Source organism: Lissotriton vulgaris, chromosome 6 (genome assembly GCF_964263255.1).
Source record: "Lissotriton vulgaris chromosome 6, aLisVul1.2, whole genome shotgun sequence".
Lineage (NCBI taxonomy): Eukaryota > Metazoa > Chordata > Amphibia > Caudata > Salamandridae > Lissotriton > Lissotriton vulgaris.
The window spans coordinates 1,378,940,893-1,379,517,608 of NC_141694.1; positions in this window are offsets into that span (position 1 = coordinate 1,378,940,893).

Genomic DNA, 576,716 nt, shown 5'->3' on the forward strand with positions numbered 1-576,716 from the left:
GTGCTTTATGTGCAATGCGCAGAGCCTTAAACTGGACTCTCTACTGGTTTGGGAGCCAGTGCAGAGATGCCAGAGCAGGTTTGGCTGAAAGACGTTTAGGGATATTCGAGAGCAGACGAGCTGCGCAGTTCTGCACAGTCTGTAATAATTTGGTCGTAGAATATGGTAGGTATAAAACATTGGCATAATCGAGCCGTGACAGAATCAGCGCTTGAACTAACAACCTTCTGGCTGTGAAAGGCAACAGGGGAGGATCTTCCAGATTATCCTCATCCAGAAGAGGATGGTTCGAAAGGTTACAGCTTCCTGCCACCAATGAAAGGTAGAGGATAGTTTATTTACAGAATAAACCCACAGTGAACCGAAATTTCAGATTTCTCCCACCATCAAAGGCAGAGGATAGTTTTAGGATTCATATCAAATAGAAGCTACAATTTCTAACCACCATTAAGGGCAGAAGGATGGTTCATTCTCTTAACAGCATTCAGAAGGTTTTAAAACAAAGGGCAAAATTATCAAGTTTAAAATCCTCCAGGGGTGAGTCTGTAGGCTTGAGCTAAAGAAGGAAGGCAAATTTGGTTGCTCACCAGAGAGTCCAAGAAAGTTTAGCGTACAAAGTCATTGGCAAAGACAACAACATGGGACACAGAAAAACCAGGCTTGTTTGCCAAAGAAGAATTTAAATCAATCTGTCAAAAGGTAGTAGCATCTGCAAATTAATTCAAAAGCAAAAGGATGATTCTTTAAAGCATATGTCTCCTTACATAGTTGAAATATCGAGCATGTGTTGTTGCACCTCCTTTGCAGTCTCTCCTTTCATAAGCCTTGAGACTCACCATATGTCAGTCATCACACCTTAATGGTCAGATCATCATGTGATTGGTCCTTTAGTCATAAGGTACAAGATTTTGATACTCCAACATGGTTTCCCATACATGTCATGAGATAAAATTCCTCCTTCCATCCTCACAGGTTAGACCGGGACAAAGAAAAGATTACATTGTTGCTGGCCATGAGGTCTGCATAAAGTTTACATTCTCAGCAATTCACTATTCAGTGAATACTAGAAGAATGTTCTCAGCTGTACTAAATGTTGCATATGTAGACCCGATAAAACAACATTCGAAGAAACGTGAAAGGAATGTCCTTCATATTAGCCTGTGAAATAATGCAGTTCTAAAACATGGAAAAAAAACATTTATACTAACAGTTCATTTGCAATAAAATAAACTCTTAATTAGAATCAAACATAATGACATCTATCGAACAATTCATGTGAAAAAGTAATAGCAAAATTGTCAGTATATCATCACATGAAGATGACTAAGGTTAACTATGGCCCATTGCCACAAAAAGGTCAACAATCATATATGTAAATTATTCTCACAATTAATTTTACTTTAATTGTTTTAGCTTTTATATCATCTTTATAATGTCTATAATCACTACTGAAAATATTAATGATGTAGCTAGTTCTACTAACTTTTTGCACTACATTCTTTTTATGATGCATTACAATGAAAGGCAATGGAAATGCTAAGTCACATCATTAGAATTGCATTATTTTGTCAGCAAAGGCATTATAAACCATTTATTTTTATAAGTAAGCTATTATTACACCTTATTAGTAAACATTACTATATTGATCAAGCATCATGTATTGACCATGCTTCACTTGTTTACTTAACAGCGATGTGATTCCAAAACTTTGACTACAATTAGCAAGCTGTATAAAAGCACCTTAATGTATTGATTTTGGTATACAGGAACACATATGCTCATACACATGCATCTGCCACCTATAGTTGGTGCCCATAGAGTTTTTCATGTGACCTAGTTGCAGCTAAGATTAAAGAATTTTTTTGTTTATGATCGCATGGACTTAATTATAACTGCAAACCTTTTCAGTCCAGTTTGTCCCAATGTTTACTGTCACTGAGCTTCTGGAAATTCACTCTTATGTTTCTCTTGCTGCAAAGATGTCTCAGTGCAATTCAAAGAAAAGTAGCAGGAACTTGACGGTAAGGCTTGCATACATGTCACAATGTCCTCTATCTTGCAGACCTCCATCTGAAATGCTTAGTCTTGAAATTAAGCCAAAGGGAGTTCATTAGTGCATGTTTAGGCCTTTTGTTAGTGACCACATTCTGTTCTGACCATAAGTATACTGGTGATGCTCTGTCAATCTTTTATGCTTTGTACAACATTTACATTAATTTGCACCACATGCATTTATATATAAAGAGTGAGTTCCACATTAAACTTGAACATAGCTAATGTAGGCCTCAGTTTGTATGATTTATTCTTACATGAAATGCTCTTTTGGCTGCTGTGCACCTTTTTCTCTTTCCCTCATTTCAGGAGCCATGTTGAAATTGCTAACTTTTATCTAAACGTATGTTCATGTTTAAAGTTTTTGTATGAATGCTTATCTGTAGCCGTTAAATGTAGAGTTGAATAGTGAACCTTTGCACTTGCAATGAGAACATTCCCACCGCAATGTATCATCCGGCTACAAAATATCTCTAGAAGGTCATGCAGCAAAGACGTCCAATGTGTGATGGCTGGGAATAAGGCTGAAACCACTTTATCATGGAATGTTCAATCCAGATTAGTTCTTTTCATGGAAATCATAGGAGAGTTGCTCAACACCCTGAAGATTTGCATGGTTTAATTGTACATTGCTGTGTTGGTTAGACTCAGATGCCCTCTCAACTCTCTTCAGTTTAGATGCTCCTTTTGGTCCTGCTAAAAAGAAGTTACACTCCTGGGCAAGCTCTTACTCATGTACCTGACTGAATTGTCATTTGATGCTGCCTTTTAGAGGCTTAATTTGCTGACAACTTCAGCTTGTCATCTCCCCAATTTAAATGGCTTTTTAGTATAGCAAATTAGGGAACTTTCCTTCATGAGAAGCTAAGCCTTCTCAATTTGCTTTATGCCAACTTTAAGCATTTCGTTTTTTTATTTGCTATAATGCATCGAGTTGAATTTAACCAATTAATATTTGTGTATTGAATACGGAATCTTGACAATATTGAATGATACGAGTTGTAGCTTTGCTAATCAGCTAATAAATCTTCATGGTTTTCAAATCCACTACACTCTGTCATCATTGTGGGGCTTAAAGTGCTTCACTGTCATTTGATGTAGTATTGATTTGTTAATGGCACACCTCAGTCCGGCACTTAAGGTCCAGCTGCTCGAGTGCAGCTTGAACTTGAGTTTGCACCAAAGAACTGCACTGTGCAAATCCCATCCACACTGCAACAAGACCAATAGTTGTTCAATGAGATTATATGTGGTTTTGAGGGGCCAACCTGCCAAGAGTTGCAGGTTCATGGCAAAGAGACAAAACAGATGGTCAGCCTTTCCACAATGAATTTTCCAGCCGGCTATGTGACACAGGTACCCAACAACACAGAAGCTGTTGAATCAGTCTGCCAAACACTTTTGTCTGGATGAAACCACATGTGCTCTCTGGGCCAAGAAAGATGGCGCGGTTTGTGCACCACACATCTGTTTTGCCTACAGTTTTGCCTACAGGCTATCGAAGACCTGGAGGCATATGCTTACTAAGGCACTTCCTGGTGTCATCCCTTACCTTTGGGTCATTGAACAAAGGAGGAAGGTCCACTGAGAATAGAAATGTGGGCTCTTCTTTGAAAGAATAACAGATAAACACAATGTATTCTTATTTTAATGTAAACATTGGATACCGTGATATTAGCTGGTGAGAGAATCCCAATTCCCCTCCCAATTAAACTTGAGGAGCTTAATGCTTTCTACTGTAACTCTCTTGGGTAATCCCTGCACCCCAAGGCAGGCACTGCATGGTGCCTGCCATACACTGCAGGGATGCCCCCAACCGGTGCCCACAGGGTGAAGGGGGCCCTGCTAGGGGCCCCCAGTGTCACTTTCCGCAAGGCTTTCATTGTCGGTAATGCTGACCTAGAAAGCCTGTCGGGAACTGACAGCGTAATCCCTACAGCGGAAACACCGTCCATACGGATTACAGCCAGGACTCCAACTGGCTGACTGGCTCCTTGAGCCCCTCGGAATCCAGCCAGAATGACCTGCTGGTTTGACTTTTGACCACCTGCATCGAAATGTGGCGGTCAAAACTGAAACTTGCGATGAGACTCAGAAAGCCTCTGACCGCAGGTCGAAGGCTTTCCGAGTCTCATCATAATTAGGACCTGTATGTCTGCTCAACCAATAGCATGTGCATCTCAACCCCATCAGACAACCAGAAAGCTATGTTCATATGTCTGCACCCACCAATATATGTACATACCTCACATTAAATGCCCATACAGTCAATTCATAAGCCATTACTCATGTACATGCAGAGCATCATAATCTCCCACACCCATCATCATACGTCAACACACTGATAATCATACACTCACAAAACTACAATTTCCCAATACTCTCCTCTATCACTCTAAAACTTTAGTCACACTACCATGCATCCTTCCGCAAACATATGAACTGAATCAATGATTATATTGAACACATCTCAATTTAAGCTTGTGAGGAGGGCACTATGTCATTGGCTGGTGACCTACAGTGTCAGTCCCGTGGTCTGCCATTCCCCAGTACATGCGACTTGAACCAAGGGGAAAGGAAAGGGTTAACATTAACCAACACATCCCCCTCACAGGGAGAAGGAAATTCTCCGAGCAGGATGACGAATGGGTGGCAACCACAAGGGTAAACTGAGAGAAGGCCCGGAGGCCATCAGAGAAAACCCAGAAGATACTGAGTGTTTGAAGAGCCCAGTGGTGAAAGAGAGCAAGAACGTAAAGCCGGCAGAAGAGGAGAGCTTAGTTGATGCCAGGAGAGAGGACGGAGACGACGACGAGGACGCAACCTTCGATGACTGGTGCAAGGAGTGGTGGATGCCTCCAGAGATCGCTTTCAAGCTGCCGCAACTCTGGAAAGTTGGGGCAGTTGTGGTAGGTGACTTGGGCAGGGAGTGGACCGGAGGGTCAATTCCACCCTAGCCAAAACAGGGGAGGAGGAGAAGGGTCATCGAGGACCACAAACCTGATACCGGGAACCACAGTAAACTCCCCTGAAGAATACTTATAAAACCACAGAGAGGGTGGCTGATACATGCGTGGAGCGAAGGCGGGCTGTAATCACTTACTTAAACCTCATATTTGGTTGGTTCTTTCATTTGGCATGGCACATGACCTATCCACTGGGATTAGGTGATAGGCAGAAGTGGGCAGAGAGGGAGAAAGGAGAAAAGTGGTACAATATTTTCTCTCCAACACACTCCCAGCCCTTTTTCACTACTATATCCCAGCACTCTTGGATGTGGTGACGGAACCTTTATTAGAAGCCCAACCATAAGACCATCTTACTTACTGTCACATTCTTCTTTTTCCAGAGACTCCGGGGTAAGTCGGCTTGACAGCCTGATAGAAGATACCTGGAGAAGAGAGAGAAAGAGAAGAGTGACATTTGTGAACCTCAAGGGATGTTCTGGAGTATTGTTTTTATGTGAGTACAATAAAACTCTGACAAGATTAATCAGCACATCAAGCCTCCAAGATTCTGTTCCCGCCTGTCCTCCAAGACAGGGGTAGTGGTTAAGGCTGACTTAGGGCCTTATTATGAGTTTGGTGGTCCGTGGACCACCGACACTGTGGTGGCAGTTCCACAGCACTGAGCCATCCACCGTATTATGAGTTGGGCAGATTGGCTTTGCAAAGACTGTGACTGGACTGCCAGCAAAACCAGCACACTGCCAACCGCTGCGGTTGTGGCCGGGAGGAAGGCAGACTCCATTGGGCAGTATAAGACACAACACCACCGTTCGTATTAAGAGTTGCCTTCCCGACGAGCGGACACCGGTAGTCGGACCGCCACCTTAAGGTCTGCGGAGAGCAAGGGTTTGGGGTACCTACCCCTCTCAACTCTTCCCAACACATTTTGATGTAGAACCCTTTCTCCAGGTCCTCCCAAACAATGGAGCATCTTCGCCCTGAGAAATACGACGCCTTCTTTGGCAAACTACAGGTAAGTTCTTTGGTAGCATGTACCCGTTACTGGGACTGCCCACATATGAGTCGAACTCCGGCAATGGGTAGGTGGTATTTTTCCACATATATCATGCACATGTGTGTATTGGACACATATGCAGGTGGAATGTTTACACTGGCATCGATATATATGAAAGTACATTGCCCACCACCACAACACCACCTCTGGCCCCTCTGGAAACTTGGAATACAACTGTCAGAAGGCCACAGGTGCACCGGTCTCCTAGCGGTAGTGGACAAATTCCCTAATTTAATTTAAATTCAAGCTCAGTTGTGTACCAAATTCAGTATTATGGTGGAGATGGGACTTTCTTACATTTTTATTATGAAGCACCTTTACACATATTTGTCTATTTTACCTCCCTTTCTATTGTAATTTTTCAAAAAGAGAGAGAGAGAGAGAGACAGACAGGGAAAGAGGATACATAATAGTGAACCATGTAATATATTGTCAATGAAGTGTACCACTGACATAATAACCCCCAAAGCCAAAGGTCAAATGATTGTAAATACTGCTGAGATGGCAATACAGAACCACAAGTTATCTGATATGTGTTTTTCGTATTTCATATTAATTTTGGGACAGGGACACAGCTTAAAAAGGTGATTTTTATACAGGGAAATCTTCACTGAAAACCTATGCAAAATACTGGAATACCCTATAGGCTCGTCTGTAGAAGAAAATGAGAAAAAATCCTAATTATTTACTTACAAATGTGAAATTTTAAAATAACCACCATTTGCTTAGTTAAAACGAATTCTGTCTGCAAAAGGGAGAGACTGCTAAAGCTGTCCTCTGCAAGGTGCAGCTAACAAAGTGTCTTGATTGAAATTAGAATGTTCCAGCAAATGTAAAGCTGTCTATTGGTTTAAGCCCGTGTTTGTGATAAAGAAACTCATACTTCACAGGCAATTCTGAAATATTTTAGAGATTTCGCAGGGTCCTCTGAAGGTTTTTCTTTTTTTTATGGGTCCCTAAATTACATGGTTTTTTCATGCAAATAAGTGGGGTGCAATAAACGCACCCAATCTTGTAATTTATAGATGTATGTTCTTAACATATATATGAACTCCTAATCGAATGTCTCCTTAAGAGACCTGCTAGACGGAAAAAGAAATAGCTGCAACACTAAGCCAGGTGTTTCTTTATGTCTGTAACATTAATGCAAACACGTCCAGTTTGCAGAAACGTAGCAACTTATCTTTCATGTGAAAATGCCTTATTTACATTTGGCTCAGCCAACAATCAAAGGATAACGTATTTTCTGTTCCAAAACATAAATCCACAGCAAATGGACGTCCATTATAATGAATCTTGACGGAGGGACACAACATCCTCGGTCACTGTCTTGGGCCACTCAGGCCTCGCTGCCGCTGCTGCTGCTGAGCAGGGAAGCTCGCTGGCACAATATTGCAAAGTGACACTGCTGGGGTTGGATGACTTCCAATCAGCGATGAACCACAGCCAAGAAACGCCAATATGGATAATGCAAACAAGAGAGAATTGGGGCACATTTCGATTTAACCATCTGATTTAATTGACAGAATAAATGCACCTGTCATTGGGCAATATTGCTGTGATTAGTTCTGGCCGCAAGGATGAGCTGGTGCTGAAGGAAAAGCAGAACAGCTTGTTCTGGGAGTTTTTTAAGCAGGACTGGAGAAGGTCAGTGCTATTCTACAGTACAAAAACACAGTCTTTTTCAACAAGGGCAGGGCGATTGAAAACAGTAAATATTGGCCTGATGGCGCCCTACCTGATTTTACCTTATTCCACACAGAGGTAGTACAGACATGAACACTAACATGTTCTAACTAGTAAGAATCGGTTGCCTTCAAAATGAAACCTGGGGGCATAGCTACTATTAGTTCATACAATGCAGGGCGGCAGGCAAAGTTCCAGCTCTGCGTAAATGGTGGAGAGCGGAACAGTGCTGTAGGAAAGGCATCCTTTTTGGCATAATCACCCACCATTTTTGGATGGATGCTGGTAGTTACTGACTCTGAATATGCTCTGGGATCTGTTAATAAAGGCCAGCGCTCTATCCTCTAAAGTTATATGCTGATTGGTATAATTTAAATGGATAAGGATAGCCTGCATGTACGTCCCTAATATATGGCAGGGAATGTAGGTCTAGAGACCCTAGTAGCCTTAATCCACTTATTAGTGCACTGTTGTGGTGTATGATGTTATTTTAAAGTCAAGTCTGCCTTTAAGGCTGCTTTTAGAATAAAACTCTGTCCAATTTCGACTTTTGACATTAAAGCACTTTGAAAGTCCAAAACTACAGTTTTATTTCTTAGAAGTCGCCCATAACGTCTGCCCTGGGTACGTACCCCAATGGTAAAGTGCATAGTTATAATAAGCAGAGACAATGTAAAAGATGTCTTGTGTGCCCTGGTATAGAAAAACAGTCAAAATAATTTTTCCCTACAGTAGTACTGCTAGCCCCATAGGCTACATGGGGAGGATTTTTTAAAATTATTTGAAGTCTAACTTTGGGTTGGAGCTAGCTAGAAATATAATTCATAGTGTCAAACTAATAGTTGTGTTAAATCCACCAATTGGCCAAGGTCAGATTTAATATAACTATTACAGGAAAGTAGTTTTAGAACTCACTATCCTGAATTTACCTAAAGCAGCCCTGTAGCATCCTCTTCTGATTTTTCAGACTTTGACAACCTGACAAAGCTGCTGTTTGAGTAGGTGTGAAGAGGCGTGGGGATGCAACAATACAGCCATTTGGAGGGAGGAGATCTACTTCCTGGATAAGATGTTTAGAGAATGCAGGATGGGTAAATAAGCTGGAATTGAAAGACAGACACCTCTACAGAAAACAGATGTCACAAGACCCAGGCCACCACCACCCCACTTCCTTGATCTCTAGCCAAATGGGAGCCCCCTAATTAGATTTAGAGATCGGCTTGAAGGGGAGTGTTGTCAGTTGTTAGCCAGACCTCTAGGTTGGGTTACACAGACACACACCAAGGAGAGAATCTCCTTATTTTGAATTTTGGGAAAATGTTGCATTCTGGGCTAGAACTTAGCTAATCTTCACAGAAAGTGGTCATACCAGAGGGAAATATCTTAATTCCTATTGGTTGGGGTGCCTCTTTCCCTCAAGTTCAGAAATGAAGGATAAAAAAGGCAGCTCTGAGGACCTCACCAGAGGACTGCCCTACTGGACCCCTGGACTGCCTCAAAGAGAGGATTACACTCTGAAAGACTGCACTGTTGCACTCACAAATCTCCAAAAAGAAAGGATTGTTCCTGACTCCAAAAGGTGAGGAGTGGACTTCCTGACAGCTGGTCACCTGCAAAACCAAAGAAAGGACACCCCAGCTGACCAGTTGTAACTGGATTTGTCCTGGAATGCACAAGTGCATTGCGAGAGATTGTGTCCTAGCCTCCAAGTGCCATCTCAGAGCCTCTGAACTATTGGATAATGCTAGAAGACACTTATCTCCCCAAAGGATCAAAGAAACAGCAAGATCTGGAAGCTTAAAAACTTTCTGCAAAGTTTTGCAGAGAAGCCCCATAAGAAGACCGGCTCAACGTTGAGAGTGAAGCTACCGATGAAGACTCTTCAATTGGATTGACCCCGGAGGTTTGTCCTACTATAAAGCTCCAGTGGACCAAAAAAGTTTCTAAGTCCGAAGGTAAAGGAGAAGACTGGGACCTACCTGGAGACGCAAGCCACCATAGAGAATGCCTTTCCAGGCTGCTACTGCTGACTTCCCCTACTTTGTAGTTCTCCTCACAGTTGACGTCAAGGACCCGATTTCCACCTTTCCACTGAGCCACCAAGCTGCAACAGGCTGCTGTAATTGATTTAAACTTTTGATCCAACCAGTCCACGGAGCCACTTTCCTACAAGCACCTTATCTGCTAAGACACGGCGCTTTTCAGCTCTCTAACTGTGCTGGTGCAATCGAGTATGCCTAGCACCAACACTTGCACCCTTGCGCCCTGCTGCTAATGTAACAATTGTGCCCTCCCCATGCAATGCTAATTATCTCAGATATGACATCACTCACAAAATCTTCTATGGAATCATTGAGAAAATCACTGCACCATCTGAAATTACTTAATTGATGACAACACTGTTCATAGCAGGAGCTTGAGGTATAGTTACTTTAGTGCACAAGATATACTTGAGATAACTGTAACAGTTGAATCTCAGTGGTGTTATTGATTTGAAAAGGCATGTTTTAAATGAAATTTTCACCGAGTTATAACATCACTTTACCCCTTGTTTTTTTTATTAGAATTTCTAAGGTTTTTTTAAATGTAAATTAGGATATTATTACAATTTCACATTATGATGTCATTTCAAACATTGAGAAAAGTGCATGCAAATCCTTAGGAAGGTGTGTACATTGGGCAGGCTTACTGTTCTCACTCCTATCTAACAAACATTTGGAAAAGTGCAGACATTGGAGGAGTGTGATTTACTTTTGAGAACATGCCTACATGGAAGGGGGGACATTTACTATTTTAACTGCAAACTAATAAACATTGGGAAAGGTGCAATCAATGGGGATGGGGTAATATCCTATCTCCAATTCAATAAAGGTTGAGGAAAGTGCATATATTGGGCGATTCAGACTTACAATTCTAACTACTGTCTAATAAACATCTGAGGAAAGGGCATACATGGGAGGGGACAGGTGTACTATTTTAAATCCAAGGTAGCTATTGTTGGGGAAAGTGCAACATGGGGGAAAGGTGGCAGATGTATTATTTTAACTCCAGTCTAACACATGCTTGGAAATGTGCATACATGGTGAGAAGGCAGAATCACTATTCTAACTTCCTTCTAACAAATATTGTGGAAAGTGTATCCATGAAGCAGGCCAGCTTTACTATTCTAACTCCAAAATATCAAACATTCAGGAAAGTGTATAAATTGTGGAGGTCAGATTTACTAATCTAGACCTCCAGTCTAAAAATTGCTGTTGAAAGTGCATGTAAGGGTATTATTCTAATTCCAGTATAACAAATGCTGGAAAAAGTATATACACGAGGAGCAGATTTACCAGTGTACTTGCAATGTAATTAGATTATGAGGGAGTGCATACATTGGAGAGTTCAGATTTACTATTCCAACTCTAGTCTAACAACAGTGTGGGAAAGTATATACATCCAGGGATGGACAGATCTACAATTCGAACTCCAACCTAACAAACATCAGGTAAAGTGCATTCATTGGGGTGGACAGATTTTCAATTCTAATCAATTCTAACTTTAATCTAGCAACCATTGGGGAAAGTGCATTCATGGTGAGTCGACGGGTCAAATAAACTATTCTAATTCCAAAATACCAAACATTGGGGGAAAGTGCATACATTGGGTATGTCAAATTTACTTTTCTAACTGCAGTCTAACAGTGGTGTAATAAACGACCTTCTTTTGTTTTTGTAAAAAGTGCAAAACATGGTAAAGTGCATTGTGTTCTAGGCTGACTAATTGTAGGGACTACATTAGCAAGAGGTAAAACCTTAACAGCTATCATGAAAAAACTGCTGAAAGATTAGGTGGGCTGTTCGAGCTGAGATGTATCTTAGACCACTTAGTTCAGCTTTTGCAAAAATCCATGAACAAGCAAACTCTACTGAGCATAACATCTATAAAAGACAGCTACCACCTCTGATGCTGCATACCTAACTTTTAACCAAGCTTGTTTGAATAGAGACAGTTAAGAAGAAAACATCACTTAAACAAAGTATGGGTGAACAAAATAACAAGAGGGAAGTACCCAGCTCGGGCTGCCATATAACCCCCACGTCTGATTAATCACAACTGGATCTGAGCCTAACTGCAGACTTTAAAAAAACTAAGAACATGAAAAACTGTATTGCCTGTAAGTATTCATAAAAAGATAAAGGCGGGATGCACTTGCCTAAAATTTGGGATTGGGAGGATAAAAGTCTTCCTGGGTAAGCCATAAAAACTACTGAACATTAAAAAATGTAGCATGTCCTGTGGAGACTTACCATCGCAGCCCCAGGGCAACAGCCTATGGCCCTTGCTCTGCCCCCTTAGTTGAGCGAGAATGAGATAAAAGAGGGCAAACCATAACCTGGTCAATAGAAAGCCATCATAGGAGCTTGAAAGCCCTAATAAATAGGCTTAAAGTTAGATGAGTGGTTCTTAGCATAATAAAACTACGTACGCTGGGCTTCATTAGTTCCTGGTCTTCCCTGGCTGCTGCCCGCTGTCTGAAAAAGGCCTTCTCTATCCAACCCAGATTCTTCTGGCTACTCGATTCTGGGTTAAAAAAAAGGTCAGCCTTACCCAGACTCAAAACCACTTCTTGAAACATTTGAGCTGCGGTGTCCGGGAGTCATGATCAAGGGCCATACAGTCCTTTAAAATCAGCCACCCTCTATTCAGAGCTTCACTGCTCTCTAGAAAGGACTGTGCTTTTTTAGCAACCCTCACATTTGCACAAAGGTTCTAGTATGTTTTTTCTCAGTATTACTTGTTTTATGCGGTCTCGTTATTTTCAATATTCAAGAACCAGTAGTACATATCTTTGGGGTTCTGAAATTTTCATTGGGATTTTACTACAGTTTGTATACAGAAGTTGAATCAAGGACATTTATGAATTTGCTACTCAAAAAGGCAGGAAGGATAGATGTATTCTGAGTACAGCAATATCTGTCAAAGCCATTTATAAAACAAAAGGTCTCTTTTGTGATTTGTATGAAAAAATAGAGAGAGTGGCCCAACTATCCAAGGGACAGGGTACCAAAACAGTCAGAGTAAAAAAAAAATTCCCTTGGAATCAGTACTCGTCAAATCACAATCATCAACAAAATACACTCCTTACACACTTAGTACCAAAGAGGAGGAACCAAACATAGTTATAAATACAAACACATTAACATCATCAACAGACCCAAACGATTTATCAGCTGCATGAATTTATTATCAATTAATATATGAAATTAAAAACACAACATTAAAAAAAATTCAATAAAAGATTTTTACATATACATGTAATAAAACAATTTGTTAGAATCTATTTACAATTGGGTCAGAATCACATCTGTAAATACTGACTAAATAGTTCCTCGAATTTAACTAAAGCAGTAGAATCGATGTGTTTCGGTGTGCTGCCAAATATGCACCACCTTTATCAAGACTAATGTAGATGCTTGTCTCTTTCACAAAAAGTAATTTCATATGTATCTAAATGAAAAACACAAATATAATACATTGTTCTTCAGTCACACCCTTTTTCATCCTTTTTCCTGTACCTTGCTTAGCTAATTCTTCAATCTTAGGCCCTCCGGGATGAGTCACTGTATGGCAATTCTGTGTTTGGCCAGAGTGAGGGCAACACCATTGCATTTTTCTAATTTCTAGGTCTTGACTACAGGAGACCTAATATTTCCTATACTTTCAATTTACTGAGAGTGAAGTTTAGGTCAATCCCTTGTGATGATTGAATGGCTTTTTTCTCTGTCTCTGCTCTTGATTCGATGTCTTTCCTCTATATTCTTGTATTTGTCTCACTCAGGAGAATTTTGGTGTCACAGTATTTTATTAGGTGAGTTGAATCTTTCCACTGCTGACTTTTGGAGGACTGTTTTTTCTCTCCTTTTCAACACTCGTCGAGTGCCTATGTTTCTTTGGATTAATCTATTTTGACTTATTTTGCATTTATATCATGATGTGAACCATTATATTTCTGCTCCCCCATGCTTTGCCTATCCACTCTTGAACCCGTGAGTGCCTTGCAGGACTCGTGCTGCAGATCGCTCTTCTTTGCTGGCTCTTAATGCAGTTCCCACTGATTCTTCTTCCAGTGCAGACACAAAATGCACCTCCGCTGCTTCTCCCACTGCTGCTGTCACATCATGCAGACCACATACGCACTTACCCTCTCTCCTCACCATACTGCCCCAACACTCACAAGCACCACAAATCCCTGTCTGCTGTCTGATTGGCTTGGCACAAACCATGCCACACTCTAAACGTGGCCCTTAGAACCACTCAACTCGCACACCCACAGCAAGCCCTGACATATTCTCTCCACTGACAACATTGTTTCCTGAACACAAAGTTAAAAATACCAGCTCAAAAATCCTACATAACAAATTTAAAGTGTCTCATGTCAGAACCTACATATATTGTTGGAATGAAAGTACAGCTGTCTGCAGTGTTTCTCTTTTTTCCTCCGTTATTACTGGTGTGCACCTTTTACTGTTAATTGTATAATGTGCCATATTGCCTTTTCACTTGAAAACAAACATTTAACTTTTTACAATGCAATGGATAGAAGGAGGGCTAGTACAGCTGCACCAACATCCTCATTAGCTGTCGGGGTGCAGGAAGAGCAGCGCATGGCACTGTCTCAATACTGAGTAGGAATCCATAATGATTGACATGGATAGAGAAATAAGTTCTTTAAAATGCATGTATGTATATGTGTGCATAATAATTTGAGGAGTATGAACCTAGCTTGAGAGCAACAGAGTACTGACTAAGGATAGGGATCCTAAGGTTATGATTCAGAATCTTTTATAATAAGCAGGATGTTCGATGATGCTAAATCCTTCTATGTAGAGACTTTGTGATCTCTGAAGAGATGAACCATCAATTCCTTTCTGAATTGCAGAAGGTTGGGATATGTTGATTTGTGTCCTTGGAGCATATATGGAGAAGGCTGGTCTTTTAGTTTCAAATTTTTTGGAGTTTTTTGTTTGCTTCTCCGGTGTTGTCCTGGTGTCTGGTGTTTTACTGTTCACCCGAGACAGTTAATTTCTCTGCTAAATATTAACAGATGCGGGTTCTGATAGCCTTTTATGTGATGTATTTTATCTTGAAGATGATGTAGGATTGGAGGTGGAAGCCACTGTAGTTCCAACACATGTGAAGTGATTCACTCAAACATTGGTGACATATGCTGCTGTGGATATAGGAAGCCTTTCAGGGAAGCCACTGTGGTGCCAAGTGCTGCCTCCTTCTTGGTCCAAGAGCAGTATGGCATGAATTGTTCTGAAGTCAGTTTCCAGGACGGTTTTACTTTCCTCAGGATGTATAGATGGTACCAGGCTGTTTTGATTTTCTTGGCAATGTCATCTTTGAAGGAGAAGTCAGTGTTGGGGTGAAACCAAGTGTGATTTTGTGCCTGGCATCAACTGGAGGTTGAACCTGCCCAAGATCGTTTCAGAAAGCAAGGCTTGAATGTCTATTTTGCTTGAACAGGAGGAATTCTTTCTTGGTCTGGATGAGGTATATTGAGGCCCTGTAACTCCAATTGTAAATGAAATAAAGGCAGATTTTAAGTCAATAAAGGTCTAGAGTGGTGGAAATTTTCAGGTAAAAGATATGTCATCCACATATTGACCGATCTTGATGTTGCTCTCACTACTTACTGATCCAATGGGTTCAATGTTGAGGTTGCAGGACCATTTCAGATAAGCTTATACATGTTGGCGGTGTGTGGATTAAATCTTGGTGGACGACTGTTGAAAGCTGCAGAGAGCTTATGTAAAATCAAAAGGCAGGCTTAATTTTTGTAAGCGATCAGCTGAATGTTGTTAACTATATAAAGGGTGGCAGTGTCTGTGCTGTAGCAAGGCCTGAAGCGAAATTGCTAGCACGGTCAAAGGTTATTATTCCACCCAGTCTTATAATTAAATGAAGACTCCCTTCTTGATGATTTTGTTCTATAAAAGATAGGTGGGTGATTGGTAGGGTCTGGTTAGAGCATTTGTGTCCAGGATAGACATTTTCGGCAAAGGAAGAATTTCTTCTATTATGACCTGAGAAGGTTCCTTCACTGAGAGATTTTTTTAATGATAATGAGGAGGCGTAAGAAAGTGAATTATTATTTGGGGTGGAGGGTAGTCCACCACAAATAATAAAATCTCTAGTGTTTTAGGCTCAGACAATGGTTACAATAATTTAAACCTGAGCTCAACCCCTGCTAGCTGTTACACAAAGCAGACAGACTTAACTTAGAGAAATTGTGAAAATCATTTACAAGTACCAAAACTGTTAAAAAGTCCAAAACACAATAAAAATCCAATTCCAATTCTAAAAATAGAGACAAATGTAATAAGCAAAATGATTCCAAAATGACAAACTTCCAATATGGAGAACCAGAGATATACATTTTAAAAGATGTAAGAGAAAAAGTTGCATGTAAAAGTAACACTACAAATTTCAGGCTGACTATAATGGAGCACAGACTGGATATGTTAAGTAGGTTTTTCTCAGTCAAAGGTTTTACCTTCTGAATTAAACTCTGAAATGGAACAAACTCAAAATTTTCCAGTGAGGCAAGCTTGCAAACTGTATTTGAAGAAATGCTCTTGAAGCCAAATTGTTTTTGGACAAGGTACTGCGAAAGCATGGGTTTTGTCAGGAAAATCTACAAATAGGCAAAGTTCAAATTTTGCACCCAGAGAAGTCCTCTCATCAGCTCGATGCTTTTCGCACCTTACCTTGGTCAAAATTTCTTCATTCTGGCTAAGGGCCTGATTACGACTTTGACGATGGAAGGCCAGGTCTGCCCTACTGCCACACTACCAAAGCTGTGGTCACATTAGGAGTTTCTTCCTGTCTGGTGGGCTTTTTGTTAGCATTCCAATGGTGGTGCATCTAAAAATAGATCACCGCAATGGGAACGCCAAAAACAGTTCCTGCTATGCATAGACTGAAAAGTCCCTGTTGTGCAGGAAATGGGTGCCTGCACACAGGGGGGCACATGTTGTGGCCCACTGCATGCATCCTAGGGTGCAGAGGTACAAGGGGGCCCTGGAGCCCCCTTTTGTTTTCTCTCTGCCAGTGTTTTCATGGAGCAGGAACCGCGGCTGTCCTGCAAAGCATATTTATGCCTCCTGACCGCCACAATAAGGCCAGGGAAGGGTGGTTCCCTGCTGACTGCGGTGTGCCAGTGGTGGTCTGACCACCTTAATTGTAATGTGGCTTTTGGGAGACCGCCACCTTGCGCCCACGATTCTGGCAGTCTGTGGACCTCCAGACATGTGTTAGAGCCCTTAGTCTCTTTTTTGGAGCTCATAGTCAGCCAGTAGGGCACGGCTGCACCCTCTGTTAGGTAAAGTCGCACTGAGGTTGGATAATAAACACCCTTCCGCTCATACTCAGACAGACAGCATCGCTTCCCATGTTCATAAGAGACCTTAAGACCTGGCTTTTCGACCAACCACCCCTGTGATGGACTGGAGCCTGCAACCCTCCACCCCCAGCTCCTTGAGACCCTTACGGGTGAGTAGTCATGCTTAATAAACTCCTGATTCTCCAAATTCTCCTTCCTCCGAACCGCACCCCGCCCACCGAACACAGCAACGACAACAACATCCACCTCAAGTGCATCCTCCTCAACACCCGCTCCGTCCACAAACACGCCGTCAAACTCTGGGAACTCCTTCATACAACAGCACCAGACGTCGCCTTCCTCACGGAAACCTGGATGAACACCTCCTCGGCCCCCGACATTGCCATAGCCATCCCGGACGGCTACAAAATCACCCGGAAGGACCGCACCAGCAAAACTGGAGGAGGAATCACCATCATCTATAGGAGCACCATCATCGTCACGACCAACGCCGAAGACACGCTCACCGCCGCAGAACGCCTACACTTCCAGATCCACACCGACCCCCAGACCACCCTCAGAGGAACGCTCATCTACAGACCCCCGGGCCCACGGACACAATTCAGCGAAACCATCGCCGACTTCATCCGCCCACATGCCCTAGCCTCATCAGGGTACATCCTCCTAGGGGACCTGAACTTCCACCTGGAGAAAAACAGCAACAACAACACCACCACCCTGCTCGACAACCTGGCCAACCTCGGACTCAAGCAACTGGTGGACACGCCCACCCACCTCGCTGGCCACACGCTCGACCCCATATTCTCCGCCAGCAACCACGTCTCCTTCAGCCACTCAACCGGACTACACTGGACCGACCATAGCTGCATCCACTTCACCTTCAAGAAAACCACATCCCACCACCACACGCTACAGATCCCCCGTAGATGCTGGAGCAAAGTCACCACAGACCAGCTGACCACATCGCTGAGCCAGAACCCACCTGGCGACACCCCTGGCACCAACGACACAGCACACAATCTCGCACAGTGCATTACCAACTGCGCCCACGACCTCGCTCCACTGAAGAAACCCCCAGGCAAAACCAGCAACAGAAAAACCTCATGGTTCACAGACGCCCTCAAATTCGCAAAGAAATCATGCCGAACCCTCGAAAAAGCTTGGCGCCACAAACGGACATCAGAAAACATGACAGCCCTCAAGAACGCCACCGCGAATACCACCAGATGATCCGCACCACCAAAAGGACATCGTTCAAAGAGCGGCTGGACAACAACACCCACAACAGCAAGGAACTCTTCAGCATCGTCAAAGAGCTCTCCAACCCCAGCGCCAGCAACAATGACTTCACACCATTGCAAGACCTCTGCAACTCCCTCGCCACGTTCTACCACCGCAAGATCACAGATATACACGACAGCTTCGGATCCCAGACTCCGCCCCCAGACACCAAACCAACGACCCCCACCACCAACCTCAGCACATGGACCCCCATCAGCACTGAAGACACCACCCACGTCATGAACACCATCCACTTAGGCTCCCCCTCTGACCCATGCCCTCATCATATCTTCAACAAAGCCGACACCATCATCGCACCCCACCTCCGGAACGTCATCAACAGCTCCTTCACCTCAGCCACCTTCCCTGAAAGCTGGAAACACGCAGAAATCAACGCCCTTCTGAAGAAACCAACAGCGGACCCTAAAGACCTTAATGAACTTCCGCCCCATCTCTCTTCTCCCCTTCCCGGCTAAAGTCATCGAGAAGATCGTCAATAAACAGCTGACTGCATTCCTCAAAGCAAACAACTCGCTTGACCCATCCCAGTCCTGATTTCGAGCCAACCACAGCACCGAGACCGCCCTCATCGCAGCCACCGATTACATCAGGACCCTGATGGACAACAGAGAGACAGCCGCTCTAATCCTCCTGGAACTCTCGGCAGCCTTCGACACCATTTGCCACTGCACCCTAATAACCCGCCTCTACAACACTGGGATCCAAGGAAAGGCCCTGGATTGGATCACATTGTTCCTCTCCGACAGAACCCAGAGAGTCCGCCTCCCTCCCTTCCGCTCTGAGGCCACCAAGATCATCTGCGGCATACCCCAAGGCTCCTCACTCAGCCCAACCCTCTTCAAAATCTGCATGAGCCCCCTCGCCACCATCGCACGAAAACACAACATCAACATCATCTCCTACGCCGGCGACACTCAACTGGTACTCTCCCTCACCAAAGACCCACTCACTGCCAAAACCAACTTCCAGGACGGAATGAAAGACGTCGCAGAATGGATGAAGCACAGCCATCTGAAGCTCAACTCGGACAAGACGGAGGTCCTCATCCTCGGACAATCCCCATCCGCCTGGGACGACTCCTGGTGGCCCACGACGCTGGGCACCGCCCGACACCCACGGATAACGCAGGCAACCTGGGATTCATCCTGGATTCCTCCCTTACGATGACCACACAAGTCAACGCAGTCTCGTCTTCATGCTTCAACACCCTGCGCATGATCCGAAAGATCTTCCGATGGATCTCCACCGAAACCAGAAAGACGGTCACCCAGGCCCTCGTCACCAGCGGACTGGACTACGGGAACGCCCTGTACGCAGCAAGAGGATCACGTTCAGGCTGCTCACCCACGCACACAAAGTGCTCCACAACATGGGCCCCGAATACCTCAACAACCGCCTTTTGTTCTACACCCCCACCCGCCAGCTCCGCTCCACCAGCCTCGCCCTCGCCACCGTCCCACGGATTCGCAGAACCACCACCGGAGGAAGATCGTTCTCCTACCTGGCAGCCAAGACACGGAACTCCCTCCCCAAACACCTATGACTGACCCAGAACCATCTCACCTTCAGGAAACACCTCAAGACCTGGCTCTTCGAGCAGTAGCGCCCCCCCTCAGCGCCTTGAGACCCTCTCGGGTGAGTAGCGCGCTCTACAAATGTATTGATTGATTGATTGATTGATTGATTGATTGAACCCCGTAAGACTATTGTGCCAACGGGCTTGACTTCTTCCTTTCTTGTTTTGTTTTCCCTTCCTTCCCACTTTCACCTATTTGGCTATGACTGTGTTGGGCTGATTTGGTGGGTGAGGGAAGTTGGGATACGGCCCTGTTCATCCACCTCTCCTCTGTGGTAACACCAGGTGAGCGCCACATCAGCGCCACATCCTCAGGTCCAGAAAGTGTTCAGACGGATTGGTGGTGGGGTCTACTTTTGTGAAGTTGAGTAGCCTGTGGGTGGGGTTGCTCCTGGACAGCTCCCTAACAAATGAGAGAAAGATCAGTTCAGCAGATGAAGAGAAAGAAGCTCCTGGTCACAGGAACAGCACGGGTATTGCGCTCGTGAAAGTCAAGGATGCAAAGCCTATCCAGCATCACAGCTGATTTTCCACTGTAGATTTGGGAAGAAGGCACACCTGTCCAGCCTCGACGATGCTCACGATTGTTTTTGGGCTAATGAATGAGTCACTGAATTTGAGCATCAACTAGTTCGAGCGACCATGTGTGTGTTATTACTATGCAATCGCCCTGAAGGGCGCAGGGGTCCCTTGTGTGAGCCTACTCAAGCACTTAGATAAAATAAAGCAGCACCTGCTTCGTTTTATCTACTGGTTCCTGTGCAAGCTAACTTTGTAACTATTTTACAACGGCGCTGGCAGCTTGCTGGCGCCATTGTAAAATAGTTGCATGAGTGTGGGTTCAACTTTTGAACCCGTTACGTTCGCGGATTTTTTTTTGCGGATTTTGCGGGAAATCCGCAAAATTCGCGGATTGCGGATTTCCCAAAAATCCGCAAAATCCGCGAGCGTAACGTATTTCCCGCTCACCCCTAGTCTTCAGGAGTGTTAGACAGGGAAACGTTAACTTTCTAAAAGGTACTTTTCCTAAATATTCATTAAAAATTCAACCTCTAGGTTACATTAGATTTTTAATAAATATGGAAAATAGTGGTTGAACCATTTCTCTAGTTTCCCCACAATGGAGATAGCAAAATTAATATATTAATTTGCATTCTAAATTTCCTCATAGGACAGCCAAAACCGTCAATAGTGTAAATAGGTTTTGTGGGCTTGTCACTGTAGAATTTATGGGGTGTGCGTGAGGAGCACTCCAATTCTTATGATACTTAAACTTCTAATCCAACGGTGCTGTGAATGATAAGGGATGTCACTCCTTGGCTAAACTTGGGTTAAGACTAGCCTGTGGGTTAGTCCAGTCGATATTTGGATCACTTTTTACAGCAATTTGTGCAGGGATGGATTTCGTACATCAAGGATACGACTGATTTTTTAAATAAACTCTCAAACTTGAATCAAGATTTCCAAGAGCATTGGATTTTATGCACAATAGATGTGGTAGCACTGTATATCTCTATTCCCCACACAGCTGGCATAGAATCGGTTGAATGGGCACTACTACAAATGGATGACTTACAAGCGAACAAGATTTTGATATTGCAACTGTTAAAGTTCTGTTTACAAAACAGTTATTTCGAATGGAACAACCAACACTATGCTCAACTAAAGGGTACCTCCATGGGTTTTTCGGGGGCACCTGCATATGCAAACATCTTTATGGCTCAATTTGAAGCAGAGAATCTGATGACCACAGACCGATGGACCAAAATTAGGATGTATTGTCGATTCATCGACAATATATTTTTAATTTGGCAAGCATCCATGGAAGAGTTGGAACAAATGATTGAGGAATTAAACGAAGTAAATCCAAGGATACAATTTACACACAAAATTGACAATCGTACAATGGATTTCTTGGATGTAAGTATTATCAAAACCCAGATGGGCTTCCAAACTGAACTGTATTCTAAATCTACAGATCGGAACAATGCACTGGCCTACACAAGTTTCCACCCGAAGAGTTTAATTAGAAATTTACCATTCTCACAATTGATACGAATAAAACGCATTTGTTCAGAGCCACAAACATGTTTGATCAAGATGGAGGAACATTTGACTAAATATAAGGACAGAGGATATCCACGAGAGGTGTTGAATCAAAGCAAGGATAGAGTTCTCAGCATCAACAGACAGGAGCTTCTACAAACAAAAGTTCGGACAACTAGCAACATGATGGTATTTGTGTCGAAATACACAACACAGTCCAAAGCAATCAAAAGAATAATTAATCAAAGATGGGAGTTGTTATCTACTGAACCGCATTTTAAAGGTCTATTCCAGGAGCAACCACTACATGCATACACTAGAGGCAGGAATTTAAAAGAACTATTGAAACAGCCCAATACTGGAAGCGATGAGATCACACATAAAGGTACTGTTCGATGTCAAAATTGCATACATTGCAATAATGTTATTACCGGTAACACGTTTAATCACCCTACAACAGGAAGCTTAGTCAAATTGAGACACACAAGTGATTGTAATACACAGAATGTGATCTACGGCATCAAATGTCCATGCGGCATGATGTACGTGGGAAAAACGGAACGTAAATTGAAAATTAGAGTTACTGAGCATAAAAGCAAAATCAGGAACCAGTCATTGGCATCCCCATTGGCGGTACATTGGAAAGACTTTAAACATTCAATTTCTCAGTTACGCTTTTTCATAATAGAGAAGGTCACACCAAGGCAGGGTGTTGATACTCGACAGAAACTACTCCAACGAGAACTTTATTGGATCAAAAATTTGAAAACAATGTCTCCCCAGGGCTCAATGACAGATATGATTTATCATGTTATTTGTAAATAAGTTCAGGATAATAACCACAGCCAGGAGAATGTGATCCACACAATGTTTCAGAAATGAAAAGTTTTATATGAATATTGTAATATAATTGTGTTTTGTATCCAAATATAACATGATAATCAAGGAAATATTTGGTACCGTCCAAATAACACACAACCACACTAGGTACACCAAGGACCATTTAACATATACACCTCAGTAACACCCATTTTCATGTTGCCATTCTATACCTCTATATATTACATACATACAAAGTACTCTAAGGACAATTTAACATATACATCAGCAACAGTTATTTTCAATACCTCTACATATTACATACTGGATCCTAGTTGGTTTATAATGTATAGATGCATTCAATAACAGGCAGCATCACTTTCCAGTTATAGCCGACTGCGCAATATTATCGTTATGACTTACTATTACAGTGAACGGAATCGTGCCGTACCGAAGTTCACTAAATACAACATCATTATTGGGATAGTCGATTTCCCGGTGAATATTGAACATTAATATCATCCTCCGACCTTCGTTGCTATAGCTTTTTAATGTGGATTGCAACTCATTTATCTTTTTAAATATCATCTTAAGATGGCGACCGCGTTGTTGCCTCTAACACTTGAATCTGGAGAGTAGTCCGTTTTCCATACGAGCAGCGTAATAGACGTATATACACAACCAGCTACAATGGCGGCAAACGGTAACGGTTTGAAGCGTTTCGAGATCGGAGGGAGACGTATAGAAAGCACAATCAGGTACGGAGCTAAATAGTCAGAACCTCAACGATTTTAACGTGCTCTTGGAGCATTGTATTATATATTCTTAACGCGTTTTTGCATTCTTTGCAGACTTGCGAACATAGTACACAACAGGTATGCACCCGTATTTTACGATCAGGTAGAGTAGCATTTAACTATTACGAGACGAAAACTTATTTAAGGCATCTATTGTCTCTCATTGATTTTCAGGTTGAAAGCTTACCTTCCATGTTTATCTATACTACTATTATAAAGAGAGAACTTGCACCTTTTGGCCAGGTAAACTCGGGAACCACAGCGCCAATCTACACACCCGATACATCTATGAAAATGTCAGGGTGTGTAGATGGACATAGTCTATATAAATAAAAAAAATAAGGTAAATTAAAAAAAATTAAGTTTGTAAACAAAGTAGTCCCCTGAAAGTAACGCCGGCCGGGACCTAGCGCTGGCCGTGACGCGACGTGCGTGATGACGACGTGTTGGAGCGGCAGACATGGAGCTGCGGTGAAGTGCGGGCGCGTCATGGCGAAGAGGAGCGGAGCGGCTGCTGAGGTAAGTAAACCTTGAAATCAGGGCGGGAGGGAGTCGGAGCGGGAGGGGAGCAAGTTTGTACAGAGGGGCAGGCGGGAGGAGTGGGGGCAGGAGGGAGTCGGGACGGGAGGGGGGCGGGACGGGAAGGGGTCGGGCGGGAGCGTAAAACATGTAGCAGAATTCTCAATGGTTGCCTTGCATGTGTAGAGGAGCGGAGCGGCAGCTGACGTAAGAAAACCTTGAAATCAGGGCGGGAGGGGCTCAGAGAGGGAGGGAGTCGGGCCGGGAGGGGAGCGGGTGCTTACAGAGGGGCAGGCGGGAGGAGTGGGGGCGGGAGGGAGTTGGGACGGGAGGGGGTCGGGGCGGGAGCGGGTGTACTGCCCCCAGCCCCTTTCTGCCCCAGGCAACGCTGGGGCGGGCTGCTAGTCAGATATGAAATTAGATATCCCGAGAGAGATAATGTTTTATATTATCTGTTTGTGTGGCTATTTGCTTTAAGGCACATAAACAATAGACTACTCTTGTGTATTCTCAATTACAGCACACAGAGCTGAAACTTTCAAGGTTACACCGGTGAGGTACTTTCGATATTATATAAAAAAGTCATCGCATGGTATAACAAGCAAGGATTATAGCGATAAGTCTGATTGAGATGTCTCTTTATTGCAGACAATATTCTTCAACCACACCAAAGTATGATTACACACACTACATTCAGAATAATTTATAGCATCCATGGGCGTACACAACATTTATTATGCTCTCATTTTCTCTTTTAGAGTGCCCCCTGAGGAAGGTACCGCTTGGGTACCGAAATGCATCGGGCTCGTGATTAAGTTGTGATATGTGTTAACATTGATTGGATTTTTTGAAAAAGAATTATGAATTATTGACCTCATGTAAACACTGTGTTCCAAAATGATTTATGATTGATTTATAACATGTGATTGAAAACATGAACTATGATGCAAGTAAGAGAAATTAAATGAATGAAAAGTGTTTGTTATATTTATTGATTTAGTTTGAGAAAAGCAGAAGGTGTGAGATAACACCACATGAACAGTGCATGACTGGACTAACCCACAGGCTAGTCTTAACCCGTGTCACTGTAGAGACATAGTAACATTATATTTCTGAGTGTCCCACTCTTAAATACCATGCACCTTACCTTGTAGGCTACTAGGTCTACACATGGGTAATATTTGAAAGGGAGGGGTTTTCCTGCCAAAAAAGGTTATTTTAACAGGAAAAATGGCATATTTAAACTGCAACACTCAGCTAGACCCGAAGCTGTGTTTTCCAGTATCACACTATTCAATGGCACAATAAGTACTGCAATCCACAGATAACAATTAACTTCCTTGCTTGTATTTTAGCACCATATACTATGACCTTATAGGAAAATTATATGTGCCAATTAGCAGTTAGTCAATTTGACTATGTTTTAGGGGTTGGATTGCCTACACTGGGCGCCTGTTTAGCACTCTTGCAGTGCACAAAGTAAAAAAGCCAGCAGCATCGATCCAAAAAAATGGGATTGATCACGCTAAAAAGGGCACTTTCCACAGGAGGGCTGTAAGGGCGTTTAGAAAGAGGGAATTCATGATGGTTGATGGTAGAATGTTGTCTCCAAAGATGATGGCCTTAAGATAGTTGAGGATGCTGGTGTGCGAGAGGAGGTCGTTCAGTTGGGGATAAAACAGTGGAGAATTAAAATGAATAGGGTTGTCTGTCTGATTTGGCCAAAGTGGCTTTTTATTGAATTTATATTAGCAGTAAAAAGTGATTAATAGAATCCCAGTGGTTGAGTTATTGCCGGATAGGTGCATCTGGAAGAAGGGTATTTCAGCATTATACTGACTTGGAGAGTGCTTTACTTCTAATACGTGCCTTACCAATGGTGGTTTTAGCTGTGGTGATGTGGCATCTATTTGCAGACCAGAGTGTTTTAAGTTGTGTAAGGTCTTTAAGGTTTGTGGCCCATCTCCATTTATTTTCTCTCCTTAGGGTGGATCATTTATTCTCTGAGCGGACTTATGGGTACCATAGTGCTGAGGCTTCTGTTTGAAGAATTGTGATTTCAGTAATGCATTGGGCTCATTGGGTGCTGCATTCAGCTTTGTTTGTTTTTCCATGACAGTTTGCAAAAGTTGAGAAGTGTCTTGACATCTGAAGTAGGATAAAGACAAAGGAAGAGCCGGATGAGTTAATACTGGACAGAATTCATGGGGAAATACTTAACAGAATGGTTTGTTTTCTCTCCTTGCTTGACCATGTTGGGTTGGTGCTGTATGATGAATGGGGATAACGATAGGGAACTGAGTCATACAGTACAGAGTTATTGGTCACATGCATTGGCTATAGGGCGAGCAGCTATGAAAAAGCTGAGTGCATTATCTTTGAAGTGTGTACTCTTGGTGATTTGAAGTTTAAAGTCCAGGGTTTGGATGATATTATAAAGCAATTATTTTATTGTCTTGGTGGTTCAATCTATAGTTAGGTGAAGTTCTTGAGGAATGTAAGATGGCAGTGTTGCATGATCACAGCTTTCTTAAGAGAAGGTATTCTTTGGTCCCAGGGATCTGGAGATCAGGCTGCATGTTTGCTTGAATCCTGCTGGTTTTCTAGGAGTGCATCACCAGGTAGACATGTGAATACACTGCTAGTACTCCTCATTTTTTGTGTGTGGGGTGGATTAGTATGTAGGATGTTGTAGCATGAGTGGATGAGAATGTCTAAGATGTATGTGGATGTTGGAAAGAGCCATGTTTCTGTAATGAAGGGGCGATGCAGATGAAATGTTAGGATGCTCAATGTGTTGTGGGTGTGTGGAGAACTGCAGAGTATGCATTAATGAGTAGGAGGGTCTGATTTGATGGACCAGGTATGCTGGTGACAGGAATTTGGCTGATGTTCTTGTTGACAGCCATGTAAGTATGATGTGAGTATGTGTTTAGCCTAAGTCGAGCTATTGGGTTGAGTTGTGGTGCCTGGTATTTGAGGCACATGATGTGAGTGGACTACCTGAATGCAGTAATTCTGGCCCAACGCCATTTCCTGGCCCTAAAATGACCACCAAACAGAAGATGCCCCTTTCTGTACCTGCCCTTCACTGGGTACACCTTGCCAGTGATATGCCCTAAGGAGATAACTGAAGTAGAAGAGAAGGCAAGAAGTTTCAGGCTAGAAATCATAGATGTCACTTTCAGAAAATGTCATCCTGCAATTATGACATATTTTTCTATGAATGCCCTAAAGGACACATGAAACAGAATATAAGTGTCCTGCATTTGTTGGTTCTAGTGTAGTTTTGTGGGTTATGGTACTTTTATTTAGAGCAAATAAATATTTAAAGTGTGTTATTGTTAAATGTGCAGATGGAAGAAATATGTAGGATGTTTCTGTACTGAATTTTGATGTTGCGCAGAGATCAAGGATGCAGGGTGTTCTTTTCATGTCAGTGCCTAATTCTCATTATTTCTTTTACTGAAAGTGGAGAAGTGATAAATTGTGTTTGGGTGGGGGTCTGTTGTGATATATTAGCTTTTCTTATGGGAAATATGTTTTGGAAATGTAGACATATTTTGAACATTTTCTAAGTGAATTTTATGAAAAATTGTTTGCATTAATTATTTTTAAAAAAGCTTGTTGAAATGTCATTATTAATCTTCCCTAGAGTAAACAATCTTGATACAATGCAAAACTAAAGCCTTTGAAGTAGCCTAGTGTTTGTAAAAAAATAAAAATAAATCCATAGCGTTTTGGTTACCTGGATTCTGATGTCATGGCTAACAAGAAATAATGTTTAAACATAATTTTAAAAACATAATTGAAGTACTTTATTGTAAGATATTGATAATAGAAATGTTGATTTGGTGTGACATACCTGATGTGAAAATATGTAACCCTTAAATCCGATAACTAGATAACACCAAGAGATAGTTGAGGGACTTTTATCAAGGTTTTAAAATACCCATTGATTTAGCTCCTACAGTATGGAATTACATTTTCTCCCAACTTGCAAACTAAGGTAAAAGGTGTCTTAGGAACGTAAGATCGAACATTTCTGCTGCAACATTTTGGACCAAATGTGTTTCTGGTTGTAAAAAGCAGTTGCAATTTGTGACTCTACTTTTTGTGACCAGAAACTTATTTTGCAAAGTGACCGATGTACTAATATATCGCAAAAAAAGGAATTCAATCGGGTTTCAGTCTGACTAAAGTAATAATTATTCAGTGGGGTGAAAATTGCTACTCACTCCAGTTGGTCGAAATCACAGGGATGCAGGGATCAGCATACCACAATGCCTGTGATTTCAGTTAAATAAATATATATTTTTTAAAGCAGCCTGATTTCATTAAAATTGACATTAAAAGTTAGCTTCCTTTTTCAAATGTTTTCCCCTCACCTGTAGACTTCTGGGACACCGAGCAAAATTCTGCAATGCCATCCTCAACCTCATTACCCCCCTAGCAATCAACTCTCACCACTCCGTCCTACTCGGAGACCTCAACTGCCACATCGATGACCCCAATAATGCCAACTCTGTTGTCCTCCTGGAGAACCTGAACAACATTGGCCTCACCCAACTGGTCACCGACCACACACAAAGCCAGGCACACACTCGACCCTATTTTCACCTCCAGCAACAGAATCAAATTCACACATACCACAAAACTCACCTGGTCTGACCACACCATTGTACACTTCACCATCACTAACACCCAGGACACCATCACCAGGCATCAGATCCCCCACCACAGCTGGAGCAAGGTCACCAAAACCCAGTGGTCACAGGTCCTCACCACCTCCCAACCGAAGGCCTCAACAGACCTAGATGAGGTTGTCCAGAACTTTGCCACCGACTGTCCCCCCACTGAAACCTAGAAAATCCAACAAAACCTTCAAACATGCAGCTTGTGTACCCCAGGACTCAGGACGACAAAGTGCAACTGCCACCAACTGAATGAATCGTGGCTCACCAATAGGTAACCCCCGACAGAGCAACTCACAAAACAGCCCTCAGCAAATATCACCTGCACATCAAGGAAGCCAAGAAAGCAGCCATTACAATGCTCATCAACTCCGCAGCCAAACACACAAAGAAACTCTTGAAAATAGTCAAAGAATTCTCCAACCGAACAGCCATAAAGAACACCATCCAACTCTCCCAGGAACTCTGTCACACCCTCTCAGACTACTTCCACAGCAAGATCACCACCATCTACAACAATTTCACCCTCCAACTCGCCATCCTCAACCCCAACGACCTCAACCAACCAGCGAACATCAGCCAAACCATTACCACCTGGTCTCCACTCATCGCCCTGACCACCTCAGCCATCATGTCTTCCATCCACTTCAGGGTGCCCACCGACCCTTGCGCCCACTAACCTCTGACCTCACCACCTCTACAACCTCGCAAAGAACCCAATCATCACACAACTCTCCAGCATCTTCAACACCTTCATCTCCACAGCAATCTACCTGGAAGAAAGCCTCTTTCGACCCCAGAGATCTCAACAATTATCATGCGATTTCCCTGCTCCTCTACCTGGCCAAAGTACTCAAGAAAGCCATCAACCAACAGCTCACCAAATTCCGGGAACAAAACCACCTACTGGACATCTCACAATCAGGATTCGGTGCCAACCACAGCACTGAGACCGTGCTGATTTCTGCCTCTGACGACATCAGAACACTCCTCCACCATGGAGAATCTGTGGACCTGCTCCTCCTCAACCTCTCCCCGGCGTTCGACACTGTTTCCCACAATACCCTCATCAACAGACTCTACAACATAGGGATAAAGCAAGACACCCTCAAGTGGATCTCCTCCTTCCTTATAGGATGCACAGAGAGCATCCAACTGCCTCACTTCATCTCTACCACAAAAGACATCATATACGGCGTACCACAAGGAACCCTCAGCCCCACCCATTTCAACATCTACATGACCCCCTTCGCAGACGTCATCAGATCCCACGGACTCAATATAATCTTCTACGAAAACAACACTGGACTGATTCTCTCTCTCCTCGAGGACCCCTCCATTGTCAAAACCAACTTTTGCAACGCCATGACCAATGTAGCCAAATGGATTAGAGACAACTGCCACCAATTCAACTCCAACAAAACTGAAGTACTGATCTTAGGGAAGAACACCTCCCCATGGGACTATAGAGGGAGGCCTGTAGAACTCAAACCTGCAACAAAACCGACCAATCATGTGCGCAACCTAGGCATCATCCTTCGACAGCCAATTGACTATGAAACAAAAGATCAAAGTAGTCCCCACCTCCTGCTTCCAAACACTTCACATGCTCTGTAGGATGTTCAGATGGATCCCAACCAACACCAGAAAGACCATCACCCAGGCCCTCATCACCAGCCACCTTGACTACAGCAACATCCTCTATGCCAGTATCTCAGCTCCTCAGAAGACTCCAGACCATACAGAACGCTGCAGCCAGATACTCAGACATGTTTACAAAGCCCTCCATTGCCTAGGACCTGCCTACATCAACCTTCGAATGAACTTCCACCAACTGTCTAGACACCTGCGCTCCTCCTCACTCGCACTCACACACCCCCCCACACATCCATTGCAGCTGCACAGGTGGCCGCTCCTTCTCCTACATCACTGCCAATACCTGGAGCGACGTTCCCCTCCAGCTCCGCACAGCCCCCTCCCTTGCAGACTTCAAATTTAAATAAGAACAGTTGGTTCTGTCGGATGTGAGTCAATTTCTTTGCTATATTGTGAATATAATACTTCTTTATATACTTCATTCAGTCCACATTTGCGGTATGATGTGTAAGGACACACACAACAATTTTCAATTTTGAAAAGTTCTTATTATTATCGAAACTTTACACGCATAAATCAATTTGTGAACAGTGGCTGTCAGGGACAATAAAAGCAAACACTCACATACAGAGTGAAATATTTAGTGACTAATAGTGACAGGTGATAACCGTGCTATACATGAATAAGTGAAGATGACGTATTTACAGATATAGGAAAACATAGAATTTCATCAGTCCATATTTGAAAACATTTTTATTCACAACAATCATATATTTTTTTTTTTCGTGTTGTGGTTTAAGATGGACGGATTGACAAAATTTAACGTCTCGGTGCGGCAATGAATGGCCATTCATTGCCGCACCGAGACGGATTCAGACGTCCCAGCAGAGCTCTCATAAGTGATCGCCCAGGCGGCACATACCTCAAATTTCTTCACCGGCCGGTGAAGAAAACCTGTATTAATTACATAAGAATCCTCCAAGTCAGGATATCTCACAATAGGGTGTCGGCTGACACCGCTACCTCTAACGGCTACTGAAGAATCCACTAGCTGTCCATGCCCTCAGGTTGTCGCTCTTTTTCTGTCCTGATGAAGACCCGCTCCAGATGCAAATAATTCTGCACTAACGTCTAGGGTCAAAACGTCGACGTCTGAATCCGTCTCGTTGCGGCAATGAATGGCCATTCATTGCCGCACCGAGATGTTAAATTTTGTCAATCCGTCCATCTTAAGCCACAACACGAAAAAAGAAAATATTATGATTGTTGTGATAAAAACATTTTTCAAATATAGACTGATGAAATTCTATGTTTTCCTATATCTGTAAATACGTCATCTTCACTTATTTATGTATAGCACGGTTATCACCTGTCACTATTAGTCACTAAATATTTCACTCTGTATGTGAGTGTTTGCTTTTATTGTCCCTGACAACCACTGTTCACAAATTGATTTATACGTGTACAGTTTCGATAATAAGAACTTTTCAAAATTGAAAATTGTTGTGTGTGTCCTTACACATCATACCGCAAATGTGGACTGAGTGAAGTATATAAAGAAGTATTATAATCACAATATAGCAAAGAAATTGACTCACATCCGACAGAACCAACTGTTCTTATTTAACTTTGATACCCAGGTTCTGAGGGTCACTGGGATGCCCCATTATCTCTAATGGCCCCTTGCAGACTTCAGCAAGAGTCTCAAGACCTGGCTCTTCGATGGAGACACAGGACCCAGATACCCCTAGTGGCGACAGTGTTGCGCTTTACAAATGCTCTTGAGTGATTGACTGAATGAGAGTTGGCACCACTACCCATTGCACCTGAACCTTTCAGCTCAATCGCAAATGGTCCACATAAAACCCCTTCCCACATCTTGGGATTCAGCAACTTTTCAATGGTTTGAGGCCACACTTATGGTGATAAGGCTTTGATACACAAGGATAGGAATTGCAATTTGGAAGAAATGCCCACAACACGCCTCTTCCAAATTTTGATTCATAATACATTTCTAAACCCATTTTAGGTGTCAGTAAACATTTTGTGAAAAGCAGAGTATGTGTCTGTTAAAATGTTTAGCTCATTTGGCCTCACATGCTTTAAAATGACAGTCATATCAAATTAAAATGTATATATTGAGCATGTTTTTTATCTTGTGTATTTTTGTAATAGTCTGTAAGCGAGTCTCAAATTTCACATGCATCATTACCTCTCATCGTTTTCATTATTTCTACAATTTTTTATTTTGTATTGCTCGTTACGTGCATGATTTTCAATCAGTTTACAATTCTTTACCTATTTTTCTGTTGATTTTGAAGGCAGTTAAACTCCAAGTCAGCAAAACAGACTCAAGTGGAGAATGAGGAACCCACTTCATGCCCGAAAAACATTATATTGTTTGATTTTCCTACATTAAGTTGTGAAAAAGTACAAAAAAAGAAAGCTTATTTCACACATGCGACCCTTTCTAACCTCCGGGCCATATCCATCCTTGCACAAAGCTCCTGGTTCATTGACATAGATTTAAATAATTATGGCACCTAATCATTCTTTCTAATTAGCAGCAGGAAACTAGTACAGTCACAGAAGGATATCCACCAAAACCGACACATTCAGGAACTGAATCTTTTATGTCTCTCATGCAGTACCTACCGAGACTACAGCTTTCCTAAATATATTCATTATCTTTTGATTCGAGCTATTTAGGACAGACACCTCTGCCCACTTTCCCAGGGCATCAGGATTTAAATCCACCAAAGGAAAAAGTTTAATGAAGCAATCATTTACTTTTATATAGCAACTGCAGGACTAGATATTCCAGTTATACATTCAAGTTTTTATTAGACCCTATTGTTTCTTGGGAACAGCGTGATCATATATTCACTGCAATCAATCAATGCCAGTCACCGATTGATCTAACATTTCCCTACTATACAAGATAAGGGGGCATATTTACAATGAAATGTAAGAGTGCAGAGCTGTGCCAAAATTGGCAGCGCTGCGTTCCGACGTTTCCAAAATGCAGATATACACTGTATTTACAACAATACATCGCACTCCTGAGCTTTTTAGCCTCATCATCATCATCATTTAATGATGTTTCCAAAATGCAGATATACACTGTATTTACAACAATACATCGCACTCTGAGCTTTTTAGCCTCATCATCATCATCATTTAATGATTGTTTATGTGCAGGAAGGGATACCTTCCTGCACATGATTAATCATTAATGGTGTTTTGCTGTTTCTATGTGTGCTGCAGCATACAGTACGCATAGATAAAGAAGAAACGAGGATAAATAAAAGTATTTCTCCTCCTCTCGCCATTCACACCTGCTCTTGCATGGCATTAGTCTTTAGCACTGCCTCAGAATTAAACATCCTTGCAAATTTGGGGCAGCGGCAAAAAGCAATTGGGGTTGCAGTGGAATGCCCACAGCAGCACCCACTGTATGCCCCTTTCACGCTTAGTGATGTGTGCATAGGGGCCGTATTTACACCCCTTGTAAATATAACCCGAAGTTTATCAAATGTGTAGGTCAACTTTACAATGCAAATTAGCAAATGACGACCTTATCACTAAACCTATAGTGAGGAACAATTACTTGCGCAAATTGCAGAATGTTTGAACAAGAAAGCATGTAACTGTTGGAGGAGAAAGGGATATGCCACTGACCAGAGGTCATCGTTGACTAAGATTCAGGAAACAACAGAAAACAGTTTTTGGCAAAGGCAATTGGCCTAGTCTTTAAAAGACTAAACTATTGGTATGTCCATGCTTGTTTACATTGGTATTAGCTAACAGCTCTGGGTTTAATGGTTTAATGGGTCTGGGTTTACTATCAAAGCTTTAGAACATTAAAGACAGAAACATACAGACTGGAGGCAGGATGTGTGGAAAGTGGTAGAGGAGAGGATGGGGAGAGTTAGAAAAAAAAGCAGGTAAAATGATAGGTGGGTTTGGGTAGTGACCCCATTTGTGTGTTTGCCTCATATATTTCCTGTCTGGTTTCACTGGTTGTAGGACACTGTTTGCCTTGTCACCGCTGAACAGTAATAGAGTGCCTTGACTTATGCTCTAAAATATGTACTTAGGTTGGGCTGCAGTTTAAATGCATTATGGTGACACATGTCAAGGAAAAATGCATTGGCCATAAAGGAAAAGTCTGTTTTTATTAAGTCACCTTTAAAGTGTGCCTTGTAAGCCCAAAGGGGAGAGTGCTAATATTGCAAATATGGCACACTACACCACGGCATGCTCACACAGTGAAATAAAACACAAAAACTATTTCACTGTGCAGGCCTTGCTATATTTGGGTGGAAGAATATTTCTAATTAGTGGCTGGTGCACAGGAGGAAGCTGACTCATCATCCACCACCTCCTCAGCATATTCCTGGACCTGGGATAAATGCATCTGCCAGAAGAAGACTCCTGACTCTTTCTGGAAGAGGAGGACTTACTCAAGACACAAGGACTCCTGGATTCTGATGGCACTCACTGACTGGGATGGCTCTCTGAGGGTCAAGATGTTGGCATCCTGTTTACTTTCTTCAGAGATCCAAATTCGGAAGAAAGTAATTCTGGCTCCAGGAGGAACTACCTGACCACAGAGTACCGATTCCTGCAGGAGACCTGGCTGGAGAGAAACAAGGTGCTCTGAACTCCGCCTTCTGGAGATAGAGGCTGCATGACTGGCCAGAAGGAACGTTCCCAGCAGTTAGAGACTAACGGCCAGATTTAGGTAACTGCCATTTACTGATTCCTTAATAGCGATTATTACTGAATCACTATTAAGGAATCAGTAAATGCAATGTAGGTAGGAATCGCTAAAATATTAGCGATTCCTTAACATTCCTTAATAACGAATCGGTATTACCATTTCGTTATTAAGGTATACCTAGCCATTCATTCCTATGGGCCAGGAGGCCCATAGGAATGACTCGGAAGACATTCACTATTAGCGATTCGTATTACCGAATAGCGGGAGGTATTTCAAGGGTTATCTTAAAACAAGGCGGGGGGGCTCTTTGATCCAAAGGAAATGGAGCACCCAGACACCGTAAAGTAAAAGAAAAAGTTTTCCCTTTAGTCTTGTTTTATGTAGAAACCAATGACGCCTCACATCTCTACTCGCATCCAACACACTTCTCATACCATTGTCACACTATAATGCACTTACAAAGAAGATCACAGTTATATTTGAGCATGTCACAGAATTTATTTATCAGTAAAAACAATACCCCTAGTATAAAGTTTCATTAAAAATGCTTACACAGATAATTAAAAACATTTGCATGAATTGAAAACCATATCATAAACTAACAGGAGAAAACATAGACAGTTAGCTTTGTCTTGCAAAAGTTATTTTAGATTATTTTGGTACAACAGAGGGCAAGAGCCTTAATTCCTTGTCACCACAATGCTGTTGAACCTTCCAAATTTAAAACAAAATAGGGCGTTGGCATTTCAGTGGTGTTTTTTCGATAAGACCACCTTCATCAGGACAAAATTAATATATTTCTCCTTTTTACTGGTGTCACCTAATTAAAAATAAAAACATAAACATTCTTTTACTTTAAAAATACAATCATTGTCTACACAATTCTCACAGGGTTCATGTAGCTACTTCAGTGTAATCTAAACATATCTCAAAAAAACGTTCACTGTGCATGCGGTAAACCTATATATTGAGCACCACATAATCAATGTTGACAAATGATCAAAAAACAGATTTATACCACAATGCATATTACTTCACGGCCATGTCTTCATGGCCGCTACTAGTTATCTGTTGTTCTTTGTAGGTGCTCCACCATTCATTTAGGGTACAAACGAAACAGTCATTCATCCTTTCAAACCACTAGTCCTCAAACATCATTATTGTAACTCACCCGTACAACCGCACATGTGTGAGAGTCCTCCCCGATTTTTTAAGGGTATTATGATATCACAGTTAAAAATCTGTGGAGTATAGCAGATATACTGTTAATGATCCATCTATAATAATAATGGACAATTCTTTCTATTATACTCCTATAACATGATTTATATACAAAAGGAAATACCTTTTAAATAGATATATGTTCTTTACTGTGGTTCCCTTGGTTACAAGATGAAAGGATCAACTTTGGAGCCAACCCTGTGGTTAAAAAATGAATTGATCCACTTTGGAGACAACTTTGTGGGTCAACACATGAAAGGACCTAAGTGTCATACTACAATGCATTTCTTTTGACTTAAACTACAGTTCCTTCTATTACCTTTGTCGTTGTTCCATGGCACTTATATATTTACCATCGGGTGAGCTATCTCTTCCCAAGTTATTCCCAATTAGGCCACATTTAAAGAAAAATGACCTCTATTTTAATTTTTGATCCCTATTTAAGGGACAAATAAGTTCAGAGACATAAAGTTGTCACACAATGCCTCACCTTACTTCAGTGCCCGAACCCTGTGTGTAATTATTATTCTGGTTCTTGGGGACGGGGTGTCTTTAATCGTGGTTGCATCCATCATAACATGTATATGAACAAATCAGGAGACGGATAATTACTCTCTATTTAAACTCATTACTCATTCTAGACTATATTGTTTTGACCATCACAGTTCATCCGTTATTATTAAATCGCTGTGGGGTCCTTCCCGGGTACTCATATCTCTCTAAGTTAGACCCAGAGGACATTCAAAACATTACGGGTGCTGACAATAGTATACAGCTACTCAGAAATTAGGTGCCATTTAATGCCTCCTGTTGCCTACTGCACCAGGCTCGACCCAGAACGAGCCCACTGACTTTGCACACCTCTTATCATGTTTATCAAAGTCGGGCTACCATTATGTTAACTGCAATTCACTGAAAATACTCCCATTTACTTTAAACCATTTGCTGTGCCCCGTTGGTTATGTTAAAGGTGTCCCGCTCACCTTTTAATTCCAAGGACCAGCTTTCCCTGTAGTCGACTTTTCTCGTGCTCTGTGTCCCGAATAAACAAAAGAGTGAGCGCCCGACATGAATGTCTCTTTTTAACTACGTGCTAACACGATGTGCTCGGTGTCAGCGCATCTCGACACGTCTGATAAGATCTTGCAAGCAACTTTATTGATCCTCGCTATATAGCAAGAACAACGATGTTATAATTCATTATACCCCCGCAGTCAGCTCAAATCCCAATCACTATAAGATGTTCAGCCCCGACACCTCCGACACCTCAGAATCTAGTAGTGAAGAGGAGGGCCCTTCCAATAGTGAGACTATGTTTTCTCCTGTTAGTTTATGATATGGTTTTCAATTCATGCAATTGATTTTGTAATTTGTAATTTGTAATTGGCATTTATATAGCGCATTATCACCAACGGTCTTTAAGCGCTGAGAGAGAAGAACCTGCTCTGGATTACTGGTAGGGAGACAGTACTTTACTGTGTGACCCAGGCTTCCTTGAAGAGAATGGTTTTGAGTGATCTCCTAAAGAGAAGCAGGGAGTATTCCTTTCGGAGGTTGTCAGGGAGTTTGTTCCAGATCTGTGGGATGATGTCAGAGAAAGCTCTGCCTCCAAGGGATACCAGACGAGAGCGGGGGCAGACTAACATCCTAGCTTCCGAAGAGCGAAGTGCTCTCATGGGGGCATAGTTGGTTAAGCCCTTTTTGATGTATTCTGGAGCCTTGCCATACACAGCTTTATGAGCAATGCAGAGGCCCTTGAATTTGATCCTTTGCCTGATGGGAAGCCAGTGAAGTTGGCGCAGGAGGGGGAGGCATGAGTACGTCGCGGAACCTTAAAAACTAGGCGGCCACGTAGTTCATGATGATCTGGAGTCTAGGCAATTGGTAGTCTGGGAGTCTGAGGTAGAGCGAGTTTCCATAATCCAATCTGGATAAGATCAGTGCAACTACCACTCGTTTAAGGGTCTTGAAAGAGAGGAGAAGGGCCAGTTTCCTGGAACTGCCTTAGAATGCTTGAGCAGACCCCTACTGTTGTAGAAACCTGTAGGGCCATAGTTAGTTTGTTATCGATCTTGATGCCCAGGCTTTTAACTGCCGGGGCAGGCTCGGGGTATTTGCCCAACTCTGGTGGCCAAAAGAGGCAATTACAAGGGCTGGTAACAGTGGTGATGGCCAGTATCTCAGTCTTGTCTGGATTGATTTTGAGGCTGTTGGCCGACATCCAGTTAATTATGAGTTTAAAGATATTCTGTGCTCTATAGTGGGCGGATGTGGAGTTGTCGATTTGTATGATGATCTGGGTGTCATCTGCATAGTTGTATATTTGGCACTCTAGCTGGTTGAGTGCGGCTATCAGGGGTTGAAGGTAAGCATTGAACATGAGGGGGGACAATGCTGATCCCTGTGGGACTCCACATGGAAGAGTGCCCGGCCTAGACACCGCATCACCCAGCTGCACTCTCTGAGAGCGATCTTTCAGAAATGATGTAAGCCATGTCAAGGCTGTGCCCTGCACCCCGAAATTAGACAGCCGCAACAGGAGCAGTTTATGGTGTACGGTGTCAAACGCCGCGGACAAGTCTAAAAGGATCAGGGCGCAGGGATCCTTAGCATCGGCCCGCAATCTCAGTCCATCTAGTACTGCCAGCATCACTAGTTCTGTACTGTGGTGCGCCCGGAAACCTGCCTGATTGAATTGTAGGAGGTGGTTGGCCTCTAGATGGTGTGCAAGTGAGGCTAGTACGTGCTGTTCCAGTACCTTGGAAAGGAAGGGGAGCTGGGATATTGGCCTAAAGTACTTCAGGTTTTTAATATCGGCCCGGGTTTTTTCAAGAGGTGGATCACACGCGCCTCCTTGAAGTCTCTCGGGACCACTCCCGCTTTGAGGGAAGAATTCAAGAGTGATAAAATCTCGTCTTCAATCCCAGGGAGGGCCATCCTATAGGTCCCAGGTGGACAGGGGTCTGCTGGAGAGCAAGACTTCACGCGCCCTAGAAGTGGAGTCAGGGCTTCGTGCGAGAGCGGGGGGAATTAGGTTAGGGCTTGCTCCACAGAAGGATAGATTGGTAGTGGATTTAATGGACATGGAAGCCTAGGGGTGTTCTCAATTGTGGACAGGAGGTCCTCCACTTTAGTGGTGAAGAAAGTTTGGAACTTGTCGCAGTCATTTATGCCAAAAGAGGGCTTCTGCTCTTTGACCTGTCTGAGTTCTTTCAGGACTTTGAATGTCTCTTTTTGCGTATTAGGAGCAGATGAGATTTTATTTTCGTAGAAAACTGCTTTCTCAGTTTGAATGGCGTTTTTATAAATAGCAAAGGCTTCCAGGTAATTTGAGAGGGCAGTTGGATCGTAAGTTTTTCGCCAGGCTCTTTCACCTTGGCGAAGCTGTTGTTTTAGACACCGCAGGTTTTCAATAAACCAAGGGGCCCCTTCCCCTTGTCTCTGATCTTTTCCCTGCGAGCGGGTGCAAGCGTGTCAATAGCACTGTTTAATCTATTCGTTAGGGCGCTACATTGTGCATCAGTGTCCCCAGTTGGGTGGTCAGGCGGACGGGATTTTCTGAGGATAGACACGAGGTCGTCCGCCCTAATTTTGTTCCAGCTTCTGATTGTTCTCCAGCTGGGGGGTAGTGGGGGTCCCGGCTTGGGGGGTTGGATGGTGCCATAAATGATTAGGTGATCGGACCAAGAGCATGGTCTGATAGCTGGGGGGCCGGTGAGGGGCAGTGAGGACCACACTAGGTCCAGTGTATGACCTTTGGCATGAGTTGGGCCAGTGACATGTTGACACAGTCCCAAGGCGGACAAAGCCTCCTCTAACTGGTTGGCTTGGCTCTCCTTGGGGGATACTTCCCAATGGAAGTTAAAGTCTCCCAGTATAAGGAGGCATTGATAACGTGTGCAGAGATCGTGTGCCACTTCCGTCAACCACTTGATGAATTTGGGTGGAGTTTTTGGGGGACGGTACACGACCAAGATGATGACACACGCTGAGGAGGAGTGGAGTTTAGCCCCTAGTACATCCGCCCCTTCAATGCTTTCAGTAAATAAGGTCTCAGCCTTCAGGGAGTTTTTTGCAGGATGGCCACCCCTCCTCCTCGTGTGCTGCCTGGCCTATTATGATAGAGGGCCGCGTAATTAGGGGGAATAGATGCTACAAGGTCGGGGGTAGATGAGTCCTCGAGCCAGGTCTCAGTAATGCCTATCATATCGATTATTTCATCTTGCAATAATGTAAATACCTCCAGATGGTGTTTCTGAAGTGAGCGGGTGTTTAGCGACGCAAAGGTGAAGGTCAGGGGCTTACGGGGGCCGGCGGTTCTCCGTGGGTTGACAGCCGCCCTCCGAATCAAAGCCCTCAATAACCCTTCAGATTTAAGACAAGACGCTACCCTGTTATCCAGTGTGATTGATGGGTTTTTCAGGAGGTGAAGATCTGCCCAGGAGTATGTTAAGCCTTGGGCAGGGGTTCTGGCCCCTGGGCCCGGAAGGGTGCGGACGGGCGCAGACGGGCTTGCCTTTGGCGTGCCTGCTGCGTGCTTGTTCCAGCTTGAAAGAAATAGGCAGAGTCACCACCCACCCGCCAATCAGCCCTGCTGAGCAGCGGCTGTTACTTCCCAGCACTAGACCGGTAACCGACCGGAAGTGCATCTACCAGGAAGCGTTGTGAAGTGGGGGGTAAGATCTAGCAGAGCACGGTGAAGTGTAACATTTTAAAACTAGTACATCAGTTAAAAATCGTTCATACACTGTGCAAATAAGCAAAGAATAGCAGCAATTAAAATTTTAAAAAGGCAGCGAGTGAGGCAGCGTTTCAGTCAGCCCACCACACCTGAGCATGGCTCTCTCATCAGAGCGCTAGTTCCCACTTGGTTAAAATAGGCAGAGTCACCACCCACCCGCCAATCAGCCCTGCTGAGCAGCGGCTGTCACTTTCCAGCACTAGACCGGTAACCGACCGGAAGTGCATCTACCAGGAAGCGTTGTGAAGTGGGGGGTAAGATCTAGCAGAGCACGGTGAAGTGTAACATTTTAAAACTAGTTCATCAGTTAAAAATCGTTCATACACTGTGCAAAAAAGCAAAGAATAGCAGCAATTCAAATTTAAAAAAAGGCAGCGACTGAGGCAGCATTTCAGTCAGCCCACCATACCTGAGCAGGGCTCTCTCCTTTAATTATCTGTGTGAGAAATTTTAATTAAACTTTGTACTAGGGGTATTGTTTTTAATGATAAATAAATTCTGTGACATACTCAAATATAACTGTGATCTTCTTTGTAAGTGCTTTATACTGTGACAATGGTATGAGAAGTGTGTTGGATGCGAGTAGAGATGTGAGGCGTCATTGGCTTCTACATAAAACGAGACTAAAGGGAATACTTTTTCTTTCACTTTACGGCATTTCAACGGTGCCAGGGTGTCCAAAGGACACCCTGTTGCACCCCTGAAATGTGCATGTGTGCACATGTGGCGCACAAACATGCCCTAAGGGCATGGATGTGAGCCACATGGCATATAAATAAAGCAAAAAAAGTGCTTTTTGTAAGGAAATCGCTATTTATCACCAACTTGGAGTTGGTGGTAAATAGCGATTCCCTATGGCTGAGGTCCACTGGTTTTGGTGCTACATACATTGCATTTAAGGAATCGGTATTACGGATTCTTTAAATGCAAGAGAAATAATAAATAATTATTAAGAAATTGGTATTTACCGATTCCTTATTCACTGATTCCTTACCTATATCGCACATGGCTAAATACCGGTCGGCAACGCTGAAATTTACCGAATTTCGGCGTTACTGACCAGTATTTAGCCTCCTACATCTGGCCCTAAGGGCATTATTTAAAGTTTGAAGATAAGGTATTCCTTTACAAACATGATAGAGCAACCTGTCCGCCAACCTGTTTATTCACCTGTTCTATTTAGATTTGGGTCGACCATCATGTTTCTGCTCACAGTGCCCCTGCTGGCTCCACTATTGCAAATCTTACACTGCTGACCAGATGCACTTGTAGCTGTTAGTGTTAGTATCACAACCCATCCACTCCTTTTAGAGCAGATCTGCTGAGGTATTTGTTTTCTGATCTGCCCCCCCACCCCCATAACCTTGAAGAAAACTCCAAAGCTGTCAGGGTCATTATTTTTGTGTTTTGCAAAGACAAACTCCTCCTTTGGTGATATGTTTTTGTAAAACAGCTTGCTGAGTGGCCACATGAAACATAGTGCCTTAAGAGGATCTACTATGGTGTCATACCTCTCTGGGGATTTCCTGTTGCTTTTGCCATTGCTGCTAGGAATTGACCAAATATTTACTCAGAACTGTGTTTTGACCTAACCAGAGTGGGTTATTGAGTTAGCAGAGGCACTATCCCATTCTTAACATTGATTTCTGTGGTTTGGAAAGGACTTTGTGCAGCAGTTACCATTCAATTTTAAAGAAAACGAATAACAAATTACATCACAGATTTACAGACAAAAATGTGCTTTCTATTTATTGGCAAGAAGATTTTTAACACATGAGTTGATTTTTTTCCATTTTTGCACCTTGATATGTTTTTGTGAACATGGAGGTGGAGCTTTCTACCCTAGCTGGCCTTATTTTGGTGGAGATTCAGAAAAGGGGGTGGTGATGAACAGAGTGTCTGAATTTAGCAGACCACTCTTACCCAGTCCAAAGATCAGGGCTTGATCCATCACCGTTTTTTAGCTCACTGCACCATCCCAGCTCAGAACCTGGCTACATGCAAATTAGTCTGTTCCTGTCCCAGTGCATGATGGGAACAGGGCAAACCAAACTACCAAGCCAATTCTTATACTGGGAAGGAAACAAGCTTCCGGGGACCGGTTTCTGGCATTTCAGCCGTCGTCGGCCCGGCTTGCTTGAATCCTGATGGTGCAATGAGCAAGGGACTCACATCTGAGTATACCCTTCCACGCTTATTTTGGTGGAGATAATGGCCTTGTGAAACGAAAGTAAGCTGAAGCAGTGACAGAGAGCCATGAAGGAAGATTATGAGAAGGATCTTAGGATGTGGTAAGAGGCCTGCAGAGTACAGATCAACTCAGAGGAGAATGAGTATAATGGTAAGGACGAGCCAGTGAAAGAGGAGGACTTTCCCAAGAGAACAACATTGCATGTGTTGTCTAGTACGGGGTGCAGTGTGTGTTCTCTGTGTGTTCCTTCAGAGTTGTAGCCTCGCAAGCTGGAGCTGGGGGACACAAAGACTTAGATGGATGTGAAATCTTAATTGCCATGGCAGAGAAAATGCTGCTCTTGCTGCTGAGAAGAAAAAACTGCATTGGATACTGAGGGTAAAATGTTGGCCCTGCTGCTGAGGAGAGAGAGACATCTGCAGCCTTGGCTCCTCCCAATGAGAAGCAAGAAGCAGCAGCCCTTAGTATGGGAAAAGCTAGCCTTGGAGGAGTGGAAGGTCATGCTGGACCAGGAGAGCAGCCAGTGCAAGACAAACCTAAGGTGAGGTTCAGGAGGGCATCAAAGCCCAGTAATGATGGAGGTACCGATACTGAGGTACCCAGGAGAGGTAATTCCACAGTACACATTCCTAAAACTCTTGTGATAGCTTTGTGGTTTGGGGAGAAATGGATAACTGATTTTATGCTTATGAGAAAGCCTTGCAAATGCAGAAAGTTGATCAGAGGATTTGGGGGTAGCCTGATGAAATATATGCCAAATCAGGGGACGGATAGCCACTGGAAGCATCAGAGCAGGTTCAGTAGCAACACACAAAGGCTGCCCTCAATAACCCGTTTTGTTTCAATTGAGGGTGTGAAAAATTCACATAATTTCCTTTTGCGTAATTATATGAATTTTGGACAAATTAGGTAAAATTATGCACAATTAAGCAAAATGAAAAGTTTATTATTTAGCACTATATTGAAATACTAGCAGCCCGTCCCGACGTTGTCCGGGAGCAATTAGGCTTCAGGGCCCCCGCTCGCCCCGACGTTGTCCGTGGGTTCCTCCATATATTGCAGTATTATACCTCTATGTTTACTTTGTACGCTTTTGTAACCTGCACACGTAACTTTTTCCTCCTGTAATGCACCTTTTGGCTCACTTTTGTAATGCTCTGTTTGCTTCCTCTTGCTACCTGCACACGTCACTTTTTCCTCCTATACCTCTATGTTTACTTTCTACGCTTTCGTAACCTGCCCACGTAACTTATTCCTCCTGTAATGCACCGTTTGGCTCATTTTTTTAATGCTCCGTTTGCTTCATCTTGCTACCTGCACACGTCACTTTTTCCTCTTATACCTCTATGTTTACTTTCTACGCTTTTGTAACCTGAACACGTAACTTTTTCCTCCTGTAATGCACTGTTTGGCTCACTTTTGTAATGCTCCGTTTGCTTCCTCTTGCCACGATGTACGCTTTTGTAACCTGCATACGTAACTTTTTCCTCCTGTAATGCACCGTTTAGCTCACTTTTGTAATGCTCCGTTTGCTTCCTCTTGCTCATGATTTTCATTTTTGCTTCATTATTCCGCCGCTCACCGCTCCTAAATAAATAAATAAATAACCTACCTCATCCGCCGCTCACCGCTCCTCCCCGCCTGTCCGCCGCTCCTCACCGCCTGTCCGCCGCTCCTCACTGCCTGTCCCCCGCTCCTCACCGCTCCTCCCGCGCCATGTCCGCCGGTCCTCCTTGCGCTCCTGGACGCCGCTCCTCCCCGCGCTCCTCAAGTCGGGAACGCACGTCTCGGGAACGCACGTCTCGTCTCGTCTCGCTTCTTCCAAGGGACTACTTTTTTTCGGTAAATTTTTTAAATAACGTATATTTATTACGTTTATATAGCCTATGTCCATCTGCACACCCTGACGATTACAACAATGTATCGGGTGTGTGGATTGGCGCTGTGGTTCCCGAGTTTACCCGCCTCAAAGGTTCAAAGTTCTTCCTTTATAATAGTAGTACAGATATAGATGAAAGTGTCTTTGGATCAATGTTTGACACATTTTTAGCTTATAAAATAGCAGAAAAAACACATTTGCTGCGAACAACAGCCGCTCAGGTTATGGTTGTTTGCGTTGTTCTTCTGCTGTTGTGCTGCAATTTTGTCGCAAATGGACTGTAGTTATGTGTTGTGATATCCTGGGATAAATGTAATAATTCTGCATAAGAAGTGTAATGCAAACTTTCTGAAAATTACATCAATTACAGCAGCGCCATTTTAACTTTTCAACTGGGCCTAGTCTCAATTCTAAAAACTATCTCCTGAAATGTAGAGACACTGAAAAGCAGTCAAAGTAATCATGTAATCATGACAAGATTTTGTAGATTTGTCGATTAAATCATTGGATGGTTGGGTGAAGGGAAGCCAGGTAACCGGCAAGGACGAGCTGTTTAATTTTATTACGTGTGGTTACTGGTCCTCTGAATGTAGCTATTAGCCCTTCCATACCTGTTGCTTGGCTGCTAGGTAATGTCCTTGAGCATACCATTTGGAAAGAAGTGCATCTCAAGGCCTGTGCTGAAAAGTTAGGACTGACTGAGTGGGCGATGCTGACCAGAGCAGCCTGCCAGAGGTGTCGGAGTGACTTGGAACCTGAAAGAGTGGACTAGGTATAAGTCAAGAATAGAAGGGGAAATGAGTATGGGAAACAATCCCCCAAAGTTCTGACTGTCACAATTTTTCTCTTTGCGTTGTTGTGCCCAACACTAGAGGACCTACCTTCTGGGCTTTCCTGTGTTGATGTAAGCTTCCAGACTTTCTTCTACAGCCATATAATGTGTTCCAGCCCAAACTGTTATGAAATTCCCATTAATTCAAGATCCATGCGAGGTTTTGTGGATACAAGACTGCTTTTCTTGCTAAAGACACTAATACAGATAATTTCCTGCTCACTGCTTTGTCTCCATCCCCTAGGCCAAAGATGGGTGGAGGAATTCAGCACACAAGTAGCTGGCAGAAAATAGCCTTCTCACATTCGAGGCATGTGATCATAGTGAGTCTTGATTTCGTTCACTCCAGCACTGGCCATTGTAGAAGTGTTACTGCTTCACTGACCCTTTATTTCCAGAAGATTCCTGATTCCTCAGCCGTAGCTTAATCCTTATACCTTGAACTTGCAGAGCTTCATTGTTAATTTGGTTTCAGAGCTAGCACTATTGTAGTGCATCCTTTTTTTATAATGTCTTCTATTTTCAGTAGTCATCCTTTTATCAGTCCTTGCCTTCCTTAGCTCCAGTTCCCAGTGTACATTTGAATTTCTACCGCCTTAGCCCCCAATTTCCACTTGTGGTTTGTTTACTTGCTTTCTGCATTGGGATCCCTTTGTTTTCCTTTCTCTTCTGCTAAGCATTGTTCCTTTCTCCTTGTCTGTCGAGGCTATACATTTCAGTTCTCCGCCCTTGCTGTTAGCACTTTGCATGTTCCAGTGTGACCACCAGAATTCTTAAATAAAAATATATAATATATAATATATAATAAATGTAATTTATATTGAAGAATAAAACACCACATTAACATAAAAAGATTACTATTTAAAAATAAATGTAACTTTTTCTATCTTATAAATGTAAATAATATTAAAAACTAAAACACACCATATAATTAACATAATATATAAAATATTTGAAAATATATAATTGAAATGCTGTCCTGCGAGAAGCCAGACTCCATGGTCCCTTGAAATGTCAGAACAGCACCGTAATGATCTTTTCAAACTACACAAGGGATGTTCAGGCCCAATGTCGTACTTACGCAGAAGTTAAGCAGAAACTCCGCAACTTGGGCTTGCATTATGGACTCCTCTTCCCTGCTCGCCTCAGAGTCATTTTTCAGGATAAGGCAATCTTTTTCGACACACCTCAGGCAGCCCTGACTTTGCTCATGGAGGAGTGGCTTCTGCGAGCCCATCCTGATCTCCCCCGCCTATGTCGGGCCCCTCCCGACCACCTCCTTCTAGCGGAGGCACAAACGCTCCTGTAGGAGGGGAGAACGACGAGGAGAACACTTACGATTGCCTGGGAACTGCCTGTAACAGTTGCTTTCCACTGCGGTCCCTTCGACCCTAGGCGACCATAGCTGAGCCAGCTCCCTGCACAGACTAGCACAAGACTGAGATGCCACCTCAACACTGCGCCCAGCTCTCTCCGACTCAGACCTATCTCAAAGCCCGGCACTCCGGGAGTCCCGAGATGATGCTGGGCTCTGCCTGGGAGGTCCCTTGGCAGCAACATTGACTTGCAACTCATAGAGCTTGTGGCAATGATAATTTGATTGCTGACAATGTTTTATCCAACTAAATGGAGGGGTCCACCGCCATCGACACAAGTTGCCCTGCTAGCCGTTTTAGGATTGCTTCTTGTTTGTAATTTGGGCGACAGATGTTTCAGGTTTCGAAGTATAGGGTGGGGGTGTTGGGGGGCTTCAAGGGTCGAGGTGTTGGTGGGGTTCAAGGGGGGGGGGGCTTTGCCCTCCTTCTTTTGTTCAGTTTGTTTTTGTTTGAGTTATTGTATGCAGCCTTTTCTTCTTGGCTGTTTTCAACCTTTCACGACAGTCCACTTCACACTTACACCGCCTTCTTCGGCAGGAGCTACACAACTAGGCTTCAGCCCTGTCCTCTTCTCATGGCCATTCCGTGCCCTACTACTTGGGGCCTAGATCCCCTCTGGCCCTTTTCACCTCCCACCAGCCACTCCCCAGATGAATTTGCACGGTAGGTCCCTCCAGGTCCATTCCTGGAATGTCAATGGGTTGTGAGACCGTATTAAATGCACTGCTGTCCCCCAACGTCCTCCTCCTGCAAGAGACACACCTCCTGGTAACCCAGTGCTCCTTCCTTGCCCGATACAGGTTTGACAGGGTTTGGCATTCGGGCTTCGCGTGGGGCTCTCGAGGGGTGGCTATATTGCTCCGGTGCGGGCTCCACTTCACACCTCTCCATGTCTCGACTGATTCGCAGGAAAGCTACATATCCCTCTCCGGCAAGCTTGAGGGAAAGGTCTTTAATTTCCTCTCAGTCTACATTCCGCCTGCCACGCTTTCCTCCACCCCGCTACCTAACGGAGGTGATCACAGCCCTGTCCCATGGTCATACCATAATCGGCGGGGACTTTAACACGGTACTGAAGCCAGCCCTAGATGCCACAGGGGTCCCCTCCTCCTCACGATTCACCGGTTCAAAACAATTCTCGGACTGGTCATCTACACTCAGGCTCTACAATGCCTGGTGGCTGTGGCTAACCCGGGAGACATAGTACACTCATACCTCTGCAGCTCACCATACCCACTCTCGTATTGATTTGCTTCTTCTCCCCTCCACCGACTGCCAACTGATCTCCAAAGTCTCTATCCTTCCACGAGGAATTTCAGACCCCTCCGCTATTTCTCTCTGCTTTGGTACCTCCTCCGGGGGGGCAGGCTCGGTCTGGCGGTTTAATAGCTGGTTTCTACAGAATGCAGAGACTAAGGACGCACTCAAGCTAGAGTTGAGAAATTATTTCTTAGAGAATATAGGTTTGTTCCCTTCCATTGGTACACTGTGGAAGGCCGGTAAGGCCATCATACGTGGGATGGCAAGAGGTAAAGTCCATTCCAAGTGGGCGGAGCAGCCCGCCGCCTGACTCAGCTCGAAGCACAGGCCGCGCAACTGGAGGCAACATCTGGCGCTGAGACGGACGCCCACTCGGACAGACAACTCACACTGCTTCACAAGGAGATCCGCCAAATCTCCCTCGACTCGGCCAACATGCTGTGGCACTCTTCTGTGGCCCGTGTCTATGGGTAGGGAGACAAAAACAGTAAACTGCTTCATAACTTGGTCTCCTTTCCTAGAGCTAACAGGATTGTCCCCGAAGTCTGGGATACCGCTGGTACCCACCACTGTACCTCTGCAGCCATAGCCCAGGGGTATTATTCCCAGCGCTACACGACTTGACCCCTATGACAACTTTGGCCGCGGTACTGGATCGTGCGGATGTCTGACTTCCCTACCTTTCCTGTCTGATTAGGCAGACCTGGACCGTCCCTTCACTCCGGAGGAGATCCAAGGTGCTATTTCCTTAGTACAATCCGGGAAGACGCCAGGGCCAGATGGTTTTCACCAAGAATACTATGTGGCATGTCGAGACCTACTGGTTCCCCATCTCACTGAACTCTTCCAACATGTGGTCAAGGTGGGATCCTTCCCTCCCGAGACTGATATGTCCACCATCATGGTCATTCCAAAGACTCAACCACCCTCCCTCTCTTGTACGGATTACCGCCCAATCTCCCTTATTAACATAGAAATTAAACTTTTCGCTACAGTCCTAGCCCAACGTCGTCACCCCTTGTTACACAACTTGATTCACCCCAATCAGTGCGGCTTCATGCCTGCACGCGGCACCCGACATTGCATACGCCACCTCCATTTGGCCCTAGCCCATCGCCACCGCCTCACCCTGTACTTAGCCCTGCTGCTAAGAGACTTTGAGAAGGCCTTCGATACAGTAGACTAGTCCTATTCAGCGGATGTTCTGACTGAGATGGGCTTTCACAGCTGACATGGGTGGGGGAGAGGCAGGATGGGCTCTCAGAGGCCGCTCCTCCATGAGCCATGTCCAGGCTGCCTGAGGTGTGTCAAAGAAGATTGCCTTATCCTGAAAATTGACTTTGAGGCGAGCGGGGAAGAGGTGCCCATAACTCAAGCCCAAGTTGTGGAGTTTCTGCTTATCTTCTGAGTAAGTACGACATTGGGCCTGAACGTCCCTTGTGTAGTTTGAAAAGATCATTATGGTGCTGTTGTGATATTTCAAGGGACCATGGAGTCTCGATTCTCGCAGGACAGCATCGCTGTCACAGAAATTGAGGATCAGGATGATAATAGGATGAGGGGGAGCCCCGGTAGGAGGTTAAGCTGTCAGAGAGCAGCTTTATACTCAAACCCTCAGGGAAGGGCCTGGTTAATGGTTTCCTTTCTGAGGCGTTCCCCATCCGAAGAGGCACCCACCAAGGCTGCCCCCTATCACCACTTTTATTTGCACTGGGGATGGACCCGTTGGCATGCCTCATACACACTGATCCCCAGAATCAAGGGTGGTCTTGGGGTTCCCATCAGACCAACAAAATTGCATTGTATGCGGATGAAATTCTGCTTTTCTTGACCGATCCGGAGAACTCCGTCCCGCGCTGTCTAGAGGTGCTCCGGTCCTTCAAAGATGTCTCGGGCCTGCGACTCAACCCTGCTAAATCCACTTTGGTCCCCTTTCACCCCTCACGATCTGCTTTGATTGGCAGTCCACAATACCTCTGCAGAGACAGTCATTTAAATACTTGGGGATCTAGATAACCCTGCTCCCTGAACTGGAATGGGCTTTCAATCTTACCCCCCTGGTTACAAAAGCAAAATCTGATCTCAAACGTTGGCAGTCCCTCCCGCTTAACCCTCTTGGTAGAGGAGCACTTTTTAAAATGATGATCCTTCCCCATTTTTTATACATTCTACAGAACATAACTTTTCATCTCCCAGGTAGTTGGTTTCTTGAGTTCGATGGGGTGATTACAAAGTTCCTGTGGGGGACTGGCAGACCACATATGGCCCTGGCCCGCTGTCGGATACCTCCCTTTGATGGAGGTATGAGAATGACCAATCTCCACCTCTACTACCTTGCTACCCGGCTTATTGTCATTCAAGATTGGTTTGCCTGGGGTTGGTCCAACCCAGCTTACCGGATCGAGTTTGGGACCATGAACTTCCCTCAACTGCAGGCCCACCTATACAGCTCCCCTGTCCCACAGACTATTCCACTCATCAACAGCATGTCGCTCGGTCCTACGCTACACACACTGGGACAAGAAACTCACCCAACATACCCCCCCTGTGGCACTGGACCTGGCTGTTGGAGGATCCACCCTTCGTGGATTTTGCCAATGGGACCGGATTGGGATTACACTTCTTGGGGACGTCTGGGTTGGGGACCTCATCTGAGCCTTCTCCCATCTGCAGCAACAACACTCCCTCTACCCGACACAGTTTTACAAATACTTGTAACTCCGCCACACCCTCCTTGCACAGGTTTCCCCCGGTACCTCACTTCCCGAATTCAACCCGCTCGAGGTACAGGTCATTATGGGTAACTCGGGGAAAGGTGGAGTGTCACAGATCTATTGTTTGCTGGTGAATAACAGCTCAGTCACCTTGGATGCACTGTGAACACGTTGAGAGGGATGGGTGGCCCCCTAGAAGATTAGCAGATTGGTGAGACACCCTCATGGCACCCAAAAATCTGACTACCTCCTCCAAACTGTGCCTTATCCAACTTTATTATCTCCACACAGCATATCTGACTCCGTACGCCTACATAGGGAGGGCTTGTGAACCCTACCTTACTGTAGCAAGTGTGGCCATGTCCCGGCCGATTTCTATCACATGGTCTGGCAATGTCCCAGCCTTATCTTCTTCTAGGCAGGGGTAGAATCTTAACTTACACAAACACTGGGTTGGTTGGTCCCCCACGACCCCCTACGCCACCTCCTAGGAGTCTTTGATGGATTGGATGGCTCTTGAGCTGACAAACGATTCTTGGGTACGGTGGTGGTGGTTGCCAAGCGTGATATCGCCGCTGTCTGGTCCCAAGCTAAGCCTCCTACTGTTCGTAAAAGGCGTAGAGAGGTGGTTTGGTGCGCGGCCCAGGAAAAACCCCTCTTTGAGGCCAGGAGGTGCCATGAAAAGTTTGAGAAGATATGGGGAAAATGGTTAAATCTACTGTTTTGAAGTATGTGTCAGCTTCTCCTTCCTACGATATCCTTTTCCCTCCACAGGACAAGTTGTGCTTATGGACGATTTACTTGGCTTGTGCCTCCTGTGCCTGAAGGTGATGAGTTTTGCTGCATTGTGTATTCCATCGCTGCCCTTTTTTGTTCAAAGTATTGAAAATGTCAATAACATTGATTATCAAATAAAAAATAAAGCATTCTTTTTTTAATGCTTCCTGTATTCCTTAAAGGAAAACAGGAAGCATTATTTAAAAATAAAAATGAATCTTTTAGGAGTATTCCATAGAACCACTGCCTGCTCTTAAAAATATTTTGTTTAACATTCTCAAAGGGGAAGGGGTGTCATGAAATGGGTTGCCACACATTTTGAATTGGTAGTAAAGTAGTATTGTTTGCAACCAGAATTCAGGTTACAAAACATTAATACACACCATTGAAATTCGGTATTTGGAAGTGACATCCTAACATGCTCTTTCCAAATATAGAATCTCCCCAGACGCAAATCTGGGATCGGTATTGAGTTACCAAACCACAGTTTGGTGTTTAAGTGTAACTTTTTTGCTTTTGCAAACGACCCAATTCTATGAATTGGAAAGCTTGTGGCCACAATAAATGTTTGTACATCTGGCCCCTATCACCTACCCACCTCAAATGCCATCCAAAGTCTGCATTCCTCTTTCTTTACATTTGACCACAGCATAATACAAAAGAGTGTATCTAACTCCCTTGAAGTAGTAAGGCTAAGTCGTTCTGAATTTTACATTACCTCAATGCCTTGTTCATTACGAAGAAGTCATCAAACATAATGATAATTTACATTGAAAATGCTTTGTAACTCAGTATAGTGCCTCCCTTCTTTAGGGTTCACTATAAGCTATACATGAGAAACAGACAAACTCACAATGAATAGACTGATAGAATACACTCATAGACATAAATGGCTGCATTTGTATTGAGCAGTGGCTTTCTATACACTCTATTACCCCCACAAATAGGAGAGGTTCCATTCTTGACATCTTAATTTGTAGTGTAGATGCAACAAAGGCAGATCCTCAAACTACAGTTAAGCGGATGTTTCACTTCTTCGCTCCGCTAACCTCTAAAAAAAACAACATTCAGGGACACAACATATTGTGTTAAATTACACATACTCCAAAGGGCATCTTGGCGCTGAGTAACAGATGTTTATTGTTACCCAACCGTACTCATTTTATCTACCTCAGAAAGGTGAAAGGCTGAGTGAACTTGCCAGGATTTGAACCTATGACTATTAAATCTAACACTGGCATTAGTCCACTAAGCCATCCGACTCAGCTAGAGAAAGCAGGGAGTGTCTTGAATGGTGGATCAATACACATAGATTTGAACTATGATCAAGCAGGAGTTTGTTTTCAATACCGAAAACAACACAAATTCAAGTGCTCTACACAATGGTACTTAAAAATGAATTAACTAGGATAGAGATTCCTCAGAACAGTGAAATGAATATGGTGTGTAATACTTGTTGGAGGTATCTAGAAAAAAGTGGACTGACAGAAAAAAACTACAAAAAAATATTTTTGAGCCTAGCGAATATTTTATTCATGAAGAGTTATACCATGCTGGAAATATTCCTAAAAACGTTTTGATTAGGTCAGTCAATAACTCCACTACACACCTACATGCCTAATAACTAAACTGAAAACTGAAAATGTCACCATTTTCTTCCAAGAGTTAATGGACAGTTTTGAACTCTCCTAGTCCTAGACTCCCAATACACATATAAACATGGAACCAGTTCAGATCACTAAGCCCACATATACTAAATTCACAGAACTATTTCCTGTAGTACTGTGCAAAGCCATTGCTAACCCAAAACTCTGCTCCACCATCATAAATCCCATACATGCATGCCTCGTCAAAGAAATCCATGCTATAAACTCCCATTATATGGTCGTCTTCATAACTGTATAAGTAATGTAACATGCTATAACAGATTGGCTACAATCAGCCAAGCCAGCTGATGGAGAAGATAAGAGCAACTACAGATCGATGTCAAACCACCCCTTCCTGGACAAATATCTGGAAAGATCTGGAAATCTGCTTTGAGAAACAGCTCAAACTGTTTATTGCACAATCTGGAAATCTATTTTGAGAAACAGCTCAAACAATTTATTGCACAAACAACTTATATATATGATAATAGCTTTATCCAATCATCAAAAGATCATAAAGACACATAAATTCCATAAAAACAAAATAGCTGATAAAAACTGACAAAATTGTCACAAAACAACTTGCTTCAGGCTTCAGACCATGTTTCTGCACCTAAACTGCAGTGAACAGAATGTTGATGATTCACTCTTTCTCACCAATAAGGATAATATATAAAGATCTAGAACTATGCTTCAATGCCTCCTTTCTCCAAAATTGAGCTCCTGTGTACTCAACACTTAAATTGACCCACTTCATTTTATAGAATCAATCAATCAATCAGAGTACTTGTAAAGCGTGCTACTCACCCGTGAGGGTCTCAAGGCGCTGAGGGGAGAGGGGTGCCGCTACTGCTTGAAGAGCCAGATCTTGAGGAGTCTTCTGGAGGCGAGTAGGGGTCTGCCATAAGTGGGTAGGGAGGGTGTTCCAGGTCTTGGCAGCGAGGTAGGAGAAGGATCTGCTGCCGTAGGTCGTTCGTTGGATGCGGGGGACAGCGGCGAGGGCGGGGCTGGCGGGTGGGGGTGTAGAAGCTGAGTCTGTTGTTCAGGTAGGGTGGTCCTGCGTTGTGGAGTGCTTTGTGTGCATGGGTGAGGAGCTTGAAGGTGATCCTCTTTTCGACGGGGTGCCAGTGTAGCGATCTCAGGTAGGGGGTGATGTGGCTGCGGCGGGGGACGTTGACGATCAGTCGGGCGGAGGCATTTTGGATGCGTTGTAGTCGTCATAGGTGTTTGGCTGGGATTCCTGCATAGAGTGCCTTGCCGTAGTCCAGTCTGCTGCTGACGAGGGCCTGTGTCCTCATTCTTCTTGTTTCGGTCCACTTGTAGATCCTGCGGAGCATGCAGAGGATGTTGTAGCAGGAGGAGGAGACGGAGATGACCTGCTTAGACATGGAGAGGGAAGAGTCGAGGATGCATCCTAGGTTGCATGCATGGTCGGTGGGTGTCGGTGCTGTTCCCAGTGTGGTCGGCCACCAAGAGTCATCCCAGGCTGAGGGGGTGGGTCCGAGGATGAGGACCTCCGTCTTGTCCGAGTTCAGTTTCAGACGGCTGCTCCTCATCCAGTCGGCGACGGCCTTCATTCCCTCGTGGAGGTTTGTTTTGGTGGTGTGTGGGTCCTTGGTGAGTGAGAGGATGAGCTGGGTGTCGTCGGCTTAGGAGATGATGTTGAGGTTGTGATGGCGGGCCACTTGTGCAAGGGGGGCCATGTAGACGTTGAACAGCGTCGGGCCGAGGGATGAGCCCTGAGGGACGTCGCAGATGATGTCGGTGGCTTCTGATCAGAAGGGTGGGAGGCGGACGCTCTGGCTTCTGCCGGAGAGGAAGGACGTGGTCCAGTTAAGGGCCCTCTCTTGGATTCCGGCTTCTTGGAGGCGTGTCTTTAGAGTGCGATGGCAGACCGTGATGAAGGCGGCTGAAAGGTCCAGGAGGATGACGGCTGGTGTTTCGCCGTTGTCTATTTGGCGCCTGATGTTGTCTGTGGCGGAGATGAGGGCTGGCTCGGTGCTGTGGTTTCGTCTGAATGCGGACTGGGACGGATCCAATATATTGTTGTTTTCGAGGTGGCGGGCCAATTGCATGTTGACAATTTTCTCGATGACCTTCGCCGGGAACGGGAGCAGGGAGATGGGCCGGACGTTCTTGAGGTCCTTGGGGTCCGCCTTGGGCTTCTTGAGGAGGGCGTTGATTTCGGCATGCTTCCAGCTTTCTGGGAATGTCGCTGCTTCGAATGAGATGTTGAGGACCTTCCGTAGTTGGGATGTGATGGCTGCGTCTGCTTTGTTGAATACGTGGTGTGGGCACGGGTCTGACGGAGATCCTGAGTGGATGGAGTTCATGACCTCGCGTGTCTTGTCGTCGTTGATGTTGGACCAGGAGGTCAGGCGGTTGGTGCTGGTGGTATCCGCAGGGGAGGTGTAGTCTGGCGTAGTCGGGCGGTCGTGGTGTTGAAGCTGTTGTGGATGTCAGCCATATTGCGGTCGAAGAAGATGGCCAGTGAGTCGCACAGTTCTTGTGAAGGCGGGATGTCGTTGGCGTTGGTGCTGGGGTTAGAGTGTTCTTTTACGATGCTGAAGAGCTCTTTGCTGTTGTGTGCGTTGTTATCCAGGCGGTCTTTGAAGGAGGATCTCTTGGCTAATCTGATGAGGTGGTGAGTCCCTTTGCTCACTTCCCACAAAATCAGGCATCTACTACTACTTTTACTGCTGTATTTGAAAGTGAACTACCCAGAAGGTATTGCCTTCCTCACAGATTCCTGTAAAAATGAATTTCTGGATGAATTATCAACACCTCAAATTAAACCCTAGAAATTGGAATTTCTACTGATCTCTCCCCCTGTTTCTCAGCCCTGGTGCAGATGGAGCTAAACGTCACCTTTCTGTCCTTGATTTCACCATTTGAGTGTCACGCTGGACAAGAATCTTAACCTCCAACCCAACATATTCTCTATAGTAAAACAGGTATATTTTATTATTTTTTAATTATACTTTTGCGGGAAATTACACATTTCCGCTATGATGGTGAATTGTATGGAAGTGGTGCAATATTTACCCTTAAAATAGTGAGTGAATGTATTGGGGGAGATCAAACCATGATGTACAAAGTGCAAAGGGAAAATTGCTACCCTAGCACTCTATGGTGCTTATTGGAGTCTCAGCTTACTGCTTCATGTTGAGACGCATTGCATCAGGAGCCAGATTTTTTAAAACGTAAGTTTGATTTTAGGGAGTATGTGTCCACCTTTTGTCTCTTCACAATCCCACTCACCACAAGCAGTGGACTTATTGGAAGTAGCAAACTGCAATTCAAGGAGTGCAGAAGCACAACAAGTGCCAAAATAATTTTCTTAGGCTTTTATGGTGCGTTGAGTCTTTTTCTAAATTAAGAAAGCATTCAGTCTCAAGAGATAATATTACTTAATTTCACAGATCCTCATACAATCAGAATTTGAATGGGACCGAATGAGAATCCATACTGACATTTTAGCTGTGGTCAAAGTATGCCTTAGGAGGTTTAGGACGGCTCGGAAAGACTGTCGGAAACTGACATCGTAATCCTGATGACGGAAACACCGTCCTATGCGGATTACAGGCCAGTACCTGACTGGCTGACGGCCGTCTTGAGCCCTTTGAAAGCCAGCCGGAATGACCGGCCAGTTTCAGTTCTGACTACCTAGATTATAATTAGGCAGTTGGAATCGAAACTGTTGATGTCCGTCATGCTTTCCGACCAAAATCGTAATTGGCCCCATAGTCTTTTCTCTCCTTGGAATATCCCTGCTTGAGTTACACATGTCAATCAATTACAAGTAAATAAGTGTGATCAATAGTAAGCCCATTTAGTTTATATTGGTATGTTCTGGAATGTGATAATCCAGAATTATTTGAATATATTTGCGGTATTTATTCTAAGTGGTAAGATGGTGTGTCTTGCATTATTTTGTATTTGATTTCTGACATGTTTCTAGAAGGTTGATAACTACATGTCACGTTTATTGTTCCTCAAAAGGACAGCGTCTTGTTGAATGAAAGTAAGTGAAAGGGCATCACAGCACTCTCCACTAATTGCTGATTCTGGGAGTTTCAAAAGCATTGAAATATTGTTATGAAAGCGAATACAAAGAGAGAAGGGTTAGATAGATGACCTGTAATTGAGGCAACTTTGGGAAAGGCCCATGCTGAATCAGATCACCGATTCTAATTGAAGACTACTGGTGAGGAATCTAGCCCTGCCTCTATGCTGGTTGAACATATCAGTGCAGATGGCCTTGAGAGTTGATAATAGCAAGCCTTCTTTTTATATAGAACACAACACAAGATTACTCAAACTGGTATGTGGGTGTGAACCATCTTTGAAACATCAAAATAGGTTGTATTTTCTGCTGTGCTAGAATTAGCTTAGTGCTTGGAAGTAGCAGAATGAAGAGAGGGGAACTGCTATTAATGTTATGGGTAATGCAAGGGGTGCGCAACAGTGTGTTTAAGTGAAATATAGTCGGACCCAACTTTTACTGGGTTTCAGTGAAGTCAAAGTTTTTGTGTATGGGAATTTGTGCGAAAGCGAATTTGTGGTCCGCAAAATCTGCGTATTTGTGCGAACTTGCGGATTTTTAAAATTTTTGTGTGTTCGCTGTTTTTTTTTTCAGCGCGGCTACCGCGAAGTTACCCATGCGGTCGTACATGGGTGCGTCCAGCTTGTTTTCAGTGTCCGTGTTGCGTAATTCTGTTTCCAGGCGCTATTTGCATGCTCGCGTTGTGAATTTCCTACGTGCGGGTGCAATTGCGTGTTCGCGTCTGTTTTTGCGTGCTCGTGGGGGAAATATCGCGCAAACTTACCCACGTGGTCGCAATGGGCGCGGCCATCTTGTTTTTCATTCATTGCTATGGTTCTGGGCATGCTTTTTCAATCCTTCGTTAATATTTGTTATCCTTTGTTTATTTGAACTTTTAAAAAATATTTTTTACTCAATATCTATCTCTTTATTTTTCTATATCTATATTTTGTGTTTTTTTCTACTTTTGGTTACTTTAAAACTACTTTTTTAAACTCTCTTTTCTTTTACTTACTTTCTCTATTCTTTCCTATTTTATTTTTCTTTAACTGTCCAGGACTATGGCAAAGGGAGCAGGCAAAAACCTTAAGGGGAAGGGTCCTGCACCCCGTAGCTGGCTCCCTTGCGGGCGCTTAAGGGGGGAGGCAGTAACTGCCCGGGAGATCTTCAGCGTGGTGGAGGTGGCCGCACTGGTTTTCTTTGTCCAGCACCACCTCCCCAAGACCGTCGCAGCAGGCGGCAGGTCCGGTACCGGGTACGGGCTCCGGGAGTGTCACCAGCTATGGGGGAAGGTGTGCCGGGCCATGTATCGGGAGTCTGGGGTGATATTGCAAATATTTGTTTTTTCTGAAGAGCAAGAATGCTGCCGATTACATTGCAGGTAAATTATGTTTTAAAAGCTTCTGTGACTGCAGGTGCTCGCCTGCTCACTGGTGGTTCTACTATGCTTACTTGTTTACATGTTGTGCTCATTTGGCCTGGGTGATTATGTATGAGTGTGCTTTACATAAGTGCGTAATGCTAGACACTAGAGATTACATTGCAGGTAAATTATGTTTCAAAAGCTTCTGTGATTGCAGGTGCTCGCCTGCTCACTGGCGGTGCTACTATGCTTACTTGTTTTCAATTTTGTGCTCATTTGATCTGGGGGATTATGTATGAGTGTACTTTACAGAACTACGTAATGCTAGACACTAGAGACTCAAGTCCAGTCCTTCCTTTGTACTCCTGGCAATAAGAAGAGATAGTGGTGGTGGATTGATAGTTTGAATATATTATGACTGGTTATTTAGTAGGAAGCTTTTTAGTGGTATGCAATCATGACGGACTGTGTCTGTCACTTCGTGTGCTGCGTAGTGCTGCCTGCCAGTCCTAGTAGAACCTTTTTGTAGTTGGTTTAGTGAGTTACATAACTTTCCAAGTAGACGGTCCGCGAATCCAGCAATACTAATATCATAGTAGACCACATCAGATAAGTCAATAAATTTAGTGCAATTGTTGTCTATTTCCCAGAAATAATTTGTTATTGTTTTTTTTAAATGTTTGATTTGGTTGACAACAATCATCCATGTTTGGGTCTTTCTTTCATGATGTACATCAGCTCCCCCCAGGGACAAAAGGACAGAGGAGGAGGTAGCAGCGCCAGCGGAGCAGGAACAGGAAGGCCAGGATATGTCCGCCGAGGGCTCCTCTGCTGGCCCCAGTAAGTTTTCCTGTTAATATTATTAATTATACTTCCCTATCTTTTACAGCACCTATTTATTCCAAATGTTCCTCATAATTCTATTTTTTCCTAAATCGTCTTTGATCTTCTTGTAGACTGTTTCTAAATTCTTATCCTGCCTCTACTATGACTCTCTGTGCTACTACTAGATTATTATTAGTCTGTCTGTGTAGCTAGCTAAGCTTGCACAGTTGGCAAAGGGTGTTAAACAAAACTCCTATTTAGCAATAGCTCTATGCACTGAGTGCAGTCCTCTGGGTTGTCCATAATGTCTATTAAAGTCTTCTAAATGTTTATGCTTTGACAATTCCCAACAATAAAATGTCAATGGCCACTAAGAATAAGATACTAGTTTACTTTTTGATTGGATAGGAGGACATACTACTACTGTTGCAGGGACTATTTTGCACATACAGAACTATGGACAAGAAATAAGGCATTGGTGATAATAGGCACAGTTAGACTTTCCACATACCTCAGTCATAACAGAAGTTGGACCCCCAATCTCCTTACTGACTGGCTAGTGTGTCAGAGTCATTATTTAGCTCCCGAATGCAGCGATGATCCCCAATGATTATACAACCCAGAATATAAGACTACGGAGTCAAAGTCCCGACCTCTCAGAGTCACAGACTCATGCTTGCAAATTACAAACCCTTTCCCTCCCTGACTCATGACCAAAAACCACAGAGTCTATGTAAGTTTAAAGCTTTATTAAAAGTAAAACAACTAGCTCTGTGTGTACTCTGTATAAAATTGTGCATTAAAAACATTTAATAAAATTAACTTCATAGAAGATAAACGGTGAACTGAAAACTCAACAGTGGCTCATTTACACAGTAATTGTGGGAGACCCTTCTCCAGGTTGGAACTTAAAGTCTTGGTGGTGATGATGACGACTCCGGCTAACATTCATATGATCTTACTCTTGTTCGTTGAAGGGAAGGTTCTGTCTGTTATGAGAAAAATGGTGCGTGTTAAAAAGCAAGCATTCATCAGTTGTGCCAAAAAAGTGTGCATCACATGTTATGGCTAAGCATGAATAAAAAATACCCTTCCCTGAAGAAAGGGAATTTTTTAGTTTAGACAAGAGAGTCACAAATTATTAAATTTGTTTATGTAGTACTAGTAACATATTTTTTCTTTCCTAGACAAAATAGGGAGTGGTGTATATGGCATCAAAAAATATTAAATGTATTTTCTAGGCGTAACACCATTGGCACAGCCCACCACCAGTGCCGGGGCCAGCGCGGAGGTGGTCACTCCAGGGGCGGATGCGGTGCCACAGCCAGCAGGAACTGCTGTGGGGGATGCCACGGTAGTGGCGGGCAGTGGTAAGCTATTATATTGCTTACTTATTGAGATTGCAGAGTGGGCTCTCTGCAGGGGTGTATATGTTGTACAGTACACGTACACTTTACTGTTAACAAGACTTACAAATTTAGAACTACGTTTTTGTCAACCAGGTAGAAGACAGTCACCCTTGACTTTGCATTAGCAATAGCATTAGCGGCGGGAGTTGACGAGTAACCAATGGCCTCCTCTAAATTTGACTTCAACTCTGGACCCCATTAATATCGAAGGGTATGCATCTTACTGCCTTAGAGCAACTAAATCTAGCTCGGGTAGGGCTAAGGGGGGCCTTTTGTTGCTTTTATCCACCAAGCTGTGTGACTGTACGGTCAAATACAGTACGACTGTGGGGACTCATAGCCAAGTTATAAGGGCGGAGTGCAGGAAGAATATTGATTTAGTCATTGTAAATTTTTACAACAATATCTTTGATGCTACGAGAGGGGATATTTTACTGCCTCTAGAAAGGGAAATTGTCAAGGCCCTTGGTATCTCGAAAAGAAAGGCCGTGGTTGTCTGGGCAGGTGATTTTAACTTGCAGCCCTGCCATTTGTCTAACGGGAACATCTGCGGCTTTGGGGCAGCAACGAGTAGCCATTGGGGGGGCCTGGGGGCGAGGGAGGATTCTCCTCACTTCCAACATTGCAGTTATGGTTCCACATTAAATAATATGCTAGTCACGCTAGACATGACCCTGTTAAACTGCAACACTAACAACCAGGCAATAACATGCCCTACATTTACAGGCAGAGATGCAGGATCATTTATAGATCACATTTTGTTGTCTAGCAGTGGAGACTTTACTAATCTGTATGTAAACGAAGAAAGTCTCAGTGACCATAACAGCCTTCGTGTTACCCTCTTGGGGCATGGTACCTCATTAGTTTCAGGTGGAAAATGTTCAACCGACCTAGTACCCATTAGACCAAAGGGTCTAAGGATCAAATGGACTGGTTTAAATTCTAAAGTTAAGCAGAAGGAGGTTCTTACTCAATGCAAGAATCAAATTAGCTCCTGTTTGGATGATGATTGTGATTCTGGCTGCTTAATAGCTCACTTTGTTTCCATGAATAGTATTATTGATGGTATTTTTACTAAGGCCCCGTCAGCCAATAGTGGTCCGAAGCAGGGGTGGTTTGATAAGACCTGTATAGTCGCCCTCCGTGATCTAAAGAATGCTTTAGGCACTAAACCACGTGTCAAGACGGATATACAGTACTTTAGGGCTAGATATAAAATAGCAATTAACAAAAGGAAAAGGGTATTACAGACCGAGGCGTGGGATAAGCTGAAGGAGGCTGCTGAGACTAAAAATAGTAAACTGTATTGGGAAACAATTAATAGCCCGTTTCTCAATAAAGATAATGTTCCAGAATTAACCTCTTATGTGGCATGTAGCGATTGGGTTAGTCATTTTTCCAAGATATTCAATCCAGAAGGGTTATCTTCTGAGTCACCATCATTAGAGCCTACTCCATGGCTGCCCCTCTCGTTGGGAATAACATTAGAAGAAAGCCATGAAGCAATTTCTTTAAGTAAAGGAGGTAAGGCCCCTGGCCCCGATGGGGTCCCGCTGGATCTATACAAAGATGAAACGGCCTTATGGGCTCCCATCTTGGCGAGGATATTTAATTGTGCGGCAGAAACCAATTTTCCATCCACTTGGGGCCAATCGGTCATTATTCCTTTACATAAGAAAGGTGATAAATCAGAGGCCTCTAACTATCGTCCAATTTCATTATTGGACGCCTCTGTAAAGGTGATGAGTAGGATTTTGCTCAAGAGGCTGGAAGACTGGGCAACTGATTTTAACATCTTAACCAGAGTCCAATATGGCTTTCGGAAAGGCCTGGGCACATTGGACCAATGTGTAAATCTGGACCTTTTAATCAATAAATATACTGTGGCTAAAAATGGCAACCTCTTTTTATGTTTTGCTGATTTGAGCAGCGCTTTTGATTTGGTTAACCATAACATTCTTTGGGAGGTTTTGCTTGATGCAGGGGCCCCAAGGGAAATAGTTCATTTTTTGGCTAGACTCTACGAAAAACTCTCCTGTAAAGTCCGCTATGGCACCCTTGGTGAATGTACCCCGTTTTTTAAAGTGTCTCGGGGCATACGCCAGGGATGTGTTTTGGCCCCGCTTTTATTTTCCCTTTTTATTAATGATGTCGACCGTTCCTTGGTTGACATCCCAGCAGATGCCCCCCTGATTGGTGGTAAACCTGTCCCGCTGTTACTTTACGCGGATGACGCTGTTCTTTTATCCCGAACACAGATGGGCCTTCAGCGCCTAATCGATAGTTTTATGCAGTTTATTCAAGTTAGGCGGCTTCGTGTGAATAAAACCAAGACATATGTAATGTCATGCGGTCAGGCAGCTAAGCAGGTAAAGCATACTTTTTTTCTGGATAAGGAAAAGTTGACTTCCATCAAGTCCTTTTGTTATCTAGGAATTACATACAACAATAGTGGGTCCTGGACCGCGGAATTTGATTCTATCAGAATAAAAATGCTGCGGTCTACAAGCAGTATTTTCCGTTTTGCCTCTAAACTTGGCTCACGAAGCACTTTAGACATGATGAACATATACAATGTATGCTGTGTCTCCTCTGCTCTGTATGGGGCAGGGGTGTGGGGACATAGCGAGGGTATATCCCTGCAGAAGGAGGAAAACAAGTTTTTAAGGAGGTTGTTATGTGTTCCCCCTTCTGCCTCCATCCAGCTGATCCATGAAGAAGTCGGGATCGAGTTCATTTCTGACTTAGCAGCAGTCCGGCCACTCTTATTGTGGCGTTCTATTTGGGCTAAGACAGAGACTCGATTCACTCAGGATATTATTCTTGATTGTATAGGCTTGGACCACTCTTCACGTATATTGTGGTTAAGATACATTCACCGCTGGTATCTCCTTCTTTTTAATATTGATGTGTTCCGTGAGCCTGAAGAGGTTGTTTCTATTTCAAAAAAAGAAATTAAGACAACGTTCCTAAACTTCCGAAAGGCAGAGCGCGACAAAATCTCTGGCAATCTTGTCTCCGTGAAATTTTATAAAGATTTAAATTTAACTTCGGGACTCCAATCTTATCTTGTGTATGTGACTCGTCCCTCTCATCAGTATGTTTTAACACGTGTCAGATTGGGCATTGTTCACCACCTGGTTGCTTTTCCAAACACAAGAACCAGTTCAGACATACCCTGTCCGTGTGACAGTATCTCCCGGCAGAGTAGTTGCCATTTCTTACTTTTTTGTAAATTTTTTCATTTTTTCAGGTTAAAATACCTTAAGCCAATTTTTATTAAATACAATATTCGCACTACACAAACAGCATTAATATTTTTATCCTCATTAGAGAACGAGGAGATTTGCTTTTTTCTGGCTACTTTTATTTTGAAATGTACAGCTGCCAGGAAAAGTATTGTACCATAATAATATTTTTATACTTACCTGTCTGTACTTATGCTATACAGCTGCCAGGAAATGTTTTATGATGCTATTACCGTTAACACTCCTGTCTGTATATATACGCTTTTAAATTTTATATCAATTTCTGTAATTAAGGTATTATTCATATTTGTCCACAGTATATTATGATTACTTAAAAATTCTGATGTACAGCTGCCAGGAAAGGCCTATTGAGTAACCCCTACTGATCCTCAGTTTGCTCATTTAAGAATGTTTTGTATTTTATAACAATATGTTGACTTATAGAGACATGATCACTTACTAATTGCTGCACTCTAACTTTTTCACTTTGTCCTATTACCCTTTTCTAAGAGAGTTCATATGGTGATTTTAATATTTTAACTATGTACTTTTGCTTGTATGATTTGTATGCACAAATCGAATAAAAGCTTTTTGAAATTGAATTGACTTCAACTCAGCTGTGAAAGTTTTATCGAGAAGCCAAGTCAGATCAGAGATGAACTTGATGGATGGGATGAACGAAAAGGGAAAGAAGGGTGTAAGGAAGGACGAGCGAGTTAAAATTAATGACTGGCAAAGAATGATATGTGTTTTTGAATGCTGCCCGAGGTGTCTGGGAATCTGATGCATGGCAGGTTGAAGGCTGAAGCAAGGATGGGTGGAAGGAGAAAGAAAAGAGGACTGCCTGGGTGGGTGAAACAGAAACTGTATGTGTGCGCAATATATCCTTTGGGTCAAATTCAAATGCAAGTCCAGAACGGATGCATGGCTGGCGGTTTACAAAATAAAATAAAAAGGATGTTTTTCATTGAAAAAAAGTAAGGGTTGTCCAGTTGAGACATTAAGAAGAATGATTGACATTCACTTTGAATGGATGGATGCCTGGATGGTATCTTCCTCATAGATAGCATAGGTGTATGTAGACAGAGTAGACAGTCACTGGATGAGGAGTGTTACTTTGAAGAGCATGTAACACCACAAGTCTGTGCTAGAGTAGTAAAGCTGAGGAAAGAAGTTGTGATTTTTCTGAATACTACCATGACTATTAACAGTAGTTTGCAAGCACAGCATATATCCGGGGATTACGGGGACTACTCACTACCTCTGTTGATAATTTTTTTACAACTCTGTCATTCATGTTTGACCTATCATTGTTCACTCAATCAAAAACAAAGCACCTAAAGTCAACCCATATGTAAGCAATATCCTGAGAAGGGATAGATGATCATATTATTTATCTTCTTCATTTTCCTTTTGTAGTAGTCAGGGACAGGGCAGGGTGAAAGTTAAATTAATTAAGCAGTAGCCCTTGTAACAGAGTATGGCCAGTGCCACCCGTAATAGAAAAGTAAGAGCTTCACCACCTGCATGTACTGGACTTGTAACAGTCAGTAACGCAAGTCTGTGTCATCATGGCTTCCGTCTGTTTTTCTCGGGTGCAAGTTGACTGCGCTGGCATTATGCCGGCTTCCACAAGTTTATGTACCAATTTCGCTAAACAAGAGAGAAGAAGAAGACTGGTGTACGGTCTGAGTCTAATGTAGTGAGTCCATATAGTGCTAGTAGAATTTCTGAAACTCCCACTAATGTTAGAGCAGAGGCCGACGAAGTGGGAGGTTAGATAGATACATGCCACAAATGTTATGTACTGTGCTTGCAACAAGTTGCTAGTGCTACTGTGACACAACTTTCTGCGGAATTATTTTGTGTTAATCTTAAAGAGCATTGGTTACAGTATGTTTTTCTTTCTTCATATAGATACTCCTTCTATACTAACAAGGAAGGAGTTGGCTAGACGGGCCCAGCAATGGAAGATGGAGGCAATTGTCGACGAATATCGGCGGCTGGTGGCCCAGGAGGAGGAGGACACGCAGTCGTAGTCAACAACATCCACGACAGCTGCATCCTCCTCCGCTGACTCAGGGTCATACAGTCAGCGCAAACCTCCAGTGGTACGGAGCAGTGGTCCGGTAGCCTCCTGCCGCCGCCGAGCAGCAAAAACAACAGCTGCCCCCCACAGTACCTGCAAGTGCAAGGCCTTTGTGCACCGATTGACCTTGCGAGTGTCCAACCTTGAGCAGGAGGTGGCGAGGCTGAAAGCCCTGCTCAAGGATCTCCAGAGAGAGGAGCGTGACCACCTGGCCAAAGGACACCGCCGGCAGATGTAGAGAGACTGTCCCTTGCCCCTTTTTAAAAGATTTTTGGGGGGTGGGAATTGGTCGTTGGGGTTTTTGGACTTTTGGGGACTGATTTCATGGGCATTGGTTGGGGTTAGGGAGGGGGAGGGTCAGGTCTTCTTGTGGGATAGTTTATTTTTGTTAGGGCTCAAATAATTATTTATTTCAACCCAAAGATAGCATACGCTTTTTTTTACTGTTTTGTGGGGGAGGCAGGGGGGGTTAACTGTACGTTTGTTTTCCTGAAACTTAACTGGCTGGTTGATTCAAATTGTCTAATCGCCCACATTTGTACAAAAGTGCCACTGACAGAGTTAGTGAATTCAATTGTCCTACTAGTTTACTAGTACTACCGTCAGTCTCTCCTCTCCTCCTACTCCATTATTCTTCCTCCCCCAAAAAGCTTATCTTACCTGTGATTCATGTTTGAGAATAGGGCTAGGTACAGGGCTAGCTGCATGGCAAATGGCAATTAAGGTTGGCTCTGGAATCCTGGACAGATGAAATGTCATTGTTGTGGTGGTAGTAGTAGTGGTACACACTGGCAGTAGCAGCATATGAAAAAAAAAGGAAATGAAACATTGAGTGGCCTGAGCCGAGCATTAGAACAGTACGATACATAGTACAGTAACCAAGAACAGTGCCATGAAATATATCCTTCGCAATGCTAAAGTATTCAAAATATAACTACTAGTTGCGTGGAGTATGGCTACTACAAGAAATAGTACTGAAGTTGAAGGACACAGCAGCGTAACAATTTGTCACGTGTAGGAGGAGGATGTTGTTGATGATGAATCCCCTCAATGGCGCACATGACATTCTTATTTGATTTGCACATACTCATGGGTGTGTGTCAAGCAGAATAAGAATAAGAATATACCCTTGGATTCCTTCACCAGCCTTGAAATTGATTTTCTGTTGCTTTGTTCTTATCATCCCCAGCAAGTGTGTGGAGTTATTGTTGTCATTTAGTCTGTCACACCTCAATGCAAACCACACACCCCGGGGGAAGAGGGTTAGAAAATAGGATGGGAATGGGGGTTTTTGGGAAAGTTTTGTGGAGAGAGGAAAAAAAACGCAGCATGGACAAACAAATGAAGAAAAACAAAACTTTGGATACGAAGATATCCATAAATATTTTAAGGGACATAAAGGAAAAGCACTGCATGTCAGAGGGGAGACTCTACGATTTTCAGTCAGGAAAAACAAAGCTGAGAAGATACAGGTTCAAGAACTACAGGAGAAATTAGGGCTAGAAGAAACAAAGCTAATGCAGGCAATTAAAGCAGGAGAGATGGTGGATGAAATCCAACACGCAGTCGCTGTTATAAAAGCCGAGATCGCCTCAATTTTTGCTGAAAGAACGGCGTCCAAATGGGCAGCTACTAAAGGGAAACTGTATGAATGTGGGGAACATATTGGACATCAATTGGCACTAACAATTAGACAACAAACAACGTTAAACACAATAGCGGAAATTAAGACAGACACCTGGGGCAAACTAAGGATCCCACTGAAATACTTAAGGCTTTCAAAGACTATTATAGTAAACTATATACTGAGGAGGATGTCAGGCCCATAGGAGATTGAAACCTGAATGTTACAGGCTATTTAGATTCTTTAGATACACTCAAATTAAATCTAATCGAGCAAGAACAGCTAGAAATCCCCCCTCCTGGGAGGAGATACACAATGCCATTAAAGGTCTTCCAGATGGAAAGGCGGCCGGTCTTGACTCAATCCCTGCTGAATTCTATAAAATCTTTGAAAATCAGATAAAGGAAAATTCTCTTCAGTAGTAGGGGCAATATTTGGAGGCACTTCAACACCAGCCTCTTGGTCACTAGCAAAAATTATATTTTTTGCTAAAAGGGAAAAGTCACCTCTACAAATGGCATCTTATAGACCAAACACTCTAATTAACACTGACTCAAAAATATTCTCCAAACTATTAGCCAACAGGATCTCACAAAACATTCAGAAATTGGTCTCTAACTGGCAACGTGGGTTTATCCCAAACAAAGGAACCACAGAACATGTTAGGAGGGCAATTATGTTAATGGATGCAGCAAAGGTAACAGGGGACCTGATTGCTTTATTACTATTAGATGCTGAGAAAGCATTCGATCGGGTCTCCTGGTTATTCTTGTGGGAGATTCTAATACGATCAGGCTTTGGGCCAATTATGATACAGGCAATTCAGGCATTATACCAAAAACCCAGGGCCCAAATCATGATTAATGGAAATTTGACCAATGCAATTACCATCACACGGGGTACCCGGCAGGGATGCCCATGCTCCCCCCTGCTGTTTGCACTGTACATAAACCCCCTTATTACAAAAATTTTAGCAAACCCAGAGATTAGGCCGGATGTCAGACAAGGAGTAGAGACAAAAATCCTGGCATATGCTGACGATCTGGCAATAATTACACCAGATCCTGATAAGTCCATCAGAGCCCTGGAATTTGAGACACAGAAATTTGGAGAGATATTAGGTTATTTATTAAACAGAGCAAAAACCCAGGTAATTATAAATGAAAACATAAGCTGGTCCTGCCCCCTAGTAGTTACAAAAGCCAAGTATTTGGGGGTAAGCATCACTGCAAATCTAGAAGCAATAGTGGGTAACAACCTGAACCCACTTGCTAAGGATACTAAAAAAGCATTAAAAAGAATCGATAATTTACACCTAACGATAGTCGGCTGAAGCAACGTAGTAAAGATGACCTACTTCCCAAAATTACTATACTTTCTTAGAACTATCCCTCTGGAATTCAGTGATGCTATCCTCTATCTATTTGAGCAGATTTTTAGCCAGTTCATATGGTCTTACTCTAATATAAGAAGGTCTTACAAATGGTTATCTTTACCAAAAGAAAGAGGGGGGTGGGCGTTACCAAATCTTAAACTCTATTATTGGGCAGTGGCTTTGCAGAATAGTCCTTGGCTACTGGTCGATGATGACATACAGTCCGCCTCAGATCTTCCATCTCCCTACATTTCTTTAATTGGAGGGAATGCTCGAGGAATACTATGGAGACAACTCGAATTTGGTTATTTCAAGCGGGTGCGGTTTAAGTCTTTAATAAATATCTACCGAGTTTTTACTAAAGTACGAAAACTGGTAGGACTAGGCAGACTAAATTACTATACTTCAATCAAAAATAATGCAACACTTCCTGTAATTTTTAAAGGATCATATCTTTATAAATGGTGCAACGCGGGGGTTGTCAAATTGGGTGATCTGATTAATCAGGAAGGGGTTCGGACCTTTCAGGACATTAAAACATGGTTTCAGATAGACGAGAGCTAATCATTTCAATATTATGCGATTAAAAGCTTTCTGGAACACAAGACTGGTGGACCAGCTGGATTTAACAAAAATGTCATTATGGATAGATTGCGCTCAAGTAATCCGCCAAGGATAGGAACCATCTACTCCAGTTTTAATGATAAAATGCTGGATGATTTAGAAAGGATTGGACTAAAGTGGCAAACAAAACTGAATATCGAGCCAAACATTTTTACCAATGCTCATGATCTGTCCCAAAAAGTTTTACTTTCCACTAAACTGCAAGCACAGTTTTATAAAACGGCTTTTTTCTTATACATTACACCGGGCAGGATAGCTAATTGGGGGAACGGGGCGGGGACTGTATGCCCTAGATGTCAAGAATATGCAGCAGATTAGACGCATAGGTTTGCCACCTGTATTAAACTAAATCCACTCATTCAGCAAATTCAATTATTTGTAGGGACGGTTTTAGAGCAAAGGATACAATTTACCCCTGCTGAATTTCTGTTAGGGTGCGATGGCAACTCTAGACCTAGGAGACCATTTATCTTTGTAGCTATGACTATTTATAGAATCTGCATCGCAACATACTGGAAAGACCGTAACCCGCCCTCATTCACACAGTGGCAGGCCAAACTACTGGCGACTTATAAACTAGAAAAGGCAATTTATGCAAAAAACAGGGAAAAAGGCCAGGAAGAAGGGCTTCTTGCTCTGGGAACAGCTAGAGAAATGGGCTGAGGGTACACAAAGCTGAATTAAGCTGCATGCTAGTAAAATGCTCTTTTATTGTATTTCCTTTGGAAGTTATGTAGTAGTTTGGCATTAGGAAATGTTTGCTTCTCTACTTGCTTTTTCTTTTTTTTCTTTTTTTCTCTTTCCCTTTTGTATCTAATACCTTCAAACTTACTCCCGCTTATTGTTTGAAAATATAAGACTAAATGATTGTAAACAAATGTTGCGAGCTGGGGCCGGGGGGGGGGGGTCTTGCTAGAAGTGGAGCAAAAGTATAACCTGTATATTGTTTATTTTTTAAAGAAAATTAAAAAAAAAAAAGGAAAAGCACTGCATGCATGAAGTTGCTTGCTAAATGGATGGTTAGGTTACTGAAAAGTAGTAGTTGCTACAACTTACTAACTATGAATAAGCAATTTCACAGTACAGGGCTGCAGTAATTCCGCAATTTCACTTGCCTATCTGCCCTCAGAGAGAACACGTACTAGTACATTAAAAAATTAGTTTTAAAATAGCAAAGAAACACATCAAATAGCTGTAGGGATGAATTCAAAGCAAAGAGCAAACGCACAGAGTCGCACTCATAGACGTTCACAGCAATAACAATATTTCAAAGATAAGGAGAAGTGAAGAGGATACTGTAACTGTATGTTGTAGTTGTCCTGTTCAATTTGGGAAGTTGCATGCATCCAGCCATTCCATTTGTTCTCTGTACTCCTCCATTCCATGTGACGCTCCGTCGATCAAACTTGGTGACCAGACACACTGTCCACTGCCTGCCTGGCGGATGCAGAATTGCGGATTGCTATGGTAAGCCTGAGTTAATGTTTTTTTCTTTTTCCCATCGCACAGGGTAAAAGCCGGCCTGTAATTGTTGACGGAAAAAGAGGAAGGGATATTAAAACAACACGGAGAAAAAATATAGGGTATGGTGTGCAGTGCAAAAATAACACTTTCACTTTCAGCGGCGCCAGTATTACATACAAGCATCATTTCTAAAGTGCGCACTCTGAGTCTCCTGCTCAAGGACAGTAATTAGCACACAGCAGGCCAGGGCCATGCATACGGTCAAGGCAGGCACCACTGAGTGAACCAACCTCCATGTAGCATACCTCTTTGATACAGACAAACAAAGCAGATCTAATTTTATACAGCAAACCACATAGCCGCAATTTTACATCAACCGCTGTCTGGACTCATGCAATGGGCATAGTTCTTCCGTAAATCAACGATGATGATCCATCCATCCCAGTGAGTGACTGTAAAGATATTATGTAACTTTGGTCATCATGACTCATCATCATCATCATGGTGTTGGCAAACTCAATGTTGTTCATGCAGTCACAGTCTACACACAGTGAGTCCAAGGACATTTTCCATATTTAAAAATGCAACGTAGTGGCCCCTGCAGTAGAAGTACAATTTGTATTAAACAAAGTAAACAGAGTACACTTGAGTTACATTTAGTTTGTAAAAGATTAAATAATAATAACAGAACACATAGATAGGATTCACTTCAAGCACAACAAACAAACAACAATTGCTTTCATCAGAGCCCGCCAGTGTTGTCCACTGTATGTCATCTCATCTTTCATTACCTGTTTCACTTGTCAGCATCTTCTTCTTAAGTGATGGGCCACAGGGTAGCCTCTCGTGTCAATTTCAGAAGTAACAGTCAGCATAGTCAGTCATTCCAGTCCCACTTCTTTTGAGGGGACTCGTCTACGAAGGCACAGTTTCTTGATTATGCGTAATCCGGCCATCTGCCTTAAGGGAAATGGATAGGGGGAGTCTGGAGGAGGAGGATAGAGAAGCATGACTGAGTTGTGAACTTGTGAACTTCAGGAATGCAGACAGCGGCACCTTCAATATCAAAATAAGATGAAGACGATGCTGCTGATGTATTTGTTGTGATTAAAGTTTTGTTGTGCTAAAAGTTGCAAATCAAAGAAAGACAAACAGAAATAAAAGTCAATAAGGGCGAAAGAAAAGAAAATTAAGTATTTCAAGCCTAGTTGTCAGGGAAGTAGAGCTCGTCCTCAAACTCTGTGAATTGAACATGGAGTAGGTCAGCTAACAGAGAAGAACTTCCATCACCTAAGTCTGTGTCCTCTTCTTCCTGCGTGGATTCACGTATTTTGTAATCTGGTGGTATGAAGTGCTGATTCATCTTGATCATTGTTGACCTCTCCACATTTGTGGGCAAGAGGTGGGTCCTTTTTGAAGTGACAATGGCACCAGCAGCACTGAAAACATGTTCAGAAGACACGCTTGCGACAGGGCAAGCCAAATAATTTATAGCCAGCCTGGTGATCAGTGGCCATTGAGGCCTTTTCCCATACCAATACACCAATGGGTTATGACCAATGAAGACCTCTGTTGGGTCATCCAGATAGGCCTGCACCATCCGCTCAAGGTCCTCCAAGGGTGCTCCAGTTTGCGTACCATCTGGAACGAGCAAACCCTTGATGAGTTATCCAATCCGCTTTCGACAATATTATGGCTGGGCCTGGTGCAGGTGATGATCCGGTTGCTGGTGTCTTTAACGGCTCGGAGGGAAAGTGACTGCCTTCGGCCACAGAAGTGGACTTTGACGCCGGATGGCCTGCTGCTTCAGTAGTGCTTGTGGCGGTTCCTTCAATTTCCTGCCGCTCTTTTTCGAACCAAGTGGCTGACAGAGCTAGCCAATGTTTGTACTTTGAAACATCTTCTTCAGAAAAAGGAATGAATGCATTGCTGGCCAGTGCCTTTTTGTACTGTGGATCCAGAATAGTGGCATGTTAGACCTGTCTGCCCCTTTGGTGTTCCTCTCCCATCATTATTTATTTTTGTCCCTTTTGGCCTCCATATGTTTTATTCTCTTTTGTGTCCATCAGGAATTTCATTTTTTTTGGAGCTGTCATGGGGTTAGGTGTTCCCTGACACCACCCTTTCACCTCCTTATTGAGGCCTAGTCTTCTACCTGAAACTTGAGAGAGAATCAAGGAACCTAAAATGGTGGCCAGCAACTGCCATAACGGTCACCCCAGTGAGGCAGACCCATAGGACAGCATGAGGAAGGTTCTGGAACCCTCTAGCAGGTTCTAGTGGTCTGAGGCCAGGCTATAAAAGGCCAGTGACCAGGCAGCCAGAGTGTGCAGTCAAGGAGTGACCAGTGAGGAGGGAGGAAACTCGAGGAGGAGGATTTCACACTAGTGAGGGGGCACGATCGACCCTTGGGCCGGCTATATCCCTGCATGGAAGTGACCCCACCTGAGCTGACCAAACCCCACTGGCACCGATTTCCAGACAAGTGCCAAAAGACTCTGTAGTGAGGCCCGCAGTGGCTGGTGGCACTAGTGCGAGATCACCAAGTGAACCGATAAAAATAATATGCAAAAGCATCAGTATTGAGGCTGGTTCCTGATGCGTTGTTCCACTGCTGAAGGAAGAGCAGGGGACTTAGGAACAAGCTCCTGTGTCGGCGGAGAGTGAGCGAGTTATTTACTCACCGTATGTGGAAGCGGCAGAACCACCTGTCATCCTGTTGAGAGAGGAGCGCTCGACGCCGTGTGCGAGTCCGGACTGCAGAGCGGAGGAAGCAGGGCCCAGCTGATCGGTGACTTCAGGCCGGGTAGCGTGGGAGCTGACGTCATAAGAGGCAGGGTGACTGAGGTTGAAGGCCGGACGTGGGAGGAGCCCGCCGCTGCCGAGACGAACACCCTCGCCGAACCTGTGAAGGCTGACGCTTCCGAGGGAGCCCGCGGAGCCAGGCCATTTGGGAGAACAGCCGAGTGAACTTTCGGAGGTCTCCTAAACCCAAGTAAGCCGGGAGAGTACTCGGGAGGGGAGGAGAGAGTGAAGACCTGCCCCGACCCTCGTCGGATCAAACGGCACAGGGACTGTTCAAGTTCCGAACTCATCCTGACTGATATTTTCTGAGGGAAAGAACCCTCATGAGACAGTTCGCACTGGGGGGTAATCTGTGACATCGGGTGCCAAACCGCTCTGGGAGGAAAAGGTTCTGTAGCACTAACGTGGCATTTCGAACACCCAGAGGTGGGGGAGCGAGTTGAGGGCTAAGGTCACAGTTGAAGCCTGAGTTGCGGGAGGTTGTGGAGAATCGGTGGTATCACGAATAGACCCTGGTGAAAAATAGCTGGAAAAGTAAGATAAAACAGGGCAAGGGAACACTCTAACCTGGTCCCTCAGTTTACTAGGGTTGTGGCATGTGCTAGAATTGACTGGCAAGTTAGTGATTATTTACTTGTCTCCTTCAGTGCTCATCTAGACGCACAAGAGACCGTGGGAAGGTGTTGAAACTGTGAGAGGAAGCTGCATCAAAACAAAAGTAATGTAACCACTTAATTTTCAGTAAAGAAACCTGATTGTGCACCAAAGCAACTGTGAGAAAGTGTGGGGTTCCGCACATGTAAGTTGTAGGGGTTTTTCAATGTGATCTCTGCATCTGGGGGACAGAAGTATAAGAACTGTCATTTGGAATTTAAAGTGTACTAATCATGAAGGTGATGAAATGTACTGAGCTGAATGTACTGTACTGTTGAAAGAAAAGAAACCTAAGCTAAAGAATTTTATAAAAGGAAACAGTATTTTTCTATTTTGGTGTGGTGTCCTTATTTTTGGGGGTTCGTCGCTGGGTTACTGCGGGTGAGTTTGTAAGCATTACACACATGCCTTGGGGGGTTGAGCTCTACCCGCTCTGTGCCAGGCTACCCTATGTAGTCTAGAGAAATCTAGGTCTAACATAATTGGTGTTTCTACGGTGGGATACGAATTTATGCTTATAGCCACCTAGAAGTAACACGGTGCGTACCCCAGGCCTACACCTGGAGTTTTCTCCAAGCGGACTTCCTAATTAAATTTTTGGCTTTTCCAAATTTACTTCTGGCGGTGGGTGGAGGTTATCCTTGTATTACACCCTTCCTTGTTTTCTTCTGGACACCTGTTGGTTACTCCGTGACAAAATGGAATTTGATCTTGGGGAACTGGAGGCCTACACAGCGGCCCAGTTAAGAGATTTTTGTCAAAAGAAGGGGGTATTTTACAAAAGGGGTGCGAAGAAAAGTGAGCTTCAGACAAGTGTGAGGGCTTGGATGGAAGCTCACTTAGAGGAGGAACTAGAAAAGGAAGAGGTGGATAGAGACACTGTCATTGGGGCAGAGATGTTGTACCAAACAGAGAGGGGGAACCTTTTGACAGGTCCCAGGACACTCTCAAGGGAGGGCAGCAGTGTCTCTGTGAGGAGTCTTACCGAAGCTGAACTAGCGGACAGAAGGGAAGAAAGGAAGCTGAAGTGGGAGTTAGCTAGGTTGGATTGTACAAATACATGCCACCTGCTGGTAGGGATACATTGTTGGCCCTAGAGCAGGATAAACAAACCCACTACCCCACCATGAAAGTGGTGCTAATAAGTAAGTTTGGGCTGACTCCAGAGAAATACAGGCAGAAATTCAGGAGTAGTCACAAACTAGGCACACAGAACTGGGTGGATTTCCTCGATTACGCAAATAAGGCCTTGGAGGGTTGGGTGAAGGGCAACGAGGTAGGGGACTATGAGGGGTTGTATGACCTCATACTCAAGGAACACCTACTCGAGAAATGTTTTCCCGAGCTGCGACAGCACCTGGTGGACAGCAAGCTGACCAGCCCCAGGAAGCTTGCTGAGGAGGCGGACATCTGGGCTAGTACCCGGGTGTCCTTAAAGGGGACTGGAGGGATTCCCAGAGGTCCGGACAGGGCACCCCCCAGAAGAAGGAGGGGGGAGATAACATGAAGGAGTTCTCTAAAGGTCCCCAAAATAATTTTCAGGGAAAGGGAAGAGGATTCACCCCTAAAGCTAACCCACCCCGAAACCCTAATCCTGGCCAAAGCCAGCAGCCAAGGGTTGTCCATTGCTTTGAGTGTGGTGGTGTTGGACATTATAAAGGAGATGTGAAGTGCCCAAAGAGACCACCCCCTCCCACTGGAGGAAAGGCCCCGGGAGTAGCTAGTGTAGTGCTTGGGGAGGAGTTGCCCTTAGATAATGGAGGGGAGTGGGCGGGTGTCACCTTAGTGTCCCTGGGAGATCGGGAGATGGTTCCTAAGATCCAGTTGCCATCAAATACTACTAAGTATGAGCAATGGGTCACCATCAATGGCCAAAGAGGGGAGGCTCTGACAGACACAGGAGCCAGTATGACTATGGTAAGGAGTCATCTGGTGTCTCCAGAGCAGATACTTCCACATGTACTCCACCCCGCCACGATGGCTGACGGCAGAATGGGTCACTATCCAGTGGCCGAGGTTCCATTTGAGTGGGAAGGGGTTGCAGCTCTACTTCGAGTTGCCGTAAGCCCTGCCATGCCAGTTGATTGTCTGTTAGGGAATGACATGGAGCACAATGCTTGGAGGGAGGTGGAATACCAGACCTGCGGAGGTGGACCTGGAGTCCACAGAGGAGGATTTTGCTCCATAGGAGAACCTACCCATCCCTGCTGAATAGCATGTGGAGGGAGGTCCTACCAGGGAGGAATTCTGCAACGGCCAGAAGGAGTGTCCTACCCTTGAGGGACTGAGGCATCAGGCCAAAGCCCAGGCAGCAGGGAACGTTACAGGGAGCTACCATATTTACTGGGGGGATGGACTCTCTACAGTGAACCCAAGGCACCCGTGCACGGTTCATCACGGGCCCTGGTGGTCCCTCAACGTTATCGAGCCTTTCTTTTAGAACTGGCTCATGAGATACCCTTGGCAGGACACTTGGGTCAGGACAAGACCTTTGCCCGGCTTGTCCCCCACTTTTATTGGCCTCAGATGAAGGTGGCGTCCGACACCTACTGTCGGACATGTGTGTCTTGCCAGGCCAGTGGGAAAACAGGGGTGAAGCTGAAAGCTCCCCTGGAACCACTCCCTGTCGTTAGCACCCCCTTAGAAAGGGTGGGCATCGACATTGTGGGGCCATTGGATCCACCAACTTCAGCTGGTCACAGGTTTATCCTGGTTCTGGTGGATCATGACACACGGTACCCTAAGGCAATTCCTCTGAGGACCATTACTGCACCTGCAGTGGCAAGGGCCCTGATGGGGATATTTACCCGAGTGGGTTTCCCCAAGGAAGTTGTGTCCGACAGGGAAACCAACTTCATGTCAGCCTACATGCGGGCTATGTGGAAGGGGTGTGGAGTTACCTACCGGTTCACCACTCCTTATCACCCACAGACCAATGGTCTTGTGGAAAGGTTCAACAAGAAGTTAAAAGGCATGATCAGAAGTCTGCCTGAGAGCCTGCGGAGGAAGTGGGACGTCCTCCTACCCTGTCTGCTGTTTTCTTACAGAGAAGTGCCACAAAAGGGAGTGGGCTTCAGCCCCTTCGAGCTTTTGTATGGGCACCCTGTGCGTGGACCTCTCAGCCTGGTGAAATATGGATGGGAAAAGACTCCCAGGAAGCTTCCCCAGGATGTGGTGAGCTATATGCTGGCCTTCCGGAGCCAAATGGCTAAGTTGTGGAAGCAAGCCTCTGACAACTTGGAAGCCAGCCAAGCAGTGATGAAGTAGTGGTATGACCACAATGCTCACCCGGTGGAGTTGGAGCCTGGCCAGAAAGTGTGGGTGATGGAGCCTGGAGAGCTAAGTGCCCTCCAGGATCGCTGGACAGGCCCCTTTGAGGTGAAGGAGAAAAAGGGTAAGGCCACTTACTTAGTGGATCTTAAGACCCCCCGGCAGCCCCTACGGGTGCTACATGCCAATCGCCTCAAACCCCACCACGAGAGGCCCGAGGTCATCTTGATGATGGTCACTGATGGAGCAGAGGAAGAGGAAAGCGAGCCTCTCCCTGATCTTTTTTTGTCTCACGAAAAGGATGGGTCGGTAGAGGGAGTGATTCTCTCTCCATCCCTAACTCCTGAACAGCAGAGGGATTGCCGCCAGGTCCTGGAGCAATTTTCCTCGCTGTTCTCCCTTGTCCCGGGAAGAACCCACCTGTGTACCCATGATGTGGACACAGGAGACAGCCCACCTGTGAAGTCTAAAATCTACCGGCTGTCAGACAAGGTGAAGGCCAGCATCCACAGTGAAGTCGCTGGAGCTAGGAGTGATTGAACCTTCTAGTAGCCCCTGGTCCAGTCCGGTAGTTCTAGTACCAAAAGCTGCCCCGCCGGGCACCACTCCAGAACTGAGGTTCTGTGTGGATTACCGGGGACTAAATTCAGTAACAAAGACTGATGCTCATCCGATCCCAAGGGCGGATGAACTCATTGACCGGCTGGGAGCTGCCCAATACTTGAGTACCTTTGACCTTACTTCAGGGTACTGGCAGATCTCCCTTACAGATGGAGCAAAGGAAAGGTCAGCCTTCTCCACACCTGAGGGTCACTACCAGTTTTGTGTGATGCCCTTTGGGCTAAAGAACGCCCCTGCTACATTTCAGCAGCTGGTGAACGAGGTCCTCTCTGGAACTGAGGATTTCTCTGCTGCTTATTTGGATGACATTGCTGTCTTCAGTAGCAGTTGGGAGGATCATTTGTGTCACTTACAAGCTGTTCTCCAGGCCCTGAAACAGGCTGGCTTGACAATCAAGGCCAGCAAATGTCAGATTGGGCAGGGGTTGGTGGTGTACTTAGGCCACTTGGTGGGCAGGGGAACGGTGCAGACCCTCCAGGCGAAGATCGAGGCTATCATGGCCTGGGAGCCCCCCAAGACCCAAACTGAGGCCCAAGCCTTCCTGGGCCTCACAGGATACTACCGTCGCTTTGTGAAGGGGTATGGCACTATTGTGGCTCCCCTCACTGAACTTACATCCAAGAAACAACCCCGACGGGTAGTCTGGACAGAGGCTTGTCAGCGGGCCTTTGACACCTTAAAGCAAGCAATGTGTACTGCTCCAATTCTCAGGGCCCCGGATTTCTCAAGAGAATTCATTGTCCAAACAGATGCATCAGAGTATGGCATTGGGGCAGTGTTATCGCAACTCAACGAAGAGGGCTTGGATCAACCCGTGGTCTTCCTGTCCAGGAGACTGCTTCCCCGGGAACAGAGGAGGAGTGCAATTGAGAGGGAAGCCTTTGCGGTGGTATGGGCTCTGAGGAAGCTGCGGCCATACCTGTTTGGCTCGCACTTCCTGGTACAGACCGACCATCGGCCCCTTCGTTGGCTGATGCAAATGAAGAGGGAAAATCCCAAGTTGTTGAGATGGTCCATCTCCCTACAGGGAATGGACTTCCGGGTGGAACATCGGCCGGGAGTGGACCACGCCAATGCAGACGGTCTCTCTAGGTATTTCCGCCTTAGTGATGAGAACTCCCAAGGGGTTGGGTAGCTCTCCCCACTTTCAGCTGGGGGGGAAGCGTGTTAGACCTGTCTGCCCCTTTGGTGTTCCTCTCCCATCATTATTTATTTTTGTCCCTTTTGCCCTCCATATGTTTTATTCTCTTTTGTGTCCATCAGGAATTTATTTTTTTGGGAGCTGTCATGGGGTTAGGTGTTCCCTGACACCACCCTTTCACCTCCTTATTGAGGCGTAGTCTTCTACCTGAAACTTGAGAGAGAATCAAGGAACCTAAAATGGTGGCCAGCAACAGCCATAACGGACACCCCAGTGAGGCAGACCCATAGGACAGCATGAGGAAGGTTCTGGAACCCTCTAGCAGGTTCTAGTGGTCTGAGGCCAGGCTATAAAAGGCCAGTGACCAGCAGCCAGAGTGTGCAGTCAAGGAGTGACCAGTGAGGAGGGAGGAAACTCGAGGAGGAGGATTTCACACTAGTGAGGGGGCACGATCGACCCTTGGGCCGGCTATATCCCTGCATGGAAGTGACCCCACCTGAGCTGACCAAACCCCACTGGCACCGATTTCCAGACAAGTGCCAAAAGACTCTGTAGTGAGGCCCGCAGTGGCTGGAGGCACTAGTGCGAGATCACCAAGTGAACCAATAAAAATAATATGCAAAAGCATCAGTATTGAGGGTGGTTCCTGACCGTTGTTCCGCTAATGAAGGAAGAGCAGGGAACTTAGGAACAAGCTCCTGTGTCGGTGGAGAGTGAGCGAGTTATTTGCTCACCGTATGTAGAAGCGGCAGAACCACCTGTCATCCTGTTGAGAGAGGAGCGCTCGACGCGGTGTGCGAGTCCGGACTGCGGAGCGGAGGAAGCAGGGCCCAGCTGATCAGTGACTTCAGGCCAGGTAGCGTGGGAGCTGACGTGGGAAGAGGCGGGGTGACTGAGGTTGAAGGCCGGATGTGGGAGGAGCCCGCCGCTGCCAAGACGAACACCCTCGCCGAACCTGTGAAGGCTGACGCTTCCGAGGGAGCCTGCGGAGCCAGGCTATTCGGGAGAACAGCCGAGTGAACTTTCGGAGGTCTCCTAAACCCAAGTAAGCCGGGAGAGTATTCGGGAGGGGAGGAGAGAGTGAAGACCTGCCCAGACCCTCGTCGGATCAAACGGCACAGGGACTGTTCAAGTTCCGAACTCATCCTGACTGATATTTTCTGAGGAAAAGAACCCTCCTGAGACAGTTCGCACTGGGGGGTAATCTGTGACATCGGGTGCCAAACCGCTCTGGGAGGAAAAGGTTCTGTAGCACTAACGTGGCATTTCGAACACCCAGAAGTGGGGGAGCGAGTTGAGGGCTAAGGTCACAGTTGAAGCCTGAGTTGCGGGAGGTTGTGGAGAATCGGTGGTATCACGAATAGACCCTGGTGAAAAATAGCTGGAAAAGTAAGATAAAACAGGGCAAGGGAACACTCTAACCTGGTCCCTCAGTTTACTAGGGTTGTGGCATGTACTAGAATTGATTGGCAAGTTAGTGATTATTTACTTGTCTCCTTCAGTGCTCATCTAGACGCACAAGAGACCGTGGGAAGGTGTTGAAACTGTCAGAGGAAGCTGCATCAAAACAAAAGTAATGTAACAACTTAATTTACAATAAAGAAACCTGATTGTGCACCAAAGCAACTGTGAGAAAGTGTGGGGTTCCGCACATGTAAGTTGTAGGGGATTTTCAATGTGATCTCTGCATCTGGGGGACAGAAGTATAAGAACTGTCATTTGGAATTTAAAGTGTACTAATCATTGAAGGTGATAAAATGTACTGAGCTGAATGTACTGTACTGTTGAAAGAAAAGAAACCTAAGCTAAAGAATTTTATAAAAGGAAACAGTATTTTTCTATTTTGGTGTGGTGTCCTTATTTTTGGGGGTTCGTCGCTGGGTTACTGTGGGTGAGTTTGTAAGCATTACACACAAGACTTGGGGGGTTGAGCTCTACACGCTCTGTGCCAGGCTACCCTATGTAGAAAAATCTAGGTCGAACATGGCACACATGTAATGTTGTTGTGAATGTATGCCTTTAAGCCTTACATTGTGAACTAGGCGGCTTATTAAGCTCTCCGCCAACAGATATGCGCCTTGTTTTTCAGCATCAACTCGGAACGTTGAAGACACCGCCTTCAGTTGGTGGTCTAGCATTTGCAACAATGGGATAGGTTTGCCCAAACTACAGTCCTCCCTGCTGACTTCACGGGTGAAGACCTCAAAAGGACGAAGCATGTCTGTCAGGCTTTTAACTAGGTCCCATTCCTCCAACTCTAGCCTCATGTCTTTTATAGCAGCAGCCCGTGTGTTAAAGGCATACTCATTGATTACCAAGTACTGCTCAAACAGACGCTCAAGCATGTAAAAGCTTGAGTTCCAACGTGTTGCCACCTCCTGGATGAGTCCTCTGTCTGGCACTCTACGGTTACGTTGAATGATCCTCAGCTGCTTCCGGGCCTTAAAAGAATGGCTGAAATGTGTGCAGATTCTTTGCAGGTGGTCAGTAAGTTGCTGACTGTGTTTTCTTTTTTCAAGAAATTTTGAACAATAATGTTAATGCTGTGCGCCAAACACAGCACTCTGAAATAGCCACCATCATTCATGGCCTTAACTATATTACTGCCATTATCCGTGGAAACATAACCAATCATGCACATTCCTGGCAGCAGCCATTTAAAGACCTTACTGTTAAACTCCTCCAAAATGTTTACTGCAGTATGAGATTTCTCCATGGCAAACATGGCTACTGTTGCATGTTTCCGAGTAGCTTGAAAAATTGTGTCACTGTCAACACCTGCAGATATCTTATCTCTAACCCCTGCAAAAGAGACCCAGTGTGCAGTGATGCACATGTAATCAACGGCTTGGCAACTGGTCCACACGTCTGTTGTCAGGTGGATAGTGTGAACAGCACTCTTCTGCAGAGCTGCCCCAATCACTACCAGCACATCTTCATGTAGTGCTGGAACCGCAACTCTGGCAAAATAGGACCGGCTAGGAACCTTCCATTTAGGGCAGACTGTTGCCACAAATTCTAGAAAATCCCCCCATTCCACAAAAGAAAAAGGGGGAAGGTCCAGCGCTAGCATTTTAGCCAGCATTGCATTATACAGACTTGCCGTTGGGTGATTGCGCTCATATGGCGCCTCCGACCAAAACATGCTTTTAATGGTGGTCTAGACCGTTTTCATATGTGATGATGATGATCCAGACTTCTTCAAGCCAGTTAGGCTCATTGGTGTACTTTTTCGCATTGGTGTCTCTACTAGACTCTTACTATGCCTCATAGATGTTGCTGGGGTAGAGGTGTGGGTGCTACCACTGCCGTGCTGCTGCCAGGGGTACTGCGTCTACCAAAAAAAATATCTCTTGCTACTTCACCTCCCCCCTGCACGATCAGCTCCTCGTCATCAAACGAAATATCAAGGGCTACATTTGGATTTGTACTTTTGGCTTTCCGGATGTTTCTTAGGTGCACCTCACACTGGATGCTGTGGTGATTTTAGAGATGACCTCCCTGCCCTCCGTTACCATAGTTGGTACCAAGCTTACCCCGACTAACTACTTGTTTACAAATCGAACAAGCAACTAGGTTTTCCACCTTTTTGCTAATACTAAAGAAGTCCCAAACTGGGGAGTTGAGATTTCTGGTGGTGGTGGTGGAGGTGCTACTTTCAATGCCAGATGAAGTGGAGGATGGGCATGGCTGAATTTGACTCTGTAGTGCACTTACAGTTACAGCACCACTACTTGAGGTAACGGAGGTCAAGCTGGATGGAGGTCCCTGCCGGCCCTTCTGAAGAGAAAATATGGCAGCTGTAGGTCGTGTTGGTATAGTAGTTACCTGTGCTGGTGGTGGTACCAGTGCCACGCCACCCACATCCCGCTCAGCAGCATTTCGGGATACGGTAAAAATGTCTGTCTGCTGCATGCCCGCTGGGTTTGGAGTGATGACTGTGATGACTGGGTTGTCATTGTCAGACTCTTCATCAGCAGCAGAATACACCACTTCTACTGCTTCTTCGTCATCACCCATAAGTGGAAGCCTTGCGGGTACCTTTCTTTTACCTAGCTTTGTCGGCTCATGGCGTGCCTCCCTCTCTGAATGAATTGGTGGCTGCCAATCAAGATCTAGATCATCAGAAGGAAGGGGGCTTGAAGAAGAACTTGTACTAGCCCTCCTTTTCCTTGCTGGGGATCTGGAAGACAATGAATCATCAGGACTCAGGGTGGCTTGCTCGGCTGATACCTCCGCATGAATCTCGATTTCCTCATGTGCCGCTACTTCTGGAGGAACAAGCATTGTGGGCAGTTGTGCCTCTCCATGCGCCTCTCCATGCGCCTCTACATGCACCTCTACTTGCGCCTCTACTTGCGCCTCTACTTGCGCCGCTACTTGCGTCTCTACTTGCGCCTCTCCTTGCGCCTCTCCTTGTGCCTCTCCTTGTTGCACCTGTGGTTGTCAAATGCGGCTGTGGTTGAACACTCGTCAGATGAGTTACACCCTGCCTTAATTGGATGCTACTTTGCGATGAGTCAACGCCAACATCACTGGTCGATGGTGAAAGAGCAATTAAAGTGGCTGCGCCTCTGCGGCACTCATGGGCTTGGGCCTAACTTGGCGTGGTGTCACTGAGACCAATGAAGCGGAGGTGCTGCTCCCAGCTTGGTCCTCGGCGGACACCGCTGCTGCAGGCGTAGTTTTTTTTCCCCCAAAAATTGTCTGTTGGCACACCAGTCTCCGTGGTAAGTGGCGCCACTTGCTTCTTCTGCTCCTTCCTACTGGAAGTGGCACTGGCAACTTTCTTGGTAGAGGAGCTACGGCCACCTTTCTTTGGGCCCATCTTCTTCAGATGTCAGAACAGCAGGACGCAGTTGCACGAGTTGTAGAGTTGTCTGTGGCCACACGTGACATTGTGCACACACCGCAGTAGGACTTCTTCCTGGCACTACAACAAGTGATGATGATGACGATGATTCCTGGTTCTTCTCAGTCTTCGTGCACCTAAAAAGAAAGGAAGCCAGAGGAACATTAGTTAAATAAATGTTGCATATGTCATGCTTCAATCAATGTTTGCAACCAGGCTATTATTATTATTTACACAACACACCCAAAAACGGAAAGACCCAAAATAAAAATTGCAATTCTAATCCAAAATGGATGTTTAAATTATTAGAAGAGAGACCACACAGAGAGAGTTGTTTCATGCACCACTGAGTAGCCCTGGACATAATGGATGAAAGCAAGGCAGACTGGGTGCAGGCCTATGGCACAAAGCACACTGCCTGGCTTCAAAATGGCCCCTAGACCCCCACCCACATGGCCAGGCCCTGGACCAGGCCTCAAAATGGCTCCCACCCACATGCCCAGGCCCTGGACCAGGCCCCAACAACACCCAAAAAATCGAAATACACACAAACAATAACCCCAATCCAATGGCATCCATGCCCTAAATGATGTTTAAATTCAGGAGACCCCACAGAAAGACTTTGCCCATGCACCACTGACTACACCTAGGCATAATGGATGAAAGCAAGGCAGACTGGGTGCAGCCTATGGCAGAAAGCACACTGCCTGGCTTCAAAATGGCCCCTAGACCCCCACGCATATGGCCTGGCCCTGGACCAGGCTTCAAAATGGCCCCCGCCCATATGACCTGGCCCTGGAACAGGCCCCAACAAAACCCAAAAAATTGAAATACACACAAAAAATAACCCCAATCCAATGGCATCCATGCCCTAAATGTTGTTTAAATCATGAGACCTCACAGAAAGACTTGGCCCATGCACCACTGTCTACCCCTGGGCATAATGGATGAAAGCAAGGCAGACTGGGTGCAGCCTATGGCACAAAGCACACTGCCTGGCTTCAAAATGGCCCCTAGACCGCCACGCATATGGCCAGGCCCTGGACCAGGCCTCAAAATGGCCCCCGCCCATATGACCTGGCCCTGGAACAGGCCCCAACAACACCTAAAAAATCGAAATACACACAAAAAATCACCCCAATCCAATGGCATTCATGCCCTAAATGATGTTTAAAATCAAGAGAACACACAGAAAAACTTGGCCAATGCACCACTGACTACCCCTGGGCATAATGGATGAAAGCAAGGCAGACTGGGTGCAGGCCTATGGCACAAAGCACACTGCCTGCCTTCAAAATGGCCCCTAGACCCCCACCCACATGGTCAGGCCCTGGACCAGGCCTAAAAATGGCCCCCACCCACATGGCCAGGCCCTGGACCAGGCCCCAACACCCAACAAATCGAAATACACACATAAAATCACCCCAATCCAATGGCATCAATGCACTAAATGATGTTTAAAATCAAGAGACCCCACATAAAGACTTGGCCCATGCACCACTGACTTCCCCTGGGCATAATGGATGAAAGCAAGGCAGACTGGGTGCAGGCCTATGGCAAAAGCACATTGCCTGGCTTCAAAATTGCCCCTAGACCCCCACTCACATGGCCAGGCCCTGGACCAGGCCCCAACAATTCCCAAAAAATTGGAATACACACAAAAAATCACCCCAATCCAATGGCATCCATGCCCTAAATGTTGTTTAAATCATGAGACCCCACAGAAAGACTTGGCCCATGCACCACTGTCTACCCCTGGGCATAATGGATGAAAGCAAGGCAGACTGGGTGCAGGCCTATGGCACAAATTACACAGCCTGGCTTCAAAATAGCCCCTATACCCCCACCCACATGGCCAGGTCCTGGACCAGGCCTCAAAATGGCCCCCACCCACATGGCAAGGCCCTGGACCAGGCCCCAACAACATCCATAATATCGAAATACACACAAGAAAATCACCCCAATCCAATGGCATACGTGACCTAAATGATGTTTAAAGTTAAGAGACCCCACAGAAAGACTTGGTCCATGCACCACTGACTACCCCTGGGCATAATGGATGAAAGCAAGGCAGACTGGGTGCAGGTCTATTGCACAAAGCACACTGCCTGGCTTCAAAATGGCCCCTAGACCCCCACCCACATGGCCAGGCCCTGGACCAGGCATCAAAATGGCCCCCACCCACATGGCCAGGCCCTGGACCGGGCCCCAACAACACCCAAAAAATCGAAATACACACAACACATCACCCCAATCCAATGGCATCCATGCTCTAAATGATGTTTAAAATCAAGAGACCCCACATAAAGACGGTCCATGCACCACTGACTACCCCTGGGCATAATGGATGAAAGCAAGGCAGACTGGGTGCAGGCCTATGGCACAAAGCACACTGCCTGGCTTCAAAATGGTCCATAGACCCCCACCCACATGGCCAGGCCCTGGACCAGGCCTCAAAATGGCCCCCATCCACATGGCCAGGCCCTAGACCATGCCCCAACAACACCCAAAAAATCGAAATACACACATAAATCACCCCAATCCACTGCAATCCATGCCCTAAATGATGTTTAAATTCAAGAGACCCCACAGAAAGACTTGGCCCATACACCACTGACTACCCCTGGGCGTAATGGACGAAAGCAAGGCAGACTGGGTGCAGGCCTATGGCACAAAGCACACTGCCTAGCTTCAAAATGGACCCTAGGCCCTCACCCAACATGGCCCTCACTTACATGGCCAGGCCCTGGACCAGGCCCCAACACCCCAAAAATCGAAATTCACACAAAAAATCACCCCAATCCAATGGCATCCATGCCCTAAATGATGTTTAAAATCAAGAAAACACACAGAAAGACTTGGCCCATGCACCACTGACTACCCCTGGACCAACTGGCTAGTGTGGCTTTAACACGCACCCAAAAATTAAAAAAAACTTCCACATATAACAGTGAGCTGCTCAATAACATTCAATAAATGATATTTAAGTTCAACAAAACTCACAGAAACAGTTTTATAATGCACCCATGACCAATCCTGGGCCTACTGGATACTGTGGTTACCCACAATATATTATTTTTAAGTTGTGAACATTTTTATAAATTGTAGTTGCAGCAACTGAAATATCCAGCAGCAGCCACAAAGTGTAATCCTTTCAGCTCCAGATCCAAATGAAAAGTGACCAGGACATGGACAAAGCATTGGCAGGAGCCTGCTGGACAGAAACAGGAAGTTGGAGACTGTGGGGCATTTCCTTCCTCCCACCCCTCCCAAAAATGGACTCCTTGCACAAAAAAATGCAGCCAAATGTCAATCTGAGGAGTTTTTCTGATCCTGAGGTTTATGCTGTCAGCGATAGATTTCTTGTGCAGAATTGCAATTTGTGCAATTTCGGGAAAGCGAGCTGTTTAAACCTCCCACCGGATATCAGCTGCGCGTCGCATCTACGTCTTCGCAATGCGGTGCGTGATCACGGGCCCTTATGACGTATTCGCGTTCAGCAACTCTCGCAGTGCAAGATGGCGGGATGCTATGACCTAGTCGCGGTCGAAAAAGTCTTGCGCGATCACGCAGCAAGATCAAAAATGGCACAGCGCACGCAAACCGAGAGGTGAACAACTCGGCGAATTCAGAATCACGGTAAGTCAACGCCGCGCGCGCAAGATTGTATTTTTGAAGCGCGACCAAGCAAAAAAAATCCACCAACTCACGAATTGCGAATCCTTTGACAATTTCGCGCGATTTGGGGACCACAAAATTGACAAAAATTTGCAACTTCCGCGAGCGGAATGGATTTTCAGCCCATGCTTACTGTTCAGGTGAGGATGGATCTCCCTACTATACAGCACTTTAAGAAACAATCCAGGAACGCTGTGGGGAAGAACCTCTCGTCTGCTCAATCCAATGGTAGTGATTTGAGGGACAGTATGTAACATGTTCCTCACCGTACAATTCAGCACTTCAACCCACAATCTCAACCTTTTTGAAATCTAGAGAAGCTGGTGCAAGTGCCCTGTTGCACAGGCGAATACATTGGTTTTGACTGTAGGTGGCATGCTTGCATTACCCCATTACCTTCAGTTCAGAAGGCTTCTTTTAAAGAGCATTTTGCTTTAGATTTTCAGCTCGTAAAACTTGATTGGTATCTTTGTACTGGGGACATTTTGGAAGACTGATTATCAAATCTTTTGAGCAGTTGCAAGAGGACTACGAGCTCTCACACACACAACTCTATGAAAACAATCAACTCAGACATGCCCTGTGTGTTAAAGCTAGTGACTTAAATGACGTGATAAGTTGTCCAAATGAGAATGGGCATGCTTTCTTGGCTTGTAAGGGCACTCTGTTTGCGTGGCTGCACTACCAATGATTATAAGGATTATAGGTAGGGGAATTGCTGTGTACCATACAAGATTATATGGTTTACAGACCTCTGCACTTTGGAAGGCTCCCCCTCAAATAAAAGTTAATGGGCAAGAGAAACCATACATTGTCACGCATGGTCCAATGGCAGAAGACGTTCTCTGTAGAAGAAGGTACTCACTTTAACACCAGTAGCTTTTGGGATGGAGGAAAGCACTTTGGGCATTTACCTCACAACAATGTACATTGTGGGATGAAGTGCTGGATCAACACAAAAGACCCCTCATCTCTAGGCTTCTGCACTTCTGGAAAATTGTGATTTTACTGATTGTCAACATCAAGTCAATGTCTTACTCAACAATGCAGTCTGATACCAAACTCATCATTCCTAGGTAAGGGAAAGTATTTTTGTGCAGGTTGTGGAATTCTAGAATAGTTACTTTTTTGGAACAGGATGTCTACCCCCTAGTATGTTCTAGTTGAGTTGGGGCAAGGACTCCCCAAAAAAGTAAATAGAACATTGAAGTATATAAAAAGGTGATGGATGGAATGCTGTAGTAAATCTCAGACACTTGTAAGTAGTCAAAACCACATCCCAATCCATCATTATTTTGCACATTATGCCACCTCAGTTTGCCTATGGCCATTTGAAAAACAGTCTTGATCCTGCTCCAGTAGGAGCAGTCCGGCAGGAACTGCGAGGCAAAGTCCTCCTTGTACTGTAACACAAGGTATGTTATGTTAATAACATTTAAATAGTGCGCAAATACCACTGGATTATTGGAGTTTACCTTGAGTGCTCTCATTACATGATACTGCCAAACTTGTTTAAAGAGAAGAGTTTTCAGACTATTCCGAAAGGGAAGGTGGGTAGTCTCTTTCCTCAGACTCTTCGGCAATCCATTCCAATCTGAGGTATCAAGACTGAAAAAGCCTGACCGTCCATGGTTGCTTTACTAAAGCAAGGACAGGTAAGCAAATTCGCCTTGGAGGAACATAGGCAGCACCCGGGCATATAGTGCCTCAATATTTCCTTAGTGCAAACTAGCACAGTACTAAACAGAGTCTTGTGCACAATACACAAGTCCTTAAACTTTGACTGGCAATCAGTGAAGTTGTTGCAACAGCTCCGTGGCATGCGTCCATCTTGGTAGTTTAAGCAGCAATCTTGCTGCATCATTCATTGTCACCTTGAGCTTGCAAAACAGCTTACTGGGAAGGTCAATATAAAAAAAGCATTCCCATAGTCCAGTTGTGAAATATCATTGCCACCACCACTGTCTGCATAGTTAAAAATGAAGGAATTGAACCAGCTTCCAGAGCAGTCTCAAGAGACGTGTGCAATTCCCACATATTGACAGACTAATGTCCAGCTTAATGCCAAGGCTTTTTACTGCTGGTACAGTGCACAGGAGGAACCTAACTCCAGTGAACAAAAACTGTCTATCCAAGGGCTCCTTTTCATGGTGATTGCTAGCACTTCAGTCTTGCCTGGATTGACCTTCAGAGTGTTGGGCGTCTTCCAGGTCACAGTAAACCGCAAGATATTCTGCACGTTCAACTGTGTTTGCACAGAGCTCTCAATCAGTAAAACCAGTTGAATATCATCCGCATAGTTCAACAATTGACAGTCCAACTGTGGCTGTAATCAATGGCTATATATAGGTGTTAAGCAGCAATGGGGATATCGTGGATCCCGAGGGACCCCGCAGGCTAACCCCCATTGCCCTGGAGACATGACAGCCCAGCTGCACCCTCTGTGAGTGGTCGTTCAAGATCTACGAAAAGCACAGAAGGGCAGATCCTGTAATCCCACAAGCCAGTAACTGGTGCAATACCAATTGATGATCAACCATATCTAATGCTGCCGTAAGGAAGCCCAAGCAACCCAAGATCGGTTTCACCCTTATTAGGGCTTATCAGGCAGGTATACCTAGGTTCCAGTGGCACAGTGTGCATGGGCATACCTGTACCACTTAGGGCAATGCACTGAAGTATACAATAAAGTGGTGGATGGAAATCGCAAGAGGGGAGGGGAGAGGAGTTGGCCTAACGTCTAGGGCGGTCGACCTCGAATCTGGGGAACTGGGTTCGAGTCTCAGCAATGACTCTGAACATCCTGTGATTCCGGGCAAACAACTTAATCTCCCCGTGCCTTACAAAAATGAATGTGTTCTCATGTAATGCAACTGGTGCTATATAAAGCGCTCTGATACCTGATTCGGGTCAAGTTTGCGCTATTTTTCTGTAAAAAAATAAATTTAAAAACCTGGCATCCTGGGGAAAAAATGTGGTCCCCAAAAATAGCACTATCCATCCAAGCAGGAATATGTGTATAAGGTGGAAGCAGGGGCATTCACCAGAAGTGTCATGACATCTGTTGGATAGGGTTTGGGAACCTGTCAAAACCTTGTCAAGCCACTTAAGGGAAAACATTGGTCTGCTGACTTTTTTGCTTTGTTTGATAAGTACCAGTAGATGGTTCCTGGTATACTTGGTAGACTACATATGCTTTTCTTTGGTGACACCTCCCCTTTACCTCTCTATTCCTCACGTTGATATTTGGGCCCCGATTTACTATGATGTTGCACCACTTTTTTAGGTGTAGCCTATGTGTGAAATCATTTTTGGCATTTACTAAGTCACACAAAGCCACTTTTTGTGGTTTGGTAAATACAAATTAACATATCACAGGGCACACTGTTGACTTGCATTACTTCATGTTGGGTAAGCTTTCAGGCCTCACATATTACAGTTCCCATGCATCCACCCATGAATTTTGTCACCAACCCACATTTACAAAGACATGACAAAGACTCGTAAAGCTGGGTTTAGCGAAAATGGTGCACTGATCCTTACTGCGCTACACAGCGTATAATAATAAAAAACATGCATTTGTCTACCCAAGAGTAAGGTACTTTTGTGGAATTTATGCTAAGCATACCTGCTACTCTTCCTGGATAAGCTTGGAGGCAGCTTGAATACAGACAATTTTTCTAGGATATTATAATAGATTTTAGGAAATCAAAAGCGCTACTGTCCGTTTCAGTACACTTTTAAAGGGAAAATGCTTTTACATTACGAGCCGAGCTACGCGCGACGTTTCCCCCAGTGGAACCACTCTTGCCTTAACCACACATATGCTTTAACCACGCACATGCGCGGTAAAGCATGTGCGCGATCTAGATATCCGGATGGGCGGGCACGGGTAGAGGAAGGATCGAGAGTGGACTTGGTCTGGTAAGTGGGGCTGGGGCTGTGTTTTGGGGGTGAGGGGGTAGTTTCAAGAGGTGGGGTAGCTTTTAGGATACAGGGTGGGTTGATCATAGGGCAGGAGGCCAGGTTTTAGGACTCAGGGCAAGGGAGGTCAGGGTAGTTTTCAGGGGTGGGGTCAGTTTTTAGGGCTCAGTGTGAAGGGCTTTGGTGGGGGTAGTTTTTAAGACATAGGGGTCCGCTTTTAGGGCTCGGAGCGGGGCAGGGGGAAGCAACAGTTTTTAAGGCTGGGGCAGTTTTAGGGTTCCGGGTGGAAGGGACTGGGTCAGGGGCATTTTTAGGACTTAGGGGCAAGTTTTAGGGCTCAGGGTGGGGGGAAGGGAACGTTTGCTGGAGTAGTTTTAGGGCTCAAAGGTGGGTCTGGGGTTGGGGTCGTTTTAGTAAGTGGGGCCAGGTTTTAGGGCTCAGGGCAAGGGTGCTGCTGGGGTGTGATCTTTATCACGCATATCCCTTTACTAATCATGCCTTTACCACGAAAATGCGTGGTAAAGGCATGCACGGTAATGCCATTTTTTTGGTAAAGGAATGCGTTGTTAAGATGTATTCGTTGTTGGGGCAGAATGGTAGAGGCAAACATGGTTTAGCCAATGCATGCTTCTGTCATACAACTTTTTTAAAGGGATACTCCTCACAAAAAGCAGTTGAACTCATCTCCACGAATAGTTTCACACACAGCTTGTAACTTCTTCAAACAGACCTGCCTGCTGAATATTTAATGATGCTGCATAAATCCTGCTAGTAGGAGGCTGAAATGGGGAAGTACGGGGGAAGGGAAGTGGATAATAGTGAATGCCAAAATGATGGCGTAAGAGCAGTGGAATAAGAGAAAATGAAAGACATAAAGACTAAAGTTATGAGGTAGCTTGAGGGAGTATATAGTTGCTGTATTATCCTTTAAAAATGATGTATTTCTGCCAAATGTGGAATGCTATTTTAAATCTCTATTTGATCTTCCACTAAAGGAACCGACTGTTGATTTTAGTTGCAATTTTTCAGCAGCATGAAAGATCTGAAACAAATATCGTTCAGTGGAATATTTCATTTAACAATTCGTCTTACATTTATAGAGTGCCTGGAGAAGTGAAAACTCACTGGTGCATGTTTTCATGTTGAAATACAAAACTGATTACCGTGGATGTCGCTGGATTACGGTTAATAATTAATCCCACGAGAATAACATTTCCAGAACAGGGGGCATTCCAAATTGGGTCAGCAGATGTTAAAATATTCTTTATGAGTCCATCTGTTTTCATTAAACTTTGCGCTCCTCATGGATTGATCACTTGTTTGCATGCAATTATTTGTTAAATCGATAGCCAGCTGAAATGAGTTCGCTCAGACTATTGCTGCATAACACGAATTTGACTTAGATGCAGGATGAACAGTGACTCTGTATCCTTGGAACTGAAAGGACTCGGGGAGCAATCGTGCCTCCGCCGTGAGCAGTTAAGCTGCCAAGAACCGCCATCTTTTTTATTTATGGATTTGAATTAAGATCCGAGCTTTCTAATGTATTATGGAAAGCAGGAAGTTACTGAACAATGGCTGGCATACCTTTCGAAATTCGGAGCATACACTTTATTAGAGTGAAGAAAATGGTAAAAACCAGCGTAACACAATAAAAAAAGTTAAGAATCAACTTTATTAACATGTTTTTGGGCTCCTTAATGAAAAAGAATGTTAATATTCAATTAACATTTCAATATGCTGCTTGACTTGTAGAAATCCCTAAATTAATAATTTTTTAAATGGTACATCTATTAAAAGGGTATTCTTAAACAATGGGTGTCTTTTTCCCCTCTGTAAGACTTTACCATCATTTGAAGTCGCATTACTTAAAAGGCCTAAATGACCGCAGAGAGTTATTGGTGGGACTGTAGGCAGTACTGTACCACCCATTATGGTAGCAGAAGGACCCTGCTGTAATAATTCGACAATAGACATTGTCGCACTATGTTGGTCCCTTAATCTGGATATGTTCACTGTGAAAAACACTATTCAAGTTAGTCTTGCCTCACCCCCTGATACTGAACTTGTGTGCTTTACAAAACTTTGGAATATTACCTTGTCTTGATTGTTGTTAAGGCTTGTGCTGTTCGTTAAGGCCCTATGACCCCCTGTTAGGTTCTAAGTGCTCTTTCCTGTTATGGGATCCAAAGTGGGTTTGATTTGAAAACCCTATGTGGTGGCTCCCCAGAGCCCTGAACCTTGAAGGCACAGGGTTGGATAGTCTTCTAATGGGCGGTGCCAACAGCTATCATCAACAATGCCAGGGGTACTTACGAAAAACATTTGCACAGAATGATAATGTGTTGTACCGTCCACTCTGGCTTTGTGGTATAAAGGATTCCATTTTAAGACCTGACTTTTTTTGTTTTGTTTTGTGATGGTGAAAGGGCATTTACCAAAGACATGCTCCAGTGAGAAAAATGATGAGGCAGTCTTTGGAAAAAAACGTCATATTTTTAATTCTCCCCAGTCCACCACACACTTCTAAGTCAGCAGAGTTTTGTGGCTATACATCATATTAGTTATTAGTATTTTACTAGGTATATATTAAATATGCCTGGTTTTAAATATCTATTTTGTGAAATAGAAGTATTGCTCAATTCCAGCGGTGGACGGCACAGGTACGCGCAGCAGGGCGAGGCGCAGCAGGGGGGCAAGTCGATAGACAACAGAATATGTATTATTTATTTAATTAATCATGCCTATTCTGTTGTCTGTCAACTTCCTGTCCTCCCACCCCGCCCCTCTGCCCTACCGCGCTTACCTGTGCCGGCCGCCGCTGCTTTTCTCACTGATTGACTCAAGCTGGTGGAGTTGAATGCACACTTCCATACTATGATTGCCTGTAGCAAAATAACACATTCTTTGTAGTGTCATTGATATTTATCAGTGACTCACCCAAATGTGTGGTGGGTCACAAATATTTGGAGGTCAGGTTTTTGATCACTTGATATTTTGGAGTTGAGCAAACATCTGTTTTTTAAATTTCTTAGTCCACAGCGGAAGGCAGGTCACTGTAGCACAGAGCTACATCTTCTTCCAATTCCAGTCTCCTCTCACTCTCCACTACAAGTAACTGGAGCGCTGCTGCTGCACAACTGATATACATAACAGAATGACTATCTTTTGCAGTGTGGAAGACAGCTTTTGCTCTAAATAAATACTGTAATACTATCTTCTGTTCATAGTACTAAAGACATAGTACAACATGTATTAGATACACTTTCTATTATGTCTACAGGCTATAAACCAAAGGGAAGGTCTTTGGTGTTCTAGACAAAGTATCCATAATATTCTATGCCTTATGTCTGTCGTGCAATAACCATATTAGAATAATTATCTTTTGAATTTCAAACGATTGAATGAAATCTCAACTGCCTTTAGTGGCATGAATGGGGAAGTAAGGTGGAGGAGGAACAAGGAAGTATTATGTGCAATGTGCAGCCATGCCAGGTTTTTTGGGTGTGAATAAAATGCCCACCTCACCTCTCTCCACAAACCTGGCAAATGCAGGGTGAAGTTTCCAGAAAGCACATGGACCTGGATGACATAAAAATGCAACTTGTTTGGGTTTCTGTTTGAAATATTCTTCCAGGCCAAATGCATACATAAGGGAACTTTATTAAGTGTTCCTGGTGCCATATGACATACTTAACACTATATTTAGGAATATATTTAAACCATCTGCTTTGGATGGCTGTAGGCAAGTTGCATCCCATATTTCGTTTCGAGTTGGAGAACCATCACGTTATAAGATAAAAGTTGAAACAATTTGTCTTTTCACATCCCTGGGCAATTAGTACTGTTTCTTTTGCAGTGTGAGCTTCCAAACAGGACATTGTCAAAGACTTTGTAATAGGCCATGTTGCCAATGAAAGCTATACTGTTTTTTCTTGATCAGTCCTTTCTATTAGATGTCTGACACATTGTTGCCTGGATTCTTTTGCACACCGAGCATACTCCTTTAAAAGGTTCATTCACCTTGTATGTACTTTGTTAAAGGGCATCAACATGGTAGGACTTTTAATGGCTTGAGAAATAGAGAAAAGCATTCCCTTTAAAACATATAACAGTTATTATATTGCTCCATTGTACCTGGGGCACATCATTGCAGCAGTTGTCATGGCTTTATGCTTCTCATCAAAGAACACACTTGTGAAACACAATAAGTGACAATGAAGATCATCTTGTGTCACTTCTATTGACTACACATTTAAGCTTTTCATCCTCTGCTTATCTCACTTCAGACTGCGCCCTTAAGTCTTCCTGCAGCTTTTCTATATTGATTGTCACACACAAGGGCTCTCAAAGAATCCACTGATGTTGAAATGTGGCGATGGTGGCAATTGTTCTGCTAGCTATGAGTCCCTGTTCCTAATCATATTAGATTTGTATCAGGCCTCAAGCTTCACCTTTTTAACAAAACCCTGATCACTTTGCTTCAATGCTTTTGACCTTTAGATCTATTTTGCTGGTATTGTACAATGTAAGAGTTCATAAAAAAGTGACTGGTAGAAAATATGAGTTTGTAAACGGTTGCAGGTAATGCACAAGTTTGGTATGCTTTCCAAACAATTAAAAACAGAATTAGCAAAGCTTAAAAGTGTATGAGAGAAAGGAAATGACTGAATGAAAGGAAGCAAGAGAAGGAGAGTGAAAGAGGTTGAATTTAGTTCCTAACTGTATTGAGATAGACCCAAAAAATATATATGAGCTATATTTCTGTATCCCTTAGAGGCTGGACTCGCTCATCAGACCTGCCACCCTGTGATGCTAAGGCTCTACTAATGACACCCCTTTGTCTATCCTGTACACCTCTACCCGCAATACTGCGGAACTTTAACTTTGATCCATGGGCAAGTCAGCGTTCTATGGCAGAAGGACTGCGACTGACTTTTCTTTTGAGCATTGATGGTAGAACATAACAAATCGACAAATGTGATGATGGCTTGTTCTGGCATGATGGTCCTTCTCAATCTTCTGATCTAAGTTCAATAATCACTGAGTACTGTCTTTTCCCTGTACACATGAACCAAGTGGAAATGGCATGTGTGCTGGTAATATTTGGTACGACTGCAAGTGGATTCGATTATTAAAGCTTTTTTCCTTCCCATAGGCATTTTAATTTTGGTGGTAATTCCAAATTACAAATACCACAAGGTGTGGTGTTTACTGTTTGTGGTATTATTTCTCCACTCGTAACTGGTGATGATTTTGTAACCCAACACATTGAACTCCATTCCAAAATGCAAGATTCAGACAATCACATTTTGCTCTACATAAATTTGGGATGTTGTACCTGATGACATTTTGTAGGGAGGTAAAAGACTTGATACAAAAAATGCACACCAATCGTAGTCGTAATTCTAGAGCAAACGCCTATTTGCACTTGAGAAGGATTGCATCAATACACAGAACGATGACTTAAATGTGTCAACAAGGAAAGAGCATATTAATTTAGGGAATATGTAATGTGCTGCTTCCCAACTTATTGCCAGCACATAAGAGAGGCTTTTGTTTGAGGCTTACTATAATCTCTTTGTTCCTGAGAGCAAATCTCACTCCTTTTACAATCTGGTAGCCAATTTGTGGCTTCAGATTCCATTGTAATCCTTCCATTCAAAAGGCCATCCATATATTCTTCCTATTTTAATATCCAGCATGTATCTTGAAAGAATCAGAAAATACAAGTTTAGTGGGGTGAAATTGTAAGTGCTTGAAAGGGAAGTAGCCAAAGAGAAAACACACCTAATGGTGCATTTGGGGTCCAAGACAGTACCAAAACTAGATCATGGCAACAACTCTCTGATAAATGTAATGCTGTGCCTTCAACACAAGGTCTGTAGATGAGTGCGAACAATGCTTTCAAGATCACAAGTGTTGAGTTCGCAGCTTGCTTTTGAAGAAAAGGTGGAGCCCTGGCCAGTAGTTGGGTACCTGCTTGTGAACTGAAATTAGGGAAGAGGTGAGAGGAATATTTAGCTTTACCAGCATTGATGGAATTGAAGGGGGATAAGAACATGGATGTTATGAGGAGCCAAGTGAGTGTCATGTGCATCTATCAATGCAAAAAATAGTCCTAAAAGTCATTTTAAATTCTAAAGATTGATGTTTGTGTGCTGTTTTAAAATAATTATATAAGATATCTTTAATACCGAAATAGAATATTATGATTCAAAGACTACCTCCAGGTGGCATAACTCTGATGCAGCGCTTTGGGCCAACCCTCTTACTCTTCGACCTCTGGGAGTCAACATTACATAAAGCAATTTAATTTAACAGTGTAACCCATTTGGCTACACAATAAGGTCTAGAAATCAGTGACTATGGCAAAGAAAGTTTATTACAAGTTAGCAATCAAGTTAGGGTGCACGAATCTTAGCACCATGCTATAAAGAAACAGAATAACAACTGGCAAACGCAACATACTAAAGAAGTTTAGGCCTACCAGTATTAAACAAACAAGAAGTTCAGTCAAGGCAATACAAAGACCAGTAGTAAGATCTGGTGCTCAGAGAAGAGCTTCTGGGCCTCTCTTCTATACATGAGTTAAAGTCCAAACTAAGAGAATGGTTCTTTAGTCTAAGAAATCTCAAAATTCTGAAAAACACAGAAAAATTGAAAAAACATGAAATATAATGAACAGTGAGGGTGTCAGTATTGCAGAAGCTCGGCCAAGAGTCTTCTTGGGTCAGGGGAATTGTGAGTATTAGCTCAAGCCTCACTCAGCAAGAGACAAAGGGAATAAGTAAAGAGGTCTAAACTCTCAAAGTCAAAGGAAAGTGATTCTAGTATCAAACAGTGCAGGCTCCAGTTCTCTCAGGTACTACCCCTCTGTTCGCATCATCTTGGGTTCCATTGTCTTTTTCCCTTCTCAAGTTTTAAGCTGCAACATTCACGAAATGTCCCACACTGAACAGGAGAAAGACATCGCATTGACCTACCAATCCATGTTGTGAACTGGTTGATTTGGACTCTTCAGTTAATGGTCTGACTCTCCTTGTTCCTTTGTTAAAGTCCTCTTCACAGTGAAGGACTGGGCTCTTTTGGACCCAGCGGTGCCAGGGCACAACACCTGAAACCTTCGTGGGTAACCTGCTCCGGCGTACAAGTCACAGAGACACGGGACACTTCCTTCGGCGTCAAAGAGTCAAGGTTTATTTACTGCAGGGAACACAGAAGTCACAGGAAGTACATCGAGTGTAGTTCGGGGAGACTGCTTCAAATTGGTTTTGTGGATCGCTCCTTTTATACAGTTTTTACCCATAAGATAACATGAGACACAATAGTTTACAACCCGGTTCCCACATTTTGCTCTCAGAGGGGTCGCTTTGGTCACTTTGAAACACATAAGGTCCGGAACATAAGTACGGAAACATTTGGCGGTTCCCAACTGTAAAACCCATCTTCCCACCATTAGCAAATTCCAATCAGCAATAAAGTAGATCGAAATAGGAACGAAGACAGGTGCAGAGGAAGACGGAGACAGTGGGGAGATCGGAAAGGGTGTAAAAGGGGAGGTAACGAGAAGCACGAGATACAGGCATCAAAGGGACGTGCCTAATGAGATGCACGGCTGAGACAATAAGTCCGTGCGGCAAGATGAGCCTCGAGCGGCGCCATCTGCCTTACAGTAGCAACCCCCTCATCATAAAGACACTTTCAAAGAACATGTGTCTTCCGCAAATATCTTGGGAGTCCCAGGGTCGCGAAACGGACAGCGTCCGTTTGCTGACTACTTGAGGGCAAGAGACAAAATGGATGCCGTATCTAAGATGGAACCCGTGGGTACAGATGAAAAACCCACGTAACAAACGAACGGTTTAAGCTAGCACAGCGAAACTGCGCACACTTACTAAACTCGTCATTTGCGGTTCATAGATACTAGACTCGACCATATTCGTACGAGTCGAAAACACCACTTACAATTGTCACGGAACCTCAGACGCTCCTTTTGCCCTCATGTAGGCAAGCACTAGTCGGAATCATATTCGATATTCATCAGACCATCAAGATGTCGTTGTAGCATAGCTCTGTCCAACCGAGTCCCCTTGGTAACAGATGGTTGTCTCATACACGTTGTAGCACAGAGGCCACATAAGGCAGGACCACACTGCACACAAAGGCAACACGTGAACAGGAACACTACCACAACCCCGATGATCATCAGAATCTTCCAACCCCAAGTCGATACCAGGCCCCAAAACCATCCAAGTAGTGTCCAATCCCCTACATCCACGTGTATGGATTCGGAGATCTTATGCAACTTCGAGATGGCTTGATAGACAGTAGGAGCATTATCAGGTATGAAAATGCAACAGCTCGAATGGATCACTTTACATACCCCACCGCGATCTGCCAAGACGACATCTAAAACCATACGGTTTTGCAACGTCATAAGTCTCTCCGCCTGAAGTTCTGAGGTGATATTACCAAGGGCACTGGCAGTAATATTAGCTGTCGATTCTACCACTCGAGTCAAATGTCTCAGGTTCCTACTATTAACCATAGGTCCCCAAAACGGGAGGAAACCCTTGAAAAAGTCTCCTGCCTCTTGACCGGCAGTATCCTCTTCGCTAATTACGCCTCGTACAACTCTAGTCTTATGATAATCGGCATCTACAGTGAACGTCGGAGGCAACAGATTTGCAACGAAACATGAGCCCATGAAGTCTGTGGGCAACCATGCGTATGCACGATCATGACAGATAAAGTATGTACCCTTGGCAGCCAGAAACACAGGGGTCGGGGACATTGGCAGAAGGTAACTTTCAGTGCAAGCACTTGCTCCAAGTGAGGCTTGCGAACCACGACCCACAAGACAAAGATTACCAGTGTGGGGTACGACCCATATTGGAGACGAGCTTTTAAGCTGCTTTTCATTAGTGAACGTACTATATTCCCCTCTACTTAGGACCCTATAGGCTTGCACCTCTTCTTTAGGGATGAGAAAAGCATCATGGATCTCATCTTCCATATCCGCTATTGCCATCGATAGCACCCACTGATACGAGGTAGGACCAGGGTTGGGGGAACGTTGTTCTGGAGTGGGGTGGAAACCCAGTGCGCTTCGAAGCATTGTTTGAAATGCTCGAGCTGACCCTTGGGAACTATACGGTAACACCAGATATGGAATTCCCTTACCCGTAGTATGTGGCATCAACCCACACACCCAACAATTAGTAGTGTTAACCACTAACTGATGCTGATGGAGGAGCTGGATAAAGGAATTGTTGCGGAATTCTACACGTCTAGCCTGTTCGTGTTCCGGTAACATATGAAAGGAATGAGGAGAAGCAGTAGAAGTAAGATTAGGGTAAGGAGTAGGAGTAGGGGTAGGAAGTAAGAAGTAAGACATAGTGTAATACACCCCACCCGCCAAAAATGCAGAAGCAGTCAGAAACAATACAAACAATGGAAATACAAAACATTTAGTACGACTAAGTTTCTGCAGTCTGACTCTATACGCCTGAGCTCCTTCCAAATCATTCAGCTTCGAAAATGCCATTTCCCTACGACCGTCCGCAACGTTTCTTGACGCACTTCGTTCTGTGCAGCAATAGTCAATCCCCAGGAGTTCCTAGGAACCGACGGCCTTTAACCTAGCGTCAAGACCTACTGTCCAGAAGGAAGTACGCGCGCGGCCCTACGGCCCTCAATACACAATATGTATTTTATTTAGCACAATATTTCAGCTGTGGAAGGAAAAGATACAAGGAAGAAGCTTATTATATGTACAAAACAATTTTCAATGATACGAATTGTTCAAAGTTGATCAGGGGAAACGAGGATATTGCAGTTATCAATTCAGCAAAGCAAGAAAATTTTATTTGTCCTTAGTATGAGAACGCAGAGAATATCGATGTTTCCCGAGACGTGTCTGCTCGTCGAACAAAGGATCCGTTGAAGAGACAGCGTCCTGTTGATCAATTGGTTGATTTGATCTTGAGTCTTTTGCTGACAAATGTTCAACAGTGGCTTTCTGCTGCGCTGAGTGTTCACCAACAAGCTGTGCGTCGCTAAAAGGTACAAACGCCGGCAATGTTTCTGCTTCTGTTGACGCAATGCCTTTCCTCACCCACGGGTCTGCCGGCAAAGGAATAGGGACTCGCTTACAATGGGTAGCATGTACCCAATTCTTCCGCCCCTCAAGACGAACGGCAGTCCTCGTGGCCAGGAGCACCTGGTAAGGTCCGGTGAAACGGGGGTCCAGATTCTTCTTGCGTGAAAAATTACGGGTAACTACCCAATCTCCGGGCTGGAGCTGGTGGCCTGGACCCTCCGTCTGCGTCGGCAAGGCGTCGTAAACCTGTTGATGAATTAACCTCAGTTTAGCAGTCAAGTCATGTAAGTAATCAATCAACATCGGATACTCAAGATCAACGAATATACCTGGCCTAGGAACCCCCCACACATTCGCAGGACGGCCGAACACTATTTCATAGGGACTAAGCCCTATTCGGGAGTGTACAGTCGCCCTAGTTGACAGTAATGCTAGAGGCAAAGCGTCAGGCCACGAAAGTCCAGTCGTAGCCTGAATCTTCGCTAGCTTTAGTTTAAGGGTGCCATTGTACCCTTCAACCAATCCAGCTGACTGGGGATGATTGGCGCTATGGAATTTTTGATTAATTCCAAGGCCCTTACACACACTCTTCATCACACTTCCAACAAACTCACTTCCGTTATCTGACCACACGACTCTAGGCATTCCATACCGAGGAAAGTATTCCTTCAGTAGGATTTTCGCAGTAGACAAAGCAGTATTGTCTTTGAGGGGATAGGCCTCGATCCATCGGGAGAATGCGCAAACCACAACCAGAACGTATTTCAGGTTATTGCATCGCTCCATATGGATGAAGTCCAATTGGATCACCTCAAAGGGATACGAAGGAGGAGCAAAACTGCCAGGGGGAGTTGGGGTTCCTTTGCCAGGATTGTACATTATACACACCATACAATTCTTCACCAAGCGTTCAGCACACTTAGTAATTCCATCATTCTTCCACACAGCAGCCAACAACTTACAAATACCTTTCGCGCTAATATGTGCTAACCCGTGTGCCATTGTCACAACGGCCAGTACATACGCATCAGGCAACATCCATCTTTTCTGATCTGACAAATCAATCCAGCAACCATTCACATCCAACCTTCCCGTACTTTCTTTCCACTTCATCTTTTCAGTGTCGGTGGCCTCATTCTGTATTGCTTTCACACTCTCTATAGTATCCTCACACATACTCGATTCTGTAGGCCACCTAACCGAACTCGTCACATACATTCGAGTGCTAAGGTTCCGGGCAGTCTCCTTAGCAATCTCATCTGCAAACGCGTTACCACGACCAACATCATCCGTCACTTTACGATGCGCACTACACTTAACAATTGCAACTTGAGCAGGCAAAGTCAATGCATCCAAAAGATCGTTCACGAGCTGGCCATGCTGTATTTTCGTGCCATGTGACGTGAAGAAACCACGCTCTCGCCACAACCGTCCAAAGCTATGCGCTACACCGAAAGCGTACTGACTATCGGTGTACACATTCACACGTTTACCTTTTGCTAATGCACATGCTCTAGTAAGAGCAATCAGCTCTGCAGCTTGGGCAGAGTTCTGATTCAATCTCGCAGTCTCAACAACAGTATTCAACGTCACAACAGCATAAGCAGTAGTCACATCACCATTCGGCAATTTAAAACATGACCCATCCACATACAGAGTGCCCTCCGGGTCTTCCAATGGGGTGTTTTTAAGGTCCACTCGACCTTTTGTTTCCTCCTCTGTCCGCAAGTAACAGTCATGTTCTGCTACTTCATCTGACTCTGCACTAATTGGTAACAAAGTTGCCGGATTTAGGACATTACAACGTTTTATCTGAATATGGCTTGCCAAGAGCGTCAATTCGTACCCAGATAACCTCGCACTCGTCAAGTGCTGAGTTTTCGTTCGATTCAAAAGAGTATCGACTGCATGCGGAACCATCACCGTAAGCATATTATCCATGACCAATCCTGCTGATTGTCGGATGGAGACCGCAGCTGCCGCAGTTGCTCTCAAACAACTCGGCAATGCTCTAGCTACTGGGTCTAAGGTCGAGGAAAAATATGCACATGGACGTTGCTTACCACCAAAAGGTTGCGTTAAGACACTCAAAGCACAACCTTCCCTCTCGTGAACATATAACGTGAACGGCTTGCTGTAATCAGGGGTACCTAACACAGGAGCCGAACACAATGAGTCACGTAATTCAGAAAAACTTTTCTGACATTCCTCCGTCCATGGTAAAGGAGTAGAAACATCCTTGCACGTAAGAGCCACCAGCGGTTTCGCTAGCAATGAAAAATTAGGAATCCACTGCCTGCAGTACGACGTGATACCTAGAAAGGCACGCACATCTCTCTGGGTTTGTGGCACAGCCATTCGCGCAATCGCTGCAATTCTCTCTGGGGTCAATCTCCTTCCCTCCTTTGACAATAAGTGACCGAGGTAGGTGACTTCTTGACAACAATATTGGAGTTTAGAAGGTGACACCTTGTGATTTAACTCACAGAGATGTTGCAGCAACGATACCGTAGCAATTTTGCAAATGTCCTGAGTATCAGCAGCCACCAATAAGTCGTCGACATATTGGATTAAAGCCGCACCAACCGGCAACCTAAACGCATCCAGTTGACCCTTCAAAGCTTGACTGTAAATCGATGGACTTTCACAGTAGCCCTGAGGAGCGCGTTTGAACCGGAAGCTACGTCCACCAAGAGAGAAACCGAAAAGGTCCCTACTCTCTTCGGCAATCGGGATGCTGAAAAACGCATTTTTCAAATCAATCACCGAGAACCACGAAGCAGTAGCTGGAATCAGAGTCAGTAGCGCCGTGATGTCAGGCACAACAGGGAATTGAGGAACCACAATTTTATTTACCTCCCGTAAATCGATAACAAAACGATAAACAGGCGGTTTGGTAGGGTCAGTACGTTTAAGAATGGGCAGTACAGGGCTGTTGCACACGTTTCCCCGAGTCTCCTCAATAACATCTTTCTCGATCAAATCATAGATGATCGCTAACAAAGCTCGTTCACCATCAAGGGAGATACGGTATTGGGGAATACGTGGCAATCGCACATTCAATTTCAACTGAACAACATAAGGGGAGATATCAAGTAGGCCCACATCATTTGGACCCGTCGCCCACAAAGACGCAGGAAGAGAATCCAATTCCGGTGGAAGCTTATCGAGAGACAAATACATGGGAGAGACTACTCTCTCTCCAAACGTAAGCTGTACACCCGCAGGAGAACAATACAAAGTTGCATACAAACGTTTAAGCAAATCCAGACCCAAAAGATTTTCACCACAACCCGTGGTTAAAATCAACGGAGCTTCGAGCTCACGAGGCCCAATTTTAAGGGGCAAAGGGCATGAAACTGGATTGCTAACGGGGGCGCCAGAGAATCCAACGGAAACATTTGTTAAGCCAGACAAAGGTGCGCCAGGGAGTTTCGAATGCATGATAGAACTTTTCGCTGCACCAGTGTCCAACAGAAAAGGCTCAACGACGCCCGATGTAGCAACTGCGACGTAAGGCCCTCTCTGATCAACCGGAACTGATACCACTCCCTCTCCTTGTCTTTGGCTGTCCTAGTAATTACTATCGTCAGTTCCCTGATCGACGTAATAATCGTCTACAATGTACTGCGCAGATCGTCCTTGTGATGATCCACGTTGATCGAAACAGTTAGTAGAATTAGATGAATTGTCAGAACGGTCGTTCTGAGCACCACGACCTCTACCACGTGATGTATTCTGTGAACCACCACGGCCTCCTCTAGACGAATTACCACTATTACGGTCATTTAAAGCAGGACAATCAAATTTAATGTGTCCCTCCTGTCTACAATAAGCACATTGATTGTACCCTAACGAAGATCTTTGGAAAGAGGAATCATTACGCGGCTGCGATCGATTCGATTGCGACTGTGGTCTATTCTGTTGAGACGCATTCTGATTAGAACGCGGCGGATATGCTTGTTGCAACAACACTTTAGTTTTCAGCTCTTTCGTCTTTTTATCAGCACGGTCAGTTTCCTCTTTTTCTCTATTTTCGTAATATTGTGCCGTAGCCAATATCTGAGCTGAGGTAGAAACGGCCCACGCACTTTCTGAATTCTTCAGTTTAGTGCTCAAGTCGGGCAATAAGTTCGATACGAATTTATCCACAAACAACCGTTGTCCACCCTCAGTACCCATATCCTGTCCACTATGATCAACGAATGTTTCCTCAAACCTCGTAAAGAAGTCTGAAACACTCTCATCCTTCTTCTGCTTACAGGCTGACAACTTGTCCCAATTCACCCTCATAGCTGGCATGAGCGTTTTCATTAATGTAATGATTCGCTGGGGAAGAAGTTCAATCAACTGATCGGGTTTAGTAGCAGCCACTTGTCCAGCGTCTGCCGCTGTAATAGCAGCCCAATCACCACCTAATTCATTTGTGTGATCTTGGTGACGAATCTTGGCCCATACCGGTTGCGGTACGACATTGCCAAACAACATGTCGATATCGGCAAGATTCATTATCGTAGCGTCTACGAGCTGCGATAATTCCTTGTAATACCCTGCAGGATTTTTGCGAGGATCGGGCAAAGTTTGTTTCACCTGAAGCACTTCCGATCGTTTCCATGGGAGGTGTATCCACACTCTCTGGAAATGCGCCGGAACTGGCTGGGCAGCATTAGTATTATCAGCTGGTATCCAAACCGGCGGAACTTCACGCATAGGATATTGGCCAGACTCATCTCCTTTCTCAATGTCCTCAACGAACAATGCATGAGGAATAGGAGCGGGACGAAGAGATAACAACCGCTCAATAGCGCGTCGGACATTAGTGTCGACTATCAGTCCAGTTGCGAACTGAAGCCGAAGTTCAGACAGGGCGTACAGCACCTCGTCAGGCGCAAAGGCCACTATCTGATCATGTAAGAACTTGCACATTTCATCAAACACATATCTCTGAGTAGGTATGTTGAATTGATCAAACGTTTCGAGGACAACACGAGGTGGATTTCTAACAGGGTTTACTATCCAACCCATCGCCATATTGCATAGCGCAACACGTTCTCTATTAGCAGGAAGCTGGCTACGTCTCTGAGGACCATCAGAACCAGCAGACCCAAAAACAGGTCCAAGCGACTGAAAGAAGTTTGGCACACTAGGAGAATTACGGTTACGAGTAGAGGGACAAGAATAAGACACAGGACTAACAAGAGAAGGAGTAGAGACATTAGCAACAACAGGGGTTAACAACACAGGAGCAGTAGCGGGAACAGGAGTATGTGGAAGCGGAGGAGCAGTAGGAATAGAAATAGGCAAAGGAGCAGGAACAGGCGGAAGAGCGGGTGCAGGTTGAGGAACTGGCGGAGGAATAACAGGTGGAAGAACAGGTACGGCAGGGACCACAGGAGCTGCGATACCCTGTACGTACGGAGGTGGCGACTTCATAAGATAGGACATTAAAGAATCCTCAACGGCCTCTTCCTTCTTATCCGACTCCGTAGGCAAAGCAGGATAGCATTTATCTATAGACATACGCTGTAGCCTCTCAAACACTTCCTTATCCTTATCCTCCTTATCACGCTGAAACTGCTCAGCTTTCTTCACTATGGTAGCAACATTATCTCGCTCACTACGTTTATTCTGTCTGATCTCTTTCTGTCGGGCTTCTTTGCGCCAGAACCGAAAGGCATCAAACATGGCCGGCCTAGATTTGCGTTCGAACAACTTTATTTCCAAATTATCTAAGATCGACGCTTCGAAGCTACCGTGAGGTGGCCAACGAAGATCGCCGTCTTTCTTTGTATATTTTATCCAATAATCGTTAAAAGCAATCGGGCCTAGCCCATGTTTGCTATATAAGTCATAAGTAGGAGTTCCAACCGGAGGTATCGGACACGAGTCCTCCAGCAGGGAATCCGCACCACAAGGTCTAAAGCAACTGAACAAAGTACTGCGACCAGGCATCTTGCACACTAGCCGAGTTTCACAAACTTCAAGGGTTACGGGATTTACCAAGTCCCAGCAAAGAACTAAACCCTCGGTCTTTGGCGGCTGCAGTCGTCAAACAAATACAACAACAAAGTACGCTAGCAAAGTGTCACCGACAAAAACACTCACACAGCGTGCACAACAAAAACACTCGCTAAAGTGTTTACAACCAAGGACACCCGCTAAAGTGTCTACAACAAAAACACTCGCTAAAAGTGTTTACAACCAAGGACTCTGGGAGCGACCCACAAATACTTAACTCAGAGATCAATGGCGTCCTCAGGAAGGCCCGTCTATCGTCTCGCTATACCAAGGTCTACGCCAGGCGCCAAAACAGGTCTACAGTCAGGGCAGCAGTCCGTCGCAGCCGTTAGGAGGCGGGAATCTTCGCGGGAAAAGTCTTCGGGCCACTTATTTCGACAACAGGATCGATGAAGCGGGGTGCACCTTCCCTCGGAGATTTCACACGAAGTTCCTCACGATCGTCGGGCTTGGACCGGTACCACTGATGCAGCCCCACGTTGGGCGCCAACTGAAGGACTGGGCTCTTTTGGACCCAGCGGTGCCAGGGCACAACACCTGAAACCTTCGTGGGTAACCTGCTCCGGCGTACAAGTCACAGAGACACGGGACACTTCCTTCGGCGTCAAAGAGTCAAGGTTTATTTACTGCAGGGAACACAGAAGTCACAGGAAGTACATCGAGTGTAGTTCGGGGAGACTGCTTCAAATTGGTTTTGTGGATCGCTCCTTTTATACAGTTTTTACCCATAAGATAACATGAGACACAATAGTTTACAACCCGGTTCCCACATTTTGCTCTCAGAGGGGTCGCTTTGGTCACTTTGAAACACATAAGGTCCGGAACATAAGTACGGAAACATTTGGCGGTTCCCAACTGTAAAACCCATCTTCCCACCATTAGCAAATTCCAATCAGCAATAAAGTAGATCGAAATAGGAACGAAGACAGGTGCAGAGGAAGACGGAGACAGTGGGGAGATCGGAAAGGGTGTAAAAGGGGAGGTAACGAGAAGCACGAGATACAGGCATCAAAGGGACGTGCCTAATGAGATGCACGGCTGAGACAATAAGTCCGTGCGGCAAGATGAGCCTCGAGCGGCGCCATCTGCCTTACAGTAGCAACCCCCTCATCATAAAGACACTTTCAAAGAACATGTGTCTTCCGCAAATATCTTGGGAGTCCCAGGGTCGCGAAACGGACAGCGTCCGTTTGCTGACTACTTGAGGGCAAGAGACAAAATGGATGCCGTATCTAAGATGGAACCCGTGGGTACAGATGAAAAACCCACGTAACAAACGAACGGTTTAAGCTAGCACAGCGAAACTGCGCACACTTACTAAACTCGTCATTTGCGGTTCATAGATACTAGACTCGACCATATTCGTACGAGTCGAAAACACCACTTACAATTGTCACGGAACCTCAACAGGCTTTCGCGCTATCGGTAATATTTTGTTGTATCTATTCTCAAACGAACAATGTATGTAAACACACTTGCAAGAGAAAAGTCATGCAAGCAGAAATTGTTAAACAGTATTTTATGCAGAATGGAAAACAGGCCTAGTAAGGGCAATTATAGAGTATTAAATCAATTGTGCACCTTTAATATGCTTGTAAACTTTCAAACATAAATGAATATAGCTGTTTAGTAGATTTGATTCTTATTGCATGTGACATAGAGTAAATCTTTTAATAAGCATGTGTAAGTATGGCTAAGAACCACATTTTAAATTAAATGTACGTGAAACATTTGTGCACACATTACATAGGTACATTGTTGTTTCTACAGTGAACACATTCTAAATAGGTGAGAATGGTTTATTCATCACATCCCCAAAGATTATCTAATTTAATATAGCTACAGTGTTATTCATGATTACTCTAATTCTACAGTGAATGAACTTCAAAAATTATGTCAAGTACAACATCTTGCGTTAATGTCTTAGGCCAAACAGGAAACATGTGCTAAGTGCACTTTCATGTCATGTATTGGTGACGTGTAAAGATGGGGTCAAACTTACGTGGCTCCAGGTCAAATGAAATCATCTGGTCCTCAAACTCCAGATCAAATATTTGCAGGGACAATGACAATGGGCCTTTCTGGAGGGTTTCAGAGGCTGGGTCAGTGGACAGCATGACAGCCTGCCCTATTCTTAAATCCTGCAGCATTCTGGAGGGAGCAGGTAATGCACCTCCTGGACAATCAAACACCTGCCATGCACACTTGTCTAATTTCTCCCTGCCACCCTACACCTGTTCCCAGACAGATGCTTTCCAAACGTTCACAACTGGCTTAAAATATTAGCACTTCGTTCCCTGTAAAAAACGCATTGTATAAGGTTCCATACAGTTATACAACATTCCATAGAAAATTCCCATAATTTTTATTTTAGATTTTAGATATCAAGCCTGAATCCTAGATTTAGGAGCTCCATATACTCACACCAAAAACAGGAAAATTGGTAATCAGGTTTTAAATGTATATGTAATTTTTGTTTATTGAGATGGAATTTATGAAAATACTACAACATTGGGGCCGTACTCGCTATGCCACTGGATTCAAGCTAGCCTGGTTGATTAGGGGTGATACCCCAAAACCGGTTCCAGAATGCTTATTTCTGGTCCTGGCCTGGCAGTTTGGGCTGGACTGTTCCCATGGGGAGTAGGGTCTAGAATAATTTCCCTATGACTGGGTCCAAAATGGAATGGCGTGGTAAGCAAAGAAATGATGGATGAACCCTAGATCTGTGATTGGGGGTGAATGTTTGATTTGTTCAGCAGTCCATCCATCATCTGTTCTTTTTGCAATTGTTACCCTAAGTGGGAGGGGTTTGATCAGATGTGGGTCCCGTGCTTGCTAAGCCATCAGATTCAAGCTAGCCTGGCAGATGAGAAGTGATACCCTGAAACCGGTCACGGGATGCCTGTTTCCAGTCTGGGGAAGACCTGGCCTGTCAGTTCAGACTGGACTGTTCCCATGGGGAGTAGGGTCAAGACTGAATGGTTGGGTTCAAACTGGAATGGTGTGGCGAGCAAAATAAACAATGGATTAAACCCAGATCTGTGACGGTGTGAATGTTTGATTTGTTCAGCATTCTGTCCATCATCTGTTCTTTCTGAATGTTTCATATGTCTTTATCAGTATTATGGTGTATTCAATTTATATATATTATATATGGAAAGTGTTAACCATTTCGACCTTTTTTTAGTTTGAAACTTTATTTACCACCTGCCCAGGCAACCCCCTTTCATTCAGCTCAGAATAGAACACTGACATGTCCATGTGCAATTTTACCACACCGTGAATCCAATTATGTTCCTACATCCAAATGTTCTGCGTGTCCTTTTACCATCTTGTATTTCTGCGTGGAAAAAACTTTTAATCGGATGGTGTGAAATTAATGCATAAAACCAGTCCGTAATTATTCCCCGCCTGACATGCAATCAGGACATAGGTGGAATTCTAACTGTAGGCAAGTGAATTTCCATAAAATGAGTAACAGTTCAATCCTATTGGTAACTGTTGGAATAGGAACATCCCATTATGTGTAAACAGTCATTTACCAGTTTTTGTTTTTAATGAAATCATAGTGTGACCTTTTATCTCTGTGCCAGTGAGACTGGGGTATACTGACTCCTCTTGTCTTAAGTTCTGCTGTTATGTGAAACCCTGAACCTTGCACTGGCATTCCGTGTGTAAGGAGAGAGTTTGTGTTTACATTGTGTATGTAGCACATGTATGGTAATGGTTGTATGTCATTACAACACAGGATTTACCCTGCATGCCGTTACAACACAATGTTTTACCCCGACTTGCTGTCGGGGTAAAACATTGTGTGGGTGCGCTGGAGTTTGGAACAGTATAATTTACTATTCCAACTCCAGTCTGTTCAACTGTAGGTAAGGTGTTGGAGTTAAATACAACAAATTATACCACCTACATCAAGCCATTTTTGTTGTAATGGCATGCAGGGTAAACGCATGCGTTATAATGCATGCGTTGCAACGGTTGCTTCCCATGCTAATTGGACTCTGTGTAAGTGAGTTTGAGTGCCAGGCTAGTGGGATCCATTTTGGATGCCCTTGGTTAGCGTGGCACTAAATAATGGATGAGAACATCTTCCCCCGCACAGTGGCAGTGTACTGTCTACATTCCTGTGGCTGAAGGTTGGAGATGCAGACATTGAAGTGAGGAGGATGGAAACAGTTTGGCCTTTAGAAATTCAATGAGGATCTTGTTATCAAAGGACTGCTGATAAATTGTTTCTGTGTACTTCCATTTGGTATAGAACTGTCGTTTCTATTGAGTACGGTGGGGCAGTTTCTTGGCAGGGCCTGCCCTTTTGTTTGTCTCTGATTACTGCATTAAGAAGGAGTAACATAGCAGCCAGGTGCAGAGTGATCTCACTTCATATTGCTCCTTGTTTGGATTTTCCTGTTTGAATCTAGCCCCATTGCTATGGCTGTGAAACCTTAAACAGTGAATCCATATTCTCTGCCTCGAAAATAAATATAACAGTGGGATTCAAAACACACCACTTTCTACAAGTTCCAACTTCTTCATGACCAAGAATGGGAGTACTATGCAGAGTTCTCAAAGGATTGCTGTATGGCCAGGGCTGGTAGCTGGTATTGGCCAGACAGTCCACCTACCAGAGGTGAGGGGACATCACCTCAAGTCTGCATTTTCTCAAGAATGAACTGAGGGTCTGCCTAGTGCCTAGAAGCATGTCTGGCTGCTGTGAGAGGGAAGGAGAGTCTCTTGCTCTGCAAGAGGGGAGATTGTACAAGAGGCCAAGCCCAGCATCAAGAACCTCCAGGGAAAGCCGACTACCCAACCTGTGTTGCTAGGGTGTCTCCCAGCCTCTCTACGTGGTTCCTGTTTTGAAGTGACTTTACAATCACAAGTGAAATTGTGTCACCAGACAGCAGCTATTGGTCTGTGAACTATCACTGCTACTGTTGATGTAGCAGAAGAGAGTTGAATCGTCTATGAAGTGGAACCTAATTATCCTAGGAGGTCACAACGGCCAATAATACATCTCAATTAACAATTCTGCTCTGAGTCCACAACTGCCTTGAACTAGCCTAGAAGGGCCATGTTAGACTTGGTTTTTTCAGCAGGTTCACCCCCAGACTTTTTTTGGCCTCCTATTTTTGACCCTGTGTTTTATGGCTATAGGGCTCTGGGCACTTTACCACTGCTATTCAGTGCTAAAGTGCACATGCTCTTCATGTTATTACAATTGTTTCTATTTGATTGGCATATTTGATTTACTGATAAGTTCCTAGTAAAGTGCACTGAGTGATCCAGGGTCTGTAAATCAAATGCTGCTAGTGGGCCTGCAACACTGATTGTGCCACACATATGAGTAGACCTGAAAAGGGATTTAGAGATGCCACTGTAATGTTTGTGCGCAGCTTTAAACTGGCATGTGACCTGGCAAGTGCATCCACTTGCCAGGCCCTAACCTTCCCTTTTCTCACATATAAGGCACCCGTAAGGTAGGCCCAATGTACCCCCATGGGGAGGGTAGAGTGTATATAAAAGGTTGAACATGTGCTGGTGTGTGTGACCTGTCCTGATAGTGAAATACTGCCAATTTCGTTTTTCACTATTGAAAGGCTATTTGTTCCATAGGGTAGCATTGGAGATAATTTTTTAACATATTGCAAGTATAACTTCCTATTGAGAAAAGATAGAGGAATAACGTTTAGGCTCTCTGAACTCAGAATTATTGAGCAGAAAAATAGAGAGACATTCTTCATATCACAGAAAATACACAAAACAAAAAATCATACATAAATGACATAGGGATCAATAAATGATGGTGGTCAAATCTTCTCCGGCTTTTCAAAAAAGATGATTAAGTGCAGTGTGCCAACAGACCTTTTCAACCATGTTAAAACCGCAGAGGGTGACTTTGCGTTCTTTTTCATTTTCATCTTCACCAGAACCGACACCTCACCACCAAAACAACTGACTTCACCTGTCCTGGATTCGACACCTCGTCTCCTCGCGGACACGTCGCATTGCCTGCGCTGTGGCACCCAGGAAGCAGGCCTTGATCTTGGCATCGACACCTCACCTCCACGACGCCGTGCATAGACTACATTATCCAAAGGTACTGTTTGTTTGGGAGTTCGTGTGACTCCGTGCCCGATGCCGCGCACCTCGCAGTCGGCGCCGTACTTTGGATTTATTGCTGAAGCGACATTGCAATAGCCCGACGTGGAGCTATTTGTTTTCCACAAGCTTTATTCTTGACATTACTATTTTGAAGTGCTATTTTACTTCTTTATGTTGGATGTTAGATCTGGGGGTCTCTAGTTGGCAGAGGTAGGTACCAATGTCCAAATAGGGACCCTTGCTTCTAGTCAGGGTAAGGGGGACACACTCTTTGGATAACCCCTGCTCACCCCCTTGGTAGCTTGGCACGAGCAGACAGGCTTATCAAAAGCAATGTGTAAAGTATTTGTACCAACACTCACAGTAACCCAGGGAAAACACCACAAATGGACTCCACACCATTTTAGAAAAGTAAAGTATCTTTATCTAAACTACACAAGACAAAAATGACAAAAATCCAACATACACAGTTCAAGAATATGATTTTAAAAGAGTTCTAGGGTTTGCGTCAAAATAATCCAAAATTGCGTCAGTTTTAGTCCAAAGTACCTGTAGATGCGACAAAAGTTCCTAGCGGCAACTGCAGTGTCGGTTTAAACGAGCGATGCATCACTCCTGAGACCCTGGGGAGGTGATGCGACAAACCCGCTGCACGCACCTTGTATGGGTTCCGGGTTGCAGGTACTCCAGTAGAAGCATCTCGCACAGGCACAATGCGACGATCTTCGGGGCGGCGATGATCTTCTGTGCGGTGGCGATGCGCGACGCAGCGTTGATCTTCTTCTGTCGCGGCCCCTCGATGCGTTAACTCTGCGAAGATTTTCACAGCGACGGGATGCGGTCCGCAAGTTAGCGGTGTGACGGTTTTTCACAGTGGCGACAGGCTCTGTGAAGACACTCGCAGTAACAGGAATCCTCCTGCACCTGGGCGATGTGTTCCACAAGCGAACGATGCATCGGTTCTTGCAGCGGCAACAGGCGCTGTGACGATCTTCGCAACAACAGGAATTTCCTCGCACTGTCGATGATGCGCTCCACAGCGAGCGATGCCTGCAAATTGTAGATCTTCTTCTTTTCTTCTTGTCCAGCTCCCCGAACAGCAGGCAACAACCTTCAGAGGCCCCACAAATGGATCAAGCACTCTAGGCAGGTCAGAACGCACACAGCAGAGTTCAGGGGGGAAGCTGGGGGTGAAGTCCTTTTGTTCCTGGGATTTCTTAACATGAGGCCAGCTATTCTCAGGCCCATGGAGATCTCTTCAAGCAAGGGATACAGCAACAGCAAAGTCCTTCCCCTCTCCTTGGCAGAATAGCAACTGCTGTTCAGCCCACAAACACACAGCAGGACAGTCCTTCCTCTTCAGTCTTACAGCTTTTCTCCTTGGCAGAGGTTCCTTCTTGATTCCAGGATAATCTAATTTTCTGAAGTCTTTGTATCCCTTTTTATGCCAATGTTCTCTTTGTTCTCCGAGGGCAGAAAGGCCTTGGCCTAGTCCAAACCAGTTCTGGTCAGTCCTGGAGCACTTTGTTTACCTGACCCCTTCTTTCCTATGAGAGAGAGAGAGGGCAGGGTCGTCAGCCACCCAGCAGGAAGTGGAGCCAGCATTGTGGAAGGCAGGCACAGCCCTATTCAGGCTCAGGTGTTATCCCCTCCCACCACTCAAGATGCAGATGAAGCTATTCAGCCTAGGGCTGACTCACTCAGCCTCTGGGAGCCACCCCAGCCCCTGTCACTCACAAACCATACAATCAATTCACAAACAGACCAAGGCACACAAAAAGGTCAGCCAAGAAAACAGCCACTTTCTATAAGTGCTGTTTTGAAACACATGATTTCAAAACCATCCTTCCTAAAAGATGGGTTATTAAATTCTGAGTTAAGGGATACCAGACTTTAATTTTCTATCTTGCTCCTATGGGAAGATATGCAGGCAAACATTATACACAGCTTTCCCCATTATAGCCTTTCAATAGTGAAAAATGAAATAGCAGTATTTCACTATCAGAGCATGTCACCTACATTAGTACATGCTCTACCTTTCACATACACTGCACCCTGCCCAGGGGGGTACGTTGGGCCTTCTATAGTGGTGTCTAATGTGCACAGAAAGGGAAGGGTTAGGCCTGGCCAGTGGGGACACTGGTCAGGTCAGCATGGCAGTTAACAACTGCACACAGACACCACGGTGGCAGGCCTGAGACACCATTTTAGGGCTACACATGTGGGTGTCACAATTAGTGCTGCAGGCCAACTAGTAGCATTTAAATCACCAGCCATGGCACACTCAGTATACTTTACTAGAGACTTACTGTTCAAACAAATATGCCAATCAAGGATAACCAATTACAATACAATTTATACAGAGAGCATATGCACTTTAGCACTGATCAGCAGTGGTAAAGTGCCCAGAGTCCTATTGCCAACAACCACAGGTCAGGAAAAACAAGGGAGGAAGAAGCAAAAAGCTGAGGATAACCCTCCAAAAAGGCCATTTCCAACATTGAATATTTATCGTTTTGGTCTTGTTGAGTTTAGATAAAGATACTTTATTTTTCTAAACTGGTGTGGTGTCCATTTGTGGTGTTATATCGCTGTATTACTCTGTGTTCTGAGTACAAATACTTTACACATTGCCTTTGGGATAAGCCTGTCTACTCGTGCCAAGCTTCAAAGGGGGTGAGCAGTTGTTATCTAAAGTGTGTATCCCCCTTGCCCTGACTAGAAGCAAGGGTCCCAACTTGGACAAAGGTACCTACCTCTGCCAACTAGAGACACCAATTTCTAACAGGCCTCATCTTGCAAAGACATTGTTCCATTATTCAAAACCAGGCATGCTGATCTCAACCAGTGATTTATTTTCCTGAGGGAAGCTGTTGCTGATCTGCAACATCAGAAAACAGTTAACAGCAGTGCTAAGTATTTGAAAGGAATGAGGAACACAATTTGTAATGAGGAATCTAGAGCAAAGACTTGAGATGCTTTTCCTGAGTTAGTACTTGGGGTGAGAACTATTGAACTGAGTTGCACTTCTATTCAGCTGGGGTAAAAGTGAAGCATTCTGCCTCTGTGTGCTTAATTTGTGCCTCTATCCGCCGAATACCAGGGACTGCCAGATCAGGGTGAGAGTGTAGAACGCCTTATAACTCTGTCATTGATATTTCAATTGGACTGTAAAGCATTTAGTTCTGGTATGTTATGTTATGTTATAGTATTTATATTTGTAGCGCACACAGATACTCCGAAGAGTGTCCCTGTGTGAGCTTTGAGGAGTAAGGAGAGCCAGTTTAGATAAGGAGGAATGTTTTCAAGTTTTAAAAAAAAGAATGCAGTCCAGAATGCTACGGAAAGCAAGAGGCAGCAAGTTCCATGCTAGAGCAGCTTTCAAGGCAAGGGAACTGGCAGCCATCCTTTGCAGTTGGAAACGGGGAACATGAGCCAGGAGTTGTGCGGTAGAGCGCAGTTGTCTGGAAGGAGTATAGAAAGAAAAGCGCTTTTGTAAGTAGATTGGACCTGAGGCATGAAGGGCGCAGTGTGCTCTGACCAAAGCTTTGAATTTGATCCCTCCTGCCATGGGCATACAGGGAAGTGCACGCAGATGTTGTCTCACACTGCTTCTAACGGGGATGTTAAGGAGAAGCCTGGCCGCCGCATTCTGAACTACTTGCAGTTTATGAAGCAGATACCCAAGGATTCCGACATAGAGGGCATTGGCATAATCTATTCGAGATAAAATGAGGGCTCATGACCATTTCTTTAGCATCCCTAGGAAGAAGTGAAAGACATTTCTGGAGGGTTTTAAGTAACCCAAAACAGGTCCCGGCTAGCTTATTGATCTGGGTCGACAACGAAAGGTACTTAAACCAAACCCCACGATTCTTAGCGTGTTGCTTCGTTGAGGCTGGCATAGCAAAATCAGACAGCCAGAGTGTTTCTCTAACCTGAGGAGGAAACTTTCCATAAGGAAAATTTCAGATTTCTCCTCATTACATTTAAGTTGTGCGGAGGCCAGCCAATGAAAAACTGTGGTCAAACAATTTTTAGCGGAGGAGGTGGAGCACCCATTTTTTCCCCATGTGAACAGGAGCTGGGTGTTGTCAGCTTAGGCAATAATTTTAGCCACCAGATCTTCCACCAATTGGACCAAGGGGGTAACATAAATATTAAAAGGAGGATATTCAGGGAGGACCCCTAGGGTCCCCTTAGACACCCTCTGTGGTGACGAAGAAGACGGGGGAGCCATTCCTGTGTCGTCCTTCCCTCTAAAACAGATTTAAGCCAACCTCAAGCAGTGCCAGATATGCCAATCTCAGCACGTAGGGTGAGCAGCGACAAGTGGGGAATAGTGTTGAATGCAGCCGAGAGGTCAAGCAGAATCAGGGTTACATTCCCACCAGCACCACACAATTCCGGATGGCCTCGAAGACTTCCACCAGTGCTATAGGAGGCCCTGAACCCCGACTGGGCAAGATGTAAAAGGCACAAACTTTCAATGAACTCGGTAAGCTGTTTGGTAACCACTTTTTCGCACACATGTTTGCCACACTAGGCAAAAGGGAGATGGGAAGATAGCTCACTTGGCTCATAGGGTCAAGCAATGGCTTTTTTAATAAAGGTAAAATCTTGGCTTGCTTCAAGACTGCCGGGACGAGAGCCTCCTGAAGGGGCATATTAATAAGTCTGTTGACTTCCGGGTTACCTGTCTCCGCAATAGCGGCCAGAAGTCTGGCAGCACAACGGTCCGATGAGAGCCTGATTTCAGGCCCTTAAGGATTCTAAGTGAGCTAGGCAGGTCGATGGGATTGTAGGCAATCAAACATTGAGGGGGAGAAACAGGTAGAGCCCCTGAAAGCAAGAGCACAATGGTGTCCCTGCTGCAGGAAGTAAATGACGCCTGCATAGTGCAAATTTATCCATAAAAAAAACTGGAGAGATTTTCGCACCAGGTTTTCGAGGATGGGAGCGTACTCAATTGGGCGTTGGGTGCCAGGAAGCGCTGAACAATGGAAAACATTTCCTTGGTGTTATTCCTGGCTAGATCAATGCGGGCTGAATAGTTGAGGCTTTTAGCATGGGCTATGGCGGTGTAGTCTTTTTTTTGTTTTTTCCTAAGCATGAGCTTTGCCGAAGGGCTAAATTCCTTACATCAGCCTCGCTCCAGTTTCTTACACTCCTGCTTTAATTCCTTCAAACCGGGCATGAACCACGGTTTTGAGGGAGAATCCCTGGAATGCTTATGAAGTGTGGCAGGGGATAGGAGATCCATTGTTTTTGAGATCCAGCTTGTAAAGTAGGGAAGTCCCCCTTCAAGGTCATTGCTGGAATCTGGCCTGGAAGCCTCCAGGGCCTGGCTAAACACAAGCAGGTCAATTTTGGCAAAAGCAGGTTCGCGATTGGTCCGGGGTGGGTGATTAATGTCAGCTGCCACCCATGAAAAGTACGTCAAGAAGTGGTCAGACCAAGGTACCGGGAGGGGATCTTCGACCAAGATGGGAAAATTAGAGCAAATTGGGTCGAGGATATGACCCCCAAGATGCTTCAGGAGGCTGACCCATTGGGTGAGCTGAAATGGTTCAGTGTGTCTAGGAATTCTTGGGTATCCCCAGCAGCTGCCTGGTCAAGGTGTATATTCAAATCCCCAAGGACAATATAGGGGGAGAAACAAAGTGACCGGGGAACAATGACATCCCCCAGTGCTTTAAGAAAAGCCCCTGCCGGTGCTGGGGGCCTATAAATCAAAGAGCCTCCCAAGGTAAAATGTGCCGAGATGCCGATGCTGAAATCCAAAGCTTCACATTACCCCCACAGTATGGCCTCACCCTGATGGAGGACCCACTTGTCTCTATATATAATAGCCACCCCTCCCCCTCTGTGATTACAATTCTTTATTTTTATTTAAAAGATAAGAACCTACAAAAAATTAATGTGCCCTTAATTAATGTAACTGGTGCTCATGTAAAACACTCCAATAGCTTCTGGTCAAGTCTGCGCTATATAAAACAACCAAAAAATAAAACAAGTGCGCAGTTTGCACTTGTATTCAGTACCCAGTAAGCTGAACTCCTATGATGTCTGTGCCATATCTTTCCCCCGGAGATTTTATTCACTCTACAATTTCAATTAAAATCAAATTAGTTAGTCAGAGACAGGTACAGCAAGAAAGTCGCACTCCAATCTTTGTCACCAAGTCTGATGGCATCTGTAGTCTTGTATTTCTATACAGACTATAATTGCTCAGTGATTATCCCGTGAAAGTCACTTCATAATATCAATGACTATGGAGGAGAAATGAATAGTCAGTAAATCTCCTTGTTCAAAATGCCAACAAGGAACCTTGAACCCTGCAGTGCATAAATAACAGCAAGCAGAGAACACCTCGCCGCATTAATAAACACCGCTGCCTTGTTTGTCACGGAAATAGTACCTGCTTATTAGTCTATGTCTGCTTTTTTGGTGGGTGCATCACGTTCATTTAATGAGAAAAGGGATCATCAATAACCCTAATGACAACAAAAGTGTATGTGAAAACAGAAAAGAGATCGGGTTAAAGAACTCCGTGTCAAAACAGGTGCAGACTGTATTTCTTGCCGGTATTGCTGTTATCCAAGCGAGATTCACAAGCAAAGTAAGCAGTGCATTTTTCTAATTTTGTCTAAAAGGTAGAGATGTCAGTGGCAGCAAATCACTGTTTACAATCAGGACAACAATAAGACAATGTACATGCCTGAGCCGTTCCATAGCCTGACCTGTTTGCTGCAAGGTCACATCCGTACACAAGAGACAAGTTGTACCTCTCAAAGGCTATGAAATAAGAGAGCTCGGATCTGCTCTGCACTATTGTGAGAACACGTTTGAATAACTTATTTTTGTCATGTTTTGAGATAGGTATTAAACAATGGTTACCATAGCTTAAAGTTTTGGAAATGAAAAGTAGCCCAACATGCCTTGCTCAAACTAGCAAGTATTTAATCGGAAATATTAACATAGATTGAAAGTTTAGATTTTTCATTGTCTGGGGGTGATCTAGGGCAAGCTATAAGCCAGAAGAGGTTAAAGTTAAACTCACCAAGAGCACGTGTTACTCTCTTTTGCTTTCACTTTTTGCTCGCCACTGGCTGGTGCTGGCCTGAAGCTAGGGGTTGAGCCAATAGGGTGTTGAAGAGGCATTTTGCCCAATCGGAATCGAAGCTAATTGCTGCCTGACTTTGTGTCGCCTGGCTGCATCATTTGAACACTATTGACACTATTGAGATACATTGGAGCAGGCCTGTTAGATGTTTTTGTGGGTCCGGGTCAACATCAGGCCAGCATAGAGCACCATCTAATGTATTGCTGTGTTTAGCTGCTCCAACATTAGTAAACAGGCAGACGTGCCTCAAAATCTAAACATTAATGTTGCAGTAGGAGTTTTGTGCCCTAAAATTGTGGCGGGGTGCATAATTCCACCTGCCCCCTCCTCTTAATGACGCCCCTGTGTTGATTGAGTGTGTAATCTTGCTAATACATTATTGAACATTTTGGGACCATTCTGGGCAGAAGATGATGGTGGTGAATCTGGGTAGTGGGTACTGCCTGTACAAGGTCGGAGACTGGCATCAGAGTGAACGAGGACACGTGAGATTGGGATCTTTGGGTTTGGGTGGTAATTGTAGCAGATGTGGTGAGTGGGGAAGGGTATTACTGTTCCTTTGGCCTACAATGTGACTGGAGGCTCAAAATTGTTGGTGGCATAAACAGGGTCGAGAGAAAGTTGCCACTGTGTTCAAGGGCTGTCAGCAGAAAGCTCAATGAGGGCCCAAAATCAATTGCATCATACATGTATAGAGGGAGTTTTGAAACACCAGGCCAGCAAACATTCAAGTCCCCAATGTGCATAATTTACTATCTCAGAACAATCTTTTTAAGAGTCATAAAATAATTACTTAGTAAAGTACATAGAGATTTTCCAGATAAACACTCACTGCAAGATTGACAAATTAAGTATTGAAACTCGAGCTTAAAGTTAGCCCTACTGACAAAAAGATCTCACAAGGCAAGGTAAATAGAGGTAAAAGCTCTAAGGACATGTGAGCAATTGCCACTTATTTGTGACTGAGGCTGAAAGGCTTAGTATGAAGGAGTTTGGGTTTTAGAATGTGACTTCTCAAAGAAACTGTTTAGGTAAATGAAGTACTTATAATACAGCCTTTGGAAAGTACTAGTAGTATGAGTTCTAACTATAAAGGAAGGGTATACAATTCTTACTTTAACAAACCAGACCACCTATAACTTTAAAAACTGCAGTATACCAGTTAAGTAGCTAAACATATTCACAATAATTCACAATAAAGAAAACCAGACAGACAGAATTCTGTCTGGGGGTCTAACATTCTCAATGTCTATTATACAATAATTTCCTTGCCATACCTTAACAAGAATACATTCACATCTAATCACCTATAACCCCCAAGTGAAGTTAAGTCGACTTATCCTGAATCCCTTCTCCAGCTAAGGAAATAGTTCAAGGTAGTTTCTAACAGGATCTCACAATTGAGGTCACCGCCCACAGAATAGAGGATGCAGTTCGTTCAACTATTTTATTGAGGAAGTAAGAAACAAATTTAGCCGTCTTGAGAGAAATTAGGGACAATCTGAGTTGTCAGTCTGTAATCAAAATATTGGCCTAGCCATGAAGGTTAAATAGAAAGCTAAAAAAAATAACATCACTAAAGACCAGATTCAGCTGTGGGTAACAGTGTCTTAGAACTAATGAAACTGTTCAGCAAGCTTCCTCAAGACCATGCAAAGATAGAAAGTTTAACAAACACAAAAGCAAGCCAAACATCTTGGGAAGTTTTCCACAAATAAAAAAGAGTGTCTATAGAGATTCAAAAAGCATCCGTTCTAGGACAGTACTCAAATCTCTCATTCTTGCTAAAACTACACTGCTTCGTTTTGGCAAGGCTCACACAATACAAACACCACATAAATGTAAATATATGTATATGCACTTTAAGAAACCAAGGGCCAGATGTAAAAACATTAGGAATACCAATTTCCTAATAGTAATTATCTCCGAATCACATTTTCGCAATTATGAAATCAGTTTCCTAATGTATAAATGTCTCCTACTAAGTCGCAAATCAATCTACCTTATGAATAATAATGAGGTAGGTCGCAATTTGCGGCCCATTAGGATTCGCTGCCATCACAGTGATGGTGGCCTGTTGGGGTCAGCAGACTACCATGTCTGTGACTGCTTTTTAATAAACGATTCAGAAAAAGGGGTGGTGATGAACAGAGTGTCTGAATTAAGCAGACCACTCTTACCCAGTCCAAAGATCAGGGCTTGATCCATCACCGTTATTTATCTCACTGCACCATCCCAGCTCAGAACTTGGCTATATGCAAATCAGTCTGTCCCTGGCCCAGTGCATCATGGGAACAGGCCAGACTAAACTACCAAGCCAATTCTTCACCAGAAAGGAGACAAGCTACCGGGGACCGGTTTCTGGCATTTCAGCCGTCTTCGGCCCGGCTTGCTTGAATCCTGATGGTGCAGTGAGAAAGGGACTCATGTCTGAGTATACCCTGCCACACCTATAGTGGCCAAAAACGATTCAGAAAAAGGGGTGGTGATGAACAGAGTGTCTGAATTAAGCAGACCACTCTTACCCAGTCCAAAGATCAGGGCTTGATCCATCACCGTTATTTATCTCACTGCACCATCCCAGCTCAGAACTTGGCTATATGCAAATCAGTCTGTCCCTGGCCCAGTGCATCATGGGAACAGGCCAGACTAAACTACCAAGCCAATTCTTCACCTGAAAGGAGACAAGCTACCGGGGACCGGTTTCTGGCATTTCAGCTGTCTTCGGCCCGGCTTGCTTGAATCCTGATGGTGCAGTGAGAAAGGCACTCATGTCTGAGTATACCCTGCCACACCTATAGTGGCCAAAAACGATTCAGAAAAAGGGGTGGTGATGAACAGAGTGTCTGAATTAAGCAGACCACTCTTACCCAGTCCAAAGATCAGGGCTTGATCCATCACCGTTATTTATCTCACTGCACCATCCCAGCTCAGAACTTGGCTATATGCAAATCAGTCTGTCCCTGGCCCAGTGCATCATGGGAACAGGCCAGACTAAACTACCAAGCCAATTCTTCACCAGAAAGGAGACAAGCTACCGGGGACCGGTTTCTGGCATTTCAGCCGTCTTCGGCCCGGCTTGCTTGAATCCTGATGGTGCAGTGAGAAAGGGACTCATGTCTGAGTATACCCTGCCACACCTATAGTGGGCAAAAACGATTCAGAAAAAGGGGGTGGTGATGGATTCAAGCAAGCCGGGCCGACGACGGCTGAAATGCCAGAAACCGGTCCCCGGAAGCTTGTTTCCTTCCCAGTATAAGAATTGGCTTGGTAGTTTGGTTTGCCCTGTTCCCATCATGCACTGGGACAGGAACAGACTAATTTGCATGTAGCCAGGTTCTGAGCTGGGATGGTGCAGTGAGCTAAAAAACGGTGATGGATCAAGCCCTGATCTTTGGACTGGGTAAGAGTGGTCTGCTTAATTCAGACACTCTGTTCATCACCACCCCCTTTTCTGCATGCTTTTTAATAAAGCAATCTTTTTTTTTATGCAGCCTGTTTTCTTTGAAGGAAAACAGCATGCGCTTAGAAGAAGAAAATGAAACACTTAAGTTTCATATTTTTAGGAGCAGGAAGTGGTCCCTTGGACAACTGGCTGCTTCAAAAATCTTTTTCTTAACATTCTCAAATTGGAAGTGGTCCTGAGGGGACCTCTTGCCATTTGCAAGTGGATTACCACCACTTTTAAACTATTTTGCAACCGAATCCGGGCGCAAAACTGATTCAGTATTTTGAAAAAATGCCCTAAATATGCCCCTTCCAAATACCAAATGGCAAATGCAATCTGTGATTCAGTAACAACGTACTTTATTGCTTTTGCCTTTTGTACACTTAAAACAGCATTTTTGTGGTCACAAACAGCTCCATTCTGTGAATCTGGCCGTTTGCGACCACAAAAAGGCTTTATACATCTGACCCTAGACTTTCTGCTGTAGACCCAGGATAATGTTAAGCCAATTTCAGATATGCCAGTTGTGGTGAAAGGTAATAAAAGAGTGGTTCAAGTACCATTGCAAAATGTGTAATAATGTGTCCACCTAGATGTCATGGGTTCCATCTCTGGTATGAACTGGAGTCAGGCTTGGTCGTTATTAACCACATCAGTGCTAAGGGGTTTCCCCCCCTGCGCTGCATTACCCGATTTCCCATTGTTCATGACAAGGCCAGCTCGTCATAAACATAGCGCTGCCGTAAATCATGACGAGCTGGCCTTGTCATGAGCATGGAACAGGTTAAAGAAATTCTTGAGGTGAGAGACTGTGGGTAGTCACCATTTGTAATGTCATTGAAATTTACACTTTTGATAGCAGGTCCTCCTATAGTAAAGTCGAGATGGACCAACTCTTCTTGAAGCCTAGACCATTTGTCCACAGGGTTTGGGGTTCTTTGCACTCTACATGTGAAAGTTATAGGTTGCTTCTTAAATGGGTGGTCAGGGTGTACAGGCTGATGGTGAATCTGGAGGAGGACGGTAATGCTAGAAATATAAACAATTGTGTAGTTGGTGTTTACAGATGGATGTAGTAAAGCAAATTAACCCTTAATGGAGACATAACTGGGATAATAAAATTAGGGTTTTTCATGCCAAACCTTCAGTGACAAAATCAGTGTTTAAAAAATGTAGGGCTTCACTTTGATCAAAGGTTCACCAGTGGAGGCTCAAAGAAGAGGAAATGTGAAACTGTCAGTGGAAACTCTCAAGGAGTCCCCTACTTTTTTTTACCTGAGACAGTGAACCTTTTCAGGGCACTGATATTGGCAGATTGGACAATACTCAGGATTTACACATAGTTGACCCAGACAATTAAATAATTAGATTGGAAGAAGTACAGAGCAGAGTAGGCAGGTATCTTAAAACCTGAAAAGGAGCTAATATCTCACCAGCATTGAAAACAATATATAGGCTCCACATTAGATGGAGAATAAAGTTCAAGGAGCATTGCATTGCACATACAGCTGCTTTGAACAAATGCCCTGCATATATGCCCTGAGATCAAAGAAAAATGTCAGTTTCCCCACACCCATGTACAACTTATGGTTTTTTGAGGTTTAATAAGAAGACGTCAGAGAGATCTCCTGCAAAATATATTGCCTAGTCTGATCAGTAAAGGATTAGGCTAGCTGCAGTTCAAATTCAATAGATAACAACTTCTGTATGATGCTTTGGAGCTGCTATATGTCTAGATGGGCTAAAGAAATAGATTCTAATCAACATAACAAAATAATTGAAGGCACTATAAAATAAAAACCATCATTCAACACACCACACAACACAACACAATAGTTACACAAATATCTATTGTATTTGTAGTTTTAGAATGTATACTTATTTGACTGCAACCTATATAGGCTTGTTCAGGGCCAGACATATGTGGTTTGACCTGCTTTAGGTTGATGTGTCATTGGAACATTGGGCATGCCTCAGTGTATTTAATATTTTGACATGGTGCCTTTCATACATTAACTTGAATTGGCTGAGTCAACACTTGATGGTGGCAAGAATCAGCACAATCTTCTTATGAGTTGACAGAAGTCTGAGGATCCGTCGCAGTGTGCTAAAGTATTGAGAGGCCACTTTATCTTTGTTATCACATGCAGCATAAGAGAGATAGAGGGCAGCCTTTTGAATGACCCTGACCCACAAAATCGTGTAGTTTTACCTCCATTGATAGGTTCGAACATACGCTGATGTCAGTCAATAAGCATTGTTAGTGAAAGAGACAATTGTATCTGTTTGATGGTAACCAGCACTCGTGCTGGGGCAGAATAAAGCCACACACAAAGCTTCAAGAAGTAAAAACCATGTGTGGTTCCACTGAATGGCACAACGTGAGTCAGTCTGGTAACAAGTGAGAGGAGCAATGGGGTCCTCCACGACACTCCCATTTTCCCCAGTTATACTTTCTTGTCAATTTCCAAGAGAGCTTTTCACCAAGTCTAATCTACTTGTAACTTTTTTTGATTACTTAAAGTATGTGAATGCCTTTGTATCAAAGTGTGCGACTATTTTACTTTGGCTGTAGGTTCCCGAAGACATCTGAAAGGTCTGAATCAAAGGACCCACCTGCCTTTCTCTCATATAGCAATGATTTTGACCTCCTACTGGACATCCCAGTTTCCATGGATTCCTGAAGATGTTCTGAGGTTGAGTCAGTGGTTGAAGTACCTATCCATAGGAGAACTCGGCGATTATAGTTTCAAAGTCATATGGGCAGGGATGTGCTGAAAGCTCACAACATATCCTGCAGGTCTGCTAGTGAATGAATTTTAATGCTGTTTTGGGTGCAGAGAGCAGGATTTTACAGTGGCATTAATCCTCTGCTGCTGGTTCTCCAGATTATTGGACTTCACACAAATAGGTCTGCTCATAAAACTTGAAATATTTCATAGATAGTGTAAGTCCTAAAAGGTTAGTTATTGATATGAATAGAGTCAAAATGATGGTATTCAGACAATACAAGAAATTGATCCAATAGTATATAGGCAATGTATTGATTCAATATTTTACTTCCTTTAGATACCTCTGTCGTATTTACTAGAAATTTAGACTGGAAAGTGCATTTGGATATTGTAAAATCATGTGCATTACCAGCTTTTACAGGACTTCATAAATTTAGCAGTGATTACTGTGGCCCCGATCTGTTACCAGTCCTGTCAGTATTTAAAGCAATGGTTCAGCACATTGAAGACTGACTGCTATCCAATTTCCAGACTGACTTCTGTGTTGGGTGCAGTATGGAAACAGTCATACTTAATCTAATGGATGATATTCTCTCCATTCTAGACAAGGGGAACCATGTTTACTTTTTCTTCTTGCTCTTTCCTCAGCATTCGACAGAGTCAAACATAACATTATTCTCGACAACCTAAAGACATGCATGGGGATTGATGGCACAGTCCTGAACTGCTTTTCTTATATGTCAACAACGGTTGCCAAAATATCAAACTAAAAGACTTCCTAACAATCCCTGGCCTGGTGAGCCAAGGGGGTTCCTCGGCACTATATTCTTATCCCCATGGTCTTCCACCTCAATATAGAGTCCCTTACAATGATCCTTCAACAAGCCAATAGTGCATATCATCAGTATGCAGATGACATGCAGCTCTCCCTAAAAATCTCATGTCTAGATGGCATATTTCACCTAAATATAGAATCTAAAAATGTTCAATCATTACTAGTGGCCAAACGTTCAAAGCTAAAACCTCTGAAGACAGAATTCCTCTCCATTTCTCCTCTGCACAGTGTTCCCTAGATCAAAGACTGGTGTAGCCACCCTCAAGTGCAATCCCAAAATTATTGATACAACTACATCTCTTAGAATAACACTAGACAAAAACCTAAATATGCCTACCCATGTCAACTTCACACCAAAGCTCCCTATACTGTCCTCAGAGACCTCAACTTCCACCTGGACGACCCCACAGACAATAACTCTGCCAACCTCCTGGAAGGCATGGGCATCATTTGCCTCATCCAGCTGGTCACAACCCCACACACAGAGCAGGACACACTGGACCCTATTTTCACGGCCATCAACAAAGTCAAATACAGCCATGTCACAGAACTCACCTGGGCTGACTACTCCATCGTCAACTTCACCATCACAGGATCACCATGCACCACCGACAATCCCACCAATGCCCCCTTCCGCAGCTGGCACAAAGTGTCACAGACACAATGGATGGATGTCCTCAACACCACTCAGCCCGACTCTGCCACTAACTTGGAACAAGCAGTCTAGAACTTCACCACCTGAATCTCCAACGCCGCCTACCGAGTCACCCCCATCAAAAAAGCCATGACCAAGAGATCTGAACAAGCCAGCTGCTACACATTAGAACTTAGGACAGTGAAACACAGCTTCAAACATCTGGAGAGAAGATGACGCATCAGCAGAGACACCACAGACTGAGCCATTTTCAAGTCAGCCCTCAATGAAAACCACCAATGACTCAAAGAGGCAAAAAAAGATTATCTTGCAAACCACATCGAAGCAAGCACCAACCACAATGAACTCTTCAGCATAGTCAGAGAGTTCTCCTGCCCTACGGTCTTTGAGAACCCAATACCTCCCTCCCAAGTACTTTGCGACGCCCTAGTGGACCATTTGCATTACAAGATATCCACCATCTACATGAACTTCGAGACCCAAACCACTATCAGCCACTCACAGCATGGCAACAGCTCACCACACAGAACATCACAGCCATCATGATCTCATCCACACTGGATATTCCACGGACCTCAGCCCGCACCACCTCTTCAAGCTTGGAGGCAAGGACATCACCTTTCAATTCACCACCATTGTCAATGCATCCATCACCACAGCCACCTTTCTCAATGCATGTAAACATGCAGAAGTCAAACCTCCCTTTAAGAAACTCTCTGCCAAACCCAGGGAACTCCAGAAGTACTGCCCCATCTCACTGCTCCCTTTCCCCACCAAAGTCTTCGAGAAGGCCATCAACCAGCAGCTCACGAACACCTGGAGAGCAACAACTTGCTCAATGCCACCCAATCCGGTTTACACAGCAACCACAGCACCAAGACCGCCCTGATCACCATCACTGATGACATCTGCGCCCTCGACACATTAGAATTGGCATCCCTGAGACTCCTTAACCTCACCGCAGCTTTCAACACCATATTCCACCACACACTCAATCTAGATACTGCACCACATCAGGATCCAGGGAGATGCTCTCAGAATAATTGCTTCTTTCTGCTCGGGATGAACTCAGAGAATCCACCTACCCACTTTCACCTCAGAACCCATGAACACCATCTGTGGAGTCCCTCATGGTTCATCCCTCAGCCCTATCCTCTTCAACATGTACATAGCACCTCTAGCCAACATCATCAGAGCCCACTAACTCAACATCATATCCTACTCTGACAACACCCAGCTCATCCTCTTGCTCTCAGCAGACCCCACCACCATGAAGATTATCTTTCACAACTACCTGAAGAATGTCCTTAAAAGGATGAAGACCAGCCGTCTGAAGCTCAACCCTGACAAGACCAAAGTGCTGATGTTTAGCAACAACGCCTGTCATTGGAACAACACCTGGTGGCATGCTGAACTCGGACCCACTCCCACACTGACAGAACAATCCCGCAATCTCTGCATCATCCTGGACAGCAAGCTCATCATGAGGCAACAGCTCAACGCAGTCTCTTCCTTCTGCTTCCAGGCGCTCCGCATGCTCCAAAGAATCTTCAAATGGCTTCCCATCGGCAAGAGGAAAACCTTCACTCAGGCCCGAGTCACCAGCCGGTTGGAATACAGCAATGAACTGTATGCAGGAACCACCACCGAACTCATGAGGAGACTACTGACAATTCAGAACCCAGTAGCATAACTAGTCCACAACTTGCACAAATGGGCCCATATCACCACTCACCTCAAGAACCTCTACTGGTATCGCATCTAGAAAAGATGCCAATTGAAGACACTGACAAATGCCTAAAAAGCTCCCCATGACCTTACACCAGCACACATCGAACATCGCCTGGACTTCCATCAACAATCCATAGGTTTTCACCCCGCCGCCAACACACAGACACTGCAAATCTGCTGAAGCCACAGTGGAGGCTGTTCTTTCAGCCACCTCAGCAACATGTTATAAAACAGCCTTCCCCTCCACTCCCGGACATCACCGTCGCTGGCAGAATTCAGGAAGAGACTCAAGACCTGGCTTTTTGACTGAGCCCTGCAACCCTGGATACACTCACGGGTGGTAAGTAGCACTATACAAATACTGATTGATTGATTGATAGATACTAGCAAAGACTACTAAGAAAGATTAGACCTTTCACCTCAATACTTGACTTCCAAAATATCGAAGAGTCACATGTGTGCTCTGAGCTTGACTATGGAAATTCAATTCTAAGCAGCACGCCGAAATCTCACTTTGCATCCATGAAGGTCAGGCTCTATGCAGCTTCCAAGCTAGTCGCAGGAGGCAGATGCTTGGCCACATTACTCCCTCACTGATCACTCTCAAATAGCTCCAAATTGAAGCCTGCAGCATTCTCAAAGTAGCTTGTATTACTCACAAATCACTACCCGTAAGGTTCACTGCTAAAACATCGATGCAAAAATCATCGACGGTAAAAATATCGAGTAAAAAAATAGACAACAAAAATATTGACTCGTATACTTAAACCGGTAAGTACAAAATATTGATGTAAAAAATATAGATGTATAAAATATTCACTTTCATATAAATATAAAATAAAATAATATATATTAAATACATTAAATATTAAATATATTATTAACAAAATAAAATAAATGTACTATATATTTTAATCAAATATAACAAATAAAATTAATAAAATATATAAACATTCAAACATAATAATGTATACATATATATTTACTTTACAACAATTAGGGCCAGATGTACGACCCTTTTTTGCAGCCGCAAATGGGAGATCCTCCTGTTTACGACAAAAAAAAGGGCAATGGCATGTACAAATGCTATTTTGTGAGTCACTGACTCGCAAAATAGCATTTGCGACTCCCGCTATTAGGAAGAGGCGTCCCTTCCTAATAGCGAGTACCATGCCATGTACAATTGTTTTGCGACCGCATTTGCAGCCGCAAAACACTTGCAGTTTACCACCTACTTCAAGCAGGTGGTAAACCACTCGCATGCGGGAAGGAGTCCCCAGGGGACCCCTTCCCCTTTGTGAGTATGTGAGAAAATATTATTAAGAGCAGGCAGTGGTCCCACAGACCACTGCCTGCCATTAAGAAATTAAACTGAAAAGTTTCATTTTTCTTTTTAAATGCATCCCATTTTCCATTAAGGAAAACGGTTGGCATTTAAAAAGAAAACACTGCTTTATTTAAAAGCAGTCCCAGACATGGTGGTCTGCTAACCCCAGCAGGCCACCATCCCTGGGAGTGCTAGCCATTCCTAATGGGGTCGCAAATTGTAAGGAAAGTGTTGTATAGGGGAGGGGTAAAAATTACTGTTCTCACTACAAAGAGTGCAACAATAGGGAAAGTGTTGTATAGCCGAGGGGTAAAAATGACTATTCCCACTCCACTGAGTGGAACAGTAGGATAAGTGTTGGATAGTGGAGAGGTAAAAATCATAATTCCCACTTCAGTGAGTACAACTATAGGGAAAGTGCTGGATAGCGAAGGGGTAAAAATTAATATTCCCACTCCAGAGAGTGCAACATTAGGGAAAGTTTTGGATAGCGGAGAAACACAAATTATTATTCACAGTCAGTTATTAAAAAAATATACAAAATGATCATAAAAATATATAAACAATATTTTAAAAAAAATCTAATATATTAAACATATAAAAAGAACACATATTATAATATTAATTACATATTACAAAAACCTACAAATATTATATAAAATAAAATAATAAATACATTTCCTTCCCTATAACACCACACCAATACAAAACACTTCAACATTTTTTATTACATTTATTTCCATAATGAACATAATTAATAACCAATTAAAAAAATATTATTAAGAAAAAAACTAAGAAACATTGATTGACTACACACACCTAAATTAAACTATAAAACAATAAAACACAATTAAAAATTATTTTTAAATGTAAAACTATTACTATTAAAAACTAATAATTAAATAATTAAAAACTATTCAATTATTAATTCATAAATTAAAAATACATTACTTCCCACCCTTTACACCGATGAGCACCACAACACACACCTAAAATGAATTACATAACTACCATAATTAATTACCAATTAATATTAATTAACAACCAATTTTTAATTCATAAATCAAAAATAAATTACTTGGGGGAGTGGCTTGGGTGCCGTTCGGAATGGCTGCACGTTAGGGAGGCTCCCACCTTCCACAGCCTAAGCCCGCCAAATTATTCGTCAAACGCATCCAAATTTACCCCAGAGAAGGAACGGAGTGACAGCGATACCCTCCGTAGTAGCACGGGGAGAGAATCGAAGCCCTGAAGTGCACGATATTAGTGGTGGTGAGCCGGGTGCCGACTGGGCCTGAGAAACCCCGAGCTCAAGTTTGACACCGGCCGGCGGCGACTTCCAATAGAGGTGACCGCAAGCTGAGGGACATTGCGGTGCCTCCTATGCTTTTCATAGGTGGCCCACAGGCTGGACATCAGACAGGATGTGTTGAGACACCATCTCTCTTACCTCTTCTTGGTGTGAAATACAGGAGAGTGAAGTCGCTGGAGTGGCCTGCGCTCTGATCGGTGGGGCAAAAAATAGACAACGTAGTGCAGCCGCTGCGGGCGCAAGAACAAGGGTGGCGGCCCCTTTGCCTATGCAGGACATCTTCGCCTCAGCGGGGTGAGAGTGAGACTTTGCAAGGACTTTGGAAGGTACTCGAGTGGATGTGGCACGGGCGCTGGGCAGGCCTGGGGAGCCCTGGGCCTGTGTTTTGCTGGAGTCAGCAGTATCTTGTAGGGGCAAGGATGTGTGCAATCCTGGGGACACTGCGGCTCCAGATCTGACCACAACCAGGATCTATTGAGTGTGGCCCGAGTGGCATCGGGCTGGGTTTTGCCTCCCCCCCTGGCGGCGGGAGGTGGTGAGGGTAATGCGGAGTCGTCGTGCCTGAAAAATACAGCGTGAGCGGAGGGAACCTGGGATGTGCCCAGGTGGTGCGCCGGCGGGACTGTCTGGTGCTGATTGATGACCCTACCATGGCGTATAAGTAAGTACAACAGCGACAGGCTGGGCGAAGGCGGGACTGAGTAGCTGCCCCGACTGGGGAACAGGCCTGAAATGAACCTAGACTTCATGGGCTGAAGAACTGGCCTTATCTGGTGCATAGAAGCAGGACCCCCACTGGGAACATAAGGCCACACTAGCCAATTAATAAGAGTGTGCGAATGACCATCCAGGTGCCAGTGGGTTCATGAGTAGCTCAACACGTTGCTAATACTTTGTGCCCTGAACCAAATTACTCACTGCTCGCCGGGAAGGTGTACAGGGGGTTGAGGCATTAAAAGCAATGTCTTGGAACAACTGACCAGCCAGTTGGAGAGTGTGGGGAACCAACAATCAAGTGATCCACCTAACAAATGCTGTAGCGCAGATCAGCGATGTCTGGGACTAAGGGGCAGACGATCACCCACCAAACTAAGCTGGATAAATATACAACTCATAAGCAGGGAGAGGCAGATGCAGCCAGGGGAGGAGAATTGGAGGGGACACAAACTCCACCTATGGTTGAACCCCGCTTAAAGATGTGATGGCAGCCATTGCGGGATGCGCACTTCGCTGGAGCAAAGAATGGTACCATTATGGTTGAGATGACATTACTAAGAGCTGACCTGCGGAAAACAATTGACAAAGTATAATCCATGAAAGTGGTAACTACTGAGTTAAGTAATGACGCCAAGCAAATGTGACGGGAGATCAAAGAACTACAAGTTGCTCAGAAGTGTACGGAAGCCCAGCTGGACGACTATGAAGGCCTGTCATGCCACAACAATGTTAGAATCATTTGGGTTTCCAAGAAAGCAGAGGGGAGGGCTGTGGATCTATTTGTAGAGGACTTAATATTGAATCACCTCCGGCCAAAAACCCACTCAAAGTACTTTACGGTTCCAAGGGCGCACAGAGTACCTGGGGGAAGACCCAAGCCAGGAGCTCCCCCGTGTCCAATTTTAGCAAGACTTCTAAATTTCAGAGACAGTGATATTATATTAACCCTTTCGATGCTGATGACGAGCTCAACTCGTCATCACCCACGGGTGTCGTGTGCTGATGACGAGCTGAGCTCGTCATGAATATATGACATCCTGAATTTTTCAGCACAGGACGGGAAAACTGCCAGCAGCCATGTGGTTAAAAGCAGCTTAGACGAGCCCTCCCCTCCACTTCGAAAACAGTGAGATATCCTTTTTTCTGGATTTCACCATAGCGGTGCAGAGAGAGAGGAGAACCTTTTTGCACGTCAAAAAAACAACTGAATAAAGGTTCAGATATTCAACGCTGTTTCTGGCCAAGCTGCGGGTAGAGGCGGAAAATAAAACATGGTTCTTTGATAGTCCTGAGGCAGCGCAGGAGTGGCTGTACGGCTGGAGGCCGGCAAAAGAATATAATCTGAGATGAGGGAGGGTCCCTCCTTCTGAATGGAACTGGCTCTTGGGACGTGACCAGGACAGTGAGTGCCATTACTTCGGTGGTCGCATAGGAACAGAATTGTTGGCTTACAACAACAATATGCACGCTAAGTGATTCACACTGACTGTAACTGCGTCATAATGAACAGTCAGGGGGGATATTGTGGCGGGCGGACGGTCATGGGGAGGGTTCGGTCACCCCCGAGTTTATAGTTAGTTTAGAAACCAGGGCTACGGGCACTCTGCACTATTGGGGTATAGGCAGTTTTAGGCCCAGATTGCGGGAGGCAGGGAGGGGGAAGTTGGGGGTTTGGGGTTCAGTAAGTTCATTTGAGATATCAGCAGGTTCACTACAAAGCAGGACTTACTAGAGATAGAACACAGGTTATACATGCATGCAACAGTGACATATCAGTGCATAACGAGACACGAGCTTGCAGGCGTCAACAGGCGGGATCCAGGAGGGGCGAGAGAGAGAGAGGGAGGAGAAGGGTGGCATAAGACTTCATGGGTGAACAGAAACTTCAACTTCTTTCCTGGAATGTAAATGGTCTGGGTGACAAACTAAAGAGGGGAATAGTCTTACAAGATGTTAAACGACACGCCCCAGACATGGTTTTGCTTCAGGAGACACATCTCGTAGGAAACAAATGTAAAGCGTTGGACAGGTTTGGTTACCGACTTGTTGTACATTCTGGATTTACCTCGGGTTCACGGGGTGGGCATTATGATGCGCAAATCCTTTCCGATGTCCATGGATCGCACCTGGACAGATGAGTTGGGCAGATACGTGGCTGTATCAGGAAGATGGGAGGGCGGGGTACTGACCCTGCTATCTATCTATGTCCCCCAGGTTTACAAGCCATGGCATTTCTCGATTTAGGAAGTGCAGTTTTAGGGTTTCCGAATGGCAAACTGATGATTGGAGGGGATCTCAATTCTGAGGTATATGGCGGGCGTGACCGTTATACCCCTAGAGTCCTAGGAACAGCTAATTTGGTTCTGTCCACCTTTTTGGATGCGACAGGCTGGAGTATGTATGGCAAATCTGTCATCCCAGGGACTACCAGGTTACATTTTACTCTGGAGCACATAATAGTCTCTCCTGTAAAGATTACATCCACATGCTGGCAGATAAAGTGAGGCAGGTAACAGAAATCAGGCACATAGCAAGGGTAATAATATCTAATCAATCTCCAATATGGGTAGATATGGGTAGGAACAATGACCAAATGGGTAGGGTGGTGCCTATAAACCAGTGATATTTACGCAACCCCAATATGAAGTAAAATATCACTTTATCAATTGAGCATTATTTCCAGGAGAATGAGGGATCGGTGGTATCCGCCCGTAAACTTTGGGAAGCCTTTAAGACTGTGCTGTGTGGGCATACAATCTAGCAAATAGCTGGTGCAAAAAAGGGATAGAAATGCTGCTATACTACATCTGGAAGGAGAGATCCTGGCACTAGAGGGGGAATTGTTGATATCCGGGAATCCGGAAGTTGTGCATAACCTAAGTCCCAAGAAGGAAGAATTCAAAAGTGTGTTGACGGACAGGGCTAAAGAAATACAAAGGGACAAACTCAGTAGGATATATGAGCTGTTGGACAGAGCGAGCAAATTGCTTGCGTGGTAAGACCAACGTGAACAGGAAAACCGGCTGGTCACGGAAATCACTACTGCAGTAGGGGAGACAATCACTGATGTGCAACTAGTTGCAGACAAATTTGCAAAACACAATATATGAATTATTATGATATATGAATTTCATTCGGTCTATCCAATAGAAGTGTCAAGAGTATTATTAAGGGATATTTAACTGCCAGTATTATCGGAAGTGGACCTGGACTTCCTTGAAAGTAAGCTAACGAACGATGAAATAGCACAAGAGAATAACACAGAGATTTGCAGTCCAGGAATGCTATGGCCCCAATGGTCTCCTCAGAGAACTCTCTAAACTACAACCTCACAAAATAGCCCCCTATCTCAAGGTTATGTACGAGAAAAGCTTGGAAGCAGGTCTGCTTCCCCAAGATCAAGGGCTGGCCACAGTAGTTATATATAAGGAGAGTAAACCTAGGGATCAATGTTTTTCATACAGACCTATATTGCTTTTAAATGCTGAGGTGACTGTCCTAGCCAAGTTGTTGGCTACTCGGTTGGTCAGAGTGAACTCCGGTCTGGTCCATCCCGATCAGTCGGGATAAATGCCATCTAGAAATACCTCCCTGAATCTGGGCTGACTCCAAGTGGTACTCAGAAGAGTAGATTCACTCAGAGAAGATGCGGTGGTGGTGTCCTTGGATGCAGACATGGCATTTGATATGATCGAATGGCCCTACCTCTTTGCAGTGTTGGAGAAGATGGGTTTTGGATTTGCATATATTGGGTGGGTGAAACTCCTATATTCGGACCCACTGGCACAAGTGGTTGTGAAAAACAGGAAATCAAATGTCTTCACCCTCAGAAGATGGACTCGGCATGGATTTCCCATGTCTGTGCTGCTTTTTGCCTTTGCACTGGAGCCCCTAGCAAGCTGGATGCATCGGGACCCAGTAATGAGGGTCTTGAAATGGTCGGAAGACTGGAAGGATCGGATCTCCCTATACGCCGACGACATCCTCTTGTACCTGGTGTTGCCGCGGGCCTCGATCATTAGAGTTCTCGAAATCTTCACCGCCTTTTGTAGGTACTCTAGTTCTGCAATCAACTGGGCCAAGTCGGTAATCTAAGGGCTCAGAGGGAAGTTCATGCGTCTTCCCAGGGGGTGTAGTGTGATGGAGGCAATTGATGGCTTTAAGTATCTCGGCATCATGAGCGCAACCTTTTGCCCGCATTGAGCCGAGTGATGTGGAGCACTTGAAGACCCTTCCGCTCTCCCTACTAGGCAGAGCGGCTCTTTTTAAGATGTGGTCCCTACCTCGCTTTTTATATGTTTTACACAATTTTCCCACCCTTGTCTCGGCTTCATACTTCGCTACAGTCGAAGGCTGGCAGAGAGCCCTATAGTGGGCTGAGGGTGCACCTCGAATATCGCTTACCAAATTGGTGTGGAGCTGGTATGATGGGGGAATAGGGCTCTTGGATATTAAAAGGTACTATGGGGTGGAGCACTTGGCCACAATGAATAAGGGTATATATAATCCGCATAATGACCCGGGATATTTAGTAGATAGGTGGCTGATGCCTGGAGGGTCGTACACACAGGCGCTCTATTCTAGACCAGCCAAATTGAACCTCACGGGGCCAACGGCGCATTCAGTCCAAATCTAGCCCATGTCCCACAAGAGCTGTGGATGGGACAAGAAACTCATGCAAGTCAGCCCCCTGTGGGATTCGTATTATTAGGCACCCTTAGAAACTCTAGGTGCTTCGATAGGTGGGACCTGATAGGACTGTCAAAAGTGGGGGACATATGGAATGGGGGTAAAGTAATTGAGTTCTCTGCGTTGCAGCAGGAATATGATATGGCAGACTCAGAAATATTCCGATACTGTCAAGTGGGATACACCCTGTACGCAGACTTCCCAAAAGGGGAAACCCTACCTGAGGCAACCACACTGGAAGACAGGCTCCTTGATGGCTATATGTCCAATGAGTCAATATCCCTCACATATCGTAAATTGATTAACCATTCTACAGATCCCCTGATATAGCAGCAAGAGAAGTGGACAGAAGACCGGTCAGAATTGACCTTGCTTCTCCATGGGAAGTGGCAATCTCATCGAGACTTAATCTAGTACAGTTGAAACTCCTACATAGAATGTACTATTCACGAACAGCCCTGGCCCGAATGGGCTATAAAGAGGACGCAAGGTGTAAGTGAGAATGTTGAAGGGAAGGATCGTTCTTCCACATTTTGTGGGACTGTCAGATCATTCACAGTTACTGGACAAGGGTGTTTGGATGTATGAAAGAGGTGCTGGGTCACAAACTTGATCTGGAGGGCAAAAGGTGTTTACTTAATATATGGGGACCAACAGATCTAAACAGCAAAGAGAAGGTGTGGGCGACCTTGGGACACATGGTAGCTAAGCGCAACATCGCTAGATTATGGGGAGTGAGAGAGGCCCCAACAGTGGCCTCATGGAAAAAAGACATGAGCTGGTGTATGTTTAGAGAAAAAACAGTCTGTGTATCCAGGGGGTGTCCAAGGAAATGGTCTCAAGTATGGGCGAAATGGAATGAATATCGCAGAAATATATGTGTTTCCCCGTTGCTCCCTACTCTCCCCGCCCTTGATGAAGATATGTCAACTGGTTAGTCCAAATTCTACATATGTGTGATTCTGCCTGCTTAATGTGCCATTGTAGTCTCTTGTCAGATGCATGTAAGAACTTTGTTTCGTTTATGTCATCATGCTATTGTATATTTGCAATACCACTCTAAATGAAAAATTATATACAAAAAAAATTACTTCCAACCCTTTACACCTACAAACACCTATAAACACCACAACACACACCTAAAAGTTATTAAACAATTACCATAATTAATTACCAATTTATTAATTAAAGTTAATTAACAACCAATTATTAATTAATTAATAATACATTACTTTACACATTCAACACTATAACATCTCAATTAAACAAATATTAATGAATACAAAATAATCAATACATTTAATATAATAAATTACCCCCCACCCTATTCCCCTATAAACCCACAACCCGCTATGAGCTAAAAACGTAAAATTCGAATTAGAAAAAATTATTAACTGATAAAAATGTACATATATTAAAAATACAAACAATTAATAATAAAAAACACATACATACAAAATATATACTAAAATACATAACATTAATAAAAAAATGATATTTTTAACAACTATATTTTTGCAAACAATATTAAACACTTCGATATTTTTTAATTCTATATTACTTACCATACGCCGATATTCTTGACCACGATATTCTTGCTGTTGATATTTCTGAACCACGATATTAATCACCCGATATCTGTGCATATCAATATTTTTTACTCAATATTCTGTCACTGCACCTACCCAAATGAAGCGCTTTGTGAGCAATGCAAGCTACTTTGAGCAATAAATACCTGGCCCACAAACCTACCCATCGCTGAGGCAGACGCTCCCTTCTCAGCTTGGACACACTACGTCTTGAGTCACCTACATTTAAGAAAGAGAGATGCCTCTCATGCTCCTTCACTGACAGTGCACCACGGCTGGAACTCAATACCTCGGGAGATTTGCACACTCCCCTTCCCGGAAGTTTTCAAAAAGAGAGTTAAATTCCTTTTGCTGGAATGATATCTAATGAACTGAGTGGTCAATATGGTCTGAATTCCTACAGGGGATGAACTCAGTCATTTACACCCTCTTGTTCCTGTATCTAACCCTTGTAAATACTCTCCCTTATCGAAGTAGGGGGCACATGAAACAAGCATTTTACCGGTTGCAAACTGGCTGATTCGCAGAATCGCCCCGTTTGTGACAGGTAAATTGCTATTTGCGATGCAACAAGCCCAATGGCATTCACAAAACAGGTAATCGCAATTTTTGCGATTACCTATTTTGCAAATGTAGTTAGGGCTTCGCAAATTGCGATTCCCTAATTGCGATGCAATATGCATTTATAAATTGTGTTTTCACCATTTGGAATCACAAATTACCATCAACTTCAAGTTGATAATAATTTGCAATTTCTTTGAAAACTGCACAAAAATGCATTTTTCAAAGTGCAATGTGGTGCATGCTTACCTTTGTTGGGGGTGCATCAGAGTGGCGTTTTGGCCCCCTTGCACCCTTGAAATTGCCAAAATGAATGATTTTATACTATTTCACCTCAGATACTCCACTGTTGAGATATTAAAGGGGGGTTGCGTAAAGCTGTTTTGATGCTGAACGAGGGTCAACTTCCAGCACAGAATAGTTTTTGTGCGGAAAAGATAACTTTTGCTCCTGTTTGCGACACTTTGCCTTGGATAAGCACAAACCACGGTACAAAAATGTGTGAATAAAACTTAAGTGACTCAGCGACCCCTCTTCTCAGTTCACTTCACCTGGCTAGGAATTAGAAAGTAACCAGTACTAACACAAAACAATTTGAGCTATATCAAATGTATAAAAAATTCAGTGTATTCTAAAGGGGAAAAAAATTGTGTAACTGTAATACGTCTCACCAACGCTGGTGAAAAAAAGATACTTCTCTAAGAATATAAGACATATACTGCGAGTTCAACGTCTAATGTAGCTTACTGCACATGCTTGCTCAAGTATGCCCCTGTCAAGACACATTTTCCTATTAATAATCAGCCCGAGTGCCCTGAATTCCCAGTGGCGATCAGACTGTTCATTTGAATCACTAAAAGTTATTAATCGCTCCTCAGAGGAAAGAAATCTCTCCCATAGCTTTTCAAACACGTCGAAGATATTTCTAGTCCAGCAGATACAGTGCTGCTCCTCATGCCTGGCCTCTCAGTAGGGCAGCAGCAGCCTAAAAAATTGAGCCTTCCCTCTAGGTGTTACCTCTTTGTGCCTGATGTTCATTCTTTTTCTCTTTTTCCTCTTATAGTGACCGCTGCATCTGCCGTTGGACAAATTAATTGCCGGTTAGCAATATCATTGATGTGGAAACATATGCCTTACTTCTTCCTCATTTATAGCACAGAGAAATGTTCACCACACTGAATGCAGAGACACAGCCTTTACTGAGTCGTATCCAGTGCTTAATTTGTGCCGGTGGGGGCAAAAAGTGGCCACTGGAGCCTGTTTAGGGGTGATCAGGGATAAAAAAAAGATCCTGTGGTAGTGAGATAAACAATAGGAAGCATATTGTGGAGGAAGAAAGAAGCATGAGAGGGAATGACGTAGAAGCAGCCGTGGTATTCGTCAACTCTCGCATTCAGAATTGCTGGCAGTGGACAACTAGGAAAATCTTGAGGCTTCTCCCTTTTTTTAACAAAGTAAACACGGGTCATGCCAATGGTATCTTTTGCCTTTCCAATACAAAACCACGAACTACAATTATGCCTTTGTTCAGCTGTAACTGGTATCTCAGTTTATGTTTCCTGTCATCTTCAGTGCTTAAGTTGTAAAAAACATAAGTGCCAGGGCACTTGTCAAGAGGTCACTGCAGCTTGCACCACACTTGCCCTTGCCATGCTGCCAATGATAGTAGCAACACGACTACTAACCATCACATTCCTACAAGGGTGACAATTCTGACTATTTCAGGCCCCCAAAGCTATAAGAATAACTTGGATGGCAGATAACAGTCATCTTTATTGTATATTTAATTAACAATTAACTGTTGTTGTGGTCATCTCTGAACTAGTCACACAGTGCCACCTTGTGGCAGGCTGTCACAAGCGCCGGTGTTGACAATTAAGTGCTGGTGCCACAACAGCTCAAATTAAGCACTAATCCTAAAACAACTTGGTTTCAAATGTAGTAAAGGGAATACCTGTTTCCTACAGCTTAACACCTTTCCTACAAATCTGATTGCGTTCGGTGATCCAACAATAAAAGCACATTGCCTCCTGATGCAGCAAGTGACAGCCATGCCTATTGCCACCTAAACTTAGAGTAAGCAGACAGTTAGAGCCATTGATAGATCTTTCAATATTGTCATGAGTAAATAGAGGTAAAAACACCCTGCCATGTTTGAGATCTCTTTCTGTATGAAATTGCAGCACATTTCACCCCAGCTGGGAGAAAGACAAGTAGGTAACACTGCATTTCATTACTTATATTAGGGTAAATATTTAGTTTGCTGGGCCGTCCAATCTTTGAGTTGGAGGGTACATAAAATGAACCATTATCTAATGCTTAATGTGACTTTTATCCAGCTGCAGCCCATGCAGGTAAGAGTGGTGGAGTGGTGGGGCCATGTGGGGGTATTTAGACGGACGATGACGAGAGAAAATTACATAAACAATTAATTTTCCCTCATTCATATAGGTGCATACCGTCCCACCAGCTTCTCTCCGATGATGATATTCACTACCTATCACCTAGGGCATTTCAAAGTGGAAAGTCAGTGCCTTGAACGCACTATTATTACTGAATTTCAGCAGTTGTTTCTGTTATATCCTGTGGTCTACTAGTTTCTTGATGCTCAGCATGTGTGAGTGTGATGCAATAGAATATTCATGAGTGTATGCTTTAGATGAGTGTTCAGTTGGAATGAATGGGGCTGAGCAGCAGGATGTTGTTCCCGGTTGGGGTGGTGTCATCTTACCTGTAAATGAATAAATCTACATAATCTACACTACTGGCTACTGGACTGATAGCCTACAAGAGCCTAACCTTGTTTACAAAAGTTTCTATCATAAAAGTTGCTTCTGTCATACTTCCTGGTCAGTTGTTAAACTCCAGTCGAAATGTGTCTGCAAGAGGTTGATCCAATGGTAACACATGCAGTGGATACTCAAGTGTTTTATATGGCAATCATGCATAATCATGGTTTATCTTGAATAAACTTTTGTACAATTTGCAAGTTTTAAATTTACAGATGGATCATAATGAACTTTATTTTTATGTGAGACTGACGCCATGAAATGCACCTCCCAATTTGTGAGGTAAATTTGTTTTAAAAAATATATAAATAAAAATAGGAGCACTGGCCAAAAGGTTTTCATGCGACCCGGCTGCTTATGCAGCAGTTCTAAATACCAAAGCTGCATGGTCTTTTTTCCACCTCATGCCTCTTTCTTCCACCACCAAACACGTCCAATTTCTTTAGCTGACTCTTGAGGATTCGTTTTCTCTCTTTATTTCTTCCTTTGTGACTTGTTTACCTTTATTTTTCTTCTACTTCCTTCCACTTTTCTTCCTGTCTCTATCTTGTTCCTGATGATGAAAACAATACCTATGAGCTCATTATGATGGCGGGCCGACTTGGTCCATCCTCCACCGTAGCGCTGATTGGGTCCGACCGCCATGCGTGTGGTGGTCCTGCATATACAATAATGATGGGACCGCCACTGCTGCGGTCAGATCCCGCACCTTCAACATTGCAGCAGTGGCTGCTGACAGGAGCACAGCTGCGATGTTAAAAAGAGCATGTTGTGCAATTCACTACACTACGTGGCAGGCACTTCACTGTGCCTGCCACTTGGTGCAGTGAAATGTAGGGGGCTCGCCCCAGTGCACCCACAACACCCCACCACAAGGGGGGGCCACAACGAGCCCCTGAAGACATTCTCCACCATTGTGAGCATGCTGACCACTCCGCCAGGCAATCGTGATGATTGCTACTGGCCAGTAGCGGTTCCTGGAGGGAGTGCTGCGGGTGACGGGCCTGGGGAGGGGCGGGTTGGGGCTTAGTAAACTCCCGCTCACAGCCGACTGGAGCAATGTAAATAAATAAATGAGTAAAACAAATTTCATTGCGCGCTCTGCATCGCCATTTGGCGTTTCAGCACGCGCAATGAAATTCGCTTTATTTACTTTCATTACTCCAGTCAGCCGTTAGCCGGAGTTTACTACCCCACCCTACCCCTCCCCCACCCTGCCCCAACTCCCCGCAGCACTCCCACCAGGAGCTGCTACTGCTACCAGCGGAAAAGAGGTGGACGAACTTTCCATCCGCCGCGATTCCCACCTCCATCATAATGTGTCGGGGAGTAAATCTCATGATGACGGCCAGACGGTGCCAGCGTAATGAGCCCCCTAGATCCCAAAATAAGTGCTGTTGCTCACTCCTTGCAACCACTGACACAAATTAAAAACAGCTTTCTTGTAATTTGTGGCACACACATCTTAGATTGGGTTACGGCAGCAAGTATGTAATCGTAGGAAGGATCGATTAAGTGCTTGAAATGTATTCAAGCACATAAGTACAAAATCTGTTTACATTCCCAGTTTATGATGCCTCATCTAGGAACATAAATAATAAGTGACTCTTCATGACATCTAAAAAGTCTGTGGAATGTACATATGTATAAAACATTCATAAACACTCCACGTGTAATATTTGTATCAGTCACCTTTAAATACAGTGAGAAAAAATCACAGCTTTAAAAAAACAATAAAATAAAAATAAACTATCCCTTACCTTTTCTATTTTTTTAAAATATATTTTTCTGTATGAACTTCATACCTGATTCTGTGGCACTAATTTGATATTTTTACTGTTATAACAGCCTTTGTTGATATTTATGTATCTATGTAAGTGTGAAGAACTAGGAAAGCAATATGGGTGGCAGGGAATCACAGCTGGTGGTCATTGAAGTGATTATTAAATGTGCATCTCGGTCCTTGGATTTTCAAGGGGCTTTTCTGGTTTCATCATGTAGCTCTGGTATTTTGGAAAAAATATTTCCACTGTATATATTCAGCCATGATTATGTTTGCCAAATGGCAACATTTGATTCAGTTTCAATTTCGTATGGTAATAGTATGGATTGTAGAGGGTCAGTGTTTGCCTAAGGGAATAAGAAAGACAACGTTGGAGGGGATATTGACTGCCATACTAGCACAAGTTGGAGAGGTGATTTCATAGGTGCGTGAATGATTCTGTTCATTGTTACTTCTGGTCTTGTGTTGTTTGAGTGTTTAAAATAACCCACATGATTCAACGCAATGTGACAGTGACATCTTTGGTTCAAGAATGCTAAGCAACTTAATAGGAAACAGCACTCACCGTGAGGAAAACAAGAGTGCAGAAATTTGAACATGACTTTGTTGGTCTATATTCTCTAGTGGTTTGGTCAACATTGAAGAACATGTACCATGTCCTTATCTCAACATCCTTATTATGCACATCTGTCTTTTGAGGGGTGATCCTGTTATGTTGATTCTTGGACACCAACAGAAAAGAAGCCTCTCTCATGCAGTATTTTGATGGTGAAAGGAAAGAAAGTGAGAAAAGTTCATAATGGATCCCAAGTAAGTGAGTGACTGACCGCATACATAATATATCAAGGCTCATCCTGATTTGACGTCTACCTTTATTTGAAAGAGCGATATCTTCCTCTGGCTGTCAGTGCCTGATGAAATGAAACACAATGTTAATATACACAGGCTCTTATGATTATTTTATTAATTCCATAACATGCATAATTGACATAGGAGACAGTTGTTCTTCATAACCAAAACTTCATATTTCATGAATCCTGCAGCTTTGAGCTCTATTGTCTTCATGCATTTAAGCTCTATACACATAAATAAACTAATTAACTAACTTTTGTGAACACTATGACAAACCTCTGCTTTTACTCCAGGGGAGGCAATTTGATTGGAGCTCTTCATTGTTTCTCCATTGCTTCCCCATGTGAGGTCATTACAAACTAGGTAGCTGAAGTGTCGATTGCATTGCCCCTCGTAAGGCCACACACTTTCTCTTTGTTAACAAGAATATGTATGCACGGGTCACTCGAATTGTATTATTACTTTGTAAGCAATATTTTGTGTGTTTGTGCGAATATGTACATTTAGAAAAAGAACAAGGCAGATACCAAAAGAAATGATATAATCTTGGTTCATCAAAGAGAATATGCTTGCCTGTGGAGCGTCCACCAATTCCTCATGTCAACCACAGAACTGACTTCAAGATTTGTAGTACAAAACATACTATTTTACACTGGATGTGTTTGTCATAGGAAGCTCTAGGGATAAGAACCTAAATGAGTCCTAATGTGAGCATTACAGATATTCCCATACTATCAGCACTTATACAGTCACCTCTATTTTTATTAACTGTTCTTTACAACACAGAAAAATCCATAACAACAAAGTACAGTTTCAAACCTCAGCATCACAATTCATAAGCCATCCGTGTTCCTTATGACCTGATTGCTGAATATGTCATATTCCTTTAAAATGTATGAACTTGATGTCAACAATGGCAGTTAACAAACACAGCTTACAATGTACAATGATGTGATGGAGAAAGCACCTCTACAACACCGCCAGAGGTCTATGCAAACATTTACCATATCCCCTATATGCAGTGGTGTATTTCTTCCCTTCTAGGAGGTGGCTTCCTCATATACCATGGGAGATGCTTCAGGGTAAAAAAATGTCATCACTACAATTCCGCCTGAGTTTTCAGAATGATGGAACTCCTGTCTCTAATGTAGGTACTAAAAATGTAGGTACTAAAACTTTCCTAGGAAGTCGAGGCACACTTACTGCACCCACAATAGAAGTAACACTGAGGTAGTAGGAGGCTTGTCCCAATACATTAGGGGCACTTTTCTGCATTTCTGTGATAAATTGGCATGGTTTACATGGCAGACTGTCAAGAAAGAGTCACCATTGAAATGGTGGAGAGCTTGCAATTCTAAATTTGATAGCTAACCTGCCACCCTGTATGGTGGTCCTGAAACCGTAGGCTTGGCATTCCCGATGTAGGACTTAATGGCTATTCCTCTGTTGGGAAGACAGGCTTCACCGGACATCTAAACGGAGCAGGGTTATGAAGAGGAGCATGGATGAAGCTCCCAAAATTTTTGAGAGATGCCTCATTCAACTACACCTCTATATTGTGGTCTGTATTGGGATCTAAGGACCACATTTAGAGCTGGGCAAGTAGACAAAACAGTCACTAGTGTACAAAGCCATTCACTTTTAAAGTTTTCCACTACTGCGTCCTCCTTCATGTCTTCCTAATTCAGGATGTGAGAACTAAGTTGTTGTTGTGCCTGTAAGAGTGGAATGTGTTGCTGTGACAATTTTCATCTCTAGGAAGCTCCCAAACATGTTTTTCGTGCATTCATTGTTTGTCACCCCTTACAAGTGTATGGTCTTCTATTATTTTGGGAGTGCTTAGAAAATGGCCTTGTACATGGGGTACATGTTAAAGAAAATACTTCCTTCAAGTTGCATCCTCAATGAACAATATAGCCATGAAAAGAAATGCCACAATTATGCTCATTTGGCTATTCCCCTTTTCCTAACCACAGACAGCAACCTGCTCACATTGAAAATTCACCTCATTCTAAAATAAATGCTTCTTTGCCGATATCACTCGTACATAGACAGGCCGGACTTCTCATGTTATACAGGCCATGGATTAGTTATCTAGTTTTCCCCAAATAGCTCATTTATAAGTTAGGGTTAGGACATTGTGCACAATTTATATTTTAAAAGGGCAGGTTAAAGTCACGGTTGTGTATTGTGATGGAAACACCACAAGAAAAACATGGCGTAAAGTACTTTTCTTAAAATTCCAGTGTGCAATGATTTTTGTTATTTGTCTAATATTGATCTTGACTAAAATTCCCAAGCAAAGATGCATATCAATTTGTTGATGTCTTTGTGTCCACAAGGGGGATGGGTCTAACCAATGAGTTGATACATTGTGGTAGACTGAACCCATCTTGAGCTTTCTCTGACAAACTTTGAGTGCCATAGTGGCAAACATCTTGGTAATGATACCTGCAATTTTAAGTTGTGTTTGCCCATCTTTGTGCTTCAATCTCACTAAATATTTACAATAGTTCAGTGTAGAGTTATGAAATAGAGTCACGAAAATAAAGACACAAATTAAAGTCCTCCTGAAATTGTGGTTTCCAACCCTCTCCTCATAATTCTCCTTTCCATCATGTCAAATTAAATAATAATTGGTCTGTCAAATCTCGCCCACTCTCTTGTAACCACCACCCCTCGCTCTATCCCTCTGTATTGCCTGCCTACCTCACTTGCTACCTCAGCACTGTGAATGATTTCCCTCTCAAACTTAAACAATCATTGGCCAAACCAATAAGTTTCTATTTTAAAATGCAGAGCTGTTGCTTTACCAATACTTGTTTTCCAATTGCACCCATGTGCATGCATATCTGGCAATCTTGAAATGCATTTGCTGTTAAAGAAGTGCATTTCAAGCTAGTCGTCAATGCACATGCATGCCTTGTGACATATGCATGTCATTACTCATGCACACACGCCCATCGTGAGACTCCCATGCACACACATTATAATGCAGAATTATATTTTCTGATATAGCATGGCAAATGTTTGACCAACAAATACAAATATATAAAAAAGGGTAAAGAAAATGGAGCATGAGGCCAATCCCCTGCAGGAAATGGCACACACTATCAGTGAAATTGAAGATGGCCTTGAAGTCACTTGTCGAGTTCACTAATTTCTCCTAGAGAAATTAGATCACACAATCAACCCTCCTGGCACATACTATGGAGGAGGGCTTAATCTCTCTTGCTCCAGCTAATATCAATGCCACCCAGGATACAGGAGAGAGGAATATAATAATAATTCGGTCGTTGTGTTGTTGAACACTGGAATTTTCCTGCATCAGTTCATAGATATAATAGAAAGAAGGCAAATTTATGCTGATGCACATGCTGTGTTGCCTTCACTTTGACAAGACAAGCATGATCTGGCATCTTATATTAGCCATTTCCAGCATTTAATTGCAGATGTAATCTGGACAGATGTGTCAGTGGCCTTCTACCAATGTCTTCGTGATGAGTTCTTTCTTTACTGGTAAATAGACCACCAGCCACTACTGCACTTATTGATCAAACATTACAAGTTGATGTTCAGCAAGAAAGATATTGGACTCCAACCTAGTAATCTGTCCTTGTCTCTGTGGATGTGAATAAAAAGTCATACATCCAATGACACAGCAATTCATTCAGCAATTCATTTGAGGAATATTCATAGAACTATATCTATTAAAGAAGAAAGGAATGTGTTTGTATTTTTTGAGGAAAGCAAAGGCATTTTCTTTACAAATATCCTAGTCTGATAGGAAACTCCAGGGCTAAAGTGTAAAGGGAGAACCCCAGTTGAGTCCTTACAATATTTCAAATGTCAGCACTATCAGTATAAATTTTGGTAGAGATGGAATTGCTTGTAAAGCTTCTGGGTGCTTTATGGATCAGAGAGTCCATGAAAAACATCCTCTAACAAAACAGTGGATGCGGACTGCTGAACCTATTGTGGGAATGGATGGGAAACTGTTGATTTTGGAAACGTCTGCTGGGAAACTTTTTATTTGTAAATTACATTGAACAATGGCCATTTTGAGGCCATTGAGTTTGACTTCATTGAACCTCCAACTTTTGACACTGTTCTGGCTACACCCAAGCTCTGAATTCAGAACTCTTCTATTGATTAGCAAGAGCAGATCATACATTTGTGACCCCAGGATTGCCATAAGAGTTGCTTTTCTCAGAAGGGAGTAGAATTGTACTTCCTTTAACCTGTTGTCTGGCACAAGAGAAGGAGCAACCCGAGATACCAGAGGCATATCACGACTTTCACAATGTCTTTAATAAAAAAGGAGTGGATCAATTGTCCACCCATCATTCTTATGACTGACCCAGGCCCCAGGCCCAGCTGTCCTTGTGCGGCTGCTTTGCTCTTGCTCCTGTCTTCTCCGTGTTTCTCTCCCCTATTTTTTGAGTGCCTTCTCCTTGCTTTTCCCTCATTTTCACTGTTTTGTCTTTGCTTTTATCCTTGCATTTTAGAGCTTTCTCCTTGCTTTTTCCTCATTTTCACTGCCTTCTCCTTGCTTCCTTCCTTGTTTTTGGGTGCCTTCCCTAATTTTACCCTCGTATTCACTGCTTTCTCCTTGCTTTCCTATCAAGACCTGCCTGCCCAAAGGAGTCTCTGGGACCTGCAAGTGCCTGGATACCCTGTTGGGTGATTCTCTCCAATTTTCCCACTTTTCAAATCGATATTGATTGATTGAATAATTTGATTCTAGGAGCAAACAAAATCCTTCATGGGTGGGTATATCCACTAACGGTATGAGATTATTTCCTTCAAGAATACTTACCTGAAAACCTACACAAGGGGTTCATTCATCATTCCACTTTAACTGTGGAAGCCCCACTTTTTTGATTCCCAAATCATGGACTACATTGACTACAGAGAACTTAGTGCATTACTATTAGAAATACATACCCTTGCCATTGCTCTGTACCATTAGATTCAAAAGTCAGCCACACTCTTTTCCAAGACCAGTCTTCGTGGGGCCTATAAATTAGTGAGGATAGAACCAGGATATGAATTTAGACTAGTACATCACTATAATGATATCTTGATATTTTCATATAACCTAGAAGAACATTGTATACATGTCAGAAAAGTGAGAGAACATTCGCTCTTTGGAAAGTGTCTGTTCAAATTTCCTAAAGTGATCTTCTTGGGGTTTCCTGTCTCACAAGAAGGATAAATATGTATTTGGCAAAGGTTAAGGAGATGCATCACTAGCCCCCACATTAAACCATCAAAGATGATTAAAGATGGTTGGGGTTCTTCAATTTCTATAGGCATTTCATAGAAGACTTTTATGAGATTGTACATTCCATTTCAAACCTCACCCAAAAATAGGTTCTTTAAACACTAAGGCAAGGAACCAGAGATTGCCTTTGAAACCCTGAATGAAGCATCCTCTGGTATCTGAACTGTAATTTGCCCTCATTATGGAAATGGACTCTTCCTCCAGTGCAGTAGGGTAATTTCTGTAACAAAATGATTCTAAAACAGATGAAACTGACCAGGTGGCAGGTCAACTTGGACCCTGGAGTGATATTAGAAGTGATTCGTAATGAGTCATGTGGAACAATTGATATCCATAGCCGAGTTCTCCTATAACACACTGCATGCATCCATAGTGCATTCTCCGTTTTTACCTCAGGGTTTCACCCTCACATTTAGCCACCAAGGTTTTTCACCTCTACAGTTATATCCTTACATATTCTACTATAGGTAATAAAAAAGTTCCATAGGGCTCCTTTACAACATCTAAGACTAGCTTAAACCTGATATAAAAACTTTGTCTATGTTTATTGTATCCATTGTGCCGGCTACACTTTTGGGAGAAGTTTGGTTAGCCTCTGATTATAAATGTATTCTTTGGATACAGTATAAGTTTGTTCCCAGGTTTTTTGGTTCCTTCCCTTCTTTATTTAAGAAAGTTAAAATGGCAACAAATACAAACTAGCAATAAATAGCAAAGGTATTTGCAGTGAGACACATTTCATATAAAACACAAATATTTCTTTGACTATCAATTACAGATATTGCAATAATTCCTGAGAAGGTCATATACATTCCTTGTGTCAGCAATGTATTAAGGGAAAGATAAGAGATACTATGCTTTATGGAGTTGCTTCAGCCCTAAAGGTCCTTTCAGACACAAAATGATAGTTCCTAATTCAAAATAATGCCACAGGTTGGCCAATCAAATTTCAATGCATAGGATTTCTGGCATCCAAAGCTGTGCAATACATAACCGAGGTGCAGTCATCACCACAAAGAACAAGCATTTGCAATGCAATTGGTCTTGCCTTTGGGACTTTATGTGTATTTAGCTATGCAGGACATTAGCCTGGTGATGAAACATCTACTGTTCTTTAATATTGAGGGAAAGCACCAAACTGCATGACACGCCAGGTATGGGAGCACATGGAGAGAAATATTGCCTTTCAGCTGGAAATTATATAGTCCAAAGCTCTGTTTTAATATAAAATCAGGGCCTTCAGTGGTCTTATCAATGAAAATACAAGATTTGAAAAAATATATATTATTGTCTACGGGTGCTCGTGGAAGACAATTTCTATGGACTGGAATCTAGAGAGTGCTAAAGTGATTCTGGTATTTTCCTGACCCCTGCTGGCCGTTTTCTATCAAGAACAATAAATAGAGGCAGTTGCCAGCAAAATAAAAAAAAGAAAGTCCATCAGCAGAAAGCAATTCTGGTAGTTTACTGACCTCTGCTGGTCGTTTTCTATCAAGACAGTGAAATAGAGGCAGTTGAACAAAAAAAAAGCCTGTAAGCGGAAGCAGACAAATCCTAGGGCTGATCTCCAGAGCCCACAAAGTACATACACATAAAGTATATATAAGAGGTCTCAAAGGCTTAACCTAAAAATGGCACACATTCAGAAAGAAGATAAGCACTGGAGTCCAGCATTTTGCTGTGTGTAGCAAACAACATTTCCCAATTAAGCAAATTGGAAACATATTGTTGGAAATTAAACCAGGCATTTGTCAAGAGTTAGCATTCAACAAACATGAACATCATCTGAAGAGACTTTACTACTTGGAATGTGCTAATACCTTAAATTGGAAACGTTTATGAGAGATATAATACAGTTGTTTAAACACTTTATATTTCTTCAGATAGGCACATCTAAATGTTTAGTCACCAAGACTAGTAGCATTTAGAATGTCATGTGTGCCAGAAAAGAAGATTTCCCCCACAGTGCAGTATATATATAGAGAAGTACCATGAGGCTGGACGGGTGCCAAGAGGCCTGAGAATTATGCTGGCTCCCAGTTTTGATAATCCGAATCCGCTCCTTCTGAAAGAATGGGCGGAGAGGAACTGCAAGGCATCCATGAGGCTGGTGTGTCTACTTATCAAATATGCAAGAGTCAACAGAGAACATATATGAAGGAAATCACATGTATCAAAAACGAAATAGAACTGCTCACTAATCTGAATAACAAATAATTTATTGATAAAAGCATTAAGGAAATGCAGGAAAGAATGAACAAACAGGAAGAAACAATTAAAACAAGGAACGTTTGGAAATTCGCAAGGGACAAAAACAATTATGAGCAGGGGCAAGTTTTTACCTTTGCTCGAAAATACGACAGCGTAAAAAAACAAAAAATACTCAATAGAACTGGCATGCGTCAAGGAGAATCACAAGCCAGCAACTCTGCACTTGTCACAATGGTTTTGGCTTCGAGTTCTGATGCTCAGGTCAGTGATACCGATTCTGACCATAGTAGCAATGCGGATGGCACTGTGAATGCAGCCCTGGGACTACTTTCTTATGCTGAGGAACTGGATTTTGTCTGGGAGCAAGTAAAACAGTCAATACGACCGAGAAATCCACCGGTGCCAGCAACAAAGAAAGGAACCGCCGAAGGCGGGCAAGACGCAAAAGTTCAAAAAGAGCAAGGCAAAGGTCAAGTGCGGGGAAAGAATTGGCGCAAGTGAAAACATCAACTGATCAAGCTATTATTAATTTAACAAAAGTTCAACTAAATGACGCAGAGAAACAGTTGCTGTCTTTGGGATTACGTTTTTGCCCCGAAAGCAATTTTAATTATGTACAAACTCGAGTAGACGTTTACAAGTACATTCGGAAAATGAAACTTAAAAAATATTTTACCATCAAAAATCGTGGAAAAGAGAAATCAGTGCCACCAATTCAAACATCCAAGGGGGGCCTTACTGCTGGAGAGATTCCCTTACTAACAACGTTGCATGCCCTAAGGGTGGGTGAACCAAATTCCAGTGTTGGAGAAGATGACATCCAAATGGTAGCACAGGCAGAAGATGCCAACATCTCCTCACCTGGAGGTAGTCAGTTAAAAGCTGCTTCCACGTTTGTCCCGATTATGCCTAGGGACGCATTAGACATTTTCCATGATCGTCTAACAGACGAGTTGAAATCTCTGTACAAAAAAAACTGCAAATCCAAAAATCAATATAAATGAAACAACAAGGAGTACTTTCAACTAATGAGTAAACTTAAGAACAATGATTCTGTTGTCATTAATAACGCGGACAAGGGAGGGAACATTGTTCTGTGGGACAAAGCAGGATAGAGAACTGAGGGTTTTAATCATTTAAATGACACTCAGTGCTATGAATCTAGTGATGGTGCGGCTGCAAAAAAGATCAATGGAGAGTTTAAAACTGAATTATCAAAATGGCTAAGAGAAGGACTTATTTCTTAAGACGAATTTAAATTCCTTTATAAAGAATATCCTCCCTACCCACCTTCTATTTAATTCAAAAAGTGCATAAGGGCTTAAATCCGATGCCCGGAAGACCAATAATATCTGACATAAACAGCACTTTTGAATGCACATCTAGATACGTTGACTTTTACCTCCAAGAACATGTGATGACTTTCCCTTCCTATCTGCGAGATTCCAATGAGTTTTTAACCAAATTGAGTACTGTGCAATGGGCCAAAAATGATCTGTTTTTAACGCTTGATATTGCTGCCCTTTATACAAGCATCAGACATGAAAAAGGGCTCCGAGCTGTGGATCATTATCTTAAACGCCGGAATATTGACATGTATCAGCACAATCAAATGTTGCTAAAAATGATACACAGGTGCCTTTTCAACAATGTTTTTATGTTTTATGGCAAAATATACAGGCAAAAACAGGGCGTGACTATGGGGGCATGCTTCTCCCCCAGCTATGCATGTTTACATGTAGGCTGGTGGGAGGAGCATGTCCTCATGGTTGAGCACAAGACACTTCATGACCAACATGTGGTAAAAATGTGGAAGTTTATAGGTGATGTTTTCATCATTTGGAAGGGGACCCAAGAAGAAGCAAATGTATTTGTGGATCTTATCAATGTCAATGCACATAATTTAAAATTTACATCTTATCTTAATCCCCTAAATGCCAATTTCTTGGATATCACTGTTATGGCCAATGAGGGGGTACTTGAAACTTGTTTGTACAGGAAGCCTACGGCAGGCAATACATTACTGCATGCCTCTAGCTTCCATCCCATCACACCATTGCAAGTTTACCATACAGTGAATTCCTTAGAATTCGTAGAGCCTGTAGTTCAGATAAAGCATTACAGAGAGGCTCAAAGCATGGCTGAACTCAGATTGATGGAAAGGGGATATGATCCACAGAAAGTTGACAAGGCTATGAAAAAGCAAATAGCAAGAACAGATTAGATCTTCTCAAGCCTCCTCCAAAGGGTCCCCCAGATAGCTCCACAGCAATCGCCATAGTGGGAACAGATGGAATAAAACCTATTCCAGATCCATGTAGATTTATATCCACCTACAGCAAACAGTCCCACATTATTCAAAAAATGATCAATACTCAGTGGTCGATTGTTCTCACAGATGTTGTTCCTCAATGTCTACGTCCAAGCAAACCTCAATTCACCTACAGAAAAGCATACTCAATGCGTAGTGATTTAGTTAAGACAAGTCCTGAAATGTACAATAAAGACAACTGGCTTTCCCCCAAGAAAGGTTTCTTTAAATGTAGTACATGCCGTGCATGTAAATATGGGGTGAATACATGTACATACACCACAGCTTTTAATGATGTCCCTATAAAATTGAATGGATATTTTACCTGTCGTACAGACTATGCTGTATAGGTGCTCAAATGTGTGTGCGGATTACAATATGTTGGGAGCACAAAACTTCAAGTTCATGCTCGAATTTTGCAGCACATCAGAGCTACTGTATATTCAGACTCTACGTACCCTGTTGCCAGACACATGAAAGCAGTTCATAATAATAATCTAACTGCGTTGCATTATTATGTTATTGATCATGTCCCACAGAATAAAAGGGGTGGCAACAGGGAGAAAAGTCTTAGACAGCTGGAAACAAAGTATATTATTGAGCTCGACACTAAGTATCCTAGAGGGCTCAATTTATGTGAGGATTTGCACTATTATCTTCAATGATCAATGTAGGCAGCTTGGAGCTCACTATTAGTATGCACTTTAATTGAAAATGAATTTTATCTTTGCAAATCATGGCTTGTTAATATGTTTTAATTATTTTGAAGTCTTTTGGCAATGTGATCAATTTATATGTGTTTTCCTGTTTATTTATGGAGTAATATTTATGGATGAATGGTTTTATACTATTTAATGGCACATTTGCACATGCGAAATTATTCAAATCATCAGGATGAGTCAGTACAAAGATCATATGAAAGTGTGACAGTGTGAAGCAGTTCTACTATCAATGACTCGATCATTAACTGTTTAAATTTAGCATATAATTAAAGGTTCTGTTAACAAGGGGGCTCACCAATGTTGACATTATGGACTTATGCTTTGGCTGTATCAGCAAGGATACTAGTAATTTACTTATCTATACAAATATTTAAAATAATCAAATATAGCCAGTTTCGAACCATATGTGAAAATTTTGTAAATTTCTCTTTCTCCTTACCCAACATCTTCAGTTCACATCCACAATTCCCGGATGGGAAAACGCGTATCTATTGGATATTTATTTCTGTAATTTAACACTTGCACTTTATTTAGCTATGTGATTGTTCACCTTAAGTATGGCAATGTTCTTTATTGCGGTCATGTATATTGAGTAGTCTATGATCTATAAGAAATATGATCATTATGGAACAGTAGACTGTGATAATATTTAGACCGGTGGCAGGATTTGGTAGAGCTTGGAGTAATATTTAATTGTGTGGTAACCCGTGTTTTAAATTTAATCAAAATTATTGCACATGTGCTGAGAAAAATACTTGTACGGGGGGATACTCATTAAATGTATTTGTACAGTTATCGAACCATTATGAAAAATGTCTAAACATGTTTTAATATGTAAAGAAACTCTCAGAAAACAAGCAACCTATACAAACCTTGCTTCAGAATAATGTTGAACATTGCCAGTGCTCTTTTTGTGTGGACGAAGTGAGACTAAGAAGTCTGTCCACAATGTCCATCATAGGTCAGGTGACAATCATTCCCGTGATGTTCAGGGTGTTTAAATTGTTTGTTGGGTATTGCACAAGCGTTTTAGTGAACAAGGCGACTGGAATCGCCGAAACGCGTCTTTCTCGATTTGCACATGAATTTCACTTAAAAATAATGAAATAAAAAGGAACCTGCAACCGAAGCGCATTGGAGTGTCCGTTTCTCCTTTTACATCTGCAAAGCTGTTTGGAGTGTAACGTGATATATATATATATATATATATATATATATATATATATATATATATATATATAACCGCGCAGCACCTCTCTGTCTCCGCCAGGTACCATTCAGGAAAAGGACCACACACGGCAAGTGAAAATCTTAGTGCTTTATTCCTCCTTTAGCAGACATGACGCGTTTCGACTGGGTAACCTGGTCTTGATTACATGACATGTCGTGACCCCTCATGTGAGATTAAATACATTTAATCTTGTAACATGCTCCTCCCATTTAAACATAGATATGGAAAACAGACTGATAACGAGCTAAAAACATCAATCAATCAATCAATCAATCAAAGACATTTATAGAGCGCACTATTTACCCGTAGGGTCTCAAGGCGCTGGGGGGAGGGAGGTTGCCGCTACTGCTCGAACATCCAGGTCTTCAGCTTCTTCCTGAAGGAGAGGTGGTCTTGGGTCAGGCGCAGGTCGGTCGGGAGAGAGTTCCAGGTCTTGGCGGCCAGGTAGGAGAAGGACCTTCCTCCTGTAGTCGCTCTTCGGATGCGGGGGACGGCGGCGAGGGCGTGGTTGGCTGATCGGAGGTGGCGTTGGGGAGCGTAGAAGTTGATTCAGTTGTTGAGGTAGCTCGGGCCTTGGTCGTGTAGGGCTTTGTGTGCGTGGGTGAGGAGGCGGAAGGTGATTCTTTTGTTGATGGGGAGCCAATGCAGGTCTCTCAGATGTCCGGAGATGTGGCTGGTTCGTGGGATGTCGAGGATGAGTCTGGCTGAGGCGTTCTGGATCCGCTGGAGTCTCTTCTGGAGCTTGGCGGTGGTACCGGCGTAGAGGGCGTTGCCGTAGTCCAGTCGACTGGTGACGAGGGCCTGGGTGAAGGTCTTCCTGGTCTCGGTGGGGATCCACCAGAAGATCTTTCGTAGCATGCGTAGGATGTTAAAGCACGCCGAGGAGACGTTGTTGACTTGCCTGGTCATGGAGAGGGAGGAGTCCAGGATGAAGCCCAGGTTGCGTGCGTGGTCTGTCGGTTTGGGTGCGGTGCCCAGGGCGGGGGGCCACCAGGAGTCGTCCCAGGCGGAGGGCGAAGAGCCCAGGATGAGGACCTCGGTCTTGTCTGAGTTCAGTTTCAGGCGGCTGGTCGTCATCCACTCGGCTACCTCTTTCATCCCTTCGTGCAGGTTGGCTCTGGCGGCTGCGGGGTCATTGGTCAGGGAGAGGATCAGCTGGGTGTCGTCGGCGTAGGAGATTATGCTGAGGTTGTGTTGGCGTGCGATGGCCGCGAGGGGGCTCATGTAGACGTTGAAGAGGGTGGGGCTCAGTGAGGATCCTTGAGGGACGCCGCAGATGACTTCGGTGGCCTCTGACTTGTACGGTGGTAGGCGGACTCTCTGTGTTCTTCCGTCGAGGAAGGAGATGATCCATTTCAGAGCCTTCTCCTGGATTCTGATGTTGCTGAGGCGCTGTACTAGGGTGCGGTGGCAGACAGTGTCGAATACTGTGGAGAGGTCTAGGAGGATGAGGGCCGCTGTTTCTCCGTTGTCCATCAGGGCTCGGATGTCATCGGTGGCAGCAATGAGGGCGGTCTCGGTGCTGTGGTTGGCTCGGAAGCCAGACTGTGAGGGGTCGAGGGATCCATTCGTCTCAAGGAAGGTGGCCAGCTGCTTGTTGACGGTCTTCTCGATGACTTTGGCTGGAAACGGGAGGAGCGAGATGGGGCAGTAATTCTTGAGTTCGGTGGGGTCCGCTGTGGGTTTCTTGAGTAGAGCGCTGAGTTCGGCGTGCTTCCAGCTCTCAGGGAAGGTGGCGGTGTTGAAGGATGTGTTGATGATGTCTCGCAGGTGGGGTGCGATGACAGCGTCGGCCTTGTTGAGGACCTTGTGGGGGCAGGGGTCGGTCGGAGATCCGGAGTGGATGGAGTTCATCGTGCGGACGGTGTCTTCGGTGCTGATCGGAGTCCAGGCGTGGAGGGTGGTGGTGGGGGGTGGTGGTTCGGTCGTGGTGTGCGTTGGTTGGTTGTTGAAGCTGTTGTGTATGTCCGCGATCTTGTTGTGGAAGTATGAGGCGAGGGAGTTGCAGAGGTCTTGCGATGGGGTGATGTTGTTGTTTCCTGCGCTGGGGTTGGATAGCTCTTTCACAATGTTGAAGAGTTCCTTGCAGTTGTGTGCGTTGTTGTCCAGCCGGTCCTTGAATGCAGTTTTCTTGGCGGCGCAGATCAGCTGGTGGTGCTTCCGGGTGGCAAGCTTGAAGGTGGTCATGTTGTCCGGTGTTGGTTCCCTTCTCCAGACTTTCTCGAGGGCTCGGCAGTTCTTCTTGGAGCTCTTGAGTTCGTCGGTGAATCATGGGGCTTTCTTGCTGCCGGGTCTGCTGGGCGGGGTCCTCAGCGGGGCGAGCTCGTCCGCGCAGTTGCTGATCCACTTCGTGAGGTTGTCGGCGGCCTGGCTGGGGTTCGCTGAGCTGGCAGGAGGGTGCTGGCTCAGGGAGGTGGCGAGCTGGTCGGCTGTAATCTTGTTCCAGCTTCTGCGGGCAGCCTGTTGCTGGTGGTGGTGGGTCGTCGTTCTTTTGAAGGTGAAGTGGACGCAGCTGTGATCCGTCCATTGAAGCTCTGTGGCGTGGCTGAAGGCGATGTCTGTGCTGGATGAGAAGACTGCGTCGAGTGTGTGTCCGGCGAGGTGGGTGGGGGTGGACACCAGCTGCTTGAGTCCAAGTTTGGCGAGGTTGTCGAGCAGGGTGCTGGTGTTGCGGTCGTTGTTGTTCTCCAGGTGGAAGTTGAGGTCCCCCGGGAGGATGTAGTCAGCGGAGGGGAGGGCATGCGGGCTGACGAAGTCGGCGATGTCCTCGCTGAATTGGGAGCGTGGTCCCGGGGGTCGGTAGATCAGGGTGCCTCTGAGGGTGGTCTTCGGGTCGGAGCGGATCTGGAAATGCAGGTGTTCGGCGGTGGTCAGGGTGTTGTCGGTGCTGGTCGTGATACGGATGTTGTTCCTGTGGATGATGGCGATGCCTCCTCCCATCTGGTTGGCGGTGCGATCCCTCTGGGTGATCTTGTAGCCCTCTGGGATGGCGATGGCGATGTCGGGAGCTGAAGAGGCGTTCATCCAGGTCTCCGTGAGGAAGGCAACGTCAGGGGCTGTGGTGTCGAGGAGGTTCCAGAGTTCGATGGCGTGTCTGTGGACGGAGCGGGTGTTGAGCAGGATGCACTTGAGGTGGGTGCTGCTGGTGTTCGACTTGGCGGGTGCTGGTGCGAGGCAGGTCCGGATGCAGGTGAACTTGCAGGCTTGGCAGCTGAGGGGTCCGTGGGTGCATCGTGGTGTGGCTTGGTAGCATCCTGGGGATCGGCCGGTGTTGAGTGCGATGAGGGTGGCGGCTGTGTACGTCAGGCGGGTCGGCCGGGGTCCTCTTGGGCCAGGGGTCCTGGCGCTGGGTGCGGTCCGGTCGCGGACGGGCGCAGACGGGCTTACCTTTGGCGCGCCTCCGGCGCACAATCGGCGCGCCCGCTGCGCGTGACCGCTGCGCGTTCGCACGGTCGCCATATATGGCGAAGTGCGCCGGGGGGGCGGAGCAGCTGGGAGGCGGGAGCGGGGAGGGTACAGAAAGAAAAGGGGAGGGGTTAGCGGTGGTGGCGGGAAGCGGGGAGGGATGAGACGGGGGCGGCAGAAGGGGGCAAACCAGGAAAACCAAAGGAGGAGAGAAAAAATACAATTTAAACAGCAACAGCAAATACAATTACAATTTAAATGGACAAAAACAGAGACAATAACTAAGACAGGGACACAGGGCAGGAAGCGAGTGCAGACCATGCCGCTCGGTGGCAGGGGGCGTGGTCTCGCGGCGGAGACGGGGCAGGCGAGGCACAGGGCGGGAAAGCACACGCAGCAGCTGGTGGCCGTGCGGCGCGGGGGTGTCCCAGAACTGGGTCACCATATTGAGTACCAGTGAAACCATGCTGTTTATGCATAAACACCTTCCTGTAACCTATACAGATTAGACATACTGGTCAAGTGCCCTTAATCATAAATCTTGCATCTTATATCACTGGCCTACACATTGCCGGAACTCATTATACAACTGTTGTCTCCCAATTCTTTTTTAACGGCAAGTTATCACAGATAAAATGTACTCAAAATGTTAAAGTGTTATTCCAAATGTGCAAATAAGTTGACTGTATATAAAAAGTGACATAATGTTCAACTTTTGATTATATAACTCATCCCGCACTCATCAAATGAATTCATATACACCAACTGTATCATAAATGGGTTTATCTAACCATAATTTCGATCATTATTTTATACATATATATATATATATATATATTCACAGAAAAAACCATAGGTTTCACACCAGTTATAGTTAGGAATTAGCATTTAAAAAACCTATTAAATTTACTGAAAAAACCATAGGTTTCACACCAGTTATAGTTAGCTGGAAATTTTACTGACATAAAACCATTGAAATTCCCACGTTATAGTTAGATGGACTCACTATAACTTGCGCGTGCAATGCACTGCTGATGACATCACATATTACATCACTCATGACATGGTCAGTGACATCACTCATGACATCACTGATGACACCGTCCAATGAATATGTGCCTTTCTGAAAATTAAATATGTTTTATATATGTATATGTTAAGGTCGAAGGAAGAATAAATGTTTAAATAAGTGTCTGAATGGATGTTTTTTTAAAAGAAATTGATTGGTTAACTGGCTTATTTAGTGTATCTTACTGAATACATATATTAGCGAGTAATGTTTAAATATTTAAATATATGTATCAGTGTTTTACTTTGTGTATAAGTGGCTGCATGGGTTGGTGAGTAGCTACATGTGTGTGTATATGGGTTATTAGATTTTTTTTAGTATCAGTATGAGTGTCTGTATGGTTTGGTGGGGCTGTTACTTAGCACATAGATGCATCAATGACTGACTCACTGTTTGTATGTGTTTTGAAGACAGCATTTGTGTAGGATTGTATGGGTGGATGAGTGTGTATATGTGTGTGTTAGAGAGTGAATGCCTCTCTCACTAGTGTCTTTATGAGTAACTACATATGTTTTAATCTTGTATATATGAGAATTGATGTATATAAGTAAGTATATGTGAGAGTGAGAGATTGAAAGAGTTCCTGTTTAAATAAGTATGTGTTTCTATAAGTGATTGTTTAAGAGAGTAAGTATGTGTAAGTTTCCTTAGAAGTAATGTGCTAATGTGTGTATAGTTGTATATGCAAATAAATGGATGTTTATTAGTTTATTTGTATGTGTGAGTATATGTATGAGTAAGTTTTTGATGACTGTCAGTGTGTAACAGAATGAATAGGGGTATCACTACATATGATGAGTGAGTATATGTATGAGTGAATACATAAAACTGTTGGTGAATGTGTGAATTTGTATATAGATGGTGAAATTACTGAATTGGTTGTTGTAACTGGTATGGGTATATCCACTTTTTTGTTAATGTTAGTTTCTATTTTTGAATATGTGTTTCAAAGGTTACTTTACAGTGAAAGGAGGTCTGTCACTCTGTCACAAGGATGGTGTCATCAGTGATGTCATGAGTGATGTCACTGACCATGTCATGAGTGATGTAATATGTGATGTCATCAGCAGTGCATTGCACGCGCAAGTTATAGTGAGTCCATCTAACTATAACGTGGGAATTTCAATGGTTTTATGTCAGTAAAATTTCCAGCTAACTATAACTGGTGTGAAACCTATGGTTTTTTCAGTGAATTTAATAGGTTTTTTAAATGCTAATTCCTAACTATAACTGGTGTGAAACCTATGGTTTTTTCTGTGAATTTCATTGGTTTTTAAAATGCTAATTCCTTTGTATATCGAGTTTCTAACCTTTTTTTTTTTTTACAATTTGCTGTTTTTTTTTAAGTATTCATTTTTTTTATATAATTTTTTTCTTTTGCGCTCTGGGTGCGCGCTCCGGGAAGCTTTCAGCTAAGCTCTCCGGTAAGCTTTTCCGAGAGCTCATCTGAAAGCGCACCCAGAGCGCAACTGTCGTTCGTGAAAAAAAATATGAATGAAAAGTTAATAATAATGCAAAACATTTCGTACCATACAAATAAAATTAGTTTTTTTTAATAAGGAAAATGATTATGCATTTCTATAAAAGATTGATGACGTCACTTCGGCGCGCAACGTAAGTGCCCTCGGAAGCGCCTACGTTCGCGGCGCATAAACGCACGCAAAAGCGCCTACGATCGCGCCACGTTTGCGCCCCGGAAGCGCCTACGATCGCGCTGCGTAAACGCACCGGAAGTGCTCCGGAGCGCGCAGCGTAAACGCGTCGGGTCATGTGACCCTAAAATAACACTTTTCATTGGTTGCTAACAGTTTTTTTTTACAATGAATGAAATCCCCACCCATTTCCTTCACTTCTTCTTTCACTTTTGTGACTGAAAGACCTGCCTTTTTTGCTGTTCCATATTCCTTGATTAATCATGGCTGCCAGACCATCCAGCAGTGAAGATGACTCCAATGATTTCATTGATGAAGAGCCTCCTCAGCCGAAGGTCAAAGAACATTTCATCTGGAAATTTTTTAAGTTTCCAGCAGACCAGAAGAAGGTGAATGCACCAAAAGTAGAGTGCAGGATCTGCAAACAGGTCCTGTCACGGGGTAACCCCCCAAAAAAATACTCTTTTGGCAACTTCACCATGATTCGCCATGTGGAGAGGAGGCACCCCCAGAATTTTGCCCGGGAAAGTGTCAGGGCTCTGGCACAAGAGGTTCCCAGAGATGGGGCCTCTACATCAACAGGAGGAGCAACTTCTTCTGGGAGAGAACAATCACAGGAGCAGGTAGCAAACATACAACCTGCATTTAACCATGGGGTCGTCAAATGCAGATACTGCAATCAACTCCTCACCTATGGGGAGCAAAGTGTCCTGCTCATGGTTCGAGCATTGGAGAACCATCGCTGCCCTTCCCACCCCTAATTTTTTTCTTTTCTTTTTGCTCCTGTTGAGCAGTTTCCATTCCCTGTTTTTGTTCCTGTTCAGTTAAAAGAAGAAAACCAAAAGTTCTTTTCAGAACTACCTCCAATTCTCATCAAAGAGCTATATTCTTAAAAAATGAAGAGTAAGTGAAATATAGTGCATTGATAATTGAAAGGAGAATGAGTAAGAAAGAACAGAAAGGTATGAGAGGTGAAAGAAAGTGAAGTAGGAGGAATGAAAGAAGGTGAGTGTTAGAAAAGAAAGTTATGACACAGTGAATAAACTGGAGGCCTCATTTCTGAAAAGTGACGCATCGCTACGTGATAACAGCGATGCGTCACTTTTCTGGACGCACTCCTTATGACATTCCAGATATGTCATATTTAATATATGACTAATCAATTCGCAAGGAGTTACAGATATGTCAGTATTTCTGACGTATCTGTAAATACAAAAGTAACGCATTGCAGGAGTGCGTCACAAAAGTGACGCAACTCCAGTAATGTGTCCTTTCACATGGAAAAAGCACCATGTGAAAGGTTTGCTGTGAAGCAGGCGCAAGATTTTGGCGCAACAGCATCCTAAAAGTGACGCACTGCGTCATTATTACCAAGCTTTTTGCAAGGAACACCCCCTCTGCATGCATTATACCTGACACTATTTTTTAAAAAGTGACGCATCTAGGTACATGGGTCACTTTTTAAAACTCTGCGCCACATTGTATCTGCATCAGGTATAATGTATGCAGAGGGGGCAATCCCTCGCAAAAAGCTTGGTAATAACGACGTTTTGAAATCTATGAGATTTCTCTGCGTCACTTTTAGGATGCTGTTGCGTCAAAATCTTGCGCCTGCCTCGCGTCACTTTCATGTTTACAGATATGTGAGAAATACTGACGTATCTGTAACTCCTTGCAACATGATTCATCATACATTAAATATGACACATCTGGAATGTCATAAGGACTGTGGACAGAAAAGTGACGCATCACACCAGCAGTGTAATAAAATGTGCCTCGTTGCACTATATTTAAAGGATGCAACAGCATCCTAAAAGTGACGCAGTGAAATCTCAAACATTTCACTGCGTCGCTATTACAAAGCTTTTTGTGGGGGAACACCCCCTCTGCATGCATTATACCTCACGCAGATATAATGTGGCGCTTGATTTTAAAAAGTGACCCATCTACCTAGATACGTCACTTTTTAGATATAACGCAACGAGGCACATTTTTTTACACCACTGGTGCGATGCGTCACTTTTCTGTGCGCACTCCTTATGACATTCCAAGTAACGCATTGCTGGAGTGCGTCACAAAAGTGACGCAACTCCAGTAATGCGTCCTTTCAAATGGGGAAAGCAGCATGTGAAAGGTCTTGCCTCAGTCTAACACCTGCTGTAAAGCAGGCACAAGATTTTGACGCAACAGCATCCTAAAACTGACGCAGTGAAATCTCAAAGATTTCACTGCGTCGCTATTACAAAGCTTTTTGCGGGAGAACACCCCCTCTGCATGCATTATACCTGACGCTATTTTTAAAAAGTGACGCATCTAGGTACATGGGTCACTTTTTAAAACTCTGCGCCACATTATATCTGCGTCAGGTATAATGTATGCAGAGGGGGCATTCCCCCGCAAAAAGCTTGGTAATAACGACGTACTGAAATCTATGAGATTTCTCTGCGTCACTTTTAGGATGCTGTTGCGTCAAAATCTTGCGCCTGCCTCGCGTCACTTTTATGTTTACAGATATGTCAGAAATACTGATGTATCTGTAACTCCTTGCAACATGATTCGTCATACATTAAATATGACACATCTGGAATGTCATAAGGAGTGCGCACAGAAAAGTGACGCATCACACCAGCAGTGTAATAAAATGTGCCTCGTTGCACTATATTTAAAAAGTGACGCATCTAGATAGATGCGTCACTTTTTAAATATTGCATAACAATGCGCATTTTTTTACACCGCTGGTGCGTCACAAAAATTGACGCACAGGAGGCGCAAAACTAACAGCGCAAGGCCTTCATAAATACGGTCCTGGATTTTCCCCGTGCTTCGCCGGTGCGCGTACCATGCGCTTCCCCCGCGCAAAACGAAAAAAAAAATTAATGCCCCGCAGGACCCTATTTTAGCCCCCACATCAAACCTAGGGGGTCAGAGGGGGTCTACTCTTCCCCCTTATGGTCATTTGCCCCTTTTTTATTCAAACCCCTTGTGTCTCGATTTTACCGAGACACAAGATGGCGGCCGCTCCAGACTGTTTAGAATGTTTACAGACACCCAAGAGCCAATCAGCTTTCTGCGTGCAAGTCGCGTGTCGCGCCAGGAGCGCACTCAAGTGCGCGCACCGGAGAGCGCCTATAGATATATATATTTTTTTGAACCTAAATTACTCAAAATCCACTGGAGCACATATCTTGAGACATAGCAAAGGCACATCGGGCTACCAGTCCCTACAATTTTGCCAAGTTTGGTGTAAATCCATTCAGCCGTTCGGGCTAAAAGTGAAATTGACCGCCCTATGGAAATTAACATGGGGAAAATGCGTTTTGGGACCCCCCTTTTATCTCGGCCCCCGCTTGACGTATCCCCCCCAAACTTTCAGTGAAGGTCCGGAGCTCGACGAGGCCATTTTCAGGAAATTTTCAGGCAGATTCGTCAACCGGTGCCAAAGTTATTCCAAATAGAATTTTGAGATTTAACATTGAAAAAAATCCTAACTATAACTACCTACTGGCGACCGCCAGTAGGTAATATACATATATATATATATATATATATATATATATATATATATATATATATATATATATATATATATATATTCACTGAAAAAACCATTGGTTATAGACCATATATAGTTAGGAATTAGCCTTTTCAAAACCTTATTTTACTCACACAAAACCATTGAAATTTCATTTATAGTTAGTTCCACTAACTATATATCGCGCACCCGCAATCCACTGCTGATGATGTCACATATTACATCATTCATGACATGGTTAGTGACATCACTGATGACATCACTGATGACATCTCAAATGACATCACTGATGACATCACTGATGACAACATCCAGTGACTGTATGTTTCTGTAAAGTTAAAATATGTCTTACATATTGAAGAATGAGTGGATGTATAAGTGTCTGGATGAAGGATTTAGTAGGTGCATGACTGACTGTATGAGTGAGTGATTAAATGTGTCTCACTGAGTGCATGGGTTAGTGACTAAACTGTTTTAATTTGTGCATCATTATATCTGTTGTTCTACAAACTGCTGCATATGTTGATCAGTAGCTATTTGAGTAACTGTATGGGTTATTCATTGGTTGAGTAGTTGATTCACTATATGTATGGGTTCAAAAGTGCATGTGGAAACAGCTGTATGGGCGGTTGACTGTGCATGAGTGTATTAGTGAGTGAATGGATATCTCAGTGCTACATGTCAAAGTAAGTACATATGTAAAACACAGTACATGTGAGAGTTGACATATATAAATAACTGTGCATAAGAGCCAGTGAATGTGTGAGTGTCTGTATGGATCATTGTGAACATGTATCAGGGATTTGTATAAGAGAGTAAAGTAAATATGTGTTAGTATATGTTTGAATAAGTAAGGTGTGTATAACTGTATAGTTGAGAAAATGGAGGTGTGATTGATTTTTTGCATAACTGACTAGGTGTGTGAGTAACTCCATGGATGAGTGACAGTCTGTGACTATCTGTTTACACTGATTGTATCTAAGGTTATATTAAAGTCTGAAGAGGTTCATGGTATTATCACATGAATGATATCATCAGTGATGTGATCAGTCATGTCAAATGAGATGTTATCAGTGATTTTATCAGTGATGTCATTTGAGATGTCATCAGTGATGTCATTTGAGATGTCATCGGTGATGTCATCAGTGATGTCACTAACCATGTCATGAATGATGTAATATGTGACATCATCAGCAGTGGATTGCGGGTGCACGATATATAGTTAGTGGAACTAACTATATATGAAATTTCAATGGTTTTGTGTGAGTAAAATAAGGTTTTGAAAAGGCTAATACCTAACTATATATGGTCTATAACCAATGGTTTTTTCAGTGAATTTTCAAGGTTTTGTAAATGCAAATTCCTAACTATATATGGCCTATAACCTATGGTTTTTTCAGTGAATTTCATTGGTTTTTTAATAGCAAATATCAAAAGCTGTAAAATGTCAAGTACATGATAGGTAAAAACTTTTTCGTGTTTATGCACGCTGATGTGCTTTGAACGCTGCCCCCCTCCCCTCTTTTCTCTTAGTAGTACTCTCTCTTTGCAGATAGTGAAGAGTAGTTAACGCAGGCCTTTACCCCCGTTGTAATCCGTCGTGCCTGCTTGTCTCTCCATTTGATTGATTGTTATCCAAGCATTTACTGTTTTACAATTGATTCTCTTTGGTTCATTCTCTATTTACAAACAAGCACAAAGTCGCAATACTCTGTTTAGTCTTTGCAGATAGTGAAAAATCGTGAAAAATCGTGTAAAAAAATAAAAGTAATCGAGCAAAATCAGTAGGCCACTAATTGGATCTCTTTTTGACCTCGCTAAAATAGAAACATTAGGAACAACCCTTCATGAGAAATACGAAAATAGTGAGATGAACTGAGCGCCACACCATGAGGGCTGCAAGACAGCTCTGCTCCGTCACCCACCCCGCCCAAAATAACGACAAACCCTATGCAAATATTAAAAATATAGACAACACACCAGCAAAGTAACAGGGTAAAACATTTTATTAAATAACTATTTACATTACGTTGGTTTATGAGATGATGTCAGTAGTGGACCGATGTGTGAATAGGTCGGAAGCAGCACAAGGCGCCAATATCCGGATGGCAAGTCCTGGATGTTGGGTGCCATAGTTCAGAGTTCTGAGTTTGAGCCTTTTTCAATGCCTGTGCTTTGTTGTTTCCCCTCCATCAAAAACAAAAAAAATATATAAAACTGTGCAAAAATACAAAAAAATCAAAAAATGTTTACAAAAGCAGTGCTTGTAAGACTGTCTGAAGCTTATTTCCACCTACTGCAGCTTCACTATTCTCAAAGTAAGTGAGGGTCGTTTGTGGACCTGACTGCATTTGAAAACAATGTTATATGGTACCTCCCTAAACCGCTTGACGGAGGCCCCCGAGGGGCGGTGTGATGGCACGGACTCGGAGAAGACGCTTGGCTCCGACCCCCTCACCAAGTCTTATAGCACTGGTGTAGCCTGAGATCGCCCCCGACATAGGCGGCCGGCTCCGGGGGTCCGGCGGAACTTTTTGCCTTTTGATGACTCTTCTATTCTGGACCTTGTGCCACAATCCGTTTGACCTGAAGACACGCTGTAGTGGGGCGCCCCTTTACCGTTTTAGTTGCCATTCCGCCCGCTTTTGCTACACTGTGCCTCTTCCGCCATTCAGCTGTTTACCGCCCGCTCTTGCGACTACAGCGTCTCGCTCACCATGTAGTTAAGTTGCTCCCGCTCTTGCGGTGCAGCGATAGGCGACTGCCACAGGACTCTCAAAATGGCGGCCGGCTCTTCGGTTTTGGGCCTGGTCCACTAAAATGGCCCTGGGACACCTTGGAACTCGGACGCTTCCCTGATAGGGCTTGGGTCCCATTCTCGAAAGCGTCCCCTCAGCCGTGAAGATTCTACAAAAGTCTTGGGGGCCCCCGACTCCCGCAGGCTTCTGGTGGGGAGCGGCTGCCATGTCTGCTCGTGGAATGGCCACGACGGAGCTACGAGATGGTAGTGCTCTCATGCTGACGCCAGCTTTAGTCTGAAACATCCAGAAACACTGTAAACTACCAATTCGATCAGTTCCGGTAGCTCCCCAACATGACCCGGTAGAGAAGAACTTGCCCTCCCCTCTTTGACTGATGGTTCTTGTTGCCTGTCCCCTCTGTTGTCATTTAACAGAACTTTTTGGACCGCTGAAAGGGGTTGTGTTCCGAACGCTGGTTGGTGGAGACATTTTGACTATATTCTTGACCTACGTTGTCGCGTAATGCGTTATATGACACGCCGCGTTAGCGCACCCGGAAGTGATCCGGGGTGCGGCGCGCAGCGCGTAACGTAAGCATAACAGGTCATGTGACTTGTTAATAAAACTTTTTATTGGTTCATTTTACTTTTGTTATTTTAATGATGAAAAGCTTGGTCATATGACCTAAAAATTACGCTTTTTATTGGTTTCGAACATTATTTTTTTTTAAACATATATGTTATAATATTCCAGGCTAATGTACTTTCCCGGAAAATTTACGACTGTCCTGCAAGTAAAAATATATTCCTTTTTCGAGAAAAAGGGCGTTTCTTCGTTCCATGACGGAGCCGTTGAGTAAAAGAGACTCGGCCTGCTGTCTTAGTCGCCGATACGCCTGATTATCAGATTCTTATCGATCACTTTATGTTGCAGGAGTGGAAAACACAACTGCCCTTGGCCATTTATCTTTACTGCGTTCCTACATATTATACCTTTTATCCGTCATGTAATTGGACTGCTTTATTTCACTTGCCTTTTACTGATTCGAAAACAGTGACTAAAAGTAAAAAGTTTACCAATGTAAATACTACTACCATGTTTTGTTTTAAAAACCTTTATTGTGAAAATGTCAGTATACAAATACGGGCCTATAACCACGTGGGCCGGCCACGGAGCAAACTGAAATCGTATATGATGAGGAGACATTTACATTATAGAGGAACGTAACGAGCGAGCCATTAGGTTGCAAGAACTAAGATGTCTAACAGTTGCGGAATCGGTGGACGTACATTTTGTAATTAAAATACGACAGGGCCACTTACAAAAAAGTTATCTAGATATACATTTGCGTGCAAGTACCATGGGTGACGTTAATTCGAACTTTCAATAGTACAGTAATAAATAACACATCAGAACTTAATATCAATAGGGATGTAGAAATATTCAATCAATTCTCGTCCCCGCCCGCCATGAGCATCAAAACTGCATTCATATCTCGTGATATCAAGGTTGTTCAACCAGTACACAAAAAGGAGTTACGAGTCCCATTTATACCGGCGCCATTTTGGGCGAGGCCGGGCAGGTCCAAGATATAGTCAAAATGTCTCCACCAACAATCGGCCAGACCAGAACCCCTTTCGGCTCTATATGCTACAAGATGGTGTCTTCCATTCAGAAAATATTTTTGGCAGCATTTTGAAAGGAAAGATAAACAGCCGTTTTCCTAGTGAGTCTCACATTGTTACATTTAGGAAGAATGTTGAAGAGTAATATGTGGAAAATCTGAAGCCATTTTTCTACAAACTCTCAATCAGCCTTGGATGGAAAAAAAAATCCTGAAGAATGTACAAACTGAAAACCAATTTTTGTCTGTATAGCATCAACAGCAACGCTTGAGTCAGCTTTGTGTCAAGCCGCCATTTTCATTCAATCAATAGAGTCCCCCTGCACACATTCAGGAACCTGGTCGTGTCTTCAGGTGAAACGGATTGTGGGACAAGAAGCAGAAAGGAAAAGGAAAAAAGTTCCGCCGGACCTCGGGAGCCGGCCGCCTATGTCATGGGCGATCTTTGGCCACACCAGGGCAATAGTGAAGCTGCAGCAGGTGCAAAAGAGCTTCAGACAGTCTTACAAGCACTGCTTTTCTAAACATTTTTTGTTTTTTTTGTATTTTTGCACAGTTTTATATATTTTTTTTGTTTTTGATGGAGGGGAAACAACAAAAAACAGGCATTGAAAAAGGCTCAACAGTGCAGGGCGCCTTGTGCTGGTTCCGACCTATTCACACATCGGTCCACTACTGACATCACCTCATAAGCCAACGGGGCACCCCACACTGACTTTCGGCGCAGCATTGTAGGATGGCCACACCAGTGCGGCAACTTGCTGGACACCACCTCGGTGCCATCCGGATCTCGGCGCGTTCGAGTCACTGTACCGCAAAAGTGACCGGAACTCAGCTGGACACGCCGTCTTTCGGCACAGCATTGTAGGATAGCCACACCAGTGCAGCAACTTGCTGGACACTAACTCGGTGCCATCCGGATCTCGGCGCGTTGTGCTGCCTTCGGCCTATTCGCACACCGGTCCGCTACTGACGCCGCCTCACGTGCCAACGGATTTTCTACGCTTTTTGTAGCCCTATGCCGCATAACAGGTCATGTGACTTGTTTATAAAACTTTTCATTGGTTCATTTTACTTTTGGTTTCCTAAAGATGGAAGGCTTGGTCATATGACCTAAAAATAACACTTTTCATTGGTTTAGAACATTTTTTTTTCCCAAACAATGAAAGCCCCACCTTGTTTCTGGATGATTCAGACTGAAGCTGGCGTCAGCATGAGAGCACCACCATCTCGTGGCTCCGTGGTGGTCATTCCGCGAGAAATCATGGCAGCCGCTCCCCACCGGAAGCCTGCAGGAGTCCAGGGCCCCCAAGACTTTTGTAGAATCTTCACGGCTGAGGGGACGCTTTCGAGAATGGAGCCCAATCCCTAGCAGGCAAGCGTCCGAGTTCCAAGGTGTCCCAGGGCCATTTTAGTGGACCAGGCCCAAAACCGAAGAGCCGGCCGCCATTTTAAGAGTCCTGTGGCAGCCGCCTATCGCTGCACTGCAAGAGTGGGAGCAACTCAACTACATGGTGAGCGAGACGCTGTAGCCGCAAGAGCGGGCGCAACTCAGCTGGATGGCCGCCACCTGGGGAGGCCCGTTCACGCCGCCTCCCCCACGCCCCCCCCCCCGGGCCGCCCCACGCCAATTTTCGGAGCAGCATTGTAGGATACCAAAACCAGTGCGGCAGTTTACTGGACATCACCTGGGTGCCATCCACATCTCAGCGCGTTCTGCTGCCTTGGGACTATTCGCACAACAGACCGCTACTGACGAGGCCACCACCCGGGACGCCCCACGCTGTTTTTCTGAGCTGCATTGTAGGAAACCAAAAACCAGTGCGGCACCCAGGTAACATCACCTGGGTGCCGTCCAGAACTCAGCACGTTGTGCTGCCTTGGGACTATTCGCACAAAAGACAGCTTCTGACCATTGTTGCTTTTTTTGGTCAAAAATGTTTAAATGTTTGTTACAGTTTTTGTTCCATTCGTTATATTTAAAAGTTAATAAAGTTTTATAATCCTACTTTGTTGGAGTGCTATATATTTTTAAAAAATCGGGTGAATGGGGCCTTGAATCGGGTTATTGTCATGTGTGGGCTTTGCAAGTGTACTGCTACAGGATCGGACATTTCAAACTCAAATGCACGTTCTTTTTCTTACCATTCCGAAGCATGGAGCGCAATAGCAGGCAGAGAAAGGGTGATGCAAGTGTTGAACACTGCCTGGCCTGGCAAGTTGCTGGCAGTGCCCCCCCCCCCGCCCGCTCCAGAAAGAGGACACACACACACCGCCGCCCCGAGTACTTCACAGATCTTTAAAACACCATGCGCTTGTTCATGAGGCTTAAATGGTTTATCACCCCTTCTAGAACCCCTGCATCGACCCTCTGACGTTTCCTGGAAGAATTACCACGTAACACAATACCAAGCCCTGTCACCTGAAACCCCCGAGGAATCGTGGGGCATATTATCAAGGGGGTTTATCTCCGCTTTTTTGGCTTTAAAAGCCAAGAAAGCGGAGATAAAATTATCTCCCTATTACCAAGCTGTCGCTAACACCAGTTAGTGACAGCTAAAAGGCGATAGCGACCATCTTGGGCCACGCTTTGCATGTCAGTGATATTTATCACTAATGACATGCAAAGTGGGCGTGCCAAGATGTTAGCGACTGGAAACAGTCCCTAACATCGCTATCTCCTATTACCAACTTTTGGAGATATTCGCGCTAAGCGCGAATATCTCAAAAAGCTAACACCTGCCCTGAGCAGTTCTTAGCCATGTTATCCAATGGGAGGTGGATAACATGGCTAAGAGCATTTGCTCGATAATGCATGAATATCGCTGACTTTTCAGCGATATTCATGCATTGCGGCCGTTTTTTATCGCATTTGCGATAAACCTTGCTAATAGCAAGGTTTATCTGCGATAAAAATCGCCGATGTGCGGCGATAATTTTTGTCTCTAAACAAGTTAGAGACAAAAATTATCGCTAGTTGTTGGTAATATGCCCCCGGGTTTTTGCTTGCAGAAATCGGGAGGCGGGAGACTAGCACTGAAATCAGTAGTCTCACGCCTGAATCGGGAGGGTTGGCATGTCTGGATTCTCTACAGCTGGGGCCATAAACTACATCCGCAGGGCTAGGTGATAGCCTGGGACCGGCCTGGCATCTAAAATGGCTGCCGTGCACGACAAAATTGTGGCATTGGAAAAAAGGCAAGATGGCGCAGACAATGTTTATCAATAAGGATTCATTTATAACAAAATATTTTATCGCACTGACAAATTGATTTCCATCGAATCGAACGTTAACAGACGTCACGCAGCAAAAAAAAAAAAAGCTCACGCACAGCCGCTCGAAGACATGTATCAACATATATGAGCCTCCTCAGCCACCCTCAGAAAACATAAGGGATTAGGATACGTCTCCCGCACCCCCTTATACCTAGTAATTTAATTAAAACGAAGCACAAAATGGTGAATTCCCGTTTCGCTACCAGTTTGCGGCCCAGTTCGCGGCCCGTGAAGCGCTTCTACCGTGAAAAATATATTTTTTTTATTTTCCCCACGGGACCCTTTAATAACACCAACATCATTCCTAGGGGGTCAAGAGGGGTCTACCTAGCCCCCTTTCATTAAATTCCCCCTTCATTTTTCACCTCTTCTTCTCTCTCGATCCTACCGAGAGATAAGATGGCGGCCGCTCCGGACTGTTTAGAATGTTGACAGACACCGGAGAGCCAATCAGCTTCGCATCGCAAAGTTCCGTTTCGCGAAAAGTAAGCGGACCGGAGCGCAGCCCGGAGCGCTGTTACAGATATATATCTTGTTTTGAATGTTAATTTCTCAAAATCCACTGGAGCACATATATTGAGACCTAGCAAAGGCACATCGGGCTAACAGTCCCTACAATTTTGCCAAGTTTCGTGCAAATCCATTCAGCCGTTCGAGCTAAAAGTGAGGCAAAAGGCCCTATGGAAATTAATATGGGAAAAACGCGTTTTGGGACCCCCCTTTTTTCTCGGACCCCCCTTGACGAAACCCCCCCAAATTTTCAGGGGCTGCTCAGAAACAAAATGTGCCATTTTCCTGAAAATTTCAGCCGATTCCGTTCACAAACGCCAAAGTTATTAGACATAGAATTTTCAAAAGTCCCATAGACAAAAAATCCTAACTATATATACCTACTGGCGAGACGCCAGTAGGTAATATATATATATATATATATATATATATATATATATATATATATATAGGAAGGATACAAACATACCTAGACCGTGACTTCCAAATTTGAGATGCAGCCTTAGTAATTTGAAAAAATCCTTCTTAAAATAGAAAGAATCCGAAAATTTCAATAAAAACATCTTTCATTATTAGCGAGGCATACTCAAAACAAGGAATAAGATTGACAAATGGCATAATCGACTAGCAAACACTGTATTCTTTGTGTCATTGTAGCCCATATTACAAATCAAAATCCGGCAATGCATAACCCCCTTTAGATAGAGAGATGTTGAGAAACTAAATCAACTTAGAAGCTTTCTTATATACCCATATGAAACTCACAATGGATGATTCAAGTTGCTTGAGAAAATAATTAGAAATTGATAGAAATTCATATAATAATTTGATTAGAATATTCATTTAATAAGATTGTTGAAAACGTGAATGATAACCCAAGTATCAAAGTAATAAGCTCTAGTCTTTAAAACTATACATCCAGTTTTGTGATCTCCTAAAATAGGAACCCAACGATTGGGCTGCAATTGAGTGGAATTTATAATCGAACTATATCCTAGTTGTATCAACCATGAGAGAGTGTTTAAGCAATATGAGTTTTCAAAGAAGAACACAATATCAGGGTAAAACAGGGAGAGATTTTAACAGACTATTCTGCACTTATGTGCACTCTTATGTGCTCACACTTTCCAACTGAGAATAACAATAGGTTGTCCCTGGATTTTAAGTTTTAATTTTTAAATATGTGCAACACAAAATAGGCCGAGAAGTGTCTAGATACTGTGTGAGGGGATGCAGGGAAATAGATTCCTTTTTCCCATCCTTTGGCAATGTAAAAATATCCTAGCCTCCTGGAGAGAGGTGACGAGAGTCATGACTAAAGTCACCAGTGTAGATGTACCAACAGACCAGAGATGGCTAATACTGTGTGTCACAGCAGAGGAAAACTGGCAAAAGTATACAATAAAATGGTTGAAACTAGCAACAATGGTGGCAAAAAGGAAAATAGCTAAAAAATGGGGGATGCGCCAGATACTGGACCTAAGGGAATGGGAGGCAGACTTGGATTGGGGCTCTGGGGCAGAAAAAGTAGTCTATAAAGGTAGAGGTTGTTCACAGAAAAGGAGCAAAGTCTGGGGTAAGTGGAGTGAGCATATAGGCCACTAAAAGGGAAGGGAGAGGGAATAGAGAGAAGGGATAGTGTGTGTATTTAAAATAAGGCCATTGGTTTCTGCTAATCATCAGAGAAGAGGGTGTTCTGGAAAGGGTGGGTATAAAATGTTGATGTTTGTTCATCCCCTTTATGATTAATGCAAATTTAATCTGAGAAATTGTTTGATAAAATATATATTTATATATGTGAAGCAAAGATGTCTTTGCCAGAATTCTAACCACCTACAAAACTCTGTAAAATATAATCATCCAGAAAAAAACATTTTCTCACTTGTGTTTCCATTTTTTCAATGTGCCCCTCCTTCCTAAGAATTACCTATCCTCCTTCCCCGCCAGTGTCATTGTCACTATAATAATATCAGTAATACTGAATCCTAATCAAACATATGCTAAAATAACTCAGTGCTTAATTTTAACCATGTCAGTCTTAAGATTTATCTGACAGAGGTTAAGACCAATTCTGAATTATATCCTTGGCAACTACCACAATTAGAAGAATACATGTGGTTCTGTCAAATCACTTCCAGATAGACTAAGAAACTGGATTAATGTCCCTATATTATTAGTCAATTGGTACAGAAAATTCTGACGTTACCTATTCTCTTGATATGAAGATTGTCAAGATAGCAGGGATTTGTGTATTATGTGGGTGGGAGAGTTTTACTGCACCTTATGTCAGTATAGTGGGAGTAAGGTCTGTAGGCTAGTAGATACTAATGACCAACCTCTGACTCATTTCAAACATACAACACAGGGTGACGCGTTAAATTTCATTATCATAGTTGATGACCTACATATGATTAATACCTTGGCTAGTACCTAATTGGTGAAATATCTGACGTTTCAGGGGGGGGGTGTAAGTACAATCTACTTTAAGATGATCTCTAGCATGTACATACACCTTGTTGATGATTTTGCGGTCAAACCTAATCCAGCTAGCGACCATAACCCTCTTACTGTATCCCTACACACTGTGGCGCAAAAGGGTAAGGCCTCAAATTATTTAATTAAATATAGTCATAATCAAGTGATAAGGCTAAAATGGGATAATATCAATCCTCAAGTCTATCATTAAAACTAAGCTAACGCAGGTGATGACATGTCGAACCGATACATCACAGCCAGATGCGATAATACCGAGTTTTGAAAGTATCTGTGATGGTGTGGCTAAGAACCTGCTAAGACCAGTAAGAAAAGGTAGTCAACCTGCAATAAGAGGGTTTAATACTGAGTGTTCTGCAGTGCAAATAGACTGAAGAAGGCGCTAAATACAGTTCCTTATGACTGGGCCATGATAAAAGTAGCCAGGCAAACCAATAAAAAGGTCATTGAACAGAGAAAGGACCAATTAAGAACGCAGGCCTGGGATGATCTCAAAAGAGCAAGTGCCCTGAAGGATTCTAGGAGTTTTTAGGAGGTGTTAAATCACCCGCTTTTTAGTAATGAAATGAAGACCACGGATACTAATATAAAGGGGGTGGTTTGAGAGGCACTCTTTTCCAATAAATTTAACCCAAACAGTATTTCCTTAAATGAGTGTGAGGACGACATAACATTGAACCTGCAGACTGCATAACAGATCAGTTGATCACTTTCCATGAGTGAAGTAGAGGAGGCTTTGAGGAAAGGTATTCCCCTAAAAGCACCAGGGCAGATGGTGTGCCCTTGAACTTATTCAAAAATAACCAACAAATTTGGGCCCCTTTGTTACTTAATGTTTTTAAAGCTGTAATTGTGGGCCGTATTCCATCATGATGGAAAGGAACAGTGGTGGCGCAAATTTTTAAAAAGGGAAACAGAAATGACCCTAAATGCTATTGGCCAAGTTCCCTAATAGATGCTTCTTGTAAATTGTTGGGGAGGGTAATCCTTGCACGTCTGGAGACATGAGCCAATGCTTCCGGTATCAGTGTAAATACCCAATATGTCTTCAGGAAAAGAAGGGGAACGACTGAGCAGTGCCTCAACCTGACTATGATTATGGGCAAGTACATGAAGGCCAGGGGTGTTTCGATCCATCTGGCCTTCATGGACTTGTCCAGTGCTTTCAACACAGTTTGTCGGGGTAAGTTATGGGCGTTAATGGACACCATGGGATTTGAGGAACTGCTTGTTACTTTGTTGTGCTGACTGAATGCAGCTACTACGGTAGCCATTCGGTATGGTCCAGGAGGAGAAAAGACCAAGTCAATTCCCCCCAACTGAGGGTGTACGCCAGGGATGCATATTGGCTCTCTTTCTATTTTTATTATGTACTAACGGTTTGGAACATTTTTTATTACAACAAAAATTGGATTTTTCAGGAATAGAAGGCAAACAGGTACCCTTATTGCCCTATGCGGACGATACAGTATTGATGACTTTAACAGCAAACAGCTTACAAAAATGTCTGAACGCATTTAATGAGTTCATGTTAGGATTGGATCTCAAGGTTAATTTTAGCAAATCTTTTATAGTTTATGGTCCAAATAAAACTAAAACACGTAAGTACACTGTCAATGAAATAGTCTTTGACAAAGTGTCAAACTTTACCTATTTGGGGAATCTTTTTAATAATTGGTTGAACTGGGATCAATTGATTACAACACGGTTACAACAAACTAGCAGAACCATAGATGGGCCAGCAAACTTGGTCATAAGCTGATAGCTGAACTGAAAACACTGTATAAATCTAAATGTCTGTCAGTAGCCACCTATGGGGCAGGGGTATGGGTATACCATAAAAGTGCCCAGATCCAAATATTAGAGAACACATTTTTGAAACGCCTCCTATCTATCCCCATTAATACTTCTACTTTATTCTGTCATTCCTAGGTGGGTTTAGATTATGTGATTAACAGAATTCACGTTTCCCCGTTGCTTTTATGGAGAAAATTTGGACCTCAGAAGATCTGTTATTTTCAAGAGGTATTTTAAGAGACTATATGAACCTTGACAATGCAATGGCGGTACCATTTTTACGCTATGTCAAGGAAACTTTTTAAAGATAGGCCTTGCACATTTTTATGAAAACCCGGAGTCTATTCAATCTAATAGGAAGACGGTCATTAAGAATGCATATAATACTGTTTTAAGTTTGTCTAGTCAAGATAGTAACACAGTGGCATATGTATCTTTAAAACAACAACAGTTCTACTTGTCTTTTACTACTCAGGCTCATATGCGCTTTTTAATGACAAGATTTCGTTTAAATACACTACATTGTCATGTGGCTTTTCCGAAACAGGGGGGATGTTGTGAGAGACTTCCCCCTAGTCCATGTAATAACGCAGCTCATCAGAGCATAATGCATCTTATGCTTTTTTGTTTACTTTATAAAGATCCAAGAGCCTGTTTCATTGAGCCCATTCTAAGGGACATTTGTCACTGTACTTATTAAGAAGTTTTGATTACCTGAGGTCATTATCAGCCTTTACCATTTGTAGCTCTGTGCTCAGTTTTATTAGAATTAATCTTTTAATTAGGAAACGTTATGAATCATGAACAAATGTTATTGATTGTTGTGGAAAATGAATACGATTTGGTAAACATTATCTGCGTCATCTTGCCTTCTCTCCCGATGCCACACTTTTTGTCGTGCACACCCGCCATTTTAGGTACCTCGGTCACAACCACCCTCTGCACGCCACTGACCCCCAGCACGGCTCTTCGCCCTCACAAGCACCCCCACGCACTGGTCACCCCCGCTCTCTCATGCATAGGCCATAAACCCTCCCCATCTGCGCGGCTCTGCCTCGGAATCCTATCCTGTTCCCAGCGCGACACCTCCCTTCATCCCTTTCATAGTCCCAGGTCCTTTGATACAAACCCCCTTTTCCTGTGTGCCCGTTTGTCTTCCCCGTTCCCCGGCCGCCACCTGGCCCTGTGGATACTGTTTATTGCCCCCCCCGTACAGTAGGTAGCTTCCCCCATTAAAGGGCCCTCGAATTGATCAAAGCCCCCACCCTATGAGATCCGATCAACCCCACACATTCCGTGAATCGGCGGAATGTCCAGCTGCGCGATAATCATCACCTGTTGTGACCAGGGTGGGGACTTCAACTGTAAATGTGTGTGGGAACGGGCCTGAAGGGGAGATTCGGAGGATGTCCTTTCATACATCAAAGCATTGCAAGAATGTGTTACATGCAATAAAGATTATAAACTTGTGTATAAGAGGCCAGGCCTCAGAGATGCGGTTAGAGCACCTCGTGACGATACTTGCTGTCCGAACTGATGTGTTTCTCCTCCGGAGAGAATAAAACTTCTGTTTCCTGCCTTCCAGTCTCCAGCGCCTGCCTCTTTGTTTGGTAAACTTGAGTGGGTATAGAGGCGGCTAACGCCGGGCAACTTCGGAAAAGGTCTTCTGCCTGTACCTTTTTCAACAATTGGCGTCCCAAACGTGGGGCCCATCAGTGACACGTGGATCCAGTGGGAGAGGTCCTGACGACAGAGTGAATGACTGCAACGATCGGGAGAGCTCCTGCCCAATAGACCCTCGTCTGGCAGCCGATCATCCGAACTTCACTGGTTCCGAACAGACCTCTCTCGAGTGATCTACGGTCCTGACTGGGAACCATCAGGAGTGCCGCGAGGAATACGAAGAAAAGAGGACGATCGGGCGCTGGATTTGGAAGACAAGAAACTGACCATGCGGTCCGGGTAAGGTCGTGTAAACACGACAAATTGCGAAATGATTGTTTGATTGTTTGGAAAATACTAGTATTACTCTTTGTTGATTTGTTTGGAGTTTCGCTGTCTGCAAGCAGTGAAGGATAGGAAACGCAGCCGTTGTGCCTATCTTTCTCCCCCACTGATTGATTGTTTGAACCCGAACTATGGTTCGTGGATTGTTTTCGGGAGATTTCCCTCTCCCACACTGATTAATTGATTGAACCCGAACTACTGTTCGCGGATTGTTTTCTGGAGATTCTCTGTCTGAAAACAGGAAAGAACAGATTCCCTCTTTGCAGATAGTGAAAGGGTAGGTGACGCAGACCTTTGCGGGCCTACTTATTCTCCCAACTGATTGTTTGATTGACCGAACATTGACTGTTTGATATTGGCTCATGAGGTATTCACTGCCTGCAAACAACGTAGAATAGAAATATTCTGTCTAGTCTTTGCACACAGTGATAAGATAGGTAGTACTGACTTTTGTCCCCATTGTGATCCGTCATGTCTATCTTCTCCTCACTGATTGGTAGCTGGTTCAACCCGGACCGTTTATTAGAGGTGGACCATTTAGCTCCGCTGGAAGGCACCCCTAATAAAGACATGTTCACAAAGTATGGATTAGTTACCATAGCTTGTAGTAAGCTATGGCACAAGTATACCAAAGAAAATCAAGAGAAACAGTGGCCACTGATAGGATCCTTTGACCTTGATAAAATAGAAACGTTAGAAATAGCCCTTTGTAGTAGTAAGACAACGCCTATTATGCTCGACAGTCTCGGTATGTGGCGCAAAGAAGCAATGCAACGAAAAGAAAGAGACGAAGTCAGAGTAGGTAAAGAAACGCGACAGACAACCTTCCAAACATCTGATAGGCCAAAGGAAGGGATAGCGGCGACACGGTTCCAAGGAGTAAACACAGGAAGGGAACGGTGTAAAGGGATGTACCGACAGGACAACCCCAAGACACGATGACCCGAACGTAATCCCCCGACATTACGCGCAGGACGAACAGACTTAGGACAAAATCAATGTGCTTTTTGTAAATATTCCGGGCACTGGAAAGCCCAATGCCCGACTTTACTGAACACGGGTAAGAGCAGAGGGCCGACAGAAATAACAGGCCGGCAGAAAGGGAAAAGGCGGGAGACAAAGATGAATCAGACTGACACGGACAGGCCAGATAGAACCACCACGTTTGATTACGCCCGATGGCACAGATTTCGCCAGACAGATTTCAGCGACATGTTTGAGTTCTCATAGCTCGAACAACGCTAAAACGGGAAACCCAGTCAAGCTCTAAGTTACCCGGTAACGAACCCCGTACTACCGCTACTATTCCCGAACACAAAAGCCACCCTTTTGGATAACACACAGAGTAGTTTCGGACAGATTAGTATACATTCCATTAACGAACTCAAACTTCGAGTGCAACGGGACTGATTACTCTCTGTTGCCCCCCCCCACTCTGTGAACAAAAGCAATTACAGGCCTGCATAGACAACCCCCGTTCAGGAAGACTGTTCTTGTGGACACCCCACCCCCCCATTACCCAGGCATAAATACCTACCCCCACTGTAGCGAGGTTCTCGTAGTAAAGGGATTCAAGGAAACCAAGTCTCTGTTATATAATTTAAGATTTAATTCCAGTAAAGTAACACCGTATTAATAGGAGCAATACAATACATATTACACCCACTCCGGAAGTTCCCAAAATGCAGCAGGTCACCGGTCACGCCCATCCGGAAGGTGAAACACGCAGCACGTGTGGGGCGGGGTCCTGCTGACAGCCGTCGATCGAAGAGGTCCCCGGTGGGATGTCCAGGAGGCACCGCGGGCCCGGCATGAAATGGCCTTCCCCATCCTCTTCTTCCTGGGGCGGCGTCCCCCGGGCCACGAGTAGGGAGGGGGCGAATGCAGATGACCCCCTCCCTCGTATCTCCTGGTCCGGCCATCACAAATACCTCCGCTGAAAAATTGGTGCAGGGTGGGCTGGGAGAGGGAGGCGGCGCGAACGAGCCTCCCTCGCCTCCCCAGGTGGAGGTTTCCCAGCCCCGGCCCGGCGCCGACATCCTCCAGCCGGGCGACGGACATACTTGCGCAGCACAGGACATACAATGGCCGGCAACCATACTTGCGCAGCACGAGACATATGACGGCCTTCAGGTGTACTTGTGGAGCACGGGATGTGGGATGGCCATCATGTAGACCCGCGCAAAGGGACGGCGTGGGGTGCACTGGGAGAGGGAGGCGGCGCGAACGAGCCTCCCTCGCCTCCCCAGGTGGAGGCGCCACAGCTACACCCTAGCGCCCCGAGCCAAATGTCCTGCTCCTACGGCACGGTGTTCCATTTTTCGCCCCAAGAAGTCTCATCCACTCTTGCAGACACGACGACGGGCGACTGCTGCGGAGTCTCAAAATGGCGTCTGGGCCCCCTGGAAGTCGAGTCTGGGCTGCTAGAATAACTTTGACCAGTAACGTAACTTGGACGCTTGCCCACCTGGGCACGAGCCCCCACCTCTGACAACATCCCCACAGCTTTGATGATTCTACAAGAGTCCCAGGAGCCCTCGACCCCTGCAGGCTTCCGGTGGGGAACAACTGCCTTGATCACTCAACAAGTTCTGGCTGAATCTCAACGTGACCCGGTAGGGGAGATTTTTGCCTCCGTCCCCTTTTTGATTGACAGTCCACATTGCCTGCCCCTTCTGTTAGCACAAGTTTTGAACTGCCGAAAAGAACTCTGGTCCAACCGCCGGTTGTTGGAAACATTTTGTCCCTGATGCTACTTCCGGACTAACCCGGCCTCGCCCAAAAATGGCGCCGGTGGCAATAGGAACTAACGAACACCTCGTGGTGTCTTCTTTTGCTAATAAGACTTGATGTTCTGAGAATTGTATATGACCCTTTGTACACTTGACGAAAAAGGGGGAGGGTTCACTTGGCGAACATGTAAAAAGATCCCGTTAAAATGTTGGTTTCGATGTACGATTTATTATGATATTATTGTAACTGATACATAACGTCGCTTACGACACACGCCCACGGTATGCTTCTAGGAAATTTGATTGCAACTAATCTGACTATGCTTCCAATTATGAAATGAACGTCCCCTGATCCCACAACTATTGATAGACGTTTTTAAGTTTCCTGCAAATAACCAGATGAACTCTTTTAAAATATTTTTAATGCTGCAGAATAGCCCCCCTACTGTACACACTTCAGCCAACGCCGTGTCCGGCCAAATACGATTGCACTCTCATATTTTACATGCTGATCAAATCGTGTTAATAAAGGTTTTTCAAACTATGAACAGGTATCGCATACTTTTTGTAAATGTGGGATCAGCGGGAAGGTTTTTTGTGCGACCTGTTTTGTTCTCTTTTTAAGGTTATTAGAAAATGGTCACTCAGCCTCGGATTGATGATCGAATCTAAGGCACGATACGCTGCCCCCAAATGTGCGACTAGCTCAGGAACAAACGTGTGAAGAAGGACCTCGACTTCTGAGAATGGGTAAAGTGAAGCGGTGTGAATGATTGAATGTTATAAAGATATGGTACTCAAAGGTACTAGGGAATAGGGTTGGCCAAAGAGTGAGTATGCCTTAGGACATCACAGCATTGGGAATGATTTAAGGATCCCCGATAACTAGATACCTCGCACTAAGCGCCTCTAATTTTTAACGTCTCCCTACACACGACCTATAATGCCACACTCGGACCGTCTCCCTCATGAACAACCTATCGCTCGCCATCCTTACCACACTGCCCGCCCCCTGGCTTCGGAAACCAAGATCTCAGGGATTATATCCCGAGGGGATAAGACGAGTAGGTGGTAAGTAAAGGACTTTTGTGCCCGTACATGTGATATGCTCGAATGTTGTCCCCCTCCCTTCCCCTCTTTTCCTCCCTCTACAGGTTGCATTGGAATCCCGACTGAGGTATAGTGAAGATCTGAAGCCACGCCATGTCTGATACATGAAGCGGACTAACGCAGCAAGGTGGCACCTAAAGACACCCACACACTGCTCTTGTAACGGAAGAGCCAATAGTTGTATGATATGATGAGACGCGATCACCCCTAACCCATGTTGCGTGAATGAGCACAGACCACGTATGTCTGAAACTGAGAAAATGTTTTCTATGCGACTGAAGCATTGACTTAATTAGGCAAAGGACTGAGAGTGCGAGGAGTGCGAGACAATGGTGCCCTTTTACTCAATGCATGTCCCTCTGTCAAACTGTATGCTTTCTAAATCCTAACCCAGACCCGTAATGTCTCATGTTGTGTAATGCGCCGAATAGCCTATCTTAGTACACGGCCACTCCCCATGTCGCGCGTGTACTGTTTAGCCTATTATTGCACATCTCTCTCTCTCTCTCTCTCTCCCGCTCTCTCTCTCTCTCTCTCTCTCTCTCTCTCTCTCTCTCACCCTCTCCTCCACACCCCCACTCTTCCTAACGACTGGCACCTAATTGACGAACCACCATCCCTGGTGCACCACCCTATTGGCTCCAAATACCGCAAGTATTTGCACAAATTTGCCTTAACTAAAATTACATTGATACCATGTTACTACCTCTCCTTTCTGCTAAATATTGATGTGATCTAGATTGGCCAAAAAGGAAAGGACAGGTAAGACGACTGAGGTTCCCTAATCTGACCCGTAATAAGGGAACTACATGTCAGTGGCTTCTATGATAAAATGCCTCAGGTAACGCGACCTTCCCCGTCCCGAATTGTCTCAATGTCCAAACAGTGAAAGTGATCGAAACATCCCCGTCTTCCCAGAACGCCCCCAGTTTTGTATCAGCTGCCCCGGACGAGAGTTTGAAAAATGTGGCTCACCCCTGGTTGTAAGAGATGGGTTGATTTACAACTGACACAGGCCAGCCGTTCTTCCTAGACATGGTTTGTTGATGAACGAGCTCCAAGGTTCAAAATTCGAGAAATGTCCCTGAACGCTTACCAACTGAACTGTGGCCTTCTGCTAGATAACACCCTCATGACACAAAGCAAGACGATAGTCCCTCACCCCAGTTTTCTATGGTCCTAGTTGTTTTTCATAAGACCCCGGTCACCCCAAGGATGAGTCGAATAGTTATCGCAAGCCCCCCCCCCCATTTTTATGAAGTAACCAGCTTGTAGGAGACTATGTAGAAATTAGAACGATGATTGCGATGTTAAGATTAGATTGAAATGAAGAAATTGTTGCAGTAAACCCCGTTGGGAGTAAAATGTTTAGCTGAAAGATAGGATGCATTGATATAATGGAAAATTGTTTAGCCTATGTTCATTCCTCAGAAAGATACCTATCAGACCATGGTGATAGCACGTTGCACTTTTTTTGTAAAATACAAAGCCCTGAAGGACGTTATAGCTTTGTAAGACTTGTACTAGAAAAGTGGGTGTCTGCCAGAAGAACTGATGTGACTGTAATAAACAAATGCAATGAACAGGTATCAGACCTCGTACCACGACAATGAATGTAATACCAACAAACGCCAAAGAAATAGTCACGAAGAAAAGTTGTAGGGAATCCAGCAAACCTATCAACAATTATTTACACGTTGGTCGTAAACCCCAGTATAACGGATGTTTCCCCAGTTGCTTGGAGTTGGGAGAGAAATAGACTTATGTGATTACCTTCTACTGCCAATTCTCTAAAGACTGTCTTTTCAAACTCATTTAAGGGTACCACCGTCGGAGGAGAGAGAGACCGGATGTGGGAGCACGCGGCCTGACTGCTGATCGTGGAACATCAGCGACTTTGACCAAGCCGGGACCGCAACAGTAAGGAGTCGCAGGACGAGGCATTGTTTCCGACCAAATGAAAGGAAAGGGCTGACCTGGTGCCCCTGTTCGATGATCAACAAATGCCGAAAGTCCCCGCCCTCTGAGCCCGATCATGGGCTCACCTACCTGAAATTTTTCGTCCCCGTGGTCTGTTCCCGATCTGGCCCCGCTCCATCCCCTCTTCCTCCGACCTACCATAAGGACTACTCACACACACCCTTCTTCCACCTGAACTCTTTGACAATCGACTCGAAAAAGAAAAACTGCAATTAGATAGAATAGGGTTTTGTTGCAGACTCAAATAAAACTTGGGTGCCCTGTCTAAGGTACCTGTGAAAGAATAGTTAGGACACAGGGCGAAAAAAGGACCTTTGTGAACGGAAACACGAAGAAAAGGTCATGCCCTGCAACGCAGGACCTGGAATAGAGCTGAACGCATAGCTCCACCGCCGGTGCTCAACAGTGCCAACAGAAGACGACAAAGAATGCTGAGAACTCACTAATAATGGTCCACGACAATAAGACACTGGAAAAAACAACACCCCTCCTCTTCGAACAATGACATCCCTGATTATCGTTTTTACTACGTCTCATTTCTCTCCCAGCTACCATTGTATTGATTATGCTCCAACCAAGTGCAAAATGAACTTACATATGTAATAACCTATCAGTTCATATTCCGAATGACTATAAGCATCTATGAAATGTACCCAACGCTCTCACTGCAGAATCCTTTTTGTCCGATATTGCATTACTATGACTTTCCAGCAACGAGCTCAGCGATGAGCCCGCCTCCTAAGATGAAAGATTTTAAATGTAATGTTTATGCATAGCTCCTCCACCTGGGTGCCTACTTCTTCACTTATGACTGCCACAGTAGACATGGATAGGAAAGAGGCCAGCAAGATGTCTTAGGAATGTTAAAGGGAGGACTGTGGAAAATTAATACGATTTGGTAAACATTATCTGCGTCATCTTGCCTTCTCTCCCGATGCCACACTTTTTGTCGTGCACACCCGCCATTTTAGGTACCTCGGTCAGAACCACCCTCTGCACGCCACTGACCCCCAGCACGGCTCTTCGCCCTCACAAGCACCCCCACGCACTGGTCACCCCCGCTCTCTCATGCATAGGCCATAAACCCTCCCCATCTGCGCGGCTCTGCCTCGGAATCCTATCCTGTTCCCAGCGCGACACCTCCTTTCATCCCTTTCATAGTCCCAGGTCCTTTGATACAAACCCCCTTTTCCTGTGTGCCCGTTTGTCTTCCCCGTTCCCAGGCCACCACCTGGCCCTGCGGATACTGTTTATTGCCCTCCCCATACAGTAGGTAGCTTCCCCCATTAAAGGGCCCTCGAATTGATCAAAGCCCCCACCCTATGAGATCCGATCAACCCCACACATTCCGTGAATCGGCGGAATGTCCAGCTGCGCGATAATCATCACCTGTTGTGACCAGGGTGGGGACTTCAACTGTAAATGTGTGTGGGAACGGGCCTGAAGGGGAGATTCGGAGGATGTCCTTTCATACATCAAAGCATTGCAAGAATGTGTTACATGCAATAAAGATCATAAACTTGTGTATAAGAGGCCAGGCCTCAGAGATGCGGTTAGAGCACCTCGTGACGATACTTGCTGTCCGAACTGATGTGTTTCTCCTCCGGAGAGAATAAAACTTCTGTTTCCTGTCTTCCAGTTTCCAGCGCCTGCCTCTTTGTTTGGTAAACTTGAGTGGGTATAGAGGCGGCTAACGCCGGGCAACTTCAGAAAAGGTCTTCTGCCTGTACCTTTTTCAACATTGTATGTAACTTAATATCAATTTTTGTGTACTGTTTGCTAAAATCTTTCGTATTTTAAAATGAATGTACACATTTTCTTGTAAACGTTTATGATTCTTTTGAAATGAATAAAGTTATTTGACTGACTGACTGACTAAGAAATCTGGTATTGATTTGTGGTGCAAGGATGCTGGTGAAAAAACTGTTAACACAAAAACCGAGACCAGAATTCATATTAACAATGAGCGTGCTGGCAAACTGTGTTCCTAGCTCATAATTTAGCTAAATCAAAGAGCGATGTTACAGAGGCGGCTATTTCTATGGTTATTCTCTCTGCTCAAAGCTTACTTTATGTACGTACGATAAAATTTCCCAGGTGGAAACATGCATATTCAAATCAGCAATCTGACCCAATGCCTGTGTCGGATAAGAGCTTAGATAACATGCACAATATGCTCTTGCCTTATCCTCTTTCCTCTGTAAAGTCTGTCACCTAATGCTGCAATATGTGCAATGTATCTCACTCAGATCAACGTTTCTCTTTGGCTAAAAATAAGGAACACATGGGTGATCGTGTATGCAAAGGTGCAACAATTTTGAATGGCTCCACTCTGGAGAATATATATTAGTTGATCCTTAAACATAGTATCAAATCAAAAGCCCATTATGAGGAAATAAAAGCTGATAATATTAAGACTCAGCAGACAACCCAGAATATTGTCACCTCTATTGCACAGATGAGAGTTAGAAAACTGCATTAGTATGACTGAATACTTCAAAATTGGCGTCCTCGCTTTGAGGCTCAGACAAATTTAGTGCAATCTCCTAATGTTAAGGTTGAAGACGGGGAAAATTGACAATGGCAGAATAATCTATATATAATGGCTACTCAGAAGGGATTAGAGGGGTAGGAACCTACACAATTGGTGTCATTTGAGATGTCACCGGTGATGTCATGAGTGATGTCACTGATCATGTCATAAGTGATGTAATATGTAACGTCATCAACAGTGCATTGCGTGCGCACGAGTTATGGTTAGCTGAACTAACTATAACGGGGAAATTTCAATGGTTTTGTATGAGTGAAATGTCCAGCTAACTATAACATGTGTGAAACCTATGGTTTTTTCAGTGAATTTCCAAGGTTTTTAAATGCTAATTCCTAACTATAACGTGGCTGAAACCTATGGTTTTTCAGTGAATTTCTAAGGCTTTTAAATGCTAATTCCTAACTATAACGTGGCTGAAACCTATGGTTTAAAGTTCCAAAACTCCACACTTACAAGAATTTCAAAGTGAAACCAGTAAATTCAAGTTACTGTAAGTATGGTTAGAATGACTTTGCAGGATCAGTAGTGGGATGAACGATACAGCACCGAGGTCTCTCCTGATAACAGGTGAGTAAATTGGAATTCGAAGTTCTGCTGGTTTTTAAGGATTTAGTTCCAAAACTCCACACTCAGAAGAATTTCCAAGTGAAACCAGTCAGTTAGCCTATGGAAGGAAATTTAAGTTACTGTAACTACGATTAGAATTACTTTTCAGGATCAGTAGTGGGCTGAAAGATGCAGCACTGAGGTCTCTTCTGATAACAAGTGAGTAAATCGGAATTCGTAGTTCAGCTGATTTCAGAGGAATTTTTTAAAGTTCCAAAACTTCACACTTAGAAGAATTTCCAAGTGAAACCAGTCAATGTTAGCCTATGAAAGGAAATTCAAGTTACTTTAAGTATGGTTAGAATTACTTTTCAGGATCAGTAGTTGGTTCGGGTATTCAGAGTTTCCATTGCCTCGCTGGCAGTACTGACATTCCACACCGTGTTTTCAAGCCGCCCGACTGAGCAAGGAGGACACCGAGCTAAGACGCCGAGGCTGATGCTGCTCTCTTCTCCCAGCTCTTGGCCACTGGCAGCTGTTGCAGGCCCACAGATTCCTTGCCCCTTCTTTCCCTTGGCCTCGGAGGAGTGCGGAGTGGTCGAGGGAGCGCGTGGGGTCAGAGCCACACACCCAGGGCCAGCGGCCGCAGTGAGCTGAGGGGAGCTGAGAGGAGCCGGGAAACAGCAGCAGGACCAGGAGAGATCCGGGGCCTCGGTGTTTACCTCAGACCGGCCACGGCAGCATGAGTGCATAGATTGCACATAGAGTGTGTGGTGAGTCCTGTGCACAAAGGAGTGTGCACCAAGGAGTGAGCGTGGCCACAATTAATTGTGGCCGCGGAGTGCGAGCCCGATGAACTCACGGAGGCGTGTAGCCCACACTCACTAGTGTGCCCTGCTCGCCCCCCCACCCTCCGCTCGGCCTGCTTACTCTGACTGAAAGTGGCACTGCCCCAGCTCCAGATACTGCTCTTGACTAGCCGGTCCAGACTGTGCTTTGCGCTCACCCCAACCGCTAGTTGTGAGCAGGGCACAGGAGGCAGGGAACACAGGATTCCTGTCCAGCACAGTCTAGAAAAAAAACATTTAGCCAACAAACTGACCCATCTATCACAAATGACATCAAACAAAACTCCGAACAATTGGAAAATTAGAAAAGGAGGAGTGATCAAGCAAGGTGCTACCACTCACAAGATGTGCAAAACCTTGGTATTTAGAGAACATAGATACGGGGTATATAGCTGGAAATTGACATACAAATTACCATACCAACTTGGTGACAGGATTGCACGAGAAAACCAAAGACAAGCTCACGCACAACAGGGTAGGGAAATGACGAAGAGCAGAGCAGGCATCAAAATACGTAAAACCAGGGTCAGTTCCGGCACCAGCATCAAGAAAAAGTCAGATAAGGAGGCCATAGCACAATTATAGTCTACCCCTATCTTGCATTTCACATTAAATTCAAATCCCAACTTAAAAAGCAAGGGAATCTGCCAAAACTTTATGCCAAAACTGACTGGACAAAGAACCTTGGGGAATGGAGAGCCTGACGCCAATACACCAAAACAGGAGAAACGACAAGGTAAAGACGCCATGCGACAGGAATCAAAAATACAGAGCATTGACATACTGGACGACAGGAACTATTCATCCTCCCGTAATAATGGAGCAGACCCCTGTACATCCCCGGAAAGGAATCAAGACGTATTATGGTTAGATAACCCGAAAATCCTGGAAATATCTTCAGTATCTATCAGCAATCAAACTCCTCACCTTCAACCAAAGCTTAATTTTGCAGGGAGCGGAGCTTAATGAGAATAGCTACCTGGGGGTACAAAATCCTAATCAATTAACTGTAGAAACAAAGAGCACAACCCAAAGTGGCTCTTACCAACAAAACAATTTGTTATCCTCAATAAACTCCACATTGTCGATGGCCATCAAGGCTCTTCCTTGGCAAACACAAAAACTTGAAATTCAAATGGACACAATGCAGGCAATTGCAACAGCTATGATCAAAGGGAAAATCGATATATTAACAGGAAATTTGGAGTTGTTAAAGCTGCAGACAACTGCTGGGTGTTCTTGTTTGCCAATAGTCGGGAAGTTTAGCTCTCTTCCAGAAGTTTTAACATCAATAATATCAGAGCTAAAGTAAAGACAATTGAAGTTTACAGATCAACCAAAACAAAACATAGCTGAAAGAGCACTAAATCACGCAAAACATAATGGTATCAACGCCACAACAGGGGCTGATAGCCCCCTCATTTTGTTACTTCAAACAACGAAGAGTGTGAACCACATCCCAAGACCTGAAGTAAAGTCTTTCATGGACAATAATATTCAAGACAGCAAACTCACTTTAGGGCCGGACACACCTTCGACGTCGATGCAGTTGGCGTTAGTAATGCGCCAAAATACACCCAACCATGAGGAACCGGTGACGGGCAAGACTGTACATAGCAACTTTAACCATTCAGTTAAATCGCAAGAAGCCTCGGACCTGCCAAAGTATTATCGAAGAGAGCAAAAAAATGCTTGAAGAAGCAAGCAAAAAATAATAAACAACGTGGCCGTGCAAAGGAATTACAGCTGGGCCTGGCTACATTACACGGGAGCCAAATAAGGCCCATGCACAAAGCCCTCCGGAGTCTCAGAAATATTATCCTATATTTCAAAAGTTCAGACCAGGAAAAGATCAGCCAAACAAAATACCGCCATTGAAACTAATTACAAATACAAATTGTGACAATAATCAGCTAAATATATCACTAGCTATCAAATTAACCACAAGCACAAATCTCGATGCTGGTCATATTTTCAAGCACAAAGAGCAGCCTATTCGAGTCCCAAATGAGCCCAAACCTTCACTAAACATAGATAGCGGGGAGCGCTTATAAAATCAAGAACTGGTTGCATCACCACAGGCAAGGGGCAGAGAAAGGATATCCTTCCCTTTAGCTGAAAACCTCGGGACATGGGGGAATAAGGCCAGACTAGACGACAACAGAGTAACCACAACAACGGTTCAAAGTTTGGAAACACAACCTCCCGCTGGCTGCCAAAGGGTTCAAGTGCAAATGGAGACGAAGAACAACATCATAATTTTCACACCTGAATATATATCTCGTGGAAGCTCTGACACATTAAACATATCTAATATTTTACAAATCCTCCGATACATCCCAGAGCTCTCTTTTATTGTGACTGAAGACCTCTTTCAAGTCCAATTCAAGGTTCTAGGGAGTAACAAGAGAGTCAACAATATCAAAATGGAAAAATAATTCAATAGCCTACAAAATCATGCAAGAAAGAGATCAATTTGCGAAATGGGGGATCTGTATATACATACCAAAAGAGGAAAAGTACCCCCATATGTTAGGAGGCGGTTTAAACGACAAAAAGACAACAACCTCAAGAAAGACCATCTTAAGAGGGACAAAACCAGTTCCCCACACGTCATCATTTCTTAACTTAAGAATACATCTTTCACCAAAATTCAACTAAACAGAAAGAGGACAAATTGACCAATCTAGAAAGTCCCAAAACTGAACTATAATGACCTGTACATGCATAAAACCAAATTGCTCCTAGCACAATAAGGAACGATCAAAACAATGGAGAAAGGGTAACCTGAAAATAGCAACAACGACCAAATACAACTACCTAGGGGTTTGGATTATGAGCAGTGGGAAATCAGCAGCATACACTGCATCCATGGAATCAAAAGCTGAGGCAGTGACATACGCCCTTTGCAAATTGAACTCCAAACTAAGTAGCCCGACAACTGGACCCATTAGAAAGGTCATAAAAGCTAAGTTACTCCCTTCAATTACATATGGCCAACTAGCATTCCCCGCGGCATCATTCAACATCATGGAGCGTGCCTATTGCCAGGCATTTAAGCAGATCTTCCATATACCCGCCATGCTCGATACATCTTGGTACGGCTTGAATTTGAGCTAAACAAACAGTGCTATGAACACTGGGCGTCGATTGTTCGGTACTATCAAGGGGTTTGTGCTGCCCCCTCAAACACAATGAAGGCAATCTTGAAGGAAATTTTTATGAAAAAAGTAACAACTCGTGGGCCAACGGCCTTCTAACTGCTTGCACTGAATTGCACCTTGACTTGTCCAATTGGCAGGATTTTATTTACCAACCTGGAATTTTAAAAACCATTTTAAAGAAACAAGTTAGACTACTATCCAAGGAAGTGGACATGAAAGAACTAGAGTCCTCTAGTAGCAACATCAGTCTACTAGCCAGTCCCTTTCATGATAAACTGAGTCAGCCATACCTTCACTCCACCTTGAACAAGCCTATTTTAAAGTAAATTCTGTCTGTGAGATTGATGGTATTACCGATAAAAGACATCAACGGGCGTTGGAAAACACTAGAGTCGGTTACTACTTGTAGATTGTGCCATCAGTTCGAGGAATCCATGACCCATATGATCTGCTCATGCCATCGCTTGTATTATGCACGTCGCACTTTACTGAAACCCCTCTTTTTAAAATATGGGATACGCACCTGCACAGACGCTATGAAACTCCTCTTCAAGATGGAGATCCCAATGGAATTAGCAAGATTAGCAACATTTTCACATAAGGTGAAAGAACTACTACATAATGACTCAGTTAAAGAGTAGAAACAGTAGTTTTAGCCCACGTTTCATTGCTGTAATTATGAGAATGGCTCAGAAATTATTATGTTTTAGATATGTTTAACAGTCTTGTTAAATGAAATGACCATGCTTATTTATGATCGAACCCAACCAGATTCTTTTTGTAACAATTTTAATAAATTGAAACAATAAACAAAATACAATACAGTAGTGGGCTGAAAGATGCAGCACTGAAGTCTCTCCTGATAACAGGTGAGTAAATCGGAATTCGTAGTTCGGCTGATTTTAGAGGAATATTTGTACATTTCAAAAATAGACACTTAGAAACTTTTCTGGTGAAAACCACACAATAGATTCCTATGGAAGGAAATACAAGTTACTGGTAAGTACTCTTAGATTTACTTTTCAGGGTCCGTACTTGGCTCAAAGATGCAGCTCTGACGTCTCTCGTGATAACAGATGAGTAAATCGGAATTCGTAGTTCGGCTGATTTTAGAGGAATATTTTGCTCAATAGTGAAGGAAGGGGGCGGGGCCGGGGGTGACATGTGTGCAAACACTCCCTGTGGTGCGTTTTAGGTTGGGGAATTAATTCCTCTTCAATCCTGAGGCCCCCTGTGAGCCAACTAGCCCACCAGGTACCTCCAGTATGCGCCAGGGAGCTGCGTTGCAGAGAGATGTTCAGAGTGCACACCCCCTTTTTACAACACTCTGCAATGCTGGTGCTTACTGGAGGTACCTGTTGGACTAGTAGGCCCCTAGGGGACCTCTGGATTGAAGAGGAATTAATTCCCCAACTTAAAACGCGCCACAGGGCATGTTTGCACACATATCACCTCAATCCCCGCCCCCTACCTTCACCACTGTGTAAACCCGCCCCGTAGCGCGTTCTAAGTGGGGGATTAAGTCCCCTTGCATACTGGGGGTCCATGGGGGCCAACTAGCCCACCAGGAACCTCCAGTATGCACCAATAGCAAACAGCAGTGTCCCGGGGGTAAGCACCCCGGGACTCTGCAGGAGCCTGCCCTGGGGGGTGGCGGTCTCCAGGGCCATCAAGGGCTCCCAGAGAGGGAGGCCGCGCGGCCCACCCTCCCAACAGTTAAAAGTCCCGGGGTGGTGGTCCCCGGGTCTGGGGGGCCCGTCACGGACCCCCTATTTTGAATATTAGTGCCCCGGGGAGGTGGCGGTCCCTGGGGCGTGTGGGGGGGCTTGAGCCCCCCCACACAGGTTTTTTTTTTTAAAAGGAGCCCCGGGGTGGTGATCCCTGGGGCTGGTGGTGGTCAGCGGTGGCTATCTGTACAGAATAAATCTTTGAAATTATATATCCTGTCGGAGTGCGGTGTTTTCCTTGTTCAAGGAACTTTGGTGAGAAATATATATATATATATATATATATATATATATATATATATATATATATATATATATATATATATATATATATATATATATATATATATATATATATATATATATATATATATATATATACATACATACATATTTTTTCTTTTTTTAAAGAAATCATTATAAAAAGCATATGAATATATTTTTCTATTGAAAAAACAACATTAAAATCTACCAGATTTTGTGCATGTTTGTATACAGAAGCATTGTTACACGTTGCCTTTTGCCTCTCTAGCACTGAGCTTTATTGCCCTCTCTCAGCATTGTTTTCCAATTGTGAACATGATAATTGCGCATGACTGTTTGGCCGGCACAAGATGGCTGGCCAAACAGTCATGCACATGCAAGTGCACCAACCACACCTTCCCCTGCAGGAAGTGACAACAGCCCTGCCTGCCCTGTCCCAAAACTGACTCAGTACGGAAAAATAAAATGATAAGTGTGTTTATCATTAATTTTCCTTTTTTGCACTGCTGTGGGGGCAGTGGGGCAACGCTCCTCTGCCTTAGAGGAGGAGCCGCTGCTGTACTGGGGACATGATAAAAATGAGTTCGGTATTGTACAGTCCAGGTGGAAGCAGAAGGACAAGTTTCAGTAGAATACTGTGGCAATTTAGTGGTGTACAATGACTTTAGTTGCATACTGTACTGAAGTAAAAAAAATGGATGGTAAAGGGTATGTGAGGTGTTTGTGAGTTTCCACAATCTGACTTGTTTATGGTCATTTACAAACCCACATTGGCACACTATATTTTTTTACGTCCTGTTACAACCACCTATGAAGTGCTTACAAATACAGAAATGTACACAGTCACACTAAGCAATTGCATGCATTTGGAAATAGTTACACCTACTAGTTATCCGTTTTAAATATTTAACCGAAAAAAAACTAGCCATTTCAGCTATAAACATATGTTTTCTGATAAACTCCTAATCAGGTACAAAATACCACAAATAAGAGATAGCTCTTGTATTTTACTGAAAGAGTGTGTCATAAACAAGGGGTAGAGGGAAACGTGTTTTAAAAAGGATTTTTTCTGCAAAGCATTCTATTTAACTGAATAGACATCTGACTTTACACTGATTCACTTTTGCAAATGTTGGCGATGGGCTCCCAAACTTTGACTTAGCTCACTTCCTCACTGTTACACACACACCTTGCACCTTAACAAGCATCTCTGATGGCCAAGCCCTCTCCCCCTGCAATACAGAACATCCAGGGACCTACATTATGCCTTCGTCCATCATAGGTCTCTAATTCTGAAGTGTTCAACATAGGTTAAGGAGTGCCAGATGGAAGCCAGATTTTCTGGCTGTGTAAATACATTCAATTTGCATTAATTATATGTATAAGTTGTTGATATCCTGAAAATATGGCCTGGGTATGATCCCTCTCCCACCGTGGTCTAGCATTAAGTGCCCCTGTTTTTAAGGGCCCTGCACTGAGACGTCTGTCAAAAAGTGCCACAGACAACAGTTCATAGGGAAGTGTGGTATGTCTGTAGATGCACCAGAGGTATAAGTGTATACTTTTGAGTGACCATTGGCAAGAAGGGTCATTGCAAAGGCCATGAAGTCATCTGCAGGGCCATTTCCTTTTTCTGATGGTCAAGTGCTGCTTACTCCGACAACTCTCAGGCAAGTAAGCTCTATTTTGCAACAACAACATTTTAGTAAATCCAAGAGAAGGGGTGAAAAGACTGTGGTCACGTTAGTTTGTTCTAAGATAAAAAAAATAAATAAATAAACAAGGGCTTTTACGGTGTGCAAACCCTTTTCTGCTCTTTGTTAAGCTGTTCAATTTAGCGAAAGCGATTGAATGCGGCATCTTGAATGCGGCGCGACTAAAAACACTGGATTCTGTCTGGAATGTGAAAAAAGGGAATAATTTATATTTAATTGGTCTACACCTCCCTTCCCTAGGTCAATAAGAAGAGGAAAATCAGCAGCATTAATCAAGATAAAATTATCAGCTGATTAATCAGTGTTCTAATTACTGCACAGTCCTTTCCCTTTTCAGTTTTAATTACTAAACTTCATTGTCTTTTCCATATGGCTATCATGCCTCCCCACAGCACACGTTTTTCTCCCGGTGAGATCATTAATATAAAAAATGCACACTGCAGAAGCCGCAGAAGATGTAAGGGACGGCCATCCCGGCTAAGAAATTACTGGAGGAGCTGCAAATCAGGCGCAGGTCCCATAAATCTATGAACACTTAAGAAAAAACTGAGCGCAGATATTCAGGAATGATTATCAGACCAACCTTTGTCTAAAAGGCAGAATCACAAGACTAATCTCATCGAATCTGCATCCAAGTTGGGTCAAAAACCAATTGCAATTTAATTTAAATTGGCCAAATATAGCTGTGGCCTCCTAAATCCTTTGCTGCAAGATGAAAGCGCCTGAATATTCCCCTCCGCGGCTAATTTTTTTCTATAGGATAATCAATTAAGGGCATATGAATTTCTTAAGGATTTGCATTCCTTAAATTAATATAGAGTGCAACCGCTGCAATTAATGTGCATTTGCGTTGAAGGAAAAAGATGTGGGACAGATGACCCTGTCAGGACCCACAGTGTATTCTCGCCTGACACTCTTTTCTATTCTCAATGTAATTATCTGTTTGTTTCCTCTTTCGGAATAACACAAAAACAACAGTAAATAACCATTCCTCATTTTTATGACTTTACTGTTTAAGCATTTTATGTTTATCGTCTATTTATTTATCTTAGCGCTTTACACGAAGCACTAGATAATCGAACAGAGTGGTACAGAAAGATAAACACTCAATGTGAGGCTAATACCGAAGTGCATGTTGGCACAAAGTATTCCCTTGAAAGTTTTTGAAGGTATTTTTTTTTAAGGTTGACATAAAAGAGGTATATCTAACGTGAACAGGTAATTCATTCAAAAATGTAGGTGCTAGTAGGAAAACAAGAGAATATATAAGAATGGTGGAGCCACCGAAGGAAGATATAAAGACAGTGTACAGAAACTTACATTGCATTTGAAAGAGTAGCCATCCTAGCAGAGAAGGACTTAAGAGAAATCTGACATCGAAGACGATAGAGAAAAGAAGAGGAACACAAGTATGTTGCATAGTTTGACATGAGCTTATTATGTAGTTAGGGAGACCGAATTAAAGTGGAGAACAGTAATTATTTTTCGCTTGAGCCACTCATGGCAAATATTATATTCTAAATTTACCTTGAGGAGCCTTTCTTAGCCATTGGTTTATTTTGCTCGGAAAAAGCCATTGACTTTTAGGAAACTGTCATTCATATTTTGGATGGCAACGCCCAACTATTTTAGGCTCACAGGGAGATATTCACAAGGATGTGGCGGAGAGAGGCGGAAAAGCAAGGCTGCACCATATGTAACTTATAAATCGGCATTTTAAAAAACAGCATACTGTAGGGACAACTTCCTGTACATAAACAAACCATGGCGTTTTGCATTTTCCATATGTGCTGCACAAGGCAACACATATGGTAAATGCAAAAGCTAGGAGAAAAGCATTGCTCCTCATATCGCCAACTTGAGACCAGGGTTTTCCTGGTCTTAAGATTGACGTTAGCACCTATTTACCTATTTACCGTTAGCACCTATTTACCTTCAAGCTCCTCATCCACGCACACAAAGCACTACACAACACCGGACCTACATACCTCAACAACCATCTCAGCTTCCACACCCCCACCCGAAGCCTCCGCTCCGCCAACCTCGTCCTCGCCACAGTTCCTCGTATCTGGAAAACCACCGCCGCCGGCAGATCCTTCTCCTACCTCGCCGCCAAGACCTGGAACACTCTCCCTACCAGCCTACGACAGACTCAGGACCTGCTGGCCTTCAGAAGACTTCTCAAGACGTGGCTCTTCGATCAGTAGCAGCCCCCCCCTCACTCCCCCCCCCCCGGGCCCTTGAGACCCTCACGGGTATGTAGCGTGCTTTAGAAATGCAGTGATTGATTGATTGATTTTTTGTGAATAGGGGGCAGTGTAAATATCAATGGGTGTTGCGGTGGAACACCCACCACAACACCCACTGCACGCCCCTTTCATGCTAAACACAGCATGAAAGGGGGCCTATTCACAAGGCAGCGTTAAGCCGCGTTAAGTGGCTTAATGCTGTCTTGTGAATAAGGCGAGGCCCCTATCGTCACCAGAACATCACTGAAAATGAAGTTGTGGTGGCGGTAGGGGCTTGTGAATATGCCCCACAGTTTTTTGTTGGCTGCTTTGGCGTTCTTTTTTGCCTCCAATGATATGAACTGGGGAACATTTTACATTAGAAATTAGTTGAAAGCATCATGATAGCACAGAGCAGTGAGCGCATACTATAGCATCTGAAAATGGATTCTACAGGAAATAAAGCAGCTATTTTTACAGCTAAGCTACAGACCGCTTTTATGTATAATTTTGTTCAATAGGTTTGATGTTTTCTATGCATGCACAAGCTTGATTCAAATTCTGAACAAATGTCAATACTATAGGCTTTGCCCCAGCTTGTTGGGTAGTTTGTTAGACAAATGCTTCCACCAAGGTGCCTCTCGCATGGTACTTGTCACGATTTAAAAAGGAAGGAATACCTTGATGTTATCTCAGACCAGGCTAAGATTGGAACATGTTCAAAGAGCATGAGAAAAAGTGAAAGCTACGTTATGGTAAATCATGACTTTGGTAAGGCATGAAAAGTTTTCAAAGATTCACAATATTCTTGCTTACAGAGTTTAGAGTCGAGGATTTTAACCCGTTAAGTGCTGCAAACATTCGGCGGACGTCGCGTGCACTACCTCGCTAGTGCTGCGCACATCCGCTGAACGTTCCGATTCTGCCCGCGCAATGGAACGTCCGCAATGGGGCAGAATTTGCGGCGCGCTTAACGGGTTAAATTAGATTGTGGATAGAAAGACACCACTGATGTATTAATTCTCTGATACAAATGAAAAAACTGCATCTAAGTTCATGATGGCAACCTCACCAACAATGGGCGCTTTATTTCAAGTTGAGATGATAAATGCACCCTAATTAAGAGTGTGTCTCCTGGTGCAAAGCTTATCCAAGGTGCCTGAGAGTGGGCTCAAATGTTTTGTCATTCTGATTTCTCAAGTTCTTCTACTTTGTTTGTCAATAGAATTATACATTGAATCATCTACATTTGTAAAGCAATCCTTTACTTCCTGTAATTTTTCATTATTCAAAATATTTTATTTGTGGGATACCTCACTGCATTTCGTAAATGCCTTTCATCAGGGGGAAATAATAGCCATTAGGTTCAGGAATTTCAGTCATATCACTCAAATACAAACACAAAGGGACAATGCAATAATCATAGAAAAGCAAAGACCACTTTTTGTTAAAATTAATATATGTAAAAAAAACAGGTGAAACATACACAGGCTTCTATGTATTATGGCAAAAGACACACAATTGATGGACGGAATGCAGAACAATTCAAAACATTCACCTCTAGTCAAGAGATCAGGGTTAATTTCATCATTAGTTTGCTGAACTGCCAAGCCAGGTCCTCCCTGGACCGGAAACAAGCATCCTAGGACCGGTTTCGGGGTTCACCCCTCTTCAGCCAGGATAGCTTAAATACAGTGGCACAGAGAGCCCAGGACCCACGTCTGGGCATACCTGGCGCACTTAGGGCAAGAAAGCAAAAGACACACAATTGATGAACGGAATGCAAAACAAATCAAAACATTCACCCCCACTCAAGAGATCTAGGTTAAATCTATCATTCTTTTCTCACCATGCCACCCTGGTTTAGACCTGGCTATATGCAAATAAGTCTTGACCCTGTGCCTCATGGGAATAGTCCAGCCAGAACTGCCAAGCCAGGTCCTCCATGGACCGGAAACAAGCATCCTTGGACCAGTTTCAGGGTTTCACCGCTCTGCAGCCAGGATAGCTTTATTCCAGTGGCACAGTGAGCCTGAGACACATGTCTGGGCATACCTGGGATAGCTTGATTCCAGTGACATTCAAAAAACAGGGGAAGAGCAAGGACAAAGCAGTGAAAACGAGAGAAAAGCATGGAGAAGTCTCTAAAAATGGGAAAGGCAATGAGATGGCAGTGAAAATGAGGGAAAAGCAAGGAGAAGGCACGCAAAAAGGTGGATAAAGCAAGAGAAATCAGTGAAAATGAGAGAAAAGCAAGGAGAAGGAGCTAAAAAGAAATGTGGGAACAAGCAATAGAAAGTAGAGAAAATGAGGGAAAAAGCAAGAAGAAGGCATTTAAAAACAGTGGTAAAAGCAAGGATATAACAGTGCGAATGAGGGAAAAGCAAGGAGAAGGAACTCAAAAAGTGGGGTGAACGTAAGGAGTTGAGAAGAACGATGAAAAAGCACGAGCAGAGCTGGGCTTATGGCCCACACTCTGGGGCCTCACTCTGTGCTTAAGAGAATATGTTTAGCAATAGATGCCTCGCCAAAAAGAGCAGGCCAAGGCATAAGTTCACTTCTCAGAATTTCCTGAAAGATCATTGGAAATCGAGGAAAATGAAAATGATACTGGTTCCATCTTGGCTTCCATCTGATACATCAGGCCCAGCGTCTGCTGATGAATCAAAGTGAATTTTTTTTAAATCTTTTGATTTGGTTTCGTCTGTGGTTACTTCAAAAAGTAGACTGAGGCTTTCAATACGAGCGTGCTGATCATTTTCGACATTTGCGATTACTCCTGGTATCACACATATCAGAATTATGAGGTTTTTAAAAATCTCACTTGGTACATATAGAGTGCAATTAAAACTGCATTTAATATAAGCCACTGTATTTATTTGTGTGTGAACTCAAAGACTATAATTTAGTCATTACGTTTTTCTTTTCCTATTTTAGTCTCTGGCCTTAATTTTCTTTCGGTTAATGTGCTAACCAGTGATAAACCAATAAATTAACCTTAATTTGTGAGAAGCTTGACTTTGGTGATATGTTCTACACAATACTCTGAATATATGTTATCTTTAGTCATCTTTTTAAGATTCATTGATAACGATTGTGTGGCATATTGCAATAATGTGTTCACAGTGCTCGCTGTATTTGCAGCATGCAGCTACTTCTTCTGCTCTATTGCTTTTGCTGTTTAGCCTTTGCTAATGGCTACCCAAAGCTGATTGGGCTTTGTTGGGCCTAGAGTATCTGAAAGTGAGCCACACTGCCAGTTTGTTCCCAAAATTATACCAAGCATAAGCTGAGGGTTTGGTCTCCTCATAGTATTTGTAGAGTGCCATCCAACCTCTACAATACAAGGTATGGCACTTCCACACTCCAGGGCCTAGTGCAGCCAGAGGGGCTAAATAAAGGGTGGAGTGGTTGTTCGAGGCAACTCCATGATATGCTCCAGCATACCAGTGAGTGTCTGTATTGCATGACCCTACCTTCTGCAGGACACTGCGGCAGCATGGACCCTGTGTGTGTGCAGACCAGGGCTACGCTTGCCAGCTGTGACAGTTCCATCTCGCGGCAGGAGAATATGCCACTCCCTTCTCGTTGATTCGGCTTGTGGTGCTGAAGAGCCCCGAGACAAGAAGTTCAGCACAGCGGTTCCGGTCAGGGACCAACAGAACACAGATAAAACATGCCCCGGAGGGTGCCATGATACTAAATTCACTGAAAGTACAGAACAACAATAATTGTAATTGATGAACATAAACTAAGTGTATCTCTCTATATATTTGGAGCCAGTCACACTAAAGAACAGATAAGTGGGACAACACATAGAGCATGTGAAGGAACTGATGCTGGCATTGAGTGCTATTTGGACAATACTGCAAGATGTTGGGTGGCAGGTACAGAGAGACGGGATGGCAAAGACTGTGCTTTGCTAGAAGACTCTCAAAAACTGCTCATACCGAGGTCAAGGGCACCACCCCACCCCCCAGGTTGCATCAAAAGAAAATGGCTGCGCCCGACCTGGCATCGACTCCCAAGGCTCCCCGTGAGAGAGACTCAGGCATTGCACAAGATGTCCAAACAGCAGCATAATCTTGCCGCAACTGCCCTGTGTACTGTGACCACTCCTCTGTTATGGTGATGTCACTGTTCAGCCTCCAGGTGGACCCTGCTGTGGCTGCCTCACACTGGCCCAAATGAATTGGGTGCCTGTAGCACTATTTTCACACCACACTTGAAACAGATGAGGCTGTGAAGATGTCAATGATGCTCCACGTTGGGAATGAGGAACTATATGACCTGTTTGAGCACCTCCCCAACACAGGTGCGGGTGCTGACTTTGACACTGCAGCGGCAGAATTGAACCACAATTTTGACCCCCAGCTCAACCCTGACTATGAGAGGTTTAAGCTCAGACAGTCATGGCAAGTGGGGATTAGTCTGTGAATTTCTTCTATGCACAACTACGAAAATCGGCAATAAACTGCACTAACAGCAACCGGCTCAATAACATCAGGGTCCAGCTGATTGAAGGCTGCCGGTCGACCATCTTGAGGCAAATCATACTGCGTCAGCCAGGTATTTTACTGGGCAATATATTGATTGTGGCACTGTCACGTGAGCTGGTGATAGTCGAGTTGATGACACGGAAGCTGCGTTGGTGAGGGGAGGAGCCCTGGCAGGTGCACCCCGGGTGGTGAAGGTGAAGGCAAAGGAAAAATAAGGTGAATTCCATCCAGAGATGGCCTGCTCAGGTCTGGGATGCAAACATGTTCAAACCGCCTGAGATGGGGTACGGCAACTGAGGTCTGAAAAATCATCATATGCCAAATGTGTGCCTGCTGCAAGGTAAAACATTTTCCGAAAGCAGGCGCATTAACTCCTTCTCCAAGGTGTGTAGGAACAGTGAGCACAGTGTCAGTGCTGGATACAAAGAAAAAGGTAAAGTAACCCTACAATAACTGTTGTTAGAGGTGGAAGAGATTGGCCCTCAGCCAAAGCTGCTGGCCCAATGAAGCACCCCAAGGAAGATGACTCTGAGTAAGTATTCACAATCTTTTTAGCGGGCAGGAAAGTCAACCGTAAGTGCCCACCACCGATGTGCACCGTCGACATGGAGGGCCCCAAAGTCAAGGTGTTAATCAACACTGGTCCTTCTGTTCATGTCATGGACTCGGCCAGTTCAGCAAGATCACACCAATCCCCAAACTGGCTCCAACAAATGCAAGAATCTACACTGATGGAGGCACCATGCCACTGCAGCTGAGAGGAGTCATGGAGGTCATGGTAGTGAACAAAATAAAATCAATACGAGCCCAGTTTCACAAGACAGAAGAAGTTATCAGCATTCTCCTAGGATGCCACAATGGGAAAGAGTTGGGCTCGTCATCTTCACGCAATAGATACATGAATGTCATGCTGCAGATATGCTAAAAGAATTTCCCCACCTATTCTAGGGGCTGGGTCGGCTAAATGACTACATAGTAAATCTGCACATTGATTTCACAGTGAGGCCATGGCACTCCACCACCTGAGAGTTTTGTTGGTGGCGAAACAACGGTGGCACCTAGAGCAACAGGGAGTGATTGAAAAAGTATTGGGGTGCACCCAATGGGTCTTCCCACTGGTGAGAGCACCTAATCTGAAACAGCGTGGGGTTATCAGACTATGTGTACATATGCAGCCCCTAAAATAGGCCATCCATAAGTAGAGGCACATAACCCTGACAGTCGACAACATCGTGGCAGACCTAACCGTGGCCAAATGGTTTTGAAAAATAGACCTCAATGCAGGCTACCACCAACTGGAGCTAGACCCATCCAGCCACTATATACCACTTTCTCGAGGTACATTGAGCTCCGAAGATACAAAAGGTTGAACTTTGGAGCATTGTTGGCAGCAGAGGTGTGTCAGAACACTATCCGTGAGACTCTCTCTGGCTTAGACGGGGTGGTGAACATCAGCGATGGCATTCTAACATTCTCTGAAATGTACATGCTGGAAGAACAGCATGTACGGCTGAGGGCAACCCTGAAGCAGTTGGCAGACTGTGGGCTACCCCTACACAAACAGAAAGGCTCACTCTATGAAAACTCTATAGAGCACTTTGGGAACATATTTTCGAGAAACAGACTGCAGGTAGACCCAAGGAGGTTGGCGCCACCAGGAATGCAGCTATCCCTCAGAATGCATCAGAGCTGATGAGTTTTCTCAAGATGGTCATTTACTGTGAGTCATTTGTTCCAAACCTAGCCCCCCTATCGGAACCTCTGCAAAACCTGATGAGGAATGATGTCCTGTGGTAGTGGAACACATGCACCGACCTGGTGTTCCGATGAGCGAGAGAGACAATAGTGGAAGATGCCACCATTGCATACTTTAACCCAAGGTGCCGGACTCAGCTGATGGTAGACGCGAGCCCTTTGGAGCTTGGCGCAGTTCTCCTGCAGGAAAAATGTGAGGGGTCATAGATCCTGATTGCATGTGTATGTAGAGCATTGACAGACATTGGGACAAGTTAAGGGGAGATTGAGCGTGAGGCACTGCCAATCTGGTGGGCCTGCCGCCATTTCAAATTGTGCCTCTGTGGGCAGTGATTTCTGGTCATTACAGACCATAAGCCCTTGTTCCTGAAGAGACAAAGGAAGGGGTAGGTGCCAAAGATTTTGTGAAGATGGTGGTATATGACGACTGTCACCGGGCACTAACTCTTGAGAAGATCAAGAAAGCAACAAAGTTGACACTAATGTATAAAAGGAGAAAGAAATGATTCTCACGAAATAGCGATTGAACTCTCTAGATAGCACCAAGCTGTTGACAGCCATTGAGCAGGCAGCAATCGTCCAACTCTGGAGGGTCAGAGACGAGCTAAGCATAAGTGCACAGAACATGCTTTTCCACGGCAGGCAGATCGTTATTTTCAAGAGCCTTTGAACACAAGTTGTCCATCTGGCCCACCAAGGTCACCCACCCACTGTGAAGACAAAAGCCAGGCTAAGGGACAAAGTATTGAGCCCTGGCATGGACATCTGGGTGGATGATAAAGTCAGAGGCTGTTACTCATGCATGATAATGAAGAGAGCATCCCTGCCTATTCTGGTAATTACAGAGGAGCAGTGTCTGACACTGGGGTCCTGTGTCAGTATGGACTTTGGCAGTTTCCCAGACGGCTATCTCACAGCAGTGATCATTGAGAGCCATTCCAAATATACAGCTTTGGAGATGGTATCCTCCACATCATTCTCAAAAGTTAGGTCAGTACTGCAAAAGATCTTTGTGTTACTGGGGATCCGGGATGAGATCAAAACTTTTAACGGGCCCCCATTCCAGGGGCAGGTCTTCCAGTCATATTTACATAGTCTTAACACCGCAAAGTGACCCAGGATTGATTGTGAGCCAACAGGGAAGTTAAGCACCTTATGTGCTAACTGAACAAGGCAGGCGGCATCAGACTAGAGCAAAGGGAAGACAAATAGTGTTGTCCACACTGATTGGTAAGAGCTTACCGGCAAACACCACACAGTAACATGAGGTGCGCCCTGAGTGATCTGTTGATGCAAAGACCCACCAGAGACATCATTTTGGCTGGACCCTGCTGGAGCCCAGCCACCTTGACATACAGGCTGCTTAGGAGAAAAGGAAGTGCATGAATACCGAACAAGCCAGGCCCAAAAATCAGAAGTTCCTCATCTGGTGGTAGGAGAAAAGGTGATCACGCATGACTGGAGTCCATAGTGGAAGTTATGCCCTCCATTTAAGAAGGAGGTGTGGGAGATCGTCACTTTCCAAGGAGCAATGGTCACCATTCTTTGAGGTCAATCCACAGTCGCCATGAATGACTCATGGTTCATGAAAAGTTGGATCCCCGGCAGGAAATCAAGATGCCAACCCAAAGGAGATGGACAAGATGCCATAGGGAGAAACCATGATGTTCAGCCTTTGGTAAGGCATGACACAAAGGGGTCAGGAGTGTGCTGAGGCAACACCAAGAGAAGCAAGTCCTAGGCATGCAGCCATTCTCGAGCAGAAACAATGACACTTAAGTGACCAGCTCAGACACAAGTACTCCCCGGAGCAGGGATTCAGGCAGCCCAAGCCAGAAGTATGGACTCCGGCCCAACCCGGTAGCAAGCCAGATGCTGAGAGACTATGTTTGTTTTGTACCAAGGAAACAGTTCAGAAATGTTGTGTTATAATAAAAGTCCGAAGAAATGTACAGTGCCAATACAATGTATGGCACTTCCACAGCTCGAGGGCTTGGAACGACACAGGGGATTAATAACTGGTGGAGTGGTTGCTCGGGGCTATTATGTGATATATACCAGCATTCCTGTGAGTGTCTTTATTGTATGTAGCTGTGCCGTTGAAGCCTAGGTGATATCGAGGGCAGTGGACGCCATTGTATTCTGCTATTTTCCCAGTGGTGTCATATATTTTTTTATCATGCATTGAGGTGGGAAAAACTAGTACTTTCTCTCAGATTTGTTTGTATTAAATGTACATTTTAAAATTGTAAGCAATTCACTCTTTGATCTGTTACTGTTTGACACACCTTGATCAATTTACAAAGGCATTTATGAACATGTCCTGAAACGCTTCCCATATCTGCCAGTGTAGATCTGTGCCAAAGCCTGTCCTATCTGTTGTGTGCTGGGTTCTACTCTGAGAATGTGTAGAACTCTGCAAAAGTATTCTTACATATTAGGTTTACATGTGGAAATAACAAGGGAATGTGGCAGAAAAAAGGGGATATCTTCTACATAGTTAGAAGAGCAAAAAAAAACCTTCAAAGGTTACATTAGTTGCTATTCACAAAAGTTACGTCCACATCTACTCTATTTGTAGAACAACCCAAACAGGCAAAAATGTTCTTCAGTCAAGGCTTGGGCGAAGTAATACATAACACATAGAGACACACATATAGTGTAAGGGGCTCAAAGGAGACAGTGAATAACACTATCAGCACAAACCTGCACATAAAGAAAATCAATACATTTAGGGGAAAGAAACTTGATATCAATTTAGACACTGCACACAGTAAAAAATAACAAATTAAACTAATAAAAAATGTCATATATATTTAGATGTTGCATGCACCCACACAGTAAACTATTATAACAAAAACTCATAAATCATCAAACACCACTGTACACAAACAATCAAAGACACATGCCTCTCCCAAACAAATACACACAATTGTAGCTGCTGTCTGGAAGCATAATATTTTGCAGCACAGTTGGAAGTGGGCAGAGATCATGGTGTGGAATGCATTTATATGCTTCCACTTCTGTTGCTTGTCAGGAGTGTATTTGTTTCCTCTGGTGTACCCTGTTTCCCTATTCTTTTCATCTTGTAGTTATACATAGTGTAGGTGGACATCTCGGCCTACCCTATGTTGAGCTACTTTTGGCACATTTACATCTGACTGATGCCTGTAAAGTTACTACAAGTAAATTTATGGTCATATTTTGAGCTGTACTTATCTCCACTCCCTCATGTAAGGGGTTGGGGACATGTTCTCATGCTCATAGAGGTAAATATATTTTGCTGAATTGTATTTGAGTGGAGATTTATGCCCAGGTAGAGGCATAAATCTACATGCGCAGAAATATTGGCCTATAGATTTACCTTTGTGAGCTGGTAAAACTATAACAGAATTTAATTAATAGGTAATTAATGCGTTGACTGTTAATAAGTGTGCCACACACCTCTATGACCTGATCAAATGGAAAGAAGTTTATTGCATTTTCATCAAGGGGCATGGCTGCAGGAGAGTGGTCTCTTATTCGGTCTGCCCTCAATCCCCAAAAATATGCTCTGAAGTTTTTTGTACAACTGACAAACATGGGTGAATTATGGTTCAGTGGTTTGCAGTTTTTCCTTTAGATTAACTGTCAGAACCTCTCTACCTACCAATATTAACACTGGGCTTCTCCATTTGAGTTTAGGATCTTGTGTTCATAAGGTAATCACATTTATAATTTGCTTCTGACACTGTGGTCCTAATCCTTTCTAAATTAAATTCCACATGGATAGAATTTTTACATAGTTGATTAATGCTGCCCATGTTTTAGTCATGGGGATTTTAAAAGCTGGTGGCAATGTTTCTACATGCCAACATCACCGCTCTTAAAGAGCTTCTAGTGTCATTAAACCTATATTCAGGCGTGGCTTTATGCTGAAGCAAGATGGCGGCAGGCCGCTGAGCTCTTTCGCCTCACAGAGCTACTGTTTCGAATTTCTTGCCTCTGATGGTCATTCTAAATGTAACTCATAATGGTATCCTGTTTCCTTACCTTTCTACATTCCTGCAAGCCTAAGAACACTTTGTGAGACCCTTCATCGTTGCCCTGCTGTTGCTGTAAAATTTACTCATACGCAAATGGCTGCCATTTCATAGGCGTGCTGTGCGGTGCTCATGCAACAGATCCTCTACTCAGGAATCTTCCAAACATTAACTGGGTGAGTCTTTTGTTTGCTTTTGGCAGTCTTGGTCCTTTCTGCTCTGAGTTTCTATCGACTGAAGACCTTTATAACGCTAATTATTGTACGAAAATATTGTAGATTCTAACAAAATATGCAGAATACAAGATAATTATATTTGAGGACACTGTGATGTTGTTGTACCACGTAGTTCTATGTGCCTGAAGGAAAATGTTATGTTCTATCTGACTTCACAAGCTGGTACCTTTCGCTTTTATTGACTTTGCCGGTCCTGTTTGTCATCCTGATTAAGGGATATGCACTCCCTATGCAAACATGGTGATTCAACAACTGGAGCTATAAATTGTTAAGTAGCCTCTTAGGGGTTTTCTTTCCCTTGTTTCCTTGTGCACTCGCAAGCTGGTTGGAACTACCAAACTTCTTCTGTCTAACCTGCTTTTTCATAGGTGACCGATAATCGCATCCCGAAGACCGCCATCTCCTTAGAACATTGTTTACATCTCTGAAGTTTGTTCTTTATCATTTCAACGGATCTTATTCACCACTTGTTGTTGCATGGCCAGACTTTGATCCCAACATAAGCACACTCAGCGATTGGTGCATTCTATCAAAATGGCTAGTGACTTCCAAATTATCACTAAACCATAGTCTTCTGGCACTAAACCTAAGAGAGCCAAAAATGATCTTCCATCTCTCATCCAGTCTTCTCATAATATTGTTTTATACATGATCTTGGACAAGGTAAGTGACCTTAAACCTTTCATGAACCCTACTAATAAAAAAAACTGCAAATAATTGAAGATCGTTGCATTGTTATGGATGACAAAATGCTCGACATGGAACAATATTTTGCCCATTTTCAGATATGGCTGTCAGAATGACCATGCTTGAACACGAAATTCAGAAACTAAAACTTCACACTGAAGATCTTGAAAACCTCAATAGAAGTAATAATATTTGCCTCTATGGTCTTCCTGAGAACATTGAGGGCCCTGATCTTCTATCCTTCTTACAGAAATTTCTTCCTGATCTTCTGGACCTTCAGTCTCCTTCCCCCATAAATTTTCAATGAGCACACCATCTGGGCCATCTCCAATCTCAACCTACTAGACCTCGTGGCATCATAATTCTCTTTTTGTAATTTACTGATTTGATGCATGTCTTGAAAGCAGCCAGGGAAAACGTTGTCTTGAATGGTCTGACCACAACATCTTCATCTTTCAAGATATCTTCAATGCAACCAATGCTAGACGTAAAGACTTTCTAGCCCTTGGTCCACATCTGAGAAATTTGAACATTTGCTATGGCATCTTGCATCTATGCCTTTGTGAAATTTCCTATGAAGGAGTCTCCCAATCCTTTGAAGATCCGGTCATATAAAAAATGTTCCTGCAAAATATTGCAAAGCAACCCATGGACATCAATATGCAACACTCCTAAACTGTTAGTTATACATGGCCTCTCTTACTTTGCTACCTGTCTTTTAATCTAATTTATATGGCATCATTTCTATCATCTTTATTTTTCTCTGTTGTCCTTCTTGCTTGCGGTCTTGATATACCTTGTACTCATTCTCCTTCCTTTTTACTTCAAACATGGCTTTGTGTCCTTATCTGTCTTTTCATTTTTTTCTCATTCTAATACCTCTTTCTTTTATCCTTATATTTTCTATTCTATTCCTTATTCCTTTTTACTTTTCTTCTTTACTTTTTTATCTATAATTGTATGAGTGTGTATTTGTTTCTCTTCTAATTTTTTGAGCAGTATCTTCATATTATCTGATTGCTTATGTATGGTGTCTTCCTGTTTTCTTCATTATTTTTGCAGAATGTCATCACAGTTCCTGTACACCTCTTTTTACCCAGCAAAATGTTTAATGTTGTCTCGTGGAACGTTCGAGGTCTGGGTCATCCTGTTAAACATCAAAAGGTACTTTCACATTTGTCAAAAAGTATTTGTCCCGTCGCTTTTTTCCAAGAAACCCACTGTAATGATGTTGAATTGCTTAAGCTTAAGCATCAATGGGTGGATCACGTTTTATTTTCTCCTGCTGTCAATCCTAAGGGTGGTGTAGCTATATTGTGCCATAAATTGTTTAAAAACATGAACATTTTGTCAGTTGAATGTGATATGAATGGAAGTTGGGTAATGTTTTATGCCACTATCTTTAAGAAACAAGTTACTTTTTTAACATTTGTGGCCCTTTTAAATCTAACCCTGACTTCTGGCATATTATTAAATTAAAACTACCCTCAATTACTAATCCTGATATTATTTTTGCAGGTGAGTTGAATGATTGGTTAGACCCATTTTCTGATAGGAAATCTAAATGCAAATTCAAACCTGATAAATCACATAAAGCCTTCCAATCTAACATTGCCTCTTGTCACTTCTATGATGTATGGAAAACTTGTAACCCTGATACATATGAATATATATATTTTTTCTAATGTTCATTATACTATGTCTATAATTGATTATATTTTAGTTTCCAAATCTTTCATCCTCTCTATTCAATCATTCGAAATTGGCCCTATCCTCTTTTGACTTCTGTTTTAATAATACCAAACATGCTTGTTGGAGATTTAACAGTTCTCTGTTATCCAATCAAACTTTTATTTTGGAAGCCACCTCTATTATTAAAGAATATTGTTCATTTAATAAGTCTGTTGACACTTCCGTTCTTAACAATCGGGACACCTTTAAACCTTTATTTGGGCCTTTACTATTGCTTACACTGCCAAAAAGAAAACAAATATTGAATTCCCAATACAGCTCTACTCTATAACACATCCAGACTCTTGAACATACTTACTCCACTTCTAAATCCCCTTCCCATTTGCGAGATTGTATCAAAGCCCAATCCTTCCTGAATAAATTGCCTTCTACTGATGCATGTAACATCCTCCTTAAAATTAAATCTAAAAACCATGGGGGTCAAAATAAAGCTGTTAAAATCTTAGCCAACTATCTATAAGTTAAATAGGAAACAAAAAATATTTGACCTATTCGTAATGACCACACAAACACTATATTACACTCCGATTGTGATATTGTTAACACCTTTCAATCCTATTATGAATCATTGTATACAAAAAATTCTCATCCTTCTGAATATAATATTCAATCTTTTTTTAATGATCTTCCTAATCCTCCTTCAATACCAGACATGCTACCTACCCTTGAAGAGGAGATAACACTCAAGGATTGTGGGTGCTAATAAATCTTTAAAGAAAGCCAAAGCTCCTGGCCCTAATGTTTCTTTTGTTGAACTATTTTCCTCATTTTCATCTATTTTTTGCTCATAACTTACTTGAACTCTTTACTTCTTTCCTATAAAAATCTAAATCTGAAGGCTCTTTTTTAGATGCTCTTATTGTTATCATTCCTAAAGCAAACAAAGATCACACCCTTTGTAAAAATGATCGCCCAAACTCATTAATTAATTATGATTGTAAAATGTTTGCAAAAATTCTTTCCTCTAGATTAGAAGATGTTATGCCCCTTGTTATTAAACCTGATCAATCTGGTTTTATAAAGGACATACTCACCTCTGATAATGCTGGGATGTGTTCTAATATTATTACATTGGGGAAAAATACTTTTTTCCTCTCACTGCACTATCCCACAATGCTTAAAAAGTATTTGATTGTATAAATTGGCAATTTATGTTTAAAACTCTCCATTGGTTTGGATTTGGCCCTAAATGTATTTCATTTATCAGAATACTATAGTCTAAACCATGTGCTTGTGTTTTTGTTAATGGATGCTTTTTCCCTTATTTTTATTTACATATTGGCACTATACAGTGTTGTCCCCTTTCACCTTTACAATTTCTTCCTTTCTAGATCGCTGTTATTCTCCTGTATCAGGTTTTCAATATAACCCTTTTAAAAACAAACTCACTGCCTTTGCGGACGATATTTTGGTTTATTTATTTAGCACTTTATTTGGTTATAGTTCAAATTTCTCTAAAAATAAAATTGTACCATTAAACTCATCATGCTATCAGTTTATGTTTTCTAATACCAATGTTATAACTTCCTAGGTGTCTGGTTCTCCTCCACTATTTCCCACACTCTCTCTCACAATTTTACTGCTTTAAAACTTAAAATCCAAAACTCATTATCTACATGGTCCCCTCTTTACTTATCCGGGTGGGGGAGACTGGAAACTATTAAAATGATGTTTGTACCCCATATCCTTTTCTACTTTCTATGGTGCCCTTCAAAATCCGTACTTATTATTTTACCCAAATGAGTTCCCTTTGTACAAATTTCCTCTGCAACAATAAAAAGGCACGTATTGCTTTAACTAAACTAATTAAACCAAAAAATGAAGTTGGTATGCACTTCCCTAATTTCAAATTATATCATAGTGCTTTTTTAATTAGGCAAATTTATAGTTTGTCCAGAAATTATCAAGAATCCCCCCCCTATATCTTATTGGATCACCTTTGAATGTTCTTTATTACATTGTTTTTCTTCATTATGTTATTTTTATGACCCACTGTACCTTTATTTCTAACATTCCTATTTTAAAATATTCTTATCAATTAATGAATTTGTTGTTTACTCATGGCTCTGATTTTTGTCAAACTTAACTTGCCTCCTCTACTTGGCATAATACAGTCATTAAGTTAAGGCATGTCAATCTATTTTAAAAATTGGAAAGAAAAGGATATCCTAGATGTTCATCAATTAACTTCCCAAAACGCTGTTTTCCCTTTTGCTTCACTATAAGAATGCTATGGTTTACCAAATTCTCCTTAACCCAGTGTTCTAAACTTTCTCTTGTACTTTAATCCTTTTTACAGACCAACACCTTTCCTCCTGACTCTACTTCGTTTATTCCATTGACACCATTGCATAATATTGCTTGCGACTCCATACCTAAAGCATCTTTCATTTATAAGCTCTTATTTACTCCTACTTGACTTAAATCCTCTATTGAATTGACATGGGAGCAAGACCTCCCTGTGTTGCTCTCTGTTCAACGTTGGGATAAATTATTGCATAAAGTTTATATTACTTCCAAAGCTGCCAATATTACTCAATTGTTATTTTATATGCACAATAGAGCTGTTTTTACACCAACTTCTATTCACAAATTTGACTCGTCGACTTCACCTTTATGTTGGTCCTGTCTTTCCTCCAATGGCACATTTGTTCATTTAATATATTATTGTCCTAATGTATTTAATTTTAGGAAATATATCTGGTCTTAATGTTTAACAATATTCAAATGTAATCCACCACTATCAATTCAGAATGTTTTTCTTGGAACTATGGCTGATTATTTTTGTGATCACTCTCCGGAACCAATGTAATTTGATCTTTTTATTGCACTTGCTTTGAGAGTTATACTTACCTGCTGGAAAGATAACTCTAAACTATGTTCGTTAACATGGTGGAGTCTTATTTGTGATGTGGATAGAATATCTACTCTTTCTTCTTCATCATTATCTCAGAAAATGAAATCTGATTTACTCTGGTTACCTTTCACTACTCGTTACTCATCTCTGACCTAAATTCAACACCTCTCTCTTTTACCTTTTTTTTCTTTCTCTCTGTTCTTTCTTTTCATCTTCCTTTTTCTTTTTATTCCTCTTCTCTTTCTTTCTTCCCTCTCCTTGTTGTATAAAAAATAAAAAGATTATAAGTAGAAATGTACTTTGCTCTACTCTTTACATTGTACTATTGATTATCTTTTATAGCTTTGTAGTTAGTTTAAGATTACTGTTTACCCAATAATTGTTTGCTCTGTATTTTTGCTACACCATTTTCTTTCCTTTTGATGCCTGTTCTTCACTTTCCTTTTTGATTCCAAATAAAAAATACTCAACTAAACTTACATTCATCTTTCAACACCGAGAGGTGAACAAAGAATTACTATTTACTACCCATATTAGATCGTATGAGACATTCCTCTCAAGTCTTTCAAGGATTAACTGTCAAGAGCATATAGCAGTATCCCTCATTGTTAAGAAACTACAAAATTATTAGAATAAAATGTAATTTCTTTTTATTGGTCATCTTTAGAAAGTCTTGGAAAACTTTGGTACTTGCATTACTGTTTGGAAGATTACATGGCTATAAAAAACAGAACCATATTTAAACCCTATTACGTGCTACACGGTTTTGATCATCGAAAGTGAAACAAGTCTGATTCGGACCTTTAGACATATGTGATCTATGTATTGTTTAAATGCCATGATCTGATTTTTAAGCAGCGTTTATCCGAAAATGGCCTGGGAAGTTATAGAATGTTTTGATGGGGCTTCAAATAATTTTTGCTGATGGAGGGCTGTTTTCAATTTCTGTGACTATAGAGGTCACTGTCCCTAAATAGATTATATTGTCTGGTTCAGTTGGAACTTGATAAACCATTGCAATGTCTATAATTTGTGTTTCATGTTCATGTTTGTCTAATCCTACATGGCTTGTTAAAGTGAATGCATACAATATTTTGGAAACAAATCATTAGATGAAACTAAAGACATTGTAAAGAGTATTAGATTGTGTTTTTGATTTTAATTCAGTATTCTATCTTGTATGTTTGTCATGTTGTTTGTACCCTACAAAACTATTTGACATGACTTCGACCTTTCCATGCCGCCAGCTCCCCTGAGAGGCAATGATTTTGATTCAATTTATCACACCCATATCTGGAGCTTGGTCTGCCCATTTCGTACAACATTTTGTTATTGGATTACCTACAGTCTGTCAATCAATCAATCAATCAATCAATCAATCAATCAATCAATCAATTAATCAGAGTACTTGTAAAGCGCGCTACTTACCCGTGAGGGTCTCAAGGCGCTGAGGTGAGGGGGTGCCGCTACTGCTCAAAGAGCCAGGTCTTGAGGAGTCTTCTGAAGGCGAGTAGGTCTTGGGTCTGCCGTAGATGGGTAGGGAGGGTGTTGCAGGTCTTGGTGGCGAGGTAGGAGAAGGATCTGATGCCGGAGGTTGTTCGCTGGATGCGGGGAACAGCGGCGAGGGCGAGGCTGGCGGAGCAGAGCTGGTGGGTGGGGGGGTAGAAGCTGAGTCTGCTGTTCAGGTAGGCTGGAACGGCGTTGTGGAATGCTTTGTGTGCGTGGATGAGGAGCTTGAAGGTGATCCTCTTCTCGATGGGGAGCCAGTGTAGGTCTCTCAGGTAGGGGGTGATGTGGCTGCGGCAGGGACGTTGACGATCAGTCGGGCAGAGGCATTTTGGATACATTGTAGTCGTCGTAGGTGTTTGGCTGGGATTTCTGCGTAGAGTGCGTTGCTGTGTCACCATTCTTCTTGTTTCGGTCGGGATCCACTTGCAGATCCTGCGGAGCATGCGGAGGGTGTTGTAGCAGGAGGAGGAGAAGGTGTTGACCTGTTTAGACATGGAGAGGGAGGAGTCGAGGATGAATCCTAGGTTGCATGCATGGTCGGTGGGTGTTGGTGCTGTTCCGATTGTGGTCGGCTACCAGGAGTCATCCCAGGCTGAGGGAGTGGGTCAGAGGATGAGTACCTCCGTCTTGTCCAAGTTCAGCTTCAGACGGCTGTTCCTCATCCAGTCAGCAGCGGCCTTCATTCCCTCATGGAGGTTGGTTTTGGAGGTGCGTGGGTCCTTGGTGAGGGAGAGGATGAGCTGGGTGTCGTCAGCGTAGTAGATGATATTGAGGTCGTGTTGGCGGGCCACTAGTGCGAGGGGGGCCATGTAGACATTGAACAGCAGCGGGCTGAGGGATGAAACCTAGGGGATGCTGCAGATGATGTTGGTTGCCTCGGATCGGAAGGGCGGGAAGCGGACGCTCTGGGTTCTGCCGGAGAGGAAGGACGTGGTCCAGTCAAGGGCCTTCTCTTGGATTCCGTCTTCTAGGAGGCGTGTCTTTAGAGTGCGATGGCAGACCACATCGAAGGCGTCTGACAGGTCCAGGAGGATGAGGGCTGATGTTTCGCTGTTGTCTAGTTGGCGCCTGATGTCGTCTGTGGCGGCAATGAGGGCTGTCTTGGTGCTGTGGTTTCGTCTGAACCCGGACTGGGACGGGTCCAAGATGTTGCTGTCTTCCAGGTGGCGGGCCTGTTGCATGTTGACAATTTTCTCGATGACCTTCGCGGGGAGCAGGGAGATGGGCCGGAGGTTCTTGAGGTCCTTGGGGTCCACCTTGGGCTTCTTGAGGAGGGCATTGATTTTGGCTTGTTTCCAGCTTTCCGGGAGATGTTGATGACCTTCCGTAGCTGGGATGCGATGGCAGCGTCTGCTTTGTTGAATACATGGTGTGGGAAATTATTTCTGCACAAACAATAAAAAATTCCAAAAAGAACTAAGATGGTACTCAAAGGACAGGGATGTTGTCATTTATTCAACAACAACATATTTAACAATTTAAATCAATGTTTATAATCATTTATAGATGAAAACGAGAAATCGAAAATTTGATGTCCCAAGGTAAAGAGGTGTCGACGTTTCGACCCCTATTTCTAGGATCAATTTATTCCTTTGCCGGGGTCTTCATCAGGACCGTTGTAGTAGGGAAAGGGACAAGGAGGGGCCGTCCTATCTGAAAAATGAAAACCCATGTCAGGGGATGGAGTATCAATTAATAAAAACCAAAACAGTCTTAGTACTGTACACCAGGGAGGTGACATTAGTTAAAAACAAAATGAAATGAATGAAATGTCTAGAGGTCCCACGACCCGGACTCCATGGCTTTCATTTTGTTTTTAACTAATGTCACCTCCCTGTCGACACCTCTTTACCTTGGGACATCCGGCACATTTCCAGTACCCGATTGATTTGTACACGTGACCGTGGAATGCCCCACCTTTTTTGTTAAACTTGCCCAACACTTGCCTTAATTGATGTAGGCCGTTTTGGTTTTTTGGAATGATTTGCAAATTCCTTGTTGATTGTGTATATGTACAGTATGTTTAAATCTGTGTACTATCTTTATAACCTTTCACACAACCTTTGAGCACACCCCCCCTTCCCCCTTCCCCCCCTTGGGGCCCTTTCAAATTTTCGATTTCTCGTTTTCATCTATAAATGATTATAAACATTGCTTTAAATTGTTAAATATGTTGTTGTTGAATAAATGACAACATCCCTGTCCTTTGAGTACCATCTTAGTTCTTTTTGGAATTTTTTATTGTTTGTGCAGAAATAATTTCCCTCCCACGGGGACCCCTCTATACATTTACTACTTGACGCCCAGGTCCCCGTGACTGCTTGGGTTCTACCCCCCCTTTATAATGAATACATGGTGTGGGCATGGGCCTGACGCAGATCCTGAGTGGATGGAGTTCATGACCTTGCGTGTCTCTTGCTGTTGACGTTGGACCAGGAGGTCCGGCGGTTGGCACTGGTGGTGTTCACAGGGGAGGTGGGGTCTGGCGTAGACGGGCGGTCATGGTGTTGAAGCTGTCATCGATGTGAGCGATCTTGCGGTGGAAGAAGTTGGCCAGTGAGTTACATAGTTCTTGTGAGGGCGGTATGTCATTGGCGTTGGCGAGTTCCTTTACGATGCTGAAAAGTTCTTTGCAGTCGTGTGCGCTGTTATCCAGGCGGTCTTTGAAGGAGGATCTCTTGGCTAATCTGATGAGGTAGTGAGGTCTGCGGGTGGCATCCTTGTGGGCTGCGAGGTTGTCTGGAGTGCGTTCGTGGAGCCATATCTACTCCAGTCTCCGGCATGCGCGTTTGGAGGTCTGCAGCTCGTCAATGAACCAGGTGGTTCTCTTGCTGGCGTGGTTGTTGGAGGGTTTCTTGAGTGGGGCGAGGGTGTTGGCACAGTTGTTGATCCACTGTCTGAGGTTGCAGACTGCGGTGTCTGGGTTGGTGGGGTCGGTGGGTGGGTTTTGGGCGAGGATGTTGATCAGCTGGTCTTTGTTGCCTTTTCTCCAGCAGCGGCGAGGTAGCCGTTGGGCGCAGTGGTGCGTGGTTGGTTTATTGAAGGTGAAATGGATCGAGTTCAGTGGTTGTCTGAGGCCGAGTTTGGCGAGGTTGTCGATCAGGGTGGCGGAGTTGGCGTCGTTCTTGTTCTCGAGGTGGAAATTCAGGTCCTCGAGGCGGATGTAGTCCGTGGAGGCGAGTGCGTGGGTGCTGGCGAGGTCTGCGATGGAGTCGCTGAATTGAGCTCGGGGTCCGGGGGGGCTGTAGATGAGTGTTCCTCTGAGGGTGGTGTTGGGGTCGGTGTGGATCAGGAATTGCAGGTGTTTGGCGGTGTTGAGGGTGTCGTCTGCGTGGGAGCCGACCTTGAGGGTGGACTTGTGGACGATGGCTATTCCTCCTCTGATTCCGTTGGCGCGATACCTGTGGGTGATCTTGTAGCCGTCCGGGATGGCTATGGCGATGTCGGGTGCCGAGGAGTTGTTCCACCAGGTCTCGGTCAGGAAGGCCACGTCTGGGGCGGAGGTGTCGAGCAGATCTCAGAGCTCGACAGCATGTTTGCGTGCGGAGCGGGTGTTGAGGAGTATGCAGCGGAGGTGGTTTGGTCCAGTCCTTGGAGGTTTGGTAGCTCTGTCGCAGGTGAAGCTGCAGATGGGAGGGAGAAAGGTCTGTGAGTCCGTTTTGGGACGGCTTGGAAGCAGGTGTGATTTCGGCCGGCGTTGGGTGCGTGGAGGGTGTTGGCGTCATAGCGGAGTTTGGTGAGGTGGCTTTCACGGGGTCCAGGGGTTCTGGCGCTGGGCGCGGTCCAGGCGCGGAAGGGTGCAGATGGGCTTGCCTTTGGTGTGCCAGTGGTGCGCCAGTGGTGCGCCAGTGGTGCGCCAGCGGCGCGGCCTCCATAAGAGGGAGACAGGGAGGGAGGAGCAGCTGGGAGGCTGGAGCAGGGTGGCCAATGTGGAGCAGGGGGGCGGGGCCGCAGGGACGCAGCGGCGGGAAGGAGTGGGAAACGAGGGGAAAACAGGTGGGTGGCAGGGAGCAGGTACGAGGCAGCTGGCGGCCTTGTGGTGGCGTTCGAGCGACCTGCCTGCGAGCAGGGTCAGAGGTCGCTCCTACGCCACTGTGCGGCCCCCTTAAGCGGGGGAGGCGGAGGAAGGAGCAGCTGGGAGGCGGGAGCGGGGTGGTCAATGGGGAGCAGGGGGGCGGGGCCGCAGGGACGCAGCAGCGGGAAGGAGCGGTAAACAGCATGAAACCAGGCAGGCGGCAGGGAGCAGGTACGAGGCAGCTGGTGGCCGTGCGTTGGCGTGGGGAGCAACCTGCCTGCGAGTCTGTAGCTTCTCTTTCTTCCCGTTGGGAAGAATGAAGAAGATCAAAGAAAAATATTTATTTAACAAGCATTTGACCAGCACTAAGGGATGAATTTGTGGAGTTGCCACATGTCATTGCATTTTCTGACCTCTTTAACTCCATCACCTGACTGGCAAATGACGTTTGCCAACATTTGGCACATTACCTTTTTTTTCAAAACAAAATGAATCTCAGTCCTTTGGCTTGGAGTTTATTGCCTTGTTTCAAGGAAAATATGCTATTATGTAGAATTGAGCTTGTGGGCCTCTTACTCCTCCACAGCACTCGATGATACCAAATTTGCTTCCACCCTATATCAAAACGTTATTTTTTAGAAAAAATGTAGCTTTCTTTCCAAAACATTTTACTCCACCATTAATAAATCCAGTGGATTGCTCACAATTGTTCAAAACTTTCTCTCACCAAATCTTTGACTGACACAAAAGAAAAAGTGGAGTTCTTCAGTTCTTTCTTTATTCAGAGAATGACTGATATCTTGTTTCCACTGCCTCAGATTTTCTTCTGTTTATTTCAAGATTAAATTCTTTCTCAGGGTAGTGCTAATTTACTCATTGTTTTCTACTTTAAAGCCAAAATGTCCCTCTTCTCTCTTGCTTAGATAAGAACACCCTCTCTGGATTTCTTATTAATGCCAGATCACTTATTAAAAATAAAAAGAAAATCGAGATCTCCGACTTTATTTCTTATCATGAGCCTGTACTAGGTGTTCATTAAGGAGACCTGGGCTAAGGACTCCTCGGGTCCTGATCTGGTTGATTCTATTCCTCTAGGACATTCCATCTCCTGGCTTGATAGAACTTGCTTAAATGGGGGGGGGGGGCATTATATATAAGGCTTCTAATTCTTGTTTTATAGAGCCATTATCTATTTCTTCAACTCCCTGTGAAGCATTATTTCTTTAAAAGTGATTCTTTTGCTGGAATTTCGGTTTATCGTCAGCTGGGACCTAGGTCTTCTTTTAACATGGAGTTTGCTAACTTCATAGAACCCTATCTTGGAGAAAAAAAACCTTGCCCCTTTGAGAGATTTTAACTTTCATTTTGACAGCAACTCCTGTAAAGTCTTGCAGGTTTTTAAAGACACACTGTTATGTTGTGGTGTTGCAAAATCAATAAGGGCAGCTACTCATGATGCAGGGCACATTCTTGACAGCATTTTCTCTAATGACTATTGTCTTAGGGTGGATGAACCTCAACCCGTCACGTGGTCTGACGATCAAGCTGTCCTTTTTTCCCTTTCTTTCCCAGCCACATATGCAACTGCCCCAAGAGGTATTAAAAAAGTCTTTAAAGGAAATTGTAAATGTATAAGTAAGGAGTCTTTTCTATGCGTTCTTAACAATCAAAATTGGACAGACTATAATGATACTGATCTGGCAGCTACAGAGTATTCAACATGGCTTACATCAGCTATTGACTCTCTTGGTCCCCTTAAAGAATGTTATGTATGTAGAAAGAAGCCCACCTCCCTGTGGTTCTCAGAGAAGCTGAGAATACTAAGACAAGTGTGCCACTGACAAGAACTCATTTGGCGTAAACATTATGACCTGCTCAGAAGAGCCAACCATAAGGCCAAGCTGACAGAATACAAGGCAGCCATTAAGCTAGAGATATCCTTATATTGCAGTCAGAGAATCACATCAGTCAAGTCCTCCAGTGATCTATTAAATCTGATCAATCTTTTGTCCATGCCTTTTTTTTTGCCTCCAATACTGAGAGCTTGCAGATTCTGTGACAGTGTGGCTAAATTATTTCATTCCTAATTTTTTTTAATTTACTCTTCCTTGGACAGTCTCAATTCTGAGTCCGACATTTCTGCCCAGAAGACTATTCGCCCAGCCCCCAGTACAGTACAGACTAGGAAGAGGGATTTTTTTCTTTCTGCTTTTCTCACTCTATCCTATGAGCTGACCGGTCAAGATCCTGGAGAAATGCCCAGCTGATGACTTCTTTGGAGCAACAGCATCTGCTGGACATTTCCCAAAATGGATTTAGGAGTAACCATGGCACAGAGACTGCACTACTACCAGCAGTCAATAACATCCGTACCATTGTTGATGCTGGGCAGGCCGCTGTGCTGGTTCTGTTGGACCTATCTGCAGCCTTCGATACCATCTCTCCCATCAGGATTATTGACTCCCTACAGGAAATTGTGGTAACAGACCTAGCTTTCAAGCTTCTGTCATCCTTCCTGACGTATCTGTCACAGACAGTGGTGATGGACCAGTTCTACTCTGACCCAAGAACCACCTTGTGTAAGGTCCCACAGGGCTCATCCTTAAGCACTGCTATGTTGAATATATATGTCTCCCCGCTGGCTAAACTGATTAGATCTTTTGGGTTGCAGGCAATATCCTATGCTGATGACACACAGATAATAGTGTCTATCACAAAGGATATAGAAGCTTCAGCCACTAATTTCAACAACTGCATGCAGGCTGTGGCTTCCTGGATGGTAAATAATTACCTCCAACTGAATGGGTTTTGATCATTGGCAGTCCACAATCTATTTGGACACATTCTTGGTGGCCAGTAATGTCTGGGCAAAATCCCAGCCCTGCTGACTCTGCAAATAATCTTGGTGTCCTAGTTGACTACAATCTGTCCTTTAATCTTAAGGTCAATAAGACATTATCATCTTGTTTTTGGGTTATTAAGACCCTTAGAAAAGTATTTACGATTCTCTCTCTCTCTGAATGTAAACAAGAGGCTCTGGCACTGATTATGTCCAGGATGGATCAATGTAATGCGCGCTACCTGAACACTAAAAAGACAGCCACTGATAAGTTGCAGGTTGTCCAGGATGTTGTAGCAAGACACGCTTTCGATCTTCCAAAATATCATTCAGTCTCTGCTGCTATTCAGAAACTGCACTGGCTCCCAGCTGCCAAACGAATTGTGTTTAAGGCCTTAAGCCTTGTTCATAAGGAACTTCACAATTCAGGCCCTGAGGGAGTTAAGCATCTATTTCAGTGGTATGTTCCTACGAGACATTTGGGGTCAGCTGGTAAAAACCTGTTGGTTATTCGTAGGTTTCGGAGGACAAGATGGGGAGGGAAAGCCTTTGCTGTGGCGGCATCTAAGCTTTGGAACATTCTCCCTCATTCCATCTCTTTCCTATAAGCTCATTTTCCTTTTGGTAAGTCCTTAAAGACCTGGATTTTTGCCTCGTAATGTCCTTTTAGTATAGGGATGTTGCTCTAGCCTCCTAATAGACTAATCCCTTTAGCACCTAAACACCCTTGGGCATTTGTTTGCCCTTCATAAGTTGTTCAATCAATCAATCAATCAATCAATCAATAAATCAATCAATATCAGAACAGACATGCTTGAGTCTGCTTCATACTCTCAAGCCCATTTGATAATATGAATGCCCTATTTTGGCTTTAGCTGCTGGAACATAGGCTGATTCCCTTGCTCCTGTGGATTACCTATTCTTTTGCTTCAGGATTAGTGCTCAATAGCCAAAAGTTGGCCATGGTGAACCCACTTCTAAAAAGGCCAAACTGGATACATAATGTTTGGACAATTACTGATTCACTGTCAGGGAGCCATGACTAGGTAAAGGTCTTGAAAAACAGCTTGTTTTCAATGCAGTCCTTTTTTGAATAACATAGTATTTCAGATCACTTGCAGAACAGTTTCAGGCCCAGTTATGGAGCAAAAATATATTTTGTAGACATGCTAGATTACCATATTTTTTCACCGAAGACCAAGGGGATTTGTCTCTTCAAATAATATTGGACAGATCAGTGGTGCCCTACATTGTCATTCACTAGATGTTGCTAGTGCCACTGGGGAATACAGTTGGGGAATACAGTTGGATCCTCTGATGAAGGCCTACAGTGGTTTATTTATTTTCTTCATGGCAAAGATTAATGTGTAACTTTGAAAGCAGATGTCTCCACAGTTATTCAGACACCTGTGGAGTGCTCCAGAGCTCTGCTCTTTCACTGAATGTTTTCAATAGTTATCTCTAACCACGTTTAAACCTGGTTCACCATAAAGGTTTGAGGTTTCATTCCTATACCAATGGTACCCAGCGTTAGCTTAGGGTCAGTGGGCTGCAGGACGGTATAAAGATCCACAAAATTGCTGACTGACTGAGATTTCCATCACAGAGATAATTTTAATGGGACCAAACTATTTGTGTATGTCCCCTTCATATTGTGTCCCAACTCTATTTTTCCTTGGTATCCCATTGACTTACCCAAGTCAGGGAAAAAGCCCGGAAGTTTGTCTGACTCATCTGTAATGTTTCTCCAAATAGATAACATCTAAATCAATTGTTTATTTAAATTATATTAGCTTTGGAAGATCTCTGTAACCTGATATTGTGTCATAGTGAAAGCCTTAAATAATTCCAAGCTAGGTTTCTATAATGCCTTATGTGGTGGACTTTCAGATTGTCACATAACACAACTGTAGCACTTAAAAATGTGCCACTGTGCTTGATTTGTAGAGTTCGTAAAATGGTCCTGGTCTCTTATCTACCAAATTGTATTCACTGGTTGCCTGTCAAGGCCATTGTATACTCTAACATCTTGACCCAGTTTATAAACACTTCAGTAAACTGCCCCTTTGTTTGACAAAAATGTAAAAACTTGTACTAGCAAGATTCTTATTATTAGCCAATTTCTTGCCACGGACCATCCCTTGCATTAATTGCAAATCTAAGACTGACAGCATGGTTTCTGTTTTTGGTCCAACACTTTGGAACAGATTTCCACTCAAATCCTGGCTTTTCTGTTAACTAACCTCATTATCATTTCTGATTGCATTGTGCCCCTACATCCATTTCATGGATCCTTTGGTGTGTGGTAAGAATGAATAAACAAATGGCAATTGTATGTTATTTTTCCATATGATTTAATTCTTTGTACATGCTAGGTTGACACACTTTATTAATGAGACCTGTTTAATCAGATAACATTTGTATGTGTACAGTTTAAATGTTGACATCAATGTTATCAATTTAAATTGTTTCACTTGTTTTGTTTTTTAACCACTGAATGCATTTATATTACTACTACCTGAAGTGAATTTTAACTGTAAAATGTGTTCCTCATACTACATATTTTAACACAGTAACATTTATTTTCAAAGGATAACTTCTTTAGCCCTGCTTCGTCAATTGGTAGCGGATTAGCATTGCCCGACTGCAATAAAAACTTCAGGCAGTCATGAGGGAACAAGAAAATCCATTTCATCTGCTTCAGCCGCAGAGCTCTTGGTGATGTTTGTTCATCCCTCGCTTAACTAACAGGGAGTGTTCAAACTGGTGGAGATACTTCAATGCTTCTGGAAGATCAAATGGATACCCCAGGGAGGTCCTTCACCCAGGACTACGCGGAAGTTAATTTGGTCAATTGAGCACGTGAATGAAAAGCACCCAGCCAAGCAGGTCCTTCTGATGATAATGCAGCTCACTTATGCAACCCATCTCATCCTGTGTTGCAAATTCACCATATTACAATTTGCCATCATTTCATCTATTGCAGTAGGATGAAAGCCTCATCCAACCATGCCGGGATTTAAACCTGTGACCTCCAGGCTTCAACAGATCTAAGAACTGGCGCAGTACCGTAGCCAAATGAGCTCTGCCACAAGACTTCTGATGAAAGAGTTCCTTTTCAAAACTGGTGGGAGTTACCATGTAAATCAAAGTGCAGCTTTCATGGCAGCTGTTTCATGCAATGAAAGGAGACCTACCATCAGCTTTGAGTGGTTCTTCAAAGGTCCATGACACTTTGAGCATACCCACAGTAATGGCTGACTTTATACTTCTCTTGACATATGAAAGTGTTTGATCTTATTTGAACGTTGATCAATAAATCTATGAGACTGGCAGGAACTGTGGAGGAACAGACACTTGTCAGACACAAAGTGAGCTGGGACCTATGTTGCAACTGAGCATGTATTTGATAAAAGCTTGAAGCAACCTGCCCAATTATACGACTCCTGTGCGCAGTGCACCCAAGCTAGCCAGATCCTTTATGCTTCTCCATGCAGGGACTTTCCTTTTGAAATCCTTCTCTTATACGGCTACATCAAGCCAACATCTTAGGTACTGACTAAGCAATGTATGAAATGCAATGTCCTTTGGTCACTCAGTTCAGAAGCACAGCAGTTTTCTATGGTTGTTCTCTGTTAGCTGAACTTCTGACAAGTGCGTAGTATATAACATGTGCGTAAGGCACTTGAAGACAAATGAAGAAGATTGAATACAATCAGAAGCCCATATTGCTTGGAACTGTCATACACTGAAATTTTGAACCAATGTTGGAATATTCCAGTTCTCAAATGATATCCTAGCAGCTTCGCATAATAGAGTTTACAACATCAATTCATAATTTTTAATACATTAGCCAAATATAGATACCTCTGCATGTCCTTTTGTAGTTTCTGAGGAGGAAGAACCATATTCCTTGTAGCCCCATATCTCTCCTATGTTAACCTTAGGGCCTTCCAAATGCAGTAAGTACATTGGAGTTGGGACCCCAAGACACCTCTACCTAATATCCCTTCCACAGAAGCCACAATTTCAACTCTGAATTTCAATCAGGCTTCCTGAATTCTGCTCTGCAAAAACCTGGGATCAATAAATCAACTCAAAATCAAATTCCTCTCTTGGAAGTCAGATTTACATTGCACTGCCCTTTTTTGTTTGATGATAGGAGGACTTTGTCACAATATCAGGACTTAAAAAAAACACAAATTATCCATTTGAATTATTGTAAGCCCTGGTTTAGAAAGGTTCAAGGAAATGCAGCCTTTCATAAATTTCTGAGTGGTTACTTACAGCATGCCAGATCTTCTCCCTTTTATTCACCAGGCAACAGGATGATATTTTAGGTGGCATGAGTGAAGCAGACTTTCTATAAGTAAATGTAATACGTTGGTTCAAGTTGTAAGTCAAGGGAATACACTTATATGACACAGATGTAAATATCCATGACATATAAGAACACAACATTTTCAAAAGTATAAGATTGTAAAACACGCTTAACAAATCAATTCCATGATCTCGGGAAGGCTGGAAGATCTAGGCAAAGTGAAGCTGCAGCCAATTGCAACTCCTTCTTCACCAGACACTGAACATGAAAAGGAAGTATTTTGAATTAAGGAATGTAAGAATAGTCACGAATCCAGATATGTTAACACGAATTGGTTCTGGCTTCCCTTATGAATTAGGCAGTGAAACAACTTGCTTGAAAAAGTGATTGCTTATCGAGAAACAGAATAGATTGCACTGCTCCAGTACTTGAGAGTTATATTTCATTTTCTAAATTCGTTTATTTTCCTTTATTTTAATAGCAAATCTAGAAACATGTAACTGTTTTTTGTTTCTAAGGTAGTTTAGCATTTCTCCCTTGCACATCGTTTCTCTATGTTTCATTGTGAGAAGGCCTTTGTACTGTAGCACTTCTAAACAGTTTCTTTTCTTCAGTTTTTTTCTAGCTGGGGGAAAAAATAGGTTTTTGCTTTGCTTTCCTGAAGATGCGTTGTAAAAGAAATTAATATGTCTAACAGTATTCTCTATACTGCATTCCATTTCCGAGAAATTACCAACTTGTGTCATTTTTGTAGACAACGAGAGTCCTCAGTTTCCAGACAGTATTGTGTTTTCCTTATTCAACACTTTTTCTCCATCTTGAAAATGTAGTGTACTGCTTGCAGTGTTGCTGTGCGTGAGTTTTTCCTCTTCAATGCAGCATTGTTTGGGCTGGCCCAATATCTGTTCTTCTGGTCACAAAAAAAATTGTAGTCTTAAAACACATTTAAATAGCCTGTCATTTGCAGAGCTCTTCTTGTCTAAGCCATCTTTACCTATCATACATAGGCCATAGGAACTGTTTGTATATTTGAAATAAATCATTTGAGACTGTATAGACTTCAGTTTTGTCCTGATGTGGCACATTTTGTCTTCTGACTCAACAATAAACCTTGGCTCATATACATGCCTACCTACTCTGTTTGGTCCATGTAATACTTCTTACTTTGTGCTACTCTTGTTATCAACAGTAGGACCTAACATGAAACTCTGATCATACAAGGACTTCTGCTTGGAGACAGCAACCAGCAGAGTTCCAGAAACAGATTCATATACTCCCTGAGGCAGAGAGCATTTTACTGACCTTCTTCGTGACCTTACCAGTGGCAGTGAATCTTAGGTAATGGAGGAATCTCATCCATGACAAACAATAGCGGAAAATGCTGTACCTCTTAGACTCCTGGAATGCCTCTCTAAAGGATAAGAGTGAGGTTGGGAGGTACTTTTCTGGGAGACCATTTCGAAGGTCATGGGTGCATCCTTCAATTTCCTATTAAGTTTAACATCAAACACCTTCTTGTTATGTAAGGATTAGCTTTCATTTTCTTTGAGTTGTATTTTTATAGATTAATATGCTGCATAATGGGGCTGCATGTCAAAATATTAACCATAAGCATATCGACCTGCAACAATATATGCTCCAAAATCTAGACCTGCACAGTATTGTCGAGGGAAGCATATATTCAGGGTGGGACTGGCCTATAGGGCAATATGGCAGTGCCCAAAGGCCTAGTCTCACATGCTGGTCTGAACGGTCAGTGTGCAGGCCGTTTTTCTGGTTCTTTATGGTCACTTTTTATGGTCTTGTCCCTGCATAGATAGGGGAGTTTAGATGCTTCACAACCACTTACCCTAATTATATTGTGCAAACTAATGTCTTTACGTCAGTATTGGCTAAAGACAATAATTTGAAGTCATTATTTTGATACCACATTTGATAATGCATTTTTGGGATTCTAGCAGAATAAAAAATGAATGCTCTGGTTTGCAAAGTAAGCAAAAAAGACTGAAAGAATAGGATTTGAAGCAAGTACCAGAAACACTAGTTTTTTTTCTGGACTGGATATTCAAGCACATTGGTTAGGATGGGCCTTGCTACAGCGTTCAGTCACTTATCTGGATTTCCAGTGCCCAGCATATACAGTAGGACCAAGTCTGCTCATGAACCTTCACTTCCTAAATGTTAGCACCACCATGTTGACTTTTGTATTTATGTGAGATTTTAAGCTTACAGTTACAGAACATCAAAATAGGACCCATTATTCAAAAGCCTCTCTACACAGGGCAATAGGATATTACATCATAGCCACTGTAGAACAAGCAGTAAATCAATAGGATATTACATCATAGCCACTGTAGGACAGGCAGTCAATTAGTTCATTGAAGCTAGGTTTAGTATACTGGTAGTATTAGAGACTCGGAATCAAAGGGGGTCATTGACTTATTTTTGTCAGATGTCTTATGGGAAAGCTGTTCTAGAAACCATTGTGATTGATTGATCTAGTTAGCAGTCTTTCCCCATTGAAGAAACAAGTGCAAAGAGGGTTGAGGCAATAGTCCTGCACCTGTCACCAAAAGTGACCTTACAATCTATTGATGGTGCTAAAAACCAGGAAGTACACCCCTCTCCACTTCCTATTGGGTTCGACCCCAAAAACAATCACAAAAGACAATGGAATCAGCACCCATCAGTTATAAATCTTGATTAGAGTTCATTAAAACATCAAGTGTCCATGATGATTTGAAGAAAGCAGGTCCAGATTTTTCATATGATCAAAAAATGTCTCTTTTTTGATAAGTATGTTCAGTTGTTAAAGTCCAAAGAATTCATTTAGCCAACGCGTTTCGTCTCAGGAGAGACTTCTTCAGGGCTCAGAATTGTATACACCCTGTTTATTCGTAGAAAAGAGAGACTCTTGGACACAAATAAATCGGGATAATCAACTTAATGTGATGCGGTTAATACAGGCGGTGGCATCGATAAGCAGGGTGGCCAACAGCAATAATTATGACGTCCGTGCGCACTACATTGGCTCCCTATTGCCAGACGTCGGATTTTTAAACTCTCTGCTTACTTTTAAAGCATTGTACAATATGGGACTGAACTATTTTCACTCGAATTTTGTCTGGTACTCTCCAAATAGAATTCTAAGATCCTCAGAGGCATTGCCATTAACACTTCCAAGAGCAAAGCGTGCAACTTGGGGTTGCAGGAACTTCTTTATAAGAGCAGCTAAGTTATGGAATGGCCTGCTGATTTCCATAAGAAAATGTTCCAATCTCTTGGCTTTTGGGAAATGAATAAAGACTTAGCTATACACACAATAGGAGTTTATAGCCAATCACCCTCTCTTCCTCCTGTCTCTGAATGATAAGGCAGCAGCAGAGCCAAGACACATCCAGGACTTTTCGAGCGCTATACAAAATCAAAATCAAATCAGGACCAGTAAGGATGGGCAGTGATGGGTGACACTCGAGCGATGCCTCCAAAGATGTGAAAGTGGCATCCTCGCTTGCGCTGGTCAGTGATCGGGAGTTGACATGATGTAGGGTAGCATCATTCTTATGGTCTCATCCTCTCTATGTGTTTTGCAACTCTTTGGGTATGCTCACTTGTATATCTTCAGAGTTTACAGACATCTGGCAATGTTCTGCCTAAGTGGTCTATCTCATTCTAGCCCTGTGACCAACACTGGGTTGTCTGGCACTGCCTATCCTCACCAAAGTTCGCATTTCTGTATTGAGACAACTTTGAAATGATCTACCATGGCTTAAGCACTAGGTGTAATCCTGAAGACCAGCCACAATTGACAGAATGTATTTTCTACCATGATGTTGTTGGCTTCTTTGGTGGTAAATGATATCACTTTGCCATCCTGGGTGATACAGTAGTTTCTCGTCCAGAGTGTCATTGAGGATCTTTCTCTGGGTTGTCATTGGCTAGTTTGTTGTGGCACACCTGGCCTACCCTATTAGCTCTTCAATAAATGAATGTATGAATGAGGACACGTTATCCTTTTCTCACTATCAAGTTGGTCATTCTTGCACTTTTCAGTCACCAAATCAGACCCCCTCATGTAATTCTTATTACTGAATTATGCCTTATCCCTTTTGGTAACTACCCACACACCCTTCATGCATTTTCTATCTCCACTGCTTGCACTCATTCATCTGTGTCTCCACTTCCTTCTGTACACGTGGTAACTCCCAGTGTACAGAAGCGTGTACCTCCTCTTCTTCATTAGTGAACTCACATTATGTTATCCGGCATTGCAATTTCGAATGAAAGAACACAACAAAACTCAAAAAATTAAAAAATTAGAAACATTTTCAACTTTCAAAACACTGCAGAGATGTCACAGCTGTAGGGTGCCCTGAACGCCTTCTGCATGCGCAACGGGCAAGTGCCTATAGACATGACCACTGGAATTAGGAGTTTGTGTGTCGATTTTTGCATAATTATTGATTTACCTCATTTGCCACATAATCCATCATCTGTCTCAAAATCTGCAGATTTCAACAAAAAAATGTCTTGTTTCTAGCTCAACAGGATCAAACGTTACTCAAAATGCAGTAACACGTGTTGCTGCGCAGTGTAAGTCCCTTTGAAAAGCTGGACTGGTCTCCTTTCTGTTGCTTATTACTATACTTGGGTAGTAAACTGGTACTAATGAGGTGCAACCAATACCCAGGCAGTGTTGCCAAGTTTAAAAATGACGAAATAATAAAGTAATATTGTGCCGCATTGTGCAGCATGATTTGCCTTCGCTTGCTGCATAATTTGGCCCTTTCTTTTCACAACATTCCAGCGGCCTCTCAACTCATATTATTTCATTCATTTATGGGAACGTTTCTGAAAAAGGCCAGATACATTGTGAAGATTCTGTAAGATACCTGATTTGTGAAACTCATTTTTAAATTTTGGATTCGGTGGGGGCTTTCCCAGATGAATTAAAATGACAGCTTCCTTGTTTTTTTGACAGTGCACGCACCAAAACTCATTGCCCAGCTGGGTGCGTTATGCCATTGACTTTTAATAGTGGTGATGGCTTGTAATTGTTCTCAGACTTACACAATTTCCGTCTCCATCTTCAGCATATTTGTACTACAAATCAGACAAACGTCTTTACTTTGAAAACTCATATTTGTCTTGGGGTGCTTTCTTTTCCGTTTGATAGAAAAACCTGCTGTGTAGCTTTAATAAACCAATAATGCAAACTAGAAATTTTTCTCCATGAACAAAACATCGGAAGAGGTCAAATATTTAATAGTGTGGATGAAAGTAAAGTCATGAGAGATCGGTTCCCTGTCAAGTGTAATACATGGAATCTAATATAGTAAATTAATCCTACCTGTTGCTGATGACAATCTATAAATCAATTGTAGCTTTATTGTATTCCATCACTATATGACTCTGCTTCCATCTGATAATATGTTTATGCAAAATACATTTTTTAATTATATCGGTATGCAGAAGTCACTCTCATATCATTCTAGCAAGTTGTGCGCAACCAATAACGAATAATTAAGGTCAGTTTTCAATCTGTTGGTTTTGGCTTACATTTTGCAACACATAAAATTGACTGCACTTGGCTAGTGATATCTATATGCTTATCTGTGCCACTGTTTACTGTAATTGAACAATTTGTGGCGGTGCTGATTTTTCTATCTCATCTGCTTGTTAGGTCTCCTCTTAGCCTGATACCCTAAAAAAGTAATTAGTTACTGTAATTCTTCGTTACCCTAAGACTAGGGCCACAATAAGGAAAGGGTGCACTGCTTTGGTCTGCATACCGGAATACCCTTAACAGGTGTGCCAGGCACAGACCAAGGCAGTGCACCCTATGACACTCAATGCACTGCTGCAAGGGCAGAACTTTAGAAAAAGGCAGACCTGCTGTTGAAAGCAGCCATTCGATAATTCACAGTGCAGGCGGCATGCGGCTTGCACCTCAAACAGGGAGAATCACCCCTTCACTCTTGCAGAGGGCCCACCGACTGCGTGTCACCGTTTTGTAGTGCACATGCAGGGGCCAGATGTAGGTAAATTCAATTTAGCGAATCCTTAATAGCGATTTTTACCGAATCGCTATTACAGACTCGCTAAATTGAATGTAGGTAGGAATCGCTAAAATATTAGCGATTCCTTAATATTCCTTAATAACGAATCGCAAATTGAAATTCGTTAAAAAGGAATGCCTACCCATGCATTCCTATGGGCTAGGAGGCCCATAGGAATGAATGGGAAGATATTCACTATTTGCGATTCGGTATTAAAGAATCGCAAATAGCGGGAGCTATTTCAAGGGTGCCAGGGTGTCAAAAGGACACCCTGTTGCACCCCTGAAATATGCATGTGTGCACATGCGGCGCACATACATGCCCGAAGGGCATTATGTGTGCCACATGGCACTTTAAAAAAAGCAAAAAAGTGCTTTTTTACAGGAAATCGCTAATTACCACCAACTTGAATGTTGCGATTCCTTATTTTGCCAGTAGGTTTGGGCTCACCAACATTGCTCTCAGTCAAATACCGATCGCAATACATATGTCCCTCGATCTTTTGACTGAGGGTTTGAAAAACTTGGAACCAGGATAAATAAATCAATTGGTTAGAACCGAACCATGCATGGGGTTAGTTTGGTCTTAAGAAATGAGGCCAATATTTCCAATCTACAAGTTATATGACTTGCTAAGTCAGATCATTTTCTGTGTTTGCGGATTGTACTTCTGCCAGCCACTACATAGTTCTTATAAATAGAAAACGGCATTCAAAGTCAAAACTGTCAGACAAGTGTTCCTCTTTTGAACTTGAGTAACTGTTCTGTAACGATGGTGGAGAGTTAGTAATATTTTTATTAAATAAACATGGACTGTTATCCACAGCTTAGCACGTCTCAAATATTGGAATCCCAAACCAGGCCCGCCAAGAAATGGGGGAGAGCAGAGCTTTATGCGTTACAAGCCTACCCGAGATGCTTGGTTAACTAGTAGATAGCATACATTGGCCCTATGATCAAAGCTGTGGTAGGAGAAGCAACAGTTTACTGAATGCTCAGCACTTATGTTAGGCACAACAAATTCAACTGCTTCATTTCACCTTGCGAAAAGTGTGTGCTACTCCTAAGGAGGTAAATTCAGAACAAAATGTGCAGAAAGTCCCTGTGTACGTAGATTTCATTGTAAATAAATATATAGAAGTTTTGGAAATATTTTCATAGATCCACTTGTGCTTCTCCTCAACTCAAGAGAAAATGGGGCGGCAACCCTTCTGGTCATTGGCCATTAACCACAGTTCTGGGAACGTTGTAACAACAGATTGCTTTGGAAGAAATTAAGCAAATGTTCAGCAAGCAAAAACTGTAGAGTTGAAGGGGTGTCTTAATTCCATCTAAGGTCAGCAATAAAAATGTGCCTATATTTCATGCTGAGCATAACTAATATTATGAAACACTCACTTACGCTGGAGGATTATCTGTTGAATTTGAAACATCCATTAGCACTTCACTTGTTGAACAGAAGTCTTGTACAGCCTGCCAAATTTCCCATTTGACAAAAGTGATTTGTCTGGATTGTCAGCACCAAAAAGCAGACTGTGACCATCTGGAGCTTCCTACTTGAAAGTAAAAGAACTGCTATTTGGTGTGGGCAACAGAGGAGAGAATCTCTGAAAACTAGGATTGACCTGCCTGCTTATATTTTGCATTCTTCATACAGAAAAGCCCCTGCCCACAAACTTCTGCAGGGATTCCCAATATCCTCCTAAACTCCAGGATATATTTGCACCAAATAAAAAAGTTTGTGTTAGCTAGAGGGGTGAGGTTCCTCAAGTATGGTGCCAATACTTAGCTACTATACCCACTCGCCATCGTTTACGATTTAAAAAAAAACCCTGATACTGAATGGCTACTACACTGCTGAACACCAGTGAATAGATGCTTATCAGATTACCTTAAAGGGCAATACATCACAGCTGGTACTAGTGGGTCCAAGTAGGTGTTTGAAAAAATGTGTCCATGACTACAGAGAAGGGGAAGATCTGATCTCTTGAATCTGAAAAACTCTTGAATGTGAAGGTCTATCAGAAAAGGAAACAGGGCATAAATACAAGTACAAAATCATGCGCAATCAAACAAACATATCACCTTAAAATGTAGTGTGACAGGAAATGTGGTAACAGAGACATGAAGTGACAAAACTAGAAGTGAATCAACTGTATTGAATTGAAAGTAGAGCAAAAGAAAACAACCATCTTAGATTGGAAATTCAAGTTACGTCACACCTTCTATTTAGAATAGATAAAGCAGGACAGCCATATTTAACTTAATGTTGGACCTGGCATCTTGTGTCTTTCACTCCTGCTAGGTAGAATGCACTTCCCCCTAATTCCCCTCTGGCCATCAGGCCAAAAACATGTCATAGCGGTGATGACGAAAATCCAAATGGTGTGGTTCTCTTCTTTTGAGAATTCTTTGCACAGGACCCTGCAGCAGTAATCAACGTGGAAAACTGCCACTTCCCCCAGAGCTCAGTACTATGCAAATGTCCCAGCTAAGTGCTTTTTGGGCTTGGCGCCTGCCTGATAACATGGGGGTGTGTGTCCACTGTGAGGCATAACAGAAAATCTTTAGTTCCTGAGGCTACCTTACAGGTTTCCGGCCTTGGTCCATGAAAGAGGGTAGGAAGAGGCCGCCCCGCTATCATTGACACTCATTGGTTACAGGTGATGGTCCCCTGATTGAGGGGCTGCCTATAAAATTGATTAATAATATTCAGATAATCTAGAATATGGCTACCAGACCAGTAATAACATTTCACAGCCATGACCACATCACACTTTCATGGAAAAAGCTCCACTTGTTGTTAGTCACATAAAGGGTTGGGCAAGAGGATGTCCAGGTTGACATATACGTATCACCGAAAAGCAGTGGATTGAAGATCCTAATATATTATATGTGTCACGCTGTCACTGAGAAGAGGGTGCTATGAATTAAATGGCGCATGGACAGATAAAATATGTGTATCAAGAATGCTTTGGAGAGGAGCTTCGCCCGCATCCAAGATGTACGCGTGAGCACAGGGCTCCCGAGACCGTCTCCGCCTCCCGCATCTATCCTGTCACGAATCCTGACAAAGACGATGGGTTCTTCTAGCTGACACCCAGCTGACACGAGATCTCTTTTCAAAAATTGATTTGACTGCCGGGAACCGGACTTGCTGCTCCTCGAAACTTCACGGCCTACATCGATGACCATCCAGGGACTTGAGTCCCCGAGGTACCCAGGTGGCAATTGAACAACAACGGCTAGTGGGAGTCTGCCGCTGCCCCTGTGGTACTTTCGGTTTCGTTTTTGGCCTTTGTCTACCTAGACTTGCTGCCTGTCGACACTGTTGGCCTGTGCCTCGCTATCGGCTATAGACTTGTCTTTCACCCTCGTCCCCGGACTCTACAAGTCACCTTTGCGAAGAGCCATTCTAACCAGGTCCCAAAAGGCCCGTCAGGGCTCGCCGCTCAATATGGCGGGCAAGCCTGAGAGCGAGAAGCGGGCCACCAAGGGCACGTACCAAGGGGGTACCACCCAATTCAATACTATGGATCGCTTCACTCGCCCGAAAGGATCCCCTGGTGGTGTGGGTAAAGTTCTGGATGAGATTGGAGATGGCTCTCCCGCGACTGAAGAACTGACATTGAGGGACGTCACGGGTGCCATTGCAAGTGTAAAGACATCTATGGGCCAGCAGTATGAGACACTGGCTTCAAAGATTGACACGGTGGCGATTTTAGTTAACCTAATCAGGACTGACCTCGCGAAGACCAATGAGCGGGTCAAGTCCCTGGACATTAAGACTGCAAGTCTCACTTCTGATGCCTCTGATCTTCAGGCCGAAGTTCGCAATCTACGATCATCTAACGACTTGTTTGCCCGTCAGCTGGATGATTTCGAGAGCCGGGCTAGGCGCAACAACGTCCGCATCATCGGTGTTCCGGAGAACTCCACTGAATTATCTACAGATCTACTTGTGGAGGACCTCGTATTGAATCACTGAACACCCAAGGGCCTCAGTAACTTCTTCGCAGTGGAGCGTGCTCACAGAGTCCCCGGCGGGAAGCCTAAACTGGGTGCCACCCCGCGGCCTATCATAGCTAGGATTTCCAATTTTCGGGACAGAGATGCTATTCTTCAAGCATCACGAACCAATGGTCCCACAAAATTCGAAAATGCATCGATCAGTTTTTACCCGGATTTTACACAGGCCGTGCAGAAACAACGCATGGGATTCATGGGGATGAAACGGCGACTCAGAGACATGGGACTGAAGTACGCCATGCTTTTCCCGGCCCGATTGAGGATTGAATATGAGGAACGTGCGCTCTTCTTTGACCGCCCTGAGGTTGTCAGTGACTGGCTGGATACTTTACCGACACATCGAGATCGCCCGGAACAATCGAGAGGCGCTGAAGGTGGCCTGGGGGAACAGGAGGAGTGAGGCCCCACCGGCGTGCGAGCTCTATAGACTTATAGCAGTGGTTCGATGATTCTTGTGTACAAATATTGGTAACTACCCAGGGGCGGGGGGAATCAGGACTCTTCCTCCTCTGGGGGTTTCTTCTCTCTTTTTGTAGATTAGTTTAATGGGGCGACAGGCACACTACAAGTTGGGGTGGTTTTTTGGTCTACCGCAGGGGTGCAGGGTGGGGGGTGTGTTTCTTGGGTTTTCTCTGGGGGGTGGTGGGGGGGTATTTGTTTCTTTGTTTATTTCGAGGTCACGCATTGCTACATATTTCGTTTTCTGTGCCTGTTTCCTTGTGGGGGGGCATTGTCCTCATTTCTGGGATGGGGTAGGGGGCTGAGGGGGCTGAGTTGGAATGTTAATGGTCTGGGTGATAGGATAAAACAGGGGATAGTTTTGCAGTACTTGAAGCGTCTTTCCCCGGATATAGTGTTGTTGCAGGAAACGCACCTGATAGGGAACACATGCCATGCTTTGAATAGACGCGGCTATCGTCTTGTGGCACACTCCGGATTCACTACTGGGTCGAGGGGGGCGGGCGTTCTTGTCAGGAGCTCCCTCCCCCTGGAGATAGACGACAGTGTGCTGGACGATAGGGGCCGGTATGCGGCTGTCACGGGCCGCTGGGAGGGGATGACGATCTCCGTACTTTCTGTATATGTCCCGCCAGGCCTGCAGTCCACGACATTTTCTGATTTGGGAGGGGTGATTTTGGGTCTCCCCAAAGGTATGCTGGTTGTGGGTGGTGACTATAAATCGGTTGTCTGTGGTAGTGAGGATCGTAGTCCCCCCAGGGTTCTCCCGAAATCACAAACATGGCTGGGCAACTTCCTGGACACACTGGATCTAGTGGATTGTTGGAGGCAACTGCACCCCGGACAGGCACAATATACCTTCTATTCGGGAGCACATGGGAGTCTCTCGAGGCTTGATTATATCCTAATACCGGCGGTGCAGATGGTCTCTGTGAGGGAAATTCGACACTTAGCCAGGGGAATCTTGGACCACTCCCCACTCTGGTTTACTATTGATGTGCAGCTGGGAGCTGAGGGCCGAGTGGCTCCGATTAACCCCTGGCACCTTCGTAATCCTAAAACTAGAGCCGAGGTGGTCAAATGCATGGACTATTACTTTGCTGAGAACGTGGGGTCGGTGTCCTCTTCCATCTCACTATGGGAGGCCTATAAGACTGTGATTTGTGGTCAAACTTTGTCGTTGATCGCCAGTGTAAAAAAAAAACAAGAATGTGGAGGTGGTTTGTCTGGAGAATGAAATTACTGCTTTGGAAGAAGAATTGGAATCTGGGGTCACACCTGAGGGGTTGCATGTTTTAGCCCTTAAACAGTCTGACTACAGGGCTCTAGTGACTAATGCGGCCAAGGCAATGAGTCGAGAGCAACAGGGGCGTCTGTATGATGTCGGTGATAAAGCGGGAAAATTGATTGCTTGGTTAGATAAAAGAGATAGATTGAATCGTGTGGTGCCTGTTGTTGAAAGAGCGGATGGGGTGCGGGTTGTGGACCCGGTTGAGATAGTTGGAGTCTTTGCCCAGCACTTTCAGAAGGTTTACGCCCCGGTTTCGGACAGACCGGAGGAAGATTCACATTTGCTACTTAGAGATATCGCGCTGCCTAGCCTGTCAGAGTCAGACAAGGAGCTTATGGAGGCAGAATTTTCCCCCAATGAAATAGCGCTCGCTATCCGCTCCATTCGCTCAGGGAAGGTCTCAGGCCCGAATGGCATCCCGAGCGAACTGTATAAGTTGTGTCCCGACAAAATGGCGCTGCATCTTTGTCAAATGTTTCTGGAATCGCGAGATATCGGATCTCTTCCTCGGAATCAGAGACTGGCGTCCATTGTTGTCATCCACAAGGATGGGAAGCCCCGTGACCAATGTACGTCATATAGGCCGATATTGCTACTGAACGCCGAGCCAAAGATTTTGGCAAAACTTTTTGAAAAACGGCTGATAAAGGTGATCAGAGACTTGATACACCCAGATCAGTCCGGGTTCATTCCCCATCGAAATACCGCGCTCAACCTTCGCTGTCTTCATGGCGTATTGGCATGGGCGGGGTCGCTTCGTGAGCCGGCCATCTTGGTTTCTTTGGATGCCTCGATGGCCTTCGACATGGTGGAGTGGTCGTACTTGTTCGCGGCCCTTGCAAAATTTGGGTTTGGCCCCAGTTTAACCGGGTAGGTTAGACTCCTGTATGAGCAACCGCTGGCCCAGGTTGTGGTCAACGGTAGGGCCTCGGAACCTTTTGTTCTCGGAAGAGGCACGCGGCAGGGCTGCCCTTTGTCGCCATTGCTCTTCGCGCTCGCCCTTGAACCCCTTGCCGCGTGGCTTCGGTGGGAACCATTGCTCAAGGGTATTAGATGGTCCCCTGACTTTGAGGATCGTATATCGTTGTATGCGGATGATATTTTGCTGTACCTAACTTCCCCCCGCAAGTCGTTAGGGGTATTGTTCGACGTATTGAGTTCCTTCAGGAAGAATTCTGGCTTGGTAATTAATTGGGCCAAGTCCTGTATCTATTCGCTTACTGGAGAATTGCCTCCCTTGCCCCGCATCTGTCCGATACCGATTTCGCACGTTGGTTTTAAGTATCTGGGGATCTATATCGTTGGACTCTGCTGCATGATATGAGAGGAATTTGCTTCCTCCGCTCCTCCGGTTTAGATCCGATGTTACGGCGTGGTGTGGCTTGCCGCTGTCCCCGGTGCGGAGAGCAGCTCTTTTTAAGATGATGTCTCTTCCCCGATTCCTGTACGCCATCCAAAACACGCTTGATTTGGTGCCTGCCAGTTATTTCCGCGAGATTGAGAGCCTCCAGAGGAAACTTGTGTGGAACGGGCGGCCTCGCATTGCATTGGCGAAATTGACTTTGCCCTGGTATGATGGAGGCATAGCGTTGCCCGATATCAAACGATATTATTGGGCATCCCAATAAAGTGCAGTCAACCACGCAATTGACGTAAATAATTAATTTACTCTCTTAATTTCTATGCAGGTAAGTACTTAATCAATAATAACTCAATCGGAATGAAAAAAGACAGAGTCCGTGGTGTTAGAGTTTCTAAGGGTTTTATTCCTCATAAAGGAATGGTCTTGACCAGGATATCATGTTCTGACCACCACAGGGGTGTCAGAAGGGATAGAGCAAACTTTATTGATATTACATAGCTTATATACTTAATTCACATCATAAGTAATAATGTAAAGAGGCGTAACAGCTGAGAGAAGACAAGATAACAGTATACACGTGGTACTAGTACGAAATCAAGAGGCGTGAACTAGGCGTGAACCAGAGGTGTGTGCTAGAAACGTCACTGATAGGTGACGCAAGTGGGTGGCACCAAGGGGTGGTGCTAACGGAATTGTTGCAATGTCAGCAGAAATCGGAAGCTTGGATGCGCGCGCAGCTGCATGACGTGTGATTGGAGGGGTGCAGGGGACTTGACATTTACACTGACGGAAAGAGACAGAAGTCTGGCATGTCAGATCAACTTGTACTTCTATCATATCTGATATCTGATGTTTAGGAACCATACTATCTGGGCGGAAAGGTCTCTAGGGCAGAAGCTATTCTATGCTAACTGTGGATGCGTGTATAAGCGCCTAAGTGTCTACATGTGAAGCGTGGGGCACGGGGCCTTCCATGGAAGCATGGTAACAGAGGCTATGAATTACTTGCATTGAGACAGGTCGGCCCTTTGGCTCTGCAGCTGGGGAGGATGTTTACTGGAGCTAGTAGGCAGGAATGCATTCTCGAGGAGCGGAACAGATAACTCGAAGGTTATAGTCAGTCTTGGCAGAAAGCAGGCTGAGCTGAGCACGAGGGGCCGCGCTGAAAGTAAGTCAGAGTTCACGGGTACAGAGGTAGCCTGGGCAGAGGCTGTCAGAGTCAGGAGCCAAAAAGAGGTTCGATGGCAGAAATTCAGGGCCTACTCTGCTAGAGCAGGAAAACATGTAAAGTGTACTACAAAAAGACGGTGGCATAGCATACTTAGGAACGGGCTATATAATCCATTCATGGTGGATCTGAAAGAGGACAAGTTAACGTTGGACGCAAATGTATTTGCGTCTTCATAGCTGGCACAGGAGGGAAGTTACATGCACTTTAAGCTGGTACATGGAGTCGGTGGGGTACACGCTAGGGAACATAACATGACCAAAGAAATTTAATTTTCCTCACAATGTACGGCCCAGTCCCAAATCCCGCGTTCGAAATGGGTAGATGGCAGCTACCGGGAGGTGACTATAATAGGGCGCTCTACTCTATATCGGCTAGGAAGAATCTGACTGGCCCTACCGGGGTTGCGGTATGGGTGTGGGGTAGTGCAACCGCTGCCACGGGGTGGTCAGACAGACTGACTAGAGATACCCCGCTTTACGCGGCAGAGAGACTGGGCAGTCTCTGGACGACAAAAGGGTTCGACAAATGGGACCTCATTGGTATTAGTAATGTCGGCGATCTCTGGGTCAAGAACAGAATCAAAACTTTCGATGAACTCAAATGAGAATACGCATTAGGTGATAGGGAGCACTTTCGTTATATTCAGATCCGCCATGCGCTTGAGTTGGTCTTTCCAGCCGGAACTACTATTCCAGAGTCCTCTCCACTGGAAGATAGAGTGCTTGACGGATACGTCCCCGACAGCACTATTTCTCTCATCTACAAAAAACTCATTAATGATCGTTCGGACCTACTCGTGCAGCTTCGGGGGGCTTGGACCGGCGATGGACTGGAGTTGGATGATGACTCTGGCAGGCTGCTATATCTTCCCCCAAGGAGGTCGCGATTCCGGCGCATCTCCGGCTGGTGCAACTGAAGATTTTACACTGAGTCTATGTCACGGGTCCACGCCTGATATGTATGGATTATTCTGTGGATGGGTTGTGTAGGCGCGGCTGCGGTAATCTTGCTACCTTTCTCCATATTTTGTGGGAGTGTCCGGATGTTGTGGTAGTTTGGAACCGTGTGCATGCTGTTATGGAAGAGATGACGGGTGTTTCATTATTGCCAGAGGCCAGATGCTGTTTGTTGAATGTCTGGGAGCAAATGACTATAGCGTTGCTCAGACTCAATGGGCCACCCTTGGCAATATCATAGCGAAAAGGGACATAGCTCAACTGTGGGGGTCTCAGAGGGTACCTCTAGTCTCAACATGGGAAGACAGCATGGACTAGTGCATGCTCAGGGAAAAGATTGTGTATGTTGCCCGGGGTAGGCCCAAGAAGTGGGGGAGGATATGGAGCCAATGGAACTCGTATCGTGGAGAGATCTGCACCCCCCCTTTTGTAGAAGTCCCTGACATTCCTCTGTCCCCTTGACCGTGCATTCCCTGACTCTTACATCCTATTGTTTATGATTTGCTTGCCTGCTCTCGGCCCCCCTCGCTCCCCAAGATCTTAATCCTTCGCCAAATATGCTCATTTAGCTGGGATCGCTCCCCCTCCTGCCTGGGACAGCCACTTACTGTATAGTTTATTGCCTCTGAATTTTTGTTTGTGTGTTTGTTTTATAAAATGTAAAATGTGAAACCTTTAATTTATCCTTCCTATCACCACAGGATCTCTACAATGTTGTGTGACATCGCTGCCGGGCCCACGGGTTGTCGGCTGATGAGCTGTGTAACATTGCAACTTTGGTATTTGTTGCTGACGGCCGGCCCCTGTGGTTGTAGGTCTGCAACTGTACTACTTTTCTTGTAATAACGGTTATCAAAAAAAAAGAAAAATAGAAAAGAATGCTTTGCATAATTAAGAGCATTAGCAATAATCAAACCATGGGACCAGATGGTTTACTGAATCTGGTCCTTAAAGAAGACAGACAGCTATTGGCCCTAAATGTCTATACGTTATTTGCATTTATAGTGGAAAAAGGGGAGCTCCCAAAAACAAAGTTGGTCTCAATAGTTAAACCAGATTATTAACAAGGAAATTATGGAGATCCAAATTCTTATAGGCTAATTTTATTAAATTTCACCTCTTATGATTTTGAGAAGATTGTTTATGGTCATCTTAAAGCGTGAGCCAATGAAAAGAAATTAATACAGATTAAACAAGCAGGCTTTAAAATTAGACTAGGCACCCAACATTCTATACTTATCTCAAAAAATTCTACTGAAGTTCTCCATCCATGGTTCATTGCTGGTTTGTTATGTTGAATTTAAGTCAACTTTTATTACTTTGAATAATCGTTCACTAGGAAAATACTAGAAGCACTTAGTATTCCACAATTTCTTCTTTTATTTATTATTGCTCTTTATAGTATTACCTGGGAGAAAGACAAAGCTACCTTAAAAGGTGAGATAACTAAAAAGCTGCTCTTGGTGGCTTCAAGGCTTCAAACAAGGGTGTGCCCTTGTCTGGCTGTAGTTCCGCCTTTTTTTGCATGAAATAATGAAGACGGCAGGAGGATATCCATAGATGGGTATTAAGGAAATATCTTGCTTTGCACAGAGAGGCTACTACCCCATAGACTTGCAGAAATAACTTGAAGCGCTGGGAAACTATTGCAGTAAAAAAATCAACTTCGAAAATGCCTATTTATCGCCTCAGACAAATTTATTATTTTATTTAATAACGGTATGAGTACCCTTGGGTGAGATCGGTAATTGTAGACAGTTCCCATTAATTACTAACAAAGTAACCCAAACAATGTACTTTAGAAAGAAAGTCTAATTAGGATTGGTATTTAGATATGGTCAATTACAAAGGGTTAAAGTTTATAAATATCTAGATGTAGCAGTGAATGATAAACAAAACAACAAAGAACATCATAATGTACAAAAGATTTGTCCAATTATTACATATGGCTATTTTGGCATTGTTTTGGTAAACTCTCCTAACTTTAAATCTCTTCAAGTCAAAGTTTTCAGATAAATATTTAATTTAGCTAACTTTATTGGAATGGGAGCAATATGAATTGAAATAGAATTGCAAGCCTTGGAGATTAAAGCTGACGTTTTTTAGAATTAAATGTTTTAACAGGTTCATAAGCGAAGACGCTCCTTCTGCAGATTTGTGTTTAAGTTACATTTTTATAAGTGAATGTTGTATTGCTAAGAGATTAAGGAAATATTATTAAATAACTTAAGAAATATGATATTGCCATAGATATAGAATATACCAAGAAAGATAGAGACAACCTACATTTGCTCTCAGAAGATATTTAAAGGCACAGGCTGAGGAGATACCCTTAGTAAGAGATACTAATAGAATTATGCTACAGAGTTTTTATAAATACAAGACTTCTTTTGGGACTGAAAAATATGTTTCAAAGGTACCTGGTCAAGAACAAAGAGAGTTTTTATTTTTAGTGACAGTTGGTCTTTTCATTAAAATACAAAACCTGTTTGCTTGTTTGAATTGCATTTATAATATGAAATGTCAATAATAGCCTATGCAGTTACTCCTTATGCCCACAAGCATACTAGATAAATTAAATCATCTTTTAAAACAACTTATCAAGCAAATTCACTAAAAGGATTATAGAAAAGGCTTTTAGTTATCAATTTTCAATGAAATCTGCAAACTCGTCTATAGTGGTAGCTTTCTATTTTAAAATAGGCTCTCTGGTTTTTAATATAGAAATCATTAGGTTTTGCTTATAATTTTATAGATGATGTGCTGACATTTGTGAACATTACTTTGCCTTGTAATGTACATATTACAATACTGTAAAGGTGTTTACCAAACTGAAGGGTAAGGTTATTCTAAATTTTGATTCCTGCTTGTGGATCACATTAGAATGCAATCCTAGAGCAGGATACCTTCTAAGTAGCAACCATGGAATTCCATTGAGGTGATTGATTTTGCCATATCGGAGGCCTGATTCCCCTAGGAGTAGCCATTTGCCAATAGACTTTCCTCTAACGTCTAAGATTATGAAATTTACACGTGAATTACCCCCACCACCCCAAAGGGGTGAAAACCGATCAGGCTATTTGGGTTATATTTTCTGCTATACATTGCCATACACTGTCATACAAGGAAACCATGGTTGCGACACAGTAGGCAGGGACGATTGTACCAGAAGCGTATTTTTAACTTTGCCCCTGCCAAAGGAATCTTGGTCATGAATGGCAGCAGTGTTAAAATCATTCAGCGAAAATTCTTCCCATGAGCCATCAAGAATTTTCAAAGGGGGATGAGCCCCTCTGCACAAGATCTGCATTTCTCCATTGCTTCTGTCACCAATATCCTCTCTCTTTTGTAGGTTATGAAGTTTTGGGGGTAGGCTACTCAAGTCAGTTCCCCCACTGCTCTACTGTTGCTTATGTTCTTATCCGGAGGGGCCCCTCCTTGCAGTTAGGTCTCGGATGTTCCTGAGGGAGCAGGATCAAGGCTGTGTGCAATCTATAGTGGCATAGTGGATGGAAAATGATGAGCTAGAAAGGGGCCACCAGTGATAACCAATGCTTTAGATTAATTCAAGCATTCCTTCAATCACCTAGTTGTTTGTTGCAGTAAATTGCCTGTGTGGAACTTTTATGCCCAGAAGTGGGCCCCATGCTCACCATGTCACAGGTCTCAAGCTATACATCACTAAAGAAACCTAATTAAATTTAACCTGTTCTGGGGTTGCTTGAGGGAATTTTGCAAGAAAAGGCCAAAACACTGCACATTTTTTAACGCAGCGATGCACTGTATTTACAAACATACGGTGTACACCTATATTTCCCCTAGTGCTGGCAATAATAAAGCTGCCTACCGTCAGTCCAGGCGCCCTTGCACCATGTTGCAAGGGTACCTGCGAGGCAGGGGCAATTGTTTATGAGAAGGAAGGGACAAATTTCTAAACATAAAGAATCTTGAAAGGTGATGATGAGCAGAATGCACCACACATGGAAAGAGCAAAAACGAGGAGAAAATAATAATTTCTCCTTGTATCACCCGTCTAAGACCAGGGATTTCCTGGTCTTAGCTTTTGGCGCTGCCCCAGCCTTGGAAATATGGGGCAGCCTCAAAAAGCAATGGGTGTTGCGGTGGAACACCCACAACAACAGGCATTGCACGCACCTTTTACGCTAAGTGAATCATGGAAAGGGGCCTTATTTACAAGGCGGCATTAAGCCACGTTAAGTGGCTTTATGCTGCTTTGATAATAACGAGATGGGGATATCACCACCAGAACGTCGCTAAAAGTAACGTTCTAGTGGTTATCCCCTTGTAAATATGCCCCCTTGTGTTCCCATGTGGAGGAGGCCTGATTGGCAGTTCCAATTGGACTATTCTTGAGTTTGTGGTGCAGCATCCAGACTATGATTTTATTAGTACAGTTATATAGAAAGAACAGGTCTTCATTATTGTCAATTCTGAGATAAAACCATGTGTCATTAGTGTCTTGTGATAGTCAACACCAAGCTTGTTATGAAGATCTACGAGATCTTCCATAGACAGGATAAACAATAGGAAATGAAGGTTGTTTCTTATGAGACACCAAATGGAGTAGAGTAAGGAGGGGAGTGATTTCAGCACCATGTCTTCAACTCCGGTCTTTTCTGTAGGGTGATGAATTGCAGGTTATGGTCAGTGGTGTCAAATGCTGCCAAGAATTTAAAAGACCAATGGGAGAGGAATCAACACGATCAAGGACGTTGACGGCATTACACACTACATGGAGGGTTGTTGTTTCCTTATGGTGGCCTGGTCAGAAGCCTGATTGGAAGTCACCATTTCAGCTATTTTATGTTAAGTACATTGTCAATTGGCTAATCACAGATCTTGTGAGAATTTTGACTTAGAGTAAAAGACTGGGGATGGGTCTATAGTTGTGGATTTGCTGTGTCACTCTCTGGATTTTAGTAGAGACTTAGCATATCTCGTTTTGATTGAGTCAGGCCCAGTGTCTCACGTGAGGTATTAATGATACTAAGCTATGATGAGTTAAGTTTCTTGGTGATCTTTTTTGCTAGCATAGCAGGGAATGTGTGATCCATTTATATTGCAGGTTTTGTGCATGCTATCACCTTGAACAGCAAGAATTTATCTATGGGCTTAAATTTCATCCATCTGGACCCTTGCCTCTATTTCATTTTAGATGAAAACACCATGGATTATTCAGCTCTATATTTGGTGAGTTTCAGGGCCTAATAAATATATTTTTATTTATTGCATGATTAATGAAAATCTTTGCAATTACTCTTTGTAAAAGAAACTAGAAGAGATACACAATCAAAAATGTTACCAAAAAAAACCCAGTTAAAAACAATAAGAGAAAGTTAAGAATATGGATAAAATATCCAAATAAGCTGATACAATACGTTGGATTTGTATAAAAAGAAGAGAAAAAGGGCCTTCAACATTTGAGTCTTTGTTTGCTAAAAAAGAGATATCTTAAAATGCAAAAACGGATGGTTTTTAAGTTCAGGTTCAATCTCTGGCCTCTGAGTTCTGGGCCATGGATCTTTGGCAGTTAAAAAAAAAAAGGGGGTTTCTTAAAGTGCCAAAACAGATCTTTTTGAGCCAAGTTCAATCACTGGCCTCTAAGCTTTGAAGTGTGTTGACTGATTTCATGAAACGCACTAGTCTACAGGCTAATTGGATATCTTCTCCCTTGAAGCTGATCAACAGGGCTTGTCTGCGAGTTCGCACGCCGTGTTGATTCCAGAGCTGAGTTAGTTGGCCCCTTCGGGTACTGTCTAGGGCTTTACAGCTGCATAACAAGTGTAAAACATCCTCCTTTGGATTGTCACAAAGCCTGCATTTGAGATTAAATTCCAGGCGTTTCCATGGGGGAAGATGTACTTTTGACGGGATTACCCCCATCCTCAGCCGCAGGAACTCTTCCTTCACCTTCCTTGACAAGCTGGGACTGAGGTATGGCTGAGGTGAGGCGCTAGTGTAGCCTTGGATTGCGAACCACCCGTGTGATCTCCTAGTTAATGCAGCTTTGTCTTCTTTCATAGAGAGAATTTTCACTGACTTGTTGACCAGGCGTTTGAAGCATTTTTGTGAACAGCCCGAGTCCCAGAGGTCTTTTAATACAAGGGTTTTTATGGCTGCTTGGAGATACACCATTGCGGGGGCTCCCTTGTTTGACTTCAGCTCTTTCCAAAGTTTGGCGTTCAGGGAGTCTGTTACATCGTTCTTTACTTTGTACGAGCATTTTGCATACGCTCCCTTGCGCGCAATTTGCTGCTTCTGTAAACCAAACTCCAGCCTTAACTGTGCTGGGGAGGTGTACGGCGGGAGTGAGAAAAGTATTCGAAGTGTTTTGCTGACCACGTTATCTAAAATGTCTTCATCTCTCCCTCTCATACATTCGCTGCCGTATGTTATTGATGGTAACAGTTTTGCGCGAAATATGTCCAGCAAGGGGATTAAGTTTGGGCCCGCTATTTTTTTATTGATATTTTTTAAGGCGATGGCTAGTGAAGTCCCTCTATTTTTTATTGTTGCTGCATGTCGGTGGAAAGAGGCGTTGGAATCAAAGGTTATCCCCAAGTATTTATATTCGTTAACTGTTTCAATTTTGTAGTCGTGCAGAGACCATTGAAATGTTGGCTTTTTTGGTTTTTGATTAAAGACCACCACCTTTGTTTTTTCCATATTTATGGTCAGGCCGTTTCTTTCAGAAAATGTGCTAGTTGTGTTGATGAGATGTTGCAGGCCTACTGGGGTGAGGCTGATTAGTATCAGGTCGTCTGCGTATAATAAATTCGACAATGTAAGGCCCCCTAGCTTTGGGGCGTGATGGTTGGAATTGTCCAGACATAAAGAGGTTGAACAGGGTCGGCGCGAGAACGCACTCCTGTTTCAACCCTCTTGAGGTTGGGATTTCTTTGGATAAGCAATTGCCGGACCCCAGTTTTATTTGGATCCAGGTGTCTGAATGCAGTAAAATCAATAAGTTGAGTAGTTTGGAGTCCACCTCCCAGTTTGAGAGTTTTGACCACAGTTTCCCTCTGTCGATGCTGTCAAAAGCAGCTGAGAAGTCGATATAGCACGCATATAATGGTTTTTTGCGTTTAGTGGCAGCGTCTATCAGCAGGGAAAGGGCTAGAATATTCGTCGAGGTCCCAAGATTCTTTTGAAATCCAGTCTGGTTGGTGGGGATTAATTTTTTGTTTGATGCCCAGGTGGTTAGTTCTTCCAAAAGTAGCCCAGAAAAATATGTAGCGTCTATATCTATAAGAGCTATGAGTCTGTAGTTCTTAGGCTCGTTCTTATTGCCTTTTTTATAGATAGGGGCAATTATTGAACCATTCCAGGAAGACGGAAGTTGTTCAGTCATCCAGATGTCGATGTAGACTGGGAGCACTTGTTCAGCCCAATAGGATGGATCTTGTTTGTAGATAATAGGAGGGATGCCGTTTGGGCCTGGGGCTCCCTCCTTCCGTCCTTTCGCAATTCGTCCCTTCAACTGCTCAATCGTACCTGGGAAGTTGATGTCCGCAACAGAAGGTTTTTGAATCATCGCGGTCTGGTTGCAGAATTCAGGAGTTCTATGGGCCGTGCTTGGCATTTTGTTGTTAAAGTGATTGAACAGGTAGTTTACCCAGCTTGCCTCTGTAATATGGGAGTTCACTCTGGGGGCATTCGGATTATCAATTTTGTTGACAGTGTGCCAAAATCTTGAACAGTTGTTATTTTTTGAATCATAAAGTAGTTTTGCCCAGGTTTTTTCCGTGGCTTCTTGTTTGATTCACCACAGGATTTTATTCTTTTTACATTTTAGTGTTCTCAATTTGGAGACTAAGCCGTTGACTCTTCCCTCTTTTCTCAGCCCACGAAGCGTGCTGTTGATCGCTGTTTTTATTGCTCTTAAATCAGGCGTTAAAATGGATTGGGGGTAATTTTTTGGGTTGCTGGTCGAGCAGTGCGATGTTATTCTTTGGCATGTCCGTTTGACACTTTCTTTAACGAAATTGGGCTTGGTGTTTATTAGGCCACAGGATTTCAGGAAGGATTCCCAGGCGAGTATTTTATTGTCGATCTGCTCGACGGAGCTTTCCCAGCTCATCTTTGCTTCTTGCGTTAATCGGTACGGATCGCTGATATTGCACCTAATTCTGTTGCATTTTCCTGAGGTCAGTAGCATTGGGCCAATTGCTGGAAGTGTTATCACTGTCCCTTGGGCTCTTAGTATTAATTCTTGCGGAAGGTGGTCGCTGCAGTCAGATATTCCGATTTTAAAGTTTTGTACTAATACAAACAGTGAGAAGGACAAAAAGGTGTAGTCAATTGCTGTTGATGTCGTCGAGTTGTGGAAGGTTGCTGCTTGGGGACGGTCCCCCGGCATTCGGCCATTTACCGAAATCAGACCCAAATTGATTAGATCCTCTGTTAAGCTCTTTGATACATTTGTTTGTTTTCCCCACGGGCATGCTTCCAGAGGTGGAATCCCCCTAACATGAAAATAATCTTCCATTGGGTAGTTCTTTCCTATTGATTTCGAGAGGGACATATTAAAGTCTCCTGATACAATTAGGTTCGGATTGTCCACTTCTGTTACTAGTTTGTTCAGTTCTGTCACCAGGGTAGTAGCAGCGTTTTTTTTTCCTTTTGGGTGCAGATAGATATTAACCACGGTTAGTTCTTGCCTACCGGATCCCGGGGTTAATATTTCCAACTGAACCGCAATGATCCCATTTTCAGATCCCGAAATTTTTTTTTTATTTAGCAGCTCTCTTACGTGGTTTATTGATTGAATCGAAGTGTATATCGTTAAACCACCTTTCTCGTGACCGTATTTTGAGGATTTCCTTGCTGGGAGGTGGAATGATTTGAAACCCTGAAGGCCCAAGTTTCTTGTACCAATATTAAGTCGTACTGCTGAAAATATAGCAATAGATCCTTGTTGGTAATTTTAGCTCCTAGACCGTTTATATTCCAAGAGCACAATTTACAAGTGGGGTTTTGTCCAGTACTGTGGCCGGGTAGGACAATGTTTGATTCAGAAGAAAAGAAGGACCCGGTCACTGTTTTTTGTTCTGCTGTCTTTTTTATTTAGAGCAGAATCGTACACTAAGGTGTTTAATCCTTAGATGTATATTTTTATTTTATTTGGATAGTTCAGAAGACTACACCGATTTTTACATAATTATGATAGTCCGAAGATTTACTTGCTGTCCTACACCTAGACAAATATATTTACAAGTGAGTACAAGCACACATTACTGTGAAACAAGAAAGGAATTGAACGTTTGTAACAATTCAAAACAAAAACATTCAACAAACAAATTTCATTTTTTGTGGAAGTACCCTGTCCACTATTTCTGTATCAGGCCACTAGAATGCAATTATTGTTCTATGTTTTGGCCTAATAGCGCAAAGGCAAATATCACAATAGCATTCAATTATATTTAGTTGTTTAAAAGAAGGCCTTATGCGCGACAAAAAAACATTCGGAATTAAGACGAATGAATAATAAGCCAGTGAGCCAAAGCGTTTCTGAGCCTGTCTCTCTACTTTTTCAGGCTCTTCTTCAGGGCTTCGGGCTGGGTACCTGTGTGAATATAAGTGAAGGGCATATTTAGTTTGGGACCCCTACCTATGTTGTCACTATCTTAGTTAAGCATCTGCATTGTTATTACCTTATTTTTCAGGTTAACAATTATCTTGATCGTGTTTCGGATTCCTTGGAGGACTCGTTGTATTCTGCAATGGAAGTAATGGTATAGTGTCTGTTTCCTGATGGTATTATGTGACGCTATTTAATAAGAATCATTGTACGCTTCACTCACGTGATTTCCAGGCAGAGCGTTTTCGTCTAAGCTGTATATCTCAGTTTGTTAGGTTGACTGTCGCTAGGGCTGCAAAGTTAACAAACATGTTTTTTTAAGAATAATCGATTTTCTTTGGAGCCAAAGCCTCACAATGATCGACAGGCAACTGCTTTTGAAAACACTTACTTCTTGGTGTTCAGTTAATCGCAGAGCGCCTAGTTTATCAAACGTGGGACGCCACCTCTTGTCTTTTAAATGATGTTTGTGCTGAAAAGTTTAAATTGAGTTGCATTTTAGTAGGACATATATCTAATCGTCCTGCATGTTTTGTGTTTTTTTGATAGAATAAAACACCTACTTGAACTCTGTTTCAGGGCGTGCCGGACACCAAGCCTTTGCTGAACGGGGCGTTACTCGTTTTCTTGTTTGTTCCGTGAGGGCCGTTAGTGCTAAAAATAATGCACGGAACATGAGTATTAGGATTTGGGATGCCACGTTTTTGAATACTATCTAGTTGAAGCGCTTGAAGCCATTTACCTTTGGAGTCATTGTGAGACGCTGCTATCTGCTTCGTAGTTCCTCAAGTGAGTGAATGTTCAAGTCACGAGGGGGTTTAAAGCTTGAACATGTGACTTAGTGCTTCTGGGACTTGTAGTCCAGAGCATGTGTTATGATTGTTAGATTTATACGGTGGTCTATGCTACATTCGACCCAGTTACTGGTTCTGGCATTCATGTGTTCGTTCAATCCAGCACCCACGCAGTCATAGTTTAAAATTAGATACGCTTCCCTTTTTGATAACAGTGCTTCTACATTTCCCCCTCTTGCAGGGACCTTGATTTTCGATAACACTGACCACTATGCAGTGTTGTACCATTGGTGCATTGAGAACCTTTTGTTTTATCCTAGATCTGTGCTGAGCCAATCTTTGTGAGACCTGTTGTGTGGTTTTTGCGATGTAAAGTTTGTCGCATGGACAAATGATTACGTAAACTACATTTTTGCTCTTGCAGTTCGTGAATTCCACATGGGTCCATCTGATGGTATGTAAATCTTTGGACTGTCATGATTATGTAAAAATCGGTGTAGTCTTCTGAACTATCCAAATAAAATAAAAATATACATCTAAGGATTAAACACCTTAGTGTACGATTCTGCGATTTATATTTAAGGCACGCAATTTAAGTAACCGATTTATATTTGAGGCATTGTCGGGTCGCTCTGCGGACTGTCATTGGCTGGGCTGTCTAGAATTAATTGTTCTTGCAATCCAGTCCCATTCTTGATTTTGGGTCGAAAGAGTTTCAGGGATATTTTCTGCATTCCTAAATGCCCTAAATTTACTCCAAGCGAAGGTTTTTTCCCAAAGGATGCAAATGTCCAACTTTATTTTACTAACGTTTGTGAATCAAGCTGTAGGATGTGGATGTTACTGTTGCATTCGCATTTTTTGTGCACATATATTATGACAATTGTGCAAAAAGGTCTAAGAATTGAGCCTGTAATGTTCATTAATATTATGTAAGTGATCATTGAACAGCTACAAGAGCACTTACAAATGTAAACTATTCGCATGAGGGCACGTAGAATTTCCTCCAAGGGAAAATGCTGTATTTTTGGAAGTCTAAATCAAATGTACTTTATTTGACCAGCTTGGTGTTCTAAACGCCCTTATGAAGAAGACTAGACATTTGAAACATAGTGCTTTTGTGGAATGACATTAACCCCTTCCCTGCTGATGACGGAACCGCTCCGTCATCAGCTGCGGTGGCGCTGTGCTGATGACGGAGCGGTTCCGTCATGGCCCGCCCGACGCGCCTGCGCGCCGCGGATTCCGCGCCTGCGCTGGGCGTTCTCTTGAGTGGGTGGGGCCATGATGGAACCGCTCCGTCATAAGCACAGCGCAACCGACGCTGGTGACGGAACGGTTCCGTCACCAGCATGTGCCCGCTGCTCGGCCGCCCTCCCCCTGAGCACTGCGGCGGAATAGCCGCCGCAGTGAAGGGGTTAATATTAACATTTTCTCAAATATGATCACTAGGCAAAAAAAACTACGTTTTGAGATCACGTTTTAAATTAACGTGTAAATAATTTGAGCTTGGATATTTCTTTAGCTATCTTTTTGAGTGAAGGCTCAAAAGCTTGGAATGTACAAAATGTGTGATTTTGGTTTTCCCCACTCGTTTAACATAAAGAGATGCAGTGTGTGGGACTTCCTACACTCTACACTTTTTCTTGCTTTGCCATGGGAAACATATGTTTGCCCGCGGAGGACCCCTTTTAATTACCCTACCCAGTTAAGTATTGGTATTTTCCACTGCATTGCCACCTTTAAAAGGCAGATACTTCTGTCTTTATAAAGGAGTACACATCCAAAGTTTAAATGGTTGGAAACTACCCGAAAAGGTATGTGAATCCCCTGGGATTCTTTGGGTGTTCATCCAGGCATTGCTCAAGGATAGATCTTCAAAGGTAGATGAATATTCACAAATATGTATTACTTCACATACCCTGTATAGCTGGTTTTCCACTTTTTTTAATAGAGTTTTATATAGCACGAACTAGACCCGAATTGGGTATCAGAGCACTTTACATGAGTCCCAGTTTCGTTACAGAAGGACACATTCATTTTTGTTAGGCACGGGGAGATTTGCCCAGAATTACAGGATGTTGAGCGTCGTTGTCGAGACTAAAACCCGGTTACCTAGCTTCGAGGTCGACCGCTCTAGCCATAATGCTACATCCTCTCCCTTACATCCTCTCACTTCAGAAACTTTCACAAATGAGCTACTGCCAGAGGCCAGATCTGGGAGTATCCCGGGCGGGGGTTGTTTAGGGGGTGGGGGGATGGCATAAGGCATCTCTCCGATGTGATATATAGGGTTCTGCCACAAGGAAAAATATGTTCACAATAGAGAATCATAAAAAGACCATTGTGCAATAGCACATGCATAATTTTGCACCTGGTGGAGATTATGGATGTATGCATTTTTAGTATGTGAGTACTGTTTGAAAACATGACCAATGTATTTCATTTATTGAATTTATAAAGTGCTACATTCATCACTAAGGGGATATCCCGGCTCCGAATGAAGCATTGCATGGCACCATAACCTAGAGTCAATTTATAGGGGAAAAAGCCAGGTCTTTAACCTCTTCTGAAATGTGAGAATAACCGGAGTAAGGCAGGATTCAGGAGGCAAATAATTTAGGTGGATAACTACTAAATGGTTGAAAGAGGCACCATCCATTCTAGCTTTTTTGGTGTGCGTGACAGTTACAAGAGCTAGGTTTGCCAACTGGTATGTTCGTGTAGGCTTATAGAAGGCCACTTGATCACGAACAATGACTGGGCCAATATCGTAGAGTGCCCTGTGAACATAATATATCAGCTTGAATTTGGCCCTCTTATGTACTGGAAGTCAAATAACTTAGTTTAAACATTCCGAATAGATTGCAGATGAATTAATAGGAAGTCATCCATTCCTAGATATAGAGCATCCTCGTAGTCCAGTCAACTCATAACTAGTGCTTGACTGACTGTCCTTTGCCCTTCTACCAGGATCCAACGGAAAAGCTTATGCAGTAGGGAAAGGAGACCAAAGCATTTTCTACATGTTGTGTTTACCTGATCTTGCATGGATTGCTATTAAGAATCCAAGATTCATAACTGCACTCCGTGGTTTTGAAGCAGGGCCCAGGAACAGTGACCACCAGAAGTCGTCCCTGATTCTCAAGGCCCTCCAAAGATCAGTATCTCCATATTCTCAGCATTGATTTTTAGACAGTGTGACTGCATCCATGTAGCTACTACCGAGAGCGAGCCTATGAGATTCCTTTGTGTCTCTTTATGTCTCTCACCTATAGAGATAATATGCTGAGTGTTGTCAGCATAGGAGAAGATCTCAATGTCCCAGGCCTTGACGATACCCATCAAAGAAGAGACATCGATATTGAACAGTGAGGGCTAAGTGATGAGCCCTGTGGGACCCAACATTTTGACAAATGAGGTTTGGACCTGAAATGGGCCAGTTGTACTGATTGCAATCTATTATTCAAGGAAGATCCAAACCACTGCAAGTTTTCCAAATTTAGGCCAATTTCATGTAGCCTCTGCATTCGTAAGCTATGGGAGACTGTGTTGACGGCTGCAGACAAATCCAATAGGATCTGGGATTCAGCCATGCCTTGGTCTTCTCCAATCTGATACTATTCACTACTGCCAACAGGGTGGACTCAGTGCTGTTTCATAAACCTGTTTGAGTAGAGTACAGCAAGTTGTTGCCTTTTAAAAAAATGATTAGCTCAGCATTAACTAGCCTTTCTAATTCTTTAAACTTATATGTCAGTAGAGAGATTAAATGATAATAGGACAGTATGGAGGGATCTGTATCAGGGCATGGTTCCACATGGGAGGGTATTCATCACTATTCAAGTAGAGATGAAAAGCTTGGGTGAAGAAGGCACTTAAAATAGAGCTGAGCCTAGGCATTGATTGCCTAATATAAATTTTGAGGTTTGGCTAGTTCCTTCACTATTTTTAAACTTATCATTTTTAAACTTACCAGTGCTCCTTTTGAATCAGATATTAGCTCTAATTGAAAGAGTTATGCTACAGGAGTAAACTTCCTACTTTTTGCCTGACTTTTCTTGGACTATATAAACTCATGCAGGTCAAGGCCTAAACTCATCTGTTCGCAACAGATGATGCAGCACTTATGCTTTGCTTGCTTAACCAATTGTTAGTGGTCGTAATGAGCAGTTGACAGATATACACAGTTACACTGATGCATGAAATGTGTCGCATGACAAAAAGATCACAACCTCTATGTCGTAATTGGCATGGCCGCGTTAGCGATTAGCTGAAACTACACGTTGTCCTCCTTAACTTGGCTGAAAACGAGAACGCCATTTTGAATACTGCAGCGGCCATCTTAGATCATGAGCGGCCTCGTGGCCGGTGTGCCCTTTAGTCCATTGTCCGTTTCACTGACCACTTCAGTCTGCCCAGCAACAGGCTATTTTTAGTACTGGTCAAGCTTGCACATGCGCAGTCCCAATTGACCAGTAAGCCTTTAGGAATGTGCGCCAAACTGACCAGCGGAGTTGTGCCCCCTCCAATGAGCTGGCGGTGTTCCAAAACATGACCATATATGTCTCTAAAATGTGTTCTCACTTGTGCCGCCTATCTTTTATTGCCCCAAAACTGTACATAAATCGGGGTCACACCGGTGTTCGGTGTGATACCTCTTGCATTACCGAAGGGTGCTGTTTGAGTGTACCACCACCCCATGGGGTCTTAATAAACTTGTTCTTTGCCTTTTACAGTTTCCGTGCCAACAGTTCTTGAGTGTAAGTGGGTTATCTTTGGAGCATGTAGGCCTTGGGAACCCTGATTACTTCAAATTGGCGACCACAAAGGGACTCATCGGCGACTCAGATGCCCGAAGGAGAGGTCGTGACGAAGGCTTGGAAACTCGCCATGGACGCGCGCTGCCACGAGTGACCCGAGTCTTGGCTGCCACGGTGTTTCTTCCTTTCCTTCCGATCTGACCTTCCAGGTGGCGCCGGTCTCCGACTGAGTTTTCGAGTGTCTGCGTTGCTGAGAAAGTGCCGTTTGGCTGATTTGGCTTACAAGACCTTGGCAGTTGGAATCTGGACATTTGAGAATTTGGGTAAGATTTGTGTTCGGTAAGGTAGTCTTTGGACGCTTACTGAAGTTCTATGATTTGTGATCGGTAAGGTAGTCCTCGGACGCTTGCCGAAGTCCTACGATCTACGTTTTGATTTGAGTTAGCTAACATTGTGATTTTGTGATCTTTGAACTTATATGTGTAGTGCACTTCACATAGGCAGGCATGTAGAGATGTTTCTATAACTTTGTTTTTTTTCCTCTGAGCGGCACAGTTGTGTGAAGTACTGTAAGTGCCATTTTGTACGGTGTCACGCTTTCGTGATACTTTTTGAACATGCCTGTTTTCAGCACATTCCGAGGGATGTGCTGTCTTGGAGAGGGTACCACAATTAGGTTAGCGGAAGCACAGCCGGCTCCCCCAGAGGGAACACCAAATCGTGAGATGTATATCAAACTAGGCCTTCCCCCTATTATGTACAGCAAATTATGGCATAAGTATACAAAGGCCGATCCCGAATTACAACGGCCTCTATATGGGTCGTTCGATTTACGAAAAGTACAGTTTGTGGAACAATGTTTGTTCCAACGCAGGTCTAGACAAAACATGTTTGACTGTGTGCGAATGTGGGAGAAAGCGGTGCGCGAGCGAATGAAGCGTGAAGTTGCCTTGGCGGACAAAGAGCAGCGCAAGGCTGCTCGGGATAAGGCTTTACAGCTTGAGGAAAAGGAGGCTCAGGAGAAGAAAGAGATGGAGGAACGGGAACGTAAATTGCAAACGACTGGTCAATTTCCTATTCGCCGACCGCTTTATCCTGTCCTTAATAATGAAATTGATGATTTTTCATTGCTAGATCGGTCACCGCCTCCGTACGTTTCGCCGACGGCACCAGCTGCAGATTCGGAGGACGATGGACAGGATAAGTCGGAACAGAAGGGGGTATCTGCTCTCAGGTTTACTGCGGAGAGGTCCGCACATTTACGTAGTTGGGCTCGTAAAGTGAATAAGAAGTGCGTCTCTCAGGATCAGTTGCTTGCGGAGAAAAGGGCGTGGTCGGATCTTGAATTAATGTATTTTTTATCTAGTTTGGCAGATGAAGTTGTTGCTGCGTATCGTGAACTTTCTGTCACGTTAGAACCTAAATCGTTGTCAGTGTATCGTGAGAATTTGCTTAAAGGTGTATTTGATCTTGCAGATGTTGACGACCTATTCACGCAACTGATCCAGCTGCGGGACGAAACGACGAGATTGCGGGAGGAGCGGAAAAGGAGGCAAAAGGAGTCCGAATTGGAGAATAACGGGCAGGCTAAGGAGTGTTCTCTCCGTGGTTCAGATAAGAGTTCTGCGTTGCATGTTATGCCTATGCGTGAAGCTGCGCCCTTGTATGTTCCACCTAAAGGGGAAGGTACAGATGATGATAAATTATCAAAAGATGCGAAAGGGTATTTTGTATATAACTGGGTATACACGCCTTGGAATAGAGCAGATGTTATGGCGTTGAAAAATTCTTTACCTGATCTTCGGAAAAATCCGGCGGCATTTTATGAAGGGGTGGAAGGGGCTATTTCGTCTTGTGTGATGACTCTTGTGGATATAGATTTGTTCTTTGGGCTAATTTTACCACCTGATATGTGGAGGCAAATTCGTAAAAATAATGATGAAACAATATTGGGGGGCACATGGAAAGAAATAAATGCTGCCGATTTAGATAGGGAACCGGCATGTAAGCCTTGTCAGTTAATTCTAGATCTTCCGGCGGCTATCTTGATTAAATTAAAGACGCTTGTTCCCTCTAAAAAGATTGATTGGACCATGCTAACGTCGTGCAAGCAAAAATCCGATGAAACGGTCTCAGATTTCTTTACACGTTTTGAGGAGGCGTTCCATGATTACAGTGGTCAATCTTTAACAGACGATACGGGTCGGCATCTGTTTGTAGATAAGTATGTGGCTAATCTCCTACCGGAGATTGCAAAACGATTGAAGTCGAGTGAAAGTTCCTGGGCCACGGCGACCCCTGCGTTCTTGTTAACTATGGCTCAGTATTATGAGCGGCAGGAATTGGAGGCTAAAGAAAGTGTTGAGAAAAAGGCGAAGGAATTGAAAACGAAGGTGATGTTGGCGCAGGTTCGGGGACCACAGGGTAGAGGGAATGATAGAGGTAGACGGGGTGGAGGAAATACGTCGTATGGTCGTACGGATATTGCGGAGGATCAGTGCGCTTATTGTAAGGAGTTTGGGCATTGGGCCGAAGATTGTCCGGTACTTCGTGAGCAGCGTAGTCAGCGTAGTCAGCGTGGTCGAGGAGGTGGAAGGTCGAGAGGAGGTTATACGGGAGCAAGAGGTAGCGGAAGTGATCGTGGAAGGGTTGAGGAGAGGGGCCGTGGCCAGGATGAACGAAATATGTTTGATAGGCGGAATCAATATCAGATTTCGGAGGGAGAGAATGTGGAACACCAGGATTATGTGCATGCATAGGACTGCGTAGGATGGGGTAAGGAATCAGTTGAAGTGCCGGTAGATCAGCAGGGTCCATATGTAACAGCGGGTATTCTGGGTTCTACTGATCAATTTCTTGTCGACACAGGGGCTACACTTAGCGCTTTGTCGAAAAACTTGGTTCCGAGGGCTCCCCTGTCTGGCGAAATGATTACATGTGTAGGGTTTGATGGCACACCCTCCCCCAGCCCATTGTCCAAACCCCTTGCACTATGTCTTGACAAATACTTTAGTTTTGGTCAATTCTTGTTATCGCCCCATACACCAGACAATATCCTGGGTATTGACTTGCTTAAATATTTTCGAGCAACGATACGTTGCGCCCCTGAGGGAGTGCGGGTTATCCTGAATGACAATTATCCTGACCCCGATAGGTTTTACGCCATCTTAGATGTTCCAGCTTTGGCCTCTCTACCGCATACGTTATGGGCGACCTCAGATACGGATGTGGGAGAGATGCGTATTCCACCAATACACATTACTGTTAAGGAGGGGGCCCCTCTACCACGAGTGCCACAATATAAGATCTCGAGAGAAGGTGAAATTGCATTGACACGTATTGTTCAGGATTTGATTTCTGCAGGGGTTGTGGAGGAGGTCCCTTACAATGTTTGCAACAGTCCTATTCTTCCGATCCTTAAGAGAGACACTGACGGCAAAATATATCGCTTTATTATTGATCTGCGAGAGATCAACAAAATTGTCATTCCCCAATACCCGGTGGTGTCCGATATTACGACCTTGCTTACCTTGGTTCCACCAACGGCCACCACGTTTAGCGTCATTGATTTAAAGAATGCGTTCTTTTCCATCCCTGTTCATCCTGATAGCAGATACCTGTTTGGCTTTACGCTAAATAATAAATCGTATAGATTTTGTCGTGTTCCCCAAGGTTATACTGAAAGCCCTAGCATCTACAGCCAGGCTTTGAAAAGGCAGCTGGATTCTTTTAAATTGCAGTCTGGCGTTGCTCTCATCCAGTATGGGGATGACCTTCTGCTTGCTGCTGACTCTTATGCACAATGTGAACAAAGTACACTTGCGTTGCTTTCCTTTTTGGCACAGAACAATCATAAGGTCTCGAAGAAAAAGCTTCAATATTGTAGACCCCAGGTGACCTACTTCGGTCATCTGTTGTCTAAGGAGGGGCGTGCATTAACATCTGATCGAATTCAAGCAATCTTAGACACACCAGTCCCCCGCACGCAGAGAGATGTACGTGCCTTCATAGGGTTGACGTCTTTTTGTAGACAATGGATCATGGGGTTTTCACATATCATAAAACCTTTGCTAGCGCTACTGTCCAAAGCTACACCAATGCCCCTTGAGTGGACAGATGAATGTCAGAAGGCTTTTGAACAGTTGAGGCAGGCCCTTTGTTCCGCACCCGTGTTAGGCACACCAGGTCATACGAAGCTTTTCACATTGTACGTGCACGAGAATGATGGGTGCGCGTTGTCAGTGTTGGTGCAATTACACGGGGATAAGCAGAGACCATGTGCATACTTCTCTGCCATTCTGGATCCTGTAGCACGAGGGTTGCCTGGGTGTTTTCGAGCGGTAGCAGCAACAGCAGTGGCCATACGACAGAGTGAGGGAATAGTGTTATTCCACAAACTGTTGGTGTTAGTTCCTCACGCAGTAGATGCCCTGCTAAACCAAACAAAGACCCAATACCTTACGAGTGCACGGCTAACAGGATATGAGCTGACACTTTTGGCGCCACATATTACACTGAAAAGATGCGCTACTTTGAACCCTGCTACTTTATTGCCCTATCCGGCCGAGGAGGGTCAGGAAGAAAAACATCATGATTGTGTTTTCCTGACCGAGGAACAGACAAAGGGTCGTGTCGATTTACAGGATGTCCCACTTCCAGATGTGGATGGGGAACTGTGGGTTGATGGATCGTGTGTAAGGCTGCCAGATGGTACGACTTCCGCAGCCTATGCAATCACGACACTTAAGACAGTGGTAGAAACAGCTAGGATACCACAAAAATCGGCTCAGGCAGCAGAGCTGATAGCCTTAACAAGAGCCTGCGAATTGAGTACTGGTCTATGTGTGAACATATACACGGACAGCCGGTATGCCTTCTGAGTGGCACATGACTTCGGGCTACTCTGGAGAGAACGTGGGTTTTTGACATCACATGGAGAGCACATTATGCACGGAGAGCTAGTGCGTGATCTCCTAAATGCGCTGCTTGGCCCAAAGAAAGTAGCGATAGTGAAGTGCAGTGCCCACAAAAAGATCACGGATAAAGTGGGCCAAGGAAATGCCTTTGCAGACAGCATAGCAAGACAAACGGCTATGTCCCGAACTAGCTCCCCTATGTACGTGATACAATCGCAGGCTGAGCGATGGAGTGATGCTAGAGCAGAAATATTGGATATTCAAAAGTCAGCTACTGAATCTGAACTTGCGGCATGGGCAGCAGATGGGGTACTAGATGATGAGGGCTGAACACTGCGAAGAGAGTAGTGCAGACCTGCCTGGTTTGTTTACAGCACAATCCTGGAAAGGGGACCCATACTCCGAAAGGAGGGTTCGTTCCACCTTCTGCACCATTTGAGGTACTCCAAATGGATTACATCCAACTCGAGCGCTGCAACAACCTGAAGTACGTCTTAGTGGTGGTATGTGCCTTTAGCAAATGGGTTGAGGCCTTCCCCACGAAAGACAATACGGCTTTGACAACAGCTAAGGTGTTGCTTAAGGAATTCTTTCCTCGCTTTGGAGTTTGTAAATTTCTGTGGAGCGATAATGGGCCTCATTTTGTTGGAAAGATTGTGGAATATGTACTGAAGGGGTTAGGGATTCAGCAGAAGTTCCACGCTGTATTCCACCCTCAGTCAGCAGGTCTGGTCGAGCGGTACAATGCTACATTGAAGCTTAAACTGGCCAAAATTGTGGCGTCTACATCGTTGAAGTGGCCAGACGCTTTGCCGCTAGCACTACTCTCTCTTAGATCAGTACCCCATTCACGAACTGGCCTTACGCCCTATGAGGTGGTGTTTGGGCGCCCCATGAATATCTGGGGGGTGCCTAAGCCGCGACTAATACATGATGTGCCTTGTGTTATGATGAACGACTATTTGGCACGATTAACAAGTGATTTACTCTCTATTCATCAACAGGTTCGAGAAGTGCTCCCTGACAACTCTACTGGAGAGGGCCATGATCTCCGCCCTGGTGACCACGTGATGATTCGGTCGTTTGAGAGAGCAAGCAGTCTGGAGCCCAGGTGGAAGGGCCCCGAACAGGTCCTCCTTGCAACCCGAACCGCTGTACGAGTGACCAACAGGAAGCGGTGGGTGCATTCGACACACTGCCGCCGTGTCTCTCCGGATCTGGTGACTCCTGCTGTGCTGACCGACTACAAAGAGATCTTGGATAAAGAAAAGAGCCCAGCTGTGACGTCGGCCGAAGTAGAGGGAGCCTTCCCGGACCACGCTGTTGCCGGACGAGAGCGCTACAACTTGCGCCCTCGATAAGAAGATTTTTGTTTTTATGACTGGTTGGTTACCGCTCCAGGTTTGTGAAACGGAAACCAGGAATTCCAAGGGGGGGGGATCAGTTCTGCCAGTGTAGCGACACCCGTCTTGAGCCGGAGAAGAAAACAACGGCTACCTCGGAGTTCAGCACCGTATTTTTCTTTTTTAGGTATACATGCACGTGTATCTGAGACTTTGTGAACAATTTGTGCTATTTGAGATTTTGCACGAACATTCCTGAACTATGGCATCAACAACATCACGAGATAAAAAAGTATTGGGTGCCTTTCTTTTTGTCCTGACTATTGTGGTGATAGCTGTTATAGCCAGGGTAGTTGAACTTGTGGTGCCTGTACGTGAACATTTGCTGCCGACTACCCCGGCTCCGTCTGAACATTTTCATTTTACATTACCCTTTCATGAAGAACGTCATAGGCAAACGTATCTAAATAACAGCTTCATTCAGATTCTTCACCACACACATAACATGACCAATACCTCAAACTGTTGGGTGTGTGGGATGTTGCCAGGGCACCAAAAGAGAGGGGGCACCCCACTTATTCCACTCCCGTTTTCACATAATGGATCATGCAACGCCTGGTACACCCTCCTCTTTACTTTGAGATGGCCAACCAAAGGGGGGGTGCTTTTCCGTTTGAATAAAGTATGTTCCCATGACAAGGATGGGTTTCCAAGGGCTGAGGGTACTCGATTTGAATGGGAAGAGTACAGGCCCGATAACGTGTCTGCCCCACGTGTGTACAGCAACCAGAGGAATATTAATGTATCCAGTGCACATGTCATTAATGTCATTGCCACAAAAGCCGATTTATGTATCAGAAATAAGGGTTCGATTGCAGTGGGGAAAAGCGAATGTAATACTACTCTCACTTTTGATAGCCCGAATGGCATCTCATTTGTTGCATCACGGAATACGTATTTTATTTGTGGAACGAAGGGTTACCATCAGCTTCCATTGGGGTGGTTGGGCACATGCTATGTATCGTTTGTACTACCTCCTGTATTCATTGCCCCACCAATGTATCACAATGATTACACGTTATACCACGATTTCGTCTTGAATAGGGTTAAGCGAACTGTTGTTCTGGATGACATCGACCAGACCGACACTGCTTTGCAACAGTATGTGGACTTTAATTTGGGACTATTCTCCTTTGTGGGGGCTGCACTGAACAGCCGGAAAATAAGACGACTGACACGTGTTGTTGAGGCTGTAGCGAATGACACTGCCATTGCCCTGGGAAACATTACCGAGGAACTACAGATTTCTAGGATCGTTACGCTTCAAAACAGGATGGTGTTGGACGTAGTTTTGGCTGATCGTGGGGGGGCATGTAGAATTATCGGAAGCAGTTGTTGTGTATACATTCCAGACAATTCTCCATCTGTTTATGATGCGATATCTAAGCTCCACAAGATCGCAGCTGAGATACATCCGGACAATGGAACTTGGACACTTTCAGGATGGTTCTGGTCCATGCTTGCCACTTGGGGCTGGAAACTGTTGACAATTCTATGTATAATTGTGGGAGCAATGTTTTTTATGTGCCTATGTATTCAATGTGGCCCAGCCTTATGTTCTATGTGCCTATCAGTTTGCATACCATCACGACGAGCTCTTGCCCATGACAAAGTGATGCTTCATAAAGAGGTAACTCAAATAATGTTAATTGACATCGAGGACGAACATCCTGATTATGTTCATTATGAGGTAGATTCAGCTAAACGCTAAAAGGGTCGCCTGTCGTAATTGGCATGGCCGCGTTAGCGATTAGCTGAAACTACACGTTGTCCTCCTTAACTTGGCTGAAAACGAGAGCGCCATTTTGAATACTGCAGCGGCCATCTTAGATCATAAGCGGCCTCGTGGCCGGCGTGCCCTTTAGTCCATTGTCCGTTTCACTGACCACTTCAGTCTGCCCAGCAACAGGCTATTTTTAGTACTGGTCAAGCTTGCACATGCGCAGTCCCAATTGACCAGTAAGCCTTTAGGAATGTGCGCCAAACTGACCAGCGGAGTTGTGCCCCCTCCAATGAGCTGGCGGTGTTCCAAAACATGACCATATATGTCTCTAAAATGTGTTCTCACTTGTGCCGCCTATCTTTTATTGCCCCAAAACTGTATATAAATCGGGGTCACACCGGTGTTCGGTGTGATACCTCTTGCATTACCGAAGGGTGCTGTTTGAGTGTACCACCACCCCATGGGGTCTTAATAAACTTGTTCTTTGCCTTTTACAGTTTCCGTGCCAACAGTTCTTGAGTGTAAGTGGGTTATCTTTGGAGCATGTAGGCCTTGGGAACCCTGATTACTTCAAATATTTCAATCTAACCATCACAGATAAGTCGATCTGGAGTTACAAATGGAAAATATATACTGTAAAGACTGGGGGGCTTATTTAAAAAGCCCTTACACTGCCGGTGTGTCACTTTGAATCTGTGAAAAGTGACATACCGGTGGCGCAAGAGGCTTGTAAATAAGCCCCAAGTCTCTACTTGGCAGAGGCATTCACCCTGTCCAAGAAGGGACCACAATCCTAATCAGGGTAAGATAAATACACATGAAAAGATAGCCTGTGCTCACCCTTTGGTAGCTTGGTACAGAGCAGTCAAGTTTATCTAAAGAGGTAATGCGCAAAGTATTTCTACAACAAACTCACACACACACAGTCACGCAATAAAAACACCACAAAACTACTCCACACAGGTTTAGAAAAATAGAGAATAATTTTATTAGTAAAACAACACCAAAACAACAAAATTCCAATAAGTAGAACAGGAGTTATGAAATGTTAAAGATTAAATCAAAAAGTAGTGCTTAGAAGTCAATAGCACTAAGTGGTTACCTGAAGTCACGATGGACCTGGTAAAATCCAAAGTTCAGGCCGACCGCGATGGAGGGCAGGCCAGTCACAGGACTCACGCAGGACCTGCTGAGAAAGTACCTCAGGTGGAACAATGCATCGACTTTGAAGTCTCGATGAATTGGTTCCGATCCGCGCAAGCGATTAAGAACCTGTTTATGATGCAGGCACTGCGTCATTCTTGAGCCATGCTGCCTGTGGTCATCGAGCCGAGCAGTCTGTTGAGACAATGTTGTCGATCAGCTTCTGCCTCAGCATTGAAGGGCAATGTGTCAGTTTGGATTGGCGCAAAGACGCCACTGTGTCAATTTTGATGGTGCTGGGCAGCAGAAATCACTTTTCAAGGGCCCAGGACTGAATCTGCATACCTTGGCAGGGCAGGCCCCAGAGATGGCAGAGTCCAGGTGTTATTGCAAAGTTGCAGGAAGTCTTTGATGACCCTCAGTGTAGCTGTCACCCATCTCAGACGTGTATTGGAGATAGGTTGCAAGGCACAATGAGCAGTAAGAGCAGAGAAATATCCACTTTCTAAAGGTGACATTTGTAAAACAGTACTGTTAAGTCCAACCTTACAAGTAAAGAGGATTTATCCTTGCCGTTCCAAAGATATGAAATATGATGCAGCTACTCCTTTGTAATCAGGAATTATAGCCTTAAAGTGTTTCAAGGAATTCCCAATGCCAGCCTGCAGCGGAGTAGGCCTTACAGTAGTGAAAAACAAATGTAGCTGTTTGTCACTACCAGGACATGTTAAATGTAAAAGTATTTTTCCTACCTTTTAATTACACCTCACCCTGCCCTTAGGGCTACCTAGGGTCTACCTTATGGATGACTTATGTGAAATAATAGGGGAGTTGAAGACTTGGCGAGTGGTTATTAATGAAAAGTCGAAGTGGCAGTAAGCGCCGGGAAAGCCTTTTGGGTAGCTGTCGCGCTTTACAAGCCTAATAAATAAATAAAAATAAATAAATAAATAAACTGCACACACAGACCTTGCAGTGGCAGGCCAGAGAAATGTATGAAAGGCTACTTGTGTGGGTGGCACAATCAGTGCATCAGGCCCACAACTAGCATTTAGATTACAGGCCCAGGATGAATGGAATACCACATTAAAAGGGACTTATAAGTAAACTAAATATGACAATCATGAATACACCAATGTCACCATGTTTAGGAGAGAAGCACCGGTACTTTAGCACTGGTTATCAGTGGTAAAGTGCTCAGAGTACTAAGGCCAGCAAAAAAATATAGCAAAAAGTGGAGCTAAGCAGGAAAAAGGTTTTGGGGAAGACCACGCTAATAATGAGAGGTCTAACACATGTCCCCCCCAGCTGAAAGTGGGGAGATCTACCAAACCTCTAGGGAGTTCTCATCACTAAGACGGAAGAACTTAGATAGACCATCAGCATTGGCTTGGTCTACCTCAGGTCTGTGTTCCAGCCTGAAGTCCGTACGCTGTATGGAATTGGACCACCTCAACCATTTTGGATTCTCACCAATCATTTGTATGAGTCACCTGAGGGGTCTGTAGGCAATCTGAATCAGGAAGTGAGTGTCAAACAGGTATGGCCTTATCTTCTTCAGTGCCCAGACCACAGCAAAAGCATCCCTCTCTATAGCACTCCACCTCAGTTTTTTTTCCTTTCTTTTTTTTCAAGGAGTTTTATATAGCGCAAACTTGACCTGGTATCGGGTATCAGAGCACTTTGCATAGCACTAGTTGAGTTACATGACAACACATTTATTTTTGTAAGGCCCAGGAGATTAAGTGATTTGCCCAGAATGACAGAATGTTAAGCTTCATTGCCGAGACTCAAACCTGGTTCCCCAGATTCAAGGTCGACCGCCCTAGCTGTTAGGCTAACTCCTCTCCCTGTTCCCTGGGAGGAACCTCCTGGAGATGAAGGCTACAGGTTGGTCCAGGCCTTCTTCGTTTAGCTGTGATAACACTGCCCCTGTGCCATCTGTTTGAATGATACACTCCTTGGAGAGGTCAGGGGCTCGGAGCGCAGGGGGTGTGCACATGGCCTACTTCAGGGAGTCAAATGCAATTTGGCATGCCTCTGTCCAAATCACATTTCTGGGCTGCTTCTTAGACGTCAGCTCTGTCAAGGGGGCAACACTGGTGCCATATCCCTTGACAAACCTCCAATAGTAGCCAGTGAGGCCCAAGTATGTTTTAACCTCAGTCTGGGTTTCGGGGGGCAAACATAGAGGGCCTCTAACAGGTTGTCCGTACAGAAGGTCAAAGAAGCTGAAGCCCACTCCCTTCTGTAGTACCTCCCTCTAGGCAAACAACAGACATGGCAAGAGGATGTCACACTTATTCCTCAGGGCCTCAGGTAGGCCTTTAGTCATGCCCTTTAGGGTCTTTTTGAATCTCACAACAAGCCCATTTGTTTGTGGGTGGTAAGGAGTTTAATACTTGTAAGTTACCCACACTCCTTTCAAATGGACTGCAGATGTGAAGTGTGTTCCCCTATCAGACACAACTTTCTTGGAGAAACCCACTCGGGTAATAATCTCTACCAGGACCTTTGTCACTGCTGTGTAGTCATGGTTTTCAGAGGGATTGCCTCTGTGTACCTAGTGGCATGATCGACCAGAACCATGTTCAACCTGTTGCCTGATGCAATCTTGGGTTCCATAGGAAAGCTAGCAAGGGTTCCACAGCGGTATGAATACAGCGCTACGAGACCTCAGGGTAGAAGTGTGCTATATAAATACAAACACATTTACACATTTACATAGGCCCAACAATGTTGATGCCCATCTGCTCAAAGGTGTGCCAACGACAGGCAAGAGATTAAGAGGGGGTGGATTTCAGTCTCTGCCCTGTCTCCCCACTGGCCTTGCAGGTTAGACAAGTCTTACAGAGTGCATCTCTGCAATTCTAGATCATAGAGCCAATAAACGTGTGGGACAAAACTTGCAATGGTCTTGTCTTGACCCAGATGTACTGCCAGGGCAACCTTGTGAGCCAGCTCCAGTAGGAAGGCCCTGTAGCATTGGGGGACCACCAGTGCTCTTGTCCACTTCGGTGGCATCACGCCCGTGTGCAGGTGAACCTGCACACGGGTGAGACGCGACCGAAGGACTCCAAACATTTCCTCTGATAAGAGGTAAATTAAAGGAGATTGCCTCGCGGCAGATCTGCATTACACAGGACTTTATAGTCTGCAGTACAAATGTGATTTAAAATACTGTGAATACTGACAAACATATGATGGAATAGAGAAGCCTTTATGATACTGATTCAAGACTTCATTGGGCACATGATTTTGATTTCAAAGTGGAAACATATATATAGAGTATGAAACAGTGTTTGACCTGATATAAACATAGAGGAGGAAGATAACTAGAAAGAAAGACTCCAGCGAGGTACAATAACTTTTGATAAGCCTAAGCCCTGATGAAGCCGCAGGTTAACCAACCACGGCGAAACGCGCTGGCAAAAGGATTGGAATGTGACGAAATTAAAGACAAGAACTGCAAAAGCCCCATTGTTTATTCTTGAGAGAATTTGCTTTATTTACTCTTGTGATTTGCATATAATTGAGAATTTATTTTGTGCTTTTGTGCTCCAAAAATTCAGTGTACTGTGGAATTCTCAAGCCCTTGGAGTCAGTCTGGGTTCAAGTGAGATCGATTCAGTATTTTTTTTAAGCAAGGCAGAGATCAGTAGGCAGCAGAGCAGCTCAGCAAAGCAGAAATCATTTCCCTCAGAGCAGCAGTCAGACAAAGTGGCAATCCTTGTGGTACAGGAGTCTTTACTCCTAGCAGAGTTCTTCACAGGTCCAGTAGTGTCTTGGTAGGGTCAGAGCCCCATTACTTATACCCAAATATGCCTTTGAAGTGGGTTGATTCCAAAGCAGGCCCTTGAAGTGCACAGGTCCCCTTTCAACAAAGTCCTGCCTGCCAGGCTATCAGTAGGGGGTAATCAGTCCTTGGTGTAGGACAAAGGACACTGTCGATTCAGTTGTAAGAGTTTGCTCCCCCTCGCTCTTCCTGCCCAGGAACAGCTATCTGTAATGTAGATGATTGTAGATGAGTTCTCCTGTGTTTGTGGCTGTTTAGAAGGAATGCACAAAGTGGAGCTGTCACCCATCCCAGACATGTATTGGAGACAGGCTGCAAGGCACAAAGAGCAGTAAGAATAGAGAAATGTCCACTTTCTAAAAGTGGCATTTCTAAACCAGTACTGTTAAATTGAACTCTACCAGTAAAGAGTATTTATCAGTACCATTCCAAAGATACATCTACTCCTTTCTAATCAGGAATTACAGCTTAAAACTGTTCCCAATGAGTAGGCCTCACAGTAGTGAAAAATGAATGTAGCTGTTTGTCACTACCAGGACATGTAAAACTTAAAAGTACAGAAAAAGGCAGAACCCACCACTCTAGTCAGGTTAAGCTAGATACACAAGTGAGTTGATCTGTGCTTACCCTTCGGTAGCTTGGTGCACAGCAGGCAGGCGTATCAAAAGAGGCAATGTGTAAAGTATTTGTGAAACACAAACTCACACACAGTAACACAATGAATACACCACAAAAAGACTCAACACCCGATTATTAAAAATGTTTGTTATATTATAAACACATTAAGGCCAAAACAACAAAAGTCCAATGAGTATGTTTCAGCATCTCATACAGTCATACACGTCTGACTTTTTTATACGTTGAGGTCTTCCCACAGGAGCATAAACTAGCGACTACCTTATACGGCAAGAAAACAGACAAGAACACTCTACCCCATTATAGGAGCTTTCATCCTCAGAGCCTAAAAGCCAATTTACCCAAAGAAGTTGCTAAAACATGCTACCAAATGCGCTTGGTTCACCGCTAGAGAGGAACTGTTGATTAATAAAAAAAGCCTCTGGTCCGATTAGTCTGTGTATCGATGTATGGCCCTAACACCAACAAATTCAAAGCCATTATACAAAAAAATTGGCATCTACTGTATAACCTAGAAATGCCAAGGGAAAGACCACTTTTTGCCCTAAAGAAAAATAGGAGCATAGGCCAACAAATCATCAGAGCAGACATGGGCGTCACGAAAGTCAAGTCAGATCTGCACGCGATATGGAACCTAAAACCGGTCGAAGGTCACCACAAGTGTGGGACATGCCTATTGTGTGCAAATGCAATGGAGGGAACAGTGTTCCATTTCAACTCCATTAAATGAACGCACAAAGAATTTACCAACTGCAAGAGTAAAAATATAGTGTACGCCATAATATACCCGTGCCCAAAAATTTATATTGGGAAGACCAACCAACAAATTAATCAGAGATTGACCCAACATAGGTTACGAATCAAACAGAAAGTGTTGACCGCCCCAATGGTTCAACACTTTGTAGAACATGAGCATACAGAGAAAGACTTCAAAAGGACGGTACTATCTGGCATTAAAAATCCACCTCGTGGAGGTGATGTTGAAAAAAAACTTCAAAAAAAGATGCATATTTGATTTTAAAATTCAACTGTGTGATTGAAGGGCTGAACGAGATGTCGGAATTGCAACAAGCTATACGCTGAGCCCCAATAATGATGACCACCGTAGAATATGTTTATCACTTAACGAAACTCAAAAACCACTCTCTCAAGTGTTTCTGCAACCTCCAAGCTAAAATCACTGCATCTCCCACAAATCCCTCTGTTTCCCATTGCGCCCTGCAATTTATCTAATCGGGCCAGAAATGCAGCGCACATTCATCAAACTTCTAACGCGAGCAGTGCAGAGACAAACGCTCGGGTGACGCTGCTGCAAGCTGAATAAAAGGTGAGACGCGCAGTCAAAAATTCAACAAAACGCGTAGGAACATGCCATCAATAAATATGGTGACAAATTCGCGCTATTGTTTTTAGACAACAGAGACGACTGAAAGGTCTCTTCCCGTGCTGCCGCCATAATCGAGAAGAACGCCAGCACATCTACATACGCGACATAAGGACATCATCTAAGTAAGTCTTTCGCTATGGGAAACCTCGAAATAGTGTAGCCCACTTGAATCTCAGACGGTAATGGCCTCATTGTAATTCTTAATAGATAAACGTTACCCCAGCCCCAACCGGCTCCAAGTGATCCGAAGCAAATACCTGCTTTAAAGCAAGATGAACATCATAGTCTTGGAGATGCCAACATAAACAGTCAGTTTTGTTTATATGTACGGCTAGAATAAATAATGCAAGAGTGTAGCTCCCCAGAATTGTAGTTAATAAGATTCACTCATTTTTAATTGCAGAACCAAAAGTCGTTTTAAATGACACGCTACAAGCATAAGGACACAGTGACCAAGTAACCTTTATGAGACAGAGGTAACTTTCCTTATTCCTACACAGACAGTGTGTAACACCATAAGAGGTGACGTCCAAAATACTGAACTGTTCCCCCTTTATTTTTAAATTGGTACCCAGTCAAGCCCTGATGAAAAACCCGACAATCCATTATCGGGTTTGGAAACGCGTCGGCTGTTTCTAGTAGAGTTTATTATTGTTCACAGAGGGCTCCATAAGGAAAATTGCATTATTTGAAATGTTTTTCCCTGTGACTCTGGTCCTAGAATAGAAAGATTCAATACATAGGACCTACATGTTTTAAAAAAGTACTGGTGTACTGTAGTAAATGTGAATTTTGAATCGTATAAAGTATTTTTGTAACCAATGTATTCATGCACTATTGTTTTGATTTAATTTTTCACAATCATATGATCGTTATATGTATCATGGTTTTTTAAAACTTGGACATTTGAAATTGCATATATGTATCTAAGTTAAATGATGAAATTATTGAAGATAAATGCAGGCATCTAAGAATAGGTTTGGTTAGATGCTTTAGGTCTCTCGAAAATGATACACAGACAAAATATTGAGTTTTAAATATCGATATACCAAAATATCGAAGTTTAAATATCGATATACAAAAATATCGAAGGTAAGTAATATCGACAGTCTAAATATCGATATTGGTATGATATCAGTAATATCGAAGTTGTAAATATCGATGTTAACAATATCGAAATTAATAACTTTGATGTTACTAATAGTATTGTTGTATAGCTTTATTTCGAAATGTTTCATTTCATAAAAGCATTACAGTAAAAATCAATGTGAGCATAAAAACAGTTATACATCAAAACTGACAAAATCTCAAGAAGGGTGCTAAAAATATACAACCTAGTAGATAACATCCTTTCTAAAAACATTTGTGCAAGTATAAAATTATCAATTTCTGATAGGAATGATGGTGAAGGGACACATACAAAAAGCAACCAGGCCACTGGAATGTAGATTGGCATCCTTACTGGAGGATCTTTCTCCTCGCGGTTCTTATCCTCCAAGCCCACCCCAGAAATTTTGCCAGGCCACAAGCAAACAGTGGGTGAGGGTCTGATCTTAACAGCTGTAAGGCCTCCAAATGTGACCGAGTGCCCAGCCTCGCGCAGAGCGGTTTCAACCATCTGCGACGGGGAGCAGCGTAGGCTGGGCATTCGAACAACAGATGGGGAATAGATTCATCCCTAGTTGTACAGAAAGGGCAAGTTTCTACAGTTTGCCATGGTGGTTTCCATTTAGCTGTCCTTGTGCCTAAGGGCAAAACCCCGGCCCTAAATTTGAAATACAACGCCCTATCTGATGGATTCAAAATCACATCAAGGTAGGGTTCTCTGAAGGGACGGGATTTGGTAGCCAAAAACTCCTCAGCTGATCTGCACAGATTCGGTTGGGTCACTCTCTCGTTATCCACCCACAACCAGAATATTTTCTTTAGCAGCTGTTTGGGTGGCGAAGATCTACTGGCCCAAGCATCATCCAGGCCTAAGTCACAAAGGAGGCGCTTTACACCAAGGAGCCAACCGATCTTATGCCAGCCCGGGGTTGAAAGAAGTTCGCTTAGTGCATCCGCATAGCTTGAAAGTTCAGGGACATTCCATATGCGGGCCCACAGAAGGAGGGGACGTAGCTTGGCCTGATCGGCTATGGATCGTGTTCCTGTATCAAGTAGAAGGGGTAGAGTGGGAGAGCTATGGGGGAGCCGCATTAGATCTTTGTGGAACTTATTCTCCAGATGGGAAAGGGTATCAGATTTCTGGGTACCCCACAATTCAGCCCCGTATAATGCCGCACTCACAGCCTTTGCCTTGTAGATGTCAAGTATCACCCCGATGGGTTTAAGGGGTGAGGCGCGATGCTCTTTTAGGAGAGCGCCCGTGACCCTCCTATATGTCAAGATGGATTTTTGATGATGCGCCTTCCAAGACATGGTATCACAAAGTCTGATTCCTAAATAATCGAATTCCCTGACCCTTTCTAAAGGTACTGCGTCTATAGATGGCGGGTAGACTGTCTTCCTGGGGGGGTTCAGCACAAGGAACTTGGTTTTGTTGATGTTAATAGCCAAGCCCCTTGCGTTGCAGAAGCCCTGGAACCTCGTTAACAGAGTTTGGAGGCCCTTCGGGGATTTCGAAATCAGCAGGGTGTCGTCTGCGAACAGGAGCGTTGGTATCTTTCTGCCCGCCAGGGAAGGAGCATCTGCTGGTAGTTGGAGAAGGTGCTCTACCACTCCGTTTAGATATAGAGAAAACAGAGTGGGAGCTAGCACACACCCCTGGCGGACGCCCCTGTCAACAGGAATCCGAGATGTTTTTTGGCCCTGCTGACCCCATCTAATTTGGGCAAAGTTGCTTTCGTGGAATTTGATAGTTAAGGCTAACAAATACGCGGGCATGCCCATACCCTCGAGTACAGCCCACAGTTGGTTGCGTGGAACGAGGTCAAAGGCAGTCCGTAAATCGATGAAAGCGAGATACAGACTGCCCTTGCCCAGTTTGACCATTTTCCAATAAAGCATTAGGAAACGGAATGTCTGCTCAATCGTGCCGGTTCCAGATCTGAAGCCGGCCTGAAAGTCAGACAAAACCTTCGTTTCCTCGGCCCACTGCAAGATCCTACCCAAAACTACCTTCCCTGCTGCCTTCTGGGTGGAATCAAGCAGACTTATGGGTCGGTAGTTGGCCGGATCGTCCCTGCAGCCCTTTTTAAAAATGGGGACAACTTCCGCACCCCTCCAAGAATCCGGGAAACCGCCACCCACCATTGCCTCATTCAGGAGTTTAGCAATGTATAGGCTCCAAACCTCTACGTTGCTACGAAGCAAGTCACCGGGGACTCCATCTGGGCCTGCCGCCTTGTTGGGGACGATACACCTGATTGCTATCTCCACCTCCCTAGATGAAAAAGTGGGACCAGGATGAGAGCTATCAGCTGACACTATATGACTAGTACTCCTACTTGGACCCAATACCCCCAGGGAGTTAGAGTAGAGTTTAGAAAAGTGGGCCAACCAAACCTCCCCTGTGATATTACATGTAAGCAGGGAGTCAACAGGCCTGTCCCTACCTCTAATCAGAGCCCAGAAAGCCCTTGAGTCCTTTCTAAAGCCAGCCTCCATTAAATCACTCCAGAAATTAGTTTCGTGAGTGACCTTTGCCGCAGCTTGAGTCTTCTTGTAGTTTTTCCTAGCTAGTGAAATCAAAGCCGGGTCTTTAGCACTGACCGCCACGATTAGCTCACTTTTTGCTTGGCGGCAAGCGTGGGTGTACCATTGATCTCTACCCCTAGTCTCGTTGCTCCGCTTGGACCCCCCCCTCCCCTCAGGAACCAGAAAAAGATTACTAAGTGATACAATAGTCTCCACAAATGGCACGAGGATAGGAGTGTCAGAGTCCAGCGTGCCTGCGATACACTTAGCTTCCATCATTATGGACTGTACTTGGGCCATTCTTGTAACATCAGAAGCAACCTTAGCCCACTTCAGTCGCCTCCCGCAGTTAGATGGAACAACTTCGTGGAATGATTTCCAAGTTGGCCGGGATAATGCTGTGGCCCCTAGATCCCACGGTAGAACAAGCGAAAGGATCAAAGGATTGTGGTCACTATCCGTGGATTGTTGGACAACCATATCAAGGACATATTCCCACAGGTTGTAGTTTAACAGCACGTAGTCGATTCTGGAGGTGTGTCCAATCCTGTTAAATGTGTGTGCACCCCCAGTATCTGACTTGCAACGGCCATTAGTGGCTCTGAGGGCGTATTCCAAGCAAAGTGCGTTAATATCAATGGCATTCTGTGTCCATTTCTTGATGGGGTCGAGAGCAAGCAAGGGAATGCCTCTCTTGGCATCGTCCTCCCATGTGTCCAAAATGTCATCACTGGCCAGAGGCTCGAAACAACAATTAAAATCCCCGGCCAGAATAGTGAAGGAGTCAATGTTGCAGCCAGTTAGCTCCTCTTCAACTCCAGTTAAAGACAAGGGGCTCGAGTTCCCTGCCCTGGCCCCCCTTAAGTACAGGTTGAAAAGCTCTAGGGTCTTGCCCCCCGGGCATTGAATAGTGAGTCTCAAAAGATCTGGAGATGGTGAATTTATGTGTTTTACTGTGAGCCCCAGCGATACACTAACCCAGATGAGAAGGCCACCAGAAGGACGGCCTTTACTGCCTTTGGACCTGGAGGCCGGCACAGAGTAGGTGGTAAAGCCGACCCTGTGCACGGGCTCCAGGCACCAAGTTTCTTGTAAAAGGCAGATCCCAAAAGGCTCCATAAAAGAAATCCAATCAGGTTTGTCAAAATTCCGAGCAAGCCCTGCCACATTCCAGCTTAAGATTTTAAGCTGGGGAACACCTGTCAAGGTCTTACCAGACTGTGGCTCAGAAACTGGAGAGATGACATGGATATCATCGACCCTGGAAGATTGGAGAGAAGCTGCAGGTGACGAGACATCGGGGGCAATCAGGTTTAAGGCTAGGGGAGTAGTAGGAGGACAAACAGCTGAGGAAAGGTGCACCAGATCCTGTGTAAAGGGGGCCTGGATTGAGGACTGGGTAGGAGGGGAAGTACTAATCACACCCACGGTAGCCGCCAAGGATGCTCTCCCCGTCTCCAATACAAGACCATTGGGATTACTTGGTAGTGCTGTTGGTGGGGGCAATAGGAGTCAATCGACATCCTCCAGGCTGCCAAACCTATCAGAGGTTACATTTCCAGGCCAACCACTGTTTGGGTTACACGCAGTGGGAAGGTATCCCCAACTAGGCTGTTGGGGGACTGTAGGCCAAAAACCCCCCTGCGGACATACAGCACGGGGGGATAGAAGAATGACAAAGGCCTCGGGGCAATAGAGGAACCCCAATCTTGGTTCCCAGGAGACCAAATGTGTCTGGCCGTATACACATCATCAAAAGTTACGACTATACAGTCACCGGGGGTCGATTTCCTCGTAGTACCCACCCATGGAACTCTTCGTGTCGTTAAGACTCTACTCCTCCTACCATTGGGGATAGGTCTATAAGTGTTAAGCCAATGCATAACTTTATTGCGTAGGGAATGCTGGTCTTCGTATTGGCCATTCTCCAATTCCGGGACACCCGTCAAAACCACCATATAATCATTTGCTTCAGGAGGAAGGTCGATGTAACCTCCTCGAAAGTTGTTCCTGGTATGAGGACCCCTAGCAGAATGAGTAGGGGGTTTGTTCCGGGGGGCCTGGACGGGACGGGAACTAGAGCTAGCTGGATTCTGAACTCTCAGTGCGGCTGGTGTAGTGTTGTTCCGAGGGGCCTGGGCAGGGCGGGAACTAGAGCTAATTGAGTTCTGGGCTCTCGGTGCAGCTAATGTAGTGCCAATATGAGATTGTGTTGCTGGAGCATTTAAGGTGTTAGCCCTGGCCTGGGGGGGCAGGTTTGCAGTAATGAGACTCCTGGTACGGGGTTTGGGAATAGGGTGGGTAGGACAGGGCAGAGTGGGATTAGGGGGCAAACCAGGGATAGCTGTAGGAAGTGGGGTAGGAACCTGTGTAACCATATTACTATCAATCAAACCCTGGCGTTCAAGGCCTCTCAGGCCAAGAGTGGCCAAGGCGATAATGCTTTTCTCCATCTCAAGGAGATTGTTCTCTATACGAGAAAGCCTTCAATCCAGGGGAGATAGGAGATTTTTTAGAGACTCCCAAACCACTCCTATAAATTCCCTCTCCCTCCCTTCTTGATTAGTCCAACCCGGGACTGATCTCTCAGGTGGTGGGGTGCCTCCAGAATCTAAAGGGACTTGCCCCACGATATTTTCACCACAAGGAACCAATGGGGAGAGGAAAGACATAGCCGGACTGGCATCAGCTATTGTGTTATCACTGGTGGGCAGATTGGCACCCTGCATTGGCAGTTTTTTCCGGGGGGAAGTTGGGCTGGGAGAACGTTTTCTCTTATTGGAGTTCACCGGAATGTTATCGAGACCGCCATATGAGGTGGAGGCCAGAGATATATCAAGTGATTGTGGGGAAGAAATGGGGGGAACAAGAGGGCTACCCTCAACAGTGAGCGGGCCGTCAGGCAGAGCAGGTAGACCTAGAAGTGGAGAGGGAGTGGGCAGAACAGGCATATCGTGGACATCAACCACCGCTATAACACCCTCCCGCATGCAAATGCGATTAGGGGAAATAGCAGTAGCTATGTGTCCAAGAGAGGATTTCTTATGGGAGGCAAATTCGAGTGACAGCTTCCTAGCCGCTTCCAAGTCAAGGGACACTCTAGTTTGCAGTTTATCGATTTCGTGGTCTATCGCCTTGGTTGTCCGCGTGATGAAGACGTCCATAGGCCCGTTGTGGGCCAACCCTCCCTTGGCCGCCCTGTTACGTGTAACGCGGGTACACATGTGGACTTACTGTGGCTAATATCGATATACCAAAATATCGAAGTTTAAATATCGATATACAAAAATATCGAAGGTAAGTAATATCGACAGTCTAAATATCGATATTGGTATGATATCAGTAATATCGAAGTTGTAAATATCGATGTTAACAATATCGAAATTAATAACTTTGATGTTACTAATATCAATTTTTAAATAAATTTAGTGTATATTATATTGTATTTATTATGTTTTATATTTATTTTTAATGTAATTTAATTAAATATTGTCTTTTACTACTGTAGCGTGTTGTGGGTTTATAGGGGAATAGGGTGGGATGTAATTTAATTATGTTAAATTAATTATTAATTAGTAGGAATTATTAATTAATTAATTGAGAATACATTTTTAATGATTTTTAATTAATTGATTAATTGATAAATATGTTCTGTAGCGGGTTATGGGTTTATAGGGGAATAGGGTGGGAAGTAATTTAATAATAATGAATTAATTGATATATGTTTGTACATATTTTAATTAATAATTAATTGGTAATTAATTTCTATTAATTAGTTAATTAATTATTATAATTTTTTACATATTTATAATTATTAATTAGTTGGTAATTAATTACTGTTAATTATTTTATTACATTAATTATAGTAATTTTTTATATATAATTTATTGTTATTCTTAATTAATTAATTGGGCAAAATAATATTAATTATTAAATTAAATTAATTACAGCAAATGTGCTAATATATTTACTTTATTGTTATTGTTAATTAATAATTAATTGGTAATTAAATAATATTAATTAATTTTGGGTACAGGGCTATTTTTAGGGTTCAGGGTCAGTTTTCAGTTCATGTGTACAGGGGTATTTTTAGGGTTCAGGGTCAGTTTTCAGTTCATGGGTAAAGGGGTATTTTTAGGGTTCAGGGTCAGTTTTCAGTTTTTGGGTAAAGGGGTATTTTTAGGGTTCAGGGTCAGTTTTCAGTTTTTGGGTAAAGGGGTATTTTTAGGGTTCAGGGTCAGTTTTCAGTTTTTGGGTAAAGGGGTAATTTTAGGGTTCTGGGTCAGTTTTCAGTTCATGGGTAAAGGGGTATTTTTAGGGTTCAGGGTCAGTTTTCAGTTTTTGGGTAAAGGGGTATTTTTAGGGTTTAGGGTCAGTTTTCAGTTTTTGGGTAAAGGGGTATTTTTAGGGGTCAGGGTCAGTTTTCAGTTTTTGGGTAAAGGGGTATTTTTTGGGTTTAGGGTCAGTTTTGGGGTTTTGGGGTACAGGGATATTTTTAGGGTTCAGGGTCAGTTTGGGGTTTTTGTGGTACAGGTGTACAGGGTAAAAACAAAAAAATATTACATTACATCAAATGAATTAGATGAAAAAAATTAAAATTACTTTAAATTTTTCAGTGTTTTATTTATTTTAAATGTATATGTATTAGTTTTAATTTTGTTTTAATATTTTTATTTAATACTTGTAAAATTATATGTATTTAAATATTATTTTTACATTATTATTAATACTTTTAAAAAAACAATATTTTTTATTCCGATATTTTTGTACTTCGATATTATTTTTTCGATATTTTTGTACTTACCTTAATGAAGATAGGATTCTGATATTTTTGCTGTCGATATTTTTGCTCCGATATTTTTGCATGTCGATATTCTGTCTGTCGATATTATGTCAGACATTCCTCGAAAATAAATAGAGTGGCCTTAAACAAATCTGAGACAGAGTCATTGTTTTTTTATCACTTTCTAAAAGTGGCAGTTCTAAAACAGTAAGGTTAAATCCAACTTCACCAGTAAGGGGGATTTGTCATTACCAATGCCAAGATATAAAACATGAAAAATGTATGATCAGGTACGTTGATTTTGTGGATGAGGCCTGCATGTCTAACCTTTACTCATCTTACTTCCTGCCCTTGCCATTCCTTCTTTATACGTTTGAAAATGATATTAATGAAACTCTGTTTCGGAAGGGGATAAAGTGAGTTTGCAACAGCCGCATATTTAGATGATAGGCGATTCGAAATCGCTACAGCCAAGCATTCTATGTTAGCATTTATATATATTTTTTAACATTAGGGCACACACAAACACATGCATGACCATGCAAAAAGTGTCTGATTTTCAAAGGCATCTAAAAAGTACCTTTTAATGAATGACAAGTGTGAGTTGAACCTGGGACCATATCATCAACAGGTACACTGGTACAGAGCAAAGCTGTACACCTGTTTTATGTGTTTGCTTGTCTAAAGCTTATTGATTTACCTTGGAATTTCCCCTAGTTAGTGAATGAGGTGTAGACAGCAAAACTCAAAGAAAGAGAAGCAGTCACTCTGCACTGTTTCTAAGCTGTGCTGTCTGCAGTCCATACACTACCCCTGAGTTAAATGAATACACATAAAGACAGTGTATCATTTTATGATATGGTGCTAGCATACAAGATATTAATAGCGAGCTGCCAACGTCTGCCTAGCTTCTGCAATGAAAGTCATGATAGGGTGAGACCAGCAGCATTTTGCAGACCAGGCTAGATGGAGAAGTGCAGCATCTAGAATTAAAAAACGAACCCCTCTAAAAAAAAGGGCCACAGAAAAGGGATATATTTCCGGGGAAAAGATTGTGTCTATGAAAAAGCTAGGATTGCATTACATTTAAGAGTCCCACATTTTTTAACCTGCTTTGTAAGATGATACAATAGCATAGAACAGTGCTTAGTCACATTTTGACTTCTGAGGACCCCCACTTAATCATTACTGGAACCCGTGGGCCCCCACTGAATCATTATTGGAATCTGGGGACCCCAACTGTGTCATTAGTGGAAGCCGGGGGGTCTTGCTCTAATCATTTCCTATGATTTAAACTGAAAAACAACATACACAAAATAGAGAACCACTTATTCATCAAACAATTGCGAAAATTATGAAATATTTCATTTAGTTCACAAATAAATTTGAAAACATCTAAATGTTAATTTTAATAAGAAGTTTGGAGCATTTCTAAATTCAATTGACTATATTCTGTTTTATGCACTTGCACTGCTCCCACAAATCAATCTGAGTATACTAACTTCATTTTTTTGCCTCCAATTTCAAATTCCTTCATATTTAAAGAATGTTTTAAAATGTCTGATTTTACATTTTGATTATTTATATACTCCATTCATCTACTTATATAATGTAATTTTCTAAGTAGTCACAGAACCCCCGAGTGTGCTTCACAAACTCCCCAGGGTCCCCTGACCACACACTGGAATAGAGGGGGAGGAGCTGCCCGCCGGTCAAAGATTGCCGCGTAAGTCCTCAGCTCTGTAGTACCCGTCCCCCAGCCCTGAGATCCTGCAACTTATCCTGATAGTGAGGCACACCACCTGATGGCGGAATACAAGCGGGGCTCCCGGCAGAAACTCTGGCCCCTCTACGACACCGGCGGCCGGAGATACAGCACCTACTAATTGCGACCTTTGTCGAGCCCTGAGCTGGGAACTCGGGTGCAGGCAGCGGCCGGGCGCAGTTTCAAAACATCGGGGTCGTGGACCGGGTCTCGCCGGTCTTGACCTTTCCCCTGAACTTTTTGGGCGCATATTCGAAGGCGCATAGGAGGCGAAGGAGACGAGCGGGGTGCGTTGGAGGGGCCCCCGCCCCCAGCAAATGATCCCTGGAGCAGCTGACAGAGAGACGGGACTACCCGCCCCCAGCAAATGATCCCTGGAGCAGCTGACAGAGAGACGGGACTACAGAGGAGCCGCAGGGCTACTGCGGGCAGCGAGGCAATGGTGTGGCAGGTACGAGGCAATCCTGCAAGGGGTGTCAGGGGTATGTAGGGGGACACTATGCGTTCGAGCCCCCCTCCTTCTTTCTACAACTTAATATAAAGCAGGCGCACCACACGCTTAGGAGAACGGGCTCAGACGCCTGAGAGGCCAGCCATCTGGACTGTGGGCAGCTCCTTGGCCCTGCTGCAGGATTGGCGCCCCTGGAGATGGTGATTTGGGGGCAACCCCCTTAGAGGCGTGGACCTTCTTCGGTGATTGGGCTGACCATGTCAGTACTGACCTCGGTGTAAGGGACACACCAGCTCTGTTGTGCACCAGACATTCTTCAGGACAGAGATAGCCATACACTAGCAACACGGTGGGGGGTGCCTCCGGTCTGGACCTGTTAAAATAGTCTCGGGCAGAGCTGTGGCAACTCAGATGGTCTACCACGAATAAACTGCCTGGGATCTAACAGAACGCATTTCGTCATGGGAGACCACACCGGTGTGTCCCGTTCATAGATCATCAGATGGCGACCAAGCCGGAGATGGAAAGGCAACAGTCGAGGACATCTAAAGGGGTGCGACAGGTCCAGACTAACAAGTTGGACAGATACACGATGTCCAAGGGCTCCCCCACAGATTTAAGACATTATCAGTCGGTGGGGGTGACTCCTCGGGCCCCTCACCTGAACCAACGCTGCTCGACGTAATGGCGGCAATAGACGGGGTCAAACCGTCACTGGGACAGAAAATGGAGTAACTAGACAATAAGATGGACACAGTCATCATTGAGGTCAATCTTATCCGCGCGGACCTCACTAAGGTAAACGAAAAGGTCAAATCACTACAACTAAAGGCCGTCAGGCTGACCAACGATGTGGCGCTGGTTCAACAGGAAATGCGGGAACTTAAATCATCTCAAGACCAGACCGAGCGTAAACTGGAGGAGTATGAAGGACGAGCCCGACGCAATAAGGTTGCGATCATCGTTCTTAGGGTCGCCTTGTTTGTGATATTATTTGAAGTTTCCACAGCATGAAGTGACAATGCAATGCAGTGACATCTCTATACCGGTATAATGACAAACGATAGGCGGGGATCAGGGATTGGTGTGCTGAGCTGGAATGTCAGTGGACTGGGTGATAAAATAAAGAGGGGGATGGTAAACCAGTTTATTAGACTACAAACCCCGGATGTGGTACTTATGCAGGAAACACATTTAATTGGGAATAAGTGCATGGCCCTACATAAAGGAGAATGTAAACTGGTGGTGCATGCAGGGTTTACAACAGGGTCAAGGGGCGGTCGGTATATTGGTTAAAAACTCATTCCCCCTTACCATACAGGCAAAATGGTCCGACAAGCGGTGTAGATATGTTGGCATATCAGGCCAATGGGAAGGGAAAACGGCCACATTTGTTTCCATCTATGTCCCACCTGGCCTACAGTCCGACACATTCCAGGACCTAGGTTCAATCTTCCTGACATTACCCTCGGGCCTTTTGGTGCTGGGGGGAGACTTTAACTCAGTAATGCACGGGGACATACACCGACAATCGGCTTGTATACTCAGAGCCAATGCAAAGGTGGCTTTCCGACTATTTGGACACAATGAGGCTGGTGAATGGATGGCGGGTGCGCAACCCAGGCAGAGCACAATATTGCAGGGTAAAAGAGGGTACGGCAGACCAAACTGGAAAAAGCAGAGGAGTAAGTGTTAAACTCAGAAGAGGAGCTGACTCAGACGGTGACCCCTGAAGGCCTTCACCGTTTGAAGCTACGGCAAGACGAGTTCAGTAGCAATGCCAGAGATAGAGCCAGGGCAAAGTGCTGGGAGGTTCAGAGCAGAATATATGAACACGGAGATAAAGCAGGAAAGCTGATTGCTTGGGTAGATAGAAGGGGATGGGTGGCTAGACTGGTACCCGAGCTACGTGGGGAAGACTCTGGTATCATCACGGACTCGCAGGCTATCGCAGACTCGTTTGCCCAATACTACCATGGGGTGTATAGTACGATGCGTAATTTCACAGAAGTGGACAACAGGGAGATGATTTGAGATATTCGGTTACCAGTTCTATCAGGTGAATACAGAGATTATTTAGAATCCCCACTCCAGACGATGCGGTGGCGCAGGCTATCAGAGGAGTACATTCGAGGAAGGCCTCGGGGCCCAATGGCATTCCTGTTGAACTCTATACATTAAAGTCCAATAGACTCGCTCCCATACCTCCGTTCCATGTTCAACGAAAACAGTGAAAAGGGGCAACTTCCATATGACCAACGAGTGGCCAACATAGTGGTCATATACAAGGATGGAAAACCCAGAACAAGCTGCGCGTCCTATGGGCCCATTTCATTGTTAAACGTGGAACCTAAAGTCCTTGCAAAGTTGCTGGAAACTCGATTGGCAAAGGTTATCACCACCTTGATCCACCCCGATCAGTCAAGCTTTAAGCCACATCGCAACACAGCTCTCAATCTGAGACGTTTGCATGGTGTACTGGGTAGAACTCCTACAATTAAGAAACCGGCGGCACTAGTGTCATTGGACGCCACCATGGCATTTGACATGGTCAAGTGGCCCTACTTATTGGCAGTACTGGACAAACTGGGCTTTGGCCCGGAATTTATGGGCTGGATACGTCTCCTGTACTCTGACCCAATGGCCCGAGTGGTGGTAAACAACCGCAAATCCCCTGATTTCTATCTGAGTAGGGGCACCAGACAGGGTTGTCCCCTGTCCCCGCTCCTGTTTGCACTGGCCATGGAGCCGCTTGCGGCATGGGTCAGGCAGGACCGTTCTGTACATGGATTGAGATGGTCCCTGGAATGGGAAGATAAAATCTCCCTCTAAGCAGATGACATTCTGCTCTTCCTCACTAATCTGAGAGGATCACGGATTTGTTTTTTAGATGTGTTGGCAATTTTCAGCAGATACTCAGGCTTTGCTATAAATTGGTCCAAATCGGTGCTATATGTTCTACAAGGTGACCCAACGGTCATTCCAGGCACTTGCCCGATCCAAATAGCTCTCGAAGGTTTCAGATACCTTGGCATCTACATAACATTAGACGTGAAGCTTCGTTACATTCATTCATATACTGTGGCACTGCCAAAGAATACATACATATTGGGAAGCGATTCACCACACCATGAGGGCGGTCCTGGGGATAGACTTACAGCTGGAGGCCCGCAGATGTATCCTAAATGTCTGGGAGCCATCGGACCTAAACACCTACACAACACAATGGGCAACGTTGGCATTCATGATAGCGAAGCGAAACATTGCCCAACTGTGGGGGGCTAGCCAACCGCCCCAGATCGGGAAGTGGGCAGAGGATTTGGACTGGTGTATGTTTAGGGAGAAATCAGTCTATATTGCCTTGGGATGCCCCGGGAAATGGAGTAGGATATGGGATGCTTGGAACCATTATAGGGGGACATCTGTGCTCCACCGGACTGTCGAAGAGACGCTGAAACGCACGACTCCCCTTGATCCTTCAACTGCAATTACTGTGTAACATTTTGATTGTATGGAATGTCATTGAGGAAGATGGAGATATATGCTTGTATCACTTGATGTGTATTTGGTCGAATTGTTTAAATAAAACGAAATAAAACGAAATTTAAAAAAAAAAGAGAAACACTGGAATAGAATTTACACAAAACTGCATACCGAGGTCTAGGCTTCAACATAATTGTGCTTTTGGTTTTAATCTTCAACAGATAAGCCAAGATACTTGCTTGATTTAGCATTGTGTTAACACTATTAATACATCCTCTCTCTATTTCTTTTCGTCTAAGTCTGTGCAAGAGAATGAGATGACAGAAAGAACTTTAGCTTGTATTTTTTGTTGTTGTTGGAAAACCCCATAAATGTATATATTTATCCTTTTAACTGTTGAGTACCGAGATCAAAAACAAAATTCACTGCTAAAAAAGCATAATGTGACAGTAATCACCATTTGCATAGCCACTCCTCAAACTGAATTGTTGCTCTGGGTGCCTAAAATGAATGGGCTGATGGCCAGTCCTGCATTTAAACTGTAGTCAGGGGCAAATGGTATTTCCACTGTGCGGTTTTATTCCTGATATTTTTGACGTGGTCATGGGCATCAGTATTCAGTGCTTAATTTGTACAAAAAAAGATAAGTGCCAGGGCTCTCGCCAGGAGGCCACTGTAGCTTGCACCACACATTGCACCTGGCATTCTGCCAATGATAGTATCAACACAACTACCAACCATCCCTTTCCTACAAGTGTGACACTTCAGACTATTCCAGGCCCCCAAAGCTAAAAGAATAGCTCGGGCGTCTTAATGTATATTATATCAATAATTGACTGTTTTTGTGGTCACCTCAGACAGCGCCACCTTGTGGGAGACAGCCACAAGCGCCAGTGTTGACATCTTTGCACCGGAAGCCACTGGCTCAAATTAAGCACTGCTGTTGCTATTACCCTGTTGAATGCTACTCCCCTTGTTAATTTCAAAAGTGTTAGAGGCCCGGATGAGTTACCATTCCATGAAAGTCTTACCATATTTTGGCATTGGTGCTCTACCCAATCAACTAATTCAGTGACTAGCATCTCTTGAATATTGAAAAATGCAGCTATAAAGCAATGCATCTTGGACAGAGTGTGTTAAACTTGGGGCTTTGCCCTCAGAATTCTTTTCATATTCAATACAATGCTTCTGTTCAAAGCATCACTGTGCTTTGATGACCAATGTTACAATACATGCACCAATACAGCCATTTTGATTGGAAGCAAACCTCATCTCACAAAAATCCTTTACAAGCTAAAAATGCTCTAAACAACAGATACACTGACAGTGTTTCCTACACCACACCCTTTTTAGCAACTCACACCACAGTTATTTAAAAGGGCCTTCTAGTTAGGTCTGGTAGATATTTCTGTTACACCGGCATCATCTTGCATATTATAATGAATTTCACATTATATTTGCTATGCGAAATTTCCAATATGATGCCAGTGTGGCATAATTATGCATCCTTTGCGGTAAACTTTAAATGGGGGGGCCCTGGGACAACATGTACAACCAGAAAGCTAGTGGCTGTTTTTAAAAGGCACCTATCATTTTTGCACTATATTTTTTGCGTGAAATGGATAGCTAAGTCTTAGAATGGCATCATTTTACAGAACTTGTGTGTAATTTCACAATATTACGCAAAAAAAATTCCATGAACTTTGCACACTCCTACTTCTTGTCTCGATTCTCTTGTCCTTATATTAGAGTCCACAGTGAAGGCTCACGGCCAACACCTCTTTTCTTGGCCCACTCCTCCACAGTCTGTCTCCAAACAACCCTGCCGTCTAACCGCAGACCTCACTTCCTTATATATCTACCTTACAGGTCCTTGAAAACCCTTCTGGTGTTATTTTTAGGACACCATCCTACATCTACAGTGATACACCTACCACTGGGCAAGTTCATAAAATATTTGTTTACAATCAGCAAATCCTGCCAAACGGCCCAATCCAAAAAAATTCAAGTTGAAAATCCCCCAAGTGCTAAAAATGTTCTTGGCAACGACAGTGGGATGATAAACGTACAATTCGTAACAAAGATACAATGGGGAACCTTACTCAGAATAATCTGGCAAAGGTATTGAGGATCATTGCTGCTCTCTCTCTCTCTCTCTCTCTCTCTCTCTCTCTCTCGACCCCACCCCCTCTCTTGGAATTGGCAATTAGGGTGCAGATTATTCCCAATTAGTGCATGAGAGAGCGCATGCCCACTGAGCCTAGGACTGCGGCCGCCAGTCCATTTCACAGAGAAGCCTGAACGCTCTTGGCCACCACCAAGGCTGCCTTGTTCAAAAGAGGACACCCCTTTGGACGTTCGGCGCCATTTTGAGTCAAAAGAGTCAGACATCTCGAGAGTGGCACGTTGATAGCCCTTTTCAAATGCCTGCAATTGTCTGGAAAATATTTATACCGTATATACCAGACACTGAACCTTTATACAGTAGCCTCAATCCGTTTGCACGTGTGAGCCGTTCCCTAAACAATTTGTTGTAACTTTCAACTAACAACTTGCGCCAGAGAGCTCAGCATATGTGAAGATGGATTAAACTTCCTGAGCATCATATTCAAATGACATCGGTACCTAATTCATCAAAATGAACACTTAAGTTGCCAAATTATGCAGTAAAAAGGGATTTAAGTGCCCAATTGGAATACCCAGAGGCCCTTAGTAGCTTGGGCTGCTCAAACAGCTCTCTTAATTCCCTCGGGGCCTATCACTGACATCCTCTATTTAAAGCTGCCTATTCAGGTCAATATCCAAAGCTATTTGAGATGAATATAAATGTACGAGAGCGTGCAGCACTGCTAAAGCTCTGACAAGCTATTTAATTCGCATGGTAAGGCTCAGATGCCGCGTGTTAAGAAAACCTCTGTCTACTTAGGTCTGTTGTTGTTCTAAAAGTACTACCACTTCTTTTAGACAGGTTCCGCTGCTTTACAGGACAAAGTGACCAGATCTTGAGAACAAAAAACCGGGACATTTTTCAAAAATAGAAGAAGGACTACTATTTTAATCAACGGTGCTGGGCAGAAGACAACTCTTATCAACAGGGGAACACGGAAGAATCACTATGAAAATAAAGAAAATGTTATTTGTAAAGCCAGCACCATGCCTGGTAATTAAATTGCCTACTTATAACAGCTGCTTAATAGCACAAATTTAGAAGACCCAATAATTGCCTCCCACTGGTTTCAGTCGACCCCCTCCAAAAAGAGGCATGTATGCATAAGCCAAAATTGCCGAAATCTGCCGGGACAGCTGGTGAAAACCTGGGACTTTCTGGGCAAATTCAGGGCGCCTGGCCTCTCTATTATGGGAAACATCCTTTACAACGCAACCATTACATCGCACTACACTTACAACGCAGTCATTACATCGCAACATCCTTTACAACGCATGTCACTACAACGCAGGCATTACAACACATGACACAACATCGCATAACACTACATCGCATGTCACTACAACGCAGGCATTACAACGCATACCATTACAACCCATAGTACCCCTACACTATCCAAAACATACCCTACTGTTGCACCCCCTGGAGTTAGAATAGTCATTTTCACCCCTACACTCTCCAACACTTACCTTACTGTTGCACCCCCTGGAGTTAGAATAGTAATTTTTACCCCTACACTATCCAAAACTAACCCTACTGTTGCACCCTCTGGAGTTAGAATAGTAATTTTTACCCCTATAGTATCCAATACTTACCTTAAATGCAATGTAATGGTATGCGTTGTAATGGTATGCGTTGTAAAGGTATAATGTGATGTAATGGAATGCGTTGTTAAGGTAGTTTCTAAAATTACGATGTAGTGTCATGCGATGTAATGGAGTGCGTTGTATAGGATGCTGCGATGTAAAAACTGTGTTGTAAAGGCATGCATTGTAAATGTATGTGTTGTAAGGTCATACATTCCCCTAATATAGGAAAGACTGATTTTTACTTTATGGGGCATTGGTGCAAGGAGTTTTTTACCTTAAGTCTTTTTACCTTAGCATTACGTAACCTTTGAAGTTTAAGATGCACTGTGGCGCCCTCTGCTGGTGGCACCCCGTTCAACTCGCTAGAATATTTTATCATAGAACAGCCAGTGCTTAATTTGAGCCAGTGGTTGCCGTGGGACCCATGGAACTCATTGTTGTGGACTAGCGCTCATAATTCCTCATCAATAATTTACCCAAAGCAAGAGAGGGGAGAATTCACAAACAGCAAAGACGGGGGAAGAGAAAGACAGAAACACTTCACAAAGGGAGAAAGAAGAATCTGTAAGAATGAGCTAAAGGGACACGGGTAGTGGACTTAAGAGGTATGAGGTGGATTCAAGATATTCTGTGTACCGACATTTAATAGCACCAGCCTCAGGCTTCTTGGGCCCTGGCGCTCATTCTTATACAAATTAGGCTCTAGAATAAATCCTGCCTTTTTGCAGGACAGGCGCTGGCTGAAATGCAGACTGTTCATTTCCAAGCCCAGAAAACACTGACTAACTATGGGAGAACGTTTTAATTTTTCCTATTCGCATCAAACTTTTCATTGGAGGCATTTACTTGACTTTGAAGGTCTCTAGGTAAAAAAGTGGTTCAAAAAATGGCTTTCAGAAGTATGCTTTGAGGCTCAACAGGGCATGGCACATGAGCTGTTTCTTGGACCGCAATTAGGAATTGGCCCTGGGTATTCCAGAAGGGGTGTGGGAGGGGGGATAATTCCACTCTGAAGGATCACATATGGCTCTGTGTTCCCATACACAGGATTGCTAGGTTCAGAAACATCAGCTTAATTCTACCAGGTGCTGAAATGCACCGGGCAAAATCCCATGTGGGGGCACAAGTGTGGATTGGCACCCACCTGGTCCTCTCCTAGTGCACAGAGAAGCATGGACTGCTCTAAATGCCTACCAGCAGCCTTCTGTTGAGCGAGAAGCCCTCTCACTAGCAGTCATCTTCTTGTTCTTATTCAAATCCAGCTTAAAGCAGGTTTTGTCTGTGTTTTTTTTTTCCGGTCATCCCGCCCATGCATGTTAGTCTCTAATCAAGGCAGGATAACTCATAATAGTCAAATTCAGATGCAGAAAAAAATGTTGTGTCCACGAGGCCTGGGCAGTGAACTCCACTCGGTTCGCTGAGTTTTCATGCACTCGGCGCTCGGCGTAGCTCGCCGGGTGGAGAAATCTCCGCTCCGTGTAGTACAGCAGAGTTTTTCCCCGCTCGCACTAGCCAACGGTGTCACTTCGCGGAGTTCAACGTAGAAAAACTCAGCGAACTTCGCCTAGGTCTGGTGTCCACCTGGTATCCCCACCCTTAACTTTCTCTGACTTTTTAAACAGGACTGAAGATGGAGTCCAGCATATATGTTGACTACCCTCTATCCGTCATAATTTGGTGTAGTGAGAGACATTCCGTCTTGCCTGCTCATCATCCACTCTTATTAAGGGAATATCAGTTTTGCATTGCATGGGGATGAAGTTTGTGTCCTTACAATGTGTTTTGCAGAAGAAGTGACACATGCATCTGAGGCTCTTGTAAGCACTTTCTACTCTCCTGGGATTTTCCTGATGCCTCTTGTAATTTTGTTAAGAGATACATTTTCCACTATAATAGTTCCCCGGAGACAAAGTATTGCTCAATTATTACCTCTCAGTTCTTGGTGGAAAACTAACAAAAGCTTTTTGTGAAAGTTTGTTCTTTGCTTTCCCGAGAGGAGCATTTAGACATTTCTTCGTTCATAATACCTCACATTTATACATTCAGAACATCTACATATAAGCCGCTGACACAATGCGGTGGGAAAAGAAAAAAAATTAGGTCTAAACTGCATTGGAAGTGGAATGAAAAACAAAAGCGGTGGGCCGTAAGGGGCAAAACCTGTATTTATTTGAGGGCATAGGCTAAGAAGGGTCCTGCCTGACCTAAGGAGTCAAGGTAACTAATAAACCTTTATAAGATATGCGTCTGTCTACCTAAAACAATGATCTAACAAAAGGGGATGAATGTTAAAAACTAAATTAAAAATAATATCTTTATACAGAGTCTAGCTGAATCAACATAGCTACACACAATTAGACATATGCATTGTGTTCTTAAATACAGCCAATAGGAATATTACAAATTTGCCAGCAACATGCAGACAACATCGCTCTTTACAAGTTAACATATCCAAGCAGGATAGGGCAGCCACTGGCAACCTCGCGCCCCCGGTCCAACGTTGCACTTGCCCAACACAATGCAAACGTTTCATATTATCATTCCCCACCTCATGCGCTATCACTGCCTGCCCCATATCTCCAGAAGGCAGGCTCTCTCCTCTGTGCTCAAGTGATGGCTTCTATTTGGCTTTCTATTGAAAGGCATTTGGATAAAGATATATTTAGGAGCATCTTAGTCCAAATTGAAATTAATTAAAAATGAGTGTTTAAATTCTGTCCAAACAGCAATGTACGCACAATTTTCACATTAAAACGAAGTATTTTACAGCTGTGATCTTTCAGCTCAATGTTCTTCAGCAACTGTAAAATGCTTGGAATTCACAGGGAAAAGAGAGAGCCATAGAACAAGGTGGCAATTTAACCAAGGAAAGTGGAAAAATGATTATAAAAGAAATAGAGCAGAGAGGAAAAAAGAAGAGAAATAGAAGAAAGGGGGTGAGGCAGGATTTTACTTAATTAAATCTGTATATCTGTAAGGGCTGCCGCTGAGCAAAAAAAAAATAAGGGTTAGCTAGTGAGAAAATCGCCTTTGGGATCTCCCTAATTAATAAATAAATAAATCTGCGGTCAACGTCGGATTCCCAGATGTTATGCCCCAAACATGAAAATAACCATGTATTTCCCCTGAGATTACCAGATTCCCTTGTTCTGATAATACCAGGTGGGGTCGGTAAAAAATTAGGGTCTGTGTATTTTATGTGCTGGCAAAGAGATGCTGAAGTGCCGGTCAGTAATGGAGTTTAGGAAAATGAAGATCATACGATTAGGAACTTAAGACGAGATGTAAAAAGTCACATTTCGATAACAAACTCTGGGCCCGATTCATAGAACTAACTTAAGACAAAATTCTAAACTTACTACCATTTTGGTATTCACAGAAGGCACTTACTCATTTTGGTATTCACAGAAGGCACTTACTCATTTCGATATTCACAGAAGTTAGGAGTCCTAACTTTAGGACTCCTAAATGCCTTCTGTGAATGCCTGAAAGTCTTAAAGTTAGGATTTTTCTCAGTTTAGGAGTCCTAAAGTTTTACTGCTCATAAACTGAGAAAACTCCTTACTTTAAGATTTTCGGTATTCACAGAAGGCATTTAGGAGTCCTAAAGTTAGGAGTCCTAACTTTACTACTCATAAACTGAGAAAAATTCTAACTTTAAGACTTTCGGTATTCACAGAAGGCATTTAGGAGTCCTAAAGTTAGGACTCCTAACTTCTGTGAATACCGAAATGAGTAAGTGCCTTCTGTGAATACCAAAATGAGTAAGTGCCTTATGTAAATACCCAAATGGTAGTAAGTTTAGGAATTTGTCTTAAGTTAGTTCTGTGAATTGGGCCCTCTGAGTTTGAGAATTATATCTTTTCTAGATTTTTGTTGAAACACAGAGGTAGGTTTTCCAAAACCACCTGGCACCAAGGACTCAGTCATTGTGCCAGCTGAAAAGAAAAAAAAGTTGTACTGCAACCATCCCGCAACCTACTGAGCAATATTTGACTAAGATGAATTTCAGGTAGCGACCAGTCAAATGAGACATTTCAAGGATCGTAAGTGAAACCCCAGCCTCTCTTTTGTTATGAATTATACACTCAAGAATAATAGAACACAAGGGATAAACTTTAAAGATTTATTTTTAAATCTAAATCCTAGTCCAGTGAACACAATATGAAATGTAACCACAATGAGCAGGAATAAAATGGCGGTAGCAATAGTCTCTGATGTCACTTATTGTAAAATCCTTGGGGTCCACAGGCTTTTATGTGTTGCTTTGTGGAAGTCAATAGGGTGTTTCATCACGTCTTTTACCTCCCCTATTTTAGTCACATTATGCCTTTGAAGAGAGCTCAAATCACTCATACCATAGAGCACAAAACCCAAACCAGACAGAAGATTTATATGTAGAATTTATATGGCTGAGATACCCGCCACCCCCTCTCAACACAATCCCCAAGGATGGGACACCGGAAACAGTTCTGAAGTCTTTGGAAGACGGGAGGGAGTAACCCCCCCGGCCGTATTTATTAAAATATGAAACAAAATTAAAACATTAAATAAACAGTTTCATATTATGTACAATTTCATTACCACATTGCGATGTTTGGCTAACCTAGAGTCTCTAATACAAAGGTTCTCCTAGCCGAACTAACATCCTGCAAAACATTTACTTGAAATTTTGAAAATGTACATCCTAACGTTTAAGGGCCAACGGCAAGGTCGTAACCGGTGTCAAGATCCCTAACCCAGAAATATCGCCCTCACTTGTGAGGGGCGGCCCAGAGGCGTACCTCAAGTGCAATTACCAATTTCCCTTGACTTGACGGGGGCCCCAATAAAACTCGTCGCCACTTAGAGGTCGTACGAGGACTCGTGTGAGGTATCTAGAAGGTAGCGTAGACCTCCCCCCAAACCCCACACAACTTACCATATCTGCCGTCGCAGACGTCCTGGCCCCGGGAAATTCCCCAGGAGGGGGCTGTAACCCCTCCTACCCAGGAAGGGGCCTTGACCGCCTTTCCTCTTCTTTCGGCGACCCATCCTTAGAAGGGACCGCCTCCCCGTTGAGGGGCCAATGGCCACCTCCCCCGAGCGCTCCCATCCGTGCTGGGTGACGCCCACTCATAGGGATCTTCCAATTAGTGCTCACCGATCATGACCTTACCGCCCGACCAAAATAAATACGACAATGCTAACTAAATGATTAAACTAAAATACAGTAGCAACTATACTTTTATTAAAAGCATGCTTACCAATGAACACTAAAGCAGAATTTCTTTATTTGCAAAACACAAATCGACATTCTTTATTACATACTCAAAATCATCACGATAATACCACGACCTGTAAACGAAAATCAGAGTTGTCCATCAACTTGAATCAAAACCACTTGCTGTCATCAGGGGCTGGTGGGTGGGTCAAAATTGGCTCTTCGTTCCGTCTCGAGCTCACGTGCAGCGAGGAGGTGCAGCTTCAGAGCACAGGAACAAGAGGATGCCTTCGGATCTTGCTTCTCCTTTTATCCGTCTTCAGGGCGGGCGTAAACCCGCCCCTGCCTGCTCCTAGGGCGTGGCCAGCCGCGTCAGTGTCTAGGCCAACCCACTCTAGGGCGGGAAAAGGCGCGCCCCGGCTACGCCGCTTCGGGCATACCAGCCGAGACTCGCCTCCCGCCCAAGATGGCTTCCCGGGGGGATCGTGGTACTCTGCCATACGTTCGGGGGGACCGAGTGGTCGCCCCTTTCCATATGGCTGAGATACCCGCCACCCCCTCTCAACACAATCCCCAAGGATGGGACACCGGAAACAGTTCTGAAGTCTTTGGAAGACGGGAGGGAGTAACCCCCCCGGCCGTATTTATTAAAATATGAAACAAAATTAAAACATTAAATAAACAGTTTCATATTATGTACAATTTCATTACCACATTGCGATGTTTGGCTAACCTTAACAGAGTCTCTAATACAAAGGTTCTCCTAGCCGAACTAACATCCTGCAAAACATTTACTTGAAATTTTGAAATTGTACATCCTAACGTTTAAGGGCCAACGGCAAGGTCGTAACCGGTGTCAAGATCCCTAACCCAGAAATATCGCCCTCACTTGTGAGGGGCGGCCCAGAGGCGTACCTCAAGTGCAATTACCAATTTCCCTTGACTTGACGGGGGCCCCAATAAAACTCGTCGCCACTTAGAGGTCGTACGAGGACTCGTGTGAGGTATCTAGAAGGTAGCGTAGACCTCCCCCCAAACCCCACACAACTTACCATATCTGCCGTCGCAGACGTCCTGGCCCCGGGAAATTCCCCAGGAGGGGGCTGTAACCCCTCCTACCCAGGAAGGGGCCTTGTCCGCCTTTCCTCTTCTTTCGGCGACCCATCCTTAGAAGGGACCGCCTCCCCGTTGAGGGGCCAATGGCCACCTCCCCCGAGCGCTCCCATCCGTGCTGGGTGACGCCCACTCATAGGGATCTTCCAATTAGTGCTCACCGATCATGACCTTACCGCCACAGGCCGGATAGTTGACCGGCTATCCAGACCCCCCACAACACTCCTACCTAAAGGTCATGGTGTAACGTTTTTAGCCATGCTAAGAAGTCTCCTATGAGTAACTCATTCCCCACCCGAGACAAATGCACTCCATCCCCCAAATACATACTGTCATCATTAATACACCCATGGGAAATAGCATGCAGTGTCTTGGAACGGAACAACCTACTCACTTTGTTATTAAGCTTCCTAACAGAATGATTTAGAGCAGGAACCGAAATAGCCCCCCGCCACACTTTTCGTGGGATCATATGGGACCATGCAATTGTGCACCCTGGAACTCTCCTCGCTAACCAACTTACAGTGGAAAGCATCGCCTCAAGAAGAAGTCGTCTACCAGTGGTGACCAAATCATTACCCCCAAGATGTACTATCACTACAGACGGCGGTGACCTCGTCCGCCCTAGCAAACCCTCAAAAAATGATTGAAACTGGTCAATACAGAGCCCGCCTCTTCCGTAGAAGGACACACTGTACCCGTATTCCCCAGCTACGTGAATCATATCACCTGCTTTGAATACGTCTGCGGCACGCCTCACGTATGAGTGGCCCACAACCCACACCTCCTTTTTCACAGCCGGTGATGTCTGACCGCTGGCCCGGTGTAGGGTCGACTGCGAAGTCCGCCCCGCCTCGTAGGCTTGCGCAACTGAAAACCAAACAAAAACAAGAAGCGTGAGTACATTGCTACAGCTTCACAACATGTGCAACCGCACATACCTCTTATAACAATTGGAGGACCAACGCCCCACCCGTTTAATTTGTTCAACATCCAGACCCCTGGCTGTTGCTTCTGTAGCAGCCCCTATCCGAAAGGAATGGGTCCCAAACTCGCCCGGGTTCAAGCCCGCAGCGGCAATCGACATCGCAAGCACCCGCTGAAACTGAAACTTTGTCAGTGGGGTGGCGTCAGCGTGTCTCAACAAGGTCCCCCCCCCATGATGCCACCCTTCGTGCTAAATAATCTTCTAGACACCTTACCGGGCACATGGAGGACCCGGGAATCCTGCGTATGATTACGCAGTCACCCATCCCACTTTGATCGGTCTTAGACCTGACAAACGAGACCGTCATCGTCTCCCCTCTGATCTGGACGTGCTCCTGGCACAATCCTCCTGTCACATCCTGCTTGTTCCTCGCCACTAATTCGCTTACCCGCATAGCCCCATGGAATGCCAGCGTAAAAGCGGCTCGGAATAACACCGTCTCAAACTGAGATGAACACGTAGCAGGGAGACTGGATAATAACTGGGCCAGCCTATCCAAACCTATCGGGCGCCTCTCATCTACCCTGCGACCCTCAAGGCGTTGCCACCCCCGTAGCGCTTTCTGTACAACGAAAGACGCTGTCGGATCCTGGATCCCGTGAGCCCTGGCAACAAAGGAAATGGCAGCCCGATGTCTCTGAGCCGTGGCAACCGATTTCCCGGCCCGATGTAAGGACATCAGAAAATCCACCACCCACTCTTCCTGGCCCCAAAGCTCCTCCCTATCAGTACCCAAAAAGGCCAAATAGGACCGGAACGCCCCTTCATATGCCTTCCTCGTCCTGGGTGCTAAACTCTCTCCCACGAGGTTACGAAGTTCGGGGCACCGAGAGACCAGAGAGCTTCGGGAAAGGGTGCCGGCTCCGGGTCCGCTGTGGGAAGGAAACCCCAGAAAGCCTGTATACGAAAACGAGACAGTGCATCAGCCGCCTGATTCATTACCCCTGGGACATGTCTTGCTCTGAATAGCACATTCAATTGCATACAAAGTAAAACAATTTCTTTGAGCAGTCTCAAAATCCACTTGCATCGTGCTGCCTGACTATTGATACACTCGACCACGGTCATATTGTCAGACCAAAATACCACCAAGTGATCTCTGAACCCTTCGGGCCAAGTTCTCAGGGCCACTAAAATGGGGAAAAGTTCCAGGAAAGCAATGTTACTTGTCAATCCACTGTCATGCCACCATGTCGGCCACTTTTGTGCAGACCATCTCGTGCCGAATATGGCACCGAAACCTATGCTCCCCGCCGAATCTGTCCACAGCCCCAGCTCCTCAGAGGACACGGCTGGTTTGTTCCAGACGACTCGACCATTGAAATCCGCCAGAAATGCCAACCAAATGCGCATGTCCTGGCGGACCTCAGCCGAGAGCCTTGTGCGAGGATGGCACTCCTTCAGGCCGACCATGGCTTGAGCGATCGAACGGGAAAAGGGGCGGGCCATTGGTATAACCCTCAGGGCAAAATTCAACTGGCCAACTAACTGCTGTAATTGATGCAGCCTAACCTTAGGTCCCCTTATACACATCTGCAGGGATGTCCTGAACTTTGACACTTTGTCAGCTGGTAAACGAAAACAACCTTCTGCGGAGTCTAACTCGATCCCCAGAAACTCGAGGCACGTGGAAGGCCCCACAGTCTTACCTGGTGCCAATGGCACGCGAAACTGATTCATCAAGTCACAAAACTGTGCTAAAGCCTGCCCACATTCCGGGTCCCCGGCTGCCCCCAGGAACAAAAAATCATCCAGGTAATGCATCACATTTCGGAAACCTGTCTTCCTTGTGAAGACCCATTGTAAAAAACTACTGAATTTTTCGAAATAGGCACAAGATATAGAGCACCCCATCGGCATACACCTATCCATGTAATAATGACCCTGAAACATGAAACCTAAGAGACGCTGATCGTCTGGATGTACCGGGAGCAACCGGAACGCTGACTCGATATCAGATTTAGCCATCAGCGCCCCGGGCCCCAGGCGATTCAAAATGGCTACGGCCTCATCGAGTGATGCGTACCGCACCGAACACACTTCCGGGTCTATCGCTTCATTGACGGAGAGACCACGTGGGGCTGATAAATTATGTATCAGCCGAAACTCACCCGGGTCCTTCTTTGGGACCACACCTAACGGGGAACAAACAAAATTAGGAACCGGTGGTACACTAAACGGACCGGCGACTCGACCTCGAGCAACCTCCTTCATGATCTTATTCTGTACCACGGTCGTATGTTGAAAGACCGATAGCTGATTTTTACATTTCGATGCACCCTGAAAGTCCCCCACTGGGATGCGGAAACCATAAGAAAACCCGTTCCGCAACACCCCAGCAGAAGCACGATCCGGGTATTCACTGAGCCAAGGAATCATTGCCAAGGTATCAATCGGGGTAGGTAAAGGCGCCCCTCGGACTATGTTAGACCTGTTTGGCGCCTCCTCTACCCCCGTTATCACCCGTTTTGGCTCTGCACGTGGACTCAGGATGGGATGGTTGCCCACACCCACTACATTCATGTCTAAATTTGCATGATCCCTGGGGCCTAGTACATTTACCCCTGTTGAAGTTCCAACAAACCCCCCTTTTTCCTGTGTTACCGGCAGGCTTCGAGTAATTGTCTGTACCCGTACCTGACCGAAAGGGCGTCCCCGCATACTGGCGGGAAGATTCGCCAACGATACTCCCCACTAATGGCAATTTCAACATACCAGTCTCCTTCATTTTGGACCATGACACAGAATCATAACAATCCCATGTTAAGTTTTTATCGTGTTCTTTAGCCTTTCTAAACAGGTTATCATAGCAGAACCAATGATTACCCTCGTGTGATACCGAGTACCCCATGATTCGTGATTGATAAATCGGCAATTCGGGTAACAGATCGGGCCTTCGTTCTCCCAAGATCGATGTAAAAACCCCCCACGCTTGGCCCCAATTGCCAATGTTTTCATTTACCTTAAAGGCGGCCATTTTTGCGCGCCAAACACTCGGATGCATGAGCTCCTTCTGGCCCTTGACATGCTCCATCTCATAGTGATCAGTAAGCAACGAGAATATGTTTACATACTCCCCTGCCCATATCTTTTCCTTAATAGCCAAAGGAACATGCTGACCCAATTTTTCCCTACGAGAGGGTGCCGACTCATCCCTCGCAATCGGCAATGGCCGCTTACCTGCACCGGACGTCGTCTCTGCTACTGAACCCGTCCCCTGCGGCCTCTCTACTGCTGCAGCCGGCGTGGACACCTTCGCTGCTTCCCGTGACTCACGCAGTTGCTTCATTAGCTCCTGTGCGTCGACAGCCGTGGCGCCCTCGTTACCTTTACCCAACCACGCTGCCAATTGTGCTGCCAGCTCGGGCGGCATATCTTCTTCGGACACGGGGGTGACCACAACGGGAATCGGATTCCCTTCCTTCGGCACGGGAGTTGGTGCGTCGAGCGGGGCACTGGGACCCGGGATGTCTTCTCCCGCTGCTCCCCTCCTGGGCCTCTTGTTTTTCCCTCCCGGGGCTGCTCCCGCCAAAGGACGTTTTGGTCCCCCTTCCTCGTTCTTATCCACTCGCCTCTTTAGTTCGGTCATCTCCTTCATGAGAACACGCAGCATCTGTTCGGTAGTCATGCGCTTTCCCGCCTTCTTCGGCATTCTCCAACAGAGTATCTGCAAAACAAACAAGAACGATTACAACGCTCAAAATTGGCTCTTCGTTCCGTCTCGAGCTCACGTGCAGCGAGGAGGTGCAGCTTCAGAGCACAGGAACAAGAGGATGCCTTCGGATCTTGCTTCTCCTTTTATCCGTCTTCAGGGCGGGCGTAAACCCGCCCCTGCCTGCCCCTAGGGCGTGGCCAGCCGCGTCACTGTCTAGGCCAACCCACTCTAGGGCGGGAAAAGGCGCGCCCCGGCTACGCCGCTTCGGGCATACCAGCCGAGACTCGCCTCCCGCCCAAGATGGCTTCCCGGGGGGATCGTGGTACTCTGCCATACGTTCGGGGGGACCGAGTGGTCGCCCCTTTCCATTTAGATCACTGCATCAAGCTTGCCAATCTTGGACTGCCTGCATGACGCACCTCAGAAATGAATACGTCAGCTCTGTTCTCTTGATGGAAGGAATGGCGACTGAGATGTGCCTACCACTCTTAAAAAGGGAATAATTTGGTGTTCTATGAAAACAGTTTTCCATGATTGCATGCAGGGTGGCTTCTTATGTCACATCTTTAGATGCCAGGTGGCATGGCTGCATTACCAGAGCTATTTTTACAAAATATAAAATCTTGGATTTGCCTCATATATTTGATTTGGGAGAGACACAAGTTTAAAATGTCTATTAGGATATTTAAAAAATAGACTGCTTTGTGTTGTGTAATAATACCTACATCAGTAGTGGCAAAAAAACTGTTTGGTAGAGTATGTGCACCTTGCCAATCATCAAAAATAATGCTGGATCATATTTTTTCTGAAAGATGCCGTGAGGGTCTCGAAGATGAGATATTTTACTGCGCATGTCTGAAATGCCAAAAGAACATCAAGGCTGGAATGAAGATTTTCATAAAAACTAAGGGCCTTATTTATGACAAGTGACGCATCGCTGCATGAAAACAGCGTTGCGCACCCTGCTTGTGACTTGATGGATGCGTGATATTTACTGTATGATGCATCTCGTCACAAGGAATGACAGATACGTCAGTATTACTGGGGTATCTGTTGGCGCAAAACTGACGCATTGCTGGAGTTCTGTCAGAAGCATAACACAGCTCCAGCAATACATTGGAGAGGGCTATGAATATAGCACTGCGTCACCATTACACCTGCTATGAGGTAGGCCTAGGAATTTTACGCAATGGCATCATATAAGTGGCGCACTGAAATCTTATGGATTTCAATGTGCCACTTAAAAGAGGTTTGGATGCAAGGGAATGCCCACTCTGCATACATTATACCTGACGCAGGTATAATGTAGCGCAGGGGTTCACAAAGTGACATATCTGCCAAGATGCGTCACTTTGTAAATATGGCTCAATATCGAGCAAGTTGTACGCCGCCTGTACGTCACATAAAGTGTCGCACTGACGGTGCAAAGTGCCGAAACGGCCCATAAATAAGGCCCTGAGATTTTTCAATGTGATTTAAACTTCCAAGAAAAATAACATATTTAGACATAGTGTGTTACTCATAATTATGTACTTAGAGCTAAAAATGCCCTATAAGATTTGCTGGACAAACAAAATCTTTAGGAAATATGCCCTCGCTTGACATAAAAATAAAAGGAAGCAAAAATCTCCTTACATACTATATAGTGCCATCTTTAAAATGCATTTATCTGTAGGTGAAATATGGAATAGTTATTTACCTAAATGATCAGTAATTGAATGCCAAGCTCTGGAAGTGCACAAGGTTTTCATGAATATTCATAAAAAATAATTAGCGTGCCTCCCAATTTAGAACCCGACAACAGTTCACATGCCTTTGATTTTTTTTTGTGATAGATGAGTTAATTATATGCTGAGGTCTAGTTGCGGGTGCTTTTCTTAGAATGTGGCGATCGAGTAAACCACTGCTGGTGACAAGTCCCTGTGTTTCTGTGACTTTTGCAGTTTTGCTGTGCAGCTGTGCCGATGAACCTGGTGCTCCCGTGAGGGGAGGGGGTGTTGGGGGAGGGGGTGAAGCTCCCTGAAGATGCGTAACCCAATTCAAGGGGGTCTGTTTGGTCGAGAACATCACAGGCCTCCTGCCTCCTGCAGAGCAAATCTTTATTTCCTTTTGGCTCACGTCTTTCACAGCGTCCCTGCGGCGGCAGAGTGTGTGTATGCGTGGGATGAGGGGGGGGGGGGGCAGGGAAGGGGGGGTGTAAAAGGACAGGGTGCTTTGAACTGTCCACTAAGCTGTGCTCTGCGTGCACTCTGACTCTGATCTTTCATAAAGGATGGAGTCGGGATGTAATATCTTCTTGGAAGTCGAAATATAAATAGGCCTATGCATTTGCATATCTTTTTCTCAGCCCCCTAGCTATTTGTGTAATTCCAGAGAATTATCACCCAGGCCTATACCCAAGCACAGAGAGAGCAGGCTGCCTCTAAAATATAGCTGCTATCGAAAATCCAGCACTGGCCATTTAATGCACAGAATCAGCAGTTGGCGGCTTCTAATTTTACGTTGCACCACAGTAACAAGAAATACATTTTAATACTAGGTCCCTGAAGAGCCAGTGAATAGGAGAAGAATTTAGGGCGCTATCCAGCTATAAGCATAGTGCCTAAGTCAGCTTCCAGCATGCCTCTACCCACTAACAGTTTTGGTAGAAGCAACACAAGAGCCACAAGGGTATTAATTAATTTGCCCAGGATAACACAAATTGTTTAAGTAAGAAAGAAAAAGTACAACCCAGGGATTCCTGGATGCACAATCTACAACGCTCTTGCTACACCACTTTTTTTTCCATAACCGGCAAATGCATTTTTAAAGATGGCGGCCATTTACTTGCGGGGAGTTTTCATTTCCGGAGTCTTTGGTGGGTGACTTCGCTTTGCTGGAGGAGTGGCGCTGGGTACAAGTTGTTAAGGCCTTTCAACTATGTGTGTAGTTTATTCATGTTCGATTAATTTAAATCATTACATGTGTGTGACCGGGTTTGATGGTTACCCATGCATACAAAATGTCGCCAATGTTAATAATACCTGTGTAATTGTATACATATATATATATATATTAATGTTGTGTAATTTTGCGTGAACTGCCATGGCAGTCATCACACATTGGGTAGTTTGTCCAGCTCCAGGAGCATCTTGATATATATTACATATATTTAGCATGACTCTTTTTTTAAACCACTGTCACCACAGATTGGAGGGGGCTTTTAACATTCACTAACAGCACCACTATCGCCATTGTGCAATTATCAAGCACGTCTCCTCATTTCTCTCTAGGGCACTCCCCCATATTCCTCTCACCCTCTATTTTAACAAGGATTTCTCACTGTAGTAGTTGTCTGCCTTCACATTTAACATATCACTCTTTTAAGGCACCAATCACACTTCACTGCGCATGTAGACATTAAGGATATGATACTATGCACCTCCAAGTATTCCTACAGGGAATACTTTTACCCAGGGCACAATTCCTAAAAAAAGAAGTGGGGGGACGCTGTCACCGGACAGGAAGTGACGTAACGAAAGGTGGCTTGCGCCATCGGGCTCATTGCCTCCCCTCGCTCACCCCTTAGATGCGATTGCATCTGTGAAGCCAGCGTGTGTGCAGCGTCCTGTGAGCTCCGATCTCGTCCCAGAGAGGGCAAAGAGTGAAGTCCAGCTGTATGGCAGGGGGGACAGCGTCCACCTGGTAAAATAAGTGGGGGGACGCCGTCCACCCACGTGGTACCCCAACTCGAGCCCTGATTTTTACCGATGTTCACGACCATCTGAGCCTTTTAATTATGCACAACATCACGTACCTGACACTGTGTTTTTAGGCTGTCGCCAGAATCCCGTGGCCACTTTGGCCCGAATTTTCGGGGGTATGTTGACAGTCTGGCATGCAATTTCATTGTTATTATGCACTCACATAGAAGGCCATTATGCCTTCACCCGCTTCTACACGTTTGTGTTATCTCTCCGCAGTGGGGGTTACTTAAGTCAGTGTCTCGCATCATTTAAGGAGATCCTCACTTGTAAACTGCGCTGCTTAAGGATATTTGACTATAAAATGTAATGGTCTGTCCTCTATGTTTTTTCCATGCCTTTCAATGTCACAAATATGTTGCTTTCCTCCTGGCAGTAAAACAACATGTATGCTGAATGCAGTAAAATGTGGTAAAATGCCTTCTCATTGCAACTGACATAGTAACAAGACTACTACACTTACCTGTATATATATCACCTCCATGATGAAGAGCCAGAAACGGAACAGACCCCAGTTTTTCTTCGTGCACGTATTTATTTCGTTCGGGGAGACTATTGCAGAATTAGGGAGGACTCCTTGGTTCTAGCTTTTTTTTAGAGTTGTCATGAATTAAGCCTTCGATTCTACCTCACCATCTTTCTTTTTTTATATTATCATGTATTGTTCAAGTGTGCTCCTTGGAGAAACCTGGTTTGCCTGCTTTGTAAAATTGATCTGGACCAATATACAACTACTGTTGCGAGGCCCTGACAGTTGATTTTTATTCAAAGTAATGGATCAAAATCTGGTTGGGAGGCCAGTGTTGATAGAAATGGAAAAGTAAATAGCTTATACTACCACACTTTTTCATGATTGTTCTTCGGATGGTGACACTTGCTGTTCCTTTACTGGAAACGTTTGTTCTGCTAAATTGTATGAACCGTTTCTCGCCCTATGCAGGCGCGTGCACCATGATGTAGGTGTTAAGCCCAAACCATGTGATACAGTTCCTGGTGTTTTTTTAAGTCCATATTACTTTTCTAATCTTATGCCATTTCACAATCAAATGATCAACTAATTTAGCGTACAATTCATAACCATGTAAAATAACCCTCAGATTTTTTCCACACAATTTTTCATCAGCATCATCATCAGGGATTCGAGGCATGTGGCAGATTTCCAATTGTCAATTCAGTGAAAATAGTGTCTTTTAAAATTATATTGCAGTCTGTCCAGAGGTTGCTATGCTAGTACCTACAGTCATTGAACTGTAGCGGAGATCAAATACCTTACACACACACACACACTGTACTTGTGAGACAAGGAAAGGGTCCCGATGAGAATCAAGAACATGCCCCACCATTGTAGTGGGGACGAGAGGCACCATCAGTATGGTCATCTGTTGCGTCTCTTTCACTTCTCCAAAGCCAGGAGAGAAACTTGCAGTCAGCACTGCACCGATGTAAGGGGAGCTTTCAAGCGGCAGAGGTAATCCCACAAAAAGATTGGAAGCAAGAACTTGTCAAACGAAAACCCTCAGGACAACAAGGCATAATGTCGTCAAAAACTGCACAAACTCATTCAGGAGAATTCTGAACACCACATCCTGCAGCAGTGAGAGGAGTGGTGACCTTTAACCCCTTCACTGCGGCGGCTATTCCGACGCAGTGCTAAGGGGGCGGGGGGGCTGCGCGGCGCACCCATGCTGGTGACGAAACCGCTCCGTCACCAGCCGCGGTTGCGCTGTGCTCATGACGGAGCGGTTCCGCCACGGCCCCGCCCGCTCTATAGAACGTTCAGCGCAGGCGCGGAATCCACGCCGCGCAGGCGTGTAGAGCGGGCCGTGACGGAACCGCTCCGTCATCAGCACAGTGACCGCGGCTGATGACGGAGTGGTTCCGTCACCAGCAGGGGAGGTTAAAGTGTATGATGGTCCCAGTGGCTTTAGGAGAACATGGGATTTTATACCAGTCTCATGACATGGGGGTCACTAACCAACCCTGGGTACAGAGGCACTGCAGGATTTTAGAACAGAACTGATCCTTTCTGTACCTGGCTTACCTATTTTCCTGGCCAACCCTCTCGCCAGTAAAGGAACTGCTAGTGGACTGATGCTTTGCCTTGGTGAGTGATTTTGTAAGCAGAACTCAGTTATATTCTTCAAGTTTTCACTTTTGTCCACACTTGCCACTTCTTACTACTTCGTACATGAGAAAGGAATGTAGTGCACACTCTAAAATGTCTGAAACCTGAAGTGTTCTTTTCTTGTCTCATAAATTAATCTCCTTTTCCTGGTGATCTATCTGAATACATGCTCCCCCCACGCCCCTGGTTCCTTCCTTCATTTGAGAGCTCTGCTTTGCTTTCTACTTTTATATTCTCTTCTTCTGTTTTTTATCTTGATTATATACACTGTTGTTGGTAAGTTAAAATATAAAAAAAGGACAATTGTCTTCATGAACACCCATGTTTCACTCCTGCAAAATCACTGGGGCTCACTAAGGGCCAGATGTAGGTAATCTCGATTTACCTACTCTTAAATACCGAATCATACCGATTCGGTATTTAAGAGTAGGTAAATGGGATGTAGGTAATTTCTCTTTTTCAATTACCGAATCAGTAAGATTCGGTAATTACCGTAATTGCCATTCATTCCTATGGGCCTGGAGGTCCATAGGAATGAATGTCCATTACTGAATCGGTAAATACCGATTCAGTAATTGGGGGAAACATTGAACGGTGGCAGGGTGTCACTTTGATACCCTGTTGCACCCCTCAATCGTGTATGGGTGCACATGTTGCAGACATACATGCCCTAAGGGCATGTATGTCTGCAACATGGCAGCGTTTGAAATGCAAAAAAAATGCTTTTTCAAGGCTTTTCATTATTTACCACCAACTTCTAGTTGGTGGTAAATAACGAATTCTTAAAGCCCTGTAGCACTACATTGCAAAATACAGATTCAGTAATTTTACAGATTCTGTAATTTTACCGAATCTGTAAAATTACCGATTCGGTAAAATACCAAATCTGTATTTTAGGTGGACCTACATCTCAGTATCCAAATACTGGTCGGTAACAGCCGAAAATCGGTATTTTCGGCCGTTAACGACCGGTATTTGGATACCTACATCTGGCCCTAAGACATTGAAGTACAATATGCCTCACCTTTATTTTAAAGTAATACACCCACCCTTTCTAAGTCTGACCAAAAAAAGGAGCCTTAACAGGTACCCACTGTCACCAATTCTTTAAAATGGTCATAGGGTGTTCCCAGAGGAGTAGTTCTCTCTCAGCTCATACTGCTTACTTTTATTTCTCCTCGTTTGTTCCCGTGTCTATGTGTAGAAAGAGGAAAATGGCAAGAATTATTTTTTTTGTGCAGAAAGGTGTCCCTTACTGAACAAAACAATCTTCCCTGCAATGTGTCCTTGGGACACGACGCAAGGGTGCATGCACAGCCAATTGTGCGCCAGCACAGGGGAAAGCACATGGATGAGACGTATTGTTGTTAATACGATGTATCCCTGTGCGTTTAAAATGACGCAGCTTGGCACAGCAAAATGACTTGCGATGCCGCGCAGCGTCATTTTTTTGTAAACGAGGCCCTAGGAGGGTCTTTATCTTGGAAATGAATGCTTACAGGAATCAATCACTTTTCGTTTCTATTTTTACTTTTCCAACATACATTATGCATGGACCGCATCTTTTGTTTTTATTTTCATTGCATCAAGCTGTTTCAAAATGTTTTACTCGTTACTCAAAATGCAAGGCAGACCTAATGTCTTTGCCAATGGTTGTCTGAACCATTTTTGCCTCAGATCAAACCACCCCTGCTAAAAAAACTCCCCCAACCCATTATACCTTGCACCCCACTGTCACCATCTTTTTCATGTCACTGCACAGTTTTTATCACTCATTTGTAGCCCACCTTTAATCATTTTTCCCTGCTCCTTTAGCCTCCAACGTCACCTACGCCTTGAGCTCTCATTCATGCCATTCCCTTACTGAATGATAGAAAATACATCCCTAGCTGTGCGTTTGGGGATGCACTATGGCCTGCTGCTTTTACGACCAATGTAACTATTTTATTTTAACTCAAATGAATAGTGCTGTTCCCCGTACTGTTAAGCAGGCACCGCTGTGTTCACAGCACACAGTATAACTTAAAAGCACCCCAATCAGACATGACAAATTCGGGCACAACTTGAAACACCCCCTTTGACACCTAAATAATTCAATATGGTTACTAATAGCCTGAATTAGAGTTCGGCAGAAGGGTTACTCCGTCACAAACGGATAACCCATCTGCCATATTACAAGTGCATTATATCAAATGGTTTAGTGTAAAACTCTGTTCCCTGAGCAAATTTCTGTTTGTGGCAGGATCAGAGTTTTACCTATGTAATCATGGGGCTAGGTGTCTGAATCCTAAAAGTCATACCAAAGCAATCTATGACAAGGTTATGAACCTACCAGAATGAATATGCCCTAAGCTGAAGTCTTTGTCATGGTCAAGTGAAAGCCAGAGAAGTTGTTAGGGGGTCATGACCCCTTCTCTTGCCACTCTTTCACTATAGATGGAGCTCTTGTCAAGGTATTGGAATAGCCTGGCCCGTGATATTAACCCAGGGCTATCATATGTGCTGTTTAAAGTTGCCGAGATTTGTATAGTGCTTAAGTACTATTTGTATGGCCTCATAGCGGTTTCGGAATCTGGGCGCCAATTGCAGTTCTCGTATTCTCGTTCACCAGACCCACAGTGGCTGTTGATCGTGGGTTTTGGATTATTGAAGGGGACATTTAATATATACTATACTATAGGGTAGACTAGCCTATAGGCTAATCGGGTTGTACCTGAAGGATCAGTTTATGGGTGTTTTTTTGGGGCAGATTTCATGGTTTGATAGGCCGTTTTTTTTACTTTTGATTTTATTAATATTACCACAAACATTGCCTGCAGGCAGCACAAATGTATACTGTCTCCCATACCTTACAAACCACGTATACAGCTTGTCTTCACAAGTTTGAAACTGACCAGGTTTGCAAATTTCGGGCATGTATTTTTTTAATATCTGATTTGCTAAAGGGGGCACTTTTATTTTGGTGCCTGTGCCTATTTTTGTCCCAGCCCAACCCTGGTATCCCAAATATTTCAATGGGAACAAATGGCTCTAAAATGGTGCTGGACACCTGGCTTGCCACTTACCTATGGCCTCCATATCCCGCTTGTTCCAGACTGACCAGTGACTTCGTAGCTGCCTGGGTTTTCCCACTGGGGCATTTCTGATTGGGTTTTTCCACTCACTGTTTTTCCCACCAACAGAAGCCCTGCCCACTCCAGGAGGTACTTAATGCAGGACGCAGAGTGGCTGCAGACCAGACGCTGGTGTGCAAAAGACACCCCAAAGGCAAGCATGTCTGTGCCTATCTGCACCTGGACCGTGCCCAACAGCATGACCCCTGGTCTTCCCGCCACAGGAAGATACACCATTACCGAGCTCTACACCTGCTACCCCGGACACTGTAACAAACACTACTGCTGCACCGTCCAACACTCCACAGTAGGACCTTTCACCTGCACCCGCTGCGACGTCACCTGCCATGCACACACACCAGCCAACCAACCAGCCCCACCCCAAACAAATGACAGATACCATCTGAACAAAAGCACCAACTTGCATGCACTCTTCTCAACACACGCTCACTATGCAAGAATTTCACTGAACTATGGGACCTCATTGCCACCCTTGCACCCAACATCATCTTCCTCACTGAGACCTGGTTCAACCCTAACAACAAGAAAAAGGTCCCTCTTGTGTCGCCTATATGCATTTTTACCATCAATCTTTTCCTATATACACCATTTAATCAATGCTCTTTCGTACTTCCAATCATACTATGATTGGGAGTTGTTAGGTGTCCTAACCCTGTCCCTTTTGTGTAAAGGGTTGCTCTCTAATTTGTTTTTGAGCTGGTTCAAACCCACATCCGCCCCAGATATTGCCACATCGATCCCCGACGGATGTAAAATCAATCACCAGGACAGGACCAATGAGCCAGGAGGAACAGCCATCATTCACAAAGAGACAGTACAGTGTACCACTACCACTGACAACACCACCACCCCCAAGGAACATCGCAACTTTAACCTTCTCATGGATGGCAAAACAACCTTTAGAGACATCCTTGCATACCAACCCCCAGGCCCGTTCTCCAGCTTGTGCCACATCATCGCAGATTTCAATGCGCCCCTAGCCTTAGACTCCAAGCACTATATCTTCCTCAGAGCCCTACATTTACACATGGACGATCCCAATGACAAAAAATACACACACCTCCTCGACAGTATGAGCAGCCTCAGATTGACCAAGATTGTCAATGACCCCGACACACAGTAGGACACATGCTGGGCTCAATTTTCATCTACAGTATCAAATGCAGCCATGTCACAGAACTCACATGGACTGATCATTCCATTGTCCTCTTCAGCATCTCCGGCCCCTGCACCACCACCGCCAGGACGACCAACGCCCCCCCACCACAGGTGGAGCAAAATCTCTGAGACCAGCTGGGAGAAGGCCCTTAACACCGCCACCAACCTCGAACAGGGAGTGACAATTTGCAATGCCTGGATCAGAAATTGTGCAGACAGCATTGCACCCATCAAAAGAAACATCCAGAGAAACGCCTCCAAAAAGACCAGCTGGTACACCTAAGAACACAGAACAGCAAAATAGGACAGCAAACAGTTGGAGAGGAGAAGATGTGCCAGTAAGGACACCTCTGACAGAGCAGCCTTCAAGACCTCCCTCAACCTCTACCAGCACCTGCTGAGGCCAACAAAGAAGATAGCCCTTGCTACACATTTTGAAACCAGTGCCAACTACACCAAGGAACTTTTCAACATTGTTAAGGAATTCTCCAACCCAGCTTCCAGTGAAAACAACATCATAGTTTTACAGGAGCTGTGCGACAACTTCACCCACTTCTTCCACCACAAGATCGGAGCCATATACAGAAACGTCAAACCCCAACCCACACCTACGGACTTCCTCAATAGATACGCCACCACCGCAGCTGACACGGACCACACACACTGACGACCTGAAACTTCCTCTCCACCCATGGCACCACCTCCCCCATGAAATCCATACACTCGAGAGCTCGCACAGACCCATGCGCACACCACATCTTCCATCTCTGAAATCAAAGCATCGGTCCGGAACTTGCCACCTTACTTAATACTTCTATCACCACTGTAACATTTCCTGACACCTGGAAACACTCCAAAGTCAGACCACTACTCAAAAAACCCTCCGACGACCGAGGTGAACTTGAAAACAACCATCAAATCACCAGCGAAGGTACTGGTAAAGATCATCAACAATCAACTCATGACACACCTGGAGCAGAACCTGCTACTCGATGCCTCCCAATCCGGCTTCCGCAGCAATCACAGCACCGAAACCTCTCTGGTTGCAGCCACCGACGACATCCGAACCCTCTTTGATCGAGGAGAAACAGTAGAATTGATCCTTCTCGACCTCTTGCCAGCCTTTAACACCATATCCCACCTCACAGTCATTGAAAGACTCCACCACAAGAGGATGCGCTAAGATGGCTCACCTCCTTCCTCACTGGAAGAACCCAGAGGAGCAACCTCCCACTTTCACCTCTAAACCCAATGAGATTACCTGCAGCGTCCCCCAGAGCTCATCTCTCAGACCCATGCTGCTCAACGCATATATGACCCAGCTGGCCAATATCATCAGATCCCATAGCCTCAACATAATTCACTATGCAGACGACATTCAACTCTTCCTCTCACTCGCTGATGACCCCACCACCAGAAACCAACTTCAACAGATGCATCACAAACGTTGCGTACTGGTTGAAGAACTGCCTGCAGCTGAACACAGACAAGACGGAAGTACTGATCTTTAACAACAGCAGCAACACATGGAACGACTCCTGGTGGCCATCAGACCTAGGACATGCACCCCCCCCCTCCGACCACGCCAGAAACCTTGGAAGCATCATTGACAACAACCTCCCCATGAAATCACAGATCAACGCAGTCTCCTCTGCCTGCTTCCTCACTCTGCAGATGGTACATGAGATCTTCAAGTGGCTACCCTTAAACACGAGATGCACTGTGACACAGGCCCTCATCATCAGCCGACTGGACTGGGACACTGCAATGCCCTGTACGTAGGAATCGCCACACACAGAGACTTACGACCATACAGAATGCCGCAGCCAGACTCATCCTCGGTTTTCCCCGACGAACCCACTTCACACCCCACCTCATGCAACACCACTGGCTCCCCATACAGGAGAGATGCCAATTCAAGCTGCTCACCCACACACATGGCTCTACACGACCAAGGACCCGCATACATTAAACACCGCCTAAACTTCCACTAACCGCCGAGAAGACTGTGCCCGCCTCCCTTTCACTTGCCCATACTCACCGCATCGACCGAAGCAGAAGTGGAGGATGCTTGTTCTCCCCACATCGCAGCAAAGACCTGGAACAATCTATCCACACACTTCCGGACCATCACCTCACTTTCGGAATTCTGAATGGCCCTCAAGACCTGACTGTTCGAATAAGCATCCCGGACCTGCAAGCACATGGGTACCCTATCAGGTGATTAGCAGTGCTTTATAAATCCTGATTGATGGCTTGACAATAACCCTTCAAAAGAGGAGAGAATCTAACTGTATGATTAACGAAAGCACTACAGATGTTTTTGTAGTGGTATTCACAGAAAAAAACAAAAGCGTCTATTCGAGCTAAGTAGTGTGTGTAACATGTGAGGTAAAAGTATCGATGCTGTTGCAGTTCGCACTTATGTTGCTTCTTTTTACTGCACCTTTATCTGTCTACAGCAAAGCTACACTTCCTCAATCCCGGGAAGGGCAAATGAGTTCAGAAAAGAGCAACACTGCCATCTAGTGGCCTGAAACATTTGCTGTGTTTTCCTTGTGTTTTTTTTCTATTCTAGTTTTTATCCCATCAAGGAAAATCTGACTCTTGGAAAAAAACCAACCCTGTTGGAACTCGGAGATAATAATCAGTTTCTCTGGGCTTGTGAAATTGGCTCATTAAGCGTCCTTTTTAACGGAAAATATTGGAAGCGATTAAGTCTGCTTTACTGAGTGGGCATGAAATGGCTAACCTTCGGCCACCCACCGCTCCTAGGTGTCTGGCGCCGTTTTATGCACGCCGTGTAATGTCTTCACTTGAAGTGCTGTTTATTCATCACCTGCTTATTTATCTCCCTGCATTTGGCAGACACATCGATCAATGTTAAACTGTCACACAAGGTTATTTTTCTTTTACATAACAGTGCAGGCCTACGGTAGTCGTGGCATATTAAATGTAATAACTTTCTAACTTGTAGCTGCGAGATGACAGCACCATTTTCGCTGCATATATTACAATGGGGAACTCATAATATCATTTTTTGGTATTAATGTTCCTCCAAGGTCAAAGGCGGCCACCGTAGTGTCAATTTCATTGCACGTGCATCCACGCTGATTTCCGCCAAAACAACCCAGATAGCTTGTTCCCTTCTTGGCTTACACTATCTCCCAGTACCCTTTTGACACTGATAAGGCAGGACATATTTCATGTAACTCGTCATACACCAACCTGAAGCCTGTCTTTTTCACCTTCGCATCCATCACGAACGTGACAAGATTCTCTGCTTCTCCTTTTCGTGTGGTATTCGGGCTGAGAGTGACGTTTAATTCATAGGTCGAGGAATAGCACCGCTTTCTAGTTCGGAGCCAAGTGGTACTCCTTTTATCGAGGTCAGAAGAATGAAAATCCAGGCCACAGCCTGCATGCAGATCCTGTAGAGAACCATTGGGACCATGGGGCATAATATCAAGAACGTTGATAAAATTATCACCGCTTTAGCGGCAGGAAACTGCCGCTAAAGCGGCGATAATGGGCTTGATAATATGGTCTTGTGAATTCCCATAGCAGCCCAGGTTCTGGTGTTAACCTGGGCTGCAATGGGAATTCACAGGGGCACATTAACAAGCCCTTTATCGCCGCTTTAGCGGCAGTTTCCTGCCGCTAAAGCGGCGATAATTTTATCGACGTTCTTGATAATATTCCCCCCTTGATTTTTATCCAGAATTCTAATTTTCTAAAATGCTAAAAAAAGATGCCCATACTTAAAAGTCATTTAATTCTGCGTTTCAGATAAGTTGCCTTTTCTGCTATTATACTAAAGTCTCCTTTCTACATGCTGCGCCCACATTTTTCCAGCAGAAGCATTTAATTACTGAGCTGTTAAATATACGCATGTCTACATATGACGTGCAGTGTCCATCCATCTTTAAAAAACCTGGCATCAATAAACAAATTGCTATTTTTTTGTAGTTGGAACACATAAGTTAATTCCGATATTCCATTTTTAGCCTCGGCGAGGTCGTACCTTTGCAAGACTTCTTGGCACTAGATTCTAGGAGGCTTCTTTGTATTCCTTGTACAAACAGGGTTTCTTTCTTCCATTCCATCCTAAAATGCCTACAGATAGAAGAATGGCTTTTTCTGTAGTGTTAGATTTCAAAGCTTTCCTGACACTTCATTGCTTCACTTGATCTTGCCTTTGGATCTGGGCTTGGACCAGCACTCGGCTGCTAAATATAAGCCACACCGTGTGGTTTCAGGAAAATGTCTTTGAATCTTGTAGGCGAAGAGATTAAGTACATCACCAGGTGTGAAAGGACATCATTGTAGCAACCATGGCTGATGCTGGAAGCCAGAGAATGTTTACTGCTCTGGGAAATGCTTACAGAAAACTCTCTTTCCCCTTCAATAAAACATTTTCTCCCTGAGTCAGTATAAAGCTGGTAAATAACATGACTTTTTTTTGTGCGAGGTGCACCCTCAAGTAGAAAAAGTGACCCGTCATATCGGAGAAATATATTTTTCTCACTGTGCTTAACTTCACAAATTGAAGCCCATTTTGCCCCAAAAAAATAAAAAAATAAAAAATTACACCTAAACAAGACATGCATGATTCTATAATATTGATATAATACTAACTTGATTTTTCACAAATTGTTTTTGTACCTTTTGACCAGGTTGCTGATTAAGTCTGACCTGTCTCATCTGAAAATGTAGACGAGGAAATTCATTTTCAACGAGGGAGTCAGTCCCTCACACACCGGTGCTCCCAAAATCAATATGTGCATCAGACTGCTTTAAATTAGAGATGAGAGATTAGGGAAAAACTGCCATTCTGTTCCCTGCTTTACCTGCCACTTTCTTTTTATAAAATCTAGGAACATCCCAGACTGGCTTTAATTGAAGAAAATAAATAGAAATATTTCTCAAGATTTAAATTCCCCTATTTTGTGCACTCCAATGTACATGGGAAAGAAATGCTCTTTTTCTACAAAATATTATATTATTCTACATAAGAGAAGTAATTTTTCAATATTGTAAAACATAATATTTGTTAATTTATGTATGCTAAATTCTAGTTTCATAGGCGTCTTTAAGCAGTAGGGCTGTCACCTAGGAATGTAGAAACAAAGTTACACAACATTTTACAGTAAAATGAAAGTAATCCAACAAGCAAAGGAAACACAACAGCGTAACACGCCTGTATGTGGGAGCCCAATGGTGTAACACAAAATAATGCTACCCTCTTGCAGAATAAGAAAAGGGAGAGGGGCTAAAAAGTGTCCTGTATCTCATATATATTAATTTCTCTGGGGTTAAATAGAGACCCTCCAAAGGGTTGGAGGACCCTGAAGGATTAGGGCCCTCCTGCACCGCAGGCATTGCAGAACTCTGCGTTACTCCCCAGCGGGAGCCCTTGTTTGTAATGTATGTACCATTTGCATAGTACTTTATATCCCCCACGAGGCCCGAAGGACTTATGGGTGGTCGGGTAAGAAGCAACCCCAATTGTTGTGCCTGTTGGTAGAAAGTTGGATAATCAATAAATTAATCAATCATTCAGGGATTTGTAAAGCGCACTAGAAGTGTGGCTCAATGATTAAAGCGGCAGACCCTGATGCAGAGGTCTAGCCCGGGACCAGGGTTCAATTCCCTGCCTCGGCGGGTCTTGGACTCAAAATTCCACGGATCTGATAATTCTTGCTTCGGTGCCTATTCCAATCATGGAGTCCCACTCTGCAACTCTGGGCAATAGCTTGCTTAATCTCCACAACGGCCCCCACAACGCTAAGAATGCCTGGCCTCCACCTTGGGGGTGCCCAGGAGTGGACGCCTCACAGGGAAAGCCAGGATGGTTTCCACAGCGGTATTCCTACAAGCGCCTTGAGACCCTTGTGGGTGAGTAGTGCGCTATACAAGTATCAATTTACAATTTACATTTACCCGTGGGGGTCTCACGGCGCTGGGGAGGGGGGTTTCGGGTTTCGGGCAGCTCCGGTCATCCGAAGAGCCAGGTCTTGAAGCTCTTCCTGAATGCTTGCACTGTGGGGCTAAGGAGGCATCAGTGTAAGATGTTTATTTACGTGTAAGAGGTGTGGAGGAGTATTGCAGGCTGAGGCATATTTTTCAAGCTGTCAATTATTCTTTGCATTTACATTGAGACATATCTAAGGATTTATATACTGTGTAAACAGGATTTTTATTTTTAATATAGCACTATTGGGAGTTTGGGGTGCATATTGTGTTTGGCAATATTTGTGTATTGTTCTGATGCATAGGCTATGCCCGACCTGCCTTCTAGGGTTCACTCTTGTCTATGATTCTATTAGACCCGGAAGTACCATAGTCCAGCTAGGAAACACAATAACCATTATATTTTATTCAACTACTCAAAGGTCCACATTATGGGGCCATTTACTGTGTAGTGGGGAGTGAGCATAAGTTTTCCCCAAAATTGCTGCATCTGCAGCACATGCATTAACTAGGAAAATATTCAAGTTAGGGCCTGGGCTGCAGACTGCACATTTGGAAATACAGAGCAGGAATTTACTTTTTGTATTTCAGGGCTGTGCTAGCTACAACTCATGACTGTATTACCTAAAATCGAACAAAGATATAACGTGATATAAGAATATTGCGGACAAAAAATGAAGGACCAATATATTGAAAAGTAAGTGAATTTATAGGAAGTAAATATTTACTATTCTTAACTATACATCTACACAACTTAAATATCTATGTATTGTCAAGGTACATACATGTGGAGTTGGGTATATAAAATCTACAATTGCCGTTTGATATTTTGATTTTATCCTTGATGTATCCATTCCACCATATCCTGCCTTCACTAATCAGGTGGAACACCACAACTCGTGTATTAGGTTGAGGATTTTCTTAGTTAATGTATACACTGTGGACAGGTCAATTTCAGGAAACAAATAAATGCAGAAACCTCACCTGCGTCTGTGCTCAGTCACATCATGAATTGGCCCCAGATAATCCGTCATCTTCCTCCTCCGCCACAGTATTTTTTACCTGTCTGCACAGGAGACATTGTTTAGTTCGCATGTGATACATTGCATGGCATTACAATGCGGTCGTTACAATGACCACGTTGTTACATCGCATACGATTACGTCGCAAGTCGTTACAACGATGTGCTGTAGGTGGCAAAAGGCGTTGGATTTACAATCCAACTCCTTCCCTGCAGTTGCACAAACAAGAGTAGGAATAGTAAATTAGACTATTCCTAAGGGATGTATGATGTTAGAACGCGCGCGTTACCACGACCTACCATTACAACGCGGTCGTAAGAACGAAAGTTGTTACCACGTATTGCGCTGGGGGGGCACAAAATTAAATAATTTAATTTACTATTCCAACACCAGTCCCCGTGGATAGTAGGGAAGGTGTTGGGATAGTAAATTAAATCATTTCCTATCCTTGAGCACCCCCCACGCAATGCGTGGTAACAACTTTCGTTGTTACGACCGCGTTGTAATGGTAGGTCGTGGTAACGCGCGCGTTGTAAGCGTTGCATACCATTCCGGAGTCCAGCGCGTCCCCTACAGCAAGTCCTTGTACAGACTTGCGATGTAATCGTATGTGATGTAACAACGTTGTAAAGCCATGCAATGTATCACATGCGTTATAACAACATATATTCTTCTGCACGCTGTCTTTTTGAACTCCCACTGATGATCCAGACCTTTACATCTGTGCTCAGTCCTCTTGTGTTCCATTATCGGTGCATTATTTCTGCTTCTAGGTGTCCCCATATTATCCTGTGGGGAGTAAGGCCTGGTAGGTGTTAAACATATACAGCCTGATTCATGTACGGGCCGTTTTGCGTGGCCCTAATAGCGAATCATAGCGACTCGCTATTGAGGACACGCAAAACGGCATTCATGTAGGAATTGCTAAATAAATAGCGATTCCTACATGTTCTCTATTTGCGAGTAGCAATTTGCTACTCGCAAAAAAAGGAATTTCTCCCCATTCATTCCTATGGGCCAAAAGGCCCATAGGAATGAATGGGGAGTATCCCTTATTTGCGAGTAGCAATTTGCTACTCGCAAATCAGATAGCGATTTTAAGGGTGCCAGGGGTGTCCAAAGGACACCCTGTAGCACCCCTAAAATGCACATTTGAACAGGTGTTGCGCACACACATGTCCAAAGGACATGTGAGTGTGCAACATGCAACGTAGAAAAATGCTTTTAAAAGCATTTTTCTATGTTTTTGCTATTTACCGAGAGGTCTGACCTCTCGGTAAATAGCGGCAAGTAATTGCGAATTCGCAAATTTAAATTTGATGTTGAATTGCATTTAAGGAATCTCTAATAGAGATTCCTTAAATGTCATTCCTCGCACATTTGCGACATCGCAATTAGCGATTTTTGCATTTGGGATGCTGAATCCCAAATGCAAAAATCGCACTCGCAAAGGGCCAGATTCTCAGAATCCGGCCCTTTGCGAGCGCAAAAAAGCTTTATGAATCAGGCTGATAGTTCTAAAATACACACAATGAGGTGTTTTGTCTTAGCAGTATTGAGCAGCAAGAGTTGGAGTGGTGTCTAGAAGATGGCCTTTCAAAAATTATATCAGCCCCATTTTGCACCGAACAAAACAGTCCACTTCAGTAGAGCTCTCAGATGGATCACTCCTAAAAATAGAATATTTGATAGCAAATAGGTTGTCGCAAAATACCAGTGATTTTGGTGAAGGCCAGTGTGCAAATTACGACCACTTTTATCAAGTGCAATGGTAGCACATCGGGCCCAATATTTCAAATATATTGGTGCAAAAAGTAGCTGGTTTTACAGGAGCTTCTCAAGTGGAAATAAATAAATATTCCAATACCAGAGTACAGCCTGGATCCTAGGAAGGGTTCAAGCGTCTTAATATCCTCACAGTACTGACCTCACTGGCCCTGGAGTCAGATCCTGTGTCAGACACTAGTATTATCTCATAGATTACAGACACTGCCATCAACCAGGGCCCATAATATACTGGTATTTGGAGCTCACACTGCCAAGACTGCTTTCACTTATCCCTTCTCTTTCAGCGCACCATTGTCCAAGCTAGTTACCTCAATCACACCATTTTGCAAAGCTCCATTATTAATCGTTATTAGTTCAAGTTCTTCTTTCTCCCCAATATGTAAAACATCATTCCTAGATAACTTTCTACATTTTCCCACGATATATAAATCTTCATTGGGAAGTCGTTTCTCACATTTCTGCCTTCCGCACCCTCGCTAATACCAAGATACCTCAGCTATTCTATGTGGTTGGAGAACAATGTGCTAGTTTCCCACTTTAACCTCAATTTGTAAAGAATTATTGCTGAGTCAGTTTCCACATTTTCACTAGTTTGTAATGCACTATTGCTAACACAGTTTCTGCAACATCTCTCAATAGGCAAAATGTCATAGCTCTACCATTTTACCTTAGCAATGGTGCTTAACAGATTAAGTGAGCAAGTGTGAAGTGGCTGTGTAGTGTTGTATTGCATACTGGGAAGTCATATGGAAGTTCTTCAAGAAAAGCATCATGTCTAACCACATTTCTGTATAGCTCAGTCTAGCAGGGTCAAGACTGATTTGCATATGGCTAGGTCCAAACTGGAATGGCATGGTGAGCAAAAAAACAATGTATTTAGTCCCAGATCTCTGTACTGGGGTGAATGATTGACATTGTTCTGCATTCTATCCATTAATTGTTCTTTTTGCATTTGTCACCCCAAGTGGGACAGGTATGCAGGTTCAAGACTGATTTGCATTTGGCTGGGTCGAAACTGGAATGGCATGGTGAGCAAAAAAACAATGGATTTAGGCTCAGATCTCTGTACTGGGGTGAATGTTTGACATTGTTCTGCATTCTGTCCATCAATTGTTCTTTTTGCATTCATGATAAAGCGCACCGTTGGAAGCATGCCACCACCACCTTGCACTCCCTCCCACAAGTCCACCTTCCCCCTTCAGCCAGTTCCACCATTCTGCCTCTCCAATGCTGGCCATGCTACATTATGAGTATAGAGTGCCTTACACATCTGAGCTGTGGTGAGTCGGACTGTTACTGTACTGGAAGAGAAGTACATGCCACAGTGGAAGCTGTGAAAGAGGGTCAAGATGTTTTCTATTTTTTTACTGTAATCACAATTTCGATCAAAGAAAAAGTTTTCCCAATGGGAGAGAGTCACAGAGCATTCAAGAAATTGTTATCCACTTAATTCATATTAACAACACTTGTATCCTTCCATAACAATTTCACATAATTCCAAGCATAGCTGCAGCTGCAGTCAGACATATAGACAAACTGATGTCAATTAATAGTCATCAGTGGTACCATCAATTCACATTTTAATATCCTTTGCTTCCCCTAGCCCTGCCCATGTCACCCCCTGCTCAGAGGTCACAAGCCAGTCACATGAAAAAACAAGCATTGCAAAAGACAATGAGACTCACTTGAAGCATTGACATTCACATTCGTATGTCCTTGAATATCTACAACCCGCACTTCCCTGACGCAGGCTGTCATACTGTAAGCCATCACTAGAGGTCCTTTGTAACAGGCTACAGCACCTTTAGCCATTATTAGAGGTCCATTGTAAGAGGCTCTAAAATTCCAACTGCTACTAGATGTCTCTTGTAGCAAGCCGCAACACCTTAAACTGTTAACAGAGGTCTCTTATAGACGGGTGCAGTATCGTCAGCTGTAACTAGCGGTCTCTTGTAGCAAGCTGCAAAATCTGAAATCATTACTAGAGGTCTTGTAGCAGGGGGCAATATCTTAAGCAGACACTAGAAGTCCATTGAAACAAGCCACAACACCTTAAACTGTTACTAGAGGTCTCTTATAGACGGGTGCAGTACTATAAGCTGTTACTCGAGGTCCCTTGTAGCAAGCTGCAAAATCTTGAACCAAAAATAGAGGTCTCTTGTGGCAGGGTGCAGTACCTTAAGCAGACACTAGAAGTCCATTGTAACAAGCTGTAATACCGTAAACCAATACTAGAGGTCTCATATAGACGGGGGCAATACCGTAAGCTGTTACTACAGGTCCCTTGTAGCAAGCTGCAAACTCTTCAACCATTAATAGAGGTCTCTTGTGGCAGGGTGCAGTACCTTAAGCAGACACTAGAAGTCCATTGTAACAAGCTGCAATACCCTAAACCAATACTAGAGGTCTCTTATAGACGGGTGCAGTACTGTAGAAGTGAATGGTAGCTAGCTGCAAAACCTTAAGCCATTACTAGAGGTCTCTTGTAGCAGGGTGCAGTATCTTAACCCTTAAACCACTATTAGAGGTCCCTAGCAGCAGGCTTCAGTGCCTTAAATAATGTATTTACCAGAGGTACTACAGGCACCGCCTCTTCAATCTCAGCATGCCACAGAATTATGAAGAGACCAGAAACTATTGAATTAAGCCTTTTGTTGAAATAGAAAGGAACTGAGACGATGCAAAACAGTTGATTGTGATTTCATTTTGAGGAAGCAAATCGTAGAGCGAATGTGACATATCAATTTGCATATTCACTTTCACAAGTATAGCGATTTTTATTTTTCTACGACCTTCCGATGTTGAGATATGGTCGCAGTGGTCATTACAAAGGCTCAGAGCATCTCCCCTGAGGTTTACAGAAGTCACGCGAACATAGCAGGTAGTAAAAGCTAAATCTAACAGCCATGATTTAAGGACTAGTTTAAAAATATTTTGAGCTGTTTTCTTGTTCGCACAAGAAAGTCTGAGAGTGCCCAGGGTGCATTCTATAGTGACTGCATGTGCATGGGAGTCTCCAGTGCAGGTGGGGATTAGAAAACAGGGAACTGAGACTGAGGAACAGCAACAGTGCAGATGCTGATTGGAAGCTGGGGTGGAGAAAAGAGTCACCGAGTAGATGAAAGAGACACCTAGCAGCATGAGTGAGGGTGTAGAAACCAACAGCCTGATTCATGTAGCTAAATTGCACTCGCAAAGGGCCAGATTCTCAGAATCTGGCCCTTTGCGCGCGCAATTTTTGCATTTGGTATTCATGATACCAAATGCAAAAATCGCTACTTAAGAATTCGCATATTTGCGTGGAATGGCATTTAAGGAATCTCTAATAGAGATTCCTTAAATGCTATTCATGACACACAACAAAATAGCGATATTGGACATTTGGGGCCGCTATTTACCGACAGGTCAGACCTGTCGGTAAATAGCAAAAACTCAGAAAAATGGTTTTAAAAGCATTTTTCAAAGTTGCATGTAGCACACACACATGTCCTTTGGACATGTGTGTGCGCAACACCTGTCCAAAAGTGCATTTTAGGGGTGCTACAGGGCGTCCTTTGGACACCCCTGTCACCCTTAAAATCGCTATCTCAGTTGCGAGTAGCAAATTGCTACTCGCAAATCCCCATTCATTCCAATGGGCCTCTTGGCCCATAGGAATGAATGGGGAGTATTTGCGAGTAGCAAATTGCTACTCGCAAATAAAGAACATGTAGGAATCGCTATTTAAGTAGCAATTCCTACATGAATGCCGTTTTGCGTGTCCTCAATAGCGAATCGCTATGATTCGCTATTAGGGACACGCAAAACGGCCCGTACATGAATCAGGCTGTATGAAACCAAGTAAGAAGAGGCATGATCAATGATCAAGGAGATGGGCAGAAGAGATGGTAAAGAGAGAGAGAGAAAAAGACACCGAGGCAGTGTGAAATTCATTCACACCGAGGACAGAGTTCTGTTCACAACAGAAAGAGGGGGAGGGAAGGAGAAGGAGCGAGAATGGGAGACGGAAAGAGAGTGAGGAGTGAACAGTAGAAACTAGGAAGTACATATAGGGGAAAGGGAGATGAGGCAGAATTAGCAACGACATTCAAACATCAGAGGGGGTAGCGGAGAAGGAGAGAGACATGCGTTCCCATTCAGTGCTAAACTTAAAATGCTAAAGAAACATGCAAAAGGAAAATAGGGGTATATTATCAAGACAGGTGATAAAATTATTGCAGTTTTTAGCGGTAGAAAACTGCTGCTAAAACGGCGATAATGGGCTTGATAATATGCTCTATGGAATTCCATTTGAAGCCCATGTTATATGTCCTTCACATTTAACATGGGCTTCAATTGGAATTCCATAGAGCATATTATCAAGCCCATTATCGCCATTTTAGCAGCAGTTTTCTGCCGCTAAAACGGCGATAATTTTATCGCCTGTCTTGATAATATGCCCCTCGGTTCCCTGACATTAGCAGTGTAAGGATACATTCACCCAATCAAAACATGGTTAAACCAAAATGGTGTGCAAAGCTACCAAGCCGGGTTCAAAGAACTGAAGTAGCAAAGAAAGTAGTACAATCACGTGCAAGGGGCAGACCTTAATCCCCTTCTAAGTACTTTTTAAAGTATTGACTATAATCCACCTGCATGTCTGCAGCGAGACCAAAAAAGGTCATCATGGCTCTCTATGGTCTGCTTAGTTTCCTTAGTAAGGTATCTTATCCCCTTTCTTTTTACTATCTTATATATACTTTAGGGACATCCCGATTTGGCTCTTCATTGAAAACCATAAGCAGAGTGAATTTTGAGGGCCAACTCAAAGGGTAACACAAACAAACATCGGTCATTTATACTGGTAAGGTCCATCAGTGTAATACCAATGCATCTGGGGTAAGAGTATGCACACAAGGTTAGATGTTTCGATATGTATAGTTGAATCAGCTTTTACTTTTCTGAGGTTGGTAATACCAGTACTACTAACACACTCATTACAATGGCATACGTTTCACAAAAGCAGTGATTCTACACTTTGAGTTACTAATGCATCTGATACATCTAACTTTGTGTGCGAACTCAGCACCAATGGACCAAACTCCCTGCTCCCCATCTTGACCAAAGTATTCAACAAAGCGATCAACTAACAACTCTTCTCATATCTGGAATGGAACCTCCAACTCAACTCCTTCCAAACCGGATTCCACAGGAACACCAGCATCGAAACAGCCCTCATAGTGGCTTCCGACAACATCCAAGCCTTACTTGACCGAGGAAAGACTGTGTCTATGATCTTCCTAGGCCTGTCAGCAGCTTTCAATATGGGCTACCGCCACACACTCATCCCAAGGTTGCACTACATAGGCATCTCACACAGCCACTCCTTCCTCTCAGTGCGATCCAGGGGCCTCATTTATGAGAAATGACGCATCGCTGCGTGAAAGCAGCGATGCGTCACTTCTCAGTGCGCACTCCTTGCGACATTCCTGATGCGTCATATTTAATGTATGACGCATCATGTCGCAAGGAGTTACAGATACGTCAGTATTTCTGACGTATCTGTAAGCTCAAAAGTGACGCATTGCTGGAGTGTGTCACAAAAGTGACGCAACTCCAGCAATGTGTCCTTTCACATGGGGCAAGCCCCATGTAAAAGGGCCTGCGTCAGTCTTACGCCTGCTGTGAGGCAGGCGGAAGATTTTGACGCAACGGCATCCTAAAAGTGACGCAGTGAAATCTCATAGATTTCACTGCGTCACTTCTACGACCCTTCCTTGCGTCAATATGCCCCCCTTGCATACATTATACCTGGCGCAGGTATAATGTGGCGCAGGGGTTTACAAAGTGACGCATCTACCTAGATGCGTCACTTTGCAAATATGGTGAAACAAGGCGTTTTTTTTACGCCACTGGTGCGTCACAAAAATTGACGCACCAGCGGCGTAAAAGTGACGCACGGCCTCATAAATGAGGCCCCTGGAATTGTGTCTATGGGCCATCCTCACTTTCTGGCCGCCCTGTTCCAGCGCTCTCCCTCCATGGCTCCCAGCGCCTCCCGCCTTGCTCACTCTCCTTACCGCAGCCGAAGTTCCAACTCTTCCCGGCCACACAGCTACTCAGCGGCTACACAAGCCATCTTGTCTCCCTCACAATGTTACCATGTGGAGAAATGTTATACTTCCTTTCACCCCTTTATAAGATTATTTGCCTCTTTCAATCATTCTCCATTGCTTGCACAGCCCCTCTGCTCCCAGTGTGTCCGCGACCAGCTGCTAGCTGGCCGCCATGTTCTGCCTTTGTTTCATCCAGTTATTGATGGACAGCAGTGCATTAGAAGGCCCGGAAGACATTTTGGTTAAAGATATTCAAAGGGTTCATTTGGTCCCCTTTCGGAAAACTGCAAAAAAAGTAAAGAATCCTGGTGAACTTTATTATATACTCAGTTAAAGAGAGGATTCTGAATATGGCTTTAAAACAAGTTCCCCACCCGCGAACATTTTTTCCTTTGAAATCAGATCGGATATCTGTTATGCTACTCTGAATAGGCCGTGGGAAATAGGAAAAAAAAGGATGGATGAGTTTAAGAAGTTGGGGGGGTCGGCGGAACTGAGATTTCCAGCTACCCTAAGGGTGATGTTTAAAAATAAAATGTTCAACTTGAAGGATCATGAAGAAGCAGACGAGCTGCTTGAAAAGTTTAGGTCCTATCAAGTTTGATAGTAGGGCTGGTGGTAGATATCTTTTAAGCCTATTTACATACTTAACTGTAGGCTAGCCAAAAACGGTTTCTTTTTCTTTTTTATTACATTAGTTACACATGTTGCCTTCACTAGTATTTTTCGACCGTCTTTCTTTTAAAAATAGGTAGCGCCCCTCTGTACTCCTAGTTGTGTTTCCAAACTATGTCTATCTTAGCAAAGTAGAGTCAAAGGAGGGTTCTCCTGGGAATGGGGGAGGCAGGGTGCTGGGTAGCGGAGCATAGGGTGGGGAGCATAGAGTGAGATAACAAAATATAAAAATGTCCTCCAACTTCTTGAGATCTCCAAGAAAGTGTTGTGTTTAGTTCTAAGCTCAGAGGTAGAATTAGAGATACGGGTAGACTGTAAAGGAATACACACTCTATCTTGGAATGCTAACGGGCTGCGAGTTCGGAGCAAAAGAGAAAATCATGTTTCAATACTTGAGAGACGCTCCAGCCCAAATAATTGTTTTACAAAGATCCCATTTGACCAAATCTGAGTGTTTAAATATTTTCAAGATCCAGGGATGGGTGCAGCAGATTTTGTGAATGGACCAAATTAGTCATCCTGAAGGAGTGATTATTTTGATTAAAAAACTGTCAAAGGCCTCTATACTGGATTACAAGGCTGATAAGAAAGGGAGATGTGTCATCGCAATTGTAAAATATATGATAAAATCTACACGTTGGTGGGATATTATGGACTGGGTGTGGACAATATAGAACCCCTGCAAAACGTATGCTTATAGTTGGTAGATACTCTCCAACCAATAATAATGTCAGGGCATTTTAACGTGTGATGGATACCTTCTTGGATAGTGTAGTGACTTAATTCTCCCTAGTGCATCCTCTCCTTAGTTGCTCAGCCAGAATGAATGTGATGTCTGCGTGGAATGTTGGAATGCCTGATGACAGTGTGGTTAGAATGTGAGTGTGCTTGTTGGTATGTGAGGAATGACAGTTGAAGAGTGTAGGCTGAGCAACAACCATCTAGCTCCTGGCGGGACTTCTACAATATCTTATTGATTCCCTTTGAAACTCTTTGAAGCTTGTAACAACTTATCAATAAACCTACTTGAAGTATACCTCCTGGCTACCTCTGGTCATCTGTACAACTTATCTTACAACATTTTGGCGACGGTCTTGAAGAAACTCTGCGTGTTTTGGTCACAAGAATATAGGAGGTGAGGAAACTTACAATTTTACAGAACTTTACTTATACAAGAAACAAGGCAAAGCAACATTAGAAATAAAAATAAGTAAAAGAACGCCCTCATTCATTCATTCATATTTTTTTTATTTTTTTTTATTCAAGATTGGACTTAGTCTTAGTCCTGTCGCGTACATCTGTTGGCAACTGCCGGTTTTGAATTTTGAGAGATGTGCCTCGAGCTCAAGCACGCACTTACCTTCAGCCCGAGGATGCGTTCTTGGCCTCCTTAGTGACATTGTGGGCGCTGCAGATAGGACGTCCTGCTGCACAGGCACCACCCGGCCTACCGTCAACAAGCGTGCCGCCATTTTGGATTTGTACTTGGGCCCTGCACTGTACCTTGCTTTTCGATTGTTTCTGAGCAGCTGTTGCGCACCAAGATACCGTTTGCTGCCAACCTTCAAGTCTCCCGCATGACCTTCTTGTTGGGTCTTCTTCTGCATTGGATCATCTTCTTCTGCATTGGATCGTAGAAATGAGTTTCTCCACAGGTACTGGTTTCCCGTTGGCAAATTGAGTTATTCTCCAACTTTGGTCCGTGTCTCTTCAAATGTTCTCTTGGCTAAAAGTGTTCACAGGATTTTCTTCGAAGATTCTCTGCCTCCGCTTCGGATCGGGTGAGACAACGCTCACCAGGACCACCTTGCTTCTGTGTGAAACTGTTGCTTCAGATGATTTCGACATTTAGTTATTGTGTTGTCGGAATTCAATATGCACCTATTTTTCTTTTACTGTACCATGTAAGATGCACATATGCCTTTATTTACTGTATAATTTTGTGACTTTCCTACACAATATGCAATGAAATGCATACAGCATGCTTACTGTTTTGTTGTTTGGTACCTTAGTTTGTTCTTATTTGACTTTGCAGTCATGAGTGTCATGCGTAGTTCTTTAAGCTTATTGCCTCCTGGTCATTTCATTGGGTACATTGTGTGTTAGGTCAAACGTACTGTGTTAGTATATACATGTGCTAAGGATTTTCCCATGCTGTGGTGCCTTAGTGAGAGCTTAAGTTATTATTAGTTTGTTTTTATGGCAGGTATTTTCTTGGCGCTAGGACTTCTCTTTAGGGGATTTGTTGTATAGGAGCTGGTCTCCATATAATTATTATATTCTTTCAGTGTGGGTAGTGCACACCCTTTCCACTGATTTTATTCCCCTTAGTTTGTGCGTCTAGCAGCTTAGGCCTCACTTACTCCTCACTCTCGCATTACCCTTTACATGTGTTCATGTAGCAGTATGAGTTGTTTTGTTTCTTTATACAGCTTTGAGTTCACACATCAGATTGTTGTGCCCAACGGGCAGTGAACTTAGTATTTTGCAGTGTGCTATGGGCTGTTTCCCCATCTTTAGTTTTGTTGCGCTATGGGCAGTGTACCCATCTTTAGTTTTGATGCGCTATGGGCAGTATACCCATTTTATACAGGTGTATTACTTTATTATGGCAAGTTGGACTGTGACAGTGGTGTGGAATTTACACTTCATGGGTCTCATGAGTGTCCTCTTTTCTCTGTGTCCTACGCTTTGCCCTGGTTTGCGCAGTGTTTCTTTTACACTTTGCTTTGTTTGCGCAATGGCATATCTCAGAGAACGCTCGGCTGGTGGCAGCAGCCTGGCCCTCGTGAACCCTGCCGACCATTCTTTGCAGCGTAGTCACTCTTCAGAAGCGGTTGCTCGCTCTAGTGCATTTTAGGTGCTAGCGCGACGGAATATTGCTATTGTCATTTTTAAATCATTTTTAAATCATTCAAGCATTGTGCGGTTACCAATTACCTGAATTGTTGTTTTCTCTGTTGTCCGCCCCGTTCCATCGCGGCTGGTGCCGTTTGTGTGGAGGGTGAGACGTGCCGCCATCTTTGGTGTAGCCGGACCACACTTAGCGGTCTAGCTATCACGGGAGGCAGGCCATAAAACACTTCCTGAACCAGGGCCATTCGAGAACGCTCGGCTGGTGGCAGCAGCCTGGCCCTCGTGAACCCTGCCGACCATTCTTTGCAGCGTAGTCACTCTTCAGAAGCGGTTGCTCGCTCTAGTGCATTTTAGGTGCTAGCGCGACGGAATATTGCTATTGTCATTTTTAAATCATTTTTAAATCATTCAAGCATTGTGCGGTTACCAATTACCTGAATTGTTGTTTTCTCTGTTGTCCGCCCGTTCCATCGCGGCTGGTGCCGTTTGTGTGGAGGGTGAGACGAGCCGCCATCTTTGGTGTAGCCGGACCACACTTAGCGGTCTAGCTATCACGGGAGGCAGGCCATAAAACACTTCCTGAACCAGGGCCATTCGAGAACGCTCGGCTGGTGGCAGCAGCCTGGCCCCCGTGAACCCTGCCGACCATTCTTTGCAGCGTAGTCACTCTTCAGAAGCGGTTGCTCGCTCTAGTGCATTTTAGTTGCTAGCGCGACGGAATATTGCTATTGTCATTTTTAAATCATTTTTAAATCATTCAAGCATTGTGCGGTTACCAATTACCTGAATTGTTGTTTTCTCTGTTGTCCGCCCCGTTCCATCGCGGCTGGTGCCGTTTGTGTGGAGGGTGAGACGTGCCGCCATCTTTGGTGTAGCCGGACCACACTTAGCGGTCTAGCTATCACGGGAGGCAGGCCATATAAACAATGTGTATTCAGGAGCGCAGCGGACGAGCGCAGCGGGCGCGACGAATGCGCGCCGAAGTCGCGCACAAGTCAAGCCCGTCTGCGCCCGTCCGCGGCAGACCGGGGCTCGGGGCCAGACCCCCTGGTCAAATATATAATTACACCGCTGCATCGCTGCTGTCATTAAGACCCTCTGACAGCGCTACTTTCTCCCCGCCCGCTCACATTTTAAAGCGCGCCGCCATGTATGGTATTCTAAAACCTTATTTTATGCTCACTAAAGCCTCTAAGCCCTCACCACGGTCTACTCCCTTATCCCCACATGTGCCTCAGACTACTCTAAAATGTTTATATTTAAACACAAGGTCCATGGTAAAACACCACTTGGACATTTTTCTTCTGCTTCAGGCCGAACAACCAGACCTACTATGTCTATCTGAGACTTGGCTTAATGATGCATCCCTACCTGACATCCTGGCGGCAGTTCCCGTTGAGTACTATATACTGCATGTCGATAGGCCAGCTGGTAAGAGGGGCGGAGGGGTCGCTGCGATTATTTGCAAAAACCTTAAAGTCTCTCTTCTACCATCTTTTGACCTGACTGGATCAGATAATGCAATTTTTAAAATGGATGTGGACACTGGATCTCTTCTCGTGATCCTCATCTATCGCCCCCCTCAAAATATGCCTACCTTTGCTGCATCCCTATCGGAACAACTTGCCCCCCTTATTATTTCTCATGACAAAATTGTACTGCTGGGTGATTTTAATCTCTGGCTGGACTCGATGGAGTCTGACTCTCAGGCAGCCACATTGAAGGACACTCTCTCTGATCTTAACCTCATCCAACACATTCACCTTCCTACACACGAGAAAGGTCATAGCCTTGACCAAATTTGGTCTCAAAACATCTCTTTGGCAGTTAACTCCATCCTGCCTTGCATTTGGTCGGACCATTCACTGATTAATTTCACCATGACCATTGCAAAAATAGCAAACCTTTGCCTCAACAAGGCGGGAAGGCAAGAATGTGGAAGAAGGTTGACATTCCGGCCTTTCTCCAATTGCTAACCTCTACCTGCCCTTCATTCGATCTGGACATAGAGAAATCAGAAGAGGTTTTTTCCGAATGGCTACTTCAGGCAGCTGAAGTTCATGCCCCCTGTGTTAACTTTTCCCGCTCTCGCCCCAATGATGCTCACAGGTGGTTCACACCTCACCTAAAAGCCCTTAAACTTAAGGTTCGTCAAATGGAGCGCAAGTGGCGCGTAGCTTATTTAGAACATGACAGAGCCAACTTTTGCAAGGCCCGCAGGGAATACCAAAATCTCATCCTTAAATGCAAAACTGATTATTTTTCGGATAAAATTCTCAAGGCTCAAAATAAGTCAAAAGAGCTGTTTAATATTGTGGAAAATCTCAGCTCTAGCGACAGAACTTCTCTTCCAATGGTCCCTACCCAAGAGCTTTGCAATACACTTAACTCTTTTTTCTTTGATAAAATTTGCACGATCAAGCAAAGTATTCCCACTACTCAGCCCCCTCTTTTGTTTGCTGACACTTGGTACAACCCTGCCACTTTAGATTCCTACCCCCTCATAGATAATATCAAGTTACTCAAACTATTAACCAAAGTTAAAACTGGCTCCCCTGATGACATTTGCCCCCCTCACATCTTGAAAGAAGTGGGCACCAATCTTCCTGGGTGCTTACTTTCCTTATTGAATGGGTCACTCGTACAGGGCAAAGTTCCATGCAACCTGAAAAAAGCTCTTCTCGTTCCCCTCATAAAAAAGGCAGGAGCTAACCCGCTTGATCCCATCAATTATAGACCCATATCGTTGTTGCCATACTGTGCCAAACTGCTGGAGTCACATGTTTGCGAAACTATCTCCAGCTTCTTGGAAAAATCTGAGTATTTGGCACCGAATCAAGCAGGGTTCCGTCCTTGCCACTCCACCGAGGCGGTCATCCTCTCAGTGTTAAATACTTTGAGGCGGAATGCAGATGCAGGAATCCATCAGGCGCTTGTGCTACTGGACCTCTCTGCCGCATTCGACACGGTCGACCACACCATCTTGGTCGACCGTGTCGAGCAGGCAGGTCTCAGGGGCCCCGCATTGAGCTGGATCCGCTCTTTCATCTCGGGCCGCACACAATCGGTCAGACTGGGCTCCTTCTCTGCTCCCACTATTCCTACCACCTGCGGGGTACCACAAGGTTCCTCGTTATCTCCCCTTCTTTTTAATGTCTACCTACGCCCTCTCCTGCACTCATTGCGGAATGCTAATGTAACCATCTTTAACTATGCGGATGATTTGCAGCTCATCTTCCCTCTTAACACCATGGACTCAGTGGGCGAATTCCAAAGAACTATGTCCCACATATTGAGTTGGATGAGCTGCAATCATCTGAAGCTCAACCCGGGCAAGACCGAGCTTGTCCTGCATGGACAGAGCTCACTTAGTTGGAATTCCAACTTTTGGCCTACTAACATGGGAGTGCCTCCTACTAAGTCTTCCGTGGTTAAAAGCCTAGGTATTTTCATCAGCGAGGATCTCTCGCTAAAAAGACAAGTTGGAGCGGTGGTATCTTCCAGCATCTTTCAATTGAAGAAAATAAAAAAAATTGCTCGTTTCTTCTCTTCAGCAGCCCTCACACAGATCGTCCTCTCCTTGGTTCTGTCCAGACTGGACTTCTCTAACAGCCTTTACCTCGGCCTCCAAACTGGTGAGCTTAAACGTCTCCAGCTTGTTCAGAACCAGGCCGCCAGGCTCCTTCTGAATATATCCAGGAGGCAATCCATCAGACCTGGCCTCAAGCAGCTACACTGGTTGCCAGTTGAGCAACGTGTGGCCTTTAAGGCTGGGTGTATTCTGTTCAGGTCCTTGAATGACTCCGGCCCTTCATTTATCAGAGATCTATTAAAAAAATACTGCCCCTCCCTTCACCTTCGATCCACCTATAAATCACTTCTGATTGTCCCTCCATTCAAAAGGAAGCGCCTCGGAGGTAGCTGTTTCGACCACCAAGCTGCTGTTCTTTGGAATTCTCTTCCTCTCCATATAAAGCAGAATGACAACATTCTCAGCTTTAGACAATCCCTGAAAACCTGGCTGTTTTCTCAAGCTTACTACTGATAGCACTGCTTTATTCTTTGACTGCCTTGCCTGGTTCCTCCTGCAGCGCCATGAAGCCTCCGGGCGTACGAGCGCTTAATAAATCCCAACTAACATTAACATTAACGTTAACATTTAGTAGTTTTCATGCATTTTTCTGGAGTATACCTTTGGTTTCGAGGTGTATATTATTTTATTATGGCGAGTTGGACAGTGACAGTTGTGTGGAATTTACACTTCTTGGGTTTCCTGGGTGTCCTCATCTTTCTATGTCCTACACTTTGCCTTGGCACTTGTTCTTCTGAGGTGCGTTGTTTGGTGTTTACCCACTTCTTGGTTGGCATTGCGCCTTGGGCGCTGCATTATTGTTGTTTTGGTTTGTGCCTTAGTTCTACTTTGGGACTTGTATCCATCTGTGGATATATATATATTACATGACAATTCATATTGTGTTTGAGGCGTGTGGCATAAATTGAGTGTTTGGATAATTTTTCTCTTTCTTTTGTATCCTCCACTCTCTGAAATCCACACCATACCTCTTTGGTGCGATGTGTAGAGACATGGTTGGGTGTGGTACTTTTAGTATCTATTTCACTCAGCTTCCAGCTACACTTATGACCTGCACCTTTTACTCTTTTCCTATTCTGTCTCGATTCCGATTCTTTCCTTTATTCATCACTAGTACAGAATGCTTGAATATTTAAGTTATGCACCTTTTCTATTGTTTTCCCTAGGAAGGGGGTAGTGCTGTCTTGCATCCTGAGCTTTAATCTGTGCTAATTCTTCCTTTGCTTTTCTCTTACTTTTTAGATGAATTATGCCCAATGTTTCTTGCTCATCCATTTTCTTGTTTATGCTGCATTGTTGCAATTCTTATTGTTTGTTATTCCCAAGGGAAGAGGATATGTAGTGACTTAATTCTCCCTTGTGCATCCTCTCCTTAATTCCTCAGCCAGAATGAATGTGATGTCTGCGTGGAATGTTGGAATGCCTGATGACAGTGTGGTTAGAATGTGAGTGTGCTTGTTGGTATGTGAGGAATGACAGTTGAAGAGTGTAGGCTGAGCAACAACCATCTAGCTCCTGGTGGGACTTCTACAATATCTTATTTGATTCCCTTTGAACCTCTTTGAAGCTTGTAACAACTTATCAATAAACCTACTTGAAGTATACCTCCTGGCTACCTCTGGTCATCTGTACAACTTATCTTACAGATAGGCGAAGCAATAACAGGTCACAAATATGCTCTAAGACACATGTATATATTAAATCCCAGATGAAGCAGCTGGGTCTGTGTAATATCTGACGAGAGAGGAGAGGTGTAGATAGGGGATATGCGTATTACAATAAGAAGTACAAACATCGGTCTAAGATAGATTATTTTCCTAGTAGACCAGTCAGTCAAGGCAGATATTAAAAATGTGCAACATCTGGCTGCTCACCTGTCTGACCATGCAGCAGTGGTTTTAGATCTGAAAATAGAGTGTAGCAACAGCACAAGAAGGTGAACTTTAGACCACTCACTATTAAAAGATGAGGATGTGATAGAGATTTTAAGAGCCTGGGCCGTAGAATTTTTTTAGATTAATATTTATTCCTTAAAGGTGTCCCACATAGTATGGAACTTATTTAAGGCTTTTATAAGGGACGTTCTACCCAGAAGATTAGAGAACGCAGGAAGGCGGTTGTGGAGTTAGAGTAGGAGAGTGTCTTCCTTGATAGGAAACTTTGGGATAAGCAGGGCCCGGAGAAGTCAAATGAGGCCTTGTTAAAGGAGATTCAGGAGCGGAAGGTCAGCTTGGCTGCTGTTGCACAAGCTAGGGTTAGGGCTCATTGGGGGGCTATTAGGTTAGAGCTTTTGAGAAAATGCAGGGAAACTCTTGGCATGGAAAATCAAGGTAGAGTTAGTGAGAAACGAGGTGAGGGAGGTATAATGCAGGACCACGGGGAAAAGGTTACTGGAGACTAAGGAGGTGGAGCATGCCTTCTTAGATTTCTACGGTGCCCTGTACACAGAGGATTTGAATACATCAGATGCTCAGGTTAATGAATGGTTGGGGGGTCTGGCAGTTGAAAAGGTCTTAGAGAAGTAGAAGGAGAGTCTAGATGAGGAAATAGATCTGGAAGATGTATAGCAGATCATCAGTAAGAGCAAGAGAGGGAAGGCTGCAGGGCCGACGGGTTTCCAAATGAGTTCTATCTAATGCAAAGCGATGTAGTAAGTCCAGTTATGACACAGTTTTTTGATGGAATCTTTCAAGAAGGAGCCCCCATCCTAAAATCTTGGGAAGAGGCACGCTAACCAGGTTACGCTAATTCTAAAACCTGAAAAAGACCCCTTAATGTGTTAGTCCCATAGGCTGATCTCTCTTCTAAATTGCGACAATATGTTGTTTGCAAATGTATCGGCTAATAGGCTGAGTAGGGTTGTTCGAGGGTTGATAGCAAAGGATCAAAAAGGATTTGTAAAAGAGAGGTTTATGCATGAGCTAACCCATGAGTTAATAGGGTCCATTGATCTGGCTGCAGCAAATAGGGTCCCTCTCGCAATTATAACATTGGATGCCTCCAAGGTATCCTCCTAGGTCAGTACAATCTGAGCAACAATTTCTGCAGGGTAATATGGAAAATCTATAAGGCTCTTGTAGCTAGAATTCTGTTGAATGGGATCTTAACAGCAAGTTTTTAGACAGCAAGGGGAACCAGACAGGGCTCTTCACTCTCTCCATTATTATTTAACCTGTAGATTGAGCCTTTTGCGGAAAAGATCAGGGAGAGCCAGAGATCAAACCTTTCATACATGGCTGTTGGGAAAAGAAAATATCGATGTATGCCGACGATGTGATGGTTTATATAAAGGACTTTACCCTCACTGTAGCCAGTTTAGTCAGTATGAAAGCAGATTCAGGAAAAGTGCCTGTCTGTGAGGCAAATTTGTCAAAATCAGAGATCATGGTATGGAACATGGAGGAGGGACATAGTTTGATAAAACGAGAACTGGAATACCTCACTATTAAGATTTGCTGCAGAAGAAACCATCTATTTTCCCTCCACAGAGCTTTCTGGTCACCAAAAATACTATTAAAACTGAGGGGTCAGAAGAGGCATTCTGCAATAAGTGCAGTCTATGAAACACTGATAACTTTCATATGTTCCTGCTCTGCCTCAGTATTTTAGAGTTCTGGGGAGAGGGCGGTAAGGATCTGAATGCCACATTTCAGACCCACATGGAGGTAAGCCCAGAACGAATTATTTTTGGGTGGTCGCCCGAAGTGGGAAGCCCCCAAGGCTACGGCAGCAAACTGTTATTCTATCTAATTCTACTAGGGAGAAGAGACATTTGTAAGCAGTGGACATCCCCTGTGGGCCCCTCCAAAACTGAATGGATAAGCTGGGCGATATATGTCTGTAAGATGGACTTGAGTCACTCTCACTCTAAGAAAGTAGGTAAAGTGTGGGCCCCCGTGACAATGTGGTTGGGAGGAGAAGACAAAGAATGACACCAAGTGCAAATAGGAGGTGCCCCGAATGTGTTGGTCTCTTGAGTTGGTCCAATCACTGCAGCTGTTTTGGGGTCATGACATGGTGACGGGTACTTTTAACCCATAAATGTCGGAACCCTCTTGCTAAGCTGAGAATCCTAGTATTCCTCAAGGGCGGATCACTTTGGTAGAGCAAGTGTTTGGGGGTCACTTTAAAGCGCGTAAGGCAAATGAGGACAAAAATAACCCATAATACACCATCGAATTTGATAAAAATTACCAGCAGTTATTATAGTGCTAAATGACATCAAAAGGGCGTATTATTTGATTTAAAGATAGTTTAAATGATTGTGATATAACTAGTAGGACTTGATAGGGAACAGGAAGAGTTACATCATATAACATGCAGACTGTTCAGGTGAGGGTGTCAGTTCTGCACACAGTGTGGAGGTATCACACCTTGATTCCTGATGCATTACTGTGTTTTTGTTTGGTTTACAAAACATTTTATTGGCTTTTCAATAATAGAAAAACATTCATAGTGTATAAAATGTATACATCTCATGCGAGATAATGGAGACAACTTAATCAGTGTCAGAGGTATTGCATAAGTATGTATGATCTTGAACAAAGCATTGTTGATTGTAAACAGAATATAATAGAGTGTGGAAAAAGGGTTATAGAAAGAGCAGGTCTAAGGGGGGTGTGCAGTAAGGGTTGTACTGAGCGGCATCTGAAAGAAAGGTGGCAATAATCATTTTGTTGTGATGTGTGAGCTATGTATATTGCTTACAGGGATCTTACTTTTAAATGCTCATTTTAAGGAGGCATTAAGGTGGTGTCTAAACGTTAATGTGCTTTAATCATAAAAGGGAGCTTTATCAAAGTCACATTAAGCATTCCCAAGTGGTTATTATTAGCTGGTGTTAAGAGCAACTTAAGCAATAAATTGAAAAAAGACCATGGGCAAGTGTTCAAAGAGAAACACAAAGCTGATGATTTAGACCCACATTCTTAGTGTTCTGTTGTATTGGGAGTTAATACTGCAACCAGTAAATAGAAATACTGACATGTGCCGTGTTTGCTGCGTACAGTACTATTTCCCTATTCTGAATTCCATACCTTTGAATGATGGATAACACAGTCATACTCCTGTTTCCCTGCTTTGAGCTTTGGAGCTTTGAATGTGCGTAATTTTTTCTGCACTCATTTTTTAGGAATTACATCGCATTTAAGGTAAGTGTTGGCTAGTATAGGGGTATTAATTACTATTCTAACTACAGTGAGTGCAACAGTAGGGTAAGTGTTGGATAGTGTAGGGATAAAAATTACTATTCTAACTCCAGTGAGTGCAAAAGTCGGGTAAGTGTTGGATACTATGCATTGTAATGGTATGCATTGTAATGACTTGCGATGTATTGCCTGCGTTGTAGTGACATCCGTTGTAATGACATGAGTTGTAGTGACATGTGATGTAATGGCTGTGTTGTAATGACATGCGATATAAAGGCTGTTGCCCCTTTTTACAATATTTATAATCAAAATTGAGGTACAAACTCTTGCCAGTGCCCAAATCGGGATTACCATGGGCACTGACATGAGGCCCTTAGCGTAAACCACTGATATTCAAAGTATGGCCCGGGGGATGCTTGCCCTTTACATGTGGCCCCCCTGGTGAACCGCAACGCACTTTGCTGTTTAGCTGTTGAGCACTACTATCCAGATTTTCTTTTTAAATAAATGGTAAAGAATTTATTAACCTGCAAAGAAATGCTTGTCCGTTTATTTAACATTGTTTTAGACAACCTCACACAATCTCTGATCCAACCAGACACCCTACCACCACCCTGCTGGCATCAGTGCAGCCCTCAGTCACACCAAAGACCGTACTTGGCGGCCCCTGGGCAAATGTTTGTTATACACGTGGCTTAAGCAATCAGTGTTTACTTAGCAAAAAAAAAGTGCAAGTACCCAAACATTTCCGAAGGAGCCTGCTAACAGCCCTGTTGAATGCCTGGGATTCTGAAAACTGAGGCTGTGTAGTTTTGATTCTGCCATGTGATTCTTTTGTCAACCTCTGTACATTGTCAGTCTCTTTATAACATGCTTGCAGATTCTGTTTTATCACTACTCTTTTCTCCTTTTTAACAGTTTTCATGTCTTTCACTTGCTCCTTCTTTCTCCCTTTTCTGCAATTCTCTCTTTTGCTCCATGTCAAAGTCAGATGATGAAAAATAAGTAATGGTCCCCAAACTATGTGTACCGTTCACCTGAAAGTACTCTTACAAATCAAATACTTGGGTCACACTGATACTGAATGACCTAACAGAAATGTATAGGCTGTGAGTGCTGAATGTCTACAAATGTCTGATTCCCCTTATATTGCAGACTTGTGTTTGATTAGTAGTGCATAGGGTCGCTTGATCCTGTAATGTAAATGAAAAACCCTGTTCAGTGAGAGATGACTTCCTAAGTGTCAAGGCACCGACACCAGTCACTGAGGATGTCTAATTACTTACCAGTAATCTTCATCACTCCTGGTTCTCCTGTTTTCAACCCATTCATCAGAAGTGAGGTGAAGCCACCTCGCCGGACAGAAAAAAGAACAGAAGAATACTATTAGTCATTGAGGCTGGTGCCTATATCGGCAACACCTACTGCATTCTTCCTGACCTACCAAACCTCTCCATATGAAGGCCGGCAATCCAGGATCGAGGGTAGGGTCTGATGAATAGGTCGAGGACAAGAGGACCAGGAGTAATGAAGATGCCAGTAAGTAATTAGACATTACTCAAGGTTCCCCTTGTCCTCGTTCTCTTCTTCACAAGTGAGGAATACCCAAGCAGCATACAGCAGCCTTCATATGCAAATGGAAGACAAATCAAGGCAGAGAGACCACAACATCACTGCGGCACCAGATACTGATTTATTCAACAGACAAGAGTCAGCACCTCAAGAAATAAAGGAATACAACACCCCCAGTCCAAAATTATTATCGGAATGAGCACATTCTGTAACCAGTATTGTTTAAATAAAGTGTTTGGGGAAGCCCAAGTGGCTGCATGATAAATTTCAGCCCAGGTAGCAGAAACCTCACGGGTGAACCTACACTAAATCCCATCTGGGGAAAGAGTCCCTCATAAAGAATAGGCCAAAGTAATGAACTGATTGGAAGCTCCAAAAGACACAAACAAGGAATCAGTTTTGTGAAAAGGCTTTGTTTTTTCCAGGTATAACAAGAGGGCCCTCTTAACATCCAGGAACCGACACTGAAACTCTGCCTCAGAATCCTCACCAGGATTTAACACAAGAAGGATCATCTCTTGATCCGGTATACACCTGTTACAACGCATTTGTTACAACGCACTACCACTACAACGCATCTTTTACAACGCATACCATTACAACGCATTGCGCTGGGGGGCGCTCTAGGATAGGGAATAAGTATAATTTACTATCCAACACCTTCCCTAGTGTCCACGGGGACTGGAGTTAGAATAGTAAATTATACTTACCACTATCCAGCACCTCAAAGCGCTATGCGTTGTAATGGTATGCGTTGTAATGGTCGCGTTGTAATGGTAGGTAGTTGTAACGGTATGCGTTGTAACATGGTACATCCCTTGATCCTTGTGAAACTAGGCAGAGACCTCGGGAACAAATGAAGAATCAAGAGGGAGAACCACACCATCCTCAAAAAAAGTCAAAAAAGGCTCCCTATTCATAAGAACCCCCAATTCTCCAATCGCCAAAGTTATCGGCACCAGAAAAGCTAACTTAAAGGTCAAAAACTTGATATCAGCAGGATCCAAAGGCTCCAAGGGCTGGGAGACTAATGCTTTAAACACTAGGGCCGATTCCATAACAAAAATAAAGGCTGTACCAAAGGTCCGGAAAGTGAAAAAACTATTTATCGACCATGCCACCGAATTCTCTGCATCTGACACATTTCCCCAAGGAGCCTGGAAAGCCCGAATAGCTGCCCACTGGGCATGCAAGGTGGAAACTGACAGGCGCTTCTCAAAACCTTCCTGTACAAATTGCAAGACGTCATTTAAATTACACTGAAAAGGAGATAAATGCTGAGGTGTACACCACTGCTAAAAACTGCCCTAATGATACGATTTCAACGAGGACAGCTTTCATGACAGTTGAATAGCTGCTGCTAAATTCCATTTAAGACCCCTCTGCTGCAACCCCCTCCTTTTAATTTCCACCCTGAGAGGCGAAGTTTGTGAAAGAACAGGAAGGGAAAGATCTGAGGGGGTGACAGGGGATCATCCACGGACCCTCTATCGATCGTGACTTGAGAATAGGAAACCATGAACATCTGTGCCAAAACGGGACCACCATCACCCTTTCCTGGTCTCCACCAACAGCCTGGCCAACAACTTGGGAATCAGATGAATGGGTTGGAAAGCATACAATAGATGATACAGCCACGGAAGAGTCAGGGCATCCACCCCTAAGCTCATACTCCTGGTACAAAATCTTGGAACCTGAGCATTGTGCTGGGAATCAAATAGGTTGAGGAAAGGAACCCAAAACCTGATTCACAGCTGATGGAAGACTGCCCTGGTCAAAGACATTCTTTTTGGGAGGAGGAAAAAATCTGGCTGTGTGAATCTACTACCGTGTTGTCCATCACCTCTGATATTCACTGTCACTAGTGAATGCCTCCACCTACCAAAATAGCAAAGTAGCTTCTGCTGACCTCGAGAACACACCAAATTCTGATCCTGAAGCAACTGTTCCCTGGAAGGTGCATACACAAGGTAGTTGTTCAGGTAAGGATAAAGGCAAACTCCCTATAGATGAAGAGAAGCCACCAAAGGAGCCATTACCTCCTAGCACACCCGGGACGCTGACTTCAGCCTGAGGGCTGCCGCTCAAACTGAAAGTGCCTCTACTTGATGCAAAATCTTAGATACTTCTGATGCCCTGGATGGATCAGGATATGATAATAGGCATCCTGGATAGCCAACATGCACATGAAATGCCCTTTGACCACCATCAGAATTAACCTCTGTAATGTCTCCATTTTGAATGGCATGGTCCGGACAAACTTGTTGAGGGCCTTCAGATATAGGATCACACAAATATTTCCCTCTTGATTTCTCCACCAGAAAGACTATTGTATCAAATAGAAACCCTTCTTGGACCTGCCCAGATGATCTCACATCACGCCCCACATCCCTAGCATCCACTGGCTCCCCGTCAAGAAGAGATACCACTTCAAGCTGCTCAGGCACGCCTACAAAGCCCTCCATAACATGGGACCAGAATACCTGAACAACCGCTTGACCTTCCACTAGCCCTCCAGACACCTACGGTCTGCCTTCCTGACCCTGGCCACCAACCCCGCATCCACCATTCTCGAGTCGGAGGACGCTCCTTCTCCCACTCCGCTACCAAGGCCTAGAACGACCTCCCCATCTACCCCCCTCACTGAATTTGGGGGTGCCCTCAAGACCTGGCTGTTTGAGTATCCCCATCCCATGCATCGAATGTATACTGCTCGGGGTGATTAGCACACTCTACAAATATTGATTGATTGATTGATTCCCATGTCTGCTAGAAGAACCTCCATAATTCCTTTCTTCTGCCCAGGGATTTAAAAGACCGCTATGTGGACTTACCTCAGCGCCAGCCATTTAACTCCCTGACACTTCCTGGAAGCATAGAGAAGAAAGACTGGCTGACGCATGTGCTCATGACCACTGACTCGCGCATGTGCCATCAACAACCAAGAAAGTAGCAATACCTACAATGCCCAAAATTGCCATCCCTGGACATTACACCAAGTTGCATCTCCCGCCAAGCTCCTTGGGCAGGAAGACACACACAACACCGGCCAGCATTCTTGACCTGCTGAAACAAAGGCCGGACCACAAACCACTCGGCAGCTCAAGCCCAGTAGGAGCTATCCTCTCCTCATCATTAGTGAGACAGAAAAAAGAACAAAAGGAATGCTAGGCAAGTATTGCCTATACAGGCTGCAGTCTTATGGGGAGGGAAAATTACTACTAGCATTCTTCTGTTCTTTTTTATGTCTGGCGAGGTGGATTCACTTCACTTGCAATCAAGGGGACGAGGACAAAGGAGACCTGGGATTAATAAGTCTTTCAACTAAACTGGGTAAATTAATTTCTAATGTTACTATCTAGATCTTTGTTAATGAAAGTATGTGCTGACATAGCTAGTGCTATGTAGAGAGAAGAGACCTCATCAGAGTGGCTAATATGTACACAGATATATCTTTTACTGTGTCCAGACTTCTCATCATTGGTGCACGTCTGTATCTAAACTGATGGTCAGGAATGATAAACCGGGGTCCCAGCCACATGGGAACCCTTGCTGTATTGTCTCAAGGAAGGGCCTATAGCCTGCTCCTTTTTGCTGGGGTTTGTTCTTGATGAATTAACTTATTCTAACTTAGTCTGTCCTCCACCAGAGAGGCTATTAAAAATGTGCCCAGAATACAGTAATATTCTTTAGTACGAATGTTTTCTATCATATATTTGTAAAAAAAAATACAAATTGGGACCTTTTTCCAAAGTGGGTTCGACATATTTCACTGCCAAAATTATAGGCAGATCTGTCAGGATGAGGTTACCCTATAATGTGGATAAGTGCTCTCCTTAGGGGGCTTTTTGAACCCCAGTATTCTCTGTCCCTTAAAAGAAAAAAAAACTGAAGTAAAAATGTGTGCGATCTCAACAACCACATGTAGCACATTAATTTCTAATGATTAATCTGTCTATGCTGTTTGCAGACTGTGTTAGTGTGTAAGGGGCAGTTCCTGCTGGGGTAATATGTGGGAGATACCCTACTGGGGCTACGTCGAGGTAATTCACAGTCCTAAAGTGTTCAGAAATGACTCTACTGAACATTTAAAAAAGTACCAATCATCAAGCGTTAAGGTTAGACACAACACCAGTCAGGGCTGCTCAGAGACGCCATTACTATTCAAGGACGGGTGTTTTTAATAGACTCAGACTGCTGGTATAGATGGAAGCAGTGCAGTAAATGCCACAGGAGCTAGGGAGCTAGCAATTCAGAAGTCACGATGATCCCCATGTGCATGGGAGCATTTTAGTTGTGGGTTTTTAAGGGTCTGGGTTGACAGAAGGACCAGGCACCAATGATGACCATGCAGCCGCGATTGTATGTGTAAAAAAAGACACCATCATTTTTTTTTTTTTTGTCCTCATTCACGCCCTTGGTATCTGAGTAGTAGTGCGTAGAGATAAGTGTACTGTCACAGATAAACTGGTATAGGCATTGGATGTTATGAGGTGGTACGCCCATCAGTACTTCTATATGCTCCCACAGCACCACGTCAAGATAGCCATCAGGGTAGTATGCTGCAGTCAAGTACCCAATCCTATATCGAATCGCCCTATTGGGTATACAGACGTAAAAGAAAATGATTTCCAAACAGCGTAATCATTGGACTTCGGGGAAAAAAAAAAAAAAAAAAAAAAAAAAAACCCGATCACATACTCAACTATGGCCAATGTAGTAAAGACCAAAAGTTTCTCTTATCTGGATTACCCGATCTTTGTAGGTCCATTTTTGATGTTTGTAGAACTGAAATTCGCCAGTCCTGCAGGGAGGGGGGTAACGGATCTTTCCACTTCTTGCAGATTTCCCGTCTGGCTAACAAGATTCCAAAAAAGAGTAAGTTCTTTGCTGAACCCTGGAATTCTGGTGCAAACCCAAAGATTATAAGAGCGGGGCATGGCCGGACTTGGGAACCTAAGGCGGTAGTGAGCGTAAGACAGACCGCATTCCAAAAAGAAAGTAGCAAAGGGCAATCATAAAACATGTGTAGATCAGAAGCCGCCACCAGACCACATTTAGGGCATGCCACTGCTGAATTGTTAGGGAACACCATCATTAAGTGGAGATGAACTGACTGCCTATGTAGATTGATATTAATCTAAGTGAATTGCAAAGTAATGACCACAACTCATAACGAAAATGTATGATTTAAAAACTGATGACTGAAAAAAAAATCTTTTGTACAAAATATTTCTCTTGCTAAAAAGTGTTTTTGGATGAGTTTTTTTATAAGTTCTGTGATGTTGAGTGCCATCCTTGAATAAAGACATGTGTTCTGTGTTGAACTAGCAGTGCACGTTGTGATTTTGTATTTCTAATATAACATAGTAGTGCTCCTATGAGGAAGCTGGTACATTGAATATGAATAGGAGTGCCAGCACTCACGTGCAGAGGGATATTGGATGTTTGGGTTATGCTTTCAACAAATTGTGGGTAAGAAACCTATGTACAGTTTTGCAAAGCTAGCTTGGAAAAATGTGAAGATTGTAATGTGTATGAAAAGGTCTCATGGTACCCATCATGCTAAGTTATTGAGAACCATGAAACCAATTCAAAAGAATTGCAAAGTGTAGAGGAACTATCCCCCATGGCATGGGAGAACTGTGAAATTAGCAGACACCTACTCATCCTGCTTCATCTTAAGTTGATAGCCAATGGCATTCTATGACTTCATTTAAACCCTGTTTATCTTTAGATAGTGAGAAAATCCATTTTGATTCACTCCTCATTAATTGTTTCTCTAGACCTTATGCTGGTTTCAGTATGGGTTCTAACAGTTACCATGTGAAGTCCGTCTCCTTGTGGTTCTTTTCTATTAACGAATGGGGTTTAGAACTTTTTTGTCTGATAGTGCTGTTCTCTTCTTGGATGCAAAGTTCAACCTTCCTATACAATGTAGTGGTAGTGACACATGCATTCCATTCGGTAAATAACTTGAGTTGTTCTAATGGGTAAAGCTTTGCTGTTGCAACAGATTCCCGCTGCATAATGTGATCTCTTAGGTTTGACTGTTAAGATGGCATACATGGACAAGATTTTATTAATCTCTCTGGTGAACGACCAACTAAGTTATAATGAGTTCAGCAACAAAAAACCCCAAGTGATAAGGAGAGATACAATACATGTAAGGGACATATATGGTTGGAATGAATAGGACACGTTACAACGCAAACTTTTACAACGCATGCCTTTACAACATAGTTTTTACATCGCAACATCTATTACAGCTCACTATTTTACAACGCATGTCATCACAGTGCATTTTTACAAACTACACTTACAACGCATAATACTTTTAGGGCAACAGTAGTGTAAGTGTTGGATAGTGTAGGGTTAAAAATTACTATTCCCACTCCAGTGAGTGCAACAGTAGGGTAAGTGTTGGATAGTGTAGGGGTAAAAATTACTATTCCCACTCCAGTGAGTGCAACAGTAGGGTAAGTGTTGGATAGTGTAGAGGTAAAAATTACTATTTCCCATTACTTACCTTATAATGTGTTGTAGTGGCATGCGTTGTAGTGGCATGCATTGTAATGGCATTCATTGTAGTGACATGCATTGTAATGGCTACGTTGCAATGGCATGCGATGTAAAGGACGTTGTGTTGTAATGACAGTATTGTAAAGGTAGTGCGTTGTAATGACTGCATTGTAATGGTTGTTTCCTGGTTGGAACACCAGTCTATCAATTCTGAACATCGTTTTAGATAAGACCTATACTGAAAAGAGGAAATGCATTAATGATAAGAAGCCCAGGATACAGTCAAAGATAAATCTATGTACCTATTATCTGCTCCAATAAGGTATCTCTTCTATATGTATTACTAACTAATTGAATGAACTTCTGGCAGAAACATAATCTATTTCTATCTGAAAGAAATGTGTAAAATCCATACAAATCATGCTAGGTAAAAAGTTAGGTACTACATCCTGATTTACTCTATGTTCATAAAAAAAAGGATGACAATTTTTTAACTTTGACTTAGACCTTCCTATTGTCGCATCCCCTTTTTATTTGATTGGCTCTCTCCTTACTTTATACACCCTCTATAACACTCTTCTCTCTGAGTACAGAATAATATAAGTGATGTGCATGCTTGCCTTAATATCTATTATTGCATTTCTGCAAATTGCCCACACCTCATCTCAAAATCAAAGCTTCTATTCTTTAAAAGACCTACCCTGCAATCTAGCAATACCTCCACCTATAACTCATCTACTAATCTTGTCATCTTCATGAGCTCACATAACCCTTACTAATGATCACACCTAGCTCTAACTAATTTAATCCACAACAAAGACAATATAGAAAATGCATTGATGGTTTATTTACGGGCACAAGACTGACCCCAATAACCAACAATAACAAATAATTATTGGGTTAACCGTTAGTCTTCTGTTCCAGAGCAGACTGCTGCCTGCCATAACATGCTTCAACACCTCATCAGGGGTAGTAAGCGCTATATAGATGCAATTACAATATGAAAAGGTTACTTACCTTTGATAACACTCGTTCTTGTAGACATTCTATGTAACCACAGACTCCTCACCTTGTGAATATTTCCAGGTGCCAGAATCCAGTAGATTTTTTCAGCAAAGCCTCCAAATGATGGTAGGTGCCATTGTGCCAGTTTGTGTCAGCCTCTCTCCCCCCAGGAATGATGGTGGGAGCCACATATGAGAGCTTGAGAGCTAACAAAAATTTATTTCTTGATCCTGTGAGGGCCCTCGAACACAGAGCCCAACAATCAATCCAATGTGCCAATGTACAGATCTCTAGATTCTGACATTTTAGATGTTAAAAGAGACCTTTTCACAGATATGGTAAGTGGGAGGGTGGTGAAGCATATTCAGTTATAGTATCCACCAGAAAAACATTACTTGAGGTAAGCAACTTTTTCTTTTGATAGATAGTTCTACACAGATTCCTCATCTTGTAAAGAGATACCAAAACAGTACCTCCCAAGGTGGTGGGCCTATGCAATGGAATGGTACAGACTAAAAGTCCTGCAGGAGTGAATGAGCAAAATGCCCTTTCGTTCAAAGCTGACTATCAAGGCAGAAGAGCTTTGTGAACATCTGCACTGACGCCCATGTTGTGGCTAGCCACCCGATAGTCTTTGGTCGAATGCAGTCAATTGTCACAGCTTATTGAGATATAGATTGCACAGGCCCAGGTGCAAGTCCCTGCACTGCTGCTGTGACAGAAGATTGATTGTCCCAAAGCATCAGCCTGGTCGGAGAACAAGTACTCAAGCCCAAATATTCAGGATACCACACTCTACTGGGCTAATCTGGAAACACAAAGATAATTTAGGCTCAGTCTTTCCTGATTTTCTTCAGACCTCAAAGCCAGAGAAACACAGGCAGCAATGCAGACAGAGTTCTATGCTCCACTCTAGGTGGAACGCATATTTGAACGTGAGACTTCTTGGGAACTGCAGCACACTAAAGTACTGACAGTGCTCATTCTCGGTGGTGTAAAAAGATTGAGCCATTGCTGGAAGATATTTTGTGCCACCTCTGGGAGTAACTGCCATTTGTGATCTGCTTGGGGTTACCAACTGAGTTCATCTCCTCTGTCATTTAAAGATCTTGCCAGGTGATTCATGAAAAGGGAAATGGTCTGATGATTCCACCAGTTCAAGAGGCACAGGGCATCCTGGCAAATGATCCAGGACCCCACCATGCCTGCTATTTGTAATACTACATCATGGCGGTGTTTCTCATGGAACCTGAAACAGCCTCCCTTTGATAGATGGTAGGAAGACTTTCAACACCAAACGAATAGCCTGACACTCCATCACATTGATGTGAAGTTGGGTCTCCTCTGGAGATCTTTAGCAGTCTCCTCCAAAACCTGAATGGAATCTGTCATGTTCCCCAGATGTGTGGCCCACTGAGATTTCAGATCCCACACATGCCATGTGGTGTGGTCGACAAGCAGGGTGTAGGAAGTCAATAGGCCATGAAACCTCATAGCCATTTTGAATGAGAGCCAGAACTCCAGCTGGAACATTCGTTGATCAAAATAGAAAGCCTGAAAAATACACCATGTCCGGAATGCTTCTAATGAATGGGAGGCAGTGTGAAGGAGTCAGGTGTGGCTTTTGACACATGGATAGTGAACTCCAATAATGTCAGACTACTCACTGATATCTGGAGGTGGTCCATGACAAATTGTTGCGAGCCTGCTTTTATCAGCCAGTAAAGGAGACAGGGGAAGACTGGTATGCTCAACCTTCGACGATAAGCTGAGCCCTCTGCAATCACATTTGTGTCCACCAGAAAGGGAGCAGGGCAAACTGAAAATGCTCCTGACCTACCTTGAACCACAACTAGGTCTGTGGGCCAGCAGAAGTGGAACGTGGAAGTAGGCACCCTTCAGGTCCAATGCTATCATCCAATCTCCTAGATCCAGGAAAAGTAGAACCTGGGCAATGTGAGTATCTTGAATGTATCATACTGCAGCAAGAAGTTGACAGGACGAAGATTTTAAACAGGCTTAAGGCTTCTGTACTGTTGCAGAACCGGGAAATAGCTGGTGTACTTACAGTCCCTTTTTCTGAGGCCAGCAAAATAGACAGGTGCTTCTTTGAATGGTGCTCTGGTGTGGCCGGAAGATGTGCAGGGTATAGCCCTGTTAAGCGATCTCTATCCTAGACCACCTTGATCACATGTAAGAATTATGTAGTTGCATCAGTCAAACAAGCTAAAGTCCTTGAGACCCATGGCTTGACAAAGTCAGTCAATATCAGCATCACTGTTAATAAGACCAAATTATGTGTAAAAGAAACAAACTAATTATGTCTATTAACATCACTGAATCACCTACTGACTAGTGCCCCAAATATAGTCAAGCACATTTTCAAAACTATAATTCTTATGCAGCTATACCGGCCAGAGCAATTATAAATGAATCACAATCATCTGGCAAAATTCTCTTCAGAGTTTAAAAGAAAAAAGTCCGGACCCAAAACATTACAGACCTAAGTATTTCTGGGTAAACTGATTGAAAAGTATTATTCTGTCAGATCAGATATTTTCTTGAGGAAAACAACCTCTTTTCTGTCAAATTAGTTTCTGGCCTGGAAGAGGAACTGAAGTGGCATTAATTGCAATCGGGATGACCTCAAGATCAAGACTCCATCAGAAAGGGTCGGATGGGGCATGCTGCATGAAATGTGGACTGCGAGATGCTGACGACATCCACATGTTAATGACTTGTCCTAGAAACCAGCAGTTTCAGGGAGAGTTTGTTAAGGTCCTGAGTGACCTATTATGAATCAGCATTGAGGTAAGTCTTGAGATGATTGTTGTCGGATGTATGCTAGAGTTGGGAATACTTCCATGCAATAGCAGCAAGTTGCTGTTCTACCTAATCCTACTGGGGAGAAGAGAAATCTGTAAACAGTGGCTATCTAAATCAAGCCCTTCGAAAGCTACGGGGAAAACATGGCGGCCGCTAGCTAGAGCGGCGCGCTCGTCTCTCACAGTTCCCACAGACATGCCCAGAGGTAGCTGAGAGGCAGCGGAGACGGTCGGTGTAATTATCTGCGCGGCGTGAGTGGTGATTCTCGCGCAAGAAGGCTGAAGGTGGAAACGGAAGCGGTTACGGGAGTCAAGTCGAGCAGCGAGGTGAGGCGGTGAAGCTGCGGTGTTTCGGCGTTTGGCTGAAGGCGCTGAACTCCAGAGAGGAGGGGGGAGGAGAGCCGTGCCGAGCAGTGAGTGAGACGAGGTGACGAGGTGAGCTGACGAGGTGAGCTGCGGAGGTGAGCTGCGGAGATTGGTATAGACGGTACTGGGCTGCGGACTGCAGCGGACTTGGATCTCCGGGGTGGAGGAGGGGAGAGGAGAGCAGGGGGCAGCAGCGGGCGAGGGCGAGACGAGGTAAGACGAGGAGCGGCGGAGTTCGGCATAGACGGCGCTGGGCTGTGGACTGCAGCCGATTTTGACCTCCGAGGAGGAGAGAGGAGGGGAGAGGAGAGCAGGCGGGCTGGCGGAGCTCCGATAGCCCGCATTGCATTGTATTCGAGTGAATTAGCACTACATATTAGAGTCACCAACACCTCGTAGCAGGCTAACAGAAATGAGCAGCCGTTTTTTGTAGAGCTGCAAAGGCTGAACAGTGAATATCAGCAAACACTGTCTGCATTCTAGTTAAAGGGAGGAATACAGTCAATGTGTCTGGATCAGGTTTTCCTCCCTGTACTCCATCGCTGGAGCAACGCAGCTGTGGAGCTTCGAAGGAGTAGAAGAGTTGCTGTGTTCAGCGCTTCATCAAAAAAGCTGGCAACAACTGGATTCTGCAAAAGCAAGGGGGGTCAACAGAGGGAGCAGGCAAGTTGGTTAAACCCTTTTGGGGGGGAAGCTGAGCCTGTTGAAATCCAGAAGTCCATAGCTACAAGGGGTTGTCACTCCCCACAAAATTTGGACCCTTCACCCGGTCTTTTTAGATTTAAGGCACAATCTCTGTACCTAACTACTGAGAGAACCCTGGGGAAGCGGAAGGCTAAGGGGAAAGGAAAGGGCTGCAATAAGGGCAAAGAATTAACTGTCCCTATAGACTCCAATGATACTGGGCAAATACTGGATGCAGAGGGAGCCCTAGGAGAGCAGCCCTCCATAGAGCCTGAGTCTGAACTTGAGCAGGAGTTAACAGGCGAGATTTTTCAACCTCCTGAGTTAAGGTCATCAAAAAGGGGAAAAGAACGCCAGCTGCGGTATACTGCTCCGAAGGAGCTGCCACACAAGGCTAGCTTGAATAAGGGGCGACCCATAACAAAAGCTAGTAAAACCTCCCGAATTACACCTTCGTTGAAGTCATATTTTAAGGTTCTCCCTCAGGTCTTAAATATAAATCAAGAGTCCAAAAACCCACACTCTACCTTATTCGCTCCTCCATCAGCAAGGGACACTTCCACACCCCAGGTGAAAGAGAAAGAAGGTGAAGCAGTAGAGTTTGCTGCGCAAACTTGCGGCACAGGGATGGGAGACCCAGCAGAGGGTGATATTAATGCAGTCTCTATGCCTGAACAGCAAGTAATGATCTCAGGAACAGCGAGTGAGATTAAAGGGCTGGAACAAGACAGTGGAGGAAGTGAAAACCCCGGCAGTGACGATACTATTCAAGCCATACTTCTCAGTATGAGAGAAGAGATCAGAAATGGGTTTGAAGAGTCAAAGAGATCATTTGAAGAGTCCAGACACACCCAATCAGAGATCCGCACAATGTGTGAAAATCTAGAATCTAAAGTAGATAGTCTTACACTTAGAACCGGGGGTCTAGAGAACTGCGTTGATGAGCTAAAGGCTAAATTGGAGGCCGCAGAAGGGAAGATCCAGTCTCTACGACGAGAAGGGAATTCAGTCAAAGAGAGGGTAGAGTCTCTAGAAAATTTTTCCAGAAGGAACAACCTAAGACTTCTGAAAATACCGGAGGGAAAGGAAGGAGGAGATCTAAAAAAGTTTGTTGCAGCTCTACTAAAAGAGTCACTGAGTTTGGACGAATCTTTGACCGAGATTGAGTTAGATATTCAGAGGGTACATCGGGACCCTTTCCGCATCAAACAGGGCAGAGACAAGCCTAGGAAGATCCTAGTAAACTTCTTAACATATTCTATGAAAGAGAAGATCTTGACCGCAGCATTGAAAGTCAAGTCTGTGAAAGCATCTGATTTTTCTTTCGAAGTGAGATCGGATCTCTCCAGAACAACGTTGGATAGACAGTGGGAATTGGGTCAACGGATGGAGAAGTTCAGAAGCCTGGGAGCCACAGTGCAATTGAGATTTCCTGCCTTTCTAAGGATAATGTACAATAATAAAATGTACAATGCTAAGTCCCCCCTGGAGGCAGACGAGCTACTTGCTGAGATTAGTGAACACGCAACCCACCAGGACAGGGGATGACATTCTCGTGAGCTTTCTGTAATCAGAGTTTAAATAAAAAGGGGAAGGGAAAGGAAAAAAAAAAAAAAAAAAAGAAAAAAAATGGGAATAGAAAGGATAAATAGGGGTTAAAAAAAAAAAAAAAAAAAAAAAAAAAAAGTGTGTATATATATATATATATATATATATATATATATAAATAAATAAATAAAAGAATAAACAAATAAAAGGGAATAAATAAATGAATAACTAACACTTAAGTATTCAGCACATGGGTGAGGGGTCACAATCTACCCACTAATGTATAATGGGGGATCCACTATAAAGTAGCATCAATCGGAAATTTCACTATGGACCCTCAACACAAAATATAAACACGTTAACATTTCTGATTTTATAGGTTGTAATGACGTTTATTCATGATTCCCACATTACTACCCCAATTTACCCTAATCTATTGTTTTCCATATTAAAGTGTTATGAATAGTAATAATACGTCATGGAAGCATTACTAGATAAAAGATATAAGATATATGATTCCACCTACTAACCACCATTACTTATATCGTAATTACAGCGACCAGGAAAGAAAATGTAAAAGGTAGACATCTGGGTATGGAGTGGGAACATGTCAGAGATGACAAGCTGGCAAACCAGCATGCCAGAGTAAGTCGGGGGGGGTTTTCCAGGGGTGGGAGGGAGGGGGGAGGGAAGGCAAAGAATAAAAGTCCTCATAAAATAAAGTTTACAATAACGCATAAAACAGATCCAATTGTGTCTCAAAGATATTATTTGACCAAAACTTGTAGGGATATAGCTCAGGATAAAATATCTGTTAAGATAACTAAGAGAACCAAGGACAGGGATATGGTGACAATTAGCTTCAAAATTAATGCCAGACATTAAATTTTTATCTTGGAACGTAAATGGTCTGCGCGTTAGGGCTAGAAGAAATAGAATTTTACAATATCTACGAGATTCACCCGCGCAGATAATTGCGATCCAAGAAACACATCTGAATAAACAGGAAATAACCGATATTTTTAAGAAGCTCAAATGGGTCGATAAATTTATAACTACGGACCACAACGCTAGTATTCGCGGTAACGCCATTATTTTTAAAAAAACAGTGAAAGCCCAGATTATGAGCTGGAAAACAGATGCTAGCGGTAGATGGCTGATAGCTAATGCTCAACTAAATTCAAGGCCTGTTACTATCATTAGTTATTATGGGCCTAATCAGGATGATCCTTCCTACTTAAATATCTTACAAAACCAACTGATCTCTTGCCCTGACCCTATAATATGGGTAGGAGACTTTAATCTCGTTTTAGATCCAAAATTAGATAAATCGGCAACTTCTAGGGCCATAGTACATAGTAATATGAGGGAGACATTGCTTAGATCTATGTCAAATCTTGGGTTGATAGATCTATGGAGACAAAGAGCTGGGAGCGCTATGGGCGTCTCATATCACAACTACAAATATAGACACAAATCGCGTATTGACTATGCCCTATTCAGTCTTTCAATCAAGGATCTGGTTAAAAACATAACATATCTGCCTTTACATATGTCAGATCATTCTGCTATTTTTTTTTCGCTAAAATCAGAGCAGAAAGTTGCTCATCGAACCTGGTCTTTTGATAGAACAATTCTATTGGATGATGAGGAAAAAGAATATTTGAGGCAGGAAACGGTTTTCTTTTTAGAGCAAAACCTAGGTTCTGCCTCTCTAGTCAACGTATGGGAGGCTTGGAAGGCCTTTATTAGGGGCCGTATTACAAGTAGGGCTTCTTTCAGGAGAAAGAAATATGAAGAGGCGATTAGTCAAATAGAGCAGGAATTGTCACAATTAGAATTATCAGACCAGATTTCATTTGATAACCAGGAGAAGAAAATAGAATTAAAGGCCAAGTTGGATACAATATTGCAGGAAAGGATAAATAAAAGATGGCAGGCAAGCAAAATTGCCCATTTTGAATATGGCGAATCGGCTGGCAAGGTGTTGGCCTGGAAAATCAAAGCTGATCAGTCCAGGAATCACATTAAGGAAGTGAGGGTTGCTGGGGAAGTCGAGAGTCGATCTACAGACATAGCTATTGGCGAAGCTTTTAAGGAGTTCTTTCAAAATATCTACACAGAGGAGCTCAATGTCAACCTGAATGAAAGGAATGAATGGTTGAGTAATACAACTCTCCCAGAATTGGAAAATCACCAAAGGGAAAAAATAGATAAAGCCATAACTGAGTTAGAAGTTTCTAATACCATTAAGCTTCTGGCCCAGGGCAAGGCTGCGGGCCCAGATGGCCTCCCAGGAGAATTGTATAGGGTACTCAATTCTACCCTTACCCCTGTCCTTACGAATCTTTTTAACAACATAATGATTAAGGGAGAGACACCACCAAGCTCCTGGGGAGAAGCCAATATAGCTTTAATATTGAAAACAGGTAAAGATCCAGCTGAGTGTGGATCATACCGTCCAATCTCGCTTCTCAATAACGATTACAAAATCTTTACTTCAATTTTGGCCGAGAGATTGGGAAGCGAGATTGGCACAATTATTCACCCTGATCAAAAGGGATTTATTAGAGGCCGGCAACTGGCCGACTTAACTTATGACTTGGTGGGAGCGGTGGATATTGCCTCAACCTTTGGTCTACCCCTGGCTATCATGACTCTAGATGCTACTAAAGCATTTGATAGGGTAAACTGGGAATATTTAAACTTAATTATGGAAAGATACCGTCTGGGCCCTAAGTTTTGCAGAGCTATAAGTTTATTATATAATAATCCCAGAGCTTCCCTATTAATTAATGGTACACGGACCACTCCTTTCAAAATTAGTAGAGGAACAAGGCAGGGTTGTCCCTTATCCCCACTTCTTTTTAATTTGTATGTAGAACCCTTTGCTCAGTCTATTAGGGAGGATACTAACATTCCACATTTTAATTTTTCGGGCTGGGAAAAAAAGATTGGTTTGTACGCCGATGACATAATCATATACACATCTGATCCTGCGTTGGCATATCCAATTATTATAAAGAAAGCGGAGGAATTCGGTAGATTTTCAGGATATGAAATTAACGCAGGGAAAACCGAAATTATGGTCTGGAACATTCAAAATTTTCAGCTCCCGATAAAATCTTCATTGAGGTATCTGGGAATTACAATCACTAAAGAGTTACAACATTTGGCCCAAAACAATCTAGCTCGTATCTCTCGAGAATCTCAAACCTTGATGAAAGCTTGGTCCTTTCTCCCGCTTACCATCTATGGGAGAACCAGCCTGATAAAAATGAATATCCTTCCGAAATTTACTTTTATTTTTAATTCTATCCCGTTATCTTTTGATACTAAACAGCTTGTAAAATGTCAGCAAAACATAAATTCCTTTGTCTGGGGGTATAAATCCAGCAGAATATCCTGGAAAAAACTAAGAAGGAGAAGAGAAAAAGGGGGGCTCGCATTGCCAGACCTAGAATACTACTCTTGGGCATTTCATCTGACCCATTCTAGGATGCTGCTTAAGATCCCGTGGGAAAATGCAAATGGGCATATGTATAAGGCTATGCTAATAGGTTCGGACCTTCCTGTGAACGGTTTCCTTTTCAAGTTCGGGCACCAGAAGTTCTTCAAAAAAATTAGATTAAAAACATTAGTAGGCACTGTAAAAGAATGGTCTCGAATTAAATCTAAAGTTGGGATAGGTTACTTATCTAAACATGCCCCGATTTGGGATTTACCGGGATTAACATCACAAGATGCCAACACAGTTAAAAGGGTATTGTTAGATGCGAATATCACACTGTGGGGCGATATACTGGTGGAAGGATCAATCATAAGCTGGGATATTTTTAAGCATAAGGTAGCATCAACACTCTCTTGGTTAGTATTTTGGCAACTAAGTAGCTGGCTTCGGGCTCAAACTAAGAAGAAAGCAATGATGGGCGAGGAGAGTTTGCTAGAAAACACCCTAGTTGATAGACCTCCTGGGAAAAAGGAAGTAGCACTTTTTTATTGGCATATCATAGAGGATGAAGAGAGGGATCTCAACTTACCGGAAAAGCTCTGGGGCGCGGAGGGGGAAGCAGATATGGAGGACACATGGGAGGAATCTTTTCTCCTCCTTTATAAAATTATCAAGCCCGCATGGTTGCGGCGTCACCATCTTTATACACTTCATAGAGCATATTATTCTCCTAAACGCCTGTCAAAGTTTCAACCAGGGAAGTGCTGTCCCAAATGCTCTCTTCCAGCTGCCTCAGACCTCCACATGTTTTGGGATTGCCCGAACATCGCTACTTTCTGGAACGAAGTCAGAGCAACACTTGAATCTATCCTGGGTTTATCCATCCGGTGCTCATGGCTGCTGATTATTTTTGGAACCAACGATAACATCAAGGGACTAGAAAGAGAATTTCTGTTTTATGCCATTTTATTGGCAAGAAGGGAGATCTGCAAAAACTGGATAAGCATAAACCCCCAACACACGCAGAGTGGCTGTCTTCATTATATGTAATATCAAAGCAGGACTTATCCAGAACATGTAGCCCCCGATCGGTGAGATTTTGGGATTATTTGGTCAATTGGAAAAGGGACAGTTAGTCAACCCGGGTTTTTTTTTTTTTTTTTTTTTTTTTTTTTTTTTGTTTTTTTTTCCCCCGGGTCCGATGATTAGGCCCAAAATCTCCTTGTCCAAAGGGAGGCACAGTATAGATTTTGGACAACTGGTCAAACAGACCTGAAGGGAGAAGGTACGTCCAAGCTCTGCGGGTGACACCGGGACGGTCTCTCTGTACACTGGGAGTCCACTGATGGGCCTTGTGGTGTTGAGTAGCGAGCCGCCCCGATGGATATATGGTCAGGAGCACAATTGGACCGAGCTAAGGGCTAATGAGGACAAAAGAAAAATAAAAAAAAAAAAAAAAAAAAAAAAGCCCTTCGAAAGCTAATTGGTTGAGCTCGGTTATACATGTAAGTAAAATGGACATGAACTGTGCCCTCATAAAAAGTTTGTGGATGGGGGCCTCCTCTAATAAGTTGAATGGTAGGAGAAAGTCTGGAGAGCAACTCGGGGGTAATATAGATGTATCAGAGAAGAACCCGACTATCCTCACCGCCCAAGGATTAAGCCTAATTTGGGTTCAGGACTCAGCGCTGGACAAAGCCCAGCCTATAAAAATTGAAACCTCTCTTCCCTGACTGAGAAACGTAGCTCTCTCCTGAGGCATGGCAGGTTAGTGGCAAAAGGAGAGCTAAAGTGGACAGCTGGAAGTGACCGCGGCAAATGAGGACAAAAAAAAAGACTCCATCAGAGTTGCTGCACTTCTCCAACAAAACCTCTCACCAGCCTTTGATTTATGTACCACCAATTTCTAGTTCGTAGACTAGATGACACTGGAACACAAGGCATAACTTACAGACAGAACACAAATCATACACTGGAAGTGTCTCTATTACACTCAGTGTAATTTTCGCAAAAATAAGATGACCCCAAAGGTGCAACAATTTACCGCCTTCTCTTCAACTGACATGTAACCCCCTGTTCTGATCTTCTCAACTCCTTTAAGTTTCAATGTTACAAATTTTCAGACAACACCAGCACTATTCTTAAATTGAAAAAACTGTCAATCCTTAGGATATCTGGAATGCCTTCAAGTACTAGACATCTACTGTTACAAAACTAAGTCTCTCAAAGATATAGATCTTAACTTGCAGACTGAAGAAAACTATGACCCAACTGAAACTTGCCTTAAGGGAAATGAGTCTCCCAGACGAATTGGCAGTAAAGAGTAAAGTAAAGAATGCTATTATGGACTCTTGCAAGTAACTCAGATCAGCAATGTGAGCAAAGGAATCTTCACTACTATAAGAATATTGCTGTGGTCTTCTAATACAGATTACCCTCATAAGGTAAAGACAACTGCTCCAGAGTGGTTACATATTCATTTTGCTAACAAGCTCCACACAGACATGGGGCTTAAAACTCAACTACTTAACAAACTTCAAAGAATCCAGAGTGCCACCACCAGGGAAAGTACTAAGCCTGAACATGACCACATCAGGACCCCAAACCCTGAGAATTTCCTTCAAGGCTCTCTGCATTGCTCACAGGGCTCTCAATGGGGTTGAGCTGATTGGTCAGAAAATCAGAAAAATCTATACTCAAAGGAGGAATTATAGAGAATGAATGATACAGCTTGTAATCATTCCTCCTTTAAGAAAAATAGGCAGTGGCTCCTTCTCTGTACAAACTATCTGTACAATCTGTCAAAATAAGGAATACATTATCCAATAATATAGGGACAATCAGCAACCACCAACATTTCAGAAAAGCAATAAAAACCTATTTCCAAAACATGATGCAATGTCACAAAGATAATTTCCACTTCAGGTTTGGTAAATGTCATAAATAACTTCGAATAATGCATCCAAAGTACCAACAATACTGACTGGAGTTAGGCACTCATTTATCATATAGGTTAAAATGCTACTGGACACCCTCTATGTCACTATGCTGAGTTTACAGTGCCCCTGGATATAAACTAAATTATCTGAAAGGTCCCTGTTTGTTCTTACAACTATGCGCAGCCCAATCAAGACTCAGTAACGGCTACCTCTTCTTATAGCAATCCATACAGAAACGTAGGAATCTTAAAATTCATGGGTAGCTGTATCTGTTGTGTCTAAACAACAAGAGAGTGAGGGTATTCAGAGGTCACTCTTCTACCCCTATCAATTATCTTACAACAACTAAAGAGTGACTAATAGTGAACTTAGAAACCAAAGAAACACTGGAAAAAAGTGCAGAGACCGGGAAAGAAAGACAAATCTATTAGTAAAAGGGAAGACTCTATTTTTAAAAAGAACCCTCACTCACCCTAGTGGTGACATGCTTCATCATGGGGTTCCCACGAGGGAGACGGAATGTCCCTCCTGTGTGCTTCAACGCCTGCAATTGCAGCGGAGCAGGTTCTTTGTGAAACAGACAGTGTGTGCTCAGTGATGTGTGTGCTAATTTTAAAAGATCCCAGCAGTACCTTTAAATAACTTTATTCATGGGTCAGCTGGTCACATTAAAAACAAGTAAGGACCATATAATGATTTTCTTAGAAACCACTGTGTCCTAAAAAAAGGTCAACATGTTTCTGCTGTTAATTGCCACGTTCGGCTCAGCTTTCATCAGGACCATTAAGTGAAATCCACGGGCGGTCCGTGCTCGCTAAGGCACGTCCAAACCCTGAGGATATGTATGTGAAAAACAATTATAAGAAAAAACTTTTTTCAAAAGTTTCTGTAACAGACTCACGGTTTTGTACCGTCTCACAATGCTCCTAGAGAATCACCAGGAGACCATTCTGTAAAGAAATAACATAAAAACAGTACAAACATTCGATGTCATGTTTCTATTCATTCATTCTGCCTTCATTAATACTCGAAAGCAATCTTCCCTATTGCTTTGTCTCGGGATCTAGTCTCTTAGTTAGAGGATACCTGGCCTTATTTTAAGGGAACCTTATTTCCTCTTTCGAAACAGTCATTCGGTAGGTATTGTTAAGACTAATTTTTAGTCCCACTTTACGCTAAATTATAATTTTACAACTAGCGTTGCATTTGTATTTAAAAGAATTTTAGATTGGCGTCCAACCCCTGTTTATAAAAGCGTCCATAGCGGGACCGCACGACTAAAGACTCAGACAAAAGGAAGAATATGATACATGTTTGTCATATAGAGTGTCATCATATTGCTCGGTACTTACACAATACAGGGAATCAAGTATCCCCCATAGATTAGCAGTAGGGCACAATTTTCACGCTGCGTGTTATCTGAAAATACAAACAGAAACAGACAACCGGTATCGAGATAGTTGGTAAAAGGTAGTCCCATTGTCCCATTGTCTCCCACAAAGGTGGAGCTATTGTCAACAGCCTTTCAAACATGCACACAAAAGGAGCACGAGGATCACAAACAACATTGGAGCACTCTGTGTTCTCGTTGGAGTTATAAATTGCTATATGAAGCAGCAAATTATTCAACAGTCAAAAAATACTTTAGCTTTACAAAGACAATGGAGAGCACCATGTAGCTACCAATATTATACTAAAAAATGGGCTGAAACATTCTGTTTTGCACCTCTTATGGAAAATCAGGAAGAGCATGAGCTTCTCATACATTACACACTCCTCATCACCTGGGAAAAGGTGGCACATTCCCAACGCAATCCTTTGAAAACATGATTTAATCAATCTATGTGCAGTCTCACTACTCAAACACCATTCCAGCAAGCAGGTATATTGGTTGTACCCTTTTCAACATTATGCTAGTTCTATACAAGTGAGGTGCTCTACGAAGCAAAGTAATATCATATGTCAAATTCTTTCAAAACAGATCCTAAAGCTAATCCATGGGCCTCATTGCCATAAGCCCTTTCCACTAACCACTGGTCGAAGGCTCAATCATGTGCCATATTCTGCTCAAAGGCTAAACTACATTTCTATAATCTAGTGGCCATCTTGAAAGTGTACAACATTTAGAAAACAATAATTATTTACTTTCCAGATGGCTGCTGCATTGTGTCAACGTGTTGTGTCATGCTAAATAGTGGCCATTTTCAATTTATAGAGATTAATTTTTCTATATTTTAGGATGGCTGATAATCGCCATTAACTTTGGCAATGCTGCCAGATTACAAAAAATTCTGGAATTGGCAAAACCAGTTGCGTGGCTAGCATGGAGAGGGAGACGAGTGGCAGGAGGAAGTGAAGACAAGGGAAAGTGGAAACACGTATACAGGTTTGGGAGAAACAGAGGAGATGGTGAGAGTGAATATTCAATATGTGCCCCAATAATTATAGACCTATTTCCCTTTTACCCTGTGAAAATAATAGAACGTCTGGTCAGCAAAACACTCTTTTAATTCCTAGAAACTAATCACAGGCTGGAAAATTAACAATTTGGCTTCCGACCAGGACATGAAACAGAAACTTCTCTACTAACAGTCATGGATGAACTTAGAAGCGAGCAGACAAAGGACAATAAGTCATACTGATCCTACTGCATATATCTGCCGCCTTCAATATAGTCAACCACAGAGCCCTCCTGAAAAGGCTTACTGAAATTGGGGTAGGTGGCACGGTAAGAAAGTGGCTTCAGCCATACTTGTCGGACAGACAACAGGCAGTGGCCGTACCCCCCTTCTAATCCAAGGGCCCCATTACAGTGGCGGGTGGACTTTGGCCGCCCGCCATCGTAACGGAAAACGGGGCCAACCGCCAGAAGTGCGGCGGTCCCGCGGGGCCAATTAGGATGCACCCACCACCCTGGCAGTCCCATACCACAATTTTTATATTGTGGTGGGTGGTGCCATAAGCAGCACCCGCCGCAATGAAAAAAGTTGCATGTTGTGCATTGGCATGCACGCGACAGGCACTGCGCGGTGTCTGCCACCTTGTGCATGCCAATGAAGGGGGGTACCCCAAGGGTAGCCCCCCAACACTTCACCCCGGGGGCTTACAACAGACCCCCAAAGCCATTTCACTTATGCCTTTCCATGGCAGAGTCTCCGCCATGGAAAGGCATAAGCACCGCACACATCATAATATGGATGCCGGTGCCTGCAAGGCACCGCCACCAATCTTTTGTGTTCCTTTTCCACCCGGCCGGCAATCTGACCGGCCGAAAAGCGGCAGACAGACTTTCCGTCTGCCGTGGTACCCACCGCCATTGTAATTTGGCGGTGGGTAAATGGGCTTGTGATGACGGGCGGATCGCCACCGCTGCGTGCGGATCGCAACCGGCTGGCCGGCGGTGGCGTTCCGCCTGCCATCATAATAGGCCCCTAAGTTTGGAAATATTAAGCCCGGTGTCCCTCAGGGATTGGCAATTAGCCCTATATTGTTCAATATCTATATGAGCCCACTGATTTCAATCATTAAGTCATACAAAGTTAACCTGGTGAACTATGCAAATGACACACAATTTATTTTGTCACTGGAAGGGAATCAATAAATATAACTCGACAGCTTCCACGAGTGCAGGCAAAGACTGCATGATGGCTTAAAGATAACTCCCTGCAGTTTAACGGTGACAAAACAGAGATCCTATGCTGTATGGCAAAGAAAGTTCCTCTTTCCCTCCAGACTAATTTCTGGCCTATCCACACAGATAAATGCAAAAACCACAGTTGATGGACAGAATGCAGAACAATGTCATACATTCACCCCAGTACAGAGATCTGGGGCTAAATCCATCGTTTTTTTGCACTCCGCACCACCCCAGTTCAGACATCGCCATATGCAAATCAGTCTGTCCCTGTGCCTCATGGGAACAGTCCAGCCCGAACTGCCAAGCCATGCCTTCCCTGGACCGGAAACAAGCTTCCGAGGACCAATTTCTGGCATTCCAGCCGTCTTCAGCCCGGCTTGCTTGAATCCAGTGGTGTGGAAAGCATGGGACTAACGTCTGAGCATACCCATCCCACTTTGCATTTATCCATACAGATAAGCCACTGACCCCTTCAGAGACAGTTCGCAATCTGGGGGTAGTTTTTAAAAACAAACTGAACCTAGAAACTCAAGTAAAGAAAACGGCTGGGACTTGCTTTTCCCTTATCAGAGCACTACGAAAAATACTCCCAATGCTACTTGTCTCAGTCAGAGCACTAGTCGTAAGAAGTGTCATCCTGAGTCGATTGGATTATTGTAATGCTCTGTTATTGGGTGTGTGGTACTGAAAATTCTGGACCCGTGTTATAAACATCGTCGTATCATGACGATTTTGGTGTCAGCAGACCGCAAATGACGAGTGTAGTGTGTCTGAGTGTTTTCGCATGAATCAATCTAAGAGAACACTCTGTATTCAAGGATTTAGTTTGAACCCTCGGGTTCCATTTTGTGATTGGCAGCCATTTTGTGATTGCCCTCACACAGGCCAAATGACTAAGGCCGAAATGAGTCTAAAGGACACGTACACCTCTTCTGACTCCTTTGTGACCTGGGCAAGCGGACTCCACTGCCTGAAGCCAAACCTGTTCAGCCAGTTCCTTACCCAGTGGCCAAATGAGATTAGTATCAAAGCACAACATGTCATAAACCTTTCATCGCACACAAACCATGCCTAATCTTACACACACCTGTCCCTGTTTCTTTCTTTATGACTTGCTTTACAAGGAGGAGGTGCCCGTTTTTATTGGGGGTCCGTCGATACCTGATGAGAAAACTAGGCCTTGTCGGGTAATTGATTGTGGGCTGGACAAACTGAAATATGGGTTTGTCATCATGACTCTGCTTTTTCTTTGTAGTGAAAATATGTGAATGGTCAACTGTAAAATAAGGAATGTTTGCCTAAAGCATACTATTTTGTATAAAAGAGAAGGCTGGCTTTGTAAGTTTGAGCCGTCTCCTGAGAACATACACCGTGTTGTACTTCTAGGATACCTGTTACTGGCTGCAGCCAATAAATACGATCTTTGACTTCACCCATAAGACTCTGCATTTCTGTAGTCTGAAACAGGAAGGACTCGAAGTATTTGGGTGTGTTCCCTGGTACCGCTGGGTTCTTAAAAACCCGGTACTTCAGGTGCTCCAGATTTCCTGATTAATAGACTCAAAAGAGTTCAGACAATAGCTGCAAAACTAGCATTAAAGAGACCATGCAGATCATCGGCTTCCATGTCTTTAAGAGAGCTTCATTGGCTTCAGCTGAGGCAGAGGATAAAGTTTAAATCACTCTGTATTGTGCTTAAGGCACTGCATGGTCTCGGGCCCATACCGCTGCATAACAAATTCAAATGGTATGCCCCGACCAGAAGCCTTCGATCGTCATCAGCCAACCTGGTAAGCAGGCCCAGGTTTAGAAAAACTAGATTTGGAGGAAGTGCTTTTTGTATTGAAGCAGCACGACTCTGGAATGAGCTCCTGTCTACTCTAAGACAGACAGAAGGTCTATTACAGTTCAGAAAAAGGCTTAAAACATGGCTCTTTCCAAAGGAGTAATTCAGAACGCTTGATAACACCCAATTATTGACATCTATACAGGAATATGTGTTAATAGCAGTACTTACGTAATACAGAGCCAGGATACCCGTGGTGTGATAGTGGCCTTTATAAATAGCTGTAACATAACATGAAAAACTTCCTGAGGAAACGAGTGGTAGTTGTAAAACAACAAATTAATGTGACAATGGGGGTGGAAGAAGCACCAGATGAGCTGGGGCATGGTAGAGCAATGTAGAAAGTGTTGGAGCGAGAGGGAGTATGTGGGGGAAGCAACACACATGAGTAAAGGGGAGAGAGAGCAAGAAAACACATTGAGTGCTAAAACTAATAGAAAAGAGTAGTTCTTGGAAAGTAACAAGTGGAAGAATACAAGCCATCTGATCAAAACCATGCTAGAGATGCTATGCTCCAGAAGAGAGGCAAATACAAGAAGAGTAAGGAATTCTACTGAATAAGAAACAAGTAAATGAGACTAACAAGAAAGCCAGCCAATGATATGCAGTGAGCTGACCCAAAGCCCATTGTAATTAGCATTGTTCACAATGGTTTTTTTTCACACCAGAAAACTAAAAAACGAAAGTACTTTAGGCAAAATCAAGATTAATCTGTTACTTTTGAAAAAAGATTCAGATACTCTGACCAACATACACTACTACTAGCTTGAGACTTTGCAAAAAGAATAGTTGTTATCCTCATATGTTAATACAAGATTTATTGTGTGATATCTGCCCTCTGTCTTTTCATCTTAAGAACATAGATTCATAGTAAACTTCTTTATGTAGTAGTCGTTATGTTATGGCAACTGTTATGTGTGCTTTGGAACACATAAATTGAATGTGTTTTTCATGTAATTTATTTTTCCAAGTTTAAGTGGTTCCTCGTATCCGGACTCTGTGCTTGTTGTCTTTTGTTTGTAGGTAATGTTCTAATGTACGTGTAGTATGGAAATTAGGCTGTGATACCGGTTTTGTAATTTGTATTGTCTAATCTTGGTTTGTATTAAATCAGCACTCTGGCTTTAGCATGATGCTTGACAGCTCTTGTTAGTGTACTGTTTGTCAATTAGAGCGCTCCTTTGACTAAATCGCCACCACAAATGTGGCCCATCACAACAGCAAAGGACTACCAGGACTCAGTTTTAATACTAGGGATGAGCACAACTTCGTCTGTGCAAATGCTGTGCTTTTTTCCCAAACTTTGCAAACTTTATATACTTTACAGAGTTGGTGAAGTTTTAAAAAAAGTCAGTTGAAAAGCCGATTAACAGTGGGGTTCATGGAAAGAAATCGAGAAAAAAACTACCACTGACAAGAGAATTCTCCAGCAAAAAAATGTTGTTGGATTTGTTGAGAAATTGTGTGAAGATCACAAATTCATGGATTCATGGCTTGTCTGGTGGATTTGGTAGCCTACCAAATTTCTAAAGTACAGGACCGTTCAATTAAAGAAGACCTGAGACTTTAATAAATGATGCCAGTACTTTGAGCCAATCAACCAATAACCATACAAACAAATAAACAACAAGTAACATTTGAGCTGCTTAGAAGTGCCAGACATATGTACAAAAGGTATGAAATGGGCAGAAAGCTGTCACAGCAGCATTGTTCCATGTCAAAGTGTATCTGACCTGCATAATCTTTTGATTTGTGGCAGTCCATTGCACCCCATTTTGAAATGTGCGCCTCTATAGGAATCTACTCTGACCTTTATGATTTGTAGTTTTTTCAGTAGTTTTAAAGGGCCAATGGACTACGCTAGTCTTGGGCAGGCACACGCCATCCACAAATGTCGCCATGGCAGGTGCCTTCCAGTTTGTGAGGTGTGGTACAGAGAGTAAGGGTGAAAGTCGTGACAAGCACTGTCTGCTCTATATCCTGTTGTAGAGTGTGTTACTATTGTGCCACGTTCACTGCTTTCTTTTAAAGTGTTAGAGGGCGAATTGGCTGCAACATATATGTTGTAAATGGAAGTCTGGAGCCGGGTATAACTTAGGTTGTTTTATTCAAGATAGATTTCAGGTCAAGTCTTTAAGATGGTAAGATAAAAGAGACCCACCAGGAGTGATCTCCTTGTCACTCAGCCTGCCTGGTGCCAACTGCCAGTTGAGACCAGGCTAAGCCATCAACACTCCATGATGTCACCAAAGGTTCTAGTGGTGACATCATGTGGGTGACAATGAAAACCTATAGACAGAAAAGAGACAGGATAAATATAACAATATAATACAAGGGTGCTGGCGTGCTGTGCACTGCAGTCCTACCTATTTTACTAATCATGTGACAAAAATTGTCATGAATTGGTCTTCACGTGAATATTCATGACATAGGATCAGTGTCACTCTATATGCACAGCCTGTTTGCCCTGCACTGCCTCTCACATCAAATGCCTTGCAAACGCCACACCGAATAGCAGTACTCCTTGGTGCAGAGTTCCTTAGAACTCTCCATTTTAGAAGGTTTGTCTCTGATTTTATAAAGTCCCTCTCCTGCTTTTTCACTACAAGTTTGAGTTTAGGTAATTATCTCTACGTTGCTTCACAGTCCCCATTTCAACAAAGCAGGCGGCTCTTTTTTTTAACTTGGAGGGGAAATGACAACCAGGGTTGTTGTGCTCAGTCTCATTCACACTGGCTCGCTGCCTGTAGGTGCATTGAGTCAAGCTCTTTCTGCCGCCATACTGAGGGAGATCAAGATGTTTCTGTGCAGGGCTTTTAGAAAATATAACGACGACGTCTTGCTTGTATATTAAATTCGGTTTTGTGTTTTTGGTGCAACCCTCTTTTATATCATCCTAATTACTTCTCCACATTATATTTTCTCTGGGGCCTTGTGCTAATGACCAAGTGGCATAAATCCTCATCTGCTATGAGATTATTGGGAGGCCTTGAGAGAGCCGTAAAAAAACAGAGAACTTCCTGATTTGAGTAGTAAATATTAGAGGATTGGGCAGATTAAGCACAGTCTGACAGTTTACATATTTCCTACGAGGTTAGGCAATTCACTATTCACCTCAAAACATTTATTTAAACACATCTGGTACATTTGATATATTTTAGATCACGTTTATGTGACTGTGTGTGTAAGTGTTCATGTGTGATTGGATGCGAACAAACACACCAGGATGGGATACTCAAAGTTTGCTCTGTCAACTTATCTTTCTAGTTGATTATAAACAAGGAGCCTCATTTACAAGCCCATTGCGCCACGGGTGCGTCCGGTTTTGTTGACGCAGCAACCGGCGGCGCAATGGGCTTGCCCATATTTACAAGGCCATGTAAGGTCTCCCTGCATGATATTTCATGGCCTTGTAAATATGGGTCTCTTTTACGTATACCTCTGCCTGAAAGGGGCGTTCCTTGGGTATTACTCTGGGTGTTCCCATGCAACTTCCATGGAACCTGAAGCATTCCCAGATTTACAACTTCTGTAAAGCTGGGGAGACATATGATTCTGACGCAGAATCAAACGTAACCCCAGGGGAGGCGTAGGAGTGGCACATAAAGGATAAATATTCTTATCTCTCCTAGGGGCATATTACCAACAACTAGCGGTAATTATCGCTATGTTGGTTTAGCGGCGATATTTTTATCGCCAAGCTGCGGCGATTTTTATCGCATAGGAGCTTTGCTATTATCAAGGTTTATCTCCTAAGCGATAAAAATCGGCAGAGATGCATGAATATCGCTGTAAAGTCAGGGATATTCATGCATTACCGAGCAAATGCTCTTAGCCATGTTATCCACCTACCATTGGATAACATGGCTAAGAACTGCTCAGGGGCAGGTGTTAGCTTTTGGAGATATTCGCGCTTAGCGCGAATATCTCCAAAAGTTGGTAATAGGAGATAGCGATGTTAGCGACTGTTTCCAGTCGCTAACATCTTGGCACGCCCACTTTGCATGTCATTAGTGATAAATAACACTGACATGCAAAGCGGGGCCCAAGATGGTCGCTATCTCCTAATAGCTGTCGCTAACTGGTGTTAGCGACAGCTAGGTAATAGGAGATAATTTTATCTCCGCTTTCTTGGCTTTTAAAGCCAGAAAAGCGGAGATAAACCCCCTTGATAATATGCCCCCTGGTTTTTTGCTCTTTCTATACAGAAAGAGAAAAATGCCATCAGTGATTGTTTTTGTGCCGGAAGGTGTCCCTTCTTGCATAAAAACAATCATCCCTTGCAAAATGAACGCAAGGATGCCTGTTGCTCACCCATGGCAGCCAATTGAGCACCACCGCAGGGGAATGCACATGTATGCCTAATTTTGTTGTTAATACAATGAATCTATGTGCTTCGAAAATGACGCAGCTCGGCACAGCACAATGACTTGCTGTGCCAGGCTACGTCATTTTCTTGTAAATGAGGCCCAAAGTATACAGGCACAGAGCTATGCACTTGTTTGAAAAATAAATGATGCTGCGAACACGAATGCGCTAACCCAGTAATCCAGGAGTTACTGCATGAGCTCCATCCAGACTCCAGACTTTAAAAACAGAGGTGCAGAGGTGCAACTCTACTTCCACAGAGCTCATGCACTAGCTGATTGTTGCAGAGTTAGTTATTGTGCTAAAATTGTTGAAATCTTATTGAAAACATGCACATAGCTCCTTTCTGTGCCAGTGCACAGTCATCATCATATGGCTTTAAGATCCGGCCTTCAATAGCACCACACAGGCAGTTAGCAGGAGGGGTTTGATATCTCCTTTTAAGCAGGGTTCTCAATGAGAGGGAACCACTTCTGGCTGCAGCAAAAGGTCTGCTTTCTAGCGTTTTAAGAAATGGTTGAACCTGCTGGGCAGCGTCGAACAGTCCAGCTTGACCTGCTGGCTGAAAGTTTTCTAGAGTTTTGAGTATTGTGTCTGTCTGCAATCTAGCAATTTTGTTTGCTTATGATTTTGTTCATACTTTTCTTCAACACGAGCTCCGAGTTGGCATTTTCGAGGCATGAAATAGGACTAGACCAAGGCATTTTATTTCTTTTTCCAACCAGAATTTTAGGCATATGTCAAAGTGTTCTTTTCAGGCCATGCCTACCAAATTTCTCCCAAGTGATCATAGGGCATATCAGCAAGGGTAGGAGTTAAAATTATCGCCGCTTTAGCGTCCGTTTTTGGACGAAAAGCGGCGATAATTTTAATGCCCTATTAGCAAGAACACGCCCTTTCCCTTAACGCCCAGCTTTGCATCTCTAATGAGATGCAAAGTGGGCGTTCCTCCCCAGGGTAACAGGAGAAATGTCGCTAAGCGACATTTCTCCTTTTATCAAGCCTCACGCACAGAAGCATAGCGACAAGAAAAGTAGCGATAACCTCTCTTATCGCTACTTTCCTTATAAAGCAATGACAGAGCACAGCGAAAACAAGTATACAATTGACTAGTTGCAGTCAAAAGAGTTATTTAATATACAAACGAGAAAAAACATGTAACACTTTGTTCAGCACATAAATCTTCACCACTGTTGCCAAGTTGTTACAGCAATGGTACAGGCTGCAAGTAGTCAATTGTATTCTTGTTTTAGCTGTGCTCTGTCATTGTTTTGTATAGTTGTATATGTATGGAGGATACTGTATATGGTTACTAGCACTGTGGATGGCACGGTGCAGAGGCATAGAGCACGCTTGAAAAAGATTGTATATGCCATATTGATGTGCAAACAAAACAGAGGTGCTGGCTGCTATTGAGAATCCACTGCCATCATCTTTGCTGTGCTACTTTCCTTATGCCTGCTTTGAAACTGACTTAGCCATGATATCCTATGTAAGATGGATATCATGGCTAAGTATGTGTAGCCCTATCCGCAAGCTAGCGCCAAAAGTTGTGCGATTATCGCTGGATTTCCAGCAATAATCACACAGTTGGCAGCTTGCCCTCTGAACTTTATCGCTTTGGAGATAGGCGTTGCTGATAGCACGCTATCTCCACGATAATATTCTGAGTTGGCCGGCGATAATTATCCTAGCGCTTAGTGCGTTTAGCGATAATTATCGCCGGCCCTTGCTGATAGGCCTCCATATTCTTTTCTGGCCATACTTATCGGAGTCATTTGGCATCTATTCAGGATGGATTGAGAGATTATGTTGGATTCCAGAGTTGTGGTGGGAAATCTTCCTGCTAGCATTAGCAGCAATTTTCAGAATTTTCTTTCATGAGATCCTATTTTGAGTGTTTTTTGTCAAAGACCCAGAGTTTGGCATAAGAAATGTTGCTTACAACCTTGGCCTGATCTACCTGGTCGATCAGAAACAATGTCCGAGTGAGTAAGCTGTCCTTGGAATGGTTTCAGTGGGGCATCTCATTTTGCTATTGCCATTTGGATATGTGTGTCCCACCTGAGATTGTTCGGGATTGTAGAATTTACTTCTTCAAGACTTGTGCCTCAGTGGAGAAGGCTTTAGCATTCCTTTTCTTTTTTAAATACATTGGGGCATAAGGTCAACGACTTATCACCGAGTTAGCAGCACTTTATCGCAGCCAAAGTGGCGATAAAGTTATCGACCTATTCACAAGCTGGTGCTAACAGCCAATATCACCAGTTTTCCTGCGATAACAGCCGCAAAAAACATCGCCACAGATGACACCCGCAACTAATGCTAATGATATGCAGAGTAGGCGTTCCCATGCAAAAAGTCGCGGCAACACCACTTTGCAACATTCTCAATGACCAGCCAGATCGGCGATAAGATCCCAAAACAGGCAATAAGGCACGTTAGCAGCAGGGATTTAACATTTGCTCTCACCTGGTGTTCAGTCAGACGACAACCTGCACCATTAAAGGGAGTCCAGCCCAGAGCCCCACCTGAAGAACAGCAGATGCCATGGAGCTACTGATCATGCAGCTCCGAGCCCCAAGAGGGCCACCACACCCACTGCCACCACCCCCAGGCCCGCCCCCCACCGGACTACCACAAAGGTAGCGCAGGCAAAGACAGAGGATCTTCAGAAAACGCACCAGCCTCACAGACATTTCCCACTACTGGCTCAAAAGGACAACCATCCTCCGCTTCCTGACCATCATTGCCCACAGGCTGACGGTACCAACAAAGTGGACAGCCAACATCCCTCTGCAGACAAAGCTGCTGGCTGTGATGCACCTGTTGAAGAGCAGAGGGAACCTGCCGAGGGGATATTAAGGGTGGCCTAGAATAGGCCCAAAATTTATATATCACTCTGAGCCCAAAGGGATATTTCAAGGACGCATAGTAGGAAAAATTATATCAAAATATATTTTTATTGTACATTATGAAAATTCATTCTTTTTTTCTCATTTTCTTAGACAGTTTAGGTTATAAATACACAGTAAAACACATTCCTTAAAATGGAATAACATAAATACTAGACAGGGCCCATACTCACGTAGTTACTCTCACCAACACTCACACAAACATTCATAAACAATCATACTACACTTCACACAATTGCCACCGATGTATAAGATGAACAAGAGACAGGGTGGTATACAGTCGCAAATAAGGTTTTTGTAGGTTCCAGAAATGGAACAAGCGCCGACGCGTGTTTCGGTGTGTCGGGCTACACCTTCATCAGGGCAGAGGGGAGTGGGGCAAGAGACAAATGGAGGCCACAAATGATAGCGGGTTTCCTGTTGAGGTAATGCGTTAAAATAACATCAAGTGAATATCCAAAGGGGGTTCAGAGTGATCAAGTTTTCAGTGATAAAGAAACAAATTGACCACAAAAGACGGTACAAGTTACACTCCAGGAGTTGACGAGACTAGATGGCCCGCATACAGTAAGGGCTCACACCCACAGACAACAGTTCTACATAGGGGGAAGCAGGCAGATAAGGATGGAGTCAAGAAACATGGTGGACATAATCACTGGGTAGAGAATAATTCACGAGGGAAGGGAATTTTAAATCTAGGGTGAAGGAAGGGGATGGAGCATTTAGGGGTGAGGTCTGACACTCACCTCTAATAGAGGTCACACTACATAGGGATTCTTGAATGACAGGAGGGAAGGCACGTTACTCTCAAAGGCTCCTGGGGTATAGATTAGGGTAGTGGAAACACTCTCCTAGATATAAGGAATAAATACAGAAGCTATAAGTAGGGGGCTAGCTCATAAGTGTAGAGTTTCCTTTTTTGGGCAAACACTAAAGAAGTCCCAAGCTGGGGACTTGAATTGTCTGTGGGGGCCGGAGGAGGCGGCGATACTGGTGGCGGTGGTCTTGCTGCTAATGCCAGATGAAGTGGAGGATGTGGATTGCCGAACTTTAGTACGTGTGCACTTTCACCACCACTAATTGAGGTCGAGGTGGATGGAGGTCCCTTCTTGCGAGGAAGAAATATGGAAGCGGTAGGTGTTGATGTACTAGTTAACTCCAATGATTGTTGTGTTTCCATTGCCTCCTCGTCGACATCATCATCACGCTCAGCAGCTTCTCGGGCTAGGGTCAAAATGTCTCTTTGCTGCATGCCCGCTGAGGCTGCAGTGACCTTTATGATGACTGGCTCGTCGTCGTGAGAGGCTTCATCAGCAGCAGTATCCGTCACTTCTTGTTGAGCCTCATCACACTCCATAACTATGAGTTTTTCGACGACCTTCCTTTTACGCTTAAGTACCTTTGTCAGATCATGGTGTGCCTCACTCTCAGACGGCCATGATGGTTCCCAATCTTCATCCAGATCATCAGAAGGAGGTGGGCTTGAAGAAGATGTAGACACCCCCCTTGATCTTTTCCTTTCTAGGGATGTGGAAGACAATGAATGATCATCAGGAGGAGTGGCTTCCTCAAATGATACCTCGGTTTGATTGTCGATTTCCTGATGTGCCCCCACTTCGGGAGGAACAACTATTGTGGGCACTTGTGACCCTCCATGCACCTCTGCTTGCGCATCTCCTTGCGCTGCCTCTCCTTCCACATGTACTTGGGCTTGTACTTGCACATGTGGTTGTTGTTGCGGCTGTGGTTGTTCAACACTTGTCAGATGAGTGACAACAACCTGTGTTGATTCAGGGACATTGCTGCTACTTTCTTGCAATGAGCCAACATCACTGGTCGATGGTGATTGAAGAAGTACACTGATTGCCTCTGCAGCACTCAAGGGCTTGGACTTAAGTTGGCGTGGTGGTGGTGGTGACGGCACTGAGCCCAAAGGAGCGGGGGTGCTGCTCCCAGCTTGGTCGCCAGCAGATCCCGCTGCTGCTGCAGGCGTACTTTTTTTTTTACTCCCAAAAAACGTGGCGGCCGGCACACCAGCCTCCTTGGTAACTTGCTTCTTCTGCTCCTTACTGGCAACTTTCTTGCTAGAGGAGCTACAGGGAACTCTTTTTGGGGCCATCTTCTTCAGAGCAGGTCAGAACAGCAGGCCGCAGTTGCACAAGTTGCAGAGTTGTCTGTGGCCAGACGTGACGTCGCGTGACGTTATGCTGCACACACACACCGCTGCAGGACTTCTTCCTGGCACTGGTGGTTCTCTTGAGTCTTGTGCACCTAAAAGCAATGGAAGACAGAGGAACATCAGTTCAGTTATACACCCCAAAAAATCGAAAAAACACAGAAAAATCAGCACAATCCCATGCCCTCCATGATGTTTAAATTCAAGACACCCCACAGAAAGACTAGGCACATGCACCACTCACTATCCCTGGTGAAAAGGCCACAACAACAGGCCAAAAAAACGAAAATCACAGAAAAATCAGCACAATCACAAACCATCCAGGCCCTCCATGTTTAAATTCAAGACACCCCACAGAAAGACTAGGCACATGCAACACTCACTACCCCTGGGCATAAAGGTTGAAAAGTAGGCAAAATGGTTGCAGGCCTAACAACACTGACTGCATTCAAAATGGCCACTTGCCTCCCAGCACATGGCCTGCCTGTACCAGCACTCAAAATGGCCCCCACCCACATGGCCTGTCCCCATGAACACCCCAAAAAATCGAAAAACACAGAAAAATCAGCACAATCCCAAGCCATCCAGGCCCTCCATGATGTTTAAATTCAAGACACCCCACAGAAAGACTAGGCACATGCAACACTCACTACCCCTGGGCATAAAGGTTGAAAAGTAGGCAAAATGGTTGCAGGCCTAACAACACTGACTGCATTCAATATGGCCACTTGCCTCCCAGCACATGGCCTGCCTGTACCAGCACTCAAAATGCCCCTCACCCACATGGCCTGTCCCCATGAACACCCCAAAAAATCGAAAAACACAGAAAAATCAGCACAATCCCAAGCCATCCAGGCCCTCCATGATGTTTAAATTCAAGACACCCCACAGAAAGACTAGGCCCATGCAACACTCACTACCCCTGGTGAAAAGGCCACAACAACAGGCCAAAAAAACGAAAATCACAGAAAAATCAGCACAATCCCAAACCATCCAGGCCCTCCTTGATGTTTAAATTCAAAACACCCCACAGAAAGACTCAGTGCACCCACCACTGAGTACCCCTGGGCAAAAGGCCCCAAAACAGCCCAAAAATCGAGAATTCCAAATTGTAGTTGCAGCAACTGTAATGCCCCAAACAAACTTACTTGTGAAATTTCTAATCAAAAAGTGATCCAAAGAAAGTCAAAAAGGCCTCAAATCCAAATATCCAGCAGCATCCACAAAAAGTAATCCTTCCAGCTCCAGATCCAAATGAAAAGTGACCAGGAGATGGTCAAATCACTGGGAGGAGCCTGCTGGACAGGAACAAGAAGTTGAAGACTGTGGGGCACTTCCTTCCTCCCACCCCCCCCTCCCCAAAATGGACTCCTCGCAAAAAAAAAGTGCAGGCAAATGTCAACCTGAGGAGTTATTCAGATAAAAATCATCATTTCCAGAAGGTTTATGCTGCTTGCTGGTGGATTTCTTGTGCAGAATTGCAAATTTTGTATTTTCGCGAGTGCGAGATTGTTGCTGCTCGCCGCATCTACAAGCTCGCAATGGCGAAGTCCCGCGATACGTGATCACGGCGTACTCGCGTTGACAAACTCTCGCTGTGCAAGTTGGCAAGCCGCGATTACGTAATCGTGCTCGCCAAATTCCCGCGGGATCCCGCAGCAAGATCCAAAATGGCGCAGCACTCGCAAAATATCAAGAAAAACAACTCGGCAAACGCTGAATGACGGTAAGTAAACGCCGCGCGCCGCAAAATTGTATCACCAAGAAAAAAAAATCCGCTGCGTGCGAATTTGCGGATTTTCGGTAAATTCGCGAGCGTTTGCGGATTGCAAATTTACCGTAAATTCGCGAGCGTTCGCGGATTGCGAATTTACCGAAAATCAGCAAAATCTGCGAGCGTAACGGATTTTGCGCCATGCTTACGTTTGATATCACTGTACTACCTCAATGTGGTGCCACCAACTCTGTGCATGGATTCCAACAACACGTGTCAGTGGTCCCTTGCTGACCACAGCCTTCGGCCTACACTGCGGTCAAGTAGATCACACATTTGGAACTGAGTCTTGATTTTTCAATCATTGTACGCGGGGAGAGGAGTAAGAGGAAGACGCGGTTCAGTCCGGACAAAAAAAAGGATCATCGTGAAGGAGGTGATCGAACACTACCAACAACTGCTCTGTTGCCACTAACTCTGTGCATCGCTAGCCAACGACATGTGGCTGTGGGCCACTGCTGACCGCTGCCTCTGGCCTACACTGGGGTCAAGTAGGTCACACATTTGGAACTGAGTCTTGATGTATTTATGGCAGTGTACAGGCCTCATCGCAGACTGCATCCCCTTTGAGCTCTGGTGCCACTAACTCTGTGCCCAGAAATTAATGGACAATCTCTGGTTGAACTTTGGTGGCGTCTGAGTCTTTGGCTTGGGGGTTGTCTTCATCATCATGTAGCTGATACTGACTTGGTGTTAAAAATGTGTCTGTATCATTCATCTCCTCCATATTGCCTGTTTCTTTTTGATTCTGCCCTCTGCATCATGCCCTGGAAGAACACCTTCCACTGTCCCCCAAAACACTCTGCGACATTCAGCTTCGACATCGCCGAGGGCCCGCTCAGCTCTCATGGCCCTACTTCAGTGCACCACAAGTCATCGTACGATGGCGGTGTTCCTGTGCCAGCCGGAGCGCATCCTGGGCCACTAAATTTGTGTAGCTCAGGTCATGGACCCTTGCTGTTGGAACTTTGAACTTCTGATTGTCTGATCACTGTTGTAGTTGTTGTCAGAACCAACCTCTCCCTGAGGGCTGGCTTACACTCACCCCCCACCCATCCAGCACAGGCGTCACTGGACATGTGACCCTGGCAATAAAAGGGGCAGGGTGCATGTGCCCGTAGCTGGATTCACAAACTATCTAAGTGTGTCTGTGAGGTCATTATGTATGCATGAGGGCCCCGGGTCCTACCACATTACATTGTGCTGTGTACAGCAGAAGCAACCATGTCACCTCAGGCAGTGGGGTTGACCTGGGACATGTACCTGTGTCGTAACTCCATATAAGCGTAAGCGGAGTGGACTGACGTATGACAGTCCCGCGTAGGGGTGTGGTTAATCAACCTGAGGCCCTGGGTGTGGTTACGTTTTGGCCCTGCAAAGGAAGTAACTAATGCATGTATCTCTGTTGTAGTGTCGGCGCAACCCGTCCCGCAATGGAAAATGTTGCAATGTAGCATGCCCCCGGAGTGCGGGCTCGGCCGATGGGGTAAATGAAGGAGCGCAGGATCCTACATGTCAACTGTTGTGTGTGTCGCTATTACTGCTACTTCAACAAACAAATAACCTCTGACACCATAGATCACGATACGTTTTCTGCCACACTAGTCCCTTTTATTGACTCTGGGCTTTCATTCTTATTTTATCTTTTTTTCAAAATCTTGTTTTCATTTAAGAATCCCTTCACCGTATACATGACAGCATCTCTTCAATATTTGTAAAAGACATAACATTGATATAAAACACATATACACAATGTATGACTAACTAGACAAACTTCTACTTTTTACACATAAATACGTTCATGTATTCCTATATACCATATAGTGATTCATTTGCTTCAAACACTGGAATTTTTTTTTCACTTATGTGACACTTTTTAGTGGTTTGTTAAATTCACACACTGGGGTAATATCAACACTTTACAGGTTCCTGGTTCTCTTTGTGTCCTACTTTTTGGTGGAGTGCTGGAACCGCATTTCACTTAGTTCTCTGCACTGTCTATTTGTCAGGTCCTGCAAGAGGTCAGAGACTATTTTACAACTTTTATTGATGCGCCAGACTACTCCAGCTCTACTGGCTGAAAGAAGGAGCGTCTTATTGTCCTGGTTTGCTCTGAGCCTTTATGTAAGCCGAAGCATTACGACCTTATATACGTGGGATCTACACACTTTATTCATAGGAAGGTCTTCATCAGGGCTGTGTTTGGTTGAGGTAGGACATCTTTAAACTGAGTAAAATGACAATATAGCTAATTTTAGTGTGTGCTCGTAATCATTATGGTCATGAACATTCGTGGTTTTTTGGCGCCTTACGTACCGTTTTTTATTGCAATGGTGATTTGCAGTGGCTTTCTACCTGTTTGAATAAAATTGAGATAACATCTCAGTTATGTGTCATCTTTTTGTATTACGTCCCAACTCTAAATGTAACTGGCCGTGCACCTACTGGCGTTGCTTGATGTTTGGGGAGCAGGTGCTCTTACGTTGTTGTGTCTTGTGCTCCGTTGCTTACTGGGTATTACAGATGCAAGTGGTATAAATGAGCACCACATTATAGCTATTGACCCAGGAAAAAACAAACGTTTCTTAATGTGGGCATGCTAATCAGAGTAGATGGCGTGTCTCCAAGGTTATTCAAACTTATTAATTCCATGCGGAAAAGTAAGAAGTGTTCTCATGCTTCAAGACGTGAAAAGGTATCCATACTTTTCATGGTCCTCAAATAATATATTGAGTGTTCCCCCGTGCTAGCAAGTGCTTGTTTTACACCGTTATAGGCTTTAGTTGCAAGGAACTACAGAAACATGCTTCCAGGCATTCCCGTACTTGGTACCTTTGTTTTTGTCATGAAGTTTTTCGTCGTCTTCAGTAGATTACGGAATTCTCACTCTTGCGTCCATCTACAGATCGCCGAATGCTGAGAGTAGATTGGCGTTCGGGTCAATTTGTTTCCTGTCAGCAACTGCATTGCAGGTGACATTGTTACCTACCGAAACAGCGTCAGGCTGATAATTCCTGGGGCCTCATTTATGAAAAGTGACGCATCGCTGCGTGAAAACAGCGATGCGTCACTTTTCACTGCGAACTCCTTGCGACACCAATGATGCGTCATATTTAATGTAAGACGCATCATGTCGCAAGGACTTACAGATACGTCAGTATTTCTGACGCATCTGTAAGCGCAAAAGTGTTGCATTGCTGGAGTGTGTCACAAAAGTGACGCATCTCCAGCAATGCGTCCTTTCACATGGGGAAAGCCCCATGTGAAAGGGCTTGCGTCAGTCTTACGCCTGCTGTGAGGCAGGCGCAAGATTTTGACGCAACAGCATCCTAAAAGTGACGCAGTGAAATCTCATAGATTTCACTGCGTCACTATTACGAGGCTTTTTGCGGGGGAACGCCCCCTCTGCATACATTATACCTGACGCAGGTATAATGTGGCGCAGGGGCCTCATTTATGAGGCCTTGCGTCAGTTTTGCGCTGCGGATGCGTCACTTTTTGTGACGCATCTACGGCGTAAAACATGCGCCTTGTTGCGCCATATTTAAAAAGTGACGCATCTAGGTAGATGCGTCACTTTTTAAACCCCTGCGCCACATTATACCTGCGTCAGGTATAATGTATGCAGAGGGGGCGTTCCCCCGCAAAAAGCCTCATAATAGTGACGCAGTGAAATCTATGAGATTTCACTGCGTCACTTTTAGGATGCTGTTGCGTCAAAATCTTGCGCCTGCCTCACAGCAGGCGTAAGACTGACGCAAGCCCTTTCACATGGGGCTTTCCCCATGTGAAAGGACGCATTGCTGGAGATGCGTTACTTTTGTGACACACTCCAGCAATGCGTCACTTTTGCGCTTACAGATGCGTCAGAAATACTGACGTATCTGTAAGTCCTTGCGACACACCTTATCTGCTACTTGTTATGCAAAATAAACCTGCACCACCGTTTTCCACAATTATGTCTCAGGAGTCTCCTTGGTATGAAAGTGCATGGGGCGCAAGGTGGAGCGAGCGCTGGCGGTGTGGGCACTATGCCGCTGGCCGCGCGACGCGAAGAGGAGATAACGCGAGGCAGCGTCTTAGTGCCACATGCCGCGCGAGTAAAACGTTAGCGCGCCGGCCCGGGTGCCGCCCCCTTTACGAGCCTCCATGTTCGAAATGAATGATCGGGATTCAAGCTAACAGTAGTTACATATTTATGCCCCCTACTGTACTTAACCGAGACTCGTTATCGAGCCCCTGCTGCTCTACCTCGTTTCCCAAAACACGCGAACGGCATGCACTTCCGCGTTCGGTCTGTAAAGTGGCCTAGTCTCGGCATAACCCCCATGTTCATAATGGATTATCGTGTTGCAGGCTCACAATAGTTGCATATTTAGGCCTTTGGTAAGGGGTGTATGTGTGTGTTGGCGGGGCATCTGGGAATCTGCAAACTCATTGTCCTACGGCTTGCCACGAAGGGTGGGCACAGTTAAGTGGAGAATATTAGTCTGAAGGAGCAATGGCCTGATCTAGCGATAAGCTCCATTCTTATCTGGGAAAGCCTTCGGTGGGGAGGCGACATGTTCAGTGTGACTCGGGGCAATAATAGCTCGCTTAATCTCCCAGACGACCCCTGGCGCCGGGACACCTCTCCGGGGGCAGCGCTGCACAAATGCTAGTATTTCCGGCACCTATTTCAGCGTTTCTAGGAGGGACGTCCCCTAAGTGCAGTAGGAGCGTGATGATTGGTAGTTGTATTATTGCGATCATTGAAAGCATGGCTGGGGCAATGTGTGTGTACTGAAATGGATATAAAGGAAGGCCAATCTACAACGAGTAAGCCAGACCTAAAGAATACCAGACCTATTTTCATTGTGAATGCGTATTCCTTATCCACCTGTGTGTTTTGCTTTAAGCCGAAGGGGTCCTTTTCACTTAGCGCATTTTGCTCCTGCATTTGAAAATTATTCTGTGAATCGGGCAATACATTCCTGTCATCAAAGGAGTTAGAATTCAATTTCAATTGCCTAAGAATGACCAGGCCTGCTAGGACGACTAACAGACCCCTCGAGCAGAACAGTCTGCTCGATTAAAACAGATTATAGGGAAACGAGCTCGCAATAGTTAAATAGTTATGCCTTCGGGCACGTTTGTATTTAAGAAGTAGCAACGAGGTCTGCTAGAGCACATGCAGTTTCAAACGATTCGTTCAGGATAGGCACGGCAGGTAACAATTAGTCACAACTCTCACTGCGCCTCGATCGGGCTAATTCACTCTCTCGTCCTCGTCGAGAAAACGAGGGTCAGTATCTCCATGGCAGTGGGAAGCGCCTTGAAAATGTCCGCACGGCGTGTGCGATGGTCCGGAGGTAGATCGCTGAATCAGGCACCCGGGTTGGGCTCTCCACTCTCCCTGCGCCCCGCCTGAGATAGGGATCCGATGTAGTCACTATCCAATATGACGGAACTAGACACCTGCTCTCGTCCCACACTGGCAGCCTTAGAACACCCCTGCTGTGGGGTTTTGGCCGCCGGTATAAGGTACTGAGGTCTTTGAGTCCGTTGAATCTAGAGCTAAAGCAGTGATGCTAAAGCTCACACCCAGCTGTGGTATAGTGTGACCGGAGTGAGGTGAATTAACAGGTGTAACAGGGCACAATAGTTACACGCTGGGTTTTTGTTAAGAGCAGTGCTTATGGGAATTGTAGGTTGGAAGTCCAGTTTTGCTGCTTAGGCACAGGAGTGGAAGAATAACGGGCCACTCGCATGTTTTCCTCCGCTGGCTCTGATGAGTTTCAAGGTTGAATGTGTGGCTTCAAGAACATGCAAATAAAAAAAAAAAAGAAAAAAAAAAGTTGGCCAGGTTGTAACAACATATTGTTCTTTCAGACGCCACGTGGACCACGGTACGAGCGCACGGGCAGGGATCGGCAGCGGCTACGTCACAAGACTTGCAGGTAAAGCAGGGTTGCGTACGTCAATTACGAGCGGGGTGTCGGGCAAACCACGGTTTTCTCTACAGGTGTGGACAAGGATTCGTGTGCAGTCGGATAATGCAATTTATTTTACAGATAGGTCCAGAATCGCGAGCAGCGACCAGTTGCGGCCGTCTTAAAGAGCCCCAGGTAATATTGGTGTTACATACGTCGTAGTACGGGCCAGCGGGTGACGCGGGTTTCCTTGCAGGTTTGCGAGCTGGAAGTTTGTACAGGTTAAGTAACACGTGTGTTTTACAGGTCGCGTCTTGCGTGTTCGGATCTCGGAAGGGTGTGACAGCGGACGATTTTAAAGAGCAGCAGGTAACACTCGCTTCGATTACATGGCACTGGGATTTGGTAGGAACGCGGGAGGGTAACGCCGGGTCCAGTGGGCAAGTGTAGTGCATTGACGTTTACTTTCTCACTCGTAGGGACTCCGAGGGTAGGAGCATTCGCAATGAGCTCCCGCGGTGATGCGTTGCCACAGGACGGGCTGTGGGCGGAATTCCTGGCGGTCGCACAGTCGAAAGGGCCAGCCTGGGCTCAAGGCTTTATTGAGGCACGCCGGCTGGAAGAGGCGGGCAGACCTGGGACACGCGATGACGCTCAGGGCTCTTCAGGAGAGGGGACGCGTCGGTCCACCCGCAAGAGGAAGGGCACCCGGAAGGAATTCCCAGCCACACCACCACGTAGGAATGAGGCAGTGACACCAACCCTTCCCGTCGAGGTGCCGGCCAACACGGCGGTAGTACCCACAGTGGTACCGGTGGCAGAGATAACTGACTTGGCCCAAATGGGTAAGACAATGGACGACATGTTGGGTTTGATGGCTATGTTTCAGAAACATTTAGACTCCATGGCGGCTGCACAAGAGAAGTTGGTCCCATTGTTTGGGGCAGCAGCTTCTGATCCAGTGAGTCAGGTATGGGCTCAATCAGGGCCGCCATCGATAGCAGGGCCAGCACCGACGCCCGGTCCAGCAACGTTGATACCTGCCAACTTGGGTGCCAACTCTCAGGCTGCACAGAGTGTCTCTCTGGCCAGTCAACTAGGTGCTGTCAACAATGTTTCACAAGCTGTGCCTACAACTCTCACGGTCACACCGCAGATTGTGAATGCCATCAATTCCCAGAGTGTATCGGCAGTCGCTCAGCAGATTAGTGCTCCTGCGGTTCAGCAGAGCATGACCCACGGGTTTCCCCTGACTGTAGCTCCGCAGATTGTTAATGCCCTTAACTCACAGAGTGTGTCAGCAGTCGGTCACCCAGGTGTGGCCCCCATTGTCCCGCAGAGCGGACCTCCCATTACACCCGTGGGTACCCCCCCGGTCGTGCCCCAGCCTGGCGCCACCTCGGGTGCACAAGCTGCAGGCAGGGCACCGGCCTCGGAGGGTGCATCAGGCTCAGGGTTGAACACAGGTGGGTCAGCGGTCGGGGCTGCTGCGGTTCCTGCGGGGGTGGGTCAGCCAACGGGCGCAGGGAAACCAGTTTTTAAATCAAAAGGTGGCTGTTCATTGGCCAGGCAAGTACCGCAAGCTGCAAAGGAGGGTATATGGAGAAGGGAGTATATAGACATCCTGACCTTACTTATGCATGACAATGCGGGGGCTGACACGAGGAGGATGGGAAAGAAGGAGGACGACAAGGTTAGGTTTCAGCGGTGGCCCGAGAAGACCATTGAGAATTGGACTGAGGCTTTCAACATTCTGGCAGCTATAATTGTGCAGAAGGACCCAGATCAGAGCGAGGCCTTGATGGAGTATGCCAATTCCATCCAGCAAGGGGCAAGAGAGTCTGGGGGGATGGGCTGGTTTTCATACGATCAGGAGTTCAGAAAGACCATGGCCAGTTGCCCAGAAATAGGGTGGGATCATACTGACATCCAGCTTTGGTTTAAGCACATGTGCAGGACGGGGAATGGCAAAAGGGACACATCGCACAGGTCACAGAGCGAGGGTTATGAAGCCAAGAGGTGGGAACAGGATCGGAAGTGGGAGCAGTACCCGAGGCGGTCCTTCCAGCAGCCCTTTCGGGGAGGACGTGGGAGGGGCTTCGGTGCAGGACCAAGGCGCTTCAACTCAGGGACCTGTAGGCTGTTTAACAATGGGGCGTGCACATGGGGGAGGGCGTGCAAGTTTGCCCACGAGTGCAGCAAGTGTGGTTCACAACACGCAGCAATCTCTTGCGCTAATGTCCAGAACCCACCCACCACTTCAACACAGGGATCAGAAGGTGCCAGACAATGAGATGATCGAAGGGCAGACAGGACGGGTAGAGCATGGTGACGAGGCAAGTGTACATGATATTGGAATCCCCCCGCTGGGTGGTGGGATGGTGCATTCCAAGGGTCCTTCCACTATAGTGCTGCAAAACATCCTGCCATTGCTCAGGGTATACCCGCTTAGGAAGGAGCGTGAGCTACTGATGGAAGGTTTTGTGGATGGTTTCAAGATTCCATACAAGGGGCCCCTGGGCCACAGGGATGCCCTGAATTTGAAATCAGCTAGGGAGTTACCTCAAGTGGTCAGCGAGAAAATAAAGAAAGAGGTTGACTTGGGGAGGGTGGCAGGGCCATATCCTTCTCCCCCGCTTCCGAATTTCTTAGTTTCCCCGCTAGGCGTGGTCCCGAAAAAGCAGCAGGGTTCCTACAGACTACTCCATCACCTGTCATACCCAGAGGGCAATTCGGTCAACCACTGGTTGGAGGAGGGGGCGTGTTCGGTCTCCTACTGCTCCCTAGACATGGCCATCGATCTGATCAGGAGAACAGGCAGGGGTGCGTGGTTGGCGAAAGCGGACATCGAGGCAGCGTTCCGCCTCCTGCCGGTTCACCCTGACAGTCAGCACTTGCTGGGTTTCAGGTGGGAGGGGGCATTCTTTTTTGACCGCTGCATGCCTATGGGCTGCGCAGTTTCATGCGCCTTTTTTGAGGCTTTCAGCTCCTTCCTGCAGTGGGCCCTCATGTGCAGGCATGGCATCTCACAAGTCACCCATTATCTGGACGACTTCCTCTTTTTTGGCAGGGACGGTTCTCAGGAGTGCGCAGAAGCCTTGCGGGCCTTTGAGGTCTTGTCGGACCATCTGGGGGTTCCCCTGGCACCAGGGAAGACGGAAGGGCCCGCGCAGGTGCTGACATTCCTGGGTATTGAGCTAGATACGGTCAAAGGGCAATCCAGACTCCCGGCGGAGAAGGTGCGTGAATTGAGACATGTGATTAGCGCAATGTTGGGAAAGGGCAGCGCAACCCTGGAGCTAGTGCAGAGCTTGTTAGGCAAGCTGAACTTCGCCGCAAGAGTCATACCAGCTGGCAAAGTGTTCTCCAGCAGGTTGGCTAAGGCTACGGCGGGGATGGTGAAGAAGCATCACCTGGTGCGTCTGGGACCGGGTTTGAGAGCAGACCTGAGCATGTGGGATGAGTTCCTAAAAAATTTCAATGGTACAGTGATATGGAGGGCCCCCTGGGAGAGCCGCCAAGGCATGTGTTTATTTTCTGATGCATCCGGGAGAGTAGGTTTCGGGGTAATATTTAGAGAGAAGTGGTGTGCCATGAAATGGCCTGATGCGTGGCGCAAAAAAGGGGTGACGGCTAACATCACAGTCCTGGAATTGTTCCCCATCGTAGTGGCGCTGCACCTATGTCCTGAGAGGCTGGGCAACAAAAAGGTGGTGTTCTGGTCTGACAACCTTGCTGTGGTCCAGGCGATTAACGGCTTGAGCGCAAACTGCCCGTTAGTTCTTAGTCTGCTGAGAGAGCTAGCAAGGGCGGGTTTACGTCATAACATTGAGTTCAGGGCTAGGCATGTAGAGGGTGTCAAGAATGTGGCAGCTGGCGCTCTCTCTCGCTTTCAGCTGTCACGATTCCGGGAGGCATGGCCGCAGGCAGAGGAGGAGATGACACCGTTCCCGGCAGCACTTTGGCGACTCCTTCGGTGGGGGAGCGATTGAAAAGGTTGGGACAACGTTCCCTGGCACAGTCGACCAGGAGAAGATATGCGTCTCAGCTGGACACTTTTCGAGCAGTGACAAAGTCCCTTGGTGCAGCAACTTTAAGCTTGAAGGAGCAAGTGGAGGGTTTTGTTGTTTGGGCAAATGAATCAGGCAAGTCCCATTCTTGGGTGTGCAGCCACCTGGCTGCTCTCAAGCACGAAACCAGGCTGAATGGCGAGGACGACCCAACGGGGGCGTTCAGGATTAGGGCGGCACTGAAAGGGTGGGCACGGGATGAGGTCAGGAGCCCTGATAAGAGAGCTGGAATAGAGTTCCCCGCCCTGAAGTGCATGGTGGACACAGTGCCTGATGTGGCTAATTCGGCATTCGAGGCTCAACTCTTTGCAACAGCCTTCTGCCTGGCCTTCTTCGGAGCATTTCGGACCAGCGAGTTGGTGGTAAGGTCCAGAACTGATAGGTCTGGGAGAGCACTGGACATGTTAGACGTGTGTGCCAAGGATTCACTGGTCCTATGGCTGCGCAAATCTAAAACTGATCAGGCCGGGAAGGGAGTGGCCATAACATTGCATGCGTTTGAGGACCCCAGATACTGCCCGGTAACTTTGGTAAGGGAATACCTGAAAATCAGACCCCTGCTGGCAGGCCCCTTCTTGATCCACGAGGACGGCATGCCATTGACGAAATTTCAATTTGAGCGGGTAATGGAGAGGGTATTGGCAAAGGCTGGCCTGTCTTTTGCTGGGGAAGGCAAGACATTTTCCAGTCATTCTTTTAGAATAGGGGCAGCCACTGCAGCTTATAGGGCGGGGTTGGGCGAAGAAGGGGTCAAAAGAGTGGGGAGGTGGTCGTCCTCCTGTTATCTGAGATATGTCCGCCCGTGAATATAATATGGCACAATGGAGATGAGCTATTTGCGTGTTTATGTAACGCCACATTGGTATGGCTGTTTACCGTTTAATTTTCGTTTTCTGTGCAGGTTGTCCTGAATAAAGGGGATGAGCCATTTGCGTGTTCTATGCAATGCCAATTCTGGATCGCTGTTACGTGTTGAATTTTAGTTAGAATTTTCGTTTGCTGTGCAGTGTGTTCTGAACAAAACAATAATGCCAACGGTGTCTTTTCTTGCCGTTGACTGTTGCGTGTGGGTGATGGGCCATTCGTATGTTACCAGACTCGAACAGTGGGCGTCATTCAGGAAGTGGGAGTTGGCCTTTGCAAAGACACGAATAGTGTGTATGGGCTCCCCGGGAATGAGATGGGGTCAGCTGAGGCGCAGACTGGACCAATGTGTGGCAGCCCGGGGTGGGCCTCCCAACGTCCTCGTGATACACCTGGGTGGGAATGATCTGGTGACAATGGGGAGGCGAGCATTAGTGGATGCCATGCAGCGGGATGTCACCATGATAACAAACGAACTGGGGGTTACTGAATTTGTATGGTCAGAGATTGTCCCCCGCAGGACCTGGAGGGGAGCGCGGTCACCCCTTGCCATCGAGCAAGGCAGGAGGAGGGTGAACAGGGCCATGCAAAAATTCATGGAGAAGAGGGGCCTGGGTTTTATTAGGCACGCGCTGATACAGGACAGAACAGTGGGCTACTATGAAAGAGATGGGGTTCACTTGTCTGGGATTGGGATGGATGTTTTCCTCCTTGACTTACAGGAAGCTCTGGCAGCAGCAGGGTGCCTATGATCTGAGGGTGCTAGGTATAAAGGTGGCTAGGTGGTGGGGGGCTCTGTCATCGACGGGGGCCTCCTCCAGAGCTGTGGCGGAGTACAGGGCGATCTGGAAGCAGATGGACAGTAAGGGTACCTCTGCGGCAGAAGGAGACAGTCAATACCTCTGCCTGGAACGGTAGGGGTGCCTGAGCCAAGAACCTGGAGCCGAGGGGGTTCCAGGAAACAGCGTCGGCGCCCCGTTAGTCCTTCGGGCGGTCGGGGGGCCTGAACCGACCGGGGGTGTGCCTCATCGCTCCGCCCTGACAGGGGGGGCGGGAGTAAAACGAACTAAAGTATTAACGTATTGCACCGTCAAGAGCATCGACTTACCGTGCAAGATGGCTAATTGGGCATGCGGGTCAGCGAGGGGCTGCCGCATTGGATCGCCTGTAAGATGACCCGCCTTATCTGCTACCTGTTATGCAAAATAAACCTGCACCACCGTTTTCCACAATTATGTCTCAGGAGTCTCCTTGGTATGAAACTGCATGGGGCGCAAGGTGGAGCGAGCGCTGGCGGTGTGGGCACTATGCCGCTGGCCGCGCGACGCGAAGAGGAGATAACGCGAGGCAGCGTCTTAGTGCCACATGCCGCGCGAGTAAAACGTTAGCGCGCCGGCCCGGGTGCCGCCCCCTTTACGAATGGCCAATGAAGGGTGATTTTGAGGTGCGGGAGGCGGACCCACGGGCCTTTATCTGGAACAGCGTGGCTTTGCTCGGTCTCTTTCTCGCCGCTCTTCCTGTTTGCTCTGCGCTGGTACCACCCTGGCCCTGACCCAGCAGCAGAGCAGCAGGCGAGTGTGAACAACTAATGGTCTGTTTTGTGTTGCAGGCGGAGTCACAGGGCGATCTGGAAGCAGATGGACAGTAAGGGTACCTCTGCGGCAGAAGGAGACAGTCAATACCTCTGCCTGGCACGGTAGGGGTGCCTGAGCCAAGAACCTGGAGCCGAGGGGGTTCCAGGAAACAGCGTCGGCGCCCCGTTAGTCCTTCGGGCGGTCGGGGGGCCTGAACCGACCGGGGGTGTGCCTCATCGCTCCCCGGTAGCTTGTTTCCTTTCTGGTGAAGAATTGGCTTGGTAGTTTAGTCTGCCCTGTTCCCATTTTGCACTGGGCCAGGGACAGACTGATTTGCATATAGCCAGGTTCTGAGCTGGGATGGGGCAGGGAGATAAATAACGGTGATGGATCAAGCCCTGATCTTTGGACTGGGTAAGAGTGGTCTGTTTAACTCAGACACTCTGTTCATCACCACCCCCTTTTTGTAAATCGTTTTTGGCCACTATAGGTGTGGCAGGGTATACTCAGACATGAGTCCCTTTCTCACTGCTCCATCAGGATTCAAGCAAGCCGGGCCGAAGAAGGCTGAAATGCCAGAAACCGGTCCCCGGTAGCTTGTTTCCTTTCTGGTGAAGAATTGGCTTGGTAGTTTAGTCTGCCCTGTTCCCATGATGCACTGGGCCAGGGACAGACTGATTTGCATATAGCCAGGTTCTGAGCTGGGATGGGGCAGTGAGATAAATAACGGTGATGGATCAAGCCCTGATCTTTGGACTGGGTAAGAGTGGTCTGTTTAACTCAGACACTCTGTTCATCACCACCCCCTTTTTGTAAATCGTTTTTGGCCACTATAGGTGTGGCAGGGTATACTCAGACATGAGTCCCTTTCTCACTGCTCCATCAGGATTCAAGCAAGCCGGGCCGAAGAAGGCTGAAATGCCAGAAACCGGTCCCCGGTAGCTTGTTTCCTTTCTGGTGAAGAATTGGCTTGGTAGTTTAGTCTGCCCTGTTCCCATGATGCACTGGGCCAGGGACAGACTGATTTGCATATAGCCAGGTTCTGAGCTGGGATGGGGCAGTGAGATAAATAACGGTGATGGATCAAGCCCTGATCTTTGGACTGGGTAAGAGTGGTCTGTTTAACTCAGACTCTCTGTTCATCACCACCCCCTTTTTGTAAATCATCGCTCCGCCCTGACAGGGGGGGCGGGAGTAAAACGAACTAAAGTATTAACGTATTGCACCGTCAAGAGCATCGACTTACCGTGCAAGATGGCTAATTGGGCATGCGGGTCAGCGAGGGGCTGCCGCATTGGATCGCCTGTAAGATGACCCACCTTATCTGCTACTTGTTGTGCAAAATAAACCTGCACCACCGTTTTCCACAATTATGTCTCAGGAGTCTCCTTGGTATGAAAGTGCATGGGGCGCAAGGTGGAGCGAGCGCTGGCGGTGTGGGCACTAATGCTTCAAGACGTGAAAAGGTATCCATACTTTTCATGGTCCTCAAATAATATATTGAGTGTTCCCCCGTGCTAGCAAGTGCTTGTTTTACACCGTTATAGGCTTTAGTTGCAAGGAATTACAGAAACATGCTTCCAGGCATTCCCGTACTTGGTACCTTTGTTTTTGTCATGAAGTTTTTCGTCGTCTTCAGTAGATTACGGAATTCTCACTCTTGCGTCCATCTACAGATAGCCGAATGCTGAGAGTAGATTGGCGTTCGGGTCAATTTGTTTCCTGTCAGCAACTGTATTGCAGGTGACATTGTTACCTACCGAAACAGCGTCAGGCTGATAATTCCTGGGGCCTCATTTATGAAAAGTGATGCATCGCTGCGTGAAAACAGCGATGCGTCACTTTTCACTGCGCACTCCTTGCGACACCAATGATGCGTCATGTCGCAAGGACTTACAGATACGTCAGTATTTCTGACGCATCTGTAAGCGCAAAAGTGACGCATTGCTGGAGTGTGTCACAAAAGTGACGCATCTCCAGCAATGCGTCCTTTCACATGGGGAAAGCCCCATGTGAAAGGGCTTGCGTCAGTCTTACGCCTGCTGTGAGGCAGGCGCAAGATTTTGACGCAACAGCATCCTAAAAGTGACACAGTGAAATCTCATAGATTTCACTGCGTCACTATTACGAGGCTTTTAGCGGGTGGGAACGCCCCCTCTGCATACATTATACGCTTACAGATGCGTCAGAAATACTGACGTATCTGTAAGTCCTTGCGACATGATGCGTCTTACATTAAATATGACGCATCATTGGTGTCGCAAGGAGTGCGCAGTGAAAAGTGACGCATCGCTGTTTTCACGCAGCGATGCGTCACTTTTCATAAATGAGGCCCCAGGGGTTTAAAAAGTGACGCATCTACCTAGATGCGTCACTTTTTAAATATGGCGCAACAAGGCGCATGTTTTACGCCGCAGATGCGTCACAAAAAGTGACGCATCCGCAGCGCAAAACTGACGCAAGGCCTCATAAATGAGGCCCCTGGTTTGTTGCATCACGCGACTTTAGTGTTGCGCATGTGTAATACTCCTTGTAGTTTATGGTTTCAAGGCCAGTGCTTCTTGGTAGTACGTGCCTGATGTCATTTGTATTTTTGAATATTGCGCATGCGAATCGCTCCTGGATATTTTGTTGTGATGACGATGTGTGCAGTTTATTCATTTACCTGTTCTTTTTTGTGTTGAGCTTTCGGGAACCTCCATGATTAATAACATAGGATGAAAATTTGGAAAAATAATCAATTGTCCGCAATTTATAATTTCAGACATTTCGTTAAGGCAGTTTTCAGTTGTGCCTCAATGATTAAGAACATAAGGTGAAATTTAGAGGAAAATTCAATTATCCGCAGTTTGTAAGTTCAGACAATTCGTTAAGGCCGTTTTCAGTCGTGTCCAAGAACATGATGTTTTTAGCTCCTATTTTGGATAGGAGAGTCTCAATGTTACTGCAAGTTACGTGTCTCAATACTGTCCATTTTATTTCGTTGGGGCCATGCCCCTTTTCGATGCAGTGAGAGACCATGGGAGCATTGGGCATCTTGCATTTGATGCGTGACCGATGTTTTGTGATCCGTTTTTTTATTGGCTGACTGGTTTTGCCAATATATGCTTTGGCGCAAGGGCAAATAACACAGTAAACAACATTGTGTGTGTTGCAGAATGTGAATTCCTCATGTTTTACATACTTGTTCCCATATGTGAATTTTGTCCCTTCTATTGTGCTGTCACATTAAACACAATTGATGGATTTCTTGTGTCCTTTAATTGGTGGTAGAGACAGCATTGTTCGTAAGGAAGGTTCCTGTTTTTTTACTGTCGTGTTTGCATGCACAAGCTTATCTTTAATACTATTGTTCTTCTTGAGTCAAAGATAGGAACCTGCATGAATGGTTCAAGGCTTTTCACTGTATTCCAATTTTTTCTTATGATTTTTTGCACTTTATTAGTGATACCTGAAAAGGTTGTAACGCAGACCAAGGGAATACTCTCTGTCTTTTTTCTTGATGTGAGGAGAGAATCACGCGGGGTTTACCATGCCCTTTTCATAGCTTTTTTGAGCAGCTTTTTTGGGTAATTCCTTTTTAATAGTTTATTCCGAAGGACTGCAGCGTTGTCAAAGTAATCTTCCTTTCTGGTACAATTATGCCGTATTCTGAGGAACTGGCTCAGTGGTAGGTTCTCCCTTAGGTTGCGCTGATGGAAACTTGAAAAGTGCAGAAATGTATTCCTGTCAGTCTTCTTTGTATATAGGGTGGTATGTAGGTGCCCTTGGTCGTGTCGGATCATGAGATCCAGGAAATGTATCTCCAGTTTGCTGGTATTAAGGGTAAAGTGGATATCCGGATTACGGTTATTCAACCAGGTTACAAACGCTTTGAGTTGTTCATCTTTTCCTCTCCAGAGCATGGACACATCGTCAATATAACAATGCCACATTTTAATGTGACCATCATAAGGGTAATTGTTGTACACCTACTTGTCTTCAAATAATTCCATAAACATTATGGCCATTTCTGGGGCGAAAGGACACCCCATCGCGGTCCCCTTTACCTGTAAAAATCTGATGTCATTGAAGGTGAAAAACTTACATTTTAGGCATATCTCAGCCAGTTGAATGGGGAACTCAGTGGGTACACTGTGAGGGCCAGAGTCCTTTAGTGATTGACAATTTCCTCGGAAGGGGAAGAGTCCAGTCTGCAGGCTGATTGCTGTATCATTGTTAAGCAAAACAAATATGGCAGCTTCAAGGTTAGTGTCGCAGAGTGTATCAGGGGACGGTGGAAGGTGTTATTCCAGGGCATGATGCAGAGGGCAGAACCAAGCAGAAACAAGCCATATGACAGTGATGACTGCTACTGATTCCTTCTTACCACTAAGGCAGATTCATCCTCATCTTCATCCTCTGACGTTTTATGTGCCTCATATGTGGGTGGTGGCGTTTGGTCTGCAACACTGTGTGACACTGACACATCAGGGGCCAGAGATGTGGATGTAGAAGTAGCAGCAGCATTTATCTGTGCAATGTCTTGTGGCATCACTTCCATGATGAGGATCTGCAAGGCATGGAAGTTCCCATCTACAGCTTTCTCGTCTACATCACGGATGTGAGGTTGTACTCGTACCTTGTCATCTCACAGTTTTCTTTCTCTGCTTTTATGGTGCATTTTCCAGCATGACCCGTGGGAATTGCAGGCCTGTAGCTGGTTATTGCTGATTTTTGTATCGCAGTTTGGGACATCGCCGCTTTTTTCGCAGTTGTGCTTCACATCTTTTAGGCATCGTGTTCATTTTAACTCGGTCATTTGATGCATTATCGTGAGACTATCGCATGGTACTGCCGTGTTGAGGATACAACGTTAACACAGCGTTATTTTCCCGCGATAGACTGCGATGTGAAAAGTTGCGTTAAGCTAATTTTGCGATAATTATCATACGTTCTTGAGAATATCCCCCATTGTTTTTATTTTTTGGATGTTAATCTTCAGTCCGTTTTCATTGCAGTACTTATTCATTGCTGTAAATTGTGCTTGCAAGGCCTTCAGTCTGCAAGCTATTAAGATGGAATTACCTGCATAGAGGAGTGCAGGTATCTGGCCGCTGCGACATCTTGTGATGCTTTCATTACTTCGCAGTGTAGGTGATTCCTTTATAAGGAAAAGAGTGGAAGGATGAGTATGTCTCTCTGTTTTACTCTGCTAGAAATGGAGATTTTTTTGGGGAGACCTTTTTGGCTGAGCCTTAATTATGATCTTGTTTTTGTGTACAGCCTTTTTATTAGAGACAATAGGGCTGGATCCATTCCTATATCAAACAATTGGTTTCCAAAGTCTGTTTCTTGGTACAAGGTTAAATGCTAACATGAAATCTGTATATACTACACAGAGGGTCATTTTTTTCGCAGTGTTGTACTTGTGGATTGTATTGAGAAAAGTGAATTCTTGGTATATGATAGAGCGTTATTCTCTGACGCCCTACAGTGGGTTGAGGATGTTCGCATTTGTGATCCAGAGCTCTGAGTATCATCTTGGAGAATATTTTATTGGCAATGTCTGTAAGGCTAATAGGTCTGTAGGATTTTGTGTTATTCGTTGAACCTTTTTTGTACTGGGGGATGATTATACTTTTCCCCCATGAGGGTGTGGTAGATATTTGACAAACAGATTTCTGTGAAAATTGCTGCATTGATTTTGGACCACCATTCTGGTCAGTGTTTGAATACCTCGGAAGGAAAGATATTTGCCACAGGTGTTTTTCCCTTTTTTAGGCCTTTAATTGATTCATTTTTTTTTCTTCCTGGAAGATTTTTTTTTATAGAATTCTTCTGGAAGCATTTTCCATTTTTGTTTTGTTTCTTTGATGAGAAGGTTCAGGAAACAAGTTTACATTAGATGGGCACAGCTGGTTTGTAGCTACGAAATTACATGTCCAAGCATTTTCCTTGATATTTGTCAGTAGTGTATTTCTTTTAGTGGCGAGTCCTTCCTCAGTTTTACTCCAGAAGGTCTGTAAGCTATCTCCACTGCAGCTTTTTCTGGAACAAGAGACTTGGGGCCAGATTTACTAACATTTCCACAACACAAAGCGCAAGAAAGTTATGCAAACATGAGAGAGCTGAACTGCGCCATTTTTGCAAAGATATGGCACTGTTCAGCTCTCTCCCAGCGCTGGCAAACTTGTGGCTGCCTAGCGCCAAAGCAAGCCCTTGCTCCATGGTACGAGGGTGTCTGCATTGTGGGCAGGTTTGTTTTTGTGTAGGAAGCAATACCTTCCTGCACGAAAACAATCCTGAGAGGCGTAGTACTTTTTTTAGTATACTGAAAATGCAGCACACAGGCAAAGAGGAAGTAAAGAAGAGGAATACAGATATTTCTCTTCGTTACACCAAGGTTACGTTGATGTACCAACTTTTGCACAAACCCAGGCTTACTGACTGTGTTTGCATTCAAATGCATGGGTTGATACCTAGAATGTCAATGCTCCACCCATGAAATGCCTCCCCGATGGAGAGCAAATGTCACTTAAGTAGGGGTGGGCAGAACTCGCAGATTTTTTCTTTGTGGAATCCCACTGAATTCCATGAAAACTCAGCAAGTTTCCATGGAGTTCTGTGAGTGGCGTAATTTCAGCACGTCGTGCTGCTCGCGCTGATTTTTAGCGGGAAACACCCATTACATCGATGTCAATACATCGTGGTGCCATTGCACCGCGACTTTTACATCACAGGATCGTTGGCATCGCATGCATTCACTACGCATGCGACAACGGCGCGATGCCATTAACAACGCATGCGATTACGACGCATGCAATGTTAATGGCAATGCCAAGAGAACTAAAAAGGTAAGCCTTTAGAGCCTGCAGCGGAAATAATTGTGCATGCTTACACCTTCGATGCCAAGAGAACAAAAAAGGCAAGCCTTTAGATGTGCAAAGACAACGGAGAAAATGTGCAAAGACAACGGAGAGCCTGCCGCAAGTACGATGTATTCTGCTTTGAAAAAAATACAAGTTTCAATGAAAAAACTACAATAATGGCAACTAAAAAGGCAAGCCTTTACAGGTGCAAAGACAATGATAACTCACTTGCAGCTGGAAAGGGGTGCAAGCAAATGGGCAAAGACAACGGAGAGCCTGCAGCAAGTACAAAGAAATAACTAAATTAATTGCAACTAATTGTGCATTTTTTGCTTTGGACAAGCACGATGGAATAACTCTCTTGCAGCTGGAAAGGGGTGCGGGACTGGTGATGTGTGGGTGGTGGATGTATGGGTCCATGGATTCATGATGTGTGGGTGGTGGATGTATGGGGGATGGGTGCATGATGTGTGGGTGGCTGGATGGGTGATGGAGGGGTCGGTGGATGAGTGGATGGATGGATGAATGATGGATGGATGCATGATGGATGGATAGATGGATGGATGGGTGGATGGATGGGTGCATGATGGATGGATGGATGGATGAATGCATGATGGATGGATGGATGGATGGATGGATGCATGATGGATGGGTGGATGGATGGATGGATGCATGATGGATGGGTGGATGGATGGATGCATGATGGATAGATAGATGATGGATGGATGCATGATGGATGGATGGATTAATGGGTGGATGGATGCATGATGGATGGATGGATGGATTGATGCATGATGGATGGATAGATGGGTGGATGGATGCATGATGGATGGATGGATGGATGCATGATGGATGGTCTCTGGAGAGGGTTTTTTAAAGTGCTCACACTATAGAGTAGACACACCCTTAATCACTAATAATTTATTATAGAAACAACATTTGAGAGGACAGAACTAGTATAAAGAACTAGGTAGAACACATAAAAGAGGAAATAATACCCCAGGAGTTTTTTCAAAGAAACTTAAACTAACAATATATGGTTCGAAAAATCCATGCTTGCATTCAACTTTGTATAATGGACGCTGCAGTGAGGGTAGGGTGTTAAAATATCGATTACAAAAATATAGCTGACATAAATATAGTTGTAAAAATATCGTTTACAAAAATATCGACACCCTATACTTAAACAGGTAAGTACATAAATATCTACTCAAAAATATCGTTGTAATTAATATAGATGTAAAAAATATCGACTTTTTAAATTAATTAAAATTACATTAAATAATAAATAAATATAAGTAATATTAACAAAATACATTACATTACTTTTATTTTTTAACTATTTAAAACAAATTAACTACACTTTTTCATTATAAACTTAATAAATGTGTACATATACATATATTTAACACATTACTTTATACAACAACAATAATACATACATATAATTAAAATATACAATATATTATTAGTTAAAACATTTGATAGCGTAGGTGTAAAAATTACTATTCCCACTCCAGAGGGTGCAACAGTAGGGAAAGCGTTGGATAGCGTAGGGGTAAAAATTATTATTCCCACTCCAGAGGGTGCAACAGTAGGGAAAGCGTTGGATAGCGTAGAGGTAAAAATTACTATTCCCACTCCAGGGGGTGCAACAGTAGGGAAAGCGTTGGATAGCGTAGGAGTAAAAATTACTATTCCCACTAAAGAGGGTGCAACAGTAGGGAAAGCGCTGGATAGCGTAGGGGTAAAAATTACTATTCCCACTCCAGAGGGTGCAACAGTAGGGAAAGCGTTGGATAGCGTAGGGGTAAAAAATACTATTTCCACTCCAGAGGGTGCAACAGTAGGGAAAGTGTTGGATAGCGTAGGGGTAAAAATTACTATTCCCACTCCAGGGGGTGCAACAGTAGGGAAAGCGTTGGATAGCGTAGGAGTAAAAATTACTATTCCCACTCCAGAGGGTGCAACAGTAGGGAAAGCGTTGGATAGCGTAGGGGTAAAAATTGCTATTCCCACTCCAGAGGGTGCAACAGTAGGGAAAGTGTTGGATAGCGTAGGGGTAAAAATTACTATTCCCACTCCAGGGGGTGCAATAACTATTTAAAACAAATTAACTACACTTTTTCATTATAAACTTAATAAATGTGTACATATACATATATTTAACACATTACTTTATACAACAACAATAATACATACATATAATTAAAATATACAATATATTATTAGTTAAAACATTTGATAGCGTAGGTGTAAAAATTACTATTCCCACTACAGAGGGTGCAACAGTAGGGAAAGCGTTGGATAGCGTAGGGGTAAAAATTATTATTCCCACTCCAGAGGGTGCAACAGTAGGGAAAGCGTTGGATAGCGTAGAGGTAAAAATTACTATTCCCACTCCAGGGGGTGCAACAGTAGGGAAAGCGTTGGATAGCGTAGGAGTAAAAATTACTATTCCCACTCCAGAGGGTGCAACAGTAGGGAAAGCGCTGGATAGCGTAGGGGTAAAAATTACTATTCCCACTCCAGAGGGTGCAACAGTAGGGAAAGCGTTGGATAGCGTAGGGGTAAAAAATACTATTTCCACTCCAGAGGGTGCAACAGTAGGGAAAGTGTTGGATAGCGTAGGGGTAAAAATTACTATTCCCACTCCAGGGGGTGCAACAGTAGGGAAAGCGTTGGATAGCGTAGGAGTAAAAATTACTATTCCCACTCCAGAGGGTGCAACAGTAGGGAAAGCGTTGGATAGCGTAGGGGTAAAAATTGCTATTCCCACTCCAGAGGGTGCAACAGTAGGGAAAGTGTTGGATAGCGTAGGGGTAAAAATTACTATTCCCACTCCAGGGGGTGCAATAACTATTTAAAACAAATTAACTACACTTTTTTATTATAAACTTAATTAATGTGTACATATACATATATTTAACACATTACTTTATACAACAACAATAATACATACATATAATTAAAATATACAATATATTATTAGTTAAAACATTTGATAGCGTAGGTGTAAAAATTACTATTCCCACTCCAGAGGGTGCAACAGTAGGGAAAGCGTTGGATAGCGTAGGGGTAAAAATTATTATTCCCACTCCAGAGGGTGCAACAGTAGGGAAAGCGTTGGATAGCGTAGAGGTAAAAATTACTATTCCCACTCCAGGGGGTGCAACATTACGGAAAGCGTTGGATAGCGTAGGAGTAAAAATTACTATTCCCACTCCAGAGGGTGCAACAGTAGGGAAAGCGCTGGATAGCGTAGGGGTAAAAATTACTATTCCCACTCCAGAGGGTGCAACAGTAGGGAAAGCGTTGGATAGCGTAGGAGTAAAAATTACTATTCCCACTCCAGAGGGTGCAACAGTAGGGAAAGCGTTGGATAGCGTAGGGGTAAAAAATACTATTTCCACTCCAGAGGGTGCAACAGTAGGGAAAGTGTTGGATAGCGTAGGGGTAAAAATTACTATTCCCACTCCAGGGGGTGCAACAGTAGGGAAAGCGTTGGATAGCGTAGGAGTAAAAATTACTATTCCCACTCCAGAGGGTGCAACAGTAGGGAAAGCGTTGGATAGCGAAGGGGTAAAAATTGCTATTGCCACTCCAGAGGGTGCAACAGTAGGGAAAGCGTTGGATAGCGTAGGGGTAAAAATTACTATTCCCACTCCAGGGGGTGCAACAGTAGGGAAAGCGTTGGATAGCGTAGGAGTAAAAATTACTATTCCCACTCCAGGGGGTGCAACAGTAGGGAAAGCGTTGGATAGCGTAGGGGTAAAAATTACTATTCCCACTCCAGAGGGTGCAACAGTAGGGAAAGCGTTGGATAGCGTAGGGGTAAAAATTACTATTCCCACTCCAGGGGGTGCAACAGTAGGGAAAGCGTTGGATATGGTAGGAGTAAAAAATACTATTCCCACTCCAGAGGGTGCAACAGTAGGGAAAGCGTTGGATAGCATAGGGGTAAAAATTACTAAATGTATTTAGTCATTTATAAAATAACAAATATTTATTTTTATTTATTTAATCATTAATTAAATATTTAATCAATTAAAATGTAATTAATTTACTACATTTTCACTAAAAAATTCCAGTACACACACCTAAAATTAATTAAAAAATTAACATAATTAATTACATAATTATTAATCAATTAACTAATTGAAATTAATTAACTATTATTTATTACACTATTTATATTCATTTAAAACATTAATTAATCTAATATTTTATTATATTTAAATTACTTCCCACCCTACTCCCCTATAAACCCACAACCCGCTACGGAACTATTAATACTAAATTCAACATAAAATACATTATTAACTAATAAAATACTACAAAAAATACTACTTTGACTAAAAATACTCATTAAAAACACTACATTACTTATAATTATTTAAAAAACGATATTTTTGTAAACTATGTTTTTGTAAACGATATTTATTACACCTATATTAATGTTATCGATATTACTTACCTGTCTGTCGATATTCTGGTCAGACTATATTTTTGTCATCGATATTTCTTCCTGTAGATATTTTTGCAGCGATATTTAGGTAAGTCGATATTTTTGCAACGATATTCCCGTTCTGTACCGCAGTGAGTTCCAGACCCTTGTATCACCTGTGCTCTGTGTTCTGCAATCTATGGGGACCCCGTTTAACAGTCCGCTGCACATGTGAGCTGACCAACGGCACCATATTTGTGAGTCTGTAAGTATTTTGGTGCCATTTAAACATCAATACAAATGATACGCGCGCACAGCTGTGTGGGTAAGGAGAAAGGTTGAGGGCACACCTGCCTAGGGCACCACAGCTGTGTGGGTAAGGAGAAAGGTTGAGGGCACACCTGCCTAGGACACCTACAGGTGTGGCTCAGAGTCTTCCAGCTTGCCCACAGGTCGCCCACCAGCCACTTTTCCTGCAACCTTCCGCCACTACAGAGAGTTTGTCCTCAATAAGAACAGAAACACAAGCCAGTTGTTGTTCCCTGGCCAGGCGTGATTTGCTGCGGTAAAAAGCTGTCTGTTTCTTGCCTGCACAGTGCAGAGAGAGCTCTACGCCCCCCAGGGACCTGCAATGTCCATATCTGGTTAAATGGCTTAAAAGCTTATCCGGATTTCAAACAAGCCGAGGATGCAGCTTGGTCTCACTTGTCATGCTAACAAGCAGCAGCCAGGTACACGTTTGGGAGGCTGTTTCCGTATTGATACTGTTGGCACGTCACAGGAGAGCACGCGCGGGGGGGTGCTGTTGATTATTTCCACGTTTCGCATACACACCCCACATGCCTTAACAGGTGCCTTAAATTTAATCTGCCCATTTCCAGTTTTTAATCCAATGTTTATTGGTCTGAATAACGTTGAATCAGGAAAGCTACAGCTGCTATCTATGGGGTTTATTTGTGCCCTTCAACGCGTGCACCTGCTTTGTTTCGATCTGTAAGTGCTTTGTGTTGAAATGTAACTTTTGGTGGCGATGCTCCTGCCACAAAAAGTTAAATATCAACACGAAGCATTTATAGATCGAAATAAAGCAGGTGCACGCATTTAAACGTGTGGTTGGGCACAACAATTGCGTTGTCATGTCGCGTGATGTAAAGTCTGCGATGTGACACGCTATCCAATTAGAAGGCCGCATTAGCGTTGCAACAACGTGCAATGAAAACATTGTCTCTGTGATCGCAGTTGCGATGTAACTGCCGTGCTGTAAACGCGTGCGAAAAAAATGTTAGCGATGGATCGTCATACAACCATTTTTAGCGCCTGTGCTTGTGCAAATGGCACCAAGCTCTACTCTAGAGGGTGCTGCTTCTTCCCGCTGCTCAAGTAGGTTTTCTACTTTCTCATTCTCAACGCAAACAGTAGCGACCTGCATCAACCGCCTGCATTGTGAAATCACGGAAGGACTTTCCTTGTACTAATGTTTTCTCTTTCGCTCACACGCTTGTGAGCACAGAGAGCACAGAGAGAGAAAAACTCTGACATGTGGTATTTCACTGAGTTTTTCCCGAACTTTGCAATCCAGGCAAAGTGTGGAGTTGGCAAAAGTCAGCAAACGTCTGCCGGCGGAGCGGCGTTTACAATCAATACCCCTAAACTCAAGCTCTTGCATTGTTTTACCTCACCTTGGGTGATACAAGGACCACGCAAGTGTGTAGTAAATGTGGCCATCATTGTGGAATATTTCCTCCTTTTTTTGAATAGAGATTTGTAACTATTTCAAACTTTCCTGCTCTTTTCCGGATCTACATCTGTATGGACTAAAATTTTCAGGCTTTTTTTGAGGTATTTACATTCATCATCGAACACCTTTTAACTTTTTGTCAACATCAATCTGTATTTGGAGAGATTCTTTGACACTAACGGAAGTGGCATTTCACACGTTTTGGTAGCAGATCATGCGATTATTTTCTTGGTCAATTTTGTCAATCAGAGTTGATGACATTTCCATGGTTTTTGTATCATCTTACACACAAAACGTGATGGAAGAAATGCTTGCAATAGGCCTAACCACTAGCCATTGCTCAGGGTAGCATTGCAACCCACCATTCCTTGACCACCAAACCACCTCAGTTTAAACCCAGCCTTATGTAAATCAGTCTTGGTCCTGCTTGGATAGGAACAGTCCAGCCCAAACTGCTAGGCTAAATCCTCCCTGACCTGGAACTCTAGTAACTCAAGACTGGTTTCACCTTGATTGGGGCTTATAAGTTGGGTGAAGCTTGGCTCCAGTGGAATGGTGAGCATGGGACTGATGTCTGGCCATACCCTTGGAACTTAGTACAGTACATCAAACTCATTAAAAAGGTAATGGTATCGAGATAGCAGTCCAATCCATCGTTCTTTTTCCCACCATGCCACTTCAATTTGGAACCAGCCATATTCAAACCATCCCCGACCCTACTACAGTAGGAACAGTCCAGCACAAACTGCCAGGCCAGGTCATCTCTGAACTGGAATACAAGCAAACCGAGACCGATTTTGTCCTGATTGGGGCTCGTATGGCGGGAGTAGCTTGGTTTCAGTGGCACAGTGAGCATATTTTTCTGTTCCTTTGGTGTGTGCTCTATGAGCATTGAATGTTGAGATATTGGCATCTTCCTTTTCATAAGAAGTGCAAGGTGAGATCAGGCCCTTATTGATTGGAGCAGACATTTTGTAGACATATACATCTTTCATCCTGTTTTGAGAACTGATGTTTTGTGCACAGGATTCTTAATGTAGTTTTCATTTTGGTGGTTTGGTTTGAGTTGAGTCTTAAACAAGAACAGAATGGTTTATGTTGTGTTGCGTTAAGTTGTAGTGAGTAGCACCTTATCCATTCCTGGATTTCATTTAAGCATGGAAGATGTCCCTGAGCGTAGGGCCTGCTTCCATCCACTCACAACACAGTCTGTGTATCATCCATATATGACTGAAATGTCAGAACATTTCTTTGAATTCTATTAATCAAGGGTCTCAGAAAAATTATAAAATAGTAGAGGAATTGCAAAAAGTGCTGAGGTACACAACAGACAACCATAGAAGCAGAGGATCAAATGTCTCCTGGTTTGATTTGCTGTCCTCTTTGTTGGAGAAAAGGGAGAACCTGTTGGTTTTACTTCTGCTGGTGAACTCTCTTAAGACAATTGATCAACGCTTTGTAGCACACAATACAAAAGGGTATCAATAGATCCAGAAAGATCAGTACCACAAAGTCAACAAGTGTTGTTCTGGTCCCATGCTTTTCTTGGAAGCTGGACTAACTGTTACAGAATGTCACAATTTCCCAGGAGGGGCTCTAAATGCTTGGTGACGATATTAATCCATAATGCTTCTGATACTGGGAAGCTTTGTAGTAGATCTATACTATTAAGATCCACCAGATATATATTGACTTTTTAGAAGAGGCTAACTAGAGTTTTGTTTAAAGTCAAGATTGGTGCTACCCTTGAATGCAAAAAATAAGTCAAATAGTTAAGGGGAGCATAGTCAATAATTGTAGGATCTGTTTAGGCTTATCAAAAGGATCTCCTTATATATTCCTTTTTTCATAGAGTTAAGAGATAGTGACATAATTGAGTGATTGAACGGGGCTAATCCTGTCTAATGTATGGTAGGTTTAATTTACAGAAGAGTTCCTAAGAAGCAAAAAAGAGTCCATGGAGACTACTGAAAACCCATCATTTTTGCATGCCAAAATTCATGATTCTGCAAGACTGTAGCCTAATGGTGAAAATGTAATTCATTGTCTTTAACCACATATTTTTCTTTAATCTGCGATCTTATTGCTGAATTTTCTTCCACTGCTATTTGGGCTTTACTGCTGACTACCGACTGATTGAAGCATAATATAGAAAAAATATGGGGGCATATTATCAAGCCTGTGCGCTAAAATTATCGCCGCTTTATCGGCCGAAAACGGCCGATAAAGCGGCGATAATGGGCTTGATAATATGCTCTATGGAATTCCAATCGAAGCACATGTTAGATGTGAAGACATCTAACATGGGCTTCGATTGGAATTCCACAGAGCATATTATCAAGCCCATTATCGCCGCTTTATCGGCCGTTTTCGGCCGATAAAGCGGCGATAATTTTAGCGCACAGGCTTGATAATATGCCCCATGGTATGATAAGCAGAGTCCATATTGTGAAACACAACAAATCAAAGTACATTTTACTGTATGATTTAGCAATGGAACACATGATATTGTAAGGGATTCATAATCTCCAAAAAATATCCCAGTTAAAGTTTTTTGAAACTCATGCAGTTCTTCATTATTCTTCCCACTAAATATGATTAACAAGATAACAATACTATTATATTCATAGCTTGAAAATAAAAATGAAAGTAACATTTTCCCAAATTGACTACAGAGCATTTGCAATGTAGGTTTTTCATCAAATGCTAAATTCAATTAAACCTAATACGTAATGTGTTGTGAACAATGAAAAATCACATAAAACCATATAAAGTCAAATAAAAACTAACAAATCCATTAGAATTCTTACAGAGAAGCCAAATTAGACAATTCTTCATCTTCAATCAAGCCAGAATCAATCAGACCTTGGTCACATTCAACCCTCTGCAGCTCTCATGCAATGGGCTACTACCCCTCAGTGGTATTTCCTTCTGCATGAAGTGCAAACAGAAAACCCCTGTTTAATAAAATTTGAGCTCAGGTGACCCTCTGTGATGCTTATTGATATATATGCTATCACAGAGATCGAAGTAAAGTATGTTATAGAAATATGTTGTACAATGTCTTAGTTAGAGTTGGACGGATGCAAGACAACTGCCAAAATATGGAAGATGTCCCATCCACAATATATTGAGTGCATTGGTGATGGGACATCTACCACTTTTTGGTATTTGTCCCACTCTGAAAAGTCTTAATGAGACCCTTTATATTTCTTTTATGGCTGAGGAAGTCTTTATTTGTAAATATTGCTTTTTATGACAAATGTTGAATGACAAATGAAAACACTGAGAGGGAGGCTCGTCAACAATAAAGTCTGCTCCCTTGAAATAATATTAGCCTTAGCAGCTGCATCGATGCATCACTATTCCAGGGTAAAAAAACACACAAGGCTGTTCCTAAATTGCATAATCCTTATTCACCTCACTGAAATGCCTCAGGTGCCCTAGCAGTATGCTGCAAAATAGATACCAAGTGAATACAGGCAGGCAATGCACTGCTCCCAGTAAAAGACAGTCCTATTTAAAACCTAGAGCCAAGTTCATAGATCCGTACATAAAGCAGCAGCAGCTTTTGTTAAGCCATTCTAATATTATTTTTCAGTTGGTTTGGGCCTTTGGATCCTGATGGAGTTTTCTAAATGCTTTACGTCTACACAATAATCCCCTAGGACACTGATAAATTATGGATTAAACCAGGCTACTGGTTAAAGCCATCTCCCTGTTCAGCACATCCTGCACATTAGTATCTTCTAGGGCTGGTTGTACACTGTATCACTTCTGAGGTCTGGAGCTCTCTGGTGTGAAGGTGCAAAAATACACTGCTTTGAAAATATTAAAGATAGAAAATATTCCTCATATTATGTGGTTGTAAAGAGAGATATTTGCTTTATCTAGGGTGCTCTATCTTTCCCATTGAATCTCCTCTAGACTGGTGTGCAAACACTTGCTTTACAGAGTAACCTTAGGAACCTTTTGAAATGAGTTCACATTTGAATTTTGCTAATTGTTTGGTGATTTTGGGGTGTCTCTCAATAAACTGCAATCTTGGATTTGAAATATTGATTATTTAACTAACTGTAAAGTGGATTGTCCTTGGGGTTAAAGATCATATAATATCACTTCCTATGATGGATTTGATGGTTCATTTGTGCCACACTGGATGCCATGATTTTAGTAATAAGTAGCATTCACACTCACATCTGGAATATCTCACTAAAGAAACCAGGATTCCGCCCTTCAATTGGAGAACCTCATGAAAGCATTCAGGCTTTAAAAACTTGAATGAAGTGGATCCGCTCTCACTTTCTTTTAGGAGGCCTCAGTGAACAGTGACTAAGGCAATGATCTCACAAGTATGCACTTGCACTCGCCCGCTCTTTCACTCACTCATGCTTGCTCAGTCGAATTACACACATTTGTTATGAGTATATTTTCAGAGTTAAAGTTGAAGGAGCAGGAGAGGCATGTTCTAGATTGGCTCTAGAACTTCGAGTCATGGTATTTTTTCTCACCAGGAAACCTTAGGGGGAGAGAAATCTTAATAATATCAATCAATCCAATTGTGGTTCGCCTGGGCCATTAAGAATCACAAACTAACAAATAGAGTTAGTCAATTTATTACAAAGCCAAAAACAACTGGCTATGCAGACACCTCAAGATGAGGGTGTATAAATAAATTGGGACTAATACGAGGCCAAATCTACGAATAAAGTTGAAGCAATGCAGCATACAGAAAATGATTAATTCAAGAATCAGGATACAAAATATCATGGAACAAGAGTCCACATACCCTGCATCGAGGGTTCATAGAAATAAAGCAAGAATCTGTCCCTACACTATAACTAACGTGACATCCCTACTTAATTCAACCATTATTTTCTAATGCGAGAGCTTCCAGGAGAAATGCATTGAATGCCTACAATATTCAGCTAACATAAAGAAAATGCACATGAGCTTTACGAAGTTATATAGGAATTAAAAATATGTAGTTCATATTTTCATCTACATATAAAATAACACTATTAATAAACACATTCAATAAGGAAAATGATTGTCAGTATGCACAACACAAGTGCTTTCTATTAGTGTTCTCTGCTGATCACATTTAATCTTCTACAAAATTCATCATATATTCGACATTTTGGCCTACACTTGTCACATTCATGTTATTACATTACAAGATTCTAACACTCAGATTAACACGACAAAAGTATATAGGCGGATGCAGTCTACGTGATTGATTATAAGGCACCCCAACAATGGAAACTGGATTTTGCACTATATGAAAGTTGCACAGGGCAGAGAAGCAGTTTGTTCTGAGCAAAATGGTCGGAGTCAACAAATGCCCAGAGTGCAGTGTTGCTGTTCATTGTGTCTGCAGGTACACGAATTAACAAAAGAGTAGAGTGCAGGGGAAAAAGGTTTCCTCTGAGTGCAAGCAATACACACATAACACACAAAAAATAGTTTATTCTTTCTGTAGAATGATGACTGATTCAATGTACAGTATAGAGGGAAATAATTAATTCAATGTACAAGTGTATGGAATAGTCATTCAGCACTATAAAGGGGAAAGCTTTCATTTCATACAGTGAGTAGGAGACAGATCAGTCGATTCACATGGAAACAGTTAATTGAGTTTATGTATGGTTGTAATAGTCAATGAGTACGTAAAGAAGATCCTTCATTGAGTGAGCTGGAACAGATCAGTTTTTGCAGAGGGCAGATGGAAAACAGTTCATTCAGTATACAGAAGTGGTGATTAATCAAAGTGCAGAACATGTGGAAGCTCTTCATTTATTGTGGAACTGCACTTATCAATCAATGGTCAGGGGACAGAGAAACAGTGCATGAAGTATGCTGCAGAACCATGCAATCAATGTGCCGGGCACAGGTCCACAGTTCCCTCGAGGAGCAGGAAGGCACCAATCACAGTGCAGAAAAACAGTCATTTGGTGTGCTTGAGGCCAATACTGTACAGGTTGTATGGAAAATGCATTCAGTGTGCAAAAGTAGATGAATGAATGTGATGCAAAGAGGTTACTGTAGAGTAAAGCAGAACACAAACACCAATATGTAGGGAAATGTTTGATATAATGCACATTGAAGGGCAGGTTTATTGATAGGTCATGTATTGGAGCACAGCAAATTAAGTTGCTTAACTATATTGTGTGCGAGGGAGAGAGCAGGAAATATCAGGTAAGATATAGTAGTGCTGCTCTCTTTCTGTGTCTGTTGTGACCATTTCTGTTGTCTGTAGTACATTACAACATATACAAAGTTAAAATAAAGTTTGGAGAATAGAAAATCTGCCTCCTGGTTTGTTCCTGCCTCGAGGAGGCATTTTTCTGGTGTAAATTGGGCCTCAAATGTTAGTAGATAGTACTTTGCAGCAAAAACCATACGTTGATGCATGGGAACACCCATGACCCACTCATGTGACCCTCATTAGACACAATATAACTTTTAAGCAACTTTCCAGTGCAAAATAAGTTTTATGCTGAAAGTAAACCCCAAATCAAAACGTTGCTCCACTTTGATTCACTTTGGTGACCTTGCGTAGGTGCAAAGTGTTGCTACATTTCTCACTTAGTGGATATTTTTTTTTACTGAGAACAATACTAAGATCAGTGTCTACCACCTTTTGAAGCCCATGGCATCCTACTAGCCGTGTTGTAGTGGAGGCCACCTTCAAAGTATGCCTCCAGACATCACCACTGATGTGTGCGGACCTGCATTTAAGTCATGAGTTCGGTCTCACACACACGTGCGCACACAAACGCACACACACATTCCTGCTAGGCTATTGCCACTAGTGGATAGACCACTTGTACTTAATGCGCAAGAGAGCACTGTCTGTGCATGGGGGGGACCCAGGGAGAGCCGTTCGCGAGCCGGTCTCTCCCTGGGTAGGTTCGCACGAGGGCTGGCCACGTGCAGGTGATACTCAGGTAGCGCGAGGGACAGCGCTTATAAATAGGGCCAGTGTGGGGCGGGAAAGGACTGTGCCGGCGGAAGGCGGGTAACTGACTTTGCTTTGCCCCACCCACCCTTCCCTCTTTTTCACTGTAGGCCTTTTTCATTTTTTAGTGCTTTAGGTACTGATTTAGTTTTGTAGGCTTGCCACGCTAAGACAGGTTGACTTTTTTCTTTTTGTAGACGGGTTTTTAGTGGGGGTGGGCAGCCTGGAGCGGGTTGGTCCATCCTCAAAGGGCAGTTAAAGGAAAGGAGGGGGTATCTACAAGAGTTAGTTGCTTCTGGGTTCGTTCAGGTTAACTTGGTGGGGGGTTTACTCTTTGGTAAGGATGCTCAGTTAAGCTGAAAGAATTTTGGTTTATTAAATAAATAAATGAAATATGTTGTTCAGATATTTTGTTTCATACCTGTCCTAATAAAGTGGCTTTTCTTGCTTACTAAGAAGTCGTGGACAGTGAGTTCTTGCGCGAGTGTTTATGGATGTTCTCTGATTTTCCATTCAAGGCTCCTGACGGTGGTTGGCCTGTGTAGTGCTGTGCAACTCAAAGGCCCAGTCTAGCGTGATGTGTTCTTGACTTACAAAATCCATGTGTGAAACCAGAAAATTACAGTCAGAAATATTGTCTGCCGTAAATAGTGTGTTCAAAATATCGTTTACATAAAATACTGCTCTATTGTAGTTAAGAATAAAAAATCTTCACTGAATGGGACGATATTTTTAGTGGACTATATTTACGACACAGCGCTTCTATCAGGCGATATTTCAGACTACGATATTCTAACATCAAACCTTGGTGAAAGGAACAGATAATATGTGAGTAGCCCATCTGGGTCTACCGGGCAAGTTCACAGCCTTGGGCCCTCAATCCGCCCTCCTCACAGACCCTCAAAGGCCTCTGCACTGCCAATCTCCCTGAACGGGGTTTCCTTGCCCCTGCACCGCGCTGTTAAAAGGCCCACTTGACTCCCTAGACTCCTTGATGGCTTCCGGTGCGTCATTCTCTACTGGCTCGTGCAGGCACGAGGGTGTGTATTCTCCGGTTGTGAGACGCTGCATTATTTAAACTGAAACACAACGAATCCCATGTTTAAAGTATTCTCTCAGAAGAGGCGCGATTGATGTAGTCAGAGCTAACAAGCAGATGGATGTATTGGAATGCCATTATCCTGTGTACAATGATATTATCTCCTTGATGAAAAATTCAGCAGTGTGTGTGGACTGCTGGAGTCAAGGGGAAGATGGAACTTTAAAAAAAAATGGAGAAGGGAACATGATCAGACTCCTAATCCCCTGCGGGGTCACATTGGATCATTTAACGGGAGAATTAGCAGTGCAGACGGAGCAGGGTTTGTGGAGCCGCTGTCTGCTTTCCTTATGGCCTTCTTGGCTCGGAGTCCGAGCCTGGCCCTGCAGCCGTAGGGGGCAGCTTTTGGGCCTGCAAAGGCATTGCGCACTGTGACATTTTTATCATCTGTCAAAGGGAGGGAAATAAATTTACTAACAGAAGAGAGTTGGCAGGCGCGAGCTGCCCTGTCAGATTCTAGACATTTCCAGGACCGGCTTGGGCCAGCGGAAGCAGGAAAGTGTGCCAGGAAGGCAATGATGGACATGCTGTTCCATTCATGGATACGCTGTGCAATAATACTACGTTGCCTCGGAGTTAGGGCCTTGTCGTAAACACCTCATCTACTTACTAGGCACTTTTCCCTTCACATATGCCCAAAAGCTAGATATGAGTTTCTAAAATACTTTTTTTCTTGTTCTGCTCATTCGATTCTGATAGAAATGGAGCTGTGTGCGTTGGCTCTGTGTTCAAGCAAATTATTTTATTAATCAATTCCTGCTGTCCCCGTTATGCATTTTTTTTTTAAAGGAAGAGGAGTGGAAAAGTTTAAAAGATTTACACATTTTCAGTTACTTTGGAAAGTCTTGCTAAATTTACTAAATAAATCTACACAGATTCGTTTATTTTCACTGCATACTGCAGTACTCAATATAGAGAATAGGTTGATTTTTATGCGTGCTTCATTCCCCACTTCTGTTTGTAAGTGGCAACAACAGGTGTTACTGTCACCACGTTTTATGGCAATTAATTTACTGACCTTGGATGATGTATGGCTGAGTTGGCCTTGCTGGGATTCAAATTCATGACCTTTGACTTGCAGGTCGATAGATGTTTGCGGTGAACATTTTTTAAATGTAGGCGCCTTCTTACCAGCTAATATAATGTGCATAACATTTTTTTGTAGCACATTCTACACAAACACCTGGAAGTTTTTTTTATTTTTCCAGCACCTGAGAAATCTGTGTCAGAGTGTTCCAGAGCATTTGTAAGTTAAAAGGCCCCTGTATTGACAACAGGGGCCTTTTGCTTCCAATGTCATCGAGCCCATTGCAGACCCTCAAACTTTTAGCACTTGACTCTAAGAGTATCAAGGTTGAGCAGTCCAAGTCTGACTCCGCAGGCGCTGTGGACTAGAAATTCAGAACCAAGCAGTGCTATAAACATTAAAAAAATACATTTCCAGCCGGTGCTTTATCTTTTGAAAAATAAAAGCACTTTAATGTATGTAACACTATTAAACTCAAAATTATAAATATGTACATAATGGCAGGTGGAAAAACCACTTTGAACAGCCTACAAAGGGCCATGCAAACTACATTGAGTGCGCACTACAGTCAGGTCGCAACAATCAACCACCAGTGGCAGCTGCCAACAAAGGGGAGTGGTGCGGCTGGAAAAAGGGTAGTGGGCGCATGCATGCGCTAAATTGCCGATATGCATTACATTATTGTTTTAAAGTTAAAATGTTTAACTTTAAACCGGTAATGCAATGTATGCCAGCGATTTAGTGCACATACTCAGATAGAGTGACAGACATAAAATGCATTAAAAAGGGAAATCATTGGTCACTTACCTTCCTGCATGTCCTTGTTCTGGTGTTGGTGTTCTTCCATCCTCCGGCGATGGCCTCAGCCAACCGCCCCTAACCAATTCTGGTACAACTATTATGCTTTTAATCAGCATGAGAGAAGGACCAGGATAGGATGGAGCTGGGTCTCTCAGTGCTCCCAAGGGCACTGGAGACCTGTGCTTGCTCTCAACCCAGCTGTCTAAGACAGCTGGGTTGAGAGGTTTAAAGTGGGCATGACACAAGACAGCTGGACAAAGAGACATACGCACTTTAAACTTAAAGTGCCCGGTCCACCATGTAATGTAATGTAATGTATGTGTCTTGTAAAGCGCACTGCTGCCCTGAGGCGTCGTGTCGCTGTAGACCGCTGGGGAACCCGTCCTGGCTATCCCTGTGAGATGGTCCCTACTGGGTATCTCCAAGGTGAAACCAGGCATCCCCGGCGAATGTGGGGGGCCGTTGTAGAGATGAGGCAAGCTAATACCCAGAGTTGCAGAGTGTGATCCCTGGTTAGAGTAGGCACCGAGGCGAGAATTATCGAGTCCGCTGACCCTGGTCCATGACCCTGCCGCGTCGGGAATTGAACCCTGGTCCCAGGCCGTTCTCTGCTTCCGGGTCTGCCGCCTCTAACCAGTGAGCCACACCACTCCACCACTCTTTACTGCTGCTGCCACTCAGCAGTGGCCCTGCCCGTTCCCGACGCACTGCCCGGGACTCAGGTAGTGAAAAATAAAATGGTATGAAATTAATTTAATTACTATTTTATTTTTAATCTCTGGGGCATTATACTTAAAGGGGTGACACTCCTCTGCCCTAATGGAGGAGCTGCTCCTGTCAATCAACCTTCTATGAAAAGTAGACTTCCATTCGGCATATTTCCACATCAAGTAATGGCCCCTGCCCTCATCAGCACCCACCAACTCAGAGGAAGAACCTGACAGCAAGCTCCTAAGCCATGTGGTTGTTGCTCTTTACACACCAACCCAGCACTCCACTGCGACAGCCAGACAGATAAACAGACAGACTCCGCTCTCCTTCCTTTGAGCGGTACATCAGGGAAGTGAGAGCTGCAGCACTCTTTGACTACAGGAAGCCTCCTCTTACTGGGCCCATGGGACAGTAAAGGTTTCTGCAGTTCCACATCTCTTAAAAAATGGGACCATTTGTGGCACAGCATGGTTATACCTTTGTACATTTCAGAACGCTCATTAAGATCTTGAGTAGCTGAGCGCTCTATAAATCCCATATAACATAACATATTTCTATGCAGTTGCTGCCCCAGGAACTCTGGCCACCCCCCCTGCAGAGTTTTAAGCCTTGCACATGAATGGCAGCTTCTTTTTGCAATACCTCCATCCCAGTTGGACCATATTATTCTTGATTTGCTTATCTGTGTTCCTGGTCACGATCTCCAGCACACAGGAGGCCTCTTGGGGGGGGACTTTTTGTATGGATTCTAATTTCTCTGGCGTACAGACAGTCAGCCAACAAAGGAGAATAGCACCCTTCCAAGTCAGAGAACAGATGAGAATAGCAAACAAGTATTGGGCAAGACACATGCAGGGTTCTAGGTGAAATTAACCCTATTTCTAAAGCGCTTTTTTGACCTAAGGCACCTTGGCACTAAAAGAAACAAGTCTGTCAGGACAACACTAGATTCACCTTCTCCGACCTGTAAAACAAAGAACCAGGTTTTCATCAGTTTCCTAAACTGGAGATGATTATTGGAAGCTTTTATTTCAACAATAATGGATTTCCAATATTTAGCCACAAGCAATGAAAATCATCTGCCTCCCCATACTAAGTTTATCTCTTGGCACCACAACATCTTTGCTCTCCCACGATCTAAGCTGTCCTTTTAGAATATACCTTTTCAAACATATTTTTAACTGGACTTGTCCCGATCTTATGCAGGGCCTCATGCCCCATACAAAGCACCTTAAACATTGATTGTTTTCGAACTGGCAACCGTTGTAGACTCTTTAACCCCCCAGTGATTCTGATGTCTGGGTATTCCCAGGAGTAATTGAGCGGAAGCATTCTGTGGTACCTGCAACCTTTTGCACAGCATTTTAGTAGTACCTAAGTATAGGGTGTTGCAATAGTTCAAAAGCGAAGCTATCAGTCCTCGAATACGTGTTTTACATGGTGAAAGAGGGATGTACCAAAAGATTTTTCTCAGCATTTTGATGAGACAAAACATTAAGTGGTCACATGATTGATCTGTGTCGCAAAGAACATTTTTTAAAATCATTGACTGCCCCCAAATTCCAAGTCATGTTCACCAGTTGGGGGACGGTTACCAATTCGGCATCCCTCCACAGATTTGACCAAATTGCTGGAGGAGTACTAAATATTAACACCTTTTTTCACCATTTAATTTTAGACAATTGGCCTTCATCCAACTATCTACCTTCATGAACTGCAATTGTGAACTTTTTTTTGCAAGGGCTAGGGGATCCTTCGTGATATTAATCACAATTTGGGTGTCATCTACATAATATGATACCTTATAGCCTTGGCACGCATTAACCCAGCCAACAGAACTATATACAAATTCAATACTGTTTAACTAACTGCAGAACCTTGTGGAACATCACAGTGGAGTGCAAAAGGTTGTGATTCGAATGGTTTGCATACCACTGTTTGTGTTATTCCTGTTAGGAAGGAAGACAAGAGCCTACGGGCCTTAGCTTTTATACCCATCTTAGAAAGTAGCTCCACTATCACAGAGTGGGATACGGTGTCAAACGCAAAGGACAGATCTAACAGTATCATGTCAGCTGCACCTACAAGATATAGAATAATTCAAATGTTGTTCTCTACCAACACCAGCACTGACTCCATGCTATGTCCCTGTCAAAAGCCTGCTTGAGAACAAGCTAACAAATTGGGACTCTCTATGATTAAAATCAGTTCTTGATTTAGTGCTTTCCACAACATTTTGGCTGGCAGTGGCAGGAGGGAAGTAGGTCAATAGTTTTTCCATGCCATAGCATCAGCATTACGTTTTGGACTGGGCCCTTTTTGCAGGGTCATCCCAGAACTTTTTGCCTTCCTCCTGTATTTGTTTCTGACCTGTTGTTGGTGGTTCTATGACTCTCGGAACTTTATCACTGCTGATCAGTGCTAAATTGCATGTGCTCTCTATGGTAAACCTGGTAAGATTGGTTTAAACCTGTTTGGCATATTTAATATACCTATCAGTCCCTTGAACAGTGGTATCCCATATACCCTGGACCAGTAAAATAAATGATACTGGTGGGCTTACAGCGCTGTTTGTGCCACCCACGAAAGCAGCCTTTCAAAACCTGTCTCAGGCTTCTGCCACTGCAGAGCCTGAATGCATAGTTTACTGCCGCTGTGACTTGTCACATAAAGTGGTTGCCAAGTCTTCAACTCCCCTTTAACTACATAACAGTCACCCCTAAGGTAGGCCCTTGCTAGCCCTATGGGCAGGGTGTGGTGTAGGTAAAAGGTAGGACATGTGCCTTAACTGTGTGGCGTGTCCTGGTAGTGACAAACAGCCTATTTGGTTTTTCACTGCTGTGAGGCTGCCCTCTCATAGGACTACATTGAGGATTACCTGATATGTGCTCCAGTGGTAATTCTTGATCTGAGAGGGTAAATTTGATCAAGTTTGGTATGTTTGGAATAGTAGTGATAAATCCTGCTTAATGGTGAAAGAGGATTTATTATTAGTATTTTAGAAATGCCACTTTTAGAAGTGGGCATTTCTGTGTGCTATGTGTCTTTGTGCCTGCCGGATGTGTATTGACCATCTGGTTCTACCTGACAGGAGAGAGGGGATGAGCATGCACTCCAGCCAGTCCCTGGGGGGTTGAGATGTGTCCTGCCCTGTCTGGGTGACTCAGTGCTAGGCTGAATAAGCCTGGTCTGCATTTGGAGTGCTGGGAGGAGTAGCACCTGCACCTGAATTGGACTTTGCCTGCATTCCACATTGATGGCTCTGCCCCCCTGTGGCGTGTCTGGAGCCAAGGCTTACACTATGAATGGAGAGTGTTGTGCACTTACAAAATATATTTTAAAGTGCCCCAGAACTGGTTTGGACTGGGCTCAGAGCCCTGTGCAGGGAGAGCAAAGAGACATGGACTATAAAGATTTGGGGCTGTAACCCCATGTTTGCTTAACTGGTGAAAGTGGAAAAGAGAAGACACTGCATGGGACGTGTGACCAGCATTCTGCTGGACTACCAGGAGTAACCATCTTGGTACTGACCTATTCTTGGGGAGGCTAGGATAAGGATTGCCCCTGTGCCCTCCTGGAACCCTTGTGCTGGCCTGCCTGGCTGCACCTTGCTACCATGTCTTCAGTGTACTCCCAGGAGTGCAGACTTGTATTTATCAGGGCTCGTGGCCCTAATCCGAAGCGTGGAGGGCACACTGTGAGCAGATTGCCCGAGTCCTAAGTGTGGGCTCCTGCTACAGCAAAGCGCGTGGAGCGTTTCCTCTTTTCTGTACTACAAAACAAAGTGCGGTGCCCGCACACCAGAAGTGCGTGGAGGGCACTTCCCAATTTGTCTTCTGAGCCCGAGAAGTGGGCTCCAACCTTGAGTGCAGCAGGCACAGTCACGCTGTGATAGAGAAGCTGCAGCAACCGGAAGACAGGCAGAGGCCAAGCCTGGTTGTGGACGGGGCTCCCACGAGGAAGAGGAGAGCTCCGTGTGTTGCCTGAAGCTGAGAGAGGAAGTAGTGAGGAAGTCCCATCGTGAATCGTTTCGCCCCCGGTAGAGCGGGGGGCCGAAGGGGGCAGAGCCGACAGAGACTTTGTAGTAATTCTTTTCTAATTCCAAGTAATGAAGGGCATTCTCAATTTTGTGTATGCTGACAAGTTCTTGACTGATTTTCTTGCTTTATTTGTGTGACATTTAGTAAAACTACAAGTGGTTTGTCTACTTGATAACATACACCGAATGTTTCAATATTTTCTTTCAAATTTAATTCAAGCTACACAAACCTTCCTTTTAACTCTTTGAAAGTGTTCTTGTGGGCAATGTCGTAGTTTTAAGTTGATGGTGCACTATTACTGAAAAAGGCGTACAGTTTGGATGATTTCACTCCTGTAAGTATTCAGCTGCTGCAGCTTAGCAGGAATGTGACAAATTACCAACATATTGAAACTTCCTTTTGAAGACATTTGATTGCAATTGAATTTGGTAATGTTCCCTTACATAAATGTGGTCTTATAAATCAAATCTACCTTCAGTTAATACGTACAGGGATTATTGGTATAACTATGATAGCTCACTGTCTTCAGTTTTGAAATTCACATTAGCTTTCTTCGAGCTTTGCAATTTGTTCAATGGCAATAAATATTTTTTTAGGTTGTATTTAAGCAAAACTATCCCTAAACCCAACTCGTTCCTTTTTGAATGGATCAATTGCATTTCAAGAAGTTATAACTTGGCTATCAAGCTCTCCTTCAACTGTAGTTTCTTTAACTTCCACTTCAGGTCCAAAGTAATAGGCCGGACTAGGGAAGCAAGAGCAGCCCTGGCAAACATGTTTAAACCAATCCCGCTTCCTTTGTTTCCACGGGTAATCTCTCTATTCCCATCCATTTACTCTCTCTCTCTGTCCTTCTCTCCACTCTCTCTTCTTTCTCTCTGATTGCAATCTTTCTTCCTTCCCCTCCCCCTCTTTCTCGAAGCTCCCCAGAGCCTACTCCAATTAACTTTGAGGAGCTGTGGAAAGTGACGAAGGTACCAAGGGCTTCCCTGGGCTTTGGAAGCTGGCCTGCAAATACCCTAGCCCATAGGAAATGCCCTGTGGAATACAATGCCCGCCTTTCCCTGCCAACGTGCTTCATATCTAATGCCCTCTAACACTTCAATGACTATTGAAATTCTTCCACTAAAGAATGCAGGACATTTACATAGTACCATTTATGCAACAGATTATGCCTCCTTGTGTGTATATCATCTTTTGGCATAGAGGTAGTAGCATATGCCGATGATACGCAGTTAATACTGGTTGCGGATAGGGACAACCAGTCATGGGAAGAAACATTCAAGGAATGTTTAACTGCCACCTTTGATTGGATGCGGAAGAATCACCTAAAATGTAATACAGGAAAAACAGAGATCATTCCGCTAGGCCCAAATAATGACTTTATTCCCAGGCAATGGTGGCCAGAAAGGGCAGAAATACCGCCTCATACAACCATAGTTGCTCGGAACCTGGGGGTCACGTTTGATTCCAATCTCGCCTTCAAGCAGCAGGCAATAAAAGTGGCAGGAATGTGCTTTGGCTTAATCAAAAGCATGAGGAAATTCTTTGATTTACTCCCTTTGGAGGCGAGGAAAACTGTTGCAGTAGCGTTGGTAACGTCGCGCTTAGATTATTGCAACAGTTTGTATGCTGGCACAAATAAAGAAGTAACTTACAGGCTTCAGCTAGTGCAAAGCGCTGCTGCCAGATTGGTGCTAAAATGGCCAAAAAGATCGTCAGCCTCAGGGGCATTAAAAGCTCTTCATTGGCTTCCCATTGTAAAAAGGATCCTGTTCAAGGTTTTGATTATAACATTTCGAGCAATGCACAAAACAGGACCATTATATCTACAGAAAAAATTCAAGAGATACTGCCCAACCAGAAACCTACGATCATCAAATTCCAATACTCTGGTGATTCCTAGGTTTCGTTTAAAAACCCGTGGAGGAAAGTCCCTGGCAGTACTGGGTGCAAAGGCTTGGAATACTCTGCCTCTTGCCCTGAGAACTCTGGATAAAGAAACAGAGTTCCGCAAAGAATTAAAAACTTGGATATTTAAACTGCAAGATAGCATGGCCAGAACTCTAGTTTGATGCTTGCCTCTGTTTTTGGTCCAACTCTGAGTCACTTTGTCATCTGGTAATTTGCCGGAGGTAGCGCCTAGATGCTCCATTGGAGCGATTGCTGCGCGATATAAATAAAATTTTACATTACATTACATTACATTACATTACATTTTACATTACATTACATTACATTACATTACATTTAGCCAACAGCATCTAAAAGTGACAAACGGTAAAGAATATCCATATAAGTTTAAAGTTCTTATACTTTCATTGGTCAAGTGCTTGCAGAATGTTTGACATTGCTTTACTTTTGCTTAGAGTAATGGTTTAAATACTGTCTCAACCTGTTAATTGATTGCTGACATATACTACCAAGTTCACGCCACCATCATTCATAAACAGTGTAGGAGGGTGTCCTTTTAATTCCCCATGCACAGGAATGTCTGATTCTTTTTTAGGAACTAGATGTTCCTTTGGCACAGGTATACCTTCTTTCAACTGATATACATGTGTATCTGCTCACATTACCTACCACAAATAACCTCATTTTCTTTTGAACAGACCTTTCTTCTTATTATTCCTTTGACATACTTTTTTCTTTACTTTCAGTTTTGTTGGCATTTTTTGAAGGTAGCTTTGTCACTGTAAAATGAAAAAAGAGATAGCATAACGAAAGATGGAAATGTTTGTAAGAGTACTCACATGAGTGATAGCTTACATGCTCCATGTTATTTTATTTACAAACAAAATCATACAACCAGGCCTTGGATAGTATGTTCTATAAGATCTTTAACATTATGGGGCATATTATCAAGGGGGTTTATCTCCGCTTTTTTTGCTTTAAAAGCCAAGAAAGCGGAGATAAAATTATCTCCCTATTACCTAGCTGTCGCTAACACCAGTTAGCGACAGCGAGTAGGAGATAGCGACCATCTTGGGCCCCACTTTGCATGTCAGTGATATTTATCACTAATGACATGCAAAGAGGGCGTGCCAAGATGTTAGCGACTGAAAACAGTCGCTAACATCGCTATCTCCTATTACAAACTTTTGGAGATATTCGCGCTAAGCGCGAATATCTCCAAAAGCTAACAACTGCCCTGAGCAGTTCTTAGCCATGTTATCAAATGGGAGGTGGATTACATGGCTAAGTGCATTAGCTCGGTAATGCATGAACATCGCTGACTTTTCAGCGATATTCATGAATTGCTGCGATTTTTATCGCATTTGCAATAAACCTTGGTAATACCAAGGTTTATTTGCGGTAAAAATCGCCACAGCTCAGCGGTAAATTTATGTCTCTAACCAAGCAATAGCGATAATTATCGCTATTGCTTGGTAATATGCCCCATAGTTTTTTTACAGATGAATACTGTACTGGTGAATTACTAGTGTGAAAGTGACTACCATTAAACATACAATATGTCCGGTAGCTAGACCCAAAAAACAATGCACTGCAGGCTGACTTTTAAAATATTTATAAAAAAACATATTACCTGGTTACTTGCAACTTTTGACCAAACCCTCCAAATGAATCAATGACAGTCTTCTGTCAGGCATAACAAATATTAGTGTCAAAAAGCATACTGTCAGCCTAAAGACCAGATTTGCAGTCAAGCGTTGCAGCCAACACATGGCAGAAGAACACAAATGCAGTGTAAAATCATCTGAAGGACCTAGCGTACTACCAAGCTTTGTACCAAACCCACGATAAGAAATAAGTCACTCATACACATGCTCTTCATTACACAGCTTACACAGTAACATGTTGAGAGACAAATACAATAAAAGAAGATTCCTCTATATGACCTGACTTATAGCTTTGAGTTGAGCCTACCACAAGGAATTATCCAACAGTATATGATCAGACAATTACCGCAGTAAACATATACAGCTAGATTCATGAACGAAAAATGGGCTCGCAAAGGGCCAGATTCTGAGAATCTGTCCCTTTGCGAGCGCAATTTCTGCATTTGGGATTCATCATCCCAAATGCAGAAATCGCTAATTGCGAAATCGCTAAATAGCGAGGAATTGCATTTGAGGAATATCTATTTGAGATTCCTTAAATGCAATTCATTAACCATTTTGAAATAGCGAATTCGCTATTTTTGGCCGCTATTTACCGCAAAGTCAGACTTCGTGGTAAATAGCGAAAACTGAGAAAAATGCACTTTTGTGCATTTTTCTCGGTTGTACGTTACACACACACATGTCCTTTGGACATGTGTGTGCGCAACATAAGTCTAAATTTACATTTCAGGGGTGCTACAGGGTGTCCTTTGGACACCCCTGGCACCCTTGTAATCGCATCCTTATTTGCGATTAGCAAATTGCTAATCGCAAATAAGGAATTACTCCCCATTCATTCCTATGGGCCTCTAGGCCCGTAGGAATGAATGGGGAGTTATTCCTTATTTGCGATTAGCAATTTGCTAATCGCAAATAAGGAAGGTGTAGGAATCGCAATTTATTTAGCGATTCCTACATGAATTCCGTTTTTCAAGTCCTTAATAGCGATTCCTTAATAATCGCTATTAAGGACTCGCAAAACGGGACAATGATGAATCTAGCTGATAGTGTCTCAAATGATTTAAAACATATATATGGAGAAGTAAGGGCCGTAATTAGGCTTTGACAGATGGAGGAAAGTCCACCAAGGTAGCACAGGACATTATGCCTACTACGCTGACAGACTACAATCTGCAAAATGTAAAGATTATTGCTGTCCCAGCTGACATCTTTGTATATTGAAAGGAGCCACCATGAAAGCTGTTTCCTTCAAGGTACAAAATGTTTGGTGGATGCTACTGTTGTTTTTAATGGCGGCCCAACAAACTTTAGATTGTTTGTTTTTTATAAACAAACTCCTGAAGTGGCAGTATGTTTTTGAAAAATAAAAAAACAAAATGAACCCTACACTCTGGGAGCCTTTTCCATGGGTCTGACGGTTATTATTTTCTACTGTCCCTCACCACTAGGCTTTTCCTGGTGGTGAGAGACAGAAAAAAGAACATCACGTCGTTCTCCCTAAATAAGGCAGATGGTGTAATGCCCTAATGTGACTCCACATGTACCATTGGAGAAAGCTTTCCTTCAACAGAGCAAATGGGGGCTCTGTCAACAGAAAGTTTAGGGTCCATCTGTCTCTATATGATGAGAGCAGACTGAGAGTTCGGCAGGCAGGGTACCTCATTACGTTTACAACAGAATACCCTGTCCCCCAAGCTCTAAATCAGGCCCTAACTTGTTGAAAAACAGGATTGTGACAAAAACTATATCATAGGGAAATAAATGTTCAAAATTTAGGAGGAAGTTAGAAATAAGGATGGTCAGTCACATTAGTATGAAAATTGACAAGAATTAAGTGAAAATGTAACAGTTACAGATTGTGTAGTGACGTTGAAGAACCTATGTATGATGAGCCTGACAATGATTGATCTTGCCTGGTTTATACTTGTCGTAGCTGAAGTTGCTTTTTGGTTTTGGTGGGCATGATGAAAGTGCTTCTAGAACATTCTCACGTGTATCTTTTTTTTCTATTGTGACACAACTGATTTTTCTTTAGCTCGGCACACAGTTGTAAAATGATCCTTTTTTCCACAACCTTTACAAACCTGCCTGATGGGAGGTAAAAAGGAAAAACGTCTTCGAAAATCGGGATAAGAAATTAAGCGACTACCATCCTTTTCACATACGAGGACTGTGATGACCAAAAAAAGAATCTTACCACCTTTTTAAGTAGCAATTTGCTGAGCAGCTTATTCACACAAGATGGCACCCTCCTACAACCTACAATGAAAAAATAAGAATACATTCCTCCATAGAAACAAAAAGAGTACTACTACAAAAAAAATCCCTACTAGCGGCCATCTCACAAAGGCACAATCAACACTGACAGACTCTCCCTCCTACTAGACATCTTGGATTGAGCCAAGGACAAGAAAAATAGTATACGACCTATATCCAATACCGGCAATCCCCTTATCTTGAATATATGCCAATGTAGGGGCCGATTCACAGAACTAATTTAAAACAAAATCCTAATTTGAGACAAAATCCTAATTTAAGACAAAATACTAATTTAGGACAAAATCCTAACTTAGGACAAAATCCTAATTTAGGACTACCAAATGACATCTGTGAATACCAAAAGTAGTAAGTTTAAGATTTTGTCGTAAGTTAGTTGTGTGAATTGGGCCCAATGCCTTTAATTAGAATCTTGCAACCAAACAGTGAGAATCTCAAGCTGGGATCCCCTTTCCCGCTGTGCGGACAATCAGCAGTTTGCAAGCTGGGATCCCCTTTCCGGCTGTGTAAACAATCAGCCGTTTGCATTGAGGTAGCGCAAAATGGTGGCCACAGCCATATCATGGTATAAAGGTCTACTTTCAACCAGCCACCCAACAGGAAGAGACAGCGAGCTGCCCTGCAAGCATTCCACAGAGGATTTGGTCTAGGACAAAACAAGCACTTCAAACATAGAAAAAGAAATAGGACTACACTTCTGCTGACCCAGCTAATTGAAAGAGTTATAGGACTATCTATCCGGCTCTAAGAACAGATACTAATGAGGCAGCAATCTTGGACCGAACACATCATAATGGCTTAGCCCCTAAACGTTCCATACTACACCCATTCGCTTACTCACCACTGAGTACACAGATGAGAATGCTTTCCTGCTGAAATGCGATAGCTGCAAAGGCTGTAGCTGCCCTGTCTGTAGATTCCTTGCCTTTCTACAACCTCCTAGAATTCATCCCCAGCCTTATGCTCTGGAGAGTCAACAACCAGCCCTAGAGCAACAGCATAAAATCTCTACACTACTTGCATTTTGCCCTCTACGGACGGCTCTAGAAACTGTAGCCCACCCTTCCTTATAGGGTGCCTGCCCCGTCCCACTTAGTCACCATGCCATACACCACATCAGCCCACTCCAACCCGCCTCTGCAAACCACTTAAAACCACACAGCCTGAACTCCTTCGGGATCAGCTTCCCCCTAACCTCTCACCCAAAGCAAAAAAAATCTTTAAACAAAAACTGATAAGACAACATCCTGAATCACTATTCGTGGACATCTATCACTGTGCCTCCAAAGGACAAGTAAAAATCGATCTCATCTTCTGCACGGAAAGACCCGAAACATGGAACTGCATCCTCAGTTTGCAACTCAATATCTCTAAAATGACTAACACGTCCCATAGCTGCAAACTGACTTTCTCAGCCCTTAACCTCACTAAGTGAAATGGGAACACCACTGCGACCATCTACTCCAATGGCACAGTCCTGATACAAGCCAACAATGACAACCTAGAAATCTTTGATGCTCTCTTTCCATCCCTCCGGACTTCCCCCTCCCACTCACTCCTCCCCTGCCCACCCATCCTCCTCTCCGTGAATAACCCGACCCGCCAACAGAACTCACCCACCATTCCAGTGCACCCCAGTAATAACACCTGCCTCCCGCCGCGAGACATCACCTCCAACACTACCAGAGGAAACTGGGGGGCATATTATCAAGGGGGTTTATCTCCGCTTTTTTGGCTTTAAAAGCCAAGACAGCGGAGATAAAATTATCTCCCTATTACCTAGCTGTCGCTAACACCAGTTAGCGACAGCTAGTAGGAGATAGCGACCATCTTGGGCCCCGCTTTGCATGTCAGTGATATTTAACACTAATGACATGCAAAGTGGGCGTGCCAAGATGTTAGCGACTGGAAACAGTCGCTAACATCGCTATCTCCTATTTCCAACTTTTGGAGATATTCGGGCTAAGCCCAAATATCTCCAAAAGCTAACACCTGCCCCAGAGCAGTTCTTCGCCATGGCTAAGAGCATTTGCTCGGTAATGCATGAATATCGCTGACTTTACAGCGATATTCATGCATTTCGGCCGATTTTTATCGCTTAGGAGATAAGCCTTGATAATAGCAAGGCTCCTAAGCGATAAAAATTGCCACAGTTCGGCGATAAAAATATCGCCGCTAAACCAATATAGCGATAATTATCGCTAGTTGTTGGTAATATGCCCCAAAATCCCTCTACCCCCCTCGGCAACCTCCCTCCCCTGACCCCCGGCCTCCTTCCCTCCCAACCCACTTTGAACAACCTCAACACACAGTACGTGACTCCCCAGTCCCTCATGCAATTTAACATCCACGCCACAACATGACCCCCACCTCCCTGCACCACCGACCCCATCTAGATCTCACACAGACTCCTCACCCACTAAAGGGAAACCTAACAACGTCTAGGCTCTCCCCCCGCCAGGTTTAACTTTCCAGCACAGAACACCCACACTGACATAGAGACTTTGCAGCGGATCACCATGCTTGAAAGCCAAATTACCACCATAATCCAGGGTCTTAGTGAAATCCTTACCAACCACACCACACCCATAAAGCCTCACCATTACCCTTCCTTCCCCTCTCTCTCTCTCAACAGAGCCCTCCCAATGCTCCCCATCTGGAAGGGATCTCTACCCCCTCTCTCATCAGACACAGAGACCAAAAAGAACTAGAGATGTCACTTCTGAGAGTGAAGAGGCAGCTCTCGCTTCCTCGTACAACAATCCTATTACTGTCACCCCCAATCCAAAATACAGGTGATCACAGGACTGGGAAGAGAACAGGCCCCTCCGAAATCCCCCAGACCTTAGGCCACATGCACTATCATCCCCACGGTCCCCCAAATGATAGAACACACAACAGAGACGTCCCCCACAAATTGTATGCTCATAAACTGCAGATAAGCCACCAAAAATGCCACAGAGCTAGCGAAATCTATCCTCACCCATGACATAGACATAGTATTCATCACTGAGACATGGCTAAATGACTCCTAATTTCCACTCACGGATACTCTTGTCCCTCCTTGCTTTATCATCACCAACAAAGATAGAAAAGATCAAAGAGGTGGAGGCATAGACATCACCCACAAAAACAATATTTCTGTGGCGGAAATAGACTCCTTCACCTATAACACCTTTGAGTGCCTAACCACCAACATTAACACTAGCAACAACAAACCACTAATTACCACCTCATTTACCACCCCCAGGCAACACCACCACATTCACTGAACACCTGTCCGACCTGATTGCCCACTGCTCTCTCCGAGATATGAACAACCTTATTCTGGGCGACCTCAATCTTCACTGGAATGAAGGAAGCAACCTGCTAATCCCAAACCTGAAGGAGCTGCTTCACAGTAACAACCTTACCCAAAACTGCTTAGAGGAAACCCATAAGAAGGGAGCAATCCTTGACGCCAATATCGCCCAGCACGACACTGTCATGTTAGACTGCATCCTGCCCGTGGACTGGTCCGACCACCACTTAATCTTTTTCCACCTCACTCAACGTATCACACCTAAACCCCCCATCCAAGACCCTCCAAAATGGACTAGAAACTTCACCCAGATTAACAAGACTGACCTAGAGGGAAGGGTTAACTCTCTCCTCACTGCCTCCACAGACGATGTATCCACAACAGAACCCACCACCCACTACAACACAAACATGACATCCATTCTAGATCAAGTAGCCCCCTTAAAACAAAAAAAAAACTAGGAACATCCCATCCAGATCTTGGTTCAACATGGACATTAACAACAAAAGAAGACAACTAAGAGCTACAGAAAGACTATGGAGGAGCAACCCCTCCTCAAACCTACTCGAACAACTGAAAGCAGCCCGAAGGAAATACAAAAAACACATCAGCAGCAAAAAAAACACCCTCTTCTGCGCCGCCCTGGACAACGCAGAAAACAGGCCCAACAAACTGTTCAAAATCATCAGACAACAAACCTCCAAACCCCCGGAATCCACCCTACAGGCCTCCAAAGACTATTGTGAAAACTTCACCAACTTCTTCGAAAGGAAAATCACCAAGATTGAGCTCTCATTGGACATCAACGTCAACCTCGGCTGCAAAAACCTGCCTCCAGTGACAGTGGATAGTACGCCCAAGCATCCCGCAAAAAACTGGAAGTCCTTCAACCCCATCCCAGAAACCGAAACCCTCAAACTGATCTCCAACCCCAAACCAGCCTCTCAAGCCCTTGACCCGATTCCCACCGAACTGACCAAAAAACTGAGTCTCTCCCTAGCCCCATTCTAGTGCAAGATCATTAACAGCTCTCTGAGAAACCAGGCATCATACCTGAATGCCTCAAAGATGGCCAAATCATGCCACTACTAAAAAAAGCACGCCTTGACTCCAAGAAACTGAATAACTTCAGACCCGTCTCCAATCACCCCCTCCTATCCAAAATCCTGGAAAAATGCGTCCTTAAACAACTGACTCAGCACATGGATAACATCAACCTTCTTGACCCCCACCAATAGGGCTTCAGAAAAGGCTACAGCACCGAGACTGCTACCCTTGAAATCACAGACGACATCCACCAATCCCTCGATACTGACCAATGCTACCTCCTAGACCTATTGGCAGCCTTTGGCATGGTTGATCACCAACTTCTCATCAAGGCTGTACAAGAAAGGGTAGGAGCTGATGAGGTGGTCCTACGCTGGTTCTCCTCCTTCTCACAAAGGATAAAAATAAAAAACTTTACCTCCTACATACACCCTGTCAATAGGGGCGTCCCCCAAGGTTCAGAGCTCTCACCTCAACTGTTCAACACATACACGGTACCCCTCACCACCCTACCCCTCACCACCCTACTCAGAAATGCTAACATCCCTTTCCACCTCTATGCAGATGACACCCAAATAGATCTTGAAACCTCCTCAATTGATGGCATTCACAGACTAAATGTCACTCTAAAAGAAATTCAACATTGGCTGTCGCTTAGCCACTTAAAACTCAACCAAGACAAAACCGAAATACTCCTCATCTCCAACAAAGAGGAGAACCCTCATATTTCAGAATGGGTAAACGCTTTGGATGCTCTTAACGGCAATCACACTCTGACCCACTCCCTTAAATCATTAGGAATTACCCTAGACTCAAAACTGAATATGACTAATCAGATCCATAGCTCCGCAAAGAGTGCCTTCGTCAACCTGAAGTTACTTATCAAAATAAAACCATTCATCCCAACAATCGACCTCAAACAAGCCACCCAATCACTGGTGCTATCCAGACTCGACTATGGGAATGCCAACTCACTGGTACAACAAAATCTCACTTAGCCCCCCTCAAAACTACTCTCAATGCAGCAGCTAGAATGGTCACTCGAATCAGGAAATACCATCACATCTCACCAGCACTCAGAGAACTAAAATTGCTCCCAATCGAACTGTGTGCCAGATAAAGAACTGCCTGCCTCACACATAAAGCCCTACACACAGGAAATCGTGAGTTTTTGGCTGCCAAACTCAAGAGGGCTGGTCAGACAATGAACCTCAGGTGCTCCAGCACCCTACTACTCATCCCCATGAAAACACGCAAACAAAAACCTGCTACACGGTCCTTCGCTGGAACGCCATCCCAGTTGGTATCAGGACTATCCCATCGTTCTCAAAACTAAAAAACAACTTAAAGTCCTTTTCATCAACCGCTCCCTCCCAAATGGATAGCCGCCATCAAAATGCTATCCCCTGCTCGTCGTCTCTTCCTGACATTGTAGCTCTAAGACTTACCTCTTCCCTGCTATTCGATCCCCAGCAGCTCTTCCCCCCTTAATTGGTTCAACCCCAAGTCAACGTGCACTCTATAAGGTTATCTCAGGACTCACGGACTACCTCAATGCTTCTCAGCACACTTGGACTTCAGAACCTATTATGTAGAATCCTGCTTTATTGTATCAACCCCAAGACAACGTTCACTCTATGAGGTTAGCTCAGGACTCACGTACAACCTCAATGCTGCTCAGCACACTTGGACAGCTGAACTTATGTGTATGAATCTTGCTCAAAAACTGTTGTGAAGCGCTCTGATACCCTCGGGTCAAGCTAGCGCTATATAAAACTCCTTTATAAAATATAATAAATAATACATTTCTTCAAAGTCGTTGGCTTACATGCAACTTGCTTGTGCTTGTGTTTCCTTTTCACATTCAAGGGGAATTCATTGTGGGCTGTTCCTCCTTCCATATCAGCAGCTTGTCAGTCTGCTCATTCTACTGCTCTCACAGCCATCAACATTTTCTCTAAGCTGTGTGTTTCTCTCAACATGCACCTTCTAAAAGAATTGGAAAGGCAGCCATCAATGACTCTGAACGTCATGGTTTCTTCACCGGTGAAATCAAAGAATTTGCAATGTTTAATGATGATATGAAGTATTTCAACAAATGTGTACATTTTTCACCAACCTTTGTCATGCTTGGTTGAAGATATATGTTTCATAGTCGACAATTGCCTTTGGGTTGAACCTGGCCTCCAACGTGTCTTTTACCTTCTGGGATGATTTTACATCTTTCTTTTGCACTTATTTCACTCCATCTCCCGCAAGGATTTTTAAGTATTTGATGACCTTCTTTTTATCTACTTCTTGTAGTGCATCTATGAAGTCATCAAATGTTTCCATCCACGCAGGCCACCTGGCACCAATGTTCTGCTTTTTAGAAGTGTCAAAAGACGGTGGTGGCTTCAGGAACACAGCTGCAGTGTATTTGTACTGTTGATTTAGCGTTCTAATTGTACTGTATGAAGCACTGTATTTTTTACCAGTTTTATATATGGCTGAGATACCCGCCACCCCCTCTCAACACAATCCCCAAGGATGGGAAACCGGAAACAGTTCTGAAGTTTTTGGAAGACGGGAGGGAGTGACCCTCCCGGCCGTATTTATTAAAATATGAAACAAAATTAAAACATTAAATAAACAGTTTCATATTATGTACAATTTCATTACCACATTGCGATGTTTGGCTAACCTTAACATATTCTCTAATACAAAGGTTCTCCTAGTCGAACTAACATCCTACAAAACATTTACTTGAAATTTTGAAATTGTACATCCTAACGTTTAAGGGCCAACGGCAAGGTCGTAACCGGTGTCAAGATCCCTAACCCAAAATATCCCCCTCACTTGTGAGGGGCGACCGCACAGAGGCGTACCTCACGTGCAACTACCAATTTCCCTTGACTTGACGGGGGCCCCAATGAAACTCGACGCCACTTAAAGGTCGTACGAGGACTCGTGTGAGGTATCTAGAAGGTAGCGTAGACCCCCCCAAACCCCCACACAACTTACCACATCTGCCGTCGCAGACGTCCTGGCCCCGGGAAATTCCCCAGGAGGGGGCTGTAACCCCTCCTACCCAGGAAGGGGCCTTGACCGCCTTTCCTTTCTCTTCGGCGACCCATCCTTAGAAGGGACCGCCTCCCCGTTGAGGGGCCAATGGCCACCTCCCCCGAGCGCTCCCATCCGTAATGGGTGACGCCCACTCATAGGGATCTTACAATTAGTGCTCACCGATCATGACCTTACCGCCCGACCAAAATAAATACGACAATGCTAACTAAATTACTAAATGACTAAACTATGAAAAGACAGTAGCAACAACCACTTTATTAAAAGCATGCTTACTGATAAACACTAAAGCAGAAATACTTTATTTGCAAAACATAACACAAATTGACCATAATTTATTGCATACTCAAAGTCATCACGATAATCACCATAACCTGAAAACGAAAATCAGAGTTATCCCTCAAACTTTTATTCAAACATTATTCAAAACCACTTGCTGTCTTCAGGGGCTGGTGGGTGGGTCAAAATTGGCTCTTCGTTCCGTCTCGAGCTCACGTACAGCGAAGAGGTGCAGCTTCAGAGCACAGGAACAAGAGGATGCTTTCTTGGCTTGTTGCTCCTTTTATCCGTCTTCAGGGCGGGCGTAAACCCGCCCCTGCCTGCCCCAAGGGCGTGGCCGGCCGCGTCAGTGTCTAGGCCAACCCACTCTAGGGCGGAAAAAGGCGCGCCCCGGCTACGCCGCTTCGGGCATACCAGCCGAGACGCGCCTCCCGCCAAAGATGGCTTCCCGGGGGGATCGTGGTACTCCGCCATACGTTCGGGGGGACCGAATGGTCGCCCCTTTCCATTCTCCCTGTTTTTAATCCTTTTAACTCCTTCCGTGCTAGTGACGGAACCACTTCGTCATGAGCCACGGGCGCGGTGTGCTCATGACGGAGTGATTCCGTCACGCCGCAGCCGCTTCGCCCACGCGGCACTGATTCCCCGCCTGTGCGGGCGAATTAATGAGTGGGCGGAGCAGTGACGGAAGCACTCCGTCATAAACACAGTGCGCCCGTGGCTCGTGACGGAGTGGTTCTGTCACAAGCATGGAGGCGCGCGCGACCCTCTCTCCCTCCCAGCACCACAGTGGAATTACCGCCGCGGCCAAGGAGTTAAATGGTTTTTATGTTTTAAAAACTATAATATGAAATTGCTTTTATGTATCTTGTAATTGTATTCTTCCTGTGCTATGTACTTTTTAAGATCCTTGTTTTACACACCAACTGAGAGACTAATAGAGTTTCACACAATTTAGTAACTAACCCATGTATTCAGTAACACACGTTCAATCACTCACTAATACAGTCAGTCACGCACCTGGCACTTGTAAATCCACTCATTCTTCAATACACCTTGGCATAGATATATATGAAAAATATTTAAACTTTACAGAAACACAAATGCACTGGATAATGTCATCAGTGATGTCATTTGAGATGTCATCAGTGATGTCATCAGTGATGTCACTGATCATGTCATGAGTGATGTAAAATGTGACATCATCAGCAGTGCATTGCGTACGCACAAGTTATAGTTAGCTCAACTAACTATAACTGATGAATTTCTCTGGTTTTATATGAGTCAAATGTCTAACTAACTATAACGTCCCTGAAACCTATAGTTTTTTTCAGTGAATTGCTAAGGTTTTTTAAATGCTAATTCCTAACTATAACGTCTGTCACAGTTGGAAAACGCCACCCACTTTAGTCAATCTCTGTACTGCATTTGATGAGACACACCTCTTCTGCTTAGAGAGCTTTTTTCTAAACTTTTTGCTATGTACACATATCTTACACTACACACAACATGCAACCATCATCTTCATCAATATTCATACTTTGTAAAGTAGCCTTCCACCTGTGATAGTCATACACCTAAAAGTTACATAACCAAAGTTTTCTCCACTACCAAAGGTAACATGGTTGCATACGCTGTCAACAGCACAATGTAATATGGTATGGCCCATTGGCAGTATCATGCATAGATAATGTACACAATGACACAGATAGATAGTGAAAGTGGGAACGGGCACGTGCACTCGATACCTTTTTATTACCAGGGTCACATATCCAGTGACGTCTGTGCTAGATGCGTGTGAGGTGAGAGTAAAGCAGCCCTCAAGGAATGGTTGCTGCTAGCATCGACTACAACAGTAATCATTGGATCGAACACATAGATTCAATATTAAAAGAATCAATATTTTGTACTGCAGTAAGGTAGGGACAGTAGATGTGAAATAATACAGAAAAAATTCTATTGTAAAAGAACCACAACTTGTGGTATACTGAGACACAATCAATAGATCTGAAATAATACACAAAAAGATTATATCATAAACACTCCATCAGTTCTAGTGCACTCACATAGCCACATCAAATTCATTCAGCAGGTGCACAGCCAGCAATGATGCGTGCTGCGGGTGGGCCGTACTAGGAGCAATATCTGTTTGCCATCTAACCTGCAACATCTGCAATAGCGACTCGATCTGTATTGTAAGCACTGCTATCTGCAGTATAGGCCAGACAGAGCGGTCAGCAAAGGCCCCTCAGACACGTGGCATTGACTTGAGCTCCACAGTTTACAATACGCGAAGCAACAAAAAACCATGTACGGAGTCTGCAATGATGCGTATGAGTGGTGCAGACAGAGCGCACTTGAGCAATGTCTTTTCCTACAGGACTGCGTCATCTACATTACTGACTCAATCTCAAATGTGAACACTGCTTTCTGCAGTGTAGGCCAGAGAGAGTGTTCAGCAAGGGCCCACAGCCACGTGGCATTGACTTGAGCTGCCCAGTTTGTCTTACGCGAAGCAAAAAAAAAGCATGTACGGAGCATACATTGATGCGTATGCGTGGTTCGGACAGATCACACTGGAGCAATGTCTGTTCCTACAGGACTGCGTCATCTACAATACCGACTCAATATCAAATGTGAACACTGCTGTCTGCAGTGTTGGCCAGAGAGAGCATTCAGCAAAGGTGTTGACTTGAGCTGCCCAGTTTTCAATCCGCGAAGCCACAAAGACCGTGTGCGGAGCCTGCAATGATGCGTATGAGTAATGCAAACAGAGCACACTTGACCAATGTCTTTTCCTACAGAACTGCGTCATCTACAATAGCCACTCGATCTGAATTGTGAACACTGCTGTCTGCAGTGTTAATTGAAGGCAGTACTCAAACACACAACCATGAATACTTTTTCTCACTGCCTCTTCACAAAATACAACAGATCATACAGAAAACTCTGCAATAAATACATCAAAACAATTCGAATTGCGATTTCATCTTCCCACAGTCTACACTATTTACTGTTACTTTTGACTTGCAAGATGAATTTGGTCACTTTACTAAACCTTTAACTCATCTAAAAAAAGTTCTTCAAGGAAGTGTACTAAAAGAATAGTGTGCATATTTCAATAGACGTTCTAGTTACTTGACTACTGGATTCTGTAATTAAACAATCACCACTCGATCTAAATTGTGAACCCTGCTAACCGCAATGTAGGCCAGAGGCAGTGGTCATTAACGCCTCACAGCGACCTACCGTTGGATTCCAAAGCATGGAGTTGGTTGCACCTGATCGGAGGGGGTACACAGAAATCAACACAGACTTTCACTTATGGCATCCTCAATCATAGAATCGAGACCTGGTTTCACTGTTCAGACCTGCTGTACCTCGGTGTACTCCACCGACTGGTGTCAACCAAGCACAATAATCATGATAGAAGTTACCTATGCAAGCACAGAGTCTGTTGCACCTCAGCGGAGCCAATTCTATGAAAACCAAGCAGGAAGTAATATCGGACATCTTCCATTGTGGGATCAAGACACCGTTCCACTGTTGGGACCTAGAGGTGGTTGCACCTGGTCGAAGGGAGTACCTTCATCTCCACTCTCAGATACAGTTCTAGCATCGTCCACTATTGTATCAAAACACCGTTCCACTGTTGGTACCTGTTGGAATATTGTGTTAGTATAGTAATATACAGAGCACTCCACGCTGCTGGGCCTCAGGCTGGGCGCTCTGTGCCTGTGTCGCGGTAGCCAGCGTTAATCTCAGGAGCCTTCGGAGCTCGCAGAAAACCGGTCCAGGAGCATCCACTGGCACTTGGTGGGCCCTCTTTTCCATACGGTGGTGTTAAAAAGTGAACTGTGGAGCATATGTGTGTCGCAGCGGCCATGACGGTTTCTGAATATCAGCACGCTGAGAGCATCATTCAGGCAGCCACCTTTGCTCACAGCGTCAGCCTTGTGGCGGTGTAACCTGCGCAGACCTGGCAGACACGTTCACCATTCTGGAACAAAACCACACCCAGAGAAACGTGCCTCTTTTTCATACCCCTATGCTACCCTTGTGTACGCCGAGCCAGCCCACTACACTAAACACGCTACCTTACCCTAATATTCCCTACTGACTGTACTATCATGCTAGTGTCCACTGTCTACTTCACTCAATAGACCATCGGTGTATGTTGACATGTACATGTCTGTGCTCTGCATGCTCAAGTCTATCCGGCACATTCCCTCAACACTCTGCATGGTATACTTTTATAATCCATACTTTGCTCCCATCTCTCCCCGCATTCTGCACTATGTGGCAGAGGTACAATGCAATGTTTGATTTGTATACATGGCTAGCCACGGTTCCCACAGTACGTAGTGTTGTTGTGTCTGCTAGGTGTACATGCTGTTTGTCATGTTGTATGTGATTATATAAAGTAGCTTGTTTATACACGAACAGTGGTTTCTCCCATTTACATATCAATGTCCTAAAAAGCATACAAATGTTTTGTCACAAGTGAAAAGTGCAACCACAATGGCAGTCATTCATTGCTATCCAAGAATGTCCAACTACACGGCGCTTCTAAGCTTACAGCCCCCAATCTTGCCAACTCTCACAATCAGACCAACATTCACACAGCTTTCTAACGGCAGTTATCTGCTTCTCAATAACACGCACTCCTAGCATACCGTATGTCCTTACTGTTTCAAACTGAGTAACTTCCTGTGGCAATGTCTATTCCCACCCACACAAACTAACTCCCAAACTTCAACTTGGCCTTCAATCCCTACTTTGAAAACAGATTTCATTAAACAAACCAAACTGAAAGCACTTTTGTTCACAACAGAAGTGTCCCTCACTTCTGCAAAAGAAAGTTATCGACTGCAGATACCACAAACCTCAAGTAAAATACACTCCCTTTTAAATATGAACCTCCCATTACACTTTGTGAATTGTTTCACAATTTTCAACACATCTCACAGTCAAGGTCTGCCACACTTTTTTAACACGGTCCCCTCCGGTATTCTCACACGCTTTTAAACTGTTTTTCTTTTAATACCAGACTTCATTCATTCGATCATCTCTGGAATAACACGAACAATGCCCATAATTATCGCTCTCATTGCGGCCATCCTACTACTATTTTTGCTTGTAAAAAATGGCTGCGCTCTCTGTGGTAACAACCATGTCCGACAGAATAAGCCTCTACACGAAGCTACATCAATACTGTAAAAAAATGGAAAAACTTTTCGGCTGCCTGCCTCTATCTATTATCAGAGCCAGCTACAACATAACATTTATTTACACATATGCAATCTGCGTACAACCATCTTTTTATTGTAAAACTTGCCCATTCAACTTGTGAATGGATCTATGCCTTGCCAACATCCCAACAATCGCTCCAGATATCCAGCAGATAATGCAGTATCTTGAAAACCATGAACTTGATTGTTCAGGCAGTTGAGAAATGGCGAATGCAATGAAAAAAGGTATTGTGACAGAATGGGATTTTTGCGCAGCCGCGAAAGATCTCCTGCAACGTGCGACCTTTCACAACATCGCAGATTGCCTGCCAATTCAAATTGCCACTCCAACATTCGAGGAACATCACTGTCCCTTTGAGGATATGAATTGGATCGCTTCACTTTTCTCACACAATGGCAATGATAGCCTTTTGGAACTTTACGCATTTCAAGCCGCTGAAGAACTTCTGGACTGGAATCTCCAAGACTTGTAAGAAACTCACATTATTCTTGGATGGATTTTTTCCATCTTTTTTCACTTTTTCCTTTAATTTTTTTTAATATACTTCAATTGTACTACTTTGATAAAATACCCTTCTAAGTATAGTCAGACATTTGAACTCTGTCTTCATTACTGCCCCTTATGTCTCCACTCTAACCAGAGATCGGTGATGTATGGCCTATGCAAATTTACTTGCTAAATTACTCTAAACCCGACACCCATTTAGAAACCACGTCTATTCTTTGTGCACACGTCTCTCTGCCTGCCTCTTATCCACAAAGCCCTTTCACACAAATGTACTCATCCTCAGCCTCTGCTTACAACCTGGCGATCAAAATGAAAAAAGACAACATTGTTTAGGAACTGGTTGGCACAGTGTGGTAATCGTATCCTACCTTTATTTTCATTATACAATTTAGTCATTCATGTCTAATAGCTATTGTTTATGTCACATAGAACTGTAACATGTAATGTGGAATTCACTGATGCAGGACCTTATGTTTGAATACAGCAGTAGTGAGGTTCTTCGGTTTCCGACTTCATCCCGCATTTGGCCACCATTTTGTGTCTCGTCGCCATTTTGTGTTGCCCTCACTTAGGAAGCACGGCGAACAGAGTGTTTTTGCCTTTCCCAGCTGCTACGTGTCGCTTCTGCCCTTGTTTACGAAACCGATGTCAGGGTCTGGCTGAGTTCACTAATCCATGTCTGGGTTGATTAATCCCTGTCTCGACTGACTATTTGGCTTCTCCTATTCATTCCTTACTTTATCTTATCCGAATGGCCTTCGCTATTCTCTCCTTGTATTCTCTTGTTACACAACTATCCTTTGAGGCACACAAATACGTCCTGCCACCTGCAAATTGGATTGTAGGCACTAGTGATGAAGCAAGGTTTCGCACGTAAAGCGACTTGCTCACACTCAAGAACCTCCCCTAATCTATAATGTTATTAATCAACCTGTTTGTCATTAATATTGCACTTTTGCACTACACGCGGATGTCCCAGAGATGCTTGCCTATGTGTCTATTAATCCTAATGAGGCTTGCATACTACAGAATCGCTGCTTTGCAGAAATCTAGTCTGCGCATGCGTCGGTCATACCCATGTGATGTGACGCACTCGCAGTTTTGGAGGGATTGTTCGCTCATGCGCATTACTGCTAATATGGCCGCTTTGTCTTTAACATGCTCTCCGCTTGCTACTGCCGCTTTTGCCCAGCTGTCTATTTCTGCCTAAAACCCTAATGCTATAGATATTATAAAGTAAGGGATGTAGTGTAGCTATTCATGGTGTACAGTGTATTCATTTTTTCTGTGTTTCTAATTTATTTTAGCTTACTTTTCATGTACCGCGTATCTGTGGGCCTGGGAGTGGGGAGCCGCTCCATCTTTGAAACCCATGTTACCCTAATCACGTGATGAGGGAAAACTCGAACCGCGCAGAAGCAAAACCAAGCCAGCTGGCTTCTGAAGCTGAGATGCGCCTGGGAAAGTCTTACTTGTACCGGGAGAAGATTTCGGCTGACCTAAAACTGATACAAATGTATATAGTTTATGTGTGTTCTATTGTTTTACACCTTTCTCATGCCATGGGAACTGGAATGTAAGGGGTGGGTACAAAAATTTGAATATTAACTATGGGAACCCAGAATTTTAGGTGGTGACAATGACCTAACCACCTCTCTTGACCAATCCAATGTTGGGAATCCTGTCACTTGCAACATTTGTGGGTGGTCTAGGGACCCGAAATGGTATAACTAGCCTAGTTTTAGCTAGGGAAATTGTCCGACTTGTCCGAGTAGCTGACCTGTCACCGACCCTATGAACTCTATAGGTGATTGATACAGAGAGCTGCGGAGCACTCTGTCCGTAAATTCCACAAACTCCAAGGGGTGGAATAGTCTTAAGTGCTGGCGAAGCACTTTGCTAGGAGATTCGAGAACCCAATCGGGGTTTCTGGCGCATTCCGTGCAGAGAGGGAGTAGCGCAGGCGTTGCATCCGAAGCTGCAGGTGTTGGTCGTGCCCTTTGGTGAGCCCAGTCCTGATCCAAATCCTGAGGGGTATCCTGTCCTGACTGTCCATGAGCTGTACCTGCTCGCCTACTGGCATCCTAAGTCTTTGAGGGTCCTTGTCCTCGCCTTTTCCATACTGACCCGTGGCCAGGGTTAGTCCTCATTCCTGTCCTAGGTAAATATATAGTGGGTGACCGTCTATCTATTCACTTTTCTTTCCTCTTTAATAAAGCATTCTTGCCCATATTATTTCCTCTGCCTTTTCCAAAATTTATATGTTATTGTTTATTAGTTATGTTCCATTTTTCCCCTTACCTCTAGGACATGCTTGAAACGGTTTACATAATTAGTGGAATTTAATGATATTTGTGTTTTGCATCTATACTTACGAATTAGCAGTTAGACTAAGATTAGTTTGAATCACTCGTAGAAGTTTTGCAATCCACTGATTAAAATGTTTTAACTCATCAGCCTTAGTATAAGCCTGAAAACTGAATAGCATGTTCCTTGTTACCCTTACCCAGTAGTTTTCCACTCGCACTCAATGGTGCTTGCTCTCATTCATAGTTACATTATAGTTATAATCCTGATTATTGATATTCTAATCTGTATTAGTTTTATCCTCATGGCATTCTGATCTTAAACTTACTATATAAAACCTTTAAAATCTTTCAGGTGTCTGTGGTCATTACAAAAAGGTATAAAGTGCTATTAAATGTAAAATGTATTTTGGTTATTCTTATCTTCTGTCCACTGCTAGCTCCTGATCCGTCAGGAAAATAGGTGCCTGTGGTAAGTCAGGTTTTCTGGTAATAGTGGTAGGAAAACATATAGAATTACTGATGGTGGTGTGTAAACTCGCCCGATTCACAAAAATATTGTCATAAACACGTCATGGGCCCAAGTGCGTGAAATCTGGTGAAATAAAGAGTGGGGCGACCTGCGCGCTCTATCACTAGCACTGATAAATTTGTGGGGATGGGTGACACACAGGGTCTGGAAGAGGGGCGTATTTGGGACACCTGATAGTTTGTTTTCCAACTTTTCCAATTGGCTTGCTTTATATGTATTGGGAGTATACGTTGTAAAAATATGTCCTATAAAAGATTGTGCGCCACGGAATAAAGTGGCAGTCTCCTGAGAACCTATTCTGTACTTCTGGGACAACTGTGCTTAGCTGCAGCTAATAAATCTGGTTTTCTACGCCTAACAGAGTGTCTCATGTCTCTGTCCGACAAGGCAGGTGAACTCGGGGATTTAAGGTGTACCCTGCGCCGCCAGGCCCCTGAGGCCCGGTTCTCCAACTGGCTCCCAAACTTGGGGCGGCTTCAGTGGTAGAGGTTTAGCCAGAGGCTCGTGAGAAGCCTCGCAAGAAAATTCCGTAAGATTCGTGAATGAGGTCAACCGACCCCTGTATGTCGAAGTGGACCGAAGGTCTTTCGCAGCACGGCTACTCCTTTCCGACGGCTGCTGATGACTGCTGCCCTGAGGACCGCCCTGCCTTGGTCCCTTTGGTGATGACTAGTATCGCGAGACGTTAGACGGACCTCTGTTGGCGTGAGAGAACACTTAGTTAAGTATTCGTGGGTAGCGCCCACTTCTTTGTTTTGTTTTTGGGTTTTGTTATTCGACCATTGCAATAGCTGAAGCCAGGGGGTGAGTACGTTTGTGCTGTGTTATTGTGTTATTTGCTTTAACCCCTTGAAGTTTGTAAACAGACCAGTGAATTAAAGATGTCTGGTTTTAGCAAATTTAGGACGTTTTGTTGTCTTGGTTGTAATAGGGATTCCCGGCTCGAGGACTCTTGTCCGATTCCTCCGGTTGGAACTCCCACTTATGAGCTCTATTCCAAACATGGTGTGGGCCCCATTGCCTTTAACGAGGTGTTGATCCAATACACGAAGAAAGATGGTGTTTTGCAGTGGCCACAAAATGGTAGTTTCGAGCCTGACATATTAGACAATCTAGAAGCAATTGTGTTCAAAAGAAAAGCCCCGCCGGCGATGTTTGACTCTTTCCGCCTTCACGAAGCCAAGCAGAGAGAAATTAAGCAGGCAAAAAGAGATAAGAAGGTGAAAGATATGACGATTATACAGGTTGCCCAGCAGTTTAAAGAAAATGAGATTGATCGAGCGATTGAAGTCTCAGACAGACAGCATCGTATGGAAATAGATAGATGTTACCCTGTGTTGCCTACTTCTCCACAGAGTAAGGATCTTGACGAAGATCCCTTAATGTCCCATTTGTTGAGATTGCCTCCGCCTTATGTACCATGTGCTAATGCACCCCCATTGTTGCCACTTGTCCAGCAACTTGCTGTTCAGCCAGTTGATCCAGCTCTTCCACAATTGCCCTTTCCAGTAATGCCACCCCCGCCCCCTTTGCCACCAACTTCTGTACCTCAGTCTCCTTTACCCTCGGTTCCTCTTATAACGGTCAGCTCTTCTCCTCCTTTGCTTAATACCTTTTCTCCAGTTCTACTATCAGATTCTCCCTCAGCTCGCAAACGGTTGGTCGATACTGTTTCTGGCCTTCTCTCCACCTTGTTTGGGTCTTTTTCCATGACTCCTGCTCTGTCCCGAAGGCACTCCCGTAGTCAAATCCCAGGTTCCGACGAGCGAAGTGCGTTGGACTCTCTTGCTCACAAATGGATCATGAGTGGTCCACAGTATAGCGTGCCCAATATCATGAGCACCTTTCAGCAGTGGAATGTGCCCACACAGAGATATGTTTTTAATGTTATGTGTGACAATCTTGTCAAAGGATGGGAGGATATGGATTTGGGTTTAGTTCCTCAGGGTCTGTTAGACGTGCAGGCTAAGTTTGATAAAGGTCTTATTGTGGATTCTGAAGTTGACTATGCCGTTAGGACACTTGTCGCATTCAGGTCTTTATTTTCTTCTCAGACTATTCTTGAACCTGATCCTGCAGTTAGACAGAAAATGAAACATTATCCTATGAGGAAGGTTCCTCCAGTATGGAGAGAAGAGGTTCCACAGTCAGGCAATATTCCGCGCGTCCCTGCTCATTTGCAGCGTATATGGGTACATGTCCCCTGGAAACGATCTGAAGTTCTGGCACTCAAACAGTCTTTACCGGACCCTCGTAAAAATCCTGCTGGGTATTACAAAGAGCTGTCCCAGACTGTTGATGCGTGTATTATGAATTTGGCCGATATTGATATGTTGATGGGAAATGTAGTTCCACAAGCATTTTGGGCTTGGATTCGTAGGGAGGACCACGACAAAGCTTTAGGTGGTAATTGGGCTGCTATAACAGCCACAGATGCAGCACAAGTAGGTGGTGCTAAGCCAGATGATTTGATTGCACAATTGCCCGGTAGAATCATCACTTTAATTAAAACGATGATGCCTGCCTTACGTGTTAACTGGGATAAGTTAGCTGCGTGTAAGCAGAAGAAAGATGAGAGTGTCTCCGATTTCTTTACTCGTTTCGAGGAGACGTTCATCGACCACAGTGGTCAAGGTATGAGTACTGAGGGTGGACAGCGATTATTCATGGATACATTTGTATTTAATTTACTTCCAGAGTTATAGCATAAATTAGAAAGACTCCGAAAGTTCGTGGGCTGTTTCTTCATCTGCACAGATATTAGCTACTGCTCAGTATTACGAGAATAGGGATAAGGAGGAAAAGGATAAGATCGAGAAGAAGACTAAGGAATTAAAAACGAAGGTTCTTTTGCAACATGCTTATCCCCCTCGTTCTGCTCAGCGCCAATTTCAACAGCCTCCCCAGCTTCAGAGGTTGTTACAAAAACCTGAACCTTTTGTTCCGGGACCATTGCTAGGTCCTAATCAATGTGCCTATTGTAAAGAGGAAGGTCATTTTAAGAATAGCTGTCCGGTTTTATTGCAGCGTAATGGTGGATTCCCAGGGTCACGAGGCTGTGGTGGTTTTCAATCAGCACCTAGAGGTAGAAGGCGAGGTGCGTTGTCCCAAGGACAGCATTCCTTTCCCCCTCAGAATTCCATGAATTATTTTGATCAGCAGAATACTCAGTCTGCGCAATATTACAATGACGATTATTGTATTGAAAGTGAGGCTCAGGATTTTCACACTAGTTAGGACAGCCATGGACAAAGCAAGGGAATCGTATCAGTTCCAGTGGATCAGAATGGGCCTTATGTTGAAGGTGTTGCATTGGGTGTTTCAGAGCCATTTCTTTTGGATACTGGTGCAATGAGAAGTTCTATCATTCACTCCAAACTCCCTGGGGCACCTTTGTCTGTCTTAACTAACGTTTCTGTAGGATTCTCTGGCGCCCCAGTTAGTAACCCCGTTTCTTGTCCTTTGCCTATCTCGATTGGTCCTCATAATTTGGAGGCCCGCTCATCTTAACGACTGGTTGCGGCGAGAATTTGCTGGGTTTGGACTTGTTTAAACGTCTTCATGCAACATTGTATTGTTCCCCCTCTGGTGTACATCTTACTTTAGGTGAGAAGTTGGTTTCTCCTATGTATTTGTCTAAGGACCAACTCCCACCCAAATTACATTCTCTTCCAGCTACGCTCTTGGCTACGGGTCCGAATGATGTTGGTCTGCTCCAGATTCCACCTTACATGGTTACTATTAAGCCTAATGTTCAATTACCACGCATTCCTCAGTATAAAATTTCCAACAATGGTGAACGAGCTTTGTTGGCTATTATCTATGATCTGGTTCAGAAGGGTGTGGTCGAAGAAACAAGAGGAAATGTTTGCAACAGTCCTGTTCTACCTGTCCTTAAAAGCACTGATCCTTCTCAGCCTCCTGTATATCGCTTTGTGATCGATCTTCGGGAGGTCAACAAAATTGTCGTCCCCCAGTTTCCTGTTTTCCCAGATAGCACTGCCTTGCTCACTATGATATCCGCTTCAGCGGCATGGTTCTCGGTTATTGATCTAAAAAATGCTTTCTTCAGCATTCCTATCCCTGAGGAGAGTAGGGATATTTTTGGCTTCTCTCTCGGAGGCCGAAGTTTCCGATTCAAGCGTGCTCCTCAAGGTTATTGTGAGAGTCCCTCCATTTACAGTCAGGCTTTGAAATCTCAGCTTGATGTGTTCATTTTGCCTCCAGGTGCTACTTTGATCCAATACGTTGACGATTTGCTGATTGCTGCTGATTCGGAGGATGTTTGTAAAGATGTGACGGTTTCTTTGTTGCGTCATTTGTCTGATCTACATCATAAAGTGTCCCCTTCTAAGTTGCAATATTGCCGCCAAGAGGTTACCTATTTAGGTCATCTCTTGTCGAAGGACTAAAGACGATTGACCCCAGAACGAATTCAAGCGATCACACGAATGTCTGAGCCAACCACACAGAGAGAGGTACATGCCTTTCTGGGCATTACCTCATATTGTAGGCAATGGATTCCGAATTTTTCTTTGTTAGCTAAACCTTTGCTGGTGCTTCTGTTGAAAGATACGCCACAACTTCTCCCTTAGATCGATGAATGCCAAAAGAGTTTTTCTGATTTACTTAATGCTTTGTGTTCAGCACCTGTGCTAGGTACTCCGGATTACAGTAAGCCTTTTACACTCTATGTGCATGAAAGAGAAGGTTGTGCGTTGTCAGTTTTAACGCAATAATTTGGAGACAAACAACGGCCATGTGCCTTTTTTTCGGCTACATTGTATCCAGTAGCCAAGGCATTGCCTAGTTGTCACAGAGCTACAGCAACGGCAGCAATTTCTATTCGTCAGTCTGCTGGATTGGTATTGGACAGCACCCTTGTTGTTATGGTACCACATACAGTGGATAATCTTTTGAATAGGACTAAAACACAACACCTAAGGAGTGCTCGCTTGTCTCTATATGAGCTAACGCTTTTGGCTAGCCATATACATATCAAGCGGTGCAATACTCTGAACCCAGCAACATTGTTGCCCATACCGGATGAGAAAGGCATTCAAGAACAGCATGATTGTTTTTTCCGAACAGAGGAGGAAACGAAAGGCAGAATATATCTAAAAGATACACCACTTGTGGATCCGGACAGGATCCTTTGGGTAGATGGATCTTGTTTTAAGCTTCCAAATGGTGAGACAACTGCAGCTTATGCTGTTCCTACTTTGCATACGGTAGTAGGGACAGCACGCATTGCACAGAATTCAGCCCAAGCAGCTGAATTAATTGCTTTGACGAGAGCATGTGTCTTGGGAAAAGGAAGGAGAGTAAATGTCTACACTGATAGCCAATATGCTTTCGGTGTGGCTCATAGTTTTGGTCGCTTCCGGAAGGAAAGAGGATTCTTTACTTCCCATGGGACTAAAATACAGCATGGCCAGTTGGTGACTGACCTTCTCAACTCACTTGCTTTGCCTACACAAATAGCAATAATCAAGTGTAGCGCGCACAAAAAGATTACTGATGATGTGGGCCATGGGAATGCTTTTGCTGATGAAGTAGCAATAGAGACAGCGAGAGATGTTATGAGTCGTATGTATGTTGCGGGCCCTGCAAGATGGATCGGATCAGAGAAGGAGGAATGTGTGAGGACACAATAGAAAGTGTGAAAATGATTCAAGAAGAGGCTACTGAGAAAGAACTGAGTAAGTGGAGAGAGAGTACGGGAATGTTGGACGCGACTCGGTGTTGGACGGAATTGTCAGAGCATCAACGATGGCTGTTACCAGACGCTTATGTACTACCTGTAGTTACTATGGTGCATGGCCCAGCCCATATTAGTGCAAAGGGCATTTGTAAAATCTTGGCTCCAGTATGGCAGAACAAAGGAATTCCTAAATGTGCAGAAAACGTGGGGAAGCACTACAGTGTTTGTTTACTGCATAATCCAGGAAAGGGAACCCCAAATCCAGCAGGTCATTTTGCTCCCCCTACGTATCCTTTTGAGGTATTGCAAATCGATTTCATTCATATGGATCATTGTAATAATCTCAAGTATGTTCTGGTGGTGGTTTGTGCCTTTTTCAGATGGATAGAGGCCTACCCCCTAAAGGACAATACTGCTTTGTCTACTGCCAAAGTCCTTTTGAAGGAGTTTTTCCCGAGGTTTGGTTTGCAGCGCATTGTCTGGTCTGACAATGGGAGTGAATTTGTAGGCCAAATTATGCAGAAAGTATGTGCAGGTCTTGGTATTAAACAGAAATTCCATGCGGCAAACCACCCTCAGTCAGCAGGATTGGTAGAGTGCTATAATGGTAGTCTCAAGCTCAAATTGGCAAAGATTCAGGCGAGCACAGCTCTTGCTTGGCCTGATGCCCTACCATTAGCACTTCTGTCTACGAGAACAACTGTGCATTCCTGTTTAGGTCTGAGTCCATATGAGGTCATTTTTGGGCGCCCGGCAAATGTCTGGGGAGTCCCTCGATCTAAATAGTATTTTGATATTCCATACCCAATGCTGATTGACTACTTGCATGACCTCACCACTAAATTATGTGTTCTTCAGCAACAGACCTCATCCTCCGCAGACCCAGGTCATTCCATCCAACCTGGCGACTGGGTCTGCGTTAAAAGCATTCAGCGAAAAAAGAATTTGGAACCTCGTTGGGGCCCATCGCGTCAAGTGCTATTGACTACACGGACGGCAGTGAAGGTTGTTGGGAAAAAGAACTGGGCCATGGCGTGCACTGTAAGAGGGTACCTTTGCCTTTTGACCAGTGGATTCGTGAGGGCATAGGTGATAACGAAAGTGAAAAAGTGCCTAGATTTGTACCGTTTAGTAGTGCACGCCTGGACCACACGAACTCTGAGAAAGAAGAAGACGACGTGTTACAGGAGACCGTCCCAACACATCTGCGGTTGAACACGGTGGATCCAGAAGCCTTGCTTAAGGACCAGACAATCCCTAATAAGACTCGATATAATTTACGATTGAGAATGACCAAAGACAATTGAACTTTTCCTTTTTTACGATTTTTCTGATTATACCTTTTTGTTTTGAAACACATTCTAATGTGTTTTCTTCCACTATCCATCAAGTTGCAGGGTCACGGTAGGAGTCTTAAGCTGTGACCTGAGTAGTGACCTAGGGTCTGCAGAACTTGCAGTGTCATAGGACAGCTAACAATCACAGCTAAGTGATCTAGGAAGATTATCGTGAGCAACACTTTAGAGTAATGGATACTAAAGTGGAAATTAATGATCAGACTGTAAATATGAAAGATAGATTCAAGAAACTAATGGTTAGTCCATGTGGAATAACCCTATGTCATGATTCCACTTACCCCTAACACACATATCCTAAGACATGTGCTGATATCCCCCTTATAAAAACCCACCCCTGTCCCGTGCTCCACGCACGCTTCTAGTCAGTGTGATTGGGTGCTTACATTTACATCTGCCTTATTATATGTTGGTCACCTTCTTAAGGTTTTGCTACTCTTGACTTTGCATGTGCCCCCTTTCTGCTAGTACACTGTAGTATTGCCTTATATGCTTGTTTAAGTTTTGGAGCTCAATTAATGTGCTTTTGTAGGCTCCGCTTGTGGCTCCGTGAAAGACAACGCCCTCGCGAAGGTCTTTTCAGATCTCTCCCCGCATCCCTACACGCTGCCTTTTGGTGCGCGCTAGAACTGGGACTGCATTCAGCGTCCCCGCGCACGTTAACAGAACGTTACTGGGAGCGGCTGGGTGCGGTCAGGTATTTAAACCGCACCCAGCCTTCTGGAAGGCGCTTTGCCTTCAGGTTTCCCTCGGAGAAGGTCGCGTCAGTAGGAGGAACTCACCTGAAGGAGAATTCTATCCTGGCAGGACTCCACTGCGGTGCTTCTTATTTCCTGGAGATTGAAGTCTAAAGAACTAACTCTGAAAGCTAAGTACTTTTGCTACATTTAAGGCGCCCTTCGCAAGAAAGGTTGATTTTTGGAACAATTACTTTGTGAAAGCCTTCACGAAGAAGGAGACTTCGGACATTCAAGGCCTAACAGTATTTTGAGGACTATTTGCCAGATCATTATGTTTGTTAAATTGTTAAGAGAATTACAAAGAACTTTATGTTTGTGAAATTGTGAAGAGATTTACAAGGAACTTTTAGATTTTGTTTAAGAAATGTGGGATTTAAGAAAGATACCTAGGATTTGGTGTGTCTTTGTTTAATGCTTCTTTTATAGCACAATTAACAAAAAGGAACAGAAACCCCGAGACCAAGAAGCAAAGGTTAATACCAAGTAAGTTAGGAAAGAGACAGAAAGAATGCAAAGGGCTTCTTAAAATAGTAATTAATCCTTCCTTTCTTTTATGTACATTTCCAGACGAGCAAGCTGACATCACATCGGACTACCAACTATCCTAGAGGACATCTGACAACTTTATCACCACAACCCTACATCCCTACAAAGACATACTGGGCGAAGGCCTTCAACTTGCTGATTGCAGGTAGGGGGATCTCTGAGCAGCTTAACTAGGTTATAGGAGCTCTGATTAGATAGAGATAGTGGCGAAGGGGGCTAGGGAGGTTAGGAAAGCTGACTCCTAAAACGGAATACTAAAATCTTGGTGCTTGTTGCTTCGCAGGTCGACAGCAAGAACCAAAGTCTTCTCTTCAACGCCCAGTACCGGCCCTCCTCCCTAATTTCTAGTTTAAAATCTTGCTGTTAATATTTAATTCAGTAAGTTTTAGTTAGTGATTTGGGAAGTTGGTCCCTTGCGTCCCTGCGAAATCATCCACGTCTTCCAAGAGAACTTCAGTCAAGACAAGGTAAGGGACGACGTGGTTAGCTTTGACAGAAGGCAAAGCCCACGTAGATAATTTCGCCCGGACGCAATGGATCAAGTAAATTTGCAGGATTTGGCAGCAGTTTTAGAAGCTATTAGGCAGGATAATGCAGCCTTACGTAGAGATTTATCCTCTCTTCAAGACTCTATTCAGCAAAAACCAACCACTTTTCTGAGTCCCTCATCCAGTACAGATACCAAAACTCTGATCCAAGTGGTAACTTGTTCCCCACTCCTTTAGCCCCACCAGAAAGATTTTATGGGGATTGTAATAAGTTTTCTGTATTTTTACAGCAATGTCACCTACATTTTATAGCCAAGACTACAGCCTTCCCGGACGATTCTTCTAGAGTAGCTTTTATGTTATCCTATATGGGTGGAGATGCTGCTCTTTGGTCAGTTCCATTAGTAGAAAAGGACGACCGAATTTTGTATAATTTTAAGGATTTCGAGAGGGCTTTGATGAAAATGTTTGCAAAACATCTTTTCGTTCAGTCTGCAGACAATGAGCTTCTAAGTTTAAAGCAGGGATCTTCGGATCTGATACATTACATATCCACCTTTAACCGTCTGGTTTTAGAGGCTGACTGGCCATACGACAAAAGAGTTTCTATCTTTTACAGAGGTCTAAGAGAGGAATTAAAGGACATGATTACTCAGATTCTTGAACCCCCAGAAGACATAAGCGAGTTCATTGACTTAGTGGTAAAACTTAATCATCGTATTTCCGAACGAAAGGGAGAAAGAGGGAAAACTGAGCATAAAGTAGTTTTCTTTAAGGAAAGGTCAACCCCGAATCGAGAATCAGGTCCAAAATCTGATTCCGTCGAACCCATGCAAATTGGTTCGATCCGTGGACCCTTAACTAAGGAGGAGAAAGATAAAAGACGACATTTAAACCAGTGTTTATATTGCGGAAAGACAGGACACTTCGTAAAAGAATGCCCTACTCGACCTAACAAGTTTAAAACCAAGACTTCCGATGTGGCCATCACACAGGAAAAGTCGGAAAACTAGTACACTCGGTAAAGGGAGAGGTCAGTTTATCGGGTGGTCTTTCTAGTTTGACCTCAACTCTTCCCCCTGCAGGTTTCAGACACTTTTCAATCTTAGTAGAACTCCGAGATTTGCTTCCTAAATCTCACACAAGAAAAGTGGAAGCCATTATAGATTCTGGGGCTACAGGTAATTTTATTGATTCCAAATTTTTCTTACAGTTGGGCTTTCAGTCTGTGTTAAAAGATCATGCAGAAACAGTCAGAGCAGTTGATGGCAAGGAATTGACTTCAGGGCTGGTAAACAGACAAACCAAACTTTTAGAGATGGATTGTTCTCCCATACATCGAGAAAGAATACAATTTGACATAATTGATGCCCCTCAATTCAAGATGATTTTAGGGATACCTTGGTTAATAAAACATAACCCAATCATAGATTGGGTAACCAGGTTAATTACCTTTAAGTCAACCTTTTGTACTGAGCAGTGCTTCCTAATCAATAGGTCCAAGGACATAGTTCAAGGTTTTGATTTCGGAATTGAGTCACCCAATGTCCTGCTTTTGGAAGGGGTTCCATCGGTTTATAGCGACTTATCTGATGTGTTTGACAAAAGAAAAGCCAATACTCTACCTCCACATAGAGATTTCGACTGTAGAATAGATCTCGTGCCTGGAGCAACCTTACCCTGCAGTCGCATTTATGCTCTTACGGAGGCAGAAAACATTCACCTGAGAGCATACCTTGATGAGTATCTTGCAAATGGGTTCATTAGGCACTCTAAATCTCCAGTATCTTCAGCTCTTTTTTTCATTCCAAAGAAGGGAGGGGAATTGCGCACGTGCATAGATTATAGGCAATTAAACAACGTCACCATTAAGAACAGGTACCCCTTACCCTTGATCCCAACACTTTTGGATCAAATTAAGAAAGCTAAGATTTATACAAAACTGGACTTGCGAGGAGCTTACCATTTAGTCAGGGTAAGAAAAGGAGACGAATGGAAAATGGCTTTCCGCACTAAGTTCGGTCTCTTTGAATACCAAGTCATGCCTTTTGGACTGTGTAACGCTCCTGCCGCCTTCCAGTTTTTTATAAACGAAGTGTTGCATGAATTTATTGACATCTGTTGCGTAGTGTATATTGATGACATTCTCATCTACTCAGACACTGAGGAAGAACATGTACAACAGGTCCGCGCCATTCTTCAAAGACTACTCTCCAATTCTCTTTATGTAAAATTGGAAAAAAGTCTGTTTCATGCCTCCAAGGTGGACTTTCTGGGTTATATAATTAGTCCCGAAGGTATTGAAATGGATCCTAAAAAGGTTGAAGCGGTAACAACCTGGCCCAGTCCAACTTCTGTGAAGCAGATCCAAAGCTTCCTAGGCTTTGCAAACTTTTACCGTAGATTCATCCAGAACTTTTCTCAAATAATTACACCCATAACCAAGTTACTGAGAAAAGGAGTGAAATTCTTGTGGAACTCTGATGCTGAAGAAGCCTTCCAAATTTTAAAGAAGAGATTTACTACGGCCCCAATCTTGTGTCATCCAGACCCCAATCAACCGTTTATTGTAGAAGCAGATGCATCTCAATATGCATTGGGAGGAATTCTTTCACAACGAAATTCTGATACAGGCCAAATGCACCCTATAGCTTACTTTTCCAGGAAGATGTCTAAAGCTGAACAGAACTATGCCATTGCCGATAAGGAATTATTAGCAATAAAGGCGGTTTTTGAAGAATGGCGCCACTACCTGTTAGGGGCTCGTCATCCTGTAACAATTTATACTGATCACCGTAATCTTCAAGCTCTAAGATCTGTGAAAGCTTTGACTGCTAGACAGTTACGTTGGTCTATGTTCTTCAATGACTATACCTTTGTGATAACTTATCGCCCTGGAAAAGAGAACTTGAAAGCGGACGCTTTGTCTAGGATAGGTGATAAAGACCCAGAAAAACCTGAAATTATCCATCCTGTAATCCCGACTTCTTGTTTTCAGGGAAGTTTAACTACTAGTAACATTATTAATGATATTAAGGAGGCCTTGAAAGATACGGATGTTGAGATGTTGAAAAGAGATCATCCTTACCTCCTGGAGAAAGATGATTTGATGATGGTACATGGTTTGATTTACGTTCCTACTGAAAAGATACAAAAATCCATAATTCAGCTTCACCACGATACAATGTTATCTGCCCATCCTAGCATCTTGAAGACCATGGAACTAATAAGACGAACCTTTTGGTGGCCTTTGATGTTCAAAGACATTCAGTTGTTTGTAGAAACTTGCAGTGTTTGCATTCAACATAAGACTTCTCATCAAGCTCCTAGTGGTTTGTTAATGCCTCTGCCTATCCCACCTCAACCCTGGCATACTATATCGCTAGACTTCATAGTTGAACTACCTGAAACCAAGAAGGGATTTAATACAATTTTAACTGTAGTGGATCAGTTCACAAGAATGGCCCATTTCGTTCCCTTAAAGAAACTTCCCACTGCCTTAGAGCTGGCTCATCTAATTATGTCACACGTGATCAGATTACACGGAATCCCATCTGTGGTCATTTTGGACAGAGGCTCCCAATTTGTTTCTAAGGTTTGGCAAAAGTTGGGTACATTGTTACAAATGGACGTTCGTTTGTCTTCTAGTTACCATCCCCAAACAGATGGTTTAACTGAGAGAACTAATCAGACAATCGAACAATATCTCCGATGTATGTTACCCAATGTTCCTGATGAATGGTCTGATCTTTTGAGCCCCCTAGAGTTCGCTTATAATAACTCTGAACATTCATCTATCAAAATGTCTCCGTTCTTTTGCAATTTCGGATTCCATCCCAAAAGCATTCCTGAAAATTCTTTAAGCTCTGATTCAGTACCTGCAATTTCTGACTATGTATCCAAAGTATTTTTTATCCAAGAAGAGGCCAAATTCAACTTGGCAAAGGCGAAAGAATCTCAGAAAGAGACCAAGGACAGACATCGATCTGAACAACCGCAATACCAAGTAGGTGAAAAAGTATGGTTGAGTACAAAAAATCTGAAACTTAGAGGAAATCGGAAATTCAATCCAAAATTCATTGGTCCTTTTCCTATTGAGAAGATAATTAACCCGGTTTGTGTAAGGCTGAGTCTCCCTCAAAAGTACTTGATACACCCGGTCTTCCATGTCTCCCTGGTTAAGACATTTCATCCCCAGACCCGCATCTCCAAATCCCCATCCCCCATCATGATTGATGATCACCCGGAATTCGAGGTTAAAACTATCTTAGATTCCAAAAGAGTTTGAGGAAAACTGTTTTACCTCATAGATTGGAAAGGTTATGGCCCAGAGGAAAGGTCTTGGGAACCTTTAGACCATCTAAAAAACTCCCCTAGATTGATCCGACTCTTCCATCTAAGACATCCTGAGAAACCAAAGCCCATTTCGACCGTTCTGGGGGGGATCTTGAGGAGGGAGTACTGTCATGATTCCACTTACCCCTAACACACATATCCTAAGACATGTGCTGATATCCCCCTTATAAAAACCCACCCCTGTCCCGTGCTCCACGCACGCTTCTAGTCAGTGTGATTGGGTGATTACATTTACATCTGCCTTATTATATGTTGGTCACCTTCTTAAGGTTTTGCTACTCTTGACTTTGCTTGTGCCCCCTTTCTGCTAGTACACTGTAGTATTGCCTTATATGCTTGTTTAAGTTTTGGAGCTCAATTAATGTGCTTTTGTAGGCTCCGCTTGTGGCTCCGTGAAAGACAACGCCCTCGCGAAGGTCTTTTCAGATCTCTCCCCGCATCCCTACACGCTGCCTTTTGGTGCGCGCTAGAACTGGGACTGCATTCAGCGTCCCCGCGCACGTTAACAGAACGTGACTGGGAGCGGCTGGGTGCGGTCAGGTATTTAAACCGCACCCAGCCTTCTGGAAGGCGCTTTGCCTTCAGGTTTCCCTCGGAGAAGGTCGCGTCAGTAGGAGGAACTCACCTGAAGGAGAATTCTATCCTGGCAGGACTCCACTGCGGTGCTTCTTATTTCCTGGAGATTGAAGTCTAAAGAACTAACTCTGAAAGCTAAGTACTTTTGCTACATTTAAGGCGCCCTTCGCAAGAAAGGTTAATTTTTGGAACAATTACTTTGTGAAAGCCTTCACGAAGAAGGAGACTTCGGACATTCAGGGCCTAACAGTATTTTGAGGACTATTTGCCAGATCATTATGTTTGTTAAATTGTTAAGAGAATTACAAAGAACTTTATGTTTGTGAAATTGTGAAAAGATTTACAAGGAACTTTTAGATTTTGTTTAAGAAATGTGGGATTTAAGAAAGATACCTAGGATTTGGTGTGTCTTTGTTTAATGCTTCTTTTATAGCACAATTAACAAAAAGGAACAGAAACCCCGAGACCAAGAAGCAAAGGTTAATACCAAGTAAGTTAGGAAAGAGACAGAAAGAATGCAAAGGGCTTCTTAAAATAGTAATTAACCCTCCCTTTCTTTTATGTACATTTCCAGACGAGCAAGCTGACATCACATCGGACTACCAACTATCCTAGAGGACATCTGACAACTTTATCACCACAACCCTACATCCCTACAAAGAAATACTGGGCGAAGGCCTTCAACTTGCTGATTGCAGGTAGGGGGATCTCTGAGCAGCTTAACTAGGTTATAGGAGCTCTGATTAGATAGAGATAGTGGCGAAGGGGGCTAGGGAGGTTAGGAAAGCTGACTCCTAAAACGGAATACTAAAATCTTGGTGCTTGTTGCTTCGCAGGTCGACAGCAAGAACCAAAGTCTTCTCTTCAACGCCCAGTACCGGCCCTCCTCCCTAATTTCTAGTTTAAAATCTTGCTGTTAATATTTAATTCAGTAAGTTTTAGTTAGTGATTTGGGAAGTTGGTCCCTTGCGTCCCTGCGAAATCATCCACGTCTTCCAAGAGAACTTCAGTCAAGACAAGGTAAGGGACGACGTGGTTAGCTTTGACACCCTATGTATTCTGATATATTTATGTACTTTATTAGCGTGTGGAAGTTGGGTTGTTTATGTTATACAGCCATCACCTGTTCCTACATCTATCTTTTTATCTTTTCCTACTACTGCCTCCCCACATCGTTTTATACACTTTCAGAACACGAACAGATTAGGAGAACCGAATACTTCAATAATTTGTTTATTCAGTTATTGCATCAACACCAACTAGTGATGAATACTACTGTTTGTTGGGTTTGTTGGCTCATGCCTCATAATACAGAGAGAGGCATGCTGTATTTAGTTTTTCAATTCTCCTATGAAGGTTCCGCCTGGGCTTACTTGGCTATGTTCTCTAACCTTTATCAAAACCAGCTACGATATCCCCCTGGCAGTCCATATGGTAGTGGAGCAGACTTTAGTCACAGTACTTTGATTAAGGGAATAATGACTATGGCTAAGATTGCTCAGATTAGTAAGATTCCTATAGATGAGAAGAGAGCGTATGATGGAGGGAATATAACCTGATATGTTACTAGCCTCACAGAAAAGGCTAAGCGAAGGAGCTCTCCGCCAATTTGGACTGTACCTCATCGAGGTAATTTCTGTTTACAAATTAATGGCCAGAATGTTAAGAATCAGCAGGAGAAGAGTATCTGTTCTCATACTTAAAGAATGGTGATGGATTAAACCCAGATCTTTTGACTGGGTGTGAGTGTTTGGTTGATTCAGATGCTCCGTCCATCACCACCCCCTTTTGTACCGCTTTTGGCCGCCATAAGTGTGGCAGGGTATGCTCAGACGTGAGTCCCTTGCTCACTTTGCCACTGGATTCAAGCAAGCCGGGCTGAAGACGGCTGGAATGCCAGAAACCGGTCCCCTGAAGCTTGTTTCCGGTCCAGGGAAGACATGGCTTGGCGGTTCGGGCTGGACTGTTCCCATGAGGCACAGGGTCAGACTGATTTGCATATAGCCATGTCTGAACTGGGGTGGCAGAGTGGGCTAAAGAACGGTGATGGATTAAACCCAGATCTTTTGACTAGGTGTGAGTGTTTGATTGATTCAGATGCTCCGTCCATCACCACCCCCTTTTGTTCTCATACTTATGTCTATACACCTCAGATTCCCTCACCGCTAGTGCCATCACAAGGCACATATTTTATCTGTCACAATAGAGCCTATACATGGCTTCGTACTTATTTCTTAAGAACCTGTTATGTGGCTTTTCTCCTTCCCCCAAAGTATACTGCTCCTTCAGGTCATTACAAGAAAAGACAAGGTAGGGGAGTTTTTGATCAGAAAGACACAGCCGGACAGGAGGCAGCTGACTTCATTAAAGGGTTGCTTCCCTTCTGGGGCCCAACAGCCAATAGCAGAGACATCAGACACTTAGCTCGTGTTGTTGAGGCTACCATAAATGAAACTTCTGGAGCCCTGAGTAATGTGACAGCTGAACTTCAGGCGGATCGTCTTATGACTTTACAAAATAGGATAGTTTTAGATATTATCCTTGCTGATCGTGGTGGAGTCTGTAAATTGATCGGGTCTAGTTGCTGTGTTTACATTCCTGATAATGCCCCTACAGTATACCAAGCTATCTCCAAGTTACATACCATCTCCGAGTCTATACATCAGGACACTGGAGATTGGTCTGTGATGGGATGGTTTTGGGGACTACTGTCCACATGGGGATGGAAGATACTAACTTTCCTTGAAATGATCTTGGCTATCATCTCTTGTTGTCTTTGTGTGCAGTGTGGACCTGTAATATGTGGTCTTTGTGCCACTATGTGTGTCCTGAAGCCTGCATCACGAAAAACAGAGAATATTAGAATGATGCTACAGCAACAGCTCGATGACCTCATGGCCATTGACATCGACTCAGATTGACTTGAGACCCTGGTGTATTGCCTGAGTAATGGCAAAAGGAGGGTCTGAGGTTCTACGATTTCGGATTTCGGCCCATATCTAGCCGCCATTTTGTGTCCTGTTGCCATTTTGTGTTGCCCTCACTCAGGCAGCACGGCGAACAATGTGCTTTTGCTTTTCCAGCTGCTACGTGTCCTTTCAGTTAAAAAGTAACTCCATTGTCCTTGTTCATGAAACCCGATGTCAGGGTCTTGCTGAGTTTGTTAATCCATGTCTGGTTCGATTGATCCGTGTCTCAGCCGACTATTTGCCCTCTCCTATTCTTTTCTTATACTATCTTATCCGACTGGCCTTCGCAATTCTCTCCTTGTATGCTCCTATTACACAACCATCCTTTGAGGCACACAAATACATCATGCCACATGCAAGAGGGGATTGTGAACACCATCAATGATTAATTTGTCGGGAGGGGTAGCACACTGGGTCTGAGAAAGGGGCGTATATGATACATCTGATAGCTTGTTTTTCAACTTTTCTCATTGGTTCGTTTTGTATGTGCAAAGAGTGGGATATTGTAAATGTGTTTCCTATAAAAGACTGTGCACCACGGATTGAAGTGGCAGTCTCCTTAGAATCCACCCTGTGTGTATCGATTGATTTTCGATTAGATTAGCTTTATTCGAGTTTGAAGTATAAAATCATAAAAGCAACATTACATATATATATATACACCATTATATTTCATTTCATAATAAATAACATTATATTAATATAGCATTAAATCTTTGGAGGAAATCAGCTAATCATTAAGATCATTACGAAGTATATCAAATCAAAGTCTGGATATTATCGCCCCTCACCCCGGGGCCGTTTCTGCCCATCGGTAAGTTACTCTCTTCATTGGTCTTGATTGGGGGAGGAGTGATGCTCTGGGATAAAAGTCAGATAGTTCCCAGGTGTGTATAGGTCCATCTCCTATTTGTGGCTGCCAGGTTTGAAGATATCGGACAACGTTATTATTTCTAAAGTTTATTAACACCAGGTCGCCGGGTATATCTTTTCGAAGTGGACCTAGCCAGCCCACCCTTCTAACACTTCGTATTCTTCCATCAAAATCAGGAGGCAGGGGTCTATTTTTTGTTAGCCAGAACACCACCTTATTTCTTAGGTCCGGTTGGCTTTCAGATTTTCCGTTTGTAAGTGCTGGCACTCCAGAGAGGAAGCACACAAACGGGACAGCCTCGGGTGTGAAATTGTATAAGATTAGATTTTCGTGACATGTTCCCTAGATTAGAAAGTGACCCTTTGTGGGGTATGAGTTCTTTATTCAGCCCTATTCTGGGGGAAGAGCTATGTGCTATTATAGGTGTTGCGGTTACTTTCAGGGTGTTTGAAGGTAACATGTGTGAGGCTGCTGGTTGATTTTTGTCAATGTTACTTTGTGGAGATGTTAAGGGCACTACAGTGGCGGATAAAGACTGTATATGGTTGGAGCTTGCCATACATTTTAAGAGTAGCGAGTTAGCCTTAGTCATTTCCCCTAGATTATTCATTCTTTCTATCAAGGGGGATATCATAGAGTTGATCATGGTTTCTATCTGGGCCAACAGAGTTGGTGGGGTAGAGGATGCAGAAGTTAGCCGTTTCGTGGAATCTTACATGTTTTAGGGGTAAAGGTGATAGGTAATGGAGGGCTCAAGTTCAGTTTTTGCTGTTTTGCTTGGCTCCCTGTGTGTTTGTCCACGTTTCATTTTCTTTTACCAGAAGGCTCCTGAGGAGACATTATGGATTTCGCATTACCTTTTGCAGGTAGACAAAGGGGAGTACCCAGGAGTCTTTCATTTGATTGGGATAATGCACTAGACTGGGGACTTGTAATGACTGTAGGGCAGATAGAAGCACTAAGTTGCTCGATTCTCGACTCGACAGCAGCATACTTGGATTTACATAAACTATTGAGTTCCTCCAGCAATGATAAGTTTTGTGCTACGGCGACTGTCTGTGAGGGAGATAGGTCACTGAAGGTGTAGTCTGTAGACAGTTGTCGTTCTGTTCTCACTATTTGATGGACAATGGGTGTTGTTGTCTTATTTAGGTAGTGGTCCAGCGTCCTCTTGGCCAAGTCCCTCGTGAGAATTGGAATTTTGCGCACCCCCTTGCATGTCATGATGTAATTAGCACGGAAACAGCAACAAACACCTAGAAGGATCTAAAAATGTCACAAATCACGATGTGGTTTCCCTTGGAGAGGGCTGGAGTGTGCCTAAGAATAAGAAACAAAGTTCTTTACCTCCTTTTGTTGCACAGCCAGGGGGGATGGCCCGGCCCGTCCTCTTCTGGCCTATGATGGCCTTAGATGGTCCCGCCCTTGTCCCGGGCTTCTCCCGGTGCCGACCCGTGTGTGATCCCGCGACGCGGGGCTGGTCTGCTTTTCTGGTGCCTACTGGTGCGGGAATTGTGTGTGGCGGCGTGTTGCGCCGCTAGGGCATCTGGGAAATGGAGTCCGCGAGTCCTCAGGGCTCCCCTCATGCTGCGGCCGCTGGGGTGGGATAGCGGCAGCAGATAGGAGCACTGCTGCTGGGCGCTGGAGTTGGGTATGTCCCCACAAGTGTTCTGTGATCCCCCGCTCCACCGGGGCTGGTCTGCTTTTCTGGCGCCTCCTGGCGCAGGAATTGTGTGTGGCGGCGTGTTGCGCCGCTAGGGCGTCTGGGAAATCGAGTCCGCGAGTCCTCAGGGCTCCCCTCATGCTGCGGCCGCTGGGGTGGGCTAGCAGCGGCAGAAAGGAGCACTGCTGCTGGGCGCTGGAGTTGGGTATGTCCCCACAAGTGTTCTGTGATCCCTATGTGTAACTTCTGGGACAACTGTGTTAGCTGCAGCTAATAAACCTGGCTTCCACGCTCAATGGAGTGTCTTGTGTCTCTGTTAGTTGCAAGGCAGGTGAACTCTGGGATTTAGGCGTGCCCTGCGCCGCCCGGCCCATAAGGCCCAGTTTTCTACAAGCATGAAAGCAATCCAATGGTTCCGCCTGGTCCCCATCCAGGGATATCAAAAGCTGTGTATCATCTGCATAATTATTCACACTGATATTATGCACTTTAATGATTCCCAACAGAGGTTGCATATAGGAATTAAACAGAATGGGGCTAATTGAGGAGCCCTGCGGAACCCCATGTAAGACTTTCACCAATTCAGATTGGTACGGGGGAAGTGCAACCGCCTGCCATCTATCAGACAGATAAGATCGCAGCCCCCTGAGCGCTACTCCTTTCACCCCAAAAGTCTCCCTTGAGAGCAAAATGTCATGGTTCACCATATCGAATGTGGCAGACAGGTCCAGCAGAATTAAAACTGCTGATTTGCCCCTGTCTGCCCGCATCCGAAGGTCACCCAACACCACCACCAGAGCTGATTCTTTCCGATGACCTGGTCGAAAACCAAACTGTTCCTCTTCCAGTATGTTATTCGTCTTCAAAACATGGGACAGGGTCCTACTGACCAGAAGTTCCACAATCTTGATCGAGTAGGGCAGGAGGGAGATTGGTCGGTAGTTCTTATGACAACACGGATCAAGGGTAGGTTTTTTCAAGAGTGGCGTGATAACAACCTGCTTCCAGCTAACAGGAACAATACCGATATTGAGGGACTGGCAACATACCTGTCGTAAAATGGGAAAGATCTCTGACCCAAATTCCTTCATTAGCTTGTGGGGCAGCGGATCAAAAGGGGAGCAACAGGAGACTCCTAAGGCCACTCTAGTGAACTCTGTCTCCGATGGAACTTGAAAATTATCCAAAAAGACCCAAGATGCAGTCAGCTTGACAGTGCTCTTTTCATTTAAGCCCCTTGCCCCTTCTTTCTGAGCTAGCGAGGTGTATTGCGATAGATCCTTCATACTTTCCACAATTTTATTCTTTTGATCTTGAAAAAAAAGTGCCAGTCCATCACACAACTCCTGGGAAGGTTTAATTTTACTATTAATACACTCAGGGTTGGTCATACCATTCACTATTCTAAATATATCCCTAGATTTAATAGAGCTTTTTACTATAGTGGATGCAAAGTGCTCTGCCTTGGCAGTAGTTATTTCTTGTTTATATATTATTATTGTGCACCTCCAGCTTATTCTGTTTTTTTCCGAATATTCGCTCCTCCACTGTCTTTCAACCATTTTACACGAGAGGAGCTTGAGACTCCTCAAGCTCTCTGTGTACCAAAGTGCTGACGGATTTCCTCTTTTCTTAATAACTTTAAGTGGGGCAAGCTGATCCAGTTTCTTGGTTAGATGTTCATTAAATATAGTATAATTCTATGTAACCTGCTTCTCAGGGTTGAACAGACCCTCTATATGAAACAGGGGGCCTCCAGCTTCTGCCTTTTTCAGGAGGCCTTTCCAGTCTCGTCTGAAAAACGTCCTGGCCTTTCTACCCCCAGGCCTTATTCTATCCAGACTTTGAACACAATCTGAAGGGCCCTACTCCGTTGGGCCATCAGCGAAAGTAATCCAATGGGTGCTCAAGTCAATGGAATACGTAAGTTCCACCCATATATAAATGAGGCGGTTGGACCGAGGGTTTGGAGGGCAGGGTACTCTGTCGCATTTTGGACAGAGCAACCTGTCGACCAAACTCTAAATCATGCCCACAGCCTTTCAACTCTACTAAGAGGACTATTAGCCTCAAAAAATCTATGGGACCTTTTCACTAAGGCAAGTATACATGAGTAGTACTCATGTGTAAGTCTACACTATTTTGTAATTTAGTATTTCCAAGTATAGATTTACACCTAAGTGTAGATTTATATGCTTTCAACCCCTGATGTAGCATCCTACAACAGGATTTACGAGTGCAAAGCTACTACTGGTAACTTTAACATGTAGGCGGGCTATCTACCAGTATGGCAGAGTTTTCCTTCTTTGAAAGTAGAAGGGAAAATGTTAAACTTTATTAATCTTTTAAAAAAATATTGGAAATATGTTAATATGAAATATAAATGTAACATAATTAAAAATGTTTAATAATAACATAGTACTTATAAAATAAAATATGATAGTGCATTAACTCATTAAATGAATTGTTTTTACATTTATTAGAATATATTTATTGAATTTAAGAATAATATTTCTTAAAGAATAATGTAAGACAAAATACACCCACAGTATCATTTTTCTTTTTCTCTAATTTTATGTTCAGTTTTGTTAAAATGTATGTGCTGAAATAATTGAAATTATTATTTTTTAACAAAAGTTTACATTTTAGTTAATTATTTCTTATAAATTAAGTTTGTCATGGCAAATATTTAAAATCATAAAATGCTTATTTAAAAATCATTTTAGCATCAAACGATACATATTATTTATTTATATTTATATAAACAAACATGTCTGTGTTTGTGTGTGCACAGCCTGTTGTAAGACACTGTCATTTGTATTTTAGTTCAGCAAATGTTTCCTCATACATTGCATTGCCCTGCAGTGAGGGGTTAAATTTCTTAGTATGAGATTTCTGAAACAATAATCAATATGTTGTGTTCCGATGACTCGCTATAGATGAAAGGTGACTTCAATATTTCAATACTCTGTGCTCTTTTTTTTTACATCCATCAGCATTGTTATTATGTAGTGTCATGATAGGTCATCTTTTCAATATCTCTTCAACATATGTGGCAAGAACTACCAAGGAGCTTTCAGCCTCATTAGCCAGGATGTATACCTTGGTGCAAAGAACCAACTAATTGTGTTTCTCACTTTCCATCTTTGGTAGCAGTTTTAACGTGGGGGTAGGGAAATAAGAGACCCCATCGACCATAAAGGTAAGGCTCTTCTGCTGGCACAGGCCCCTTTTGCAAGTTCTGCAAGTTATAGTGGATGGCATACACTTTGTGAGCTAGCTAGTGATGGCATCCATTTCATGGTCAATGTAAGAATGTTGCTGTGATTCTGGTTCATTGAAACATTCACGAGGACCTAAATGAACTTCAAGCTCTCCATATCACCAGTCACAGTTTGATCCCACCACAGATGATTAACAAGCATTTCACTGTAGTGCAATTTCTCTCAAGCACATCTGGTGCCATCTCAGCAAATTGTCCAGTATAAGGATTAGCATGACTATTGTTCAACAAAGGAGCCACCAGTCACCCAATTGTACAGCTGTGGAGCTAGTGCGATTTCTACTGGCTTTGCTGAATCTTCCTCCTTGGGCTGACTTGCAACTCAGTAGTTGTGTACACAGGAAGCCAAGAAGGGTAAACTGTACTGGAATGCAGACGTCAGGTGACCATTCCAGAGCTAGGTTAGCTATGCCATCCTGAATGATTGTGTTTATATTACAGTTATTATTGGTGTTAGAGAATGGGTCTCTAGTTGGCAGAGGTATGCACCTTGTCCAAGTAGGGACCACAATCCTAGTCAGGGTAAATCAGTCACAACCATAAAATATCCCGTGCTCACCCTCTGGTAGCTTGGCACTGAGCAGATAGGCTTAGCTTAGGAAGCAATGTGTAAATTATTTGTGCATCACAGCGACACAATGAAAACACTTCAAAAAGACTCCACACCAGGTTAGAAATAGATATGATTCTTATGAATAAAATAAGACCAAAATGACAAACATCCAAAAGTAGAAGTCAAGATATGAATGTTTAAAGATTTATTGTACAAATATAGTGCTTAGAATCAATAAGCGCCTCAGAGGCTTATCTGGTTATGCTGGACCGGGACCAAGTTAAGAGTTCGGCCGACCATGATGGAGCACTACCCGGATACAGGAGCCACTCAAGGACCACTTAACAAAGTACCTTGTTCCTGATCTCAACAGCGAGATGCATGGTGCAGCTGAGCGATGAGTCGGGATTGATCTTACTGTCGAGGTGATGCATTGATTTACTTCACACAGTGGTGGTGATGTGCTGGTTCCAAAGACAATGCTCTCAGCTGAGAGGAGTTGATTCTAAAGACGAAGCACTGGGATTTCCCACACAGCCAAGGGGATGCATCAATCTTCCCACACTGCAGCAGCTGCGCAGCGTTGGTTGCAATGCTTCGGTTTTTTAAAGCAGTGCGCTGGTTCTGAGTGCAATGTGCTGATTCTGCTGCCACAACAGCGACAATGCTTCGGCTCTGCGACACGCAGACAGGAGATGCATTGGTTCAACTGGAGCAAGCACCTGGGTCCACTTCCAATGAACCATGCAAAGGAGCAGGTGGTAAGACTTTGATATCCCTGAGTCTCAAAAACAGACACGTCAATAAGCCCTTGGAAATCACTCTGGGTACAAACGGAGCCCAGGTCTTCCTCCTCATGGTCAGAGGGAGGCAGGCAGCAAGGCATCACAGCAGGAAAGAAGTTCTTCCAGAGCAGAAGTCCAGCAGAGTGACAGCCCTAGTGGCAGCACAGCAGTTCTTCTGACAGAGGTTATTTACAGGTCCAGAAGTGTCTGATTTGATGAGGTCAGAGACCCAGTACTTATACCCAGTTGTGCCTCTGAAGTGAGAGTGACTTCAAAGAATGATCTTTGAAGTGCACAGAGGTCCCTTATACCTAGCCTTGACTGTAGACTCACTACAAGGGGGTAATCAACTCTTTTTGTGGGGACAGGACACAGCCTATTCAGGTGCAAGTCTCGGTTCCTCCCTCCCATCCTGCCCAGGATAAGTCATCAGGATGCAGATGGGCACTCAGACACACCTCACCTTCCTTAGTGTATGGTTGCCGGAGGGAATGTACAAGGTCAAGCTGTTACCCACCCCAGGTGTGTATTGGAGAAAAGCTGCAGGCACACAGAGCTGAAAGAACAGAGAAATGCCAAATTATGAAAAGTGCTGCACAAACAATGATGGACGGAATGCTGAACAAATCAAACATTTACCCCCAGCCAAGAGATCTGGGTTAAATCCATCGCTCTTTTGCTCACTATGCCACCACAGTTTGGACCCAGCCATATGCAAATCAGTCTTCATCCTGCTCCTCATGGGAACAGTGGAGCCCGAACTGCCAAGCCAGGTCCTCCCTGGACAGGCAACAAGAATCCCAGGGACCAGTTTCAGGGTATCACCCCTCATCAGTCAGGCTATCTTGAACCCAGTTGCACAGCAAACAAGGGACCCATGCCTGGGCACAACCATCGCACGTAGGCAGAAAAATGCTGTGCAAAATAATGATGGTCGGAATGCTGAACAAATCACACATTCATCCCCAGTCAAGAGATCCGAGTTAAAATGAATGTGGGTGTTTTTCACTACCACGACATGCAAAACTCAAAAGTGCATACCCTACCTTTTACTTACATAGCACCCTTCCCTAATGGCTTCCTAAGGCCTACCTTAGGTAGCCCTTATATGTCATAAAAGAGGAGTTTAAGCCTTGACAAGGGGTGTTAAATGCCAAGTCGACATGGCAGTGTAAACTGTACACACAGGCTCTTCAGTAGCAGACATGAGACATGTTTAAAGGGCTACTTGAATGGTTGGGACAATCACTGCTGCAGGCCCACTGGTAGCATTCAATTTAAAGGCACAGGTATTGCACTTTCCTAGATGCTAAAATATGCCAATTGAGTATGAGCCAATGTTACCATGTTTAGAGGAAAGAACACATGCACTTTAAAACTGGTTAGCAGTGCTAAAGTGCTCAGAGTCCTAAATCCAACAAAAAGGAGGTCAGAAAAAGAGGAGGAAGAAGGCAAAAAGTTTGAGGTGGTTCTTCAGAGGGTCATTTTCCAACAACTGGGAATTTGGTATGTATAACAGATAAGGCACTAGCAGTTGAGGATCACAACTTTGGCTAAGGGGGAAACCAAGACTAGACCTTGCAGTTTAGCTATACATAACTGATTCTGGCATATATATTCTGTGCCTTGTTTTTGTCATGTCTATACCCTATGCCTCTTCAGGAACACTGCAATTAATAGGTTGAGTGATGAATTTAAACATGAAATGCTTATGATGACAATATGTATACATTATGTATTTTATGGCTGCATTTATATATGTTTTCTTTTTATTTGCTTTTCTTTTTGTGCATCTCAACTTTTAGGTGAACCAATTATATGTTATTAAGAAGTATTTGGGTTTTTTTAGTTACAGAATCCATAACTCACCTATTAGAATACATCTCCTCTCAAGATCATGAGTTTTGTTTTTGGTGAGGGGGGTGAGAATGAAGTGATTAAGGTGTGCAACAATGAAAACTATTACTTTAATATTACTCATACCAACCTTGCTGCAAATCTTGCACCAAAGGGAATTCACACCAGATGTACACACTGGTGGTAGGTAGACACTTTTCGCAATGTCTACTTAACATGAAAATACTCACAAATTTTACGGCATTTTTACCAGCCCCTATCGCCACAGATCACATTTTTTGATGCTTCCTTTGCGTAATGATACTTCCCATATTTACAAGGTGGCGCTAAGCCACTTAGTGTAGATTAGAGCCACCTTGTAAACATGCCCTTTTCTGCCTCAGTCTTCTGAGGCAAAGGGGCTGGCAGTGGGTGTTGCTGTGGGAGTTTCACCGCAACACCCATTGCTTTTTGACGCTGCCCTGGATTTACAAGGCTGAAGCAGGCGCTAAAAACGAATGCCAAGGCATACCAGGTGCTAGAATGGTGATACAAGGAGAAATTATGAATTTTTTCAAATTATTTGCTCTTTCTATCTGTGCTGCATTCTACCATTATTGATTTTTATGTGAAGGAAGGTGTCCCTTCATGCACATAAACAATCATCCCTGCCCCACAGTCACCCTTGCAACATTGCAGCAGGGTGCCTATCCTGGCACTAGGAAGTTTTTTTTTTTGCACCAGCGCTAGAGGCAACACAGGGGTGCACCACATTCTAGTGAATACAGCGCATCTCTGCATTTTAGAAATGTCAGAGCGCGGCACTGCCAAATTTGCCGTACCTCCGCGCTCCAACATTTTTTTGTAAATGTGCCCTTTTGTCTTTGGGAGGTATTACAATATTTAGCATTCTCCCAAGCAATGCCACCTCCCTAGACTTGTTCCTACATTTACGAAAACATTCACTCGACCAAACTGGTAGTTTTTCACTGTTGTAAATGCTCTTTAAATTTGAGAAAAATACTACAATTCTTGGAATTATGAAGAGCAAATGACGATCTTCTTGAGAATGTTCCCTCTGAGGGAAAGTAACTGGCATCAGGTCACCTACATTGAAAACTGTCCCCACAGAATTATAATTTACAAAGAGACTAAATACAGCATTTACAATCTGCAGAGCCTTCCAGACACTAGTTGTGCTCGGAAGTAAACATCTTGTTAGTGTGGGTGACAGGGCACCTCCAACTATTGATTGTAAGTTTGACAAAGAGGTCTTTTATCATGAAAAGTTAACCAAAGGAGGTTAGGAAGAAAGCAGTGTGATTAAAAATGAGCTAGGCTGTAAAGGAGCTTGGAACCACACCACACGCCTCATAATTAACTTTAATAATTATAAATGTAAATGCGGACAAGCCACAAGGTTTTAATGGTCTGCCACATGCTTCCGCTAATTATTTTAGAGTTTGGACACATTCGGTGCCAGCTAATTATAAGCCCAGCTATGGAAATCATCTGTTTATATTAGACTTATTGATCTCCAGTGTTTAAGCAATATGAAAAGGGAAAACTACAATGCTGGACCATCTGCTTTGCATTCCTAATTGCTTTTAAAGAATCAAGCATTAAAAGAAAAATGTCAGCTCTTTTATATGACATGACACAAACTTTCTCGCCAGAATCTGTTTTGACAATATACTCGAACAGGGATGTACTAGAAGAAAAAAATATATATTATTTACTAAAATTGAAATATTTTTTTTTTAAATCCTGCTGAATGGTCTTCCCATTAACCAGCACCCAGATTTCACGCGTCCACATGCGCACCCATGAAAGTCGCTGTTGTCGCCACACCAGCACAGCAGAAAGCTTCCAGGCTGCCTTTATGTCTCAGCATTTACATCTTTTAATTGCAGATTTCCTTTTACTTGCTTAGTTATTTCTCCACCATCAAACACACCTTATGGTCATGAACACTTCTTGTTATTCCACATAATGGATAAACAGGAAGAGAGGAAGAGAAATGAGCATTATCATACGCGCTTGATTACCTCCTCAGGGATGCATTCAGCTTTATGGTGGGATAAATCTGCAGGGCATACTATGGAGGCAGTGATGGGTGTTTGCGTTTGGAGGTCATACCTTGATTATTCCGTGTCCCCAGTGAGGCATCGCTGCGCAGATCTTTATACTTTTGACTTTAAAAAAATCGCCATAAAATCTTCTGATATCTGTGAAAGAATTAATTTTTTTTTCAGTCGAACACTTAGGCTGCTGATGCCGACGCTTAGAAATTGCTTACTTTCACAATCTGATTTGCTAACAAATGTTTTTTTATGTTTTTTAATGAAATCCCACTCCACCTCCACAATTCAGCTTATGATGGCCTTAAAATGTTTCTACATTCAGCGTTTTGGAAATATAAATTAATTGCCCCATTATTGACTGTAGTAAATCAGCAATTATTACAATAGGTTGTTGTGTGAGTATCTGAAATCAAGATGGTGCTGTACTTTCTGTATTAGAAGTGACATTTTCAATATTGACACTACTATCAGCAGCAGCCCCTGCAGGTAAGAGCGTGGGGCGGTGGAGCAAAGTGGAGGGGATTTTGACAAATGACAACGAGGGACAATTAATTATATATTAAACTTTCCCTCATGGTCATCTGTCGAATACCCCCGAATCTGGCCCCACTGCCCCACCCCTCTTACCTGCACAGGCCGCTCCTGACCACCATTGGTATTTACTGCTTTTTATACACATTGAAGCTCTCTTCTGCCCAAGCAGACGTGATGCAAATTTCAAAAACGCGATTATAGCAATTATTTTTAGCAATAACTTGTTTCTTATGCATCCTGTGCTACTGCAGTTTTTGATGCGTTTGACAGCTGTAGAATGACGTTAACATTAGGCAAATGAATGGTACTACATTTTTTAAATACACCAGGTGAAAGGCAAAGTCGCCTCTACCCGGATTTCAATGATTAGGGCACTGTCATGTAAGTAAACTATTTTTTTAGTATTCAGAAAGTACAAGCTTAATTTTACTAATATTATTTTTATGGCAGCGGAGAGTCTGCAGTTAGAGCGGAGAACACTGCACATAAAAAGTTAGGACAGGCCTATCTTTCTATGTGGGGAGACTTGGCAGTCATAAAATCAGTATCGTTACAATTTTTTTTTCGTATCCATCAGTAGCAGCTCGTATCGGATGTATGACATTATAACGCACGCTTCTACAACGCATGCTGTTACAATGCAGGTTTTACTACCCATACCTTTACAACGCATTACACTTTGGGGTGCTGGATAGTGAATAGTTTAATTTACTATTCCAACTCCAGTCCCCGTGGACACTAGGGAAGGTGGTGGATAGTAAATTAAACTTACTCCCTATCCTAGAGCGCCCCCCAGTGTAATGCGTTGTAAAGGTATGCGTAGTAAAACCTGCGTTGTAATAGCTTTGCGTCATAAAAGTTTCGTTGTAAAGGATGTTTCCCGCTCGTATCAAGTGAAAGTGCTGGAGCAGCACGGGGGCAATAACAAAATAAAAAACAAAAACAAAAAGAGAACTTACCTGCGGCTAGCCACTCTTCTGTTTCTGCTGTGCACAGACTGAGGCTCCCAGACTCCCCTATGGCCAATCCAGACTCTGCTCTCATGCTGGTATCCAGCATAAGAGGAGTGCTAGGATTGGCATGAGCGGGCTGGTTTTCCACTCCAATGGGGATTGGGAGCCTGTGCCTGCAGTTCTCCACCCGGCAGTGCAGCTCGGGTTGGAGAGATGGCAGTGCACCTGTTGGATTGGCCATCCTCACACAGCCGGTCAAACCGGCCTGTGCACTGACTGCAGTGCCACCACTGCTCCTGCATGCTTCCAGTGCTCTGGTAAGTATTGCCTGCCCCCAAGACTCGGCTCCCTGAAGAAAAATAAAATGATAGTAAAGATGTTTTTTTTATTTTATGTTTCAAGTTTGTCTCTGCAGGCAGGGGGAGATGCCCCTCCTCCATCACAGAGGAGCCTTAGCTGGTATCCAAGAGCGGCAAAGAGGCTAGAGGTTTGCAGAGAAGATTACAATTCATGCCTAACACATTTGTTTCATGAGAAGAATGATTTGGGGATATTGATGATGCTACAGCTGATTAGGATTTCCAGAAGCACGTCCTGTTAATAATACCATAGCCGGTAGGTCTGCCATACATTATTTGCCTAGAAGGGCAAACAAGAAACAGTATAAACCTGGCTCAATGACACAAACATTCATAACTTCAAACTCCAACTTTTAAGTAATCCAAGTCACTTGGGTTCAATCTGGATAGCACTTCATACCCAAGGAATAAAATGGCAAAAAAACGGATGTTTTTTTTTTTTTTTTTTTTTTGGGGAAAACAAGTAGGAGAGTAAGGAGTTGTGTCCGTAGTCGTCGGACGGGAAATACTCCTGATTCCCTTGGTCAAGATATGAAAGAACAAAATGAAGGAGTACTACCCGATGAGGGTAAATGAAGGCTTTTGTCTAAACTCAGGAAACATTGTTCCTTTGTTAGGAAACCCCTCACTCACCACCTAGTGGTGACTTGCTTCATCATCGGGGCCCACCCAAGTGGCCTAGCGTCACTTGGGTGTGCTTCAACACCTGCAACTGCAGTGGAGCTGGTAGTGAAATGTGGGGTGCAAACAAAAAAGAGTGTAAGTGTTAAAAATGTCCTGGTATTCTTTTATTTAGAGTTTAATAAAAAAGTAACTGGACAAAAGTTAAAATTAAAGTTGAGATAGTAGTAGGGAAGTTACGACCTACTTATCTCTGTTTTATGTGTTGGTCGACATGTTTCTACCATCTGGGGAAAATCCCCGGTATTCCTCAGGACCAAAACAAGGAAGTGGGTGGTATGTGCCCCCTAAAAGACACACCCAGCCCTAAATCCTTGGACATCAGAAGAAAAATAGACGTCTGGAATGCACACCTAAAGTTCTGGGTGCTGCATAACCTGTGGAAAAGGAAGGAAAGTGAATAAAATAATTACTATCCTGTTACGTAGTGCAGTGATAGAGTGCAGGATACGTGCAATTATTCTGGTTTTCCACAGTGGTGGTTGACACAGTGCCTTCAACGATGCAGAGCGTGTCTACAGGTGCTGTGCAAACGTGCTCTTAGCTTAGGAGATAAAATGTCTAAAAAAATAATAAGGTCAGATTTTAGCCTTAGTGCGTGCTATATAGTATACATGCTGGCATCGTAGTCTGGGGTGCACTAAGTCGGAGTGCTCATATTTAGTACCGCCGTGGTTTACTTTGTGCCAGCTAAGTAGTGGTTAATCGCTTATGTAGGACCTGTTCAGAGTTCGTGGTCAACAAAAAGACAAACTGGACTAACAAACACAAACAACATAGGGTAATTCACGACATGTGATATGGCAGAAAGATGGAGTAGGGCTTACAATGCTGGGGCTCAGGTTGAGCTGCATCAAGCAGGAGTAGGGCGCTATGCCGGTAACAACATAATCTAGGAAGAAAAGGGTATGTTGTTGGTAAAGGGAAAACTTCCCTTGTTGGCGCTATAGGGTGGCCTCCGTTGTCGGTCCTGCTGGTAGGGAAGGAAAAGGTCAACTTACAGTTGTGTGGGCGGAATCAGGCGGATCACCTACTTCTCCGTGCTCGCTGCTTGGTAGCAATGAGACAGTGAGGGCGTGGTGCATAAATGCGTTTGATCGCTTCCGGCGCGGCCCGTGACACTACGGGAGCCCGGGAGGATCAAGGGTAGGCATGGTTACCAGGCGATGCCGCGCATGCGCAGACGTGTGCAAAACTGAGGCTGCCTGACAGCGTGGTTCCTGCCCGGCGTCTTGTGCGCGACCCTGGGCGGGTCAGCGGTTGGCAAGGGAACTGCACGGCGCTGCTCCTGCGCAGTAGGATAGTAAACACAGGCTGACGGGTAGAAGCGGTGTTGCCGCCCGGCGCCGTGTGCTGGAATGGGGGTGGGAGCGATCTATAATAGGTAGGACTAAAAAAGCTTAAAGAACCTAGCTGGAACTATTTTCAGCGGGGCGAAGGAATCCACTAGTGATTAATGTGGATGCCAAGTGGGACGTATGTGGGCTTGGAGAAAAAGAAAAGGGACGATTTATGAAGGCATGGGGAACTGGATGTAGTGCAAATGGTACTACAGTCTTAGGTGGAAGGATTATAGGATCATGGTGTAATGATAATAATGATCATATGTGTAGGAACTGATGTGTGTACAGTCAGGTTAGCTGGAAAGAGATTCATCTCAACACAGAATTCCATGGGTTATTATCATTGAGCCCATGGATGTGAGTGGAAAGTCTATATATCCATCTTTGTTCCTTTTCAAATAGGCGGGCCTGGATGTTAGGGCCCGCTTGCAGCTGTTCGATGACCGTCCACCTCATATCGTTGGTAGTATGGTGGGCCGTTAGAAAATGGTCTGTAAGTTTCGTCATGTTTTTCTTACATCTTATCGTACTCCTGTGTTCACAGATTCGTTGTTTTATTTTTCGCGTTGTCATACCGACATACGGTTTGCCACAGGTGCAGGTGATAAGATAGACCACATTGGAGCTATTGCAATTAGTATGGGATCTCTGCTCCCATGTCTTTCCTGGTTCCAAATTAATGGTCTTGGTATTTTCAGTGAGGTGACATACGCTGCTGTCCCCACAGCGCGAGTGTCCAGTGACTGGTGGTAGACCCCATATCTGAGTTAGTGTGGGTTCGTTAGTATTGTGATTGTTTTTGGGTCTGGTGTTCACTAAGGTATTTTTTAGACTGTTCGCTTTTCTATATGAGAAGAGGAGTTTTTCCCAGTGGAATGAACCAGAGTTGATGATTGACCAATGTTTCTTGATACTTTTACTCACTTCATTGGAGATGACATTGTAGGTCGTCACACATGTCAGAGGTATGTTCTCAGTGTCTTTTACAATTTCCTCTAGAAGTGCCTGACGTGGTTGGTTTCTTGCCCGTTGGCGACATTTCTTAGTGATTTTGGTGGGGTATCCACGTTGAGACAGTTTGGTGGAAAGGTCATCTGCCTGTTCCTTGAAGTCCTGGAGATTGGTGCAGTTCCTCCGTAATCTTAAGTATTGGCCGTAGGGGAGGTTCTCCCGTAGGGGCCGGGGATATAAGCTTTCAAACCTGAGAAGGTTATTCTTAGCCGTGGGCTTGAAATGTGTCTTAGTGACCAGAGTGTCCTGATGTTTTTGAATTTCAATGTCTAAGAAGATCATTTTTTCTTTGTCTATGCTGTGGGTAAAGTGTAGATGTTGGTCACGTGTATTGATCCAGGTGATGAAGGTTGTTAATATCTCTTGGGGGCCCTTCCAGATAGCTAGCACGTCGTCAATGTAACGGCGCCAGAACACTAGGTTTCCAAGGTAGGGATTGCTGGGCGAGAGTATGTGTTGTGTCTCAAAATCAAAAACATAGAGTCCTGCTATGCTAGGAGCAAAAACACTGCCCATAGATGTGCCCCCTATTTGTAGGTACAGGGATCCCTCGAATTCAAAAAAGTTCCTTTTAAGAGCCAATGTGGCACAGTCAATAATGAAACTGATGGGTGTTCTATATTCCCAAGTGGTCTTTTCCAGGGTTTCTTTCAGTACCTTGATGGTGGCGTCTTGGGGAATGTTGGTATAGAGACTCTCTATATCTAAGCTGACCAATATCATATCATCCTCCATTTTGATGGTTTCCAAGATGGTAAGGAGGTTTTTTGTATCTTTCAAGTAGGTTGCGGTCCCTTGCACAATCGGTTTCAAAAAATAGTCGCAGAATCTCGACAATGGTTCGAGGAGTGAGCCTATTCCAGACACTATTGGTCTCCCCGGAGGTGGGTTTTTATTCTTATGCATTTTCCGGACTATGTAAAAATATGGTATTTTTTCTTCAGTCTTGGTTAGATAGTCCGCTTCCTGTTTGGAGATTTCGCCTCTGTGTTCTGCTTCTTCGACCAAGTACATAATTTCTCTTTTCAGGTCATCAGTGGGGTCCTGTGTGAGGGGAAGGTAATTGTTCCTGTCCTCTAGTAATCGTCTGCACTCTTGCTGGTAATCGGTGGTATTCATGATCACTAGGCCCCCGCCTTTGTCGGATGGTTTTATAATGATCGTGTTATCCCTTTTTAGATCAGATAGAGCTTTTCTCTCCGCTCCACTGATGTTCTGGTAGCGTTTGGGGATTCTCGTGGACTCTATGTCTTTAAACACTGCTTGTTCAAACGTGTTTATCTCCACCGGGATGGTATGTGGTGGTGGGACAAACGTTGACTTGGTTTTTAAGCCGGTTTCATTGGGTATTTCCTCCGTGTTTTCCTTATTGGTTTTCTCAAAAAACGCCTTGAGTTTCAATTTTCTGAAGAACCCTGCTAGTTCACAATGTAATTTGAACTTATCTAAATTTGCAGTTGGAACAAATCCCAGTCCTTTGTTGAGGACTTTCTTTTCGATGTCTGTTAGGGCGTGTGACGATAGATTGGTCACTAGGTCCTCATGTTGCTGGGGCCCGCTTTGTTGGATGCGGTTTTGTTCCTGGTGTTGCTGCTCACCATGTCCTCTTCCTCCCAGTGGACGGTGTTGCCCCTTTTGTTGCGTCCTCTCCCGCGCCTGCCTCTGTTCTGAAAAGGAGGGCGGTATTGGTTTTGTTGATATGGATATTGCTGGAAGGGAGGTTGCCATCCATACATGGGGAATTGTTGTGGTTGTTGATACGGGTTGAAAGGGGGTTGGTTATATTGTGGCCACTGGTAATTGCCTTGGTAGCCACCTCTCTTTCTCTGCCGCGGTGTGCTGTTGTTCGAGCCTCCACTGCTAATGGAACCGTGGGAAGCGTTGCTGGATGCATCAGAATCTTGGTCCTGTGCGGTGGTCCCTTTATAGTCTTTATCAGAGTATGGGTAGGCTTTTACAAAAGAGAACTTTTTTAGATCTTTTTGAAATTTGGTGACCTTCTGTTGGGTTAGATTTTCCCTGTATTCATTGATCTCCTTATTTATTTCATCCAATCTCTTTTTGTACCCTGTAATGGTAGCTTTTATCTGGCCTTCTACATTTTGAATTTCGATTTGGATTTTTTCAGAAAGTCTTATGGCTGTTTTTAAAATCAACATGATCCAGTCATGCGTACAGTGCCAAGCTATTAGTGCCCAATCCATTCTGAATTCCTCATCCTCCAAAAAAATACGGGGGGCATTGGTCACCAATAGGCCTTTGGGGGCCATGTTGTTTGTCACATACTCTTTGAGAAGGGCCTATCCTTTTCCACGGAGGAAATAGACTCTATCATGAGCGATCTCAATGCTTTTGCAGACCCTAGCATCAGTAATACCATCTCACAAACATCAGATTGGGACAAACTCTCTGAACTCAAACGCAATCGAATAAGGACAATACTACATGGAACAATTCTCAAAGAGTATGTGACAAACAACATGGCCCCCAAAGGCCTATTGGTGACCAATGCCCCCCGCATTTTTTTGGAGGATGAGGAATTCAGAAGGGATTGGGCACTAATAGCTTGGCACTGTACGCATGACTGGATCATGTTGATTTTAAAAACATCTATAAGACTTTCTGAAAAAATCCAAATCGAAATTCAAAATGTAGAAGGCCAGATAAAAGCTACCATTACAGGGTACAAAAAGAGATTGGATGAAATAAATAAGGAGATCAATGAATATAGGGAAAATCTAACCCAACAGAAGGTCACCAAATTTCAAAAAGATCTAAAAAAGTTCTCTTTTGTAAAAGCCTACCCATACTCTGATAAAGACTATAAAGGGACCACCGCACAGGACCAAGATTCTGATGCATCCAGCAACGCTTCCCACGGTTCCAATAGCAGTGGAGGCTCGAACAACAGCACACCGCGGCAGAGAAAGAGAGGTGGGCTACCAAGGCAATTACCAGTGGCCAAAATATAACCAACCCCCTTTCAACCCGTATCAACAACCACAACAATTCCCCATGTATGGATGGCAACCTCCCTTCCAGCAATATCCATATCAACAAAACCAATACCGCCCTCCTTTTCAGAACAGAGGCAGGCGCGGGAGAGGACGCAACAAAAGGGGCAACACCGTCCACTGGGAGGAAGAGGACATGGTGAGCAGCAACACCAGGAACAAAACCGCATCCAACAAAGCGGGCCCCAGCAACATGAGGACCTAGTGACCAATCTATCGTCACACGCCCTAAGAGACATCGAAAAGAAAGTCCTCAACAAAGGACTGGGATTTGTTCCAACTGCGAATTTAGATAAGTTCAAATTACATTGTGAACTAGCAGGGTTCTTCAGAAAATTGAAACTCAAGGCGTTTTTTGAGAAAACCAATAAGGAAAACAGGGAGGAAATACCCAATGAAACTGGCTTAAAAACCAAGTCAACGTTTGTCCCACCACCACATACCATCCCGGTGGAGATAAACACGTTTGAACAAGCAGTGTTTAAAGACATAGAGTCCACGAGAATCCCCAAACGCTACCAGAACATCAGTGGAGCGGAGAGAAAAGCTCTATCTGATCTAAAAAGGGATAACACGATCCTTATAAAACCAGCCGGCAAAGGCGGGGGCCTAGTGATCATGAATACCACTGATTACCAGCAAGAGTGCAGACGATTACTAGAGGACAGGAACAATTACCTTCCCCTCACACAGGACCCCACTGATGACCTGAAAAGAGAAATTATGTACTTGGTCGAAGAAGCAGAACACAGAGGCGAAATCTCCAAACAGGAAGCGGACTATCTAACCAAGACTGAAGAAAAAATACCATATTTTTACATAGTCCGGAAAATGCATAAGAATAAAAACCCACCTCCGGGGAGACCAATAGTGTCTGGAATAGGCTCACTCCTCGAACCATTGTCGAGATTCTGCGACTATTTTTTGAAACCGATTGTGCAAGGGACCGCAACCTACTTGAAAGATACAAAAAACCTCCTTACCATCTTGGAAACCATCAAAATGGATGATGATATGATATTGGTCAGCTTAGATATAGAGAGTCTCTATACCAACATTCCCCAAGACGCCACCATCAAGGTACTGAAAGAAACCCTGGAAAAGACCACTTGGGAATATAGAACACCCATCAGTTTCATTATTGACTGTGCCACATTGGCTCTCAAAAGGAACTTTTTTTAATTCGAGGGATCCCTGTACCTACAAATAGGGGGCACATCTATGGGCAGTGTTTTTGCTCCTAGCATAGCAGGACTCTATGTTTTTGATTTTGAGACACAACACATACTCTCGTCCAGCAATCCCTACCTTGGAAACCTAGTGTTCTGGCGCCGTTACATTGACGACGTGCTAGCTATCTGGAAGGGCCCCCAAGAGATATTAACAACCTTCATCACCTGGATCAATACACGTGACCAACATCTACACTTTACCCACAGCATAGACAAAGAAAAAATGATCTTCTTAGACATTGAAATTCAAAAACATCAGGACACTCTGGTCACTAAGACACATTTCAAGCCCACGGCTAAGAATAACCTTCTCAGGTTTGAAAGCTTTCATCCCCGGCCCCTACGGGAGAACCTCCCCTACGGCCAATACTTAAGATTACGGAGGAACTGCACCAATCTCCAGGACTTCAAGGAACAGGCAGATGACCTTTCCACCAAACTGTCTCAACGTGGATACCCCACCAAAATCACTAAGAAATGTCGCCAACGGGCAAGAAACCAACCACGTCAGGCACTTCTAGAGGAAATTGTAAAAGACACTGAGAACATACCTCTGACATGTGTGACGACCTACAATGTCATCTCCAATGAAGTGAGTAAAAGTATCAAGAAACATTGGTCAATCATCAACTCTGGTTCATTCCACTGGGAAAAACCACTCTTCTCATATAGAAAAGCGAACAGTCTAAAAAATACCTTGGTGAACACCAGACCCAAAAACAATCACAATACTAACGAACCCACACTAACTCAGATATGGGGTCTACCACCAGTCACTGGACACTCGCGCTGTGGGGACTGCAGCGTATGTCACCTCACTGAAAATACCAAGACCATTAATTTGGAACCAGGAAAGACATGGGAGCAGAGATCCCATACTAATTGCAATAGCTCCAATGTGGTCTATCTTATCACCTGCACCTGTGGCAAACCGTATGTCGGTATGACAACGCGAAAAATAAAACAACGAATCTGTGAACACAGGAGTACGATAAGATGTAAGAAAAACATGACGAAACTTACAGACCATTTTCTAACGGCCCACCATACTACCAACGATATGAGGTGGACGGTCATCGAACAGCTGCAAGCGGGCCCTAACACCCAGGCCCGCCTATTTGAAAAGGAACAAAGATGGATATATAGACTTTCCACTCACATCCATGGGCTCAATGATAATATCCCATGGAATTCTGTGTTGAGATGAATCTCTTTCCAGCTAACCTGACTGTACACACATCAGTTCCTACACATATGATCATTATTATCATTACACCATGATCCTATAATCCTTCCACCTAAGACTGTAGTACCATTTGCACTACATCCAGTTCCCCATGCCTTCATAAATCGTCCCTTTTCTTTTTCTCCAAGCCCACATACGTCCCACTTGGCATCCACATTAATCACTAGTGGATTCCTTCGCCCCGCTGACAATAGTTCCAGCTAGCTTCTTTAAGCTTTTTTAGTCCTACCTATTATAGATCGCTCCCACCCCCATTCCAGCACACGGCGCCGGGCGGCAACACCGCTTCCACCCGTCAGCCTGTGTTTACTATCCTACTGCGCAGGCGCAGCGCCGTGCAGTTCCCTTGCCAACCGCTGACCCGCCCAGGGTCGCGCACAAGACGCCGGGCGGCAACCACGCTGTCAGGCAGCCTCAGTTTCGCACACGTCTGCGCATGCGCGGCATCGCCTGGTAACCATGCCTACCCTTGATCCTCCCGGGCTCCCGTAGTGTCACGGGCCGCGCCGGAAGCGATCAAACGCATTTATGCGCCACGCCCTCACTGTCTCATTGCTACCAAGCAGCGAGCACGGAGAAGTAGGTGATCCGCCTGATTCCGCCCACACAACTGTAAGTTGACCTTTTCCTTCCCTACCAGCAGGACCGACAACGGAGGCCACCCTATAGCGCCAACAAGGGAAGTTTTCCCTTTACCAACAACATACGCTTTTCTTCCTAGATTATGTTGTTACCGGCATAGCGCCCTACTCCTGCTTGATGCAGCTCAACCTGAGCCCCAGCATTGTAAGCCCTACTCCATCTTTCTGCCATATCACATGTCGTGAATTACCCTATGTTGTTTGTGTTTGTTAGTCCAGTTTGTCTTTTTGTTGACCACGAACTCTGAACAGGTCCTACATAAGCGATTAACCACTACTTAGCTGGCACAAAGTAAACCACGGCGGTACTAAATATGAGCACTCCGACTTAGTGCACCCCAGACTACGATGCCAGCATGTATACTATATAGCACGCACTAAGGCTAAAATCCGACCTTATTATTTTTTTAGACATTTTATCTCCTAAGCTAAGAGCACGTTTGCACAGCACCTGTAGACACGCTCTGCATCGTTGAAGGCACTGTGTCAACCACTACTGTGGAAAACCAGAATAATTGCACGTATCCTGCACTCTATCACTGCACTACGTAACAGGATAGTAATTATTTTATTCACTTTCCTTCCTTTTTCACAGGTTATGCAGCACCCAGAACTTTAGGTGTGCATTCCAGAAGTCTATTTTTCTTCTGATGTCCAAGGATTTAGGGCTGGGTGTGTCTTTTAGGGGGCACATACCACCCACTTCCTTGTTTTGGTCCTGAGGAATACCGGGGATTTTCCCCAGATGGTAGAAACATGTCGACCAACACATAAAACAGAGATAAGTAGGACGTAACTTCCCTACTACTATCTCAACTTTAATTTTAACTTTTGTCCAGTTACTTTTTTATTAAACTCTAAATAAAAGAATACCAGGACATTTTTAACACTTACACTCTTTTTTGTTTGCACCCCACATTTCACTACCAGCTCCACTGCAGTTGCAGGTGTTGAAGCACACCCAAGTGACGCTAGGCCACTTGGGTGGGCCCCGATGATGAAGCAAGTCACCACTAGGTGGTGAGTGAGGGGTTTCCTAACAAAGGAACAATGTTTCCTGAGTTTAGACAAAAGCCTTCATTTACCCTCATCGGGTAGTACTCCTTCATTTTGTTCTTTCACAAAAAAACGGATGGCCCAGTACCAGCTCTCATGTCTAAAGAAAGTAAGTTTATTTCACCCAGAAAGCAACATCATAACTACTGTTCAAGCTCTAGGATTGTTGGATCTGAATGGTGAGAACACACTACTCTATACCCTCCCTTTAAGGCATCCTACACATAGCAGCACATCTTAATTGGGGCCTTAAAAAGTATGACCCTATCATCCTCATCATGATGGAACTCCTTTGTCGTCCTTTGCAAGCCCATACCATATTCAAATCCAGCTGCATCATATGTAAAGCCATCATGACCAGCACCTCTGTTTATCTATCAGACAAGTTCCCAATCCCTGGTGGTTCTCGGCACAGGGAGCCATCAGACTACAGATTACGAAGTGTAAAAACGAAAAAGCAGGAAGGTAGGCCTTTTCTAAGAGTTTGGAGAAAAATCCCTGTATCCATTAGGACTGCTCCAATGCTGCCCCAATTTAGGAAAGAGTTGAAGACCTATCTCATCAAAGAACACATCATCACAATAGTCCACAACCTAGCCTCCTCTCCAATTACTTGTTGACTTTACATCGGTCTTTAACCATGTACAGCACTCAGCAGGCTTTTGGCAATGTTTGCGCTAACAAAATACCATATACATACATACAAACATGTATTCATACATACATACATACACACATATATATATATATATATATATATACATACATACTTTCAAACATCAGGATCATCAGGACCAATTGCAGTCACAATCTTGAAAAGTTGAAGAACATCCTGCATTAACAGTCCACAAGCAAGCTACCTCTCCGATCACTTGTCTTTGACCCTTAAGAGAGCTCCATAGCATTATGGCTTTGATTAAGTTTGCGTTATAGAAATACCACATACATACACATACATAAATATATCAAATCTGACTAAAATTGAAAAAATGGTTGCTGCTCTAAAAAAAATAAAAATAAAAAAATAATTTCTGTATACATTGCATTCACAAAATAAGATTTTCAATACAAAACCCATTTGTATATTTTTAAGAATAGAAACAATATGTTTTCTGACTGCTGCATCGCCAACCAAGACGTATGCAGGTAATTCGAAATTATATGTAAAGAAAGGGCGATCTGGGGATACAAATCTAAGATTCTGATTTCACAGAATCAAAATTTTTCTGTGTGCAGATTGCATTTAGGGCTGGGTAGAGTCTACTGGATGGATGTATGACGGTACGACGCGTACCGTCACAACGCGTGCTTTAACAACGCCTCCCTTACAATGCAAGTCGTTACCACGACTTGCGTTGGAGGCGCGGATTGAGAATAGTATAATTTACTATTCTAACACCAGTCCCCGTGGACACTAGGGAAGGTGTTGGAATAGTAAATATACTATTCTGAATCCTCTAGCACCCTCCAGCGCAAGTCGTGATTACGACTTGCGGTGTAATGGACGCGTTTTTAAAGCCTTGCGGAGTAAAATCCCGTTACATGTCACATGATGGAATGGTGCCTGTAAGTGTTACGTAGGTAGAGTGTGGTCTCCTGAACACAAAGGACGCGCACTTTCAACTAGTACCACAATTGGTTTTATCTTTCATTAAATTGTTTTAGTTGCATGTTTCAAAGGAAAAGTTTTCACACGTTTTTATGATCATAGTTGTTATTTTTATTCATGAAGCATTCTTTTTAGAATTTGTAGTCATTTCCAATACGAAGTTCATTTGTAAACAATAGTGATTTGCGACTTTACATTATGCCCAATGCATTTCGGGTTGTCAAGGAAAACCCTTCGTCAGGGGCGGTTTGGTAACAGTCGCGGGACTCTCAGTCAACGGTTCCGACATCAAATAACCCATTACCCATATGTGTGTCATATTGTAAGTTTCTGTCCCATTTCAACTGTATAATGTCCACTGATATGTTCCACTAACCATTTTGCAAGTGTTGGGAAGTTATCTTTGAAATGACTACAATTACCATGATACCCTGTTTTGTCACAGGGAGCCATCAGACTACAGATTAAGAAGTGTAAAAACGAAAAAGCAGGAAGGTAGGCCTTTTCTAAGAGTTTGGAGAAAAATCCCTGTATCCGTTAGGACTGCTCCAATGCTGCCCCAATTTAGGAAAGAGTTGAAGACCTATCTCATCAAAGAACACATCATCACAATAGTCCACAACCTAGCTTCCTCTCCAATTACTCGTTGACTTTACACCGGTCTTTAACCATGTACAGCACTCAGCAGCCTTTTGGCAATGTTTGCGCTAACAAAATACCATATACATACATACAAACATGTATTCATACATGCATAAATTCGAAATTATATGTAAAGAAAGGGCGATCTGGGGATCCAAATCTAAGATTCTGATTTCACAGAATCAAAACTTTTCTGTTTGCAGATTGCATTTAGGGCTGGGCAGTGTCTACTGGATGGATGTATGACGGTACGACGCTTCCTATCACAACGCGTGCTTTAACAACGCGTCCCTTACAACGCAAGTCGTTACCACGACTTGCGTTGGGGGCGGAGATTGAGAATAGTATAATTTACTGTTCTAACACCAGTTCCCGTGAACAGGACGCAGAACCCCACCTCGCAGCTAGAAGTTTTCACGAGCAGGCTGCGGGCGGTCTGGCTCAGACGAGAAGAGAACCATATATTGAGAGACGCGATCTAGCCGTCATTGAAGACAAAGTGCAGTATATTTTATACGCACACTGGAAACGAATTTGGAGGTACTCTTTGAAAGTAGCTGACTCTAGCAGTACCGTTGAAAATATCCATTCGCTGATCTATAAGATATTGTGTATTAGTGGGACACTATTATTTTAATCCTGAAGAAGGTTTTTGGCTTTGAACATTTACATGCCTTAACCGAAACGCGTCGATGCAATTTTTGGGTGGAGAAACACTAAGCCATTGAGAAAAGATACTCCTGTAACCGTTAAATTGAATGTACAATCTGGAGTAGGAATCATCAATCAATTCATACTAGTGATTTCTTCCCCCTTTTTAATTGGAATTATTTTCCTAGTGTGTTGTCCCATGTTTTGTATAATGAACTTTTGATGTGTCACAATGCTCTGTTTTTAATTTTGTTTTGAAATTTACCAAAATAAAATGTACATTTTGGTATGACTGTTTCATGTTGATCATTAGCTGCTCCTAGTTTATGAGAGTGTATGTACGTTATGTATGCTTAGTGTAAAACTGTGGTTTATTTATAAGTTCACCTAAAGGGGAAACTTTTTTGACAGTTTCCCCTACTGGATGGGCAGATAGATTTTCCACCAGCGCAAGTGTCAATAAGAGACAATAAAGTCATAATTTACTTTAAAGTGGTATTGCAAATAAGGTGTACACCATCAAGTGGGTATTCCCAAGAATTTGCAATGGATTTTCTTACACTCACTGTGCTTCAGAATATATAGAGCCTTATTTCAATATCGGTCCGAAAGCCTTGAATCGCTTTTCTGACTGACATGGTAGGTTTACATTCCGACTGCTGAATGACAATGTCGGCGGTCAGAGTGTAAACCGGACAGGGAAACCGACTCGTTCCTTTGAGCTTGTGGGCCAGTCAGAAACTGCTCCTAATCCCTTAAGGATGGTATTTTCTCTGTCAGGATTATGATGTTCGTTTCTGACAGCCTTCCATGTTGACATGTCTGGCATGGAAAGGTTGTTGGAAAGTGACTTTGGGGCCCCTAACAGGGCTCCCCTGCCCCCCGTGTTGTGACTCCGGGCCCTGGAGGGCACATATTGTGCCCCCTGAAAATCCCTGCATCATGTGGCAGGCATCTCACAGTGTCTGCCACAAGTTGCAGGAATTTTCACAAACTCCCATTTCTCTATGGGAGCTTGTGCGGTGGGCGGTTTCTGCCCGCCGCACAATCTCCCATAGAGAAATGGGAGTTTGCGACCCCACCATGTGTGGTGGCATCAAAAATCTGGTGTGCGGAACCATCGACCTATGGTCAATTGGTTCTCACACAGAAATGGTGTCAGTCAGAAGCAACTCCGACCGACATCGAAATTAGGCCCTTAGTGTCTTAAAGGTGAGACAAATCAGGTAATATTAATGGAGATTACACAGAACACAACTGTTTGTATTGAGAGGATAATAAAATGAATTCCATTAAATATAAAACATTGTGAAAAAATAGAGCCTGATTTAGATCTGTGTTAGGTGCCTTCACCATGTCATCTTCGTTTGGACATTTCAGAGTTGTGACATTTGCTGGTATATGGTGCAGTATCGGTTGATCCTGGGAAAGACGGATACAAACTTTGGGTGTACACATCTTGTACCTAGGCAACTTGCCCTGTGATTGAATGGATGATTTGAAGAATACTTTGGACTTGTTCTCTGTTGTGTGTTGGCCCTAAGGCTATATGTGGGTCATTATTAGCTCAAACCACATGTGGTAGTGTAGCCATATCATGCTAATCTTCCTCCACATAGGCAAAATCCTCATTGTGTGTAAAGTGTATGCAGCTGTTGGTGTGTCTCTTCACTGTAGGACATACTTCTTGTGGCATACCACCAAAATGTGGTAGGGACATTCCACCGGATTCTTGAACAGTGGATTGGAATGATCTTGTGTCTACAAAATGTAATGCTGTCATGTTTTTGTCTATTGGCATTATTGATGTGGGATTCCTTATGTGAACCAGAAGATCTGGCTTTAGCTGGTGGCATGAGTCAACTTGCCTATGAATCTGATTGTTTTGGATATATCCCCTTCTTCAATGTTGTCAAGGTCTGGAATTGGAAATGTGAAAACTGGCACTGAATATTACTATCATATATAGATTGTTATGTTAGTGGAAATGTTAACAGACAATTATTGGTCAAATGGAATAAACATAGCGAAATATGATTTAATGGTATATTTTTTAGGGAGTCATGGTTGGGAACTTATGAAAAACATTACCAACTTGCTAACTATCTAAGTTTACACAATAGTTTGATTTTTGTCATTGTCAAGATATGATGGAAGAAAACAGATGCATTGATTTACGATATACAACACCAGTCTATGAATTTTTGAGTTGTGAATTTATTAAACTAAACATGAAGAAATTAAACAGGTGAAAATGATAAAGCAAACGAAAAAGTGAAAAAGTCAGTCATGGTGAATGAACCCATAGTTTAAGAGCCATAATTGTTTGAATCTTTGAAGTCCAATGTCCAAAATGTGATCGGCATCAGAAAGGTAAATGTGTCCAGAAATAGTCCACAGTGTGAATGCTAGTCACACACTGGAGGAAATTAGGTTTGGGGTTTCTTGCTGGATGTGGCAGATGTCTTGTCATCCTCACCTCCTGATAATTTGGATGGATGTCCCCTCCTGTGGGTAAAGGGGATCGATAGTTGCAGGGCTTGGAGTGGCTGCAAGTGGTTCTTCCAGTGACAGGGCCTCCCTTCCTGTGGCTGTAGCAGATGTAGATAGACCAGATGTTGTAGGACCACAGGAAGGGGTAGATGGTGCTGGGAAAGCCCTACACATATGGATGTAAATGTCCTACACCCCTCCTGTCAGGGAGCCCATATTGACGTTTTGAGCCTCCATCTGATAACTGAGCTTCCTCTGCAACTGCTTCATCTCCCGGAGTTCAGTGAGTAGCTGGCCCATCATGTCTTGGAACTGGTGATAGGCTCCGAAGACTTGGTCTCTGGTGGTCTGGGTGATAATGATCCCAGTGGCCATTCTATGTAGGCCCACAGAATCCCTTCCATGACCCATGACCTCACTATGCTTTGCCCTTGGCCCAGTGTTCCCCATCTGACTGGATCTTGGAGCTGGTGGTGTTGTGGTCTCAACATTATCAAGGACTAGGGGGACACGATCAGTGTTACAGTGGTAGGAACACAGGAAGTGGAGACTTCATTTAGCGGTGGTGTTACAGCTGGGGTGAGGGGTGTCAGTGTGCGCTCAATGAGACTCACTGAAACCGTCTGCCCATACTGGCCAAATGGACCCGGATCCTCATCCAGATTACCAGGAATATTGTCCCTACTGAAGGCTTGAACCAGTGCTGTAGCGGAGGTCTCTTTAGTGGCAGATTACTGGCCACGTGGTCTGGCAGTCGGACCAATTGAAAAATTGGGAACATTTTTTTTGGTAAAAGTGTCTATTATACATCCAAATCTTTTGAGACAAACAATGTAAATATCTAGAAGTAAAAAAGGTAGAGAATATATGATGATAGCTTTCAGTGAAACTGAACATATTACCCTAGCTTTTAGCAATTTGAAACAGTACAACTTCAAATAAGCAGGTAATAAGATGTCCTTAAATGTTTACAAAATGATTAGGAAGTCTCCCAACCATTCAACCTAACACAGTGGAGAGGTGAAATGTGTAATTGACAATTCCAAGGCCAATCTGACTTCAAGACATACATTTACACACCTTGGATGGTTATTTGACATTAGTCATCATGTGAACAGTGCAGTCCCTTTTTGCAGTTACCACTTATGTTTAGCATAGTAATGTTCATACCTTACAATTTCTGAGTCAACACAGTCTGATTTGTGAAACTCATGACATCAATTCAATTGGTTGAGAAGAACAGAACAAAATTCAGAAAATAACACAAACCATTTTTAGAGGAGAGCATTGAATAGGGGTTCTTCAATACATGACACTTTACCATATGTTGAGATTTGTTAGACAAAAGAGAATGAGCAATATGACATAGCATCATTTATTTTGACAAAACAGGGTATCATGGGTATCATGGTAATTGTAGTCATTTCAAATATAACTTCCCAACACTTGCAAAATGGTTAGTGGAACTTATCAGTGGACATTATACAGTTGAAATGGGGCAGAAACTTACAATATGACACACATATGGGTAATGGGTTATTTGATGTTGTAACACTTACAGGCACCATACCATCATCATGTGAGATGTAACGGAGAATGACAAGAATGACACATGTAATCTTAGATGCAACACAATACATTCCCACAAACAATCCAAATTATCTGATTCTGATAGTTTGAGGTTTCCGTGGTATGACAATATGTGCAGAACACATTAAATTGCTCCACCTCTTCTTAATTCCCCCATGTGAATGCAGGTTTTAGCTACAGCATTCACTCTGTTGACTATTGTGGCCCACATATGACTTTTCAAAGATATGGGTGTATTTTGGACTTCGGCTACAAACACTTGCGGCTCTACTCTTATGATTTCATCCACCAGGACTGACAATTCTCCCTCAGTAAAACAGGGATTTCAGAGACATGGCATTCTACAGAGAAATATGATTAAATAAAAAAATTAACCACAAGTTAATAAATGAAAGAAGATGAAGGGATAAGAAACAGGGAAAAGGACAAAAGAACCTCACTTAGCTGGCAAAAGCTCTTCTAGAAACTGTTGTGGTGCAGTGGAATGGCAAAGGATTATGGTCTTAAATTGGAGTGTGTTTTATAGCGTGCTATGCAGGTGTTTCCATTTGTCCAATGAACATATTTTGTGTTCTACTAGCACAACTAACAAATGGAGTACCCCTCAGGAGTAAGAGACACTAGCAGACACGGAATGTTACTTGTCACACCTTTACACCACTTCTAAGGAACTGGGCAAAGGAAAATAATCCTATCTTTTAAATAACCCTCACCCTCACCCAATCTTTTAGTGGCATAGGTCATCATCGGGTTCAGCTTGACTACTAAACATCAGGCTGGGCTCGACCATATTCCAGGGTGCTCTTTGAAGAAAGTGAACTATAGGGAGTAACTTTAAGATAACAATTCCACATCCATTCTCAAGATTTCCCTTTATTGGTTGGGTGGATAAGAAAAATTAAAACAATACTATGTTTATGATTATAGGATATAATGGTTCTATGGCCCTAAATAATGTATACATACATCACTGGGGGAGTGATACAATATAAAACAACCCTGATGAAAGCCCAGTGCCTACATAGGTCACTGGTGTAGGGCTGAAACATGTTGGTGTAATTGGTGAATATAGGCTCATAGGACCATTATATCTAATAACCTTGAACATATTATTGTTTTAATCTTTCCCATTCACCCCTCCAATAAAGGGAAATATGGGAGTGAATGAAGAAAGTTACGCCCCAAGTTAATTTTCTTCAAAGAGCTTCCTGAAAAATGGTCGATCCCACCCTGACCTTTAGGAGTCATTCTGAACCGCATGATGAAGCATGCCACTATTAGAGTGGGTGAAGGTTATTTACAAAATAGGATTATTTTCCCTTTTCCACTTCCGTAGGAGTGTTGTATAGGTGTGGCATGTAACATTCCCTATTTGCTAGTGTCTCTTACTCCTGACGGATATTCCATTTGGTAGTTGTTTATTTGCTTAAGGAGGATGCAACTTTCTATCCTTGTTTAGAGGATCTCCCGATCTTTCATATTAGTAGGTTCTTCTAACCTCTGTTCCGTAGTTCAGAGTGTTCTACTAGCAACCAACCACTGGACACAGTGATGGCTCATTGTTGAGCGTTTACCACAACAGACTCCCTTCGTCAGGTAACCACCAATAGGAGACCACCAGCAGAACTGTGAAATCTAAATCTGCTTTGCATGAACCTGCTGACATGACGCCAACAGAGTGCTATTTGCCAGCATTGGAGTTCACTGTGTTGGCAGCTGTGTGCCGCAGCGGGAAACACTCTGTCGACGCAGATGGCTAGCCAGCCTGCATGCATTTAAATAAAGTGGGCAAAGACTGTCAACTTTGTGGAGTACTTGGGACTGCCTCCGCGGCAGGATGGTGGTAGTTAGACCGTCAAGATCTAAAACAGGCCCATAGTTGTTTTACGTTTTCATTTTCTAATATGTATCCTTCTAAACTTTGGTGTTTGCTGGGATTAGCACACTGCTTTCTACTACTGTAAATTCTTGTTACATTGGAAATTATTAACCCATTCTATTCCTCCATTATTGTGAGTCACTTTCCTTGCATATGAACTGGAATGCATTGACCTACCCTACCAGTGCACTCCATAAATACTATCAAGTATCATTGGACCTTCGGAAATTCTGATGCAGTAATTGTTGCTACCTTCCAAGTGAGTAGGCATCTTTTGTTCTATGTTATGTTATGTTATGTTATGGGAATTTGTATAGCGCACGGCTGCCCCAGCCAAGGGGCGTCCCGGCGCTGCGAGCAGACCAGATGCAGAGTGAAGATGCACAGTGAAGACAGATTATTGGAAAAGATGGGTTTTGATGGCCTTTCTAAAGGCTAGGAGGTCTTGCATCCCCCGTATGGTTTCAGGCAAACTGTTCCATAGCTTGGCAGCAAGGAAGCTGAAGGATCGGCCGCCAACTCTGGCAAGTCTAGTGCGGGGGATGATCACTAGATGTTGTCCCTCTGAGCGGAGCGATCTTCTAGGGGTGTACTCAGACAAAAGGGGACTCAGCAATGGGGGAGAGGCGGTTTTGAGGATTTTGAAGGCTAAACATAGAGCCTTGAACTGCATCCTTTTCCCCACCGGGAGCCAATGCAGTTTTCTCAAGGTTCCTGAGACTGAAGAATGGCGAGGGAGGCCGACCAGAGCCCTGGCAGCCGCATTCTGGACTCTCTGCAGTCTGGTGGTTTCAGCCAAATTCGCTCCCAAAAGGAGAGAACTGGCATAGTCCAGTCTAGAAAGGATCGTCGCCTGGACAATGAGCTGGCGGGTGCGGCAATCAAAAAACTTCAGAATGGGCCTGATGTTGCGTAAAATGCCAAAGCACGTGGCGGCCACTTTCTTGGTGTGGATGGTATATTTTAGAGCCGAGTCGACCCATACACCCAGATTTTTAACACAGTCTTTTGGCTTGGGGGGTGCACCCAGGATGTCAGGCCACCAGTTATCTCCCCAGGATGCGGTATTTTTTCCCAGGAGGAGAATCTCAGTTTTTCCGGCGTTTAATTGGAGAAAATTCGCCGTCATCCAGTTGGTGATGTCAATAAGTGTCTGTTTGAAGTGATGGGCTTAGGGCACATATGTGCGCAAAATGTGCACACATGCATATTACTGTGGTGCAACAGGGTGTCCTTTGGCACCCTTGCAACCTTGAAATTGCATTGTCAATTTGCGATTCTCTAATTGGTAATCGCAAATTGAGAATGTCTTCCCATTCATTCCTATGGGCCTCCATAGGAATGAATGAGAAGGTATTCCTTATTTGCGAATCTCAATTTGCGATTCTCAAATAAGGAATATGTAGGACTAGCAACATTTTTAGCAAATCCTACATACATTGCATTTTGTGATTCTCTAATTACGATTCGCTAAAAATCGCACTTACAGAATCGTAAAAAACTTTTTTGATTCATATGGGGCCATATGTTTCAAACTCCTTTTTTGCGAATCCCAATTAGCGACTTTTCGCGAATCGCAAATTGAGAATCGCTAAACGGTATGTAAATAAAAACTTGCAAAAAAAATTGCGATTCCATAAAAATCGGTATTTTCATTGCGACATGCCAAATAGTGATTCCTTAATAAAAAAAAACACAAAATTGCGAATTCCAAATCTGAGAATCGGAAACTCAGGTGCAGCTTGATGACATCACAACCAGGAAGCGTGACTACCCATGCTGCATCTGAGTTTCAGGAGCACAGTGAGAGACTAGGAGTGGAAGTGAGGGATCACTGCAGTGCTACACTTAATGGCAGAGACTGGAGACATGGCCAGCAAGGACAATCAGCAGCAGGGGGAGACACCCAGAAAAAGGAAACAAAAGTTCTCTGAAAGTGAGCTGGAGGTCCTGATTCAGGAAATGGTTGTTAGCCATGAGCACCTCTTTGGCAAGAAGTCCCTGCTTGTGCCTGAGACATTTAAGAGAAGGATATGGACAGACATCCAGATTAAAGTCAATGCCATTGGCGTCACCCACCGAAGCGTGAAAGACCTCAGGAAGCGCTGGTATGACATGCGCCAGCGCTCAAAGGAGAAGGATGTGGCCAGGTTGGAACAGGCTAAGAAGACCAGTGGTGGGACCTCTACTGCTATCGCTTTAACACCACTCGAGGAAATAGTTAAGGGGATCCTGTTTCCGGAGAGGGTTATGGGCGTGGCAGACTGGACAGCTCAGACCCCCCGGAACCAAGACAAGGTAAGAAGCATGCCATCACACCCCTGATACCCCCCTACTTCACCCACACACCCAGGAGAGACCCAGGGGCATAACAAAACTATATGACCCCTGCAGGTACACAAGCACACACAGCAATGCATTATAGGAGATGTAGTCACAAGCACCTAACAGTGGGGCATTGACACCCAGCCAGTCTCAACCAGGATGTGCACATCATGAAAGGCAAAATACAGACAGACATGACCCATGTAACTCCAAACAGTGTAATTTAATGCATGACAAATGCAAGGCAGGAAAGAAAATTAATGTGTGCATTTAAGTCCGCAAGCAGAAGGACAGAGAACAGTCAGTGTAGGCGAGGATGAATCCCCCAACCAAGAGGCGACAGGGCAAGAGGAGAAGGAGGAAATGGAGAAGGAGGAGGAGGAGGGCAGCCCATTTTTCCCTTCAAAATGCAGCAGGCGGATTGCAGTGCCACCATTGCCCCCGCTGGAGGAGGAAGCCTAGGACACCGATGTCGATGTCCAGCCAGTCCCAGGACAGTCAGAGCCACAACACCGTGCTCGAGCATGTGCAGATCCAATGCCGCCAATACCATCAGGGCAGGACTGGCCATAGCGGGCACTGGGCAATCCCCCGGTGCGACGCAAGGGTGGGGGGCCAGTTTTGGGACCTGGGGGCCATTTTTGATACAGGGCCGTTTTTGCTGCATAGCTGCAAAATCGACCCTGTACCAAAATCGACCGAAAACCGGCACAGGCAAAGAGCTCAGCAGCACCTCCAACTCCCCCGAGTGGGGAGGGGGGCCAGCCGAGCACTTTGCCAGGGCCGGTTGTGGTTCCCAGTCTGGCCCTGAATACCGTTCAGGCGCAGGGCACATGCATCCACCAGTGCAGCAGTCACAGGAGAGGACACAGCCTTCAAAGGGCTGGAGGGCCACATGCTAGAAGTCCAGTGCCTGCAGGCAAGAAACATAAGGTCAATCCAGAGGCAAATCAGGGTTGGCTTCATGGGCATAACGGGTGCCCTGTAGGCACTCTGTGCTGAACTGAGGGCGGATTGTGCTGCTAGGAGTAGGGAGATGCAGCACCTAGACCTCTACACCAGGGCGGTCAACTGCCTTTCCTCAGCGACCAATGTGCTTGCAAGGCGCAGCATAAGTATACAGCATGAGGTGGCACACTGCAGCCAGGACGTGGCAAGGGTCCTGGTACAGGTGACATGTGCTGTGGATCAGCTGCGGGCAGCTGGCACTACTGGCCCAGGAGTCCTCACTCCAACAGATGAGGATGCCCAATCTAGCAAGAGCAGCATTACACCCCCCCCAACCCCCTATAGGCGCAGTAGTGTGCTTCCCAGAAGGGCTTTTGAGGCAGGTGAAGAGGGCAATATGCACCAACAGCGAGTGGCTACAGGCCGACACCGCCGCAGGTGAGATGCTCAGACTTGGACATGGAGATGGGTCCATCAACTCAGTGTACTGTTCATTTGCACTGTGATTTTAACATGTGCTGGGCATTAAACAATTCATTGTGTGCTACACAGGCTGTGTGCCGATATATATATCCTGTACTAAAGGAAATAAAACACAGTCTTGTGATTGATATTTGGCATTGTGTCATCTTTTCCTACCTAGAAATAATTCTGTGTGATCTCATCTCGCCTCTGGCGCCCAGCACCTGCACCAATTACACCGCCTGGCATGCGTCCTGGAGCTGGCCCCTCCTCATCTGATGAATCCGATTTGCTAAGCTCCACTGGTGTGCCTTTCCTGGTGGTGATGTTGTGCAGCATGGCACACACCAACACTATATTGCAGCAGGTCTGGGGGCCTGTATGGTAGTGCTCCTCCACTCTTATGTAGGCATCTGAATCTGCTCTTGAGTATTCCAATGGTCCGATCAATGGTACATCTGTTTGCTATGTGGGCTCTGTTCTATCTCCGCTCTCCAGCGTTGGCAGGATTCAGGTGAGGAGTCAGTATGTATTCACGGACCTCATAACCACTGTCACCTGTGGGGTGGGACGAATATGGTTAGACACTGTCCTGCCAATGCTGTCCTTTACTAGTGTGTCCTATGAACAAATGCAATTACCTAGTAGGTATCCGTCACCAAACTCCCCATTTGTGAGTCGACGGTGTATCCCACTGTGGCAGAAGATGAAAGCATTTTGTGTGCTGCCTGGGTATTTTGCAACAATGTTGGTGATAATGTGCTTGGCATTACACACCACCTGTATGTTCAGGGAACGGTAGGCTTTGTGATTCCTAAACACGTACTCGTTCTGGAAAGGGGTGAATATGGCGACATGGGTCCCATCTATGCATCCAATGACGTGGGGAAATTGTGTAATTTGATAGAACTCCTGCTTGGTCTGGTCTAGTGCCTGTAGTATGCTGGGGAAGTGGATGTGGTGATGCAGCCTCTGTACCATGGCATCAAGGAACGTGTTTAAAAAGCGCAGCAATGCACTCTGTGAGACCCCTCCTACTGAGGCTATCACCCCATGGAAGCTACCTGATGCCAAGAGGTGCAGTGAGCACAGGACCTGGATACGGGTGGGGATTGTGTGTGTCCTGCGTGTGGGGTGTTCAAGTATAGGTTTGAGCTACGCTATTAATTCCAGGATGCTCTCTTCATCCAGCCTGTAATTTGTATGGATCTCCTCCTCAGTCTGCTGGAACAGGGTAATGCGCGCTCAAAAGATCCTTTCTTGGCGTCCCCTTCTCTGTGCAGAAGCTCTGAGTCGCAGCCTTCTGGCTATCACATACAGCCCAGCCATTGCGGAAAAATTCTGTTGCATTGTGGGCCCCTTTAAATAGTTTGCACCTGGTTACTACCTGCTCAGACTTGGTGGTAATTGCGATTCTCTAGTTTGCGAATTTTTGACAATTTGTGATTTTTTCATGCATTCCATTTAGCGAAATAGAAAATTGCGAGCTCGACAATTGCAAGTTTCACTATTGGTTGTGTCATATTTTGCGATTTCGCAAATAAATCACAATGAGGTATGAATCGCAAATTTGCTAATCGCTGATTTTGCGATCAGCAATTTTGCGCACGGAATGTGTCTCTTACATAGCAAAGCTGTGTTTTGCGATCACAAACAGCTTTTTTTTGCGATTCACAGTGTATGCGATCGCAAAACTGCTTCATACATATGGCCCATGGCCCCTAGTGTCCATTTGCTTGTCACCATATTCCCCTAGTGCCTGAGCACTATTTATGATGTAACAACCATAAGGTGTTGGCAGTGAAGAAAGTCAAAAGCAGAATTCCACAAGAAAATATACCTGTTTTTAGATTTCGCAGCCATTTGAAAAAACTGAGAGCCATATTATCAAGAAAGGGCGATACATTATCGCCGCTTTTATTGGCAGGAAACTGCTGCTAAAGCGGCGATAATGGGCTTGATAATTGGCCCTTGTGAATTCCAATAGAAGCCCAGGTTAACACCAGAACCTGGGTGTTGGACTTGGCCTCTAATCTTTTTGATTTTAATCTATGATCTGTGTTAGTGATTTTTGGTCTCTGCGCACTTTTTCCCTGTGTTCCAGAGTAAAGTGCGTGCATGTAGTTAGGCTGGCCTGCTCTCCCATAGGAATGCATGGGGAATGTGTGTGTCACTGGTAGTTCCTGATGCGTGGGGAGTGTAGGCTCGAATTTGGTATGTGCGAACTCGTGAGAATGAATGCTTCGCAATGATGTATGTGGCATGAGTGTGTCTTGTGCGGAAGTGCCACTTCTAGCAGTTGGCATATTAGTGTAAAATATGCCTGGCCTGTGATTGGCTGGAGCTGGCTGGTGAGCCTGGCTCCAGGAAGGCTGGATGGGCCTGCCCGGTGGTGAGTGTGAGATTAGCATGTTGATGGCTGGGGAGGAGTGCACCTGGTTCCTGATGGGGCTGGACTTTCCCCACACAATGCTGGCTCCGCCCCTGTGGTGCGACTGATGACCCTAGCCTCCCCAGTGAATGAAATGGGTGGTTGAGCCATCAAGGGGGCTCCAAAACCAGCTGCAACTGGTTTCTTCCCCACCCTGCACCTACACACAAAGGATTTAGTAGTATAAGAAGGGGCTGTGTCCCCATACAATTTGTTCTGCTTTTGGATCCTAGCTGAGGGGGCTGCTGCTGTTGCTGGGGCCAGGAGGACCGCCACTTGGATTGTCTCCCTGCTTGGAGACCCAGTGAGCTGGCTCTGGGCCCAGCCTTGCCCCCTGCCTGCCTCCAGGCCCTGCTGGAGCTCTATTTTGCATGTGGTGCCAGGAGCGCTTCTATTATTTGCCCCGAGCGCTGAATGCGCTTTATTTTGACTGCCTAGCGCTTGAGAGCGCTTTATTTTGCCCATAGCGCTGTGAGCGCTGTATTCTGGCCTCTAGGGCCTGGGAGCACTTGATTTTGCTTATAGCGCTTGTCAGCGTTTCCGTTTTCCTTTCGCGGCTGCCCACGCCGCTTTCTGCCGATTTTCGAGTCTCCTGGTAGGTGCCCACCCCGCCAGGGACCTGGTGCCGTTCTTATCCCACTGAGCGAGTGCCCACATCGCTTTATATTTTAAATTAGAAGCCGGTGCCCACCCGGCATTGCCCCGTGTGTTCACCGCCGAAGCCCAGGACAAAGAACTGCCGAGAGAAGCTGCCAGGAGAGCCGCGCTGGAATTGGCCCAGCCGGCCGAGCCTCCCGCCGCATCATCGGAGGAGGCTGGAAAAGCAGGAAGCAGCCGGCCGTGTCCTCAAGGCTCCCCGAGTGAAGAGGAGCCCCACGGTGCGTGAGAAGGGGAGCCCGCCGCCCACGAGAGAAGAGGCCGGCAGTGTTTCCCACCCCCCGCAGCAACAGTGAAGTCCCGGTGAGTGCGGGGGCAGGTTCTCTTGGTTCTTCGAGCGGCCCCAGTTGGCAGAGGGCCACTCCAACGTGTGCGGCATTTGTTTGTTGGAGCCAAGAGAATCAGGGGGCATATCTTTGCGTCGAGCCCCAAGCAGGGCTCCTACGTTATTTTTGCCATCTGTATTCACGGGCCTGCGAGGCTCGAGGCGCCATCCTGTGTTGCCGAGTCCCCAGAAGAAGGACTCCAACGCCGCCCCATTGTCATTCAGTGCCCGAGGCTCCTCACAGCCCATATTTGTTTTGCGAGCCCGAGAGGCTCAGGGTGCCAGTCCGCTTTACAAGCCCAGAGAAGCTCTTAAGTGCCATATTTGTTTGCGAGTCCTGAGAGGCTCTTGGGGGGACACAGGCAGTTGGTCAGAGCCCCGTGGCTCCCACGCTGTGTTGCCCTCACCCGTGTTCTTGAGCGCACGAGGCGCCAACGTTGGCCATCATTGATTTACAACTGTCCAGCACTTAGTGGACAGTTGCTACATTTAGGCATGTGTTCTGCGCTGCCTGCGCAGCCTTCCCTGACATTTGGACTCAGGGCATTTCAGCCCTTGCGAGGCCAGTTGGCCTGAGGGACAGTTCTAGTGTTGTGCTATGTGCACCCTGCACATTGTGATTTACTTGCCTATTTGATTCCTGCGCAAATGTTCTACCTGCACCTCTGAATGTGTTTTAATGCCTCATGTGCAATGTGTTTTATGTTTCTTTCCCTTTTCTAAAAGTGACCTGCTTAGAGGATTGTTTATGTTTTATTACCTTTGCTAAATGTGACCTGCTTAGGTGATTGTTTAGGTTTCCTTCCCTTTGCTAAAAGTGACCTGCTTAGGTGATGGTTTTCCTTCTATAGGTCCTGATGATACGGTCCTAGTTCCCTGTGTGATTTTCCTACAGTGTTTAGGGTTGCGTAGGAGGTATTTACCCTTACCAGTAATTACTGGTTGGGTGCTACATTTACTATTTTGGTGCTACAGTCATTATATGTTCATGTGCTAAGTGTTAATTCTAAAAGTGCCTACCCCTGACAGTGGTCCAGGTGGCCCTGTCCTGTACATAATCCCTTGTAAATTCTGCCCGTGCCTGTTGGCACATTGTAAAGTATGTGTGTTATCTAATGTGTTTTTTACTATAATACAAAGGCTATTTTTTATATAACCTTGTGTGGAGTTTCCTTTGTGGTGGGCCTTGGGTGTTGTTGCTGGGTGCGTACGCAAACACTTTACACATCGCCTCCGAGATTAGCCTTGCTGCTCGCGTCACGTTACCTAGAGGGTGAGCAGGGGTTATCTTGGGGTGTATCTCACTTGCCCTGACCTTGGACATGGTGATCTCTGACTGACTTTGGCGCGAGCCTTGGCCAGCCGGGGTCCCGGGTCTAACATTGGTGGCAAGCGGTGCGGATTGGACTGGCGTTTGCTCTGTACCACAGTGGCAACAGGCCGCACTACAAAACTCTACATTTTTAGATAACCACATTTTGGGGATTATTGTTTTTTAGGTGAAGTTCAGTATTGTTTCTCCTGAAAGGTGTCATTTTGTAATTTTGTCCAGTACCTTGTTCCCCGCCCTGCTCCCAGATTGGTACCTGTGTCGCTTATGGTCAGGTTGAGAAATCAGGGGTGGTAGAAACTGCCTTACTGAGGGGTGTGTGTGTGAATGAGTGGTGTGTTACACTGGACAGAGGAGTGCAAGTTATCCAAGATAGGGAGCTTGCTGAATTTTGTTAATTCTGTACTCCTGTTAAGCTCAGACCCCCAGGTTCCCTGTGTCAAACTTTTCTTGAGAATGTCCGCCAAAATGGAGCCTGCTTTTGATCTCTGTGGTCTTTTTAGATACAGTTGGTTAGAGCTGGTCAGATGATGTGAAAAGGGAGGCATAGAGGTGAGTGAGTCGGATACTCAGTCCCAGCTTAGGGACAGCCTGATCCTATGGCAAAAGGATCAGAGGGATCGTGAGCACAGTGAGAGAGATAGGGCCCGGGCCGCACGCCATGAGGGTGGTGAGTCTGTGGGGAGCCCTGAAGAATGTGGGTTTGATGATGATGACAGTGAATGGGCACCAGCAGATAATGAGGACCCCATAGATAGGTAGTCCCTTGCTGGGTCCAGTGTCAGTACCAGCGCCCCATCCGTTTCCCTGTCCCCCGAAGAGTGGTTGGATAGGAAGGAAAAGCAGGAGCATCAGCTAGCGATGGAATAGCTCAGGTTAGAGCATGCCAAGCTAGAGGCTGAAAGGCCCTTGTTCAGGGAGAAGATAACCTTAGAAAGTAGGTTGTCCCCTGAGCACAGTTTGAATTTTCTGGATTCCCCAGGGAAGGGTGAATCCAGTGGTGGCAGCTATTTAAATGTCAGTGTAGAAAGTCTCACTCCCAGTCCCCCGAGTATGGTACCTGTTTCCCGAGAAGAGGAGTATCGGTTGAAGTTCAGGAACCTTAGGAGACTGCCTCACCAGGAGTGGGTGTATTTTGTGGATGACTGTTCGGATGCAATGGAAGATTGGCTGGCGGCTAACCCGGACAAGGAGAGGGACGGAATAGTGAGTATGTTTCTCAAGGAGCAGTTGCTCAGTGTTGTTTGTACAGAGTTGTGCCAGCACCTGTTGAGGTGTGGTTCCTTTTGTCTTTGGTACCTTGCAGAAGAAGCAGAGCGCTGGGACAGTGAGAGAGGTTCTCTGGAGTCATTAGTGAGTGATTCCAACAATAGTGGGTCAGGTGTCCTCCAACCCAGCGGGGTGGAAGAGGGTGAGAGTAGCCCAGCTAGGTCCCAGTATAGTGAGGAGGGTGTAGGGGCTTACTGCCTGTCTCAGTGGAGCGGGAGTGAGTGTGAGACCGAGAGTCCCCAGACGCCCGAAGCCCTGCCTCAGAGCCTGGATGGTTTCTTTAGGGAACACCAGGATGGGGACCTAAGCTTACCTGTTAGTTCACTTGAGGGAGATCTCCTAGTGTGTGGAGGACCTGGAGCATCTGTAAGCGGAGCTTCTATGGTTATAGAGTCTGGCAGTACTGCTCCGGTAGGGAGGGTACAGGAGTCCAGCGACAGGAGTGATTGGGGGATAATATATGAGTCCCCAGAAGTCCTGGAGTGCCAGGCAGTGATTCCACCAAAGGTTCTAGACCGGAGGTTGGAGGGCAAGGTTCAGGATTCGCCTGACCTGAAGGGTGGGACTACTGTGATCAGTGTCCTGACCAGTTCTTCCTGTAGAGGTACCGCCCCGGTTGGGTGGGAGCAGGTCTCTGGAAGGGGGTGCAGAGGGTGGGAGAGCCCACCTCTGACCCCGGTACCACCTGAGGGGTTAAACCCTAGGTTGGGAGAATGGTATTTTGAGGGTACCCCTCGAAGGAGGAGGAGAAACCCTAGGAGAACAGGTAGGGGGAGGAGAGCCTTCCCTGAGACTCCTGGTCCGCCTGAGGTTGTAGACTTTAGGATGGGGAACCAGTGGCAGTCTAGCCCTGTCTTGCAGACAGGCAGAGTGGAGCATGGCTATTATGTGCCTGGGTTACTACCCCCTACTTTGTGAGTAGGCAGGAACCAGTGGCACCTGGGTGGCATAGGGCCTGGTCCTGGCCGAGGGCAGCTGGAGAGTACCAGTGGGGTAGCCCAGTTAGTCCCTACAGTAGTTTTAGAATGAACCCCAAGGGTTCACCGTGGCGTAAAACAGGAGGGTGTCCCTGCAGTTGCGGGCCCGCGTCCGTGTTTTATCCCCCCAACCAGGGAAGCCCATCACGGTAGTGATTGGTCTGCCCTGCGTTTTGGCTGGAAGGGGGTTGTGTTGGACTTGGCCCTTATGGCAGGTTCACCCCTAATCTTTTTGCTTTTAATCTATGATCTGTGTTAGTGATTTTTGGTCTCTGCGCACTTTTTCCCTGTGTCCCAGAGTAAAGTGCGTTTCGCAGCCGTTTGAAAAAACTGAGGGCCATATTATCAAGAAAGGGCGATACATTATTGCCGCTTTTATTGGCAGGAAACTGCTGCTAAAGCGGCGATAATGGGCTTGATAATTGGCCCTTGTGAATTCCAATAGAAGCCCAGGTTAACACCAGAACCTGGGTGTTGGACTTGGCCCCTAATCTTTTAGCTTTTAATCTATGATCTGTGTTAGTGATTTTTGGTCTCTGCGCACTTTTTCCCTGTGTCCCAGAGTAAAGTGCGTGCATGTAGTTAGGCTGGCCTGCTCTCCCATAGGAATGCATGGGGAATGTGTGTGTCACTGGTAGTTCCTGATGCGTGGGGAGTGCAGGCTCGAATTTGGTATGTGCGAACTCATGAGAATGAATGCTTCGCAATGATGTATGTGGCATGACTGTGTCTTGTGCGGAAGTGCCACTTCTAGCAGTTGGCATATTAGTGTAAAATATGCCTGGCGTGTGATTGGCTGGAGCTGGCTGGTGAGCCTGGCTCCAGGAAGGCTGGATGGGTCTGCCCGGTGGTGAGTGTGAGATAAGCATGTTGATGGCTATGGAGGAGTGCACCTGGTTCCTGATGGGGCTGGACTTTCCCCACACAATGCTGGCTCCGCCCCCTGTGGTACGACTGATGACCCTAGCCTCCCCAATGAATGAAATGGGTAGTTGAGCCGTCAAGGGTGCTCCAAAACCAGCTGCGACTGGTTTCTCCCCCACCCTGCACCTACACACAAAGGATTTAGTGGTATAAGAAGGGGCTGTGTCCCCATACAATTTGTTCTGCTTTTGGATCCTAGCTGAGGGGGCTGCTGCTGTTGCTGGGGCCAGGAGGACCGCCACTTGGATTGTCTCCCTGCCTGGAGACCCAGTGAGCTGGCTCTGGGCCCAGCCTTGCCCCCTGCCTGCCTCCAGACCCTGCTGAAGCTCTATTTTGCATGTGGTGCCAGGAGCGCTTCTATTCTTCGCCCCTAGCGCTAAATGCGCTTTATTTTGACTGCCTAGCGCTTGAGAGCGCTTTATTTTGCCCATAGCGCTGTGAGCGCTGTATTCTGGCCTCTGGTGCCTGGGAGCGCTTAGTTTTGCTTATAGCGCTTGGCAGCGCTTCCGTTTTCCTTTCGCGGCTGCCCGCGCCGCTTTCTGCCGATTTTCGAGTCTCCTGGCAGGTGCCCACCCCGCCAGGGACCTGGTGCCGTTCTTATGCCCCTGAGCGAGTGCCCACCTCGCTTTATATTTTAAATTAGAAGCCGGTACCCACCTGGCATTGCCCCGTGTGTTCACCGCCGTAGCCCAAGACAGAGATTTGCCGAGAGAAGCTGCCGGGAGAGCCGCGCTGGGATTGGCCCAGCCGGCCGAGCCTCCCGCCACGTCATCGGAGGAGGCCGAAAAAGCAGGAAGCAGCCGGCCGTGTCCACGAGGCTCCCCGAATGAAAAGGAGCCCCGTGCTGCGTGAGAAGGGGAGCCCGCCGCCCACGAGAGAAGAGGCCGGCAGTGTTTTCCACCCCGCGCAGCACCAGTGAAGTCCCGGTGAGTGCGAGGGCAAGTTCTCTTGGTTCTTCGAGCTGCCCCAGTTGGCCGAGGGCCGCTCCAACTTGTGCGGCATTTGTTTGTTGGAGCCAAGAGGCTCAGGGGGCATATCTTTGTGTCGAGCCCCGAGCAGGGCTCCTACGTTACTTTTGGCATCTGTATTCACAGGCCTGCGAGGCTTGAAGCGCCATCCTGTGTTGCCGAGTCCCCAGAAGAAGGACTCCAACGCCGCCCCATTGTCATTCAGAGCCTCAAGGCTCCTCACAGCCCATATTTGTTTTGCGAGCCCGAGAGGCTCAGGGTGGCAGTCCGTTTTACGAGCCCAGAGAAGGTCTTAAGTGCCATATTTGTTTGCGAGTCCTGAGAGGCTCTTGGGGGGATACAGGCAGTTGGTCAGAGCCCCGTGGCTCCCACGCTGTGTTGCCCTCACCCATGTTCTTGAGCCTACGATGCTCCAACGTTGGCCATCATTGATTTACAACTGTCCAGCACTTAGTGGACAGTTGCTACGTTTAGGCATGTGTTCTGCGCTGCCTGCGCAGCCTTCCCTGACATTTGGACTCGGGGCATTTCAGCCCTTGCGGGGCCAGTTGGCCTGAGGGACAGTTCTAGTGTTGTGCTATGTGCACCCTGCGCATTGTGATTTACTTGCTTATTTGATTCCTGCGCAAATGTTCTACCTGCACCTCTGAATGTGTTTTAATGCCTCTTGTGCAATTGTAAATTGTATTTGTAATTGTAAAAGTACTTGTTAAGCGTGGTTGCTGCCCGAAAGCGTCCAAGCGCTGAGTAGAAGCAGGAAGTGACTGAAGGGGAGCTAGGGGGTATCAGATTTGGCAAACAGTAGTATCTTTAGGTTTTTACGGAAAGAGAGGAGGTCTGGGTTAGACCGGAGTGAAATGGGGAGAGCATTCCAGAGCTTGGCGGTGTTCAAAGAGAACAGCCTACCCCCAGACCTGGCTCGCTTTACTCTGGGAACAACAGCGAGGAACGCCTCCGTCGACCGAAGGTTCCTGTTAGGATGGTAGGGGATGATAAGGTCGGTGTTGATGGCTGGTGCCGTTTTCCAGAAGGCGCGGTGCGCCAAGCACAGCACCTTAAAGGTCACTCTCTGCCTTACTGGCAGCCAGTGGAGACTTTTTAGAGCAGGTCTGGCTAAGTGAGTGCGCGAGATTTTCAGCAAGGTGCGAGCTGCACAGTTTTGAACGACCTGCAATTTTCGCAGGGTCATCTCAGGTGACCCCACGTATAGGGCATTGTTCGAGTCCAGGCGAGACTGGATGAGACCTTGTACCGCCACCTTTTTGGCCTCTAGGGGGAGTAGCGGGAGAACCTTCCTCAAGATTCTCAGTAGGCCAAAACAAGTGGCGGACAGTTTTTTGGCCTGGGTGGAGAAGGAGAGTTTGTTGTCCAGCCACACTCCCAAGCTTTTGACACTGTCCTTAGGGGTGGGGGGGGGGCTTAGAGCACTGGGCCACAAGGAGGTGAAGGGCACGGGGGAGGTAGGGCCTAGGAGCATGAGCTCCGTCTTTTCTCCATTTAATTTTAGGGAGGAGTTGGTCATCCATCCCTTGACGTCCACTAGGCATTTTAGGAGGTCGGCTGCGGAATGCCTGTTGTTCTTCGTGGCCAATGAGACCACAAGCTGGGTGTCGTCGGCATATGACACGATTTTAATGCCAAATGGTTCGACAACACCCGCCAGCGGCCTCATGTATACGTTGAACAATACAGGGCTCAGGGAGGAGCCCTGTGGTACTCCGCAGCTCAGGGGTTTGCTCGAGGACACCGTCTCTCCGTCGAAGATCTGAAACGACCTCCCAATGTGTTTTATGTTTCTTCCCCTTTGCTAAAAGTGACCTGCTTAGAGGATTGTTTATGTTTTATTACCTTTGCTAAATGTGACCTGCTTAGGTGATTGTTTAGGTTTCCTTCCCTTTGCTAAAAGTGACCTGCTTAGGGGATGGTGTTCCTTCTATAGGTCCTGATGATAAGATCCTAGTTCCCTGCGTGATTTTCCTACAGTGTTTAGGGTTGCGTAGGAGGTATTTACCCTTACCAGTAATTACTGGTTGTGTGCTACATTTACTATTTTGGTGCTACAGTCATTATATGTTTATGTGCTAAGGCCTAGATGTATCAAGCAGTTTGCGATTCGTTAAGGCCGAAATTCTGCGAATTTCGGCCTTAACGAATCGTAAACTGAAATTTTGCATCTTTTGAGATGTATGTGTGATTAGCAAAATAAGGAATCGCAATAAATTGCGATTCCTTATTTTGCATCAGCATTTAAGGAATCGCAAATGTGCGATTCCTTAAATGCCATGTATGAAGCTTTTTTTTGTAGCGAATTTAGGTTAAGGACTCGCAAATTAACACGAACTTGAGGTTCGTGTTAATTTGCGAAATCCTTTAAAACATCAAAATAACACTATTTTGAAGGTGGCATGTGGCACACATACATGCCCATAGGGCATGTATGTGTGCCATATGCACACACATGTAAGTTTCAGGGGTGCATCAGGGTGTCCATAAGACACCCCTGCACCCTTGAAATAATTCTCAAATTGCGAATAGCAAAATGCGAATTCGCAATTTGAGAATTACTGCACATTCATTCCTATGGGCCTCCTGGCCCATAGAAATGAATGGGAAAATTATTCCTTAATTGCGATTAGCAATTTGCTAATCGCAATTAAGGAATGTTAAGGAATCGCTAAAAAATAGAGAATTCCTACATACATACCATTTTGCACTTCTCTAATAGCGATTCCTTACCAATCGCTATTAGAGAAGTGCAAAACGATTTCTTGATACATCTACCCCTAAGTGTTATACCTACAAGTGCTAATTCTAAAAGTGCCTGTACATAATCCCTTGTAAATTCTGCCTGTGCCTGTTGGTACATTGTAAAGCGTGTGTGTTATCTAATGTGTTTTTTACTATAATACAAAGGCTATTTTTTACATAACCTTGTGTGGAGTTTCCTTTTTGGTGGGCCTTGGGTGTTGTTGCTGGGTGCGCGCGCAAACGCTTTACACATCGCCTTCGAGATTAGCCTTGCTGCTCGCGTCACGTTACATAGAAGGTGAGCAGGGGTTGCCTTGCCCTGACCTTGGACATGGTGATCTCTTACTGACTTTGGCACGAGCCTTGGCCAGTCGGGGTCCCGGGTCTAACACTGGGCTTCTATGGGAATACTAAAGGGCATATTATCAAGCCCATTATTGCCGCTTTAGTGGCAGTTTACTGCTAATAAAAGCGGCGATAATGTATCACCCTTTCTTGATAATATGGCCCTCAGAACCTAAAAGAAGACCGTGCTGTTAATCATCTGAAATAACGAAGGTTCTGAACTATTTGGTATTGAAACATTTCTAGAAGGAAAGCCACCGACACGCCTTTAAAAAACTCCTTGAAATAATTTAGGACACGAATAATGTATTATGGGTTGTTGGCTAAATGGCTGTGTAAACTAATGAACGATCTAATGTTATAGTGCTGAATGTATGACGGTTATCGGCTGAAGTCAGATGGGAGGGAGGGGTGTCTTCGTTGGGAATTGCGATTGCAAATTGATGTACTTTCACTTGAAACACAATAAAGAAAAAGAAAAAAAAATGTATTATTTGTTTCCTGCGCCTCACAAACCCCAGTCATACGCAAAGTGTTTTCCATCACATTCCTTTGTGAGGAATATTTGCCTGCAGTCCTAGCTATTTTAATTGACTCCTGGAACCCGAGGACGATCACCAAGTCTCTTTACAGTGCCCCCTAGTGTCACCCACCTTCCCGCCTGACGTGACACACAGATTTCAAAGCCAAGGTTCTCCGGGTTACGGAGCTTTCGCCAGCCCTTTGTCCCGTCAGCCCAGTCTCTGACATCTTTATCTGCCAACACATCCAGATGTGCCATGCATGTTGATTTCAGCAGCCCCCCCTGGCCCCTCCCCGCCGGTGTCATTAAAACCAGTGAGGAAGCTGCTCCCCTGGCATCGTTGGGAAGGCCTGGCTTTACACTGCGGACTAAATTATTGATGAAGAGCACTTCTGTCGCAATGTGTTCTGCCGCCGTTAAATGAAACTGCGCGGATAGAGCTGTCACTGCCTCCTCACTCCCCGCGACTTCAACATGACATTTATGATGTGGTTCAGATTGCACCCGAGCAATTAATTTCCAGCACTCCGCACTCTGTAAGAAGATCCCTGACAATTATGAAAGGCTGGTCTTTCTTATTTTTTTCCAATGGGCGCGCCACACCATCATCAATACTTTTGTACGATAGGAAGACCCGCACATTACACGTTTCTTTGATTTGCCTCATGCTTCCGAGTGAGACTTTTTTTTTGCCACGCGCACGTCATGATAGGTTTGGAAACTTTTCATCTTCATGTCAGCGCTCCTTCTTGATAGAGCACGGAAGGTTATTTTTTCCCGCTTCAAATATGTTTGGGACCTCCTGCTAGACAGACAGCCCTGGCTAGAACATCTGCACCCGTGCCTATCAATTTCAGTAATATGCTCGGCTGCACCGGCAAGGGGGACATGTTATGATCGTCCACGCGCGAATCTCAAAATGGAGGACACAGCCATTAACCTAATGGTGTCCTGGCTGACAAAGAATGTTGTATTTCTTTTCACAGTATCAGTAATAATAATATATCTCTTTCACTTTTCTGTTGAATGAATTTTTTGTATACGCTAAAAAAAGCATGCATTTTTGTGACACTTTGTATAATTCTACATGGTTAACAAATTAGTTAATGCATCTACAGCATTTGCTTGCTAATAAACATACCTCCTGCACGAATGTGAATTCGTGTGACGTTTCATGTTCATGACCTCTTATGAGGTCTCATCGCCGTTATTACTACTGTAAAACCTGGAACAGATGCATTATGGGGTCACTGAGAACTCATGCACACTGAGCAGTAATTTTCAGGGTATCTCCCTTACCTTATCATGACCACTAGGACACTGGCCCCATGGTCCTCACCGTCACATTGGTGGATTAATATTGCAATTTCGTGGACCTGACAGCTGCTTTGGTTGGTAGGCTTTGACATTGCTGAAAAGGCCAGGACAAAACATGTCGGCTCTGTCTCTATCCCTTCTAAAAATGCTTGTTAAAAAATGCAGTGTTAAAAATGGAAACTTTCTTTCCAATGAAAACAACAACATACAATCACCGTATGTAGCCCAATGGCACTATCACTATTACTATTACATTACTAGCCCCCTTTTAACAATTGTTCGATTTGAGATGTGTTATCATATCACTCCTTCCCCTCCCTACATATTAGGACTAACAATCAACAATGCCACAAGTAATTCAGTTGAAATTGTATCTTCTTCCCAGTCAATGCAAGCTGTTGTGATTACTCCCTGAGATGGCAGTGTGAACAGCCCAAAGCCATGCAGGTGACAGCTTAGAGCAAAGATTTCAATCCTTGTGTCTTGTAGTTGTGCTATTCTGAAAAAAGAAAGAAATAGACCCGTATCTGGCATCATGCAATACGTCTCTAAATTCAATGGGTTTGAGAATTTACTTTTTCTGAGCAAAGGCTCAGGGAGGATGCAACGTTTCCAGGATTAGCAAAGTAAAATACATTTTCACCCAGCTCTGCTTGAAAATATATCCAGAATATTTTTTATAGCAGCTTACCTTTTATAAAGCATGTCTAAGCACTATGGCAAAAGTTGCCAGAATTTTTCCTTGCAAGCTTGGTTTTTTGCACGGCGTGTCTATGCACAATGGCACTGCACAACAAAAGAACACTGCATTCTGAGAAGTACACTTTTTATTGAAACATTTTTTTGATGAATAAGAATATAAGTGCTGCTTTGAAGGGAGGAGTGGTGGAGATATTTTTATTTGAGTTGAAGAGAAGAGTTGCTGTCAACATAGATTGGTATTTCATTAGTTATGTGTAATGATGTCTATACAACTTCCCACGCTTTGAATGTGATGGAAATATTGTATGTCAAGTGGTAGCATATGAGGCTTTTCTATGCCCTGAAAAAAAGAATTGTTAGTCAAAATAATATATATACTAACCCTGGGCTTAGAACTACGCTACGCTTGAGTAGTTTGCGCAACTACGCGCTACGTGAATTTCACGTAGCACAGTGCAAAAATGCATAGCATACCTGGCATTTTTTGCTTGCAAGCGGCCCTCAAAGTCAAGTTGAAGACTGCAAGCGAGCAAAATAACATCCCGGCAAGACTTTTTCCTCGTTCGCGATTAGCAACATCAAGTTGCCGATCGCGAGCGTGGGAAATAAACCTCCCGGCGAGATTCTCAATGCGGGGAGGCCAGGTTTCTCATTGCGAGTGGTCGCTTATGCTCGCAACCGCACGCGATGAGAAACTACCAGTCTGCATTGAGAAAGCTGCCGCTCGAGTAGATATCTACTAAAACGGCAGAAAACAACCGCTTTCACTGTCCAAGGTGAGGTTTGCAATGATTGCACAGTGCGGACAAGCATCCGGCACTGTGCAATCAGTGCGAACAGCATTTTGCACAGTGCACTACACAGTTCGGGTAGCTTGCGTAGTGCATGGCCACTTCACGTAGCTAGGCGTAGTGCTACTACGCGAGCTACACCCAGGGTTAATATGTATCCTACATGGTTGCAAATTCATCATTTCACTTAGAAGTGAAAACATTAAAAACTTTGTGGTGTTGCCAAGATTTTCATACAAATTTGTGAGGATTGCTAAAAAAAACTTTGAACAGTGCAACTAATCCAACTTTGAAGTACTGACACACTGTATAGTTTATGGCAGAAACATTAAATATAATGATAAATAATGTCTGCTGCCAGAGAAACACCACTAGTAACCTGCCTTTCATTAACTTAAGAAAATCATGGTTGAAGATTGTTTCAGTGCAACAGACAGAGACCTGGACAGTCCATCGCAGGGTACTACTTCAGGTATTGTTTCATTAGAAAGAAGGCAAGTAGGTGGCCTCAAACTAGGGGTGTGGCAGGTGCTGAAGCACCCCCAGGTCTAGAGTCAGTTTAGAAAGTTGAAAACAAAGAGGCCTTTCAATACCCTTTTTTGGCACAGCATTAGCTGTTTGTTTAAGTTTAGTTCAAAGTCAATGGTAATTAAGGAGAGCCCAGAGAACTTGTGACACACCACTAAACATTTGCTTTCCATGCATTTTTAGGTTTACATTTTGTGACTTTAAAAAGATGTCATTAACAAACATACATTTCTCACTCCTGTGATTGTGTGCAATGGGTGATGAAATAATGAGCCAAGTGGAAAGCACCAATGTCAGAATAGCTCTGTTTTAAAACTGTACAAATATTTATAAAAATTAGGGATGTTGGGTACTTTTACTTGTGAAATGTGGTGACAGGCAAGGTTCCCAGTAGGATGAGCAAACAGTCCAATATACGCTTATTTTATCTTTGTATTCACACTTGACTAAAACCACTGGTACAAGCAATTCTCTTTTAGAATTAAGTTGACACATTTAATTTATATATTTAAAAATATTGCATGATAATGAACCGTTGAATCAAATTTTCCCCCAAAAATTTTTGGCCTACCTTTTTATCCACCTCCTTCCTTCCCATAAACACCCCCTTACCAGCGTAAACTGTTTTTTTGCTTGTTTGCTGCACTCGCTTATTCAGTAACAACAGGATGTTTTTTTAGCACATAAAACTAGTGAGCGGATGCCCATGGCCAGCACTCACAGTCAGAATATTGCAACAGAACCACTATTATGAAGCATTCCCCATTCCTGGGCAAAGCAAACACTGTCAGTATTCAATGGCGAATTTCTTTCAGCCAATTTGTTCATACACTAGGACAATAAGGGAAAGGTGGGGGATCACTCCTCCTCCCCCTAGTGTTGTCGGTCCATGGTGCGGTGCGCCCCCACTGCGTCATCATGACGCGGTGGTCGCGCCGCACCATCGATTGGTGTAAAGCACCCCAGTTGACCCGGAAGCGATTGGATCGCTTCCCGGTCAAAGGGGGAGCTGAGGTCAGACCAGTTAGAACTGGTCTGACTGGCGAGGGGTTATAAGGCTGGGGAGCACGGGAGGCATCCTATTGTTCCCGTGCTCCCCAGACCTGCCCTTTGCCACCCAGCCTTCTAGGAGGCTGTGATCTTTTTCTCGCTTTTTTCATTTCAGGTGCCGAGCCTCGGATATCGGTGGAACGAGTCTGTGGAGTGGTTGTTCTCTAGTTCCTCTGCAGGATTTAACGGATCATGGAGCAGGCGGAAGGAGTGAACAGCGGTGGAGCGGGGATCGAGTTTACCGAATCTCCAGCTAGTAGGGAGCCGGCACGGTTGGCGGCTTGGCAGTGGGGTTTTTCACGCTCGCGGGCGCTGCAGGTACTGGGGGGGGTGTTAAAAGGTAGGAAGCAACCAATAAACAAAGATCCTTAAGTGTTGCCCGGCGGTATCGCCTCTTTAACTCACAAAATATTAATCAATGAAGAGGCAGGCGCTGGAGATTGGAAGGCTGGAAACAAGGGTTTCTTCACTCCGGAGGAGACCACATCAGTTCAGACAGCAAGTATCGTCACGCGGTGCTCTAACTGCATCTCTGAGGCCTGGCCTCTTATACATGGGTTTATTACTTTATTGCATAAAACACATCTCTGTCAACCCTTTGATGTACGGAAAGACATCCTTGGAATCCCCGCTTCAGGCCCGTTCCCACACACATTTACAGTTGAAGTCCCCACCCTGGTCACAACAGATGATGATTATTGCGCAGCTGGACATTCCGCCGATTCACGGAATGTGTGAGGTTGATCGGATCTCATGGGGTGGGGGCTTTGATCAGCTCAAGGATCCTTTGATGGGGGGTTTCCTACTGTACAGGGGGGTAATGACAGTATCCGCAGGGCCAGGTAGCGGCTTGGGAACGAGTGAGACAAACGGGCACAAAGGAAAGAGGGGTGTTATCGAGGGATCCGGGACCATGAAAGGGACGGATGGAAGTGTCGTGCTGGGAACAGGATGGGGTTCCGAGGCAGAGCTGTGTGGAAGAGAGGTTTATGACCCAAGGCATGTGAGAGCGGAGGGGCTGTCAGCAGGCGGGGGATGTGCTTATGATGGTGAAGAGCCGTGCTAGGGGTCAGTAGCGCGCAGAATGTGGTTCTGGCCAAGGCACCTAAAATGGCGGGCGTGCACGGAAAGTGTGGCATCAAGGGAAAAGGCAAGATGGTGCAGATAATGTTTACCAAACCGTATTAATTTTCCACAGTCCTCCCTTTAACATTCACAAGACATCTTGCTGGCCTATTTCCTATTCACGTAAGTAAAGAAGTAGGAACCTAAGTATTACATTTAAATCTTTCATTTTAGGAGGCGAGCCCCTCGTTAAGCTCGTTGCAGGAAAGTCATAGCAGTACAATATCGGATAAAAAATGATTCTGTAGTGATAGCGTTGGGTACATTTCATAGATGCTTATAGTCATTTGGAATATGAACTGATAGGTTATTACGTATGTAAGTTCATTTCATATTTGGTTGGAGCATAATTGATACAATGGTGGCTCGGAGAGAAATGAGACGTAGTAAAAACGATAATCAGGGGTGTCACTGTTTGAAGAGGAGGGGTGTTGCTTTTTTCCAGTGTCTTATTGTTCTAAACCATTATTAGTGAATTCTCAGCGTTCTTTGTCGTCTTCTGTTGGCACTGTTGAGCACGGGCGATGGAGCTATGCGTTCAGCTCTATTCCGGGACCTGCGTTGCAAAGCACAACTTTTTCCTCGTTTTTCTGGTCAAAAGGGGTTCTTTTTCGCCCTGTGTCCTAACTGTTCTTTCATGGGTACCTTAGACAGGGCACCCAGGTTTCATTTTAGTTTGCAACAAAACTCTTATTCAATCGGACTGCAGTTTTTGCTCTTTTTCGAGTCGATTGTCAAAGAGTTCAGGTGGAAGAAGGGGTGTGTGGGTAGTCCTTGTGGTAAGTCGGGGGAAGAGGGGATGGAGCAGGGCCAGATCGGGAACAGGCCAAGGGGACGGAAAATGTCAGGTAGGTGGGCCCATGACCGGGCTTCAGAGGGCGGGGACGTTTCGGCACATGTTGATCATCCCCTCGTCCTGCGGCTCCTTACTGTTGCGGTCCCGCCTTGGTCAATGTCGCAGGTGTTCCACGATCTGCAGTCAGGCCGCGTGCTCCCACATCCGGTCTCTCTCTCCTCCGACAGTGGTACCCTTAAATGAGTTTGAAAAGACAGTCTTTAGAGAACTGGCAGAGGAAGGTAATCACATAAGTCTATTTCTCTCCCAACTCCAAGCAACTGGGGAAACGTCCGTTACATCGGGGTTTACACCCAACGTATAAATAATTGATAATAGGTTTTGCAAGATTCCCTACAACTTTCCATCGCAACTATTTCTTTGGCGTTTGTTGGTATTACATTCATTTTCGTGGTACGAGGTCTGATACCTATTCATTGCATTTGTTTATTACAGTCACATCAGTTCCTATGGCTGAGACCTGCTTTTTTAGTATGAGTCTTGCAAAGCTATACCGCTCTTCAGGGCTCTGTGTTTTACGAAAAAATGCAACGTGCTATCACCATGGCCTGATAGGTATCTTTCAGAGGGATGAACATAGGCTAAACAATTTTCCATTATGTCGATGCATCCTATTTTTTCAGCTAAACATTTTACTTTCAACAGTGTTTACTGCAACAATTTCTTCATTTCGATCTAATCTTAACTTCGCAAATTTCTACATAGTCTTCTACAACCTAGCTACTTCATTAAAAACGGGGGGCTTGCGATATCTATTCAACTCAACCTTGGGGTGACCGGGGTCTCATGGAAAACAACTAGGAACATAGCAGACCGGGGGAGGGACTATCGTCTTGCTTTGTGTCATAAGGGTGTTATCTAGCGGAAGGCTACAGTTCAGTTGGTATGCGTTCAGGGACATTTCTCGAATTTCTAAACTTTATAGCTTATTCATCAAAAATTATCTCTAGGAACAACGGCTGGTCTGTGTCAGTTGTAAGCCAACCCATCTCTTACAGCCGGGGGTGAGCCACATTCTTCAAACTCTCGTTCGGGGCAGCTGATACTAAACTGGGGGTGTTCTGGGAAGACGGGGACGCTTCGATCACTTTTACTGTTTGGGCATTGAGACAATTTGGGACGCGGAGGGTCGCGTTACCTGAGGCATTTTTATCATAAAAGCCACTGACATGTGATTCCCTGGTTACGGGTCAGATTAGGGAACCTCAGACGTCTTACCTGTCCTTTCTCTTCTGGCCAATCTAGTTTTTTTTAAATCAATATTTAGCAGAAAGGAGAGGTAGTAACATGGCATCAATGTGATTCTATTAAGACAAATTTGTGCAAATACTTGCGGTATTCGGAGCCAATTGGGTGGTGCACCATGGATGGCGGTTCGCCAATTAGGTGTCAGTTGTTACGAAGAGTGAGAGTGTGGAGGAGAGGGAGAGAGGGAGAGAGAGAGAGAGAGAGAGAGAGAGAGAGAGAGAGAGAGAGAGAGAGAGAGAGAGAGAGAGAGAGAGGGAGAGATGCAACAATAGGCTAAACAGTACACGTGAGATATGGAGAGTGGCCGTGTACTAGGATAGGCTATTCAGCGCATCACACAACATGAGACATTTACGGGTCTGTGTTAGAATTTAGAAAGCATGCAATTCGGGACGGACGAGCATTAAGCCGGGTACAAAGGGACATGTATCATACAACAATTGGCTCTTTCGTTACAAGGGTAGCTCATGGGTGTCCTTAGGTGCCACCTCGCAGCGTTAGTCCGCTTCATGCATCAGACGTGGCGTGGCTTCGGATCTTCATCATACCCCAGTCGTTATTCCAATGTAACCTGTAGGGGGAGGAAAAGAGGGGAAGGGAGAGGGGGACAGCATTCGCGCATATCAAATGTACGGGCACAAAAGTCCTTTACTTACCACATACTCGTCTTATCTCCTCGGGATGTAATCCCTGGGGTCTTGGTTTCTGAAGCCAGGGTGGGGGCGGGCAGTGTGGTAAGGATGGCGAGCGATAAGTTGATCATGAGGGAGACGGTCCGAGTGTGGCATATAGGTCATGTGTAGGGAAACGTTAAAGATCGGAGGCGTTTAGTGTGGGGTACCTGGTTTGTAGATGTATCTAACAATCGGAATCCTTAAATCATTTCCAATGCTGTGAAGTCCTAAGGCATACCAGCTCTTCGGTCAACCCTGTTCCCTAGTACCTTCGAGTACCATACCCTTATAACATTTTATTATTCATACCGCTTTACTTTACCCGTTCTCAGAAGTCGAGGTCCTTCCCCATGTGTTTGTTCCTGAGCCAGTCGCACACTTGGTGGCAGCGTATCGTGCCTTAGATTCGATCATCAATCCGGGGCTGAGCAACCTTTTTCTAGTAACCTTAAAAAGAGAACAAAACAGATCGCACAGAAAACCCTCCCGCTGATCCACATTTACAAAAAAATATATGATACCCGTTCATAGTTTGAAAGACCTTTATTTGCACAATTGTTCAGCATGTATATATGAGAGTGTAATCGTATTCGGCCGGACACGGCGTTGGCTGAAGCGCGTACAGTAGGGGCGGGGGCTACTTTGCAGTATTAAAAAGCATTTTAAAAAGCTTTTATCTAGTTATTCGCAGGAAACTAAAAACGTCTATCAATAGTTGAGGGATCAGGGGGCATTCATTTCATTACTGGAAGCACAGTTAGACTAGTTGTAATCAAATTTCCTATATGCATACTGTGGGCGTGTGTCATAAGCGACGTTATGTATCAGTTACAATAATATCATAATAAATCGTACATTGAAAACAACATTTTAACGGGATCTTTATACATGTTCGCCAAGTGAACCCTCCCTCCCTTTTTTTTGTCGAGTGTACAAAGGATCATATACATATTTCAGAACATCAAGTCTTATTAGCAAAAAAAACCACGAGGCGTTCGTGAGTTCCTGTTGACACCGGCGCCATTTTGGGCGAGGCCGGGTTAGTCCGGAAACAGCACCAGGGACAAAATGTCTTCGACAACCGGCGGTTGGACTAGAGTCCCTTGCGGCAGTTCAAAAAGACTTGTGCTAACAGAAGGGGCAGGCAATGTGGACCATCAATCAGAAGGGGAGGGAAGCAAAATTTCCCCTACCGGGTCACGTTGAGGTTCAGCCGGGGCTTGCTCGAATTCTATTTCTATTTCTATTTAGGGGGTTTTGTAAAGCGCTTGGTGACGCACAACGGCGTGTCCCCGCGCTAAGGAGCAACTCTTACTGGAACCTATAGAAGCGGCATACCTTACTGGGCAAATAGTGCAGTTTTAGGTTTGGCTCTGAAGATTGATTCTGATGGCTCTAATCTCAGTGCCATGGGTAGTTTGTTCCATCTTGAGGCTGCGAGGTACCTGAAAGATCTTCCGCCCATTCGAGCTCTAGACACCTTGGGAACGACCAGGAGTCCAGAGCCAGAGGATCTCAACGAGCGGGACGGCTCATATGTAGTCAGAAGTCCCTGCAGGGGAAGAGGGGATCTCCCATTGATGATCCGATGGCACGTACATAGAGCTTTAAATTCTACCCTGCTTCTGACCGGAAGCCAATGCAGAGATCGGAGGGCCGCGGCAGATGCGGCTCTTCTGGGTAGTTTAAGCACTAAGCGGGCAGCGGCATTCTGTAGGACCTGTAGGCGGTTGAGGTTCTTCTCCAAAGTCCCTAAATAGAGAAGATTGCCATAGTCCATCTTTGATGTGACTAGTGCATGCACCAAGGTTTGTCGGGCTCTCACAGGTAAAAACTTCAAAGTCTTCCTGAGACTTTTAAGGGTCCCAAAACATGATCCAACCACCTGATTGATCTGGGGGCCAAAGGTGAGGTCAGTGTCAAACCAGATGCCCAGATTCTTTGCTTTCTGGCACGGAGAGGGTGTTGGACCTAGGCAGGATGGCCACCATGCCGACGTCCACGCTGATTGGCAGCCCCCCACGACCAGCACCTCAGTCTTGCCTCCGTTGAGCTTGAGGCAGTTGGCGGACATCCAGGCAGCTAGATCTTGCATGCAAGCTCTGAAGATGTCCGCCGAGAGACTGGGTGCACGCGACAGGGAGATCACCAACTGCGTGTCGTCGGCATAAGACACCAAGCGGAGGCCGTGACTCTCTACTAAGGTGGCGATAGGAGCGACATAAAGGTTGAAAAGTGTTGGACTCAGGGATGAGCCCTGCGGCACCCCCTGGTCCAAAGAAATTCGCTCAGAGTAGTGGTCGCCCTGCCTCACTTGGAAGCCTCGGCCAATTCATTAGCCCACAGTCTTTCTGGATGGTTCAGACTGAAGCTGGCGCCGACACGAGAGCACCACCATCTTGTGGCTACGTCGTTAGTGATCAAAGCAGTCGTTCCCCACCGGAAGCCTGTAGGGGCCGAGGGCTCCTGGGACTCTTGTAGAATCTTCAAGGTCGTGGAGATGCTGTCGGAGGTGGGGACTCGTGCCCAGGTGGGCAAGTGTCCTAGTTACATAGACTTTTTGGGGCGAAAAAAGACGGAACTGTGCCGTGGGAGCAGGACATTCGGCTCGAGGCACTAGGGTGCAGCTGTGGTGCCTCCACCAGTACACTTGAGGGCCATCGTATGTCTTGTGCTGCGTAAATAGGGTGGCTGGCCATTCTGTGTCTGGTGCTGCTCAAGTAGGGTGGCCGGCCATTCCATGTTCTGTGCTGCTCAAGTAGGGTGGCCGGCCATTCTATGTTCTGTGCTGCGCAGGTAGGGTCGTCGCCCGGCTGGAGGACTTCTGCGCCGAGCCGGGGCTGGGAAACCTCCACCTGGGGAGGCGAGGGGGGCTCGTTCGCGCCGCCTCCCTCTCCCAGCCCACCCTGCACCAATTTTCAGCGGAGGTATTCGTGATGGCCGGACCAGAAGATGCGAGGGAGGGGGTCATCTGCATCCGCCCCCTCCCTACTCGTGGCCTGGGCCGCGGCGGTGAAAACCAGGAATCCTAACCGCGAGACCACATGGGAGAAGGGGATGGGACAAGCCAGGCCCATGGTGCCTCCTGGACATCCCACCGGCGACCTCTGTGATCACTGGTTGTCGGCAGGACTCCGCCCCACACATGCTGAGTGTTTCACCTTCCGGATGGGCGTGACCGGCAACCTATTGCATTTTGGGAACTTCCGGAAATGTGTATTGTATTGTTCCTATTAGTATGGTGTTACTTAACTAAAAATAAATCTTAAATTATATGACGGAGACTTGGCTTCCTTGAATCTTTTTACTATGACAACCTTACTGCAGTGGGGGTAGGTATTTATGCCTGGGTAATGGGGGGTGTCCACAAGAACAGTTTTCCTGAACGGGGGGTTGTCTATGCAAGCCTGTAATTGCTTTTGTCCACAGAGTGGGGTCAGCAGAGAGCAATCAGTCCCATTGCGCTCAAAGTTTGAGTTCATTAATGGAATGTGTACTAATCTGTCCAAAACTACTCTGTGTGTTGTTTCTGTATGTTATCCGAAAGGGTGGCTTTCGTGTTCAGGAACAGTAGCGGTAGTACGGGGTTCGTCACCGGGTAACCTAGAGCATTGACTGGGTTTCCCGTCTTAGCGTTGTTCGTCCTATGAGAACTCAAGCATGTCGCTGAAATCTGTCTGGCGAAATCTGTCCCATCGGGCGTCATCAAACGGGGTGGTTCTATCCGGCCTGTCCGTGTCAGTGTGATTCGTCTTTGTCTCATGCCTTTTCCCTTTCGGGCGGCCTGTTATTTCTGTCGGCCCTCTGCTCTTACCCGTGTTCTGTAGAGTCGGGCATTGGGCTTTCCAGTGTCCGGAATATTTACAAAAAGCACATTGGTTTTGTCCTAAGTCTGTTCGTCCTGTGCGTAGTGTCGGGGGTTTACTTTCGAGTCGTTGTGTCTTGGGGTTGTCCTGTCGGTATACCCCTTTACACCGTTCCCTTCCTGTGTTTACTCCTTGGAACCGTGTCGCCACTATCCCTTCCTTTGGCCTACCAGATGCGGGGGTATTTGTCTGTCGTGTTTCTTTATCTACTCTGACTTCGTCTCTTTTCTTTCGTTGCATTGCTTCTTTGCGCCACATACCGAGGCTGTCGAGCATAATAGGCGTCGTCTTACTGTTACAAAGGGCTGTTTCTAACGTTTCTATTTTATCAAGGTCGAAGGATCCTATCAGTGGCCACTGTTTCTCTTGGTTTTCTTTGGTATACTTATGCCACAGTTTACTATAGGCTATGGTAACTAATCCGTATTTTGTGAACATGTCTTTATTAGGGGTGCCTTCCAGCGGAGCTAGATGGTCCACCTCTAATAAACGGTCCGGGTTGAACCAGCTACCAATCAGTGAGGAGAAGATAGGCATGACAGATCACTACGGGGACAAAAGGTCCGTGTTACCTATCCTTCACTATCTGCAAAGACTAGACAGAATATTGCTATTCTACGTTGTTTGCAAATAGTGAATATCTCAAAAGTAAAATCTATTCTGACAATAAAACAGGGAGCGACCCTTACAATCAATCAATCAGTCAATGAGTCAATCAATCAGTGGGGAGAATAAGTAGGCCCGCAAAGGTTTGCGTTACTTACCCTTTCACCATCTGCAAAGAGGAAATCTGTTCTTTCCTGTTTGTAGATAGAGAATCTCCAGAAAATAATCCGCGAACGTTAGTTCAGGTTCAATCATTTAATCAGTGGGGGAGAAGGAAATCTCCAGAGAACAATCTTGAAACAATCAATCAGTGGGGGAGAAAGATAGGCACGATGGATTACAATGGAGACGAAAGTCTGCGTTACCTATCCTTCGCTGCTTGCAAAGGGAGAGCCTATTGTTTCTCCGTTTGCAGACAGCGAATCTCCAAATGAATCAACAAAGAGTAATACTAGTATTTTCCGATCAATCAAACAATCATTTTGCAATTCGTCGTGTTTACACGACCTTACCCGGACCACATGGGCTGTTTCTCGTCTTCCGCGTCCAGCGCCCGATCGTCCTCCAATCTCCGATATTGCCACAGCACTCCTGAGGGTTCCCAGTCAGGACCGTAGATCACTCGTGAGAGGTCGATTCGGAACCAGTGAAGTTCGGATGATCGGCTGCCAGACGAGGGTCTATTGGGCATGAGCTCTCCCGATCGTTGCAGTCGTTCACTCTGTCGTCAGGACCTCTCCCACTGGATCCACGTGTCGCTGATGGGCCCCACGTTTGGGACGCCAATTGTTAAAAGGTAGGAAGCAACCAATAAACAAAGATCCTTAAGTGTTGCCCGGCGGTATCGCCTCTTTAACCCACAAAATATTAATCAATGAAGAGGCAGGCGCTGGAGACTGGAAGGCTGGAAACAAGGGTTTATTCACTCCGGAGGAGACCACATCAGTTCAGACAGCAAGTATCGTCACGAGGTGCTCTAACTGCATCTCTGAGGCCTGGCCTCTTATACATGGGTTTATTACTTTATTGCATAAAACACATCTCTGTCAACCCTTTGATGTACGGAAAGACATCCTTGGAATCCCCGCTTCAGGCCCGTTCCCACACACATTTACAGTTGAAGTCCCCACCCTGGTCACAACAGATGATGAATATTGCGCAGCTGGACATTCCGCCGATTCACGGAATGTGTGAGGTTGATCGGATCTCATGGGGTGGGGGCTTTGATCAGCTCAAGGATCCTTTGATGGGGGGTTTCCTACTGTACAGGGGGAAGGGGGTAATGACAGTATCCGCAGGGCCAGGTGGCGGCTTGGGAACGAGTGAGACAAACGGGCACAAAGGAAAGAGGGGTGTTATCGAGGGATCCGGGACCATGAAAGGGACGGAGGGAAGTGTCGCGCTGGGAACAGGATGGGGTTCCGAGGCAGAGCTGTGTGGAAGAGAGGTTTATGACCCAAGGCATGTGAGAGCGGGGGGGCTGTCAGCAGGCGGGGGATGTGCTTGTGAGGGTGAAGAGCCGTGCTAGGGGTCAGTAGCGCGCAGAATGTGGTTCTGGCCAAGGCACCTAAAATGGCGGGCGTGCACGGAAAGTGTGGCATCAAGGGAAAAGGCAAGATGGCGCAGATAATGTTTACCAAACCGTAATAATTTTCCACAGGGGGGGGGGGGATTTGGAGCAGAAACACAGCCTGAGTTGAAGCAGCACCGCTGTCGGGCCGATATTGATTTCGCTTCAGGGAAGAAAGGATCGTGGCGTGGTTGGGGCAACGCTGAAGTATAGCTCTAGGGGGGACCGCGGCCTTGGGATTGTGTACCGCTGCTGTTTGACTTGCAGGGGGGTGCACAGGCAGGGTCATGGGCGGTGCAGTACAAGCAGGGTTTCATTCACCGGGCTGTGTGTGGAATTGTATTGATCGTTCCTGTACATGAAAAGCAAGTCTCAGTGAAATAAGGTACATTTCAATTATACGATACTGCGCATGCAAACTGCTCTGTTACCTACTAGTTGGTCTGCTATTTATACTGCTCATGTGAAGTGCTCTGATACCTACTTGCTGAGTATTTGCGGGCAAAATACTCACATTACTTTTTTGGGAACTTATTTTGTCGAAGCTACAACTCCGGTTTTACTTAAGTGTAGCGCTTGGGGGTCCAGAGTATATGCTAATTTTGTTTCCACAGTAAGGGGGGCCTTTGTTTGCTGGGACATCAGGGGAAGGAAGCTGTGGACAAAGTTATCAGGGGACACAGGCAGGCCTGCACTTCACTGCTTCTGGAGGGCCGCCGGGCTATAGTGCGCTCGCCCAACACCCAGGCTAGCTGGTGTGTCGTGGTCAGAGTTGCGTGGTGCTTACGGCCAGTCTGTGTACCTCCAAAGTCAACAGGTGAAAGCGGGGCATGGTTCGTGAGGACAGTGCGGTCGCAGGGCAGGGCGAGGGTACGTGGCTGTGGTAATTGAAAGGGGATGGCTAGTAGACGCGGCGCAAAACGGTCCCGCGTGGAGCACATGCTGGAAGGGATGATGCGTAATATGGCAACAATGAATAGGAAATGGGGAAAGGTGGACCAGTTAGGAAAAAGCGTTGCAGAGCTCAGACGGAGATTAGATGAGCAGACCGAGCCAAAAGGCAGGCCCAAGCGAATGTTAGTGCCCGCAAAATATAGGGGGGAATTGGACATACTCCGGAAGCAGGTTAGAGCCAGAAAGGGGAAATTTTACGTTCTAAAGCCTCTTGGGGATGGTCCTTCAGTGGAGGGTCCCTCAGGAAGCTCAGTGACGCCAATTCCTAAGACTCCTTCAATCCTGCCACCAGCTACGCCAGTGCCAACACCATGTCCATTACCCCCACTGGTCCTGGTCATAACCCCGGTGGATCCCACGTCTAACCCCAGCCCATCCCAGTCCCTGTCCCAGGCGCGACTCACCCTACCCCAGTTCTGCCACCAGCAGTGGCTACTCAGGTGCCGCCGGAGCTGGTGGCTCAGATAGCAGCAGTTCTCCCATGGCTAGGTAAGGGGGGAATGTTGCCGTCTTCAGTAGGTGCCAGAGAAGTAGGGGAGGATCCTTTAGCGGAGGCACACAAGATGGTATCAAAGATTATGGCTACTCCAAGCGGCATGGGGCCGAGTATTCCTAACCCACCCCAAGCAGCGCAACCAGAGGGCATCGCTGGAAAAGAGAAGATGATAGAGCCCGCGGGTGCTGGGGATATAGGTAATGAGGTGCCATTACCATTGCTAGGCGCTGGTACATGACCTTCTAGAAGGGATCATTTGGCAAGGCATGTGACACGAGAGGTGAAGGATTTGATTTGGGCTGGTGCATATGTCAATATATTTTCCCTAATTGTGGATAACAGGGAAATGGAGTATGCTAGGAAGCAGAAGGATTGGATGTTGCCTAGCGAATGGCGGGTGGAAATGGTGAGATTCAGAGTGGAGGAGACTTTGTCCAATTGGATTAGGGTGTTTTCTGTATTTATGGCCATTATAGCCGAGCCTTCACCTAACTTACAAGCGGAAATGGCATGTTACCAGAGCAGGGTTACAATGTTGCATGATAACTATGGGGGCACAGCATGGAAGGATTATGACATGAACTTTAGGAAAGCTAAATAATTTGACCAATCACTTACCTGAGACCAGGTTGACTCGATGTCATGGTTTAATCACTTCACTACAAGTCAACAGAGTAATCCATCCCAAAGCTGAAACAAAGGTTACACCCCAAAACCACCTCAGCCCTTTCGTCCGGCGCAGGCCAGGGGCGCTGCCCCTGGTGCAGGGAACAATGGTGGGTGAAAAGGGGTTTGCTGGGATTTTATTAAGTGATCATGCACCAGGGCACAAGGCAAGTGTAAATTTAGACACGCATGCTCCATATGTACCCAGCCTTCCCACCCTGAAAAGACATGCAGCAAAAGAGGTAACGCATCCTCTGGAGATAGGGGAGGAAAGAAACATGAATAATAACAAGGTACAGCTTTTGTCACGATCTCCCATTGATGTGTTGGCTATGACCCCCTGGCTGAACAAGTACCCAGACCATGCGACTGCTAGGATGTTACAAGAAGGTTTCTTATATGGTTTTAGGATTCCAGCGGTAGAATACAAAGGGACTCCAGAGTGTAGAAATCAGCTGTCTGTTAGAACTAATTGAGGGGTGGTAGAGGCCAAGATTACAAAAGAGTTGCATTTGGGCAAAATTGCGGGTCCTTTCAATCACATCCCTGTCCAGAATTTTGTTTGCTCAACCCTGGGCGTGGTTCCAAGGTAGGAGGAGGGTGAGCTCAGGCTCACTCATAATCTGTCAGCACCTAGGGGTGCTTCACTGAATGACACCATCAATGAAGACATCTGTAGCCTGAAATATGCCTCCTTTAACCAAGCAGTTGACATTCTAAGGGCTCTGGGACCAGGGGCTTTGTTGGCGAAGTCAGATATTAAATCCGCCTTCCGACTACTGCAGGTTCATCCTCTAGATTGCCATTTGCTAGGTTTTTCTTTTCGAGGAAAATTCTATATGGATATGTGTATGCCCATGGGTTGCTCTGTCTCCTGCACCTACTTTGAGAAATTCAGTTCTTTTATGGAGTGGGTCTTTAGACGGATAACTGGGCACCAACACGTCATGCATTATGTAGATGACTTTCTTTTTCTCAGGTCAGCGGGCTCTCTGGAGTGTGCGTGGGCATTGCAGGAATTTTGCGTGCTCATGCGGGCTTTCGGGGTCCCGCTGGCTCCGGTAAAGACGGTAGGTCCGGCAACAATAATAGAATTCCTGGGCATCGAATTGGACTCTGTAGAGGGTTGCTTTAGATTGCCTAATGACAAAATCAGGAAATTTAGAGCAGCATTACAGCAGTGCTTAGCCAAAAACAAAGTAATACTGCATCAGCTACAGCAGACTGTGGGACAGCTGAACTTCGCATTGAGGGTGATACCCATGGCACGACCATTCTCCCGGTCAATCTCACAAACATGACAGGTCTGTGGGAGAAGCACCATCACACAAGACTGCCAGCAGAGGTCCGGAAGGACATGTGGATGTGGATCACATTTCTGGAGGACTGCAACAGCAGGGTAGTCTGGCTAGGTTCCCCCACTACGTCTGCAGAGTTTGGTTTATGGACTGATGCTGCGGGTAGTGTGGGATTTGGTGCCATACTTGGGGAGAAGTGGGTGGCACATCAGTGGCCGGCATGGTGGAAGGAGAGTGGTCTGACAGCTAATATAGGTTTCTTGGAACTGTTTCCAATCTGGGTTGCACTGACAGTTTGACCTCAGCAGTTGAGTAATCAATCTGTAGTATTCTGGTCTGATAACATGACAGTGGTTGAATGTATCAACCAGCAGGCGGCCCTGTGTAAGATGATACTTCGCCTACTGAAGGAGATTGTGCTGGTGTGCATGAAACTTAACATACAGTTTAGGACCAAACATGTTCCAGGGGTACTAAATAATGCAGCCGATGCGCTCTCTCGCTCCAAGATGCAGGTTTTCAGGGAACATCTACCATCCGCAGAGACGATGCCAACTCACTTTCGGGAAACCCTCTGGTAGATTGGTACCCCCAGCTACAGAACCTCGTGGCAGATAGTCTAGCGCAAAGGACCAGAAGAGCTTACAAAGGGGCGTTTCTGTCTTATTGCACTTTTTTGGGGCAGGGTTAGGCGGAGAGATAGTATGAGTCAGAAAACTTCATCCAATGCTTGGATGCATTGCACAGGGGGGGCGCTCGGCGGCGACCGCCAGCCGGCACGTGGCAGCTGTTTCTTTCTTTGCACAGAGCAAGGGTACCAAAGACCCTATGATCACTGGCCTTTTATGGGGCATTCAGGGTAAGGGAGCTGGTGGCTAACAATGAACAGGATCTGCAGGGGGAACTCCAGCTAGAACACGCCCATATATTAGGTGATATTCTGTTAATTACCATTAAGGAATCAAAGACTGATCAGGAAGCCCGTGGGGAGGGGCTGGTACTTCATCGGGCACGAGCAAACCCATGCTGTCCAGTGATGCACGTAGAGGCCTTCTTCCACTAGAGGGTAGGGGCAGTCGGGGAAACACTGTTAATGCATGCAGACGGTACCCCACTTACCAAGTTCCAATTCAAAAGGGTGTTGGCTTGGACAATTGACAGGACGGGTCTGAACCAAAACACTTTGGGACCCATTCGTTCCGAATAGGGGCTGCCACAGAGGCGACTGCTAGGGGGTTACACAATAGCAGCATGAAAAGAATTGGGAGATGGTCTTCTGATTGTTACAAGCGTTATGTGCCGCTGCACATGTTGTGAGGGTGGCAGAACAATTGGACTGATGCCTTTCTTGTTTGTTTGCTTATATTTCAGTTTTCAAACCTGTCAAGCAGGGCGGAAACTGCCATCTGGACACCACCAGCAAGTATCTTCACCACGGCGGACACAAGCATAGGACAAGGACGCACATGTTGTATGGGTTATTGGTCATTCTTACGTAAAGCGTGTCAAATCTGTTTTTCTGACAGGTAATTACAGACGGAGGGGGGAGCAGGGAGGTTTCAGGGTGTCCTTTCATGGCCAAGGGGGTCTCTGTCTCAGTCAGTTTAGGGGGTTTGTTACAGAGCTGCTGAACAGACGCACCCGCCACCCACGGTAGTTATCTTGCACTTGGACGGCAATGATCTGGTAAATCTGGAGAGAAGGGTCCTGATGGAGGAGATAATCTCAGAGGTAGACTGGTTGGCCAAGACATGCCAGGGCTGCACCATAGTTTAGTCCCAGATGATACCCATGTTCAGTTGAAGAGGAGGGGAGTCTGTCAACGCGTTGAATCACTCGGTAAAAAGGATCAACAATAAAATAGAGAAGTTGTTTAGGTCAACTCAATTGCAAAACATAGCACATAGGTGTGTCAGGGGGGAACAGTGCTTCTTACAAGTAGTTGTGCATTTGACTTGGGTGGGTAATGACATATTTCTTGAGATCATCATGGCTTGGCTAGGAGATTTTAGGTCAGGGCATGAAGGAGGATAGGTTGGGGGGCAGATAGTCGAGCACCTACGCTGGCCTGTGGCGGTAAGTTCATGATTGGTGAGCAGTCAATTTAAGGTCCTTAGGTGGCGGCGCCATTCTTAAATGGGGTCGCCCAGGGGGAGGGGCAAGTGGTCTTCTCTCCTAGAACTCCAGGGGAGGTACATCCAGTTGGATCGATGGGTGCGGGGGAGGGGGGAGTCACACTTTCTTTAGGCTGGTTAGCCACCCCTCAAATGCAAGATGACATCACTAAACGGCGCAGAGTGCAAGGGCCCCCCTTTGTTAATGGAGTTCAGGGAGCATACAGGTGTAATCAGGGGGGAAGTACCCTCTCAGTAAATGGGCCCTCCGCGCATGCGCACTCATACGTAAGGGCGTGGCTGATTGATCAGGATTTGACACCGGTTAGCGACCTTGCCGTAGGCCCAAATAGGATATGCAGAAAAGTACTAATGTGTGATTATGATTCAAGAGTATTAGCTTCGGATAGGAATACTTTGCATTAGAATGATGTTAAGGTTAGCCCTTTGATACCTGTCTATAATAATTGTAATCTAATGTCATTTACGTTTTTCTGCATAAATAATTGTGTAAATATTGTTTATTTAAAATTTTTATTTGCTTTTATGTTTTAATAAATATGGGCGGGGGTTGAACTACCCCCCGCCTTCCAAAGAAATATCCTCTTGTGTCCAATTTTAATAATTGTGGGGGAAACACAAGGCAGGGGAGGGGGATGGTCGGTAGTCCCTGACCATACATGGAGATGTTTATTGACAAGTCTATTGCCAAGTGTATTCAAGTGATACATCTATTTTTGAAGAATATAACGTTGATTGCCCGTAAACCAATCAAAAAGAAAAAACTAAGACTGGACGCATAAGAAGAAATATATACCACAACATAGAGAAAGGCACTACCAAAGTGGGTAGCAACAACAGCTAACAAGCGTTATCAAAGTCGGTAGGTTTTGCCACTGTCACCGAATAAACCATGCTTTTGCCATTGTTTATGGCAAAAACAATTTAAAGGCCTCCCATTCTTTGGCTTACATGCACATGCATTGGTGACCACCCTGGTATACTTTTGTGATACAATGTAACAAAAATAATTCAAAACAACCTTCCTGCACACAAGTGGCTATGTGTGAATGATTTTTGTTTCTATTTTATCACCATTCACAGACAGCCGTCCACTAAACTATTTGAGGATGGCAGCGCGAGCACTGGCGATAAAGCAGGCGCTAGGGAGCTCACAAATAAAGGGAAGGGGAATGCCAAAGAGAAACCAAATAAATTACTTGAAACTATCTAAATGAGATATATGTTGAAAGGGAGTATGAGGAAAAGACAGAAAAAAGGTGTAAGAGGAAAATATGAGCAGTAAAAGACAGAGATGGAGGATTATGTTATGTTCAGGGATGGACCACCCCATGTTGAAAGACCAAGAAGGGATGTTCATCCGGTGGACCCTGTGAATATGTATCAGGTCGTCACAGCTGTGACATCACAACCAAAAGCAATAAAAATGACCAGGACCCAACCATGTGGTCCTTAGTCAGTGTTCTACAATGCAGAGTCTGAGCCTTTTTATTTAAAACCGCCTCATGGCCTAGCACATAAACTCTTTGCGGCAATAAAACAAACTGGCGATGGGTGGGTACTTGCACGCCCACCTTCATGCTCCTGATCCTGGGCGCCGTGACTGCTGCACTCCTACTGGTGGCCCGCGGAGCATTTCCTGTTGCTCCACGGTGGTCTCACACTCCACAAAGAGAAATGTGTGTTTCTGTGAAAGGAAACAGCGTTCTTTGGATACGATTTCACGGGGGAAGGGTTCATGCCAGATCACGCAAAAGTCCACAACATACAATCAGAGCAGGCACCCACCTCTGTCACTGGAGTGGGCAGCTTTTTAGGGATGGTTACACATTGCAGGTGTTTCATCCAGAACACCGGGTTGAGACTCCCAGGCGGCAGAGGACTGAGAGATACCACTCCAGGCCATGTCCAATGAAGTTCTGCCATTTGAAAGACTTTGTGGGAAACTGATTTATTGTATTGACACAAAATTTGAGCAAATGTTGTGTCTCATCTCTCTCTCTCTCTCTGTCTCCCTCTCTCTCTCTCTCTCTCTCTCTCTCTCTCTGTCATATTTTACTCACTCCACTGAGTTGTTGATTTTGAAATGCCATGCACTACTTTCTCTGTGAATAGGAATCAGGTGGTCATGGCCATGATGTCACGACCGAAAACAATAAAAATGGCCAGGGCCCGACCTTGTGGTTCTTAGCCAGTATACTAAAATACTAAGCCTGTGCCATTTTATTTCAAACCCCTGCAATCACCTACACTCTTGTGGCAATGCAACAGATTAGTTGAAAAAATGAAAATATGAGTAGTAATGAGACAGAGGCAGACGGTTTGTTAAGTGAAAAAATTATAAGGATAAAAGCTAATGTTCAGAAAAAGGTGGGCTGTGCTGTACGAAACTGAGAAAGATGACCACCAGAGAGAAGGCAAGGAAAATGGTAGAGAAATCAGTAAAATGGAGATATGCATAGTGAAGATACATTTAGTAAGTTAGAAACAATGGATAGCAGAAAGAGCAAGATAAATTGGAAGCCGCAAAACAGTAGTGAAGAAAATTTGTGAGCAACAGAGAGCAATAAGAAGAATAATGATGAGAGTGTACAAAATAGAGGGGAGAGAGGGACCACAAGAGGAACAGATGATCAAGAAGACAGTGACGCGAACAGGAAGAACTTTGTTTTAATCAAAATACAGAAGGATTCAAAGATGGGAGGACGATAGAAGATACATTATTAAGTGGGGAATACTGCACGGTGAGAAACAACTACTGGCAAACCCATAGGTCTTTTCTATGAGAGAATTAATGCTTTGTCAATGTTTCTGTACAGAAGTGCGGCTGCTGCACAGCATTGTTGAATGTAAACAAAAGTGCTATCATGCTGTCAATTCTGGTTGTGTGATAGGCCTTTTTATTTCACTTTCAGCATGGCTCAAAGTGGAAAAAAAAGCTTTGCTGCAGCCAGCATTGACAACATCACAGCACTTTATTTTAAATAAAAAAATGCTGCATAGTAACACAGTGGCAACCAACAAAATGGGAGGAGAGGGTCCGGAGATCGGGGCAAGCAAAAACAGGCAAAAGAGGCAAGTAAAACAACAGAATGTGGGAGAGGGTGGCAGGGATGAGGTCAAGCAAGACAGAGGGAAGGCAGGAGGGGGTGGTAGGGACGGGGCAAGCAACAGCAGTGTAATGTGGCAAGAGTGGGAGGGACAAGGACAAACAAACATGTAATGCGGGGTGGGGAAGAGGGTGCAAGCAGCAATGTGAAATGGGGTAGGGGAGAGATTATCTGCAAACATATGCAGTCTTATGAAGTGGTGCAACTAAAATGTAAAAAAGTACCTCAGAATGCCCAAATGTAGTGGAAGAACCCTGGGCATTGAAAGGAAGCAGTAGTTATTGCATGTTCCAGGAAGTGGTTCCTGAATGGCATTTTCAGCCTGTGGCATTATCACCGCATCTTCATTATGCCCTCTTGTCTCATGGCCCAGCATGCGAGTCGTGATTCAGTGATGTTAGTATGTCAATATGCCACCATTGATGCTAAGAAGTGAGGGGCCAAGAGTTAAAAGTGAACATGAAGTGAACATGAAGCGTGGGAGTTGGATTTTTCTCAGAATGGGCCTATACTTTTTTGGGATAAACTTTGGACTAAACTTCATAAGACCTCTAGAGCTGCTAACACTACCCAAACTCTATTTTTCATTTATCACAGAACTCTATTTACACCACTTGCTTTGTCCCGTTTTTCATCGGACACTCCCTCTATTTGTTGGTCTTGTCCTTGCCCTTCTGCTGACCTTAAACATATGCTATTTGAATGCCCGCCTACTTCCCAGTTCTGGCAGTTAGTCTGGGGGCAAATACAAAAGATTTTCCATTTTCAGGTTCCCTTTTCCCCCTCACTAGTTTTTCTTGGCTCCCTCTCATTAGAGCTTTCTCAATCCCCCAATCACTACTTTTTACTTGACCTTTTCATTGCTATAGCCTTTCATATTATCACCTCTAATTGGAAACAGGCTGCAAATATTTCATATCAGTCTTGGTGGAATGCAGTCTGTTTTAACCATCGATTAGATACCAATTATGTATCTCCCATCTCCCTAGCTATCAAACGTGACCTGATTTGGCTCCCCTTGGTAACATACCTCTCTTCATCTGCTCCTCTTCATCTCTCTCCTGCTCCTGATACAGTTGAAGTTCGCAAACCTCCATGATTTTCTTATTACCTTTTATTTCTCTTTAATTAATTAATATAATTATGGTATTTCTTTACACTGTGTTTTTTCTTAGTCTTTTTATATTCTCATGATATGTTCATAATTCCTCATGCTAGTAATGCTTACGTTTTATGAAATTGTTATTATATTGTTTATTTTTTCCATCCACTTATTGTAACTCTTCTCCCTCATCCCCCTTCCTCCCCCCCCCTATTTTTTCTCCCTTAATAAATCAAACTTAAAAAAAAAAAGTGAACATGAAGAATAGATGTAGGTATATTACCCCAAGTATTATGCCGTGCTCAAATGCTTCAAGATGGTGGTTTTAACAATTCATATTCTAATCAATTTCCCCCTAATTGTCATATATTTGTTTCTGTCTATCACTAACTATTAGACTGCAATAGCTAGATACAACTCTTCAGTCAGAGGCAAACTTAATCTTAGTGTGCTTCACTAACAGATGAGGACAGCAGACAACTTTTTATGTCACCCAGGTAGAGCATCCTGAGGACTTGGCACATTTGCTTGAATTGCTTGAGAATTTAAAAGTCAGTGCATTTACATTGTGATTTTGGACAGGCTGTGTGATTTCCTATAAAAAATGTGTTGGCTTCATTCTGAAGAAGGAGGAGATTGCTGTGTGTTAGAAACCGGGTCTCTAGTTGGCAGAGGTGTGCACCCTTGTCCAAGTAGGGACCACAATCCTTGTCAGGGTGAGTCACGACACAACCCAAATTATCCTGCATTCATCCTCAGTAGCTTGGCACTGAGCACTCAGGCTTAGCTCAGTAAGGGATGTGTAAAGTATTTGTGAAACGGTTCAAACCACCACAATGAAGCACCACAAAAAGACTCCACACTGTGTTATAGGAATAAAGTCAGGTTTTATAGAAACAACACAAGGTGAACGACGATAAGAATCTTTTCAGTAAATGTTAAAATATGAGGTTGTGTTGATACAAAAAAGTCATAAGTGCGATTGGAAGCGGCAAGCGCTCCAATGAGTGACTGGGTCACACTAGACGAGGACAAAGTCAAGAGTTCAGGTCGACTGCAAGGGAGTGTGGGCCAGCAACAGGATCCTCCTTTGATTTGCGGAAAAAAGGTAACTTAATCCAGGTGATGTGGGCACGATGTGCAGAGGTCTCCCATATAGCTGCAGCAAGGTGCCGAGTTCACTGCACACAATGTAAAAACTGCGCAATTGCTGACCCACACTGTGGCAGAGATATGCTGCATCTGATGCAGATGTATGAGTTCAGGGTTGGAGCACCTTAAGGCCTCACTTCCAAGGGTTAAGGACTCGGATGGCACCACTCGGTAGGCCAGACTCTCAATGTGTTGAGTCCAGGCGCAGATGCAGGTGGTCCAAGTCTTTGATATATCTGAGACTTGGGAACAGGAAGCAAGCCAGCAAGCCCTTGGAGTCACCCTGGGTTCAAGTGAAGCAGACCAGTCCATCTCACCTAGTCAGTAGAACAGCAGGGTGGCTCAACACGGCAAGAGCAGAGCAAGGAAGAGTTGGGCAAAGCACTAGTCCAGCAGAGCAGCAGTCCTTTTGGCATCACAGTGGCTCTTTTTCCTGGTAGAGCGATCACAGGTCCAGAAGTGTACTCAATTAATAGGGTCAGTTTATAGGGCCAGTACTTATACCCAAATGTGGCTTTGAATTGGGGGTGACTTCAAAGACGGGTCTTTAAAGTGCACCAGGTGCTTTCTTTCCAGCCCGGGCTCCGGACTCTCAGGGGTAATCAGCCTTTTGTGTGGGGTCAGGCCACTACCTATTGAAGTGCACATGTCAACCTTTCTTCCCTTCCTGCCTAGGAAGAGCCATCAGAATGCAGATGTGTGTAGATGGGTATTCAGACATCCCTAGCATTCCTGTGTTTGTGGCTGTCTAGAGGGAAAGCACACAAGATGTATATTGAAGGCAGGCTGCAAGGCACACAGAGCTAAGAGCAGCAAATGGTCTGCTTTCTAAAAGTGGCATTTCTAAAATAGTAATGTTAAATCCAACTTTACCACTAAAGAGTATTTATCATTACCATCCCAAAGATATAAAATATATTGCAGCTAGGCTTGGCAAGTAGCTTTCATTGCCAAGTCGAAGTGGCAGGTAGCTGCACACACAGGCCCTGAAATGGCAGGCCTGAGACATGGTTAAGGGGCTACTTATGTAGGTTGTACAGTCAGTGCTGCAGGCACACTAGTAGCATTTAATTTACAGGACCAGGGCACATGTGGTGCACTTTACCAGGGACTTGTAAGTAAATTAAACATGCCAATTGGCGATGAACCAATATTACCAAGTTTTGGGGACAGAGGACCAGCACTTTAACACTGCTTAGCAATGGTAAAGTGTGCAGAAATCAAAAGCGAGCAAAAAGGGGGTCAGGAAAATGGAGGGCGGCTGGCAAAAAGTAGTGGGAAGACCACCCTAAGGCTGTCAGGTCAAACACTGTGTTACTATACAGGCAATACATTGTGTCATTGTGGTGTTCTGATCAGCATGTCCACTTGAGGCTCTTTTTCTAGGCATTGACCTGTTACTGTTTTCACTTTGGATCAGTGTGATGTCTTTTGTTAATATGAAATTCCAATTGATAATTTTCATAAAGTTCCAATTCTCAGACATAAAAGTGCAAATCACAGTTTTATTTCTGCACTTTTTATAGATAGCTATCGTTCTGATAATGCATACATATCCAAAGTAATTTGCAGATAAATGTAAATAAATCATATATTTTTTGTGCCTATGGTTAACATTACACTGGAAGATGTTCTGGCAGTACAAAAATAGCTGACAGACTTCATGGACCAACTAATGCAGGTTCTGTAATTCTTATAAGCTAGAGTCAACTTACTTTCTAGGAGACTCACTGACCCACTACTGTGAGCTCTGTAATCCTTCTTCTTAGCAGCAACTTCATTTCCAGGTAGACCCCACAACCCTACCACTGTGAGTTCTATGCCTTCTACAAGATTAATATTCCTCTCCTTTTAGAATCTCTATAGACCTATCATATGGACCTTTTACATTGATTTGGTATAGAGTAGAGACTCATACCAATTCTGTTCTATTCTATTCAATAATCTTTATTTGGATAACAAAGTATCCATAAAAGTACAAATCAGAAAAGAGAACAAATTTTAAAAGAAACATCATGAGATCACATGGTACATACAGATTCATAAATCGAGCATGGTCTGTCTATACGCAAGAAATTGCTTGTGCGAAATATGAGTTCATCATTGTCCATAGTTAAGATCATTAAATATGCATTTCCCAAGCTAATAGGTTTAAGTTTTTTATAATACGGAGTTAAAAACAATTCAATAAATTTCATGTAAAATTTACAAAAAAATAAAAAGTGCAAAGCAGATTGACCGCTTAGGCCGTCACATGGGCAGGGGAGGAAATCAAGTTCTTTCTGATGGCCAAGGGGAAAGCAAAGTGCAAATTTGATTGAGCCTGCCCTTAAGCGGAATAATAGTCCCCGCACCCAATGGTTCATCGGAAGTGTCAGGTAATGAGGAATAGGCGAAGTTAAGAAGTCGAAATCCAAATATGTGGAAACAGTGGTCTTAGGGAATTCCCGGTTTGATCTTTCTTCGGCAAATAGTGTGTATAGAGCATTTCTTATTTCATTTTTTGGTGGGAGATTACCTGCAGTATGCTCAATAAAAACATTCCCATAATTAATGCTACAAAATCTGTTATACACTCCAGAAAACCAGGGGATATCCAAGCATGTATCACGATTCCGACAATCAGTAATAATAACCCTAGTAAGTGATGCCGCCGGGTTATTCCAAATGGAAAGCCAAAACAAGGCGGGACGGGCGCGGATGAAGTCCTCGATAAAATTCAAATTTAGCTCCTTGTGGCAGACATATTGTGAAGTAGAGATAGGGACGCAAAGTATCTTCCTGAGAAATCTATTCTCTTCCAATTGTATAGGTCCATATTTGGCCACACCCCAAACCTCCGCGCCATAAGTGGCAACAGGAGAACACTGGGCTTCATATATTTTCAAAACAGCAGATAAGGTACCAGTGTTCTTAGAGCAGGGAAGGCTAAGAATTGAATTCATGGCCTTTGAGAACCTAACCCTGGAGTGAGCAATATGCTCAGTCCAGGAGTTGTTCGCAGCAAAGACCACCCCTAAATAAGGAAAATTATTAGTGGACCGCAATTTATCTGTACCTACCGAGATACTGCCTAACTGACGTTTATTAGGGCCGCAGGACATAATAAAAGATTTCTTAAAATTAGTTTTAAAATCAAGAGACTCCTTGTAATCAACGAATCCCTTTACCAAAGTGCGTAAAGCATTAAGGGTGCCGCCCATAAGGACCGCATCGTCTGCATAGAGCAGAACGGGGAGGGAATTGCCTAACATTTTCGGGACATCATGGGAAAGAGAAATAAGACTTTTATGAAGACCATTAATATAAATGATAAAAAGAAGAGGGGCTAAGACACATCCTTGTCTCACCCCTCTTTGAACGTTAAAAATATTTGTGACTTCGCCGCCCTGACCAATTCTGACACAAGCATTCAAATCCTTGTGCAAAAAAGCCAGGAAATGCACAAGGGACTCGTCTAGGCCATAATTCAGAAGGGCTGTCTAAAGTTTCGATCTGTTAACAAAGTCGAACGCAGAGGACAAGTCCATAAAAGCAAGATAAACTGGCGATCTGTGTGCAATATTGTATTTCCCCAAAATTAAATTTCAATTGAGGCACTGCTCACTCGTTCCGACCCTATTACGGAAACCTAATTGGCAGCGTTCCAAGATACCATTGTCCTCGGTGCAACACAGGATCATGTTATATAAAATCCGGGCAAGGATTTTTACTGTATTATCGATGAGCGAGATAGGCCTATAGCAGCTCGGTTGGGCCCGATCTCTCTTTTTGAAAATAGGGACGATAATACTTGTTGACCAAGTGCAAGGGAGGGGAGCAACAGTGAGATTGTTAAAAACATTTAAGAGAAGCGGAGCCCAGACATCAGAATTTGATTTGATAATATCAATGGGTAGGCCGTCAGGGCCTGGTGCCTTATTCCCTGCACTCTGGTTAATGCCGTCCTCTACCTCAGATAAAGTTATATCAACCCTGGGTGGGTGACAGAAGGACAATACGACTGGCTCAGAATGGGGCACAGCATAAATTGCCTTAAAATGGTTAACCCAGGCTTCACCTGTGATAGTGCACCTAATCAGGGACATGAGCTGTCCAGAGGAGCGTAGGTCTTTGACAGCTGACCAGAAGATATTTCCCTTCTTTAAGTCGGCTGCTGTGGCCAGGGCGGCCCAGCGGTCTTCTAAAATTTCAATTTTCCTTTTGTTTATATTAGCTTTATACCTACGTCTCCCTTCTCTTACTTCACTAGGACAGTTTGGTTTAAGAGACAATGCCCTTTGTAGTTCTCTGTTTGCCACTGAGTATTCGCGGTTAAACCCTCTGGGACCGGGTTCAACATCCCTGCAAGTTACGGATAGTAAGGTTTTAGAGGCTGCACAAATTTTAACAAAATTACAGGCGGCCTTGGGATGTGGAACTTCATCTAGTAGGCATGAATTAAAAAGATATAGTTTGCCTCTGACTAAAGCGTGGAATATTTCCTTGATGTTCACGCCCCGCCATTTGAGTCTAAGTTTGTCTGTGGTGAGTTAAGATTCCCAGCGCCACACTCCTTATTAAAGATGGGCCGTGAATTCGAGCTGATAACAGCCCCAATGGGGTTGCGATCCCCTTGACTCATAGGAATGACAGCACCATCTAATAGACAATCGACTATGCGGGTGAGACGAAAAAGTAGTCAATAGTTGAGAAGCACCCTCTGCCTCTGAAAGTTGGAACTAGCTGACCATTAGGAGCTGAATTGACGAAAAAATGAAACTTTCCATTTGAATAAAAAAGCTTGCAAGTGCAAATTATCAGTCAATATACTCTTGATACACCCACCAGCTGAGATGTTAATCCAAGTTGATAGGCCGCCAGAAGGGCGGCCCATTCTTGATTTGGTAGGTAGGGTGTTATGACATTGAAACCCATTAAGGTGCAATTCTTGTGTGGCCCAAGTCTCCTGGAACATCACAATGTCCTGCTGATTTACCAGGCTAAGCCACTCCGCATCATCTAGCCTCGATTGGAGGCCAGCGACGTTCCAGGTCAGGACTCTTAAATCATTAGCTCCCACAGTACTAATTGATCTTGATGGATTTTTGGGGTACAAAGATGAAGCTGAAGGGGAGGGGGCACTAACATGCTCTACATGATGATTTTGTGGGTTTGGTTGTCAGTCAGGAAAATCTAAGTCTGACAAAGCGGAGAATTGATTAGCCAAGGGTAATGCTGCAGGTGTATTAAGTAGCGGACGGGTGGGTGGTTTATAGAAATAGCCCAGGGGAAGAGTGCAAATATCAGTCCCTAGCCTGAAAGTTTGCTCCCGTAATGAGAGAATGTTACGCACCATCTGGGGTTTTCTAAAATTAATAACAATACAATCCCCCTTGATGTTTTTGGGGGGTAAGCCAACACACCCCACTCTTGCCTCCATTAGTATTTCATGCAGGTTGGCAGGATTAAAACCTTTATGTTTCTTAAGCCAGTCCACACACTTATTCCGCAAATCAACCCATGACTCCCTCCCATTGCTTGATAAACAGGGAACACCAGCCAAAACCAGAACCTAGGGACAGGAAGCCAGGGTAAGGTTCAGGACATCAGTATTAGAATGTCTATGAATGGGCGATGCTCTCGGATTGTTCAATCTATCCTTGGGCCCCCCGGTAATAAGAGATATCTGGGGTGGAAGCTGTTTGTTATGGTCCACCAGCTTGGGACCAGGAGCAGTGGTAGATTTTAGAATAGGGACATCCTGACCGATAATAGTTGGTTTACTGGCAGTAGCCACCTTAGTCCCCAAGGTATGATCAGTAGTTGATGAGGGAGCACAATGTCCGTGATTATTTATAATGGGTCCTGAAATTATCAATTATTCCAAATCGTCCAGTCTTTTTTGCAGTAGGCCAATGTTCCTTTCAAAGAGTGCCTTTGTGTAGCTAATCATTGTTCTCATACTAGACTCCAGAGCATCCATGATGTTGTCAGTTCCTAATGGGAGTGGTGCATTATCCGTCTGAGTACCAATAGTGCAAGTAATCGCTGTAGATGTAGGAGAGACAGTACTTCTAGCGGTTTTGGAGGGAATTTTGGATTTGTTAAAAACAGGGGGAGCAACTCGTTTCCGTTTTGCTGCAGGCTCCTGTAGCTTAGTAGAGGTCATGGTTTGGGGGGCACATGTCCGAACTGCAGGTTTTGGGCCTGCGGGTCGGGCAGTGGGCGGAGTGTCCATAATCAATAATGCAGGCGTTGGAGAGGGCAGAACCTCGGGCAGTGACTGTAAATTAGGTGTCAAGGACAGCCGCGGATAAAGGAAGTCGCCCTGATTTAATGCATCCAAGGATGCACGCCTGTCAGCAGTTAGTGCATCCAAGGATAAGCGCCGTACAGTGAGCTCGATTTTGTGTGTTATATAATTGTCCGCCCTCACTAGGAAATCATCCAAAGTGCGCGCAGCTCCCTTGCGTTTTCTCATTGTCAAACAAACACCCCCTCAGAATACCACCAGGCAAAGGTATGTATAAACAATCTACACGTGTGCATACACTGCAAGTATAAGTGACAGTACCTTCTAATCCGTGGAGCCCGGATAGCAAATGTAAGAGGGTGGGCCCGGCCTCCTCCGGCCTGTGACAGCCTAGGATGGTCCCGCCCTTGTCCCAGGCTTCTCCCAGGACGCTCCCTCGTGCTCCCGCGACGCGGGAGCTCAACCTGGCTTTCTAGCGTCTCCGGGCGCGGAAGTGGGCGTGTGCGCCTGCTCCAGAGCGCAGGGAATCCTGGTGCCTGTGGTCCCCCCTCTCAGCGGCCCTGCAGATGTCAGGAGCAGCGGCGGCGGAGGGGACCAACAGGTGATGCTGACGTGTAGTAGGGAAGCCTGGGGCAAGGTTCGGAACCCCCGCAATGTTGTCTTTATTCCTAGTGAGCCTAGTTCCGTTCAAAAAGCACCCTCACAAAATTCGATGTTGCTGTACAGGTAGCCCCCTGTTATCTGACATCTACTTGACTTCAGTCTCATCCTCCATTTGGACTCAACCACCAATACAGCCTTCACAGACTTCTGACAAGTGAGATTTGACTGAGTATGTCCAGGTGAAATTCTTTCAACCAAAGCATGTGGCCACTGAAAATGCTTCTCCCATCTCATCACCACACCATATTAACCAAAAGATTGCCTCAGCAGCACATCCCCCTGATCTGTCTGGGAACCCATCTTCTTCTGCTCTAGAAAACTGCTGTCATATCACTCTACAGTCTCTACTGCTAAGGATTATCTACCAATTCTGAAATATTGCAATTTAGAATATTAAGCAACTTTAGTAATTTCCCTCATTCAAAATGCAGGGCAGAATAAGAGACAATCCTAGAAGTATGCTTGTCTAAGCAAACCTATCACAATCTGTTAAGATCTGGGTGAAGTCAAGCTCTCTCCTGTTATCTTCGTAATTGCCTAAGGAAATGGCAACTCCTCCCAATAGCCATGGTGCCACCGTGAGATAATGTATAAGTAGAAGGGAACGCTTGTTGCATTAAAATGGTTCCTTGAAGGAAAAAAAGTCACTAAAAGTGAAAAAAACACTCTCTTAACAATAGTCCTTGATGGAAGATGAAGACCTTTACATGAATTGGGAAGCTAGAAACCAAATCTACCCTAAGTCAAAGTAGAGAAAAGTCTAGCGTAATCTTCTACACAGAAGAATTCTACAAGGAACTACAGCTTCAGAAAAAAGAGCAAAAAATCAGGTACAAAAGTAACTAAAGTGTCAAATGAAAGCAACGAAAAACAGGGCATCTAAAGTGTCACAACTCATCCTCCTTTATGTATGAGTAGAACATGGCATGACTTCACTAGAAAATAGTAGAACACCATCTTGGACATGGAAGCTCTGACAGGACAATCTGGGAAGATGCCTATCTTGGTTAGGAATATATATATATCCATGACCACAGCCACCATCACAAGCAGGGAAATAGCATGTTTCTGTTTGGCAAGCACAATAGATATCATAAATAAAGATAAAATGCCAGACATTCTGCCCTCTGATCTTCAATATCACTGCACTTCATCTACAAACACCAAGCTCAACATTCTAGACCACTCTTAGAGCTTCCTGCTATCCAAGGGATCTTATCAGAGCTACTACTGATGTGAGCCAACCAATGCTGCACCACTTCACTGTGTGAAGCAGATGAGAAATCCTTCCTACATGTTGAATGTGCTGCCTCAGTGGAACTAAGGCTGCTCTCCAGGGAGTTCTGCCTGCACTGTGCTGGTGTAACAACAAATAACTGCTACTATGTCTGTTCTTTACCCAAGTCTATGCATGTTCTTCCTGATCTCCTCACAGTTCTGTAAAATTAGTCTTAAGCATGCTTGAATCTGATCTCAACTCCTTTGCACACTATTTTCTCATCAACCTCTCCAACCTCTATTCTTCCCCTCTTTGTCCTCATTGATCCTGGATCCGTCAATAACTATTGCCTCAACATCAGTGATCTTATATAGAATAACAGCCCTGACTTACTATTTATGACATTTCTTTCATGAAAATACCCTGACTAAAACATAGGGAGAAGCATAGCCTTTGAATCCACTGCAACTAAACCAACGAGAATCTTGCACTCTTCATGCGGTCATCTAGCCAAAGTTCCTAGGGTCCGGCTTGCAAATGGTGGAGGCAGATTCATCTCCCTTGTTGGCCCTCAAGCCAGGAAAAGGTTTCCTGTAGAAGTGTGTCTAATTGAAGGTGAGAGGCCTTTTTTAAAGAAACTTAAGATCTGGTTATTCACACTTTTGTCTCTTTGCATCTTTTGCCTATCGTACACTTTGCACTTTGCGGGGACACTCATTTTGAGTAGTCGCAGGCTCAATAAATCCCTTCCTTCATTCATTCATCCACTGTTTCATGAACCTCCTATGTGATAACGTTTTTGCTACTGTGTTTCTGGTATCCCATTTTGAAGTGACGGTGGGGCTGTTGTGAAGAAGTAGTTTCAGCAATGTTGAACACCGGCTCCCAAACCTAAACCCGTATTTTCCTTTCTTTCTTATTAGATGTGACGTTTAAGAATTTTGGTTCTAACAAGAGCGTTGGGTCTACTCGCAGATTAAAGGATGTAGTTAACTAGATTTTTTTTATGCAGTCTCTTACCATCTAGGGAGAGTTCCATTCTGTGGCTCAGGTTAGGATTTGGTGGCTCTTCATCTTAGCAGCATTGGGGCAGCATGTGTCAACCTTCTTGCACGGTTCAGGTCTGGATGTGATCGACTGGACTCTTTCACCTCGAGTCTTCTTGCCATTGCTCCTGGTTGTTGATTGGAGGTTTCTGCAGATATTTCCTTCTTATTCAGTGGCATAACGCAAATTGATGTTTCCCCCTGCAGAATGTGATGACTGGTCCCCAAGTCTCCAATATCTCATAGATATTCATTGGCCTTGGGCTGAATGAGAGGCCCTGAATGTTTTGGCTCCCCTGAAAGGATTGAGGGTCCCCCTGTGGCCCAGAGACTGCCGGGGCCTGTGTTATGCTCCCGCTGGTATTGGTTAGACAATGCTGTAGTTAGTTCAGACTTTGTCCATTGAGAATGAAGATGTTTAACTTTAGTTTCATTAAGTTTCATGTCATATATTTCCTTCAGAAGCTAATTAGCATTATTGTCTTAGTCTTTTGGTACTTTCCCAATCAATTATGGCGAGATATTACTTCCTTTCCATTCCCTGTTTCCAGTTCCCGGTCAATCCTATCTGACAGGATAAAAAGGTACTGATCAGTCTGCTTGGCCTTTTGATACTGCACTCTCAATCCATTGCTAACTCCAGAAGAGTGCCAGTTTTCTTCCCTCTTCTGCTAAAAGGATTCGAGCTGCCTGATTACGATCCGCCTGTATTTGCAGAGATGTATGGTTTTTGTTCTGTAGCAGCTTAACTTTTCTTCAGTCTGCCACCATTTCCACTCTTGATCCAGTTACCATTCTGGACTCAGAACTGGAAATCGGAGGAAGTAAGCGCTATCTCCGAACTAAAAGGTATCATGTCTCTGAAGACCTGTGCTTGAGGGCGACTCTGCACATGTGTGCATGTTGCAGTGTTTAGCTCATGGTGTAGGACCTGAACTTTTGCTTCAGCATTGTATCATAAGGAGACTATTAGGAGCCTCTTTGTACTTTATTTTACTTTAACCTATTGAAAATCATTTTCCTTAGTAATGCCTTCAGCTAACTCTAGCTTTTGTCCCCAACCCAACTACAGTGCTCATATGATCTTTTCATGTACACCCTACCTGACTAGTGCTGCAGGGTCCACGTCACCTGATCTATACTGCAAGGGTCCTTGCATGTCCTGACTCTGTCCTTGTAAGGACTTTTTCATGTTCTAAATGTCCTGGTCGAATCCACAGCCCCTTGACAAACTTTACCTCAGTGCACGGCCACTGAGCCTCGGTTCTAAGGTCATTCACCATACCTTATTTTTTTACTAGGGAGGGTCGTTGAAGCTCTTCCTCAATTCCTGGGTTGCTGAGCTGCATTCAATTCGAGGCTAACTGACCTTTAAGCCACTTCTGCCCAGAATCTGGGTCGGACTGGGACAGAAAATAGGCCCAGGCACCAAAATAGAAGTGTTCGGACTAGTGAACCAGATAGCTAAATATGTGGCCCACATTCATTTGCAAAACAAGGCAGTTTTGAACTTGGAAAGACAAGCTCTATATGCATTTTGCAACCTATGGGCGACTGCATGCATTTGAGCTTGCTGCAGGCAGTGCTTATGGTAATACCAGAAAAGAACGTATCACCAGATCATAAAGCATGCCCAAGGCTTACCCTAATATTTCCTGTAACCTCCATTCAGATAAACTTTAAATGGTAGAACGTTCTTACAGTCAGTCAATAAACTCTGGAATTCAGTACTTCAGTACCTGCTGGAATAATTCAGAGAGACAATCATCTTCATTTCTGGAAAACCTAAAGGCATGGCTCCACCTTTCTCTATACACACTAGTCACCTAATGTGATTCAACTAGGAAGTAAGTGTGCCTGGTCATGTATTTCTCCTTTCACATACGTTTATCCCCTCAATATACGCCATACCATGTTTGCAGCATGTATTCAAAATCACGCTTCTCAACCGACAGATTGAACATTCTACACCTGACGCCCCCAACGCGGATGACTCAATGTGTGAAATAGAGTGCTTCATGGCCTTGTTAGTGGTATGAAGCACTGAAAAATGCTGCAATGCAAAACAATGCAATACCTTTCAGGTAGAAACAGACTTTAATATATTTTTCTCTAGAGAGAACCATTTGGTCCCTGTGGAAAGAAATATTGGGATCTAAATTCACTCATTTAAAATCATATTGTACATACGATCCATGGCTGTCTGACTGGCGTAGCAACGTCAGGTGGTAGCCAGTGCAGACAATTTCTTGTCACCCCCGGCTTGACAAAATGGCAAAAATATGTGTTTTAAACACATATTTTTGCAATTTTTGTCACCCCCTCAGTGACGACACCAGGGGCGGCCTGCACCCACCGCACCCCCTTTCCTACGCCACTGTTTTCTGAGTAAGTTACATGTCTGTTTCTTACACTTGTTTGTCCCTCAAAAGAAACTTTTAAAAATATCACAATGGGCTTATTATTTTGATGGGTCTTTTTTTTATTTAATAGGACCATTTCATGATTGCTTTGATTTGGCATTTTAGTGATTACTTTCATTGGGTATTTATATATTTTAAATGTTATAGGCATCATTTGAATGCTGGTAGAAAGCTCCAGCAGCTTAAATGCACTTGGCTTTACAGAACAAACAAAGAAAGTTAAAAGATGTGGAAAAAACACAAAACACACACAATAGAATTTTACGTTTACTCCTGTTTGATTGAGCAAACAATCACATGCCTGTAATGATGTAAATTCTGCTTTCATTATGACTCTGTACTCCCACTGGCTAATTACATTTCAGACATAAAACCTGTCAACTTTGCTGCTCTGCAGTGATAAAGGCCCCTGCAGTGTAAAATAGTCACCAATCATATGTTATTTTTGGAAGCATCCAAGCTAATGTTAGAAATAACTCTTGTATGTAAGCCAACACTTTCTTTCTTAGAGCCTGGCAAAACAAGAAGAAAGTTAATCTTGTTCAGTTTGACTAAAACTTTAATCCGTTCATTGTACTTGAAACATGCTCTTCTCAATTTCAATTGATTAAATTTAAAATTTCCAGTGATATGTCGCCAAATTCTGACTATTTTATTCAATAATGTTTTTCAAATATGTGTTAAACGTTCAAGTACACATACATAAGTAAAGTAAAAGAAAGCTAAGGGCTCATGGAAGTGACTTAATAGGCACTCACAACTATTGAGAGAAAAGCTCAATAAATTAAGCATTGGCGGCCCCATATTTGTCTTGGTTCAAAGCTATGTGATGAGGATTGCAACTGTACAGTTGCTTAACCATTCGGCAATGCAAAATAATGACTGAAAAGAGCGCCATACTGGCTGGGGTGCAGCGTTTTTGCTAAACTAAAATTGACAGTAACAGCTGTTTGGAACTTGTTTCAACCTTCTTTGCTTAGGGTGTGTTGCATGCACTACCTGTTCGAAATATATATTGAATATAGAAAATACACATTTTGTTAGTTCGTTGTGTATTCTTTAAGTCTAGCTTGACATCACAGCTGTCACCAGATCTTTTGTAAACAACTGAATATGAGCTTTCAACAGTACTACAGACAGTAGGGCTTAGGCTTCAACTACAAATTGATTCTGTAGAATATAGCGTTTGGTTAGGCAGAAGTTGTAAGTTCCTTCTGAAAAAGTGCTTGTATTTGACTTTTCATCTGGTGGGAAAGCTTAAGTTCAATACAGCAGGACCAGATTGGACACAGTTGCAAGTTAATGAGCAAGGCTAGACCTGTTTAGTGTTACAATAACGCCAGGGGACCTGGTGCATTTATTGAGAAAAGTATGTGTTAAAGTCAACAAGTTTTTTAGGGTAGATTATTATTACTCTGTGTTAAAGCCAGCTGAGAAGTATTGGGTTGCATTGAATTTGACAGATTAAGTAATAGGTAAAGGTTTTCATGTTGCTTACCCGCTATTATAAACAGATAAGGGAAAGAGGACCTGTAAAAGGAAGAAATGGAAAGCAAAAGTACTAGCCCAAAAGCCATGGCAATGAAGTGCACTCATTTACAGACTGATGCGCACGTGGCCAGACTAATGCAGTCAATCACAGGTAATAGATTACGTATCGGGCCATGGATCAGACCACTTCAGTAACCCACTTTATTTTCTCCCCTGATTACTTTCCTTCTCCTCTTTTTATTACATTGTTTTAGATCACATTACCCAGAGAGTGCTAAATAGGCCCAGGCACCAAAATAGAAGTGGTCCGACTATTGAACCAGATACCTAAACATGTGGCCCACATTCATTTGCAAAACAAGGCAGTTTTCAACTTGGAAAGACAAGCTCTATATGCATTTTGCCACCTAAAGCAACTGCATGCATTTGTGCTTGCTGCAGGCAGTGCTTATGGTAATACCAGAAAAGAACGTATCACCAGACCATAAATCATGTCCAAGGCGTACCCTATTATTTCCTGTAACCTCCATTCAGATAAACTTTAAATGGTAGAACTTTCTCACAGTCAGTCAATAAACTCTGGAATTCAGTACTTCAGTACTTGCTGGAATAAGTCAGAGAGACTATCATCTTCAATTCTGGAAAACCTAAAGGCATGGCTCCACCCTTCTCTATACACACTAGTCACCTACTGTGATTCAACTAGGAAGTAAGTGTGCCTGGTCGTGTATTTCCCCTCTCACACACGTTTATGCCCTCAATATACGCCATACCATGTTTGCAGCACGTATTCAAATTCACGCTTCTCAACCGACATCTACCAGATTGATCATTCTACACCTGGCGCCCCCGACGCTGATGGCTCAATGTGTGAAATAGAGTGATTCATGGCCTTGTTAGTGGTATGAAGCACTGTTAAAATGCTGCAATGTAACACAATACAATACCTTTCAGGTAGAAACAGACATTAATATATTTTTCTCTAGAGAGACCATGTGGTCCCTGTGGAAAGAAATATTGGATCTAAAGTCACTCAATTAAAATCATATTGTACATACGATCCATGGCTGTCTGACTGGCGTAGCAACATCAGGTGATAGCCAGAGCGGACAATTTCTTGTCACCCCCGGTTTGACGAAATGGCAAAAATATGTGTTTTAAACACATATTTTTGCAATTTTTGTCACCCCCTCAGTGACGACACCAGGGGCGGCCTGCACCCACCACACCCCCTTTCCTACGCCACTGTTTTCTGAGTAAGTTGCATGTCTGTTTCTTACACTTGTTTGTCCCTCAAAAGAAACTTTAAAAAATATCACAATGGGCTTATTATTTTGATGGGTCTTTTTTTACTTAATAAGACAATTTCATGATTGCTTTGATTTGGAATTTTAGTGATTACTTTCATTGGGTATTTATATATTTTAAATGTTATAGGCATCATTTGAATGCTGGTAGAAAGCTCCAGCAGCTTAAATGCACTTGGCTTTACAGAACAAACAAAGAAAGTTAAAAGATGTGCAAAAAACACAAAACACACACAATAGAAATTTACGTTTACTCCTGTTTGATTGAGCAAACAATCACATGCCTGTAATGATGTAAATTCTGCTTTCATTATGACTCTGTACTCCCACTGGCTAATTACATTTCAGACATAAAACCTGTCAACTTTGCTGCTCTGCAGTGATAAAGGCCCCTGCAGTGTAAAATAGTCACCAATCTAATTTTTGGAAGCATCCAAGCTAATGTTAGAAATAACTCTTGTATGTAAGCCAACACTTTCTTTCTTAGAGCCTGGCAAAACAAGAAGAAAGTTATTCTTGTTCAGTTTGACTAAAACTTTAATCCGTTCATTGTACTTGAAACATGCTCTTCTCAATTTCAATTGATTAAATTTAAAATTTCCAGTGATATGTCGACAAATTCTGACTATTTTATTCAATAATGTTTTTCAAAATATGTGTTAAACGTTCAAGTACACATACATAAGTAAAGTAAAAGAAAGCTAAGGGCTCATGCAAGTGACCCAATAGGCACTCACACTATTGAGAGAGAAGCTCAATAAATTAAGCATTGGCGGCCCCATATTTGTCTTAGTGCCAAGCTATGTGATGAGGATTGCAACTCTACAGTTGCTTAACCGTTGGGCAATGCAAAATAATGACTGAAAAGAGCACCATACTGGGTGAGGTGCAGCGTTTTTGCTAAACTAGAAATTGACACTAACAGCTGTTTGGAACTTGTTTCAACCTTCTGTGCTTAGGGTGTGTTGTATGCACTACCTGTTTGAAATATCTATTGAATATAGAAAATACACATTTTGTTAGTTCGTTGTGTATTCTTTAAGTCTAGCTTGACATCACAGCTATCGCCAGATCTTTTGTAAACAACTAAATATGAGCTTTCAACAGTACTACAGAGAGTAGGGCTTACGCTTCACCTACATATTGATTCCGTAGAAAATTGCATTCTGTTAGGCAGAAGTTGTAAGTTCCTACTGAAAAAGTGCTTATATTTGACTTTTCATCTGGTGGGAAAGCTTATGTTCAATACAGCAGGACCGTATTGGTCACGGTTGCAAGTTAATGATCAAAGCTAGACCTGTTTAGTGTGAAGAGTTACAATAACGCCAGGGGACCTGATGCATTTATTGAGCAAAGTATCTGTTAAAGTCAACAAGTTTTTTAGGGTAGATTATTATTACTCTGTATTAAAGCCAGCTGAGAGGTATTGGGTTGCATTGAATTTGACAGATTAAGTAATAGGCAAAGATTTTGGTGTTGCTTACCCGCTATTATAAACAGAGGAGCAAAAGAGGACCTGTAAAAGGAAGAAATGGAAAGCAAAAGTACTAGCCCAAAAGCCATGGCAATGAAGTGCACTCATTTACAGACTGATGCGCACGTGGCCAGACTAATGCAGTCAATCATAGGTAATAGATTAAGTAACGGGCCATGGATCGGACCACTTCAGTAACCCACTTTATTTTCTCCCTTGATTACTTTCCTTCTCCTCTTTTTATTTCATTGTTTTAGATAATATTACCCAGACAGTACTAATGGGCCACTTACTTGCGACTAATTTTATCTGCGGGCAACTACATCAAACCAGTTGACAATCATGGAATGATATTGTCAATAATGTACCATTGTTACCAAAATGGGCAGCACATTGGTTCTAATTGTACCAGCTGTGCTGGAACTTTAAAACAACAGCGCACTATGTACAGCAACATTTTAACCTCTTCCATGCTCATGACGGCACCCGGCCGTCATGAGTCACGGTGGGCATGTGCTGATGACGGCCGGGAGCCATCATGACCACGCCCGCGATCGGAATGTTCAGCACTGCGGCGAAATTTGCGCCGCAGTGATGAGGTTAAGGCAGTAATCTGCTGTTATGTTTTATTTTATTAGTTATTGCAAGTATTTGGCCACCATGTTTAGGCAGCAGCATGCTTTCTTTTTTCTCCTATTATTTATTTAGTGTATCCTGCGTATGTTGTTGAGTGTTTGTGTATTTTATTTTGGAAGTGTAAGTTTGTGAATGTAAATATGAGTCAGTGTGCTGATGAATGGATGCATGAGTGCAAGGATGAGTGAAAGAGTGCATGCATGATGAATTATTGAGTGCCTAAACCAATTAATGACTGAAGAGGTACTTTCATTTCATTTGAAAGTCATACCTATTGGCATTGTCAATGATTGTTTTTAATTGTTTTAAAACGTAATTTTTGAGGTCATGCTTTAGCTGTCTGTGCTTTAATAACCTATTGTGTACAACAGCAATAATTAGAGTGTATTTTGGGTAATTGCGTATCATTGTTGGTTTTCTTTTAAATCTCCTTTGCTTGCTTCTGATTTGATGGCTTCCTTCCTTTTCTCAGTTTTGTCCCTCCATTGGACACAGCTGCTTTACACAGTTTGTGATTTGATGTTTTGTATCTTTCAGTGGTTTAAATCTGAAGACTTTTTTTTCTTTTCTTTTAGTACGCCGTAGGGCTTCCTGTGTTTATTCGTCTCGCTCTCCTTTGTGTACTTGCTCTGTTGGACATGTTTGCCCCTTTTGTGTGCATCGAAGTGCAATACAAATATACATTTGAACCCTTATAATATATTCAAGAAGTACTTCACCATTTATGAAAACTTCCAATTCCACCTGTTTTCACATCACCTTACATCTTTAACACCCATCTCCTCTCTACAGCTTTTCAGTTGCACCCTCTTTCCACCCTGCTTCACTGAACACACACATATATGTATATTTATACATACACAGATATATATTTATTTATTGTTTTGCAATGTTTAACATTTCGATATTGTTTTGCTAATAACTTAGGTGCCATTTGCTGAAACTTCACAAAAACATCTAAAAACAAGTTAATTCACCTTAGCTCCTTCCTAGTAAGTGTTGGGGTGAACCACCAAGGAGGGGCTGAGAAAAAAAGCATCTCAAAACATCCATAGGAAGATTGAACACCAAATTTGGCAGAAAGCTAGACCTTGAATCAGAAACCTTGCTTTTTTTGGTTTGCTGTAGATTTTTTCAGTAGCTTATAAGAATTTAAGCCCCAAAATGTATAGATAGTTCACACAGCGGAGGAACCACAAAGCAGACAGATGTAGAGATGAAACCTGATTTACTGCCACCACATCAACAAAGATTTGATGACAGCCATTTTCGGACTCAGGGACTTTAAGTCCCCAGTCCTGAAAAATGCTTCATAAAAACGAATAGGACACGTTACAACGCATGCCATTACAACACAGTCATTGCAATGACCGCGTTGTTACTTGACCTTTCATTACAAAGCCAGTAATTACAATGACTTGATGTAGGGGGCTCTGGATTTTGGAATAGTATAATTTACTATTCCAACTCCAGGCTGTGCGACAGTAAGGAAAGTGTTGGATTTAAAATCCAACACCTTCTGCCCCCTAAAGCAAGTTGTTGTAATGACTTGTTTTGTAATGGTATGCAATGTAACAATGCAGTCATTGTAATGACTGCGTTGTAATGGCATGCATTGTATCGACTTCGTTGTAAACCATGTTTACCCATCAAAACATATAAGGGACAGGGTAGTATTACCCTATCACCTTGGCCAATCACACTGAGGCCAAAAACATATTACTTTTTGCATTTTACCACAAATTTGTGGGGGATTCGCAATACAATTTTTAAAAATACCACTGGGGTGGGCTAGGGCCAGGGGACTTAGCAAAATATTTTGACTGGGGAGGAGGCATGTGGCCTCCCTCCTGAGCCTTTTCTAGCCCCCAGGGACCCCATACCCAGCGGCCTATTGATTTAGAAAAGGTAGGGAGTGTATGGACCCCCTTCCCTAGCAATTTCCAGGCCTCAGTGACCCATCCCCCTGGGGCTGAGTTAAAAGTAATGGTGAGGGATCATGCCCCTCCCCCAAGCATCATTGATGCTTCAGAGACCCTATCCCTAGGGGCTGTGCATGAAATTTATGTAAAGGGGGCGCATGCCTTGGAGCCATGGTATGACCCAGGAGACCCATCCCTTGGGGCCGGGTCTGTGATGGTTTTCCCACTAGGGCACCATTGTTTCCCTACCTATGGAGGCACAGGCAGGTAAAAACATTTTTTCTTCCACCCAGTGGGAGCATTGTGCTTTTCTTTCCAGTCCTCCAATTCCACCTGAGGTGCAGGCCACGCATGGATGGAGATATGTATTCATCTCTTAAAGATTACATTGCAGCACTTCGAAAATTAATGGTGAGTATTAACACACTGTCCTGCTGCTCTAATCTTCAGACAAATAACGGATATTGACAGAATTAAAATTGTCTGTTCAGGTAAGGGAATACGGAGAGTGCTGTCATGCTCCCTGTGAAGATACTTGCCGGTTCAAGAAATCCAAAACTGGGCCCAGCAAAATTTAAACGGAAGCCAGGGAGCTCTCTCACAGGAGCGGATCAACCCGAAAAGAAGTACCAGCTCCTGCAGCAGCATGCATGTGTTGGCCAGGGGGGGACCCAGCAAGAGCAGCTGGGGGTGGGCCCCCAGAGCTGCTCTCCAATGACCTAAGTGCACACATGGTGCCCTGGTGGGACCGGGCACCCCGAAGACAAAGCAGCTAAAGAAACCAGCAGCAAAGCTCTCCCCATCTCAGTGGGAGAGCCGCTGTTTACAAATTCACTACCAATCTCAAGGGAGTGCCCCATAATACACTGAGGGGCCTTGCCACATTCCTTTACAAAAATACCTTTCTTTTGGTTATGTGGTGACCCCAGGGTCACTACCAAGGAAGTAATGAAGGTGTGGGAGACCTGCAGGAGCAGCGCAGTCTCACCTCATAAGGTTACAAAGACCCCACCCTAAGTTGGCAGGGACTTTAGAACGATAACCCCTCAAGGGTTTCAACAGTTTTTCAAGCTTATCCATGTTGGAAATTATCTTTCGTTATTAGTGAAAGGGACGTTCTCTATGATTGAAGGTTAAGACTGCAACCAGTTATGGCCTGAAAATGAAAATGTGAGTTTTATATGAAGAGACACCCTTTAAGAGTGAAAGGGTGTAACTACACTTGAGTTTTTACTAAAATGGTGTTGTTCTCTAGGGACTATGTGTAAATTACAGTGCTTATGGATTAAAAGTGCTGATGCTCATGCTGCAAACATCCTCTAGGGGTGAGAACTATAATTGCATAAATGTTGTGATTATAATGGTGTTTTACATGTAAAAAGATAGTAGCTGCAAACCAAGGTTTCAATACATTAGGAAAGACCAATAATTGGGCCACGGTAGACAAGAGAGGACGAGAGAGAAGGTATAGAGCAAACCTAGAACTCAAACAGCTAATATCTGCATTGCTGATTGCTTTATGTGCCATGCAGAGGGCCTTAACTATTAAGTGCTTCTTCAAGGACAATCAGGGGAGTGACTTAAGATGGGATGACACGGAGTTGGTAGGAGGAAGCCCTAAAACTGGTCCGGTGGTTGTATTCTGAATGACTTGGAAATTATAACTTGTGAGTAATCCCTAGGAGTTTATGTAATCTGTTTGGAGATGATCAATGAACAGGCTGATGGTTTTACAGGTACCAAGTGGGCAAAACAGGACCATTTTTTAAGGAGTTTGAGGAGTACTCACTTTGCATTTTCCCCACCAGTCTGTAATACACATTCTGGTGAAGAACATTCACAGGCTCCCACTGCCTGTCTGAGCACTAAACCATGGTGCTCAGACCAATCAAAACTCTGAATTGCAGCATTCTGATTGGCTAGGGGAACCTGTTTGTGCTCCCTGCTTCAAGTAGGAACAGAAGAGGATGATGCGAGGCAGCAGACCAGCAGCATGGTAAGTAATTTGTTCAAATTATTTTTCTCCCCCTCCCATTAGTGTTAGTCAGTGGCAGCCGCCATTGCTTTGTTCAAGCAACGCCCACCTTTGACAAATCCCTTAATCTTGTAAAATGCTGGCTGTTGCAGCAGGACCTTCTCAGTATTTACTGACAAAGTCCCTCTTAGCCTCCATTCCATAAGCACCTTTGTCATATTTCAGAAACTGCTAAAAACTCATCTCTTGCCTACTTAATCATATCCTGACTCCTGTAGTGGCTCTATATCCTCTCTTTCACTAGGACCTCAACTATCTACACCTGGATATTTACATACTTCTGATTGAGGGCCACATGTATTAAAGAATTTTACTTTCGCAAGCAGTGCAAATTTCTAAATTCACCCGTTTGCGAATGCAAAATAGTCTTTCTGAATGTATGAAAGGATTTGGCATTCACAATTTAGGTAATCACAATTTTTGCGATTACCTAAATTGCGAATGCAAATAGGGAATCGCAATTTGTGAATCCCTAATGCACATGTAAGACGTCTTTCCTAAAAGCAAACTGTGCATTTAGGAAACGCTATTACCATCAACTTCAAGTTGATGGTAACCATTTGCAAACTTTGAAAAATGCACAAAACAGCATTTTTCAAAGTGCAATGTAGTGTACACATGCCCCTAGGGCATGTCTGTGCTTCACATGTCCCCCATTTTCTTTTAGGGGCACTTCAGGGGGGTCTTTGGCCCCCGGGGAGCCTTGCCTTTGTATTACCAAATTTGTGATTACCGATTAGGTAATCACAATTTAGGTAATGCAAGATCATTTGAACCTACGGGCCTTGAGGCCCATAGGAGCGAATGGTGATGCAATTACAAATAGCGATTCCCTAATTGCGTTTGCAATTTTTAGGAAATTGCATTTAGAGAATCGCTATTTCCTGTCTGTTTTGTGACATTACATTTTGCGATTACCAAATAGCGATTTCCTAAAAATGTGGCCCACATTGATTTATTTGGCGGTAACAGCAGGGGCATTGCTTTAATGCCTGCTGTTCTACTCATCATTTTTGTTTATGGAATTATGGCACAGAAAGGTGAAATTTTTGAGAAAGGATTTCTATTTATTGAAGAAGGAGATAATCCCAATTAGGTATACTCTATTCTGACAAAGGGCACATTATGCCAATGTTGTTGGGTCATCCGTTCACCTGGCAGATGCAAAGGCCCTCTGCTCTGTAGGTATGCCTGGTCCAAACCCAAATATACTACCCCACTACCTGTGGTGAGAAGCAGAAGAGCTGATTCACAAAAGTATTTTTTTTTTTTTGTTTAAGAAGTTTTATTTGCATTTTTAGATTAAATACAATACAATACATATGTCATAACAAATTAAAAATAAAATTGGAACAATAATAATATCAAGAAAGAGTATTGAAACATATGTAATGAGTAATAAAAAATAAGAAATGGTTATAGAGAGAAGGAAAAGAGAAGAGGTAGAAACATGTAGAATAGAAAGAAGGATAGAAGAAAGAAAGGAAAGAAAGAAGGGGCAAAAGAGGAGAAGGGAGAAGAGAGAGAAGGGAAGGTAAGAAATAAGTGGGAAAACAAAGAGTGAATTCAAGGCAGAAAGTTGGAGGAAAGATAAGTGGTAAAAGGAAGCCAAAGGAGATCGGATTTAATTTTCAGGTGGACAGAAGAGGACGAAGCAATAGCAATCCTATGTTCATCGCAAACGAAATTCCACCAGGTATGAACAGAAATTTTAGAATTGTCTTTCCAACATAATAAAATAACTTTAAATGCAAGAGAAATAAACAAGTCCAACAATCTTGCAGAAGAGGAGATAATATCAACATCAGAAGACAACGATCCCAGAAAAATAGTCCGTAAAGATAACTGGGCAGAACAATTAAAAACCCGCATACATATCTTCCAAACTTCTTTCCAAAATGATAAAACGGGGATACATTTGTATAGTAGGTGTTTAAGTGACCCAGTTTCCTTAGTACATGACCAACAAAGTATAGATGATGTTGGGGAAAATTTATGAACACTTACCGGGGTGATAAGAACTCTATGATAAATAAACAGTAACGATTGGGTAATGCGAGCAGCAGGAGATACTTTAAACAATTTGGACCATATACGATCCCGGAACAGAGAGAGAAATACCAAGGTCAGTTTCCCATGCAATCTCCACAACTGACTTAGGACGATCTGAACCGCTTGACAATAATAGTGTATAAACAAGGGCAGCCTTAGGTTGTTGAGTGGAGAATAAGGGATATAGTGAAGAGGTAGGAACAAAAGAGGGTAAAGCATCAGGCATTGAAAAGGAAGCTAAGTGTCACTGAATGGCATACTTAATAATGGTGTATTCAGAAATATATGACGAAGGTAAGTTGAATAACTTTTGTAATTTCGGAAAATGAAAGAGTCATTATCAAAAAATTGATGAACAAAAACAATATTCTTTTCTTTCCAGTGCTTGAAATAAAATGATTTACCTTTATAACTCAAAAATTTGTTATACCATACAACAGATAATAAAAAACATTGCAACGAGGAAAGATCAGAGGAGAAGACATTGTGTAATATCGTTTGGGAGTATTTTAAGATAGGGTATTTGGTCAAAAAAGAACAGTTTGACATAAAAACAATATGTTGAAAGGAAACGTCTTTCAATAGGGAGCGTTCTAGAAGAACCCAGGTAGGAACAGGGGTGTCAGTAAAGTCATAGGCCAAAGAAAAGGATTGTTTAATCAAAAAAGCGGAGTGATACAATTTAAAGTTGGGGAAGCGAACACCACCTTCAGATTTGGGACGAATTAACTTTTGCAGTGCAATTCAGGGATGCTTGCCATTCCATAAAAATTTAGAACAAATAGTGTTTATGCGGGAGAAAAAGGAAAGGGGAATTTTGAAAGGGAGCATGGATACAGTATACAGAACATGTGGGGCAATCATCATTTTAATTGTGTCTAGTCTACCCCACCAGGAAAGAAATAATGGGGACCAAATTTGAAGGAGGGAGTTAATTTTCTTTAGGAGAGAATCAAAAGTAAATTTTAGGGTATCTCTCAAGGAGGGAGCGAACCAAATACCGAGGTATTTAATTTTAGAGGGACACCAAGCAAAATCGGTATTATTAAACATGAATTGGTAACAAAGTGAATTAAGTGGGAGGACTTCCGTTTTGGACAGGTTCAATTTATATCCTGAAACAGAGGAATATAACCGGACCTCACCCAGAAATGGTGGAAGGGAAGTCTCAGGGTTTGACATGTAAACCAGCACATCATCTGCATATGCAGACAGTTTAGTTTCAGTAGAGGACAATTTAAAACCAGTGATGGCAGGATTGGAACAAATTCTTTCTAAGAAGGGTTCGAGACAAAGAATAAATAATAGGGGAGAGAGGGGGCAACCTTGACGAGTACCTCTAGACAAGGAGAAGGATTTGGAAAATTGGTTGTTAACAAAAATACTGGCACGAGGAGAGGAATATAGAAGTTTAACCAAAGAAATAAAAGAGGGGCCAAAACCATACCATTGTAGGGTACAAAAAAGGAATTGCCAGTTGATACGATCAAAAGCTTTCTCAGCATCTAAGGATAGTGCTGCTAAAGGGGTTTTAAGATGTTTGCTGTGGCAAGGACATTAGAGAACATACGAGCATTGTCCGCAGCAAGTCTACCCTTAACAAAACCCACCTGGTCTGTTTTGATTAGACGGGGGATAAGGGAGTCGAGGCGGGAAGCAAGAATTTTAGCAAAAATTTTGCAATCATAATTATTTAGGGATATAGGGCGGTAATTTTTGCATTGGTGTGATCTTTATCAGGTTTCGGGATTCTGATAATTAGTGCATCCAAAAAGGATCCAGAAGCTTTCGCACTCAAAATAAAAGAGTTGAAGAGTTGAAGGAGTTTAGGAGCAAAAAACGTGTGAAATGAGGAATAAAATTCTACAGGTAGGCCATCTGGACCAGGAGCCTTTGATCGTTTTAGTGAGTTAATGGCTCGAGTTACCTCCTGTAGTGTAATTTCTTCTCCAGGAGAGCAAACTCATCCGGGAGGGAAGGAGGAGGGGGTAGGCCCTGAAAAAAGGAAGATAAGTTTACATCAGAGGGGTGGGTGTCATCAGTATATAAAGAATGATAGTAGGAATGAAATACTTCAGCAATGTCTTCATCTGCTGTAACCAATTTATTTAGAGAGTCATTGAAAATGGGGCCGACATTTTTACGCTCAGATTTAATTTTTAAATAGTTTGCCAACATTTTCCCCGCTTTATTTTGGCCACCATGGAACTTGGATTTGATTTTAAGGAGGGTGTTACAGGCCTCATTGGTAATAATCTTGTTGAGTTCTGTTTTGGCAAAGATTAAGTCTTGTAGAGAGGAAGAAGATTTAGATGAGAAATACAGATGTTCCAGGTGTTTAATTTTACAAAGTTGGTCATCGTATTTTTTCCTATTGAATTTCTTCTTTTTAGCAACATAGGATATGGTAAATGCTCGGAACGCAGCTTTAAAAGCATCCCAATTGTTGGGAACAGAGGTATCAGAGGGGTCGTTAAAGGTAAAAAATTCATTAAAAAATACCACACTTTCTTTCAAAAAAACTGAGTCAGATAAAAGAAAGGCATTCAATTTCCAACTACTAAATTTAGAGGAGATAAGGGAAAGATCAATTGAGGTAGAAACAGGGGCATGGTCAGAAATAAAAATGGAGCCTATGGCAGATTTTTGAATGGAGGGGAGTAACGATTTACTAACCATAATGTAATCAATTCTAGAACGGGTGTGATGCACAGGAGAGAAAAAGGTATATTCCAACACATCGGGGTTACATAGCTTCCAGGAATCATACAGAGGACGCGAGGCAATGGCAGATTGGAAGCTCTTATGAGTTTTGTCAGGTTGAAATTTACTTGAAGATAATCTATCAGAGAAAGGGTCTAACCATTGGTTAAAATCACCTGCGATGACGAAATCAGGGCAGTCAATGGAAGAAATTAGGGTTTTAATAGCAGTCCAAAACTTAGGGTCAGGACGTACCGGACCATAAATATTCAGGAGAACCAATGTCTTATTATGTATAACACCTTAGCCATTGCCCAACGTCCTTCATCATCATGTTGAGAGGAGATAATTTGTACATTCAAAGCTTTGTGAAATAAAATAGCAACCCCCCCTTTTTTAAGAAGAGCAGGAGAAAATACAATCTGACCCACCCACTGTCTCTTTAACTTGAGTGATTTGACATCAGAACAATGCGTTTCTTGAAGAAAAACAACTTGAGAACCAATTTTGGATAAATGAGACAATACCTTTTGACGCTTGACAGGGTGACCAAGACCTCGAACATTCCATGAGACAAAATTACACACCATTTAGGAGAGGGGCGATGGGCGACACGCGGAGAAAACATACGATAAGGAAAGCACTACAAAAAAGGAAACAACAAAGACATAAAAAATGCATGAAGAGGGTTCTTAAAATACTCATAACACAAATGTAAAATCTGATCAAAAGAACAAAATACACCATGAAGATGAATAATCGAGATAGAGATTGCAGAGGAAAAGAAAGAGATGAAGCCGAGAAGAAAAGGAAAAAGAATGTAGTAATAAGAGAGGAGAGAGAAGGGAGAAGAGGAGAGCCAGAAGAGAGAACAGATAAAAGACAGAGGAAAGTAAACAGATCAAGGCACAGAAGCCTGATCGGAGAGATAACAAAGAACAAATACATCAGGGGCACGGATACGTCGGGAAGGGGAGACATCCCCACAAGCAACCGAGAAAAGGACAAATAAAAGGATAAAGAGAAGATTGTAAGAGCGAGAAACAGGAGAATATGAATAAAAGACAAAAGAGGAGATTCAAACATAGATAGAGGAGAAAAGTACTAGCGAGAAGGAAAAAGAAAACCACAAGCAAGGACATTAAGAAAGGTAACAAGAAATGATTTTAAGCAACAGTGTCCATCGTTGAAGGAGAAACACTCTGGAGATAAGCATGGAGCTTTTGAGGATCATCAAAGGAGCTGGTCCGACCATTATGAGTGATCTTGCAGAAACAAGGATGAAGAATGCCATATTGAATGTGAAGTTGCCGCATAAGAGGTCGTAGATTCAAGAATTCTTTGCGTCGGGCATTAGTCGCATTCGAGAGGTCTTGAGAGATGAATATGTTGTGACCAGACCACTGGAGACGACGTTTCAATCTAGCCGCTTTTAAAACAGACATTAGCTCTGTGAATTCTAGAAAGAGCATGATAATACCTCGAGGTTTGTTAGAGGCAGAGTTCATACGGCCAAGACGGTGAGCTCTTTGAATGTTCAGAGGATGTGACGCAGGTTGAAGATCCAAAAGTTCTTGTAGAAATTTTTGTAAAAAAGATACCATGTCAGATCCTTCCAAATTTTCCGGAATACCATAAACGCGTAGGTTGTTTCTCCGATTACGATTATCCAAATCCTCCGTGTGCAGCTTAAGTTTGTGGATTTCTTGCTCCAGAAGAGGAATTTTAGTCGAGACATCTTGAATGTCACTAACCCTTTGCTCCAAATTTAAGACTTTGCCCTCCATAAGAACCCACCGGTCTTCAATCTGTTTAAGCCTGTCATTAGTTGCACTGATAAAAGGTTGGAGGCCGCGAACCTCTTCAAGTATTGAGTCCAGAACAGGATTAGAGGAAGACTTAATGGGAGAGGGTGGGTCATTCTTAAGCCGCTTAGGTTTGGTGCCAGTCTGAGACAATTTGGAGTCATTGGCCATGTTGAAAATGTGAGCAGGGGCCAAAAGGTGTGACAAACAGTAAAAAGGATAATGCACAGTAGATAGTATGAGTGGTATAGAGATACTGAGCCAATGGCACTGAGGTAAGATGAGAAACAATAGCAAGGAAATGCGTTAAAACTTTCGAAAACTGCTATCCATCCTCATAAGGTGCAGTAGGTCATGCAGATAATTAAATGATATAGACACAACAGCAAGTGGTAGGATACTTGTGGTACATTAGTGAAGAGAAAGTCAGTCAGACCAAGTGTGGCATTAGTAGAATGGCGGAATCCTATTCCTGTCAGAAAACACTGAGCCAGTCATTCAGAATAAATATATGGCAAAAAAAAAATTGCAGAAAACAGCAGGAAAAATGCCATATTAAAGCAGATGGTGAGGAGAACGACGACACGGGCTCAGCGTCCAAAATGGCGGCCGCCCGCGACTTGTCAACAAGAAAAGTTACCGCTGTGCATAAAGACTCCATACCTCACGAAATCCGTTTCTGTCGGCAACATCAGGGTCGCGAAGCCTTCCGCCGACAGTGGAGCCGTCACAGATGACTCAAAAGCAGTAATTAGCGCTCTCAAGGCATCCGGGAAGAAAGTCCGTCGCGGAGCTCACGGAGAGTGCGTCTTCACCGTCCGGCGCGCAAGCCACGCCCCGTCCACAAAAGTATTTTTGAGTGTGGGAAGTAGTACTGCAGGACTACTCTTTCATGTACTGTTAAATGCCTTTGTGAACTGCCTATTATTAACAGTAAACAGTCAAAATATCGAATTTTTAATTTCGACTTACACTAATATCGAGTTGCTAATATCGATGGGACAGAATATCGATGTCCAGAATATCTATGGCCAGAATATCGACCCTAAGGTAAGTAATATCGAAATTACTTATATCAATAGCATAAATAGCGATGTAAGTAATTTCGATTTACTAATATGTGTTAGAAATTTTAGTTAAATATTTAAATTAATTGTTATAATATGTGTTTAATGTGTTTTTATAAAAAATAAATATATAAAAGTAAATATTATGTTTTACTACCAGAGCGGGTTGTGGGTTTTTAGGGGAATAGGGTGGGAAGTAATTTATTTGTAATTAAATAATTATTTTTTAATGATTAATTTATTTTGCAATTAAATATTAATTGGCAATGAATTATTTTAATTCATTAATTGATTAATTAATTGATCATTTATGTATATTTTTAAGTAAATCATATGTTTTACTACTGGAGCGGGTTGTGGGTTTATAGGGGAATAGGGTGGGTAGTAATTTATTTGTAATTAAATAAATATTTTGTAATGATTAATTTATTTTGCAATTAAATATTAATTGGCAATGAATTATTTTAATTGATTAATAGATTAATTAATTGATAATTTATGTATATTTTTAAGTAAATTATATGTTTTACTACTGGAGCGGGTTGTGGGTTTATGGGGGAATAGGGTGGGAAGTAATTTAATTGTAATATTAATTAATTTTGGGTAAAGGGGTATTTTTAGGGTTCAGGGTCAGTTTTCAGTTTTTGGGTAAAGGGGTATTTTTAGGGTTCAGGGTCAGTTTTCAGTTTTTGGGTAAAGGGGTATTTTTAGGGTTCAGGGTCAGTTTTCAGTTTTTGGGTAAATGGGCATTTTTTGGGTTCAGGGTCAGTTTTCAGTTTTTGGGTAAAGTTGTTTTTTTAGGGTTCAGGGTCAGTTTTTAGTTTTTGGGTAAAAGGGTATTTTTAGGGTTCAGGGTCAGTTTTCAGTTTTTGGGTAAAGGGGTATTTTCAGGGTTCAGGGTCAGTTTTTATTTTTTGGGTAAAGGGGTATTTTTAGGGTTCAGGGTCAGTTTTCAGTTTTTGGGTAAAGGGGTATTTTTAGGGTTCAGGGTCAGTTTTCAGTTTTTGGGTAAAGGGGTATTTTTAGGGTTCAGGGTCAGTTTTCAGTTTTTGGGTAAAGGGGTATTTTTTGGGTTCAGGGTCAGTTTTCAGTTCTTGGGTAAAGGGGTATTTTTTGGGTTCAGGGTCAGTTTTCAGTTTTTGGGTAAAGGGGTATTTTTAGGGTTCAGGGTCAGTTTTAGGTTTTTGGGTAAAGGGGTATTTTTAGGGTTCAGGGTCAGTTTTCCCTACTGTTGCACCCACTGGAGTGGGAATAGTAATTATTGTTAAGTAAGTATATATTATATATGATTTTTAATTATTATTTTTTTAATTAAATATGTATTATTATTTTTTTTACCATTATTACATATATTTAAATATGTTTAAGTAATTAATAAGTATTATTTACAGTATTTTTTATGTTATTTAAAAAAAAAAATCGATATATTTGACAACGATATTTTTAACATCGATATTATTTTTTCGATATTTTGGTACTTACCATGTTGTACATAGGGCGTCGATATTTTTGCTATCGATATAATTACGCCGATATTTGTGTAGGTCGAAATTCTGTCTGTCGAAATTCTGTCATAGATCCATTATTAACAGTGCAAATAGGGCACAGTCTTTTCACTATGTACTAATTGCGTACCAATATTCCTATTTAATTCTATTTTATTTCTATTTTAGAGATTGTGTGGTCAATTCAGAAAGGCACTTAAGAGTGGGTGAAAGAATACTACAGGAATATTTTGAAAGACACACTCTGTCAATCAAACAACATGATGTGCCCTGGACAGCCCCAAGCTATCAGAGACTTGAACAGATAAAGTATCGGAACTCATGTAAGCCAGCTACCTGTAATTAGTTTTATGTCTTTTTTGTGACTGAAGATATACCTTTTTGTTAAAGGGGTACATTATGATGACTAGCATGATAGCAAGGACACATCTCACTAGTCAACTCGATTACAGGCAGTGAGCTATTTCTGCAGGGTAACCAATTCGACAAATAACACCACCATATCGCAAATAATGGTCACTGGGTGGCGTACAAGAATAAGTAGACTAGGGAAGTTCATTTTGTGCATTGATAGCCTTGTGGATATGTGTCTATAAACCTCCTTGTCCAGAGGGACAAAAAGGTTTCTATTGAAGCCACTCTAAATGCAAATTTGTCATATTTGTTCAAGAAATTACAACACATTCTCTCAATATGTGTGGCTTCAACAAAATATCCTTGTCTTAACCATTTGCAAAAGTAACTTCTAGATGTTTTGCAAATGGCAGCCTTAGAAGCAGACTTCGCCTAGTCCCTTTGTTAAAAAGCATAACATTGTTCCCATCTAAACTGCCATCAATATAAATAACTCTAGTTTTAATCAACTTGTGGATTGGGCAACAGTGAAATATTGTGTCTACTTGTGCACAAGTAACTTACTTCATGTTGGGAAATGGGGAGGCAAGAACTTGCAACCAAGAGAATGCAGTCCCTGTAGCTTGATTGAAGAAAGTGTATCTGTAAGGCAGAGTAAGAAGTACTTTAAATAGGGCCCTAAGGCATTTTCCCTTCTGATCTATGTCCAGCGTAGAATCTCATCCAGGGAAGGAACATTTTTCCCAGGACAGACAGTAAGCTGTCCCTGAAAATCCAGCAGTATGCAATGACGAATCATAAGCAGAGACGGCTCCTTCGTTTGAGCGGAGGAGCGTCTCCCCACAAGCCACAGATCTGAAAAATAACATGCTAATAACATTAATTTATTACCGTTTTATTTTTCAGAGCTAAGTGTCAGGACAGACCGCGGCTAGCACTGCTGAGTGGCAGCAGCAGGGAGCTGTGCGCTTTAAAATGGACCTGTCTCTTTGGCCGGCTGTCTAGGGCTAGCCAGCCAGACATGCATATTTTAAAGTTCTCTAACCTAGCTGTCACAGACAGCACAGGCCTCCATTGCTCTTAGGAGCGCCTAGAGAGGTTGCTTCAATCAATTCTGGCACTGCTCTCATGCTGTGAGAGCAGCGCCAAGATTGGTTAGTGCCATTTTCAGGTCCGGTGTTGGAGCCTGCCTGCCTGCAGGAAGAGACTGGAGTGAAAAGGAGGATGTTGCATCGGGTAGCGAGGTAAGTGTTTTTTCATTTTTTAATTTCTTTGCTCCCCCCCCCCCCGCCCACCACCATTGGAATATGACAGCTGCCACTGATAGAGTGGCTAAAGGTCCCTGACCCCCCTGTACCCTCCCGGGTAATTGAAGCAGATGGTGGGTGGTGGAAGAATGGGGTGTTCAGAGATTTCAGGACAGGGAAAACAGAGAAGAAATGGAGATGGGAGAGGCCACAAGGAAGGGAGCAGGGCTGGTTTGAACATTTTTGCCAGGACTGCTTTTGATTCCCAGTCTGGCCAAGTGCATCTGGAGCATAGATAAAACTAAATATACCCACAAAGCAAATACAGTTTCCCCTCCACTCCATTACCACTATTAAGAAACATTTATCCAAAGCAACACAACTAGCTATGTCGAACTGACCTCTGAACCGCGACTATAGCCGAGCATCTACCCAGACTATAGAAGCCATAAAACAAAGCTCATGTGATCCAAAATAAAATCACTTCCTTTTTTCACTGTTTGCATGCCTGGCATTCCAAAGCTTGTAAATGGCAAAGTGATGGTGCTATAAGCACATCTTAAATACATACATAAATACATTCACGAATAAAAAATAAATCAACTCATTAGTAATGAAATAGCATGATATCTTGTGTTTGGCATATTTACTGTATGCTTTAATAGTTTGCAAGGGTGAATTGCAGTCAAGATGACAGCACATATTTTCAATAGGGATTTCAACCCGATAAACAACGATGTAATTTTCAGGAAATTTTCCATGTTGACCTGCATTCCATGTGATCAGTTACATAAGAACATAAAGTTGTTAAATATTCCTATAAATATGAAGTAAAGTTGGTTTTCTCAGAATTTGTCTGCAAGGGTATATCATGTGGATTAATTACTCTGGGACAGGAATCAGTGTTTAAGGATCTGGAGGAGATCTAAGAGCACTGCCGGTAGCCAGGGGGCAGGAGCTCTTGTTAAGAGGTATGCTGCCCAAATGTGTTATCAGCCGGGCAGGGAGGATTAAAATGAACCTTCGCCACTAATTTCCAAAATCTTCTCATTATCGTGAGATTAATCACAGCTGATAGAAGATTTTATGCGCATGAATTTCTTTCTGAATTACTCCTGAGAGAGGAATCAATATTTTAGGAATACATTACTGTACAAACTTCTAGTGTGCGTACTACACATCAGATTGTCTCCAGGTACACACATGCGGTAGAACACTGCAGTGAGGGATTTACAGTGGCCAACAAAGATAGCAGGAGATGGGCAATTTCTGTTGACCTAGAGATACCCTCGTTCGCATGTGTGGTACCAATATATAGCTTGGACTTGTCACTTTGTCCAGTAATCTTTTACAGTGTAATAGGATAAATTACTCAATTGTATTGGATGTCACTGATACACCTAGTGGGAAAAGTCGAGGACTTAACCCTTATAGTGATTGTTAAGGTATCTTGCAATACCCTTGGGGCCTCTGTGCTGGCATTGTGGCCAGGGATGAACTTAATGGGAGTCAGTCTAACTGACTACAAGGCAAATAGTTTTCCAGTAATAGGTGATTGGGTTAGAGAATGGGAGGATGATTTGATGAGAGAGTGGGTAAAGAAAATGGAAATCTGAGAAAACGATGGATGGATGGGTGGATAAAATTATGGCAAAGTAAATGGAAATCTAGAAGAATGGATGGAAGAATGGATGGATAGGTGGGTTGCTTGGTAGATATGTGTGACAGAATGGCAGAGTAAATGGAAATCTGAGGATGGTGGTTGAAAGTATGGCAGTGCAAATGAAAATCTGAGAGAATGGATTTATGGATCAGTAGGTGAAAGGATAGAAGCGTAAATGGAAATCTGAAAGACTGGATGGATAGGTTAGTGAAAGGATGGCAGGGTCAATGGAAGTCTGAGAGGCAGGATGTATGACTTTAGTGGAATCGACAAATGATCAATTGATAGATTAAAGGCGTTATTGACGGATGGATGGCTGGATGAATGGCTTAATTGGCCAATGGATGGGTCAAATGGTGAAAGACTGAATGATGGATGAAAGAATAAATGGGTGACAGAATGTAAATGTGAAATGGTGGATATCAGTGTGCGAATAGTAGGATTAAAAATGACGGAATAGATGCTTGGATGGAAGAGACAAGGGAGCTCCTCTATGGAGGTTTGGGCTTTACTTGCTTGGTGCAATGAGAACTTTCGTTCAAAGTGGGGGATATTAACATTTTCTGTCGACTCCCTTGTCTTTAAGGATCTGTAATAGAATCTGGGTTATGAGGGAGGTGGCTGCTTTTGAGGAATGAAGAATTTGTGTTATGCCTTCATCTTCTGTTCTGAAGAAGCGGACTGTACATTTTCTCAAAATAACTTGGATAAGCATAAGGTAAGATAAGAGGTAAACCGTGTTTTATTTACTAAGGTCCTACTGGAACTGAGTTGTTTTGTTGAAAATGCTTTTTTGTGCACTTCGTGGGTAACATTTCATATGGAGCTGGGCTAATTTTAAGAGGGCCTCGACCAACTATTTTTGTTTCTTATTTTTCTAGGAGATCCCTTCGTCATACACTCCCCATTAAATAAGCTGATTGCATATTTTATCTAAGGTTGGGCGAAAGTGAAACAGCCATTGGTTTTCATGAAATTCAATACAACTCATGCAAAATTATCCAAAATTCTGCAATATGTACTTGCTGGAATCTTGTGTGAATTAAGCATGAGGCCATATATTGCATTCAAAAGTCATTTGAGATAAAGATACGACACTAGCCAGAGGGGGAAATGTCTCTGGGACATAGGTGATGATATTTTATCCGCATAAAAACATTTGCCCAAGCCTAATATTTTGAGTTTTTATTTTCCAGTTTCTGTGGTCTTCGTGAAGTTTCTTCCTCAGGGGCACATGTATGAGTACATTTTCACACTTCCCATTTTACATCACTCAAAGACCATATGGCTATCCTTTTACCTGTAAAGTTATTTAGATGTTTTGGAATATATATCAACTTGAAATAAATATTTTTTACGAATACATACATTTTCATATTTTTAAAATGGAGGTAAAACCGGTAACGGTAGGTTACAAAATGAAATTTAAAAAAACAGAAATAATGTGAATTTAACAATAATATATGATAGCAATTATTTTCAAGCGTTAAATAAAAGTACAGCGAAATTTAAGGAAATGAATAAATGAGTGCAGCTGGCCTTGTTCATAAATGCTCAGTCAGCTACCTTTTTGGGCAAACGGATTAACGCAGTGCTAACATTTTATTTGGTGGAATAATAGCGTTTAATTTTAAGAACAGATTTTAGTTTGTGTCCAAAGTTAAGAAAAGAGCTGAGCAGCCTCAGTCTGGCTGACCTTTGGGTTGATCCCTTGAAGTTAACATTTGTAAAAGCTAATGATCTTCTCTTGGAAGCCAAGTCTACCTGGTAATTATCTACAGACTTTGACCTGGCTATCCTATTAAAATCTTGAAGATTATACATTAATTTTCTTCCTAAATGTCAAACATATCTAAAATCCTCCCAAAGTCACATACTATATAATGAACTGCATGCATCAGATATCACACCAGAATAATGTACTATAGAGTCATAACATTAGCTTACATAACGGTGATTTTGTGCAGGGGGGGGTATAGATTATATATAACATTTCCTGACCACAATTGTAGTTAGGATAACACTTTTAAAAAAAAGATAGGACATTTGTTTTCGACTTTTTTAATTTTAACAACTCTTTAAAAATATATATATATTTAATCATACCTCCATGATTAGTCAGCCACGAGGATACATGATTAGACAGTTACATCAGTGGCTTAACGCAAGTTAAAGGGCCCCCGCTGCAATGTACACGGAGGGGCCCTGCTCTGGATTTAATATGGAGCACTCAGACCTAAGTACTGTGCTGAGGCGGCCCCCTGCAGCTCGCGGGGATGCGGGGGCCTGTGCAATGCCCCTGACGTACATGTTTTTTAAGATTATATACAAGTTTGTTGTATTCATTGAGGCTGTCGTTTATGGGGATACAAGGACCTTGTGTAGGGAAGAGCATCACTCAGCGGTGGTTCCAAAGGAGATGGGTTAGGTCTTATATACGCAGTAGTGGTGATGCGTTGGTGCAGATCCCACAGCAGAGGGAATGCGCCAGTTCTGAACCACGAAGCAGAGGTAATGGATTGGTTCTGGTCCGTACAGCAGTGGCAATGAGTCAGTTCAACAGCGGATGCGTTGGTCCCGGTGGAGCAAACACCTTAGGCCCACCTCCAAGGGTACAGGACTTGGGTGCAAAATCACAAACAACAGAGTTAAGGTGCAGAAGCAGAGTGGTTGAAAGTCTTTTATGTGCCTGAGATTTCAGACCAGGAGGCCAGCCAACTAGCCAATGAAGTCACTCTGGGTTCAAGAGATGCAGGTCCAGTCCTTTTCACCCAGGCAGGAAGGGAGCAGGCCAGCAGGTCCGCATAGCAAAGCAGGAGTCGAACAAAGCAGCAGCCCACAGACAGTTCATTCAGTAACACAGCAGTCCTTCTTCCTGGCACAGTCTTCGCAGGTCCAGAAGTGTACTGAAGTGTTGTTGTTAGAGGTCCAGTGCTTACTTCTCAGTTCTGCCTTTGAAGTGATGGGAGACTATAAAGACATGCTTTTGAGGTACACAGAGGTCTTCTCTTCCTGCCCTGGCTCCAGACTTACTACGGAGAGGTGTGCAGGGAAAGGACATAGCCTATTCAGGAGTAAATGAGGCTGGGTCCAGCTCCTCCTTCCTATTCTGCAGGGAAGGACCCATCAAGTCATACCTAAGCTCCCATTGTGTGCGGCTGTCTAGGGGAAATACACATAGCCAAACTGTTACTCACCCCAAACATGTAACCAGAGACAGGCAGCAGGAACCAAATAGTTAAAGTATGAAAATTCCAACTTTCTAAAACTGGCATTTTCAGACTTGCAATTTAAAACCTGATTTCATCATCAGTTTGGATTTTAGATTGTGGTTCCAGAGACACCAAACTTAAAAAACGATCTCTTCACAATTGGGAATTACACTTATAAAATGTATTAAGGTAATCCCAATTGTAGGCTATCCAAGAGCTAGGCTTTGCAGTTATGAAAAACAAACTTGAGGGTTCTTCACTACCAGGACATGTAAAACTTAAAAGTGCATGTCTTGCCTTTTAAATAAATTTAAAAATTGATACTTGTATAGCTCACTACTCACCCGCAAGAATCTCAAGGTGCTTGTACGAATACCACTGTGGAAACCATCCTGGCTTTCCCTGTGAGGCGTCCACTCCTTGGCACCCCCAAGGTGGAGGGCAGGCATCCTTAGCGTTGTGGGGGCCGTTGTGGAGATTAAGCAAGCTATTGCCCAGAGTTGCAGAGTGGGACTCCATGATTGGAATAGGCACCGAGGCGAGAAATATCAGGTCCGTGGAATTTTTGAGCCCATGATCCGCCGAGGCGGGGAATTGAACCCTGGTCCCTGGCTAGACCTCTGCATCAGGGTCTACTGCTCTTACCATTGAGCCACACTTCTCAATACATTGGACCCTGCCCTCTGGGTTGTCCAGGGACTACCTTAGGGGTGACTTATATGTATAAAATGGAAGGTTTGGGCCTGGTGAGAGCCGGTTAGAGGGCTACTTAAGTGGGTCCCACAAGAAGTGTTGCAGGTTCACTAGTAGATTTTAATTTACAGTTCCTGGGCACAATCAGTGCACTTTACTAGGGACTTATAAGAAAATTAAGTATGGCAATTAAGAATAAGCTAATATTACCATATTTTAGGGAGAGAGTACATGCACTATAGCACTGGTTAGCAGTGGTAAAGTACTGTGGGAATATTTACAAGTCCCTATCGCCACCAGAATGTTACTTTTAATGACATTGGGGTGGCGATGCCGGCTTCATCTTATTTACCAGGCAGCATTTAATCCACTTAACGTGGCTTAACGCTGCCTTGTAAATAAGGCCCCCTTTCACGCTATACTTTTTTATTCTCCAAATTTCTTATTGAGCAGAACAGATAAGCAATTGAAACAATATACAATAATCAATGATCAGGAGTAAAACAATTTTACAAACAACATACAATGTTCCCAATAACATATTTTCTAAAGTGCAAACAGTGCTCGATGTTCAAGTATTTCAGAAATGACTGGGAGCCTATATTATTATTGGTACTAGGCTTTGCCCCTAATTCATGTCATGTTTATTAAGTAGATACACATTTTATCCATTCTAAGACACCCCTGTTACATTACAGTAACTGCATATCTTAGCTAAGATAAATAGCCAAAAAAGGGCTGAGTGCTATCATTTCTACCGTCACAATTACAGTAAAGTGCTAACAGTGCAGTGCTAGAATGTTACAGGGATAAACAGTCGTTGTTGTTGTTTACCTTGCCCTCCATGAAGATGTATTGTCTTGGTTTAGTAAACATTCTGTTGATCCAGAGAACCCTGTAGTATTCACATACAAACATGTCGATCTAAAATTTTATAGAAATAAAGCGTTGGGTGCTAAAGTGCTAAGTGATGGGCATTGACAGTTCGCTATCAACGAATTTCCAGATATTAGTGAACTTTTTAGTTTCCCCAATTCTTTTTGCGTAGGCTTCTTCAAACCTTCTTGTCCTTTGCATTTTATTCACCCATTTTGAGAAGGATGGTATATCCCCTGACCTCCAATTTTGGAGGATTAGGGAGCGGGCTATTAAGGAACAAATTGCTGTGTAAGCCTCTTCGGCTTTCGACAAGATCTTTTAATAGAAATGTCAAAGAGAGCCACCTCGGCTTCAGGATTGATTGTCTTGTCAATGGCTTGACTCATTGAAGAAAAGATCTTACCCCAAAACATTTTAAGCTTCGGCATGTAAAAAATATATGGAGCCAATCGCCCCCATCCCAAAGCTGGCAACGAAAGCATTTGTTTTCTACACACTGAAAGCATTTATTAATAGCTTTTGGGGTGAAATAGGCCAGCCAGCGAGATAAAAAGGACATCCTTTCAAAATTGGCTGCTCTAAAGGCCTTGCTTCCAAACTGCGCAATCTGCTCCCACTCCTGCCTTGAGAAGGAACAATTAGTGTTGCAGGTTATTTTGGCCAGCGCTTCTTCTACCAAAGAGGACTCTTCCCCCTTTCTCAATAAGGTAAACCTATTTCCCACTCCTTTTAATTTGGCTTTATAAAGGGCATTGGCCAGATATTATAAAATTTAATATCTGTAGATATTCCAGAAACCCTGTTTGTAATCGATTTTCAGATCTATCTATGAGCTCTTGCCAGGTGAGTTTCCGAGAAGTAAAAACAAAAAACAATTCTCCTAAGCCCACAGTCCTTCTATCTTTTGAGCTTACTGGAATAAATTTAAAGCCCAGAAATCTTACACTTCTCAAATTTCAAATATTGAAAACCAATGAACCCAATATGTTTAAAAAAGGACTGGAGTCTATCGGAGAGATCCCAGATAGTCTTATATCAAGTCTTTTTTGGTAATTTGGCTGTTTTTAAAAAGATAGGAACTTGCGATCCTGACTCCTGTATCATTCTATAATAAAAAACATATCTAATAAACCATTAGGATCCAATAGACGTGCTGAGAGGTCCAGGATCGCTGACATATAGTAAGTGTGAATATTTGGTAGTGCTAGACCCCCTTGGGCAGTTCCCAGCTGTAATATAGGCAGCTTTACCCTGGAAGCTTTTCTATTCGAAATAAAATCCCTGATCATTGACTCAACCTCTTTAAAGAAATGGGAGTTAATCTTTAGCGGTACACTTACAAAAAGAAAAGCCAATAGGGGAAGTATAGACATTTAATAAGACCAACGCGACCAATCAAAGTTAATGGTAAAAGAATCCATCTATCGAGTAAAATCGTAATTTTATTATGCATCGTTAAATAATTCAGACTAAATAATTGTTCAAATTGGTTGGAGACATAAATACCCAGGTATCTAATAGGTTCTGTTTTTAGGGACATGAGAGTTTAAGGGTAAAAAATTACAATCAACATTTAGGGGCCCATTAGGATGGCGGGCGGATTCCGTGTCGGAATGACCCCCGCCATATTAGTATGGCTGGGGGGTCCGCAGTGGACAGAAAGACCGTCCGCCGCTTTTCCGCCCCGGTCGCAAGGCGACCGTAGCAGAAAAGGGTTTATATAGTGGAGGTGTCTATCAGACACCGCCAGCCATATTAGGATGGGCATTTAGCAATTCCTAGGCATGCAGAGTCTGCTTTGGGGGACCTTTGCGGGCCCCCAAGGACTCCGGGGGGTTGGGGGGTGCACATGGGGGGTACCTATGGTACCCCCCAGCAGTTCCATGGACAACATGCAGGCAACGCGCGTTGCCTGCCATGTTGTGCATAGAAGTGCAGAGCATGCCTTCCTGCCATTGTGGCGGGCGTTGCTGAGTGCACCACCCACAACAATGGTAGGAATGCTGGTTGCGCCTGCCAATGTGGCGGGCGCATCCTAATGCCACCATAGGGACCCCCGCCCTTATGGCGGCCGGTCCATTTTTCCGATGGGATGGCAGGCGGACAAAGCCCGCGCGTCATCCTAATGGGCGCCTTAGTGTTAAAACCTCAGTGTTGTTCTGATTTATTTTATATCCACCAATCAGTTCAAATTGACTGAATTCCTGGGGTGCCTGATCGAGGTGTATTTTTTCGTGTCGCAGATATAAAATTATATCGTCAGCAAATAATTTTATTTTCGCTATACCTTCTATTGGTGGTTCAATATCAGGGTTTCCACGAATTCCTATTTCTAGCGGCTCAATTAAAAAGGTAAACAGGATGGTAGACATCCGGCAGCCTTGTCTGGTACCTCGAGTTATATTAATTGCCCCTATTGTATTGGCATTGACTACTACCCGGGCTTGGGCCCCTTGATAGATGTTATTCAGCATGTTGATTGTCTGGGCAGGAAAGCCACATTTTTGCATGCCGAGGAAAAGTGCATCCCATTTTACCAGGTCAAATACCTTTTCGGCATCAACCATTGTAACTAGAGTTGGAGTTTTTTTAATTGTAGCAAAATCGAGGGCCTGTATCAAAACCCGATATTTGAAGACATAGACCTCCCTGCCATGAACCCAGACTGATCGGGGTGAATTAAAGCCTGGCCAATCGGGGTAAAGCGCTCGGCCCATATTTTCATTAAAATCTTGAAATCAGTGATAAGGAGGCTAATCGGCCTGTAAGAGTTAACATCCTTGTGATTCTTTACTTTTTTGTCAAAACTAATGATGATCGACTCCTTAAAACTAGGAGGAACAAAGCCTCCTAATCTAACCACATTAAATAGTTTAGTCAAAAAAGGAGTCAATTCTTTAGAAAAGATTTTGTAAAATTCAATTGGGAGCCATCTGCTCCGCAGGCCTTCGCCCCAGCTATTGATTTTACCTTATCTGAGATTTCTTCAACCAATATAGAACGCTCAAGTTGATCCGCTAACGGGCCAGGTAGGACAGGGAGGTTTACTTCATGAAAATATTTGTCAATAAGGTCTAACCCTACCTCGTATTTTGTGGAGTAGAGCTGTGAATAATGCTCCATAAAAACTTGAGCTATAGCATCTTTGTCACTAATGCTATTTTGAGTTCTTGGATCAATAATTTCAGATATTAAGGCTTTCTCCTGTTTAGTTTTTGTTTGCCCATCGTGCACTTTTCCCACCATTTGGCTCTCCTCATATACTTGTTGTTGGAAGGTTTTGGAGCTATTTATTTATTCAATTAAAAAAAATCTTTAAAACCAAACTTTGCCCTTTCTAGCTGAGAGACAACTTCTCTATTTCCCTGGGGCAGGGTATCTCTCAAGATCATAGCATTGTGTACAGCCTGTTGGAGTTGGTTAATCTTCTCCTGCCTTATTCTCGACTGAGCGGCTGAACGCACGAGCATCTGTCCCCGGATAGCAACCTTTAACCCACACCAGACCGAAACAATTTCTGTTGTATCTTCATTAATAATAAAAAACTCCACTATCGACTTTTTAGTTTGAGCCACCCAGTTGGGATCTTGCAAAAGTAGACGATCCATCTGCCACCTGGATTGAGACTTGGTTCACCCTTCAATTTCCAACTCTATTGTAATAAGGGAGTGATCTGAAAAAGGGTTAGCCCCTATAGTGGTATCTAAAACCATAAGAGATAGTGATAAAAGAAAAAACTCGATCTGGGAGGCCGTGTGGAATTGATTGGAATGGCAGGTAAATTTTGCAGCAGTGGGATTAGATTTGCGCCCTTGGTCAACCAGTAGATATCCCTGCTTCAAGGTCTCCTACACTTTCCTTGTTTGGGGGTTCAGTTCTTTTTTCTTTTTATTCGAAGTGTCTTTTTTTCAAATCCTGAATAAAGTTAAAGTCTCCACCCACAATTATTTTTTCCAGGACCCCCCTAAGTAGCTCACTGATCTTTAGTAGGGCTGTGGTGTCATTAAATATTGGACCATAGTAATTTATAAAATTTAGGATCATCCCGTTTAACTTGGCCTCAACCCAAAGCCAGCGCCCCATGGATTCACTCCGAATTTGACCAATTTCCCAAGGAAGGCTACGACAAAAATACATAGCAACTCCTCTTTTTGCCAGCCTGGCCTAAGCAAAAAAAGCATGAGAGGAAAATCTGGGAAGGTATAACTTAGGAAGATTCATTTTTAAATGGGTTTACCGGAAAAATAGTACCTGGGGCGAGAAAGACACTAGCCACCTTATTAAAGCTCCATATTCTGATTTGTTTAGTATCCCATTAACATTGATGGAAATAGTACAGCATGTACTCATCATTTTTGTCCTGGTTCCCATTGAATAAGAATCAACCAAAGATTAGCGAAAAAGAGACATTTAAACATTCCCCCTTTCTTAATAGCTCTATTGCCCCTGCATCTTTACTTTTTATTACCATTCTCCTTTGACCCACCACCCACATCCTTCTCATCCCACCCCACGGGAGAAGTGTACCACCACGCTAACCACCTCTCGCTCCCCCCAGAAACTTTGGAGGGTGCCATGGATCTGCACCCAGGGTGCCCCCACCCAGCGGCACATGTATGCTATAGACAAATTGGGTGAGAAGTCAGAAAAACAGTAATACGTTCATTATTTAATTCCGAGCCCACACTTTCCTTTTTCCTTAAGAAGATCCTATGCCTCTTCTAAGTTCTAAAGGAACAGAGGAAAAAATATAAGAGAAACTATCAAGACAGCAATCAGAAGAATAAGCACCCATAAGTCCATTGATTCGTTGAAGCCCGAAATTTCCTTGAGAAGATCCTGCGCATCCTCTATGTTAGCAAAAATATGGAATTTCCCCTTAACAAGCACACGCAGTTTCGACTGTTGGGCAATTGACGCCTGTGCTTTAAACAAAAAAAAGCAGCTTGACAAACTCTTTACGTCTCCATGGCCACAGCTGCAGACATATCAGCGAAAATTCTACAGTTGGAATTTTCATTAACCAGGAATTGCCTTTGTTGTATGGCTTTGGCCAGGATCTTCTCCTTTATACGATAGTCTGCGAAGTTAACTAAGATGATGCGGGGGTCACTCGTGCTTGGCAGAGGATGGAAAGGAACTCTGTGGGCCCTGGTGATTGTCAGATCCCCGCTGAACTTGGGAAGGACTTTTTTATTAATGACGGATTTCACCCATTACGGTGTCTGGGCACCCTCCATCCTCTTGGGAACGCCCACTATACGCAAGTTGGAATGGCGTGAGTGATTTTCCAGCTCCCATGAGGCACAGGTTCAAGACTGATTTGCATATGGCCATGTCTGAGCTGGGGTGGTGTGGAGTGCAAGAAAACAATGGATTTAGGCCCAGATCTCTGTACTGGGGTGAATGTATGACATTGTTCTGCATTCTGTCCATCAACTGTTGTTTTTGCATTTGTCACACTTAAGTGGAACGGGTATGCTCAGACGTGAGTCCCGTGCTATCCACACCACTGGAGTCAACCTATCCTGGCTGATGACGGCTGATAGCCAGAAACCGGTCCTAGGATGCTTGATTCCGGTCCAGTGAAAACAGGGCTTGGTAGTTCGGGCTGGACTGTTCCCATGAGTCACAGGGTCAAGACTGATTTTCATATGGCCATGTCTGAACTGGGGTGGTGTGGAATGCAAAAAAACAATTGATTTTGGCCCAGATCTCTGTACTGGGGTGAATGTAGGACATTGTTCTGCATTCTGTCCATCAACTGTTGTTTTTGCATTTGTCACCCCGAGTGGGATGGGTATGCTCAGACATGAGTCCCGTGCTCTCCACACCACTGGAGTCAAGCTATCCTGGCTGATGACGGCTGATAGCCAGAAACCGGTCCTAGGATGCTTGATTCCGGTCCAGGGAAGGCACGGCTTGGTAGTTCGGGCTGGACTGTTCCCATGAGGCACAGGGTCAAGACTGATTTGCATATGGCCATGTCTGAACTGGGGTGTTGTGGAGTGCTAAAACACAATGGATTTAGTCCCAGATCTCTGTACTGGGGTGAATGTATGACATTATTCTGCATTCTGTCCATCAACTGTTGTTTTTACATATAATACCAGGGCACCTTTCCATCATGCACACACTTGTCGAATCATTTGAAGCACTTCTTTCTGTTGGGGAGACATTATGAGTGAGTTGAAATCAAGGGTAAGCCCCCACTCCTGCTCATAACTGGACGCTGAAGCCTGAGCTCCAGAGACACTTGTTGTCATCTTAGTTCTGCTTGCCATCTTATTTACTTTATGTGCCAACAACACTCTGTACCCTCGTAGTGACCTCACTCTCTCTTCACCCCCACCAACCTTGGTATAATTCAAGCACGTCAGGCCTGCCTCTTACATGGACCATACACTCCTTGCCCTTCGCGCATTGATTGCTGAAATGTACCCGAGTGTCTCCTTTCACGGCTCGCTTCCAGGCAGAAAAGGGCAATCTAGTAAGTGATGCCCCAGCGTGAAACTATCAAGTCAAGCATTTGAATTTCTATAAGTTTTGTAAAGTTAGGTCAGTGGAAAGGTGGTGATGAAGTCATTGAACCCTCAATATTCCCTTGAAAGTTGAAGAGTAAAGTGTCGAGAAAGGAGAATGTTTAGTACAGTTAACCCCCTCCTCAAGAACCATGCAGATGATCTGTTAGCCCAAATGGACGCTACTGTGTTGGCAAAGTTACCGGACAACAACACCTGCATCTCTTTCACAAAAAGCACTGCACAATAAACACAGGTACCTTAGGCACCACCATCTATGCTGCTCCTCAGC